The sequence below is a fragment of the Rhinolophus ferrumequinum genome, chromosome 6 (genome assembly GCF_004115265.2).
Source record: "Rhinolophus ferrumequinum isolate MPI-CBG mRhiFer1 chromosome 6, mRhiFer1_v1.p, whole genome shotgun sequence".
NCBI classification, from domain to species: domain Eukaryota; kingdom Metazoa; phylum Chordata; class Mammalia; order Chiroptera; family Rhinolophidae; genus Rhinolophus; species Rhinolophus ferrumequinum.
In genome coordinates, this window is record NC_046289.1 from 80874771 (window position 1) to 81451486 (window position 576716).

The 576716-nt window shown below is 38.5% G+C and overlaps 2 protein-coding genes and 1 pseudogene across 16 annotated transcripts in view; 2 read left to right on the top strand and 1 right to left on the bottom strand.

Annotated features, from left to right (window-relative positions):
- Positions 1–16318: 16318 nt before the first annotated feature.
- On the top strand, positions 16319–470267 carry AKAP6 (A-kinase anchoring protein 6). 6 transcript variants are annotated; one of them, XM_033108067.1, is made up of 15 exons: positions 16319–16467; positions 37989–38145; positions 133039–133396; positions 209282–209533; positions 216629–218392; positions 242093–242215; positions 260452–260548; positions 261679–261845; positions 340822–340970; positions 357715–357835; positions 393346–393492; positions 396534–396758; positions 423585–423800; positions 457169–460589; positions 466412–470267. In XM_033108067.1, exons 3-14 carry the CDS (start codon positions 133073–133075, stop codon positions 460547–460549), a joined length of 6966 nt encoding a protein of 2321 aa, XP_032963958.1. In that variant the 5' UTR covers positions 16319–16467; positions 37989–38145; positions 133039–133072; the 3' UTR covers positions 460550–460589; positions 466412–470267. The 6 variants fall into 6 exon arrangements, with proteins under 6 accessions (XP_032963958.1, XP_032963957.1, XP_032963962.1 ...); XM_033108066.1 differs by lacking the exon at positions 37989–38145 and having other exon boundaries at positions 16320–16467; XM_033108071.1 differs by lacking the exon at positions 37989–38145 and having other exon boundaries at positions 16320–16467; positions 261682–261845; positions 466412–469707.
- On the bottom strand, positions 325406–325904 carry LOC117023398 (ferritin light chain-like; annotated as a pseudogene).
- Positions 470268–563594: 93327 nt separating the features above from the next.
- NPAS3 (neuronal PAS domain protein 3) overlaps positions 563595–576716 on the top strand; it is an 848147-nt gene continuing 835025 nt past the window's right edge. For 6 of the 10 annotated variants that reach the window (XM_033109513.1, XM_033109503.1, XM_033109504.1 and 3 more), the window contains exon 1: positions 563595–564081. In XM_033109513.1, coding sequence (XP_032965404.1) covers positions 563924–564081 — 158 coding nt within the window. In that variant the 5' untranslated portion in view covers positions 563595–563923. Of the gene's footprint in view, positions 564082–567927; positions 568386–576716 lie in introns of those variants that run through there. The other 4 variants (XM_033109510.1, XM_033109511.1, XM_033109509.1 and 1 more) reach the window with 2 other exon arrangements.

The window sequence follows — 576716 nt, forward strand, 5'->3', positions numbered from 1 at the left end:
ATTATGCTAAGTGAAATAAGTTAGACAGACAAATGTTATGTGATCTCTCTTATATGTGGAATCTAAAAATAATAAATTAAAAAACCAAGCACATAGATACAGAACAGATCAGCGGTTGTCAGAGGTGGGAGAGGGTGAAGGGTGGGAGAAATGGGTGAACTGTTTTTTTCTTTTTTTTTTTCAGTTTAAATAAATTATAATTTAAAAAAATCTCTAATGGGCAGTGAGGAAATTACTAATCAGTGTAAAAACTCTAGCTCACCAAACAGAGACTTTAGTGTAGATTTTGTTTCCATTAAGTGAATATAAAGAGAAAATTAAGTATGAATAGAAAGCAATCCACTGTTATTCCACATCTGGTTGTTATTTGCATTTCTTTTTTGAATTTGTATCTTAATGAGTCATAGGCTTTCTAGCAGGTGTACACTGAACATTTTTGTTTCTTGGTCAAGACAGAATCAGAGGCCGAGGATACTAGTGATCTATTTGCTTGTTTTCTTTCTAAGACTATAACCATCATCTTGTCTTGAAGACTATATCCATCATCTTGTCTTGATTTATAAGAATTACTTGGGAAACATAGGAATTTTGTTTATATAGGAAAAATAGAGAAATTATTGCTCTTAGTGTTGGTGAGATAAATGAACTTTGTACAACATATTTTAATCTCAAAAAGAAAAAAGTATCCTGAAATAGTTACTAGGTATGTGCCTTGGTGGGCTCAGGCTGCCATAACAAATAGCATAAGTTGGGTGGCTTAAATAACAGAATTTTATTTTCTCACAGTTCTGGAGGCTGAGAAGTTTCAGATCAAGGAGCTGACAGATTCAGTTCCTAGTGAGAGACCTCTTCCTAACTTGTGGATGGCCGTCTTCTTCCTATGTCCTCAAATGGTGGAGAGAGAGAGAGCAAGCAAGCTCTCTGGTGTTTGTTCTTATAAGGACACTAATTCTATTCGATCAGTGCCCCTTCCTTGTGACTTCATTTAACTTTAATTACCTCCGTATAGGCCCTATCTTCAAATATAGTCCCATCGCGGACTAGGGTTTCAACATATGAATTTTGGGGGACACCATTCAGTCCACAGCAGAATTGCTACCTCAGAGTGCATAGCGCTAAGGTACCTGCAAGGACCTTCTAGTGTCCACCTGCCTAGTTTCCTGTATGTTTCTGTGTGGCAGAGGCCAGCTGACCACACTTGGAGCGCTCTGAGTATGTCTAGCCATAGAAATCTATGTACATCTCCCCCCAAACCTAGAAAGAGAACAAAGTTCCTCTCCTCCTACTGTAGGTTGGTGTTCTCAGTCCTTGTTTTTTGTTTAAGTCTCTGTCTCATCCAAGGATTGGGAATATCTGCCCTCTTTAGAGGAATCTTATCCTTAAATTCACAGCTCCTTTCTAAAAAAAGGACAAAAATGTCTCTGAAGACCACTCAAGCTCAACCCCAAATTAAAATCTCTACCAAACAGAGTACTTATGTTTTTAAAATTTGAAACAGCTACCTTAGGTTATTTCACACTATTCTTCAAGAAAAGTTGATACGTGTAACCAAGGGTGCATTTGGATGTTTTTTCCCCCCTAAAACAAAGGCTCTGCCTACCCGAAATGAAATTCAAGTCCCTGTGTGGAGCAGATAGAATTGCCTCCAGCAGTTAGATGGCACCCTTCCTTCTTCTACCTTCTCCCCTCAGATTTTACACATCAAGGCTGGAAAATCTTAGGAGTGACTAGAACTCACATTATACTTATATTACCTGACTCTGGTACTGAGTGATTTCGTGCAATATTTTAACCTTTGAAGCTAGACCTCTATGTCTCTGAACCTTGGTGGCTGGAATAAAGGACAAAATTCCTATTCTAAAACTGCCAGAGATGTGTTTTCTGTGTATTTCATGGGTAGAAATAAGTATAATATTTGGAGCATAGTTTTTCTTTGTTCTCAAAGCCCTCTAGGTCATAGATCTGTAAAGCCCAAGGAGCTGTAAATTTAAAAACCAACTCTTGGTTGCTTGGAATAGCCTGGAACATTGGTAAAGTCAACCAAATACAAGTACTTCAAGCTGAGTGGTGAATGTTTTCTTTGGTAATGGACAATAATGTTTCTTGAAGATAAAGACAAACTTAAAAATTACCCCCGGCCCTGCCATCCTTATTGATTGATTGGTCTAGAATTTCCGTGGAGCATAGTTAACACAACTCATAAGTGTTCCATAATTCAGTGAAGAACCTACCTAGACCATTAAGAGCTTAAAAAGAAGAAACATGAGTAAAATGCAATTTTCAAATGATTGAGTCTGGGTGTTACTCTTAATTAATTAATTAATTAATTAATTAATTAATTAATTTATGGTAATAATGGTGAAGATAACACCGAACATTGACCTAGTGCTTTACAGTTTTCAAAATGTTTGGTTGGGTGAGCATTAGGTTTGTTTTAGGGATGAGCATGGCTCAAGCCCAAGCCGGTAAGTAACTCCACATCTCATCATTCAAGTAACTTGTGAGGGTTCGTGGTGCGCCGGGGCGTAGTTTTGCCTCTTCTCACCCCAGCATTGCCTCCACTTCTGCTAAGTTACGGCATTCTCTCTGCCCTGCCACTAACCACCCTCAGCTTTGCTAGAGCTTCTGCTGCCCCTGGGACCAAAAATGAGGGAGTCTTTCCCACCAATGAGGAAAGAGCCGATGTGTTGTTAGACTGAACACATACCTGTTACCCAGATCTCTGCAGGTATATATTTATTCGGGCTCACCAGCAGACATTTGATGGGTATTTGCTGCTGCACACCCATTTGATACTACCAGATTCTGTATTTTTCCATTACCTAACCGAGGCCCACTGGTGGCAAATACTGAACTTGGCAAAGTTAGGGATCTAGAATCATGAAATCCTTTGTGGGTGCATCGGGGAAGTTTTAAGACCTCTGAGTGCTGACTGACCTTGGGGATGTGGTGATGAGATAGAGATGTCAGATTTTGTTCTGTGGACACTTTCTTCCAGCACCGTTCCTCAGACCACTGGCCCTGTGTGTTCCCTGCAGAGCAGGACAGACCCAAACTTTCTAACCTTTGGCTCTTCTGCTCAGAGAGCTCTCAGCAGAAATGCTCCTCCCCTTGGAGTTCAGCCAAACTGAAAAATGCGTTGTGACCTCTGATTTCCTATTGCTGAGGAGAGAGGGAAGCTCTGGGTTACAGAGAGCTCATCAGGCCTGTGCAGAAAACAGGACTTCTGACTCATTTGTTGTCAAAGGGCGGATTGTTGTCCCTTATTCGCACATTAATACAAATTCTATCATGTAGTGCTAAAGGTCTTCCGGATATATTTTACTTTAATTCCTTCGAGTTGCTCCATTAGGATGTTGATTTCATTGTGTCTTGTCCTTTTGATGAGCTATGTTTCCTTGACTGTGCTGAGTCTTGTACAAATGTATTTGGACAAGTGTGATGATGTCCTCATAACATATATTTACTAACCAGGGAATGTGTTTTCCCCTTTGGAATTGCTCTTATTAGAAGAATGTTTCTTTTATTTGTGGTCCTTGGTCAAGCTTTATCTGCATTTAGGTATTTGTAGTTGTTCACTTTTGGAACCTGTACCCATGATATATTATTAAATAAACTTCCTCCCCCATGTTCTCCAAGGGAAGCCATGCATAAAAAAAGAGTGCGAAAATGAGGAAATTCCAGTGCATCTATGCTCTTGGTTACTTACTCAAATGAAGGTTAAAATCTTCACCACGGAAAGAAAACCTTGCTTGTGAGGACGGATGGAGGAATCTATCAGTGTTTTCTTTTCTTGGTTTCATTCTCCCAATCTCTGTCATTTCCCCAAGGCTACCCAGGACAACTTGGGCCTCCCTTTCAGCTAGTTACCTGAGCTTTTCTGCTGTTTTCTGATACCAGGAGCATGACTTTGAATCTGGAGGATGGTAGTCTCTTAAGATTTGGGGGTTTTAAGGGTCAGAGAAGAAAGTTCTGACCTGGGTTAAAGTTTGAGAGCACAACTACCTAGGATTCTTTTCAATTATTGAATGAATCAAGCTCACTGTCTCCGTTCAAATTTCCACCAGCTTCTTTCATACTGTCTTCTTCTAATAGTGGCCTAGAAATTCTGTGTCTGACCCCAGCGGGGATGATAACTTACAGGGTTCCTTTGGAGAACGTGTGTTTAACACTCATTGGCATTTGAGCTTCCTCAGCTTGCAGGGTCTCCTGGATTTCTTATCGACCCAGTCCTATAGATCAGTGCTTATTTGCATGGGAGACTTTATCTCCTTGGTATACGGATAGGTAATCCACAGTATAACCGTGTTTCCCCGAAAATACGACCTAGCCGGACCATCAGCTCTCACACGTCTTTTGGGGCAAAAATTAATACAAGACCTGGTCTTATTTTACTATAAGACCGGGTGTAATGTAATATTACACCCGGTCTTATATTAATTTTTGCTCCAAAAGATGCGTGAGAGCTGATGGTCCGGCTAGGTCGTATTTTCGGAGGAAACACCGAAGGAGGAACAGGCTAGGCTAGCATTGCTGTGGTTGCTGCTGTCACTGTTGTGACTGGACTACTAGTAGCATGGTTCCTGCCATTGTTGTTATGGCTGCCCGCTGCTCTGCCCCTGGTGATAGCTGACGTTGGGGTTAATTGTGCTGCTACTCAGTACTGCTCTTTCTCCTGCTACTACTAGTTACCACTGACATAGTCAGTTCTATGCTACGTGCTATAGGCATTTAAAAGCAATCATGGTCAAAGACTTCAAGATGTTTATAATTCACCTGAGACTAATCTGGGAAATAATAGCTGGCCAACAAGCACAATATTTACCATTTATGTAGCACCGATATATGTGCCAGATGCCTCACATGAGAAGCTCATTTTGTTACCTGACCAATATAGGGAAGGGACATGAGGACTCTTTTTACAAAAGACACTAGGAGGTTGGATTCCAGGCCTGCTGCCTACGTGCTCCAAGACACAGAACTCGGGCAGACGTTAATCATTGACACAGAACAAACCATCCAAGGGCTATTAATATTAAGCAAAGAGATTCCATTCTGGCTATTCCTGTAGGTTGTGCCTTACAAAAGTTAAAGACAAACCTACCCCTATTCTTTTTGTGTATTACAGAAGTTAAGATAAGCTTACCATTGTTCTTCTTTCCTCCTTTCCCCCCATACCAATATATTTTCCATATATAGAGAAAATACATATAAACCTTAGCCCCAGGGGTGGAGGGCGTCTCTCTTCCACTAGCTATTAGAGACCACCACTGTCTGTGGGGTGGCCCTGCTTTTCTTACATGCTCTCTGCTAAATAAACTTACTTTCACATTAAAACTCTATACAGGCGCATTTTTGAATTCTCTCCTATGTGAAGCCAAAGACCCTCTTTTCCTGTCCCATGGCCACCCTAAGAGACAGGTCTTACTATTAACTCTTTTCAATGGACGAGGAAACCATGTTCAGAGAGGGCAAGTACCGTGGCCCCCAATCACACAGTTAGTGAATGACAGAGCTGGGATTTAAACCTAGGTTTTTCATTCTCTAAAACCTATGTCATTTTCACTAGACTGTCCTGTTGTCTTATAGTTTATTAGCATCAATGAAAATATTAACCCGTATCTATTGAGTGTCTGGTATATGCCAGGCATTCTAATTCATATTAGAATGTGTGCTCCCAAAAGACAGAGATTGTGGTCTGTTTTGTTCACCGATGCGTGCCAAGCCCCTAGAACAGTGCTCAATAACTATTTGTTTAATGGATGAATATTTGTTGAATGGATGAATGTATAATCTTTATAATAACGTTGAAAAGCAGAATTATTATACCCATTTCCCAGGAAACAAAATGCGAAGCTCAGAAAAATGCTTTGCCCGTGGACATACTTTTAGATGGGAGCAGAGCCTAGAGAAGAATTCAGGTTGCAAGGCCTGAGTTACTTTACTCCTCCTTTCCCCTTCCCTTTGCGCTTTCCCCTTCCCTTTTGCTTCTCCCTTTCCACTTCCCCCCATTTTCCTCTCTCTTTTTACTCTCCCTGTAATGTATTTAAAGTGTACAATGTGATGATTTGATATACACATACATTGTGAAATGATTACCACGGTCAAGTTAATTAACACATCTATCACCTCACATATCGTTACTTTTTTTTTCCTTTTGTGAGAACGCTTTTGGTGAGAAGATCTAGATTCTTAGCAGGTTTCAAGTATACAATATGAATTATATAATTACTGAGTATAATCACCGTGCTGTACATTAGATCCTCAGAACTTACGTGTAACTGAAAGGTTTTATCTTTTGATCAACATCCTCCCCCCAGGCCCTGGCAACCACTGTTCTACTCCTCCCTGTTTCTATAAATTAGACTTTTTTTTTTTTAACTCCACATGTAGTAAAACCATACAGTATTTATCTCTCTGTCTGGCTTATTCCACTTAGCATAATGCCCTCCATGTTAATCCATGTTGTCACAAATGCAAGGTTTCCTTTTTTATGGCTGAATGATATTCCATCCCAGGGATTGCTGGATTACATGGTAGTTCTAGTGTTTAATTTTTTGAGGAATCTCCATACTGTTTTCCATAATGGCTATACCAGTTTACATTCACATTCTCACCAGTAGTGTATAAGGGTTTCTCACTGACATTTGTTATCTCCTGTATTTTTATAATAGACATCTTAACAGTTGTGAGGTAATATCTTTTTGTGGTTTTGATTTGCATTTACCTGATTAGTGATGTTGAACATCTTTTCATATACCTGCTGGCCATTTGTATGTCTTCTTTAGAAAAATGTCTGTTCAGGTCCTTTGCCCATTTTTAAATTGGATTGTTTGTTTCTTTGCTATTGAGTTGTAAGAGTTCCTTATATATTTGGAATCATAGCCCCTTATTGGATATATGGTTTGCAAATATTTTCTCCTCTGTTGATTGTTTCCTTTGTTGTGCAGAAACTTTTTAGATATAGTCGCACTTGTTTATTTTTGGTTTTGTTGCCTGTGCTTTTGGTGCTGTATCCAAGAAATCAATGCCATGACCAATGTCAAAAAGCTTTTCCTTTCTGTTTTCTTCTAGAAGTTTTACAATTTCAGGTCTTGCCCTCAAGTATTTAATCCATTTTGATTTGATTTTTGTATATGGTGTAAGATAAGGGTCTAATTTTGTTCTTTTGCATGTGGATATAGAGTTTTCCAACACAATTTATTGAAGAGGCTGTTTTTCCTTTCTGTATACTTGGTGGCTTTTTTGAAAATTAGTTAACCATATATGTATGGATTTATTTCTGGGCTTTCTATTTTGTCCCATTGATCTATGTGTCTATTTTTATACTGATACCATATTGTTTTGCTTGCTATAGTTTTGTAATGTAGTTTGAAATCAGGGAGTGTGATGCAACCAGCTTTGCTCTTCTTGTTCAATATTGCTTGAGTTATTTGGGGTCTTTTGTGGTTCCATGCAAATTTTAGGATTGTTTTCTGTTTCTGTAAAAAAAAATGCATTGGAATTTTGATAGGGATTGCATTATTTTGTAGATTGCTTTGGGTAGAATGGACATTTTAACAATATTAATTATTCTAATCCATGAACATTGGATGTGTTTCATTTACTTGTGTCCTTTTCAATTTCTTTCATGAATGGTTTATAGTTTTCAGTGTACAGATCTCTCACTTTCTTGGTTAAGTGTATTCCTAAGTATTCTTTTTTATGCTCTGATAAATGAGATTGTTAATTTCTTTTTGGGATAGTTTGTTAACATATAGAAACACACCTTGTTTTGAAGATCTGGGTATCTTAATCTGTTTGGGCTGCTATAACAGAAATACCACAGACTGGGTAGCTTATAAACAATAGAAATTTATTTTTCACAGTTGTGTAGTCTGAGAAGTCCAAGATCAAGGCACTAGCAGATTCAGTGTCTGTTGAGGACCCACTTCCTGGTTCATAGATGGCGCCCCTTCACTGTGTCTTCACATTGCGAAAGGGGAAAGGGAGCTTTCTTGGTCCTTTTTTAGAAGGGCATTAATCCCATTCATGAGGGATGGGACCTAATCACCCTCATGACCTAATCACCTCTCGAAGGACCCACCTGCTAATACCATCACCTTGGAGTTAGGATTTGAACGTATGAATTTTGGAGGGACAGAATTATTTGGTCCATAGCACTGGGTAAGCACTGTAAATACAGAGCTAGGTAAAGCAATGTTTTTATTACTTGGTTTTGTTTTTTTATGACATCTCACTGTATTTATTATGGTATATGTTCTTTTGTGACCTGTGTACTTATGAATATTTTAGATTTACTTTCATTTTGTGTCTGTGTAATCCTTTTCAAAAGAATTCCATGAAGCAATAATATTTCGTAGTATGGTAAAATGTTTTTATAATGAATACATTGATAGAATGTTTACTCCAGCAGTAAATAAGTAAATTTACAAGTAAAATGATGTTATTGGCTAGAGTAAGAAGGAAAGATTGGTGTTATGGGCAAAAATTCATTCTCACCTATGTTTTTAAGTTTATATGTGTATGTGTGTGTGTTCATATGCACATATATTTAGGTTTGATTGGTGGCTTGGGAGTTTTTGACTGCATGTCTTTAGCTGGCCTGGGGATAGAGAAGGGGAGGGAGGATTAAGTCCCTGTGCTTGCGAAACTCAGGCAAAGAAACATTTACTAAGCAATGTACCAAACAAGTGTTCACTGCACAACTGATTCTGCTCTGGAAGACAGAGTCTTTGCCCTCAAGAGGCTTGAAGGTGTTTCTGTGACAGGCATGACTCCAGTTAATGGAACATAAAGCAGACCCATGTAAAGACTCAGGCAGAGTTAAAACTGATGCTTATAACAGGTTGTAGGATTCCATCTCTCTCCTTTGTTTCATAGTGTCCTAGCAAATAAAAATTACTTTACCAATGGTGTGTACCTCTGTGCTGACTTTTAAAAATACATTTATTAAATTGGATTATTCACTAAAAAAATGTGCCCTGTAAACAAATCTCATTTATTGTAGCCGCTTGTCACTTTGTTATATTAAACCTTTTAATGTATTATTTACGAAAAGATTTTTACCTAAGAAAATAAGGCGCCATTTGTTTATAAAAAAGGGCTAGTTATTTTATTAATATTTTTCCTTGGATAAAAGGGCCAGGGTCTAATTTAAAAGACTGTGTGGACTGAAAATGCTGTTAATTGTAAGACTCAGATGCAAATAATTTTAAAAAGGGTATCATGACCACTACTCCCTCTATGTCTGATAACACATAGAAGGTCCTTGCTTGCTGACTTGCTTTATCAGTTTTGGTCAGATGATCTCAGTAGCAAATTACCTTTTGGTATTTCAGGCAGCAAAGGGAGGTATAAATATACCTATAAATAAGCCTTAGTAAAATCTTATAACATTTCAAACTCTGGAGTAATAAGAAGAAAGCTATGAGGAAATTTCTTTGCCTGGAATGGAACCAATGCTATTTAGATAGAAAGAAATGAAAAATTAAAAGAGATTTATTAAGGAATTACTCACACCAAGGAGTGTGCTAAACAGGATAAAAAGTAGCACAAGACATGGTTAGTACCCTAAAGAACTATCCACTTGAGTAGACAAGATTAAGGCCAATAGAAAACATTAAATACGAAAACAGGAAAGCTCCAGAAGTACTAGTGCAGGGTTTAAACAGCTTGTAACCCCTGCTTCAATATGGTCCCGAATGTTTTCCTCCCCTACGTACAGCAGCACAACTGCTTCCACCAGCATGTTAAAGCCACTTGGGTTCACATCAAATGTGTGTTTGGAGTTAAGTCTAAGTGAAGCAGCAGAAAGTACTCATTCTATATAATCAGGCAAAAGAAAAATCTCAAATTTAAAAAGATGGCAGGGAAATTGCTGAACTGCTTGGGACCAGGTTCTGTGGACAAAATCACCCTAAGGACTGTTTCAGGCTCCAAATCTAGGCCGTTATTTAGGACCTAATCCACCCCCCTTGGGCTTTTTGAGGCTTTTTGGCCTTTGTTGATGGGAATTTTTCCTGGGAAAGGACAGAGGAATAGGGCTGAGGCTGATTGGGATGTAAGGTCATGGCCATAAATCCAGGAATGTCCAGGGGAAAAGATGGATAACGCCTTGCATCTTCCTCGTGAGGAGCTCTTGCCAGTCCTGGCCCTGACCCTAGCCCTTGGAGGGGTCTCATTGCTGAGGCTCATGAACCATTCCAGAATCCAAGTTTTTCTTTTCCCTTCCAAGGAAGCTACAGGCTAATGGTGCCAACTTAAGACATGATGCAGTATCCCGAAGACTTGTGGATCAGTTAGGTCTCTGTTCACTGTGATGGAAATCCCAAAACATACCTGCTTAAGCAGAAAAAGGGACTTTTTGGCTCTTATAAACTACTGAGCCAGAGGAGGGTTGATTTCTGGCTCAAGCAATGTCACCAGAATTCAGTTAGTTACTTGTCTCCCAACTCAGCTCCGCTCTCCTCCTTGTTGACTTTATTCTTAGATAGATTCTTCACTCATGAATGCAAAGTGGGTGAGCAGGTTCAGATGTGACATTCTTTCACCTTCAAAATCAGGATATCTCATATCTCATTGGCTTCAGTGGGGTCCCCATTTCTGAACTAATTTCTGTAGGGTGGGGGAATGTAACAAGCTGATTGGCTTAAGACTGAGTCCCACTCTGCATTCCTTTAGCTGGATTCCAACCCAAAGCATTTATGTTAGAAGGTAGAAGAGGTGACGTCTGAGAGGGAATAATAATCCAAACATCAGGTAACAACAATAATAACTGAATTTATGTATCATTTATTATGGCTGCAAGTTCTATTCTGAGCACCAATGATTAATAATTTTCCGGGAACAATTTCTGCTTTGCATGGTTATTTAAAGAAAGTAAAAGTGATGCTGAGCATTCAACAACAATTAGAGCCACAAATGCCCACTGTAGTTTGGTGTCCAAATGTTTTTCGCCTCCAAATAGCCTTAGAAAGGATATCAAGTGTACTGATCGAAGCAGCCTTCACAGCCAGCGTGGGTATATGGTCATATAGACATGCGATTGGAATGTTTGAATACTTTTATATTTTGTGAACAAAGGTTAATTTTGAAGCCAGAATCGGGCATTGTTGGTAGAGGATTAACTAAACCCTTTCTCCTTCTGTATGAGAATTTGACCTTTAGTTAACTTTGTAGATCTGTTCCCCTGGAAACTTGAAAACGATGAAATGTCAACAATATTGCTCGGCAACATTCCTTAAGATAAAATTGACCCTTGGTTAGTAAAACTGGTGACCTGGAAGTAGGGGAATTTCCCTGGTCTGGCCCTGACTCTGCTTTCCAAGGGGAGCTGTTTGTCCATTCTGGCGCTGGGGGACCTCCTAGAGGTCTATCCATTATATTCTCTGGATAATCTGAAGTTGGTGATATGGAGTGAGCCCTTCTTGGTCTGGACTGAGATAACTATACATCCTACGAGGAGAAATCCATATGTTGGGGGCTTCTCTGAGTACACTCACTCTTGTAACTGGGCATGTCTTTTGTAGGGACTCTGGAAGTTATGACTATGAAATTGTTCCAGGATATTGGCTCCTATGAGGAATAACGCTTTTAGGGCTGGGTGTCCTTGATATGTTCTCATTGTTCTTGAGCTATCACCTAGAGGCCAGATAGAATAGCTCCTGGACATTGTAGATTGCTGTGGGGATGGCTGCAAGACTCCTGCAGAAGAATAATGCCTGATGCTGCCCTGTTGGCAAACCCTCTGAGCAGACCAGTGCCAAACGTTGGCTATGACAGTCTTGTGTGTGTGAACGTTCAGTTGAGCTTCAGAAGGCCCACTGATGGTGTTGTAGACACGTACGTAAAATACAGCCTGAAACAAGGCTCCGATTCCTGATCTCATGATGCGGCAGAGACTGGATAACTGCATATTATGTTTTCTTTTCTTCCGGGGCACAAAGCTAGACTCTATTTCAGCCGATGGAACATTAGTCCATGAAAAAAAAGGGTTCTATGGTTAAATAAATTAGGAAAGTACTGTATACTGTACTTCCCCCATGGGAGAGTCTCAATGTATATCGGCAGATTGTCTCTGAGAAAAGTTTGTAATAACAGAAACTGTTTTTAACATTTTCAGTTTATAATAAATAATATTGCATTATATAAATTTATTATATATTATGATATTTTATTAAATTCTATTTATTTTATATTTTATTAAATTTTTATTGTAATATATCTATAAATAGATAATTTATCTATAATCAACTCCCCCCAAATCTCAGTGGCTTAATACAGTGAAGATTTATTTCTCACTCATTGCAGTTCCATGTGAGTCCGTGAGTAGTTGGGAGAGGAGAGTCGTGCCCCATATGGTCACTCAGGGACCCAGGCCCCATCCCTTGCGGGGCCATTATCTTCCAGGGCTTCAGCGTTCTCCACTAGATTTTTTGCATCCAGTTAGCAGGGGAGGGGAGTATGGAGAAGGCACTCATGCTCCTAACCACCTTTGAAGGTGTTGCTATCCACTTCCACTCACATGCCTTTGGCGAGAACCAGTCCTAAGGTCCATCCAGAGGAAAGAGCTCTGGGAATGTGCTTGCGAGGAAGAGGAGCACGTGGAGATTGGTGAGCAATCCCAGGAGCAGTCACAAATTTTCCTGCTGACCCCCAAATACCTTTTTGCTCTCTTTTCCCTTACAACATATATATTCCCATCCCAAGGGAGTCACCCAAAGTCCTATCTAGTCTCTACATTAAGCTGGAAATCCAAGATTTGTTGGTGAGGCAGAGTTGTCTCTATCAGAGGCAAAATGGGAGCTACATGGTGGTCTCTGACTGTGGGGACAGAGTCCCAGAGAGCAGTTTCCAGGCTCTCGGCCTCACGTGGAGAGGTGCTGGCTCGGTTATTAGATGGCCATCAGCTGTAATCAGATGGCCATCCGCTGTGGCTGGGTGGCCATCAGCTGTAACCAGTGAGCCATTAGCCACTAATATAACTGCCATAGCTACTTTGGGGGTTCATTGGTTGGCAGAGAAGTGGATGGTGGGTTGCGGCTCGCAAGTTGGTGGGTTGGCAGAGAAGTGGATGGCAGATTGCACATCGTGCGGCTCCTGCTTCCTGTGTCTCCAACCCAGCCACCAGCGAGAATATAGTGGTGTGACTCCCCTATCTATGGCTCCGTGGGTGTTCCTTTTTGGCCTCACCATGTCCTGTGTTCTTATGCGGGGAGCGGGACCAGAGACCCTGCATGACACTGACCCACAGAATTTCTGAAATCCTTCAGGAGGCACACCTCAGGGAAATTGTAGGTTCAGTTCCAGACTATTGCAATAAAGTGAGTATTGCAATAAAATGAGTCCTAATCCTTCTGCTGGTGAAGGGTCTTGCCTTCAATTTGTAAAAATGCAACATCTGTGAAGCACAATTAAGTGAAGCGCAATAAAATGAGGGACACCTGTAGTCACTCAGGTCTGAAGCTCCTTTCCTCAAGTCACTGATCTGGTGATGATTCTGCTCTCCAGGAGAAAATCATTTGTTCATTATTGCTCGTGGCCCTGGCTCTGCGCTCTGAGAGGATCTCTAGTTCATTACCTTCCCCGACCTTATCTGAAGTGAGTGGTGAAGAGGAAGCCCTCCTTGGTAGTTGTGCAGACTTTGCAAGGCATTTCCTCACCATCTTATTTCACAGTTCAGAATCTGGCCGGACCTCCAGGTGAGAGCTAAAGAGCCTCCGCTGACTAGGCTGTTAATGACAATATTAACGAAGTTTGAGATTTCTCTGATGCTACTGTTTTCTAAATGATTTTATTTACATTACTGGGTATAATCCTCCAAACAACCCCGTGAAGTGGGGATGTGGGCACAGTGAGAATGGCCGCTGGGAAGTCCCCAGAAATTATGATAGGCCCATTCACAGGGCAAGAAAACACTTCACGACTCGCTTCTGCTTTAGGGGTCTCCTGTTTTACCCAGTCTAGGCCATTCTGTGGGCTAGTTATTCTGGCACTTCAAGTTGTTAAAAGCCTGACCAGGCTTCAGATTTGATGAGTCATCCATCTCTTCCCTCCAAATGACTTGCTTTTGGCGAAGGAGGCTGACAAGATACTTCTCATGGTGAGAAGCCAAATTCAAGTCTGGAACACCTGATCGCATCCTGTTCAATGTTCTTTACAGAGCCATGGGATTTCAGCTCTGAAGAGGCTGATAATATTGTTCTAGAACCAGTGAACTCCATCTTCTCCAGAGGCTGAGTTGTTTTTCAGAGGTTCCTTCAAGGGCCAGCTCGGAGCAGATGGGTAGGGGTGGGGGTTGAGAAGGGTTCATTAGTCTTGGCTCTGAGGTTCTTCTCCCCCCCACACCTCATCCAGGGCAGCCCAGATTTGGTCTGTATCATTAGAAGAAAGGGTACCACTACTAACAGAAAAACCCATGAAAATCATGGTTAATAACTAAATCCATCATCTCCGCAGATGAAACACTTGAGGCTCAGAGAGGTTAATTGATTGGCTTAATGTCACACAGATGCTCGCTGGAGGAACTGGCATTAACACTTGGGTTTTCTGAATCCCAGATAAATGCTCTTCGCACTGGATGGCTCTCTGTTACTTCCCTTGATGTGGCATGTGGTCTAAGATGAGGGGTGGGAGTCAGGTGCGGCCCATGACTGAGAGCATGGGTGACTTGGGCAGGAGCTTCACCTCTTGCTCTTGGTCTCCCAATTCCTCTTTAGGTGAAGCCAGCTCAATCCTGGCTTCCCCTTCGGGGCAGAGCTGCTCTGTGCATGGCTGATGGTGCACCCTGCTAGGATCTTGGCACCTCTCACGCATTTTATCAGCCCCTGTTTGACAGAGGCAATGCCTGAATTCCTTCTGCCATTCAATCTCCCCATCCCCCATGCAGTTGGCTAGCAGTGCCGTTTAAAATCTCAAGTAGGAGGGGACAACATAATCGTCTCATTGGGGGTTTTTAGAATGTTGTTCTTACCCAGATGTGAAGATAGAGTGGATGGAGGTCGACTTGATTCTATCTCTATCCATGTTCTGAGAGTATTAAATATGCAAGAGAGGGCTCTCTGTGCATGTCTCCTTGCTCCCAGTTCTCACCACATAATATTTGTTTTTGCTCAGGGCTGGAAAGGAATGATTGCTTTAGATTTGCTTTTCTTTTATCAACTGGAGAAATACCTCACTGTGTCTTGTTTAAATGTGGCTTTTCACACAGTTCCAGCTTTCGTGGGGGGAGGGGCATGAGTAATTTCCTTCTGTGTGTCTTATTGCCCCGGAAGAGAGGAAAACAGAGCCCCAATGTTTGGAATGCCAGTGGTTTAGGAAGTCTTTAGCAGGCCTGCCACTTGTTCCAACCATCAGGTTTGGCCCCAGAAAAGACTTGCATTTGGTGTGTAAGTGGGAGGGGTTCTGGAGGCTAAGGAAAGGGGTCCTAGAAATTAAAGGTGGTGTGGTGTGCCCCTCCCCGCGCCCCAGATTCTAAACCTCCTTCTACCGTGTTTCCCTGAAAATAAGACCTAGCCAGACAATCAGCTCTAATGTGTCTTTTGGAGCAAAAATTAATATAAGATCCAGTATCATTTTACTATTAGACTCGATATAATATAATATAATATAATATAATATAATATAATATAATATAATATAATAAAGACTGGGTCTTATATTAATTTTTGCTCCAAAAGACGCATTAGAGCTAATTGTCCAGCTATTAGCTGTCCAGCTAGGTCTTATTTTTGGGGAAACACGGTATGTGCCCACTTGATGTTCTCTGAAAGAGAAGGTTTTGTGGGTTGGTGTCCATCAGGGTAATTGATCAGGGTAGACTTTGTTGGTAAGAGTTTGTTCATGTTTTGAGAATTAAGGCCTATTTACAATTAGAGTCACTTTCTCAGCTGTTTATATTCCATTTTCAATTCTTTTTCTGTTCCCTGCTTTGTTCTTTTGGTCTTTGACAAATGAGCAAAAAATCTTTCTAATAGCTTCTAAAAAGGTACCGTAATGCTGTCCAGGGAAGAAAAAGTGATCAAATTGCCTAACAGAGAAACATTGTCCATTTGAGTTTTTATTTGCTCAGTTCTAAACCTATATCACCCCCGGCCCCCACCCCATTTCTAAATGTGTAACAACAAAGTAGGAGGTAATTTTTATTTTTTCCAAAGTGTCTTCAGGGAAATCCCTTTTAAACCTATGGATTTCCAGTCCTATGAGGGATCCTCTTCCTTTGGTCTAAATTTTGCATATCGTCTGTTTCTTACAGGGCTTCCGTATTGTCTCAGGCTCCACTAGAAATGCAGCAAGGATTCCTGGCACATCCCAGTTGCCATAGCAACAGCAGCCTTTCCCATAATGAGCTGCATCATCTGAACTGATGTCACAGCATCATGCAGCAGGTCAAACAAGGCATCTCCTAGTATTGCATCCTACAGATGTGCTGTAAACATCAAAAGAAGACGGTGGGAGCAGGAGATGGTGAGTGTTAAATGTCTGGGCGTTAATTGCACGGTTGTTTTGTTGGTTAGCCTGTGTCTGCTAAGGCGGACATGGGGGGGAGGTTGTCTGCTTAAAATGGACTAGGGAAAGAAGGGCTGTTTTACCTAAATCTGTTTTTCAGGCTGCTGGGTTAAGACAAAGGCCTGTAAGAGTCATAAAGGAATCAAAATACATAAATTATTCTTGTTCCATCTCTGCCTGTTATTTTCAGTGTCCTTATGGAATTTTTTATAAACATAAGATAATTTTCTGTTGCAAAACCCCAAATAGGCTCTAAGATGGGTGGTTCACAGATTTTCAGCATTGTAAAGCTATACATTTCTTTTTTTTTTATGGGACAGACCTAATTGGTCCCCTATTTGCTCTTGTGATTTATGAAATATTTAGTGATTTGCAGTATGAAATTTAGTATTTACCTCGGTTGGGTTTCAGTTTCTTCATGGCAAGGAACGACTGCTGAATAAGCATTTGACATAACCCTGATGTGAAAGGGGATCTCTTGCATGTTCAAGACAGAATTGATTAAAAACATGAGGACTCCAACTAAATAAAAATTACTTGAGCCTTTGATTTACATGGTACTCCTTCAACCCACGGCCTTCATAGTTAGTTGAAGGACTGCCACAATATTTTCCTGTCTCTCGCTAGTCTCTAAAATAGCTGGAGTTGTTTGCAGGCTGACTTGTAACAAGTCTCCTCTCTGCGGCAGTTGCAATGACGGCTACCCTGAGGAGAACCTCTCGAAGTAACAGTGGTGTTGCTATCTCTTGTTTAACTTTAGCCAGGATCTGGTAAGATGAATAAATAGCAGGGTCCTCAGTGATTGTGGTGAATACAGACGTCTGGGCTCAGTCATAACCTCAACTCAGTTCTGAAACTCCAGGTAAACATGTATCATGTCCATTTCAACTCCTACTTCTGTCTTTGGGCATCTTCATTCTCTCTATTTTTCCCCCCTAAAAAATGTGGTCTGACAGTGTCAGATAAGGAGCAGTGTGTTACCTTTTGTTTTGGGAAATGAAATGGATTTCCCTGGTGCAGCTGATTGCGACTAAGGGAGAGAAAGGAGGAGGCACGTGTCAGTTCAATTGATCAATATGTCCACTTAGAATCAGGGAGTGGCCTTGTGGCTCAGTGCTGCTGAGTTGATAGTTTTTATTTGAAAAGTCTCATAGGAAAAAATAGCAACCCTGAGTTCCTCTTCTTTTTAAGCTGTTTGTTGAGCCTGAAAGAGATGTAATATAGGAAGGGCAATACCTTGAACCAGCTTAGAGTGATTTTTTTTTTTTTTTTTTTTTTGCACAGAGTCAAGCATATTGGTCCCATTAGGCACTAGCTGGAATGAAAGACCTTGGGTTTTAATTAGTTTGTTTATACACATCGCACACATGCTACTCTTGATCCTCGAAGCTTATGTGGCTGACATGCAGCTGTACGGATGGGAAAGGTCAGCTCAGCCTGGCTTTATTGCAAGCACTTAGGAGCATGAATTGTTCATTGCCTGCTTTTCTGTCGTAGAATGTGAACCGAAAGCTCTGCTGGGTGTGAACGCAGCCAAGTCAGAAGCTCTAAGGTGACAGGGAGGAGTGCTAGATGGTGATGGGGGAAGGGAAAGTATCTCGTGGCTGGGTTATGAGTCCGGAGAAAATTACTCAGTGCCCATTAGAATTCTTTTAAAGTATTACTTCCAAGGAAAAGTGATGAAGAAAGACTTGTTTGGTAACATGAATTGCTAAGAGTACAAATAACCAAAGGCGACATTTTAATGAGTGTTTTTATTTGCTTAATGTTTGTTTCTTTTGTCTAGCAGAGCTCTCAGCTGCTTCATCAGGGGTGATTTGTACAATTACTGGAAGTCTCAAAGCCAGATTCCTTAAGGGCAGCATTAGAAAAAAGTGGAGTCCTGTTTTAGGAGTAGGGAAGGTGCTGATGGGTGTGGACTGACGCAGTTATCTGGTGGAATATCCTTCCAGTTTGGATGAGCCTGTAACCTCCCTGCCGCCCCTGTAAATATTCAAAACGCAGTTACGGTTCCCCAACTTTATGCTTTTGTGTTCTTTTTGCTCCAGGAGAACAAAGCCTAGTAATGGGAGCTGTCATCCTGGTGCTCAGTTTCTTTGCAGAGGGCCACAGCCTGTGCTGCTCTCCGATTAGCTGCATGTCTTAATTACTGGCGAAGACTATTTCAGTTGCCTTAGTTTTCATAGATCCCCAAGGAGTGTGTGTGGGGGAAGGGAAAGATTGCTCTATGGCTGCATTTAGTGGGGTTTCACTGAAATTGCCTAGAATTGAAAGAGTTTTGTCTGACAGTGATGAGTGAAAGGTTCTCAAGACCATATTTACTGTGTGGCCAAGTTTAGACTGTGGAAGCCTCCCAAGGAGCTAGCCTCCCCCATGCTTTTAGTTATGGCTTTCTTTACTGAATTGCCAAGTTACTAAGAAGTTCCTTCTTTGTGGTTAACTAGGCCATGGTGGGGGTGATAAAAATAATAATCACAACAACTACAGCTATCTTTTATTCAGTTCTTATTATTTATCAGGCACTGGACTAAGCATTATATACCAGGGGTGACAAAAAATGTATACACATTTTAAGAAAGGAAAAAACTGTTTTAAAATTGTAATAGTTAATATATACTAATAAAAAAAAAGATGACTACAAGTCACTTTTGACGTCTGCAATTACAAGAGGTGCTCAAAGTGGTTACCATCAGCATCCAGACACTTCTGATTACGGCGAACTACTGCTTGAGCAACATTGACTGAAGTGTTAACATCTCTTAAAATGTGTATACATGTTTTTGGCACCCCCGGTATATCTTATTTAGTTCTTATAATGACATTGCGAGGTAGAGAGTAACAATCTTTCTTTATAGGATTAGGTGCTATTATTCACATTTTGCAGAAACCACAGCTTTGCCAGGTTACCAATTCGGCTAAGGTCACATAGTTAAAAAGTGATTGAGCCAGGATTTCAAACCAGTGTGATTTGACTGTGGCACCCTCATGCTTACCCACAGTCATCTTATTTTTATACCATCCTAACTGTGTATACCATACAGGTCGGCCATCTTTAGTCTGTCATACTCTCCGTGCCCTTCTCATTCTAATTGGAAAATCACATTTCACATGTAGAATGAAATCCCATTTACAACACTAAGATCTGTTTTACTCTAAGAATGAGCGTGAATCTTGGTTAGATCCTACTCTGATCCTAGAGATTTAAGTAACGAAGAATTGATATTCACTTTTTGCCACCACTGTTATTTGACCTATCTTTTTAGCAGGATCTCTGTGGAAAACGCTACACAAATGAGCATGGGCAAGGTGGAGTGGCACTAAAAGCAGATTTTAGCTGTCGGTAATGATTCAAGTTTGTTGTACCTGTCTTGTCAGCTTCGTATGTAGCACCCTGCTAACTTGAAGACATTTGCATTCCCTGGCAACACCAGGTGAGGATAGAAGAGAAAACTCTCACAGCCAGGAAGGTGTACTCTGAATTCATCTCTTGGGTCAAGAAGATAAAACAGAGTTATTCTGCTGAGTGTATCAGTGGCTGAATCCAAATACTGCCTGTCTCTGACAAAGTGCAAGAACGAGTCTTGTGCAACATCCTGGAAGCCTTGTGTTTGAAGAGAGCCCATATAGTGATCTCTGCATCATCTTGCCCATCCCCAGCTCTCCACGCCCAGTGTCATTACTGGACTCTAAGGGCTGTTCTTTGTTTCACTGTGGGGCGAATGCACATACTGAGAGCACACTGATATTGATTCCGGTATGGTGAATACTTAGAAGTATTATTCCATAGAGCTCATTGGCCTTCTCTAGGTTCTGGGAAGAAGTTAACCTTTGTCCTCGCCTGCTCCAAGGAGGCCCAAGCTCCTGTCTGCGTGAGCTACAGGAATGAGAGGCTGATTAGAAAACAACAGTTACTAAGTGCAGTAACTATACAAGTTTCATTCTAATTAGGGAATAAAAAAGCCAGTGGGATTTATGGAAGTTGATGGTGCTGCTATACATGTCTCTGATTTGCTTCTATTTCCAATCCTAGAATCAGTGAATGATAACCTGTTTTGGTCTTATGGATTTGATTCAGTTCAACAAGTATTTTTTGAGTATTTACTATGTACCAGGTAATGTTGGGGAACATAGGAGTGAATAAGACAGATGCAAATCTCCTCCCTCACTACATTCTAGAGGGGGAGACAAAAACAAATAGGTAAATTTGAGGTGGAATAATTTATTCTCTCTGGTACTGTGATACTGTTTCTAATTACTATTATTCCATGTGCTAATAGATTATCTCTGCATATATGTATAGGTACAGATACATATATGGTATACATACAGAGGTAAAATCATTGCTTTGAATAATAGTTGTTTTTTTTTTTATCTGCTTGCATTTGGATTAGAATCTGGGTATGGACAAAGCCAGTATGGTAATTAGCATTTTGTTGGTATAAGCTATCCTGAAAAGTGTAATTGTAGTCAACCAAAAAGTCTATGTCTATCTCAATTGACAAAAAACCTGACATATGGAAATATGAAATTTATGTGACAGATAGTTAAGGAGAGATGTTTTTTCATCTTTATAAAAGATATTTCTCACCTTTAAAAACTTTGTCCCAGAAAGCCTTCTAAATTGGAAGTTCTAGCCAGTGTTTTGGTGGAGGGATGGGGGTGGGTGTACCAGTCACCTCCAGACGTGAGCAGCCTGTCCATTCACCCCAGTGTGCCCTACAAATGTCACTTTCAATGGGAAGCATTTCTCTAAATTGTCATCTTAACTAATGGATTCAAAACTATGATTGTATTTTCATGAATTTTTTCAGGTGCAGATTCACTCATATATAAGGTATGTCTGATTTGTGACAATCGTTTGACTATTCCTCTTTTAGGGCACTTGCAGTTACCCAACACTGTAGATGGACTCTGAGTGCGAAGGCTTTTCCAGGGAATACCACTTTTTATAGGACTTTGGCCATAGATACAAATAAGTATTTCGAATTAATAACATAGAAGATTCCTTCTCCATGAGCACACAGGTCAGCAGCTGAATCCCTCAGTGGGCTTTAAGATTTGGTGAGGACAAAGGAAAGACTTTGTTTCCCTTGTAAGCCACCAGCCATGTTTTATTCTGTTCTTCAGCTCTCGGGCATGCTCCAAACTCTCCCAACCATCTTGCAACTGTGTGCTTTGAGTCACGAGGGGAAATGGAGAGAGACTGTGGAACCTTTAGAACAGGGACTCCAGCTGAATGATTCATGAGCTGAACCTGGTCTACAGCTTGTTTTGTGTGGCTCCTGGGCAGGCTTCGAGGGCTTGCAACCTGTGCAGTCCCATAGGTTCCTGTGCTGGAAGCATCCACACTTAGTTTAACGCTCTGCTGCTGCCATCTTGAAATTCTTAATAATTTTTCATCAAGGGATTCTGCATTTTCATTGTACACTGGCACTGGACCCTGGAACTTCTGTAGCCAGTCCTATATGGCCCTTTTGATATAAAAAATTGCCACACAAATCTGAGTTTCAAGCTTATCGTTAAGAATTAGGTGATGTGGCTTACTTAGCAAGAGTTGACTGCCTAAGATGGAACAAGATTCTCCAATTCATAATGATCTCTCCCCAGTCCCATCCATTTAACCCCACTGCTGCTGCCTGAGCCCTGTGGGTGTTTGAGTTTGAGACCTCTGCTCTGGAGCAATTCAAATAAAAATTATAGAGCTTAAGAATTCTAAAGGACCATTGTCAAAACAATCCAGAGCCAAGACCACATGCATGGTAATTTAGAGACATCCATGGCAATTCAGCACCAGGCACAGTAATTCAGTGGCATTTCTTTTATAGGCAATGGGGGACATATTACATTATACCTGAAGATATTGGTAGGTCAGGCTTATTTGTCACCACCATTGCTTTCAGGGGAGAAATTAAATCTTCTTTGCAAAGCAAGCTAATTAACCATCCTATTGGTTCGTTGTTTACATTAATTCTCCTGCCCTTTATTTTACTACTGGATTATGTTTATCTGCCTCTTTGTTTAACTCTCATTTAAATTACACAACATTTTTATTCTGGTTGGGTATTTTTTTAGCATTGTCCTTTTTTTCCTATTCTCTCTCTCCAGGAGGCTGGGGACGCCTATAATTTGAGGTTAGATTACTAAAGAAGAGTTCACACTTTTTTAAATTAAAAAGGGAATCACAGTCAATGTTTATAATGAACCCTTCTCCAGCCAGGCAGTTCCAGCCATGCTAATGTTCATAAGTCCAGATCCGCCATTACTGTTTATAATAATGCCGTTCTGATGACAGACTCCTGGGCCTTGTAATATGTGCAACCTATTATGTCATAGTGAGAAGTGGCTGTATGAATCCACAGATGTTCTGAGAATCGTTTGAAAATTAATATGAATGACCGCAGTTGCTATATAGGAAAAAGGTAATATATTATTTTCTTTTTTTGGCTATGTGAGCATAAACAAAGACCTGACAAATCCATAAGGGGTTCTTGTTATCTCTTAGAAGGCTGGGATGGAGTGGGGTGGGGTGGCGGAGTCTTCTCCAAGGATCAAGCCCCATGGCCTTCACTCTGTACCCTGAAATAATCCTAATGCCCATCATATCCACCACGGTACAAGCTGTTAAACAAGCTGTTTCAGATGATTTCACCAATAGTCAACAATCAACAAATGCGTCAAATGTCTACCATGTCCAAGGTCATGTGCTGAAGGAATATACACTTTGCAAATTAGGAGGACCAAAGGCATGCGTGTGTAGATTACCTGGAGAGCTCATCGTAGATTTACCATAGTGCTGTCTGGGCTCTGCTTCTGGAAGGTCCTGAGTACTTCTTCCCTTGTTAGGGCGGTAACCTGAGATGGAGCCCCAGGCACATCTGGGACTGCCCTCTCATCTTCTGTTCTTTTCATTCAATTCCTTGATTTAAATTTTTTTTTCTAACATAACTCATTACTTTTTCTGGTCCACTCAAGATTATTTTTTACTGGCCACTCTCAGCCTTTTCAGTTCTTAGTGCTCGTTATTTGTTTGCATCCCACCAGCCTCCTGTCACCGTCACCTTCTGGGACAGCTCTGAACCCACCATAACCCTCCACACTGCAGTCCCCCAGGCCCTCAGCTCCCCAGCCACTGTTTATTCCCATTCCATTCGATTGTGCACTAATTTACTTACATTTAGCTTTTCAGCGTTAATTCAAATTTTGCGCTGTATTTAACCTGTTTTCTGTGTGCATTACAAGGGAATGACTCTTTAAAACTCCTGTTAATCACTTGGAGGCAGGCTGTCTGTGACATCAGCTAGAAATAACTGAAACAGCAAGGCCTTACTGGCAGAAGACGATATGCAGAAATGAAAACAAGTGTGCAAATGCAGTTTTTAAAACATTTTGTTCTTCAGTGTTATTAGTACATTGCATTTTCAATTAAAACGAAATAAAAATCAGGGGAGGGGGCGATGAGACGGTGGGGAGCACAGCAAGATGTCAGAGAGATGCAGGCTGCTTCAGCCTTGGCTACGAGTGGCATGTAGCTTCTAGAACACTGTAGGGGAATACCTGTCTCAGAAAAGTGGCTGCTTGAAGAGAAAGAACAGTTCTGAAAATAAAGGTAAAAATAAAGACAAACACAAAACCAGGTAAAAATAAAGACAAGCACAAACTAACCAAGGATCATACTGGTGATCATATGGTTTTCACTAATTTAGTAACAAATAATTGATACCATGATTTTTAAACATTTGAATTTTGACTAACCAAAGTGAAAAGGTGTCCAGGTTTAGGGTATCAGGAGATGCTGTGAGTCAAGAAGGCAAACATGGCTCCTGCTCTCATGGGACCACCCACCCTTCCCACTAATTTCCTGCCCAGAGAGTATAGTCTATATACATATGTGTAAATTGTGGGATTTTAGGATCCCGCAACCTAAAATGGAAACTTCTCATTTGGTGCAAGCCATTGCAAAAAAAAAAAAAAAATCATTGTAGATTTAGTCAAGCTGGTAGACAGCACTTTGCTGTTTCTTGTTTGGGTATCTAATGTGGTATTTACACAAGGATGGGGTTAAGATTTAGCATCTAAGAACCAGAGAAAAGTATCATGCCAGAGACCATGGTTTTCATTATTTTCTTAAAGAATAATAAAAAAATTAAGACAAAGTATATGGATTTATTCACCTTCACAGCAAATAAACCTAATAATTACAGAGCAAAGAACAGAAAGAAAAACCCTGTATGTTAAAAATAATATGGAGATATGTGTCTCTTCCGAAGCTGGTTATGTTACCTTTTGCTTGGTCCTCTTAGGCCAACAGGGTGGATTGTGGAGCTAAGGGCATTTACCTTTGAATCTTAGCTCTAATATAAAATTATTAGATCTGTGATTTTGAGTTTCTTAGAATGTCATTTTCCTTGTATATAATGGGAAAATATCCATTTTACAGGATGGAAAAAAAGTGTTTTTATGTAAAGTTATTGGCACAAAGCCCACATTTGATAAATAAAAGTTATTATTATTTCACTACTCAGAAGTAGTGGGATGAGATTATTACTCTCCTAAGAAGAAATGTAATTTTTCCTCAACTCCAATCCCAAAACCAAGGAAATCATTTTCAGAGCTTTTATTAGTGCAAAGAAAAACCCTTTAATATATTTTAAATGCTTATACTTTGCTAGGCACTTATATTCTCTTACTTAATTTCCTTTTCTCACTTAATTTTTCTCCATAGCACTTATCACCATCTGCAAAGTACACATTTTACTTATTTATTGTTTGTCTCCCCAAGTATAAAGCAAGGTGCACGAGGGCAGAGGTTTTTGTCTATTTTGTTCATTGATGTTTCTTTAGCTCCTAGAATAATGCCCGGCAGATGATAGGTGCTCCCTACATGTTTGTTGCAAGAATGAATGAATTCACTTAACTCTCTGAGGAAGGAAACATGGTTGTATTCAGTATGCAGAAAATTAATTCTCTTTTACAGTGATACTTTTCAAGGTTCTAAACACGCTTGAGTGATTTTTGCTATTTCAGATAACATGGCAAGAGTCTCTTATGGCTGATGGTTAGGGCATCGTGCACCATCCAATTATTTTAAATTCTTCCATTGAAAGCAGAGGTATTGTCCTGGCAGCTCTGATGGGTTCTTCCTGTCCGTAAGGTTTCTGCAAAGGAGGTGGGGTTTCACAGGTCATTTGAAAGATACATTGGTTCTTCTATTGGTGGTTGTCTCTTTCTTTCCATTTCTTTAGTGAATTTGAGTCTTGTTCAGCCACAATTTTTTATTCTCCTTTAAACATTTAATCTTAACTGTAAATTTCAGATTGATTTATGGATTGCTGGATTTTGAAAGGATCTTCCAGGAAAGAACCAGATAGGGAGAATGATAAGCCAGAGCAGCTCACGCTTCTCTTTTGCTATTAAAAATGCTCTAATGAGAAATAAAGCAAAACACAGGCACACAGCAATACAGTTGTTTGATCAGAAGAACAGACAGCCTCATATATGAAGGAAATAATTAAGGTAGCTGATTTCTGCTATTTATTTTGAATTAGAGACAGACTCTATTTTGGCAGTGGATGTCTATAGCTGAATTTTGTATCAAAGACATATTCCAAATGTTATGCTTTTGAATTGAGTATTTCTCAGTGAGCAGGTGTGAGATTGTTTTTCCTTGAAATTCAAACCATTCTATTTTTAGAATGCCTTCCTCTTTAAAAAGGCAAAACGATATCTGAAAGCAATTAGGAAAACATCCTGGGAGAAGGCAGTGTTCTTGTTATACCATAATAACAGGCTGAATAAGAAAATGTAATGCTATTAATATTTACTTTGAGTAACCTCATCATGCTATAAGATAAAAATTATGCTTTATGAAAATTTTTTTACATCTGTGGTACATCCCATGGCTGTTGCCATACACAGAGACATTATTGTGTTCAAATAGCATGTTATTCTGATATTTTAAAGAGCCCTGGACTGGGAGTAAGGAACCTGAGTCTTGGCACCTGCTGATATAATCTTCCTGAACTTTAATTTCTTTCACAATAAAACAAAAGGGTGAAATTTAAATGATTTTTGTTTCCTTTTAGCCTTATATTTTGTCTCACTTACAGGGTTCTCCATACCTTTCAATTGTTCAGCCTTGCGATTTTTCTTAAATGATGTTCCATAGAATGTTTTAAATGTGCTCAGTGCCCTCATTTAGATGAAATCATTTTAATTTATACACCATTTAAATTTTATCCTTGTGTTTTTTGTTATCTTGTGTTTCACAGTACTGTTGATGGTTGAACTATTGTCAATACACAAGATTTCACTTTGACAAGTTACTGTGATAACAAACTTTTTAATAGTTTCCTTATCTTGCAAATTCATGTATTTTCTATATCTTCTTTTTCTTTTTATCCATAACATGTCTTTTCTGTTAATGAGCTGAGTGAAATATTTGGCTCTCTTTTACCCGTCCTATTGGGTGTGGAATCTCTTTAGAAAATCACACTATTGCTCCAGACATTCATAAAAAATACCAGTGTTTGTGCTTTTATAAGGTCAAACCATATGGAATTCCTGTTTTTATAGGTCAAAAATGGCCAAATAGCGACAGTTTCACCCAATCTGCAGTGAGTCAACTCAATAATTTAATTTAACCCAATAAAATAATTTAATGTTAATTATCATAACAATGTTAGTCTTGACTATTTTTATAAACCAGTGAGGAAGTCAGTCCTCAAATGACTTTGGGAAGTAGTGCAAAGAGCACACTGGGCCTTTGGTGAAAGACAGATCTGGGATTGAATTCTGCTTTCCTGCTACTAACTTGTATGTGCCTTGGGTAAGTTGTTCAACTTGCTGAGCTACCGTTTCCGTGTTTGTAGAATGGAATGCTGAGGCCTGCCTCACAGGCGCGGAGAATCTCAGAATGTCCATGGCTCCCAGAATGGTGCTGATACCTGCTTCACCCTTGGTAACTGGTTGTGATACCGTTACCATTAACCATCACACTAGTCCCTCAGTCATACATATCTAAAGGGTTAGCTATGAGAGCAAACAAGTCTTAATAGATTAAAAGAGAAATGGTCACAAGAAAGGACAGATACCTAGGAAGAGTAGGGGAGGGTAGGCTTTTGAAAAGGTTCCCAGGGGACATTTGGGGGGAGAATAGGACGGTTGTCTCTCCCATCATCGTCAAATAACTCTCTATGGAGCAATAATTTCACAATTCATTTGGCAGTCACAGATTTACTTCAACTGTTCTCCTTTTTTATATTTTGTGTTTTGAGTAGTAGTCACAAACTTATGAAAACTTTGGACAATTAGTTGTAGGTGTTTATAGCAAATTTTAAATTTTATTCTGTAGAATTTTTTGAGCTGAAAAAAGTCGTAGAGGTTAAATGTTCAGAAGAGTACTATATATTTAATACCTGTTAGGTAAACAAGTTTAATGTTTTATTTAATGTAAAGTAATTCCCACGAGACCATGAATCTGGAAGGGACAGATATTAAACTCTTCTTTTTTCTGGATGATCCTGTGCTGGTGGATGGCTTCTCCTGTAGCCATATGCTGATGACTCATGAGTTACCAATTCCTGCAGAGTTTCTAACTCTCTGGGATGTGGAGAAAATAAGCTTAGGATCACCCCGAATAATTTTTTATTGTGTAATACAGATTTAGGTCATGCTTCCCACCTTGTGGCTTCCCCTTTTCTGAACCATAGCCCTGGTATTATTAGATATTTTCTCATGGAAGATCCTTACATCTCCTGTGATCTTCCTAGCTGAGCTCTGAACCTTTTTCAGCTCTGTTAAAGCCTGTGTCCTGGACAACCTCAGGTATCCAGTATGGCTAGTGTACTGTGGTGAAGAGGGCGAGAAAATGCACACTGTGAGCACTGGATGGGGACTCGAACGAACAGGAGATGTGTTAAAGAGTTTGTTATTTTTGTTTTCACTTTGAAATAAAAGTTTATCTGATCAAAGAGTTCCAAAATTGATATATAAAGTTACTGCATCCTGACTCCAGCGGATTACATACTGCTGATTTCAGCATCAGAGTGTAGTTCTGTTTTGCAGACATGATTCTCATTTGTCTTTCGGATTAATTCCAATGGACAGGAGCCAGTTGTAACACTGGGCCCACAACGCTGGCATTGTTCGCAGTGACGTTCAATCAGCACCCTTTGTGTCCCCATGAAGGATTTGGATGACTGGTTCCCATGAGGAAGGCAGGTGGCATGTTGGTGAGTGGGGCTTGAGTCAGTTATATCTTCTGAATTCAAATCCCAGACACGCACCAGCTCTGTGCCTAGGGAGAGCCTACCTTTCTGGGCGCTGTGTTTCTTCATAGTACCTGTCTTGCCAAGCATTGTGTAGTTTAGACACAGTGTGTATAAGACACCTAGCACACAGCCTGGGCTACAGGAAATTCTCAGGAGTGGTGAGTGGAGGCTGGGGCTGTTCATAAGATAAAAGGAAGACTAACGGCTGATGGCCAGCCTCACTGCTTGGCCTTGTTTTAGGGGAATTTCTGTTCCAATCCCAGACCTGTGGGATTTCAGTGGTCACATTAGTCTTGTACCAGCATCCTGTCCGACTACTGTGCTTGTTCCTTAAATTGGACAGGAACGACCACGTCACAACACAATCAATATTTATATATCAAATTTTCTTTTTTTTATACTTCCTTTCTAATTTGGGGAAACTATTTCCATAGAAAATTGTTTTGGGTCCAGTGAATAATAAAACTTACCGTTAAAACTCTCACAATCTTGTCAAGGGAAATTCCACATTTTAAAATGTGTATTTACTTCTTTAATGCAGATTCATCTCACACAATCTGTTGCATGCTCGGGTATTAAAATACTCTATACAGTTAACTTCACGTTTTCCCCATAGGTGTGGAATATGTAAGCAGGCTCAGAGGTTATGCATCTACTCTCAGGGGGCAAAATTGCCTAGAGGGGTGCTTCCGGTACAGGTAAAGTTTTGCTTTGGAAACGATTATGTGATTTAGCAGTGAAAGGATACTGTTCCTGCACTGTCAGCTGCGGAGTAGTCTTGTGCCTCTCAGCTTGCATTGCCAGGATCACGGAGCTCCAGGCATGTGTGGCCCATGTGCTGAATGTCTGCCCTATGTCTGCGATGAGTTGGTGGTCTGTGTCATCAGCAGACACAATGTATTGGCACCAGGATTAGAAGAGGTTTCTGCAGAGAACGGATCCTAAGAGAGGCGGACTGATTCTGAGCCCAGTATAATGTGGGTCCCGAGGAGGTGTTCTCTCTCCATCACGCCCAGGGTTGAGTCCTGTAAAAGCTGGGGCGCAGACAGGTAGGCTGTACGCATGAGCTATTCCTCTAAAGCAGGGGTGTCCAAACTGTTTTCAACGTTTTTTACCAAGGGCCATATGCGGTAAAATACACAAACAGCCGGGCCACTCACTCGAGGTGAAGTACGTATTGCCTCACCTGGTTTATTTAAGTAAACTAAATATATTTTTGGAATTTACTGCGGGCCAATTAACAATGGATTGCGGGCCGCAGTTGGCCCACGGGCTGCAGTTTGGACACTCCTGCTCTAAAGAATCTGTACCTCATTTCCTCATTTGAGCACAGGAGCACAGAGTTAGCAGCCTTCAGGAGAGTATATTGTGCAAGAGAGAGAAAGGCGTGTTTCTCATTATCTCCCGATACTTTAATCAGAGGTTTCTAAATTCTTTTTGATATCCTAATCTGTGAAAAAAAACGTCTAAGCCCTCTCTTGTATGTTTTTTATGAAACATATACAAACGTAAAAATTAAAAAGGATGAAACAAAAATTAAACAGAAACTCGAATATTTTCTTCACACTCCCAAAGGTGTACCTTGCATCTCCCCTGGAGTGAGCCCCCACCCACAGACCACTGCTCTCGGGTGTTAGTGGGAGGGGCCTGGTGTGCGGAGGAAACAGCACTCCTTCTGGCGAACTCCGTGATGAGTGTGGGCCGCTCTCCTGCCCACATTGTAATGAGTGTGCGCATACACGAGACCCATGCTGGAACTTCATGACGTTTTACATAAGGCCCTGTTTTTACGTAGCTGACCCTGATGAGGCTGGTAAGAGAGGGAGAAAGGTGAAAGAAACAGAAAACTGTGATATATAACCAACCCATAATGTCACTTCATTTGTACCTCCAGGCTGGTGAGCCCTGAGGAAACTTGGGTGATGGAAATCAAAAATATTTCTGAGACAGTATGTTTGTCCTGAATTTTAGAGTTTACCATCCTCTTTTCACATGTAACTCCTCAACAACTCTATAGGGTATGAAAATTGAGAATTTTTTAAAGCCAATTTGATCACACCCACTTCTCAGGTTCTTTTTGGAATCCACAGTAGCTTCCCAAGAAGCTTGCTGTTAAGCTGTAATGAATGCAAACCTCAGACCAAAGTTGACCATACAGAGTTATTTATTAGACTAGCATTCATTACAAAGCTGGCACAAAATAGTTCATACAATCTGGTCTGGCCGATGAAGTCCCAGCTCTGTTTCTTTTCAGGTGCTCCAACTGTATATTGAATAAAAGCGCTACTGGAGGTAGGATTTTGCATCCTTTATTAAGCATCATGCAATCAGAAATTCTTCTCACCCCACTGAGTAGTTGGAGACAAGGACAGATTAGGGATCGAGTTTTAGACATAGGGGTACATCTGAGGATTCTTATCTTTTCTTCTTGTAAGTGTTTCTGCAATATTTTAGCTAACTCACATGTATTGAATATCTTTTAATTTTGCCAAGGAATATTCATTTAAGTTTCCTAACTGGTAAGGCAATGGTTATTGATCAAGGTAGGGGTGAGGACATCCCATTTCCGAAATAACATTGGCTGGCACGTCCCCACCACCCCTGATATCACTTTAATTGATGCCTAGAAATGAAGCTTAAATTAATCGTCATACGTATCACAGATTATACTGAAATTTTTTAAAAAGTAAATTACAAATCTTGTAACACTGGATTACCATTTTACAGCGATGCTTATGATTTATGATTTGCCCAGAGTCTCTTAGCTGGTGAGGGATGGATACAAAAATGAACCCAGGCATAAATGCTTCTCAATCCCACGCTCTCTTTGTAAAACCAATGCACCTTAGTATATGCACGTCCAGTGTTGGCTGCCTGGAATTGAAGCCCTCTGCCCATTGGCCACTTTTTAATCAAGTTTGGTTAATAGTAATACTCCAATGTTAGAAAGTAAGGCATCTGCTTCTTCTGCTGGCTTGGACCCTCCTGTACCTTTTCTTGAGGAGAGGACAGAATCCTCATCAGAATTATGAGGCTTTGCTTAAATTCCCACAAGATGGCTTTGGTTGTTTTGGTTCTTATAACTTTTTTTCCTCAAGGAAGTTGGGATACTTTCCAGGGTCTGGAGGACATTTGTGTGAAGCCACATAGTCCCTGAGGGCCATCAACCAAGGCCAGGAGGTACTCTGGACAGTGAGATGGAGATGAAGGAGTAAGCAGGTCAAAGACCTACAGGAGACAGGTGTGTGGGAGCATACAGGGAACGAAAGCAAAAGTTCAAGGTGGGCCAGACCAGAAATATGCTAGACAGGTGCCAGGGGATTTTAGAAGCTGCAACCTATCGTGTGGATCAACTGGCTTTACCCAGAAGAATGTAGGCCTGGAACAAAGCAAGAATAACCAAAATTAAAAGCAATACATTCTGAAATACAAAGAGCAAAAGGCAGTTATTCACAAACAAAATAGAAATCTAGAGTATTTGGTAAGAAGAATATGGATACTGCAAAACTCAAGAAGAGTTTTGTCAGATCAGGGGACATCTGCTTCCTTTTATGTTGTACCGTTCTTCCTGCAGTGCTTTTACCCTGGACCCTGCGAGGCTTCTGATATGTCCTAAACCAGGGTGAGTTTGCCACAGTGCTCCCTACCCAGCAATTCTGCAGGGCCCAGGGGATGCCTGGAAAGGTAACGCCTGTATCTTTTACTCATTTCTCTTCTGGTGTCCCGAGCCTGTCCATTGGCCCCAGGATCCTCCTCACAGATCCTCCCGGAACACATCTCTGATTCTTGTGCCCAGAGGATTTCAGGTGGTCGCTCCAACCGGCCAGAATACTTGAGGTACAGCTCCCCTTTCAGTCACCCCCTTAGCATGCTTGTATAGTTCACGTGGTTCATAAAAAGGACTCTAGTACCTATTACTCCATAAGAACAATGATATTGGTGTTTGACACAACAGGAATTGTTTGAAGGGACTTTTGTAAATCTATTGGACAATGGCCATTTCCATGCCAATGACATTGCAGTATTTCAAAACAACAGCTATTTTGGGCAGGAGTTCAAAACTGCACTCTGTAGACGCAAAGTGAGTTTGACTTGTATATGGGAATGATTATTTTTGAAATGCCCTTCAAATGTTTCCTTTAAACTTAAAAACTTAAAAATCAAGGGACATCTTTTTCCACAGAAATCTTTTGATTTTATGGCTTTGTGTAGATGCTAAGAAACGAGGAAAAATATTTTATGGCCAGAGAATGCAGACTCCTGGGTCAAGGGGGGAGGAATGTCTATTTCTTGGCCTTATATGGTTCTGAGCCTCAGAAACATAGAAAGATCTGTGGGCCTATTTGGGTTTGATATAATGACTAATAGGATACAATTTTGGTTTAGGACTTAGAGGTTCCAAATTTACAAATGTGTATAATAATAAGAACAACAACAACAACAACGGCTTTCTTTCATGTATTGAGTGCTTCCTACATCAGGCTCTATGGTAAAGAGTGCGTCACATACACTAATTAAATCTTCAACCGATTATTAAAAGGTAGTTGAAGGGACACACTCAGTGCCCAGATCTTGGTTTCTAAACACTATTCTTCAATAAAAGAAATCAGGGCTCCTTGGAGAAATGGCTAATTATAGGGCTAGGGCAGGGGAAAATTTAAGATGAGTATGAACATCAGACTGAATAAATAAGGAAGTGCTCAGAAAACAGAAGGGTGGGGCATGGCAAAGTGACACAGGAGTCAAGCAGAAAGAGTTTTTAATGACCAAATTTTGAAACAATTTGAGCAATATAATAAGTAATGTAGTATTGAGTTACAGTCCAAAGCATAAATAAATGTACATGAGTGAGTGCATATTAATATAAGTAAATGATTGAATAAATAAATAAACAGGGAGAAGAGACATCTTTTTTTGTAGAGGAATTCCAGATAACATACAAGTTCTGACAATTAAGTTCACGAACTCATTCTAGAAAAAGTGCTACATACCTCATTGCTGAATATCATTATGGTCACCTTCGAAGTACTCCCTTGGGAAGCTTTGCACTGAGGCCAGAGCCTAGTCCACACTTCAAAGCAATTTTGGAACTCTTTTTCTGGAATGGCCATCAGAGCTGTCATTGTATTACCCTTGATGTCCTGAATGTCATCAAAATGTCTTCCTTTCAATATTTCCTTTATCTTCAGGTAAAGAAAGAAGTCAGTGGGGACCAGATCAGGTGAGTAGGGAGGATGTTCCAATAGAGTTATTTGTTTACTGGCTAAAAACTCCCTTACAGACAGGCCGTGTGAGCTGGTGCATTGTCATGATACAAGAGCCATGAATTGTTGGCAAAAAGTTCAGGTCGTCTAACTTTTTCACGCAGACCTTTTCAGCACTTCCAAATAGTCAACTTGGTTAACTGTCCAGCTGGCACAAATTCATAATGAATAATCCCTCTGATATCAAAAAAAAGGTTAGCAACATCGTTGCAATGAGTTTGGAAACTTAATTGTCCGACCTCCTATGTAAGCACTCCTGTCTCTAGGAGTAAGAGCTTAACCTACCTCTCCGCCCCCCTGAAGGTGGGTTAGACTTAGTGACTTATTTCTAAGGAACAGAGTATGGAAAGGGAAAAACAGTAAATTTACAGTGGAGGTCTGGCAAGCACCACCTTAGGCAAATGATGAAGGTTATCGTCAGTGATGTCATGCTGATGTCATGTACCCGATACGATGTAAGAATAAGGTCACATCATCTCCATGGTGTTCTTTCCATAAAACCATAACACCATTCTAGTCATGAGAGAATCATCAGACAAACCCAGCTTCGGCAACATTCTACAAAATACCTGGCCTGTCTTCCTCGAGGCTGTCAAGGTCATGAAAAACAAGGAAGGCCCAAGAAACTGTCACAGACCAGAAGAGACCAAGGAGATAAGACAATTAAATGCAATGTGGTACTCTAGTTTGGGTCCTGGAACAAAAGAGGACATTGATGGAAGAACAGGTGAAATTCAAATAAAGTCTGGATTTTAATTAATAGTAATGTACCACGTTCAGCTTTATAGTTTTCACGCATGAACCTTGATAATATGAGGTGATAACAATGGAGGAGACAGGGTATTACGGGAACTCTCTGTATTATCTTTACAGCTTTTCTGTAAATCTAAAATTATTTCAAAATAAAAAAATATTAAAACAGATAAATGAATAAGCAAATAAGTAAATAAAATAGTTGAAAGTTTAAAAAGTAACACAGGCTTATGTTTTAAAAATTAAAAGTGTTGTAGAAAATGAAAATTCTCCTCTAGGTAGTAACTCCAAGCCCTCCCCATTCCAATCCCAGAGGTAAATGGAGTTTAAAAAGTTGGTGTAAATTTTCCCAGATACTTTCTATAATCTACATGTACATACTTGAAAAATATATAACCGGAATCTTGCTTTTCATTTTGTCTTGTAACTTCTTTTTTTCCCCACTAAACACTAAATCATGGACTTGGTTTTGAAAAAGAATGTAATGATTTTCCAGGTGATTTTTAAATGTTTGTTAGAGAATATTGCTTCCACGGAGGACTACTGAGTTTACATCTTACTTAATTTTTTAAGCCTTTTAGGTATACTTTCTATAGATATTTTTTGGCCTTTCTAAATTTTTGTCATATTATCCAAGATTATTACCTGTTGTGCTCCAAAAATAGTATTTCGTGATCATGGATTTTTAAGAAATGAAGATGAAGAGAAGAAAGTTATAAGTCATTAAAAAATATATAGAAGTAGGAAAGATGTTTCTAGTTGATACATTTAGGTCATAACTTTGTAGATGGATGCTAACTGAAGTTGTTAGTGATAGAAATTTTTAGGTGTGTGTATCATTTAAAAGCAATACTTTACTCAGGTAGGATAAAAATAATAACCTCTGATTATCTGACCTCAGAGCCAGAGAAATTACTAATCTGAATAAGGTTTTCTTTATTTTCACCCCTCCTTGGAACACTGTAGAGCTGGGACTTGAGCCTGGGTCAGTCTTAAGTATCACGCTACCTCTGTCTTAAGTAGATGCCTCCTACCCCCACTGGGTAGCCCTGGTGAGAAGCTGGAGAGTAACACGGCCATGGGCACTGATTCCTGTGCAACCTCGGGGACTGTGTGTGTGTGTGTGTGTGTGTGTGTGTGTGTGTATAGAGTCTTCAGCATGCTTCTCCGGCCTTTTCTCCTATCACAGCCAGTTCTTTCCCATTCCCAGCTCACACTGTAACAATCCTTCACTGGTCAGCCTCACTGTGCCATTCCCAACCTCTCATTTCTCAGCTGATGGCTGGTATATGGCTGCAGAGGAAAGTGAAGCAAATAATAGGAATCTCTCCCATGTTCTACCTCCCTGGTACAAATCTACAAGCTGGCACACCCCTCTTGACCTATTTTCTCTGAGTTTTATAGGAAGAGGCAAAACATTGTTAAAAGCATGGGTTTTGGAACAAATGTGCCTGTTTCTTGCTTTGCCACTGTAGCTGTGTGACCTTGGGCAATTTACTTAAAACTTTCTAATACTCAATTTCCCATTCTGTGAAATGGACATAATTATAGTGCCGCCTTGGTAATATGAGAAGATAATGTTTGGCGTGGTATCTGGTACAGTCAGTGCCTGGCATGGCAAATGGCAATAGTAACTCTTTCTGTCCAGATTAAATCATCTTCCATGACTCACCTAGATCTTAAACCTCTCCTATTGCTATGGCTCCTTCCTCTATCTATAAATATGCTCACATCTCTTCTAGGTTACAAATAAACAAGAACCAAAAAGAAAAAACCAACAAAAAACACCTTCCTTGATCCTGCCTTTATTTCCTACTGTTGTTCCATTTCTCTTTTCTCACAGCCAAGCTTTTTAACAGAGTAGGATACTCTGCTTCACTTTCCGTCAACTCTTAGCCTAAAGCAATCTGTATTCCGTGCCTCTTACGCAGGAACTGCTCTTGCTCAGGTTGCCAGTGAGACCCCCTGAGATGGATATCTGCTTTTGCTTGCCTTGCATCCTTTCGCCTTCTGGTACCTGTGTGCCGTCTCAGGAGCTACCCTCGTCTGTGGATATTGGGCTAACTGTCAGTTTAGATGCCCTTCTCTCTCCTAGCCCAAGGGGTGGACACAAGACTCCAAGCCAGACCAAGCAGACAAGCAAGTCAGGGAACGGTGGATGGCGGCCTTTCCTTCCTGCTCCCCTGATCCCCCTGGGCATTCTCTTTTCCTGCCTTTGGTATGGATGAAGTCTTCAGGTTTTCCTTAGAGTCTGCGATCCACTTCATGTTCCTTCAGTACATTTCTTTTTGCTTGCATTAGATCATATGGGTTCCGTTGCTTACAGCAAAATAACTGGAACTGATACAAGTTCTTCGAAGCTTCTTTGATGCCTCACATATAGTTGATCCCTCCCTCCTCCTTTCATTCTTGAACCTAGCATATGTCGCTAGTAAACTTCACATTACCATACTATTTCAGAATACACAAATTATAATCAGGTAGCCATACACTTCTTTTCCACTGAAATAGGAAGTTCTTGAGGAAAAGGACCATATTTTACTCATTGGTGTATTTCTAGCTCTTAGTATAGTAGGTAGGGGCTCTTACCATATGGTCATTGTTCCCAGCAAATATTTGTCAACATATTTAGTGTCGGTTAAAAAAAAAAGAAAAGCACTATTATGTGATTCACACAGAGAGTAGTTTATTTTAGGAGATGAGAGAAAACTAATTAGTCTCCTCCATTATAAATTTAGGGGAAAATTTTAGCTTCACTATGTAACATAATTCACCTCTCTAGTGGCGAAACTAGGTCAAGGAACGGTTGTGCAGGGAAAAAAAAATGGTAAGCATTTTAAAACCTGGTATGAGTTTCTGTACATAAAGCTCAGCCAAACATGCCTGTTTTAAGGTACTGTTTTAACTAGACATATTATGATTTTTGTCTGAAATAGTTTTTTTCCCCATATCTATAAATGTTTATCTGAGTTGAAGTTACTGCAAGTGGAAATTTAGAGGAATAGCCAAAAAGTCAGGAATATTTGTGGGCTCTTACTGTGGATTGATGTTTAAGAATTTAGAGACAGAATTGCTGAATGGAAAGCAATGTTACAGCATGCAATAAAATTGTGGCGGCTGTTGGTCCATATGGCATCTTAATGCAAATTAGAAAAAGACATCCTTTCTCAGACCACTTTACTTTTACCTTTAGGAAATTGTCATCATAGACTGATTTTATTAGAACATGGTGTTCTCCTGTCGTTTCTGGAAAACCACACTAATAAATATATAAATCTGTGATATCTGTGATGGGAAGAACCCCCACCTCCAGAAGTGGTGCCTCTGTGTGATGTGCAACCTTCACTGTGGTATGTATGGCCGCCTTAGCTATGACATTCTCTCCGTGTATGTGGTTTTGCTGTCAATTACTTATTATTCAAAAGATGGTGAAAGTTTGCAGATGAAAAGCAAAAAGTATCCGCTACACTTTACTGAATGGGAGAAGCTATCTTTGAGTATATCCACGTGACTCTCAGGCCACGCCCAGACCATTGTCTCCCACAGAATTGAAACAAGGCACCCCAAAGCGTTGTGTTTATGCTGTTGCTAACCTAGCTTGAAAAGGGTTGCTTCAAAGGTTCTGAAATACCACTTGCATTAGCTGTGGCTCCAAAAGGGTACTCCAGTTCCCAACTTCCTGTTTTAGAGCTCCGGGTCAGATTTCCAAGTACAAAGTTTAGGTTTATGGTAAAGCACCAAAAGTGGAGGTCAGCATTGATCTTTGCCACTTCTTACACTTCCTTGGTCCAGAACTTGGTATCCCTATTCCTGTGTAAATCTTGCGGTTGATGCTTAATATAAGAAGTCAGGAAACTATTTGTTCCCAGAATAAAAACAAATACTTGCTTATTTTCTCATAAAGAAAGAAATTTTGCCTCTAAGAAATTTGAATATGCTTTGTTTTTCTTTTCCCCCCCCGCCCTCTAGGTTTTGTCTGTAACCTGTGTGTTCGTGGTGGTGGTGGTGGTGGTGGGCAGGGGAGGGCGGGGGCATGTATGCAGTCAGCTGTAGCCATTTACTCTAGGGGTATTCTGGTTTTTAAACTTCAACAGGAGTGTCACAGCAGGAGAGCCATGATCCCAAAAAGCTGATAGGAGAATGTAATATTCTGAGGATAGGTACAGGCTGTATGTGAGCTTACTTTGGAGCTGAAGTGGTGGGTGGGGATAGTGGAAAGCGAGAGAAGCCGTGGTGTGTGGGCCAGATGGGAAGATGTTTGGACCAGTATGAGAAGCCCACTGGGTAAGTATTAATGACCATACAGGCTGTATGCTCAGTGGTGACCAGCGAGGGTAGAGATTAGAATTGTCATGGGACTGATTGGCTTCAGAGGTCTGGTATAAGGTTGCATCAGAGCAGACACCTGCTGAGGCCCCAGGTGCAGAGAGGGTTTGGAGAAACAGCAGCTGGCTGGCTGGTCCCAAAGCTGGGACTGGCTCCGGGACTGGCCTTGGATGGATGGAGGCTTCCTTCCATGATAGTAACTCAGCCAACACTCATTGGATTCTAAATGCTGGGTGGGATTAACAGAGCCCTGGCCTCAGTAGAGCTGCCAAAAAGGAGACACGCATAACAACTTAAAATAAGTAGGAAGAACTGAGCACTATAACAGAGTTACTGAGCAGACAAAACCCTGAGAGAGTGAGGCATAAGGAGCAATTCACCCTCTTGAGAGGCGCCTTCTCCAAGAAGATGGTCTTTAAGTATGAACATCTTTCTTTTTGTTCCTGATTTATCAAGAAAACATGCTCATTTTAGAAAAATGGAAATGCCGTATACGTATAAGAAGCAGGGAAAGGAAAGGAATACTTTTTAAAGCTTTTTAGTTTGAAATAATTTTAGATTTATAAAAGAGTTGAGAAGATCATCCAAAATTTCCCCATATATAAGGTTTGACAATTAAGTTCATGAACTTGTTGCAGCGCCGTTGCTAACCTTTTTTGATATCGGGGATTATTCATTATGAATTTGTACCAACTGGACAGTTAACCAAGTTTACTGTTTGGAAGGGCTGAAAAGGCTGCGTGAAAAAGTTAGACGACCTGAACTTTTCGCCAACGATTCATGGCTCTTGCATCACAACAATGCACCAGTTCACACGGCACTGTCTGCAATAGCATTGACACACCACTATTAACCAAAGTGTAGACTCCCCCCCACCCCAGATTTTCCTATTTTTTCCATTAATGCCCATTTTCTGTTCCAGGAGCCACTCTAGGATCCCACATTGCATCTAGTCATCGTATCTCTTTAGTCTTCTCTAATCTATGACAGTTTCTCTTTCTTTCCTTGTCTTTTATGACTTTGGTACTTTTGAAGACTAGTGGTATTTTCTAAAACTTCCTGCAATTTGAGTATGTCTGGTGTTTTCTCCCACATAAATTGAGGTTATAGATTTTGGGCAGAAGACCGCAGAAGTGATGTGCCTTTCTCATCTCATAATATAAGAGGGCTCCTGATAGTCACACAACTGATTGCTGGTGATTTTACCCTTGATCACGTGGTTACGGTGGTGTTGCCAGTAAAGCTACTATTTTTTCCTTTCTATGCTACATTCCTTTGTAGCAAGTCACTAAGTCCAGCCACACTCAAGGAGTGGGGGGGGACTTGAACCTTACCTGTTAGAGGGGGGTCCATCAAAGAATCTGTAGGCATGTGTTATTAGCACGCCCAGTCATTATTAAATTTGGGGGAGGCATTCAGAGACTATGCAAATATCCTCTTTTTCCTGAACATTTGCCCCACTGATTGTAGCGTTCATCAATGGATCTGTCCTGTAGCAGCTGTTACTGTGATATAATGGTGATTTTCTGATTTCCCTCCTTCCTCTACAGTTAATAACTGGAATTGTTTTTGCTAAGGAATGTCACTCCTGCATTTATTTATTCAATTATTTATCTCAGTATAGACTCATGGATATTTATTTTATGCTTTAGGCTATAATCCAATACTATGGTTATTTATTACATTGCTCAGATTGTTTTGCCTTTGGCTATTGAATATATATTTTTGAGAAGCTGGGGAACATCATCATAGGCTGAGAACACAGCGTGAGCAATGGTCTGGTAAAGGAGGAACTTGGTGGGATCAGGGAATTGAGGCCAGGCTCTACCATAAATGTCGGAGGATGAAGGGAATGGGGAGGACAGACACCAGCTAGGAGGCCAGTGAGGCCAGCACGGGAAGGAAAGGAGGCAGCAAACAGATGAGTTGGCAGCTATTTCAAAGCAGAGTAAGTAAGGAATCACTGGGCATTTAAAGGGATGCCATCTAGAGTTTGTTTTGGATTCCGCTAAGTAAAGTGTGATGTGAGGGACTAATTAGAGTTTTCTTCATTGCCTCTGAAATCTTTCTCCTTCCCGCACGGGCTATTTCCAACTGCAATTGTAGTAAGGATCAGATTCTTATTGTTTGTTTGTTTGTTTATTAGTTTCAGGTGTACAAAACAATGTCATAGTTAGACATTTACACCCCTCACGAAGTGATAACTCCTCTCCCCCCATGCACTAGCCCTCTGACATTGTATATAGCTGTTACTGGGTTTTATTGAGCCTTTACACTTCTTGTGGCGCAATCTCATCAGAGACCGGGGCTCACTTAGGCTACAGGGAAAATCATGCAAATTTCTGTTTGTTTATTTTTTTCTCCTTTGATGGCTCTTTCCCATTCACTAGGGCCAGTGGGGTGTTGCTGTGCTTCACTTCCAGTTGTGCAGGCTTTGAATTGCACGCCAGTCTCTGCTGCTGGCTGGCTGCAGGAACTTGGTCAAGTGTTTTCTCCTTTCTGAGCTTCTATTTCTTCAGCACTGAAAGGGAAATAATTTGCCTACCTCACAGCTCGGTTGTGAGAAATGAATAAGATGATTGATTGATTTTTAAAAATCACCCAGCACAGTACTTGGTCTATTATAGATACTCAATAAGTATGAGAATCAGACTAGAACTGAGAAGGATTATCTATTCTATTCCTCTGCCTGTGGACCAGTGATGGCCCCAGCATTCAGGTGAAATGTTTTGTATTTTCTTTTCGAGTATTTCCAGACATGTGTACTCCAACAATCATCTTCAGCAGTGGTGAAAACATTGATTAAGAACTTTCTGTATGTTGGTACTATACGGCTTGTGTGCATTGCAAAGATGAATTAGGTATGTCTTGGGCACCGACAAGTTTACAGTATTGTAGGGGACACAACTCTGTAGACAGAATTAGAATTCAGCACATTAATGCTCCACTAGGGGTAGGAACAAAGGAGTATGAGAGAATGAATTCTGCTAGACTGAAGAAACGCTTCAGAGAGAAGTTGGCATTTGATATAGGCCTCTATCCCTCATAAGAGTTTTCCAGGAAAATGTGTTTGTGTGCATGTGTGTGTTTGTGCATGTGTGTGGTGTGTGTGTAAAATGGATTGGTGGTGGTGTTCTAGGTAGGGTGAATAACACATGCAAAGGCATAAAAGCAGAAGCAAACATGGAATGTACTAGTTTAATGATAAATAGATGGCTGGTTGGGGCATGTAAGTCACAGAGTAGAGGTATGATGTAGACTGGGGAGGTGAGTTGGAACCCTGCTAAGATGTTAAGATGTTACCTATTGAATAGAGAAGTTGCACAATTAGATCTGTGTTTTAGAAAATCACGTTTGCAACAACTTGAAAGATCTGTCAGTGGGGGGAGGGCTAAAAGTTGTGAGCAGGTGATTGCCACGGGTCAGGTGGGAAGAGACAAGGGCTGCTATGAGGCTTTGACTGAGGGCTTGGAGAGCAGAAAAGAGAATCAGTATTTCAGAGGCAGCTGTCAGGACTTTGATGGAGTAGACTAAGAGAGACAAGGGTGATCCAAAGATGGCCCGGCCCTGAGGTTTGTAGTGTGAAAGGCCGAATAGTGGAGTGTTATTATCTGAGATAAGGACTAGCTAATACATTTTTGTTAGTTCGATGCTAGATGCGCGCTCTTCTGGGCACTGGAGCTATAGAGACAGGACATGTAGTCCCCTCTGTTAAAGAATTTACCGTCCTAGTGAATAGACAGAAGTGCAAAACCCAACCAACCAACCAACCAACCAACCAACCAACCCCTACCAATAATAGCTTCATGATGTACTAAGTGCTGTGGGAACACAGGAAAACAAGACTTAAGCCCACCAAGGGAGTAGAAAAAGGTTTCTGAGCTTCCGTTGAAAAGATGAATAATGATTGCTAGGGAGATTAGAGGGCAGTGGCTAGTCCAAGGAGTAACATTTGATAGGTAAAAATTAATGAGAGGATGGATTGTATAGGAAAGGGCTGGTTTACCCTTTAGATGAAGTGGGATGAGGGCCGGGGCCGTGTCCCTCTTGCTCATCGTATCTCCAGTTTGAGTGACAGGAGAGAGAACAGCCGCTTTACAGTGGGATGAGGATGTAGAGACAGTGAATCCGATTGTTCTTTGTAAAAGCAGAGCAGGAAAAGGAAGGTGTGAGAAAAAAGGTGGCAGGTTTTGAGGGAAATAAACTGATGCCAACCAATGAAGTAGAGGTGGACTACTAGTACTCTGGGGTTCTTCTAGATCGGGATGCAGAGAGGCCTCCATTGTAAGTCCCCCTGACATTTAACCACACCCAGGGCCCTTGGAAAATCTGATTGGGTTGTAGATTGTGGATGCTGCCCGGTGGGCAGGGCAGAGTGGCTTATCCTACTGTAGGTTTGCCTCTCCACCACTCCCCGCCGCGTCTTTTAGAGGGCGGTGGTGATGGTGATGGGAGGGAGGGGGATTATTTAAGTAAATATCTAAGTAACTACTTATGCCTTTGGCGAAGGTATAGCTGTAATTTCTTCTGATCTTTCACACTGGTGACACTTTCACACTTTCCAGCCTTTTATTCATTTGGAGCTCGTCCCCTCTCCACTCTAGTACTATCTGTTTCCTATCTTACCCCACTCCTCAATGAAGTGTAGACATTTCCAGGGAAAGGAGGTAAGAATTTCACTCCAAGAAAAAGTGAAGAGAAGGCTTTTTGAATCATTCCCCACCATTTATATTCCAGAAGTCCCAATTGGCAAAGCTACTGTTCTAGAGGGTAACTGACAACACGAACAGCAAATCGTGACACCCTCCTCGGGGTCCTAGGCAGAATGTTTCCATTTTATTGGTTGCTACATGGTAGACTTAGGTTGCCAGAGATGCTTGGACTCCAGAAGCAGGCATTACATCTTAAAACATAATTAATGAAGAATTATAAAGAAAAACAGAGTCAGGGAACAGCTTCGCAATTATCTAGATTCTCGGGCAAACTCCATACTTTACAGAGGCGGAAGCTGACGCCCAGTCTAAGCCATGTGCCCAGGTGAGCACAGGGAACCAAGCGAGGCCTGAGTCCCCAGGCCAGACCCACTGGCTGCCTGGCACACGGCCCGGCTGCAGATGACAGGACGCAGAACCACATTCTCCAATTGCTCCCTAATTGCTTCCGGGCTGCTCTTATCTCTCCTTTTATTGCTAAGCTACAGGGTGGCAGTACCTGTGTCAAGTGAGTCACCTCAGAACCGTAAAGTTACTTACTTCACGATTAAGTCACAGAACAGTAGGGAGAAAGATTCTCCTGGCAGGGATTTTCTACAGCCCAGTAGCGATGTCCACATTGTTCCTCATGCTGGACCTTGGTCTGCCTTTTGTAGAGCACTCAGAAGGACACCTGCCAGCAAGGGTGTCTGATGTCTCACCAGGATGTACTGATGACCCTAGAACCCAGGGAGGCTGCCTTTGGAATTGACCGTATATTGTGGGCCTAGTGTGGTCAGTTAACCTTCCTGACTACCAATTCCAGTCCTTCCCCACACCTCTGAATAGCTTCCTGCAGCTGCCCTGCTCCTTAGGGATTCTGCTCTCTCCTGTGAGCTTCTCCTGGCGCACCTGTACCCAGGTAGACTGTCAGGAGGGCCTCTGGGCCATCAGGCAGTTCTACTCGTCAGCCTTTCCCCTGTCCTCTCAGCAACAGTTTAAACTTTTGCCTCAAATCCCTCGTGTCCCTGTTCTGCCTGCAGTTGTCCCAACTCCCTCCCCCTTCCTGGGGCCCTTGCCCACTGTGGCCTGCTGCTCAGCTCCTCTCTACGACCTGTATCTTCAAACCTCTCTTTCTTCATTGACCCTTCCCCTTAGGATATAAACCCCCTAAAAATCTCTCCCATTAAATATAACCAAACATATAAGTAAGCCCACACACATCAAATAACAATCTATTGGTCCATCCCTCCCCATCCCACCCTTCGTTATTTGTCCCCCTCCATGAAAAGCCACCTGTGCGCAGGCCTCATGCCATCATCCCCGTCCTGCTTCTGTCCATTTGTGGTAGCCTGAGGCTTGATAACCAGACTTCATTATTTTACTTGCTAACAAGTCCTCCTTCACTTAGAACTCAACGCATGAGCTAAACTTGATGCCAGGGATCCCCAGGAGTTCATTCTTTGTGGCACAGTCCCTTTTGGGTTCAAAGTCCCCTCTGGATGAATTATCAGACTGTGAGCCGATAGCCTGTCTCCTACACCACCCAGTGGCCAGTATTAACGGCGGGTGTATTGGGAGGGTGTGTGTGTGACTGAGATCCTTCGCAGATGCTCTCTGACTTCAGTCCAAGGTCTTCAGAAAATGATTGTAACAGCAAGACAATCTGTCCTGAGAACCAAGCCCTCTAATTATTAGAATGTTGACTTTAACGGCATTGCGTGTTTTATCTCTTGCTATGTTTTTTTCTAAGTAGAATGTGAAGTTTTTCTTTCTTTAATTTGTCTTATAAAGTGCTGTGTGTGTGTGTGTGTGTGTGTGTGTGCGCGCGCTGGGGAGTAGTGGTGGAAAACGATTGGTCATCAAAACTATAACACGCATTTGCATTTATGTTTAGTCTCTTTGGTCAAAACATTATGAAAATTGAGGTGTTCAAATCTCAGATTTGTCCTCTAGGAGAAAGAAAGCCTTGTGCAAGGTCATAGTGCAATTCAGAGGAGGCTGGGGAAAGGAAGGCAGTTCTGAGGTGCACACAAGGCTGCTTTATAAGCCGTCCTGACCTCCCTCTTCATGAAGGTCTAGAACAGGTCCTTGAAAGGGGCCTGCATCGTAGCTGAACATGAAGGCATTATAAAATTCCCTGCAGTGGCGGCTGCAACTCAAACCATGCATTATTCAAAGATCTTTTGGAAGCCCTCCTGGGAACAGCAGTCCCACTCGCCTAAGACACCCTCTTTAGAATGGGAGAGGCCCAGCCACTTCTTCAAACTTGTAGCTGGGAATTTCTTTCCTGCCCAAGTCTACAAAACAACAGTGTCTCCAAAACAGAGATCAGTGTCAGCAGTTTGTCACCTGCAGTCTCTTCTCAGGGTCCAGTAAGGCATGAACTTCTATATCAGTGACTAGCAGCTTGGGTTACAAATATGAAGTGGTCAGAAGTTTTCATGCTCATGGAATTAAGTGGTTGCAAACTCCATCTCCTTGGTTGTTTGTTTTCTTAATTATTGGTTGCTCAGGAGCTAAGATTATGAACGTAAGTGTTATGAGATATTATTTATTATGAAAAATCAGATAGATCTCTTCACCTTGAATTGAACAGATTTTTTTCCATGTTTTTGTTAAAAGTTGTCTACTGGTTCTAGTATCTATTTGTCTATTTTTATTGTATTTTCAAACAGGAATGGAGTGCCATCAACCACATTTTTAGGATTTTAGTTTTCTCCTCAGTGACTGTATCACCTTTAGGATCGTATTCATTAACTCTTGTTTCTTGTCCCACTTGATCGAGTATAATTTTCTTCACAGGTGTGTGTGTGACAGGGATGAATTCCCAGCAAGGTCAGTGAGGTACAAACAGGTGTCATTTTTGGACTTCCCTTCTAATCTGATCGAGCTGCTCAACTACTTCAATCTCTACTACTTTTCTTCTTTCTTACTTATTCTTAGGTTGGTGCAAAAATAATCGTGGTTTAAAAGGTTAAAAATGCATGCAAAAACTGCAGTTACATTTGCACCAACCTAAAACTAAAAATAATGTAGCCAACCTCACATCCTGACCAAGTCGCAGTTTGGCCTACCACGAATGCCTTGGGAGACAGGAAACTCAGTACCTCATAGACAACACATTTAGTTTCAGGTAGCTTTGGCTGCTAAAAAGCCCCAAACTGTTGCCCTCATTTTCCTCCCATTGATCCCACCAGGGCCACATGAAATGTGTAATTTTTTTCTAGAAATTTGAAGGCAGTTCTCATGTCTTTTGTTTCCTCCTTCCCTGCCACCCTTCTTCTCTCTCTTTTCTAGGCTAACCTAGCTCAGTTTCTGTTTTGCTGTCTAGTAACCCTCCTGGATTATATCTATCCACACTGCTGAGGGCTATCTTCTTTATTCACCGTATTGGTTCAAAGGCTAATATCTTCCAGAGACACCCTCACAGATACACTAAGAACTAATGTTTTACTAGCTCTCTGGGCCTCCCTTAGTCCAGTCAAGTTGACACATAAAATTAACGATCACATGCACAAAACGTTTATTAAGTTGAATTAAGGAATCTTTTCCTGAGCAGGCGAGGGAGATAACTTTCCATTTTAAGCATTGAGTTTATCCTTTTAGTGGTTGACTTATTCCAAATAGAAATAACAATTCTGTTTGTTATTCTCAATACTTTTTTCTTTTTCTTTAAGTGTGTAAGTTCCCTTTAAATCATAACCCCTCTGGAGCACCTTAACATTGGGCCCGTAAATGCCCATTATTTCTAAGCCATGTGTTGTATTCCACTTTGGCCACAGAGCATAAGATGCATGATATTTTCAGGATAGGGTCAGAGGTTCTGAAACATCGGTCATCTGTCAAGGGGGACCAAATAAAAGACTGTGGACAAATCAGCACAAACCAGAAACTACTATTGGAGAAGCAACTTGGTGCTTCTCTCCTGGGGAACAGAATCACGTTCACATAGAAGGGGGAGATCTTGGTCCCCAGCCACCATCATTTTCATCTTACAAAGACTATACTATTAATCTGATGATGTTGCTCTAGGTTCTTCTGAGGAATGCTTTGAAAAATTGTTGCTGCACATGTTAGATATGCAAAGTGTTATTTAAATGTTTAATTACCAAAGTGAACCCAAATAAGGACTGAGTTCAATTCCCTACAGACCGGCCTGTTGTTCCTGTTGCATGATCCTTAGCACAATTCTGCAGGGTCGTTAACTGCACAGTCCTGAGGCTTAGCCATAAATAACTTACTGATGGGTCAAGGAGGAGACCAGTGCCTCTATCAGTGCTGGTGAAATGGAAGAAGGACTGAGTAACTTTCATAAAATAAGTCTTTTACTTCGTTGTCAAATGATGGGGGCATGGAAGATAGTTCCTGAAAGCTAAATTATATTACTGTTATGAAAGAGTAAGTGATGAAAGGTCTGTTTGGGGTTTGTATTTTCTAGGGTTACTGGCATGCAGACTTTAGCAGGGTTTCTTACTGGAGGGATCTGCCTCATTCTTTGTGTATCCCGTCCATAACTGCATCCTCTTTCCTTGTGTGAGAGGAGGAGGAGTGACTCATGATGACTTCTGGTTTTAGTTTCGGTCGATTCCTGAAGATGCAAAACTAAGTCAACAAATCGTCTTATTTAAACTTACTCTGTTTGATATCTTTATATCTTTTGAGGGAAAACTATTTGCTATTTTAAATAGTAATACGGAGAAGTAGAAGATTATATATTAAACTATGGAAAGAGAACTCCAGCAACATCAAAATGAACAAAGTCTTCAAAGTAAATGCTGATCTTGTTCTCTATGACCTAACAGATGTCATAATCAAGACATATGAGCCATAACCCCTGTCTCTCCTCCCTTCTTTCCTACCTGCCTCCCTTTCTTCTTTGCAATACACCCTGACTGAGTAGCTACTTTATTCCTGGCACTGTACCATGTCCTGTGACTATAGGTCCCTTCCCCCCTCCAACCCCAGAGGAGATGTACAAATTGCCTTATTGAAGGACTCAGTTCTGAGAAGGCATGCTGTAGGAGTGGCTAACAGGCTGGGAGTCAGAGAAGGCTTGTTATGCAAATCAAAATGATAACCACTTTGTAAAGGCTGTTTGTTAACTTTTTCGTTGATTTTTGATGGGTCATTTGCAGATTTCTGTGACTGCAGAGGAGTTCGGAGTCACTGTTGAAAATTTGTATAAAGTAACATACGGTTCACAGTCAGAGGAGCGGATGTCTTAGTTCAGTGAACCTTGGACCCGAAAATTCTTGGAAATTTCATGGATCAGATATAGTGTTTGTAATTGGATAAAAAGTACTAGTCATCCAAATCAAATGCCATTATAATGAACTCAGAAATAGTCATATTTTTTCCCCCATTAGTGTAAAACTTCTTTACAATAAATGCCATTGTTAAAAATCACATTTTTGATTTTTGGACATAAGACAAAGTAGAAGGAATGGCAAGATTCAGGTTTTTGGAATCAAGCATTGACTTATTACTTGAAAAGAATTTTTCTGAACAATGAGGGATTAGGAACTCCCAAAGCAAGATTTTAGGTAGTTTTGGAGGCTGTTTCTCATGAGAATACAGAATGATTAGAAGGAAGTGAAGTGAGAGGTTGAAGTGTTGCTGCTAATAGTTGCCTATTAAGTTTTAGGGAAAGATGAGAAGGTTCGATGAAAACTTTGGTAAAAATTCTGAAGGACATTTCAATATTTCAGAGTCTGATGGTTTTAGTTCTTTATAATATAAAATTTTATTTAAAAACTTATGGGGATTTTTTTGTGTGTGGTAAAGGTCATTTTTAGCACTTCTAGAAATAGACCAGGCATCAGTCAGTCCTAAGTGAGTTTCTGTTTTATATGTTGATGTAAAAGTCTTTATAGGAAGAAAAACCCTTACTCTATAATTATAGAAAACAGACTTGAAATGTGTACAATACATTTGGATTAAAACACAACAGCTTTACATCCTGATGTCACAGTTATCCCTGGTTAAAGATGAGGAGTAACCAGAAATTCTTGTCCCATGGAGCAAAGGACAGACAGATTGCTATTGAGTGAAGTAGAAAGCCCAGAGAGAGCAGCTTACAATTTTTTGTAAGAAATAGCACAGTCTGGTGTTCAGTTTAATTTATAGACATGTTTTAAGGGCCTAGAATGTGGTGGGACTATGCTGGATTTGTATACAAAGACTGAGAAACATAGTCCATTAAGGAGCTCCTAGTGCAGACAGGAAAAACACCAACCAGAAGGACCAACCATGGCTCAACAACAACTAATTGATATCTCAATCAATTAATTTTGTCCAGGGAGTCATCCCAGAGAAGATGCTGCTATTAAGAACAAATAGACTTTTGCTAGATAGGGAACTAATGGGAGGGTCTTCTAGACAAAGAGAAAAGGATGATAAAGCTTTGGAACAGAAGAGTATAGAGGCATCAGTGGATGTGGACCCTTTCCATTTGGCTGGAACACAGGGTGCAGATTACCGGGTGAATGATAGCCTGGGTGGTAGATTGGAGTTAAGCTGCGAAAGGCTCACCTGAGATGTTTGGATGCTGCCCTCTAGGTAACGGGAGCCTTCATAGTCCTCCCCCGCACCAACATTTTATTATGAACAGTTTTTAAACATGTAGCCAAGTTGAAAGACGTCTACAGTGAGCACTTGTGTAGTTGTCATCCAGATTGTACTATTAACGATTTTACTATACTTGTTTAATCACCTGTTTATCCATCCATTCCTCCCTTTCTAATCTATTAATTCATTTTTTTATGCATTTTAAAGCAAATTACAGATTTCAGAACATTCCTCTCTAAATACGTTAGCTTGAATATCATTAATTAGACTTCACAGTGTAGGGTAGTTAAAATGATAATTGCTACAGGTTTTAAAGTATGAGAATAATATCATTAATTTTGTATTTATGAAATACAATAGTGTGGAAGATCAATTGGGAGAGGGAAACAAATTGGAAACCTGCTTCAAAAATCTGGATGAGGGATGGTAAGAATGTGATGAGAGCCTGTAGTAGGAATAGAGAAGTACCAATCACTTTAAGAGATAATCCAGAAATGGAGTCAGTGGATCAGCTGACCAACTGAATGTAGGAAGGAGAGCAGTGGAAGGCTGAGGTGGGGTTAGGGGAGTATAAAAAGTGAAAAATGGACCTAAGATTTTGTGGCCAGGACAACTGGGTGTTTGATTGTGAGATATGTATCTATAATGGGGGGGCGGGAGAGGAAGGGGCGGAAGAGGTTTGGAAGTAGAATGGAAGATAGTAAATACAATTTTGAACGTGTTGAGCTTAGTTGCCTGTAGGACATCTCAGGTGAGTATGTTCAGGTGGTGTTCGGAGATATTCTCAGGAGTTCTGGAGAAATATCAGAGCTGGGGTTGTAGATAAGGGATGCGTCAGGCCAGGTAAGTTGAAGCCATCTCTCAAGGAGAGCATTTAGAATAAGCAGGAAAAAAGGGGACTAAGAGGATAACTCCGGGGAAAGCTAATGTTTAAGGAACAAGAAGGAATTGCCGAGCTAATAAGGGAAGAAAGAGAGGAACAGTCAGAAGGCTAGAAAAGAAACCAAGCCATAGACAGATAGATAGATAAATAGATAGATGGATAGATAGATAGATAGATATGTCACGTCCCACACGACGAGAGTTGTGGGGAGCTACGAGGGTGGCACAGGGTTAAGAAAAGACAGTAGCCATGAATAGAGTTTAAGCAGACCAAGGGACTCCCAATCTCAAGGACTGGAAGCCCTGAATCGGGGCTGTCATCAGCTTTTATTAGTTTGGTGGGGAAGTAAAGGAGATAAATCTTGTCAATCTCAAGATCTGTGAATCCCATACATCATAATAGGAAACTGATTCAAGTCAATCACCCTTGCCTGCAGGCAGCTGGACCAAAAGTCTCAACTTCTCCAAGGGACAAAACCTATATGCATATGAATAGATGGAGCGCACCTCATTGACTCACTTCCCTTGCAGGTTTTGGGAAGGAATACAGCCACAGAGGCTGAGGCTTTCCTTAGCTGGGGGAAGGTGGGGGACTCTGCCCACCTCTCAGTGAACCCCGTGGGTTCTCCTGTTGGTCCCCACGTGGCTGTGCCTGGCTTGAGTTGTTCCTTCCGTGAGGAATCTTACTCGTCATTGACTGTCCAGTCGTCTTTCTGGGACCAAACAGGGAGGCATAAGGTGCAAACACAAAGGTTTAGCAAAGTCCTTGAAAGGATCCATCTTACACTCTCCTTTCTTTGGGGGCAGATACAAGGAAACAAACGGTTAAGCTGCTGCATGGCGACATAGATAGATAGGTTAGAAAGGAAACCAAGCCTCAGATAGATCAGACAGACAGGCAGAGAGACAGATATGGGTTTATTATATATTTGCTATGTTCCAGGGTATCATAAGTGGTTTGTATTCCTGGACTAATTGAGTCCTCATAATAACCCTACTGTATAGATAAGGAAATAAAGAAACTCAGGGATAGAAAAGTCAAGTATTTGCTGAAGAAGCTCTTGCAGTTAGTAAGCGGTAGAACCAGTTTTTGGACTGAAGTCATTCAGATTTACCTTATCATGGTGGCCAAGGAAAGAGGGAGTTTCCACGAGAGAGTAGTTAGCAGGTTATAGTCCTTCATGATTTGACCTTAACATACCTTTCCAACTTTGTCTTCTAATTACTTGAGATTGGTCAGTTTGAAGTGCTTCTAGTCTTTCACACCAACTCAAACTCTACTAGAGCTTCCCAGAGTGTTTTGTGGATCACTAGTTACATGAGATACTCTGGGGGAAAAACAGTGTGCTGGGGTCAAGTAAGTTTGAGAAATACTGCCAACTCTATTCTCCTTGGAAATCTGCAAGTTAAATTTGCAAGCCCATCAAAGGTATTGGGAAGTCCTGCAGTAAGGAACCTATTCTAACTTTGTCTACCAACTGTTTGCTAAACTTATTTGAACTTATTTGACCTTGGGATCCATCCCATTTTCCCTCATAGAATATCTATAAACCCCCCTCAGAACTAGAGCTCTGAAACACTCCAAGTGAAACATGGCTTTACTTTCCTTCAGGTGGTTTTAAATAATACACACATAGCTTTATCTGCCGCTCACTCTTGATGGCCACATTCTTCCCTGTGATATCATTATTTGTGCCTTGTACTCCTTCTGTGAGTCCATATCTATTTCATTTTGGTGTCTTATGTAGGACCCAGCACAGTGCCTCTTATATACTAATTTTCCATCAGACTCTATTTGTGGATAAATAAGAAGTACAAAACACAGAGGAAATTACCACTTTTTTTTTTCTTTTAAATACATGTTTTCTATTAAAAGGACGTATCTGGGTCAAAGCATGGATGCAAATTTAGACTCAAACCAGGCTTTTATTTGGGAATAAGGAGAATGTATATTTTCAGTTTTTGTTTTCATTTGAATGGTTTGCTTTTGGGATCAGTTGAAGAATAAACTGAGGAGGTAATTCACATTTTGGTCATTTGTGTCCTAACTGCATATGGGATATATCGCAAAGTCTTGGAAACATCACTTTTCTGGGGCAGTGTCTGGCCTTGTCTTATAAGTGAAAGTCAGACTGGGATTTTTATTTTATTTTATTTATTTTATTTATTTTTAGCTACATCAGTGCATGCCTATGCCCTTTGAACCTTTCTTACTGGTTTGTTGCAATTATTTCTCTTGCTCATTCTGACTGACTATTGGCAGTAGTCCCACTGGTTTTATTATTTCATTTGTGAGTCCTTATATGGAATTGAATGAAATGTGGTGTTGTATCTGATCTTTCTCTCCTTTATACTGTGTAACACATTCAGCTATGCCATCCTCTGTTTTCTCCCTAGTGATAGAGGAGAGATTTCTCTGACTCCCTCCAACATTCTTTTCTGCTTCATGTGGTCCCTAACTCCCACATGAGGATAAGTCATATAGAAGTGTGTGTGTGTGGGGGGGGGCATGGGGGGAGGTGTGCGTGTATAAGCCAGAGTGAGTCATGCTGAGGGAGACAGGCCAGTCATGAGCACCAACAGTCACAGGAGCACGGAGATCCCCAGGAAAGTCCTGAGCATTTCAGCAAAATGGCCGCTTTCCTCCTACATGTCAAGCCGACCTGCAATTCAGCTTCTGTTTGTTTATTTTTAGCTGGATGTCCTACCTCTGCAGTAGAACACCAGAAGCCTTGTGAGTTTAGAGGGCTCTGTAGGAGTTTTATTAGCTCACAGCACTTGATTAAGAGTCCCGAGTAATCATAATTATTATTTTAGAATGAGTCTAAGATTTCTTTATGGAGGAGCAAACTCTACTTGGAATATATATATATATATATTCCAAGTAAAGATTCTGGAAATTATATATAATTTTCAGAAGCTCTCCAATGCTGTGAAGAGTGAGTTATTTGAATTTGCATATGTTATGTGGTAATGATAATTATCATTCAGAGAGGCATCAAACATGGCAGTCACTTATACTGAAAGTTCTGTTTATTACCATGTTTCCTCGAAAATAAGACCTAACTGGACAATCAGCTCTAATGCCTCTTTTGGAGCAAAAATTAATATAAGACCGGTCTTATTTTAGTATAATATAAGACCAGGTCTTATATAGTATAGTACAGTATAGTATAGTATAGTATAATATAATATAAGTCCGGGTCTTATATTAATTTTTTTGCTCCAAAAGACGTATTAGAGCTGATTGTCCAGCTAAGTCTTATTTTCGGGGAAACAGGGCATCATATTAAATGATTTACAATTTGGGAGAGAAGGAAAGTCCTGAGAATCTGGTTGTGTATAAAAGAACATTATGCTACCAAGAATAATTCTCATAATTTTCCATAGCGACATTATGGTATGAAATTTGAGTGGCAATATTCTGTATGCTGTGCCAAAACTGTATTGTCATGGCCACCATAGCAATTGGATGAAAACTAACATTTAGCATTAATGTAATAATACTGAAATTTTTTTCTTTTTATCAACCAATTTTATTTTATTTTTGTCTGTTTCATTTGTTTGTTTATTTTGTTCTTTAGATTCCACTTATAAGTGAAATTATGTGACGTTTGTCATTTGCTGTCTGACTTACTACACTCAGCACAACACCCTCCAGGTCTATCCATGTTATTGCAGATGGTAAAATTTCGTTCTTTATTATGGCTGAGTAATATTCCATTGTATGTATGTACCACTTTTTATTTATCCATTCATCCATCCAGGGACACCCAGGTTTCAGGGACACCCAGATTGCCTTCATATCTTAGCTATTGTAAATAATACTGCAATGAACATATGGATGAGCACATCCCCTCGAAGTAGCATTTTGGGTTTCTTCAGGTAAATACCCAGAAGTGGGATTACTGGGTCCTTCTTTGTCTCTTGTTATAGACTTTATATTTTTTTTTAAGTAATTTTTTTTCATTGGAGAAATTTGGGGAACAGTGTGTTTTTCCAGGGCCCATCATCTCCAAGTCATTGTCCTTCAATCTAGTTGGGGAGGGCGCAGCTCAGCTCCAAGTCCAGTTGCAGGGGGTGCAGCCACCATCCCATGTGGGAATTGAACTGGCAACCTTGTTGTTGAGAGATCACACTCCAACCAAGTGAGCCATCCAGCCGCCCCTCTGAAAGCTCAGCAGCAGCTTGTTGTCTTCAATCTAGTTGTGGAGGGTGCAGCTCACTGGCCCATGTGGGAATCAAACTGCCAACCCTGTGGTTCAGAGCTTGCGCTCTAACCAACTGAGCCATCTGGCCGCCCCTAGGCTTTGTTTTAAAGTCTATTTTGTCTGGTATAAGTATTGCTACTCCAGCCTTTTTGTTTGTTTGTTTGTTCGTTTGTTTCCTTTTTCATGAAATATCTTTTTCCATTTCTTTACTTTCAGTCTGTGTGTGTCTTTTGATCTGAAGTGAGTCTCTCGTAAGCAGCATGTTTAAGGGTCTTGTTTTCTTATCCATTCAATTTCCCTATTTTTTGATTAGAGCATTAAGTCCATTTCCATTGAAAGTAATTGTTCATAGGTATGTAATTATTGCCATTTTATTATTCATATTTTTTATTTATTATTATTTTTTTTTCATCTTAAGCCCATCTAAGATTCCTTGTAGTACTGGTTTGGTGGTGATGAACTCCTTTAGCTTTTTCTTGCTGGGAAGCTTTTTATCTGTTCTTTGATTTTAAGTGATAGCCTTGCTGGATAGAGTAGTCTTGGTTGTAGATCCTTGCTTTTCATCACATTCAATATTTTATGCCAGTCTCTTCTGGCCTGCAAAGTTTCTCTTGAGAAATCAGCTAATTGTCTTATGGGAGCTCCCTTGTAGGTAACTGCTTTTCTCTTGCTGCTTTTAAGAGTCTCTCTTTGTCTTTAACCTTTGCCATTTTAATTATGATGTGTCTTGGTGTTGGCCTCTTTGGCTTCATCTTGTTTGGGACTCTGCACTTTCTGGGCTTGTATATCTATTTTCTTCACCAGATTAGGGAAGGTTCTGTAATTATTTAGGTTTTCAATTCCTTGCTATCTTTCTTTTCCTTCTGCTACCCCTGTAATGCGAATGAATCTTCATACGCTTGAGGTTGTCCCAGCACCCCCTTAAACTCTCCTCAATTTGGGGGGGTTCTTTTTTCTTTTTGTTGTTCTGATTAGGTGTTTTCTGCTACCTTATCTTCTAAATAGCTGATTTGATCCTCTGCTTCATCTAATCTGTTGATTCCCTGTAATGTATTCTTCATTTCCATTATTGTATTTTTTATTTTTGATTGGTTCTTAATTATGTTTTCTATCTCCATTTTTATGTTTCCTATCTCTTTGTTGAAGTTCTTCCTGAGATCACTGAGTATCCTTATAACCAGTGTTTGGAACTCTGCATCTGGTAGATTACTTATCTACATTTTGCTTAGTTCTTTTTCTGGAGCTTTGTTCTCTTCTTTGATTTGGGACATGTTTCTTTGTCTTCTCATTTGGGCTGATCCCTGTTTGTATGTATTAGGTAGGGCTGCTATGTCTCTCGGTCTTAGTAGAGTGGCCTTATGTAGTAGGTGTGCTGTGGGGGGCTCAGTGGCAGAATCTTCCCGGTCACTTGAGCTGTGCACTCCAGGTATATCCCTTGTGTGGCTGGTGTATATACGCCTGTTATAGTTGAGCCTTGGTTGCTATTTGCATATCAATGGAAGGGATTGACTCTCAGGCTCATTGGTTGTGAGGGCTGGCTGTGACTACAGTGGAGAAGCAATGGTACAGGGGCTGACCCTACAGAGCAGCATCAGCTTCAGTAGGGCTTTACTGCCTACTCAATTTTCCCCTTGGGTGTGTTGTCCTTGGAGGCAGCTAGGTGATGCTCCAGCTCATTTAGAAGCTGGCCCCTGGGTGTGCCAGCCCCAGGGTCACCTGGAAGGGGTCCTGCTGCAGGTCAAGTTCAGCTGCAGGCCAGGCCCCACCTGGGGCCACCCAGCAGGAGCCACAAAGAGATCCACAGATGGCCACTCCCCATGCTATGCTCGGAAGTGCTGTGAGAGGCCAAGCCACGAATCAAAACCAGCTGCTGCTAGTGGTGGCTTAGGGCTGCTCAGCCAGAGGTATACGACATGCTCAAGCCAGATGTTGGTCGTCTGGGTTCCATGATCCTTTGGGAAATCCTAGGAAAGTCTGCAGCATGAGCCAAGGCAGGCAATTTGTATGAAAAATCCACTGGAAATGTCTTGGGTGTGCCCAAAAGATGGGTGGGGCGGGGTGTCAAATCACCAGGACATGGTGAATGAGCTGCATAGTGACAGAGACTCAGATATAGCAGCAGATATGTTCCTTCTCTCCATGTCTGCATGCTGGGAAGGGGGAGGGCTCATCAAAGAACCAATGGCCTCTGCCAGCTCCTCTGTCTAGGAGAAAGCTGCCCCTTCCGCCCCTGTCCTGAAGCCAGATAACTCAGTTCCCCCTGGTATGTCCCTGGAGCCTTTCCAGCTGCTGTCCCAGCACTGGAGCTCAGAGCCAGTGATTCCATCATTGAGTAAGTCCATGTGCAGTCCCTTTAAGAGGAGCGCCTGGGACTCCAGCCTCCCTGCTTCTCATTCAGCCACAATCTCTGCTGGTTTTTACAGCCAGAAATTATAGGGACGTCTCTCCCAGGCACTAGAACCTTGGGCTGGGACCCCTCACTCCTCCAGGAGGAGGATATCCCTCTGCAGCCGAGATATCCCTTCCAATTTTTAATTGTCACACGCGGATGTGGGACCAGCCCGATCCACATCTCTGCCCCTCCTACCAGTCTTCAGATAGCTTCTTTTGCATATCCTTAGTTGTAGGGCTTCAGTTCAGCAAGATTTTAGGTGATTCGTAATGATGGTGGTTTTGTAGTTTAGTTGTAATTTTGATGTTGTTGTGAGAGAAGGTAAACATAGCGTTCACCTACTATGCCATCTTGACCAGAAGCCAATACTAAAATATTTTGAGCAAACATTAGATTTTTTTCTTATTTTTCGGATGAACAACTATTATGATGTCATCAAAATGGAAAGTGTTGCAAAGGGAAGAAAACACACTTTTGGCTGAATGCACAGGGAATGCTGATGGTATTCATTAAGCATGAAATAATAAGAGGAACAAAATTTCCATCTCCACCCCACTCCCCGTTCTGAAATATCTTCTGTGTTTTCAGCATTCCCTTTGAAGTCAATATATGATCTTTGCTTTAATCCATTTTTAAAGCTTCCTTTGAAGTCAGTGGGAGCTCATGCCTGGAAGAGAGGAAAGTGGTTGAGGATTGGGTGACTGTTAGGGAAGAGGGACCAGCCTAATCATCACCGGAAAAAAATATTTATTAATTGTCCTCATGTGCATGGTCTGTTAGGAGTCACATCAAAGTGACTTTCAAACTGGTCTGATTCGTTTTCTAGTATTCGAAAACTATTAAGATGACCCAAACAAATTACGTCTTTTTAAGACAGTGTTTTCATTTCAAATGATTGGAGAAAAAATGAATATTTATTAATAGAAATAATTCTTTTATTTTGACATTCTCACAAATTCTGTGTTTCACTTAAGTAAATTTTCCAGATAACTGAAACTAATAATTATCTAATATAGTAATCCCTTCAAAGACAGTTGAAGAGTGTAGGACTATTTTCTCTTATATGAAATTACTTCAGACTGCTTAGCTTTTCTTTTTTTTTAATTTCATTAAATAGTTTGGAGCAAGGTAGCAACTAAATTATTTCTCCTTCTTCCTGCCTCTTCCTGGCTGTTGCCAATTGTCCACTGTGATACAGGTGATGTGTTCTCTGATTCTGTTGGGCTCTGTTATTTTACACAGACTTGTCTGAAGAAGAACAGGGAGGCCTGAGGTAGCCTTTCCTGCAGGGGAAAGTATAAAGACTGTCCCTCCTCTCATTTCCTTTTTCTCTCCCCTCATCTTGTCCTGTTCCTCACTTCCTGTCCCTTCTCTCCTTGGACGACTTGTTTTTTGTCCTTTTCCCTGTGGTCCATCCACTCCTACGATGTCAGCCCTTCTTATGAGCAGAGGGGGTTCTCCATTGATGCCTGCCCCATGGATTTTGGTCACAGGCTTAAGCTCTGCATCTGATTGGATCTTGTCCTGGATGCTTCTCAGAGTCTCAAACTCAACACTTCAATGCTGAACCCAGCAGCTCTTGCCAACCTGTTTATTTTCAGTCTCTGTGAGTGGCATTACCTTCTATCTAGCCTGAAAATCTGTGAGTTGCCCTCGACAACATCTCCTCCTTTTCATCCCTATCAATTCACCTCTTATTATTTAACAAGCCCTGTTAGGTCCACCTTGGAAATCCATGATCTGCCTGTCTCTCCACTCCTCCCTGCCCCAGTCTGATCTATTCCCTCATCACATCTTGCTAATGACCACACTGCCTCCTCTCTGGTCACTTCCTTACACAAACTTGTCTTCACACTGTTGCAAGTTTTCTTCCTAGAATTTGATGCTGATAATGTCATTTTCAGACTTAAGAACCCCCATTTGCCTGAGCTGAGCATCTGAAGCATTTTATAACCTGGCCTAACTTTCTAGTTCCTTTTCTGTGCTGTAAACCCATTGCTCCTACTACTGAAAATGCTGCGTGATTCACATGGCAAATGTCAGTGTATCCTTCCAAACTAGGTAGAATGTCTTTTTTTTTGAAGCCTTCCTCAGTGTCTTTAGGTAGTCACCTGCCTCTTCTCTGACTCCCACATTTGTTATACTTGGTGAGGTGACCTGCAATGGTCTGTTTTTGTGTGTCTCCTAGCAAGTGCAATTTATGGTTTATTTCTCTCTTAATCCCCATCCTAATGCCTACCTCACATCAGGTACAAACCAATAAATGTTTGGTGAATTAATTAATGAAGATTTTGAGAGGTCTTTTTCACTTGTATTTGGGCCTGAAGTTGTGTTTTTTGTTATTAAAGATGCTGGTTGAGACATTAAAATAATACAACATTTTAATAGATTCTCCCTTTAAGAGGCATACGACCAGAAAGGTATAATATTTTTATCTTTTAGAAGAGAAAACAAGGTCTACCCACTGGTCCAGCAAAAGGATAGAAAATTCTGGTCCTTAGTGATGTCATAAACCCTTGGACTACCTTAAGAATCATCTTTCGCTAGCATCCTTATTAAATGAGAAAAGTAACCCCTATTATAAAACCAATTTTCGTTGGGTACAATGAGCAGTCATCTGCTTCAGAGCTTCCACTTCTCAAGATTTCTGAGATTTCAGCTAAGAGCCTCTTACAAAGAGTTTTGTTCCTTAGTGTTTTTAGAAGGGCCTATAAATCGAACATCCAAATCCCCAAAGTCTTATATTTGAAAATGATAATACAGTGGGAGAAACACACAGCCAGTGCACCAATCTATGGGAAGAGTGAGAAATTTAAAAAAATGTAGAAAATATCAAGAAGGTCCCCTTACGTATGAAGAGAAACTTGGTTTTAATTTCAGTAATGTTTCTGGGCAATGGTAAAGATAGACAATTATCTATTTAGCTAATTTAAAAATTGAGTGACAGCATCTGTGTTTTTTAACAAATATATACAATAAACGAATGCTTCTGTTCCGTTGTGTGAGAAATTAAAGCAGAGAAAAAAATTACGAGACTGACATCTGGAAGCAGAGCCGTGGGAAAAGTAGGAGGCAGAGCCCAGCTTACAATAGAGCGGAGGCTGGGAGGGGAGAGCAGCCCACGAGAAGAGGATGTGGTGCGCTTAGTTCCCCTCATGGCTTCCTAAACGTCTCTGAGGTTTGTGCATCATCGTCCTGCCCTCCTTTCTAACACAGCTCATCTGGCCCAAACCATCCTTCAATGGCATGTCTACGCAAGGCGCTTCAGGTTCTTCTTTTGGTTTCTAAGGGTCTCTCTCCTTGGTCTCTGCGTCTAGACTCTCACCTGCTCAGGGTCCCACTTGCTGTGGCTCTCTTTCCCTGGATGAAAGAAATTTCTACCTGCTTCTCTCCAGTTCAGTGGAGCTCTAACTTACCTGCGGTGTGTTATTTAACCCTGGGACCCCCAGTAGCCTCACCTGGGAAGAGAGGATTAGTAACCCATCCACGCAAGGCTGTGAGTCACCCAGCAGGTCCTGGACAAACATGCATTTCCTTTCCCTCCTTTGCTGTTTGACGCCCTCCCCATTGCCTCTCTTCTGCTCTGCCGATACCAGTGCTCTCCAGTCCTCTCGCCAACTAAAGCCACTGGCTGGGAACTTGCCTCTGGAATTCTGCCTGGAGTTTACCTGTGTCCGAGACAAGGGGTTCAGAGGGAGGCTCTGAGGGGAGGACCTCTTTGGACCAGCTTCAGAGTCAGACAACCCCGGGTTTAGGTCTTGGTCCCCCAGTGCACTCCCTGTGGGAGCTTGGGGCAGGTTCCATCCTCTGCTGGTAGCCTCGTTTCCTCCTCTGTAATTTGGGGGTTATAATTATTTCCACTTCATAGTGTTGTAGTCAGGATTCTATGAGCTACTTAATGAAGAGTGTTAGTGCGAGGCCCGCCCATTGTAAGCGCTCAGTAAATGTTACAGAGACCTCAATTTAGAAACTTTGCTGAGTGTCTTCTGACCAATGGCATGATAGCCTCGCATTTCCGCTCAGAAGGCAAGCTGGGCAGGATTCAAATGGCAGTCACAGTGGTGTGTCCAGAGCTGGCCCTTGGTAGATGCTTGCTGGGGTTCATTGCCTGTGATGGATGGGAGTGGGGAAGTGTGCACCAGCTTTAGTTTGCGTGGACTGCAACTGTGCCACCAGGAAAGGATATAGTGACCTGGAGGTGGCTGCTTGGGACAGGAGAGGTAGGAGCAGCTGAGCTAAGGAGAATGGGCACAAAGGGAGCTGCTGCCATCACCTGACCATTGTTTGGAATCTCCACTGGTCTCACCCTCTTGCCACCAGCTCAGAAGTTCCCTAATAACACCAGAGCCCTACAACCTCTGTCTAAAAAAATAAAAATAAGAAAATAAAAAAAATACTGCTTTAGAAAGACCATGCTCCACAGATTTAGGTTCTGAAGGAGTCCGGCAAGTATGTGTTATAACATGAGGGAGATAAAGGTCCAAAACTGGGACAATAGGATAGAGTAGAATATGGCCTCTGGTCTTGTACTTCTTTGGGGTAAGATGGGACACCCTTTCCTGTCAACTAAAACATGTATTTTTCTTAATGTTGGTTCTATCATTTAGCTAGTGAAGCAGTGTCTTGTCCTGTAGATACAACTTTATTTTTACATTATATTAAAGGCTATTTGCCATGCTTAGAAGCCAGAGGAAAAAGACCCTGGTCTCTGAAAAATGGTGGGGAAAAAAACAAATTGTACATGGAAACAATTAAGTATCTGCTAAATAGCATCATTCATTATAGAGTGGATCCTGGTACAAGTCAGGGCCTCCTTGGTTTCCTTTCCAGGGGCTTTGGGTACCACAAGTTAGGAATTGACTTCAGGAATGAAGTAGTAACTACTTCCAAGGATCAGCAAAATAATTAGGTATGCAAAAAAAGAATTGTATTAAAGCCACTTTAAAAGAATATCTGTTATTTAACTGTTTGTCAAAAAGAATATTATATCACATTCTGGCCACAGAAATAGACCAGTGCTTTTAACTAGGAACAAAGATAGGCTTGTGTGTGTATGCACATAAAGGCACTACGTCAATTCCTATTCTAGTCTGAAAAGGCGGATGCATTATCTTTCAAGGGCCTGTATCATTTTCTAGAATGACTATAGTTTCTGAAACCTATATTTCACCACATACTCTGTGGCTGAGACAGAATATCTGAGTTTGGCCAGTCCCAGTCTGATCACAGTGTAGTGGGGTTACAGCCTGTGATATTTAACATACGCAAATTTACTGAGGAACATTTGGAAAGAAACCGAAATACTGTGAGTCACTCTACTTAGTGATTCATCACTAAGCCTAGGCCTGCCCTGAGAGCTATACCTTTACTTTCGGCAGTGTCAGCTCCCTCAGGCCTCCCAGGGGGGAGCCCCTTCTTGAGCTGAGGGTGATTCTGGTGTCCAAACATGGCTCCTGAGTGCAAGCCAACTTTCTTGTCTATTGTTTAGCCCAAGAAAGAGTTATCTTTCCCAACCCTGGAGAAAAATAGTGTTTCCGAGGCACCAAGTATCAATCTCTAATGTGGTGCTTTCCTAATGGATTTTCAAGGACAATTTGCAACATGAGCCATATGTGCTGCCTTGAGAATTTAAGCCCTGGTGACATGCTGCCCCTCATCCCACCACTAGTTGCCTCTCTTATCAACTATTCCACACCCTCTCCCCCACTACCCCCAATTCATGTTCTCTTCCTTTGCTATTATTGTACAGGTAGATGACGAGCTGGTTCATGACTAGTAAGTGGCCACCAGTAAAGGGGTGCTCAGTGCTGGAATTAGAAATACCTGATGAGGAGTTAGCACCCTGCAAACTAAAGGCTTAGCTTTGGGGAAAGACTATGAAAATCCCTAAACTTGTGGAACCAGGCTCTAACCCAAGAGGAATCTGGTCGTTGTGTTCTTGTCTTGCTAGAATAATGGGAAGGGGGCTTTCTTTCTACACTAGGTTCATTCTCACAATCCCAGAGCAGTAGGTAGAGTCTCCAGGGTACAGATTCGGTCTTGCATTGCCCTAACGTGCAGCTTTTAACACTACTGGACAAATTCTCATGGGAGGTCAAAAAGAGCAATTCTAAGATTGTCACCTCATGTTTTGTTACTGTTGCTTCGTGACGTGGGGAGGAGAGAAGCAAGGGATAATTGATTACAGCTGCCTATAGGAAGTCACAGAATCACAGAATTGGGATAATGGAGCACACCTCAGTCCTACTTCTTGAGGGGGGGGGGTGATATGATTTAAGGTCAAGTGTGTGGCAGAGTTAGGACCAGAACTCAGTTTCCTGGCCCCAGGCTGGTGTTCCTTAGGCTGTTCCAATATCTTTGATGAACTGATTTAATAGGAACTGGTTTAGCCTGTTTGGTGGTAATACAGCCCCACCCTTCAATGAGCTCCCAGAAAAAGGGAGAACAAAATCCACATCATTCTTGTTTTGGTTTTAGGGGGCCTGCTTTTTACTGGCAAAGTGCCAAATGTGCCTAAACTCTGAAAATGGTTTGTGCTTCTCTGCGCTGGGAGTTGGGAGGGAGGAGAAAGGGGTGGGTTGCGATGGCTGAAGGGATATTAATGATAACGAGCGCCACGTTGTAAAAATTGATTTCACTTATGCTAATGAATGTTTATGGCATTCCTGGGGGTTTTATGAACAGTCCTTGCTTTGATCTGTTTGGCATTAGGCAGATCTATACGGAGTACATTGGAAATGAGAACTAGTGCTAGACTACTTTGTTGGGATGCCACCTGTCGTGGTGCTGTCATGGGTCTTGCTTTGACTTCACCTTCAGTAAGAAATCTCCTTTTATCCTCATGAAGGAAGGGTGGGCCTAAGAAGCCTAGGGGTGCTTTCTCTGAGGGGCAGAAGCAGCAGCTATTATGTAAATCAAAGACATTTATTTAAATATTTACTCTAATTCAAGCTTTGAAGTCCAGGGATTGGGAATGACAGGGCCACAGAAGGAGAAGAATTCTTCCCCTTTATATTTTGATGGCATTGGTGTGAATGGAAATTTTATTTTACTAAGATAATTATTATTTACTTGCAACTAGTGGCCTCTGTTTTTTAAATGTTGCAGTTGCTGCACACTAACATGCCACATCCAGAAGGGAATAAATTTTGTGTAGGCATCAGTGTATAAGGGGCTGCTTCTCTGCGCTCTGGGATCAGGATTTATCATTGTTCTCAGGGACCAACTTGACACAGATGTGTCTCCTCAATGACACATGATCAGGGTCTTTACTGGGAACTTTGTTAAAGCAACTAAGGGATCGAATGCGAAGGACCTCAGATTGCTAAATGTTAATTGAAAGCAAAGGTAAATACCATACAGTGCCATTATCACCGTCCATCCCCAGTGCCTCCGTTTAGGACGTGGCCCAACTCCCTGACTGAAGCATCTTTGTCCTTGTTTTACTCAGCTCTTCTCTGATGTCCTGCTCCTGGGTCTACAGCTTTTCTTTGTCTTCATTGGGGAGTTTATTTCCCTCCACCCATTTATTACCAATGGGAAAAACTGGCAGTGTCCTTATCAGCAGTAGCTGGAAATTCGTGCTCTTTTTGATTCTAGCTATTTTCGTTTCTACATGTTTCTGCACAACTATGTGAAACTGTAGCCTATTAAGAGGTTTGCTATCCTCCAAAACATGTTCTTTGGAACCAGCTTCTCCCTGACCTTTGAGCTGTTGAGAGAGCAGCTGTATGGTCCATCTGGACTGGGGTTGGGAAGAAAGAAATTTCTCTATGGATTCTGACCTAAAGCCTCCTCCTTTACACAGAAGTCATTGACTCTTTGACACCCCTGGACTATAACTGGCAAGTGTCCACATAGAGCTAATGGTGGTCGCCTGGGATGCGGCTCACTCTTAACCCATTTCTGGGGGAGCTAAATTAATATAAATTAGTATTCATGCAAAAATGACTTTGTCATGAGTCTTACTCCCAAATACAACGCTGCAACTTTACTAGCTTTCTGATTGTCAGCTATGCTGCTCTACCCATGCCATCTGTGAGTGAGCAAAGAGAGCGAGAGACAGGACAGAAGAGGCAGAAAGGAGAATTGTGGCAGGGGTGAGGTGCAGGGAGTGCAGAAGGAGGGGAGAGATTGAGAAAGAGAAAGAATATTTGAAGGAAGGAAAAGACACGAAAGGAGGCTTTACCTCTGTTTGATTATGTTAACCTGTGATTTGGAAATTGTCCCTGTTACTCAATAGTGTCCTTGAAAATGAACATGATATGTTTCAAATGCATTTTAAAAGATCGAACTATATATGCTGGACTTTCAGATATACCAAGGGAGGAATCTGGCTGTATTCCAGAATGTCATTAAAGAGCAGAAAATATGTCTAGAACTCTAACATGAGAGTTGGAAAAGATCTCAGTTTCGCCTTTCATTTCCCAGAATCAGAAACTGAAGGATAGTGGTGATAAGTCATTTTGCCAGAGGTCAGAGCAAGGACTAGACACATTCTGACTTGTATTCTGTGGGCTTTCTACTGCACCCTGGTCACATATGCTAGAAAACTGGCAATATCAGAGAATCCAGAAAAAAGGACTGGTTGGAATTGAGTCTGAAGTGAAGGCAGGAGAAGTTGACCTGTTCTGCAGGAGGAACAAGGTTGAGATAAAGATTTTGAGTGAGGGGCTCACTCGGGCAGCCTGTGATGGAGCAGGTCCTGGAAGAGGAATCTGGTGAGAAGAGATCCTGTCTTCTGCAGGAAATAGACCTTCCATCTGGTTTTTAGCTTGTGGGGACGAAAGGAATGATGAATGAGTACATGGCTGATACCCTTCATATCTTGACTTATCTAACTAAGAGGAGAGAGAGCTGGAGAGCCCAAGGCATCTGGTGAGGGTGGCTGAGCAGTAACCGTAGAGAAAGGAAATGTTAGAGGTGCCTGAGATTTATCTCATTGATGCTCCAGTCTTATCTAGTGTTGGTCCTTTACCTGATGGCTGTATGCAGGTAGGGTAGATTTTGGGGGCAAGTATATTTGTAGGGAGGGCAGGAGCTCCCACCCATTGACCTTTATCGGGGTGTTGTCATTGATGGACACTAACAAAAATATGATTTACAAGTAAAATTCACCTAAGTTTCAGACCTGAGAACAACCCATGTAAATATTTGGGGAACTCCTGTCCAGGAATCTTTCTATGTATATTTACATGTCTATACACACACATTTCTTTTAATACAAATGTGATCATACTACACATCGTGTTTTATAGTCTGCTTTATTTAAATTTTAAATCACTGTTACTGAATCCAAGAATCAAAGAAGCAGACGACAACTTAATCCTCCCTCAAACTTAAGCTTTACTTTTATTTTTAAAATAAATTTTATTAATGTGTAATTTACATAAATAAAATCCAGTCATTTTATTTATTTATTTTATATACTGTGGTATGGGAATAGTTCTAGGGAAGTAGGAGATAATACACCCTCTCATCCCTGGATTCAGTCAAATCCTGTATTTTGTAAGCTATGTGTTTTTACAGGCTATGGTTCTCTCACTATTAAGAAGAAATGAAAAGTTAAAAAAAACTTTTTTTCCACCATGCTTGGTTTTAGTGTTGTGGAAGGGCCCACTCTAGTGCTAACTCATCTCTTCATGGCTAGTATTCTTTCTTTATTCCTAACTCTTTAAAGGTTAGCCTCATTTCCCTAGGATATCAGAAGTTTTGAACGACATCTTTCACTGCTTCAAAGCTATGCTTGCTGGAAGTTCAGACCAGAATTCTTAGCACTTGGTGACAATTGCAGTCATAGGTGGGTAGGGCTTGAAAGAAGAGCCATGTAATTCAGTTTCTCTCCCTTCATCCTATTGTACACACAGATATCAGATTCATCCTTCTGGAGGTCCGCCCTGACCTTACCACCACACAAAGAGTTTCCTTGGTTTCCCAATGTCAACACCAGTGATCTCCAGAGTAGAGTGTGTGTACCCCAAGGGGTATGCAAGACTTCCATTGTGTTGTGGAAAGAAAAATATCAGAACCTCTATGTATAATTATTAGTTATTTTTATAAATAAGGAGAAAATGAAGCTTTTTAGTATTTTATGTACAGATTGACACAGATCTCCTTACTCAGTTTGTATGTTGGATAGTCCCATATCACATGCATTATGTACAGGTTATGCCGGGGGAAGAAAGGGAATTCCACTATGGGGTGAGTTTGACAGTGGAGCTTTGACTCATCTTTTCCTATTTGGTTTATTGTAACTTACTGCTATGTATGTGGCCAAGTTATTTGTATTTATGGGTTATATTATATACTTTTTTAAATTAATTTTTTAATTTCTTCCACCTTTTACCCTCTGCCTCTGGCAACCACCAATCTATTCTCTGTATCTATGAGCTTGGTTTGTTTGTTTGTTTGTGTATTTGTTAGATTCCACATATAAGAGAGATCATATGGTATTTGTCTTTCTCTGCTTGACTTATTTCATAATGCCCTCAAGTTCATTACATGTTGTCACAAATGGCAAGATTTCATTCTTGTTTGGCTGAATAATATTCCATTGTGTGTGTATGTATGTGTGATATATATATGTGTCTTACAAATTCTTTATCCATTCATTCACCCAGATAGACGCTTAGGTTGTTTCCATGTTTGGCTATGGCAAATAATGCTGCAGTGAACATGGGGGTGCATATATCTTTTTTTTTTAATTAAAGTTCATTGGGGGTGACAATGGTTAGTCAAGTTACATAGATTTCAGGTATGCAATTCTGTAATACTTGATCTGTATATCACATTGTGTGTTCACCACCCAGAGTCAATTCTCCTTCCATCACCATATATTTGATCCCCTTTACCGTCGTCTACCATCCCCCTCTCCCCTTACCTTCTGGTAACCACTAAACTCTGTCTGTGTCTATGAGATTTAGTTACTTCATTTGTTTGTCTTGTTCTTTTGTTGTTTTCAGTTTTATATACCACATATCAGTGAAATCATAAGCTTCTTGACTTTTTCTCTCTGACTTATTTCTCTTAGCATAATAATCTCAAGATCCATCCATGTTGTTGCAAATGGCAGTATTTCATGTTTTCTTATAGCAGAGTAGTATTCCATTGTGTATATATACCACATCTTCTTTATCCAATCATCTGTTGAAGGAAACAACTCTGGTTGTTTCCATGTCTTGGCCACTGTAAATAAAGCTACAATAAACATCGGAGCACATATATCTTTAAGGATAAATGTTTTCAGATTTTTTTGGGTAGAGGGATTGCTGGGATATATGGTAATTCTATTTTTAAGTTTTTGAAGAACCTCCACACTGCCTTCCATAGTGGCTGCACCAGTCTGCATTCCCACTAACAGTGTATGAGGGTTTCTTTTTCTCCACAGCCTCTCCAACACTTGTTATTACTTTGTTTCCCCGAAAATAAGACCTAGCTGGATGGACCATCAGCTCTAATGCATCTTTTGGAGCAAAAATTAATATAAGACCCAGTCTTATTTTACTATAATATAAGACTGGGTCTTATATATTATACTATACTATACTATACTATACTATACTATACTATACTATACTATACTATACTATACTACCGGGTCTTATTTTACTATAAGACTGGGTATAATATAATATAATATAATATAATACCGGGTCTTATACTGATTTTTGCTCCAAAAGATGCATTAGAGCTGATGGTCGACCTAGATCTTATTTTCGGGGAAACATGGTATTTATCTTGTTGATGATAGCCATTCTAACTGGTGTGAGCATAATATCTTTTGGAACTAATGTTTTCATTTTCTTTGGATAAATATCTGAAATATCCTCATTTTAAATGTACAGTTCAATGAGTTTTGACAAATATGAAGACTCTTACAATTAAATAATAAGAAAAAAAACAACCAAATAAAAACCAGCAAAAGATTTGAAAAGAAGATAGTTTTCCATTTGGTTCCATCAGCTTTTGCTTCTTGTACTTTGAAACTATGTTAGGAGTTTCAAACGCTATAAGATTGTTACATCATTGTGATGAATTGACTCCTTTATCATTATCATTATCATATGTCCCTTTTGCTCCTTCATATTATTCCTTATTCTGAAGTCTACTTTGTTTGATATTGAAATAGAATCTCTAGATTTCTTATGATATATGTTTTTCATTCTTTTGCTTTTAACCTAGCTGAGTCTCCATATTTAAAGTGACTTTCTTGTAGATAGCATGTAGTTGGGTCTTAGTTTTTAATTCCAGCCTTTTAATTGAAATGTTTAGCCAATATATATTTAATGTAATTATCGATGTGGTTGGATTTACGCTTACTACTTTCCTGTTGTTTTCTGTTTGTTCTGCTTAACCTTTGTTCCCTTTTCTCTATTTTCCTCCCTTCTTCTGGGTAGAGGATGTATTTTAGTATTATTATTTATACTATTTAATAGTGAATGTTTATTATTTTAGTTCCTCTATATTTTCTATATTGCTTTATTGCTGTAAACTTTACGATATACGTCTTTAACATCATAGTTTACCTTCAAATGATATTTTACTATTTCATGTATAGGAGTCTAATGACTTTTCATTTCTCCCCTCCTGGCCTTTGTGCTATTATTGTTATACACTTTATTTCCATATATGTTGTAAATCCCTCAATACATTGTTATTATTTTGATTTAAACAATGATCTCTTAAAGACATTTTTAAATGGGAAAAATGTCTTATATATATATGTGAGTATATATTCACATATTTGCCATTTTTTATGCTCTTCATTTCTTTGTATAGATCCAGATTTCTATTGTGTTATTTACCTTTTCCTAAAGAACTTCCTTAACATTTCTTATAAAACAAGATTGCTGGCGATAAATTTTCTCAGCTTTTTTTTTTCCTAAGAAAGAATTTATTTTTGAAATATATTTTCACTAGTTATAGAATTCTAAGTTGACAGTGTTTTTCTTTTAGTACACCACAATTGTTATTTAGTTGTCTTCTGCCTTGCATAATTTTTGACAGGAAGCCTATGATCACTTTTTATTTGGTCTTTGTTACATAAAGTATCTTTCTTTTCTCTGACTGCTTTTAAGATTATTCTTTAACACAGAGTTTCAACAGTTTGATTATGATGTGATTTTATGTGATTTTCTTTGTGTTTATTCTGCTTGGAGTTCATTGAATATCTGGGGTTTGTGGATATATACGTTCCACAGGGGAGAATATTTTTGATGGGATGTCAGCCATTGTGAATTTTACATTGTGTGTGCTGGATTTTGTTGTATTTCTTTAAAGAGTGTTGAACGTCTTGAACATGGCTTGCAAACCATTTAAACTTCATAGAGTTTTATTCATAAGCTATTATAGAGCAGCCTTTACTCTATGGGTAGCTTAGTCCTACTACTAGGGTATGACTCTTCTGGAGTCTTTACTGAATACCCTGTTATGTTCAAGGAAGTTTCTCTACTCTGGCTAGTGGCAGTTAGGATCACAATTTCTGTGTGAGCTTTGGGAATTGTTCATTTTACATCTCTCTTTAATTACTATATTCTAGGAAGTTTGCTGGCCTTGAAAGTTTTCATTCTATGTATGCACAAGTTGTATTCAGCCCAAACCTCAAGGAGGTTCCTACTTATTTTTCTGGAGCTTTTTCTTTTTGTAGCGCCCTCTTCTTTGGTATCCTGCCCTGTCAATTTAAGCTGTTGTGCCTTCTCCAAACTCCAATTTCTGTCTCCTTAATTCAGCAAGACCACTAGCTCTCTTTGTATTCCCTCTCCGTGCAGGATGGTCTGTAGTTTGCCTCTAGGCAGAAATCTGGATCTACTTTAGGACCGATTTCATTTATTTTCCTTTTCCCAGGAATCACAGTCAGGTTGCTGCCTATGGCCCAATGGCTAAAAACCAGGGCTGAGACTAGGGTGAGGAGACGTACAAAGGTACAAAATTTAAGAAGGCACTCACTCTCCAGGTCATGCAATTATAGGATCATCCTTCAAAAAGGAGCATTTGCTTAAATTTTGCATGCTGAGCACCTTTCTTGCCTCACCCTAATCCTAGCCCTGATGAAAACAGTTGTTCTTATATATTGTATCCAGTTTTCTTGTTTACGGTGGGAGGGTAATTCTGGACTCAGCTAATCCCTCATTGCCCAAAGTGCAAGTCCCTGTCATCTGCATATTTAACTCAACAGTATGTCATGAACATCTTTCTACATCCTAGAATTTAGATATTCACCACCCTTTAAAATGACTGCCCTGTACTCCACTGTGTGGATGAATCTGAGAAATTATAAAAAGCAAAACTCATTTCTTAAAAAGTCACCTCATTCTCAGATGTGACATTAATGTATCACTGAAAATGAAATATATGAGTATATATTAAAAAATCACTTAGACACATACTTTGTATTGAGCAAGTTAACTAGGAAGCAAAAATAGCAGTTGGTTTTTCTGTGTACTTCTTGATTTATTACCTGGATGTGTTTGTTAGTTTAAAATAGTGGCCTGAAAATAAAACCTGTTATTGTAGCAGTGTTTAGCATTACATTCTGGAGCTTATCGATGAATCAAAACCAGAGTTTTAAGAGACTGACAAGACACGTAAATTACTATCTTTGGGATGTTACTCAGCTGTTTTTCTTTCCCATTAATTTTTTTAAAAACAGAGATAAAGGTGAAATAAAAATATTAAAGTTAAGATCTATCTAGTATTTAAAACAAATATAAATGGAGAATAAACTGTCTGACATATGTTGTCCTTGTTTCAGTTTAACAACAAACTAGGTATTTAAAAAGCATAGTTGTAACATTTTAAATGATGTAAATATTATTCTCTTATAACTGTCATTTAGAACTTTTATGGTGCCTTTTAATTTCTGAAGAAAATATAGAAATTTTATCATTATCATTAGAAATTATGTAAAACCAATCAAATTACCAGAAGGATATACAGGAAAATGATAAAACATTGATTTGTTTAAATTGTAGGATTTGGGGTAGTATTTCTTGTTTTTCCTTTTTATCCTTTTTTTCCCCTTCAAAATTATTTATTTATTTTTTAAAATAATTTATTTTTTTAGGGCAGTTTAAGGTTCACAACAAAATTGAGTCTCCCTTATTATCAACAACCCCTACCAGAGTGATATACCTGTTATAACTGATGAACCTACAATGACACATCTAATTGCCCATAGTTTACATTAGAGTTTACTGTTGGTGTTGTCCAATCTATAGGTTTGCACAAATGTATAATGACATGTATTCATCATTATAGTGTCATATGGAGTATTTTCACTGCCCTAAAAATCTTCTGTGTTCTGTCTTTTCATCCCTCCCCTATCCAACCCCTGATCTTTGTACTGTCTTTTCAGTTTTGTCTTTTCCAGAACGTCATAAAGTTAGAATCATATAGTATGTAGCCTTTTCAGATTGGCTTCTTTCACTTAGTAATACGGCTTGTGGCTTAATAGCTCATTTATTTTTAGCATTAAAAAAAATTCCACTAATTCGATGTACCACAGTTTATTTATCCATTCACTCACTGAAGGACATTTTGGTTGCTTCTAAGTTTTGGTAAATATGAACAAAACTGCTGTAAACACCATTCATAAGTTTTTGTGAGGACATGCATTTTCAACTCCTTTGGGTAAATCCCAGCTTTTCCCCATTTTTAAATTGGGTTATTTGTCTTTTTATTGTTGAAGTACAACAGTGACCAATTGATTTATTTTTATTTTGGCTGCTTGTAATTTTAATATCATAGCTAAGAAACCATTGTGTAATCCATGATCATGAAGATTTATATCTATGGTTTCTTCTAACAGTTTTATAGTTTTAATTTCTATGATTAGGTCATATATCCATTTTGAGCTAATTTTTGTAGATGATGTTAGGTAGTGGTCCAACTTCTTTCTTTTGCATGTGGATATATAATTGCTCCAATGTCATTTGTTGCTAAGACAATTCTTTCTAAATTAAATTGTCTTGGCAGCCCTGTCAAAAATTCTATTCCATTGAGCTATATGTTTATACTTATGCCAGTACCACACAGGCTTGATTACTGTACTTTAAGTTTCAAAATAGGTTAAGTGTGAATCCTCCAAGTTTTTTTTTTTTTTTCTTTTTAAGGTTGTTTTGACTATTCTGGGTTCCTTGAATACCCATGTGAAATTTATGATCAACTTGTTAATTTCTACAAAAAAGTCATTTGGGATTTTGATAAAGATTTTGTTGAATCTGTAGCACAATTTGGTGAATACTGCCATCTTAATAACAGTAAGTCTTCTAATTTATGAACAGGGATATTGTTCCATTTATTTAGGTCTTTATTTTTTTTCAAAGATATTTTGTACTTTTCAGTGTATAACTCTTACACTTCTTTTATTAAATTTAGTCTTAAATGTTTGATTTTTGATGCTATTACAAATGTAATCGTTTTCTTAATTTTGTTTTCAGGTTATTTGTTGCTAGCGTGTAGAAATTTATTTTTTCTTTGATCTATGTCCTGTAGCCCTGTTGAACTCTATTATTTATAATAGTATTTTGGTGAACTTCTTAGGGCTTTTATATACAGGATCATGTCATCTGTGAATAAAGATAGTTTTCTTTCTTTCCAATCTGGGTGTTTTAATTTCTTCTTGTTACCTAAATGCCCTGGCTAGAACCTCTAGTACAATGTTGAATAGAATTGGTGAGGGTGGACATTATTGTCTTGTTCCTGATCTTAGGCAGAGAGCTTTCAATATTTCACCATTAAGCATAATGTTAACTATGTGTTTTTCCTAAATACCCTTTATCAGCTTGAGGAAGTTCCCTTCTATTCCTAGTTTGTTGAGTATTTTTATCATGAAAGGGTGTTGGATTTTGTCCATTCTTTTTTCTGCATTTACTGAGATGATCACATAGTTTTATCCTTTATTCTACTATCATCCTATCCATTGTTATATTAATATGTCATATTACACTGATTGATTTTTGTATGTTGAACCTACCTTACACTCCTGAGATAAATCCCACTTGGTAATGGTATATAATCCTTTTATATGTTGCTGGATTCAGTTTGCTAATATTTTGTTAAGAATTTTTGCATCTCTATTCATAGGTATATTGATCTGTAAGATTTAAACAGTGCAACATAATTAGCCAAATACCTCTTCAAGTTCAGAGACAGCAAATACTACTTTTTTCAATGATCTTCCCATGAATCTCTAAGAATCTCCTTACATTGCAAAGTGCTATATGTGTTGTGTTCTCTAAAGGATAACCTCATTTGCAAAATTGATGACACAGAATCCGATAGAAGACACTGACAGCTCTTTTGCCAGCTGAAGTACATTTCTGCAGCATCTGTACAGGGAACTCTCAGCCGCTGTGCGATAGTGGCTTTTGTACTTAGTTCCCACTGTGTGAATGATGTGAATGACAGCTGGATGAAATACTTTTGTCAATTTTGCTTCACCTGTCCAACAACCTTTAAGTTTCTGAAGGTCCTCTTTCAAATCAGGCCCTACAAGCATGAGATACTTTCTGACACAGGATTCTTATCTGTAAGACTTTCATTGCTGGTACTCACGGTTCAGTAATGCCACATCTTCTTTCACAAGGATCATTTCTTCCATTGATATCCTTATTATATAGAAAAGGTGATTTAATAGGGTCTTTCTGAAATGTTTCAGCTGCAGTATCAGAAGCATTGAATTCATCTTCACACGTCACTCCCACAAATGGGGAAGGTGTGCCCAATGGATCCGTAGAATGGGAATTTCAGCTGTCTTTTCCCAAATGCCTCAGCAATTCAGTATTCACTGGAGATTTTAAAGCACTCATGAAGTCCAATCTGGGTGACAGGCAGGGTGGGTTAAGCTCCTTGTAGAAAGCTGCTAAACAGCATCCCTGGACAACCCTTCTAGGAGTTCAGTGGGTAAGTTATCCATTGTTTTTAATGTAGTTTTCACACTTTAAGAGTAGAAAAATATACTTCTATATCAAAATTCAATGTAACAACAAAATATTAGCATCTCAAATCTAACAATGTATAAAAATAATTATACACCATGACCAAATGGGGTTTATCTCAGGTATGCAAGGCTGGTTCAATGTTAGAAGATCAATTAATGTAATCAACAGGCTAAAAAAGAAAGATGCCGTGATCATATCAATAGATGCAGAAAAAGTATTTGACAAAAATTCAAACTCATTCACAAAAAAACTCTCAGCAAACTAGGAATAGAGAGTAACTTTCTCAATTTGGTAAAGAACACCTGCAAAAAACCTACCCCCAAAACATACTTAATGGTGATGAACTAGAAGCTTTCCTGCTAAGGTCAGGAACAAGACAACAATGTCTTCTCCCTCTCACCACTCCTTTTCAGCATTATATTGGAAGTCCTAGCTAATGCAATAAGACAAGAATAGGATGTAAGAGATATGTTGTTTGGGAAGGAAGAAATAAAACTGTCTTTGTTTATGGATGACATGATTGTCTATGTAAAAATCCGAAATGGGTTCTTAGATCTAATAAGTGATTATAGTAATGTTGCAGGATGCAAGGTTAATATACCAAAGTCAATAACTTTCCGATGTACCATCAATGAACAAATGGAATTTGAAAGTAAAAACACAATACTATTTACATTAAGCATTCCCAAAATGAAATGCTTACATATAAATTTAACAAAATACGTATAAGATCTGTAGGAGAAAGATTACAAAACTGTGATGAAAGAAACAAAGAAGAATTACATAAATGGAGAGATATTCCATGTTCATGGATAGGAAAACACAATATTGGCAAAACGTCAATTCTTCCCAACCTGATCTGTAGATTCCACATAATCCCAATCAATATCCCAGCCAGTTATTTTATAGATATTGGCAAACTGAGTCTGAAGTTTATATGGAGAGGCAAAAGACCCAAAACAACACTGAAAGAGAACAAAGTTTGAGGCCTGACACTACTGGACTTCAAGACGTTTTATAAAGCTTCAATAACAAGACAGTATGGTATTGGTGAAAGAATAGACAAATAAATCAATGGAATAGGATAGAGAGTCCAGAAATTGACCTACACAAATCTAGCTTACTGATCTTTGACTAAGAAGCAAATCCAATACAATGGAGCAATGATAGTCTTTTCAACAAATGGTGCTGAAACAACTGAACATCCACATGCAAAGAAGAAAAAAAAAATCTAAGCACAGACCTTACACTCTTTATGAAATTAACTCAAAATGGATCATAGACCTAAATGTGAAGTGCAAAGTATAAAAGTCCTAGAAGATAATATAGGAGAAAATGTAGATGACCTTGGGTACGGTGATGATTTTTTAGATACAACATCAAAGGCATAATTCATGAAAGAAGGAATTGATAAGCTGATCTTTATTAAAAACTTTTGTTCTGTAAAAGACACTGTCAACAGAATGAGAAGATAGGCCATAGACTGAGAGAAATATTTGCAAAAGACATATCTGATAAAGGACTTGTATCCAAAATATACACAGAACTCTTAAAATGCAGCAATAATAACATGAACAACCCAATTAAGAAAACAGACAAAAGACTTGTATAGACATGTCACAAAAGAAAGTATATGGATGGCAAATAAGCATATGAAAAGATGCCCAATATCATATGTATCTAGGGAATTGCAAAATAAGACAACAATGAGATACCACTACACACCTATTAGAATGGCCCAAATCCAGAATACTGACAGTACTTAGTACTGAGGATGTGGGGCAACAGAAACTCTCATGCATAGCTGGTGGGAATGTAACATGGTACAGCCACTTTGGAAGACAGTTTGGCAGTTTGTTACAAAACTAAACGTATTCTTACCATATGATCCAGTATTGCACGCCTCAGTATTTACTCAAATAAGCTGAAAACTTATGTCTACACAAAAACCTGCACATGGATGAATATAGCAGCTATATTCGTAACTGCCAAAACTTGGAAGTGTCCAAGATGTCTTTCAGTAGGTAAATGGATAAACAAACTGTGATACATCCAGACAGTGGACTATTATTCAGCACTAAAAGGAAATGAGCTATCGTGCCATGAAAAAACATGAGGAACCTTAAATGCATGTTACTGCGTGAAAGGAGTCAATGTGAAAAGACTCATACTGTATGATTCCAACAATATGACATGCTGGAGAAGGCAAAACTATGGAGACAGTAAAACAATCAGTGGTTGCCAAGGGTGGGGGGAAGAAGGGGTACGTAAGTCGAACACAGGATTTTTAGGGCAGTGAAACTACTCTGTATGATGCTCTAACGATGGATACATGTCATTATACATTTGTCAAAGCCCATAGGATGTACAGTACCAAGAGTGAACCCTAATGTAAACTATGGATTTTGAGTGATGATGTGGCAATGTAGATTCATTGATTGTAATAAATGTGCCGCTCCGGTGCAAGATTTTGATAGTGGGGAGATTGTGCATAATAGGGGGGCCGAGGAGTACATGGGAAATCTCTGTACCTTTAGTTCATTTTTTTTGTGAACCTAAAACTGCTCTAAAATAATGTCTTTTTAAAAATTCAATGCAAAACTGCATAAAAATCCTGCATATTGTAAGCCTAAGTTAAGAGTTTTTGCTTAGTTTCTCTAGAGAGCAGAGCCCAACTCAAGAATTCAGGTGCATTACTTGCAGATACAAATCTACGTGGTGAGGACTGAGAGTAAAAAAGAAGTGAAGCTGGGGAAAATGCCAAGATATGCAATGCAAAGCAATATTGTACTCGCTAGCACTTGACAATGACGAACAGGTCACTCAGCAGTCAGGTGCCCTTGAAGATGCCTCCAGAAGAGTTGCAAGAAAGACCTGCACCTTCAGGTATTCCATAGAATATGAAAGTGGAGGAACAACCCAATGCCAGTAGGACACGAACCAAGAGCAAGGGCATTAATTTTGGAGTTAGACCAGGTTTGAAATCCATGTTCCATCACGTAGCAATTGTGTCACGCTGGATGAAGTTAAATCATCTCTCTAAGCCATATTTCCCTCAATTCTGAAAATGAAGTGAAATATCACGTAGGGAGATTGGGGGATATTCATTGTTGTTCCCCAACTTTATTGGGAAATGACCCAATAAATTTGAATTCCCTATAGCCTCTTCTTCTTCTTCTGTTTTTAAATTAACTATTGCGGTGACTTTGGTTAATAAAATTACATAGATTTCAAGTGTACAATTCTATAATACATCATCCATATATTGCATGTGTGTTCACTACCCAGAGTCAGTTCTCTTTCTATCATCATATATTTGACCCCCTTTATTCTCATCTACCATCCTCCCTTACCCTCTGGTAACCACTAAACTGTTGTCTGTGTCTATGAGTTTTGCTTGTTTGTCTTTTCGTTTGTTGCTTTCAGTTTTACATCCCACATATTAGTGAAGTCATATGTTTCTTAACTTTTTCTGTCTAACTTATTTCACTTAGCATGATAATCTCAAGTCTATCCATGTTGTTGCAAATGGCAGTATTTCATCTTTCTTATGGCTGAGTAATATTCCATTGTATACAGATACCACGTATTTATCCAATCATCTATGGAAGGACACTGGTAGTTTCCATGTCTTGGCTACCATGAATAATGCCACGATGAACATAGGGGAACATATGTATTCACAGATAAGAATTTCCAGATTTTTTGGGTAGATATCCAGAAGGATTGTCCATAGCATCTTCTATACTTAGAATGACTAAAAGGAAGTTTCCAAATTTTACCGTTTTATACAATAAAAAAACCCAACCTACCTGCCCCTTTGTGAAAAGTGAGTCATTCATTCTCAGATTACTTATTTAGGTCCAATGTTACAATCTCTGACAATTTTTTTTGCCTTATATTGAAAAGGTGACTTAATTAGCTTGTTAACTTTTCTCTGATAGTAAGGTCATGAGTAATATAGCTAAATATGATTCAAAGCCATAACATTTGGTGTTTTACTGCGCTTGGAAATTACAAGGGCACTTTTGTCATCAAATTTTCCTTAATAGTTGAGCATGAGGCTCAGGATTGTCAAAGACATCTGACTCTACCAGGTAGCCCTTTCTAACTGCAGTGAAGTCTGAGTAAGACATAAAATCTGTTTTCATTTATCCTTGATTTGTACTTGCATTATATGTCATTTTTTATTTTCAATGGTTAGCTATTTTCTTTCCTTCAACTTTTTATTTGATGCTCAGTAGTTTGACATTCATTGGTTCTTTCTTATGTCTTTTTTTCCAATTAGTTTCAGGTGTACAAAGCAATGCACTAGTTAGACAGTTACACCCCTCACAAAGTGATACCCCTCCCCATATACTATCCCTCTAGCATTGTATATAGCTGTACAATGTTAGTTCCATTTTCAATTTTTTTGAGATACCTCCATACTGTTTCCCATAGTGGCTGCACCAATCTGCAATCCCACCAAGAGGGCACCAGGGTTCCCTTTTCTCCACATCCTCAACAAAACTTGCTATTTGTTGATTTATTGATGATAGCCATTCTGACTGTAGTGAGGTGGAATCTCATTGTGGTTTTTATTTGCACTTCTCTAATGCTTAGTGATGTTGAGCATTTTTTCATGTGTGTTGTTTCTTTGTCTCTATTTTTCATGTCTCTATGTCCTCTTTAGGGAAATGTCTCTTCGTGTCCTCTGTCAATTTTTTAATTGGGTTGTTTGTGTTTTTGGTGTTAAGTTGTATGAGTTCCTTATATGTTTTGGATATTAACCCTTTATTAGATGTATCATGGACAAATACCTTCTCCCATTCAGTAGGATGTCTTTTTGTTTTATTGATGGTTTCCTTTCTGTGAAATAACTTTTTAGTTTGATGTAATCCCACGTGTTTATTTATTTATTTATTTTGCTTCCCTTGCCCGAGGGGCTATATCAGTAAAAATATTACTAGGGGTATTTTCATTTTCATTTTAGAGATGGAAGCCTTTTAAACAGGAAAATGGCATCATGGAGAATACCTAGGACGTACATTGTGAGCAGGGGCACTTTCACCCCCTCCTCACCCCAAGGGGTGAAAATTGGTTCTTGGAGGATGAAAAAATCCTGCTCTTAGTCTAGAGCACACAGATATACCTATAGCACTTGTATAGTGTATCTGTAGTGGTAAAATTTTATGAGGGACAATTACAAAATGTATGCCTAAAACAGCACCTGGAGGGTGTTGATATGAAAAAATGATGAGAAACACTGGTATAGAACCAAGGAATATAATTCTTAAGATATAGAACTATGGTATGAACTGAGGGATTTAGAATCACTGACCCTGTAACACTGTTATCTACGTTAGTGATCATTAGACCTGGAAAAGCTGTCTGTGTGTAGCTTTGTCATTCATACCCTTCATTTTACATTCTAGCCTGTTAAAGTTTCTTCTGTTTCGTTTTCTTTCCAGGTTGTTGGTGCTTGGGCTTATTTTTCTATTGTTTTCCAGTGACGACTAAATTATATATTAACAAGATCAGAGTCAGGGTCCATTGAGGTGTTGGAGTAAAGTTTGGAGTTTAGAGTGATCTGTTATATTATATTCCACCACAAATGAGTGCTTTCGCTTTTTAGCTTACTTTCATCAATTTAAAAACAAAACAAAACAAAAACCAGAACCATTGGTTCAGTAATATCAGTAAGAAACACAAATTTTCTGATGTGCCTATCCATTCTCTTGGATGCTACTCTCTCTTTTTGAATTCCTGGGGCACTTTTCACACCACTTCCCTGGCATCTAGCCTGGATTTATTGTCTTTTCATTAGTTCTATTTTACTGTACGTCTTCTCTCCCTAGCTGCAGAGTGTTTTGGTCCATGGTTACTGGCATTCAGAAGGTACTCAATAAATATTCATTAACATTTCATTAATTTACCAGATAGTTAAAATATAGCTCAAAAGAGAGGTACCAGAAATGATAAAGTAATTCAAATTCTATTAATGTATAGAATTTTTTCGAGGTGAGATGCTTTATTGTAGATGAGTGAGGAGCTGTTTTATGCAATAAAAGGAGGAATCCTGCTAGGTTTGGGCATTCTTATCTATGCAATTGATGTTTTAAGAAACATTTTCTTCTAGGAAATATTAGTTCAACTGTTCCAGAATTTGAACAATCTGTCATCATTTTTCTCCGTTCTTCTGAAGAAAATTTCATCCTCACAACAAAAGACTTAAAAATAGCTCATAATCTCTATGAGCTGATCTAGAATGGTATCCTTGACATAGTAAGTGAAAAAGGTGAAGCGTAAATGACCGTCTATGGTGTGGTACCTTTCGTCTGAGAAAGACATGCAAATAAGAAAATATTTGTCTGTGAAAAAAGAAATACTGGATAGATAAACCAGAAACAAATGAGGGTGGGAGTGAAAAAAGTGTGTGTGGTGAGGGACGGAATGGAAATGGAGTAGAAAAGATAAAGGGGGAGTGACTTTTCTCCGAATAGGCCTCTTTATATAGTGTTGTCTTTTAGAACCATGTTAACGTTCCACTTATTCAAAAAACCATCTAGGATGTAAGGAAACCAAACATCAAATACAAATAGTAGCAATTGAACGCAGCCGTTACACATGAAGAACATAACCACAGTGGATGGGATGGAGAAGGAAAGAGTCAACCTAAGCAACTGTGGAAGCAGTGTTTGACTACATATTGTAAAGCAAAAGACCAAAAGTACTGCACATAAATAATGTTCTTTGGTTAAAAGCTTCCTTTTTTTTCCACAGTGGGTGTGGGTTAGCAGTTTCAAAATGATGTGCTGTGTATTCTAGAGCAAATAGCTAAATACATTGTCCGTAATGAAAACCAGCTCCCTCATTGTCAGAGAAAGGAAGTACAAACAAGAAGAGAGGGAAGGCTAGAATGATCCCTATGGTGGATTGCAATTAGAGGTATCAAAATGAACTCTTGGTTTTTAATATGTACACAAAGATATATAGGACTCAATATAGTTGTTCGTGTACGTGTGACTTAGTATACACACATATATTTCCTAGTTCTGTCCACTGAAAGGGCCTAGAAACAATAAAAACCCAGTAGCCATGAGCACTACTAGCTCAGATCTGGGTTTCTAAATACCTTCGTCAGATTACAGAAACTTCAGCTCCGAAGGAAAATGGCTGATTCCAGGGCTAAGACAGAGAAAGTACAAGATGAGCCTAGAGCATCGTATTATGCCAGAAAGTAAGAACGTGGACAAGAAATGATGGATACATGTCAAGAGGATATAGGAGCCAATCGACGGAACTACCACTAGTCAAACTGAAAACAATTTGAGCAACAAAATGAGTAACGATAGTAAAGGATTATAATTCATAGAACAAAATAAATATCCAAGAGTCCATTGTGTTAAATTTAATAAATAGTGAGAAGGGAACTCTCTTCTTATAGTAGAATTTTAATTAAATGTAGAATAAATGATGGAAATAGAAAAATTTGTCAAATACTACAATAATAATTATTACAGGCCAGAATCATCAATGAATGCTAAAACCAGTGGACAGATGTATTTGCATAGGATCTCTCCACAAAATACTTATTAACATTTCAAAGGGAAAATATAGTAATATTACAGTGGAGAAACTTAGCAGATACCTTTTAACCAAATGATCAAAATTAACATACCAATAATTAGACATATTGATATCATGTGTCTGCTGCTCTGATATACTAAGAAAGGTACAATATCACTTCTGTGGTATTCTTGCCAAAAATACATAACCTGAATTAAATAATGAACACACATCAAACAAACCTAAGTTGAGGGACATTCTACAAAATAATAAGCCAATACTCTTCAAAATTGTCACGGTCATAAAAGATAAGAAAGACTGAAGAACTGTCCCAGATTGGAGGAAACTAAGGAAACATGACAAATAAATACACGTGTGATCCTGAACTGGATCTTAGGATATTAGTGGGAAACAAAAAAGGATATTAGTGGGAAAAACATGCAAAATTTGAATCGGGTTTATAGATTAGTTAATATTGTATCAGTGTTTATTTACTGGTTTTGATCATTGTGCTGGGGTTATGTAAGACGTTAACATTTGAAAAAGCTAAGTGAAGAGTTTACTGGTATTCCTTGTACTGTTTTGCAACTCTTTTGTAAATGAAAATGAAAACTTAAAATTTAAATAGCTATAAACAAAAATAAATTTAAATAGCTATAAAAAAAAATTGTAGCTGGGAGGGATTTAAGGGCAAATGGAGCTTCTAGTCCTCTTGGCTATTATTATTTCTGGACATGACAAATAATAATAAGAAAAGAAGAAAGTGCTCTTTCTCTAAAGAAATGGATACATTTACAAACATTTTAGGTTTGTCATGTATTTAAAGTTCTATGTTTCAATTCTGACTGGCAAAGTTGACTATGTGAAATATAAATAGTATATTAGAAATAAAAAGATGAGGTGTGAAAATTAGATGGGAAGGAAAGAACAATTTTTTAAGGAGGAAAGAAACCATATAGAAAATATCTACCTTCAACCCATTACCCCAGGCTTCAATGATTGCATATTTAAAATCAATAATAACCATCAAGCACTCTCATATACAGTCATGTGAAATGATTATACTTAACACAGGTGCATGAATTCTGCTTTGTCAAGTATAAAATTGACAACTGGTACTGTAACATTCGTTAAGTTCAGATTTGAGCAATGGATGAAATTGAAAACCTACATTTGGTAGTAGTCTTCCAGGAGGAGTTTTTTTCATGTTCTTCTTCTGAGGTCATCTTCTACTATTATCATCAATAAAATTTACTGAGTATTTATGAGGGTTGTATGTCACCCATAAGGAATATATTCTCTGCTTGCTTGAGGCCAATGTTTTAAACTTTCACCAACTGAAGATTCCAAAGGAGTCTGGCAAGTATGTGTTATAATTTTAGGGAGATCAAGGTCTAAAACTGGGACCATGGGTGGAGTAGAATATGACCTCTGGCCTTGTACTTCTATAGGGTGAGATTGAACAGCCTTTCCTGTCAACTGAAACATGCATTTTTCTTAATTTGGGTTCTATTATTTATTTAGAGAAGCAGTGCCTGACCTGTATATACTTAGCTTTCTCAGATGTTAATGTCTTATATAACCACAGTACAATGATCAAATTCTTAGAAAGTAGAAGAAAAAGAGGAAAAAGACCCTGGTCTCTGAAAAAATGTGGAGCAAAACAAATTGTACATGTAAAAATTTAAATGTCTGCTAAATAGCATCATTCATTATAGAGTGCATCCTGGTGCAATTCGGGGCCGCTTTGGTTTCCTTTCCAGGGGCCTTGGGTACCACAAGTTAAGAGTTGACTTCAGGAATGAAGTAGTAACAGCATTAACCCAGAGCTGCTGCCCTCCCTTTTTCCCACCAGACACTCAGGAAAGATACTGTGTATCCCCAATATACACAATCGTAGGAAACCCAGGGATATGTTCTGTCCCCAACATGCCTAATACACCTCTATCCCCTTTCTCCTTCACCCCTGAAAGTACATGAGAATGCAGATGATTGTAACAGGATTATTGTGAATACCTTGAACCTGCTCTCATTTATTAAGTGGTAAATTATTTGCATATTCTAGTACTTTATTACTAGTAGCAAGTTACTTTCAACACATGTCAAAACAGATAGATACAGCCCTTGAGCTCCCTCACTGAAGTGCAGAGTCTGCCCTGGGATTAGGTCTACTGCTTTGTCATACAGATGAAATGCTCTCTCATCTATGCTGTGTTGTCTATGGAGACTCTAAGGATTGCCCAGAAACTTACACTTTCTCCCCTGTTTATCTTTCAGAACATCGCTGGAGTATCACCTCCATCTGTCTTATGTCAGAGGGAGTTCACTTCTTCAGCACTTGTAGTACATGTGCAGTGTGGGCGTACATCTCTTATTGCCTGCTGTACCCAGCCTTGTGTTCATTTGTTCACATGTCTGTCTCTCCATTTCACTGTGGGTCCTCGAGATGAGGACCCACCCTTATTTATCACTTTATCACCCTTGCCTAACATTATGCCCAGCTTAGGATTGCTTAGGTCTAATTAATGTCTGATAAGCTATGGAACTAGTAGCTCCAGGATACATTATTTGTGAGTGAAATAGGTCATTAATTTTCTAGAATGTGTATTCAGATCACTGGGGAAATGGCCAACAGACCTCTGCTATTCAACAGAAATTCTATTGTTGGGAGTGGGAGAAAATGGAGAACGTTGGGAAGAGAAACAAAAAGTGAAGAGTTTTTGATTTTTACTTAACTCCTGAGTTTGCCCATGAGATTTGATCAGTTTCACTCCAGACTAATTGCCGTTCAGTGCTAAAGGGTGGAGTGTGTGGATCTTGGCCTGCCAGCCTCATGGTGTTTACTTTAACTGCCATGTCAAGAACAGATGATTTCCCTCCTAAGAGCATGTTCTTGGAAATAAGTTGACTGCAGTTGTCTACCTATCAGTCACTCTTTCCTTCTCCTCCCTAGCTGAACCCTGAATTCCTTTTGGTATCCACTCCCCCTACATGGGGCAGGTGCCCAGTGGATGAGGGCCTGACTCCACCCCCAGATGCAAGAATGGACCTGATTGGTCAATCCTATCCTTCCTGCCAGTAAGTGGTTCAGGAATGACTTTGTGTTGCAATTTGGTCCAATGATAAAAGAGGAAAGATGTGCTAGAGACTTCTGGGAAAGTTTTTCCTCACTCTTTTAAGGAAAGACAGGCCTCTCTCTCCCACTAGAGGCTTTTGTGTGAGACTGAACTTCTACTGCCATCTCCCTGGCAGCTGAGGGTGAAGTTAACCCTCAGATGAGAGCAGAATTAATATAATTCTGGGGAAACCAAGCCAGGGCTGGTGGATTAGATCAACCATGGAACCTGTCCTTATGCTAGTTTTCCAGTTACATGAGCCAATAAATGTTCTCATTGTTTAAGGTAGTTTGATAAGTGTCTGCTGTGACTTGCAGCCAAAAGTGTCATAACTTGTTAACAACAAAAAAACCCCACGAAACAAACTTTAGTTTTGAATAGGTGGAAAGTGGAAAACAATGCAAGACAGCTGGCAGACAGGAGAGCTTTAAAAAAGTAGATCCCTTTGTCCAGTGCTTCTCAAACTTGAGCATGCATTACAGTTACCTGAAGAACTTGTTAAAACACAAGTTGCTGATGAGACTCAGTCGCAGAGCTTCTGATTTTGTACCCTGGGTGGAGCCTGAACATTTGTATTTCTAACATGTTCCCCAGTGGTGCCGATGCTGCTTGTCCAGGGATCACACCTAGAGAACCACTACCTTAGCCTTCCAAACATTCTGCCTTTTCTGTCAGGATAGCCAAGGGTGGTGGGCAGGGCCACGGTGCAAAGAAAGGAGCTCTAGCTGGTCCTAGAGGAGCCACTGAGCCCCTCAAAGCAGGTAAACCCACATAATGGGACAAGGGATCAAAAACACAGTTGTGTTCCTAAACGAACCATCTACTTCATGAGGGAGGGTCTATGACTTGAATATCTTTGTTCCCCTTAGGATTTAACACACAGCTCTCAGCACACTGTCAGCACTCAATAATACTTGATTAACTTACTAGAAGAAAAATGTTATCTGTCAAGCTTTTGTGGTTGGATGTTTTAAGGCAAGGGGAGGTACAATACAAGGAAGGCTAAAACTAACCCAGGATGCTGATTGTGTACAGAAGAGCTCACCTTGTTGCTAAGAAACTTCCGCTTGTCCTTAGGGAAATGGCAGCACTGAAGTCTCTTGTTTGAAGCCTTGGGCTCTGCTGGGGAAACGAAGCACCTATCACTTTCTACCTTTTATGCCAACCACAAAGTACATCTCTGATACTGCTCTACTAGTTTGGTAATTTGCTTTTGATTTCGAGTGTTTACTCCCTCTGTAGACACATCAACTCCAAGTTTATAACAAAGGGGACCTTTGTCTTGTGAATAAACTTACTTTCCAGGAGAAGAGAACCTTCTTGCCCTTATGTAACTTGCGTTTAGACACATAACTATTTCCTAAATAAGGAAGATAATGGGTGTTTCTGCAAGGGCCAGGAGTGCTTCCATGCTTTCTTCCCAATCATTCGTGGAGGTCCCAAATGCAGTGAGGCTCTGTCTCTGACCTGAGATGGAAGAAAACTGGCCGTTGGCAGGTGTGAGGACCTTTCCCTGACTTGGAATCACCGCTTCCTCAAGCTTCTGATTCAACCAGGTGTTGGTTCACCTCAAAGCGGGATCAGGCAAGGGCTTCTCGTCTTTAAGTCATCCTTTGAATTTCTGTTGGTGTCAGGTTTGGCAAAGGGATTCACTCATGCTGGAAAGGCAGACAGGAACCTGAAGGAGTGGATTAACACAGAAACGTCAAATTGGATGAGCATGGTTTGACGCAGTCCCTGCGGTTGTCAGCCACCACATGATGATGTATTCAGGCCTGTCCCACGGTTTCAGGATGCTGCCAGGTCGTGCCAGCGGAGGGGGTGGGGCAGTCTCTGTGAATAAGCACATTTATGACGATGACTAGGCGGCAGGCCTTCGCGGCAGCATTTCTGCGACACTGGAATTGAATTTTTATTTGGTGGAAATTGATAGTACTCTGCACCTTGCTTTTTCCCCTTTATATTTCTACAAGTTATTAGAAATAAAATTTCAAGTAGACACTCCTCACAGAGAGTCAGAGCCAAAAGCTAGAATAAGTTTGATAGACGAGACTCAGATAATCAGAGACTTGAGTTTAATATGGTAATTTTTGAAACGTTGGACTTTGTTGTGAAATACTGTAAAATGTAAATGTTAAGCTGAAAGGTTAAACTATAATGAAGAGGTCCTGCAGAGCAAGAGATTTCCCAAAGCTTCTCATCAAACGTGCCCTCTATACTCTCAAAAATGCCATCCCTGGTCATGTCACTGTTGTGCAGGTTTCCACCATGTTACAGCAGGGGACTGGCCAATCTCTCCACGTTGTGGCAGGGGTTGATGTTGGATGCTATGGAAAGCAGAGTATTTTGGGTGTTCCCTGCTTTGATATCCAAATTACGAAATGTTGTGGGTTTTTTTGACATCTTACCCTTTTTATTGTGATTTTCATGCCTCATTTGTAAAATAAAAGTATTATAAGTGTTATAAGTAAGGAAAGTGTTCCCATGATGATTCCAAGTATATTTATCATAATATTATCATTATTTTGGACAATTTTCTACTCTGCCATCTTGACCTATACAAAATGTTTTATGGAGCAATGAGATGAACTGTGAGCTTCTTTGCTTCTCTGACAAGTGCTGTTCCAGCCTAGGCTGATTTGTCACTGAGGTCATACATTTCTTGTTGAGAATGATAGAAGTTGGAAATTTTCCTTTTGTGTGTCTTTTTCAAATCTGAAAAGTTCCTTTTTTTTTTTTAATAGTATCTTGTTCCTTTCTCAAATTTGGAACTCCTTCTTTTATTTTAAAAAGTAATTTAAAAACTGCTGTCCTGGTAATTCTATTATGGGAAGCTCATATTTGTCATGTCTGCTGACTTTTGGCCATGGGGACGTGCTCCTTCAAGTTCTGTGATTTATGGTTGCAAGCTCTTGTTATCTGTGAGAACCCTGTGTGGCCTGAGTTGAGGATGCATCTTTACAAAGAAGCTTTCTGGTTTTTTCAGCCAGGACCTCAGGGGTAGTGACAATCTGGGAACCAATTTTTATGTTAATTTCTCTGCTTGGGGCACACCTGCCCTTCCAGGTCGGTGCAAATCGCTATCTCAGACCCACATGAGGGCAGACTTGTGGTTACAAATTATCAGGGGAAATGTTTTTTTCCCCTTAGAGTTCTGCCAGAGATAGAGAAGGTTCCTTGTTGCCTCTTTCTGTGGGGAGAATTTCTTCTAGTCCACCTGTTCTCAGAGAGTATAACTCTTCTAGGGTCCTGGCTCAACAGAAGAATCTCAGTTCTCTTGCCCCACCTCGTGGCTTCTCCTGTGTCATTTACCCACAAGCCCCTTTGTAATCAGAATGGCAATGATCTCCAGAGTAACAGAAACTTGAGTACCTATTTTTCAGATTTCTATGAGTGGATGAGAGTTTCCCTCCTATTCCTAAAAGAAAAAAAAAAAATCTCTGTTGTATTTTTGGGCTGTCTCTTGAGGTTAGTTGACTCTGGTCTCTAAGAATCAGTTAAGAACCCTCAGGGAGGCCTCAGAACCTGGAAATTCCTTATAATTCCAGAACTCAAGACAGACCATAGACTTGAGTATATTTCTCCGGTCAATCTTCATTTAAATGTGAATATCAAGGAACTTAGAGCCTCCATAGAACACAGAGGTATGGGCTAGGGCAGCTATGTCCTTTAGCTCTGGCATCATGAAATGAAAACTAGATTTAGAATCAGATCTAAGTTCAAATCTTGACTTTGCTGTGTAAAATTGGGTGAGTTAACTTAAATTGTCTGAGCTTCCATTTCCTCATCTGTAAAATGGAGATAATAATACCTGACGCAGTTGCTGTGAAAAGTTAAAGGGCATGGTGAAGATTTAAAAAAAAAAAAGAAAAGAAAAGTTGGAATAGCGCAAGCATTCAGCAGTGCTAATTGAATGCAACTCCCGTTCATCTTAATGGTTGTGGTCTGCCTCAGTTCTCACCCCTTGACGTGTCCTGGTCATTGTGGTTGCAAATCCAACACCCCTTCTACTCTAGTTGAAACAAATGGTTCATAAACGTAAGTGCATCCACATCACCCGGAATGTTTGTTAAAACACATTGCTGTGCCCCAACTCTGGAGGTTCTGATTCAGTAAGTCTGGAGCTGGTCCCAATAGTTTGCCTTGTCCCAGGTACTGCTGATGGTCGGGGGACTGCAGTTTGACGAGCGATTATGGGAATCCTATTCTTCTCATTGGTGCCTGGTTAGGAAGGGGTATGTGATCTAAATCAGAAGAGAAGAGGGGGAAATTCTGCTGAGAGCTCCCAGGAAAGGTTACCTCAATTCTGAGAATAAGACACAGGAAAGGCTCGTCCTGTTTTCCCTCTGGACATTGTGTCAGACATGATGTTGAGAACGGCACAGGCATCTTGCCTTAATCCTGAGGATGAAATCAGTCCAGATAGCAGAGCCAAGAGAATCCAGGACAGCAAAGCTCGAATGCTGATAGCTCCTCCTTGGCTGGGTGCTACCCTAGCTCTGTTATTTCATTACGTGACATATATGTATAAATGGAAAAGTTAATAAAAAATTTAATACAGTTTGAATCAGAGTTTTCTGGTTATTTACAGCCTCAAATATTCTAAGTGTTGCAGCAATTGTATTGATGTTAAATCTTAATCTATGCAATCCCCAGCTATAGAGTGCCAAAGTATTTGAGTTCATTTTAAACTATGCTTTCACATGCTTTTTTTTTTTTTTTTGAACTACTAATTTTCTGTGATACTTTTCTTCTCCATTTTACCCCAATGCTCACGGTCAATCTCACCCAGTCATCTGGAGATATGCGACAACACTGTCAAAACTGTGAATCCCCTGAAAGGAGGCAACTGTTCCCAACTTGTATCTCATTTACACATGTAGAACCGCGGGATCCATTTCTGATTGAATGTACGATGACAGTTTTACTGGACGTCTTCTTCCTCATGTATTCTATTTCTGTACATTGTTATTTTCTGGCAGCCTTAGCTAATTAGTAACTTAACCTGTCTCCTTTCAGTCTTCAATTCCAATTTCTAGAATTTCCCAATCAAGTTAACATTGATTCTACCAGAATTTCAAATACACCCTGTCCTGTGTTGAATTTTTCTGGAAAGAACTGCAGCAGGAATCAAGGCCGCGTGATGCAAATGCCTGAATCGTGACCAGGATTGTAAAGAAAATAAAAAAGGAGCTCTCCAGGAAGCCGAGCCAGCTCGGTACCTCCACATGGAATCTGAGAAAGGGAGCAGTGATTTTTATCCCCCCCTTCTTTTTAATCCTAGTTTGGACAGCTTCTTTATTCAAAACATCAAGGACTGTTGACAGTTGAATGAAAAGAATGGAGGCTCATGGGATTGCTAATGAGATACAAAGCCACCTCAGATCAAGATAAATTTCTATCTGCTGGCTCCTCTGATGATATGGAAATGAGTTAAGAGCCTCAAGCCAACTTATGTTGACAGGTATCCTTACCATGGTCAGCAGTGCAATGCTCATTCTAGTTGGCTTCTGAGAGGGAAGGCCAAGGGCTTCCAGTTGTGTGCTGACCTCCCAGCAGACTGCTGGGTCGAGGTGCTCAAATTAGTACTCATGGGGCACGATGCACCCTATCTGGTAGGAAAACAAGGTTCTTAATAATTACAGCTAACATTTATCATAACATTAAAAATTTTAGCCCACAAAGTCAGGCAAGTATTAAAATGAAGAATTCTGTTGTTTCCTGATATCAAATGCCTTTTCTTACTTCCTCTCCAATCCTAATCATTTTTCTAGACCAGGTCATAGTCCAAGTATTCTTTTGAAGCCTTGTTTGACAACCAAGCTAGAAGTAATATTTGTTTCCTTCTGAGAACCTGAAGATGTTAATGACGCTATTCTTATCCAGTCTTATTTTGCAAAGTTGATTATGCAGCTCTTGAAGGCAGGGACTATAAGTTAATCTTATACTTTCCATACAAGATTCAGCACAGTGCGTCACCTGTAGTAGTCACTCAATAAACATTCTTTTTTTTTTTTTTTTTTTTTTTTTAGCACTGTAGACTCAGAAGTCATCTAAGAAGAGAATTTTCTCATGTAGGGCCTATGGATGGGCATTGGGGTTTCTGCAAACTCCCTGAAATTGAATGCAAAGTCTTAGATTAGAACAAAAGTCATTGCAGTTTTTGCAGTTATTTTTAACCTTTTCAACTGCAATTACTTTTGCACCAACTTACTAAACATTTTCTGGGGAGAAGGACCACAGCTGTCAACAAATTCACAAATTCACGCGTTCTTGATTCCTTCCTAAATGGTGAGAATTACTGAACTCATTTTTCCATTTTTTTTTTCTCCCTGACAAAACTACGTCCTAATGCCATGTCTACGACCTCAAAAATTGTGTGGTAGTAAGAGTTCTCGTGGGTTGCCTCAGTTCCCACTTTTAGTTGTTGTTCCTGAAAGAGAAGCAGAGATTAAATGAAATTTGTGTACTGTGATAAGCTGATTTTTTCTTTGTTTGTTTGTTTTAATTGCACACCATTAGAAGGACTATGTTACCAACTTACAGGAGAGATGGTGTATCTTGGTGGGTAGAGGTCTGGGCTCCACGCTGGATGGCCTGCACTGTAATTTAGCTCTGTCACTTACTAGTGTTAACCTAACAATAAAAATACCAAATGAGAGGCAACAAGTGTTTATTTGAGATCAAAAACAATTGTAATCCGGGGTATAGATACAGACAGAAAACCAAATTATGTCCCGATTATGGAGTGAAGGCAAGGGGTTTTTATGAGAAGGGATGGGAAATAGTAACGGGATAGAAGAAATGAATTTCTGTTGGTGTTAACAAGTTAAGTTACTCTTTGGCTACACATGGCTGGTTTCTGATTCTAAGGAACATCCATAATCATCAGTCCTTGTGGTCAGGACATCTGCTTTCCTGTTAGCTTTATAAACAATTGTTTATAAGACAGTGTTAGTTTGGCTCAGTGCAAAGGTTATTTTGCCTAGTTTAAACATTCTGAAAGCTCAAGGAGTAAGACATGCAAGGCAGTTTTTCTGTAATGACTGTTTTAGTTCTGTTTTAGAATGGCTCCATTTATGTCAGCTTTTCACACTAGCTGTCTGACCTTGGACAAATTACTTCAACTCTCTGAATCTGTTTCTTCATCTGTAAATGGGAATAGTTAATAGTGGTTAATTCCTGGGATTGCTCAGAGGATTAAATGAGTCAATACGTGTAAAACATTGAAAACAGTGCCTTGCACACACAGTGAGCGTGGCGCAAGTCTTAGCGATTAGCATTATTTTGTTGTTACTGTTCAACCCTACCTCTCATTTTCACCAGTACAGATTCGCCATGGTAATTGTATTTTCAGTAGCCCTTTCCACCACCGAATTCTCTTCTGAGGAATCATTTTAGGGTCACATCAGCTGGATGAATTGCTTTGCAGAAATTATGCAGTCTTACTCTTTACTAGGTATAATTCTGTGTTTTCTCGCTTGAGTTTGCTTGGTACTCTTAGGTCAAGTTCTCACACTCTAAGACTATAAAAGTATGTTAGTCATTTCACCAGGGTAGAGAATCAAGATCTTTTGAATTTCAATGAATGTGCCTTTTTCTCATAAAAATATTTTTTTTGAAAAAAAATAACAAGACTATTCTTCATTCGAAGGAAAACTTTTAGGAGTATCTTTTAGTCATCATTTTAAATGCTGTTCACATGGAAAAGGATGAAATGAAATGCAGAGGTTGTGGACAGATGGAAGTCAGTACTGCATGGAAGTACTATTTTCCATGAGCTTTAAGATTAGCCCTTTGAAATGATGAAAGTTTTTGATGAATCCCAGAGTATATCAATTTAATTTACAGCGATGATACGAGAGGTGAGTTCTTAGTTCCTACTTTTGAGAGCAGCAGAAAAATAAGGAAGTGACTTTTGTGGAGGGTGAGGTTATGCTAAATGGGGCAGTTTATCCAGTGTTCCTTTTATGAGGCGACTGGCCAGCGTCTGGGAAGGGAAGTAATGTATTGAGGCTGGGTTGCAGAGATTCCTCAGCCGAGTGCACATTCTGTGATGTTTCCCTCACTTTCCTCTGAACACTGCAACTGTCATTAAACAACTAATATCAACTCAATGTCAATTCTCAGGATCCTAAGAGAAGTTGGAATATACGTACTGAAGGAAGAGAAGAATTTCCATCTGAGTCTAGGATAATGAAGAGTTGTGATGGAAATTGGGGTTATGAGGAGTAAGAATATATACTAGTCAGGGTCTCAGCAGGAAATAGTTGATACATACAAATTGGGTAATTTTCAGAGTTTAAACAAAACTGAATTTATAAAGGTATGGGCAGGATGTAGAGAAACAACAAGGGATAGTGCAGTATCCTTAGGTTACTAGAGGTGAGGGCAGTGCCTGTCCATCCTTGGGTCTGAACTGGCAAGAGGAGCAAGCAGTAATCGTGATCCAGAAACAGAGATAGAGAGAGAAAGAGTGAGAGAATGTTAAGAACCAGCTGTGTGGAGAGGGTCTCTGATAGGAATTCTGAACTCTGGCCAATCAAAGGATGGTGGGAATGGAAACTGGTACAGCCATTATGGAAATCAGTATGGAGGTTCCTCAAAAAACTAAAAATAGAGCTCCCATATTATCCAGCAACCCCACTTGTGGGTATATATCCAAAGGAAATGACATCACTATCTTGTAGCGATAGTTCACTGAAGTACTCTTCACAATAGCCAAGATACAGAAACAACCTAAATGTCCATCTATGGATAAAAGATTAAAGAAAATGTGGTCTATCAGAATATTATACAATGGAATAGTATTCAGTCATGAAAAAGAAGGAGTACTATCATTTGTGACATAGATGATCTAGAGGACATAATGAAATAAGCCAGACAAAGACAAATACTGTATGATCTCGTGTATATATGGAATCTAAAAAAACCCTAACTCCTAGAAAAAGAGTAGTCGCCAACAGTGGTTGCCAAGGGCAGGAGGTGGGGGAAACAGGGAGATGTTGGTCAGAGGTCCAAAGTTTCATTTGTGCAACATAAATAAGTTCTTAAGATCTAATGTACAGCATAGTGACTGTAGTTAATAATACCGTATTATGTACTTGAAAGTTGCTAAGAGAATAGATCTTAAGTGTTCTTACACACAAACGAAAGGGAAATATGTGAGGTGAGGGATAGGTCCATTAGCTTGATTGGGGGAACCATTCATAACATGTATGTATATGAAAACATCAGGTCCGAATGTTGTGTACCTTAAATATATACAATATTGATGGATCAATCATGCTTCAAAAGCTGGGGAAAAAAAGTTAAAGGATGTTGCTAGACCAGAGCAAATTTGCAAGGAAGGGAAGAGATGAATACCCTAGTCTTGCTCTTCTCCTTTCCTGATCTCCACCAGCAGGGCAAGCTGTTTATGTGCTCCACAAAGGTAATGGTGTACGTTGCATTTTTGACACCCAGAATAGGTCATTTTTAACCCCCTTCCCTCTGCCCATATAGGACAAAATTATTTTCCACAATCATGCAAATAATCAGTTGTAATCATTTTCTTGATTCATCCTTAAGCTTTATAATAAATATAATCAACAATTGAAAAGAATAAATTACAATATTAAAAGTATTATTAATTCAGTAAAATATTTCACATATGATCTGAAATTGCCTTTATCAAGCAGAAACGTTACCATTGTACTCTGCTTTATGTTTGCACTCTGTTTTACTGTTTTAAAATATCAACCATGAATTAAAAATTCCAGCGAGTCATACAGAATGGCAGAATAGATTTAACTCAAGTTTTGGTTCTTCCTTTTGACAATCAGTATTCCTAATGTACTGTTTAAACAAGAGATATGTATTAATAGTACTGTGTGGGTTGGAGGCAAGAAACTGCTCCTGCAGCAAGCTCCAATGACGTGGGCCTTAGAATTGGCTCTGGAAAGGAATGCCTGTGGCTGGTCTCTGTGTTGGGCTGACAGGATAACTAGAAGTCCTTTCAATTAACTTTCATGTAGAACATAATGTTTATTGAGCGAGGGAGAGGAGAGAGAGAGAGGAGAGAGAGGAGAGAGAGAGGGAGAGTGGAGAGGAGAGAGGAGAGAGAGAGAGAGAGAGAGAGAGAGAGAGAGAGAGAGAGAGAGAATGAGAATTTGACACCTATATACATATTATTCAACTGCAGCATTCTTAGAATTTTGGAATTAGCCATAGTGTTAATAAAAAGAAGATTGACTTTTGTTGATTTATTATTGTTTTAAATTCTCCACAAACAATTCATCCCCTTATTATCTACACCAGGAGCATATAACAGGGTAGGGAATGGATCCAGAGGGAGGCATCTTGCCCAAGATATCACATTATGAATCGAGAGCTTTCTAAGCCAGAGGAGGTAAACCCGTACATCCTTGCTAACCGTTTTTCTCTCATTGTTTTTTCTCCTCTTTGTCTGTATGAGATTATCAGGCATATTAGCCTCCTACAGATTTTGTGATAACTTGTACTTGAGATAAGTGGCTGAGTGGAGTGATTTTAACAAAATGGAGAAGGACCCATAATTCTATGCAACAAATGAAAACCTTAGAAGCCTTTTCCTTTTTACTGCAAGATTGCTTCCTAGAAAGAAGTACAACTGTCATTATTTGCAGATGACATGATATTGTATATAGAGAACGCTAAAGATTCAAACAAAAAACTATTAGAACTAATAAATGATTCAGTAAAGTAGCAAGATACAAAATTAATACTCAGAAATCAGTTATATTTTTATATACCAATAGTGAAATATCAAAAAGAGAAATTAAGAAAACAATCCCATTTACAATTTCATCAAAAAGAATAGAACACCTAGGAATAAATTTAACCAAGGAGGTAAAAGACCTGTACTTGGAAAACTATAAGACATTGAAGAAAGAAATGGAAGAAGAAACAACAAATAAATGGAATCATATACCAAACTCATGAGTGGGAAGAATTAACATCGTTAAAATGTCAATACTACCCAAAGCAATCTACAGGTTCAAAGCAATCCCTATCAAAATATCAATGGCATTATTCACAGGACTAGAACAAATACTCCTAAAATTTATATGGAACCACAAAAGACCCCTAAAAGACCCTCTGTAAAGGAAAAATGAACATACATATTTAAAATTTTTTTGCAAAGACCTCCTGCCATGTCTGCGCATTTAAATGTGCCTCTTATTAATGCATCATTGTTTTGGGGTTTTTTTACATTCATTTATTTTTCAATTACATTTGACGTGCAAAATTTTATTAGTTTCAGGTGTACAACATAGTGATCAGACATTTAGATACCTTATGAAGTAATCACCTCAGTAAGTCTAGTGCCCATCTGACATCATACATAGTTACTACAATACCTCTTATTGACTATATTCCCTATGCTGCCTTCCTCTTTCTGCTTCTGTAAGTTTCAAGGATATGCTGGTTCCTTTTCCCCTCTTGGCTTTCTTCTCCCCACCCCCTTCTTGGCTACCTCTGCTTTCTTCTTCTTCTTTACTGGACCGGACATGAATTTCTTCTGGGAACTTTTAATCATCTGTGGAAAAGTTTGTCAAAAGCTTCATGTCAGATGTTCTGTTGCTTGGTAACTCAAAGAACCTTTTGCCAAGTTGATGTTCAGAGAATTAGACAAACCAGTCTCCATTGTTTTCAGGCCTGGGCAGCGTGCATTCGCCAGCTCATGTGTGAGGAGATCCCCCACAGGCACCGAGGGGCACCTCAGCCTCCTCAGAGCATGGAGGGTGAGGGCAGACGCTGAGTCCAGCTAGCTAGGCCTAAAGAGGCCCCTGAGAGGCTGGCTTGCCCAGAGCGGCAGGCACCTTTGCAGGGCAATGAAAACTGAATACTCACCGCATGTTGGTGAGGCGGTTTGAGATTCTTTCAGAGTTTCTCTACTTCTTCCTTTGTTCTAACCTTCTGATCTCTCTCATTCTCATTTCACTTCCTAGTGGTTTTCAGGAAGCCCATAGTCTGAGACTTAAAGACTCTCTGACAGACGTTAGCAGGTAACCTCAGAGCCATGGCATAGAGCTCACTCGTGTTGTCAGCCACCACAAACACACAAAACCCAACCAACAAAATCCCTTACGATTCTGAGTTGGAAGATACCAACCTGGAGGAAACGAGGGTTCCATAGTGATAGGTCGGACGAATCTGGGTTAAATGTTTCGTTTTCATGCCTGTTAGGAGCTGAAGCACCAAAAATACCCCAAAGCCTCACAGAGGTCCTTGCTGGGACTATAGATGATATTCATGCCTGATAATGTGCAGAAAAGTGATGTAAGAGTAGCCTCCCCCTGGGCAGTGTCAGGATCCTGTCACCTGCACAACTCATTGGCCTTGTGACCCCCCCCCCCCCCAAACTGGAACACAGCAGAGATGGAAAAGCTAAGAGGAGAGGAGCTGTCATAGCAGGAATAAAATTAGTGTTTGGCACACCAAGCTAGGGGTAGGGGCGGGTGGGGGGGAGCAGGATCTTCTTTAAAACTAGCTTCTGGGAGCCAGGATCATTCAAGTGGAAATGAACAGGGAAGAGGAGGACAGAAGGGAAGTCTGTTGAAGGGCACAGCAAAATTTTAATGAGTCTTCAAATGTTGCATTATCTGGTAAAAGTCATTGAATCATGTGCAAATTAAACTTTGAAATGATTGACTTGAAATGTGCTAGAGTCTTAAAAATGATTACAAGAAAGGAAAAGGTCTCAAGTTAGCAACAATATTTAGACTAAAAGGTGTTCAGAGTAACAGACAGGATGTTTTTGGTGATGGTTTTAACTGTCGGGAGCTCATTTGATTTTTCACTTGGGAAGAGGAAGAGTCTCTGAAGATAATAATGAAAACTCAGTATCTGCTGCAGAGTTTTCCTTAAGAATACAAGTAAATTGCAAGTGACTTGATTTAGCTTCTTTTCCTAATCAGGGCTATCAGTTATAATCTGTTGTAAAATTATCTCCAGGTAGGTACCATATGTAGGGGAGGAAAATGATCTTTGTGCCTCTACTCTCCTGGCCTTGGCATAGAAATAAAGATCCCTGCTTGGCGGATGGATATTGGTGGAGGCTTGTGTCCGTGGAGAGGGTCATGCCGCTGCCAGGCTGCATGTATGGGATGATTAGTTGCTGTAACCAATGAAGATTAGTTCATATAACCAACCTTGTGTAAAGGTTTTCTTCCCTTTTGAAAATGCTAGCTACCTAGTGTGTTTGAAAGGAGTTAGATGCAGGTGGGAATGTTTTTTGGTGGCACGGATGCTGTCAGGTGTCTCAGGAGCTTATTGCGCTTCCTCATATCCTAATGGTGCTAAGGCTTAGGAATATTTTGGGACTGCACAGCTACATGGATGAGGGCGGACCTCAGAACTCTTGAACTGAAACAGATGGATTAGAAAGAAAAATACTTTTTTTTTTTTTTTTTTTTAAAGGCTAAACCAGTGAGTAAAAGTTATAAAAGCAGATTTGGGTAGCTCTCTAGTTGATTCACAATGGATCCCTTTTCTTCAGGAAATCCATTTTCTTCTTGAACACGTTACAGGAATCTTGCTTGCAGTAGCGATTCCTTCCTGGGATGGGAGGTTGACAAATGACTCCTGGGGTTCCTTTCTACTCTGAAATTGTGTGATTCTCATTAAAGGGTTTTTCTTACATGAAAGTGTACTTCACAAATTGATACAGCATAATAGCAAAGGTTTTCTTCCTCCTCTAATTTGAAACTGACGTTGAAACTAGTAAATGGTGCGTAAGGTAATAAAATTCCACATGTTCAAACTGTGGATGCCCATGTGTTAAAGGCCAGAAGCTCAGAGGTTTCCTCAGGAGAAGGCACCTGACTCACTCACCTCTCTTGATGATGGATGATGAGATGTTTTCAAAGATGACGGTTGATGATGAAGACAATCAATGCTCCTTGAGTGAGAAAGAGCAAACTATTAAGAATTTCATAAAGTAACCCCGATTTATTCCTAATAGGTAGAAGCTGCTAATAGTTTTTTTTTGTTTTTATTTTGTAATTCTCTTGGGATACTTTACTGTTAGAGGGTATTTTTCAGGAGGTTTATTTTTGTTGTTGTTGTTTTAGGAAGTTGTTGTTTTTTTTTAAGTTTAGAGTATAATGTAATTTTAATTGTGAAGAACTAAACCACACTATGCTTCCTAAATGGTTAATTAATTTAAGTATAAATTACAAGCATGTCTACATTCACCCATACATCATTTCAGTTAATATCTAAGAAGCTGATTTTGAAGCTCTGACTACAGGGAAGAGGCACGTCAGCTGTGAGCCTCACGCTAAGGCAGTGGTTTCAACCAGGAGTGATTTTGCCTAGCAAGGGACATTTGGAAACATCTAAAGACATGTCTGATTGTCACAACTGGAAAGGTGGGAGTACTAGAGGCCTCAGATGCAGCTAAACATCCTGTAATGCACAGGAACAGCTCCTCACAACACAGAATTATCTGGCCCAAAATGTCAATAGTGTTGAGGTTGAGAAATCCTGCTGTTGGGTGATATGGATTGTTTACTAATGGAATATCTTCCCCCAGCAGTATCTTTAGGTCTTTCCTTTAGATTTGATCAGATTCCAACCTCCTAACTAGAGGGTTAAGGCCATGCTGGGTGGAAGAAGAGATGAAATCTAAACATTCAATAGGTTTATTTTGACCTGATTGTCAGTTTAGAATGCGGTGCCTCTGCTTTCAATTGTGTTTGGTATTTCCTAGACCAGAGACTCTCCATTTTGCTCTCTCTAGAGAGAGGCAGACTCCCAATAGAGGAAATCTGGGATTCTAGCAGTCATAAATTGACTTTCAGGCAATGATCCTATTTTTAGGCCCACCTCACCCCACTTCCAGGGAAACAAGATGTCATCAATTCTGAGGCATTTGGGGGGCTCCATATGTAAATTGAGTTGGATCTGTTTTCCCACTGCCAGATTTAGCTTTCTCAGATCTGTTAAATCAGTTATTTCTTGCAAATGTGTGGTTTCCAAAATCCTCTTGCCATTATTATATCTCTTACTTTTTTTCTTTTTTTAATTTAACGATATTTTTGTGGGATTTCGAGAGGGAGCAGAGGCTAATGAGAACATTTGGCTTTGTGTCTTCACCAGCAGTATAAAATAATTTTTTCTTCTCCAATATATTTCTGTAATACTGGCTGTTCCATTTGCCTGCTAATACCAGGAAATGTTTTTCTCTTTTTTTTTTTTTTTGTTTTGTTTGTTTTTTCATTGTTAAGAGGCTGGATTAATTGAGTGTCTTGGTTTTTGTGAGATACGGTCCAGAGTATGTGTTACCTCAAAAGTTTCTGTTGTTACTAAAAACAAAGCAAAATAAAACATTTCCCAGGAATGCTTTCAACCTCTCTGTTTTTTTCTCTTTAACTATTTCATAGCCACTTATTTAATATGTAACATACAATTGTCTACCAGCTTATTCATGTAATGTGTTCATTTCTTTACTAATTGAATAATTCAGGCACTCACACTCTCACTCATTCCCTGACTCATCCACATATTCAGTATCATGCCTGCTGTGTAATCACATGCCTGCTGTGCAGAAGGATCTGAGTGAGATAATCTGTAGGATGCAAATCATTACTAATTCCTGCTTTTAAGTTTATGATCCTCTCTGCGTCTTTTAGAAGTAAATTAAATGGCAAGACATGTTTCTATGATAATGTAATCTGTGTCCATAATACGGACACAATATCAGTATCATTCTCCCCTTTTATGCCATCAACTCTGAAAACCATCTTTGGGCAAGGCTATGTCTGTATAAAACAATAGATTATAAATATGCAGGGACTCCACTTTATCAGACGTCATAGCCAAAGGAAAATTACTTCTCACTGCCTATTGTGGCTCTATTGAGTCCTTTGGAGGTGAAGCTAAAAACTCATTGCTGAATATTCCAAAGGAACTTCCAATGATCACACTGTTCAGATCACTAAGAAATCACTCCCCTGAAATGAATCAACACGTGCCAACGTACCCATATGCAAGTACATCTTCAATGACACGTGCCAGGGATGATGGTGTCAGCAGCCTGCTTTGGTCTAGTCCTATATTTCTTAACAAATACAAAAGCATTTGGTTAAAGAAAAAATATAGTAGGATGGACTGAAAATAGGCGTCGACAATGCACTTTTGTCTTAACCTTACCTTTGGAGGTTTTCATTGTTAACAAGGCAATCGATCTTACACTTGCCATTCTGTATACAGTGTCTCATAGATTTTTACTGTGAAGGCAATCCAGAGGTCTTTAAGAGTAGATATACTGCTTTGAATTGTCTTTATTTTTAGCAGCTTCTTATCCTAATTACCCAAAGATACCGTGTAAGGATAGCATTGAATAAGTAAGGGATAGAGGGACCAAAAAGTTTTCAGGGCAAGCCATTCTTACGTCTTCGTAATGTACATCCATGGTATGGGGGAAACTTACAGCTGTTGAACCACAGATTTCTCCATTGCATTCTGCTCCAACTCATCCCCAAAACGTAACTCGAAGTGAAGTGCCCTGCCAGCATGCTTTCCGTGGAATGTGCCCCAGCTCTTAGCACAATATCTTGATGAGAGAAGACTCTTCAAGTATTTCTCCATTGACTGATGGATGAATCCAACCTGCAAGAAACATTGCTGTATTTCTATATCTCTGTGGAGCACGTTCCCTTTGTCAAAGTTTGGGGTTTGCTTTTATTGATTTGTCACAGGAAGAGGGAAGAGCCCAAAGCAGAGACCTAAATTGACAGGCCGAGGCAGAGGATCAAAGGGAATGAGCACCAGTGATGCCAGTGTCAGAAATTAGTGATAGATTTTGGTAGCTAGTATCTAGAATGCCAGATAAAGGGTCCCAGGCTGCAACTACAAAAATATTGTAAGGGACATCAGCTTATCAAATGCAGAACGAGAGTTTCAGAATTCAAAGTAAAAGGTAAATTAAGTGGAAAACTAGGCATGACTTCCAGTCTTTTCCTTTCCATTCTGGTAGATTGAGGGTGAGTGAGCCTGGGTGTCCAGGAGCACGGACTGCTGGAGTCTGAGGTCCAGGATGCAGGGCAGGAAAGGCTTCTTGCTTTGGGCTACGTCAGATCTGGAATCCACATTCTTTGTATACAAACAATACTTAGCATTTTCTAGCGCACTGTTCCCCAAAGTGTCCCAAGAAGCACTCTTTCTGTTAATGCAGAAAAATGTTTGGAAAACACTGGATTAAACAAAATTAGAAGGTTCTTTCTGAAGGCTCCTAGGAGGTAACGTGTGCCGTGTGTCTGCCTTCTTAAGGGGAGTGTATAAGCAGTGCTTCCCAGACATGTTCAATCTCCAAACCTTTTCTTGTCAGGACTTCTTCGGACCAGTATTACGTGAACCACATTTTGGGACGTGATACTCTGGCTACTATCTATGTTCCTGTGGAATATCCATATCTTCTGCTATGAACGTTTTGTTGTGCCAGCTATCAGAACTCACCTTGTGAAATTTTTCTGCTGATTTAATATATTGACAGACTTTATCCTGATTCTCTAGGCATTGTTAATTAAGATGACACAAAGCATAGAGGAAAAAATTGAAGCCCTTTCATTTTATAGCCAAATTACAAAGACAGAATGACTCAAGTGAAATTTCTGGGCAGGTCAGATCTCTATTAATCTTGCCGTAGACATCGAATGATCTTGAATAATTTACCAGACTAATCCATTCACTATGTTAAGCTTATCTGTGCTCAGATAATTAAATTTGGATGCTTGTTTAGTTTGAAGCACAAGTAATTATTTACTTATTTTTAACCCCTTTCCCCCACTTCAGTTTTAAATAGAAGTAATCGATCCAAATACAATCTAAGAGTGAGATTTTGGAAATTTTTTTCTTTAACTATTTTGTGGACACAGAAATAACTGGTGATACTGGAAAAAGTAGTGAAAGACAAGAAGAAGAAGAGGTTACATCTGGATGATGATGAATTCTTTGGGAGGTATAATGCAATATACAGGTGAAGAAGACGCTCCATTAGCCATTGGATGTCACCCTGCAATGTTATTGTATGTAGTGCACATGCATTTCCTTAGGTTTTTGGTGGAATGATTTTTGTGTGTACCCACGCTGTGTGTACCTCGTCTTCACTGAGCAGACACTCAATAGATATTTAAGAATTGTCTTTGTTATTTAAGACTTCTGATTACTTTCTGAATTACAGAAACCAGCGTAATTTAATTCAAGTGACTACTTCACAGTCCGAGCGCAAGATGCTATTTTAAAATGTTCTCCCCTCATCAAGATAAATATTTTAAGGTCTGCAGTAAAATTACAGTGTTTTACCTGTGTTTGCCTCAGCAGAGATCCTATTATAATATAAACCTTGTTATATTGAAATATACATCTGAATCTTGTCATCTTAAAATAAGCTTAAATATATAAATGTAAATGTAAAAGGTTGTAAGAACCCTGTGAAATGATAGGCAGATACTTTTTTATTTTTTGTAGTATAGACTGAGAAACTTGGTTTAAAAGTACAAAGACTTGACTTGGCAGAGCATTATCTGTGTTTGTGCCCCTGGAGATCCTGAAAAGGGCATTAGCCCCTTGCCAGCTTCGGTCTGTGAGCAGGCCTGTTGGCATAGGGACCAGGCAGGAGAAACTCTCATCTACATCCTTGGAGACCCAGAAAGAGCCCTATATGTAGCTCCCGTTTCTTCACAATCTGCCAGCAATTCTGAGGGTCCAGGGTCCAGTGGGAGACTCTCCCATCAGTGCCCTGGGAGATCCTAAGGGGGCCCTGTCCTCCAGTCCCCTCGTAGCCTCAGTCTGCCAGCAGTTTTGCTGGCACAGAGACCAACCAGTGGACCCTCCTGTCTGCACCCTTGAAAGGGTCCTATGTTTGGTTTCAGGCCCTGCCAGCCTTAGTCCATGCACAGTCCAGCCGGCACAGGGCCAGGTGGGACATACTCATGTCTGCACCTCAGGAGACTCTGAGAGGGCCCTCTACATGGCTCTAGCCCCTCTAGTCAGAGTCTGGGACCAGTCTAGTCTGCTCAGGGACCTGGCAGGAGACATGTCTATCCATGCCTCCAGAGCCAGTTGGCAGACATCAATTTTGACTGTGGAACCTGAAACAGCCCTGGAGCTTGGTTCCAGCCTTCTCAGCCATGGTCCAAGGCCAGATCTACCCACCTAGGAATCCATGAAGTGATCGTAAGGCAGTCTTCCCAGGGTCCTGGTAGGAGCTATACCTGCTGCACACGTGGTAATAGGCCCATTGTCTGAGGACCCAACTGTGGACCCTGAAGTGGACACCTGTCCCAACACCACCTTACTGAACAAGATACTGGAGGCAGTTCCAGCCACCTTGTGACCAGGCATGATCACACTTACTTGAGATCCTGCTCACAAGGATCTGTGACCTGCCAACCACTGATCTTTATACCCAGTGACAGCCTGTAACCAGCTTCAGTTCAGCACAGCTGTGATTCTGGAAGTAATTCCATCAATCCAAGGAATAGACAGGAAAAAGTTTTTACCTCCTGAAATGAGTCTGTAAAGACTGGAAGAAGAGGTGTTTGCTCCTTTAAATGCACAGATACCAATGCAAGGCTATACAGATCATGAAGAACCAGGCAAATATGATGCCATCAAAGGAAACTAATAAAGCTCCAGTAACAAACCCCAAAACAAAACGGAGATCTACAATTTGCCTGACAAAGAATTCAAAATAACCACATTAAAGGAAGTCAAGAAAATGCAAGAAAACACAGATAGACAACTAAACAAAATCAGGAAAACAATGCATGAACAAAATAACTTTAATAAAGAAATAGATCCGTAAGAAAGAACCAAAGAGAAATCCAGGAACTGAAAAATATGACGGAACTCAAAAATTCAACTCAAAAACTTTAACAATAGACTTGATCATGCAGAAGAAAGAATCAATGAACTTGATGATATATCATTTGAAATTAGCCAGCTACAGGAATAAAAAGGAAAAAAAAAAGGAAGAAAATCCCATGTGAACTGTGGACACTATCAAGTGAATGAATATTTGCACCACGGATGTCCCAGAAGGAGAAGAGAGACAAAGGGGCAGAAAGATTATAGAAAGAAATAATAACTGAAAATTTCCCAAATCTTGGGAGAGATACAGACATCCAGTTATAGAGGACCCCAGGCAAGATCAATCCAAAGATTACTCTGAGACTCATTATAATCAAGTGTAAAAGTCAAAGCAATGAGAAAAATTTTAAAGCAACAAGAGATAACTGACTTATACAAGGAAACCCCATAAAGCTATCAGTGGATTTCTCTGAATAAATCTTTGTTTGTTTTGTTTTGTTTTTAAAGTTTATTGGGGTGACAATTGTTAGTAAAATTACATAGATTTCAGGTGTACAATTCTGTAATACATCATCTATAAATCCCATTGTGTGTTCACCACCCAGAGTCAGTTCTCCTTCCATCACCATATATTTGATCTCCTTTACCCTCATCTCCCATCCCCCACCCCCTTACCCTCTGGTAACCACTAAACTATTGTCTGTCTTGTCTATGAGGTTTTTATTTATTTATTTATTTATTTATTTTTCTTGGACGTTTATCATTTATATCCCTCACACTGTGGACACCCCTCCCGCCATCCACTATCTCTCTGACATCACACCGAGCCATCCCATTTCCACTATCTCCACTCCCAATGCTGTACTCTGCCTCTTGTAAATGTATACATACCTATACATACATATATATATATGTAAAATATTATAGTTGGCATTCATTATTGTTCAGCTTCAGATGTACAGTGCAGTGAACAGGCATCTACATCTTCCCTGAGATGGTCTCCGAAATGGGACACATGTCTATCGGATACTCTACAAAATCTTTACAACATTATTGATTACGTTCCCCAGATTAATTTTCAAAACTCCATGGCCATCTTGTGGTTACTGATTGTTTTCTAATCCCCTCACCTTCCCCCTTACCCCCACCCCCCCGCCCATCTAGCAACCCTCAGTTTTTCCTCTTTGTCTCCAAAACCGTTTCTGATTAGTTCATTCACTTATTCTTTTCTTTAGATTCCACATATAAGTGAGATCATATGGTATTTGTCTTTCTCTGTCTGACTTATTTCACTTAACATAATGTTCTCTAGGTCCATCCATGTTGTTGCAAATGGTAAGATTTCTTTCTTCTTTGTGGCTGCGTAGTACTCCATTGTATAAATGTACCACAGTTTCTTAATCCAGTCATCTACCGATGGGCATTTTGGTTGTTTCCATGTCTTGGCTATCGTGTATAGTGCTGCAATAAACATAGGAGTGCATAAAGATTTTTGAATTGGAGTTTTGGATTTCTCCGGATAGATACCTAGGAGTGGGATTACTGGATCATAGGGTAGTTCCATTTTCAGATTTTTGAGATACCTCCATACTGTTTTCCATAGTGGATGCACCAATCTGCAATCCCACCAACAGTGCACAAGCGTTCCCTTTTCTCCACATCCACGCCAGCACTTGTTGTTTGTTGATTTATTGATGATAGCCATTTTGACTGGGGTGAGGTGGTATCTCATTGTGGTTTTTATTTGCATTTCTCTGATGGTTAGTGAGGTTGAGCATTTCTTCATATGTCTGTTTGCCATCTGTATGTCCTTTTTAGAAAAATGTCTAAAAAGTCCTCTGCCCATTTTTTAGTTGGGTTGTTTGTTTTTTTGGAGTTGAGTTGAGTGAGTTTTTTATAGATTTGTGATATTAATCCCTTATCAGATATATCATTGGCAAATATCTTTTCCCATTCAGTAGGATCCCTTTTGTTTTATTGCTGGTTTCCTTTGCTGTGAAAAAACTTTTTAGTTTGATATAATCCCACATGTTTATTTTTTCTCTTACTTCCGTCTTGCGAGGGGATATATCAGTAAAAATCTTACTCCGGGTAATGTCTGTGAAGTTTCTTCCTATATTTTCTTCTAGGTATTTTATGGTTTCAGATCTTACATTTAAGTCTTTAAGCCATTTTGAATTTATTTTTGTATATGGTGTAAGGAGGTGGTCCAGCTTCATTTTTTTGCATGTGTCTGTCCAGGTTCCCAGCACCATTTATTGAATAGACTGTCTTTACCCCATCGTACATTCTTGCTTCCATTGTTGTAGATTAAATGGCCATATAGGCATGGATTTATTTCTGGACTCTCTATTCTGTTCCATTGATCTATGTGTCTGTTTTTATGCCAGTACCATGCTGTTTTGATTACTGTAGCCTTGTAGTATAATTTGAAGTCAGGTATTGTTATACCTCCCACTTTGTTCTTATTTCTCAAGATTGCTGAGGCTATACGGGGTCTTTTATGGTCCCATATAAATTTTAGGATTATATGTTCTATTTCTGTGAAAAACGTCGTTGGTAGTTTGTTAGGAATTGCGTTGAATATGTATATTGCCTTAGGCAGTATGGACATTTTAACTATATTAATTCTTCCTATCCATGAACATGATATGTGTTTCCATCTATTTATATCTTCTTTCATTCCTTTCTTCAGTGTCTTATAATTTTCTGAGTACAGATCTTTTACTTCTTTGGTTAAATTTATTCCCAGGTATTTTATAGACTTTGGAGCAATTGTAAATGGGATTGTTTTTTTAATTTCTCCTTCTGATGTTTTATTATTGGTATATACAAATGCAACTGATATCTGAATATTAATTTTATATCCTGCTATTTTACTAAATTCATCTATCAGCTCTAATAGCTTCTTGGTGGAGTCCTTAGGGTTCTCTATATATAGTATCATATCATCTGCATATAATGATAATTTTACTTCCTCCTTACCAATTTGGATGCCTTTTATTTCTTTTTCTTGTCTGATTGCTGTGGCTAGAACTTCCAGCACTATGTTGAATAGAAGCGGAGATAGTGGGCAACCTTGCCTTGTTCCTAATCTTAGGGGGAATGGTTTTAGCTTTTCCCCATTGAGTATGATGTTAGCTGTGGGTTTGTCATATATGGCCTTTATTATGTTGAGATATGATCCCTCTATTCCCACTTTCTTAAGGGTTTTTATCAGAAATGGCTGTTGGATTTTATCAAATGCTTTTTCTGCATCTATTGATACGATCATGTGATTTTTATTTTTCATTTTGTTAATGTGGTGTATCACATTAATTGATTTGCGGATGTTGAACCACCCTTGCATTCCAGGGATGAATCCCACTTGATCATGGTGTATGATCTTTTTAATGTATTGCTGAATTCTGTTCGCTAATATTTTGTTGAGGATTTTTGCATCTATGTTCATTAGAGATATCGGCCTGTTGTTTTCTTTTTTTGTGGTATCTTTGTCTGATTTTGGGATCAGGGTGATAGTGGCTTCGTAAAAAGTGTTTGGGAGTCTTCCCTCCTTCTGGATTTTTTGGAAGAGCTTGAGGAGAATAGGTAGTAATTCATTTTTGAACGTTTTGTAAAATTCACCTGTAAAGCCATCTGGTCCAGGGCTTTTGTTTGTTGGGAGATTGTTGATTACTGATTCAATTTCCCTGGTGGTAATCAGTCTATTCAGGTTTTCTGTTTCTTCTTGAGTTAGCCTTGGAAGGTTGTACGCCTCTAGAAATTTGTCCATTTCTTCCAGATTGTCAAATTTGTTGGCATATAGTTGCTCATAGTAATTTCTTAAAATTTTTTGTATTTCTGCGGTGTCTGTTCTCACTTCTCCTCTTTCATTTCTGATTTTATTAATTTGGGTCCTCTCTCTCTTTTTTTTAATGAGTCTGGCTAAAGGTTTGTCAGTTTTGTTTATCTTCTCTAAGAACCAACTCTTGGATTCATTGATCTTTTGTATTGTTTTTCTGGTTTCTATTTCATTTATTTCTGCTCTGATCTTTATTATCTCTTTCCTTGTGCTCCCTTTGGTCTTATTTTGCTGTTCTTTTTCCAGATCCCTTAAGTGTGAAGATAAACTGTTGATTAGTGATGTTTCTTGTTTCTTTAGGTAGGCCTGCAAAGCTATGAATTTCCCTCTTAGGACTGCTTTCGCGGCATCCCATAGATTTTGGGTCGTCGTGTTTTCATTTTCATTTGTCTCGAGATATCTTTTGATTTCTTCCTTGATCTCCTGCTTGACCCATTCATTATTTAGTAATAAGTTATTCAGCCTCCATGAATTGGTGTGTCTTTTAGTTTTTTTCCTGTAGTTCATTTCTAATTTCATAGCATTGTGATCAGAGAAGACAATTGGTATGATTTCAATTTTCTTAAATTTATCAAGACTTGCTTTGTGGCTTAACATATGGTCTATCTTGGAAAATGTTCCATGTGCACTTGAGAAAAACGTGTATTTTGCAGCATTGGGGTGAAATGTTCTGAAAATATTGATTAAATCCAAGTGGTCCAATATATCATTTAAGGCTGTTGTTTCCATATTGATTTTCTGTCTGGAAGACCTGTCCCTTGTTGTCAGAGGTGTGTTGAAGTTCCCTACTATGATAGTGTTACTGTTGATCTCTGTCTTTATGTCAGTCAGTACCTGTTTTATATATTTAGGTGCTCCTATGTTGGGTGCATAGATGTTTACTAGGGTTATGTCCTCTTGTCAGATCGATCCCTTTATTATTATATAGTGCCCATGTTTATCTTTTAATATGTTCTTCATTTTAAAGTCTATTTTGTCAGATATAAGTATTGCACCTCCAGCTTTTTTCTCATTTCCATTTGCATATCTTACTCCAACCCTTCACTTTCAGCCTGTGTGTGTCTTTTGTTCTGAGGTGAGTCTCTTGTATACAGCATATACAAGGGTCTTGCTTTCTTATCCAGTCAGCCACCCTATGTCTCTTGATTGGAGAATTTAATCTGTTTACATTTCAAGTGATTATTGATAGGTACGTAGTTATTGCCATTTTAAAATTTGTAGTTAGATTGTTTTGATCTTTCTTCTATTTACAGAAGTCCTTTTAGTATTTCTTGCAATGCTGGCTTGGTGGTAATAAATTCCTTTAGCTTATTTTTTTCTGGAAAGCTCTTTATCTCTCCATCAACTTTAAATGATAGCCTTGCTGGATAAAGCAATCTAGGTTGTAGGCCTTTGTTTTCCATCACTTTGAGTATCTCCTGCCACTCCCTCCCGGCCTTCAATGTTTCTGTAGAAAAGTCATTTGATAGTCTTATGGGAGTTCCCTTGTATGTAACCCTCTGTCTTTCTCTTGCTGCTTTTAGGATTCTCTCTTTGTCTTTAACCTTTGACATTTTAACTGTAATGTGTCTTGATATGGACCTGTTTGGGTTTATCCTGGTTGGAACTCTCTGCACTTCCTGGGCTTGTATGGTGGTTTCCTTCATCAGGTTGGGGAAGTTTTCGGACATTATTACTTCAAATATGTTCTCAATCCCTTGCTTACTCTCTTCACCTTCTGGTATTCCTATGATGCGCATGTTGTTGCGCTTGATGTTATCCCAGAGGTCTCTTAAGCTATACTCATTGTTTTTTATTCTTTTTTCTTTCTGTTGTTCCGTTTGGGTGATCTCTGCTACCTTGTCTTCTAAGTCGCTGATTCGATCCTCTGCTTCATCTAATCTGCTGGTGATTCCTTCAAGTGAGTTCTTAATTTTGGTAATTGTGTTCTTTAGTTCTAACTGGTTGTTCGTTATGATTTCTACATCCTTCTTTATGTCGTCTCTAAGCTCCTTAAACATTTTTATCACCAGTGTTCTGAACTCTGTCTCTGAAAGGTTGGTTACCTCTGCTTCATTTGATTCCAGTTGTGGAGGTTTCTTCTGTTCTTTTATTTGGGACGTGTATCTTTGTTTCCCCATTCTGGTTGACTCTCTGTGTTTGCTTTGATGTATTAGGTAGATCCCCTAGAGTTCTTAGTTCTTGCTAGGTTATCTTATGTAGCATGTGTCCTTTATATGTGACTTGCACTACTTCGTTCTTCTCCTCTGCGTGTGCTCCAAAGGTGACTCTTGTTTGTGTATATTGTCCTGTTCAAGAAGATCTTTAATTGCTTTTTGCTTGTGAGTAGGTAGGGTTAACGCCTAGGCTGACTCGTTGGCTCTGCCCACCGCAGGGCATTCTGATGCGTGAGGGTTGACCACTTAAATGTGGTTTGGCCTCTATGGGCTCTAGTGCCTGCAGAGAATTCCCTCTGGGTGTGTGACTTGTAGGTCAAACCCAGTAGTACTCTGGTTTGGTCAGGAGTTGGCCTCTGGATATTTTGAATCTTGTGCCTCTTAAGCTGGGCCCTGGTAGGGCAGTTTCAGAACAAAGCAAATCACCAAGCACAACAGCAACAACAACAACAAAGAAAAAAATCAAATACATTCACATGGAAAAACACCCGACAACCCCCACTCGACACAGGCAAAGATATCAAAGATATAAAGACAAAGCAAAACAAAACAAAACAAAGCAAAACAAAAAGCAGCGCCAGTCTTGGCTTAAGCCCACCAAGTAATGTCCAGGTTGTCCTCTGCTGTACCAAAGAGCCCCCTGCTTATTGCGCAGGCAGAGCCGGTCACCTGGTGCCCAGAGTGACTTTGGGACTGTAGATTTAAATGCGTGGGCCTGAGGGGTCTGGATGACAGTTTTTACAAAGTCAGTGCAGTTTCTGCCCTTGCCTGCACATATGCACACTGAGAGTAGCACCACCAGCCCCGTGTCCAGTACTCCTGAGTCTTAGGGCACTTCTTCAGTGTGTGTGTGTATGGGGGGGTGCGGGCGGGAGATTTCTGAGCTGCTGAAAGCCCAGAGCTGCGTCTGCCACTTACTGCTGATTCCTGGGAGTGTCTCTGCAGTTGCACTTGCCCTGCCCTAGGCAGGCCAGAAAGGATGGGGGCTGGGGATGGAGGGGTCTTCTCTCTCCCAGCCCAGCCGTGCGTCACCCTCTTCCTGCAGGCCAGAAAAGGTGGTGGCTGGGGGTGGAAGAGTCTCTTCTCTCCTAGCCCAGCCAAAATCACACTCTTCCCAGCCTCTTCCCTGGGTCAGGGCTGCCTGTCAGTCTTCCCAGAGCCTGAGCACTACTATGGCTCCTCTGTAATCTGACACTATTCCTCAGTTCAGGGGCCAGTTTAAGTCTCTGGAAGGGCTGGGGTAGAATTGGAAGAGCGGAGGGGAGAGGCCCAGGTATGGAGTCTGTGTTCTTTGTCCGCCCTAGGGCCTACTAGCCGCCCTCCCGGCGGGAGAAATCAGCTGTGGGACGCAGGGAAAGAGCCCACCTCCTGGTCTCTGTGCTCTCCGTTCCGCCCTGGGACCCGTGCGTGCCTGGAACTGTGGGTGCCACCGCGGTTTTCGCCGCTGCCGCCGCCCTAAATTTCCCTCTTAAACTGCTTTTGCTGCATCCCAAAAATTTTGGTAGGATATATTTTCATTCTCATTTGTTTCTATGTATCTTTTGATCTCTCCTCTAATTTCTTTTCTGATTCGGTCGTTCTTTAAAAGTATGTTGTTTAATCTCCAGATATTTGTGTTTTTTCCTGCTTTCTTTTTGCAGTTGATATCCAATTTCAAAGCCTTGTGATCAGAGAATATGCTTGGTATGATTTCAATCTTCTCAAATTTGCTGAGGCTGATTTTATTTCCCAGTGTATTGTCTATCCTTGAGAATGTTCCATGTACAGTAGAAAAGAATGTATAGTCTGATGTTTTAGGATGAAGTGCTCTCTATATGTCAATTATGTCCGCTTCATCTAATGTGTCATTTAGGGCTGCTATTTCGTTATTTATTTTCTGTTTGGATGATCTATCCATAGCTGTCAATGATGTATTTAAGTCCCCTAGTATAATTGTGTTTTGGTCAGTTTCTCCCTTTAGTTCTGTTAGTAGTTGCTTGGTATATTTTGGTGCTCCCTGATTGGGGGCATAAATATCGATGACTGTTATGTCTTCTTGTTGTATAGTCCCCTTTACCATTATGAAATGTCCATCTTTGTCTCTTGTTACCTTTTTCACCCTGAAGTCTGTTTCATCTGATATCAGTGTGGTTACACCTGATTTTCTCTGAATACCATTTGCTTGGAGTGTCAATTTCCACCCTTTCACTTTGAGTCTATGCTTGTTCTTTGTAGCTGAGATGTGTCTCTTGGAGACAGCATGTGGTTGGGTTTAGTTTTTTGATCCAATCTGCTACTCTGTGCCTTTTTATTGGTGAGTTCAGTCCATTTACATTTAGGGTGATTATTGATATGTGAGGATTTCCTGTCATTCTATCTTTAGTTTTCTGGTAAGGCTGTGTCTCCATTGTTTTTTTTTGCCTTTTTGTTGTTATCTATTATTTCTGTGTGGTTATATTCTATGATGTTTCCCTCTGTTTCTTTTTTTATTACAGTACATATTTTAGTTCTGGATTTTTTTGAGTGGCTACCCTTAAGTTTATGTAAAAGAAAGTTTGATATTTAGAGTATTCCATTTTCTTCAGCATGCTTACTTTCTCCATTCCCATATTCCGGTTCAGGCCTTTACTCTCCCCCTTTTTATGTTTTGGTTGCCACAAATTGTCCCTGTTGATGGTCGAATAGCCTCCTTTAGTATTTCTTGTAGTGCAGGTCGTGTATTAGAAAATTCCCTCAGCTTCTGTATGTCTGGAAAGGTCTTTATTCCTCCTTCATATCTAAAGGATATCTCTGCTGGATATATTATTCTTGGCTCATAATTTCTCTCTTTCAACAGTTTGAATATTTGTTTCCACTCCCTCCTGGCTTGTAGAGTTTCTGCTGAAAAATCTGATGATAATCTAATGGGCTTTCCTTTGTAGATTACCATCTTCTTTTCCCTGGCTGCCTTGAGGATTCTTTCTTTGTTGTTGATTTTAGACAGCTTCAATACAATGTGCCTTGGAGAAGGCCTGTTGGGATTGAGGTAATTAGGTGTTATATTTGCTTCTTGGATTCGAGGATCCAGTTCTTTCCACAAGTTTGGGAAGTTCTCATCGACGATTTGTTTGAATATATTCTCTGTTCCCTTCTCTCTGTCTTCTCCTTCTGATATGCCCATTATTCTTATATTGCTGTTTCTGATGGAGTCAGAAAGTTCTTGTAGAGTTCTTTCATGTCTTTTAAGTCTCAAGTCTCTTTCTTCTTCAATCTGTGTCATTTCCAGATTTCTATCTTCGACGTCACTGATTCTTTCCTCCATCTGGTCAACTCTACTACTTAAGCTGGCTATTTCATTCTTAATTTCTTCTATTGAGTTCTTAATCTTCAGAAATTCTATTTGGTTCTTTTTTAAAATTTCAATCTCTTTTGTAAAATGTTCATGTTGTTCTTTGATTGTGTTTCTGAGTTGATTAAACTGCCTTTTGTGTTTTCTTGCATCTCGTTGAGTTTTTTCAGAACTGCAATCTTGAATTCTCTGTCATTTAAGTCACATATTTCCATATCTTTAAGTTCCTTTTCTGGAGACTTTTTACTTTCTTTCTGAGCTGTCTTGTTGCCTTGGTTATTCATGGCAATTACTGATTTATTATTTCTCTTCCTAGACATCTACAGGAGTGGCTTCTGCAACAGGTTGATAGGAAGAATTATTTCTTTTGTTTTCCAGTACTTGTTGGTAGAATGTTTTATTTTCTCTCCTACTGCAGCCTTTTTTTCTCTCTCACACTGTAGTGCTATGTTTTCTCTGCACTATTCCAGCTTCTCACACAATGGGGCGATTCCCTGGGAGATGGGTTTCTCCTCTGTTAACAATTCTCCTGGGTCACAGGGCACAGTGGCCATGTGGGTATGCAGAAAGCTTTTGAAGTTCCAAAGCTCTTCCTGCACCTGATTCAGAGCCTGTGTGTTTCAGCAGTTCTGTTTAGTCCTGCAGGGATCTGTCCAGATAGGTGGGGACAGGGGCGGGGTGAGTTGTGAGAGGTGGCCCAGAGCAATGGACGCGACCACCACCACAGCCGGTCCTGCTTCCACAGCTCCCTCCCCTTTGCCGGAACTAGTTGGGCTGCGAATCTGTGTGTGCGGTCCAGTTCTCAGAACAGCAATTATTCTGTTCTTTTGATCTGACACTGCTACTGTTCCGCTTCTGGTACTGGGCAGGTGATGGTGGGGCAAGCTCTGGGAGGGTAGGGAGGGGGCGGCTAGTCTCAGTGCCTAAGGCTTCCGTTCTCTGCGGCAGTGAGGGCTTAAACCACTGTTTTCAGCTTTCTTCCCTCAGTCTTTTCTCCGAGGTCTCTGCCGTGAGCATTGGGTTCAGCCGTGTTATATGCTGTCCCCTCAGCCCTGTGGGCCATAAATGGAGCCCTAGCAGTCTGAATTCTTCCCTCTCTCGCAACTGCAGTAGTTCTGGGATGCAGCGAGCTTGGAGCACTGAGCTCGGTCTGCATCCTGCGCCCATGTGGCTCCGGCTCCACACTTCTTCCTTCCCTCCTCCCCCGCTCGTACAATTTGCCCACCTTTAGGTGAATTCAGTAGTGGGTCTCTTTGTCTTGCCTGTCTGCTGTGCAGGGAGTCCTTTGTGGAGTTATAGTTGTTAGATTTGTTGTAAATTCCAGGGGATATTTACAGAGGCTCACCGCATGCCGGCATTTTGATGACGTCTTCTCTGAAGAAATCTTGAAGGCCAGGAATGAGTGAGATATATATTCAAAGTGCTGAAAGCAAAAAAAAAAAAAAAAAAAGCCCTGCCAACCAAGTGAATGAAATGCAAGAAAATGCAAATAGACAACTAAACAAAATCAGAAAACAATGCACAAACAAAATGAGTTTAATAAAGAAATAGAAGTCATAAGAAAGAACCAAGCAGAAATATGTTTTGAAGGCAAAACTGTCCCTCAGAAATGGAGGAAAGATAAAGACATTCCTGGACAAAAGTTAAGGGAATTCATTACCACTAGACCTGCCTTATGAGAAATTCTAAAGGGAGTCCTTGACATTGAAATGAACACTAACAACACGAAAGCATATAAAACTCATTGATAAAGGTAAATATATTGTCAAATTTAGAATACTCTAATAATGTGATGGTGGTGTGTAAATCACTTTTAACTCTAGAATAAAAGTTAAAAATGATAATATTAAAAATAACTATAGCTACATAATTTGGTAATTGATGTACGATATAAAAAGATGTAAACTGTGACATCAATAGCATGAAAGGGGGAAGAGAAAAGGGTAGTTTGCATTTTTTTAAATGAGGTTGAAGATAAGTTGTTGTCAGCTTAAAATAGACTTATGTCTATAAGATGTTTTATGTAAGCCTCATGGTAACCACAACAAAAAACCTTTATTAGTTACACAAAAGATAAAGAGAAATGAATTAAAGCATACTGCTAAAAAAATAAATCATAAAGGAAAACAATAAGAGAGGAAGAAAGCAATAAAGGAACTAAAATAACAGACAGAAAAGAATTAAACATAAATAGACCAAATTCTCCAATCAAAAAATATAAAGTGGCTGAATAGATTAAAAGAAAACAAACACCAAGATCTAACAGTATGCTGCATACAAGAGACTCACTTTAGTTTTAAGGACACATATAGGTAGAAAGTGAAGGAATGGAAAAAGATATTCTATGCAAATGGTAACCAAAAGAGCAGGAGTAATATATTCCTCTTCTTCCTTATAAATCTAAATCTGTGTTCTATTAAATTTTCATGTTATCTCACATTATGGTAGAAGCAGAGAAAAAATCATATTCTCTCAGCTGTTTGTGTTTTACATTATGTTAACAAATGAAATAAAACTAAACTCCCAGCTTATAGACTCCAGCTTAATTAAAGGTCATCCAAAATGCACTTATTTTAGAAATGGAGTCAGCTGCATGTTAGTGAAATATTCCGGATTGTTCGTTTTCAGACCTAGGGAGTTAGTTCTGTATGATTGAACCATTTCTTGTGGAGGTAACTCATTCAAAGGGCCTCGAGTATCCAAATCAATGTTTGACTCATACAGAACTATTAACAATGGTAGGGGCATGTCAAAGGGTACAACGAATGGAAGCTGTGACAAGCAGAATTTGTCTGAGACTCACTGTATTTGGCTGCAAATGACTAAGTAAGACCAAAATAGCTGTGTCATGTGATGCGTGATAGATTGTGAGGCATTAATTGAAACATTATAAATGGATGGTTTCTAGAGCCTGTTTGTTGGAGAAGGGTCAGTTGTTTCTGAGTGTCACGTCAATTGTAACTTGCTACCAAAGCAAGATACGAAAAATTAAAATAAAAAGCTAGGGACAGTCATCTTTCAAGGAGCTGAATAACCCTTGGATGACAGCCACTCTTGGATGATGCCCGTGTGCGTGGGTGGTGACCACAGCTAGACTTGAGTAGTGGTAAGTGATACAATCAAATGGCTGCAGGGTTTTGGCTTTCATCTTAGGCTTTAGCACTCTTACAGCAGAGGGGAGAGAGCATGGATTGGCCTGGTACAGTATTCAGCATTTTTTGCCCTTTATACTCTTGAGATTTAGAGGGGAGCCTAAATTTAAAAACTAAAAACTTTTTTTCTGGCTTTGCTGAAAGGAAGATCTGGTAAAGAATCTGGTAAAATTCAATCTGTGACTAATTTTCTGGGATTGATGAAGGATGTACTAGGTTCCTTTTAGAGGCTTTTATAACATTGGCTCTTGCTCAGCAGTTTCTAGTATTGCTATTTATTTCCTTAAGCAAGAGAATAAATAATTTATTAAGAAAAAGACCAAAATTCAATGAAAATGAATTTATGCTAAGCTGGTTTATGCCTCATGCTTTTATTGTCTACCAGCATACACAGAACGGAAATATTTGTGGGTTTGTACTATCTCTCTGCTTTTAGTTAGAAAATATGTATTTTTATTTTTCTTTGAAGGCCCATGATGTATAACTTGTATATTTGTTCTAGGGATTATTTTTTAAAACACCAATTTATGTCAGAACAAGTCATACTTTATCAGACACTTAACCTTCAATTTAGATGGCTGGTTGGGCAGAAATGCTTGACAGTATTTAATGAACTTGATGGATTTTAAGCAAAACCATTGTAAAATATTTGAAATAAATAGATTCTACCTTGCTGAAATTGTTTCTTTGAAATGCAGACATAATACCAGACCTTTAATTATCCTTAGTAATAAACATTCAGAGGGAGGATCTCTGATCACATCATACATTTAGCTAGTAAGAGCCTTTGCCGTCTCCCATTAGTAGTTTTTAATCTGACATCAGAATCCTCTAAAGAAAATTCTGTTTGCATGTTTGGGAAGTTAGAGTGATTGGCAAACAATAATGACTAGGAAATAATGCTTTGGGAAATCCTGGTCTCTATGAGAGTTCGTCACCCATGAAATGCCTTCTGTTTATGAAAGAATAGCAGTGTGGGTAGTTATTTGGTGTTTTCTCATGTTGCAGCATGAACAACAAAAACAAATGTGACATTAGTTGAAAAATTTGGCTTAAGTTCATTATTTGGAATTTCAGCCTGATCCAGTTGTCTTCAAAAATGAAAGCTATTCACTCCAGAATGTATCTACCTGTGGGACAAATAATGAAATAACCTTACCTTCAACTTGATCACTTACTCACCTGGCTTTTATTATGAGATCAGATTTAGTTCATAGGAAGCAGTTCTTTCTTAAAGGAATATTTGAGTGAAACAAATACAACCTTGTTATTGAACTGAGTCACAGTGAGCATTTTGTAGTAAAAAATATGGTGTTTTGGGAGGTGGGTAGGCACAATTGTAAACTTAGCATTTTAACTGAGTGCCCCCACCCAGTTTTGTGCTATTCTCTACCAAAAATACAAGCAAAAACGAATCATTTTCAAAGTCAAATAAGTTTGAGAACAATTGCACCCCTGGTTGGAGAGGCTCAATATATTTGAAAGTATTAAAGTCCTGTCCTGCAATTAAAAAACTCTTTCATTTTTTTAAACTAGGTGTTTTTAAGTTTTATGTTTTTAGACAACGAGTTAGGAATCAAGTAGTTCTGAGTTTTAAGACAAACAGCAGTCCCCAGACCCTCTTCTTTTCCATTTCTCATTCTCTAGGGACAACTACTTCTCATCCTTTAGCTGATTAGTTTTGTAATTAAATCCATTTTGAAACAATGCAATAGTGGGGCTATTTCCTGAGTATTTTTTTCTCGTGTCTTTATCTGTTGGCTTCTCAATATAAAAGATAAGAATTTATTTAGCTCGTTCTTCCACCCCATCTCTCTCTCTCTCTTATTCTTTCTCACAGGAATGCCTGTGTACATGTGCACGCACACACACACACACAATCCCCTCCCCTAGTCTTTCATGTACCATCTTACTCTGTGGCTCTCATGGGGTACAATTCTTTATATGCTTGTACACACACACAACCCTCCACCCATTCTTCCTGTAAAATCATGTTGTGATTTGGATTATATAAACAGTTAGTGTTTGTTATTAAGAATAACTAAATGCAATTTTTAGCTAACCCATGTAGAGTAATATGATTCCTGTTATATTTTTGTACAACTTTGTATGGTTTATAATTATTATTTGCTTAGCTTTCTATGTGATTATCTGTAATTCAACCCCCCGTTCTCCACAAGTTGAGTAAATCTCTTCGAGGTAGGTAGGTTCATTGACATCAATTTTTCTCTCAAAGTTGTCTGTTTGAAGCAGTCTTTTCGAGAGTCTTCTGACTTGTTCCAATCTGGACTGGATGCTTTCCTTGCCTGGTACACAACTGCCATCCTTACATATCCCCTTCCCCATTACCCTGTGGTGCTAAGTTTCCTGTTTTCTGCACCCCGTGACTTCCTCTTTCTTGGTTACTCTTTTTTTTCTTTTTGTAACGTATGGAGACTCTGGTATCTTGTGAGAAAAGTGTGTGGGATATTGTTTTATTTTTGTGAACTTAAAAATCTGAAAATGTCTTTATTCTATCTTCACATTTGATTGTTTATCACTATATGAGTCTTGCTATACAATTCTGTACTAGAATTCTTTTTCCTTCTTAAGGTAAACAACTGCCTCCTAGCATCAAAGTTGCTGGTATGGAAAACACATTCCTGTGTGTCTCCGCTACTCTCAATATCCTGCTTCACTTCTGGCACTTCAGATCACCAAATGTGTGGTGGCTTTTCCCACACCCAAGTAATTCCGTAATACCACAGGGGTGTCCTGTAATTTAACTCTTTCTGACATTATTGACCTAATGATAGTATGAAATCCCACAGTTTAGGGGCTCAGTCCCACAGGACTGTCTCCTCCCTCCATTCACTTCAGATGCCAATTGCAAGTGCAGCTTGTTACCTGTGGATCTGACCAACTGGCTATAAACTGACCACCTCCTCAGTTTCTATTGATTTGTAGAACCACTCACAGAATGCAGAAAAATAATTTACTTACTGGATTACCAGTTTATTACAAAGGATATTAAAGAATATGAATGAACAGCTTATGAAGAGATACATAAGGTGAAGTCTGGAAGGGTCCCAAGCACAGGAGCTTCTGTCCCCGTGGAGTTTGGGGTGTACCACCTTCCCAGAATGTGGATGTGTTCTTGTTTACCAATCCTGAGGCTCTCTGAACTCTGTCCTTTTGGGTTTTCATGGAGGCTTCATTACGTAGGCATGATTGATTAAATCATTGGCCACTGATGATTGATTGAACCTCTAGCCTCTCTCTCTTCCCCAGAGGTTGGGGGATGGGACTAAAAATTTCAAACCTCCAATCTTGGTTGGTTCCCTTGACAACCAGCCCCTATCCTTATAGGCTTTCCAAAAGTCACCTCATTCACACAAACTCGGGTGTGGTTGAACGGGTCTTGTTATGAAAAACAAAACACTTCTTTCACCTTTATGATTCTGGAGCTATTTCAGGAACCAAGGACAAAAGACCAAATATTGTAACAAAAGTTGCTCCTATTGCTCTTGTGCTTAGGAAACTCCCAGAGTTTTAAGTGCTTTGTGCTAGAAAAGGGGACAAATATATATTTCTCATTATAAATCGCAATATCATAGTTGTTGATCGTTCCAAAGCAATCTAATTTATGATTCCTTGTGCTGAGGAGGAAGACACTTTGTCTACCGTCAAGGTAGTATTTTGGCTGTCTGATAATCAAATAGACATGAGACAGATTAGTAAAATAACCAAATTTAATACATACATATGCATGGAACCCTGAATACGTTAAAGAATAAGAGACCCCACATGAACGAGGGGTTCAGAGACAGAAAGGGACAATAGGTAGGTAAGACATTCTGAGGTAGGGGTGAGGTAAGGAGCCTTGGGGGCTTCAAAGGGGCATTGCAGGATGATAAGAAGAGCAACTGTTTAGTAAACAGAAGTTTGCTTTAATGTCAGAGTGACTGCGAGGCTCACAGTCCGTGCTGCAGTCTCCTCCTGCAAGTTAGGGGGACTTACCCCCAGAGACTCTCAGAGCCCCAGGATCTACCTGGCACTGACTGAGGCCTCCGCGGTAGCTGGGGCACGAGCAAAGAACCAAGTACGCAAGATCTTAAATCCCTTTCAATATGCTCTTTACTCAAACATCAACCATCAGCACACCAAACAGTAAAGCACACAGCACAATACAATAATTGGGTAAAACAGAGTAATGAGTCAGTCCCAAAGTCAATCGGAGTCCTCATGGAACAAGGAAGGGGGTCTGGTCGGGGAGGTCGGTCCGGTAGAGGTTCAGTCTGAGCCTGATGGAGCAAGCGGGTTTTTGGAGCAGAGGAGCAGCACGGCCACCTCTCAGGTGAGACTGGCTCTCTGAGCTGCCAAAGTCCTCAGCCCTCATGCAGTTCTGAGTGCCTTCCTGATGTCACCTTATCAGGGCAGCCAGCCAGCGACCCTGACGTCCTCAGATCTTCAGTAGCAGACCTTTGGAGTGTAGCTGGTTACACCCAATTACCAGGGCAACCGGGCAGCTCCCTGGGCATCGTCTGCTAAGTTCTCTGCACATGTCCAAAATGGAGTTACTCATGCTCATTCAATGTGGAGTCATTCTTGCTCACACAAAACTCATTCTAACAGCTTCCAGGGGCCCTTTACACACCTGTGCTCTACGTAGGTCAAGGCCCCTCATCAAGTTCTTCTAAGTAGTTAAGGGGTGGAGGATGGGAGGGCAGAAGTTTTTCCTGAGCCCACAGCTAAGTTGCTTTTAGCTCAAAACAACCCGCATACCACAGAAGCACGTTTTGGGGTGACTGGTTCTGAACACCTTCATTTGTGTATGCCTCTTCCTTCAACCCAAAGATCGTTTTCCCTAATATTCTGATATTTCAAGTTAAGTACCTTGGTATGTACCTTTCTTTTTAATCTAGAAACTCATGTCCTACATTTTCTTCAAAGACTTCCTTGATGATGTTCTCCTTTCTCTTTCCTTTTGCCTTCAGGAATCCCTATTCTCCAGACGTTGAATCTCCTGCATTGATCACTACTTATCTAACATTTTCTCTCCTAATTTCTGTTTATCTTTTTGCTTTACTTTCTGTGAGATTTCCTCAACTTTATTTTCAGTAGTTGTAGTAAAATTTTCCTTTCTGCTATCATGTTTTTCTTTTTCCAAACTGATTTTTTGTTTTATGACTATTTCTTTTTAAAAATAAAATTCTGTTCTTGTTCCATGGGTACAATATCTTATCCCTGATAATATTTCTTTTTCCCTCAAATCATCTTCTCCTTGCGTGATCTGTTTTCTCCAGGTTGAGGTTTTTGTTTGCTTGCTTTGGGCCAGTTATCTATATTAGAGCTATACCTAAATCTCTGCCAATCCTTGACTGCCTTATCATATTTAGGAGTAGGAGACTAGAAAGCTGACTGAATACTTTGAATGTGTGGGCGGGCCTATTGACCGTGAATTCACTGTAAGGTGATCTGAATGTGCCAATTTCAGTATCTTGTCTTCTTGGACTGATCAGATCTCTTAGAGAGAGGATCTCTAGTCTCTTTACTGGAGGGTCAAGGCTTTGGAGTGTCAATTTGGAGAAAAGGGCTGTGGGGGTCTCAGCACTCCGAACGACTATGTTAACTCAATCCTCCTATTTTCAAGGTACTTCTATTATCAACTGTACTCAGTGTCCCTATGTCTGGAGAACCTTTGATTGATCTTTCCTGGAGAATAAAGTCTAGTCTTCTACCAGAATTGGGAATAGGAGCAGCCACTTAGCAGCACAAAATAAGGAAAGACCTAGAGTTCTGGTTTGTAAATAGTTTTCAATCAAAATTAATGTTCTTGATGTATCATTGCCCCTTTACCCAGTTAGGTCAAACTTGAGGTTTAGGGTACAGTCCTCCCAGATTTCCAAGTCTGCCCAAGACTTCTGACACAAGCTACAAGTTCAGGAGTCTCCAGGGCTATCCTCACGTCAGACCAGCTGGTTGTAAATTTGGGGGTCCTCAAAGACTCCTTCTGATTTGATAATTTGATAGAACATCTCACAGAGCTCAGGAAAGTGCTATATTTATGATGATAATTTTAGTACAGCAAAAGGATACAAATCAGAACCAACCAAAGGAAGAAACACATAGGGTGCAATCTGGGACTGAGAAAGTTCCAAACACAAAGCTTCCATTTCCTCAGGGATGTGGTACTCTCCTGTCATTGATGTGTGATAATACTCATGGAGTATTGCCAACCTGGGAAATTAGGTTGAGCCTCAGTGTCCATAGTTTTTATTGGGGCTTTGTTACTTAGGCATGATTGATTGCCCAAAGCCCCAGCCGTCTCATCACATGCTTGGTCTTTCTATCTGGCTAGCCCCCCATCCTGAGTCACCTTGTTAACATAAACTTCCAGGTGTGGTTTGAGGGACCCACCATAAATTACAAAAGTACTCTTACTGGGAAGTTCTGAGTGTTTAGAGGCTACCTCCCAGGAGTTGGGAAAAAGGCCAGATTCCTCTTTGGGTAAAGTCAATTCTTCACTACACACTCTTGCCTCTCTACTTTCAGAGGTACCTGGGTCCACCACTTTCAGAATACTTAAAGGATTCTGAAGTAAAATCAGGTTGATTCTTTTCTCTCTGCACTGCTGGCTTAGGACATAACTTTCTTGAATCGGCTAAGGCATTTATCAGTTGTTCATCTGATTTGCAGTTTCCAAAAATATTATTGTTTCTTTTGCCATTCTTGAGTGTTTCTACTAAACCCAAAAACCAAAAAATCCTCTGTTATAGTGTTAGTGGAGTTTCTGGAAGGAGCAAAAGTAGATACATATATTCAGTGGTTATCTCTACCCAGAAATCCCCCAGCACTATCTCAATTTATTTGTCAGTAGCAACTTTTGGTAGAATACCTATTAACACCAGGTAAATTAACACTGAATTTGCAAACACTTCTCTATTGCTGCATTAATATAGACAACTAACACATTTAGACTTCAGAATCTTTAAAAGTCTCACATCCTTTCTACTTCACATATTGAGGTTACAAAAGATAAATAGCCTCTTATCACTTATTGACTGGACTGATAATATGGGGATAGAGGAGGATGTTTTAACTTCAGTGTTATCTATTTTTACAATGTTTTCATTAATTTATATTACTTTTTAATTAATTTAAAAATAGTTTTAGAACAAGAACAAAAGTAAAACATTGCATAAAAAGATCCTTAAAAATTTTCCTCTTCAAATATATGATGCTAGGTTTAATGGAGAACTAAAAATGGAGAATTCTTTTTATATTTAATGGAGTAGGTAGGACAGAGCACAGATCTCCTTTAATCACTCTAATCTAAAAATCAGACTTGTAGTATTCCTCTCTCCCAATCTTTCTCCCTTTCTCCCCCGTCTGCCTCTCTTTTTTTCTGGAAAGAGGTTTTTAAGGTTACATTTAATATTGATGACTGCCTGGAAAAGAGGATGTTGAACCTCTCATCATGCTGATTTCTCATTTCATTTTCTTGGTAAATAAGAGTACCTGTATTGATATTTCTGTCCTATTCTAGGATACAACTATAATCCTATTTCTCTTTTGATTGTAAAATATCTTTTTAGAGTTTCTGCTCCCTGTGAGATTCATTCCAAACTCTATAGCATGGTGTGTGCAGCCCTCTTATAATATGGCTGTAACTTAACCTGTAGCTTTATCTGGTTTTCGTCCCCATCGAGCTCCCAATTCCTCTCAACACTGAATTTTTTGCTGATTCTCCCAACTTCTTCGTGTTGAGGTATCTTTGTCCACGTAGTTCCCCCAGCCTGGAGTTATTTCCCCACTGCTCTTCTATCTCTGCCCGTCTAAGCCATACCCATCATTACAGGCTCATCTCAAATGTTACCTTCTCCAGTAAAGTCCCCTTTTATCTTTCTTTCCACCAGGATTTATGCCACTCCATTGGGGACTCACAGGGCATTGTTTGCCCACATCCTCCCTGTGCAATAGGTATTAGTGGGCGAACGTGTGTGTGAGTGGAGGGAGGGAAATTGTATTTATTAAACTATAATTTCCTCGAGGGTAAATATGATGAGTCACATGTACACATAACACCTTATAATGTCAGTTGGTTTGAAATGAACCTTGTTTCATTTTCTTTGTGTTAATAGCTTTGACAAAAGCAACAACTATATAAATGATGTACTAGAGTTTTACAAATCCAGTTCCTCTGAAGGCATTTTCTTGAACGACAGAAAGGTAGCTGCCTACTGCTTAAAGGTGGTTATTAGCAAGTTGGGGTGGGGGTAAGAAGTATGAATGCTTCTTAGTGTTCACCGAATCCAGATCCAAATTCTCATTCGCAAATGACTGGCTGATGCAGCCAAATAAATCTCTGAGTGACAGAAAATGACTACCGTAATAGGGGCAAGAAAACACTGGAGGTATGATGACTAGCTGAGTCAATCTGGGGGGCCCCTGCCCCAGGAGAAGAATCTGAGCAATTGGGAGGTGGCGTGGGAGAAGGGGATAGGAGGGGAGTTTGAGGGAGGAAGGTGATGGATGAAGTGTGTGATGGCTGACAAGACTCTGTGCTCTGGGTGAGGGAGTTAGTGGCGATTGAGGGGAGACCTGGGAGGGTGTGCATGGTCTCTATGTGATTAGCAGGACGTAATCAGCCATCTATCGGGACACAGCCCTACACAAAGGACATTCTAAAGGGGTAAAAAGAGAGAGGAAACATCAATAGCACCACGAAGATCTTTACATTGTAGAAATCTGTCTGAGCCTCACTCTTTCACTATTTTCACGCTGTCTTACCTTCCCTTGCCCCTTCCCACCCCTCTTCCCCACACTTAAAGCTCAAAGTTCTCCTCACTGATACCCACTTGTAGGCTGTCCTGTTATGGTGGGAGGATTAGAAAGTGAGACTGATCTGGATTTTCCACTGCGATCTCACTAAACCATGTTACTCCAGGTGACTTCTGGAGGGCATGGGGCCAGGAGAAGGAGGAATCAGTGATTATGGAAACTTCTTTAGGAGCCTGTTACAAAAGCCACTGTCTCTTTATTCCCTAAAATCCACATCTAACTTAATACTTGGCAGGAGCTCTTGGCTCTCTTGTTTAAGAGTTTAAAGTCATTTGAAGTTTCTCAACTCTTGACCTCACAAGAGACCAGGAAGGGAGGCATACAGCAAGATTTAAGACTCGATGATAACTTAGAGCCTCATTCAGCTAAGTGGACTGCGACATTTAATTAAGCAAGTTATTAAACGTGTGGTGTTTTTGTGTTATCTTTGCAGAGCCTGATTCTAGAATCCTGGAGTCAGACACAGGATGCACCTCATTTCTTTTTCCTTAATACAATCAAAACATGAGAACTAACCTTCGATGAAAATCAAAACGTTCCAGTGGAACATTTTTGTTCCTTTCAAAATTCGGTGTTTCTATGAATAACTTCTGTGAAGAGTGATTATGAGAATCTGAAAGGAAAAAATGAAGGAGAAAGATGGACACTTAGCGATTCCTAACAATTTTCTCTACTTCAGTTTTATAACATGTGCTTTGTAGCAAGTAGGTCGGGTAATTTGGCTAGCATTGTGCTTTAGTCTCTCACTTGTTTTTTAAGGAGTAAGCAGGGCATGGAAAGATTGAGAGTAAGTATTTAGGCTTAGGTTGATTTCCATGATGCTAAGATTGCCTCTCAAACTACACAGGATGATACTCTTGTTTGGAAAGAACAGTTTCTTCCTAAGAAAAGAGAGATTGAACCTATTTAGCACAGATGGGCTCTGTCAGCTGGTTATGTTACTATTGCTTTACTGATTTATTTGTACGTGTATTACTTTATTCTGTTTTAGGGTTGCTGTGTTTTAAGGGTATAACTTTGGTTCTTCTGAACTGTGATTGGATGTGCTCTGTCCACCCAAACACTTTTCCATAGCAATCCTTGTTTTGGCAACAGCCTCCGTTTTCCCAGCTCACTTATCACTGCTTGTTTGCAAAAGGCCTGCCTATAACTGCACAGGCCTGGAGCTTATACATTAGCTTCCAAATAGGGACAGCATAGCCCTCTCTTTGTAAGCGGTGTAGGCCAGTAAGGGTGTATGAAGCTGGTGCCTTATAGACTTGCCAGCATCCTGCTGGCATGGGGTGACCCTGACACTGGCCTTTATCTTGTTTGGCCACAAGAAGAGAACCCGAAGGGGGGGAGAGAAGGTGGAGCCAGACGCTTAATCCTGAAGGACCTTTAGGGAGAAAAGCATTTACAGTGTGAGTACAGTCGGCAGATTCCCGGCTTTTCTGTTCTTTCACTTAAGAGAGAAAATTACAAGAGAAGGGAGAAAGAGGTAGGCAGTTATGATGGCTGTGTAGCTGCATTTTTTTGCCTGCTAGCTGGATGGAAGAACACTCTCCTGATTTAAATGTGTCTTATTCAAATCGAATGAATTCTGCTAAAGGCAGGTTTCGACTCAAAACTTGTGGACTGTCAGGGAGACAGCAGAACGGGTCCTTATTAGTAAGCAACCTGGGGTATGTCCCTTCTGTTTTGATAGGATGATAAATAGAGTGTGATGGGAAAACCCTTCTCACAAATTGAAAAAGGAAAAAAAAACAACTTTAACATCCTTACTGCTTTCAGCTTTTGCACTTTAAATGTTGACTCTTCTTTGGATTTGTGGAAAGGAAAGGATTTGATCTATGTTATTTTTAACAGCAGCTGGGATAAAGGTGGAATTATCTCTAATGCTGGAGGGTGGCCACAGATAAGCACGTGATGGGAGGAGGAGAAGCGGAGGTCACTGGGTTCCAAACAGCTGGGTGATCACTCCTCTCCTGCTAGAGTTGTAAGTGGGTGGGTACCTGTATGCATTTGCGTCAGTGTTTTCATTTGCATCTTCAGAAATTGTTGTGTACTGGCTTTTTTTCCCTTCGTTTTTCAAAGTGTCCCCGTGACTAGAAAGGAATCTTATTGCAAGATGCCTTGTAAAGGGAGAGTACAAAACTTGTGGTCTTACAGTGCTGAGTAGAATGTGTAGACTTGTGCTGAATTTCCTACTATTTGTTTACATTCAAATGGAATCATTAATCTGAGGGGAAAGCAAGCTTGAATAGTCATGCTAAGGACAGGAAAAATATACACAGAGATTGTTACTACAAGTCTCCGTAATGTGAAGCAGTTTTCTTTTAAATTATAAATTTAAGTTTTCTTGTAAATCAGATTTGACTGCGTGAAAATCAGAAATAGAGTTTGGTTATCCATGGATGGCCATTTAAATGGCAACTACTGGAATTGAAAATTAAATGTTTGTAGTAACTATTTTCTCTGAAAATGGGTAATTAATCAATTTTCTGCCGCTTCCCAGGCTTGCTATGGTATTATGACAGCGCATGGTATTTCTTTTCCACGGGCAAAGGTATATATGTTCGGGAAAGTAAATAGACAGAAGTTAAAATAAAACTTGAGTAAAGTGCAGCTTTGCTTTACTTCTCTGGGTTATGGAAATTCTCTTATTTATAGTCTGATCAGTAAATGTAGAAATATCACATCCAAGTTGAAATGTTATAATGCAGGAAAATTTTGGTTTAGCAGCTTGAATGTAAGGTTTCCTTGCTCTTTACCCATGTGTGATGCACAGCTATGTTTTTGTTTAATGTTTTTATTTTATTCTGTTTGTCCTCTACATGTATAACCACATCTGTGTTGTCGATCTTAAATTGCAAACTCCCAGGGGGATAATCTCCCATATTTGTTCTTCTGGAAAGAATTAACAACACATAATGTGTAAATAACGACTTACAAATGCGTTTGCATGGTAAGCATTTCCATTAAGTAGGACAAATCTATTGATGCTGTTTTGTGTGCTTAATCTTTCCATTAAGTGGGGCAAATCTATTGATGCTGTTTGTGTGCTTTGATAAAATGGAGGGCCATCATTTAGTATCTGCACAGCTGTCAGTGCAGGCAAGATGCTTCCAATGGCTTTGAAATCTCTGGATAAATAGGTAATCACAGAGCCTTAGAGTCAGATGGGATCTTACTGATCATCTAGGGCCTAGATTCTAGGCCAAGTTTGTCATTTTACAGATGAGGAAACTGAGACCCAGAAACGTGGAGCCTCTTGCGCCAGATCACACAAAACTCATGTGCCTGTTTGATGTACAGACTGATGGTATTTATGGACGTGTATGTTGGGACACAAATTGCATTGAGTCAGTTCTTTTGTATGTTCTGTAATTTACAATAGGATGTGTATTCCGGGGAAGACCCAGCCTTGATTTAGGAGTTTCAGAGAAAATGCAATGATCAGGCATCTTTTCTTCAGTTATACAGGGCTCTTGGTCAGGAGGGGCCTGGGTATAGCTTAAAAAGTGCATTAGTATTACTTTGTTTTGTGCACCTGAAACTAAAAAAAAAAAAAAAAAAAAAAAAAAAGTGCATTGTACATGCTCCAGGCATTTCGTTTTCTGGTTTGGATGAGTCAGGTTTCCTAGAAAAAGGAATCACGGTGACACTAGTGTCATCATTTATCACCAGGTCTGTGACCTTGTACCAGAAACCTTTGTTAACATTTGTTTATCATATTCCTTCTCTGGGATTGTGATTCTGAAACGTTTCCCTCAGAGGGCAGTGAATTGGTTAAAAATGTAAAAGTGCTTTGGGAAATCAGAGGCTAGGGGATGGCTTATAAAGAAGCAGTATGGTAGCTTAGGCTTCCTGGAGGTTTGTCCCTCTCAGTGAAATTTTGCATCTTCTAATTGATTAAAAAAAATAGCCAGGTCTAGTATTATTGTTATTTTAAAAACTGTGTGTAAGGGTAGCTGAAAACGTAGGGCATGGATTTCTCCTTGTAATCAGGCAGAGAAAGTTGTTAAACTGAAGCCTAAAACCATTCTCTAAGGGAGGAATAAAGTGATAAAACTACTTTATGTTTCGATCTTTGCAAATAACTTGGATATCAAAAATTCATCTGTAAACCTCCTTATCATTTAATTTAAAAATAAGATGCTCAAGAAATTGGAGAAGGGCAGAGCACTGCAGCATTGAGAGGCTTCTGAAATAATTTGTCATAAGAGTAACTTATTTTTAAGGCTTTTGTCAATTCAACAAGTGTTTTTATTCCCTGTGCCCATTCCTATATGGGAAATTACATGTTCCTAGTTAAATTGGGTGCTTTCTTGATTTCCACTCCCCCTATTTTGTAGGTAAAATAATTTTGCTGTTGTTACTAAGTGAATATTAAAAAGCTAAACAACTTATCTTGAACAGCAACCTTACTTTATTATAACTTACACTTATATTATTTTAATATATTTGATTAGCATTTACATGGTATGTGTTTAATTTCTCTTGAAATTCCAGAGCCTCTAAAAATTTCAGCATGACCAAATATTAATGTCATTTAGGTTAAGAGTTAATTAGATATATTCTATCTAATTTTCACAAAAGTAAAGGCTTGGTATATTACTCCATGATGTCTGTTTATCTAACAAATCATAGCAAGGAGCAACCTCTCCTCAATTCAGCACAGTGTTTTTACTAATTAGAATGTATTCCCTCTCTAGTTATCCTATGTATTGACTCTATTGGCAGTAATAGTCAAAATGATGCTTGGACCCTTGTAGTTGAAAAGCCCGCCAAAATAGTGACTTAAACAAAATAGAAGTTTGTTTTCCTCTCAATAAAAGAAGTCCAGGGCAGCACCCCAGGACTGGTACAGTAGCTCCTATAGTTACGTGTAACCCATATTCCTGCTACTCTGTTCTACCAGCCTCTAAGTGACACCCAAAGGCATCTCCTGGTCTGAGATGGCAACTGGGACTCTAGCCTCCAAGTCCACGTGACAAGCTAGAAGGAGGAGGAAAAGCAACAGGCAAAAAGGGGGCCCCTCCAAATTAAGCCAGCTCCCTTTAAGCAGCTCTGCCAGATTTTCTACACAGGAGTTCCTCTTACATCTCATTGGTCAGAACTTAACCACTCGGCCACACCTAGCTGCGATGGAGATAGGGAATGTCGTTTTCACTTCTTGGCAGAGATACGCACAGCTGAAAATCAGGATTTTGTTACTAAGGAATGAGGAGAGAATGGATGTCGGGGTAGGCCTTTCCACATGGTTTTATGTTCCTATTATATGCTGAGTCTTGGGGCTACTATGTAGAAACTTAAAACACCTCTTTCTGTTTTTGCAATGAGCTATGGTTTCTTAATTTAGAAATCTGGCTTAATTTAGAAATCCTGTTTCTTCGGCGAAGTATCATTTCTTTATTTGGCAATCTTGTCTGACTCTTGCTTTCTTCTTTCCTCTTGCCTTTCAGCTGTTTTGGAAAGAAGTAAGGTTTAGACTTCTCCATGTTAACCATGAGCGTGACACTTTCCCCCCTGAGGTCACAGGACCTGGATCCCATGGCTACTGATGCTTCACCGATGGCCATCAACTTGACACCCACCGTGGAACAGAGTGAGGGAGAAGAGGCGATGAAGGATGTGGACGCTGACCAGCAGTACGAAAAGCCACCCCCACTGCATACAGGGGCCGACTGGAAGATTGTCCTTCACTTACCTGAAATTGAGACCTGGCTCCGGATGACCTCAGAGAGGGTTCGGGACCTCACCTACTCAGTCCAGCAGGACTCCGACAGCAAGCATGTGGATGTTCATCTAGTGCAGCTAAAGGTAAGGAACGCCCCCAGATTCAGGCCCATCCCGGGCACAAGTCTGAAAAGGGCTGTGGCACCGAGAGCCTGTGTTCTGTAATTCTCAGTGAAGAAACGTCCAGGAACAAAAATAGAATAACAGGTTTGAAACCATTACCTTTGTAGATAAACATGGACAGAATTCTGTCCTGATTTTTTACCTCACGGGCTGAGAGTCGAGAATAAAATTGATTTTAGAGGGTAATGTGAAAAAGTGGGGAGAATAAAAATACTACACAAGGTTTAAAAAATAGACTCTCATAGGTTAAAGATCCAACTGAGCTGTGATTGTGGGTACGTATGTGTGATTATTATCTTTTGTTGAAGTTGATGCTTTTGTGGCAAAAAGGGGATTCTGGCACGATGAGGAGGGCAGGGTTCTCTTTTCAGAATGAGTCCTTTTATGCAGGTACAATGCATCATTGCAGAACAAAGGTGCTTTTATAACAACTAATCTAAAATTCAGACATTAAAAAAACGTGTGTGGTTTCCAGAGCTCTTCATAAGCCTGACTGTTGATAATCATGAAATGGAGGTGCTATGAAAGACTGCTACAATAGAGATTTTGGCCCAGGGACCCCAAAATACAGTGACTCTTGCCCGGCCATAGCTGTTCCTCTCTTCTGGGTCCCTGAGGTAAATGCGTTCAGACCAATGACTAGCAAAGCAAGGCAGGTTTATAACCAATCAGGGTGCTGCTTCCAAACCCCAGTATAAATTTCTAGTCAGTGAAATGAGATCCTAAGGAGAATTCCTTTACCTAAGCTGATTCATCCTAAATGGTTTTGACACCAATGACCAAACGGATTCTTGGCTCTTAACACTTAAGATTACAGCCATCAAGGTGTGAGGAAAAGATGCAGGGTGGAAAGAAAGCATGTGACCCAAAGCCTAGAGCAGGGCTGGTTCAGTGGATCCTGGATCCAGCTGCCACGTGAGAGAATGTCCAAGAGAAGGATGAGGGGGTAGGGAAGAGAGGGAGAAAGCAAAAGAGCCAGAATGTCAAGGTGACTGGCCGTCTTGCAGGGTGAGCCCGCCTGGGTGGTCTTCTGTCTACAGGTTCTTGGGAAGGAGAAGGCACAAAGGGTAACAGACTGATGGCTAGGAACTGGCTTCAGTGGCCCGCAAGCCTGGCTGATTGCCCACTGTGGCAGCAGGGAGCTGTGTCTCAGTCCCTGGAACGCAACCCCTTTCATCAAAGAAGCAGCTCTCCAGCTCCTCAATGCTGGAGTGAAATGGAAGTCAGGGGGCTCCCCTTCACCCCTCCCCTTCTCTGTTTCCTCTAATGCTACCCTTCCTTCTGGCTCCCATAAGTAAATACAGGGTTGGGTTTGTAAGAAAAGTTGACGGTTGCTCTCCAAAATCTTTCGGATTTACCCAGAAGAAGTGGTAAATGATAAAGGAGAAGGGGAGGCGGCTTAAGTACTCCTGAAAACATTCCTGTGGCAATTTACTTCATTTAATTACATCAATAATACTGAAGTAAAAATGAATACTTTAATTCCAAAGAGGAATGCAAAGCGTTTGTACAATCGACCAGGGTTATGTTTAGTGTTTGAGAAATCACCTCTAGGGTGATGGGCTTGTCTTTTCACCTTGGAATTGCCTATCTCCTTCTCACCTCAGTTAAAAGGGATCTCACACCTGCCTCTATCCAGCTCTGCCCCCAGTGTGGTCTGTCTCCCCTGCTGAGAAAGGAGCCCCAGGAGGGCAGGAAGTCAGGACAGTAATCAGTAGTCATTAATCAATCCCTTTAAATGCAAGAGATGAATTGAAATGATTTGACGTTAATTTAATTCTAGAGTTTCTATGATTGCTTTCTGGATGCTTAGACATCAAGTGATCGAACCAACATTCTCTGTAATGTCCTCAAATATTGTGTGATGACAGAGCCCTTCAACCCGGAGCCTGAAGTCCACAGCTCTGGTCAGCGAGTTATGACCTCCTCTTCACAAGGGTTTAGTTCTGGTCTCCTAATCTGCTTAGTTAAGTTTCCCCTTTATTGGTGTACTATTTCTTTATTCAACCAGATAAGCACTTTGATGCATTTTATCAAAAAAAAAAAGGTTTTAAATACATGTCAGTTTTTCCGATTTTCACATGGATCCACAGGAATAAAGGGGAACCTGGGCACGGTGTTTTTTATGTGTGGAAACACAACAAAACAACCTTGTGAAAACAGTTCTCAGTTGAGGTAAAGGACCAAGCAGGGGGCCAGGCCCAGCCTGGGCAGGGCCAGCCATCTGCTATGGGGAGTCCCAGCTCGGTGCCTACTGCCTTGGTAAATTACTCAATTTATTAATTTGCAATGAAAAATAACTGTCCCAGGGATGGAAATGCCATGGCTTCAAGGCCCACCTAGGCGCAGATAATTTCTAAATGCATATCTATATCTATATCTATCTATCTGTCTATCTATCTATCTATCTATATATATATATACACCTATATATATCTATATATATATATAGGCGCATATATATATATATCTCCACTCCAGGATTCTCCCAGGAGCCCCAACTGCCTGACATTTCTACTTGTGTTTCTATGAGCATCTCAAACCTGATATGCCCATCAAAAAGCTCTGAGTCCTCCCTGCTCACGCCTTTCCCCGCTTGGTCTTCCCAAGTTCAGTAAAAGGCACCACTCTTTGCCAAGCCAAAGCATGACTTCCCACTCCACATATGTTTCTATTCACAGGTCCTGGGGAATCTGTCTCCACAATATGCCCCAAAGCCATTCACTTCTCCCCAGCCCTGCTACTGCTGCCACCTACGTCACGGCTTGCCTGGGCCACTTTGAGAGCTCCCTCTGGCACCCTGCAGTTCATCCTCCACACAGTAGCCAGTGGGATCTTTCCAAAATGTAAATCAGGTCATGTGACTCCCTTGCTTCCTATGGGCTTGCAATAAAACCCAAATCTCCTCCTGTGGCTCTGCCTCTGCCAGCTTCTCTGGCCATGTCTCTTGTTACTTCCCCTTTACTCATAAAGCTTCCAGCGCATTGCAAGCTCCAAAGAAATGTTAGGCTAGTCTCGCCTCACAGCTTTTCCTGTTCCCTCTGCCTGGGATCTGTCTTCCTCTCTCTTTGCCTGGTAGATTCTGGATCCTCATCACTCAGTCAGCCAGAGATACAGCCAGGTCCTAGCAGGTGAAGGCACAAGCCTGGGAGCGGGTTGAAGGGGACGTGGGGCCTGTGTTGTGTCTGGTGAAGGGCAAGCACAAAAAAGGAGTTACCCTGACCTAACCTGTCTACATGCCTCACACTCCTTCTCACTTTGCTGCTCTAAGTTTTAGCATCATAGTCCTCTGTACCATTGTGTCAATGTATCACTTAAAAAAAAATTTAGTTGAAAAATACTGTTAAAAAAAAATTCAGCTGAGTAAATTTGAAGACCTATTTGGAAAATGCTCAGGGGAGGCTTAGTCTCTGGTTTTATATTAAATGTCACTTTCTCAAAGTAGCTATTCCTGATCCCTATTCTTAAAACCCTCATCCTCTTCCCCAGCAATTATCTAGTCCATTTTTGAGCTAATTTCTTTTATAATGGTGCTTTTCACTAGCTGCAGTTACTTATTCGTTTACTTGTTTGTGTTAGCCCCAAGGACCTCAGAGACCTAGTTCTCCACTATATTCCTGTGGCCTCCGACAAGGGCCGGGCACTTGGTTGGATAGATGAGTCCAGTTTTGCATGGTCAGTGCCTTCTATCGCCATAGACAGGCTTGCACCGGAAGTCGCACAAAGAAGGCTGCTGGGTGAGGACTAAATGAGGACTGAGGCATTGGATGACTCAAGGCCCACCTGCATTTGAAGCATTACAGTCCCATCAGGGAGAGTCTGTGAGTGGTTCGGAAGTCCTGGCCATCTTGCCTGGGGAGTTGGCCTGGGAGAAGCTCTTCTTTTCCTGTAGGTGTCTTCGTCTGGTCCTGTCCCACCCTCCTTTCTGCTGTTTGACTCCTTCTTTGGTAAGGGTTTTAGTAATAATCATACTCCGTGGTCTTCCAGACCTGAAGCCACTCTTTTTCTTTAAAGGTAATTTTGCTTATCTCCTGGTCATTGTGTTGAGCTTACAATTTATTTCTCAGAGTCTATGCTTATCAACCTTATTTCCAAGTTCTTAGGGGAAGTTTTATTGTAAACCCAGGGTGAACTACAAACCACTACTATGAACTTCCCATGTTAGGGGAGGTGGGGAGTGATTGTTCTGGAGAGTGAATAAACACATCTAACCTTAAGATTAAAGTATGAAAAACAATGCAGCATATTATACTGTGTTATTTTTTCCATTATTTTTTAAACTGAAAATGTGACCCACGCATTTTGCTTCTTAGCTTTCAGATATACTTTAGTAAGAAGTACAAGAAGCCAGCAGAACCATTTTTAGAAACCCTCCTTCTCCTCCTCCCCTTTGGATACAGAGGCTGTGCAGGAAAACCAGACCAAGAGCCTTAAAAGGTTTTGACTTAAACTGAGACTTCTGGTCTGGATGAATGTATTTGGGTGCTAAATAGGCAAATTCGGCACGCCTGCTTACGGATGAACAGTCTTCTTAGAATATTATTGGCATCCTGGAAACGTGATCGCAGGAAAGAGGGAAGGCTTAGACTAGTTAGCATAAGCTAAATGATGTGGCTGGGTGACGAATAGAAGTCATGAAGTGACTTAGCTGGAATCAGCACCCCAAATAACCCATTTTAGAGAAATTCTGTTCTCAACCACCTCCAGATGAAATTTCTGTCTGGTTCTTCGATTTCGCCCTGATTCTCAAAGTGAGAACCCAAGGGGCTCACATGGGGTCTGGACGGCTTGCTGGGAAGAAAGGCTTGAATTCTCTCCATGGCTGGGGTTGGCACATCAGATGTGCGTGATAGACTGAATATGGTGCAAGTCTTGGGAGGACGGAACTCCTGGGAGAGGATTCACCCTCCTTGCGGAGCAAGGAGCCTCGCCAGCACAGGAGGGCGGGGAGTGGTGGTTTTTGGTAATGTGTGTTTCTGGTCCTGGAAACCATCCTGAGCAGCCACCCGTGGGCACTTGGGTACCCAGTGAGGGGGAAGGGCTGTGGGCATGACTTGGAGGAACTGCCTCAGCTGGCTTTCCGCCTAGGCTTCTCTGCTCCGTAGAGGGAAAGAGTGTGCTCTTTCTCCCGCTGTTGGAGCATAACTAGCTGAGCTTTGCCTGAGGTGGCAAAGCTGGTACCCAAGTAGCAGCTGTGGAGTCCAGGATCTGTGGGCCGTGACAGTGAGCTACAGTCAGGGTTGATTCTTGGGCACATCTGTAACATACCCTAGGATTCTCAGAAATTCTTGATAAAGGGAACTCTGAGTGGAACTGAACTTCTAACATCAACAGTTTGGGGCTTGGAGGATTCTGATCTTAATGTCATATGACCAAGTGTTAAAACCTGAGACATTCGGTTTGTACCGTCTTAGAGTATTTCTAATGTATCTTAAGTTAAATAAGTACCAGTTTAAGATTGAAGGCAAAATATCTTTATTTTCTGGGAAGAATAAATACTTATTTATTTTTTTGCCATTTAGACTGCTGTTTTCTAGAAGTATGTCTCAATCCATTAGTGGGTTGTGAAGTCAATTTAGTGAATTAAAGAGCTAAAGTGATGAAATTACATGAAGTAAGGATAAATACTATTTTGTGAAACTTGGTTTTAGTTATGTACATATTATATATGTATGTGTGTGTATATATATATATATAGCATATATATAAATATATATAAAATAAACATGTTGAGCATGTATACAAACGGTGCCAAAAAATGTACATGCATTTTAAGAAAGGAAAAAACTGTATTAAAATTGTAATACTCAATATATACTGATAACAAAAGATGAATACAAGTCATGTGTATACATTTTTGGGGCACCGTCTGTATATACTTGGTCATCATATAAAATTTATATCTTTCTCTGAGTCAAGGCCAAATTGTTTGATAGTTACTGCTTTAGATCACTCTCAACTTTCCTCAGTATCTTTGATATGTCCGTTAATATGGGAACATATTATATAAGTAAATGCAGCCTGGTGCTAATTTCTGCAGCATCAGTGTTTTTCAGTTGTACGGGACCAGAACTCCCATGAAATGCCCACTAAACTGGCAATCCCAAAAGCATATTCCAAATCCTAGGAAACTGGACAATGAAACTGATTTCTCTGTTGGTGGCTATGAGGATGTTAAAATTTTTAAAAATTTCTCAAAGCCCAGATTTGTGGCAGGGATCACTTGTTTGGTTGATGTATCTTCCTTATGGGGTATCTTCTCAGGAGCTGGATATTAGCTATCAAGTGTCTTGGTAGAATGGTTTCAGGAAAAATTTTTCCTATTATTAGTACCTAGATTGTATAAGAATAGTTGGTATAATAGACCAATAAAACTGGATGAAATAAAAATAATGTTTCATGCTTGAAAGGCTAATTTTAAATATTTAGGAGACCCAAATATGCGGAAAAATCTCTCAATTATTGAATAATTATCTCCCCACCCCGCTACACACATCTATCCAATGCTGGGAAACAAGCTAAGTGCTAAATAAATACTTTTTGGTTGTTGAGTGACTAATATGTTTTCATCATGATTTGGAGAGAGGATGTAAAAATCTCAGCTCTAGCACATGTTTTCTACTACATATGAACAGTCTTGGTTAACACATGAGAAAGGGCCACATGGGAAAATTCACTTTGGTAGTTTCTGATACATATTATTATGGAAGATCTTTGGGTGTGCATGAATCTTAGCCACGTGCATTAATGTATTTAGAGCTTGGGATGGGAGACTTCATTGTCAAGGTGGCCCAACAAGTCTACTAAAATATCCAGCTGTGTAATTTTTAATTAGCATGGAAAATGAGAAGTATCATAGACATCACAATATGAAAGAAACCATGAAAACGAGGTTTAGAGAAAAGTAATAAATATAAAAGGACTTGAAAATGAGTCCAATGAGAAAAGTCTTAAGAAGCTGGCGTTATTTTGATTACAGAAGTGTTATTGGGATTTGTTACTTAAAAAAAAACAACCAATGGGTTTAAAACAATGTCAGCATGAAGTATCACTGAGCAACAATAGCCATCAGTTTTTATGGTCTTAGGGGTTTAGGTGTTTTAGGGGCAACCCACCAGAATTAGGATATGAGTTAACGCTTCTCTTGCCTAGAGAGTTTCCAGTTCAGTAGCATTCACTGAATGCCTGATAGGTACTGGGAAGTTTTAATTACAGTATTTTATTTAATTTTCACCGTAAGGAAATTGAATCTTAGGAAGGTTAGTAGGTGATCAGCTTGGGAGTCAAACCATGCTTGTTGAGCCTCAAGTCTAATATTCTTTCTTCTTTGGTGCAATGGCCTCACACCCCAATAGAGGTGTGAGATATTTTGTGACTTACAAAGTGTAAAGTAATAGTTCCGGTTTCTTGTATTAGATGGTTAAGATGAACGGATGTGAGGGTAGGAGGGCTCATTGTTTCTCTTCTTTTTAGTTAAGAAGAAGATCCAACAGAGTGTATTTTAATTCATCATAAGTAAGAATGTGAGGGTTTTGAAGTGGGGATGTAAATTACATCTGGGGTCCTTTTCAGTAGGGGTATGCATAGCTACCCTGAACTAGGGAGAAACTTTTTTCTTTCTCTTGGTTACTTGCTGCTATCATGCTCACTCTCCCCCCTTCAAAATTTTACATCTCACAAGAGGGAAACATGATCTAATCAAAGCGAAATGATACTAAGGTGTGAATTATTTGTATCCTAGCATGGAAGTGGGTGGAGCAAGAGATGAACATCTTTAATGAGAGATGTTAACGAATCAATTGATTTCTAGGTATGGTATGTATGTGGAGACACTGAGAATACTGATCTTGGCTGCACAATACAATCTCCTGGGATGCTTTAAAAAAAACCATTTTCCAGGCCTTGTTCCAGACCAGCTCCATCAGAACCTGGGCTTGGACCTAGGCATCGGTAAAGACTAGTAAAGACTCCTCAGGTGACTCAGTGCACAGCTAGAGCTGACAAACCCTGAGAGGACGTGTTTCTGAGCAGAGGGCATTTGGATCCATCTTGCTTGTTCCATGCATTCTCCCTCTCCTCTAAAAAGAGAGCCAGGGATTGATTTATTCAGGAGCAAAGACTCCTACATGACTCTTTTGAACTTCTGCGGTTTCTTAAGTAGCCTCATAAAGTCAATAAAAACAACGGGAGAGAAGGGAGTAAGTCCATGCCAGACACCAGCTCATATGTTTTAAATCTACTATCCTATGCTCCTCTCTTAAGTTGTTTTAGGTAGAGAAGAAAAAGCCAAATCCAGATAAAGTAAATGTTTCTCTCTCACTCAATTCTTACAAGAACTTTTTGAACTATGAATGATTTTGCAGAGGTCCAGGTGCAGGGCTGCCCACCCGTAGCTGTGTGGTTCTGCCTGCCCGGCACACGCTGGGGTTGTGCAGGGCACCATCTTGCACAGCTTTCCACGACCGCCTGGTCTGGCCATGGAAGGTAGTCTGAGCAAAGTGTGCTTTGAATCTGAAAGACAGGAGAGCCTCCTTTCCAGGAGCCAAGGTGTGATGGATGACATATATTATTGAGCTTCATGGAGATGCGTTTTGAAGGACCATACATACTTCAAATGCCTCAGAGGACTGTGGGCTTGATCCAATAGTCCTGAAACATCTGCAAACACAGAAATACATGGTGAAAACCTGTATCATTGGATGAGTTTGTGGGTCTGTGCACGGAGATCTGGGAAGGGAAGAGAGGGAGACAGGTATGAGGATGTTCAGTAAATGGCATAGAGAGGCTGGGCTTGGGTGGTGGAAGTAGGAAGAAAGAAAAGTCCATTGGACCTGGGGGCTGATACAATGCCAAAGAGGCAGCAGGGGAGTCAGAGGCGACTGGTTCTCTGTGGCTTAACTTGCCCTCATCAGACCCAGACTGAACTGACATCTATTGTCACTTGGAATTAAGGCTGAGGGCTGGATTTCTTCATATACTAATAACAGTGTGGCTGTTCTTAGTGGGCTTTTTCGTATCAGCTGCTTCTATTGTTCTGGGAGACCTCAGTGCCCCAGTTTTCCTCATGATTTGAATGAGGCAAAACTGCCAAATACATCGCTGAATGGAAAAGGAATATGTGAAAAGAAAATGGAAAGTGACCTGCTCTTTTCCCGAGCAGAGTGAGTGTAGGGTCCGCTGAGAACTTGTTCACAAGGAGGAAAACTGGCTGAGACAGGTTATGAAGAAAGTCTTCAGTGCTTCGTGCTGCTCTCCCTCTTTCCAGAAACCATAATTTCTATCAAAAGACTCTATAAAGTAATTCAAAAAATAGTCTTAACAATGGCTGCAGCTCAAACTTTTGCCTCTGCAAAGGGAATTAGTAGTACCACACTGGCATAAGGAATCCATCTCTGTAATTGTGGGAGTCAGGGATTAGTGACAAAATGTGGAGAGTCCTGCAAATAACACCACATAGGAGACTACCTCCTTTATGCCTATGTCTGTGCCCCCATCCTGGAAATAACTAGGAGTGAAATGTTGTTTTAAAAAATATTTGAACTGCAGTGTTTACCTCCCTTAGCTTCCAGCTGCCCTCCCAGATAAAGTCCAAATGCCTGGGCATGGCCTATAACTTCCTTCACAGTCTGGACCCAGCTGGCTTATTGTTCCTTCTGGCGTTTCCTTTCCTGCACCTCTGAATAGCAGGTCCTTTCAGAAATCCAGGCCTTGGAACATGGTTTCTTTCTCCCTGGAAAATCACCTCACTGGGAAAATTGCTACACATCTCTGAATCACAGCTAAACTATCACTTACCCGGTGAAACCAGTTTGAAGGCCGATCTGGTCAAGCCTTCTGTGGGTTTTCCCTGGATTTCATACAGTGCTTACTGCAGCATGGTGGTGCATACAGCATTCAAGTTGAGTTGTCACTACTCTAGCTGTTGTGGGGAATCTTGTTTTTTTTCTGTTTCGTAACTGTGTATCTCCATTGATATATTCGTATGATTTTAAAATCAGGACAGAAGAAAACAATCAGCATACAAAATATTTCCTGTGATTATTTTGTTGATCGAATACAAACTGATAAACTTAGACCTGTGAATAATTGGCAGGTCTTCCTTAGGGAGAGTTAGTTCCTTGCTGGAAATCCGAGAGCATGCATATTTTCATTTTGTTTGACCTTTGACAGGACATCCTGGATGTTTTGCCCTTTAGGGATATGACTTGATCCTCACTTCAAAACTCTGTTTGTGATGTCAAAAATAGTGCCTGAATGAACATAGAGCGGTAAATCATATTGGTAATGAAAACTTGATGTTATTAAAAAATTGTCACTGTGAGGAGACATTCAAAGACGATGAGGTATTTTAGCTTATTGATTTGAGTTTTTCTGCACTATATTTTATAGACAAATGTAAGATTTGTATAAGTGGATACACAGATGCCTCATTATCATGGCAAAAACTATTTATTAACACCTATGTGGACTTGATTTGCTGTATTCTGTTTAATGTGTTAATTCTATTTAGTGCAAAAGTAATTTCGGTTTTTGCAATTATTTTTAACCTTTTAAACCACAATTACTTTTGCACCAACCTAATAGTAGTTCTCTCTGAAGTTTATGTCTATTGGATTCTTGTCTTCGGCATTGAGTAATGAGCTAGATAAATCAAAATGAATCTAAACTCTGGATTAATACAGTAGCTGACATTTTTTGTGGGCATATGATTACATGTGTTCCTTTTCATTTTTCTCTCTTTTCTGCTTCTTGTGAGCTATATGTATTTCTTCTTAATTAGTTATAAACTGAGGTGTCTATATTTAAAAAAAATATTTCTTTTTAAACTTTCATAAATTAAGTTGTAGATATATAAAAATATATTATGTTAGAAAAAAATGGTGAATTTTCTTTTCAAAGCTGGTGGACATCTGTTTTGTTATTGTCTTAGGTGTTAAAAATTGTTGGGCTTAGCTTTTCCCACAAGCAATTATGTTTTCGACTGTGACAGAATCATGAATAAGAATAAATATTTCGTAACTATTTAATGTGGTTATCATTAAATTCAGTACCTCTTTTAAAATGCAATTCCATAAATGCGTTGCACGTTTCTAGAACAAATTTATGGAAGCTTACAGCACAGGCTTTATAAAGACTATGTGCATTTATTTAATAGAATTTTATGATCTCTGCCTTTATTTTCAAAAGGAAATGTGATATATTGTACTTCTTATTAAACTTAGATCCTTTTGTTTGTTTTATTTTGGTCTTTTATTGATATTTTTTGTAGACTTATTAGCCAAAGATAGTAAACAAAAATCTTATTCCAAACAGAAGCTATTTAAGATGACGATGTTTCCCTTCTATTATGACTCCAGTAGACAGTGCAGCACAAATTCTAGACTCACAAGTATTCTCATCCACATCTAACTTAAAATCATTGACCCAAGGCCTAACACTCGCCTCCTCTCTCTGCTGTAAAGTCTTCCTGGATGCTCTTATGTCACCCTGCTCAGATAGCATCTACTCTCCTGGTCCATAATTCAGCAACAGTGGCTGCTATCTTGCATTCTTACTTGCTTTTTTATATCTTGTTTTCTAATTTCTTCAAAGAAGTCCGAAAGCTTTTTAAGGGAAAGTTCTCCCACTTCTTCTGTGTTTTTGGGTCAACTGATTGACTGAATCCTCATGTTACCATTTTTTAACTTTCCCTTCTGCTCTAAGTGGCATTAGCATGCCAGGCAAACCATAACTTCCCAAAGATATTTCAGTGAAATACTAAAATGTCTTTATAAGCATTTTTCAATTAGTATAATTGTTCACAGAAGTTTTAGTGTTAGGGCTTGGCCAAAACAAGCAGAATTTTGCTGGAATTAACTCAGAGCAAAATTTGACATTTTTCTTAATAAGAATGACATGATGAGTAACCTTAATTAAGTTTCTTCAAAGACAACAGGTTCCAGTTAATATAACCCAAAATTTGGGCCAAATTAAATCTGTATGTCCTGTGCAAGATTTTTGTCACATTAATTCTTCTAAATCTCTGGTGTAACACATATGTATGTTTGAGAGGAAGTGGAATTATGAATCTAACTCCGTTCTTGGACTACTTGGCAGTTTAATATTCATTTAGATCCATTTTCTGCCCAAGTGAGAGATGGGATGGAAATGTGCTTGCTCGTGACGTTCTCTCTAACAGCTTCTGCGGAGGGCGTCTTGGTTTCAAAGGTTAAAACAGGTACAGCACTATGTTTAAGTCAGTCATAAATCTGCCCATGCACACTGCTTTTTCTGTAGTAAAGCAAAGGGGGAAGAGCTAGCAGTGAAATGCACTGACATTTTGATTAACGACACCCAGGACCAGAGGTCCTGCTGCAAGGGGGAAAAAACGTCTATAAATCTGGTGAAGCTGAGTGGTTTTTGTTTGTAGTTGGGTCACAACAGTACCTCAGTGGCAACTTCTCTTTGTTCTCAACTGCTTGGAATGGAACCAAAATCCCGCGTCCGTGTTCTGTCACATACCCTGTGATGTGGCAGTGCCTCCCTTTTCTGGGTCTTGGCTTCCTTATTTGTAAAATGAAGGAACTGCAGGGCTCCTACCAGCCCCACCATTTTGTGAAGATAACCAGGCACATACTCTAAGCAAACTGTAAATTCTGCCACGTTTGTGGCTTTGATCCCCAATCTCTTCTCTCTGCATCTGGATGGGGACTCTGCCTTTCTCTTAAGGTGCCCAGGTCTCTTACTCTGCTGGTAATAATGCTAACCAGCTACCTACTATTTATGCTTTGCTTTCCTCTAAGTGGTTTGCATGCATTATCTCAGTTAATCCTTACAACTATACCTAGACCTCTGTTGAGGGACTTGAGGCACAGAGAGGTTAATTGACTTGTCTGCGGTCACACAGCTAGAAAGGGGTAGAGCTGAGAATAAATATGGGGCCTTTCTAATCCTAAGGTCTGTGTTAACCATTTTTAGACTAGTAATTTCTCTGAGCATACGATGAAAACTATAAACCATCTTCTCAAGATATTGCACACACATGCCCATAATATTTTGCATACTGCTTCGAGAGACCCTTTGAAACCCATTCATGTGGACTCCAGCTTAACCCCTCTGATATACTAGAGTGTATCATCCTGCTTTTTCAGTTTACTTTTTCCTAATTTCAAAATGGGAAGATTCTGGGAGGGAAAGGGAGATTATTTGAAATGCATACTTGACTCTAGTCTTATGTTAAGTAGAAAATACTCATCTGAATTCCTGTTTGCATTAAATTTTTTCACAGACCTTAACATTAGGGGTTTTGGGGGAGCTGCCTAGTCCCAGATAGATGGGGGAGAGAGCTTCACCTTAAAAAATTAGCTTCCCAGTCTGCTTTTTAAAGCCTGAATTTCCTCCCTCCTCCACAATGGTTTTCTGTCTGTCATTGGGATAAGTAATGCGTGGGCTTACATTCACATCAAGAATACATATCAGAGGCTCTCTTAGAAAAGATTTATTGATAGAGGAGCAGGATCTGGGTCCATAAAGGGTAGACGGAAGAGACAGACTTCAAAAAGAGGCCCTGCCAATAAACTTCCAGTTCTTATCTCAAGTCATAATGCTTGAGGACTGCTAATCTAATTCATGCAGAAGGAACTGGATTCTAAGCACAGGGGATGTAACTGCTAAAAGAGTTGAAGGTATTCTTAAAACTGGATTGAGGCTGTCTTCTAGAATTTATAGGGCATGTTAGGATGTCCCAGTCCCTTTCCCTGATGGTGGCTCATTTAGTTCAAGCTGCCTCAGAGATTTCAGAAGCACCCTGGGAGTCACGAAACATTGATGTCTCATTACTATCAACCTATAATGCTGGAATGGGAGTTCTTCAGATCACTGGCAGTCAGTTGTCATCCCTGGCCTCATGATCCTCTCCCTTCCTGCTAGCCCGGAGCCAGGAGTGAGGCAAAGTGGAGAGCCCCCAGGATTTGGAGATGGCAGGCCTGGTTCTGAGCCTGTCTCTGCGACTCCCTAGAAGTTAGACACCAAGCAATTCAGTAATTTCTAAAAGCCTTCATTTCCTTAGCTGTCAATATTTACATCTAAAGGCTACTGTAAAACTCAAGTCGGATCATTCTTTATAAGAACTTGGAAATCTCTCAGGTGCTACATGACTGTTAGGAGTTCTGCTTATGATTGGGGTTTCCCAGTCCATTGCTTGCTACTTTTGTGACTACAGCAGAATGAGCTGGCAAGTGGCTGCATAGATATGTGTTGGGTTGGTGGCAACTATATTCTGCTAATCATAATACATTCTTCTGTAATTTGCTTTAGGCCATTAAAACACAATAAAATATAGCTGTCATTAAGGGGCAGGACCTATTTCATTTGACCTTTTTAGAGAAAAGAATGAAACGAAAAACAAAGTTGATTTTATATCATGTAAAAGAATTTCTGTATACTTTCTCCCCACATTTCAAGTGCATGGTACCGGACATACCACAGTCGTTCTCAGGATTAAGGCTGTTGCAGCTGTTGAGGTTATCCCCTAACCCATCATGTTCACAAAATAGAGTAACGTAGATTTAGATGTAGTAAGAGAGTTATGTTCAAGTTTCCTCCTTACTTCACTATCCTTTTTTGGGATTTTTTTTTTTCCTCCTAAAAAGTGGAATAAGGGGAAGACCCAGTTAACTGAGGACCTCAGTTAATTATAGCTTTCCTGTGAAGGATGTTCTAATTTGGGGCAATTCTGTCTTTAAGAAGGCTTCTTTAAATCCCAAATATAGGGGAAAAAAAAAAGGCTTCTATATGAATACATCTATGATATCTTGTTTAAAATGGCATTATTAAGCAAAACACAGTTGGTAAAGTGGTTTCATTATTATTATATCTCATCTATCTAACAATCTGGTAGTGGAAAAAATTAATTGACTTGGGGAACAGGTTGCTTTAGATTTGCAAATAGATTGGAGTTTGGGAATACCTGTGAACAAACAGCCCTCCTGCTTTGTGCAGGTCTTGAAGTCAAACTAGCCTTTCGCTAGTTTGCATGATTCCCTAAGACTAAATGTTATACTGACGAGATATGAAAAAATATTTTGTTGTTTCAGTATGTTTTGATACAATCAAAACTTGTAAGTAGAAAACATGAGCTTCCTAATTACTACAAATCCATTCAATGAATTGAATAATTTAGCATCCTTTCAAAAAAATCCGGCCCTGTTTGTAATGCTCCAGCTTCTACTTTCGGCTTCCTTCCATTTATCACTCTTTCTTTCTGGTCGATTCTGCCGACCTAGCACAAAGGATAGAGCTTTCTTGTCCGAAAGCTATTTATTTGCTAGTGGATGAATCGGTATTTAGGAAACTTGCCAAATTAGCACAATCATGCCCAGCTAAGGAAACCACGCATAGAAAACATGGACTGGGGTCTCATGTTGCCAGCACAGCAACTCCATAGATAAATCTGTTGCTGACTAACTTATTCCTGCATCTTCTGGTTATCTCCTAAGTACAGGATGGTTGGTTTGTTGTTGTTGTTGTTGATGTTTAAACAAAGCATTCAGTATTTTTGCTAATTAAACAGTAACACATAGTCAAAAATAACTATCGAGGGGCAGGCCCGGTGGCTCCGGCATTTAGAGCTCCGTGCTCCTAACTCCGAAGGCTGCCGGTTGGATTCCCACATGGGCCAGTGGGCTCTCAACCACAATGTTGCCAGTTCGACTCCTGCAAGGGATGGTGGGCTCCGCCCCCTGTAACTAGCAACAGCAACTGGACCTGGAGCTGAGCTGCGCCCTCCACAACTAAGATTGAAAGGACAACTTGAAGCTGAATGGCACCCTCCACAACTAGGATTGAAAGGACAACAACTTGACTTGGAAAAAAATAAATAACTCTCTATGTCTATACTGTGCTGTCCAACATGGTAACCACTGGCCACACAGAGATATTTAACTTTAATTAAAGTGAAATAAAACCCAAAAAAAATTCAGTTCCATAGTTTCACTAGTCACATTTAAGAGTGGTTAGTGGCAACTGTATTTGACAGTACAGAATATTTCCATAATTACAGAAGTTCAGGACAGTGCTGATTGTTGTTTTAGCCTATACTTCCTTCACCCCTTTTCTTGCGGCCATATTTCCATTTAATTAACTCTCGCTCTGTGTTATCATTTTTAGTGCTGCATAGTAATCCACTGCCCGAATGTGCCTTGCTTTATTTGCTTAGTCTGGTAATGATGGACATATGAGTATAGGTTGTGTCTATTTTTTTCCCTATTATAAAAAGTGTGGGGATTATTATCTTCAAGTATATATCTTTTTTGTACTTGACTAAAATATTTATTGTTGGAATTGCTTGGTTCAAGGCTATACATGTTTTACCTTTTGGTACATATGTCATAGTTACCCTCCAGAGACTATCAATAAGCATTCCCTTGCTTGATTGTGAGAGGGCATTCATGTCTACCAGGGCAAATCACTGAACATCTTTAAGTCTCATTTCATTTTTCTATTCAAAATAGGGATAATAATACTTACCACTTACCTTACTAGGTAGTGGCTAGAAATGAAATAATATTAGTGAATACTTCAAACAAGTAAAAGGGAAGTTGCTACTGTTACGTACAATATTCATATTAAACCACCTGTTGATTGTAAGGATGGAAGTCAGGGACCCTTAATACCCTGCTATCTAGTTTAACACCCAAATACTGGGATAATGGTGGTAGGGGTGGAGAGAACATGACTTTGAAGACTTCATTGTCTGAAAAAGGACCTCTGGCTTCAGAAACATCATTTATTATTATAGGCATACATACACCAATATAAAGGTAGCATTATTTATACAAGGACATTTCACGAGGTGGGATAATTTTTGTTTTAAAATGAGAACGGGGTGAAATCACCACTTCTCAGTCTACAAACGAGGAAGCAGAAGTCCAGAGAAGTTAAATGAGTCCACAGATTCACACAGCTAACAAGGGGCAGAATCTAGGTTAGACCCCAGTCTTCTAATCTTCCACCCCACATCCTTTTCTTGACATCCCACAGCTCTAGATGACATCATCAGGATGTGGCAGGATTTGTATTATCCCTCAGATGAAGTTTAAGCCAGGATTGTAATTCAGTTTGATAACTAGTGTTTATCTAGAAGTTTATTCTTGAAATAAATGCTTGTACAGGCTAACTGGGCCATTTGAAAGGCAGGCTGCCAAACGCTCATTAACTATTTGAAATTTCCTGTAGTGATAATAGAATTTTTCAAACTGACTCTTTAGCTGAAATACAAAGCAAGTTTGTTTCTCATGAATGGCATCCAAGTTAGACAGCATTCCTTAGAAACGGTTTGGTGAAACTCTCAGAGTCTCTGTCTTTAGTTCACCTCTGAAACTTGAACTTAATACCCTAATTTACTTTATGACTTTACATAAGAAAACATAAGTACAGACAGCTTCAAGTTATCCAGAAGACTTCCACCAGCCTGCAAAACCAACAAGATGGCCGTGTCCTCCCGACACTGCCCCAACATGCCTTCAAAGTCCTTTTCCTGTGTATCTGTGCCCAGTTGCCTCCCTCAAGGTCTTTCTTTTTTACTGACATTTTCTATGAATGTTTAATAGCTGCTAGCAATAAATAACTGAGAGAAATTAAGACCGATGGCCCTCCCCCTATTTGCATCTGGGTCTTCTAAGAAACAATAAGAGCTCTTAAGTTTAGAAATGATAGACCCTCCTCCAGTGAGTCGTGTGCTGGATTGCAATGCCATTATGAGATTGCTTGTCTTTCTGTAAGTACCAAAGCCCGTGAGATTTCTAGGCAAAGCACAGCTTCTCATGTAGCTGTGCCCAATTCCTACCGTGTTTCCCCGAAAATAAGACCGGGTCTTATATTGATTTTTGTTCCAAAAGACGCATTAGGGCTCATGTTCAGGGGCCTGAAAACATTATGCTAGGGCTTATTTTCCAGTTAGGTCTTATTTTCAGGGAAACACGGTATATTACAGGGCTTTTCACCATGGCAACACTTGCTCTTGCACTTGCCGATATAAAGCACTAGAGAATGAAGTAACACAATGTAAAGACCAATGGTTTGTTGGAGGAGACCAATAGGGAGATAAATTACAGTAAAAATTTGATTTTTACCTGAGGTGAAAAGATATGGATAATATACATTTTTAAGTGTTCAAAGAACTGTTTTTTATTTCACATTTCTTTTTTTGCTATATAGTTTAAAATACATATAATTACAGATTTGGAATGGCTAGGTTTATTTTCCTCAACATAAATGCTTCCTTATGTTGACTTATTTTCTTTCTTTTATTCATTGAACAATTTGTGTGGTTTTCTTGAATATATAGCAATTGAATAGTGTGCTTTTTTTTTTTGAACACGCAGCCATTGAATGATGTGGATATGAGAAGTATCCCTTGGAATAGTGTTTCAGTATATTGGCCAAGTTGTCATCAAGCATAATTTACTCAAAATCCCAAGAAGTTCTTCCTTGAAATAAATTTGCTTGCCTTTCCCTTTTTATTGGAGCAAAATTGGTTTACTCCAAAATTTTCCTTTGTGGTATTGATGCTAGAGGAAAAAATGGTGAGCCTTACAGCCCCAGTTCCCTTATGTCCTTTAGAGCAACTCTGATCTGTTTTTATCAGTGCTGTCTTATTTTTTTAATTATATAACATATCTAACCTGCCCCAAATCTACTTTGGAAGTACATGAAGTACAAATCCCAAATAAATGACTGACTGTCCATCTGCCTAGATAAAATGGGTTGGTCGGGGAAAGTGATTTGTCAAAGCAGAAAATTCTGGAATGGCCACTTTGATGAGAGTAAGGGTTAGAGGAGGGGATTTTGTCGTAACCTTCACCTCATCATTTTTTTAAGGGCTGAAGTTATTTTTTGTTGCTGTTTGGATTTTTGTTTCTGCTTTTCTAGTGGTGGAGGAGCATACATAGCAAAGGGCAGATAAACATATGCTTCAAATATTTAAAAGTGGTTAAGAATTAACATTTTTTTCAAGATGTGATAAATGCATGAGAATATTTGATTATAAAGTAGGTACAATAAGAGTGTTAAGGCTGATAGAATCCATGGAAATTGGTCTAAATATTATTGTAATATCTTATGGGAAAAGCAGCATTCACCATGGCTTAACTTTAATGCTGAGAAGTCTTTGAATATTACGCAGTGCCATAATTACATAATATACAGTGCCATATTTAGTTTAGCAAATTTTTCAAAATGAAAAAAAATTTACAGAATTTTATTTTACAGAATTTATTTTACAGAATTGTAGTTCAATTTTGACTTCAAAAATAACAAAAAGTAGAGATCAAATTCTTTTTACAAAATTCAAAACCCAAAATATAGAGTAAAAAGCTATACTTTGTAAACAAATAACCAAATATAACTGTTTTCAGAAGTAAACATGAAAAAATCTTTTTCCATTATCAAATAACAAAAATAACTAATAACATGCCTTATAAAATGAATTATTTCTCCAATTGAAAAAAAATATTTTTGGTGGATGTGAAATCTAAATTAACCAAGCCTATATTATGGTATAATAATGGTTTGTCAAATGGCTGGGTCAGAATATTTTTTTCAAAATAGATACCTTAAATTGTCTCGTATTTGTGGGTGGCAGACAAGGCTGGTCATGACCAGTTAGAGAATTGGTCATTTCCATGGACCTCCAATATAACTGGTAATGGACTTGCTACCTCTTTAGTACTAATAATTATATGCATTTTGATCAAAAAAAGACATTATCCTACCCAAGAGGAGGGAAAAACACATATTAGGAGATATAATTTAACATGAAAAAAAAATCAGTGGTCTTCAACCTGTGATATCCAAATAAATGATAGTCTTCCAACTACTTTGGAAACTTCAAAACGCTTAAATAGAAATTATGCATGTACCCAGGGTTTGGTTTTATAGACTGACATTTTTTAATTGCCTTCTGTTTGAAATTCTATCAAGTCCCTGAGGTAACTAACAGCTCTTATCTCATATTAGTCAGGGAACTCTGAGAAACAGTTGTATTTGTCTTTGAATAAATGGAAAAATAATTTCCAAATAAATTTAGCTCGTCCACCAGGCACAGACAGTCTTTCGAAACATGGAGTTTGTGAAGAAAGGATCGGATATCGTGAGAGAGCTAACAAAAGAGTTTCCTTGGTGAAAACAAGGTTAAGGAACCACTGAATTGGTCTACTGAATAGGGTTTTATCATCCACTGAGGTGGGCCTGAGGAAACTCAACATAGTAAAGGCATGTTTTTATCAAGTGGGGAGGGAAAGGGCCTGAAACCCCCCCCCCCCCCCCGCGGATGGGCATTTTTAGCAATATCAGGTAAGGTAATGAGGATTCTCAGCCCTGTTTTATCTGTCACAGGCTGGCCCTCAAATATTGTATGGAGTGGAAGCAGCTCAAAATTAGAAACTTGCCTTGGCTAACTAATAATTCTCTAACATAGCAAATGTGATAAGAGTACCACCTCCCCCTTGTTCTCAGCACTGGGCTGAGGCAGGCAAAACTCAGAAATCCCAAGCTTCTTGTTAATCTAGGATCAACGTTAGGACTTCCACAGTGCTAGACGAGAGAGTGAAACCAAACAGAAAGATACTTGTGTTATGACCACGCTGGAAATTCTTCCCTGTGTGCTGCTGGGGCTGATAGCCTGATAAAGTTCAGGCGCCTGGTGAGGAAGCGCAGACAGGGCCCAGGTTCCTGACCCTATGCTTCTCATCTGTGTCGTAAACATGAAATTTCTGAATTGTTCCCGTTGGCATTTTCATCTCTGTTCACAAGCCACAAACCTTAATTACATCATCAGGATCCAAGTTATGTCGAAATAGAAAATTTAAACATTTCCATTCACTGGCCTGAAACCTCCCTCTTCGAACTTTGCAAGGCTGACCTGGTACCATTTGTGCAACTCACAATTATTTACTTCTCTGTTTAGGGATTCCATCAGTTTTGCTACAGATATTCCCCAATGATCAAAGTCACATCTTCGATCTGCACACTTGATAGCAAGTTAGTGTGAATGAAAAGATTTGGCAAATACATGGAAGTAAATAACGGAAAGTTAACTTATTGAAGATGGAAATTTTTTAAATCCCTAAAGCTGTATTAGCTGTCAAAAATATAACAAATTTTCTTTCATTTTCTAAAAGGAACCCAGAGAAAAAGCAGAGAAAAATCTACTTAGCAAAGATAATTCTTCAGATTCAGATAATGAATCTTTATTTCAATTATGTACACCTTTATATGTAATCTGATAATTAGGGGCTTAGAGTTATAACATTGCCCTACAATTAACTCGAAGCTTTTAAATTTCAGGTATATCAGTTTCTTCTTCAGGAAAGTAAGGATAAATACTGACTTCATAAATTTCATGGACAGTAATAATACTACCTACTTTCCAAAGATGATGGAAGCTGTATAATTAATTATATGTGTTGCTGATGCTATACTTAGTTTTGTATTCTTTTCTTAGTAAGTGTTCCTATATTATATGTAATTGAAAATGCCTTAGAAGTATTATTAGTAGCCACAATAATAACAAAGAAAATGCGAAACAGGAAAGGTTGATTACCATGCAAAATTACTATTTTTCTAAAAAGAGAATAAGAGCAGAATAACATCATTACAAACAATGAAAGCATGCCAGAAAGATATGCTTATAAAACATATGAAAATGATACCTGATATTTCCAATTGAGCCCAAAGAAATTAAGAAAATTATAGAAGCTATGAAATAAAAACACAAATCAGATTTAGAAAAACTCAGAAGTATGATGATTGAAGAGAAGGCAGATTTTAAGAAAGATGAAAAACTCAGGAAAGAATAAAAAATGAAAGGGAAAAATAATTTCTGGAATGAAGACTTTAAGGAAGGAACACAAGGGCAAATAACACAACACAACAGCTAATATCTTAAGAAACATAAAATATTGAAAAGAGGAAAGACATTCATAATAGCCCCAAAATGGAAACAGCCTAAATACCCATTAACTGGTGAATAGATAAAGAAATTTTCATGTTTCCTGAAAGGAATACTGCTTACCAATAAAAAGAATCAACTAATTATACATGCATCAACATGAGTAAATCTCAAAAGCACTATGCTGCATGAAATTAGCCAGACACAAAACAGACTACATGCTGTGTGGTTCCATTTAAATTACATTCTAGAAAAGGCAAAATATAGGGACAGAAAACAGATCAGTGATTGCCAGAAAACAGATACACTGGGAGTGTATATATGTGGGGTAGGGAGGGGTGATTAACTGCAAAGTTGCTGGGAAAACTTTCTGGGGTGATGGAAATTTTCTATATCTTGGTAACACTCCTGCTTACATTTGCCAAAGCGTACCAAACTGTATATGTACTTAAAAAGGATTCATTTTACTGTATGTAAATTATACCTCAGTAAAAAGAGAGAGATTAAAAAAAAAAAGGATTTGAGAAAAGTAGATACAGGCAGATTGCAAAGATTAAACATATGCATAATAGGAATCCCCAAGAAAGAAAACTAAAACAGTGGAATAGAACCAATATTAACATCTCTGCTACATGAAAACGATCTTGAAATAATTTTTTAAATGATTCAATATTGTATGTTGGAAAGGAACTACACAGCTGCTCAGAAAACTAAAAACTACTGGACTATAAAACAAAACAAAACAAAACAAGACAAAACCTCTAGGCTAAACAACCAAGTCATTAATAAGGGAAAGAATGTGAGCTCGTCACCAGATTTTTGTCAGCCGATTTTAAAATTTTTTTGCCAGAAGACAATGGAGTGACATATTTAGGAAACTTGGTGAAAGAACATGAGAGCTAAGGATTCAGCTAAATACTACTTCAAATATACAGGCCAGAGACAAACTTGCAAGAAATCAGGTTATGTTGTTTCCTGAGTGGTTACTAAGGAATCTGCTGGAGAGCATGTGTCAGAATGTCCATGTAAGTTCTGCTGGCAGTGATTTTCATTGGATGATAAAAATCACAACAAGAAAGACAACCATATGCAACTCTTGACAAAATTGTATAATACTGTTCATGAATGAGTCTTGCCGAAAAAGAAGAAAAAAGAAAAAAAAAACCTGAGTATGATCATGTCTTTAGATGTAACAATCAATTTCTAGGAAACAAAGGGGAGGGGAGAATGTATTAAATAACACCACGAGGCTGTAATCAGTGAAACCCATACTGTGTGAAACTCTGCAGGACAGACAGTCTTACTTTCTCAACAAAATTTGTAAGAGAGAAAGGGAGAGGGAGAGAGAAAAACTATAAATTAACAGGGATGTAAGAGCCATATTAACTAGTCAACGTATGGACCTTGTTTGGATCCTGATTCAAAGTACAAATGAGAAATATATATATGATATAGATATGATATATATATATATATGATATAGATATATATGTATATATGTATATAGATATATATGATATATATGATATATATATATCATATGTATATATATACACACACATCATGCATGATATATATGATATATGCATGATGTATATTATATATAGCATGTATGATATATATCATATATCATATATCATATACACACACATACATGTATGTATATGTATACAAGTGCATATAAATCTTGTTTCTCATACATACTTGTACGATGACATCAATGAAGAGGAAATGAAATGACATACTCAGAAGATCTAGTTTCATGACAAAAACATTCCTTACTCTACGCCTTTTGAGGTGTTGGAGTCAGTTTTCAGCCCTGTATGCCTTGCTCTCCATATGCAGGAAACGAATACCCCAGATTTGTGAAACAGTGCCTTGCCCTCCATGATGGGAAGATCAGCTCACCTTGTAAGTGTAGCCCAGAAACACTAGACCAGGAGTTTCTTGACGGCAGGGACCTTGTTGATTCAAGTTCACATCCCTGTGCTTAGGCACCCTGTAATTGTGGGGTGTCATCTCTCTTGCTCAGATCAAAGGTTAGGAGGGGTCTCTGCTAGGTCACACAACTGTGCTACCCAGCGTAAGGCAAACTGCAAAACAGGACTTGGATTTATGGGGTATTTTGCTGTCTTCCCACCTCCCCTCTTTGTCTCTCCCTTCTTTCTTCCAGGTACTGCACACCCTCATGATTTCCCCTGATCAACACCCTCCCGTCACCACAACCACCTCTAAAGACTTGCCAGTCCCAAGTGTCCTGTGCTCTAACTAGATTTGCTTTCGTTGCTCTAACAATCCTACACCACCTTCGTCAACATGGTTATTTCTAGGGCACTGATCTGAGACAGAACATTTGTTTGAAGTGATTCTTAATAAAATATGAATGTTCGGCGGGTTTAGTCCAAATTCATCTCTGCTTAGTAGAATGCATAGAACAGATTGTCCTAAATTCTACAGTGGCCCTGTTGGAAGAGGTATTCATTAGGCCTTCCACTAGAACATTTGCTGATTCCTCCTCTGCTTTGTCACTCCTCCCTGACTCATGGGACTTACTGGGAACTGGTGCAGCTTTGGGGAAATGCTTTGCTGTCCTGCCACGAGACCTTGTGCCAGGAAATAATTTCTAGGCATTGTCTGGTCAAGTTCATCATCTTGCTTTGAAGTAGGCCAATAAAACTAACCCAGGAAATCAATAGAGGGTTTTGTGTTGCTCCTAACAATTTCCAAGAGAAAAGATTTTCACAACCTTCTTTGTATGCCAATGTATCACAAACCTTGTGACCCTTAAGATTCTCCCGTGTCATGTAAGAAGAATTTTAAAAATGCAGATGCATGCACATGTTCATACATTGAAAAAAAAGTAAGAACATTAGATTATGTGACATTAAACTTCCAATAGATTCCTATAGTATTTCTTAGAAGTAGAAAACTTTTAAGACTAGTAATCTGTAAACTCAAGATCAGTTTTGATATTGATCAGTAAGAAAGTAAGCAAGGGGCCGGCCCAATGGCTCAGGCAGTTGGAGCTCCGGGCTCCTAACTCCGAAGGCTGCCGGTTCGATTCCCACATGGGCCAGTGGGCTCTCAACCACAAGGTTGCCAGTTCGATTCCTCGAATCCCGCAAGGGATGGTGGGCTGTGCCCCCTGCAACTGGCAACTGCAACTGGACCTGGAGCTGAGCTGTACCCTCCACAGCTAAGATTGAAAGGACAACTTGACTTGGAAAAAAGTCGTGGAAGTACACACTGTTCCCCATTAAAGTCCTGTTCCCTTTCCCCAATAAAGGCTTTAAAAAAAAAAAAAAGGAAGTAAGCAAGATTTAGTGATAAATTAGATAATTGAGAATTGAATCCTAGCAAGGGAAAGTATTTTCTGTTTACTTGTGTTGTAGCGCCACCTAGTGTTGAGAGGGAAACAAGCTTGCTATAGCTTTCCTTATCTGGAAACAGAAACAGATACTTAAAATTAAATGTGTACTCTTGGCCTGTCAGCCAAACGAATGCTGCTCAAAGATGTTTCTAAGTTATGAAATGCAGATTTCACTGTATGTTTCCAAAATGAAGGATTATGCTTTCAGTTACCTAATGATCAGAATGGACATATTTATTGACATGCATATAAGACATAGTTGATCTCTTTTAAGCATAATATCTATCTTTTTATTTCCTAACAAAACAACCTATCGGTGTTGGGAAATTACTGATTATGTTTTAAAACTTCAGTTGTTCTTTCAACAAAGAAATCTTTAAATGGTGAAGCATCAGTTCCTCCCAACATATCAATGCCATAATAAGTCTAGGGCTATTACTTTTGCACCATTACCATCTTCCTGCCACTCCCAAAACAGAATCTTCCCTGTTCTGCCACAGAACAGCAGCTGGGGTATCACTGTTTAGAACTTTCCTACCCAAAGTGTGGTCCATGAACTGGAAACTTAGGCAACACCTGGGAACCTGTTAGGAATGCAGAATCTTTGCCCCGTCCCAGATTTGCTGAATCAGAGCCTGTACCGTAACAGAATCCCCAGGTAACTCATTTGCCATTAAAATTTGAGAAACACTGTTTTAGAGACTTATCCCCACCACCACTCGCACCAAGGATTGAGTATCAATCAAACCAAGACTAAAGACTTTCATTATAATTTAGGATTTATGATATTTCATTTTTAGAAAAAGTTACGTGATTTCCTTGTCTGACTCATGACTTATTTCATATAAACTGTATCACTGCTGTTGTTATGCTCACATAAGCAAGCAAAAAAGGCACAGACCTTCCCTGCTGGGTCTGTCAGCTTCATCTCTCAGGAAACGTAATCAGGGAGCCATGTATAGCAGCTGAGAGGAAAATTGCCAACTCTGAAATTTTAGGGCATGCAGAAGCTAACAAAATTCTTACGTTTATTGTGATAGACTGAGTTTGAACAGACAGAAGGAGGTGAGGCTTAACTAATTCCTGAGACTTGAGGGAGAAAGGAACACTTAAAGATTGTATTATTATTAAAGCTGGAAATTTTAGAAGTTGATTTTTTTTGAGCCTTAATTTTATCTTATCTATTTCTTCTATTTATACATCTAGTAAGTTTAGTATAAAAGTGACAGTAGTCATTGATATTAGCTTTTTGGTTAATTTTCAATTAGCTCATAAGTTGCAACAAATTAATATCATTCACAAATTTAGTTAAATTTCCTAAAACACTTTAACCTACCTAATGATATCAAACGCCTTAGATGAATAGTAAGATAGACTTAGAAGCTGATCTTTCTATACACTTACATAAATTTGAAAATATAATAAACCAAACTTATAAGTATGATAAAGTAGATAATTTTATATTAAAAATTAATCAAATTCTTTTATTAAAATCATAGCTGATATCTATTAAGCCTTTCAAATTAAATCTTCAAGGCAATATTATATTTCAGATTCTTTAAAACATTTCAAAAAATTTAAGTAATACACAGATAGATTATCTCCATAATTAAAAAACTTACTATTAAAATTTAGTACAAAGTACCATGGCTTATGTCACATTTCTACGCTTATTTCTATATTTGCCTAGTATTTCATAGTCACTTATATAACTAAAAGAATCAGAAATTATTTGATTCATCACCAGTGCTTCAATCCATTTACGGACTAGTACATACAGGGGGTACCACAAAAATGTATCCATATTGGGGTGGCCGGTTAGCTCAGTTGGTTAGAGCGCGGTGCTCATAACACCAAGGTTGCCGGTTCGATCCCCATATGGACCACACTGTGAGCTGCGCCCTCCACAACTAGATTGAAACAACTACTTGACTCGGAGCTGATAAGTCCTGGAAAAACACACTTAAAATAAATTTTTAAAAAGTTTGAAAAAAAAAAAAAAGGCATACACTTGACTTGTATTCATCTTTTGTTACCGGTATATATTGAGTATTACAATTTTAATACAATTTTTTCTTTTCTTAAAATGTATATGCATTTATTTATTTTTTTGGCACCCTCTGTAGTAAGACACTGTGGACCTGAATGAAAGACCTGCGTGCTACTTCCAAAATTATAGATTACCACGCTGAACCTCTTTATGTATAGTTTACGTCTTCCCTGGCAGTGGGACAAGTCAAGTCCATGGCCATCCTCTGGGACTTAGCTTCACAACCCAGTGCATCCCCGGGGGGTATTCTGCTTTTATTAAATTTTTATTGGAAACTCTTTTAACATTCTCTCACCCAATTAGGGTGGATGGAATTCCGTCTCCCCCACCAGGGCTACAGCTAATGTTTTCATTGCACAATTAGTGTTAATTGAAGCCTGCACCCCCATCCACCCATAAACTGTAAATTGTCTTTGTAGTTTATTGTCTGTCTCATCTGCCTCCATTTTATAGTCGTTCTATTGACATTGCCCCCGACTGAAGTTTGGCTGTGCGTGAAACCTGTACATTGTGTTACTGGACTCTACTGAGGAAGCACAGATTTTGCAGTGTCATGCATTCCGGGTTATGCCTTTTGTGCTGACACAATTATCGTGAGTAAACCAAGAGAAATAGTCCTTATGAGATTTTCCTTCAGATTTCAATATATAGAAACCTAGTGGATTGCTCCTTAAAAGAAACTGGGGGTTTGACAGTGTACTTATCGTCATAGGTTGGGTTCCAAGGAAGCAGATTCTGCGGCTCTGAGATTTGCCTGCTGGAGGCTTGTTGGGATGAGCCATTGAGAAAACACCTGTGAGAGGCCTCAGTCGTTCCTCCACAGAGCTGTGCCCCTACCCATTCCCTGCCAGGTTGGACACCCCCTCACACTGAGCAGACGCTGGATGTGGAAAGCCCCCAGGGACGTTGGGACCTTGAGTGAGGAGGCAGCTGAGGGCAATTCCCAGAGAGGGTCGAGGAGACCATGGTCGTTAGCCATGGACCTTTCTTCTAGGATGGGCAACATATCAGCAGGACTGATTGATCCCTGTAATGCAAATGAAAATGCCTCTCTTGGCTGGGAGGCGTTGTGGAGAATGCTTGGAAACATGGCAGTGATGTTGGCAGGCAGATGGCAGTGAGCTCCCTGAACCAACGGTCTCCTGCAGCTGTGAAAAGACACACAGCCTGGCTGCCAACTGTTGGGCTCATTGTGCTTTGGCTGAATTTAGTTCCCTCTTATGTCAACTTGGAATTCTGTGTTGAAGAAAATTGGTCAGGACTGCCACCATCGCCATCTCTTAGCAACTAAGAGAGATTGAAACAACAGCTGGGTAATTTGATATTGGGAACTTAAAGGTCGTGAAAATGGAATATAATGGCTGTTTGTATTAAAGGGGAAGAAAAAGAGAAAATGATGTAAATCTAATGCTTAGAAATGTTTGGAATGCCACATGGGTTAAAGAGTAAAAATCTAGTTTAAACTGGGTGGACTCTTTCTCTCTTGAAATGATTCAAGTTGAGTCCAGAAGCTCTCCCAAACACATATATTTGCCTAAATATAAACTCCCATGGAATGCTTGAACTGCAGTGTGGAAAAGTTTCTATGTTCTGCATTTATTTTCTCTAAGATTGACCTACTGCTTTCTTACCACAAGTTTTGAAACAATCATTCCAGTATAACTTAGATGAAAGTGTAGAATATATTTTATTTTGCTTTTGATGGTCAGTGGCTATGGTGATCAGAGCTGAAGGTGGGAGAAAATGAGGGGCGGTCCTCAGAGGCAGTGACGCGCTGGAAGCCTGCCTTACAGGCTGCTCGCACTGTCTTGTACGATAGGTAATAATGGAATTGCATGTTTGAAAACTAGAAAATGAAAAAGCCGAGTGAAATTATTGATAGCAAGTTGTTTTCTCTCTTCCCTGGGGCGAGTGAAGAGGCCATCTGGTTTCCAAATTAGAAAAGCCGGAAAACATAGTGTTTGCTCTCAGAATAAGTCAAATGTCATACTCTAATGAAAATTCCAAAGCCAAAGGAGAAAGGCCCGAGAGAGGGAAAGGGGGAAGAAGTGCTTGAAATGCTTTATTAGTGAGGTGAGCTGCTTGCCGCTTGCATTCCTGTAGGTTCATAATCCAAGCAAGCATTTTGCAACTGTTTAGTAAACCTGCCTAGACAAGGTTCATTTGAAGGGGTGTGGATTACAGGGGAGGGACCTGAAAATCTAGTGCTTTACCTGGGAGGGGACTGCCTGGTCTTGTTTCACAAAATACCTTGTTCGTCTACCACATATGCAGCTTCCGTCCCAGCACATGGGCAGAAAGCCATTGTTTTCTTTCCTTGGTTAGTGGATCACTTCCTTGCCACCTTCTCATAGAGCTGGGTCAGGGGTTACTGTCGTTGTCAATGTAAGCATCCCTTCTTTTTCATCAGCGCTAAGAGAATTTAATTTCTGCCACATGAAGTGGTTCTAGTTCCTCAACAAGTGTTTGGCTTTACAACACAGCTTTGAAGAAGTGAAGTAAAAATTCATTGAGAAATATATCTCTTCTTATCCATCCACTTCCTCATTTCCCAGCTTCCCCAAAACCACATCCATCCAATTTATACCCAATGAAGTGCAACCATATGAAATTGCTTTTTTGGTAAGTCAAAGGCAATATAAATATAGGTAATTTTACATGGTTTAACTTCTACATATGCAAAGAAGTTCTTTGATAAAATACAAAGCTGAGTGACTATGAGTATCATCCTTAGAATTCTCTAAGGAGAGAAAAAAAGACTTTACAGAACACAAACTGACAAACTTACTTGTAACCAAACTAAATTCCAGATGGCGCTGGGTTATATAGTTCACAGACAGAAAAGAAATAGGGATTGCCTCTTGCAGGAAACCAGCACTTCTCCGTAAGGAAGGCGAGGATTTAAGTTCCCTTTGTAGGATATGTTTCCAGTTCACATGGCCTTGATTTATCTTAAAACTTCTGTTTGATACTTGCACTTCTTTCATTTTCCAAAATTTGTTCCGATTCTAAATCTCCGTGTTCCTATAAATTTGTTTATACGAATGCTCTTTTCTTTGGAAGATGGGAAGTATACCAGCTTTTTTTTTTTTTTTTTTTTTGATGAAAACTCTATCTGAACCACTCATCTAAATTGCCTCTCATTTGTAGCAAGATCTCTGTAGATAAAAATGCTTCATTAGTGAAAAGATCTGGCAAAATTGATTTTGTGGACTAAAGTAGTAAATATGCTGTATGGCATTTTTCTTAAAGTCTGTGACATACACTTCCACAGCTCTAGAAAATTCGTTCTCAATTTTATGTTTTTGTGTGAGACACAGGAAGTATATTTGTTTAAATTTACTCTCTGGAAATGAACCCAGAGCTGCATTCTGATGACCATTAACCAATGGAATAGAATCTCAGTGCAGTACTCTTTTATAGTTTATTTTTAATGGTTTATGAATGTATAGTAATCATAGTGAATGTTAATTCAACACTTATGATATACAAGATACTATGCACAGACTGTCACATTTTAATCCGCATCCTATGACATGGGTCCTAGTCCAAATTCACTTAACAAATGAGGTAATTGAGGCCCAATGTTTAAGTTTGTCTCGCAGGGAATCAAAGTTGTGGATAGCAGTGCTGGGACTGACTTTCAGGCTGTCTCCAGACCTGTTCCCTCAATTTACTGCACCATTCTGCCCTCACATTCATTGCAGTTGATTCAGGCATCCCCCCAAATTCATCACTTTCGTGAATATTTTGCTATTCTTATTTTGAAGGTGATATTTGGGCAAGGTCTCCTGAAGGACTGATGGCAATTGCATACTGACTATTCTATGTAGAGCAAAGCTTCAAAGGAAGCATCTGGATGAATTTTCTCAATGTAGATTCAGTCAAAAGTAGCTTCTGCTGGCAGCACTAGCCTACAAGCAATCCACTTGCCCGAATCCTTATGTCTTAATCTAATGAGCCAAGTCTGCACCCAGAAACCATTTTCAGCTCTGTTAACTACCCATAAAAATGTTTTAAGCCCACTTTTAACTGCACAATATTATAATTATTATCTACCTAGTACCTTAAAATTTTCCTGTTTCGGTGCTGAAACAGGAATACATTGTTCCTTAACATGTGTATATGCTATATTTTCTAGTATCATATATTTATCAATTCAACGAATCTTTATTGAGAACCCACCATATATCAGACATTGTTCTTGACATATCAATGAACAAAACTGACACAAATTCTGACCTCGAACGCTTCCTCTTCTCATAGTGATTAGTTTTTAAAAAGAGTTATCAACTGAAGGCCAGGCAAGAAGGGTGAAGCAACTTGCTACATAGGATTGAGGGGCCTGAGGAAAAATGTGTGGTGCTTCTTTGTTTTGGAGCCCCCAAAGCCCGCTTGGAAACTACTCAGACAAGGGCAAATAGCCAACTGGGGTTTGAAGAGGTTTAAGTTGAGTTTCCCTTGTGCGATTATCTTAAAGAGCATTGTATTAAGATATTTGTATAGCAATCTAAGTCTCCTCCTGAATATTTGCCTTCTGTCCCATATGTAGAATTTTATCTAGCCATATTTTAATTGTATCAGATAAAGATGTTGGGCCCCACATTGAGGATTTTTCTGGAGTACAGAGTTAAATATAATATAAAAATTCCATTAAGTGGAAGCAGCTGAAGAGGGAAGCTGAGGGTGGGGTTCACAGTTCTCCCAAGTGTTGCCTGAGGCTGGCTGGCTGAAGCTCAGCTCCCAGGCAGCTTGGCTTCCTTCCGTAAGTGTGTCTGTCCTGACTCTTTTAGCTCCACAATTCCAAGACTAGTGTGTGTCACAGGCTTTAAGAAAAATGCCATGCAGCGTGTTTACTACTTTACTCCTCAAAATCAATTTTGCCAGATCTTTTCATATGTCATAACGAAGCATTTTTACCTACAAAGATCTTGCTACAAATGAGAGGCAATTTAGATGAGTGGTTCAGGGAGTCGATTCCTGGAACCCAACCGCCTGGGTTCCCATTCCAGCCTGCCTCTTACATGGCTTCACAAGGCAACTCACTGTGCCTCATTTTTCTTTTCTGTAAAGTGATGGTCATAATAATAGCATCTACGTCACATGATAGCAATGAGCATTACATTACATAGTCTCCATGAAATGCTTAGAATGATGCCGGCTGCGCACTATAGCAATGTAGCTGCTATGGTGAGATTCTTGGACTCTCCTGTCGATAGCTATCGCCTGGCACGGGTTCAGCATCCACAGCAAGTCTTTCCCCTAACTTGACAGGCCTGGTGGGCATCAGCCCTAAAAGCTGCAAGCAAAGGCATGTGCTGAGCATGGCTGCGTATGGAGTTTTGAGTTTTCATATGCGGTGGTTAAGAGCCAACATCCATGAATGTGGTTGCCAAGAAGCACCCCCCCCCCTCTCTCTCTCCCTCTCTCCCCCTCCCTCTCTCACACACACACATGCTGTGTACACACACCCAGGAGCCCAGTCCCTATGTGATGGCCATCAAATGTGTCAGGAAGACATCATGCTCAGATCTATGAAACCAGGGGACAGGTGTCAGGGAGATGAGCGTCCTTCTGCTAAACAGATGACGGAATGATTAAGTAAGTGAATAGTGAATAGGGGAGGAGGAAAATTCCAGGCTCCAACTGGAGTCAAGATGTGAAGTAGTGGCAGCTAAGCTAACAGCCCTTGGTGACAAGGATTAAAGATGGACTGAATGTCCTCGGTGGGGGTAGGATGGAGGGTGGTGAACCAAATGAAGTAGGACACACATCAGAGGGGACCTCCGCCATCAGAAAGCACGAAAATGTAATTTGATGTCAGAAATAGATAATCAGCCTGTGGAAAACTAGATTTTTGCCTGAAATGTATGTCTGTTCAAGTTGTAGGTCAGGGAAGGAAGGTGAACACCAGAGTAGACTTTAGGGGGAGCTCCCAGGATACACAAATTAAATTGTGATGGCTATATATGAAGCAAGATGATTATGGCTTTTTTTTTTAGACAGGAAATGAGGATGGATAGAGCTTGGCGGCATGATAGAGGAAGAGAGAATGATTAAATTAAGGTAGGGTATGGAAGAGACGCATAAACAGGCTCCTTGTTATAATGGGATTCCTCATTCACCATGAAAATTCCTTACTTCCACTATGTTGTACCCTTTGACTCAGAATAAAATTAATACTCAGGATGAAAGAGCTAGTCCTAAGTCAAAGGGCATTGAAGAAAATATATTGGGAGGAGAGGACAGCAGAGGATGGAGCTGCCTTCACCTACTTCCATTAAAATTTGACATAGTAAAGGACCCCCAGGGATTTGGGGAGAATGTGTTCTGAGAAAGAGTCAGTGGTTTAGACTCAGGAACCTGTGGCTTATATCAAGTAAACACCCACTTCTCACTTTGGTCGATTTTTAGCATGTCATATAATTGCTTTTAAAAATCATTTCTATTATTTCCTCCTGATTATATGAATAATATATATTCTTATTAAAAAATTAGGTTCAGACTCCATCACAATTTATACATTGTTTCTTTAATATTATATCCTGAACATTTTCTGTATCATATAGAAACATATACGAGGTGTGATCAAAAGATACAGTGAATGTTTAAATTTAAAACATTTATTACAGTAAACGACACATTGCCATTAGTCCCCCTCAAAATACTCCCCCTTGCTTTGAACATACTTAACCCATCGTTCTTGCCACTTTCTGAAGCAGTTCTGGAAGTCCTCTTTTGTGAGAATCTTTACTTTATCCTCCATCATGACGACGCTCTGTGTCACGCATCACTTCTGGTACAGCAGTTTCTGTCAAATAAAAATATTACGGTGTGTCCTCATCCACCTTATTCACTGGATCTAGCATCGTGTAACTTCTGGCTCTTTCTTCCCCAAAGTCAAAATGACCATGAAAGGAAAACATTTTGAATTGATTCAGGACATCAAGGCAGCCACGACAGCATGACTAAAGACACTCACGAAAGAGGACTTCCAGAACTGCTTCAGAAAGTGGCAAGAACGATGGGATGAGTGTTTTTGAAGCGAGGGGGAGTATTTTGAAGGGGATTAATGGCAATGTGTCTTTTACTGTAATGATTTTTTAAATTTAAACCTTCACAATATTGTTTGATCACACCTCGTATTTATCTTTTCTCACAACTCATATGTTTAATATGTTTATATAGATACATATATTTATCTTTTTTCACAACTCTTGTGGTTAGACAATCTCTATCTAGTAAGTTAATTACTAAGAGATTTGTAGAGTTCTCTACCTTCCTTAAGCTGGTGGTTTTAGGCATTCGAGAGCCAATTTGGGATTTGTAGGTTGCCTTGAGCTGTGAGAAAAAGAACAGTATTTCTGCAAATGTAAGAGAACTGGACCCTGGAGTTGGGGTTTGTGTCTCTTAATACTTTTCCTTTGAGGAGACATTCTGACTAAATGTATATTTGCCAATTCAAACAAATGATAGACTGCTGCTTGTTTGAGAGAGAAACATTGGCTACTATGTCAGATATTTAGAAAAAAGAAGCAGTTGAACTATTCTTCAGATTTGGATGAAAAATCATAGCTCCAAGTAAGAGAATGTTGGGGTCATCTTTGAAGAGGAAAAAATTCACAATTGACCTGAATAGTAAGTTTTCCTATGTGTACTCTTGCATTAGTGAAAGCTCTGTGTTAAACCCTGAAGTCTTACGATTGAAACGATAGCACAATATGCCGAATCGAAAGGCCTTTTCTTCTTAAACATTTGTGCCCTATTCATAATCAAGGTGCCCATTCACAGTCAGTCATGCTTTCTGATGTTGGATTTCTTTCCATGAATTTGTAGATATTTGTGTGAAGCGATTCTGAAGGAAGAAATGATTTTTGATTTAGTATAAATCAGTATGGACCCAAAAGATCTTTTAACAATCAATTTTCATTAATCATTTTTTTGATGTTAGCTGTCATTGGACTAGGCAAGATTTAGCATATAAAGTGAGGCAGGACGCACTCTCAAGAGCCAAAATTGAGTACACGTTTACTCAGTCAACCCAGGTCTGATTCTGTTTCCTCCTCAACCCCACCCTTACCTGCTCAAGCTTAAAGATCCTGGTGGATCAGGAAAGTACCTAGTTGGTATCCTGGTTATTTCAACACAGAGAATGAATTCATATTTGCAGATTAATATATGGTAAAAATACTTTTAAAATATGAAATACATATATATTTTTTTCCTGATATACAAGATTATTGTAAAAATAAATCAAACAACAGATAAATGAGACTTCTCCCTTCATATTCTATAGAGATAATTCTTTTTGACAACTTGGTATGTATTATTACCTTTTATCCATATTTATAGTCATATTTATATAACTTAAAAAACACATTCGTTTCTATGATATAATCAGCTCTTTTCACATGTATTTAATATCTCTGTGTCAATATGTAAAGATTTACTTTATCTGTTTAATTTTAGTTACTGATCGATTTGTGATTAGATAACGTGTGCAAGGATACAAAATGGTAAATGCTGAATCTCCTTATTCTCGTGTCTCACAGTTACTCCCTCCAGAGGCAATCATTGCTATCAATTTCATGTATGTCCTTCCACAAAAAATACAATCTGCATTATTCCCTTCAGTACACAAATAAGCTATAACACCCCAGCCAGAAGGAGGAGGAAGTATTCCTTGAGTTGTACATTCTTTTCCAGCTACCACCCCTTTTCTTTGCTCCCCTTATAACAGTACTCCTCAAAAATTTATCTTCAATTCTTGTCTCCAATTCTTCTTCTCCTATCCTCTGATGTACTCACTGCAGTCTTTTTTCATGCCATGTTTAAGAACTCATTGTGGGGCTAAAAAGGCCTGCCCCCCACATCCCAACTGGGACAATTTGAAGAGCGTTCTCAGTTTCAGTTCTTTATGGGATAGACTGATACATGTGTTGAGATGGCATCAGAGCCCAACTTCTCCCAACTTTCTTCCCCTTCCTCAAGAGTTCATCCCAAGAGCACGCCCTAATAAACTTCCCATCCACTAATCCCCATTTCAGAGTCTGCTTCCCAGTAAACCAACCTGTGACATAATCCAGTGGTTTCCCATCTCAGAATAAAGGCCTGAAGTCCTTGCTATGGCACTATGTGATCTGTCCCTCCCCTCCGTTGCCAGCCTTTCTGACTACCTCCCCAACCCTCTTCCCTTTGTTCAGTTCCATTTAGCTGTTCCCTAAGTACACTGAACATGCTTCCACACTTGAACCTCTGTACTTGGTTTTTGTTTCCCCCTCAGCCCCAGACACCCTCCTGTCTCAACTCTTATTTCCTTGAGGTCTCTATTCAATTATCACTTACCAGAGATTCTTTCCTTTCTACTCTATGTAAAGCAGCATCCTCATTCTTTTTTTATGACAGAGTAATACTCCGTTGTATAAATTGTACCACAGTTTCTTCATCCAATCGTCTATTAATGGGCTTTTCAGTTGTTTCCATATCTTGGCCATTGCGAATAGCACTGCAGTACACATATGATATATATCTTTTCAAATTAGTGTTTTGGATTTCTTTGGATAAATACCCAGAAATAGAATTGCAGGGTCATAAGGTAGTTCTATTTTTTATTTTTTTGAGGATCCTCCGTACTGTTTTCCACAGTGGCTGCACCAATTCACAAACCACCCAATTGTGCGTGAGGGTTCCCTTTTCTCCACATCCTCACCAACACTTGTTGTATTTAGATTTGTTGATGATGGCCATTCTGACAGGTGTGAGGTGATATCTCATTGTGGTTTAAATTTGCATTCTCTGATCATTAGTGATGTTGAGCATTTTTTCATATGTCTGTCGGCCACCTGTATGTTCTCTTTGGAGAAATGTTTATTCAGGTCCTCTGCACAGTTTTTAATTGGATTGTTTGTTTTTTTGGTGTTGAGCTGTATGAGTTTTTTTTATAGATTTTGGATATTAACCCTTTATCAGATGTATCATTGGTGAATATCTTCTCCCATTCAATAGGATGTCTTTTCGTTTTGTTGATGGTTTCCTTTGCAGTGAAAAAACTCTTTTATTTTGATGTAGTCCCACTTGTTTATTTTTTCTTTTGTTTCCCATGCCCAAGGAGATATATTAATAAAAATATTACTAAGGGTAATGTCTGGGAGCTTACTTTCTATAGTTTCTTCTAGGCGTGTTATGGTTTCATGTCTTACATTTAAGTCTTTAAGCCATTTTGAGTTTATTCTTGTACATGGCATAAAAAAGTGGTCTAGTTTCATTTTTGTTTTACATTTATCTGTCCAGTTTTCCCAGCACCATTTATTAAATAAACTGTCTTTACCCCAATATAAATTCTTGCTTCCTTGGTCATAGATTAAATGACCATATAGGCATGGATTTATTTCTGGGCTCTCTATTCTGTTCCATTGATCTATGTATTTGTTTTTATGCTAATACCATGCTATTTTGATTACTATGGCCTTGTAGTATAATTTAATATCAGGTAGCGTGATACCTCCAGCTTTGTTCTTCTTTCTCAGGATTGCCATGGCTAATCGGGGTGTTTTATGGTTCCATATAAATTTTAGGATTATTTGTACTAGTTCCATGAAAAATGCCATTGATATTTTGATAGGGATTGCATTGAATCTATAGATTGCTTTGGGTAGTATGGACATTTTAACTATATTAATTCTTCCTATCCATGAGCATGGTATCTGTTATATATCTGTATATATGTTTTTAAACACAAAAAAAATTTAAAGCAAACATCTGACCTACAACTACTTAGGTTAAAAACAAAAATAGAACTTTGCCAGAAACATAGAAACATCCCATGTATTCCTCTCTGATCACAGCCTTTTCATTCCTTCAGGAATAACCAACATTCTGACTTTATGATAATCACTTTGTTGTTTTATAGTTTTATTTATCACGTAAGCATCTCTAAATAACATAGTTTAGTTTTGTCTGCTTTTGAGCTTAAAAAAATAAAATCATGCTAGACATATTCTTTTGTATCCAACTTTCTTTGCTCAAAATACGTCTATGAGGTTTATCCATGACTGTTGCCTTTTTAGCAAGTGCTTTTTTTCTCCTGAATATACTGAGAGCATTATATGATTTAAAAAAAAATTTTTTAAACATTAAACCAACATTGTTTTTCTGAATGAATCCAACTGGTCATAATATAATATCCTTTTTTTATGTATTTCTGGGTTCATATTGTGAGGACTGGTCTACTTCTGATTTGCCTGTACTCCTCTGGAGTGGTCCTTTAGAGGTTCTCCCTAAAAGCCTGGTTTTTACCAGGGCTCCTCCTCCTTGGTGGGTTCTGAGTTCCAGTTTTTGTCTCTTTAGCATTGAAGACTGCTAGAAATTCAGCTCAGCTTCTCAACCTGTTAGCTCTGCTTACAAATCTGCAAAGGCCTTGAGGGGGAAAATAGTGCCGAATACCTCAGGTCTCTGAATTGCTATTCTCTGTGAGATCGTAAGCTCTCAAATCCCTGCTGCCTTGGTAATTCTCTGGTGCCTTCAAATTGTTTATTTATTTATTTTTTTTTGGTTCAGTTTGTCAAGTTGTTCTCAGTGAAATGGTTGGTCCACATAAGCTAGTCTGCCATAACCAGAAGTGGAAATCAAGACATGATGTAAGATGGCAGTTGAAGATACTGTTAAAGCACTGTAGTATTATCAGTGAATAGTATAATTTATGTCCATGCCTCTGGGAGCAACAAACTACTTCAAATACCAAGAATGCTACCTAGCATTCCTAGGGATGTGAAGGTGCTCTGGCCGTGACATCTGTCACTCCACTGATCTCAGGTTAATTCTGCTAATCTCAAGGCTACTTGGCATCTCCTTTCTGCCTAAGTGCCTCATGTGCGTCTCACCAGTTAGCTCTTCCAGGGTTACTCAGCTCCCCAGGCCAGGAAAGGAGGAGTTAACTATGCTCAACTTCTCTGTTTCCTCACTCACCAGATCCCTCGTGTTACCAAATCATGTCTAGTGTGGCTCCCTATTTTTTCTAAAATTTGTTCATTCTTTTCCATCCCCACTACCTTTGCTTTGGTCCAAATATTGTCATTCTTTGTCTGAATTATTGCAAAGGCCCCTATTCTCTTGACCCTATCAAAACAAGGAATCACCTAAACTACATATCTCACCCAAGCTTTCACTACTGTGCTTAAAATCCAACAACACCTCTATAAACGATAGAATAAAATAATACTGGGGGTGCCAAAAAAATGTATACAAGTGGACACTTCGCTCAATGTTGCTCAAGCAGTAGTTCGCCGTAACCAGAAGTGTCTGGGCGCTGATGGTAACCACTTTGAGCACCTCTTGTAATTGCAGAAGTCAAATGTGACTTGTATTCATCTTTTGTTATTGGTATATATTGAGTATTAACAATTTTAATACAGTTTTCCTTTCTTAAAATGTGTATACATTTTTTTGGCACCCTCTGTATTATACATACCGCCCCACCCTGCAGCAAACCCTGGAGGCAGGTACCATGTGCTGTAGGACATGCAGAGACTTCTGTGCTTGTGCAGGGGCTGTCCGTTTCCAGCATGTGACTGGAGCAAGTGACAACCTCTCCGATCCTTGGTTTCCTCCTCTTACAATAAGAGGAAGTTGAACCAGAAGGTTTCCAACTCTGATTAATGTGATTCTGAATCACTATCTTAAAACGTATTATGTGTGCCTTTAGAAATGAAGCTAATGTTTATAGTAACACCCATATCTAGGCTGTAAATTCAATATAGAGAGTAATGTCAAGCATCAATTATGTAATTTTTACATAACAACAGTCAACTTTATCTGTGCTGATTATGAATCAAGTGGAAAACTCAATCATGACTTAATTGTTTTCATTGAAGTCATCCCCAGAGTGGCTCACAAAAGCTCCTGGGGATTTAGGTGCTCAGCAAGCTGTGCTCCTGGGTGTCCTGCTTCCAGGCTGGCGGAAGTGTGCAGGGTTATTTTATTCCCTGGTTCGTCTCTTGCCTCTCTGCTCACTCCCACCCTTGCATGCTAGGCTCTTCTCATACTGAGAGGCTTTCAGCTCCCTCAACAAAATTGCCTCACACTCTCCTGCTTTCAGGTCTTCACACAGGATGCTTTGTTATTTTTTGGCTTTATTGACACATAAGTGACAAACAAAATTGTGAGATATTTAAAGTGATAATTTGATACACGTTCTGAAAGGATTTCCCCCCTGGAGTTAATTAACGTTACTGGATGCTTTTGTTTCCTCACATGCTTTCTCCTAAGACCCACGTCTGGTTCTCTCCTACTTGCCTTTTAGAACTCACCTTTGTCTCACCTATCCTATCTAATTGGCTTCTCCATCTGAATTCTGAGTTCGGTGCCCGCATCCTTCTTCCTGTTCTCATGACATCTTCTGTAGATACCATCCCTGTACTCCTGAAACTACATGGTAATTATTTACTTCTCTGTCTGTCTCTCTAGATTCGAAATTCCTTGAGGAGAGGGACTATGTTCTTTTCATTTTTAAAATTCTGGAAGCCGAGCACAGAGGTTAATATATGATGGATATTGAACAGAAAATGGATATTTGAATGAATAAATATAGTGTTTCACAAAAAGCCATTACATTGATTTCCCTTATAGGAATATTAGAAGAATCCCTCTTACAGCTAACTCTGTCAAATACCTTTATTTAGATTACACACACACACACACATACACACACACACACTAAACTTTTGGTGTGTAGCAGACTTATGGAAATTTATATTTGTATGTTTCTTAAATTCCCTGAGGAATATGTAAATTCTCAAATAAGCATAGCTTTCAAGACTGATGTTAATACTTGGTTCTGGTCAGAAAATCTTGTCTTGATTTTGTCATCTTTCTTCTTCTGTGCTGGCAAGAGCTGACAGCTATTTAAATGAGAATTAAAAATAGGACCCTGTGAAGTACATGTTCCTTTCTTTTATGCCAGAGTATAACTGACCACAGAACTGGGGTTATATCTCTCCCTCTCTTGAAACAAATTGCCACAGGCTATGCAATCACATTCTGGACAAAAACCAGTGATGAAAAAATAACTCCTAAGAGATATTCTGGTGGTCCAAATGCTTTCACCACTCCTAATAGAAAATATGCTTTTTTCTTATTCTTGAACTATTTTAAAAGAATTTGAAGGTTAAAGTGCTGCCAGTTTGTAGCTGCCATTATAATCTGTGATTCATCCACGTTGTGAGTTGGCTTTGACTGCTGGATATGTCTTTCCTGTCTGTTTTATCATCACAAATGGAAGAACCTCAGCTTGTGGGAAGTGGAGTTGGTGTGTTAGAAAAAAAAGGGTAATTGCCTGTCAGAGAATGAACTGTACGAAAGCCTTTTTGGCTTTGGGAAGGCGGATTCTTGTTTATCATTGGAACCAACTGACTAGAGCAGGCCTGGCTTAAGATTGGAGGTGAGAATGGGCTGTAAGTGTGCTCTTAATTAAACATTTACCGTGCAGTTTTTCATTTGCTTGTGCTTTCATCAGATACTCATCGAGTTTTATAATGAGTCTACATGACACCCATTGTGCCACCTCAGAACTGCTGGTCACCCTGAACTAACAACATCTCAGGAGAGTAGGCGTAGCTTGTTGAACCCAGAAGCAGGCTGCGTGTGTTCCACTGGTTCTGTAACATCCCGGAATGTATTCATTCAGCAAGCATCCATTGACATCTGCTAAGGGCCCAGTGCTGTTTTAAGCCAGCTCTGCATAGATGAACCTGACACACCAACTGCTGCCTGGAATTTCCTGTGGGGAGCAAGGAAGGAGGTAACAACATTAAGATATCAGGCAGTTGGCCGAGCCCGGGAGCACTAAGGAGGGGGCATTAAGCCAACCAAGGGGAGTCATGAGGCTTCCAGAGGAAGTGACCACTGAGCTGACTATCAAGAAGTTTGAAAACAGTAGCCAAGGAAAGAGAAGAGACTTCCAGACTTTATCCATTTTGATGCTCTCTCTTTAGGGAGGCCATGGCTAACCATTCCCAACAGATTTATCAACACTTTTATTTAAACTTCTCTCAAAACAGAGTTTGACTAATTCTTTCTGCAAGTAGTTCTCATCAAATCTCCAACCCAGGAAATCCTTCCTTATATCTAATCTGTATCTACGCTGTTCCTGGGCATTCAAGCTTTCTCCTTGAGTTCTGGCTTTCCTGGAAACCATGAGAAGTGTGTTGATGAGGAAGTTGAAAGGTTTGAGAATTTATCCTGTGTTGCCTCTGGAAGTCAGAATGCTCAGTGCTGCACGGAGGAGCTCACTGGTAAGGAGGCACAATGCAATTTCCTTCTACTATTTCTCTTTAGTTTTTTTATCCTATGAGATACATGCCTACAAAACGGCCATATTAGCCAGGAGATGGAGTACTTTATTAGAAATAGCAGGCCTTCGTAGCTATGTATCCTTTTGTAGAGGGGAACTAACATTCATAATTACGAAAAGTGTTTAGAATATTTTTGTATTTACAGCTTTCTCTATGAGACCCTGGAAGGGAATGGATAATCTTGGTAAGATTCTGGGCAGTTGGTTTGCTTTTACTGGAACTTCTCTTGGAGCCATCCATTATGTGACTGGATAATGCCAGTCAGAACTTAAAATTGTTTTATAAAACAGCTGTCCAAATCACTTGCATGCCTCTGTTGAATTAGTATTATTCCTGGTGGGTCTAAGCTTTCTGTGGATAATAAAAGATAGGTGTATCATTTCAGTGTTTCTCCTCAGCTAAAGTGAAGACCAGTGTGGTGGGGTGTGAGCAAAGCACCGCACAGAGATTGCAAGCTTCTCAAGTGAGCTTTCTATTGTAACCAAGCAACTGACACATTAGACACCTCTGCCATCAGCTTACATTCTCAGAACTTAGGTCAGTGCCCAAAATAACCCTGCTAATTGTGAGGGGCGCATGTGGACTGAAATTCCAGTTAGCGGTCTGGGAGTGGAGGGACCGAGGATCTGAAAACTTGTGATAATAGTTACCGTTCGTAACAAGCCGCTTGGCAGTTAGGCCCAAAGCCTGTAAGAGGTTCATGCATGGAACGTTATATGCTGTGTTTTATATTCTCTATTTGTAACGCTGGTTCACCAGTGACAGCTGGTGAAAAAACAAATCTACTTGAGTTACAAGATCTGGGCTCGGTGTGCCCTGCTTTACCCTGTCGGTTGGTGGTGGAGTAACTGACAGGAGCGGATGACTTGGCTGAGGGATGTGACATCTCGGCAGCCTGTGTAGGACCCCACAGTACTTTGGACCTCTTCTTGCTGCACAGTTCAGGTAGGATGTTGTTTACGTGAAATTATTTATAAGATGGACAAAGGTCATAAAACTGTTCAATTCCAGAGTTGGCCATGAGGGTCTCAAGTGTCTCTCCTGCGCACAGCATACCTGTATTGGGGGGGCACTGTGTTTCACGCCCTTCCTCCTTTGACATTATGCCAAACGAGCGTCTTCATGTTCTTATTCAAGTGCACTGAAGTTCTAGGACATAAGGGAGACTGATGGAGTTCACATGAGGTGTGATTTATCTGGCACGCGGTAAAACAGCTCTTTAAAATGTACCTTCCTCTTTTCTGTTTCATTTCCCATATTCTAGCTTCAAAAGGCAGACATTTATATTTGTGGGAAACAATAGAAAAAATGTTAAGCCTCTTAGTCTAGTTTTCATATATTTTAAAGCCACTTAATTGGGTCTGGGTTTTATCTTTAGACTAAGATGAAAATCAGCACTAATCTTTTTCAAATAACCTTACTTAGCCTTAGTTTGTGCCCCATATTAATGTAATAATTATAACATAAAATGCTGCAGTGTTACTGCTTTTCTTATTCCAGTGTTGACCTACATTATAAACTATCAGATGTAGTTTTGGCTTCCAAGTGTCTGGCACATAAAATAAGTATGTACATGCAGTAAATGATGCTTTGGAACTTCCGCCTGACTGCATTACTGAATCCAGCATTTATTCAGATTTAGGCATATACCTCATAGCATATGACAGACATATTTCTGAAACATAGGTGCAAACTGGGTTTCGTAATTGAAATGATTTAACACACACTTTGAAAGCTGATCACTTTTAAGTAATGTATGCATAAAATGAATAAGAAGTCACGACTTAAATTATGCTTTGATGGTTCTTTGTACATCGGGTTCTTAAATTGAGATACACCAATGTTGCATAACCTTGGGTAAATTTCTTAGGAGCAAAAACTGCCTTTTCATTACCAAGGAATGTGTATATATATATGTGTGTGTGTATATATATATATCTATATATCACATGAAACCTTTTGGGTGTCCCTAAAAGGATGTCTGTGTGGTAGGAGTTGGGTGGCCTTTGAATATATTGGATATTAAATTGTGCCTTTGGTGGAGAAAGATTTTCTGGAGAAGAGGGTCATGGTCTGAGACTTAAGAAATTAAAAAATGAAAGTTGAAAAGGATATTATTCTATTTTTTGTGCTGTATGTCAATTTAATAAACTTGAAAAGCTTCAATATTATTGTTCTTCTAACATTTATATCTATTGCAGTCTCAGGAATTATTAGCTTAAACAATATGAAATTGCCAATATTTGACAATTTTGGACCTATAAAAATGGCAATTTTGTGTGACTCTTTGCAATTGTTTAATGAACATTAACTCATTTGAATAACAGTATAGACTTAACCCCCAACAATAGTAGAAAAGTCAAATATTCTCATAAAGTATGAGAGATGACTTATTAAAAACATGATCATCAAAGGTTATTTCCTGTGAATAAATCCAGTTTATATGTGGTACGTCCTCCTTTCAATTCTTAACTTTGGTCTTTTAAAAAGAACCTTCTGTTTCTGCCCAGTGCTTCCTACAGTGTTTATTAGATCCGGTGACTGTGGGAATTCATCCGCAATGGCTAAGAGCTGATATTTAGCAGGGTTCATCCTGGATAGCTTGTCAATGAGCAAATGTATTAGGTTGGTGCAAAAGTAATTGCGGTTTAAAAGGTTAAAAATAATTGTAAAAACTGCAATTACTTTTGCACCAACCTAATATATTATGGTTTTAGGGTTTCTCTGTATGTACTCTCTTAGTGCTCTTCTTTTTCTAATTTCCTATGGTGAAATCTGCGGTTATTGATTTGAGACTTTTCTTCATTTTTTTAAATAGAAGTGCTTAGTGCTGTAAATTTTCTCCTAAGTACTGCTATAGCAGCAGCAATTTTTTTCATGTCTTGTATATTTATTTTTATTCATTTAAAATGCTTTTTAATTTACCTTTTGATTTCTTCTTTGACTCATGGATTATTTAGAAGTGCATTATTTATTTTCCAAATATTTGGGGATTTTCCGGAGGTCTTTTTGTTATTTTGTTTTTATTATTCAAATTTAGTTTCATTGTAGCCAAAGAGCATACTTTTTATGACTTGAACTTTTTAAAAGTTATTGAGACTTGCTTTATGACTATGGTTTATCTTGGTAAATGTTCCTTGGGCATTTAAAAAGAATATGTATTTCGCTGTTGTTTGTGAAAGGGTTCTAAAGTGTCAATTAGGTCAAGTTTGTTACTAGTGTTGTTCACATTTTCTCTCTTTATGTGTCATTACTGATTTTCTGTCTATTTGTTCAATAAATTGTTGAGAGATGGGTACTGATATATCCAATTATAGCTGTGAATTTGCCTATTTCTCCTTGCAGTTCTGTTAGTTTTTACTTTATGTATTTTGAAGCTCTCTTATTAGGTGCATTTAGGATTATATCACCTAGATGAACTTATCCTTTCATTATCATGAAATGACTCTTTTTATTCTGGTAATATTCTTTGCTCCAAAATTCACTTTTTCTGATATTAATATAGTCACTCCAGCTTTCTTTTAAAGGTTTTTCTTTTTTTAGGAAGTTTCTCTCAAAGATGTTTATACAAAAATAAACTGTATAGCTATTTTATTAATATAGTTTATTAATTAAGGTATAAGTAGAATTTACTGATAGTTTTCAGATTTCCTTCTACAATTCCATTTTCACAGTGGCAGGGTTTCTATAGTCTTCCTTCCTCCACTGTTATGTAATTGTCATTTTACAGTAAGTAGCCTTCTTTCTACATAATGCATGATATTTATATATTTAACACATGACATAAAATGAGCACTGGCCAATCAGAATGGATGCCAGCTGTAAACAACAGGTGTGGCCTCCCTGCTGCATGCTGGCTGAATATCTGTCCTGAATATATAACAACTGATGACTCCTGAGTTAGATGCAGAAACCATTTTTCCAGTCATGCTTTTGATGCTCTGCCTTCTGTAGATACTTTTTATTTTCTATCTATCTATTTAGAATCCTGAGAGCTATTCAGTAAACAAGTTAACATGTATATCAACATCTTAAGACATGACTTCTTTATATTAAGGGACAATTCCATAAGGTTACTTATTTTTAAGCTTTTATTTTAGATTTTGGTTGAAATTTCGGGTGGCACATATTTGTTCATTAATTTTCCAGTTATTTATTGAGGCTCCTTCATATGTGCAACCATTGGGAATTTGAAGATGAACAATACTACCTGGTCCTCGCCCTTAAAAAGCGACTGTAGGCAGGGAGAGAGGACTACTGAGGTTCTAGCACACTTAGGATGAGGTGCAGGGGTGTGTGACGAGTGGAGTTTAAGAGAGCACCCTGTGGCCTCACAGGATCTCTCAGGATGTAAGAGCCCGAAATAAATTAATTCACCGATTTCCAGAAAGGTAGCAACTATTTTATAATATAAATCCTGTTTCGTTCTTCCAGAGAGTTTTACCATTTACCTTATAATCCGTGTGTCTTTCATGACTAGTTTTTTTAAATACATGTCTGGAGTTTGAGCACTCTGCTTATCATGTTCCCTGAAGCATGTATTACCTAGTGGAGGGCCTTACACTCTTGGAGCTCAATTAAATATTTGTTGAATGAATGAATGAATGAATGAATGAATGAATATTTGCTTCTGTGCCAGAAATTGGAGCTTTTGTTCAGCCCTGTCATGAGCTGGATATTACTGAAAGGAGGTGACTATTGCCAGAATACACTCCATGGCAGCCCTGGGGGTGCATCCTCACAGATTGGGAAAGAGCTGTCACAATATGCCCAGGGAACTGAAATCAAAGCCATAGAATGATTTTGTGTGTAGAGCCCTCTGTATACTGAGACTAGAGTTCAGAGAGAAGCAGTTTACAGCACCTCAGGCCCGGGTGGGATTTACATGCCTCTGTTCCTTCCTATATAGTGTAATCTCAGTAGCTTGGTCGTGGGAATAAATGAGCTTCAGTCACCATTTAGACCAGAGCAGTTCCAAGGGGTTGGGGTTAGGAGATCAGGCCGGTTTGGTTGCACTACTGGCAATGAGGTTTAGAGGATCTGAACTACCAAGTCAATAATAGTTGATGGATAAATAGGCCTGTACATCTTCCCTCACTTTTTCTTCTTATCAAAACAGTTTGGAAACACAGTTTAGAAGTGAGGGAAATTTCTAGAGCTGGATGATGGGTTACATGAGTGTTCATTTTATTATTATTATTTATACTTTACATATAAATTATATACTCTTCTATATATTAGATCATTTCTCATGTGAGACAACAGAAAGGATATAACAGAAAGGATATAACAGAATCTTGTTAGGTTAAAGAAGCAAGATGGAAAGAATACATACTGTCTGATTCCATTTATATAAAGGTCAGAAACAGGAAAAACGAAACTGTTTTATTTAAGCATGCATATTAAGGAAGTAAAATGATGAAAAAGGAGCCAGAAGTGATTACCATAAAGTGATAGGCTTGACCACCTCTAGGCAAAGGGCGTATGGGGAGTATCTTGGCATCCAGCAGTGTTCAATTTCTCCATCACAGAGGTGGTTACACGTGGGTTCACTTTATGATTTTCTCAGATGTAAATTTATGATTTGTAAACTTTTATCTATGCAAGCCATATTTTACAACACAAAAGTTTAAAACACATGAGAAAAATAAAATTAGTGAGAGAGAGAGAGAGAGAGAGAGAGAGAGAGAGAGAGAGAGAGAGAGAGAGAAGGGATTTTCATTCTTATTCACTTGTTTAAAGCTGTCATTTTTTTTTTCATTCAACAAATATTTATTGAGTTTCTGATGAATACAAGGAACTGTTTAGATGCTGCACATTCAGTGGAGAATAAAACAAAGTCCCTGCCCTCATGATTCAAGGAGCAAAACAGGAAATTCCATTTTTATATATATATATATATATATATATATATATATATATATATATTTTATTAATATAGTATATATATTTTATTAATATAGTATATATATTTTATCAATATAGTATATATATTTTTATAAATATAAATATTATTTTTCAGCTATAAATATATTATATTTATAAAAATATACACATATATTTTTTATATATATACTTAAAAGTTTTTAGTATATGTTTCAGGTATACAGCATTATAATTCAACACCTGTATACACTAAAAAGTGATCATTACAAATCTAGTTACCATTCATCACCATACAGTTGACTCCCTTCACCCATTTCACCTACCCTCCAACCTCCTTCCCCTCTGGTAACCGCTACTCTCTTCTTTGTATCTATGAAATTTTTTTGTTTCGGTTTGTTTGTTTTGCTTCTTTTAGAAGCACATATGAGTGAAATCGTATGGTATTTTTGTCTTTCTCCCTTGGACTTATTTCACTTAGCATAATACATACAAGGTCCATCCATGTTGTTGCAAATGACAAGATTTCATTCTTTTTTATGGCTGAGCAGTACTCTATTGTGTGTGTGTGTGTGTGTGTGTGTGTGTGTGTGTGTGTGTTCACATTCTTATCTACCCATCTTTCGGTGGACACTTAGGTTGCTTCCATATCTTAGCTATTTTGAATAATGCTGCAATGAACATTGTGGTGCATTTATCTTTTTGAATTAGTGTGCTTGTGTTCTTCCAATAGATACCCAGAAGTGGAATTGCTAGGTCATATAGTAGTTCTATTCTTAATTTGCTGAGGAGTGTCCATACTATTTTTCATTGTGGCTGCACCAATTTACAATCCCACAATATATGAGGGTTCCTTTTTAATTCACATCCTTTCAAACACTTGTTAGTTCTTGGTTTTTTGTTTTTGTTTTTTTTTTTTTTTTTTTTTTTTTTTTGATAACAGCCATTCTAACAGGTGTGAAGTGATAACTCATTGTGGTTTGATTTGCATTTCCCTAATACTTAGTGACGTTGGACATCTTTTCGGTGCTCGTTGGCTATCTGTATGTCTTCATTGGATAAATGTCTATTTAGGTCCTCTGCTAATTTTTTAAATCAGGGTGTTTGTTTTATTGTTGTTGAGGGGCTGTCATTATTTATATAATTAGGAAACTTGCCCCTTGCTTTAATTTTTAGATGATGGTTGATTTTGGTCTTACATAGTTAGGTCTTCATGTATTATTATTTGACCTGTTCAGAAAATAAATGAGGTAGGTAATACTAAGCATTAATATTGATGCTTAGGATAGAACTTGGATAACATTTTTGACACAGTAGTAGTAATATTAAACAAGTGTCATTCTTAATATATAATGTTTGAAATGTTGCGTGTTATCAATATATTATTGTTTAATATTTGATACTACATATTTATTATCAAACTAAAATGACATTGAGTATTGCATATTTCATATGTTTAATGTTTTCAAGCTTTAATCACTTCAAAAGAGAGTGAAGCAGAGAAACTATAGACAATATTCATTTGTTATATGATTTTTAACTTTAAAAATCCCATAGTTGAAGTTGATTAATTCTTACTCATACCAAATATTTATTATGAAAAGTAGAGCTTGTTGAGTAAGACATATGTACCTGATAAAAATTTAAAGCTTCCCAGTAAGAATTTGTATTTGTGTGAACCAAAACAGTATATCTATATTTAACTATTATCTATAAATTTTAACTGTAATTGATATGTCCAAGACTCAGATTTTGCTTCTTTTGTACTTTTGTGATTGACCCACTTAGACAAGATTTTGACTTTCAAGAAGCAGGAGATGAGAAAAAGAGGGAGGGAAAATTCACTAACATGTTTATTAGCTTGATCCATGGAATTATCAATGGGAAATACAAACAGATTATTCTTAGCAGTGATCTTGCTTACAAAAAACTTGAATGAGCTTTGCAGAGAAGTAGGCACCCACATACATTCCATGACCCGATCATTTGGTAGATTCCTACTAAGTATTTATTTGATAAGATTATTTATTGATATTATATGAAAATGAATATTACAATGTGTCTGAAGGATTTTTTTTACAAAGAAAGAAAAAATAATATTTAACCAATTGCCTTTTCCTGCCCTGGCACTTAGCATACTTTTTGACACTGAACATATTTCTTCCAAGTTCCTGGATGGAAGGAGGGCACTCTCACCATCCCGGATGTACAGGTGCCTATTGTTTAAATTGCTTTGATTTTTATCCACCCAGGATTGGTATGGTGTTATATTAGTGTGGGTGCAAGTTCTAGTGAGAATGATGAGGATTTGGATGGGCAGATAGAACTGAGCAATTCTGTATGTTAGTGCTAATTACTGCCTGTAGGAAGAAGTCTCTCTCTATATCTTCCAACTTTTATCCTTTTCTCTGCCAGTTTTGCCAAATGTTCCTGGAGTCTAAAGGAATGATGTTCATAGCCAACATCATGTCATAATATACTCTTCCCTAATCCCCTTTATCCTTGGTGTGAACAAATCTTCTTCTTTTTTTTTTTTTTATCTCAACTGGGGCAGATACACATGCAGAGAACTTTAGAATGGACTCCCAAAGGAACAGGGGTCATGATCTGTGGTTTCCCTTTGCAAGTGTGTTTTGGAATGGGGATGATACAGCACTATAGAGAGCAGCTCTGCCCTATGCAGTCATCCAGGGATCAAGGCTCCATCCATCTCAAGCAGTACTATGCAAGAAAAATCTAATATTCGCCACATACATGATGTTAAATGTTTTAGCAGCCACATTAAACTAGTTAAAATCAACAGGTAAAATCAATTTTAATAATAATATTTTATTTAACCCAATGTTCCATAATATTATCATTTTAACTTGCAATCAATGTAAAAGTTATTTATAGGCTTTTAAAAATTCTTTTCTTCACAGTAAGTCTTCAAAATCCAGGTGTGTTTTTCACTTATTGTACAGCTCAGTCTGGACTAGCCACATTTCAAATGCATTATTACCATATTGAACAGCATAGAGCTAGAGGCACTGCCATTTTTCCAAGACCTCAGATTCCTTCACTGAGTCTTCTAAAGCCATCCAGCAGACAAGGAAGAGAGAGTACATAGAGCATCCCAAAGTAGATTTTAGGGATTAGGGCTGGCAGTGAAGTATATCACTTCTACCCACATTTCATTGGCCAATACTCAGTCATATGATCCTACCTAAATGCCTGTTGTACCTGGGAAATGTAGTTTAGCCCAGTGCCCAGAAGGAAAAGGAAATGGAGGTGGGAGTACATGGCAGAGTCTCTACCATAGCAGATAAAGTCTTATTATCCACGGTTTACAAATCAGGAGACTGATACCCAGGCAGATTAAATGATGGGCCAGTGAATGGGAAAACGTAAGTAGAATGCGGGTTTTCACTCCATAGGATGATATTTCTTCCACCAGACTGTCCTGTCTCTTCCCCTTTATTTGCCCCTTGGCCACCCCTTTAATTTTGTCCATATAGATACAGTTCTTATAGAAAACCAAACGTCTTCAATATTTCATCTCATCAGCTCTTCTAGGACGCTCTATAACTTAATGATAGTATCCTATTACGGCTGTTATGGAAATTGACAGACAACTCAGTATAATGAAGCAAATAAGCGTTATTACTGAATAGTTCAACTAATAGTGCTATTCTGAGCACTGCATTATCATTTGGAGTGGGCTTTTTCCTTCTGCATACTAAAGCTCCTCATTCAAAGCAAAGGATTATTAAGGTCCTCATCAAGCTATTTCAATCAATGTATAAATTACATTTCATCTCATAATGAGCAGTCTGTGCAATTGAAGTTTTCAGCTTTTTAAAAGTGCTTAGAAGAATAGTAACAGAAGTGCTCTTACTGGTGAAATTATTGAATTGAAGTGCTTGGATAAGCTGCTTTATTTCTTAGATGGAAAGGGATATTTTAAATGGAGAACTAAGATAATATTCCTCAAAGCAGACTAGTGGTAAAGAATGATGGCCCTCCATGGACTACTGATTACAACACAAGTGTCCATCAAGGACAAATTTTATGGAAGACAATATAATTAGACCCCTGCCCTTTAGCTTTAGATTACCCACAACAAACTGGTTTGGGGTTTTTGTTGTTGACTTACATTTTTGAATATGAAATAGATTCACAGAGTTCAAAAATTCAAAAATTTTAAAGGATATACAGTGTAAGATCCCCCTACTATCCTCCAATGCAGAGGGTTGACCATTCTGCCCACCTTCTCCTTTTCCTACTCTAGGTAGGTACTTCTTCTTATTTGTTTCTTGCAGATCTTTCCAGAGTTTGTACGTGCATTTGTACACAAATATGAATTTATTTATTTTTTCCTCCTATGTTATTCTGTACTGTTCCACACCTTGCTTTTTATACTTAATGGGGATCTTTCTATGTCAGAGTATAGAGAGCTTTTTTATCATCATCATTCATTTTTATAACTGTGTAGTATTCTACCGAATGAGGGTACCATAATTTATTTAACTAGTCCCCTATTGATGGACATTTAGTCTGTTTCCAATATTTGGTTATTACAAATTACATTGCAATAAATAGGCTTGAACATAGGTCATTTCACAAAAAGTGTAAATATATTGGAGACACAAATTCTCAGAAGTAGGATTGCAAGTCATTGTGTATATGGATTTGGAATTTGATAGAAATGGCCAAATTGGTCTCCCAGTGGTTGTACTAATTTACCTTCCAACCAGAATGTGTAAGAATGCTTCTTTCCTACACCTTTGCCAGTTTATGTTATCAAATTTTTGAATTTTTAACTTAGAGCTGAAAAATGATATTTTGGTGTAGTTTAAATTTATATTTCTCTTACTATGAGGAAGGGTTTCTTATTGTGAGCAGCTTTTCATATGTTTAAGGACCATTTGTATTACTTTTTATATGAACTGTGTTCAGTTTCTCTGCTTATTTTTCAGTTATGTTGTTGGTCTTTTCTTTATTGATTTGAGGGAGCTCTGTGTTGATTGGGGGTAAACTCTGGGATATGAACTACAATATATTTTTTTCTTGTTTGTCACTTACCTTTTGATTTTCCTTAATGTATGTTTTTTCTTCACTATGCAGAAGTTTTCCTTCCATTTTTTTTTCTATTGTAATCAAGTTTTTCTTTCTTTTAATGGCTCTGAAGTTTGAATTCAGAAAGCCTCCCCCACTCCAAGGTTATAAATAATTTACCAATTTTTCATAACAATTTTTACATATTCACTTTTTACATTTAAATGTTTGATCCAGATGGGATTTATCCAGGTACACAGTGGATTCAACTTATTTTTCCCTACATATTTATCTCATTATTACTTTTTCCCAGTGCTTTGAGATGCCTCCTTTATCACGTGCTCAACTACACATGTGTATTTGAGCCTACCTCTGGAGTTACTCTTTCCAATTGTCTGCATTTTGTGCCAGTACTATACAGTTTTAATTAAGATAATTTTTATTTTAATATTTGCTAAACTAGTCTGCCCTGATTGCTCTTTTCCCCTCCACCTTGCTATTCTTGTTTGTCCATTTCTATGTTAAAATCTGACTATTTCTTATCCTTATCTTTCAACCTGGTCCCCAACAAAACTTATTGTTATTTGTATTAGGCATTGCATTACATTTATAAAATAACTTTTTTAAATTTTGTAAATAAAATACTTTATTTTATTTTGTAATGATATGGACTGCTTTTGTAATGATGTGGACTGTTCCTATCCAAAAACATGTTTTATTACCCCATCTGTTCATTTTTAGAAAGAATTTCTCAGTAGTGTTTTAAAGTTTTCTTTATTTAGGTCTTCTGCATTCCTCTTAAGTTTATTCCAAGGTATTCTGTCTATGCTATATTGTTAATGGAATTTTCAATTATAGTTCCCAAGAGCTTATTATTTGTACATATAAAGGTCAGACAAGTTTGCGAACTCATCCTAGAAAAAGTGTTACATACCTCATTGCTGAGTATCACTATGGTTCCCTTTGAAGTACTCACATTAGGAAGCTATGCACTGACACTGTGCTTAGTCCACCATTCAAAGCAATTTTGGAACTCTTTTTCTGGAATGGCCATCAGAGATGTCCTCATATTACCCTTGATGTCCTGAATGTCATCAAAATGTCTTCCTTTCAATATTTCCTTTATCTTCGGGTAAAGAAAGAAGTCATTGAGGGCCAGATCAGGTGACTAGAGAGGGTGTTCCAACACAGTTATTTGTTTACTGGCTAAAAACTCCCTCACAGAGACTGCGATGTGAGCTGGTGCATTGTCGTGATGCAAAAGTCAGGAATTGTTGGTGAAAAGTTCAGGTTGTCTACCTTTTTCACACAGCCTTTCAAGCACTTCCAAGTAGTAAACTTTGTTAACTGTCTGTCCAGGTGGTACAAATTCATAATGAATAATCCCTCTGATATCAAAAAAGAGGTTAGCAACATCTTTGCAACAAGTTCACACATTTAATTGTCAGACCTCGTATGATAACTGTTAATTTCTAGGTAATAATTTTTTACACCACTAGCTGATTGAGTTTTCTTCCTTGTTGGAGTTTCCCAAGCATACAGTCATATCATCTTTGAATTGTGGTGGGCTTACCTTCTTCCCAGTAGTCACTCCCCTGGTGCAGCTGGCTTTCACTAAGTTATTTTGTGGCAACAAACAACTCCTAGATCTTCTTGGCACACAACAAGAAGGTATATTTATAGTTCCCAGTACATGCCTATCACAGGCTGGGCCTCAGCTCTGTTCCAAGTCTTTATCATCTGGGACCAGGCTGAAGGAGAGGCTTCATCTGGGATCTGCTTGTCTCCTGAAATTCAGAGGGAAAGAGTGATTACAGAGCCGCTCCATGGCTCTTGAAATTTTAGCTACTTCATTTTGGCTCACGTTTCATTGACCCAAGCAAGTCATGTGGCCCAGCCTGATATCAATGGGGTGAGGAAGTATAATCCTTTCAAATATAGGAGCATCAACTATTAGAGATCAATAAAGCAATCTACTACGACCTCTAATTTATTTTTCCAGAAAAGCAGTAAAATAACATAATCATATTGAGTGACATAATCATAACTCTTAGAATCCATTAGCTCCCAATTCTTAATTTGTATAGACCTACACTTGTCATTGCTATATCAGTTAACTCTTGCTGCATGACAAGCCACTTCACAATTCAGCGTCATGGCAGTAAGCATTTATCTCACATGTCTGCTGGTTGGCTGGTGGTGGCTGATATAGGCCAGGTTTTGTATGGAAAATTCTGCTTTCTGTATCTTTCATCTTCCTCAAACTGGTGGGTTGGACAAAGAAGGGCTGAGATTATGTTGAAGAAAGTGAGAAAATTGCTTCAGACACAAAATTTAAGAGGGTGACCCAAAAAAGTTAGTAATGAAGACAAATAATATTTTAATGCAATGTTTTTAAAAAAACAAAATTAAAACACACAAATCCATGATAAACAAAATATCAAAATTTTAATAAAGACAAGATCAATAACAATGCTTTATCACACCATATTGGAGCCTGAGGCTAAAGAAAAATCAATAATACTAATCCTGTCTTTATGAACAATTATTGAAAAGTATATTTTGTTGAATGTTATGTATAAGACATTATGTTACATGCATAATTTATATGTATACCTTATTTATGAGGTATACATAAATATGAATTATTCCATTTGATCAGTCATAAGGTATTTGTATCAAATATACTTCTATTCACAATAACAGTCCAGTAATATGCACAGTAGTTTGAGAATTCATTTTTGAGATCTCCTTTAGAGACTTTGTACTTTGTCCTCAGTCGTGCCTAATTTTCATCCTTTTAATGGTAAAATGATTTTTGAAAACAGGCATAAATTGTTTAAGGCCAAGTATTGGGTAAATAAGCAGGGTTATTCAGTTGGTTATTACTCTTTGGTCAAAATAAGAAATAAATGTGAAGACATGATATTTGTTTTATTATGCAACTTGTGAACTTGCCCTGCAAGCATTTCTTAAAGTGGAATTCTAGAAATTTCTATTTTAATGGAATTGTTGAAGAAAGTAGATAGCTCCACAGAGCAAGAACTTTGAGAGAAAATACTACTTTTAGATGTATAAAGTCATGAATATAGATGTCCCTCCATATCTATGACTTGAAGGAATGTCCAAAAGTCCTGGTGAATGGAGGGGACTGTAACTGTCAGAAATGGAATAGAACTACCCTAAGAACAGCTTTGTGAATTAGCTTTGTAGAGTGTAAAACTGAAGTCATAGTTTTATATGTTCTGCCATGGTGTAGAACTTGAAAATAAGAAGAAACTATAAAAACTGTGGTAAATGTTGTGTTATAGAGAGACCAGCCCCTACCACATCCGTATAATCTGCATCCCTCCCTTGTCCTACCCAAATTTCAGTCATTCCATGGTTGCAAGATCTGACCTTGACTTTGTGTACATATGTGAGTATCTAGGCACATGTAGACTTGTTGGTCAATAGGTAGAGATGGTCCATTCATATAGCAATAAATCTGTGAATATATGAATAACCCAGATGCTGATTCAGAAATGCATAAAGAGACATTCAAATCCAAACCTGTGTGTCAGTATATCAATAATAAATAACAGTTTTATGGTGTTTGTAACTGTCTTTCACCTGTATATCTTGTTTTAATTCTTTTACCTTAAAGAGATTCTCCATCTCTTTTTCTGTGTGTGTATATAGTTGTATGCAACCATATGCACATACACTTCTTAGGAAGACCTTATGAAACACTTAAAAATGTCTAGCCACTTCCCCTGATTTATAGAGTAGGAAGAAACCGGTGACTAGCTTAGGTAAATTAAATGTATTAGAGTGTATTTGTTTGTTTCTTTTTTGGCAAAGTTTTGAAGTAAAATTCTTGACCATCTTCTTTTCAGTTTGGTCAGCATTATGTCCATCCATGCAACAATTGCTTATTATTTGTCACTGAGATATCAGTCAGTTAGGAAATCATAGCATAGCAAACCTCAGTTTGGGTGTTTGTAGAATTACTTATCGAAAAGTAATCAGACTTGTTCCAAAATTTGTAATCTTGTGAAGACTAAAATAAGTAAGGCACAGCCCTTCCTCTCTAAGGTCCTACCCTCCAGTGCCTCAATGTGGAAAAACAAATCTTGCTTTTTAGGAGTAAGGCTTTACAACGAGCAAACCAGAAACACTGACCTCAAATTAAGTTCTACATTTAAATGAAGAAAGGGTAAAAGGAAACATCAGGACGCAGCGCTGGGTGGCTATGCTTATTAAGTGGTGTCTTTGGCTGCCTCAGCACATTAGAGTGGTGTTTTTTTCCATTTCTGCCCTTCTTTTCCTTCTTACACATGCAGCATGCTACTTCACTCAGCTGTGAAATGTTTACGGTTGCAAGGCAACCTATAATTAAGCGCTGGAATGAGTGGGGCAGGCAAATGAGGACCAAGAATTCAGTTGGGTTTGGGAAAGGCATCGTAGAGAAGGAAGGGCATGAAGTGGGCCTTGAAACAGATTTGGTTGGGTGCAGAGGGACAGTTCAGGCAACAGTAATGTTGTGAGCAAAAGGCAAGGGCCAAAGTGAGTCAGGCTTATTTCAGGGATGGTCTGGAAACTGTCTCCTCGGAGTCTGGGGAAGAGAGGAAGCTGCCAAGGCACACGGAGAGTCAGCCAGTGTGGCCTGAAGGCCTGAGACCCGGGTCCTGCCACCAGCCAGTCATGTGTCCTTGGCAAGTCACTGAACCTTCTAAGTATCAGTTATTCAGATGTGACATGATGGTTTCAGACTGAAAAATCTCTAAGGTAGATTCCTATTTTAAAAGATTGTGTGATTCTTTTGTGGTGGTCCTTGATAAAATAGAAGAAAGACTTGAATTTATCCTAACATTGTGGGGCCTTTAGGCTGTTTTGAGCAAGGGACTCACATAACGAAAGAGGGAATTCATCACATAATGAAAGGGGCATTTATTGGTATTCAATTCAGGAAAGGTGGTTTAGACATATCGAAGGAAGAAAACCAGCTCGGAGGCTACGCTAGTAGTTCAGACAGGAGCAGGGCAATTGAAACAGGACTCAAAAGAGAGGGACAGACAAGAGGAATTGTTTATTCAGCCTTTATTGATCATAAGAAACTATGCTAGGTTCTGGGGATCCAGTGATAAGTAGGACAGAAAAGGTCTCTATTCTCGTGGAACTTAAACTTCTAACAGAAGGAAATATCAGCAAAATTTGTTGATTGACCGATAGGGTATTTGTGCCTTTAAAAGAATGACACTCCAAGGCCAAACATCCAGCTACAAAGAATTGGTTGAAAAAAGTTGTGTTTTCATAAAATGGAATGCTATGTGGCCATAAAGAATTCTGAAACATATTTATTGTCATGAAAGAATACTCATGATATGCCACTGAATGAAAACCAGCACAAAGAAAGTCATGCACCACTTTGTCTGACGAGTAGGATTATTGGTGATTTATTTCATTACTTTTCGTTCAGTAATTATTCATTGAGTGCCTGCCATGTATTGGGCATTGCTTTGGGCTCTAGGGATAAGGGATAAAGAAGAAAGACATGGTCCCTGATTAGTTTTTTGTCTCATCTTTTCTAACTTGTGCAGTGAACTCATGTTACTTCCATTGAAAAATATATATGTTTTACAAGTTTTAAAAAACACTCCCATCGGCCATTTGTGTGGTGTATAAGAATGTTTTCTGACTCCTTGGCTGTACAAGTGAACTGGAGGATGCACCTTTATTAAATGACACTGCCCTGGCCTCTGTCTCATCCTGGTGCTTACAGGAGAGGAGGTGATTCCGGGACACCCGCCTCCTGCCTGGGGTGGAGGGGGCACTGCCTCACCTTTGGCAGCTGGACTGTCAGAACTCCCAGACTTGGTATGGCTCCAAGGCAAATAGAGTTCCACTGATGAGACATGCGACTAGGCTGACTTTTTATAGTCCTTCTGAGGGTTGGTTATGCCAACCTTGGTGTCCATTTACATTTGCCGTATGTTACTTGACACTCCTTTTATTGAAGTAGCCTCTCCCGGAAATCTCTGTCATTCCATAAACCCTGGCAACTGCCCTGCAGTGCAGCTGACCTCCCACAGTTTGAAAAACAACTTGTATTCTGGCTACATTTAAAGGAAGTTTCGGGGTGAGTGCATGGGCGAGGGCTTGGCTGTTAATATCTTTGTGGGCAGAGCACCCACAGGGGGATCTGACACTGGCTGTCTCCTAGGTTCCAGGGCCCTGACACAGAAGGTTTTCTGTTCTTTTTCCTTTCCTCTGCCCAGCTCTTCTTCTGTGATGACCGCTAACCACGTCTTTCTGCTAGAATGCGTTCGTCAGTGCCTCCTATTTTTAAAAGGCGGGACCTTTGTGTATATATATGTGTTGAAGAACAGATAAGCAAGCAAACCCCATCAAATTATTATTTTTTGAAAAAGTACTTCATGTTCCTTATAATAAATTGTAATGTATAAGTAAACATACAGATACCTAGATGAAGAAAAAAATTACCTACACTCCTATTCCCCAGAAATGTTTTGGTGGATTTTGTGTACTTCACTTTCTATCCATGTCGTTGTTTTCAGCATTGGTTCTACCAATTCTATAGCCTATGTATAGATCTTAAGCTATGTCTGTACCAATATTTTCCACCTGCTCCAGGCAGGCCTTTTCTTGCTATAGTGAACGAACACTATTCTAATTAGGTGCTTAGCTGCTTTTTCCAACATCAGATGACCTCTTGGCCCTGATCATACAATGATAGAATGTTTGTCCATTTCAAGGCAGCATCGACTTGTTTTTTTCATGTCGTCTCTGGCTGATGGAAATCTCTGGAGTCAAGCTAGCCAATCAGATCCTCACCCCTTGTTGCTCTGTGATGAAACCCTAGGGGCATTTTAACATAGAGGGCTCCTCTGGTCACTGATGGTCTTCACCTTTGCACCAGCCTAAGGGAGAAAGGAGGAAGACAGGTCCCTCTGGACCATACCATCCCGCATCTACCTTCTACCCTCTGCTGGGAGTGTGAGAACCTTCTCGACATTCACGTGAGCAATCCCTGAGCACAAATCCTCCATATAGTGTAAGTGGACAAGCAGCATGGACAAAGTTTAATGATAGAGTCTACTTTTTTGCTAGTTCCAGAGATATTTTTTTCCTTAGGAATTTCCTTGTTGTCAGGGTGCTCTCTCTTATTTGAATGCAGCCCTTTCCAAGCCAGGCCTTTCTATACCTGGCTTTCTCAGTTGCACCTTGCTTCTTTCTGCCTTCCACTCTAAGTTGGAATTATTGTCACGAAATGTCATGTAATTCTATAAAAGCAATATCTTCCCTGTTTGAGTGTTCCAGGTCTTTAGTTCACTCTCCTTACAGAAATCATCTACTATCTACTGCTGCCCTGTATATTAACTATTGATAATTCCACTGAGATTCTAATTTCCCACACTAGGGTTTTTCTTCAGCCACTGAATTCTGGCCACACGTTTTCTCCTCCTTCCATAGAGCTAAACCGAGTGTGTGAGTGCAGCAACTGTTTCATTTTCAGTGTCTTATTCATCATTTTTCGTCTTTGTCTTCTTCGTCTTCTCCTTCCCCTTCTCCTCCTCCTTCCTTTTTTTTTTTAACCTTCAATTTCCCTTTTTTTTTGGAAGTAGGTAAGGTCTGAATCATAGAGAAATACTATAAGTTGTCTTATCCTTGTAAATCTCTCTTGTAGTCTTTTCTTACTCTTATTTCCTGTGCCTCTAGCTCATTCATCCCTTTTATTTTATTCTTTTAATCTTATTACTCATTGTAGTTTACTTGTACACGTGAATTTTCACTAGAAATTCACAAGATGGTTTCTGTCTGAGGTTAAATAGGGTAGAGGAGCATAAGGCTTAGGACACTGTGGCAAGGAGCTTATTAATCACAGATGAAATGTTGAAAGGAATGTTCTGAGGTTCAGTTCATATTTGCGCTTGCTCAGAGCTCATTTATTGGTTCTGTTTTCCTTTTGTGATCTTTCTGAAACCCTCTCACTCTTTGATATGAATTAGAAAAAAGCAGTTTCTTCCTCGCTAAGTTTATAGTCAATCTAAGGAAGCAATGAAGATAAAGTGATTTTATAGGTAAAATTAATCTATAGATTTGGAAAGGCGTTGAGATTTAATTTGTTTCTTAGCTGGTGGCTGATTTCAAAAGTGAAGTACCACGTCCTTTAAGGGGCCTGAATCAGTGTTGTAGAACTATTTGCATAGATCCTTCATCCTCCATTTTGGTGTGTCATGAGGACATTAATAATGGATGGTTGCTGCACTTTGCAGTCAGATACATTATTTTGATCCATTGTTATTTCCCAAGGGGCCTCTGGAAAAGGGCAATGAGGGTAGATTTAAAACCACATTATTGGAATTCAATAACTTTAGTCATGCTTTGTGTGTCTAGTGCTCGCCGAAGAGTAGGTCTAATATGGAGAGTCAGTCAAGCATGGAGCAGGCAAAATACCAAAATGGATTTTCTTAACTAAGATATAAGCTGAATTCTAGGTTTTAATTTAGGCTCGATGCTCAGCATTAATGTGTTAGATGTGTACAGTTTGCTCTTTTCGATTCTGAGGATGAAGAGATGAGCACAGAAACAAAACAAATGCACCAGTACAAATTGCTTGGTTGATGGAAATAAACAAAAGTTCATATAATTCAGTTAGCAAAAATTATGTATTTTAATAATTCCTGAGCAATTGTGACTCAAATTTTAGTTGGGTAAAGTATACCCCCAAGGGAGCACTGAATTCTCTTTAGCTGTCTTTGTTTCCCTGGTAATTATACAAAGGCTACGGTGGCTAGAAAGTGGAAGATTCTGAATCTTAGGGTGTTGAGGTCACTCCTGGAGATATACAACGTCTTACTTTGTCAAGTGATGGAATCTGCGCAGAGAAACATCCTCCCTTTTGTGTTTATATGGAAATGTAGAAGAGGAATGTCTAGTCAGTTATACTCTGGGACAAAGCAATCCAAAGTAAAGGGACAGAGGATGAGTAATATTTACATTCCTACTCATTTCATGTGATTACTGTCTTTCCCTCACTCATGTCTTTGCTTCTAGTCTGATAAACAAACAAACAAAAAATCAAAGCAAAAACAGAGGTGAAAATCTAATAACCAGTGATTAATAATATGTTGTTTCTCTGTTAGTATCTGGCTAATAGCATGTGGCCACTTGACGTAGAGCCCTAAGAGAATGATGATAGCATGGCTGTGAATGAAGGACAGGTCTCTACCTACACAAAAAGAATTCTGGGAGTCTGAGGATCCTGTTGCTTTGACATTGATCTTCTTCAGTTGCCTTGATATTGTACGTTCTGTTGTTTACTGTGCATAGTTTGACTTGCATTCCTTGCCTGTTGTTTTGCCATGGGAAATGACGTTACTTCTTTGTTGTTGTTTAACTTTCATTTTTATTCTTTTTCACAAAAGAAATTAACCTCTAGTAGAAAAAGTTTAAAACATACAAACAGTTCATTAAAAAATCCCTTGTAATGCTGCCACCTAGAGAAAAATACTGTGAAGAGTTTTGACATCATTTTTAGTTTTCTCCATGAGTATACATAGCTATTATTTTAATAGGACTCTAGCTTACTTTTTCTCAGTTAACAATATGTCTTCAATACGTACTGCCATTAAATCTATTTTGCAACATTGTTTTTAGCATCTGTGTATTTTTTCATTATATGGATCACTACATTGTGTTAAACCAATCTCCTTTCTTTTGATTTATTGGTTGCTAGAACTTTTCACTGTTGTAAACAACTCTGTGATAGCATTTCAACAGATAAATCCATTATTGCCTTAGTGGAGATTCTTAGGAATGAAATTATGGGGTCAGTGGAAGGCAATGGGAGCTTTCTAGAAGGTTAATTGACAACCTGCATTCCCATCTGCCTTACATGAAAGGGTGGCGTTGGCTTCAGAATCGGGATTTGTTGTTATCTCAATTACAGTGTGTTAACCATAGCTCCTAAAATTAGGTCTTCACAGGACTCTGGTCCTATGAGGTTTCATTTCCTGTTCCGGCCTCTCAGATGTGAGATCTAAAAGCTTGTGTTTATAATATTAGCTTCTAACAAGCATGCTGTAGGTGTTTAAATACAAATTAAAAGCCAACCAAGTTGCTGTGGATATTTATGTGGGGGAAGAAGACATAGAAACATATCCTTAGAAGCTGTGTCATGGTCTTAGTGATCTAAATATATAAAGAGTACTTCTAAGAAGGAAGTTGACCTTTCCCAGGGGGCAGTGAAATCCCAAATAGGACTTTCATCTCCTTAACATCTTTTTCCCAGTATAATGAGCATTTATGAAAAGGTCAAGAGAAAGCATTTGTAAATGAACCTGTAAGACTATTTATAATTTAAAATGTTCCAAAATTTCAAGAGTTACTAGAAAATTCTCATCCCAGGGAAATAAATCTAAATTGCTAAAAAGTTTTGATAGAATTTTAGAAAATGAAATTTTAAATGACTTAGAAAATGAAATTTTAAATGAAGAGAGAGTAGTGGGCAGACAAAAAAAAAAAAAAGAGCCTCAAAGGACTGTGTATGGGTGGGTGTGGGGGGAGAGGGAAAATAAGAGGGTGGAAGAGTAATGGGCTGAGCCTACTACGGTGACTAAGGAAAACTCAGACATTAGCCCTGGTGTGGGAGGGTGGGCACCTTGGCCCTCATTCTGAATGAACCATAGATCTCTCCTCCTCAGCCTGTGCTTTGGATCTGCATTGTTATTTCAGGATCACTTGCAGGAGCCAGATACTTTTCCGTATCCCCGGGGTGGGCCTCTGGTCTCCTGATGCCCAGTCTAGTGCTTATTCTACTTACAGTAGAAAATAGCAGTCATGTGACCAGGATTTTCAGAGACACATAAAAGCTACTGGGTAACTAAAGCTCTGGTTATACATTATGGGAAGGGACACAATATAAAAGAGGAAAAAAAAAAAACACGAAAGAAACTCTTAGCGCTTCAAGATTGGCATCATCCACCCAGCGCTGTCTTTATAGATGAGGATACTGCAGTTCAGTGATCTATTGGGGAACAGACACCCAGTACACACCAGGGCCAAGAACTCAGACTGTGGCACTCAGCCTGGTGCAAAGTAATCTAGATGTGTCTTGTGATTCATTCATTTTTTTTCTCGTGATAATCTTCAACCTCCTATTTTCATGGTTCGTGAATTCAGTATCATTAACCTCAGCATGTGTTAAGAATCTATTTGCATGTGTACCATATTCTATAAAGCAAAAGAGACAAATGCAGTGCTTGCCACGTATGAATTTCCTAAGGCAGGCAGACATCACAGACATAGACAGAAACGACATACAAGACCACTGAACAAACAAAGCAAATACATAAATCGTACAACTTTGCCATATGAGATGGTACATGACGAGATCATCCCAGTCCATTGCTTTAAGAGAAAACCCATCTTCATTATTGGATAGTCCTAAACTGATAAGTAATAAGGATCATCCTATGCCCTGTAGTTGCTGTACGGGAAAGAAAAAGGAAGAGTGCTTTCACCTGGCACAACTAGCACTCACGTGCATGGTCCAGTTTCTTTCGTATATTGTTGATTAGCACCTTCATTGATTTTTATGTTTTTGCATATTCTGTGATAATCTGCAAAGACTAGGAGGGTCTGCTAGGGCAGGGAGACTCTCAGGGCCTGCCTTCTAAAACCAAAGGACTTTTCCCTCCTTGAAGGAAAACTAATGGTCTTGTGGTTCATAGTCATATTTTTGTTGAGTTTTTTTTCCTTCTAGAAGGATTTCGCAGACGATAAGTGAACCTGCAGAAACCCAAATGTTTAAACTGTGTAATATGAACTGTAATGAACATGAGATTGGGTATAAGTTCTGTTATCTCAAACACCAATTAAAGACAAACCAAAGGTAACCCTGCTCTCTTCGGTGGTAACAAAAACCACCTGGACCAGGTAGCTTATGAATTCCTGTTCTAGTCATTTGCATCAGGGACACTATTACTAGTAGTTTTAAGGCAGTGTTAGTATTATTATTCTGAAAGTATCATATTTATGATGTGAGATATAACCAATGAGTAATTATGGGGTCTTCGAATTCTATTACCCCCTGTGTTCTTGAGAACCAGGATTCTGGTATAGAAGAAAGGAGATACAGATGTTTTATGGAAGACGCTAGGTTAAAACGCTATAGTTATGAATTTGAATTGGAAATATCAGTTATGAATTCATAAGGTGTTTTATTTTTTAAATATGCATACTTACTAGCTCTGTTAATTATAAAACCCTAGAAACAATGACTAACACAGTAGTAATAAACATCCCTACTGCCCAGATGGTAGTTTGGAAAAATGTTTGCCATTAAAGGAAACCAAGGCTTCTTAGAAAAATGGCTGATGTCAAGTCTGACAATATATATGATGAGCAAGGAAGCTAACAGAGACTACTAGAATAGTCAACTTGAAGTCAAATTGAAGGGGGATTCCACTGGCCAGAGAATTGTGGTAGATCAAAACCCATTAATTATGTTTAATGAACACAAAATTATATTAAGTAAACCAACTGGTTGGTTACCTTCTGAATGTACCGTGTTTCCCTGAAAATAAAACCTAGTCAGACAATCAGCTCTAATGCATCTTTTGGAGCAAAAATTAAAATAAGACCCAGTCTTAGTTTACTAGGTATAATATAATATAATATAATATAATATAATATAATATAATATAATATAATATAATACTGGGTCTTATATTAATTTTTGCTCCAAAAGATGCATTAGAGCTGATAGTCCGGCTAGGTCTTATTTTCGGGGAAACACGGTAACAGAGAACCAATACCTTTTCTTGAAAACTAGGTAGAGAAAAGGAAAGAAACAAGCATTTTTCTTCATTTTTCTTTATTAATTATGTCACAGTAACCACATAGTCAATAAAGTTATTCCAGCTAATAAAGTTATTCCAGCTAATAAATGAAAACAAAATGATTGACTGAGAATATCACCCTGACATTAACAGTTTTAGGCACAGAGCAAAATATATATATATATATATATATATATATATATTGTATGATCTTTTGGATCTGTTTCATTCTATAGCAAAAGTGTAAGAAAAGAACAGAAAAAAATGTAAAAAGCAAGCATGTTAGAGAAGCTCACACACCTGATGCTGCCCTAGAGGTTATCATAACACTGTCAGCAGTGGGTAAATAAAGTTGCGGAAAATTGTGTTCTGGGGCACCAAGAAGGTAAGTTCTATAAAGACATCAGTGTGGCGGGCTGCCTTTCAAGCTGCTGGGAGGTTTCGTTTTAGAGCTTTGCGCAGCAGACTTGTACGCAGCTCCCGTTTCAATGTCAGTCAGCCCAGACGGATGACCCCTCTCTGGCTCAGTGTTTTCCAGTGTGTGGTGTCTTGAACACTGGCATCATGATCACTGCAGGCTTAAGAAAATGCAGATTCCTCGGTCCCATCTCTCGTCAAAATGAGCAGCCCCGGAATCTGCATGATTAACAAGCACACTGTGGTGTAAGAACCGCCACTTGCTTCTCTGCTGATTTCTACCTGAAAGTACAGATCTGAAGAATTGCTATACAAACTGTTGAGAGTCAAGCCCGTAGCTGGGATTTTCACTAGTGAATGAATTTAGATTTGGGACCTTTATCTAGTTGAGTCACATAGAACACTGAATGGGGAATGTGACCCCAGCAATAGCTCATAACATTTCCTCCACTGTGTAATAGCAATTGTCAAATGTACTCTCTTGTTTGAGAGGGTTTCTTTTCTCTCTCAAATATGTCGAAGCCTGGGATTAGGAATTTAAAGTGATATCTCAACCAGTGAAGCCTCTGAAGCTTTTAAAATAACACTTCCTAACCAAAGAATTTTCAAATCATGCAAAGCAGAACAGTCCAGATTTGGATATGGCCAGGCAAGACCAGACAGACCTTCTAATGGGTCCTTTCTCAGTTGAAGACAAAGGAGGCTGTGTGAGAGCAGAAGTGTGAAGGCTGCCAACTCTGTGTTCAGCATCTTCATCCTCTTCTTTCTGCCATCTCCCTCACTCTCCCAAATCCAGGTGCTTTTTCAGCACCTCTCCTAATCAAAACAGGAATGATCCAACTTCAGTTCCTTTTGCTGACGGAGTGCTGAGAGTGTGGACACACTAGGAGAGGAAACAAAACTAGTACTTGCTTCTTAGGATTTCACTTTGATCTGTGAAATACAATATTTTATCCCATTGAATCCAGTTCTGTAAACATCGTTTGAATACTGCCCACATGCATGGCGGTGTCCTAGCAGAGTGGCATTATAGACACAAAGATAAGTAAGATACATGCCCGCTTCCAGAAAAGTACAGTCTAGTCAGGAAGATGGAGGGGTAATGGCTCATGATAACAGCAAAAGCATTTCCACATAAGTAATCTCATTTCAGTTCTCACACGTTGGAAATGTTAGCGATTAAAAGGATAACCACTGTTTACAACCATAGAGTTCTTCAAACTTTGGGGAGACGTAATGTGATGATCCTAAAAAGTCTCAACAGCCCTCCGACCACACTCCATCACTGTCATGCTCAATACGAGAAAGAAGAAACTAGGACCGTTAGAGGAAGGAAGAGACGGGAGGGCAATCTACTTTTTGGGGAAATGGAAATACCTTGTCATGGAAACATCTATCAGCGTATCTTTGGGAGAAAGAACAGTTTTGATAGCCAACTAAAGATGACATTAATCACCTGCAATAGGAAATTTTTTATATGACGTTCAAATGGTTCATTTGTGAGTGTTTTTTTTTTCTTTTTTAATGAGTAACTATGGTGGTCCCTTGATCTGTATTTTAAATAATAAAGTACATGTATTGGGGAGGAATCTCTTCTTACCTTTTCCTGATAAACACACACATATATGGATGGGTAAAGACACTTTTCTTTATCAGTTTCTACAATTGCTAGTACACTGAATGAGCAGTCATGATGACATAGCATTTTGCAGTAAGACTAAAATATGTACACACGACACATCTTATATTTACTTTTCGCTTGCTTGCTGACTCTATAACATGAAAACTTTTCATTCTAAATGTGGTGGATATGCTCTGTATAAGACAAGGGTTCAGGATTTATGAAACTCTGATAAGAAAAAGATGGAAATGGGAGTGAGAAGACCTATCCTTTTAGAGTCGGCTTTAATTCATTTTTGTTTTTTTAAAGAAAAATCATCTGAGGGTGTCCTGCACTTACACAAATGTAAGTCAAGAGTGTTTTGAGAGAAACAGTGACATTACTTTTAGGGAAAGAGAAAGAAACTGTATTGGGGTTGTAGAATGGAGAAATGCCTGTTGATTATGGTTTGTGCCTGTGGAGAGGCCGAGTGTAGGTATTTGGGGGGGGTTAGCTATGTTTTCTCATTTGGGGATTGCATTCAGGGAAGCAAGAAGCAGAGAGAAGTGAGAGGGGTTGCATTTGTGTGATTTCCTGAAACTGGGGTGCGAAGTGTTGCTTCCACACCTGGGTGTGGAAGAAAGGGTGGGCTTCTTAAAAAGGCACACGGAGCTCTGGAGACTGGTAATTTGGGGCACTGTGGCAGAATGTTGATCCATGGACATTTCTAATGTCACTAGCAAACCTTCAAGATGTTTTGCAAAAAAGGGTTGAGGCTAGGCATGGTGGCCTTATGATGAAGCAGCAAATAGAACCTCCCAGGGACAATTTGCAGGAGCTTAGGGGGTCACATTTAGTGTTATTACAGTAAGCAATCACAGGAAGGATATCCTCATTTCTGTCTTTGCTAGTGACAGCTGGACATACCGGTTAAATATGTAGCAGTTATCTTAAAAACCTTGTATCTGTCAAGAAGAAATGATACAACTAAAAAATACACAACAATCTTCCGAAAAAGAAAGAAAAAGAGAAGGCACCTCTCTCATATAAACATACAACTAAAATGAAAGAAGAATACCGAGCCATCCAGCCAGAGTTTATTTGTAAACAGTCTCAGGTCATATCAGTGTTTGTGTCAGCTCCTTCGGTAACCATAGGCTATTCGTGTTTCACGACAGACAGCAACAGCTGCCATTTTGAGACCACAAGGTATCTAGAAAGTTGAGTGAAGGGGGCAGTTGGCAACATAATGCAGTCAACGCATTTTATGCTGTGAGTAGTTCTGAATGCCACATGGGCTACTGTGTGTAATGTGTGTATGTGAATTAAACACAAAAATGGAGAGTATCACCTTCCCACATGAACACAGTCATATCTATGGGGGAAAAAAAAAATCTTCCGAAACTTTAAGCTAGATTGTTAACAACTGTCATTTGCTTTAGTTCACTTTGAGATGGGCTCTAGATTATCCTCATTTTCTTTTATACTTGTCAGAAAATCATGTGGAAACTAATTAGGGCTGGTGATTGTAAGGCCATGATCTTAAGAGCTGTGCTACTTGTAATTTCCAAGACCCTGAAGGGGATGTGTGGCCCACAACAGATGTTTATATGCATTTTATGAAGAGACTATAAATTGGTTTGCTTGTATTATTTTTTAAAAATTATTGTACAGAAAAATTGACCTTTTTTTGGGTGTACAGGTCTATAAACTTTAACCCATATGTAGATTTATATAACTACTTCCACAATCAGGATACAGAATAGTTCCATCACCCCAATATGGAGGCTAAAAAAAATTAATACTTTTCCTCCCACCTTCAAAATTCTTCTAGCTGGGCCAATAATCCACTTAACAGACAGATTAACAGGAGAAAAGCAAAGTTTTAATACGTGCACACAGGGAATTCACATAGGCATGAAAATTCCAAAGACAGTGAGGCAACACGGGTATATAAGACATTTTTGGACAAAGGAGAAGGGGAGGCGGGGAGGGCCCTGGATTTCAGAGGTGAGAATGAGTGAGTTACAGGTCGTTGAGGAAGAGGGGAACACACATGGCCGGTAAATTCTTGCTGGGCACCTCAGAAACAGTGTGACACAGAGGGTATCTAGCTAATAGGCGTGGCTTCTTCCTGACTACTGCTGGGGTGAAGATTCTTAAGGTATTAAACCAAAGCTCCTTTCCTAAAGCAGGTTTTTTCAGTCTGAATCTCTTGGAAAGGGGGTGAGGTTCAAAGGTTCTTTCTGAGTCTTGTTTCTTAATATATAGCTTAAAATCAATATCCCCAAAAAGCAGCTTCAGGGTAGCAAAATTTCAGTTCCCTTCACCAAAAAGCTCCCTGGTACTTTCAATCCATAGTCATGCTCTCCCCACCCTCACTCCTCGGCAATCTCTTCTTCATCACTACAGTTTTGTCTTTTGAGAATGTCATACATGGGCATGTACACTGTGTAACCTTTTGAGATTGCGTAGTGTATGGCTGTACCATAGTTTACTTATCCGTTTACCCACTGAAGGACTTTTCGGTTTTGGTGTTTATGAGTACAGCTTCTTTTCGTTTTTGTGTATGCCTAAGCTTTCATTTCTCTGGGATAAATACCTAGGAGTGGAATTGCTGGGTCATATGGTAAGTGGATGTCTAACTTCATAAGGAACTGCTGAACGGTTTTCCAGAGTGACTGTCCCGTTTTGCACTCCCACCAGCAGTGTAGGAGAAGTCCAGTTGCTCTGGAACACCTCAGTACCTGGTGCCATCAGTAACTTTTCATTTTAGACATTCTAATAGGTGTATGTGCAATGGTATCTCGTTGTGGTTTTAATTTGCATTTCCCTGATAGTGAATGAGGCTGAACGTTTTTCATGTGATTATCTGCCATCATTATGTTCACTTAGACTCCTCTGTTCAATCTTTGGCCTGTTTTATAACTGGGCTGGTTGTTTTCTTGCTGTTGAGTTTTGAGAGTTCTTCATTCTGGACATAAATCCTTTGTTATGTACATGATTTGCAAATATGATTTCCTACTCTTTAGCTTATTTTTCCTTTTCTAAAAATCTTTCACTGAGAAAAAGTTTTGTATTTTGATGAAGTCATTTTTTTTTTCTTTTTCTTTTACGAATTGTGTGTAATATCCCATGCTTAAGAAATTGGTGCCAAACTCCAGGTCCATAGTTATGGAGACCATGTGGACGCCGGCTACTCCCTGGAATGTTCTTTTTCTCTGCCTCATCCTCCCGGTTGTCTCCTTGAAGACCCAAACTTTACTTCCTTAGAAAAGCATTTTTGCCCCTTTCCTCTTTGCCCCCATGGGCAGTTATTTCCTCTCCATCTGTGTACCCTCTGTGAACATTTATCTTCCTGACTATAATTTTTGTTTCTATGCCCCCACCCACCAGTTACGGAACTCCAGGGGGGCAGCCCTGGATTTATACACCTTTGTTTACTACAGCAGAAGTATTAGTATATAGCGGGTACTCAACACGTTTGCTAAGGAGAGTAACTAATTTCTAAAGACATTATCCTTCTATCCTTAATAATTATGGGTTGGGCTGGGGACAAGTTGAATATCTATAAAAATGTTACTGCTCGAAGGGCATTTAAATACTGTCCTCAGTTAACAATTAAAAGTTTGTTAGGTTTTGAGACATCTCTTGATTTAGTCATCTAAACGAGCATGCTGGAGAACATCTTTTCTCAGAAGATAAATAAATAAGGGAACAAATGAAATCCATGGAGGATCAAGGGAGATTTTAAGTAGCTACATCAATTAATACCAGTTGATGATATTACAAAATAAAACTACACATTTTTGTCAACGAAAATTATTTTTTTGTTGTTCCCTGTCAGTCTGTTAAAGCAAGATCCACATCATCAAAATTCTTGAGTGTCCACCTTCCTGATAGACACTAATTATTTAAGAGGTCCTAGGGAACCAGCCCTCTCATTGGGGAGAATATTCACATACCGGAATAAACAAATCTTCTGGGAATGAACCTATCTTCTGACGATGACAATAAAATCTTCGTAAATTATATGAAATAGCATCCCATTGCCAAGTAATATTGTTCTTCAGAAGTTAGATGTATTAGCTTTCATTTGTCCGGAACAGGACAAGATAATGAGGCTAAGGCTCCAGGCAAGCTTCTGAAGGTTAACAGAGTTTGTCTTGGTATCCTTGGCTGCCTCTCTCTCGGTCTCTTTCCTCTACCTCTGCGTTCTCAGAGTCCCTCAGCTCTCTGTTCCTGGACATGGCTTATAAGGGACGGGAGCTTCTGTAAGGGTAATAGTGTGAAACTGGGATCCTAAGAGTGAGAGAAGTCCAGACTGGTGGGTGTATCCATGGTTGCATTGTCTCAGGTGAGGACTATGTGAAAAGTGGGAATCAAGAGAGGAATCTTAAGGTCAGAGAAGAAAGGTCTGGCCGAGAGGCTGGAACTGATAGGAATATGGACCACTATTAGGTGTGACGGGGACAGATGGCATTAATTTCAAACCAATACAGTGAAAGGTAAGTTTCCAGGAATAACTTGCTTTATAGAAAATGGACTGGTGGGCCTAACCATCTCTCCCACTGATGCTGGAAAGGGTTGCATGACTGTTATTCATTCAGTCTTCAACACCCTCATCCCTGTCTTGACTTACCTCCACTAGCGATACTCAGTTTTCTGCCAACCGACACCCTCACCTCTATCAAAACAGGAAAGAATATGAAATCTAACATTAACATTTGTTAGGCGATTACACTGCACTATGACTTTTAGTCACTATATCAGCTTAGCCAGTCATTGCCGTATTTTGTGTTTTAACATCTCTAATTGTGGAATGAAAGATTTTATGTCCTGTTAATACTCTTAGTAATTAAGCAGATGGGGAAAACTATTTTTGCTTATAGATCCTTAGGAGACCATATATATATGTGTGTGTGTGTGTGTGTGTGTGTGTGTGTGTGTGTGTGTGTATACATATATATGTATATATACATATGTGTGTGTGTGTATATATATACACACATATATATATACATATATATACACATATATATATGTGTGTGTATATATATATCCAGTCCTGAAGTGATTGTTTATTTCTGTAGTCTTACAAATTTGTGAACCTCTTCTGAAATGACTGCTTTTCTACCAAGTAGTACTGCAGTGCTCAAAATTTGTTATACACTGATCAGTTCAGCCATGTCAGCTGAGTCCAGGTTCCAGTTCTGTCTGTTCAAGTCGCATGTCCAGTGGAGGCTGCATGGGCATCAGTTGGGCTTTAGTCCAGCCGCCTCCTCCATGCTTCTCCTTCACCTTGTTAATCTCCTGCCTACAGGGCGTTCAACAAGCCAGACCTCTCAGAGCCTTGTAATTACAGGCAATCTTGGCCCATGAGCTGGCTCTGACTAAATTCCTACATCCATCATGAAGAAGCTACATGTGTAAGAGGAGCAGATGGCTTGTGCTTTGGCATGACATATTCATGGTACCAAGGCTATCTATAAGCTCTGTAGGCACCTACTAGGAAAGAAGGGAGTTAGCATGAGGGCAAAAGAGTAATGATCAGAAAGAGTCAAAGAAGCACTGAGGCCTGCCCTCCCCCATCAGCCCCCTACTGGCCCACCTCTTCCCACCCCCTCCCTGCAATCTCTCAGGTCAGGGCTGAGGTGACCTGAGACAACCTCTCTTGGGAGGGCAACAGGGAAAGTCAGATCCTTGGGCAGAGTCAGGTTTGGGTAAGACCGGGAGATAGATAATGTAATTATTCACAGAATTCTTCTGTGATGACGTGAAGGGGTGTTTTTACAATGCAATGGAGATATTAGCTGGGAAAGTACAGAGAATTTGGAAGCGGTCAGCAGTGGGAGGAAGGGAGTTTCCCGAGGCAACACAGTACTGTGTAGAAGTGAGCTTCCTAAGAAGGCACAGGGTGCAGGGCATTTGCTTTGGGGCAGTGGTTGAGGTTTCAGGAGTAAGAGGTATGGGGGATACATGGAGTGGCTGCTCCCAGCATGCATTAGCTGATGCCCCAGGTGGTATGGGACCCTTGATGGTGGCAGTCAGAGGCTTGTGTTTTGTGCTGAAGGCCAACGAAGACTAGCTAATCTGGCTGTAATTGGTTCCCAAGTACTGGTTTATAGAGTAATATAATCTTTGCCCCAAATCTTTTTTGGACTGCATGTGCTCAGTGGGCCACGTTTCTAAGAACTTTTCCTGATGAGGACTCCAAAGTCCATTTAGTTTAAACTTTTAATCTGTTTCAAGTTATTATCACCAATCTGTATCACTATCACCAGTTGGTTCTTGGGGTTCAAGAACTAATATTAGAGCATTTATTGGAGTTGTACAATCATTATGATTTAAAATTCAGAACAACTTTCCATCATTCGTCCATAGATACTTTTTTCTGGCCTTTTTTTACATATCGTTAAATACAAGTTATGTTTCAGTTTTTCTTTAAAAGCAAGTAATTTTCCAGCATAGAAGGACTGTTTTGATTCTCATGATAGGACTCAGAACTCAAATGCTCTCTTAAAACTGTTGGCCTTACCAAAAAGCATAAATAGAAGCCCCATTTAAAAAAAATCAGTAAAAATGCATAACTGAGCACTTTTGGCTGACATCTACATCATTTTGGTGCTCAATGGCCTTGAACTGCTCAAGTAAACACTATCCATTTCATATTGCTGGCTTCTGACAGCTCAGTGGCAATTTGGGAACTTGTAAGGACAAGCGACATCAGATACCAAATCTGCCTACTTAATAGCATGTGTGTGGGAGATTGAAACTTTCATTTAGTAATGTTTCTGTTTGACTTGTCCAGATCTTAAAAACAAAACAAAACAAAGAAAACTGTATTTTGTCTTTCTTCATCCTTCGGTTTTCTCTGGCTTTCCTTCTTAAGAGTGATTCTGCTTACAACGTGTGGACTGAAATTTAGATATCCATTACGAATTTCAGGATTAAATTGTGTCCCTGTAGGAATATGACAATTGTTCCTTCCATCGAAGACCCCGTGGTTCATTGAGAGTGGCTGGGAGTTCCTGTGAAACACACATGCCTGCCAATCTTTCTTTACGCTAGGTGTCTGGACGATGCTTCTGTCCTGAAATAGTGCATGCTCGGTGGAGCTCACCACTAGCAAAGAGAATAGTTGTAGTTTAGAAAATGATCAACTTGCCTGTATGCACCAAAAGCCCAGTGCCCAGGAATACGGCCTTCCACTGTATTTCTGAACCAAAACTAACAGGTGCTTCCCTCACCTGTTGGCCCTGATGATTGGTGCCAGGTAAAATGGACCTTTCTTTACTGCCGGCTCCCTAGCATAAGGCATAGTAGTCATATTTTTGCTTTTGTCTTTTTTTTTTTTTAACTGCAGGACATTTGCGAAGATATTTCCGATCACGTTGAGCAAATCCATGCCCTCCTTGAGACTGAATTCTCCCTGAAGCTGCTGTCCTACTCTGTCAACGTGATTGTGGACATCCACGCGGTGCAGCTCCTCTGGCACCAGCTCCGAGTCTCGGTGCTGGTTCTGCGGGAGCGCATTCTACAGGGTCTGCAGGACGCCAATGGCAACTACACCAGGCAGACGGACATTCTGCAAGCTTTCTCCGAAGAGACAAAGGAGGTGGGTATTTGTTTTGAAGCCAAATAATGCATTGTCAAGTGTGACCATTGGAGAATGTTTTCAGTTCATAGAGGTGGGATACGAATTCTTTGCAGGTACATAAGCAGGTCATGAGCTGGGCTTTGAATTCAGGTATAGTGACCAGAGGCTAGGGCACTTGTAATGTGAATGAAGCGTTAGACTAGCGTTAACTCATACTTGATAGTTTGCACAGATACCATCCATAGTTGGCACTCACCTGGCTCCCTGTTCCCCGATTCATTTATAAATATTTATTGAGCACTTACTATGTGCTAGGCACTAGGTGCTAAGAATATAATAGTGATCAAAAAATGGTCTTTGCCCTCAAGCAGTTTAGAGTCTAGTGGGGGGTGTAGGCAAGTGGACAGACATTTAGGCCAGACTATGATAAGTCTATGATGTCACTGGAGGACAGAGAAGGGACACCTGGGTTAGACAGGAAGCCTTTCCAGAAGAAGTGAGTCTAACCTGCTCCTAAAGGAAAAGCAGGATGAGACTGGTGAATGGAGGGAGAAAATATCCTAGTCAGAGGAAATGGCATATTCAAAGGTCCAGAGGTAAGACAGAAAACGACAGGTTCAAAGAGCTGCAGATAGGACTGGAGCAAAAAGTTCAAGGAACCAGGAAGTAGGATTTGAACTAATAGGTAAGCAGAGGTCAGATCATGAAGATGCAAAGCCATATTAGAAAGCTGTATTAAGAAAACTGGACTTTATTCTGAGGAGAGCAGAAGAGTTCAGGGAATTGACATGGTTCGATTTATGCTTTAGAAAAATCAATGTGGATGTAGTGAGCCAAATAGACTTTAGAATTTTGCATAACATATATATTTACATTTTAGTACCCATACTAAGTGCAGTTTAAAGAATTTGTTGTTACTGCTCTTGATACATGGCTTAAGAATGACCACTGTAAATTGAAATCCAAAGGAACTCTCCTATTCCCAAATAAAACGGACATACATTTATAGAACGAAGTAGTGTGCTAGCTAAGCAGGTGCTGTGTGTATGTGTGTGTGCGTGTGCCTGTATGTGGACATAGATAAAGTAGGTAGATATATACATACATGTATACCACATGTAGATACATAGAGTGTGTGTGTATGAGTATAGTCCCTTAGCTCTTGACACCCAGTTTAGTGCCCCACTGTGGGTTTTGTGAAAAAATATATATATACAAGTTTATAAGTCACTTACATAAATATATAAGATTAAAAGACCTTATAATGAGCATTGCATAATGTATTAATTTATTAATGTATTAATGTTTCAGTGGGTCCAACATTATTAACAACACAAATCTGTGCCTATTCTCATAAGTGATTTAATACTTGTTGATTATTGTTTTCATATCAATGAAGCTCTTGCTGTGGCAAATTTCCTGCAGGCCCTGGAAGGTTATGGGAATCGAAACATACTAGGCTCGCTTCTAACATTAAGTCATGGTCTTTGTTTGCATTTAGCTTTCCCTGTGATAGTGGCAGTGAGGGAGGTAATACAGACTTTGGCAGAGTCCTTGTTTAATCATAAGATGAATATGAATGTCAGTCCCCGGATGCCATCCCTCCCAGGTAGGATTCCTTGAGGGTCCTTGGTTGGAATTCTTGCAATTATGAGAGACTACAAGGAACCCCAAACTGGCCAACTTTGCCCTGAATCCAGTATCCATGAGGTGTATGATAATGAGGTGGAGATCAGAGACAGAGAAGGTTTGTCTAAACTCTGAAGAGATCTTTCTTTAGAGGTCTACCTGGCATCCCCAGTCTGTACATTCTTTTTTTGTTCTTCCCATGTGTTCTGCTGGCTCTGCCCGAAGTCCTGTATTGACCAGTCATCCGATCAGTCCACTTTCTGCTACTAGAGGGGGGCATTAGAAATCACTGAGTCAAACCAGTTGATTTTTACATATTTATTCATTCATTCAATAAGCATTTCCTCATCACCAACTCTTTGTTGTAGAGCTGGGGATATAGAAGTGCTCTAGGGTTTATTGTTATCACTGTTATTGTTTGGTGGAATATGTTCATCATGCACTTATTTGAATTAGTATCATTCATGAAGTGGAAGCCCAAGAAATAATGAAAAGCCGCCGAAGCTAAGTTATTGGTCCTGGCCACTGTTTTCATAGCTATGTTGGAGTTTTTATTAAGTCGTATCCATTAGAGTTCTCGCAGTAGTATCCATTAGGTGAGCTCAACAATTATCTACTGATTTGACTGGAAGCAATTTCATGCGTTTTCATGTTTGAAGTCACGTTATTAGTCTTGTCATAAAGATGCAACAATGTGTTGAATGAGGGGTATTGGGGAGAGTGGAATCTTAGCCGTCTGCTTTGTGGATATTTTCCTATGAATTGAAGTTCTGTTTCCATTACCGTCCTTCTTGAAGCGATGGCTTCCGGACCTATTTTTTTTTGTGTTCCTACTGGGACTCCATGAGAACCTTTCCAAGACTGCTTAGTTTTATTTGTTTCTGGAATTTTAGAAAACAGGAAGGAAATTAAGATAAAGTTCTTTGGCTTTATCAGAATAAATTCAGCTGTGGAAGATTTGTAGACTGACGAGGGAAATAGCATAAAACACGCTGGTAAACTAGAATAGTAGAAGTCCTTCCAATAAAGGTGAGTTCATTTTTCTCTTTTCGGAGGTTAGTTGAGTTTCCGAGCCACCCTAAAGAATAACTTTGAAAGTTGAGAAAGTGGCAACTTTTCTCTCTCTTCCTGTTCTTGCAAAAACAAAATGTATGGGTTTTATTCTTTTATTTAAATATTCTTTTTATTTAAATATAAGACCATATCTTATAAGCAAATTGGCAAACACCTTACTAAAACAAAACCAACTGAGCAAATAAAAACACTTTAGGGCAGAGTTCGACATTATGTAAAAAACGTGTAATGCTGTAATTTTCTGTATTTCAGATACTGTAGTATATTTATTGTTTTATTTATTTAGGAGGATAAGGGATATTAAAAATGATTCAAGTTTATAGATGGAAAAAACTGAATTTAAGAGAGGCTAAGTGAATGCTTTGTAGGTAAATAAGGACATAAATCTAGGATAATTAGATAAAACAAAACCAGCTCTTAACTGATCTCGGTTGTAATAATAATTCTTTCTTCCCTTTCTCTCTTCCTCCTTCCCTCCTTTCTCTCCCGCTTTTCTTTCTACCTTTCCTAAATATTTATTGCTTTCTAACTATGTAGAAGGCACTAGGCATTTAAAGAAGAATAACACATGTTAGGAATCACCTTCAAAGTTTTGTTAGCTCCTCAAACAGTTTTAGGAGATGGGCGGGGCAAGTGCTGTTATCCTTATTTTACAGAGGATTATATTGTATCCATCTTACAGATACCAGGACTGAGGTTAAGAGAGGTAAAGTCACACAGGTAGTAATAACTATTAATAATATTAGCACAGTAGCAAACATTGATGAAGAAGTAACCTACCCCCTGAGGCTTTATTACTTACATGCATTAGAAAACTATCTGGGACATCAGTCCAGAAGAAAGCAATGGGACTAAATATATTAATATTACTAAGCAATATTTTAAGAAATAAAAGTCATTATTCATTCACTCTGAGAAGAACTTTCTTTTTTAAAAATTGCCTCTGCATGGTGACATCTGTAAAAATACTTTTGAAGAATGCTTTTTAATAACCAACTGGGTTTTTAAAAAAAATATTTGGGTAGATGCTTGTCACTTGGTCTTTCGGGTATGAAATGGATATGCCATGTGCTGTTTTTTTTTTGTTTTTCAGGATGGGATTTTTTTTTTTTCACATCAAAAAATGCAGTATGAACTAAAAATAGTTACCCTGGAGTAATAATTAGCATGCACAGAAATATTTGGCCTGGTTGGGAACAGGATGGGAGAAAGTTCCCTTTGGAACATTAAGTGTTTTTGAGGATGATATTTACTTTTCCAAACAAAGGACTGGCTAGGGAAGGGATCTTCAGGGGAAGACTTAGGAGGAGGCAGCCAGACCTTATCTGAGATGTAGTCACGTGCTGTAGATTCAGCTAAACATCATTTATCGAGTGCCTGTTAGTTTTGAGCAAGATGGTATCCCCGGTCTCAAATTTCTTTTTCTCTACCCATTATAGAAACACTTTTCCTTAATGCCTCTTTAACACCACTCAGGTAGCTGTAGTTCTGTGCCTTTATGATAAATATGATAGAAAATAATGCAAATTTCAACTAGTTAGTAATGTAAGTACCAACTTATGGGACAGCTTTCGAACTTAACCATCCCTTATAATACTGTTTTTGTAAAGGAGTAAGTTCTGAGGACTAAATGACAAAATTTAAAAAAAAAAAAAAAAAGGTTTTTTTTTTTTTAAAAAATACAACCTGCTTTTAAATTGGAATTTCCACCTTTACTCTCTTAAAAATTGTATAAAGTATGACTGTTATTTGGCTGGCTCATTCCTTGGTATTTTTGTCTTCTTACTTTATTATTTAAAAAGCCTCATCTAAGTACGAAACATAAAAGCCACACAATTCCATTTAGATCACTTTGGCAGTTAATATTATTTTCTCACTTTGTACAGTATAGTATAGCATAGGGATACCTCTCATTTTGATTAAAATTTCTCCCTAAATATCCTTGAATAGTAAAAATAATATCATTAAGTGAACATTCGTTGAGCACCTATCCACGTACCAGAGTCTTACATATATTATCTCCTTTATGCCTCAGAACAGGCCTACAGCATGGCTTATCATTTCCTTTTGACAGATTAAAGAAATAGGGCTTAGTGACCTCAAACTACTGAGTCATGGTCACGTGGCTAATTGGTGCTAGAACTAGAATTTGACTCTGAAGCTTGAGGCTTTTAATCACTGGAGTCAACTAAAACTACGTAATCAGAAGATGAACTTACAAGAAGGCATAGAGCTACATTCTAAAATGTCATTATTCCTTTGTTTATTCAACAGATGTGTCTTTGAGAGCTTAGGTCACTGTGCTAAGTGTTGCAGGCATCCTGGTGAATCACCTATTTGCTATGTGCATGCCAACTAGTGGGAGAAACAAGTTAGCCAAATAATTACAATAATATTTACTTAAAGATTGAGATAAATGCTTAAAGGAAAAACAATATAGTTTTACAAGAAATATAGCTTATAAGAAAATGTTGTAACTTAGGTGGGGATTTGGAACTTTGAAGAAGTGAAACTTGATCTGAGGTTTGAGGGGCAAGAGTCCATAGTTAAGGGGGGAAACTTTCCTGATAGAGGAAATAAAGGCCCTGAGGCAGGAGGAACACAGTGTGTTTAAAAACTGAAAGGAGGACACTCACAGCCAGAAAGGGGAATGGAGAGCAGCTTGAGAGAAGCCTCTTCATGTTTTTCCTTGGGAGGGTTTGGGTTTTTAACCAAGCAGGAGGAGGCTATTAAAGGACTTTAAGCAGAGAATTAATAGTAACAGATTTGCAAAGGTTACTCTGATGGCAATTGGAGAAAAAACTGGAGGAGGGAGGATGTCAGTTTAAAATAATATGCAATGAACTAGAGACAACTTCGGTGCAGAGGTCAGTGTTGACTGTGGGTCAGATGGCCTCCGTTTAAGCCTAGGTTGGCCCTTATGTGAGAGGCCATTTGCTAGTTAATCACCTTCTTTTGGCTCAAGTGCTGCTTGTGTAACACAGGGACAATAGTACAGACCCCACCCCAGAAGAAAGTTTTGGAGAGGATTAAATGAAAAAGTAGTAATCGATCATCCCTATTTATAGATGAGGAAACTTAGATGAGGGGCTTAGAACTGTGAAATGAGGCTTTTCATCCTTGTTATTAATCTGGATGTTTGGAGTAAGAATGAAGGGAGTAGGAGACAAAGACAAGGTAAAGGTCTAAAGGAAGAGAACCTTCTAAAAACAAAACAAACAAATGAACGAAATATCTCATGTCAGGTCCTGGAGAGGCGGGATCTTAGAATAACCTGGTTGAAAGGACACAGGGTCCAGCAGCTCCATGAAATCCAGCTTCAGTTTGGTCACCCCTTTCCTCCTCCAGGAGAACAGAAGTCTGGGAATGGAATGTTTTAGTTTCCTTCCTTTATCTCTTAGAGGGCTAGGTTACACCAGGCTGTCCTAAAGCCTTACAAGCACAATAGGATTCCAGGGACACTTCTGTCCCGAACAAATCACCAATCAAAAATCTCCCCATATGTTGTGTGATGTCAGAAACTGCCTTAGGAATGAGACAAAAATCCTTAATCACATAGTTAAAGGTCAGAAAATTAAAAACCCTTGTAATACTATTTTTCAGCAAAGCAGAGGTTCAAATGCGCCTACCTGGAATTATAAATAACAAGGGAGGTGGGCACTTGGTGTCTAACACACACCGATGGGAACCGGGGGGCGTGGGGGTGAGTGGGTGGGGATGGGGAGAGAAATGCACGCATAGGGAGTGAATGGGAGCTAAGATGATAACATTTTGATGCTCATGAATTTTCTCCAGGATTTCCTGTGTGAACCTCTAAAAAGAATGGGGACAAAAGGAAGTTGGTTTTGAACGGTTTTGATGTATACAAATTCAGGAGTTTACCGTCCCGTGATTTGTGGATATGTACTTAACATGATAGACTCAGTACAGTTCACTACTCCAGTTTAAACATATTTATTGAGCCCCTACTATGAATTAGCCACTGTGATAGGTGAAGGAGTGACAGCAGTAAGCAAAAGGGACATTCATGGAGAGTTTACTCTTAAATTACTTTGCTCCCAGAAATTTTATTATTAAAGCATCACCTAAGAAATGCTTATTAAATGAACAATATACTATTTTAAGATAAAGCATTAAGGCAAGAAGATATTTTTGGCTTGACCTTGACATTCCTATAACGGCTTTATTCTCCAGATTAAAGAAAAATCCTTAAATATTTAAGAACAGGATACTATATAAAGCCCTATGGCAATTGATTAATAATATGCTATTCTGTATGTCAAACCGGAAGCAACTGAGACTGATGCATTTTTTTACCTTTATAGCGGCTTCTACTGAGGTTTCATTTGAATGGCAGTTGAGTGTAATTGATGTTCCATTTACTGAAACCATTGCCCTTGTGTGTTTCAGGGCCGGCTCGATTCTCTAACGGAAGTGGATGACTCAGGACAGTTAACTATCAAATGCTCTCAAAACTACTTGTCTCTGGATTGTGGTATTACTGCTTTCGAACTGTCTGACTACAGTCCAAGTGAGGATTTACTCGGTGGACTGGGTGACGTGACCTCTAGCCAGGTCAAAACCAAGCCCTTTGACTCTTGGAGCTACAGTGAGATGGAAAAGGAGTTCCCTGAGCTTATCCGAAGTGTTGGGTTACTTACGGTGGCTGCTGACCCCATCCCTTCCAACTGCAGTGAAGCAGTTAGTGAAGAGGCATCTCAAATGTCTCTTTCAGCAGATGACAAAGGTGGATGTGAGGAAAACAATGTTTGCACAGTCGAGGAGCAACCAGGCTTCACGCAGGGGACGTCGTCTTCAGTGGAAGCTCTGCCAGTTGCTGTTCAGTCTTCTTCCGAGACTGTGAAGCAAGAGTCCAATTCCTCCCCCCAACTTGGAGCCAAGAACCAACAGCCTCTTCCTTATGAAAATGCAACCCCGAAGCGGTCCATCCGAGATTGCTTTAATTATAACGAGGACTCTCCCACACAGCCCACATTGCCAAAAAGAGGGCTTTTCCTTAAAGAGGAAACTTTCAAGAATAATCTGAAAGGCGCTGATGGGAAGAAGCAGATGGTGGACCTCAAGCCTGAGATGAGCAGAAGCACTCCCTCACTGGTGGAGCCTCCTGACAGATCCAAGCTTTGCCTGGTGTTACAGTCTTCCTACCCCAGCAGCCCTTCCGCTGCCAGCCAGTCCTATGAGTGTTTGCACAAGATGGGGGTTGGGAATCTTGAAAACACAGTCAAAAGTCACATTAAAGAAATCTCCTCCAGCCTGGGAAGGCTTAACGACTGCCATAAAGAGAAACCTCGACTTAAAAAGCCACATAAGACCCTAGAAGAGGTGCCTCTGTGCCGACCACCTGAACGGGGGACTGGTTCAGGCAAACAGACTGAAAACACGAGCAGCTCAGCAGTGCCCAATGGAATTCTTCCTTGCACTTCCAAGGCCGTAGAGGGGCCAGACACAGATTCTGCTTCCACATCCTCACTTGAGCCGTGTAATCAGAGAAGTTGCAAGGCCAGATTCCCCGTGCAGTCAGAAACATCCAGTTCGCTACCTTGTACTCAAAGCAGTGAATCCACTGCTGGCTCAGACAATATTATGTCCCCGGGACCCCTTCTTTTAAAACACAAAAGCCAAAAAAGTTACTCCTCCTCTCCAAGTCATGTCACCAGGAATGGTCAGGTTGTGGAGGCCTGGTATGGCTCCGATGAATACCTGGCACTGCCCTCTCACCTGAAGCAGACAGAAATACTAGCTTTGAAGTTGGAAAACTTGACAAAGCTTCTGCCTCAGAAACCCAGAGCAGAAATGATTCAGAATATTGATGACTGGGAACTGTCTGAAATGAATTCAGATTCTGAGATCTACCCAACGTACCATGTCAAGAAGAAGCATACGAGGCTCGGCAGGGTGTCACCAAGCTCATCCAGTGACATAGCCTCTTCGCTGGGGGAAAGCATTGAATCTGGGCCCCTGAGTGACATACTTTCTGACGAGGAGCTGTGTATGCCTCTCTCTGGTGTGAAAAAATACATTGACCTGAAGTCAGAGAGAGCTTCCTCTGAGAAAAATGAGAGCCATTCCACCACGAAATCTGCTTTAATTCAGAAACTGATGCAAGATATTCAGCATCAAGACAACTATGAAGCCATATGGGACAAAATAGAGGTAAGCTGATTTTCTTATCTTACATGATTTTTGGAAGTAATGCTGGGAAAAGTTCCATCCCCCTCCTCCCCATTATAAAATGTGTTGGTATTTTTGGTAAACCTAACTGATTCTCCAAAGAAAGAAAAGAAAAAGCACAACGATCACTGTATTGTGACAGAGTGTGTATCGTTAGGAACTGCCCTGGTTAGTGCATTCGCTTGATGTGCCCCTATGGGATATAGAATTCTCTGTTGATATTGCTCAAGCCTAACATGGCTCCAGATAAGTGGTGGACCTCCTTGGCTGGAATACAAAATAAAGTAGAACAGTAGCTGTGCACACACCAGTACCTCAGGAATATGTGAATGGAACATTCCAGTTACCCTCAGTGCTTTTAGTTCTAACCCGAGGATAGCCTCCACACCTCTGATGTTAACTTCCTGTGGAAATAGACCAGATAGATGTGTCTAATTAGGGGAATCTTTGTTTTTCTTCCGTCTTCCTCGTCTTTGAGGCCTCTGGCTAATAACCATGCTACCTATACTCTGTACCATCCATGGGCTCTGAGATGAGGAGTTGATATTTTGGGTAAATTTGTACTTTTAGAATGAATTATTAGATTTGAGAACAGACATCAAAATTCTCAGGACTGAACTCCGTTAGATAAGATGTGATGTAAGACACTGGATAAAAGTATATAGTACTCCCCCCTTATCCACAGGGGATACCTTCCAACATCCCCAAAGGACACATGGCACTGCGGATGGTACCGAACCCATATACTATGCTTTTTCCTATACATACATAACTACGGTAAAGTGTAATGTATAAATTAAACACAGTCAGAGACTAATAACAATAACTAATAAAATAGAACAACTATAAGAGTATACTGAACCAAAGAGTATGTGAGTGTGGTCTCTCTCTCTCAAAATACTGTGATTGTAATCAATCCTTACTTGTGGTAAATGGCTGGTGTCACTTGTTTTGAGGAATCCCTTGCTGAAGACTTCGTCTAGACTGGATGCTCTCTGGGGCCACACGCTGCCGTCACCCGGAATGTGTCTTCTGTTCATCTCTTCCACCCACAAATTAAATGCCTTTTCCATCTTAATTAAGCACTTTGCACGCATTGTGGACCTAATTTTTTCAGTTTGAGGTGGGACAGCAAAACCATCACGAATTTCTTTTTTCTTTCTTCACAATTTCATGGATAGAAGATTCATTTGTGCTGTAGATCTTAGCAACCCGAGCAACTGACTTTTTTTTTCTCTTTTATGAATTATGTTGAAAACGTTCACCTTTTCACTTAAAGGAAGCACTTTACGGCTTCTCTTTGGTGTATCCGAATTGCCAGCATCACTCCTCTTGTGCTTTGGGGCCATTGTTAAGTAACATGAGGGTGACTTGAACACAAGCCCTGTGACACTGAAACTGAGACGGTCGCTCTGGTAATCCAGGTGGCTACTAAGTGACTGCCCGGCCTCTTGTGGCTTGCGGAACAAGCAGAGCATGTCCCCCCCAACCCCGACCCCGTAGGATCTTATCAGTCCCCTCTGCCTGTGTCCTCTTCAAAAGGTGCCTTCATTTTTAATTCCTTCACCTCTCCTGGGTTTTTGCTCATATCCACTTCTCAGGGAAGACTACCTTGACCACCTTTTAAAAGGTGTAATCTAATTTTCCTTTTTTTCCTACAGCTCTCAGCATAGTCTGTCATTTTATATAATTCTCATATTTGGTATGTTGATTATTTTTTATTTGTCTCCCCTGCTAGAATGGTAGCTCCATGAGGGCAGGGATATTTATCTGTTTAGTTTGCTAATGAATCTCATGTACCTAGAATAGTACCTGGTACATAGTAGATGCTCAATCAAGATGAATGAATGAATGAATGCATCTCGATTTTAGGGCAGAGGAAACTGTGTTCAGAGAGATGAAATTTCCTAAGCTGCACAGCTAATAAGTCAGAGAGCCAGACTTCAAGCCCCATCGCCTTTGCTCTTCCCACTAGATAAAGTCTTCAGAAGAGACAAATTCCCTGAGAGAATGAGGATGGATGGAGAAGTCAAGAAGGGTGACAAATGCATTTCAATTTGTAGATCAGTTATGAGGCAGGAATTAGGAAGAGGCCCAGCTGTGGGGAGCAGGAAGGGGCAGAGAGCATTCTTGGGTGTTAAGTAAATGAAGGGAGAAGAGATGTTTAGCAAGATGGATATTAAATCCGTTCTTTGCAAAAGGGAGATCAAGAAGAATAAGGACAAAGGAAAAATCCAGCCTTTAGCTTTGTTTCAAAGAGTCAATGAGGACCTTAGAGAAAAAGGGACTTAATGAAAAAGTAGAAGTAGAAGTTATACTATAGATGATTAAGGAGTGAGAGAGAATCATTCCTTAACAGCTCAAGGAATTGGGTTGTGAAAGCAGTATATGAGACAAAGGATGATAGATGAAAGTAAAGTCAAATAACAATTTCTTTTAAAAAAATTAAAGCTTATTTATTTATTGAAGCTTATTCCAGGCGGGAATTCCCACCAGTTCTCAGGATTTTTTTTCACTTTCCTCTTCCCGAAGACTGAGAAAGGTTGGTCAGGAAATCAGGAAAATTGGCTCCTTGAACCCCGTAATAACCACAATAGAAAATAAACGTACTACTCACAATGTATCTCTTAGACGTTTTTCCTATTTATCGCTAGGGTTTCTGGGCAGGAATTCCCACCCATTCTTGGGAATTTTCTTCTCTTTTCCGTTCCCGAATCCCGAGAAAAGTTGGTCAGAAAATCAGGAAAATCAGCTCCTTGAACCCAGGTGGTTGGTAGTATTAGCTGTCACTTTGTGGAAACGATTCATCGTGGAGAACAGAATACAGGTTTATATCTCGGGATTCGGGAACAGGAAAGCGAAAAAAATTCCTGAGAACGGGCGGGAATTCCCGCCTGGAAACCCTATTTGAAGGCAGTAGCAAGAGAGCTGGAGGTGGCTGAGAAGAGTATATAAATGTGGCATACACCGAGACAAGAAAGGGGGCGTGGGGAGCTCCGTGAGATGGATTCTGGCTTGATACCAAGAGTTATAAAATACTGAAGAATCCGTCCTGCGTCTGATTCCACCTCTACCAGAAGAGCAGGGGTGTGTTTCCTACTCTCATCGCTCCCTAGGTTTTCCCCTCTCTTCTCTCTGGGTCACCCAGACCACAAGGCAGAAGGCACGCAGAAGCCCACTAACAGTGACGGCTCTGGAGCTTTGGCAGAGTCCCTGGGATCACACGTTAGTGACGAGTGTGTTAGGTGCCTTTTCGGCTGCGTCCACTCTGCACTCCTCATATGTGTGTCTCCTTTAGTAGGCTGGTTTTGCGAATGTGAAAGGTTTCTTTTTAGTGCATATTTCCTATTTGTTAGGAAAATTAATTTCTTTGAGTAGATAATGTATTCACGTGGTTTAAAAAACATATGTTTAAAAATATCCAGTAAAAACTCTGTCTCATCCTTATTCTTCATCTTGTGTTCCCACTTCTCTCTAGGTGATCATTGTTTTTAGTTCTTCGATTCTTTAAGAAGGTCTTTACACATATGCAAGCAAATGCAAACGTATTGATTAAGCAGTATTTTAAAACCCGGGAAAACAGTTGCAAACTATCCTTCTCCACAAATAAAAATGCCTCCGTTAACTCTGTGAGTTCTTAAATGGTGGTCCCTTTCCCAGTTTCCCTGTGGATGTTGAGGACACTTTGCTCAAAAGTGGCTGATTTCCTCTGAACCTTTTGTGTGGATTAAGTAATCAGCATCTCAGGTCTGAGTGCATACCTCCTACGAGAGCTTCTCAAGACCTAAAATTGAAAGTGAAAAACTGAATCAAGCCATTGTGTTATGATGCATTCAAAAAAATAAATAGAACTGCCCTATGACCCAGCAATTCCACTTCTGGGTTTTTACTCCCGCAAAACCCCAATACACTGATTCAAAAATACATATGCACCCCCGTGTTCATTGCAACGTTATTTACAATAATCAAGATATGGAAGCAGCCTCAGGGCCCATCGATAGATGAATGGATAAATAAGTGGTTAGAGTGATTTTACCCAGCGATAAAAAAGAATGAATGCTTGCCATTTGTGACAACATGAATAGACCTAGAGGGTATTATGTTAAGTGAATTAAGTCAGATAGAGAAAGACAGATACCATATGATGTCACTTATATATGGAACCTAAAAAACAAACAAACAAAACAGAAACAAACTCATAGATACAGAGAACAAACTTATAGTAGCCACATGAAATGGGGCTAGGAGGATGGGTAAAAGAGGGAAAGGGACTCAGATGTACAAATTGCCAGTTATAAAAACAGTCACGGGGATGTGAAATACAGCACAGGGAATATAGTCAATAATATGGTAATAACCATGTATCGTGCCAGGTGGGTACTAGACTAGTCAGGGAATTTCATAAATTGTATAAATGTCTAATCACTATGTTGTACACCTGAAACTAATATAATATTGTATGTCAACTGTAATTAAAAAATTAAAAACTATTAATAGAATAAAAGTAATGAAGGGAAAGGAGAGCAGGACGTATCTGGAGCAGATGGAATCAAACAGAATGATGAAAAATTAACAGCATGATATCTGGATGTATGTGATACAAGTAGTGGGCGTTGGCAAAGTATAGCTCATGGACCAAATCTGGCCCAAATGCCTAATTTTTAAAATAATGTTTTACTGGGGCATAGCTGTGCTCATCACCTATGACTGCTTTTTGCTGCAATGACAGAGTTGAGTGGTTGTAACAGAGACCAATGGCTTGCAAAGCCCCAAATATTCACTACCTGGTCCATTATAGAAAATATGTGCTGGCCCCTGAGGTGGATAATCACTGATGCCAGATGAACACCTGGATGATTCCTAATGGCGGCTGGCAGGATACAGTGCTGTGTGGCGCCACCTCAGTGAAGCGTTTCAGGAGATCTGTCCTTTGAGATATAGTGCCAGCTTCATTTCTCATATCCCGGGCTTCCTGCTCACCCTAAGTTCTCAAAACTCATCCTGGAAGACATGGCGCTGTTAGGTGGAACTCATTGGTCCCAAGTTGATGGATGCATGGCATGGCTGACCCCTTTTCTCCCCAGAGATATAACTGTCTTTAAGTGCAAGATTCAGGCATCTCAGCTACAGTTCAGTGGCCCAGCTGTTGTTAGCATTTTATCTCAGGGATATCTCTAACCCGATTTTAAAAACTTCTTTGGAGCCAGCTAAGGATGTCCTTGCACGTAAGTTATTTCGGATTCAGTGCAGCAAATACTTACCGTCTTTCCCCGAAAATAAGACCTAGTCAGACCATCAGCTCTAATTCGTCTTTTGGAGCAAAAATTAATATAAGACCTGGTCTTATTTTACTATAAGACCCGGTCTTATATCATTTATATAATTGGTATAAGACCATTATATATAAATGATATAAGACCGGGTCTTATATTAATATTTGCTCTAAAAGATGCATTAGAGCTGATGGTCTGGCTAGGTCTTATTTTCGGGAAAACATGTAGCTAATTGCTTGCTCTGTAACGAGGCTATATAAAATTACATTCAAGTCTGTGGTAAGAGTACAAAGGCAGCTGCTGCCCAGACGTGGAGCTGGGGAAAAGTCGGGAACACCAGAACATGAATGCAGAAAAGGCATGGTCCTAGGATTAACTTGGCACTGATTTCTGCATTTCTTTTTCCAGAGGTAAAATGGTCCAGACAGGACCCATCCTGTCTTTCACCCTCATTTTGGCCGTATGTTGACACATCAATGATACCACACTGATGGTGGCAGTCATTAAAGTAATATTGTGTTGTCCTGAGCTGTCTTTTCTTTTCCTTTTTTCATTGTTATTGTAAAAAACATGTAACATAAAATTTGCCATCTTAACCATTTTTCAGCATACAGTTTAGTAGTGTTAACTATATTCACATCATTGTGAAACAGATCTCCAGAACTTTTCATCTCACAAATCTGAAACCATACCCATTAAACAACTGCCCTTTCCCTCTCTTCCCCAGTCCCTGGTAACCATTCTACTCTCTGTTTCTATGAATTTGACTACTTTAGATGCCGCGTATAAGTAGAATCATATAGTATTTGTCTTTTTGTGACTGGCTTATTTCACTTAGCATAATGTCCTCAAGGTTTATCCATGTTTAACCATATGACAAGATTTCCTTCCTCTTTGAGGGCTGAAAAATATTCCACTGTTTGAATGTACCACGTTTTATTTATGCACTCATCTGTGGGTGGATATTTGGCTTGCTTCCCCCTCTTGGCAATTGTGAATACTGCTGCAATGAATATGGGTGTGCAAATTTCTCTTCGAGACCTCATTTTCAATTCTTTTGGGTGTATATACAGAGGTGGAATTGCTGGATCATATGATAGTTCTATTTTTAATTTTTTGAGAAAACTCTGTACTGTTTTCTGTAGTGTTTGTTCCATTTTACAATCCCAACAACAGTATGCAAGTGTTCTAATTTCTCCATATCCTTGCCAACATTTGTTATTTTCTGGGTTTGTGTGTGTGTGTGTGTGTGTGTGTGTGTGTGTGTGTGTGTGTGTTTGATAGTAGCCATCGTAATGGGTGTGAGGTGGTATCTCATTGTGGTTTTGATTTGCATTTTGCTGATGATTAGTGATACTGAGCATGTTTTCATATGCTTATTGGCCTTTTGTATATTGTCTTTGGAGAAATGTCTATTCAAATTCTTTGCCCCATTTATAATTGGGTCATTTGAGTTTTTGTTGTTGAGTCATATGAGTTCTTTATATATTCTGGATATTAACCCCTTATTATATATATGATTCACAAATATTTTCTCCCATTCTGTACGTTGCCTTTTTCACTCTGTTTATTGGGTCCTTTGAATCACAGATATGTTTAAGTAGAATGATGTAGTCCCATTTGTCTATTTTTGATTTTGTTGCCCATGCTTTTGGTGTCATATCCAAGAAATCGCTGCCATGTCTGAAGTCATGAAGCTTTTCCTCTGTCTGTGTTTTCTTCTAGAAGTTTTATGTCTTAGGTTTAAGTCTTTGAATTCATTTTTCTTTTGTATCAGTGTGATCAGCTATCATGTTTTAAAGATCTCACCCCAGGCTTTCTTGTAGGAAGGGACACAGTTTCGAGGCTAAAGCCAAGTCATCTTCTGGAATTTATCTTTAAAAAACAAACAAACAAACAAACAAAGACATGGGAGTCACTCCTTTTTTTAAAAGTCCTGGCTATTCTTGACTTGATTTGTAATTTGAATAAGTCCCATTGAAAGACAGTTGTTTCTTTCTTTATTCACTTCAGAGTAACTTATAATCAAGGTGTACTATAAATTTAATTCTCAACTGCCTTTGATGTTTCTTTTATACCAACCATGTACCAGTCTTCCTAGTATTGGTGAAGTAGTAGTCTACTTCTTGACGTTGACAATGATCTCTTAAGAGCATCCTATCGGATAGGAAGCATTTTAAGGTCATCAGATTCCATGGTTCTTCACTGGCATTTCATTCTGTATGTACCTTTCCCTTATGCTCACCTTTTCCTTCAAATGCTAGTCTTCCTCTTGTCTCTGAATTCGCTCCCTTTCTTGTATTTTCTCTCCCATTCCCTTTTTTGCTTTTCTTATGGACTATATAATTTTCAATTTCTGGCACCTATTTTCCTTTTAAACTCCACTCCTCCCCCGCCCCCCGCCACCGCCAAGAGTATCTTATATTTTCTCCCTCTAATATCATTCTAGAGAATCTCCGATTCCAAATATGAGAACACTATGAGATGGGTCTCCATCACCATTCAAGCTTGAACTCTTGATCTTTTCAGTGCATTTCTTAGTGTATTCAGAGAGTTGAGGAATTGTTTAGATGGAAGAATAAAGACAACAGAATTTAGTTTAAATATATAGGAACAAGCCAGATTCTTAAACATTTGAGCAGGCTCAGCTTTGTAATTAAAAATGAAAGATTCAAGATTCCTAAAGGATCGGACATTGAACATGAGTTGGTAGTCGAGATGATTATTCCACAAGAGATACAACAGCAGCATGCTACAGGAATTCTGAGTACTCTTCTTTATTTATACTATGCACGATCTAAAATTTTGTTTTAGATTCTAGAATTAGAACTTAAGAGACATATGACAACATAATTCTAGGCTCTGTGCTTATGAAGTAAGATAATATTTGCTAGGTACCAAGTAGAAAGTCATACAACGGGAAAGCAGAGAGAGATAGTAACAAGTGTAGCTAGCCCAAGCATCACAGAAGAGGGACTGTTTGAGCTTGGAATTTAGATGACAGCAGAGATGAGGAGGTAGGATGAGGACAGAGGCTTTGGCATAAGCCAAGGTTAAGGACAAGACTGTTCAAGGTATATTTAGGAAATAGTAAGGAGAGATGCTGGGTATTTTTGGAGTATTGGCTAAACCTTTATAAACAATGAAACCTCAAAATACAGTAAGATCAAAGATTTTCCTCTCACACATAACAAGAGGTAGACAGGGAGTCCAGGGAAATAGAGGCCATCTAGGAATCCAGGTACCTTCTCTCTGTTGCTCTTATACTAAGGCTCCCCAATACTATGTCTTTGTTCCAGCTCACCAAAAGTGGAGAGCACCCAGCTTTCTTCTATATGATATGACTTGAAAGTGACGCACGTCACTTCTGTTCCTATTCTCTTGGCCCAGACTTTGTCACATGAGCAAAGGAGTTTGGGAAATGAGCCTCTAAACTATAAACACTGGGAGGGAGACCTGCTAATTAGGATACAGTTTGTTGAAGGGAAGGGAAATATAAAGCTAGAAAGAAAGAATAGGGCCAAACTACGATGGGTTTTGAATTTCAAGTGTTTGCTTAGCACAGATAACAAATAAATACTTGTCTAATGAATGCACGAATAAATAGGTGTATGTATCATTCAGTTTGAACTTTGTCCCCTAGATTAGGAATTACAAGTTGAAATGACTCTAAGAGGGTCAGACAGATAATACAAATGAGTCATACAGCCAGGTGTAAGTGGGGCATAATAGGGATCGAACAACTGGAGGGTAAGTGCCACGTCTAAAGGACAGCCACTACTCTGCGCCAGGTGATGGTGCATGCAGCATGCGCCCTGTGGAGCAAGATCTGGCTTCTTTTTGTTTGTTTTTATGTAGGAAATCTGGGTTTCAGGTGCCATCTCCCAATTTTTTAACGTTTGGTTTGAACAATTTTAAAACAGGCCAAATAAAATACATCCATAACGTAGATTTGGCCTTCAAGTCACTAAGTTGTCATCTTTGGGAAGATGAGAAACTCCTTAAAACTTTGACCCCTGAGAGTTGGTAGTTCAGAGAAGGTGAATCTGGCTGTGGTATGCGGATTACACCTCTGGGGAAGTGGTTCTGGGTTGTGGCTGCAGATCGTAATCATGGGGGGGGCGGGGGAGCTTTGAAAACAATGCCAGCCTCACGCTCCACCCAGTTAAGTCAGGCTCTCCAGAGGTGAGTGTTTTTTAAAGCTTTCCAAGCAGTTCTGATGTGTGGTCAAGGTTGGGAGCCAAGGCTCTAAGGCTCCTTTTGAAGGTTATTGCAATAGCTTGCACAAGTGAAAAAAGGATCTGAACTGTGGTTTTGGAAGCCCCCTGAGGAAAGAAAGAGACAGAGGTGGGGGACGTTGTAAAGGACAAATCGATAAAATGTTGTGGCTTTTTTTAAAATAAGAGAGTGGAGAAAAAGATCAATAAATAAGAGAGTGGAGGAAGGGGGTCACGAGTTGAGATTTCAAGCTGGAGATGTAAGGAATTTAATAATTGGTTCCAAGGGACAAATGAAATTAAGATGCACAGTCGATGAAGGAGTGGGGGAATAAATGGTATCTTACATGCAAACGCTGTGGCCAAATCCAAGCTGAGAATTGTAAAACAACGTAACATTAAAAAATAAATAAATAAAACTAAGGCTATACAAATTCTTTTAAAGGCTGATAATCTTGTGTGTGTATTTTATTCGTTGCAAGCCAGGCATACTCTATGAATTAACACTGCTAATAGATTTGTTGAGACGTTACGTGAAGGTCATTGCTCAATGTTGGGAGACAAGAACCACAGGGATCCAAAGCAAATTCCTTCCTGGTTGACACGCTAGGAATGTCTCGGTCCTGCGTCAATTTGGTTTCCACGGAGTTTCCGCAGGGTCTTGAGGCTGTATCGGTGATGATTTACCGCCACCGTGAGGCTGCATCCTGTCACTGCATCTGGTTTGGGGCCTCTGAAATATACAGGGGTTTTGTTCGCAGTTTTAAACATTCCGATGAAAGTAGTTCTTTATTTTCTTGGTATTGAAAGGCTAAACGGTTAAATAATGTTTTGCTGTATCAAAACGATGATAGCACCTAACCACTTTTTGACAGCGATGATTTCTATAACAATGAAACTCCAAAGAGGATACACTCAGTATTTTATGTTTAACTTCAACTAAATAGGACATTAGTGAAATCTTCTTTCTCCTTCAGCCTAAAGTAATGGCTTTACGTAAGGAGTAGGGTGTTTTGGAACGACAGCAATTTAAGAAACCAAAACAAAACCTTGGCATGTGTTGCCCACTGATAATGTGTCAAGCAAAATGCTAAGAGCTTTATTCACTTAACACATCGTCACATTTAATTCTGAAGAAAAAAATTCCTCTTTGATGCAGACACTCCTATTATATCCCTATTTTACAATGAGGACAGAGATCCCAAGCGAAGTTGTTAATTTATTCAAGAATATAGGACTTGAAGGCAGGAACTTTGGGCCCAATTCACAATTCCACACTTTTTAGTCATGAAAACTTGAGTAAGTCACTAAAAGTTGACTGTTTAAACCTCTCAGTCTTTAAATGGAATGTTAATTATATTCATCCTGCCAATGCATAGATTATTGTATGAAATTACAAAGAGCGAAGGCTCGCCGTAAACTCTAAAGGCTACATACATACTAACCTTATCATTATTATGACTTTTCCTATGAAGCCAGGGTGTTTGCATCAACAGTAGTAGAAAGAGTTAGAATAAGAATCTTAAATCTGCCCCTAAGTAACATTGTGACCTTGGAAACTTAACCTCCCAAAGCCTCAGCTTTGAAATATAAACATTAATAAAGAAACTGAATGGGATGATCTCTAAGAAACTTCGGAATTCTGAAATTTTATGAGAGACTGACTATGAGGTGTAACGAAGAGAAACAGCCATTTCTGTATGAAATATTCGCTGGAATGTATCGCTTCAACGTGGTTGGCTTCTGTTCTGGGGGAATTTCTCTTAGGAGATCATAATGGTGAGTGAAGGTGATGCGGTGGCATTAGTGGACCCGCAGGTACGAAACTCTCCACGCTGCACTCCTAGCACCTTAATAGGAGAAGGACCAGACATGCTAGAGGAATTGGGGGCCTTGCTAGAGTTTGTAAAGACGCCAAGAGACCAGGGACAATGGGGAGAGTAAACAAATGAGTAACCAAGTAAGAATTAGATATGGATTCACCTAAATTTATAGCAAATAAAGTCAGCTAAACAAAGCAGATCGGAAACATTCACATTGGCAGGTTTTACATTATGATGTTTTAAAATTGTCTGCCAGTTCATGCTCCATTCAGACAAGAGGGGGAAGTCATTCCAAGAGAGGGGGTTCTTTCTGTGTCAGGGTCACTCACGATGTAAGACGATGTTCCAGGCTGTGGAGCTACCATATACAGAATACCGTGTTTCCCCGAAAATAAGACCGGGTCTTACATTCATTTTCGTTCCAAAAGATGCATTAGAGCTTATGTTCAGGGGATGTCATCCTGAAAAATCATGCTAGGGCTTATTTTCAGGTTAGGTGTTATTTTCGGGGAAACACGGTATCGGTCTGGAGTTTGCATGATGAACAAGCAACGTTACCCAGGAAAGGCACTGCCTGTAATCGTAGGCCCAGGTACTTCCCACATTTCAGGTTCATGAGGTTCCGTGCATTACTCTTTAGGAAGCTAATGGCTTTACCATCTGCCTTCCTTATTTATCTAGGAATAAAGGAAGTTGTTATTTTCTTTTTTTAATGCTTTTAAGGTAATCAAACTGGAGAGGTGTCACCTATAGGTGGTGCTCTGATATTTCTGGATTTGTCTATAGATTATTCAACACTATTTGCTTGAGAGAGGTGTGCGTGTGTGAGAGAGAGAGAGCGAAAGAGAGAGGGAGAGAGAGAGACAGACAGACATAGAGAGAGAAAGGTGTACGTCACAAGTGGCAATCTAGTACTTTTCTTTTTTCTTTCTATCTGAGCTAATAGAAAGAAAACCTATTGGAAACCCTTCCTTTCCCCCGAGAACACATTGTAATGACCCTGCTTCTGGTTAAAGAGTGTTGTAGGATTATTATTTACAAGTTCTCAAACTGTTAGTCTTAGCACTCCCTTAGACTCTCTCTCTCTCTCTCTCTCTCTCTCTCTCTCTCTCTCTGTCCCCCTCCCTCCCTCCCTTTTCTATCTTTCTTTCTATTGTTTCTTTCTACCTTATAAAAATAAAGCTGATAAGTTAAATTAACAAAACTATTTTGTTTTGTTTTCTTCATTTTTCTGCAGCATAGGGAAGACTATTTGTATTCTTCCAAAATAAAGTTGCAATAAAGCCCTTTTCCTTATCCTTTCATCACTGCATTTGATTTGATATTGTTTGCTACATGCCATTGTATTCAAGAGACTACAGTTGACATTGAACAACGCATGTTTGAACTGCATGAGTACACTTACGTGCAGATTTTTTTCAATAAATGTACAGTCAGCCCTCCATATCCCCAGGTTTTGCATCTGTGGATTCAACAAACTGTGGATTGAAAACAGTACTTTCGATCTGTGGTAGGAAATCCATGGACGTGGAGGGCCGCCTTACGTTATATGTGGATTTTTGACAACGCGCAGGTTAGCACCTCTAACCCTCACCTTGTTCAAGCGTCAACTGCGTTGACCAGAGTCTTCTTGATGAGATACAGAGCTCATGAGAAATCGTATCGTGCCCACGCCTCTCTCACGACATATTTTTATATAAGGTACATAAGGCTGGAAGGAACTCCAAAACTAGTCTTGCTCACGGTACCAAAAATATGACTATTCACAAAAGCAGTAGATGGAACGCTATGGAAAAGGATAAGATACATCTGGTAGGAAGAGATTTTTGGAGCCATATGTATTAAGGGGTGAAGGGGCTTTTATGGAGCTGGATGGTGGTGGAGTGTGGTGGCTAACAACGCAGACTCTCATGCCCTATTGCTTAAACCCAAGGTCCCCCTTTACCCCTTACCACCTGTGTTATCTTCAGCAAGTGACTTGACCTCTCTGTTTCCTCCCCTGCAAAATAGGGTTAACAGTGTATCTTCCACACAGAGTTGTGATGATTAAACGTGTTAAAATATGTAAAGAGTTTAGAATAGAACCTGGCATGTAGAAAGCATTCAAGAAATGGTTAGCTCCTGTGGTGGTGGTGGTTGTCATTACTTACATGGGAGGGGAGGGGTTAGGCCGTAGCATCTTCTTGTATCTAAATGACTCTGGCCTTTTGGGATCAAATGCTACCACCCTGTCTTCTCCTCCCACCTTCAGCCACCTTGGTCATTATGAAGCTTCAGCCTCCTACATGACCCCACCCACAATATTTAAGGTCACCTCTCCCCTTTCCTGGGTCACCCTACATTCCTGCACTTCTCATCTCTGTGAGACTCTGGGCAGCCTGCCTTGACAGATGAGTCTTATGTTGTATTAGAGATAATTCTCCTCTAATTGGCCCAATAATTTTAGCTAATGCACCTCTCTGACATCTTCGGAGGTTTATGTAAGGGAATTTATGCTATAAATGTGTGTTCAAACAAATACAAGCAAACTTCTAGTTTATAATATTGTCATATAACCTTATAAATAATAGGTACTTATTTATTTATAATTTGTGTTTGCACATATTATATTTATAATTATGTCCTTGTAAATAATAATCCCACAGCACTCTTTAACCAGATGGAGGGACATTACAATGTATTCTGGGAAAAAGGGAAGGGTCTCCAATAGGTTTAGAATTGTCCCTCAAATCCCTGACTGTGAAAGATGGAAAAATTTAAAAAGTGTGTTGGAAAGGTAGTGATTGGTTGGTATGATTTGCTGGGAGAGGACCATACAGCTGATTTGCATAAAGCTAAAAGAATGCCAGTCTTGTCACTATTTTTGAAAACATACTTATTTTATGACAATGCATTGTGTTAATATTTAATAGGTTATTATTGTTACATATAAATGAATTCATGAATATTGTTTAACTTCCTAAAATGCATATTGATAGTTATCATCCACAGAAACAAAAGCTCTTTGGAGCCTTCAGTAATTCTTTTTCTTTTTTTTTTTTAATTTATTGGGGTGACGCCCTCAGTAATTCTTAACAGTGTCTGGGAGTCTAGGACTAACTGTGAGAACCGCTGATGTACATTAGCACACATACCACGCTTTGATTATATCCCTGTGCTCTGAACTCTGTAAAAGACGTTAGGTCACGAATGTGTGAGTTCCAGGCACTAATACAATATCTGATCCGTAGTAGCTCCCAATAAATAATTTTTGAATAAAGGACCTAATATACATGTGTGCATGTGTGCACATACACATGGAGTTTGAACAAAAAAGGCAATTTAATCTTGATTTCGGCTAGCCGAATGCTACCTGATGTAGGTAGTATACACAACGTATATTAATAGTTAATAATAATAATTAGCTAAATTAATAGTACTCTGAAAGTTTATATTACTCTTAAAAACTCTAATTCTGTCCCTTTTTTCGAACTGTAAAAATTTTGTCCAAAGGATGTCTGTGAATACTTTGAAGTGAACAATTAGAGCTCTATATCTGAGGACAAAAACGCCTGTGATCTTCTGGCTCAGGTGCCTACTGGCTGTGTGTTATCAGTGAAGTACTGAATCTTTTTGAGCCTCAGTTTCCTCATCTATAAAATGGGAGGATTGAGCTAGATGGGATCTATGGGCCTTTTGAAGACTGGGTCTGTGCTTCTAATCTGTGTGGAAACTCTTCTCTTTTTCTCTTTTCCAAGCAAATGTATTTCGATAATACTATTTTCTGTCTTCTTGGCTCTAATGATAGAGCAGCAGCTGGGTTGTTACCCTCTACTGACTCGCTGCCCTGAAGTTCTTTGGGAGAAAGTAGTTATTTTCTTGCTCATTCAACATGATAAATTCTCATGGAATTCCATTTTTTTTCCTAAAAAAAATATTGACTTTGTTATTACTAAAGAACTATATATTTCCTAGAGAAAATGTAGAATGTTTAGATAAACAGCAACTCAATAATCACAGGTAATCTTTTGAATTACCTTAGCGTCATACAAACAGTCCCATCTAACCACGCGCATTTTTATTCCAGATACTTGATTTACAAGGAAGTCTTACTAAACAGGGAAGTCCTTAAATATAATCTAAACACAGGCTGATAACAACATTTTCAGCTCTGCCCTTCAGTGTTAAAGAGTCAGCCCTTTTCATTAGAACTGTATGGACCTGTTGGGAATTGTTGTTTATTAAAAGTGATTGTTAGCTCCAACAAGGGCAGAGGAGACTCTGAGGTGTCGACAAAAGAGAGAAAAGATGAGAAGGGAGAGAGAAGAGGAGAGGAAGGAAGGGAAACGAGAGAGAGGTGGAGAACAAGAGAGGGAAGGGGCTGGGAGAAGAGGAAAGAGAAGTAAAAGGCAAAAGAGAAAAAGTAATCAAGAAAGAGAAAAAAAGAAGGACTAAAAAGGGAGCACAGAGGGTAGGGATAGATATCTAAAACAGAGGTGCCTGTGATCGGAATGGTTGAAGTTGTGTGGCAAAGGGTGGGGTTCTCACAGAGGTTTGGGAAATGAGAATGAGTAACAGTGGATGCTACTATCCTTTGTTTTTCTCTCTGTGAACCTTGTGGGAGGAAGTCTGGTTAGAAAGGCGGTGTGGCTTAGTAGTTCTCAGCGTGGCCTCTGGAACAGAATTACCTAATATCTATTTAATGGCTTGATGACCTTTAATAACTGACATGACTCCTCTATGCCTCAGCCTCTTCATCGGTGCAGTAGGGACATTTGCGATGATTAAATGACTACAGACGTTATTAGAAGAATAACTGGAAGGTAGTCAGCACCCGAATGTTCAGTATTGTTTTTAATACTAGATATGAAAAAAAATCTACAATTAAGCCATTAAACTATCATAATCCTAAATTCTAAGGTCTGAGCATCTCAGGTCCTTGTTTGGGATTTCGAGGCAGATAAAGGTCTGATCACATGTAGTGCTCTTAAAGGATTGGGGTGCTGGAATCAAGGTCTCCCCAAGAGTAAGTAAGCAAAGCTTTGCAGCAGTCAGAATACCTGGGTGGACTCCCAGCTTCACTCCTGACAGCTGAATTTGAGGTTGTGTATGCTTCAGTTTCCTTTCTATGAAAAGAGAGTTTGGGAAGCTTATAGCATAAGATTGTTTAAGGATTAAATAAGTTCCTGGCACGTAACTGCTCAATTAATATTAACCTATTATTAGTTCCAGTTTATTCCTAGTTCTTTTAATCATTCCCATTTTTATTAGACTTTGGTGATATGCCTTTCAATTTTCTTTTGCTCTTAAAATTGTCAATCATTTCTTTCTATAAACCAACAAGGAACAACTGAACTGAAAGCCTCTGGATTTGTTGGAGGAAACCCTTTACCTTTATGAGACTCAGAGATCTTTCTGGGTTCTTCTTTTCCCAATTGAAACCACTGTCAATAGTATTTGAAGAAACTGGGGATCCAGCTCAATTTATCCATTCTGCATGATACTGGGTTCAGAATAGAACTTCCCACCTGGTCAGTTTTAGATAGTACCATTCTATGCCCTTTTTGCTTCCTCATTCCACTGACAGCATTTTACCTTTGTTCTGGGACACTTTTATCAGGAATAGTTTAATATTCTAAAGACATCGCACTCAACCTTTAGAGAAGAAGCTAAATCTCTCATAAAACATTTCAGTATTTCAGTTTTCTTGTGGAATCAGAGTTAAAACCACCTTACACCGTATCATTTTCTCTTCAATCTTTCTTCTAAAAGCTCATGCCATATCCTCCCTCCTGTCAATTCCTTGCAGTGTGCTGGATACTGTAGGTAGGAATGTGGGTACATGTGTGAGGGAGCAGAGTCCAAAGCACCACTTTTAACTCCCTAGCATTTTGTCTTGAGCCCCTGGGTCTTCGTGGCACCTTAAGTACATAGATACATGGTTAGGAAAGGTGCATTGCATTTGGGTGCTATTGTGTAAAAATCTAAACGAGTCTTTTTATATAGGAACTAGTCGTAAGAATTAAGCACACATGGAAGATTGACTATATATGTTGGTAGCCATACATAGAAAATCCCCCTGCATAATTTGACTTCTAAATGGAGTTCTGAGTTTACCAGGCAAGCCGAAACACAGCTCCCTGTGGTTACTCATTGGTGGCCATTGCTAATGTTAAGGCTGGTTTCAAAGCGTGAGTCCCATTTTGAAAGTTGGGCCAGATTATTCTTAAACTTGTGGCTGTAGATAGAGAAATGCAGTCCCCTTCAGACGTGCTGGTGGAATAAGGAGGTAGGGAAACCTTTGCCAGCCTGCACGTTCAGACGCTGCCCTTTTCATGTGGCCTCATCTGATGATCTGAGATAGAAGCCATGCCTCCCTCCTCTGACTGCCCAGAGCAGCTGGTACCACCTCCCATGGGGTGACTCCCAGATGTGGGGAGTCTTCTCATCCATCTCCCCGGCGGCACCTAGCACGGTGCCGTATACTTAGGACTAATGCAAGCAGTTTAAGTGAATGAGATAAAGATCCCATTGGAACTTGTTAATTAAGAATGGCTTTTAAAAATCATTTAGCAAGCCTTAGTGTTACACCAGGCTTTCAAATATATTTTCTCTTGAAATTCTTATGTGACCCCAAGACAGATATTACTGTCCCTATGTGGCAGGTGAAGAAGCTGAGCTCCAGAGACCTTTGGTCGCTCATTACTTAGTTTATACTGTTAGTGAGAGGCAGATGGTGCCTGGACTCAAGCTCACTTTTGTCTGATTGCAGCAACTGTTGTTCTCTGAACAGGATCCACACTGGTTCGTGATGAGCATGTTCTTTTATTCTCTTTCAACAGACCCTCTCCTGTTCCTCATAATTAATTTTCATTCAGATTTTTTTTAATCTTCTACTTTCCGCCAGGGACTTAAATTGTTAGCTCAGCTGACCGTCCATGTGGTGTCTGTGAGTCTTTTCAGATTCAGGCACTGAGTCCACCAGCTTCCAGCCACACAGCATTGGGCAGGTCTCCTCAGGTCTCAGAGCCCCAGTCTTCTAATCTGTAAAATGGGGGTGACAGTAGTACCCATCTCACAGGTCTTTACGAGACCCAAGTGATCTTGTATGTAGAATACCTTCATAAGGTCCTGGCACATAGTGGATGCTCTATGAAGATTGCTGATTGTTTCAGCCAGCATTGTTCAGATGAGATCATTCACTAACTCCTTTAATCTTGGAATACTCAGAAGGAAAGAAATACCTTTCAATGTTTTAAAAGATTCAACAGCAGAGGCGGACCAATTTTTCCATAAATATACTGATAGTGGTTCACTTTTTAAATGCTCTTCAGTAGGTCCCTGTCTGAAAGCCCCTAACTTGATCTAGACTAAGTCAGACATCACACTTGACTTCTCTGTCTACTGAGAAATGCATATCATTCTGGGGCTGAACACACACACACACACACACACACACACACACACACACACGCACACACACACACCCACATTCACAGACACACACTACCATCCAGACAATAAACACCAAAAAGAAGTTAGCAGTTCAGGTTACAGGCTGAATGACCTCCTGAGAACCAAGGGCCGTCTCTGTGATTGAACTGAGTCAAACTCCTCTGTTATTGAGACTCTGGTAGAATGGCTCATTCAAGCATGTAACTGCCTTAAATTTTTCGTTTAAATTTTCTGTAAATTAGAAATGAAGTTTACAGTGATTTTTGCTTGCTAAAAGGAAATTGCTCTCCTCTTACCCTTACCCCAAGAGTATGTTTCTTGTTAAGCATCTAGCCTCATCAAAGATCCCCTTTCAGAAAAATTAACAGAAAGTGGTGAATGTGAAGGGGGAAGGACTTAGAGAATTTTACCGCAGTGCCAAGACTGTGGCACTGGAAAGAAATGTTTCTTCTTCTTCATCCCGGTCCAATAATGTGTCTCTAGGAGCACTGTTTCTAGACATCAGTGTGGTGCCGAGAGAAACAGACTTTGGAGTGAGATACAGGTTCAAGTCCCAACTCTGCCATGAGGCAAGTCACTCACCTTGGACCCTCAGTTTCCTCATCTGTAAAATGACCATAATCAGCACCACTTCGCAGGCTTGTGATGACAACACAGCATTTACTTCCTGTTGTATACATATCCTTTCCCCTTTAAGAGAAATAGTTTCAATTTCACTTTGGTCTAAAAATTATATAACTCTATAAGAAACTGCTCCTAGGTTTCAGCTCCATAAGGCAGAGACCATAATCTTTTTTCCTACTGTATCATTGTTTCCGGGCCCCATATCTGGCACAAAGAAGGCTCTCCTTGTTATTGCTGCCTTGCCAGAGGGCATTGGTAATCACCCCCAACAGCTCATACTTAACCAAACTAGGTTTTTGTTGGAGAGAAATAGGTAGGAATGTGAGAGACATAATGGACATTCTTACCCTGTCATGAAAGGTGTGGCCTCTTTGCAAGACTCAAATGTAAATATAATATAATATAATCTTCAGATGCATGTTAACCAGATGAGAGCTGTCGCAAATTATTTTTCACAACCCTGTAAGTGTACATTTACATTCACGTTCACTGTGCTTTCTGGTCTTTAAAAAGATTGATGCTTTAGAAAGTTTAAAAGTCAGATATTTTTTTTTTTTTCCGAAGCACCTCGTTACAGAACTTTCAAAATGCAAATGACCTGAAAGTGGGCAATGTAATGCCAACTGGTGGTCACAAGGCTAAAGACTGTTCCATTTTCTCCTAAGTTGAATGACCAGGGTTTCTCCTGAGGGTTGACTCCTGGCTTGGCTCCAATCGACTTTACAGACTCTCAGAGCACAGATCAGATATGAATATAGTAAGGGACCCACCCAGAAGGAAACCATTAAGGAAATGGCCTGGGACGCCTGGGTCACTCTCACTGCCCCTTGGAGAACTGGGCAGGAAGGCAGAGAACGATAATGGAAGAAGGGGCAGAAAGGGACAATACAGACACTAGTGGTGGAAAATGACAGGGGAGAGACAACAGTTAAGATACATTAGGAGGAGTTTGAACAATGAAGGCGAAAATTTGGCCTTTCAAAGGTTTGTAACAGCCTGTAGTTGAATGTGCATAAAATGTGCTTTTATGTAGTGTGATGGCAACATTGGGTTGTGTCGTGAGAAAATCTAATTTTATAGTCAACTTTGACACTCCGGTAACTCAGACTATTAGAGAGGCAAACATAGATAGGTCAAATACTAAGAATAGAACAAAACTGGGTACAGATAGAATTCTGATACAAGCAGAATACATTTCACAGGAAGATCCAGGAGAGTGTTCCCACTCTTTAGTGACTGTTAAACTTTTAAAAATGATTAAAATTACTTGACTTCACTAGGCCAGTGCTTAGACACGCTTTATGTCCTGCTGAAATTTTTTGCTGCAGTGATATTATCTTTTTATTCCCAATAATGTGCAGAATTTATTTGTTAAAAGAATGAATGAGTAACAATAGTTGTACTAGGATTTGATCTGTATTACAAAATAAGTAAAGTTTTGTATTTTCCCCCATTTTTCTATGTTGTTGCTTGCATCAGCCTCATTTTCCTTCATTCACACCACAAAGACTCTAGCAGAGCTTCTGAAAATGAGCATTACATGTTTGCCATATGCGTCCAAATGTGGATTCTCCTGCTCGTCTCATGGCTCAGTGTATTGAGTGACATTTATTCGGTCTTCCTAAAAGGCATATCTCATGAAATAGGGACGGTAAGACTGTCCCTGTCACTACACAGAACCCTGGGGACAGTACACACATAAAGGAGCTGGGACAGGTGGAGAAATAGCAAGTGACAAAGGTATCAAGAATCGGATAGACTCCAGTTTTATTTGCTTTCATGATTTCTGTTTTATTCTTGTACTACACAGATAAGCAGGAGGGAAGATGGAAAGCTAAGATCTCCCTAAGAAGGAGGAGTGTTTAGCTTTTTATTACTACCGGTTACAAACACAGGGATTTCTCAGGTTTTACTGTGATTGATAAAACATTTTAGCACTGGCAAGAAAAGAGTTGGGAAAATGTGCAACAAATGAAAATTGGCAAGGATGAGGTATAATTTGGAGGGAACCCAGAGCGAAGCCTTGAAACGACCACTTTCCTCCATACCAGACAGCTTTGGTTTTGCTGTATGGCTAGGCTCTGCAGAGAGATCATCCAGAAAGTTTCAACTGTGTTCCATGGGTTTTGCCTAATTTGCATCTCATGGATTTCAGCTAACTCTGCAATCATAGTTCTGTTAGGAAATCGGACACACATTGTTTAATACTCTTAGACAAGATTAGCCTTTTATGATGAGGTACCCGTGCAACCACATGCATACACATTGTTTTGTTTGCATGTTTTGTTTTTTTTGCTTTTTGTTTTTGAGGAAGAGAAGATAATGAATAGTTATGTTTCAAATAAATTATTTTACTGTATTTGTCTTCTTGGATTTAACCACTTGTGTCCAAAATAATTTACTTCCTGACTTAATTTTTCCCCAAACCAATTTATGTACAACAGATATAACAAGTCAAGTCCAAATTCAATAGTAAATACTATTTAATGCTATAAAATACTGTTTTCATCTCACAATTATCAACTATCTAGACTCTGATATTCTGATGATGTTCTTCAGGTAATATTTCTGTAAGGACATTTGGTCATCTTAATTTTTCATAGAATTTAATTATAAGAGTGTCAAGAATTAGGACTTCATTTCCAACAGACTAAATATATGAGAAAGGACAAGAGGAATTACTTAGCATGGATTCCTAGCCTTTAGAACAAGTCGCAATCTGAGAAAATTAGAGATTTTTCAAAAGAATAGGTGTGATTGTCCTCTGACACTTGGCACAGTTAGGGATGTTTTCAACAGGAGAAACTTTGGGTAGCATCTAGGAACATGGGAAACTATAGGACACACCACCACGTGGGGTGATAGACTTGATAGGTTGGCAACACACCGGAGCATGGCTGGGCAGTCTGATCCAACTCCGTGGGCCTCTGCCATCCTGGCTGTATCCCCCCTTTGACAGACAGGAATGTATTTTTGAGTGTTAATTTGTCTGCCTTTCTCCTTACCACCTTCCTCAATTCCTCTTTTTCTAATAAATATTTTGAGGCCAATCAATTTCTTGAATTAAAGGGTTATGAATCTTAAACTATTATCTATGTGATACTTTAATAACAAAATTGTAGCTTCTCAGAAGCATGATAAAGAAAATGAATTTTCATCTAGTCTCACATCAGTCTCAGGATATCCTCAGTTAAGCATTAAAAACATTAATTAAAATTAATCAAAAAACAAATCTTAAGGACGGGTTACATTTAACAAGGAAATAACGTCCCAAGGTCTCCACGAGTATAAATGTCTAAACCTGTCTTTACTCCTTTCGACCTCCAGGTGGTGCTGTTTACCCAGACATGGAAAACAGGCACCAAACCCTATTTTCTTTCCTTAGGTTCATAGCTGGGCTTTCATTTTTTTTTTTTTCCAAAATATTTTCCGTTTCTACAGATGTGTTCTTTAAATGGTCAATAAATTTTTATAACCACTATTTGAAAAATTGCAAGATTATTTTGATTTGTGCTTCCTAGCCAAGAATAGATATATATATATATATATATATATATATGCCCTGGGACACACCCGGAGTCAGGTGTTTACACTGTTCATTGGTCCCACGTTCTCTACTCTTCCTTGCTTCTTAGAACCCAGACTCAGCAGCAAACATTTGGGCTGTCAGTAGAAGTCATCCAAGTCCCTTAAAACACTGATGTGACTGAAAATAGATTTCTAGTTCAGTTAAGGCAACTGAACTCCATAGGCTTCTGATAAAGACTACCACTATCCTTAGAAAAATGCTTTTATCCCCCAAAGCCAAGGAGTGTTCCTAGCACACCTGACCTGATGTTTTGCTGAGGGGAGCTCGTCAGACACCAGAATGTTTTGGATGATGTGAGGTCATCGTTACAAATGACACCTTGGAGTCCAATCCAAATTTCTCAGAAAAGTGTTCCCAGGAAAAAGAAAACTGAGAGGGAATCGTGGGCAATTTCTTTTCCATCTTGATTTTAACACCAAGAATAGTGGAAAATCTGTTCCAGTGTGGAACTAGCAGGGGAAGGCAGTGGTATCAATTTTCCCATCAGTGAAGTTTGCAATTTTTAAGGTTGGCTTAAAAAGATAACCAACTAACATTCTTTTCTTCTTTTTCTTTTCTTTCTTCTTCTTTTTTCTTTTCTTTCTTTCTTTCTTCTTTCTTCTCTTTTCTTTCTTTCTTCTTTCTTTCTTTTCTTTCTTTCTTTCTTTCTTTCTTTCTTTCTTTCTTTCTTTCTTTCTTTCTTTCTCTTTCTTTTTCTTTCTTATTTTTTTTTGGGTCACAAGGGGTTTGTAAACAAGCTGGATGAATTCATTCAATGGTTAAACGAAGCCATGGAAACTACAGAGAACTGGACACCCCCTAAAGCAGAGATGGATGGTCTCAGACTCTACCTGGAGACACACTTGGTAAGCAAGATTGTGTTGCTTTTGCTGTTAGTAAGGGAAGGATTTTAATCCGTTGCTTGTTTGTTTTGGAGAATATCAATTTTATTTATCAGAAGTCATTATATGCTAATGAGACCAAGGTTTAATGGGGTAAACTGCAGAAGCTGAAAATTTATAGGCATTTCAAATTATACTATGAAATCCAAATCCTCCATATTTCAAACTATTTTTTTTCAAAACTTTTTCCAGAAAGGTAAGTGAATATTTTAAAAATAACCTTAGAAAATTTTATTAGACCCTTGCTCTCTACAGTGATGATTGAAGGTTTTTCCCTTCTTAAAAATATAAATGAAAGAGATAATTTTGATGACCATTCTAAGCTTTCTAGAATTCTTAAAATTAATGAACCTCTCATTATCAAGAGGGTCTACTTTATCTGTTCTACACTGGGTTATTTTAATAAAATATTTAAAACGATGATCTCCATCATTTTTGCTGCTATGTGGGTTTTGCAGCATATAATTAATACAACTGTCATTACACTCATCCCTGTGCACAGGGAAAACCGTGGAGGGAAAGTGGAAAACACTTGGATGAATATGCTTCTGAATATGTTAGAAGCAAGAATTATAGACTGGGGGACATTTGATGAACCTCATGAGGTTTTTCCTGAATGCTTCAAATGGCCGATATCAATTATGAAGGGGTGGAAACCAAGTAGTGGAGTGTGATAAAGCATGAAGAAAAAGCACGTTGTCATAGGAAATGAAAATTCAAGCTTTAAGGATCTCATCTTTATTCCTTTCACCGATAGCATAAAATCGACAAAGGCAGTGAGCACGGATCCTTGGGTACCCAACTGTGGGGTTGATTTTCGGCCCCTCTCACACACTCAGAATTTGGATTGAATAAGCATTGTGTGAGAGTCCTGTACGTGTACGAAATCACAGTTTTCCAGAACAGTTCCCTATGATAAGTGAGAGGAGAAAGAGAGAGAGGGAGAGGGAGAGGGAGAGAGGGAAAGAAAAGGAGAGAGGGGGTTTTCGTTTTTTGGTGTTTTGTGTTTTGCAGTGTTTTATATCAAACTTTGCAAGAAAAACAGCCTCAAAATCCTATTGCTGCACGCAGACAGTCTTGTGGATGATAAAGAATGACAAAACTGTGTGGTAGAGGATGAGTCTATTGCTCACTGTTTTAAAGACCTGGGTTGATGGTGTGTAAAAATGCCAGTGACCTTAAACACTTCTCTTGTACATGGGTTTTTAAATACTGCCCTCAGTACTCAATTCCCTGTTGAGTAAAGCATTGATTTTTTTTTAAAAGAGGGCATTTCATAATAGCAAGATAAAGATATTCAGTGCTTTATAATGTAAATTGTATTAATTAGAATGTCAACTTTTCACTGGCATTGTTCTGACAGAAATTCTAATCTGTGTTTAAACAGGAATATATGAACTTTATTTCACATTAAGTGTGCTGTCTTAATTTCTCTTGATTTAATATTTTATGGAAAACACACAGTTTTTGAGGACCCAGAGGGCATGGGGACATAGAGTACTTTAGCTCTTTTTATTGAAAGCGAGGCTCAGAGAGTATGAACCGAGGGCTCTCTTCTCTTTGGGAGTTGAGTGACACAGCCGCTTTGGAACCGCTGTCCTGTTCTCCAGTCTGTATTACAGAGTTCCTTTCTGAGCATTCTTGTGTTAGCCTCTGCCTCATTCTAGCCCCACACCGCCCACCAGAACTTCCTGCAATGATGGAATGTTTTATGTTGCGCTGTCCAGTATGGGAGCCACTAACCACATGTATCTGCTAAGCATTTGAAGTATGGCTCGAGCAACGGAGAAAATGAATGTTGAATTCTAATTAATTTACATTTAAATTTCTACATGTGGCTTCTGACTACCGTATTCTAGCCGTATAAGTTGCAGAACTCTTTACAGCCGACCATAAGGGATGGCAGGTATCCATACTTCCTTCATAATGACATTCTCATCCCCAAATGCAGAAGTCATTAGTCCTGTTTGCTAGGGATCTCTGCATTAGAATCACGGGCAAAGAGTCCTTCTTCAAACGTTTATCTCTTGACGAATAGCCTTGTTTCTGCCTAGAGATCCAACACTTTCTTGAATGATCATGTTTTCTCCATCATCATGTCTGATTATATTGGTTGGGATAGAGGTAACATAGAAACATTTTCTTTACCTCTCGCTTTGCAAGGAGTGAAAGACTGTGGTCTCCAGATCTGTTCCCTGGACGTTAAGTCACAGTCCCAAATTTCCCTTGAAATCATGACTCATGCTGTCTAACAGTTAATGAACACCTAGAGTACGTGGATTGCCATTCAGTGGTCCTGAAGGCCAGTTACTGAGTGACCGTTACTCGGCGTCTGTTACTGTACATGCAGCCTGTTGTTTAAACGTCTTGAAACTCGGAGTTACTCTGTCTCTCTGAGGACAATGTCTACACTGTCCTTCTGATCAATATTGTCATTTATATTTTTCATTGTATTTCCTTACTGTGGTGCTGAGTTAATATTAAGTTATTCTTCTCAAAAGAAGGCAAAAAAAAAAATAGGTATCGTACCATAAAGAAGGCATACAGCTAAGCCTAGAGATTTATATTCCTTAGTTCTCCCTGCGTAAGTTGTTACTGCTCCTTAATGAGCGGGCAAGTGGTTTTTGCAAGATTATTCAGCATGTAGAGATAGCTACATGAGTTGCTTTACACATCTTTATAGGTTCTATAATTTAACATAAAGTCAACAGATGCACAAGCCCCCAAGTTGAGTATCTCCCCTGGTTTAACAATGTATTAGAATACTTGGCACCCTGCAATGTTTATTGTAAAGAAAACAATAACTAAAGTTGTACATTTATATTTTGATACTTAATTCAATTATTTTCCATGATGGTAACCAAGGGTTTTTACCAACACAAATCAATTAAAGCTTCACAATACCTTTATGAGAGATATGAAGGAGCTTTATTTTAACTGTAAGAAATACTGTGAAATTGCGATGATACATCAGTGATTTTCCATGATAATTAATCATCTGCTTGCAACCTGGCTGCTCCTTTCAAAAATACAATTCCTATATTCCTAGAAAATGACATTTTCAGGAAAATGTCATTCTAGAAAGGTATTTTGTGAGTATTGAACATATTGAACATTCTTTTCTTTGAAAACCACTTTTAACAATAGCATTGTATACTTAAGTCCTTAGATGGATGGACTCCCTTCTTTCTCAATTCTGTCCATTTCTTAAAAACAGCTTTACTGAGGTATAATTGACATACCATAAATTGCATTTATTTCAATATACAGTTTTACAAGTTTCCACAAATTGACAAATGTGTACAAGCCATGAAACCATCACCACAATCAAGATAGTGAACACATCCATCACCTCCCAACCTTTTTCACAATCCTTTGTAAATTTTCCTTCCTTCCCTACTGTCCTTTCTCCCATTTCTAAGCAATCGCTGATCTGCTTCCTGTTACTATTAGTTTGTACTTTCTAGAATTTCACACACATGGAATGAAACAATCTGCACCCTCTCTTTTTGGGGAGGGAGGGTCTGGTTTCTTTCACCCAACATACTTATTTGATGTTGCATGTTTTAATTGTTCATTCTTCTTTATTGTTGAGTGATATTCCATGGCATTGGTACACACGATGTGTTTATCCATTTACTTGTTGATGGACGTTTAGGTTGTTTCCCTCACCATCTTTTTTATTGGCTAAATAAGCAAAAGTCACCAAAAACTACGTTTGAATAAAAGCACCATAAGTAGTTCTTGGCAGACTATTGAGATTTATTTTCCTTTAAGAGAATTTATAGTATCTTTAGAGTTAAAGTGCTTAAGAGTAAAGCAGCAGAGCAAGATAGCAACTTCTCCCTCTAGAGATTTCATTTCATGTCCATTTGCTCCTGAAAAGATAACTTTTATCTCCCAAATAGTTTTTATGCATGCCTAACGCACCCAATGGGCACCACATTATATGCAATCAATTGTAGGAAAACAAACCAATTTTTTTTTTTTTTAATCTGTAGCCAATCAGAGTATCCAGTAGGAGAAAGCTAAGTACAATTGACACCAGACGGTTGTGCAAGAATTAGGACAAAGAACCAAGCACAAGGGCTTGGCTTAAACTTGGTACATAAATTTGCGTCGGTCGCGTCATGTCCTGTTGGGCAAACATTAACCAACCACATAGAAGTAGCCTTGGAAAACCATCATTCTTAATTCAATTTGATAAATGAGAAAACATGCAGGGAAAGGGTGGTAATGAGTTCATACATATTAAGCACCAGTGAGTGTCGGGCCGTTATTGAGGTGTTCAGAATACCTAACGATGAATGGGTTTGGCTTCTTTTTTCCAGGGACTTACAATCTAAGGGTGATGACCATAGATTACCCGTAGTCATCTATAGACTCGTAAATGATGAATGTAATACACTTTTGAGCACTAAACTTCTTGAAGGATAAGCGATGTACTGTTCAGAGAAAAGTTTTATTGGTTCTTCCTGAGGGTAGGGAAGGCTCAAAGAGGTAACGTGATGTACACCTCATAGGCCGTGTATGATTTATTGGTTGACAGGGGAGGAGAGGAAATGGGAGGAAAGTTTATGAGCAAGTAAGGGAAGTGTGGTGAGCCATCTGGTGTGGCTGAGACTAAGTTGGAGTCTTGCAGGTTGGCACTAGGTGGTAAAGGAGATCGAATGTCTTTTTTTAATGGATTGAACTTTTCTCTGGGGATGCTGGGAACTCATTGGAGGTTTGATTTTATTTTGCAACTAGAGAGTAACATGAATCACCTCCAAATTCCATGGGGGTAGGGTCAGCTTGGCAGAGATTAACTGGATGAGGTCCATGGGTTAAATGAGAGAATAACTGTAGGAATAATGGAAAATGGATTTGGGGGTAGCAGTTGAAGAATATGCTGGTACAGGCAATATGAGTTTCTTTAAATGTATTTTTTTGACTAACTTATATATGGATATAACACAAAATTCTAAAGGTAAGTAAAGGAAGGGAGTAAAAAAGTAGAAAGTCAAAAGTAAACCTCCAATCTATGTCCCCCCAGTTACCAATTCTCCTCCCTTGAGACAACCACTATTCCTTGTTTCTTTCTATCCTTTCAGAGTTTTTCCAGGTATTTGAAAACAAATGCATATGTCTTAACTTTGTTCCCTTAATTTATGTGAGCAATAACTCAAAAGCAGTATAGAACTACTTCGTCCTTTTGAGTGGCTGCACAGTGTTCTATTTATGAACATGCCATAACTTATTTAAACCAGTCCTTATTGGTGAAAACAGGTTGTTTGCATGTCTTCTCCATTATAAACACGCTTCAGTGAATATTCTTGGATATTCATCATCTTGCATAGTCTAAGTATATCCTTAGAATAAATACCTTACATGTGAATTTCTGCTGGTCAAATATTATACACATTGAAAATTTTCATGTCCTGGCAAATTGTCCTTGATAGAGATTGTACCAGTTTACACTCAGCAATGCACGAGAATGCCTATTTCTGCACTTTGGAGAAAGTAACCACATTGGGTTGATTTGTTCCTTGATAGTTACAAATGGAATCTCACTGTAATTTTAGTTAGTGTTTCTTGTGTTTAAGTGGAGTTGAGTACCTCTTAATGTCTTTGGAGTCATTTGTATTTCTTTTCTGAGAACTGTCTGCTCATAATTTAGCCTATTTTTCTGTTGGTTCATTGGACTTTGCTTCAAAACTTATAGGAGCTTAGTGTACGGAAATGAGTCTCTTGTCTGTGATATGAATAGAAAAGTTTTTAAAAGAAACTATTTTGGGGTTTAGGTTTCAAAAGAGTATGGATATCTCAATAGTATGAGGAACCCAGAGTTGGGCAGACCTGAAGGCCAGGCTGACAAGCTTGTAAAAGGTCTCTACCTCTAGCAAAAGCACGTTTGGATTCCAGTCCTGCAAAGACCAGTATGCTCCAGGGAGTTTGCTTCTGTCGTCATGGCTGGAGCAGACCTAAGATCAAGGGGGCTGCTGTGAAGTGAGTGGATTAAATGGTGTCCGAGCAGTGAGAGAAATGAAGAGGACGTGGGTCAAGGTTAGGTGGGGGGTAGATGAGAACAGAGTAGAGGAAATAGATTAGAGGGAGAGGGATGGATTAGAGGCTTGTTGGCAGTTCTCTTTTGATGCTCTCTCTTGTCTAGTCAGAAATCTCATTACCAACTTCTGTTTCATCTTCCCTGGTCTCTCCCAAGGTTACCAGTGCCCGCGAGAATAAGGCAGGAAGGTTGTTGCCCCACAACTGACAGAAGTCTGACCAAAGACTTGAATGTATGGAAGGGTGTGGAAATTAGCTGAAAGCTTCTCTGTCTGTGTGTGGAGTGAGACTGAAGCTCCAGCGTCGTCCTAGGGGTGTGTGAAACCAAGGAATGTGAACATTACAAGCAGTATTGACATGAAAAAGAGTGAGCAGATGTTAGAAGAGCTCAGTGACCACCGGGGCATGTGCTGAAGATAGATAGAGCAAACTTTGTCTTTCATGCAACGGCTGTAATTATGGACTCTAGGTAAAGAAAAACAATACATTATGCTCACTCGAAAAAAAATCCAAACCATAAAAGGGGCATACAATTAAAAGTAAAAAGCTTCCCCTCCCTTGCGTAACCAACATAAACAGTTCGTTCTATATTCTTTTGGACCTTTTAATGTAAAAGTGGGTACATTTTAAGGATTTTTAATTCATATTTTACATACTGTTCAATGACTTGTTTTTTGTATCTAAATGTATCTCAGACATCTTTCTGTCAGTACCTGATCTACTGCACATTTTAGCAGCTCCTTAACGCTTTATTGTGTGGACGTGCCACAGTTTATTTAATCATTCCCATGAAGAAGGCCATTTAAGCTGCCTCTTTATTTACGCTTTAGCAAATAAAGCTACAGTGAGCGTTCAGATTATTTTATAATACCAGTTGAAAGTTTCTTTCTCGTCTCATTAGTGCCTTGTCTACAGCAGCAACTCAAGGCTCCCATGTAATGGAAGTCTGTCATACTCTAGGGAGAGCTTTTGCTGTAGGTCCTATAAAGTGAATAGGGTCCATGTCTGTGTGTACAGAGTTTTGAGTTTGTGTTTACAAGGGTGTCTTTTAAAGCCCACCTTCAAGAACTTGTTGTTCGTTTTAGGATTGGTACCTGCAATTTGAGGTGGCTACCACAAGGTGGCAGAGAAGCATAAAAATCCTGCAGATGGTCCTTACAGCCTGGGTACCCTTGAAGGGTTTGAAAATTTTTCCTTCCCTAAGTACTTACAAAAACAGATTGGATTAAACTAATAATGCGTCTGGTTAACAAAATATCAGTACAGGTATTTTCGTGCATTTATCATTTATATTTATATCATGTTATATCATCTTTTTATTAAATAGCTCTCAAATTTATCATAAGAAAAACAATATACTTCTCACAGAGTACTTAGCCGTACAAGACAAGTTCCTCAATACTGTTCCTTCAACTGTTTTTCTTTTGCTTACCCTCCAGTCTCCACCTGTGCTCCATTTTTCATTGCTTGAAGAGATGCCAGGCTTTCCTTTCCCCCACTTCCTGGTGCCCAGCTCTTCCTGCCTTCCTTTCCTGGCTGGCATGGTAGGCGGGCTTGGCCCAAGCAAGCTGAGCTTCAGCAGACCAGCAGATGCCATGTGGCTGTGCTGCTCAGCTCATGGGAGGCGCTCAGTCAGACTTCAGAAGCCTGAGCTGTGGGAGTCTGGCCGCCACCTCCCTCAGCCCCACTAAGCAGGGCTGCTGGCCTCATAGGAGTGTTAGCTCAAGTTCCATTTGTTTGGCCCCCTGGATTCCCAACAGCTTCAGGTGGGCAGCTGAGAGTTTGGTAGAGGCAGCATTACTTCTTTTAGGGAAATTGGAAATGGTAAACACATAGCCTTGAGTTACTTCCTTGGGTAGCTCGGGGATGGAAAGGTCCGTTGGGTATTTATAGCATGCAGGAATTTTGAGGTTGAGGCATGGGGTTAGGAGGCTCATCTTGGTCACGTGAAAATCCTGGACCAACGCGTTTGCTCGTGTATCTCTAATTCTGTGAATCTAGGAGACAGATAACGTTGTCTTCCCTTTTCAGTTAAAAGGGATCCCTGAACTGTTCAAAGAACCTGGGAAGGTACTTTTTGCCTTGCTCAGTTTAAGGACTCTTGGGCCATCATATCCAGCCGTTTGGATCGTTTTGAAAACTGTTGGTGCTCAGACATTTTACTCATTTATTACTTCATTTAGTTTACTTTGTTAAATACTTTTTAGGGCATCATGACTGTTTAAAGTTAGAATGCCAGGGAAGCACTGCATATATTAAGCACTTCTTATTTAGGGAGGCGCTTTGCTGAGTGCTAGGGAGAACGTTTGCAGACTGGCCTGCACCAGGAGGGCTCATGAACAGGCCGAAGGGCCTGGCGTATGGATAAGAGCCAGGGCCTGACATCACTCACGTGTGCCAGGGGCCTGTCACCCACCATCTCTCTCCCTGTGTAAACCCACGTGCAGATCCTACTTATCTGCAGCGTTACATGGGATTTTGGAATTTTGAAAAAGTGCCCCTGGTATAAATGATAGTAAGGTGAAAGCTTCAGGCCTGAAACAACTAGCCAGAAAAACGCCTGTCACATGGACTGAAGGTTGTTGTGAAGATCAAATCAACATGTTATATGTGGGGATGCTCTGTTCATTTTGGGGGTAGCAGCGTGCATCTTCCTTAGAGACCTGAGATCACGTGGTAGAAGGAGCTCAGGTGCTCCTAGAGAAGTTCCATTTCTCCCCGTGCACCCTTTCCTCAGTGATTCACCTGTGACTGTCACCTACTTAGGGGACAGCTTGTGTATCTTTGGAGTCTCCTCTGACACCCAGCCTGTCACATACATAATAGGTACTAACAGTGTCTGCTAAATGAGTAAATGAGCATAATAGCAGTGTTACAACCATACAGCCAGAAAATTATAACTAATATAAATCATCAGACAATCACTGAGAATGTCTGCGAATTAAATTATTTCCTCTACTATTTCCAAACCAAAATGGACTCTGGTCACAGAGCTTTCTGGTTATTGTCTAGTATGCTTGTGAAAGGAAAAAACACCTGTGGAGAGAAAAAATAGGAATGTTTTCTTCTGTTTTTAGGATGTAATTCATCCCCTTTGGCAGAAAACACAAGAAATGTTAACTCAGATATTAGAAAGCTTTAAAAAAAATTCCACAGGTTAATGTTACTATTTCAAAATATGAAGACTGTATGTATGACTAGACAGGATGTTAATGACTTGACATTACAAAATTTATTAAATTTATTTTTAAAGCAGTTTGGTTCCCCTTCGCAAATGCATGAAGCATGTGGGAGTTGGAATAGATCTGCCCCAGGCTGCCAAACAAATTTTTAATGGAACTGGAGTCCTTCAGGGATTGTCCTAAATCCACATAATATTCTTAAGTCCTGGTGTTTGCACTGGGATCTGTATATTAGCAGAAGCACGTGTGAATAATATACTTATATTCATCCATCACCTTGGTGACTCCACATCGGTAGGGGCCGTTTCACATCAATTATTCCACCGCAGGGGGTAGAGAGATATTTGGGCCAGCACTGACCTGTTTTTCAATCAGGGCCTCAGAGCAGTGTCTTCTGGAAGTCAAATGGTCCCCTTAGACAGAACCTCTGTTTGGGAATCCATTTGGCCTCATGTGGCCGTGCTGGGAAGTCAATGTGATTACCTGAGCCAGGTGTGGAGGTGGCATCCAGAAAAGCAAGTGAAAATTTGGTCACTAAGAGGCACCATCAACATTAAGGATGTCTCCCATCCATCTATTTCTTCTTTTTTTAATCTCTTATTTATTTTAAGTGTGTTTTTCCAGGACCCATCGGCTCCAAGTCAAGTAGTGATTCCAATCTAGTTGTGGAGGGCGCAGCTCACAGTGGCCCATGTGGGGATCGAACCGGCAACCTTGTTGTTAAGAGCACCTCGCTCTAACCAACTGAGCTAACCGCCGCCCCCATCCAATTCTTGCATAAGATAGTAGCAGTCTATCAGGAAAGAATGTCAACGTCAGTAAAGTACATTTACCTTCCACAGAAAAAAGCAACGGTCTGAAAGAAGTTGTGATTTGTTTGAAGAGCTGAACTCACTTTCAAATGCTTGAAATGTTTTTATTATCTGAGGTTTCAGAAAGAAAGTCTCCTCAGGAAGAATGATTTTTGTCTTTATATCTTAGTGCCTTCTTCTTCTTCTTTTTTTTTTAAAGAAGAACACTGTTTTTGTAATGCTTATCTCATATATCATCAACTTGGAACTTCTTTCTCAAGAATACATAGTACTTTCAATTTTTTTAAGCTTCTGGTATTATAACTGGAGGTGTGTTGCATATTGTCATAACTGATAAATCAATGACAAATGTGGCCACTTCATTTTGTTGGGGAGATATACAATTGTGGTGGTAGCTGACCATTTATTTAATTATGTGGTAAGTACCATATGATGAGACAGTAAAGTTAAATTGATGATTTGGGCTATCTCAGCCAGGGTACAGTTTACATGGCAATTACACTGGGATCATCTAAGTGTAATTGGCAAGTAATTTTGTAAGCGAAGGATCATGACAGCTCATTTACATGGTGTTCACTGAGTAAAATTTGGGGACATTCATCAACCACAAGCGAAGAGTGAATGCACCAATACCTCCCAAAATGCTACGGGCAGTTTGAAAGCTACATGGAAGGTGTGGGGTATGAATTTTCATTCATTTTCTCCCTGAACGTTTGTTAGGTTTATGCTGTGTACCAGGCACTGTCCTGGTGTGGGGACAGAGCCCCAGAGAGCAGTTTCCAGGCTCTCGGCCTCACATGGAATGGTGCTGGCTCAGGTATTAGATGGCCATCAGCTGTGGCTAGTTGGCCATTGGCCACTAATATAACTGCTATGGCTTAGCTAGCAAGCGTGGATTGCAGTTAGCAAGGGGTTGGTGGGCTGGTTGGCAGAGAAGCCGATGGCAGATTACGCATCGGGTGGAGCCTGCTTCCTGTGTCTCGCCCAGCCGCCAGCAAGACTATAGTGGTATGAATCCCCATCCATGGCTCCGTGGGTGTTCCTTTTTGGCCTCGCCATATCCTGCGTTCTTATGCGTGGAGCGGGACCAGAGACCCCCTGCATGACACCTGGGCACTAAGAATCCAAAAAGGGGTGAAAAGTTCTCTCAAGGAACCTATAGGTGGGTTGCAGACACATCATCAATAGTTAGTGTAGTAGGTAGAGGTTGGAGCTCTGCACAGGTACTGTGGCCGCTGAGGAGGGAAACCGGGAGGAAACTTGCTAGGGAGGGTGACCCCTGAGATGGATTTTAAAGGATGAGCAAGGCTGAGCCAGGGGCAGGGAAGATGGACTTTCTAGGTAGAGATGCCAGCAAGAGCAGAAGCGTGGACGAGCGAGATGACTGGTGCGAAATAGAAACTTTAAGCAGTTCAGGCATATTTCAAGGCAGATGGGGGGCCCCAAAAGCAGACTTGGCTGGGATCTTAGAAGGCTCTACAGGTCAGGCTCGAGGCTGCACCTTATTCTTCAACCTTGGGAAGCCATGGGAGGGTTTTAAGAAGAGGAGCATCTTTATCAGAGTTTTATAGACAGACCATCCTGTGGAATAAAATGGTTTCATTGCACTCGGATGAGGTGCCAGGCTCCGTTGTACAGACATGAAGGCATTCCATCCTCACAGCGACCCCTATGAAGTCGATACTAGCATTTCCCCCTTTTTATAGATGAAGAAACTGAGTACACAGAAGTTGCCCAAAGTTATACAGTGGGTGATAGAAGAGCCAGGATTTGAATCCAGACTGTCCAACTCCAGAGCCCATGCTTGTCACCGTCATCCTCCACCACATCATTGGCCCTTGACACCATCCCTTGCCACTCCCTGTTTATAAGAGGCACACCTCCCACCCACCCACTAGACGGGGAGCTGAAGAGGTAAGGGGCTGTATTTATCTTGGTCACAGCTCAATTCTGCCAGCCTAAGACAATGCCTGCACCTTCACAAGCATGCCACAATAAGGAATAAATGTCGTTTTAGAGGGTGTCGTGACTGGAGAAAGTCAACCTAGCAAGGGACGGTGATGAAGTGAGGGCCTAAGTCTACGTCATTGTGAGTCAGTATGGAGAGGTGACAATGGAGGGCTACGTTGGCAGGGCTGGGTGATTGATGGGTTGTGTGGATTTTGTTGGCAGATTCTCACAATGTTTCTGATTTCCAACTCCTCTGCTGGAGAGGTGACTTGGCAAAAGAATCAGAAGCAGGGGGCAGCTTGTGGAGAGCTCTTTAATTCCTGAGAAGAAATGTTGTGGACTCAGGATGAGAAGTGAGAAGGAACTTCCCCGGAGAGAGTTCAAAATAGGATGGACACATCTGCCTGGAATGGTTGAGGGACAGAGCTGCCCTGGGGCACGGGAATGGTTAGATAGTCTTTGGGATTCTTCAGCCTTTGAAAATGTTCTAGTTTGGAATAAAGAAAAATTCTCCTGAGCCACCTACCCTTAACTGACTGGCTTAAGATAAAATCCAAGTGTCCAAGGACCGGAAGACAGTGAGTCCAAATGCCTGGATTGTAGATAAGGAAACAGAAGCCTAGAAAAGTTAGATGACTCATCCAAGGGTACACGCGTAAAGCATAAGACCCAGATCATTGGCCTCTCAGTCTGGCTCCCTCCTCGCTGAATCTCAGATGGCTGCCTCTGTTTTGGCGTCCTCTGTGGGCAGCCCTGTGCTCGGTGGTGATACAAAGGGGGAAAAAAAAAAGGACCCGGTACCTGCACTTCAGTTCAGAGAGCCTCAACAATAAGTGCCACTTGTTACCTAAACATGCCACAAAGTCAGTCCCATGTATTACATAGAACATTTGGAAAATAGAGAAAATGAATTAAAAAGTTTGTAATGATTTCTGTGTGGGCCCACTCATTGCCGCGTACCGCTTCAGCGCTTTACAATCATTCCCTTTAATTCTTACAACCTAGAAGTTAGAGAGTATTATTTTCATGTTACGTTTCCGAAAGCTGAAGCACTGAGAACTCACTCCGTCAGACCAGACTATGTTGACTCCGAGGCTTACCCTGCACGAATGAAGTTAACATTTTGTGGTGTTTCCCTACCATCTTTTTCTACACACTGGGACTATTCCTTTATATAGCTACAATTTCATCAGAGATATTGAATCTTCATTTTTTGGCTTGTAATGTAACCTACGTATTTTTCACGTGATTTCATAGTCTTCATTTTAATGGCTGTATGGCTTACCAAGTTTTTAGGAGGGTCTTAAACAAAGAAATGCTTGCTAATAAAAATCTTTCAATTCTTGGTACATACGGCATTTGGAAGGTATAATTGTGTATTTTATCTGACCATCCTGTATGGACGGCACTGGGGAGAGGAGAAGAGAAACTGCCAGGTGTTATGTGGGGGGTGGGGGTGGAATCAAGACTTTCTCCCCCCTCCTCCTGCCCACGCCCCCCCAAGAACGGCTCTGGGAATACAGGATGGTGCTGGGTACAACTCAGAGTGAAACCTCAGTGGAGATGGCCTGAGGCAGGTAGCAGGTGACTTTTCAATCCTCTGCTTTTCTGACTGAACATACATTCTTCCTCCTGCCCTTGTTAAAAAAAAAAAGAAAAAGAAAGCAAGTTTTCATTTTCTTAGGGTAGTAAAAATCTTTTGTGTGAAGAAAAAGTGTCATCAAGTGCCTTATTCATCAGCATATATACTATCTCTTTAAAATGACAGTGGGAGTAAAAGTTCATCAGTTCAATATGTCTTTCACATTTGGAGACTCCTGACTAATAACCTCTGGTATTTATCATCAGAACAGCCAAAGAACTAAATTCTGGCACATGCTGCTCTCACGCACTGAGAAAAACTTAAAAAGACAGAAGATTTTCTCCATTTTTTCCTTCTTCCATTCATTTAGAAGAAAAAGCATACCTTTTTTTAATTAAAAAAAATATGAGCATGCAGAAACATCTGGCCTGTATTACCAAAGCAGTCTCCTAAACGGCCTCCTTGTCTCCAGTCTGCCCTTTTAAAATCAACTCTACCCAACAACCAGAGAGATTTTTCTAGAACACAGAACTGCACCAGTCACTCGCCCACATTGTTGCATCTTCTTTCGTGGCTCTTTGAGTTAAGTACCACGTGTAGCCCCAGCTCCCACCTCCCCTGCTTACACCCTGTCCCAGGCACACCAAGGGGCTAGTGGGTCCCCGCTTCCTGCTACCACAAAGGGTGTCTCCCGGCCTGCATACAGATTCATCCTTTCTCCACAAGCTTCCTGCGCGGCTCTGCAGAACCTGGCTTCCAGCTCAGGCTCCCACAGCACCTAATCAGCACTTAGCACACTCGTATGGAATGTAGCCCACAGTCTTGTTTTTACTTGGCCAGCATGATTTTTTTAATTTAAATTAAAAAAAAAATCAAATCTCATCGGGCAGGGCATTTCATTGTTCAGTTTGCTTCGGGCCCCATCGCTCTCTCTTATACACCAAACCCTAATTGCACATTTGCTCTATGCTGGGTCATAGGAGGCCACTTGCTCTCTTATGAGCTATTTTACCCAATAGACTATAAGCTGCGTGTGCCAAGATTTTGTATGGTTAATTTTGGTATCTATAGGCCTGGCAGAGACTGCTCAATAAATATCTATGGTATTAATTTATGCTTTAAAAAAAAGCTAAAAGTAGGTGAGGAGTGATGCACCAACTCTCTCTTGCCTCTCTGTTTGCAAACATCATAAAACTCAGGGACCTCAGTGGGCCTGACAGACACTAACTGTATGCCATGGGGATGATTGCAAGTCTGTGTTCATGCTGCGGAGACTGAGCCACTTTGGATCTTTAGGCTTCTGAATGTGCTTATGGTCTTTCCCACTACTTTCGATACCAGGAGAGCCATTTCTATTCCTAGTATGACCTCCCATGAGTAATCCTTCTTCACATTTGTTATCGTTTTGTGCATCAAGGCGTACATTTCCTTGGGTTCATTTCATATCCACATGACCTCCACACTCTCATCAAACTGGGCTCTTCAGAAATTTGAATGGAATAGGATTAAGATGTAGTAGTATTTTGTAAGGTTTGCTCATGAACCGAGTGCAGTCAGCATGCTTACCCGACTTTGGATCCTGCCAAGGAGGCATGTACCCAGATCTACACGGGCTGGCGAGGCTAGAGGTTGCAGTCATGGAAATACCTATTGGTCAATCTCTGATGTGCCATCTTTGTGATACTCTTGTCCTTTGTCTCAGTCACCATATTTTCCATGTTCTTAGTTATTCTCTTCGAGATGTTCAGTCACATCCTGCTTTAAAGACACGAAAAAAGATCTGCTGCCCCACAGGACGCAGGTTATGGAATTTCGCATAATCAGTGACATGGGACCGTGGTACCTGTCCATGGCGATGTTGTTGCCATAAATTACATCTCCAGAATATGCCCTGCATTTTCAGGGAGTGCTATGGATGCTGCAGAGGGACTATATACACCATAAGGCATTGCTGAGGAAACATGTTAGAAGTACAGGAATGGAAATGTATCCAAGTATCAAGTTCAAGGAAAAAAAGAAAAGGAAATAAGACCCTTTCCCCTAAGCTGCCACTAAGGGAAGAGGTGGGGGCAAAAGGGGGAGAGCTTGTTACAGCATCCTGTAGCAGCCAGAAATTTCATTGGCGATTTTGTTAATGTGCCTGCTTCGCTGCCTTCTCAAAGGCCCATTGCGAATTCCTTCGTTGATATCATTAATGGTTAATGGGTGCACCTGAAAATCAAGCAGTTTTGTACCATTTGGGTAATAGTTATTAAATGGTTCTTTTGTACAGCATCAAGCTTATCAGCTTATCTTTTTCCTAATAATGAATATCTCATCTTTTCCAATTTCCTAATCAAATGCCTCTACATCATCTTGAGGCAGAACTAGATCCAGCTGCGTCTATTCTCCACTCTTGGCTTCAATGATGTCAAATTATCCAACCTACTCACAGGTCCTTGGGTTCTCTTTTGCTCTGAAGCGTAGGCTTCATGCATCTCTTGGGAAGTTCATGCTCACCAGCCATTCAACACAAGTCTGCCGTAAGTAAACAGAGAATGAAAGAGAACACTAGGCTAAATGTACAGTTCTGAGGAAGTCTCCAGAATAGGCTTCCTCCTAAATTCTGGCACTAGCAGATTATCTCAAGTGTTTTTCTTTTCCCTGTCCTTTCTTCCTGAAGCACGCATGTACCTCGGTTCTGCATGGCGTTGCTTCAGTATTGAGGATTTCTACTGCAATGGCAAAAAGCAAGTGCAGCCATGCTTTGGATACAGAATAGCAGCTATTTAATTTCTCTTAGGTATTATAGTGTATGGACTGACCAGAAGCATCAGGCTTCCCATACATTGCCATTTTTTATTTTATTCTATCAAATATCTGTAACAGAAAGAGGGTAATACCAGAAATAGTGAACAACCATTGGGAGAACCCAATATTGTCACTTGCTATCGTAACCAGATGAATTTTGGAGTCAATTATTTTTTTTAAGTCAGAATTCTTATCTTTATACTTTAAGGCCTGATCTGTCTGTCCCTATCTCCTTCAATTTCAGTTTTTGATTTGGGATGCTGTGCTTTTTCTTCTGAACTTTAAAAAGACCCCTTTTCTCCACTAAGGAAAAGAGAGCCCAGACTCACTTCTGGGCATCCAAGATGACTCAGGATGCCCTTTGATGCCAGAGACCATGCTTTATATCCCCACAATCGCTACCTGACACAGTGTACAGAATAGGCATGATGCATGGTTTCTAAATGAAGGAGTGAATGAATGAATGAATGAATGAATGAATGAATGAATGAAAACCCTATTTCACAATTTATGGTTGTTTAACCTCTTTCATCCAAATTACTTTCTAACTGGGATTGTATCTAATCTCAAACTTTTGTCAAATATTCTTATTACTACGTTCAGTGCAGTGCATATAACTATTGCTCAATAAGCGTTTAGTGAAAGCAAAATATGTTGTATATTTTAGAGTCCTATCACAGAGAAGCCAAAAGCTGGCACACAATATTTCAAACTCCATGTTCATTCCAGTTAATCAAGTGAAGGAATGGATTTTAATCCTGAAGGCTAACCATTGGTTCAACAGATTGGTTACTATGGTTATTCCCCATTGGACGTCCTGTGGTTGGAACCCCTTATAACATTCCAGAAGTGGAAGAATCTTTGGAAAACCATCTGTGTTTCTTGAAATATTGAAATGGAAACTTTCCTCTTCAGAGAGTACTATTGATCCAGGTCAACGGATATCCACGATTCCCTCAAACATTTATCGAACACCTTGTATGTGACATGAGTTGGATATAAATGTGACACTGGCAATTCTTTCAAATTGCTTATAATTTGGTAGCCAAGTATAGAAATAAAGCACAGTACAGTATGATAAATTCTATCATAAAAGCAAGTGTAAGGAGCAGAGATAACGGAGAGAGGGGAGTAATTAACTCCACGCAAGGCGTGAGGGAAGGCTTTCTAAAAGAAATGGCTCTGAGTTGGAATTCAGCCATGACAGCAGGTTTTGTTGTTTGGATGACTATCACGAGTGAAAAATGCCCCTGCTATGCTTGATTTATTTATTTATAAAGCAGTATTACATTGTAAGGAATAAATTTTTAAAAATCAAGGATTTGAAAAGCATCTGACACCTCTCTACAGCACTTAGATCCACCTTGATATTCTATGGTTTCTGTGATACCTGAGAAACAGAGCTGAATCAAGTCCTACTATATTAATGTGTTTATATATGTGCACATAAGGCTACTATAATTGATGCTGCCATTTTTTTTATGGTTTCATAAATAGTGCTATCACTAACATTTTTACGAAGTGAGGAAAAGAGCTCATACGTGATGGTAGAAATTCAGTGTGTTTTACAGAATCCTGCTACTCTTGATATAGCCTACGGGATGTGACTTTTCATAAAAACCTAATGAATTTCTAGATTTGTCAGCTGTTTCCAAGCAGATGCACTCTGCTAATCTAATGGAAACATTTTGAGCCCAGATCCCAAATATCAATAGCTTTTAGTATTGCAAATGAGTTTGTCTATTGGGTAAATTGGATTGTTTGGTTCCTGATAGAAAGTGTGGATGTTTTACGCATAGCCGCCTGGCCAGGGTTTGATGTTCATGTTTTTCCTTGCAGAGTTTTAAGTTGAATGTAGACAGTCATTGTGCTCTCAAGGAAGCTGTGGAGGAGGAAGGACACCAACTCCTCGAGCTCATTGCATCTCACAAAGCAGGTAAATCCTCCTGAAATATTGCAAGTCTTTATGTCTCCAGACTATTAAGAATGAAGAAGCATTGCTGTAAATTACTGCATATATTCACCTCCTTATGTATTATTAATATTTACATTATCAGATTGACCTTCAGGATTTATAAATGTTTCATATACTGCATACAATGGTGTGATACTTATAAGATGAAATACTGCCTCCAAATGGTCTGTTCATTTTATTTGGAGCTTGCTGTTCGCCTGAGTTTCAATTGAAATCGCATTCCTGAAAACTTCACATTGACATGCTTTTTGATGTAGGTGCTCTGGAAATAACATTAAGATAATGAATGAGAATTGTGCATATAGTTATAATGCATATGCGTGAAGGTACTTATAGATGTCATTACAGATACAAGGCTGGCAGTCTAGAGATACCCAATTATTTCCCTACCAATTCACACACATGAACGTTTTGCTGGTCATTGCATTAGCAGAGTTTGGGCCTTACCCAAAGCAGTTCTTACCCCAGTTTTAATGGATTTATGAGGAACAGATTATAAATAAAAAATTGTTTTGTCATTTGGTTATACTTATCCTGGTAGTAAAAAACCGTAAGACAGGGTGAATTACAATTTGGCTGTTGCTTTGAGCTTCCCACAGCTAAATAAGAAAAGAGCAGCATTAATTGGATGTGCTAATGCTAAAGACTGCCGTCTTAATTCTGGCCCATTTACTGCGTTTCTCATTGAATTAACTTTACCTATTTCCATGCATCTTTCTGATCATTATTAAATCTCCACACAGGGCCCTTTATTTGGAATGTGAAGCTTTAGTTAATAATTTTTATACATTGTGATTTTCGTTCCACATGCATTTTTTTTTTCTTTTTTCATTTTGTCAATATACTGAATCCAAGTCAACTCCAAACCATGAATCTATGTGGATGTACCATTTTTGTGTCCTTATGCTTTAGGTCAAGTCAAAAATTCCCAGTCTCTATTCTGCATGACCAATGCTAATATGGCAGGTGATGGTAACGGTCATTTAAAATTGTGTTTATTGTTTGAAATAACCATCTAGTGTACTGCGTAAAAATAATAATAGTCCCAATGCAGTCCAGTCCATAACTTGTGCTTTCCCCTTTTTTTGGAGAAGGACTAAAGGACATGCTGCGGATGATTGCAAGTCAGTGGAAGGAGCTGCAGAGGCAAATCAAAAGGCAGCACAGCTGGATTCTCAGGGCTCTGGATACCATCAAAGCCGAGATTCTGGCTACTGATGTGTCTGTGGAGGATGAGGAAGGGACTGGAAGCCCCAAGGTAAGTGGCTTGAAGTTTGCCTTGTTTCCTCTTAATTCTGTCTCCTTTTGAACGAGGCACCACTGAGGCTTTTCTTTTCACCCCTAAGGCTTGTCGTTTCTACCGGGTAAACTTTAGGTATCTATAGATAGATAGGTAGATAGATAGATGTAAACAGAATGAAAGGCTTTGCTTAAAACAATAAAAAAAATAAAAGCCTACAACTTTCAAGTTTTTCTCCGACCAGGTCTTTTTGTGAAAAATGGCAAAGTAGGAGAGGGACAGTACTTTAGGAGTAGGAGAAAGAGGGACATAAAACATTTAGTAAACAAAACATAAAGCATCTTAAACATGAATAATCAGAATGGTTTTAAATTGTTTTGTTGCAACTATAAATCACTATAATCAGTGCAATCACTCAGCTCTGACATCCATTAGCCGCTTGGTTACAGCAAATTAACAAAGAAGAGAGAAAGTGATTCATTATCTCATTCCTGTTAATGACTATCAGATGCATTGCCTAATTAGGGGATGGTCATTGTAGTGGGAAGAAGGTCATACGCTTTGCTACAAATCTTTTTGCTCTGAGTGTAAGTTCTCCATAATGGTGCATGCACCGAATACAACAAGTACTTTAAAAATGAGTATTGACATGTTTTGGTTCTCCATTTTAGATTTGCAAAATAAACCCCAAAGCATATGCAGTTAAACTTTAAATGAGGCCCCTTTTAATACAATGTTCTAAAGGCATGTTTGATCTCATGATATGGAAAATAATTGTATTAATTTGCTATTTTTATGTAATTTCTCCCTTCTTTTGTATTTGTTCTTTTGTGAAAGTAAACGCAGAAAACCAGTCTCATGATAAACTCAGCATCAGAACATTTTGTAACATGGGGAAAACAGATTTAAGAGCTCATGCGTTCTGTTCATGGCATGGGCAAAGTACTTATAGTATCATCAAATCACATTTATTCGGCATCCATGTGGATTGGCATTGTGCTAAATATGTACAGAGCTAGTTTAACAAACCCTTTGCACGCTTAAGAAACTCAACCTGCCTTGCAATGGTGAGACCGACCATTCAGCCAGTGAAAAGCTCAGGCGATTTATGGCTTCGGAACCTCAAGCAACAACTTTTAACTTATTTGTTGGAAACAGAGGATTGGAATGATGAGCTCAGTTCCACTTAAAGAAGGTTCCATGGAGGAGGTCACATTTCAGGAAATACTTGAAGAAAGGAAGAGAAGTGGCTTGGCACATGAGCGCATATTTTAGGAAGTGACGTGATGAAAGGATCAAAGCTGGAACTAATAATATGGAATGGAGACTATATGCAGCAGATTTCTCAGGGCAGAAGTGGAGCTCTTTTAAGGAGCAGACTGCAGGGAGAAGTTGATTGGACTAACGTTTTGGCTGGGGCAGTGATGATGAGAAAAACTAAAAACTCCACTGTGTTTTATTTATTGAACAAAAATGTACTGTGTCCTTACTTTTTAAAAGCTATCCTGTATAGCTTTTGGATGCAGTCTGCATGCCAGACACTGTTCTACAGCACTCCTGTGTATTCTCTCATTTAATTCTATAAGGCAGTACTTTGATAATCCCCAAGGAAGAAAATAGAGGCACAGAGAAGTTAAGTAACTTGCCTAAGATCACACAGCGCTAAGCCGAAGAGCTAGGATTTGAATCTGAACCCTTTGGCTGCAGAGCCCGTTTTCACCACCACGTAGAGCACTGTCTCTGGCACTGCTCAGGGCGGGGTATGGTGACGAGCAATTAGCCTCAGTACCTGTCTCATGGAGCTGGTGGTGAAGTGGGGAGATGTACTGGAATCTAATAATCATGCCTTTATAGACTGTGATGTGCTGTGAAAGAAAAGAAAAGGGAGCAAACAGAAGTTGGGTTTGGAGACATGATTATGATGGGGACATCAAGGAAGTCTTCTTTCAGGAAGCAGCGTTCTGTGAGCAAGCCAGGGCAATTAGAGAGAGAGGGAGGGGCGTGCAAGGGAGGCCGAGAGGCCCGTGATCAGCAAACTGGAGGGTTTTGGAAAGTGCAGGGAAACCACATCCTTGTTTGCAGCATAAAAACCTGTGCTTGGCTGTGGTGGGGCGGAGCCTGGAGGGACTGCAGAGACGGTGCCCTCACCTCAATTAATAAAAGGCCTATGTTGAAAATGAGGAGCTCTTTTCACCAGGGCCAATTTGAATTTGACACTTTAAACTCAGCTCATTTTGTAGGGAGGTAGTGAGATGGAATAAAGAAGACAACCCAATGAGGAGAAAGTACACATCAAAAGAGAGAAAATATCAGCATTTCTCAAAAAGAGGACTGACTCCCTGCTCACACCCTGCCTCAGAAGCTCCAGGGTGGGGCCCCAGAATTTGCATTCCCCCAGCTCCCGGGACACCACAAGCTCTAAGAAGCCCCCTTTCCTGCAGGGCTACATTATTCTCACACTGCCACCGCGATCCTCACACAACATCAGAGATAAGAATTCAAATATTAGGAGGAAAAATAAATACGTCTGATTCTCAATGATTTGGGTGCTTCGCTTCTAAACAAACAACAACAAAAACACTCTCTGTTTGAATCCGCAAAGTACAGATGTCTTCCTTGAGTCACATCAGTTTAACTTGTTTGTCTTGTTAGTAGTATTTGTATTCCAAAGCGTTTCATGTCACACTATGCACTCCTACATCTAAAAGCAGCTATGAGAAGAGGCTTTTGTAGGTGTCCACACATGTGACCCTGAGGGAGGTGCTGAGAATTTAAGATGAACATGGCAGAGCCGCAGGCCCTTTCCCTCCCAAGTAGTTTGTTCCTCCCCAATCTGGGCTGAATTTTCTCTGGACAGATAAACTCATCCATAGTCAAGGGAGAAGGTGAAATGAATTTTAATACCCAGAAAATATATTTCTAAATTTAAGCTTAGGAAGCTATGGGCAAATCGGAACGATCATTTGTTTCATTTGTTTTATGTTTATGAACCACCTCCCTTAGTCCCTTAGGCAAACACAAAGAATAATAGGAGAGGCTCAGACTCTGAGGTCAGACTGCCTGAGTTCAACTCCTGATGCTTTCTAGCTGTGTGTCCTTGGGAAAATTACTTAACTTCTCCGTGCCTCACTCAGTTTCCTCCTTTGTAAAAGGGAGGTGATGCTAACATCTATCTCACAGGGTTGTGATGCAGATTAAAGAGCTGACATATCTAAGGTGCTTAGAACAGTGCCTGGCACATAGTAAGTCCTAGATAAGGGTAAATGGACCAGCTTCCATAGTCTAGTGGTGGAGACAACAGACACATCGTTATAGTAGACTCTGATAAATACTCTAGTGGAGATAGCTACAAAATTCTATGAGTACACAGAGAAGGAAATAACTAACCCAACTTGGGGGTAGTATCAAGGAAAGGTTTATAGGGTAATTGATGTTTTAAATGGGGGTGGGGGAGTGGATTTTTGTGAGGGTGAAATAATGGGCAGTGAGAAGAGCACGTGGAAAGATCCAGAGGTGTAAACACATGTTGATGTGTTTGGAACCTGGGACCTTGTGGACGATGCTTAGGTCAGCTTGCCACAATTGGCACCAAGGCTCACAACGTGACAGAAAATGACCCTCCGTGATCCGCGGTTTAAGCAATAACTCCTCCTGTGTCTCTAATTGACATTCCCCAAGCCAGAGTGAGGTCCTTATACAGAACCCACCTTATCTGTACTGTTTAAGCAGAATTTTCTCTTGCCATAGTGCACTAAATGGAGCTAGCTGGAATAAGTTACGCTGAAGTTCTCCAAGACTAAAAGCTGTACTCGACTTGTTACCTGTCATGTCAGCCCTCCTTCCATGACTGACCTTGCACAGGTCATGCACGAATTGTGCCATGAAATGCATCCCCAAGCATAGCCGTTATGATCATCTGTTTCATCTTGGACCTAAAAGAGGACCTAAAATTAAAACGTAATAAAAAATAACTCCAGAATTCATCTTAGATTTACTTCAGAAGCTACTGGGAACTTGAGAAGCATAATAGAAAATCTAAGGAATATATCTAGGGGGTATTTTTCTTTTTTACCTTGTTTGAGAGACTGTAGAAAAGGACTTGGCCTTAGAAATCTTGTAAAGGAGGAAGACAGGAGGAAATTCAAAGACTCTGGGAAACTTCTCCCCTAGGACTCGCCAGCATACCTTATTTGTTGTATTTCATTTTTTTCAAAAAGTGTTTTCCAAGGACTGTGAGATCTTTTATACATGGAAATAGAGAACAGAATTCACCTATTCTAGGAACTGAGCTTCAGCACTCATACCCAAGGATTGAAAGTGTGCTGTAATTACACATTTTATTTTAAGATAGATTGGTGAGAGTTTATCACCTTAAACTAGGTGTTCAGGATGTTCAATTTTCGAATGGTGGATAGCTGGAGGGCTTTCAAAACTCAGTGAATGTCTAACTCCTAACAAAGGCTACATTCTTTTCTTGACCTTTCAAGGCAAAACCCCAAAATCCCGAAAACGAGAAGCATTCTTAAATTTTGCGCATTGCCCACTTCATAATGTTCTCGTCCTTTATTTCTTTACTTCTCACCTACACAGCATGCCGTCATTACAGACGTTGTAGCATCAAGGCCTGGATCCCCGCACCCCCATCACTGACAGCACACCGCAGTGGTACTTTTGTCCTCTGTAAGGAAACAGATACATTTCCGAAAACAGAACGTTTGAAGATTTTGTTGCAAATTCAGAAAACTTTACAGCTACTAGAAAGGCGACCTAGCCTGGGTTCCAACCAACACCTTCGTTTCCTTGATGCCAGGAGGGCGGGTTAGCTGGTTGGAACTCTTGGGCGGTGCTTATTTTATCTGCCTCCTTTGAGGTACTTAGATTGAAGTGCTCATCCCTTTGGAAATGGATAGCAGACTGTGAAGGTCGTCCACGGTATCTGGTCAACAATAGCACAAGAGGAAGCTTACGGACGTCTGTTACCTGTTTTGCTCAGCCTTATGAAGGACAAAGGACGGTTTTAGATACTGGCTGAGAAGGGCCGTAGGCATGGCCTCTGACGTGGGTGTGTTACTGACCACCTGGCCTTTCTTGAGATGTCAAGAGAGGGCAAATCTAATATTAATGCACATTTTGTGTGTTTGTGTGTTTGTTTGCCAGCCAGACACCCTAGCCGTAACCCAGTTTTTGTGCTCGAGAATTAAAAGTCATTTTCTTTAACTGAAGGGAGAGAAGGAAGCTGATTTGGGGAGGACCTTTCTATGATATTTTCTCTGTATTACATAGGGCCTCTTGGGTAATAGAACAGCTGGATAGTATTACCCTGGAATGGAATTTCATCCTGATTTTTCCAAACTTTGGTGAGCCAAAGCATCGTTTCTGCATTCTTGACTCACTCAAAAGCTAATGTAGTTGGCATGTTCTTCAATATAAGATCTTCAGAAACAGCATTAAGGTAATGAATGGGAATTCCACTCACGTGCTGTCAGTCCCATACACCTTGACACGTACCTGTATGAAGAACTACTCGAGATACTTAACTCTCCTCCTCATGCAAAAGCAACAACAACAATAGCAACATCATACAGGTCCAAGTTGTCAAAGGACCTAGAACTGGTACAGGAAGATCAAATTGTGCCTCACGTAGTAGAAAGAAAGGCAACAGGCAAAGGCCTGGCCATTATTTACTGGGTACTGACAGAGCTCAGCCCAGTGCTTGGCCAGACATGAGGGAAGACACGCTTTTCTGCTCAGTGGTCTTATCTCAGTGTAAGCACACCGTGTAACATCTTGTCTAATGTAGATTGGGCTATCTTAGATCTAGAATAATAGATCACCTGAGATTCAGATCATCTTAATTAGGATGTTGGCAGATTGAAATGAAATGGGGTTCTTGATGCAAGCAAATGAGTAGTAAACATGCATTACCAATTCCACGTCTTCCGTGCAGAATTTTTCCTGAAAGGCATTTTCCTATCCAGTTCCTTTCCTGCTGAACTATACAAACATAGTCCTGATAGGCAGTGCCTAGGGAGAGCGCTTTCTTCTACTGTGGATTCTTCATAGTCCTTTTTTTCTTTTTCTTTTTTTTTTTTTTTTGTTATCAGAAAGGCAACTTTTCTTCAAAAGTCGTTTTAAAAGACAGAAACAAAAGTGAGTTATTTTCTTTGAAGATCAGTTGTGCTTACTAAATTTGTGATAGAATCAATAAAAGATAGTTTCTCTAATCTCCCTACGGCACTTCAATTTGCATATTATCAGTTGTGTGGGTGGATCCCAGATAAGGAATTTTTTTAATAGTCTGCCGCTCTAAGGAGGTGACTGAAAAAATGATTGAGATGAGAAAAATATATACTAGTTGACCTAGGACAGTTAATAGCCAGCCCTATTATGGTCTATATGATATATAAGACCATAGCTTATCTTGATTTTTCACACTATTCTTCCATTGCTGGTGGCCTTGAGGGTGGAAACATTTGGCTCAGCAAGAATCTGGAGTGAAATTCTTTGGTATCTCTAATCAACATGGGAATATGTCATTGACATTAGTAGGTATATAGTCTTTTTTTTTCCCCCTTTATTTAGTCAGGGTCCCTAATCTCTGAATCTATAATACCTAGAGTTGCAAAGATGGATGGTATTGGATACACAGTTACATCCTATGGAAAGCAGCACTCTTTTATTAGAACTCACATTTTGTATCTCAGCCTGATCTATTTTAGAGATAATATATGGTAAACACGTTAGAGGGACTTTTTGATATAAAGTGGAAGTTAACATGTAAAAAATTTTTATGTTTTTAAGCACAAAACGGAAGGCAAGATTTAGAATTGCTTCTAAAAAAACACTTTGAATTTAATAAGTAAATTCTTGGAAAGTGTGAAACAATTACCTCAGTGTGTGATTTACACTTTTCCCCCCAGAATGTGTTGTTTCTGGCAGGGCAACGGCTGAGCCGGGGAGAGCCCTGCTAAAGGGATTACTTTGCTCTGGCTCTTGTGTTTATTGAGTCACCTAGGACTTCTTATAAAACAGCAGCTTTCAAATATACACACACCTGCACTCAACACTGTGAATACTCCGAACGCTTGTTTAACTGTTCTCACACCCAGAGTATCTCTCCCATCCAGTGAGGTCAAAAAGCATTGAGATATCCACATGCTGCTTTTTCCTTCTCCCTGGAAAGCAGCTGGAATGTAGCCATTTATGTGGTTTTGATGCTCACAGAGCTGGAGATATGTTTCAATGCGCTACAGGGCTCTGTACCACCAGGACTCCTAGAACATTCCTCGTCTTACCACCTACTGCGCCTAAATGAAGGTTAATGGAAACATTAACTAGGTTGGAGGTCCTGCTGGGCCAGAGCCCAGGGACCCATTTCAGTGCAGCTTCCTGGCCATTTTACATTGGGTTGGGGTGGTGGCGTCTCATCTTTATACAATTGACCCTTGAACAACACAGGTTTGAACTGTACAGGTGTGCTTCTATGTGGGCTCTTCTCCCAATAAATATGTATATTATTGTAAATACATTCTCTTTCTTAATGATTTGCTTAACAACATTTGATTTTCTCTATCTCACTTTATTGTAAGAATACAGTATATAACACATATAACACAAAATATGTATTCATTGACTTTTTATGTTGTCGGTAAGTCAACAGTTGACTATTACTAGTTAAGCTTTTGGGGAGACAAAAGTTATATGTGGATTTTTGACTGTGTGTGTGTGGGGAGTCCACCCACCTAACTTCTGAGTTGTTCAAGTCAACTGCTGTACTCAGTTGTCCTGCAGAGGCCAACACTTTAGCATTGCCCTCTTCGGGGCTAAGCAAGACCAGGAGCTAAGTGAGAAAGGCAAAAGGAAAAAAAGGAACCCTAAAGCAAGAGACTAAGACAAAGGAAAAGAGAGAAGTAAAGAAAAGAGAGAGAAGAATCAGAGGGAGAAAGGTAAAAGAAAAAAGTATGTGTCTGGTCAAACTAACCGTCCAACTCTATTTCATGGACATTAATGCTTTCAGGTCTCTTTCTTATTCTTTCCTTTGTCTAGCTCTGAAAATCAAACCCAGAAAAGCTTTCTTTACTTTTGTCATTTTAGATATTGTTGTATAACCATGTGTGTGTGTGTGTGTGTGTGTGTGTATGTGTTTATACCACTCTTTTGATGGGGTTAGTATTTAGAGTAGTCTTACTGTGGTCTAGGTTTGTGTCAAACGTTTACTTGGATTGTCTCATTCATTCTTCCCCAAAATAGTAGCAGTCGTAACTCCTGTTATCATTTTTGCTTTACTGATGGAAAAAGTTAGGGTACAAATACATAGTATTACATATTCAGACTTATCCAGAGTCTTTTAAAAAATCTTATGTGACAGGTAAAAGCCAAACTCCTTACCCTGTCGTTGGATTCTACCTTCTTAGTCAAGATTCACGTCACTGTTTCATTTCATAAATGTTCTAGTTAATTCACCATCTTTCAAATGCATTTTTCTTTTTGCTTTTGTCCAGGGCTTTTCCCATTCTCTCTGACTGTACTGGTCACTTCTATCCTTAGAATCAATAAATATTGAATATGTAACTACACTGTTATTTCATAGCTCTGGAGAGAACACTGTACCTCTCCTTGCTCCCTGCCCAGGAGTGGAGACAGGGATGCAGATATGTAATTCTAAATTAAGGCAGACTGTGTGAGAAATACTACAATATGGCACATAACAGATGGGGACATTGGGGGAGGGGACATTACTTCAGTCTGTTGGGAGTCTGGGAAGGCTCCTCCCACCCGTAAGAGTAGATGGAATTTTGTGGAGGTCTCTAATATTCTGATAAATTGTTAATAGGAAGACATGAGAGGGAGAGCATCCCAGGCAGAGGACATAACATGGTCAGAAGTATGGAAAAGGAAAACTATTAGAAACATCCAGAGAATGAGGAACAGTGAATAGTTGGGCTCTTTTGAGCATAGAGTGTCCATGTGTTTATGGGAAAGGATGAGGACCTAGTGGAAAATAAAACCTAAAAAGCTTTGGGCTCTATACTGGAGAGTTTTGAATATCAGTTGAAGAGTTTGTGTTTTACTAGTGTGCCATGAGTGTTTTTAATGATTGGATTTAGCTATAGAAAACAGATGGCAAAAGTAGGATACAAGAGTGACAATGAATTGGGAACCTACTATAACAACTAAAAGCAGCTAAAGTGAAGTAGTGGCTGGGATAAAGAATAAAGTAGAAGCGATATTATGGAAGAAGAAATATTAGTATTTGGTATCTAGGGAATGGAGGGCTAAGGAAAGAGTCAATGGTGACTCAAAGGAATTGAGCGCGAGCGAATGGTATCAGCATTAATTGAGGCTGGACACATTTTGATACGGAGCAGTTTTGAAAGCAAAGTACAGTGACCTTGATGTCCAATTCATAAGAATATCTGGGTGTGTAACCTGGGCATAGATATTTCTGTAACCTCTGCAAGTGATTCCAAAGTGCAGGCAAGTTTGAGAACAGCGATTTAGGAATAGGAAGAGCCTGAAAATCATCTATGTGGTTACGTGCACTACTCAGTTGACAATGCAAGCCTGAAGCTTGAGTGGGGATCAATGCTGAGGACATAGGTTGGGCAGTCCAAATAGAAATCACAACTGTAGCCTTGGAAGTTGATATTGGTAAGAAAGCAGTGTTGTGTGAGAATCAGGGTGAGGTATGCTAGAACCTCGAGGAACGTGCAGAGCAACTGCGAGCCAGGATGCCATGTTAAAGTTGGGGACGGAGAATCTCTGTGCTCAGCAGTGAAGGTCCCAGCCCCTGCCTCCCAGAATGCTGGCAGCTGGGGGACAGTAGGGATGTAGGTCAAAGAAACTTTCCACGGGGCAGAGGTGATCTTAGCATGTTCATGGCTAAAGAATAGGACTAGTTAAAAAGGGCCAATTGAAGACAGCTTCAAGAAGGACCAGACAGAAGATGGATTGGCACAATGATTCAGAAGAGGGAGAGGAAGTAAGCCAGGTGGAGCTGTGAGTTTCAGAAAGGGAGGACATATCTTATGAGATAGGAGAAAGCAAGGAATGTTGGGTAATAAGCAACCGTGAAGAGGGAAGGAAGCCGAAAGGTTTAGAATAATGGCAAATTCACTGTTAATTAGTCAGTGGGACAATTTGAATACAGAGAGGGTTGAGGGTGAGGAGGGCCTGGAGAATAAGAGTGGAATTCAAATCCCACCGTCTCCATAGATCTTTCCTACGATTTCCACCCTCTACTCTGCATTGCATTTGCAATTTGTACCTCACATTTGTTGATTAATCACACACAGCCTTGTGGCACCATTTCCATTGCTGTCTTGAGCGTCTATTCAAAAGTTAACATTTAAGGTGGTTACACTCCATGACTGCAACTACAGCCTAAACTTCTTTGCTTCACTGGCTTTAAACATTACTTGAGTTAAAATAAGAATATTTTATTTAATTTTGTAATTGATATATAATATTGATGGTTGATTTATAATATTATTAAAGCGAAAGACAGAACTTCACTTTATCTTCTCACCTTTCATACTTCCTTTATCTTAGCCAGGTAAAGAATGGCACAATCCTATCTTGCCATCTATTCTTCCTTTCTACAATGCTCTACCATTTTCTTTGCCTCTTGCTTTTTATTATAAATAAAACAATTTTTTAAAAAGCTATTTCACCCATTCTCCCCAAATCACTAGCAATATAGTCAATAATATTGTGATAGCATAGTACGACAATACAGTGTCAGATGGTTGCTGGACTTATCATGGTGATCACTTCTTTAGGTATATAAATGTTGAATAACTATGGTGTACCCCTGAAACTAATATAACATTGTATGTTAGCTATATTTTAATAAAAATCTTTTTAAAATGTGATTTTCTTATCTTTGTACTTCCTTGCGCCGGGTCAGTTGGTTAATTGTTTTAATAGATTGTTCGATTTTTTTTTTAAAGTCTTTATTTAAACAGATCTTGCTGAAAGAATATACTCTGAGTTGCTTGTTTGAAAGAGACTAAAAGGATCTCATGTGACTTAGCAGTTGACCAGTACACTGGTTGATGAAATTTGTAGTCTGCTCTAAAGCTCTCTAACAAGATTAGGCGAAATTGAACCTGAGAAGGTAAAGGTCTCTAAATTGACATAAACTCAAAAGGCAGAACTAAGTCATAACTATTTGAATCTCTAACAAAGTCTAATCTCTGACGTATTATATTTGGTGCACTATAATCTGTGTACATATACACATCTAGTAAATGATGAATGTGGCTTAGCTGATATAACATAGTTGATACTCTCTAAACCTTTGAAGGAAATGCAGAGCTGGGGAGCTCTGCTCTGTATAGTGACTTGGATCACGTCTCTGGAATAGAGTCTCCATAAAACACACCCTCATATGTTTTCCCAAACCAGCTTAGTTAAATTTATTTCTTTGCTGTCATTCATTTCATGCCTCTTCTGGCTGTCATTAGATACATGCGGGGAAATACTGAATTTTACTGGATAGTTCCATCTGGCTAAAACTTGTAAAATCAGTAAGTTTTGATGGGGAATTTTTGGTCCAGTTGTGAGACCAGAAAGAAATTAGTGAAGTTTTCATCAACATATTTGAACTTCAGTACTTATCTGAACCTTCTGAAGTTTATCCATAACTTGAGGGTTATGCATTTTGAATTATGAGGAATTTTGAAAAAGTCCTTTTTGTCTCAGCTCTTCTCTCTTTTCCAGGCCCTCGTGGCCAAAGCTTTTTTTTCTGTCCTAGCTGAGAGTAAACTAATAACCGCATAATATAAACTCAAGATTCTGATGCGAAGTAGACGCAGTAGGATCAGTGACATTGGCTGTTGTAGGTGATGCCGTCCAGCTTAACGTGTTGAAATTTTTTCCATTGCTCAAGACTTAGGAGGTTCCAGAACCTGGCCTATTGTACACTTAGCAAGTGCTTTACACTCACCTTTTTTCATCACACATTGTTCCTCCTTTTCACAAACTTTTCTAAGAATTACATATTTAAAAAATAGTAGCTTTCTGGGCATAACTACCCATTCTCATTAATGAAGTTTTTGTGTGATTTTTTTTTTTCTCCCAAGTAAATTCGACTAATATGACTCAGCAGAACATAAAGTGTATTTTTCAAAATTATCATTAAAATAGTGCTATCAATTTTTATTACTTTTAGAGTGAAATGAAATCATCTCATTTCCCAATAAGTGAGAACTTTGTAACTGTTACTGTTAACCAGTAATTGAAAATTTCCTTCCTTTTTTGGTTGAAGTCTCAGAATTATTAACTATATAACATAGGGCAAAATGAAGAGTGATGTGAGTAAAGACATCACTGGGTAAAGGTAAATTTGGTGTTCTGAGTGTTTTTCTTCTTTTGTAATTACTTTTGTGTTTCACCCAATTGTGTAGTAGTTTCAGTTGTATTCCTGCTTCAGACCTTTGGCGAATAGCATCTTCTATCATTATCTGCAGATTCTTTTAGTCTCAGTTGTACACAAAAAGCTTAATGACTATTCTTCATGGCTAATCCACAAAAGGGAGATTGGGTAAAGGATTTGAAGATAGAATCTTTTTGGAAATCCTGCATTTTAAGCAGATGTCTCACAACAGTTTCTTTCAATGAATACCTCAAAATAGAAACTCTTGTTGTGTGTACTTTTCCTAGGCAATCAATAGTTCTCTTTTCCCCCATAAATGGTAAAATTGGATATTAGGAAGCGTGGGCACACTTCTCCTGATAAAAGGGAAATTAATGGGTTGGGGATGTTGCACTAATAATATAATCATTGCCACCAGCATCAAACAGTGGTTATAAAGCTTAACTTGCAGGCATGTGGGCTGCCTAACCAATGGCCATTTTTCTACTCCTCTTTCCTAACAGAATAACCTATTTTGTCCACATACCCACCTTCTTCCATGCTACGTAATTCAGGTAAGGTGGGCCCTGTTCCCAGCCCAGGCAGCAAATCACAGTTAGTCCATCAAACAACCCTGAGGACCCCCCTTGCCATGTAATGGTACGGCCAATTGATGTACTTCTGACCAGTGAGATCTGAAAGAAGTCACTGCAGCGCTTTGGGAAAGGGTCTCTTTCTTATAGAAAGAGACAAACAAGAGGAAAGGTGCCTTTTCAAATTCTGAATGCTTTCACAAGGAGGTGAAGCGGAACTGCTATGGCCATTTTGTCACTATGAGTAAGGCTAGGTTCAAGATAAAGCTTATATGCCAAGAATGACAGAGGAGAAAGATGGATTCTTTATATCATGGAGCAGCTGAATTAACTAACCCTGGAGCTATCCTACCTTCAGCATTTTTAATAATTTCCCTCTTTGTTTAGCCTTCTTCTATTACTGGAGTTGAAATTTTCTGTTATAGGGGATACAAGCATCCTATGCAACAAAATCACAATGTTAATGAATTCTTATAGATTGCTGAGTATTATATGAGTTGAATCTTTCTCTACCTGTCACCTCTCAAAATACTTTCTTTTCCCCACTGCTAAACTGTCATTGACTTTTCAACTCATTGCTATGTAATGCATTTTGGCCTCAGCCCCTCTGTTGAAATTATTCTCATCAGCGTTCTCTCCCGTCTTCTTAGTTACCACATCAGTCTCTAAACTTCGGCTCCCTAGTCTATAAATAAAATATTTGATCCTGATTGGTTACAAAATAAATACAAAATTATTTGCCGAGAATTTTTTCAAACTGAATATTATTCAGAGCCCCTACATGTGAAACAAACCAAAATGAAATTTCTTTAAAAAAATTTTGTTCCCAATGTTATTGAGATATAATTGACATATAGTACTGTCTGAGTTTAAGGAGCAAAACATAATGCTTTGAAAGGTAATTTAAAAAAAAAAAAAAACTTTTTATTTATCAATTACAGTTGACATTCAATTCAGGTGCATAGCACAGTGGTTAGACATTTATATAACTTACGAAATATCCCCTCAGTAAATCTAGTACCCACCTGACACCATACATAGTTATTACGATGTTATTAATTATATCCAAAGTGAAATTTCTTTGTTGATTCAGAATTGAGGGCTTGGCTCCCTCCATACTGCCACTTGGGCCTTCTGTATAGCTCTCCTGTTCCCAACCTCTGCACAGCTGGCAGGTTCCTCAAAAACTAGCCTCCCCATTTGACATTCTTGTCAGTGCTTCTCCTGCCTCTTTCCAGTTTGCACGGTAACTCTGCTCCCCAGAATGCTGCATTGGTTTTCCATTGCCTACTGATAAAGTTCCTTCCTTTTGAGCTTTGTTTCTTTGAGTCTCTTCTCTTCCTTTGCTATAGCCACTCGGGGCTACTTCTAGTCTCCCAAACTGACCAGTTTGTCCTTTTTTCTATGCTCTTCTCATTCAGCTCCTCATGTCTCTGCCCACCCCCACCAGTAGTCCTTTTCATTCCCACCCGGTAGCACCTGAGTCAAAGGACCTTCAATTTTCTCAGTGTCCCTATAGCATTTATCCATGAGTTATAGCACATACTGTGTGCTCTTTTTGAATTTTGTGTTTAAAGATATTCTTCAGGTTGCATGCTCTCTGAAGGTGGGGAACTATTTCTCATTCATTGTTCTGTACCTGGCAGTGCTCAGCATATGTCCCGCAAATACTACTCTCAAAAAATGCCAGTTAATGAACAAAATATTTAGAACAGAAGTCAAAATCCTTCCTTTAGATTATGTATTTCTTTTAGTCCTTTGCATATTTGTATCAGTTTTGTAAACTGATCTGTGCTCTCTGAGAGTATATAGATTAAATTGATGTAATCGATATGATGGAATCTAGACCAGTTATATAAAACTAAGACGAATTATGTTTTTAATACAAAATGTTGTATAGTAGCTTTCCATTTTATAACTAAAAGAGAAAAACAAAGCAAGCTACTATTGTCCATATTTAGAAATTCGGCTTTTTTTTGACATTTTGAACAGGGACGTTTACGAGTTGGTTAGCTCAGTGACATCTTAGATATACCAGTTGTGAATTAATAAGTGTGGCAGCTGACCTAATGCTATAAATTTTAAACACTTAATTTTTCTTTAAGTAGTTTTTGTTGAGTTTCCAGGGAGGAGAATCTGATGTGTAATTTCAATGAAATATATCTTTTCTGTATTTATTTTTCCATTTCCTATAATTGCTATAAGATTATCATTCTTAATAGAATGTGTTTGAAAATTTCATTAAGGTTAGTAAAAGTTACGAAAGTTAGTGAAGGAAAGAATGTATCACTGTACAATTATGTAGTGTCTACTATTTCATTTTAGTTGGTTAGTGCTTCATAATTTTATTAATATCGTTAACTAGTTCTGATGATAAGGAAAAGGCACGATGATTTGGTAAAGTTAATATTTCAAACAAACTGTAATAAGAATATGTCATATGACACAGTAATGATAGTACAGTGATCAGCATGCTTTGAAGGGGGAAAAAAAAACAAAGTTAGTACGTTTTTTCCAAAACTAAATATTATCAATTATTTTTATAACTGGGGAGGAACTGACTTTGAGACTCGCAATAATGATGGAGACACATAGATATACTCCAGAATGAGATAACTGAGAGCTTGAAATAAGTCCAAATATCCATAAGCCATAGGCAAATGTAACGTGCTGTCTCCAGGGATCAAGTCAGAAAATTCCTTCTCTGCACCTGTCTGTTCACCTGCCAAGGAGGAATGATAACGCCACCTCCCTCCCTCATAGGCTTGTTGAAGAGATTAGATGATATACATGGAAGTATTGTCAGCGGTGGGTGGTTGACTAATTCATACACGGTTGCTAAGAAGACCAGAGATGTTTAGTACATTCTTAAATTCTTATATCAGTAGTTGCTAACAGGGTATGAGTTTGACTCCCTGTTCTCATGCGATGGTGTGGGGTGGGGCTGGGGCTGTGGTCTGGTCTCCAGTGAGGAGCTTTGGGTGGGACATGGAGTGAAGGAAAATCACCGCATCTGTGGAGAAGGTGGGCGCGTGAACCAAAGACAGTCTGAAGCAAGGGCTGAGTCTACAACTGGAGGCAGAGGGAATGTATGTGAAAAGGAAAACAGGAAGTGGAACCTGAAAAGAGTCACTTTGAGGCACCAATATGCAGAGCCAGCTGTTTCACCATAGGGACCGTGGGTGGTACTTGAGGTGCTGATGGTGGGAGCTGTTAAGGTGCCAGAAAAATCAGTCCCAGCACAGGCCATGCCTTCCACACACTGTCCTGTGATTCCTGGGGTTCCTCTTCAGTGCAAAACAACTGGCCCTATAGACCCCACAGATTCACTGTATGACACCTTCATACTTTTTGAACTCTAGCATTGTATACCCTAAGGTGAATAGATCCTGAGATTTAACAGATACGGGATCTGAACTCTTAAATTATGATTTTAATGTTTGTTATTGTTATTGGAAATAATTATTAGGATACCTAGTCAAGGGTCTTCGATGTTAAGATTTTGTTAACATGTATCTAGAAATCTATGGTAAATGGCGTCTAGGACTGTGCGTTCATTATTTACTCTTGTTAGTGCTAGTATTCATAGGATAACATTTGAAATATGCCAACTGGCTGGTGATTGAACACTAACTTAGCTGCTGATCCCTTTCCACTTCCCACATTCCCTCACTTTTTGCCCATTAATTTTGTAGGACTCAGTTTAAATCAGGAAAGGGAAATGAGTTGCTTAAAATGAGTTTAGTCAGGGAAAGGCTCTGGCTCTTGTGGCCTTACCCACAGGAGCCTTTAGTAAATGTCTTTCTGCAAAGTATTTGATGCTTGCTGCTTAACTACCAGCGATGCATCTGCGGGATCAGTCCCTAGAGATAAGAGAACTGTGACCACAGTTGCAGACAGAGAAGACTCAAAAGAGGGTAAGATAAGGAAGCTTTTCCCAAGTAGCTTTTTCAGCACATGTGGCCTGGTCTTCAAACTCCCAGCCCACAATGCAGTGTTTCCTACCCTAATCATTTCCATATCTTGGTCTCCTAACAAGCACTGAGCGGTAAGTGGGCTCCACTGTCTCTCTGCATCTGACTGCTCCGACTGTTTTAATCATCATCGGCTCATAGGAGCATGGAAACCCTGGGGAATTACTGCGTAGCAGAGTCAGTAAATTGGTTGGTTTGTGCAAAATTTGGGGATAAGAGAGTAGAGTGGCCGAGTGAGTTAACAGGGCAACATGAGTACAAGTGGTGCTGAAAATGCAGAGGGACAGCCTCCTATCTAATTGCATTGTGATTTTGAATAAAAAGGTCTTTGTTAAGTACAAGCCAATTTTACTTATTTTCAGTGGTCGTAAGAAGCTATTCATCTAGTGAAAATGAAAAGCAAGCTTTTGGGTTTATGAATCCAGGGCCCCACACAGTTGTGGAGAGCGTTGGAAGGTACTTGTGTTAGGTGGCCATAAATGACAACAAAGCACTGGGCTAATAGGACAGATAAAAATATGCTGTTCAAGAAAAATAGTCTCCCTTTCATAAAACACATGACATTCCTGCATCCTGCATCTGCCATGATATAATGACCCTATTAACAGAAAAGAAATGAAAAATAAGGAGTCAGCACGGTTCTTACCTAAGCCCATCATAACATTTTAAATTGCAGTCTCCTAAAAAGAAGTCACAGTTGTTGAGGGGGCTCTTTTGGCTACTTGGCAAGATCTATAATGCAGGCATTTCAGGACTTAATTCTGAGGGAATTTTGCTTCAGTTTTCCTATGTGAAAGGATCATTGCATTTTATATATTACAGAAAAATATGAGATGATTAAGGCCAGAAAATAACAGGCAGGGAAAAAAAGAAGAAAACATACCTCTTTCCCTGTTTCATAAAACTGTGGTAGAGTACTAAGTAAGACAAACAACTTTATAATTAGAAAGAAAATTATGAGAAGTTATTTTTATTCTAAAATCACATTAATGGCTTTGTCTACAGCACAGTTATTACCAATTGCCATTAACTTGTTGGCACAAAGAAGCTTAAAATTTATTTCATATTCTAGAGTCCTAATCATTTTTTTTGAAAAAGTGTCACATTCAAATGGTGTAATTAAAACAAGTAGAATAATAAACATATATTTACGAAGGGTTGTGTATATATTTATTTTAAGTTGAACAGATAATTTCTAGTGATTTTGTGAGTCATGCAGTAAATAATTAAAATAAATTTCAATTCAAATATTAACATTTCAATTTCCAGTTTGGTGAACATAAGCAAATTATTATAAGTTTGTTTTCAATTCCTGCCAAGCATATTAAAATTAACTTTTCCTCCATTTAAGTAATGTGTATAACTAAACTTCCTTCCTACTGTGAAACGGTTTCATTTATTGCTATTTGTAAACTGCCTAGGATAGATGCAGAGTGGATTGGGCTCAAACTCCTTGAACAGTTTCTTTTGAAATAACACTACATACGTTAAGCTCAATTACACATCCAAACAGCCACAGCTCACTTTTGGTAATTTATTCATTGATTTAACATAGTACCCAGAAGAGCCATGCCTGCTGTCATTTTTGTAATATATTATGTTTTAAATATACTCATGCTCACCCATGCACACCATTAAGGTGTGCATAAACCTGTGTTTTTCTCTCTTGACAGCTATAAATGTTTGTTATTATTACACAAAACATATGTTCATGTTGTTTTTGTCTAAATTATTCTATCTGGGGCTATAAAGTTTTAATGTTATTAGTTGCCCTTAGAATTTTAATGTTTCACTGCTGTAACCTTCTTAGGATGTCTGTGCAATTAAATAGAAACTATTTCACTGCAGCCTGGAAGAACAATATATTTTATACAAATAAAAAAAAATCTTCTTGCTCCATTTTCTTTCACTGTAGTAAAAGTGTTTGCTAGACAGTTTTTCTTTTTGGTCTATGGAAGCCTCACCTGTGGTCGTACCTGAGCACCAGCTGCAGGCAGAGCAGTGTTCTTCCTGCCCTCCTGGCATCTGCTGGAGAGACATGAGTTCAGCACCATCCGAATCAAAGGGACGATATTTCACCAGCCTTTCAGAGGTCATTCCCGATGCTATTTAGTCGACTCTGCTTGGGCCTAGCTTTGGTCTCATATGTACAGAGACCAACAGGGACTAAATGGGAAGCCCATTATATTACCAAATATGTGTCCAACCAGGTTTGTTTTCCCAGTTTGGGTCAAGGATGGTTTTATTTACAGATCAGTGGAAACACTAGTATTTGGTTGAGCCACAGACATGGTTTTCTATGATGTCTCATCTCCTTTCTACACCAAGTCACTGGACTCGGTCTAGACCTTACCGTTCCAGCTAGATAGGGTTGCAGACAAATCTTGAAATCTAATTTCCCCAGATAGAATCAGCGAGTTGTAAATATTCATATTTACAGATGCAGTTCTAAGGGTGTCTTGACCTCTCTGCCTACAATCCTATAGTTAACGGGGGCAGCACCCACTACACTCCAAGTCTTCCCGGTACGGAGCCGGGACTGAGTAATGTCACTAACTTTTAATAGATTCTCAGCTTCAATTTTACTTCTATATACCAGTCATTCTACTTCCATTATCATCTTCCTAAAATATATGTGGGATTACAGCAAAGCCCTGCTCAAAAGCCTTGCCACAGATAAACCTGAATTCCTTAACAAGGTGTCCAGCATTGTCCTTGATCCAGCACCAGATTGCTTCTCATGCTCGTTGGCCCTTAGTTCTGTTGCACAATCCATTCCTCAGCTCGGCTTCTCCAGCATCACGTGCCGCCAGAGGCCCAGACTGTTCCCTCGGGGCAGGTGCTCTTCTCTGTCTCCCGTCCATCAAAACTCTGTTTCTTCAAAATGCAGCTTCAAATACTGCTTCATCCATGAGGCTCTCCTAGTTCTCCCTCAATCAGAATTAATCATATCTTGGCCATAAAAAAGAATGAAATCTTACCACTTGCAACAACATGGATGGACCCAGAGAATATTATGCTCAGTGAAACAAGTCAGACTGAGAAAGACAAATACCGTGTAATCTCACTTCTATGTGGAATCTAAAGAACAGAATAAACGAGCAAACAAAACAGAACTAGACTCAGAGATCTAGAGGAAAACTGATGGTTGCTAGATGGGAGGGGAGTGGGGATGAGGGAGCAGGTGAAGGGATTAGAAAGTACAAATTAGTAGTCAGAGTATAGTCATGGGGATATAAAAGACAGTGTGGGGAATATAATCAATTATCTTGTAAAGATGATGTAAGGTGCCAGATGGGCACTGGACTTGTCGGGGGGATCACTTCATAGACTGTGTTGATGCCTGATCAATGCGCTGTACACCTGAAGCTGAAGTTGGATAATATTGAATGTCAACTATCATATATGTGTAAATATATGTATATATATTTACACATATATATTTACACATATATATACATATACACAATGGGATCTAAAGTACAGCATAGGGAATATAGTCAGTGGTATTGTAACAGCTATATACAATGTCAGAGGGGTAGTAGATTGGGGGGTGTTATCACTCTGTAAGGGGTGTAAATGTCTAACTATTATGTCATTTTGTACACCTGAAACTAATTTAAATTTTTTTTTAAATTAATAATATCTGCTACATTTTTATAGAACGTTCTGTGTGTTTTCTTACATATTTCATTTTGTTTTACTGTTGTTGACTTACTGTTTTGTCCTGTTTGAGGACAAGAATTGTGCCTCTTTCATCTTTGTTTTCTTCCCAGTGCCTTGCACAGTATGTCATAGGTACTGTTTTATTAACGAGTGAATGAACAATACTCCTTTTTTCTTTTACCTTGAAATAACTGGGAATCACTGAATATTAGGCTGATATCAACTGAAGTTTTATTCAATCTCCCTGGTTTTATTCAGGCTTTAAGAACATGAATATAGACCTAAAGCATATCTGACAGACTTATAGAGAAAAAAAGATGCTATTATTTATCTCCTCAGAGCAACATGTTTACATTAGTAGAAAAATCCTTGTTAATAAATTATCTTGCTTACATCAAATGTTCAGTTCTTCTTATAGCTGTTCTCTGAGGAATCAAAGATTATGTGGCCATCATTCCTTGAATAATCTACTGGAGTAAGACCTCAATTTGAAAACCAGAGAAACAATATAAATGAACTTTGAACTAGGAGTACTGCACGCATCACCACTACTTCAATGCTCAGCCCAATTTGACTTGTGAGACAATTAGCTACTTTTTAATCAGTATTTGGTATTATTTGGGTTTTCCAGATCATGACTTGGAGTTGTCACAAATATTGGAATTATTTTCTACCAACTAGATCCATTCTTAATTAGGATATAAAGTTTCAGAGCATTATGAGAGCTTTATTTTTTTTTTTCCTTAAACAGTGCTCCTAAAATTATTTACATTATGGAATGTGAATTTCTCAGTGTTCTCAGGAGCTGAGCCTACTGGGATAATATTTTAACAGAAAATTGGGTAGTGTCCCTTCTTTTTCTTAACTAGAGCTACCCAGGGTAATGGTACTATACAGGAAAGGAAAACAAGAAATGAAGTTCTTAAAGGATTTGTGGACGTCTCTCCTGTTAAAATCACCGTTTTGGACTTTTCTTCTTTTTGTCTCCCACACTTCCCCATTTAACACCATATGCAAAGCCCAGTTGGAAGGAGACTTAACCTCATTTAACTCATTTTTTAAACCTGTACTTACTTATATTTTCTTCTTTAGAGTGGTCTCAAATGGTGGAGATTAAGGTCTTTAACAGGCAGCAGTCACTGCTTAGGAACAGTAGACCTCTAATTTACACCATTTTAATTATATTTGAATTTTTTAAACCAATCATATGGTAAACCTCTGCAGGGCAAAGGGAGGTTTGTATGGGCCTGGGGGTTCGGGGGAGTGAAGCCTGAGCAACTCTCTCTTTTAAAAACAGAAAAACCTATAATGGAAAACTGCAACATTTGTTGAAGGATGGAGATAACACCGAATGGTAAGTCGAGGTGCTTGGTTACACACAAATCTCCCATAGAGTGCTCATTACTGCTAAATAATTGACTGTGTTACAAGAAGGTTTCTTAGTGAGGAAAAGGTCAAGGGGGTCAGTTATCTGGTGGTAATGACCATGGCGGTCCTTAGAGGGTATTAATACTATTAAGAATAGAACTTTAACTTTTTATTGAAATTTTTATTGAAATGTTATTAACTTCAATTCAACTTTTAATTGAGGTGCGACCATCCAAATTCTACAGCCGGGCACCATGAAGCAATGAACATAAAATTACATGTTCTTCTGATAGGTGGATGGGTCTTTATTAGAATTTCAGGGGTCTCCACAGAGAAGTAATTAGATACAAGCTTCTCTGAAGTCTTCTATTTCAGTTAAGGCTGCGTGAATGATTCCAGCAAATAATGTCAAACTGGACCACTGAAAATGAAAAAGAAAAAAAAGAGGGAATACTACAAAGAAGGAAGGTTTTGTTTGTTTGTTTGTTTGTTTTGCCTTTTTAAATTTTTCTTAAGGTGAAAGGGTCCATTTATATGACTAGGTTTGGATGCACTTGCCAAGCATTTAAAACACAATACACATCTCCCTTCTTTCCTCCCTTCCTTTCTTTCTTCCTTCCCCCCTTCGCCTTTATCTCCAACTATCCCTGAAAAAAGGAGGAGGATTTTTTCCCCCTTATATTTTAAGGAAGCTCATTTCTCTTGAAATTCCACACATGTGTGTGTCACCCGTTCTACCAGGGTAGCAGTACCTGTGATAAGGAGAATAAAATTATTAAAAATCTTTAAGTTGAGCCAAATGAAAGTGAGAGCTAATGCCAGCGCGTTGCCATCCATGATTTATAAATAAGCTGTTTTCAAAATAAAAACATCTAACTACCGGCAGTTCAGATTTCATGGAGAGGTAGGAAGGATATGCAGTTGGGGAGGGAATCTTCTATTACTCCTTCTCTAGGAACAAAAGAGAGATAAGGCAATTTCAAGGTTCATAATTTTGCCTCTTTGAGCCAAGAGGGAAAGAGCTATGGGTAGTGAACAATTTCATAAACAAAATCGTTCCATACCCAAAACCCTTTGTTTCATCGCAATCATAAACTTTGTGAAGATTTGGTGTTAAAGTTGGTTGGCTGCCATTTTACAGCAAAGAAATTTGCTAAAGGAATTGATAATGGCCTTTTTTTTTTGGAAAAGGATTTAAACTACTTTACATTTTTGGTAGATAGCCAGCATTTTGTCATTTAGACATGTCACATTACTATGAAAACATCATGCATCATAACACAGCATAACTGTGTGATTTGCTGAAGTGCTAGTTCCTTGGGGGGAAAAAGGGGATAAAAGGAGAGAAAAAGAAATGGAAAAAGGCAGGCGTAATTTTTTTTCAATGTGAAAGCCATTCAGCATATTTTTTCCCAAGCGCTAGTAGAAGGAAGCCCTTAAGCTAGCCATGTTTCTGGATGCCCAGCTATCAGTGGGCTTCTTCTGTAAATGTGAGAGGGCAACCCTACACTTTGTTTCTTATCAGATAACATATGCTTATGACATGTTCTGGTACAGCCCGTTGCATGTGAGCATTCATTTGGCAGGAAGCTGAAAGAACTGGAACCCAGATTTTTAAACACAACTAAACTTTTTCAGTGACTTGAACTTATGCCTTTTGTAAGCCTGATAATACTCTGCCATATTACATTGACTAACCAAAGTATTAGTTGAGAATAACTTCAATGTGAGATGAAAAGAAAACTGCTTTCCAGGAGCTCAGTGAATATGTCTATTTCTGTATTCTACCTGGAAATTTATTATTCTTGTATTTGGATTTCTCTTCTGTGTGCAAACCAAGGCTGCAGTTCTCCACTGTCTCTTCCTATTCTCACTAAATAAAGTTGTCACAATTTTACATATACAAATTTTAATTGAACATCTCGTTTCATTTTAAACTGAGAAGATCTTGTTTCATAGGCTGGTTTAGTTTGCTTCAAACCGTCTTTAAATTGAGATCAGAAATAAGGTCCAAGATGAGAATATAAGCAAGCAGCCAGTTCAACATTTAGAAAATGAAGGATTTTTTCAACTATAAAAAGAGTATAAGTGAAATTGCCTCATGTTGCTATTGTGGAAAAGAAAAGCAATATAATGCATTACTTGTAGAATTTGATGAAAAACCTGTTAATGCGATGGAGTTGTGTACCAGCATTGATTTTATTTTCCAAGACATTTTTGTAATAATTTTTACAATAGTTCAGGGAAAAAGGCAAGATGCTTTCGGACCAGAGAGAAAATATTCCTATGAAAGCCAGTGTCACCTGCTAGGTCTTAGATGCAAGCAATAATCCCTACAGAACTGAAATTATAACCTCATAATGTGAGCCTCCATTGTTCTTTGAAATTTGAGGTAAGAGGTAAACCCTCTTATATAGAATACATAAAGTCTGCTTACTAGTGTAACCCTTTCCTGATACAAAGAGGTTAGTTCTTTTAATGGTTTAAATTATTCATTGTTCTTTCTGATATTAATAATAATAGATTGTTCATTGAAGAAAACCTGGAAACCACAGAAAACAATAAAAAAGAAATAAACCGACTCTCTTACCACTGAATGGTAAGGACTGCTAACATTCTTGGGTATAATATTCCCTTCTGGTCCTTTTTCTACTACCAACACATTTTGTGAATTTTTAAAAATTCACAGATTATGTAGAAAGATTTAAATAAGATTGAGATATTTTATACTTCATACTTTCTCTTAAGAAATATGCTTCCCATGCCTCATTTCCCACAAATAGCATTTTATTTTGTTTGGGACATTTGTTCTCATATTTATCTTACTAAAATCTCACATTGTGCTGGAAATACCCCATTTATTGTTTACCCTGTTATTTTTAGAAAATTATTCTTTGAGCACCCTATATTTGTGTATAAGATTAAGGTTAGCACCACTTCTGTGCTTATGCAAATAAACTCATGATGTTATAATGACAGGTTTTATATTTACCAATTTTCCACTTTTCAGAATGCCTTCTTGGATAGTTTATGATTTCATGATTGGATTTCATGATTGACTAGTTTATGATTTTTAAAGATTGAGATTGGTTAGATTTTAAATAGGTTTTACAAATGTAGCAAAACAGAGGTAGTAAACACTATCTATTACAGTTGTGCAGTTGTACAAAACTAGGAGAAATACATTTATTGATCTCCTGAGAGCAGTAATTGCAGTATGAAGAGATGGGATTCTATTCACATTCTTCCAGTGCCTCCAAGTTCATTGCTATGATTGAACCCAGAACTACAGCATTTCACCAATAAGATGCAGCTTATAAGACTATTTGAGTTACTCTGCCGAAAGTAGCCTTAGAATAAGCTGTTGAAGTTGCCTCATAAATGAGATGCTTAAAGTGATTTAAAAATTTACAGCAGCATTTTGATTGTCAATTTAGGTAAAGGTCTTTAGAAAGCAAATACAATATCGTCCAGATGTGGTTATGCTGTGAGTTGTCATTGTTCTTTTATAAACACGGTTACATGGAGTAGATCATTGTCATACAAAAGAAGCCTTCTTGGACCATGATGACATTCTAATAGCATTCTGTAATATTTAGGAAAAGGCATTTTAGAGGATGAGGAGTGAGGCAACTTGCCCTTCCTAATGTTAGAATTTTCAGCATTATATTCATTTCTTTCCCTCAGGGCTTAAAAATATTTGTTTAAAAAAAAACTGGGGAGGGTGGGAAGTGATGTGACTTGAACTCTGTTTTGCTAAAAACCATTAACTGTACTTTTTCCTCCTTGCTCAGGTGAATGACAACAAATATTTCTTGAGCATCTTATATGAAAAATATATTGAATTCTCTTTAAATGCCTTTAAATAAAAGTTTAGGAGATTTTGCTCTATACTAGAAGGGGCTTGATTGCTAGAATGATCAGTCAATTCATTTGTCCATTTATTCTATAGATATTTAAGTATTTAATATCTACCACACATTCCAATATGTTGTCTTCCCTAGACTTTTAAGTTTTGTGTTCTGGGAAAACCTAGGCTTGCCCTAAAAGATTTGGTAGGATTGCAAGAAAGGAGAGAGACAGACCATTTTTTCAAATGAATGTCAGGCAAAATTGATTTTTAATGGGAACGTTATGGTATCAGCAAACTTTGCTTAGACGAAGTGGTAGATTTGCAGAGATATGCATCTATGTCTAGGAATCCAAACAGAAGCGCTTGATAGAGAGCTGGAAAGGGCATCGAAGAACCAGGCTTTGGACCAGAGAAACAATGACCTTTCAGAAAGACCTTGGAAGCTATAAATGAGCAGTAGGGACAAGAGACTTGAGCAAGGAAAGCAGACAGTGTAAAGCTAAGATTCAGACTTTAGCTTTATAGGTTTAAAAAATTCCATGACAGGCTTGGAAATGACTCTAAGGGTACCATTACATCATTTTTATTTGATGTATATGATTTTATCTGATGTTTTATTTGATTTGCATCTTTGGGCGTGACTTGTTTAGCACCAAAATGTATTTACATTAGTTCATTCTTAACTATCACACATTTGTATCACATATACCTTATATGTGAGTGGAATATTTTATTAGGTTCGCAGCCACAAAGAGTCAGCAAGTCGAACCATCTTAATTGTAATGCCATCAAGAAGGTATGGAGACATGTTAACTGGGTCCTTTCTGTTTTCTTTTCTAATTTAATTTAATTTTAATTGTAATTGTAATGAAATGGAGTATAAGAATTCACATCCACCTCCATCAAATTCATAAAACTGTCTTTGACTCATTTTTCAGGCTTTGGCAGATTTTAGGCACGTGATGATAGAATCATACAGCAGAAGGCTTTTACCTCAGAAAATATGGAAATAGAGCAGGAGTTGTTCTCCTTAGGACAGAGTCCTCTATCTGGAGAGAACAAGAGATTTCACCCCTTCTATGAAGTTTACTCATTTCGGTCTGTTGCTTTAATTTATGGTGACAGCCTCTGTAAAGAGCATAGGCTTCCTCTGGTAAATTGCATTATTGTTCCCAGGACTCACTCCCCTTTCCTGTAAGAGGATTATACACCCCTGCCTACTAACTACCACGTGACTGGTAGGCCTCCTGTGGAGGAAGATGCACTGCCTGCCTCATCAGGGTTGAGCTCGATCTTAGCCGTGTGACTTGCTTTTGACAATGGTAAATGAGCAGATGTGTGTGTGTGTGTTTTAAATTAAAGTTTATTGGAGTGACAATGGTTACTAAAGTTACATAGGTTTCAGGTGTACAATTCTGTATTACATCATCTACTATATATCACATTGTGTGTTCATCACCCAGAGTCAGTTCTCCTTCCATCACCATATATTGGATCCCCTTTACCCTCATCTCCCACCTCCCTTATCCCCATCCCCTCTGGTAACCACTAAACTGTTGTCTGTATCTATGAGCTTTTGTTTCTTTGTTTGTATATCTTGCTCCTTTGTTGCTTTCAATTTTATATCCCACATATCAGTGAAATCATAATGGTTCTCGACCTTCTACCTGACTTATTTCGCTCAGCCTTATTTACAGTGGCCAAGATGTGGAAACTACCAAAGTGTCCTTCGATAGATGATTGGATAAAGAAGATGTGGTACATATACACAATGGAATACTATTCTGCCACAAGAAAAGATGAAATAATGCCATTTGCGACAATGTGAATGGATCTTGAGATTATTAAGCTAAGCGAAATAAGTCAGAGCTGATGTTTTAAGAACCATTGCATGTCTCTGTCAGCTCTCCAGCTCTTTTCTTCTGCCACAAGAATAGCATGTCCAAATAGGTGCTGCTGCTTCCGCCTGAATTCAGGAATGAAGACAGAGAAAACTCTCAGCTCACTCACAGCCACCCTTAGCAGACATGTAATGTAAGTGAGAAGTAAACGTTTGTTTTCGTAAGCCCCTACCACATGGGCTTGTTACTGTAGCAAAGCTTACCAAATACAATAATCAAAGGCTGACCAAATATTTTCCCATCCTCATCAAATCAGTGTGCACTTAGGCATATCTCCCTAACTCTGTTTCCCTCCAGTAATGCCCTTTTGCTCACAAACCTTTCATGGTTCCTTATTTCAGATTCAAACCTTTTCTATTTCTAAGGTAGCCTACAATCTAATTCATATATCAAACTTATTTTCTGTTTTTACTCCATACAACCTCCATCATTAGTTGGGCCAGTTTTCTCACTGTCTTCCAAGCTCCACACATTATGTTTAGGGCATTAGATGATAGTGGTTAAGTGTGGCTTCTAGATTCAGGGAGCCTAGGAGTGAACCCTGCTCCCACCATCGACTAGCTGGGTGACCTTGAACAAGTTACTCAAGTCATCTAAGCTTCAATTTCCTTATCTGCAAAATGGGGATAATAAAAGTCCCCAACTCACAGGGCTCTAATAGTAGCTAATGTTAAGCATGTAAAGTGCCCAGGGTGGTACCTTGTCAGATAGTAAATGCTCAATTAGTGTTAACTGGCATGATGTTTTTAACCTTCACCTGGGATGCTCTTCTTTCTTCTGATTTATCTCAATTCCAACCAAACTTCAGGTTTGAGTTCAAAGCCCACCTTCTCTGTGGGGTCTCCTTTTACAAATTTTTGGTACTGTCTTTATTTGCTCATTATTGTTTCCTCCTGGATTTAAGCTTTTTTGAAAAGAGTGATGAGTTAAACCTACTCTCTATCCTTCTATAGGCTGACGATATCATAGCTGTCTAACCTAACTGAAATTCTCTTGTTAAGGTTATTCATTTTGAGAGCTAGTTATTTTGTGGGGGGGATGGGGGTTGAGGTACAGTCAGTGTAGAAATGCAGCATACTACTTTTAGACCACTCTAAATATGATTGACATCTGGCATGTCATCCAGTTTTCTTCCTAAATACATCCCAAACTTGAAGGAGTCATATAGCTGTAACGATAGGTTTGTGTTAGGATAAAAACATGTCGAGAGAATTCGAAGCTAAAGGAAGTGAGGCCCAGGCACGAGGGTTAGTTTTCAGTGTAGAACTCAAGAGTGACCTCAATATTACTGAGTTTAACCAAGGGGATTTTTAAAGGGACGATTATTCCTAGCTCAATGAAGTGTATGTTCTGCCAAGGTCAAGTTGTCTTATATTACTTGGGACTCACTGCTGAGTACTTTATTAATTGTTTTCAAATTGGAAAATAAAGTTACAGCCTTTTCAGGAAACTCTGGGAGTCAGTTTATTGTCGTGAGGGAATGGGGGGGCATGAAAAGCAGCTTGCCAATTCTATACCACTGTGAAGAACAAGGAATTATGGAAAAGTAGATATATGAGTCATGGTCAGAATAAAAATCTTTGCTCCAGGACTTAACGTGTGTATAAGTTATGTGCAAAATGAATAACTGCAACTCTATGTTTGAATGTTTTATTGTCCATTTTAATTTGTACCATTCAGTAAAAAAAAAAAAAAAAGAATCACATGAAGCAAACACATCACGGATTCATCTGTAATTATTAAATTGAAAGTAATTTTAGAAAGTACTACCCTCAACAGAGAAGTCTATTATTAATTTAGCGGTGGTGAGGAAGCTTCCTTGGAGCTGGGAGCTAGTGTTGTAGCTTAGCTTAGATAAATGAATTAGAACAAAATCTGACTGAAGAACCCTGGTAGAAATAGACAGCAATTACATTCAAGGGATTGATACCCATAGTGGGGAAACATAATGTCAAATAATTGTATGGGAAAATGATTGTGTTTCACTGGATATATTTTATTAAACACATAAAAATGTTGAAAATCGGTGATTAATTACAGCACCTAATTTTTAAAAAGTATGAATACATTTATGAAAGTTGTAGGAATATGTATATTAAGCCAAATAATGGTAAAAGAGGTGGTTACTTCAAAGAACAGGGTGTTATAAAGACATGTGTATTAGCTTTGTGATAACAGTGAGGCACCATTCAGTTTATTCGTTGCTTTATGTTAGATAATTCTCCAGAGACCAAAAACCCGCTATTAAGCTTACCGATTTAGATGCAAATAGTGGTCTTCTTGCTCAGCTGTATACAGACTAGTATTTGTAAAGACTTTGTATTTTGTCCAGAAATGTTTTACACTTACTTTGAAAATTACTTAAAGGTCTTCCAGTATCTCTTAGACATTTTAAACCAAAAATCTATATACCTTTTAAAAATAACAGATGTTGCAATGCAATAAATGCTACATGTGCAGAAATATCTAGATACAAATAACATAATTGCTGGCAGTCAAATAACTCACCCATCAAAACAAGCAAATGGTGTCTGTTTTACTCTAAATTCATGGACGCTGTATTCATTAGGAGTGTTAACTTATCAAAACATCATTTGTTGCACTTGGAAAATGATTAAAAAAAAATTTCCCAAGGTGTATGATATAATTTGAAAAACATATTTTTGATGTGTGAGTTCAAACCAGTATAGCTAAATCAGACAGAAGAGATGGAGAAGTAAATATTTGAGTTTCTCTATCCTGACAGGTACTCTGAGTGGAACTGGTGGTTCAAAGCTGAGAAAAACCACAGTCGTGCTGGCCCTATGAGAGATCATAGTTGAGTGGGAGCGAGTGACAGGTATCTCTGTGCTCTGAGTGCAACTCAGGAAGTCACCATAGTGGAGAATGGCATTGACACCAGTCATCAAAAAGGGCTCTTGGGATGGGCTATGTATACTATGACTGAGTTTTCAGGACTAAATAAAAATCAGTCAGATGGTAGTGTACTTCAGGCAGTGGCTGCAGCATGCACTATCAGGGAACAATAATAATTCCATGTGGGTGTCGGGGGAGGAAGAAGTGGCATGAATTGAGGCCAGGGAGTGGGCAAGGGGATGAGACTGGGAACAGACTTGTGTTGTAAGTATGATCACTGGGCTTTACTTTAGTATGACAGCTAAGAGGCTCCCGTGCAGGCATTTAAGCAAGGGAGTGACATGATCAGGTGTGAAATTTTGAAGGTCTCTCACAGCCGTGGAGAGCACGCATAGGAGAAGGAAAATGGAGATGGTGAAAGCAGTGAGAAGGGGGACCTCTTGATGAGCTGGTACAAGGCAGTGACAGTGGGAAAGACAGAGGAAATGATGGATCCAAGAGATGTTAAGGAGGCAGAAGGATCTTGGCTTAGCCTATCATCTCTAGTTATACTTTTCAAATCGATAAAATGGGAGTGGTAATGCTACCTTGTCTCCATAGCGTTGTTTGAGGATTCAGTGTAAAACACTTAGCACAGAGTCTGACACACGGCATAAGTTCAGTGGATGTTAGCTTGTGGTACAGCAGAATTTGTCCGCTTCACTTGGTAACTGATGGGAAGGATTAGAGAACATAAGCAACGACTGGCTTTTGATGGTGCAATGGGCAAAAAGCGGTGTCTTCTGAGAGGTGATTATGGAGGAGAGACCAATTCTGAAAGGCAGAAGCCAGATTGTCATGGGTTTAAGAACATATACAGATTGAAGAATTACAGAAATGGTGGAATACTCTGTGAAAGAAAGGAGAAAGACAAGATTATAGCAAAAGAGAGATGTTATATAAAGGTTGTCTTTGTTTGTTTGTGGGGTTATTTGTTTATCAAATATATAAGACTGTGTTAAGTTGAATCAAGAGTCAGGAAATAGTAGCAAGGGAATGATTGGTATAATGAACCCTGGGATCAGGATGGAAAAAACAGGAAGACAAAAGAGAGCTGATATATGGGAAGGGATTAGAATTATTCAAGTCATGTCTGGAAAGAGTAAATGTATTGACAATGGGAGGAAGTAGGGAGGGAAGGAAGAAAGCACTGGGAGAATCAGAGAGATTGTGCTTAGAGAGTGGGACATGTGAGTTTATATTCACATCCTCGAAGTGGTAAGAATATGGTTATGGGAGTAGGTTTGCCAATTGGTTAGGTGGTCAAGATCGAAGAAGTCAAGGAACTGAAATATGGGAAGAGTCACCCTCACCCTCACGTACATTGGAATTGTCCAAAGCAGATGGTGGTGGAGACAGAGATCCTGAGGCAGGTGTCATAATCCTCAACCAACAAACGGGAAAAATCTAGGAGTAATGAGTCACACGGAGAGATTCAGAAGCATCTCAGGGGACATGTTCTTAAATTAGGGTAAAAGCAGTGGATTGAGGAAGGCTCTGAGGAGCACGAAGACTGTCTTTCTTGTGCACGTTCTGGTTAGTGGAGAGGGAAAAAATGAGTAGCCCTGACTTCTGAGGAAAAAGTTGGTGGGGATGTCAAGAAGAAGATAAGTTTGGAGCAGAACTGGGTTGAGAGTAAGTGAAAAGACAGAAAAGGGGGCCTGTATTTTAAGCAGTGGTGAAGAATGGCAAAGATGAAAAGCATGGTGGAATCCACTGGTCCCACACGTCCATTCCAATACAGGCAGAGGCATTGAGGGTGGCAGCAGTGTGTGGCCTAATAGACAATATATTCAGCTCTGTGTTTTATATGCCTCTGCTTTGTTTCCTTCTCTTTTCTGCATCCAACACTTTAACCATTTCACTGTGTATTAGCATTTTAACCAGGTAATTGAGGGAGACAGTTAGAAGGAATAAAAATCTAATCAGTAGGTGATTGCATATTGTGATGAACCTTAAACACTGTTGAGTTTTTATGAAATAACTGCTGTGAATAGTTGGTATTCTCTAATGACCTGATCCATGCAAAATGGTATCATCAATGGAAAGACCACTTTTGTCCTACCTTGTGTTTTTCTTTCTTCCTCCTTCCCTTTCTTTACTACTTTATTTTCCCCCCTCTCTTCCATTTTATTTATATGTATGTATACACATACTGGGGATGCCAAAAAAATGTATACAAGTGGACACTTTGGTCAGTGTTGCTCAAGCAGTAGTTCGCCGTAATCAGAAGTGATTGGACGGTGGTGGTAACCACTCTGAGCACCTCCTGTAATTGCAGAAGTCAAACGTGACTTGTATTCATCTTTTGTTATTAGCATATATTGAGTATTATGATTTTAATACAGTTTTTTCCTTTCTTAAAATGTGTATCCATTTTCTGGCACCTTCTCTGTGTGCTTTAACTACGAAAGCACTGTGCTTGGTGGTTGGTAGGGTCATGTGTCGGAGATGGTACACAAGGAAGAGAACTTGTTTCCTACTCCTGAGGTTATTATAGATAAGGAGAGAGACTGGAAGAATACATAACTCTAACTCTAAAAGCATGGAGTAAAATCAGCAAATGAATGGTATCTTATTGAAGTATAGAGGAAGGAGCAATTAAAGAATATGAAATGCTTTATGAATTTATGTGCCTCAGTGGGAATGTTGATCCTGATATGGTAAAAACACTCTCTAAATTTCAAAGTCTAGATGGCTTCAGATATGTAGGATTTATTTGGGTTCTCTACCATCAGCATCGATAACTGACATCCATGCAATGTCTAACATTTAAATACTATTGCTATTGCTATTGAATGGTTCAAACTATGTTAACATTACGATCTTGTGAAACCAATAATCCCTGAAGATGGTTAAAGGGACTATAGGTGATTCAGAAATCCCTAAGTTGTTTTGGCATGAGTGTATATGGACTTACAGTTTGTGGCTAATCATTGATGTCCTCAGAGAACAGAGATATTCTATTCTTTGGGTGAAAAAGTTTTCAAGTATATGTAAAATTTTTACAGAGAGGATGTTGCAGCTGTCTTCATCTATCTCACTAGAAATAATAATTAACTCTATACACCAGTCACTTCAATAAAAAATGAAAATCATTAGTTTTTTCACTTATTCTTTCAATTGTCAAATGTTCACTGAGTGCTTTCCATGTGCTAGAACCACACTAAGCTTTTGAGGAAGCAATAGTGAGCAAACCCAAGTGGGATTTGTCCCTTCATGAGGCTTGAGGAAGATGGAATATAATTGAATATTTGCACAGATAAAAGTAAAATTGCACCTGTGAAAATCCCACAAGGGAGAAATCCAGAGGGTTAGGAGAACTTAGAGTTGATTTGATCTGGTCAGGGAGGTGGGCAGGTGTTCACCAAGAAAGCAAGACGCAGTGGAGATCTAAATACTGATTAGGGATTAACTAGGTAAAGGCGCGGGGAGCGAGGCACTGAAAATCTTTCCTGGCTGAGAGAGTGTGGGTGATTATGCTCCATGGTGGTTGGAACAGGTTGTGCAAGGAGAGCCATGATGTGGGGAGAGATTTGGGATTTGGGAGGGAAAGGGCCGTCACGTGGCCAGCGCCTTGTGGTTCCTCTTGGCTGTGAAGGCAAAATACACAGCAAGTAAATGCAATTTCTGTTCATATCCTTTACCTTAATATAGCTGTATCTCAAGGCAAATGTCTTTCCCAAGAATAAAGTGGAGAAGACATTAGTGGCATGATGGAATATTTTAATAAAATGTAAAAATGGTAATATTCTTTACGTTTTCTTTCCAACAACGGCAAGATAGCGCACCTCTTCTTCACTTATAAAATAAATATATAAGTAAGAGGAAAAATAAGATCTCTAGCTCCTATCTTGTTTATCCTAATCAGGATTAGCTTTATCCTAATCAACAATCTTATATTCAACCTTAATGATATTTCATTAGCTTCTCAGAACCACCTTTCCTGTCTAGGTCTAATTATATCTAATGTAATGTATCTCAACTCACTATATTAAATCATTTTTAAAAAAACATTAAAAAAACATTTCAAAATCACTCCAGAGCTTTGATTTAGGCCTCAGAGAGGTTTGAGCCCTCCTATTTCTTTTTGGGGTCCATGACCTTCCAGTTTTCTTCTCAAAATTTCTTCTTTATTCTCCTCATATCTAATCCAAGGAGATGAAAAGGAATAATTTTCTTTTGTAATTTGTAAATATCTACCTAAATAAAAGGCAAACATAAATATCTGTTCTCATCATCCTTAAAATAAGTCAGTTATTCAATATGCTTCACACTGTGAGTAGAGAAAACTCTCTCTTGCCTGTGCTCACATCAGCCCCCACAGATAAGCCTCATCTGAGAATCTTAGGCACATGTAGGGGTATATTGTAATATTCTATTTTCTCCCCCAAAGATCGAGCCTTTAAACCTTATGGAGCTGAGCATCAAAGAATGTGATTTAGAAATGACACAGAGGTACTACTTCAGAGAATCCATGTAGTAACGGCATTGGATGCTTTTTACAGAAATGTACAAACAGAAATGTACAAACAGAAATCCAAAGATTTGAAACAGTAAGGAATCACTAGTTGCTCCCCGTTTCCCTTGAGGACCTTTGGGTGGTGTGTTTCCATAAACTGCTCCACTGGATGTCCTACCTAGAGAATCCTCAGATGTCCTTCATCACATCATGGACAGCGTTGTTAGTGGGGATGCAGGAGAAACAGAGTTCTGATCTTCTACTCCCTGGAAGGCTCTTGTGAATTTTTCCTTCACTACACATAACGTTTTGGGACTAATAAAGAAAAATATGCCCATCTTCTCTCTGCGATGGTAATGAGCAATCAGGTGTGCACTTGATTAAATCTGGCATGCTCAGTGTACAAAAGTGTAGATCTGAATGCAAGAGAAGAATACAAATTGTGTAAATGGAAGGTGTGAAATGTACAATAATATACAACACCATAGAGAACATCAGAAAGCTAGAACCTTTCAGGCAAAAAGAAAGATAACTTCTTTCTGTCTTGTAGGTGGAAAACTGAAGGAATTATGTTAACTAAGCCTTTTGCACTTGGGCTTTGGGGTTATTTCTAAGATTGATGGACAAAATAGAATGGCCTCTAGAGGACAGACCACGAAGATTATTGATGGACATGGGTTGAATTCGGTGTGGTCCCCAGGTGCCACTCTATGAGAAATAACAGAAGCTACAATTAGAACTTAACGTAAAGGGGAGTTTGAGGAGACTAAAAACGATGTCATCTATAGGCATATCCTTAATAAAATTGTAAATAACAGAGCTCAAGGGTTCCATTAAAGAAAGTGGGGAACATTTTGTTTTTAGGGTATTACATTTTAACCTGGTGAAAGAGAAAAAAAAAAGCCAACGCTTTTATGCTAGAAGTTGTTTTTGAAAATGTTCTTAGTAGTTGGAGACTTGGAAACGGCAAATCAGCAAATAAATGAAGGTATCTTTAAGGAAAAAGGCTGTTAACATTATTTGTCCAGAAATGCAATATCATTTACTTGGAGGAACAGAAATGATTAATATAGTCTTTTTGTTCAGGGAAGCTATTCCACAAGATAAAAGGCTAGTAATCTAATAACTAGCATATCAGTATTATTTTATTTGCTTTTTCCTGTTTGCAAAATAACTTCAGTGCTATCTTGTTATTGTTGTTATACTTGGCTAGTTATACATCTATGATAAGAGAACATAATTAATGTGAAAAATTATACTGAAATGGTTGTGTTTATTTTGTGTCACTTTAGCAACGTCCCTTCAGGAGTGCTATTCTTATTTTCCACTTGCATTCAATAATAGGCTTGCAGCCAGTGGCATTGTATTTACACAGTTTTGGTCAAAACAATTTTATCTCTAATAGATTTTTATCTACATCGAATGAAAACTTCTGTTTCTTTTTAAAAGTTTAATGTAATTTCTTGCATCTCGATTTCAGACAATAGAAAAACTTTTGAACTTATATTTACTTGGCGGCTATGTATTTTTGTCTTTCCCAAAGTTGATGTATTTTTTTTTTAATGGGGCAGAATTGTCCTTAAAATTTGGCATCTCACTTTTAAATGGGCTTCGAGAAGAGGAACAAATCTGAACACAGTCTGTTCCATGCATTCGCCACAGAAAGGAGCATTTAAAAAAAATGCTGTGACCTGCAGATGATTAGAGTTGGTTACAAACATAAATGAATTCCCTACAAACATTAAATGAATCCTCAAGAAACCTTATTTGAGAATATGTAGAGATATATTTTCATTTTGATGCACAAGGATTTACATGTGTGACTGCCTATTAGTATTGCTCAGGTAAATCCCATTAAAAAATGCATATGCCTCTGTGTGTATAAATTTATACACGGAGCACAGTTAAAGTATATCAGTGTTAATACCGTACCATGGGAATACACTATGACGAGGAAATTGGCAATACAACTAAAATTCACATAGTATTAGAATTTTTTAATTAGGATAAAAAAACTTTTCGTGACAACAGAAGAGGATGAATTGAGACTAGTATAACTAGATCAAATGTGTACATATTAGTATAGCTCTTGTGAAGCAAATATAATAAGGAAGATTAATCCTCTGGATCTCTTAAAGGGAGTCTCTCATCATTGTGTTGTCCTAATGTGTGTTTTAAATTTCCTAGCCCTAAAAGTGGAAAGTAGGAACCAATGATAAAACCCGTCTTTGAGGAAGCATATTATGTTGAGAAAGGTGTTTCCTGCTTGCCTCCCTTTCTTTTTTCTTTTTCTCTCCTTCTTCATTTTTTCCCTACATCCTCTTCTTATGTCCTGCTTTTCTCTTTTCCCCCTTCTTTATCTACCTCCTGATTCATGAACATTTTTTCTCCAGACATTTGTGCTGTGGAAGAAGGGTTACAGTGTTGCCTTATGTCAACTATGTGTCATCAAGGGGAAACATAAAGACAAGAGATGTGTCATTTACCTAAATGGACATTTGAGCTGTAATGAACTGATATTTAGTCTTGATTCTTTGCCCTGATCAAAGCTATCTGAAATAGAAATGAAAAATGCATGGTTCTTCATCTTTAGTTAGGATTCAATCTGTAGGCTTACATACTCTGACTTTGGTTATTTGCCTCTTTCCCGTTTCTCAAAGAAATAGATACATTCTCCTGACCTACTCAAATATTAATCAATCTTCCATTAGTAGATGATCATATATGTACACATGTGTATATAAAGAGCACATAATTTTGACTTACAGAAGCCACTCAGTTGCAGACTCTTGAGGATGAACCGTTAGTTGGAGTAAAACATTTCCAAGAGATCATTTGATGTTAAATGGTCTGATTTAGTTTGGCAATCTATTTGCCGCAGAATGACACGGAGGCATTGTAAACCCAACATCCACACAGATCTCAGTCTAGTTGGTGTCGGGATCACACTTTAGGAATTTGAAGAAGTGGCAGGGATAGGAAGTTGCTATCTTCCAAAGGCTGTTAAAGAATGTCCAGAGCAGTGGCTCTCTCTATGAAGGTCATTTCTTCCTCCTACAAATGTTTCCAGGCCAGCATCAGAGAGAAAAGCTGCCAATAATTTCTAACCTGGCTGGATTTTATCTGGTGACCTTGGAACAAAGAAACTCTAACATAGCGCTGGTGTTGAGGCATTCATTTGATCTCTCTATAAATACTGCCCAAGGGGTTTTGTTTCCAGGATGTTGTGAAGAGTTCTACTGGTCTAGGAAGAAAAAAGGTTTTAAGTACTTGAAATTATTTTTCTAGTTTGCTATAAAATGGCACAAATATATATATATATGTGTGTGTGTGTGTGTGTGTGTGTATAACACATATACATACATATGTATACACATATATACACATATACATATATATGTATACACATATATACATATATACACATATACATACACACACACACACACACACACACACACACACACACACAGAGGGTGCCCCAAAAATGTATACACATTTTAAGAAACGAAAAAAGTATTAAAATTACACTGATGGTAACAACTTTAAGCACCTCTTGTAATTGCAGAAGTCGAATGTGACTTGTATTCATCTTTTTTTATTGGTATATATTGATATTACAATTTTAATACAGCTTTTCCCTTTCTTAAAATGTATATACATTTTTTTGTCACCGTGTGTGTGTGTGTGTGTGTGTGTGTGTGTGTGTAGAATAAGGTTTTGGATTGCTTTAGTTCGCTGTTGTTTTTTGGGGACCAAGTTGTTTTAATCTCATAATTTCTCTGTTTTTCTCTGCCTCTGTTTCCTTTCTTCCATTCTCTCTACTCACCAACTCTCATATAGTGAACATTAGTTTCCTTAAATATATAAGTAATTGTTTAGCCTTCTCACCTAGTCTCCCCAATTTCTTACATAGAGAGCTCAAAAATTCTTTATATGATTACCCAATAAAATTCCTCTGTCTTTTTTAAGAGAAGCCTTCTTTTTTCTAAAAAGCTGCCATACCATGATGCTTCTGGTCTTTGACAGACTAACAGGTGTGTTTACTGTAATTAATGGATCATTCATGCACAAAAGCTACAAGCCAGTCACTTCTCAATTACGGATTTATTTCCTTGAGAAACCTAAATCTTTTGTTATCATCTTTGCCATAAAACATTCATCAGTTATATTGCTTAGGATGGTGCTATTTATCTAGCTAAAGAAAAACAATATTTACTTTGACCGTGACCTAATCGCAAAAGGTTAGACTCTACTTAAATTCTAACTGTGCTGAGGAAAATTAGGTCATTCAATAGAAATCCAATTATTTATTTGTATATATAGTATCAGGGAAAACTATTTCGTCCTATAATGTGCATACTTAAAAGAGCAAGACAGCACTGAGGAAATTTGCAACTTTGAGTATTTTATTTAAATGCCATTAAGCTATCAGCGATGTTTGCTGCATTTCCTTTCCTATCGTTGCTGATTGCCAATACATTTGTGGGAAAATGAACGATCTGTGTTATAACTGCCCTCCTTCTACCATGTACCCTTCTTGGTGTTACTGTCTAGAGTGGGTGACAGAGGTGTTCAGTCCTGCGTTGTTGAGCTCCATGCCTCAAACAGAGCTGTGGAATTCATGTAAGTCTGGCAAGAGGAGCAGGAGGATGGTAAGGGAGGCAGACAAGTTTTATGTACAATTCTTGGGCACCTGGCAGGAGGATCAGAGCAAGGCAGGGAGAAGGCGTCTTCAAAAAATATCACACAAGGGCAAATAGCACTTTTTAATAGGAAATTCTTGTTTTGACTCCAATTTTATGCTTAGATGCTTTTAATTTGATCCACATTTAATTTGCCATTCCTTGGAGAAGGCATTGATTATATGAAAAACTATCTGCTCTATTTCTAACAAAACAAGATTGGTTTCAGGGACTACCATGATGGCACTGTATTTCAACGGTGCCCACCTGGAAACTTTGACACACATACCTCTGCAATCGTCCTTGTCATTTCCAGACCCTGGTTGTGATTGCCTAAATGCCTTATTATAGTCATAGTTCTGAATAAAAATGGTCTCGGAAAAGCAGGGGAAAAGCCAAGTTTGGACATTTACGTTTTAAAACATTGTAAAGGATCATTTGAACAGTGAAACGGTAGTTGTACATCTGAGAACACATAATGATATAAATGCAAATATATACATATGAGTATATATGTATATGAGGATATATGTATATATGTATAAATATATACATATACACACACACACATATATATATATACGTATATATGTATATATTTGTATTTCTCAAAACCCAATCACTTTGACACTTTAATGAAAGCAAGTGGCATTCAGCATTGGTATAATAAATTTCAGAGAGACGTCGATAGAGATTCTGAGTTTAGGCTAAGCAGCCGCATGGTAACAATTATTTCAGTTAGAAATCTGAAGTGGCATACAAGATCTACCACGAAAATTCAAGTCTTCTACTTTTTAAAAATCAGGGTGCCATTAGTTCTGAAATTCTAATGGCTGAACTAGCAACAGTAAAATTGTCCAGGTTTCAATGGAATCTATTTCATAAATTAGCTTATCATTGCATTGATTTAGAATGCCTAGCAGGTGAGAGACAAAAACATGTGTTCTCTTCCCTAGGGAACCTTCAATGAATGTCATTCTGGCTTCATATGTCTCTCTTCTCTTCCCTTCTTGAACTGATATAAAATTCTAATGTGTGCCCTCTAGTTCCATCTTCATTGAAATCTAGCAAAATCGCTGAAGGTAAGATAGTGGCAATGGTGCATGAAAAAAGGGAAAAGGAATACAGTGATTCATAGCATACTTGAAGAAAGTTGCAATTGTTAACAGCACTACTTTTGTATGTAGACAGGTTAAATCATGTCATATATCAGTGATAAAAAGAAAGTTATTCATCTTGGCTAGTTTCTTAAAGTTCATGGGAAAGGCACTAAACCTATATTGGTAATTTGAAAATATTTCCCTATGTATCTAAGGGCATATCACGTCACTATCTCCCAAAACAATAGTCAAAAAAGTATGTGTATGTGCTAGGACTATCAGTAATCTTGACAAGTGGTTGTTGTTTAAATACCAGCAATGGTAGGTATTATGAAAAGCCCTGCTTCTATTGTTATGAAAATGAAATGTGACATTTTTCAAGTATAGTAGCTCAGGCCAACTTCCCTTATCTCTGCCTCTTTGTTCTTCTATGCAAATTTGAACCACTGATGCAAATATCATTTTGCAAATTGTGTTCATTGGTCTTCATAGCAACAATGTCAGTGCTTTCAGAAAGGAATGATCTTTCGCCTGAGGAATTACTCCCAGTTGCGAGATGAGAAAACTGAGGTAAATGACCACATATGTTTCCTTTTATTGGTAAAAAAAAGGCTCTTGGAATCCTGCTCACTTTCACTTTTTCTCGTCTTCTTTTCTTGTCTCCTTTTCCCTTACTTTTGCTTAGGAAGCCTGGGCTTCCTAAGAAGCATCTTCACTTTTTGAATGAAACTGTCCAAGCTTGAGCTAAGATTTTCTTCTGATAATAAGACAGGATGAAGATGTATCAGTGATTTGTAACAATCTGTGAGAAAATCCACACAGTTGAAATTAGACAACTGAAATCTAGCCAACTGATGTTGACACCACTAGTGTAATTGAGGAATATGAGTGCTGAAACTTACGATTCTTTTTAGCAATGGAAGCTCAGCACTTCATGTCCATGGAGCACTGGGCCACCATGAATCCACTCTGCCTGGTTCTATGAAATATGCCCCTTTCTTCAGAGCATGAACATATACAAAACCCTTTCTGGAATTAATTGAATAATTCAAAGAATTATATTATCTGCATGACTTTACTTGCCTTTCTCCATCAACAGAGAAAGTATGTAAGTGTCCCGTGAAAAGGTATACGTTTACACTATGATATATAAGTAAGTAAGTAAATAAATAAATAAATAAGACACCCAAATCATGATATTTGGAAGGCACCAAATAGGAATTTATGTAGAGTCTTTAGATCAGTATCTCTTTCTTTTCTTTCCATTTGAAATAATGCAAATGGCCACCATCAGTTGTTGCCGCCTTAGTAGTCATGAGCATGAGAATTTGCGTGTGTTCTCATCTGTGACTTTAGCGAGCCGGAACTACACATTAAGTCCCAAACTTAGCTAGAGGAGAATTTAGAAGGAGTTGTTTAAAAAGCAGACATTTTAGAAAACATGTTGATTTGAGGTGATTTTGGATTAAAAGTTATAACAAAGTATCTTTATTGAGTAAGATTTGGATTCCATTAGTTACCTCTCAGGTTGTGGTTTTCTTATGCATTACTATTTGCCTATGTAGACATTAGTTTTTTAGCACTGTTTCCTAAATAATAATGGTGATCATTTTTAGAAATGCCTTTTTGAAGAGTACATATGACTGCATTCCCTTTTGGTCAAGTGCCTTAAGCAAAAAGGATTGGGTCTTCCTTTCCTGTTTATTACACTTCCCACTCTGTCATTATCAGGTCTGATGTTTAGCAAAAACGGTTTCCAATTGCCTGGATGTGCTTTGACAGAACTGACAGTAGAAACTGTATCTTAACTTACTTGAATCAGTGCTGTAGAAAAGCAGCCAGGCATGCTGAAGACAGCTTTTATGAGGTACATTTTGTCAGTGTAAACACTGTGAAATCCAACACATTTGGAAGAGCATCCTCTGTATTTGCTAGAATGAATGAATCACTAATGTATTGAAGAGCACAGCCAAGTAAACCTAGACTAGTCATAAGCATATGTGGCCTAATATTCAAATGTAGGGAATCCAATTAAGCCCTAGCTCTCCTTAGTTTTTCATTCATGAGACAGTAGCTCTACCGAAAAAGCAAATAACTAAAAAGTTTCTTTTACCAAAAATAAGGCATTGCATTTTTAAAATATAAGTTTGAAGTTAGTCTTCCACAGATAGCCAATTTAATTATGCTAAAAATGACATTTTTAATTAAACACCAAGGTAAGCATAAATGGATTTCAAAATAATTAATCAAACATCAAAAAATTGAAACCTTTTTCTGCTTGAGCAGCAGAAATGAAAGAACCAGTCTTCGGGTCTCATAGAGATTCAATCTAATTTAATTCTCTGTCTTCTCTAAATAAACATTCCTAAAACCTTTTTTTCATCTGGGGGAATAAGGATGAGAGGGGTAATCAATATTTCTAGCATTTTAATTAAAACCGTTAGTGGAATAAATCCATTTAATTATCAGTTAATGAAATACAAGGTCATTTACCTGACAGGAACTTTGAGGGTGGATTACTAGCTGGAATAAAGCAGAAGAACCCGATGTCACAGCCATTTAACTTCTGTCAAATTTAAGGTTAAAATCCTTTTAGACTGTTTAACCTATTCTCTACCATTTTTCTATTATGTATGCCAATTGGCAGAAGAAATGCATGTTAAAACTTATTTTACATTTAATTGTGCTGCAAACTTTTCATTACATTTCCACAAATACCTTTATATTTCTAAGGCATGAACTGAGAGGCTACAATAGATTCCAAAGTAATTTTATTTTTGTGCTTATGACTTATAAAGTTAAAAAGACATTTGTTTTTTTCTTACTGAAAGTCTTATGCATTATTTTTTCTTTTTTATAAATATGAATTAATTAAATATAAGTTTTAGTAGTCTGTGCATTTAGGATGCAAATACGGAACAAATATGCAACAGTAAACAAATCACTTTAAATACTTCATGGTTAATTTTATATAACCACTTTTGCAGTGACCTGTATTTCATAAGAATAATACAAAAAGTAAGAGCTAGTTGGTCACTAAGCTAGGTTTAGAAATTGGTTTGGTAAGTGGTTTAAAGTCAGTTTAACAAATGAAAAGGCAGAAAGTGTGTTGTAGAGAAAAGTTCCTTGTCTTTATAGCGCTTCTGTAAGCAGCACACATTGCTCATATTTTATATAAATCACCTTTAAAAATAGAGCCTAAGAAGGGCTCTTGTTCCTTCTTTCTTTAACACAGATGTTGTCATTAATTATCCAGGGTTTGAAATTTTAATTTTGTGTATTGGAGTTTGCCACATAGCCATACATTTCAGAATTTTAAAAAGTAACTTGTTATTGGGGTCTCATTCTTCTTTTCTAGAATGAAACTCTAGATGTTAAAACGCATAGTGCAAACAAGTGTAGTTGTGTGTTGATATCCATGGGGGTTTGGTTCTAGGACACTGCAGCTCCCAAAATCCGCAGATATTCCAGTCCCTTCTCTAAAATGGTTTGCATACAACCTATGCACATCTTCCAGTGTACGTTAAATCATCTCTAGAGTACTTACCATACCTAACACAATGAAAGTGCTATGTAAAGAGTTGTATGCCGTATTGTATTGTTCAGGGAATAATGACAAGAAAAAAGAAGTCTGTACACATTCAGTACAGACACACCATTGTAGGCTTACCTACTAGTACACGTCAGCAACAACATAACCTTCTTTTTTTCTGAATGTTTTTGATCCACGGTTGGTGGAACCTGTGGGTGTGGAACCCGTGGATCCGTGGAGGGCCACCTGTATATGCAGTTTCCTCTGCGATATTTCATCCTGAGGCACCTTAGCTGTGTACTGTATGAGAAGCCCAAAATACCTTGCAGTAGTTTGCCTTTTAAAGATATACTGGCGATCCATTCCAAATGCTAAGAACAATTCATTTACAAAAACCCATGTCACCTAAAAAAGAAAATTAAATCAGTTGCCAGCTCAAATGTGTTTTGGTCCGACCAGGGTTCCCATGAAGATGCAATAATAATAACAGCAGCATAATTAGCCCTGCTTAGCGTTCACCTAGATGTGCGTATATTTTTAATACTTTGAGAAAACAACAAAACTATTAGGAAGACTAGTTTAGGTTGGATAGGTCCAAGACCCCTCTTTCCTCTATTTTATATTCCTTAACATGTAATTATTGCCAACGAGGATTGTAAAATTTGCTTGTTCTAGACCATAAGGTGAGAACATGTTCAGGGAAAAAAAAATTATTTGTAATATCTAATAATTTCGACTTTGATTGGAATACTACGTGGGAACAACTAGGGATGGCCCGATAAGGACACAGGAAGCCTTGACACTTGTGCAGGTTCTCTGATACTCCTCATATTTACCCGTCATAGAAATTTGCCCAATGGCCCCTCTTTGCCCTTTCCAACATATGTTAATGGCTCCCGCCTTGGGTTCACAGGGCCCATGCTTATAAAATCCAGAGTGTTTGCCTTGTCCATTCCTCCACATTACCACCCTCTTTCTATTCTTTAAACCAGGTACCCATGCCTATCTGTGTGTCATAGCAGCCCCAGGTCAGGGGATTAACGGCTTCATTGCTGTCTCTTAACTGTTGGAATGGCTCTTGGTCATCATGGTGGTGGTATGGTGTCTAATTGTTGCAGAAAGTCCAGTCAGTGCTGTGTGGGGTTAAGTGTAATTCTGTGTACTCTGGAAAATCTGCTTCCTCTACAGATTGTTAACAACAAGTCACTGTAAATTTCAGTTCCCTCGCATCTTAGATTTATTTTTTTATTGACTACTCTTTTTCCTCCCACCCTTTTACTGTCTTCAAAGTCCATTCTAGATCGTCTCTTTACATGCATGTTTTCTTAAGAGTCTTATCACTTAGGATGATTTCAACCACTACCGTAAGCCGATCTGCACCCTCAGTTCAATCTCTGCCCACTTTACATCCTACAGTTAGTTCCATCTTTAATGTGCTGTTAACATATAAAACTCTCTGTAATAACTAAATGTATCTTTCTCTTTACCACGTTTTCTGTCATTGTCCTGTCAGTACGTGCCAGGCTTCTCAGCAAGAGACACCAGAATTCGTTTTCATTGTTCTTCTTTCCTTTATTTCCCAAATGGGAACCATCAGCCACCAAGTCCTGCAGATTCTTCCTTGATAGGACCTCCTGGAATCACGCTTTTCTATTTTCCCAGCTGTTAGAGTAGCCTAGGCCTTAAGCTATGTCTAGATTCTCCACCAGCCCCGTAGCTGATTGTCTTTTCTTTTCCTAGAAACCCAGAATATCGTGGAGCTGGATTATTTTTAAGCATTCTCTTGCCTTCTGATTCTTATAAAACTCAAACTTTTTTCCTCAAAGGAAGTTCCATGCATTATAATCATTCCCTGTTGGATCAAATCCAAGACATTTTGCCTTTTCTTTAAAGGTAGTTCCAGCCATCACACCAAATTAATTTTTAATTTCCTGTGAAGAAAACTACTTTCCATTCAAGCTACAACCCGAACTGCTGTCCTCTGAGCTTCTTCACCTTTCTCCTCAGTTGATATTTTTTCCCATTCCTCTTTCTGAATGCACATCTCTCAGATTTTTAAGTCCATCTCTGATTTATTCCCAAGCAACTGTGGGTGTCTTAACATTTAAAGCACAGAAAAGTTGCTCTGTTAGTTGCTACATATTTGGCCTCAATTTAGGTATTCTACCATTGAAAGTAAATTACCACGTTTGGCCAACCCCCCCTTTGGCTCTATTAATCCATAAGTAATGTTTATGCATCCATCTATAAACTGGAAATGATAATATTAATTTTGAAGAGCAAAATGAAATCATTAGGTATTAATTAACAGGCTTGTATTTGTTCATTTGCTTTCTCTGGTCTCTGTGTTGGCAAAACCAGAACAAACAAAAGGTTGCCTCATTTTTGTTACGGTCTTGAATTGATATGTTCAACAGAAAAACACTATGCTTGATGTCTATCATTTCACATTCATGCAAGTTGAATGAGTGGCAATTTTCAGGTGTTCTGCCTATTAAAAACCTGTGCAGCCTCATAGTAGCAAATCAGAAGACCCATGTCTTGGGCCATTTGGGTTCTTCTACCATGTGCACAAGTCTAATTTGAAACCATTGTACCTTAAACTCTTACTAATTGCTCAAACTTAAAGTCATTATTTCAGATCATTATTAAAAATCAGACTTTGCCCTATAAAGTGCCCATAATTTTTAGCAGCTATATATCTGCTGTGTAATTTCCTCTTTCAAAAAATGTCATGCTCAATTTAATACTGATATGTCATTCGCAAGTGGCTGGGGGATTGTGTGAGGCTATTACAAACTCTAGTTTCACAAGAGTTTGAAACTGAAGCCTGTACCACTGACATTCTGAGTCTGTTTTCCTGACACAGACCCACAGCATATTTTTCATACCCTGAGGGCTACCCTAGGGCATGTTCTGTCATGGAATGAAATGGCATTGATTAAAATGAGAATTTTCTCCTTTGTGAGAAAGTGAATTGAGAAGAACCCAAAGGCAAATGCAACAAATCAAAACAAAACACACAATTCTGTGTGCTCATTAGTCAAGAGTGACCTATAACACACTGATAGTCTTTTAAGAAGATACCTTGTATACAATTAGAAATATTTTTAAGCAGGTTTTACACAATATATAAAGGATACAAAAGAATCATATTCTGAACTTCTATAAATTCACAGAATAATTGTATGTAGGATTTGCAACCTCAATCTTGTTTAATACTTAACTTTTGGTTGTAAAATATTTTGATGAGGAATAGACAAACTGAAGAGTTGAAATCAGAAAAATTTATCAATAGCAATACTGTATCAATGGGTAAACTTGATTATTGAAATAGAAATAACTTTCAAGAAAAGCATGAATATGCAACAGATTAAGAAACAGTTGACTGTGGCAGAAATTACTATCTCATCAGAACAATGAATTTTATTTGAGTAATTAATTTGAATTAAGATATAAATGACCTTTTTGCAATAAAAGATTTTATGAATTGATAAGCATAGAAATCACTGTTTTACCAGAAAGCTTACTATTTAATGTTCAATTAAGAACAGATTTTAAGTTTCAGTTTATTTCATGCATTGTAAAACACTCACCTATGGTTTTTAATTTTTAGAAGATCCTACAAATTCCTTAAAGGGCCAAAGTATCCCACTGATTCTGCCATGTTTTGCCACAGGATCACAGACTCTTTATCTGAACAATGTTGGATTCAGTCTCTTACTAGAGAGGGGGAGAGAGCAAGAAAGGGAGAGGGAGGGAGGAAAGGAAGGAGAGAGAAAGAGCAAGAGAGAGAGTGCGGGAGCGCGCACTGGTGGTTTTAATTGGGGCAGATATTTTATTATCACCCTTTCTTTTCTCATCAATTGCTTTCTATCCTGATTATGCTATTCAATTCAAAAGATAACACTTATTCATTCAATTTTTTTTTTTTTTTTGAGAGGAAAGGAAAACAGAGAGAGAAGAAAGAGATGGTGCAGGAAAAAAGAAAAGCAGGCAGTAAAAGTAAAAATACTTCCCTAAAGTAATTTCAGTCATTCAGAAACGTGTGGGGGATAAATACAAGGTAACATACAGTTTTAAAAGCCAGGATGATGGTGCTACGTTACTTTAGGCCATGTGGATGTATATACTTCAGAAATCATTTCATTTTGAATTGTTACTCTTTCTTGTTTGTCTTTAAATTATTTCTAGTTTAGATAGTATCAGTGTTTCTTGGCTACTTTTGAGGGATGATAAGTTAGAGTTGACACTTTGAGGATTGTATATCTGTATAGCCTTTTACCCAATAAGATACTACAGATTGCAACTGAGGGGGAGCAGAATATGCCCTATCAAAATGTGCTACTTTGGCATGTGGATGATTTTAAGCTGAAGGCAATTAAGACGCAGCAGACTCTGAAAAAGCCTTTGACTTCTCCCTTAACTATCAGAAAGAATTTCGATAGGGACTGGTACCAAGAAGAGAGATATTCCCAGGGACTTAGCAGCATGGCATGCATGCAAACGTTTGTTTACTAAACATTTGCTCTTTTCCTGTGAATTGTCATCCTGTGAATTGTCTTCCTCCCCTTTGAAGCCCCAAACTCTTACCTCCTGCTTATCTCAGAAAGGTATCTAAGCCTCTATGGCCTGATTTCCTTTGAGTCTCACGTCTTTGTGGGGTTTCCATACATACAGAATTAAATTTGTTTTTCTCTTGTTAATTTGTCCTACCTCAATTTGATTAGTAGACCAGCCAAGGAACCTAGAAAGGAGGAAGAGAAAAATTTTCCTCCCCAACACAGCAAATCCTCATTATTACTTTGAGTTAGAGGTAGATAGTAAAGTGCTTTTACATTTTTGTGCAATCTTCCTTAATAGTGACTACATCTTATTCTGAGTTTTTTTTTTCAGAAATTGAATATTATTGAAAAATTGAGCTCAGCTCTAACTGTACCAGCCTATGATTCTGAAACTTGAACTTTTACCTCAACACTTAACTAGTCACTAACATTCTATTCTTCGTCTACCTTGGTGATATCTGTGAACTACATGAATCTATTATCTGGTTCTCAGGTGGATTGTAGGTGAAAGATGTTAACTGTAACTGAAACTGAAGACTAAACCCTATAGCGTATTCAAACAATCTATTATGGGATCTTTAAGTCATTTATTTATTTATTTAATTTTTAAGCTTTCTTTTTTTCCAGTTTCATTGAGACATAATCCATATATAACACTGTGTAAGTTTAAGGTGCACGATATAATGGTTTGATATATGTATGCATTGCAAAATGATTACCACAGTAAGATCGGTTAACATCCATTACTTATAGTTTTTTTTCTTTATGATGAGAACTTTTAAGGACTACTCCTTTAGTAACTTTCAAACGTACAATACTGTATTGTTCATTCTCATCATTACGCTGTGCATTACGTGACCAGGACTTATTGATCTTGTAATAGGAAGTTCATGGTACCTTTTGAGCACCATCACCCAATTTTCCCCTCACCCTCCGCCTCTAATTGTAGTAAATCTTTTTCAATGGGGGCATCAAGTTTTCAAGTAACTTGGGCGTGTGAGGCGAGGTTCTACATGCTTTGGGAGATTCCTTGCCTATAGGACCTCATGATTTAGTTAGGAAGATAAGACTGAAACACCTGAGCAGATAGAGCTCTACCAGCACAAGTCAGTGATGCAAAGTGGGAGAACAGAGGTATAAGAGTTAGAAATGGGGAGACGAAAAGGGTGTTTACGTTGGCCATGAGAGGGCATTTTAGTTTTTATCTAAGTAAGAGAACATGTTAAAGAAGGTGTTTCATGCACGAGAAGTGTTGCTTTGCAAAGACTCAGGGGTAGGAAGTGCTTCCATTTAGGAGCCAGTTGTAAATAGACAGATGGCCTGGGGAAGGAGGATATGTGGAAAATCATGGGAGATAAGATTGAAAAAGGAGATTGGGGTCAGACTGGGGAAAACCTTTTTGGCAGTCTAACCTTTTTGTCCACGTAGGTGAGTTGGACCATATTTTCTCAGATTTATGGTGATCATGTCATGTGGAATATAATCACAAATCTAAAGAAAGTCAATGTATGTTAAGTCTATCTTCAGATAAATCTGTCTGTTTCTCTCAAGATAAATCTCTCTTTTAGTTATTTCAGTTAAAATCATAAGGAGTTGGTTGACACAAAACATGATAAAGATTCAGCTATCTATTGTAAAGAAAAAGTAATAAAAAGTTCTTTACCGGTGGAGCTAACTTTGACTTTTTTTTTTAAAGAAATGTGTTTGAAAACTCCAAGCTTAAATTGCATCTATGAAGCAATATTTACAGCAGAGATGACTATAAAAATATATTCAAAGTGAACATAAATATTTTTATTTTTATATGCTTTATCTGCCCACCAAATTTTGTTAATTGTCAAAAGCGACTCTATTGAAATAAATCTTTCTCCCCGCCGAAACTTATTTTTTCCTCCATATTAATCCATATGAAAGTTAGAAGATTACTTGTAGGATGTTTTGCTTATTTTCATGACTATTTCCTGCCATATAAACAGGGGACTGTGGTTCTCTATCTCAGAGGTTCTCCAGATTTACTCTAAGTAAGCACCACCTGAGAGTGCTGGTTAAAACTGACCACCCCCAGAAACAGATTCATTTGCTCCGAACTGGGCCTTGGAATCTGCATTTTAGTGAATCTCCAGGCTGATTTTGAACTGGTGGTCTGAGAAACGTTACCTGAGAGTGAAGGGGAATAAATCAATTTAATGCAGAACAAACTCTCACTCTTAAGCATTTGTCTTAAATATTTATATGCAGTCAAACAAATAGCTCTGCTTGATGTGACGGGTCGACTTTTGCATCCCTGAAGGACTTCTTTAAGGAAAGTTCATGGAACTTAATACCAGGAGGGATGTTTGTAAGGATTGCTCACACATTTCTAAATCAGGATTCTGTGCCTTTTCCTGTCTCTCCTACGTGTACCTTTCCTGCATGAAATCCAAGTGAATTTGATGGGCAGAGCATGGGTAATACTGATATATAGCAACCCTACCTAAGGAATTTTGTCATAATTTAATCTCCAGAGAAAGGAAGAATTTGATAAACGCTCCTCAAATTCACTTCAACAGAATTGAGAGGTGCCCTTGCACCTGTTTCCAGGGCACTGCCCTCAGTACTGACCCAGGAAGAATGCCTGGTTCCTGCATGGTCTCCTGGGAGCCTAGGCCCTGTTTTGCCAGAGGAGAAAGGACCAAGAAATTAACTGGAACAGCTTGGAGAACAGTTTTACAAACCCAAGAAACATTCATTTCCCAATTTTTCAGCTGAAAAGGAGTTCAGAGAGTGAAGGGTAAAGACACTGACCCATGTCGACCCTGTGGTGAAGAGGCCAGTGGGTGGTGGGGACAGGAGAGAAGCCCAGCTCTCTTTGAAGTCATCGGGAACAAGCAGCTTCAATATCAGTAATTACCTAAAAGAGCAGATTGAGTCTACAAGTCTATGAGTGCAGCCCGCTAACTCTTTTTCTCTCATTGCAACATGTACCACAATGGCTGTGATCAGGTATTTTCAGTTTCAGATTTGTATATACACGCATGAGGGGCACTTTTTGTCATGGTCACTTGGGTTTTTCTGTGTTTAAAATACATGCACTAGGAAGTCAGTGGGGACTTAGTTGTTTTAATTTTGTGCGATATTACAATTTTTTTTTATGCTTAATCAGGATATGATCACTTTTTCTGTAAATGTGTGTTTTAAAAGGCATGCAATGATTTTTTTTAAAAAAAGCTTTTTATTAAAATATAGCTAACTTACAATATTATATTAGTTTCAGGGGTACACCATAGTTATTCAACATTTATATACCTAAAGAAGTGATCACCATTATAAGACCAGCAACCATCTGACACTGTACCGCGCTATCACAATGTTGACTAGACTCCCTATGCTGTACATTATATCCCCATGACTTATTTGTTTTATACCTGGAAATTTGAACCTCTTATTCCCCTTCACCTTTTCCTCCCTTTTAAAATTTTTCAGTTATAGTTGACATTCAATATTATTTTATATTAATTACAGGTGTACAGCATAGTAGTTAGACATTTGTGTAATTTAAGAAATGATCCCCCTGACTAGTCTAGTACCCACCTGGCACTATACGTAGTTATTACCATATCATTGACTATATTCCCTGTGCTTTGCTTTACATGCCATAACTATTTTGTAACTACCAATTTGTACATCTTAATTCCTTCACCTTTTTCACCTTGCTCCCTGATCCCTTCCCATCTATGCTCTAATAAATTTAGTACCTATCTGATGCCATACATAGTTATTACAATATTATTGACTATGTTCATTATGCTATATCCTATATCCCCTTGACTATATTGTAACAACCAATTTATTCTTCTTAGTCCCTTCCCCCTTTTCACCAACTTCCCCAATCTCCCTTCCATCTGGAAACCATCAAAATGTTCTCTGTGTCTATGAGTTTGTTTCTGCTTTATTTGTTTGTTTATTTTGTTCTTTAGATTCCATATATAAGCAAAATCATTTCATCTGACATACTCTGCTAAGCACAATCCCCTCCTGGTCCATTCATGCTGCCACTGAAAGCAAGAACTCATTCCCTTCCATGGTTGAGCAATATTCCATTGTATATATGTACCACTTACTCTTTGTCCATTCATCCATCTACGGATACCCAGGCTGCCTCCACATCTTGCTTGGCCATTGTCAACAATGCTGCAATGAACATATGGGTACACATATCCCCTTCAAGTAGCATTTTGGGTTTCTTGGGATACATACACAGAAGTAGGATTATTAGGTTCTTTGATTCTTGTTATAGCATTTGTTTTAAAGTCTACTTTGCTATACGTATGGCTACCCCACCTTTTGTTTTTGTTTCTATTTTCTTGAAATATTTTTTTTCCCATCCCTTTATTTTCAGTAAGTGTGTGTCTTTTGATCTAAGTGAGTCTCTTGTATGCAGCATATGTAAGGGTCTTGTTTTCTTACCTATTCAGCCACCATTTTAATTGGTACATTTAATTCATTTACATTTAAAGTAATTATTGATAGATATGTAGTTATTGCCATTTTATTATTCATATTTTTTTCTTCTTTTTAAAGAAGTCCCTTTAACGTTTCTTAAAGGTGGTGATGAACTTGTTTAGCTTTTTCTTGAATGGGAAGCACTTTACTTGTCCTTCTAAATGATAGCAAAGAGTAATCTTGGTTATAGGTCCTTGCTTTTCATCACTTGAATTATTTCCTGCCACTCCCTTCTTACCTGCAAAGTTTCTGTTGATAAATCAGCTGATAGTCTACGGGAGTTCCCTTGTAGGTAACTAACTGGTTTTCTCTGGTTGCTTTTAAGATTCTTTCTTTGTCTTTAACCTTTGGTATTTTAATTATCGTGTGTTTTGGTGTGGGCCTCTTTGAGTTCAATCTGTTTGAGACTCTCGGTGCTTCCTGGGCTTGTATGTCTATTTCCTTCATCAGGTTAAGGAAGTTTTCTGTCATTACTTCCTCAAATGGGTTTTCATTCCTGTTCTCGCTTCTCTCCTGGTACCTCTATGATGTAAATGCTGCTACACTTGATGTTGTCTCAGAGGCCTCTTAAACTATCCCCACTTTTCTGGATTCTTTTTTCTTTTTGCTGTTATGTTTGGGTGTTTCCTGCTAGCTTATCATCTAACTTGCTGATTCAGTCCTCTGCTTCATCTAGTCTACTGTTGATTTCCTCTATTGTATTATCTATTTCAGGTACTGTATTCTTCATTTCTGACTGGTTCTTCTTATGTTTTCTATCTCTATTTTTGTGTTTCCTATCTCTTTCTTGAAGTTCTCCCTGATGTCATTGAGCATCTTTATAACCAGTGTTTTGAACTCTACATCTGATAGACTGCTTATCTTCATTTTTTTTTTCCTGGAATTTTTTTCTGTTCTTTTATTTTGGGAACTGCTTTTGTTTCCCCATTTTGGTTGCCTCCCTGTGTTTGTTTCTATATATTAGGTAGGGCTCCTATGCTTCCCAGTCATAGGCAAGTGGCCTTATATAGTAGGTGTCCTGTGGAGCCAGTGATGCAGTCTCTCTGGTCTCCAGATCCAGGTACTCCAGATGTGTCCCTTGTGTGGGTTGTGTGTGCCCTCCTGTTGTAGCTGAGCCTTGGTTGCTGTTTGCACATCACTGGAGAGATTGACCGTCAGACTGATTGGTTGTGAGAAGTGGCTGTGACTACAGTGGAGGAGCTGTTGTGCAGAAGCTGACACTACAGAGCAGGATTCACTTTTGTAGGGTTCTGGTATCTGGCTAGTCTGCCCTTCGGTTGCTTCTTCCTTGAAGGTGGCCAGGTGATGCTCTGGCTTGGTCCAAAGCTGGACATGGGGTGTGTCAGTTCCAGGGCCTCTTGGGAGACCAAGTTCAACTGCAGCCTGTGCCCTGCCCAGGGACATCTGTCATGAGCCACAAAACAATCTACAGATGGCTGCCACCCATTTTGGGCTTGGAGGTATCTTGAGAGGCCAAGTTGCAAACCAAGGCTGGTTGCTGCTGGTGCTGGGCTTGGGGCTGCTCAGCAAGAGGTACGGACATGCTGAAGCCAGATGCTGCTTGTTTGACTTTTGTGAAACAGAGATTTTAGGAAAGTCTGTAGCATGAACCAAGATAGGCTGTTTGTATGTAGCACCATAGGTGGCCACCAGTTGGGTGGGGTGGGGTCTCAGAATTGACAGGGTGGGGCAGAATCACCAGAGTGGGGGTCTGAGAATCACCAGGTGTAGCCAGTTTGATGGAGACTCAGATATGGTGGCCACTTGCCATCTGGGAATGGGGAGGACTCAAGAAAGAAATGATGTCATCCACCAGCTCCTCCATCCAGGAGGCAGCTGCCCCTGCAACCCTCATCTGGAAGCCAGACAATCCAGTTTCTCACTGTATGTACATGGTGCCTTTCAAGCTGTTGCTTAAGCTCTGGAGCTCAGAGTGAGTGACTGCATCAGCAGTAAGTCCATGAGATGGCCCTTTAAGAGGAGTGCCTGTGACTCCAGCCACCGTCATCTAACTCAGCCACAATTTCTACTGGTATTCACAGCCAGAAGTTGTGAGGACTTCTCTCTCTGGCATTGGAACCTTGGACTGGGGAGGTTGATGTAGGGCTGGGACACCTCACTCCCCCGGGGGTGGGGGGAATTTGCAGCTGAGGTATTCCACCAGATTTTTAATGATCACACACATGCATGGGGCCAGCCTATTCTACATCTCTGCCCCTCCTACCAGCCTCAAGTTGGTTGCTTCTGTATATCCTTAGTTGTAGAGCTTTGGTTCAGCTTGACTTCAGGCAATTCTCAATGATGGTTTTTCTGTAGTTTAGTTGTAATTGTGATATGGCCGTGAGAGGAGGGAAGCATATCATTTACCTACTTCACCATCTTGACCAGAAAATTAGGCTTGAAATGATTTTTACTATAAGTTTAGCATGCTTTGAGACAAAATAATACAATGATGTGCTATCTGGGTACCATTTATTCCATATAATGATAAAGCTGTTTTCATTAAAATGATTTAAATATATACAAAATATTAATAGTACTTAGAAATTGGTACATCTAATTGATCATAGTAAGAGAAAAATATGGAAGTCAATTTTGTATTTAACAAAAGTGTATTCTTAATGATTAATTAATTGTTGGTGGTCCAGCAGCACATAGTAAGTTGACAATAAAGAACTAGTCTAACACATTTAAATCTTTAAGCTATAACAAGACTACACAGTTGTTTTAAAAATGAAGTTTCTGGTAGTTTGAGACCTCAAATATCAAATGGCATTGTGATTGATTCTTTTTTTGGTTCCTGGGAAGGATATGAAGAAGTTAGGAGGTAGATAATCATAGTGGTAATTTAACCCTATTATAGTCATTTGTTTATTATGTATAAGGAAGGTGGCAGTCTAAGGGGATTTTTTTTTTTCCCAGTCAACATCTTCTGCCCTCCAAATGATCATTGAAAGATTATAATGTGATTCATGTTTAAAATGTAAAAGCTGTTGGCTCTATATTTTCTAAAGAACATTCATTTTCATTTGATGGGGTTTTCACTCATATTCTATATATCTCCATGTTCAGTATTTTAAATTTGGCAAGTACTTCAAAAGTGATCGCTGTTTTGTGATTTACAACCTTGGAGAAAAATAACATAGTAGTCATAACTTTGCAGTGTTTTGTGATGCATGAAGATCAGGTTTTTTAATGTTGGTTAATGCTTTGCTAATTAAAGTGTGCATGTTAATTAAAGCAGAGGCTAATGTTAATTACCTATATTAATGGAATCTCATGTAGCACCTGCCTGAAGCAATGGGTTCAATTTTCAAAATATCTCAATTAAGGCTGAAACTTTTGATTTGCATCTAGTAGGGTTTCAATTAACTGCATTGAAAACTTAAATAACACTCTTAGGGGTGCAAAATACCAGTGATTATATGAAGTATGATGGAATTTGGTAGATTCATTTATAGAGATTTTTTTTTTTTCGGGCTAACTGTATGTGTTTCTTGTCTACTGGTCAAAATTGTGTTCATCCATCAAGACCCAGTGAAAGCACCACCTCTTCCATTAAGTGTTTTCCAGTTGCTAATGTACTGTCCTGCCTGTTTGTCGCTCTTACTTTTTTTTACGCCATTCTGCCTTGTATTATAATTACTCATTACCATCTGTGTCCCTTGCTAAATAGAAGTTCCTTGAAGGCCTTGTCTTCATTCCTTACAAAGCCAGCGGACCTGATAAAATGCCAGCAGGTTTTCTAAGTTGAAGACATTCTTTAAGTGTTTGCAAAACAACAAAATACATTTATAGACTAAAGTGAAAACGAGCAAACTTTTTCACTTAGCACATGACAGTTGCACAGTTGCTACATTTATGACTTCTTCAAGTAAAGCATGAAATTGTTCTTTGGGTCTTATAGCTTTGTAAAAAAAAAATTGATATTTTTGTTAATTTCAGTTAAATATGAGCTGGAATGAGGAAGATGCTACTTGTTCAAGATAAAATAGTCTATATTATGCGACCAGAGGACATGTGCTTATGTTTGCAGGGATGATGTTAATATTGTCTTTCAGTCCCAGGCTGATAATCTGACCATTTTACATGCAGATTTAGCTTGTGACCATAAGTGCAAATACTTTAAATAGCTACTCATTTAAGACAGCCATAGAAAGCTTGTTTTATCTTGGAAGATAACACATGGGGTTATCATTGCAGTGGGTCTGAATTTTTTTTTAATTAAAATTTATTGGGGTGACAATGGTTAGTAAAATTACATAGGTTTCAAGTGTACAATTCTGTAATACGTCATCTGTATATCACATCATGTGTTCACCACCCAGAGTCAGTTCTCCTTCCATCACCATATATTTGATCCTCCTTTACCCTCATCTAACGTCCCCTCCCCCCTTACCCTCTGGTAACCACTAAACTATTGTCTCTGTCTATGAGTTTTTGTTTCTTTATTTGTTTGTCTTGTTCCTTTGTTGCTTTCAGGTTTATATCCCACGTATCAGTGAAATCATATGGTTCTTGACTTTTTCTGTCTGATTTATTTCACTTAGCATAATAATCTCAAGATCCATACATGTTGTCACAAATGGCACTATTTCATCTTTTCTTATGGCAGAGTAATATTCCATTGTGTATGTATACCACATCTTCTTTATCCAATCATGTATCGAAGGACACTTTGGTTGTTTCCATGTCTTGGCCACTGTAAATAAAGCTGCAATGAACATTGGAGCACATGGGTCTGAATTTTAAAATAACAAATTTAAAATATAAATAGATGACTGAAAACAAGTACATTTTAATTAGCATGCATGTCAGTTCTCCTGAATTTACTGTTACAGTTGCTGAAGTCCCAATAACAACCTTTCCCATTGGGTCTTTGGAAATGATTATGAGCTAATGGCACTAACCTTTTTGATATCTATTATAATCATGGTTTCAGAAAAATAGTTTCCATTACTCTACATAATTGAAGGGAGCGGTAATCTCCTTAATAAATATACACAAATAGATCATACACTTATTTATAGCCCCTGGAAATCAGCACCAGTTACCGCTGTTCTTTGGCAGATTTTGACTCTATCAATCAGTTAGAGGGCCAGGATTTGTCTTCATTCAACTGTAGAGAATATCAAAGGAGCATAACACTTCCATGTTCAAGGCGTAACCAGCAAGGTGACACAAAATGCACATAACTGCTTACTGTCCTGATATGCTACTGGCATTCTATTAAAAAAAAAATTAAGGTAAAAAGGAATAGTATTGATTGGGCAAGAAGATGTCCGCTGTCTTCCTGATGGCAGGACGTATGATTGCTGGACATGAGATGTGAGTGTTTCTATTAATGAGGAGTGATGCAGGTTTAGATGTGAGTGTGAGAGCCCACACACTGCATGTCACAATTGGCTCAATGCCTGTTAGTTAGTACGTAGAATCAGTCCAACAACTAGTTGGAGAAATGTGACAAATATGCAGATCAGACTTTCCCAGAAGGAGGCAATGGGCCAGGTCTTTACAACTCGGAGAGCAAAGTCACCAAAGCATCCATTCCCCATTGTGGCACCATTAAGGTGGCAGATGGCAGAGTATTAGCAGAAAGACATTCAGAACAGCTGGAAAACATCTGGTAGGAAGTAACAACCTAATGGGTGTTCTGGGCTTTTTCTAATTGTGAGGGAATCACTCAAAAAGCCTGGAGAGCAACTTTGATGTTTTGGTGCTGGGAGGAAGGAGTTGGCTGGGACACTACATTCTAGTTCAGGGATTTGAGGGAATTCTGAAAATAAGTGACTTTAAAGCCTGGTGAAAATATTACAGGAAAAAAAAAAGATTATAGGAAATTAGTTCGCTTTTCCCCAAGCACTAAATAAATTTGAACAAACTTTTAAGGGTATCTGTAAGGCTTACATGGACCTGGAATCCACTTTAGGAAGATATTTGATTCATCACTAAATTGTGAATAATATTTAAAACAGGATTTTGAGGGTTTGTGAGAAGGTTAGGTATGCATAGAGAATATGGAAACACTAATTAAACTGGAGTGAGGAATGTAGACTGTTTAATGACTCAATTCACTATTTCTCCTTCTTAATTTACTATCATGACTTTTCTGGAACCGTGAAGAAATACAAAAAGGTTTTCTGGCTATTTTTGTCTCCATATTTCTTTGTTGTTTTTTTTTCCTTTCTCCAGCCACTTGTCTATGTCTCATTGCTTACTCTCCCATTTTCTTACCAGGATCACCTAACTAACTTTTCAGAATCTCTCTCTCTTTCAAGACTCACCACAGAGAAAGTGACAGGTCACTTGGGAACTTACTATTTCCTATAGGACATGAACAATGAGGAAAGCATTCTTTAGGGAGCTGATAGATAAATTTTGGGGCTACATGCCCGCTACATGACTGGGGCAAATTATCTCACAGGTTACCAGATAAATCCTTAGTTGCTTCATGACGCCTGTGTTGGAAGGTGTAAACCTATACATGTTGGGAGGAAAGAGAAATCTGAGTAGGTGCCAGGGGAATCTGTGTATTTCCTGGATTCTGTCCTGATCTACTTAACACTGAGCAGATAAAATAAGACTGTTCAAAGTACAGCCTTTCAATAAATGTTAGGCCCATCTTCCCTCGTCTGGCTTCCCCCTTAGCCATTGGACTGAATGTTTATCTTGCTGTTAATTCCAAGGCTCAAACAAACAAATAAAATGAAAATAAGTAGCAGAACAATTTACTATAAGCAAGGTCTGACCTTAGTTTCCAAACATGTAGGGTCCATATGTCCTCATTAGAAAAAGCAGGTTGCTGTTAACAAAAGGCCAGGTGGAATCCAACTACAGAAGAAGAGGCAGGAGGTGGGGGTGGGTGGGTGAGGAAATGAGGAGCCAGACATTGGAAGGGGAAGAAGTGAGCAAGTATTGTTGAGTCAGGAGGGCACATTCACAAAAACCCTAGAGAAACTGTGACAAGCGAGGAACAGGTCAGAGGGGGACAGGGACAGTGTCTCCAGAAAGGAATAGCAGGGAGACAGAAAGAATGCAGACAAATCAAGCCTGCCACATGTGCCATGACCCCAGCCCTAAATTTCTAAGTTACCGTCGGACCCCTATGACCTCTATATATCAATACATCATGGAAATGAGAACAAATCATTACTGATTGTGAATCAGCAATCAGAATAAGCAAGAAAAAGATTCTCACACTGAGGCTGCCTTGCTCACCACACCCAGGATGTTTAAGGGAAGGAGTGACCAGGTGGTTGGGTGGTGAGTTGCACAGAGCAAGGTCATCAGAGTGTGTGGAAAAGGAGCGCATGGAAGCGGTACACGACCCCCAACGTATCATTTCTAGAGGCAAAGGAGCAGAGAGTTTTGATCACGTCCAAGAATCACAGGACAAGGTGCATTGAGGCTTGCAGAAACTGACTGATGTGGGTGGCTTACTCAGGGACTTTGTGCCACACCCCAGCTGTTGTTGCATTGGTCAGTGACTGGCTAGGGATTGGAAGTCATGGCTGCAGGATTGCTGGCTCGGGAGGATACCTGGATAGTTCGCAGAAGCACTGGACTTGGAGCCAGAAATCCCTGGCTCCTCCTCTCCCTAACTAGTTGCCTTTGGACAAACTAATTTATTTGATCTCTGGATTCTAAATCTGTTCAGTGGGGATAATAATACCTGATCTGCCTGAGCACAGCATAAGGTCGTTAGAATTATCAAAGGAGAAAATATAATGTGAAAGCACATAAGCCAGAAAAGTATAAATGTAATTTATTATCAAATTATCAATATCCTCGTAGCAAGTGCTTCCTGATGAAGAAGAACATTATTCTCAATGATGATTTAAGTATTTATCTAGGTCCCCAGTGATTTGTGAGCTGATTTAGGTGAGAGATAGTGAACCCAGGATTATCACATCCAATTTACCTGTTAATTTGCACACGGGTTCAAGGAACAGGGCAAAATCAATACTTGTTTCATAGGAGAATAGGTTATTTGCGATGGAACTGTAGAATAAATATTTAATTATGTAAAATATAAAAACTTAATAGTTCTTTTTAAATGTCCAATAAAATGGTTGAGAGTTACATTTTGAGTATGGATTCTAACTAAAAGCAAATTGTTTATCATTTTTTAAAACTATAGTTCTCTTTTAGGGCTGGTTCTCAAACTGCAAAATAGCACATTGAAGACAACGGTGCATTTAATGTCGATATAAAATGACTTTGTTCCTCACTGTCATCTTTTATTCTGACCTTTTCCTTCTATCTCAAAACTCCACTCAAACTGAGGTCCCAGCAGCCTTTAAATACCAATTTGAAGAAGCAGGTTGAATTGTCATGTGAAATGTTTTACATTCCACATTTGTCTGTTTCCTCATGGTGTCTTGTAACATTTTCCTCTACCGTCTATTTCCTATAAACTGGAAATTTGGTCAGGAGTTTTGCTTAGATACAGGTTAAACATTTTTGGCATGTGTACTTCATAGGGTATCTTATCATGTCAGGTTGTCAACTATTTGTGATGCTAAAGTGGAGACAGTCAGAGACCTTCTTCATAGAGATGAAATTTCCCTTAAAATTAGCAGGTAGCTGTGGGGCAGTTCTTTGACATCATGTGAATATTCAGTTCTCCATCAATGGTTTGTTTAATTGTTTTAGAATCCATTGATGATTTTTGCTGGAATCAATTATTTCTTTGAGGGTTGTAAAATGGTAGTTTTCTAATTCTATTATTTCTTCTACATTTTTACCTGGCATTTTTTTTCCTATAAAGCTTCCTCCTACCAACTTCAGATGAACTACAGTTCCTTTTTAAAAAAGCAAGTGAAATACCTAAGTTTTCCTCTTTACTTACCAAGTTTTGGGGTAAGGAGTTAGTATAATAGTCACCTTCAATAGTGACACTTTTTTCTTTCTGTCTTCTGAGCATAATTATAGATTGATTATAATTCATTCAATATGCTATAATCAATTACAATAATTCTTCTTTATGATGCTTAGATTGTCCCAAATTTGCCAAAAGGGAGCCTTTTCATGTTGGTTCCTGTGTCTTTTTGAAACATCGTCATTAATCAATGAATGCTTTTTTGGTTTCTGGCACAAGAAGATGTCCCAAGCTTACTTTATTGTTTTCCTGCCCCAAACTTTTAAAAGGATTTTTTAAATGATATCTTCAGGTCTTTTTAGATAGAAACACACTATAACAGACCGTCACTTTGCCTCATTCATTCATTTAGTAAGTACTTGTTGAGTGTCTACCATATGTCAGGAATCTATATTATCAAAATAAACCTGGGTTATATCCTATTCTTGGGGAGCTTAAAATCTACTAGGACGGAGGAATCATGACTATCTATAAGGTGGAAAGAGATGTGTGTTTTACAAATAGAGAGGTAGATCATGTGTCCAGGGAATTCAGGTGAAGTGGGTGGTTATTGGGGCTGGAGGACCATGTGGGATGAGAAGTTGCAGAAATGGAGGAAAGCGTGGGAAGCAGAGGTGGAAAACTGTGTACCTGGGAGGACGTGGTTTAGTCTGACGCACATATAAGTGGGGTTTGCTATTTGTCAAAAAAAGGAAGTCACAGAGAGTACAGGGGAATGTGGACACGGATCCAACCATGAGCAGCATTTAAATACTATGCTAAGACATTTGAATTTAGTCTGAAGAAAAAGGCAAAGATTGAAAGGCTTTTGCTCTTTGTTGTTACTGGATTTTTAAATTAGAACAATGCTGTGACTGACGATATGCTACAGGAAGCCTCCAAGAGGCATTTCCTAAGGGGCCATCCTAAGGGGATGTGTAATCATACCGCCAGTTGGATGTAGAACAAGCTGGTTAGTAGTGGGTGTGATGACTGAAATACAAGGGCACTAGGCACTCCTGTGATTTGTGTCTCATAGGCAGCAGCAGGTCACCAAAAGAGTTTTGTTTTTGCTGCATTGTTTCCATTTAGTCCATGACTGGGGAAAAGGCTCTAGGGTGGTTAAAAGGCTCCAGGGAAAAATCCATGACTTGGGAAAAGGCTCCAGGCTCCTAGTGGCATCAGAGGCTCAGGCAGAAGCACTGACACCAGAGGCCATGCCAGAGGGGCCCCTCAAAGTTCGCGGGGCTCCCAAGCCACGGAACCATCCTGTGTGTGAGTCTTTCAGAGGTACTCTCCCGGCAGCGCCTGGGGGCCGGCCAGCCTTCAGAGCTTAGTTAGGTGGTCGCTGTCTCCTTGATGGGTTTCATCTCCTCATCTAGGAAGCAGCTCTCCAGCAAGTAACAGAGATGGGGTCTACTCAGGCAGAACCTGGGGCGTGCAGATCCAAATGGACCTGGTTCAAGTACTTCTCCAGGACTTCCTGTGGCTTCTATGGTATCCAGGCTTTTAACCCCACTGATCGTGGGATGGCTTCTGCACATCCTGGAAGAGGGCTTGGCGTCTGCTCTGGTTTTGCATCTTTAAGAGACGATACTTGCACCCCAGGCTTCTTGGCCAACTCACGGAAGAAGCAGCCCACGCCTTCCAGAGCCACATCATAATGGTCGAAATAGAAGCCCAGAGAGAGGTAGGTGTAGGTGCCTGCAGATGCAGGATGACCAGGCGGTTGATTGGCGGCCTCCACTTTGGTGGAATAATACCGATGAATCTGGGAGCTCATGTTTCATTGGCAGTAAGGAGCTAAGCTCCAAAAACAGTGTAGGCTGGCCCTGGAAGCAGAAGATTTCTGAGAAGATGTTTCGGAAGGTTGCCACTGGAAAAGGTGGGACGGTGGTCAGAGGCTGGAAGAATGGGAGTTCCTGTGTCTTTTCCATCTAAACACTGTTGAAACAAGAGACAGATTGAGAGACTGCTGGGCACCCAAGAGTTTTAATGTCACTTCATAATAAGGATTGGTTCATCTGCCCATAATCATGAGAAGTTCTGTGCCGCCCATATGTCTCTCCCAAGCACAAATCATTGCCCTTCTTGCTTTTCTCCAAATTTTGATAGTTATACCTCCAGACATTAACTAACATGGTCAACTGCAGCAGAAAAGTAAAACGTTCTAAATAATCAAAATGCTGCTGAAAATTCAAAGCCTAGAAACTCATACTGAAATGAGACTTCTTATGCTCTTTGAGGCTACTTACTCTTGTTTTAGATATACTTTTGTTGACTAGTTTCCCAGCTTAATTTAACATATGTGAAAGATGAGGCAAGCTACTAGAGGCTGTCACATCAAGAATTGCAAGGAATAACTCTTCTAGTCTGGATATAATAGAGGGCATAAATTGTTAAACCAGAAACAAGAACTCCAAAATCATTGGATCTAAAGTCATTCTATGTGGGGGGGGGAAAAAAAAAAGCAGCTCCAGTAATACCTGCAAGTATACTTGTATTGTAAGTGGTGTTTCTATCTTGCCAGTCATTCACAGAACAGATTCTGTTTAAGGATATGAAATATCTCAGACTCCCATTCTAAATGGAAGAAATAAAATTCAGAGAAAAATTCATACTTCCAGAGGTAAATTGCTCCATCCTTCCCTTTGATAATTGGCAGCCTAACAGAGGAGTTTTGGAGTCTCTCTGCACGTCTCTTAAGGCGTTTCACCATTTATAAAACATTTGCTTTTCCCGTTGGTTCTTTGTGATTTGAACATTCCTTTCCTGTGATATGTTGTTTAACTATTCTTCCCTATTATGACTTTCAGAATTCTGCTTCGTACTTTGGCCTGGAATGTGATATATTTTTCCCATGTCTTTGCTCAGCTGAGCCTTTTATCTCCAGGGTAAAAGTGTCATAAGAGACCTGCTAAAATTAAACATCATCACTTTAAATTAAAATGTGTGACATCGATGCTTAATAGTCCCCAGGAGTTTTATTATTTGTAATTTTTAGACAATCCCAATCTTCGTAAACTGAAGGAATCACAGGAGACTTTGGTCAAAGCATCCCTTTTCAGGGTAATTATTCTGCCACAGCTCAGGAAGTCTTTTGAATGTCACCATTCACGTCTTACCTCCCAGACTGGCAACCTGAGGTGCTTGTCAGCACTGGCCAAGGATCTCTGCTTTCTACCAGAACAGCACTTCTCCCTTAAACTTCCTACTGGGATGGTTCTTGAGTCTTCACTCAACAACTCATTCATTCATTCATTCATTCATTCATTCATTCATTCAACACACAATGTCCGGGGCATTGGGGATATGATTATGAACAAGAAAGATGAGATCCCTGCGCTTGTGGGATTTACATTGCAGTGGGATATGGATTCAGAAAAAGCAAAATAGGCAAATAAGGAAAAAAGAAAAAAAAAATCACACAGCCAAATAAAATTGTAAGATATAGCAAATATTAGGAAGAAAAAAAAGAATACCCGAGAAAGAGAATAACAGGAGATACCTGTCTTAGATAAGATAATCGGGGAAGGAAGGAATATGTAAAATGGGACCTAAAGGATACGAAGCTGATAGCCATGTGAAGAAGAAAGGAGGAACATTCCGGGCAGAGGGAGCAGCATGTCCAAAGTTGGAAGGTGTTTGGTTCCTTCAAGGAATTGAAAGACGCCGAATAAAGCTAGACGTGTATGGGGAGCAAGAGCAGCTCAGGAGGAATGATGGATAGCAAAGACCAGGCAAGGCGGGCTCCTGAAGACTCTGGTACCCAGGGGAGACAAATCTATAGGTTGAGGCTGAGGTCAGGTCTTTGCTTTAAAGAGATTGCTGGCACAGTATCTAATACTTACCATAGTGTTGTCAATAAGGAGGACATTCAGAATAAGGAAATATAGAATAATAATGCAGCAATCTGTTAAATTTGTCTGCTTTGGACAGAGTGATGTTTAGGGATCCTTTTATCATCAGCCTTTTGGCTTGGGAGATACAGTTCATTTTTTCACTATGGTCCTAAGATAAAGTAAGAGCCAAAAAAAAAAAAAAGATATACTTGAGGTAAGCAGAAATGAGGAGAAAGCAGGAGGATATAATATTGTTTACACTTTCCCTTACTTAGAATAGCAGTATGCGTGATGGGTGGGAATCAAGCCATCAAAGAGGAAAACAAATGTGTATTTGTATTTTAAAAAAAAAAAATCTCCTCCAGATATAACAGCATTGAGCTAGTGAGCATTTTCAGGAAGAACTAAGCAATAAGGCAGACTTTATAAGCTCTAAGAAGTAGTGATGATTATGTAGTCATAAACATGATATGAATGCATAGGAATTACTGTTGTAGAGGTGTGTGTGTGTGTGTGTGTGTGTGTGTGTGTGTGTGTGTGTGTGTATCTCAGATCTACCACAAAATAGCCCCAGTACCTCCTTTTAGTATTTGGTGGATTTATAGAAAGGAGGGGAGATTTTCTGGATATTGTCTTAGTCTGTTTGGGCTTCTGTACCAGAGTACCGTGGACTAGGTGGCTTATAAACAACAGTTCTGGAGGCTGGGGAGTCCAAGACCAAGGTGCTGTCAGATTCAATGTCTGTTGAGAACCCACTTACTGGTTCACTGAGTCCTCACAGGGCAGAAGGGTGAGAGAGCTCTCTGGGGCTCTTTCGTAAGCCCATTCAAGTGGGCTCCCCTTTATGACCTAATCACCTCCCAAAGGCCCCACCGCCTAATACCATCACATTGGGGGTTAGGTTTCAACATAGGAATTTGGGGGGGACACAAACATTCAATTTATAGAAAATATGTTTTGAGTTTTCGTTTGAATTCTAGAGTTTTATTTTTGAAGATAGTGCAACTTCAACCTACAAAAGAATTTTGTTTAAGGCAAGATTTTGTTTAAAAACATTTCATTTTGGGTTCTGTGGACACTACTGTGGTAACCATTCTTCACACTCATCATACACACGGCTTTTTCCCTTTGCTCTTCCACTGCCTTTATTCTTCTCGTTTCACATGCCTCCTGTTGAGTCTCCTTTCTGGTAGTCATGAGCAAGCTAACCTCTGAGGCTTTGTGATCTTCCCTGGCTCTGAAGATTGAGACCCCACAGGAAATCCCAGCCTCACACGGTCTCCTCCTGCCTGATACCTGGACCCCTAGGAGCCAGGTCAGGATGACTCTTAGGCATAAAGGAGGGAGGTGGACACCCAACACTTGAGGGGTCGGGGGATGCCTTTTCTAGGCGCTCCTCACCTCTGCTGTGAAAATAGATTTCCACCCATAATCTTTCTTAAAATTATCTTGTAGATTCATGCATTTCAAACTTTAAGTGAAGAATATTGAAATTTATGAACCTGGAGATGGGTACCACGTTAAGATGTTAATGTCTGAATATGTGATATGAATTAGTGTATCAGAGATCTTTCTAATTCAACAGCTAGCAAGACTGGGGATGAGGGTGGTGGACAAAGGTAGTGGGAGCTTTTGGGTGGAGGCCATTACATATGGCTTTGAGACTTACTGGAATCTTCTTATCTAACATTTAGGGTCCTTGCCTGACTTGTAGTAAGCATCCTTTGCTTCCATTACAATTTCCCAGTTAAACACAATTATCTGCCTTTGCATTTTTATTATGACTTTAGTAAATTGATTAATAACCAATATGTTGAGAAGCAAAGGGTTTTTTTCCCAGAAAAATATTTTAATGTTTCCTACAAATATGGTTTTAAATAAAATATCTATTGTAAGTTAAAAATGACTTGATTTTCTTTCTTTTTTCATCTTCAAATATTTCTCATTTATCAGTGAATCACATCTCAGTATAATATCTAGATAAAATGTGTTTCCCTCCTTTTAAATACTTTTATATTCTCATCTCTTTTTATGGCATGTTACTGCATGTCTCCAGAGGCACACAGCATTTTTATTTTCAAGTAAATTTATATTAGTTACAGTCTCCAGCTGTTTTAGATATAGGATCATTTCCTGTCGGTACTGTTTCCAGGACAATTCTTTTTTCCCCTCACAAAAATGAAAAATGTAATTTAACAAAGACATCCCATAATTGCCTTCATATCTAGCAAGGTATCTAGCAATCTAAATACTTATTTTATTTAAAACATCTGTCTACATAATATCTAGTGATTGTCCAGGCCTATATCATCCTTGGGAAAGGCAGCTGCTGCCATTTTTATTTCATTTATAGGGAACCAACAAAAACGTCTCCTTAATATTGAATCTTCTGCCACTATGTCATGTGTTAGATTTTTTTTTTTTTAAGTGAGAATAACTTACCTCTTTGGTGCTTGCAATTAGTTTAGTCTTTTTCAAATTGGGAGAGACCATTCTTTTAAAAATCACTATGGAAACATTCTGCAATAATAGTCCTCTTTTGTTATATACATCAAAGTATAATAAAAATGGTGGCATGCTGCGCTACTCATATAACTAGACATACATAGGAATCACATTTTAAATGCTAAGTTTTTAAGAGTTGTCTGTAGTACATTCTCTTTTCATTTATAATAAAAAATGTAAAGTGTTTTTTATTACAAAGTTGTTGGGCTGATTAGAGCAGTCAGTTGATGTTTTCTTACTTGTTTTGTTTTTTTCAAAAATGCATGAAGAAAGATGGAAGCTTCTATAAAAGCTCTTTGTCTTGGGGTGATACTGAATGTTGCTTGTAGAGGAATCCATATATAAACTCTCTCTCTCTCTCTTTTTTTCTTCTGTGCACTACCCTTGGAGCCTAAGATAAAGTGTTTAACTTTTAATAGATCGTATCAATTTAGGCTCAGCTAAATGCCAAAAACAACAGACACCCAGCCTTACAATAGTGTGTCTAAATGAGAAAGTTTACCTTTTCCAGGGAAGTAATCAAAATATTCCTTTTTGAAACACTGAGAGTATGAAAGTGAAATGATTACGGTTCCCTACTGACATACTGTTATGATTGACAGGAAAAACCAACATGCATGCCACCTGAGACATCTTGTTCAGGAACTTTCTGGAGGGTAGTAAATTGGTGTTGGCACAAACACAAAAAAATAAAATGACTTGATTCAGCACTTTTCAATTCTAAATCCCCAAACGCTAAAGAAAGAAGTAAATATTCATCAAATGATCAAAATTTATATTGATTTTTATTCTACATTAGCAGCTCAAAGTCGAGATTTTTGACAGGATGGATGTCGGGTTGAATGATTCTCTTTGAAATGAGGATATAGGCACTGAGCTGAGTGCTAGCATGCATTCCTGAACCATGGGCCCTGATTATTAGAGCCCTAGGAGGCTAAATTTTTCAAAGAACAGTATAAAGACACACTTGTTCAGTTCTGTTTTGATAACTAAATTGTTATTATTAGTATGTAAAGTAATTCTTGTTGTTCCTGCTTCGTTCCTTCCTTTCTATCACCATCTAAGGACAACTATTTTATAGAATTTCAAAGGAACTGGAGTGCCTGTTGCAGTCACAGAGTTAATAGCAGCATTTGCCAGCATAATTGTACTTTGGGAAGGAACCAGTCCTGCAGGGCAAGAGGACCTAAGATTGTATCTTCACGTTATACATCTTTAATTTTTTTGTTTCTGCCAGAAAGTAAATAAGGTTTGCTGTAGTGAAATTTGGGAGATGGGAAGAAGGACACAGCCTTAGAATCTAAACACAGGCTTGATGCCTGTGTCATTGTGCAGAGATTTGCTAAGGAAACAGTAATGGAGAAACATCGAAATTCTAATCATCCCCTCCAGTCGACACAGTGTAATCACACTCCCTTCCCACCTTAGCTCATGACATAAAATGCTGAATTTTTAATGACTTTAACTACTTGCATTACAAAGAGGAGGAGGGCAGTGGTGAATGAGGCTCTCCACAAATGCAGTTGGGATATGTTTGTCCTTTATGTTTGTTAGGTAGAGGTATTGTTGTTGTTAATAAACATCTCATCTATCATTGAAATGGAGGAAGAGGACATTTTTCTTTCCACACAAACAAATGCAGAAGAAATAATGAAAACAACATTCATATTAATTTTTCCGCTTTGTTTAAATGCTTACCATTTAACAAATACCATTAACGACATAGCTTTAAAATTGAATTTTCTGAACACTACAGTGAATGTTTTTAATGGTTTGCAAACGGTATCAAGTCAATGGAAATAAAGATGACCTTATTTAAATATAATATTTTTTACTTAGATCCGTTACCTTTTGCAGTTGTCCTGAGTTAGTTATCCATGAATAGAAATATAAGTAAACCTTGAGAACCTAAGGCTAGTTTTTTTATAAGGCTGCCAATATGGTCAAACGAGTTTTGTATCCTAGTTACATAGATTGTAGATACAGTTATTTTTGCTGAGTCTAATATTGTAATAGCTTTGAAATTCTTGTTAAAGTTTTGATACGTATTTAATTTTTAACAATGGGAAAATATTGACTTTTTAAATAGCTTTATAACTCTCTTATTCAGTGATAAAAAGAACATTCTAACAAACTAATTGTTTCTTTGGCAACATTTTTGAAGTATAATATTGATCTTATTCTTGAATGAATATTTTAGTTTCTATTATTTAGTATAATTTTTCTGTAATTCTAGGTTATACATTCCCTGAAGGCAGGCACCATGTCTGACCCAGATTTGTATCTTGCACAATGTCTTACATTCTTAATATGAGATTCTCAAGATAAGTTTGTCAAATGAAGAAATAAACGACCTTCATCAACTTTACTCCAAAGAAATACATTGCTCCTTAGTCCCAGGACTCCCTGCCCCAACTTTGTAGGAAAAGGATGCTTGGGTACTCCACTCAGTCATGCACACTGGACTGAAGAAGAACATGAGATTTTCATCCATTGTAATGCCAAATGTTATTTGTATTTAGCCAGAATGTAGCTCATCGTAGATATGTGAGTAAATGTCTTTAGAGAGTTCATTTCTGGACAAAGGAAATGGAGTTTGAATTCGATCTCTAAGGTGAGGTTTTTCGAAAAATTATGAACCACCAACAATGATGACAAAAAGCAAAAATATACAAAACAACCAGGATCGTGGAGGAAAAATAACAACAACAACACTGTAAAAGTGACAACTCTAAATCCTGGAGGGATTATGGGAAACTGCCAAACAAAAGCTTGGAGAATTCCAAGTGTAGATTTTAATCAACCCTGGAAGAGCTTGTCAGGGCCTTGACGTCTGAAGATGTTTCTAGAAGAAGAAAGCAATCTGTGCCAGTTCTAGGATGGATATACTATGAGAAGGGAGGAGAGAAGGCATAGTGAATATTTGTATAAGGAAGAAGAGAAAAAGGCATGTGTTTAGAGATACTGCATCAAAGGTTAAAAAAATTTTTAAAAGGCTGTGTAGTAAAAGCAGGAAAATATTCCCAAATGACAAAATTATTGCCGGAAAAATTACAGTTCCCCCCGTTACATTGAAGGATCCTGTGATCTTTCCGAGTTAGTGTAGACTTTTCCAAATACAAACTGTGGCATTGTTAATGTCTCCTCCAAAAGCTCAAATGACTTTTTAAAATGGAAAATCAGAGTTTATTAAGCTAAAGCAAGTTCCTACTCAGAAGACTTAAAACTTTGTTTTCAAATGGACTGTGAAAATTACCACACAAAGCTGAAGTTTTCATTCTATATGTGTGTGACTGTCATGGTTAGTTCCAATATAATATGCTACATGTAAGATCACTCTGTTAGCTGAATCAAACACTATCAAATGATTCTTTAATTAAAGAAGCTTTTCTTTTTTTTTCTGGAGAAAATTAAACAAGGTATATATATTTCAATAACTTTCTTTTCTGTCGAAGAAAAAATAATCTTCTTCCTAAGAGAGAATGAAACAAATGATTTTAAAAATCAATCTGAGGCTCCAGCCTTCAAATGATCTGTTTTATTTCTTTGTGCATTTTATACCACTTCTGATTTTCAGACTCAGTAAAACTTATTCAGCCATTTGGTACAGGGTGCCCATCACATGCCATGTGCTGTGCTGGGTGCTGGGGATATAGCAGTGAGCACATAGATGAAAGTCCCTGCCCTTTCGGGGGCTTCTGACCCACTGAGGGAAGATGGACAATACAAAATAAATATTGGCTAGGTATGGTAAATATGTCTGAAGGAGGATAGGGATTGCTGGGGGTGGGGGACAGTTGAAGTTTGAAGGAGAAGATGAGAAAAGACCTGAATGAGAAGACAACATGCCAGCAAAGCCCTGAGGGAGGTTAGGGACTGAGCTGTCATGCACACAGGACCAAGTGCCCCTACAGCATGTCCACCATCCCTGCTGGATCAGGTCAGCATAGGTTGAGGACTGAGGACTGAGTGCTGTCATGGGGAATGTGGCCAAATCCTGATGGGAATATGTTCAAGAGAAAACAGGAGTGGAATTAGACATAGTGAGTACAGATAAAGCATGTAAAAGAATTTTGCTGTAATAGAGAACAGAGAGATGGGGCTTTAGCCAGAGGGTAGATTGGTATAAATTGGTGTCTATGGATTTTTTTTTTTTTCTCACCATGGAAGAAGCAATAGCATGTTTTGTTTTTTGGCTAATGTGAATGATAGAGAAGGGAGGACAATTTGATGCAGGAGAGAAGGGCAATTTGTCGTGGGGTGATAATCATTGTGTAGTTAAAAGGGGATCTGGTGAACAAGTGGAGAGGACTGGTCTTAGGTAGAAATGTGGACAGTTTCCAGCGAAACAGGAGGGAAGGCAGAGGGTATGGATCCAGACAAAAGTGTGATAGATGTGGGAAGCTATGAAGTACAGTAAGACTGCATTAAGAAAGAGTAAAATTTATTGTAACATTCTCACAGTACTTAACCCAACAAAGAATGCTGGGACAGGCACTGATAATGAAATCATTTCTATTTCTTAATCAGTGCTTTTTAGGATAAGGATAAGGCATATGTGATTATAAAAGTGATTATGTATTTAATTCTTAAAGATTATTAGAGTGACTGAAATTTACCCCTCAGAATTTATCACGGGCTCACTACTAAAAGTAGATGGTTGAGTAATTATTGCAACCCCCCCGGATCATTGAATTTGGATCACTACATCTCAAGCCAAGTTTAAATAAAATATTTTAGAACACTATGCCTGGTGTTCTGATTAAATTATGAATTTGTAATCTAAATTTAAATAGGAGTATCTCTAGTAATTTGGGTTCTATGGGGGGGAGGGGCGGAACATGGTGCTGAAGATAAGCAGCAAAGCAATTATTTTAAACCTCAGAGAGAAGGCAGTGTTTCTAACTTTATTATGCGTATTCGTCTATTAGAGTGGCAATAACAAAATAACGTAGACTGGGTGGCTTAAACAACAGAAATTTCTCTCTCACAGTTCTGGAAGCTGGAAGTCCAAGATCAAGGTGTTGGCAGGTTTGGTTTCTAGTGAGGCCTCTCTCCTGGGCTTATAAACGACCACCTTGCTGCTATGTCCTCAGATTGCCTTTTCTCTGTGTGCCCACTTTTCATCTTCCCATAAGGACACCAATCTTATTGGATTAGGCGCAACCCTTGATTACCTTAATTACCTCCTTAAAGACCCTATCTCCAAATATAGTCATATTGGAGGTTAGAGCTTCAACACAGGAAGTGAAAGAGACACATTTGAGTCCATAACATTACGTTAAATGTTTACTAGAGGTATGAGTCACTAGAATCTCTTAAGCATTCCCCCATTTGGGACCCTGGGCTTTTGACCTGATGGAAACTCTTGATTCCTTTCTCAATGCAACATTCTCAAAGTACACTGGGAGGCAGGAGCCTTATGAGTTTATTTGGACTAATCCATCAGATGACTATGTTGCCTTGACAGAAGAAGGGAGATGGAGGAAGATGAAGGCCATTACAGAAGCAATAACATCTTCTGTTGGTATGTTGTTGGATAGCATCCAGACTCCCTGCCCTGAAATCCTTCACAGTCTATTCACGTCTGTGTTCACCTCTTCATCCAAAGGCCCCAAAGCTCCAGCTACCATTCTTTTTTTTTTTTAATTAAGAGAATTTAATGTCTAAGACAGTAACTGTCCAGCCACCATTCTTGAACATGCCACATTTTTTCATGACACTGGGCCTCTAACCAAATGAGTTACTCTGCTTATGAAGATATTCATCTGCTTTTTCACTTAAATTCATACCCATACACCCAGATCTGGCTCAAATGCCACCCCTATCAAGCTTTTACTGCCCATTCTTCATTTTCAGGCAATTAGTTGCTTTTATTTTCCCCCACCCTACCCCCCCCCCAATCATTTCACTTGGCAAAATTATAGTTATCTGCTGGCATTTACTTCACTATGCTGCAATTCCTTGAAAGAAAGGGCTATGTTTTATTCTTATTTGTACCCTTAGTCCCTGGTGCAGTTCTTGACACATGTTAAAGGCTCAGTGAACATGTGAGTAATAAATGGATAGATATATATTGTACAGTTCATTCATTCAATGATGATTTACTAAGCCCCTATCCTGCTCCAGATATCACCAAGGTGCTGGGAGTACAAAATGGCAAAAGACACAGAGAGAACACAGTTCCTTTACAGAGCTTACAGTCTGGAGACAGACAGAAAAGTGTAAGCCAGCAAATACAAGAATTTTAAATCATGATATGTGCTCTGAAGGACATTAACACTGCTCCAAAATAGAGAACAATAGAGTAGACCTACTTTGGATAGGGTGGTCAGGGAAGGCCTCTCTGAGAGGTAGCATGTCAGCCGAGAGTTGAAGGATGAGAAGATATTAATTAGCAAGTGGATTTTTCCAGAGAAAGGGAACAATATGTGCATAGGTCCTGAGACAGAAAAGAGCTGCTTAAAAAACTGAAAGAAGGCCAGGATGACAGGGGCATGGTGATTAAGAGAGAGATAAGTAGGTCTGAGAGGGAGAAATGAGGTCTGTGGAGGCAGGACACAAATCTCGTGGGCCGTGGAAGAAGTTTGTTTTTCAGGTCTGAATGCAGTATGAAACCAACTCAAGTTTTATAAAGAGCACTCTGGTCACCTGTAAGGGATGAGATTGGAGGGGCAGGAATGGTGAGGGGAAATACACTTTAGAAGAGAGTTGCTATACTGTGGGGGAGAGATGACGATGAAGGCTTAGATCAGGCTGGCAGAAATGCAGACTGCGGAGACAGACTGGAGAGACATTTTGGAAAAGGATTTGACAGATTTGGGGGAGTAACTGGCTGTGGGAAATGAAGAGATGAGGAGTCAAGGATGACTTAGATATTTCTGACCTGAGCAACAGATGGTGCCATTTATTTAAGAGGAAAGGCCTAAGTAGAGAAAGTTTGGAGGGATCTGGGGAGGGTGAGAATGGAGAGTTATGTTGTGAACAATTATGCCTAAAGTAAATCCAAGTAGCAGGGTCAGGAAGTTGGTTACATAGATAAGTGTGGAGCTCAGAGGAGAGCATTGGAAGCCATTACTATATTGATGACTTTGAAAGCCGTGGGAGAGAGAGAGTATAAATAAAGAAAAGAAGTCCAGAATTAAACTCTGAAACAACAACCGGTCATCTCAGCTGTGATTCAAAAAGATTCATCAGTGTACCGTCTATGAAACAGATTTGGGGATGGTGGAGAGAGGGAGAATGGTTGAGAATCCCTCACATTAGGTCAGCCACATGCAATGCAGGTCTAGACCAGAATAAGTGAGAACTGGTCCTTTTTTCTCTTCTCATGCTACATTTTCTCCCATGTCATTCTCATTTCATCTCCTAATGTCAACCGTTTGCCTCTGGTTCTATATTTCAGTCTTAATATTTCCACTTGCTTGCTGAACATTGCATTTAGGGTGTCCCACCAGTATCTCAAACAAAAAGACTCACTCTAATCCAGCTCATTTGTTCCATCCACGCCATCGCTCTTTTTATACTCTTACTCCCATTGATGGTACTGACAGGGAAGTGTGAGATAGAGCTGTCATTGAGTCTGTTCCCTCATGTTCCTTTTCATTTTCCTTAATGAGTAAGTTGCTAAATCCTATTGATTACACATCAATAACATTATTTAATCAGGCCAAGATTTCATTGGCAAATTATAATCATTTTTATAAGTATCCAGTAATATTATAAATGCCAATAAATAAAATTCTTTACATCAGAGATTCACTGTTATTTTTTATTTTTAAACTGTATTTTCTTTGACTCTTTCTCCTAAAAATTTATCTTTGGACTAAGACATAGTATGAAAAAAAAAGTTAAGACAGTTTGCACAGAGATTTAGATTGTCAAAGCCATTCAACCTTAGCAGAAGGAGGTACTTTGGTTCTATTTTTACTATCATGTTTAGGAATGAATCACTGAAAGCAGAGATAGAAATAGAGGTGGATAGGAAAGACTTGGGCCATATAATTCATCTCCTTGTTAGTGCAGGGAAGTTTTTTTTTTTTATGTCAAATGCCTGTGAGATGTTACGCAATAAAGGTCTTAACTTAAAACTTTTCAATCATTTTCCTAAGGTGACTAATTATCTTTCAGGTTGCTCTCAGCATTGTTCTCTGAAGCTCTCTCCATGTATCCCTGTCATATGACAGGTGCTTCCCTTTGTACCCAGAAATGGCCTATGATCTCAAAGGGATGAACTCCAATTATTTTTCCATTGTAGTGATGAGTCTACATTAAGTCAACCTCCCTCTTTATGATCCTTTTTGTGACCAGTGGCACACATTTGTGAAATCATTACCCAGAACAAGCAGTGGTCCAGCTTGTTACCATAGGATGGTTAAAAACTAACAAGAACCTCTCGGGATCAAACATGGCCCTTGGCACACCTGATGGTGCAGATGAATTATTCTAATGGGGTTTCCAGTACAATGCTTGGTGTAAGATGACCTCCTCATTATCCCTATAACTTTGGGGGTAAGGGGGAAGTGTGCCATTTGGGAGGATTGTTTGTAAATTCTTTGACAATTATTCAATATCTCCATTATCTCATATTTAATAACATAAAAGATTGTATGTTCTTTTGAAAGATATGTTTTGTTGTTTTTCCTAATCATTGACTCTCTATATTCAGTTTTATACTGCCCCCCGTCCTATTTCAAAAAATATTTCTTAGGTCTGTGGGTATTATTCCTCCAAGTTCTACAATATCTGCATATCTCTTGGTTGGGACTCTTTCATAATGCCATCTACATGTTCCATACCTCCTCTTTCACATCATGAATAAAAATGCTAAATAATGGTAGGTATGGCATTTTTTTGTGCCTTGCCACCAGCCACACCCCTTCCCCCACACTGAATACACTCCACGTACATTATCCTTTGTTCATAAGTGTTTGACATAATTCTTAACCCAGTCGAGTCTTCTTATTCAAGCCAATTAGTTTGGGCAAGAAAAATTCACATGCATGAATACTAAGATTTTTGGAACTTCAGTGACATGAATATAGTCATTTTAGCATTTTGAAAAAGTTCTTCCTTGGCAATCCAGAGCCTTCATAACGAGCTGCTTGTGGAAAGCAACAACACAGGGACTCGACAATGGTTTGAGATCCTACCTTTCCTAAGCCACCCATTTCCTTTACAGAGTCCTGGTTTGCACTTTTAAGAAACTGCCACTTTATAATACTCTCCATGCCCCCTTCCCACTCCACGTCCCCACAGTCAAGTCTATAAAACTAGAGACGAGTCCGAAGGCCTTGGCTGGCTCTGGACATGAAGAGGAGAAGGTCACGTCTGACTCGGCGTTTCTTACATGTTACAGAATTCTGGCAACTAGCCAAGAGCTGACCCAGAACTGTTTTTCTTAGGAGACTACGCAATTAAAATATAAAGAAGTAACCGTTTTCAGGCTTATCAGAAATGTTCCTGGATGTTCTTGGATTTAGTGAAGCGAGCCAAATGAAGATAAGACTTCCTTTGGTCCACAGGGCCCGTGAACTCAGTAGTGTCCCTTCCCCTTTAGCAGGAGAGGGCGTGCCATTGAGATTTCATTCCCAGTCTCATCTGGTGTGTTCGGGAACCCTAAAGCCACAGGGATCACAACAGCTGCAATAAATAAAGCATCTATTCAATGCATTTTCATGCCAAATATTATTCAGCATTCTTTTGTCCTTGGTTTGATAGAAAACAGCATGGTGAACTTACTACTTCTCCTACAGTGAGCCCCAAGTAACTATGAAAGGTTGAACAATTCAAACCTGCAAGTAAGCAAAATCACCAGGCCCTCTATTTTAAAAAGATGAAGACAATAATACAGAGAACCAAAAGAAATGTAATAAAGGGGGTCTGTTGTCACTATTGAAGAGGTATTAAAATTAGTAGTAGACTTTTTTATTCTCCTCGGGGAAGAGACTGAGAAGTGGTCAGAATATGTATCCATGCACATGTATGGATTGGAGGGCAATCTTTAAAAAATAAATGTCACATATGTGGCAATCTGAAGAAGAATATTACTAAGGAATTTCACAAAATTTTTATGTAAAGCCTCATCATACGGTACTATGATCTCAGGGATATTTTGTGATATTTACTGAGTCTTCTGAGAGTTCGTGTAGTCAGGTCATATTTTAAGGAGGACTTTATAAGATTCAGATCTAAAATGCAATTCGATGATATGCCCAGCTGATCCCACGAAATCCACTCTGAAAAGAAGCAGCATAATGATATGAACAATGCCCGTTTTTGAGTTGTTACACCTCACTTGAAATGCATTCCTTCTGGATTAAAACAGCAATTCCTCTTTGTTTCTCTCTCTAGGCTGAGGTTCAACTATGCTACCTGGAAGCCCAAAGAGATGCCATTGAGCAGATGTCCCTCAAGCTGTACAGTGAGCAGTATACCAACAGCAGCAAGAGGAAAGAAGAGTTTGCGGATATGTCAAAAGTTCATTCAGTGGGAGGCAATGGGTAGGAGACCATTCTTTTTGTTGTTTTATTCTCACTAATCTCTACTTTTTCAATGATTTTCCACTGATAGGCGTTAGGCAGGCATTTTCTCCTTAGCTAACAGGCAAAGAGAAGCTCCAGACCTTAGGTATTTATGGTCTTTTTCATTTGTGCCAGAATTGAAGACTGGGGATTTTATCAGGCTTTGTCACTGAACCCAGAACCGCCTAACGTGGTTATGATTGATTTAAAAACAGCCCTGTGATTTTACGAGTGCGTGTGTGACTGTACTGTGCCTGTAGCATTGGTCGTTTCTCTTTATCCTTTTTTTTTCAGTGTATTTCCCCTTTTTAAACTTCACCATTGATTTTTAAGTCTGTCTGAGGATCTTTGAAACACCAGAACCTCACTGGAAACTTGGTAGAACATAATTTCTCTGTAAAATGTGGATATTTAATCATTGTTTAGAGACTATGGGCTAGCCTGTTAGCTTCACGTAATGTCAACTGGAATAACAGACTAGTCCTGGAATTGTCTACGGTCTGTGAAAGAACCAGCACCTTCAGTGACCCATCAACAATTTCAGTCAGCTTGAGACATATGGCTGTGTTTATATTATACTAAGTACTCATACTATTGAATAATCGTCGTGCATTCAGATAGCCCACGTGACTTGAAAGTTATGCAAATAATATGTATATATTTTTTATTTCTTTGTCTTTTCTGGCTCAATTCTAATATTTAGTGGGTGATTATTAAAGAGTAAAAGAGTAGTCACGAAATTTAATTATTTCACAGTTTTGGTGACTTGATAAGACTTCTCATAAAGATGGAAACAGTAACCTATGTTACTTTTATACTTGAGCCAGACAACAAGGGGCAGAAACTGTTCCCCCAAGTTCCATTACGTATTAATAGCATCTTATAACCCTATCAGGTGTAACTCTAACCAAAATATTCCCTGAAGAGGCACGTGGGAAGAAGTCTTTTCATGTACTTGTTTGCATTTATCTTTTAAATGCTTATAGTTCTGACTGAACTTTAAGTCTTCATATAAATTTTTGGGATAATAAGTATACAGGTTACAAATTCTGTTTTGTGATATAATCCGGCGTTAGGAAATGGGATAAGACTTTTTTCAAATGTATCAATCTGTATAATTTGTTGCTCCATCAGGATTTTTTTTACATCCATAGACATATTACATATTTGTTTGATTCATCTTATACAATTCAGTAGACATTTATTCACAAGAGCAAGAGTACAGAAACAAATAAGAAAGCAAAGGTTAAAACTTGGAGCATAAACAATAAGCTGTTTTGAGGACTTAATGTGCTTTAATTTCTCTAAATGCCTAAATAGTCTCTGGTGTTCACACAAGCACAAACTTTAGGTCACATTTTCATGTTTTCTACAAGCCCTGGAGACTGAACAGGCACCTCGTGCTTCTGACCTCAGATTCCAGCGACCCAACCTGAGTTGGGCTCCACAAATCATAAATCTGCCCTGGAAATTGCTTAGTTAACAACAAGCATTGTTCTGGGAAGTAGGAGTAGGTGAACTTGCCTGCTAGCCTTTGTTTATGCTCCTTGGGGTGCTGAAGGCTGTGCATTGTGCAGAAATTTAAGAGTGTGCTGAAGAAAAAGCAGCTATTTAATACTAAGGACAAAAACCATATATTCCTTTCTACTTTCTGTTTACGTACAGAAAAGCATTGTTTGAGAAATGCATGTGGGTGAGGTTATCTGGGGTGTCCTGCCTCCAAGGCCCTGTGCTCCCACAGTCAAACCCTTAATTCTCAAGCCTTAAGAATATAGCCTTGTAAAATTATCTGCTCCAATGACACATACACTTCATTAACTGTTCCTTTTGTTAACATAGAATGATCATTGTTTCTGATAAGCAATTGTGGGAATAGTGTGGGCTTTCCACGGTCTTCATTCCATATGCAGATATCCAATTTACTGCAGGGAAAATTAAGTTGGTGACACAATTCATATGTTTTTATTTCCTTCCCATATCTACATATGCGTGCTAAAAAGAGCATGTAGTTGAAAAATATGTGAGGTAAGACTCAGATGCTAGATAGACTGTGATCTTAAATTTGTAAGAATTTTACATAACCAAAAGTCATTTTGAAATGAATTTATAACCCCATTGGCTTGACAAAATGGTGTGTATCGAGGTGATATAACACAGCTAACATACAATGATGAACTGTATGTTTAGCAATCATGACTATGTGCGATTGGAAGATTTTCCTGAATGTATGTGAGGCTGTGCAAGCTCTAGTAACACTGTGTTCACCTGTGGGAGACATTTGGCACTGGCTCCAGCATTGCAAAGTGGGAAACCATGGCTTCCTGAGGGATATGCAATGTGTGAGTCACCCAACGAGATTCTCTATGAGAGCAGGTTGGTGCTTTTTGATTCCTGCCAATTTACATGAAAGCACTTCCAGATTATTTTATTTCTTTCATTTAATAAATATTCATTGAAGGCCTACTATGTGCATGGCACTATGCTCTGAGCAGAGTTTGTTAACAACACTTACATTTTGTGTATTTTGTAAAGTGTAATCATCTCTTTTTCCAGCACCTCTTTCTACTCAGAGGTTGCCCGATTTCATTTTTTAAATGAACTTCAAAGATGCTGTTTAATTCATTAAGTAGCATCCTACTTGCTGTTAAGACTTTGGTGTAGATTACAAAGTATGTGTTTTATTCAGCTTATAAGTGATAGAACTGAGAGACAAAAAGGTTGAGTGACTGGCTTGTCCAGGATGATAGTGTAAGGTGGAACTAAGACCTCAACTTAGAGCCCTGGATCAGAATGCGGTGGACAAGCCATAAAGTCGTGCTTTGTATTCTCTCTGAAGGATTTCATCTGGACCCTTGATAAACATTTTCCCCTCTAAATCCCATGTTGTGCATATTCCGTATTCTATGATATTTAAATTATAGTATCTTGATTCTTAAGAAGATTGCAATAAAGCCACAAGGAAGTTTGGGCAAAAACATTGCAAAGTAGGCTTAAGTGAAAACAAAACTGACTTCATTCATTAATTTGACAAATATTTTTAAGTACTTCCTATATGAACTACAGACTTTAAAAGGCAAAAATGAAATGGCCCCTGATCTTGAGAGGTTCACAGTAGGGTAGGAGGAACCAAATCTGTAAACAACATGGACTGAAGGATCACAAGTGCTGAGTTAAAAATCTACATGGGATTGGGGGCGGGGCTCATGGAAGGCGGAGCTCAGCTCTGACTGTAGTGGGGGGTGGTTAGAGCAGGTCAGGAAGGACAGCAGAGAGAGGGCACTCTGGAGATGGTTTCTGAAAGAAGGCAAGGTGAGGGGAACAGCTTTTCAATTTAATGTGAACAAATGTTTATTGAGCATCTACAAAGACAGACCACAGTCTCTGCCTTCATGAAATTTACAGTCTACTAATCGGGTGCAGTATTAAGCCAGTATTTGCCTGTGCAGTGAGAGAGAAGGGGAAGCAGAGGGTGCTAGGGGAGCTCAGAGCAAATGCAGTTGACCCTCTGAGGCAGGGCTGCATCTTTTGTGTTTACCACATTCTGCCCTGTATGGCAAGTGCCGGGGGCTCAGTGAATGAATGGATGCATGAATGAATAACTAGAACAGATCCGGGGCTCAGAGAGAGGGAGCATAGGTCTGAATCATCAGACTGCCTGCTGTGCCATATGACTGGAGAGCAGGGTAGAAAGTCGGGGGAAGTGTGAAAAATGAGGCTTGGGGAGAAGTCCAGATCCTGGAGTTAATCATTGAATTCATGGTCCTTAACCAGATAGTGCATCGGAATCACCTGTGGAGCTTTTAAGCTAAAAAATGCATGCCTGCCCCACCCCAGTGAAAATTCTGACTCGGTAGGCAGGAGTAGGCCAAGATATGATTATGTTGTAATGCCCACTTCCAGTTGAGAACCATTGCTCTAGTGGTTTTCAAAATATGGTCGGTGGACCAGCACCATCAACATCTCCTGAGAATTTGTTAGAAATACCAATTCTGGGCCCTGCTCCATATCCACTAAATTAGAAGGTCTGGAGGTTGAACAAGCAATCTCTGTTTAGCAAGCCCTACAGGTGATTCTGCTGCAGTTTGAGAAACAATGCTTTAGTCATTGGAGATTTTAGGTTAGAAATTAATTGGAGAATGTGGATACTGGATTAGAACTAAAGCCAGAAAGAATCAATGAACTTTGATGACCCATTGGATAAGGGGAATGGGGAATGCTTATTTGTTGGTTCAAGGAGGAGAAAGAAAATAGGAGATTTTGGATTCAAATGACTTTGATGTTATTCCACATTTAATATTTATTGAGCTACTATTAAGTATATACTGTAGTAGACGGCAGGGATATAAAGTCAATGGGATGCAAAGGGTGGCAGGTGTATGGAAATCAGGAAAATCTATCAGAAGAAGTCTCATGGTGAAAGGCCAAGGGTCAGAAGTGACAATAAGAGTGTGTCTCATAGAGGAGACAGTGTGTACAAATAGCTGGAACCACTAAAGGAGGTCAAACATGACTAGATTGGCAGTTTTGAAACAGTATTCTGGTAGCACTGTGGAGAATAGATTGGCAAGGATAAGACTAGATAGTGCTTAGTTAACAGGCAATTCTAGTCATCCAAGTGAGAAATATTTAGAGCCTGAGATAAAATAGCAGCAATGGAAACTGAAAGAAGAAAGTTGAACTGACAGGCCTTGGTCACCAGAGTGGATGGGGACAGAAGGGTGTATTTAAGAATAGATCTCCATGTTTCAGGCATCTGCACTCTGGTAGATGGACATGTCATTCACTGAAGTGGGGAATTCAGAGGAGGAGCAAAGGGGAGAAATAAACTGAGTATAGTTCTTTTGGTGGTCTGTGGAGCCTCCAAGTGGAAATGCCCAGGAAGCAGGTCTGAAGCTCAAGAATGTCCCTCAACCAGCAACAGGGACAGTGTGGTGACTATGGGGTAGCAGAAGCTGAGGGAGGGAGAAGCTGACCTTTTGGTAGTCTATCCTCCCCTCTCAGGTGGACATAAAATTATCTTGAAAAATGTTTAAAGAAATACAAAATATGAACAGACTGATTACTAGTAGGGAGATTGAATCAGTAATCAAAAACCCTCCAACAAATAAAAGTCCAGGATCAGATGCCTTCACTGGTGCATTCCCCAGATGTTCAAAGAGTAATTAACACCAATCCTTCTCAAACTATTCCAAAATATAGAAGTGGAGGGAACACTTCCAAACTCATTCTACAAGGCTAGCATTACCCTGATACCAAAATCAGACAAGGATGCTACAAGAAAAGACAATTATAGGCCAAACTCCATGATGAACATACATGCAAAAATCTTCAAAAAAATATTAGCAAACCAAATTCAACAATATGTAAAAAAGATTATATACCATGATTAAGTGGGATTTATTCCAGATATGCAAGGATGGTTCAACATCCACAAATCAATCAGTGTGATACACCACATTAACAAAATGAAGAATAAAAATCTTATGATCATCTCAACAGATGCAAAGAAAGCATTTGACAAACTTCATTATCCATTTATGATACAAAGTCTCAACAAAGTGGGTATAGAGGGGTCATATCTCAACATAATAAAGACCATATATGACAATCCCACAGCTAACATCACACTCAATGGTGAGATGCTGAAAGCTTTTTATCCAAGATCAGGAACAAGACAAGGATGCCTACTCTCTCCATTTCTTTTCAACACAGTACAGGAAATCCTAGCCAAACAATTGGGCAAGAAAAAGAAATAAAAAGTATCCAAATTGGAAAGAAAAAAATAAAACTGTCACTATTTGTAGATGACATATTGTGTATAGAAAACCTTAAAGACTTCCTCAAACAATTGTTAGAATGAATAATTCAGAAAAGTTGCAGGATACAAAAATCAATGCACAAAAATCTGATATATTCATATACACTAATAATGAGTTATCAAAAAGAGAAATTAATACTATAATTTCATCAAAAGAATAAAATTCCTAGGGATAAATATAACCTAGGAGGTGAAAGACCTATATATTGAAAACTGTAAGACTTTAAAAAAAATGAAGAAGACATAAATAAAGGGAAGGCTGTTCCATGTACATGAGTTGAAAGAATTAGTACTGTTAAAATGGCCCTACTACCCAAAGCAATCCACAGATTCAATGCAATACCTATCAAAATTCCAGTGGCATTTTTAAGAAAAAATTGAATAAACAATCCTGAAGTTTGGAACCATAAAAGACCCCAAATAGCCAAAACAATCTTGAGAAAGAAGAACAAAGCTGAAGGTATCAGACTCTCTGATTTCAAACTATATTACAACACTCTAGTAATTGAAACAGCACAGTATTGGCATAAAGGCAGACATATAGGTCAATGGAGCAGAACAGAGCCCAGAAATAAACAGACTCTCATATATGGTCGATTAATTTCTCTGATGATTAGTGATGTTGAGCATCTTTTCGTATGTCTATTGGCCATCTGTTTGTCCTCTTTGGAGAGATGTCTATTGAGGTCCTCTGCCCATTTTTTAACTGGATTGTTTGTCTTTCTGTTGTTGAGTTGTATGAGTTCCTTGTATATTTTGGATATTAGCCCCTTATCAGAGGCATTGTTTGCAATATCTTCTCCCATTTGGTTGGTTGCCTCTTTGTTTTGTTGATGATTTCTTTTGCTGTGCAGAATAGATGATTGGATAAAGAAGATGTGGTAGATATACTCAATGGAATTCTACTCTGCCACAAGAAAAGATGAAATAGTGCCATTTGCGACAACATGGATGGATCTGGAGATTATTATGCTAAATGAAATATGTCAAACAGAAAAAGTCAAGAACCATATGATTTCACTGAGATGTGGGATATCAAACTGAAAGCAACAAAGGAACAAGATAAAAAAATAAAGAAACAAAAACTCATAGACACAGACAACAGTTTAGTGGTTACCAGAGGGTAAGGGGGGGAAGGGGAGTCGTGGAAGAAGGTAAAGGGATCAAATATATGGTGATGGAAGGAGAACTGACTCTGGGTGGTGAACACACAGTGTGATATAAGATGATGTATTACAGGATTGTACACCTGAAACCTATGTAATTGTATTAACCATTATCACCCCAATAAATTTTAATTAAAAAGAAGGTAAATAAGAAGAAAATGCAGTTGATGTAAAACAGGTACAGAAATTTTGAATAACAGTATTTAAAAAATAAAGAAGTAAAGAATGCTTGTTTGTTTTAAAAAGTATGGGTAATTGGAACATTTTGATTTCAGTCAGAATCTTACCTGCTGTGTTATACAAGTTTTCCAAAATAAAACACTACATCACTGAGAATTTCAGGTGGTATCTTGATTGGTAGGAATTAAGGACTACAGCTGTCTATTATTTTCTGTCTTAAAGTTGCAGGCAAAAGCTTCTGATCCTAGATATCAGAATTTATTAGGTCTGCTCAGATTGCTTCCAACTACACAAACAATATTTATTGTTAGGGATAGTCATACACTCAATGTAGTCTAATTTCTTAAGGGAGGAGAGAGAATGTACTAGATTAAAAATTAAAGACTGGAATTGAAATTGGCATGCTCCCTACCTCTTAGATCTGTCATCTTGATAGGGATCCTTAACCTCCTCAAAATGCAATATCTCAGTCTGTGAAATGGGAATATGTATCCTATCCTAGTCTACTTCATATACTTTTTCACATACTTTTTTAATAGAAACATAATAATTGATAAGAAAATGTGCGAAATACCTGGAATGTAGTAGATATCGTGAAAAATCAGTTAATGAAATGTACATTGAACAACTACCATGTTTCAGGGAGTGGTAGGAAATACCAGGAATGAAAAAGATGCATGAGACTTGAGAGACAGACCCCCAGAGGCAACCTCAAGAAACAATGGGCAAAATTCAAGATAGAGAGTATTATGGGCGTACCTAGGAGGCCTGCCTAATCTAACCTGGCTAGAAGAGCTCAGGGAGGTTTATGGGAGGAGGACACATCTGAACTGTCTTAAAAGATGCATAGACAGTAGCCACTAGAGAAAGGCTAGTTAGAGGGAGGATGAGGATTTCAGCCGCAAGACAGTAACTTTGTAGGGTGTGTGTGTGTGTGTGTGTGTGTGTGTGTGCGCGCGTCCGTGTGCATGAAGCGTTATTATAAATAATAATTTGAGTCATTGAAGCAGAGCAGCATGGGAATGTTTCCTGACTCTGCTTGGGAATCCCAAGGGAGTTCTTAGGGACTTCTGCTCTTGTGGTGACGTTCTAGATGATACCTAAGTCTCATCAGCTGTATTTCAAGCTTCTGGCTGTGGGTGAATTTGAGCAATCTGTACAGATGGAGGTGTAGCCAAGGTTTATGACCTCTATCAATGGATATAGGAGTAATTCACCCCTCATCATGCGAGGTTTCAGCGTACATTTTACTCCCACATCCAAATAGTATATATAGGTTATTCCCAAGCATAACAGGCTGAACTAAATGAACTTTAAACAGACAAAAAATTAAAAATTGGGCAGGAAAGCTGAGTCCCCTGCCCTTTAGGAAAAGAAGTGTTTCTGGGTCAGTGTGAACACACACACACACACACACACACACACACACACACACAAACACAAACACACACACACACACACAGCACCGCCAGAGAGAAATGACATTGGCAAATGAAAACAAATCACTATTTAAAATATTGCTTGCTTAAAGATCAAATTTGATTCTCTAAATTAATTAAGTAAAAAGCTACATGAATAACTTTAACCACCTGAGAGGAGAAACAATCACCCTGGATTTCAATGCTGCAGGGTGATTTTTCTGGTTTTCTGTTGAGCAACAGGCCAAAAGTGTCTACATGTTGTTAGATGAACATTCATGTTCACTCATATTCTCTCTCTCTCTCTCTCTCTCTCTCTCTCTCTCTCTCTCTCTCTCTCTCACACACACACACACACACACACGCACACGCACACAATGACCATTCTGAATTTCTGTTCAACGGGGGTTTTTGGAACATTGCTACATAAAATGTTTTCTTTTCGGTGCACCCCATCCATGAAGTACCATCTCTTACACATACTCATGTTGAGAACACTTGCAGATAAATCACTGGACAACCCAAAGAAACCTTGTTTCCTCCATGCATTTCTACTTTCTTCCCTGGACTCTTGATCTATCTCAATGTCATGAATAGCTGATCCATGTTTAATTTAGGTCCTTTGAGCTCCTTCTCTTATACTCTGGTGTTCTTATTAAATAGCATGATCACACTGCAGCATGCAGTTAAAAGGAGCAAACAGGGCCTGGCTACTTTCTGGCTAACTGCTATTTGGGCACTACGTGATTGTTGAAATAGGTCTTTCTGGGTAAAAACACAATTTGCCAGTAGAAATGTGTTCACTTGGGGTCGTGATATTATACCATTTTAGTGTACAAATGCATTAAACTAATTTTAGAACCTAGACAGCCTTCCACTTTAGTGATCTAATGCCACCCATGCCGGGAACCAACGAAGGGTCAACCAGAGAGGTTGTTAACTTCACAGTTAACAGTAAAGTGATATATGTATGTATTCTTTCTTCCATCTTAACAATGCTTAATTTCTGTACTGTTGTGGAGAGTTGACAGGGCCCCCAAAGAGGGAGAGCAATAATAACAGGGACAATTGCGTACCTCCGACAAATCTAATCTACCTCCTTTTCTTGTATAGAACTTTATTCTTTCCAATCTGTTCTTTTATTAATTCCCCTATCTCTTTCACCAAGGATTTGAGTTTGCTGACAAAACTTTTCCCAGTAAAATAGAATAAATATTTAACTAAAGTAAGTTAGGCAAAAGTAAAAGAAGTGTAACCAAACAAATGCCTTTCCCATGAAAACGTATCTTCAGGAATGCTACCTTGGGCTCTAAGCTTTCCACACCCAAAGAAAAGAGTGAAATCTCATCCATCAGAAAATTTGTAGTTTCCTAAGACTAAAAATAATATATGTAGGAGGAACCTCAGCTTCATATGTCATGGAGTCCTGAGAGCATCACCCGTAGTTCTTTAAAGAGAAGATTGCATTTGTGATAGTATATCCCTACGCGAGAAACCAAATTCCCAAGGCATTTTTTTTTTAAAATGTAGGCTGTGGAAGTGATGTCAAAGTATTATTCAGTAAGAGCAATTCTATAGATAACTGAAACCCTGTAGTCTGAGCATAACACGCTCTGGGCAGGGTCAGCTTCATGGAAGAGACAGATGAAGTCATCTTGGAAGAGGTCTCCATATTATCTCTGTTACCAGGATTTTGTTAGGAACTGGGTGGCAGAGACCCGTTTCCAGGGTATTTACCTCCTGCCCTAACTCTGATGGTAAATATTCTCTATTGCCTGTTAAATCTTTGAAAAACCAGTGAGGCTTAGGGTGGGGGGAGTCCTTTTACAAAAGGGTGAGCTGAACAAACCACACTAGTGTGCCTGAAGCAAGTCTGGATGCAGTTCCCTTTTAACACAACAGATAGTCATGGCAAGGTTTATGTTTTGTTTTGTTTTTTTAAACAACATTGCTCTTGCTTTGTCTTCTAAAGGATGGTTTTCCCATTTGTGTTGGAACCACTGGCAATTCTAAATTCTTCAGAATGGTTTCCAGCTCTTTGGCTAGAACTTAGTCTAGCATATTATCTGAAAACTTACGAGTAGACAAGGGTTTGACTTCCTGACAGCCTAAAAGAATCCTCTAAATACGTTCAGAAATCTCCATTGATATTTCTAATTTTATGGCTAATCTTGGAGGTTAGAATTTTTTTTTCTTTACGGCTTTTATTTCAATAATGAATGTTTATGAACAGACGGTTCATGGGTACATGAGAAAGTGGGGCCAGTCATTAACAAATTTGTAGGGTTGATTTTATTTTTCTCAGACATTTTCACATGTAGGTGGGTATATAAGAGAAATGAGAAAATTACTGCTGGAAAGAACTCCATATTCCTTTTTATTTATTAATGGCAAAGGCAGGCTGCTTTTCTCATGAGGAAGTCGCTCATGAATTTTCATTCAAAATAGTAAATTAGTGTCCACACTTTAATATGTTTAGAGTGGAAAGGGATTCTACATGCAACTGTGCATATCAGATTCCATGTCTGGAAAGCTAAATTTTATTCTTTAATGATATGATGATTGAGCTAGGTGCCACTATTGTATCTCCCTTCTGTGCTTACATGCCACATGGAGTAGAGGATAATGGGAAATTCTGATCTATTGTTAGTATTTTGCTTCAGGAAAATTCTTAAACTATATTTTTACAAGATTTTGTTACCACTTCCTTTAGTGTCTTTTTCTGAAAACCAGAAGCAAACTTTCTTGAGCAAATAAGGTGATCAGTGAATACTTAGTGAATATTTGGGGAAAGAATCAATATGCTAAAGAAGCAAGGAAAATTGGATCATTTAATAGAAGTCCCAATATAGACAAGCTGGTATTTCAGGAACTGGTCTTGTGTTTTTGGATGTGCCAGTGTGAAATGAACCATTAAACATATAAAAAATGGATTCTTAAATACTCTAAAATATATATTACTCGACCTCAGTAGAAAAACTGCCAGCACTTTTTAGTGTTATCTTTTCTTCAACCAAGAATTGCTTTATTTTCATGATTTCTTCATTTGGTTGTCTGTTTTAATCAAAATTCCTTAGTGGGCCAAGCTGAAACCTCATATATTCACACACACCTCCCATTGATTTCACTTGGGTGAAACTTTATCTTTTAAGCAAAGTTTAGGTTGAAATGTTCAGTTAATGATACTCACTTTAAATACCAAAGGCTGAATGCATTTATGTATTCAAACACGTAGCTAATCAAACATAACTCCATCAGGGTTTAGAGGAAGGATTATTTCTTAAACTATGCCAGCCTCACAAATAATATATTGCTATCCAATATGCAGAAAAATGATACTAAATAAGCTTGTTAGTATTTCATTTCTGTGGTGAAAGGACCTGGAATCCTTTTAACCTTAAAAAGACGGAGAAAATGGTAGACAAGACGTTGGGAAATACTTTTGTCAATTACTCATAGTAGTTGACCTAAACTTAAAAATAAACACTGAAGAAAAAAATTGCTCATTTATTTTTCCATAGCCTTGTCCTTATTTCTATTAGAGTCCCAGATTATGGAATAAATATTCATAATTTTGTATTTGTCTAATAAAAACGGACTTTGAATTAGAAGAATTTTTCTCCTCATAACATAATTAAGTTTTTACACCTCCTAAAATAGGAATGTTATACCTACAACAGAATGTCCAGCTCTTTTATTGTGAGCCCTTCAGATATATGGCAATTTAAAGGAAAACTATTCAAAAGAATACCATTTTCGTGATGTGTTTGCTTTATAACACTTTCATAGAGTATGTGTGAGTTTGCTTTGTATAGTTTCATAGAGGATATAACATATTCATAGAACACCAAAAAGTTATGTTTTGAGAACTTTTAACATGTAGGAGATTATATATTTGAATGAATGACTTGACATAAACCCAAGCACAATTACAAAGAAAATTTTATGAGGAAAATCCCTCCAGAAGAGTAGTTCCCATTCTCATATCCTTTATAAGATTCTGAGCTACTTGCCACAATTTCAGTCTCCTCTCTCTTCCTTCTGAAAAGAGAGACTAGAGCCCCCAGGTATTCAAGAAAATTCTATAAGCTGGTTTGGAATTCAGCTTATAGAATTGGTATATTTTTCAAAGGGACATAGAAGTGTAACTAATTTCATGCTACCCTTGATAAATTCACTCATCTATGACCTCCACATTGTACTGTAGAGTAGCTGACACTTTTCCTGGAAGACATTGTCTTTTGTAAAACTACTTGCAAAACACCTAGCACACCTTTGCAGGTAATGTAAACATAAGAAAATTCTTCTCTAAGAATTTTCCTGATATGATAAACACATTAAATTGTAGTTATTTTAGAAGGTTTCAAAAGAACCAACAAAGAAATTCTGGTAATTTAATTGCTGACTTGCTACAAAGTTATATATTTGATTTCACCAAATTTGGAAAACTGTGTCGTCTTTTCTAAGCTGTGAATTAACACATGGCCAAGATTCCTAAATCAGGTACAAATGCTTAAAAGAATGTTTTTCTTGTCAGTATTTGGGCCTTATGAGAATTCATTGTTTGGAAAACACTGGTGCTGATTCTACTACGTTTGTGAAACGAAATATGGAACCAAAGCATTTACTGTGTCTAACAAACTCAAGCCTAAATATTCTCAGCTAGGATGAAAATAGACTACACTTGGAGAAAGAATGAGTATAGCACCTGTGTTACGTTCATTCGCCATCAGGTCTCCAGTGTAGACTATCTGAGAAGGAGCCCGAGGTGCATTTAATTAGAACCAATGGCTTTTGTTCTGTAAGGAGAGTAATAGGAAGAAAGAGCCCAATGGGTATAAAGACATAATAAAGAACCAATGGAAAAATTCCCATAATTCTGAACGTTTGAATCATCCTGTATGTATTTTTTTCATTTGTTTAAAATCTATTTCTAAATCTTTAATTTTCACTAGAGAAAATAGGAGGATATGAAAGGAATGGGAAGGCAACTCCCATTCACAGAGAACCTACTGCATCTGGTCATTCTAAGCAAATGTACCATTGTCATCTACTGACGGCAAAATCGAGCCTTCAGCATGAGTGAGAAGCCTGGCCATGGGGCACTCGTTGCTTTGGCGTTGGCACCTGGGGATGAGATACTATTATCTCTGTCACATACTGCTCTTCTGAAGCCATTCCTGCCCTACTAAAGGTTTTTCATTTCATTATTTACCTTCATTCCTCATCGTTCACCAGGTACTATGGTGGGCAATGGGAAGCAGAGATAAATGAATCCCTTGCCCTTGAATTGTTTAGTCATAATCAAAGTTTCCTTTTTATCATACACATATATATGGAAAAGAAAACACGCTTCTTTATTTTCTCTTACTGACTGATAATTTTTATGAGATATCCTAAACACATACTTTCCTGAAAGCAATAAAAAAACAAACAAACAAACAAACAAACAAACAAACTGTAGGATCAGATTTTAGGCTCTTAAACACAATGCTTTCAGTCTCCCCTAATAAATCAACATTCTCTTTAAGGAACAACTGTTGGGATAAATACTGTTTTTTGGATTTCCTATTCTTCTCCTTTCTTTTGGACAAATATATCATCCAATCTGAGCATATAGGGGACTTAAGGACCTTGTGATTCTGAAGAACAATGAGGCCCCCTGGCTTGATGTGGCCAGTGGGTGTCGGCCGGCTGCATTCATTGAAATGGGTCTTGCCCTGGGAATTATGCAGTTGCCCTCCACAGAGAGCTATGGCTCTGCTGTTATCTCTTGGCTCAGTCAGGAGGTATTTCCTGCTGCTTAAGCCTCATCTCAGCCCTCACTGGTCCTGCCAGCTCTCTGAGGTCTGGCTCAGAGGCCCCTCCGGCTCTCCTTGGACGTCCTTGTGCAATGCCTCTATCAAGTTCACCAACTGAACTCCTAGAAACCTCATGGGGGGATGAGAGAACAGTGTAGCAAAGGGCGTCCTGACCAAAGATCTCTCTCTGAGTTGCAAGAGCCCCTCTCCAGGTTATTGTGGAGACACTGATTAAGGCATTGTTTTCCCAGACTTCCTAGCAAGAAATGGAGCTGACGTCTTGCACTTTTGGCTTTCCCTTCAACCTGTGCCTTCCATCTAGGTCTTGGGCCAAGAGATGGGACACACATCTGAGCACCTGCTCCTCTTGCCTTTATTTCCTTCTTATTCCCTAAGTCCATGGAGAGGGAAGGGGTGAGTTTTCCCTTGCTTTCCTCTTTACTTTTACTATGACCTTGGACTATACTCTCCTAATTTGGGGGTCACATTCCTCTTTCCCATGTCTTTATGGTTATAATATGGGCAGGGACAAGAAGAGAGAAATGATGACCGTAATTTAGGAAGCATTTCTAAGCAATTGTACCTGTCATGTGAACAAAAGCTTATTAATCATTCCTTATTAGTCAATCACAAAGCTAATAAAGAAAGCCTGATGGTTTCTTTGTCTCCATTACAGCGGTTTTTGTTTAGTTGTTAATATTTTGAAATGGGCTACTATGCAGGTTTCACGTATGTGCTGGAAGTCAGTGCTATTCAAGGTGAGGTCCATGACCACCAGCGTTGCCAGTTGCTAGCATTTGTTAGAAATGCAGAATCTCAGGCCCCTCCTTGGGACTACCTGCTTTTGAACAAGGTCCTCAGCTATGCCACATGCACATTCAAGTTTGAGAAGCCCTGCTCTAGGCCATCATCCCCTTACTGAAGATTTGGCTGCATCAACGGTACCCATCACCGGCATTCACTGCACACGTGTTACTCATTTTCACATTTCAGCCAATGACTATCCTTGCCCTTGGGTGCGTATGGGCCTAATCAAGGATCTTTATAATTACAGTAAAGTAATTAAAATAAGCAATTCTAGGTCTAGTCTCCTTCACTAAACACACCTTAACTTTTTTTTTTTTTGACATCTATTAAGATTAAGTTGTAAATTATGAAAAAGTGGATGTTCGTTTTCTTGGAAAGCAATCATAGAATATATAGACAGGAACGAGATAGTAATAAGACACTCACGTGATAAATGCTGATTCATACCTGAGGCTGCCGCTTCACATAATACTAGTAAGGTCTTGTTCAGGTACAGTTTGACAAGACGCTAGGATTTCTTTTAGGGGGATGATGATTTTTTGGGGGGGGAAGGACAAAGTCATAGTTTTTCATCTGCACTTTCATTTTCTGATCACAGTGGTTTAGAAGAATCTGGGCTTTACTTATTCACCAGGCTTTCAATAGAGAATCACATTAATCCTTTTAAGCTCCTTATTCTAATGATTTATTTTGTTGAAAACCATAGTTATCCTCCTTTGAATTTTAATGATTGCTGCCTATTCCAAGATTCATTGTTTTGACTTCCTGTCCTTACCTTTGTTTCCTACATGTCTGTGGGGAACACCTGTCTAATACTGGATCTGCCCCTGGTTCTCACTGGCTTACCAGAGTCACTCAAGCCTATCTCTGAGTGTTAAGCTGAAATGCTGGCTATTCATCCATGACAATAAATGTAGGATATATGTTTGCAGAGATAGGCAGATAGACAGCAGAGGGAAATATAAATGATTGAGTCATTTCTCAGTGAAAATAATGTTTTGGATATGATAGTGTATTATGATCATTGTAGAGAAATGAGTTATAATAGTATCCTCAGTCACAAATCTATTGGCATGCAATATTGATGGAAATCTAGTAGATGAAAAAGAGGGTCAAATTTTGAGGGGACTGTTCTTACCCAAAATTCTGGACCATGTCACTATCATAAGGCACTGACCCTCCATTCTTCGTTGTTAAATACGGCAGTGCTCTTGTTCAAGGGCGTAGTAGTCATTTTGTTCAAGTGCTGCAAATCCTCAGAAAGGGTTAGCAAATGGAAATGGCCGTGATAATATGTCTCAGGTCTGAGCATCGGAATTACATGTTATGATTTCAGAATCTAAGAAGTGACTATGTCACAAGCTTGAGTTCCTATTTCTCCCACTGTGTAACCACACAGAGAATTTTTCCCTTCTCTTTTTTTATAGGTATCACCTAGGAACATCATGGGTTTTCAAGAATATATTACTCTAATATAAGATTTTAACAACTACACTGTATTTATGCATAATACATTTTGTGCCTTATCTTCAGGCTTCTGGACTTTGATTCAGAATATCAGGAGCTCTGGGATTGGCTGATTGACATGGAGTCCCTCGTGATGGACAGCCATGACCTGATGATGTCAGAGGAGCAGCAGCAGCATCTTTACAAGGTGAGAGCTACCCTGCTTGCCTTTACCTTGCTGTGGAAGATCTGATTAGCCTGACAAGTCTCTCTCTCTCTCTCTCTCTCTCTCTCTCTCTCTCTCTCTCTCTCTCTCTCTCTCATATCTTTGCGTTCATTGTATGTATCATGGTGTCTATTAGAATTCCCTTCCCTGTCCCCAAACTCATTTCCATCTCTTGTGTGCTGACAGGCTGCACCGACTTCATAATTGCAAGAAAGTTCCCTTTATAACATTCTATTTGGTGTAATTCTATAGAAGGACAAAGATTTATCTTCAAGATGAATAGCAATAAATGAAATTGCATTAATAAATAGACTGAAACAAAACAAAGGCTAAATGGACTGGTAGCATTTAACAAAATGGGTTTTGATTGGAGCACTCGGGTAGATTTTATCCACCCCTCAGATCTGCCCAGAGAAAAAAGAAATTTGCTGTCAGTTTGGCTTGCTGCTTTCAGGGTACAGGGCTTGTCCAATTTAATGTTTATTAGTGATACATAGAGCAGACGTTGTCATATTAAGTCAATACATTTGCGTGTGATTTAAGAAAACTGGCTTGGAACTCACATATTGATTGCAGGCAATCCATCTAATAACTATCTGTATTGTTTTCCATGTCTGCTAATTCACCCTTAGCCTAGCGTGTTTTACCAATTCCACTTAAATAGTCTTAGAAGTTCTTATAAAACAGCCATGTGATTTTGACTGAAAAAATGGCTGCAAGATTCATAGTGAAAAAGCTGTCGGGGAGGGTAGAGGGACTTTCCACTGAAATATCAAACTGCCGTAAATCTTCCTCATTTAGGCAATTTTTATTGGAGTAATTCTGACAGTTGTCATCCTTGAATTGCTTTGAGCATATGGCATATTTCAAAGAGCAGATTGTGAATCATAAAAAATAAAATTAATAACTAACTACAGAATCAGCAACAGTATAATGACAAGAAACAACTACCCTCTAGCTTTTTAAATTTTCTTATAGAATAAGAAGTACATTCAAGGTCAAATAAAAGTTGTCTTCTTTCTTCTTCAATGTTTATCATTTTAAGTTACCTTTCCTTAATATATTATTTCAACTTTTACTTCCTCTAAAGAGAGATACGTGTTTGTACTTTTCAAGGGTCTGGTCAACTTTAATTAGCGTCCCCTGGGAATCATCTCAGCTAAGAGAAGATGTAAGCTCCCCAGGGCCTCAGCAAATGGTGGTATCTTGCTCCCTAAAGACTTCTGTCCAACATTAATCGAATTTGTTGACTATTAGCTGTTTCTTGTATGGATAGCTGTCCACGTTAACAACCAAGCTATCTGATATATCTTCTGGCATAACCTATTGTTAGAGTAACAATCTCAACCTAATATAACCAAACCTAGGTGATTTCACATTTCATGTTAGGATCATTTTGTGATATAAAATATTTGTCTTATTCCTAAGACTTAAGCGTTAAAAATTGAGCCAAACAGGAAAAAAAAGAATACGAAAGTAACCTATTCATAAGCCATTATCTCAGATTTTATTGCACTCATGCTGCCACATTTTTTTCTTCTTGATGCATTTTGTATTTTGTGCATAAACCACTATTTTTTCAGAAACAGTGCTATTCTTTGTCAAAATCGCATCCATGTAATTTACATCACAATTAATAGGAAATCACTGAACAAAAAGTGCAGTCTTCTTTTTCTCGTGGTTTCCTTGTAAGTGGTCTGCCTGAGAATATCCATTCTGGTGTATTGAAGGCCATTGTTCCAACCACTCAGTACTTCTGGGTTATAGTATTTCTCCAAACATTTTCATACTGGAGTTCTTCATTTGTGACTCATAGCCTGTCATCATTTTTCTGCTTTTAGGTTCAACATATCTAAGCATATTAGATTAGCACTAACTTTGTATTTGGTTATAAGCAAAATTAAAGATGAAGTTAGAAACCAAGGGCAAATGCTACAGGTTTATAGAGTTTTGCTTTATATAAGCCCCCAAATTATCCCAGAGATTTGGAAACATCCAAAGCAATCCTGAGGATATTGACTAAGGAGTAATTTAGAACTTAGGGTGGCTCCTGAATTAGAAAAACGGATGGAGGAGAAGTAATTTCAAGTTTTTGGCAAGAATATTCAGGGATTCTCAGGTTAGTCAATATTTTCCATTCCATGTTCTAATCTGGCCTTGCTAGGCTTTCAGTACCATTTGATACTATCTTAATCATATTTAACTGTTAAATTTGTTGGCCCAGAAAGTACCAATGATTTATTAACATTTCTCATCAAGGGCACCATTAACATTTGGGACAAAACATTTTTTTGTTAGTTTGTAGGACTATCCCTTTTACTAGTGGACATTTACTATTCATTTTCCCCATCTTTATGACAACTCAGCAGGACATCCAACCCATTTCTCAGCATTTACAATCTATCGCAACCTATCTACTCGTATAACATCTTTATTTCTTAAAATGCTTATAACACCAAGAAAAATGCCTTGTATTCTATCCATTGTTAAGCAAAACACCTTATACAGTTATTGAACTAAGAGTTGTTGGGTTGTAAAATTAAGGATAGGAATGAAGCTCTTGCTCCCTGGTATTAATGAAAAGAATGAGGGTGAAACATGTAAGAGAGACGTTCAACTGAGTGTTGGTAAAATCCCAGGGACTGTAGACCAGAACAGAATCATTATTCCTTTTATCATAGAATTTGAAAGTTCTGTTCTGCCCTCTCTGGGGGGCTCTGTGTATTTCATCACTCAACTCCCTTGCTGGCATAGATAGTTATGCCCAGACCCCAATTGAAGCATCTCACAGTCCTAGGTTGATTACCAAAGTCCACATTTGGAAATGTTGGGTTAGAGAAAATATAGTAAGATGGCAACTCAGTGAGAGTGAAGACTTTTTAGGAACTACCTAGACATTAAGTAATAACTTCCTGACTTTACCTATTTATTTGATATTCTGGTCTTTGCTAAAAAATCATATGGCCTTAACTCCTAGATACGGAATTACAGATAAATACCTGAAAGTATTTATTCAGCAGACCTCCTGAGTGGGGCACCTGTTGTGATATCTTGGTTATCCCCAAACCAGCATAATACCCAAATAACTTATAAAGGAAAAGAATTAGATTTAACCAGCAAAAAAGACATTGATACAACCTGACATATTTTAGAACCTTAACATTACAATGGGCTGTAAAGTGGGTTTTCTGTTTAAACCGGGTCTTGTTATATTCAGATTGTTAGAAATGTAAGACCATTTTCTTCCTAATTAATTTTAAACCGCAGGGTCCTAATTTTTATTAAAAACTAACCACTCCCTTAAATATACTTTTGTCTTTGTTTTGAGACAGTGAGCCATACTGCCAATATCTTTCCTTCCCCCTTCTCTGTCTTGCCCAGCCTCTGAATGGGGACCTTCTGTACCATTTTAAATAAACATTGGCAGGATTGCCAGCCTAGAAAACACAAACGTACTAGTTTTTTTCTCATTTTTTGTCTTCCTTAATCTGAGAATCACCTCCAGGGAGAATTTGCCCCCACTCTCTCACTTTCTTTCTCTTCATTCCTCCTACCTTCCTAAGTAGGACAATTTAATTTGTCAAAAGTAACCACCGTGATTTTGAAAGTTCAGCTCCTATTTGTACTAGAGTTACGAAGCCAGAATTCCTAATCACAGGGAGCTGTCACTCTGCTGGTCTTTATGTGCATTAACTATTAATGGGAAAATAGTTAAAACCCACTTGCAAAGGGAAAGCTCCATTTTTTCATTTCTACATATCAAAGGTGGCATTATTCTTGGGCTCAGGGAAGCTCAAGCCACATCCTCCCCCATCCTATCAATTTTATAGACTGAATGACCGGGAAACATTTCTTCAGGCTGCTGCTACTGCTGCTGCACTGCCCTCGCAGCAGACACCGCTGACTCTGGAGTGCCGTGGGGGTGTGCCCTGTCAGGGCTCCTTACCTTGCCACAAAGGATGGCCCTTCTCTGTCACCCACAGAGCACAGATGACAGAGCCCCTAGCAATCCTCTATTGGTGTGGGGTTCCAGAGTCCAAGGGTTAATTTCAAGGGCCAAATTCAGAAGATGCAGTCTGGTGATTATTGTTATAATTGAACAAGAGCGGTTTTTAGATAGTATGAAGCTCACTAAAAAAAAAAAAAAAAAAAATCACGTTTATAGATTTGTTCCTTGAGTGAATGGCTTAGCTATTCTTTGTCAATAAAATATTAGATTATATGATTTATAAGGGGTTAAAAAATAACCCTTCCAGCTTAAAAATAATATGAAATTAGCACCCACTTCAACTAAGACCTTTATACTTTCATGGAATTTATACTGAAGATTTTATATTTAATTATGAGGGTTAGTTATTCATATACTTCTGCTTTTATGGGGAAAATGCAAATATCCTTTGTTTCTCCACTGGTATAAGTATTATACAGATATGTTCCTGTGTGCAAAAGGAAAAGGACCACTTATTTTGCATTATACAAAGCTCTGTTTAGATTAATTACATTTTTACTCTGCTATGGATTTGGGGTTGTTTATTATAATTCAAAAAAAATAATAAAAATATTTTAAACTATAAATCAGAACTGGGGAAAATATATAAAGATTAGACTATTTATGTGAGAAGAGTTAATACGTAGCCATACATTGTAAGGTCCTACATAATTACGAAAGATGGTCTCAACTTTTTATTTTGGGTTTCCTGGTAATTGAAAACAAAGAGAAATGTGGTCAAATGCAAAATTTATATTTTTTCCATGAGAAAAAAGTCACACTTCCTTTGAAGACATTAAGTTTATTTTGATATTTAGATATGAAATATTTTTCTTTTGGGAGTTTTTATAGAGAAATATCTAACCACAGTATTTCTTGCAAGTAAATTTCAAACATAATACTTCTAACAAGTGAATTAATTATTTTTCTCTGACTCTGTTACCAGGTAATGTTTAGAGACTTTGAGTACAGCTCTCACCCAAAAGTGGCTCCTTTCAATGATTGTTTGGCCAGGTGGGATTAATAACAGAGGACCTCAGTATTACATATTGGAAAAAAACAATATTAGCAAAGTGAGAGAAAATAGAAGCATTGAAGAGAAAGAAGAACAGTTGAAATAGTTAATATAAAGTTAACCAAACAAAACAGAGTAAAGGAATAAATTAAAATCATGAGTGGGTGAATGAGTAGGTAAGAAAACGTTAAAAACCAAACACAAACAAATAAAAAATAAACTAAACAATGAAAGAAGAATTGTTTCGGGGGGAAAAAACAGATAAGAAAAAGGGATAAGTTTTAAAGGAGAAAATGTTACTTTGAAGAATTTAGGTGTCTATTAAAAGACAAGCATTATGACTTTTAAAAGAAACGTGTATGGATAGGTTTAGAAATTCTGGTCAATAAGAAATATTGTGTACAAGAAGAAAAATGTGATATAGTTGACTTGTTATTTTATAACTAGTGATGCCCAAATGATGTTATCGTTGCTATAAACCAATCATAGAAAACCGATTAATCACGCTATCCCTATATTTTATAAATTCACAAATTTCAACCCTTTATAATAGTTCTCTTGCATTTTGTTCTGCACCAGATTGATCTAAATAATTTCACATGTGGCTTGATACATTTATGACTGAACTTGGGTTCCTAAAAATGTAATGCTAGGCTGGTTCATAGTCCAGGTCACAGTAGCTAGGCTTAAAATAGAAGAAAATCCATTAACTTAATTTTTTTTTTTTTTTTTTTTTTACCGTTGGTGTATAGAAGTACACATCAAAAAAATAAAAGTAATTCTGTTAATTAGGCCTTATGTTGGCATTTCAGTACCCAAATTCCCTACCTTGATTGTTCAAAATGAAGCAAATTACTAGTCATTGAAGAAGTCAAGGTAAAAATATACCAGATATATCAGGCACAAGAACCTAATGATAATTTTTTACCTCTTCCCCAGTAGATTAATTGTAGAGCTTAATTGTATGTTAGATTAAAACTCCATTAAGATAAGAAGAATATGCTTAAAATCATTATATTATTTCAAATAACATTATCTAGTCATTTTTAAAGTGATCAGAATGGAAAAACCTAGGCTGTCTCCACTGCTATCTAGAAATGAATTTGTTGTTCCGTTTTTATTAAAGTTCAAAAAGTCCTTAGATTAACTGTCATATTAATTTGAGCTTTGATGAATCAGTGTTTGCTATGAATATTTGAATATATATATTTTTCTTTTCTCTTTTGAGAGAGGGCAAAACTCATCTTGAAAATGTTTAGGAGAAGAAAAAGTAGATGGATGTGCTTTCTGAACACTATGAAACATTGTTCATGCTGGAGCTTAAATTCCTATTTGAAAAAAAAAAAGAGAGAGAGAGAGAGAGAGAGAGAGAGAAGGATGTTAGGAGAATAGTATGCCAAGAAATAGTTGGCTCTGTGTGCACAGGGGCAAGGAAGGGAAGCCCCGCCAGCAGTTTTTGTCTCTGGCGGGTGAGCTACTGTCCGGAAGGTGCGTTGGCTCTCCCTGCTGCTGCCTCTCTCCCTGGCCTGGCCTGCTCTGGCCTAGAGTGGATCAAACAAGCCGTGGGGAAAGTTCCCCTCATTTGCATCCCTTCTAGACAGCCCTGTCGTACTCTTTGCTGACAGGAAATCACTGTCTTTGTCACCTTTTCTCAGGGCCCTCTTTTTGGCAGAGATGGGCCATGTGACCACGCTTCCTCACAACAACAGGTCTGGCTCAGGATTCAATGACATGTTTTCCTCAGCGTTTCAATAAATGGGGTAGAGGAGTCAGGAGGAAATGACTACACTCATTTTGGTGAAAAGATAATTAACACTTGAAGGACTAACGCTACAATCTATGGAATTATGCTTCAAATTGAAGTTAATATATCACCCAACTTGTGAAAACTATCTCCCATAATGTTACTGTTTAAAAAAGCAAACCTTGAATACGTAGTAGAAGTTGGGTATGTTGGAGGGAGAGTAGAAAGAAGGCGGAGAGAGAGGGGCTTTGGATGTGGGGAGAGAGAAGGAGGGAGAAAGGGAGAGGGAAATCATAGCAAGCATTAACTATGTTTGAAAAAGCCACGTAAATGGGCTAAAACGTCAGCGTTCGGGGCTGAACACTGGAGCATGTGAAATGCTTACTTAGATGATATGAATAGGACGCTGGCAAACAGAAGCAGCAGTGTGCTCCTCGAAAACTCTGCTTAAAGGAGTCTCCTTGGCAACAGAAATGCAGTTCCAAAAGTAGACAGAACTTTCCTCAGAAAACATACTATTAATAACAACCTTCCGGAACAACTTGGAACAATTTGACGACTTGGCAATAATAATGCCAAGTGCTCTGCAAATTAATCTAACACATAACGGTTATGTTTTCCTTGCCCGTAATTCTGCAGGACCCTACCTAGAACTCATTGCTTTTCAGTGGCACAAATGGGAAAAATATTTCTAAATGTTGTCATGGAAAAAGAAAACCAAAAGAAATGCTAGTGCCCGATGATTTTGTTCAGACCTTTTGGAACCTACAAGAGAACTTAGTTTAATGAGATGAGTTTATTCTAGTGAAAACTACCACATTGAATATCTCATTCCCCCAAAGATGCTTCTAGGAGCAAAGCTTGGTAAAGGGTTAATAGCCTGAGACTCACTGTGATGTGAAGCACATCTTGAGGCCATTGGTTATATAAATGTAACACTTCACTAAATATGTGCTGCATGTTATTTTTAAAAGCATCATCATTTCTTGTCAGCCCAGAGAATAAACTAATCTTGGATCTATGTGGCCAATGGGAATCATTTGAATTCTCCTGAAGGCTATAGGTTTGCCAGCCAAGGAAGTGTGTTCCTCCTCTGACCTTTCTTGAATCCTTGGATCTAAAGGTTAAAAGTAATCAATAACTCATTGCACTGCTTGGTTTCAGGGTAATAAGTAATAACCATCATGTTAAAATCCAAATGATTACAGAGAGCACTTAAATGAGTTGACCTGTTTGGGAGCTTTTATTAATTGCAATCAGGATAATCATTAGAGTTTGCTAATAAAATTTTGGATTAAATTGCAAATATTTCAGCCTTTAACTTTTGAAAAATAGCTTTTACTTAATTAGATATGAATATGCGCAGTGTTCCCTCCTCTGCTGAGCTGAGAGATTTGGCTTTAACACCACATATTTGTAAATTTCTTTTGTTTATTTAATAAACTAAATTAGAGGAACATTTAAATTCCTTATAAGAAAGGGCGTTTGATTCCCTGCCACCTTTAACTCCTGAACTGCTCAATATTATGTATATGTTTCAGGTCAGTGAGTTAATGGAAATGTCCCTCACCTCCTTTTTAGCGTTTCCTATTTTTAAATTACTTATCTTTAGTGGTTATATTCATATTTGGGCTAATCTAGTTTGAAGCTAGAAAAAAATTGTTTGATGTGTGATTAAACTTTACAGACAACCATGGTATGAACCGGGGTTTACTAATTTTCTTTTTTAAAAAGTACCAAAGTTTAAAGATGAAAACCATGTATTATCTCTGACAAAGAGGTCATAATAGAAAAAGGATAAATGTTAGGTTTAATGTTACATGCAATTGCAGCAAGAAGGCACTGGTTATCATAATTATAACCACGAAGAAGTATATGATAGATATGCTACTGGATCCAAATATTTTGTCTTTATTATCACTCTAGTTTTTAGAATTGATTAGAATTTCATGCATATGTTCCTAAAGCAGGAACGTGGGCCTAGAAGGTACCTAGATAATGTTTTAGTTATTTCCAAAGAAGTCCTGGCACCTGTTCAGGATAGGCTGGTAAGCCCTGGGGGGAGGGGCGGTGTGGGGAAGCTCAGTCATGGTGCTTTCACAGATAAACTCATTCACCTCCATCCTTCTTGTGCTTATCTCACTACCATGTCTAACTTTAGAAGGAGGTAGATTTGTTGTTGTCCAAGGAGCATCATTTTTGGAGTATTAGGAATTTCCAACTCAACTATCTTTATTGCTAAATGTCCATACTGCCTTAAATCCCATCCTTAAGATTTACTTCTTTGGGGTAAAAAGGAATGCACTCTACCAGATGCAGATATTCTATGGGGATGGGGTGAGGTGAGGTGGGAGAATAATAGTGAATTAAATGCTAATTTTAGCATCCAGCTTAAATGGAAGGGCCGTTTTAACTGGGAAGGGAGTTGGTAGAGAAGAAATCCAGAAAAGGGACCAAGAACAGATGTTCTCTACACCATTTAATAAAAAGGGAAGTGTGTGTGTGTATGTGTGTGAGTGTGAGTGTGTGTGTGTGTGTGTGTGTGTGTGTGTGTGTGTGTGATGAGATAGGAATAGGACAGAGGGAGAAAAAAACTAACATTGGCCAAATCTTACCCTTTGCTTATGTCAATGCCCTACGCACCTTATCATACTCAGTGGTTACAATGATCATGGATTCTTTTCCCCATTCCAATGGACTCTGAGCCTGAAATGCAGAGAGGTTCAGTGACTAACCTAAAGACAATAGTTTCTCATTCCGGTTAGACTAGGGTTTGCTGGTATAGCAACCCCCACATCTCAAAGGTTTAAAGCTGCAAAGATTTCTTTCTCATATATACATGTCTATCACAGGTTAGCTATGGGCTCTGCTTGGCATTGTTCTCACTCCAGGACTCAGACTAATGGACCAGCCACCCTTTTCAGTATTCCCTCAATGTGAAAAGAGACTTCTAGAAGGTCTCACTCTGTTCCTTAAACTTTCTACCAGAAAGAGACGTATGTTACTTCCTTTCAAAATCATTGGCTAGAACTAATCACATGGCTCCACCCTACTCCATACTGGATGGGGAAATGCATCCCCACTCTATATGCCTGAAAGGTAGAAAGCTGGGAATATTTCTTGAGCTGTGCCAATAACTACCACAAGAAATGAGTAACTAAGTCAGGATTTGAACCCAATCAGGGTGGTCGTCATACCCACAGTCTTTCTTTCACATGCTGCTTGCCTGCTCACTGTTGCCGCATATCCTCCTCCCTAAATAGGCAACACTCTTGTAAGAACATTATTTCCTCCCTCTACATGAGCTTTTTGTGCTAAGATAGAAAGAAGAAGATCCCAAATGTTTAGATGGTATATCTGCAGAGAAAACCTGATGGTTTTGGGTTAGCTCTTTAGCCGATCTTCAGGCTGTTCTGTGAGAGCCCCCAAACTTTCTTAAGCACCTCAGCATCCCCGGGGAAGTGTTGCTATGTTGAGCCTTGCAGGAGCCTCCTATATTTTGTCAGATTCAGGAAAGCTAAGGCTGAAAATATTTATGTTTTTGGAGGAGAGGCACTAACGGCGACATTGCCCCAAGAGAATTCACTCTTGTGGATCCTGTTACTGCCAAAGGGAGATACTGAAGCAGGGTCCCCATGGAGAGATACTCCAGAGGAAAGTCATTTGCAGAAAGAAACACTTTTCAGTCCTCTCAAGGAAGCAAATTCAGTTCTCAGAAACAGGGACGTTCCCAAGCATATTCTTAATAATGTAGACATTTGTAAAGCTTATACGTCCTTAAACTAGGCAATTCTACTACACTCTATCCCTAATGAGGCACACTGGGGTAAGCTAAGAGGGAAGCAATGGTCTTCCTGCTTAACTTTGATTCATTTACATAAGACACAACACACACACACACACACACACACACACACACACACACACACACACACATTTTCTTTTTCTAAAGCTAGGGAAAGAGTCAACCAGGCTAATACCCTTATTGCTTTTGCAGTTGATTTTAATTTTTCTTCCAAACTTACTCATACCACAGAGCTGCACTCTTACTTCCAGAAGGAGATCTATACACCCCTGAAACTCATCTGCACTTACTATTTCAGCTGCTTTGCTAAGTCGTTGATTCCAGATGCTCATAGACAATTGCATAAAGAAAATTAGTGATTTGTGATATTGCCCTTGTCATCTCATTTTAGCCATTGAAAACTAGGCAGTTTGTGGAAGAGGTACACACACACACATAGTGATGCACACACATGTATGTATGTTTACACATATACACATGTATGCAAAGTGCTAACTTGTTTATTTTTTTAAAAAATCTATCATCAGGATTACATTTGAATGAAAGATTCCTTAGACCAGATATACTTGCAGTCCCAAGACATTTAAATCATGCATGTATAAATAACTATACACACTCCCTTCTATATGCCAAGTTTCAGTCTAGAGCTCATTTCTATGTTATAAATCTCGGCATATTGGATTTTGCTACCTTCATTACATTAGCATTATGCCTTTCAGTACTCACAGGTGCCTCCATGAGAGACCCCTCCTTGAGAATAATTTAGCTGTGAGTTCTCTGTTATTAATTAAATCCATATTTTTCATATGGATGATAGATTTGGACTTCGTGGACCAAATGTGAGAAAGAATGATTATAATTTCTGTTAGACTCTATACTCCGGGAGGGCAGGATTCATGTCGGTGCTCTTTATTGATCTATCTCCGATGCCTACCTAGCACAGGACCTGACACAGAAAAGAAGCTCAATAAATATAAGCTGAGAAACATTTTTCCAATGAGGCTTACTCTATAATCTATTAATTAAATTATATTACTCTATGCTATCAATTCATTACTTTTTCAAGAAAACAATCCTATTTTCATGCTATGGTAATTGAGTCTAAAAGTTTATGGCCTCCTCATATATTGTATATAAAAACAAAACAAAGTCTCTCTCTTTGAAAACCAAAGTGCATAAAGGGCAGTTCTTAGAGTACTCAGATTTGGCCCAGTGGATATGAGGGAGAAAGAGACGGTGGTAGGGAAAGAAAGATGGAGGAAGAAAGGAAAGGACAATGACATCCATGTCTGAGACAAATGGCACAAAAATACACAAGTAATCACTGTAATTCTATGGTTAGTCTCAAAATGTAGTATTCACTGATGTATTCTTTACTTTGTAGACAATCTCTGTATAACTATTTATATATCTGAGGATAATATGTACTGTGAAAATAGGGCACCTAAAAATAGAGTAATAGATGTAGGTAAACACACGCAGCCATTAGAAATTTGTTCTTATATCGTTAGCAGGAGAGTTTACTGACACATTCATTGTAGGATATTAGGTTTGACTTCAGATGACTGTGTGTCTATAAATGTAATCATGAAGCGGGTGTGAAAGTTTTATGAGAGGTTTGGACTTGGACAGGCTCTTTAATCCAAGACCATCATGATGAGGGTGGAGGGGTAGAGAGTCTAAAAGACCAACTCATTTGTCTAAAGCTATAGCTACCAAATTCAAAATATGAAAATTAAAAAATTAAATTTCATTGCTACAATGTCAAGAGAAAGCTGAACTTTTGAAAATTTCTCCCACTGTTTCATTAGAAAATGTTTGTACTCTTTACAACTTGAAAAAAATAATTCTCAGATGTGGTCATTTATATTTTTAACTTAGAGATTAACAGTAAGCTTTAATTTAAGCAATTCAGAAGATGTTTAAAAATGTACCATTTAAAATTTGAGAAAGGTTTGTGATGAATTCACTTCTTGCCACTATTTGTGTCCACCTGACATCCTTTTGGGTTTACGGTCTTCCCATTGAACTTTGTCCTTCTTCCACAGCTTTCCTCAGCTCCAACATGCTGAGATTTGAAAATATGCATGAAGAACACTCCTCTCTTTATGATTTTTCTCTCTCTTTCCTCACTTTCTTCTTCCCGGTGATGCTAACGACCTGATTCTGTGAATCACTGGTTCTCTTATAAGCCATGAACAAAAATCCTTATGTTCATTAAAACTTAAGTATAAACAAATCTCTAGAGTTGAGCTAATTGAGTTCTTTTTCTACAATATGGGAATATAACAAAAGAACTCAAATTTGGCTAGCATTTTATAATCCATGTTTCGATGATAGTTTGAGGCTCTGTCCATCTAAATTTGAGTTAGACAAAGAAATAAAGTGTGGAAACACTGTCAGAAGCCTCTTCTGTTTACAAAAATTTCCAGGGATACTGTGAGTAATGCCAGAAATCTCATGTGACAGCCAGCTCTTGTGGGATTTTTGAGCTCACCAAGTTCAGGAAATAGTTCCAGAAAGCTGATTGGAGCTCAAAGATTAAAAAAAAAAAAAAAATTAACTGAAGTGAATAATTATGTTCCCTCTCCATTGTCTACACTGCTACTCAGACCTGTGCTCTACTGGAGTGGACATCTCCCCAGGGCTGTGTAATATTTGGCACTCATTAAATACTTTCTGAATTGATCACCTGCTTAATGAGTGTATTCTCCTGAACCATCCAAAGTGAATCTTTTAGAGAATTCTGTACAGTTATTTATTTCCGTGGCAAGTGAGAATTTTACCTGGAGTTTCAGGAGTGCAGGTGACCTAGAAAGAACCTTTATTTCATTTACTCTCTTTCAAGGATTGTTTTTTATCCATTTCAGATAGGACAGAATTTGTCCTCCATTAAAGATCTTTCCAGAGGGAATTCACAACCTCCCATTAAAATGTTTAACAACTCTCCCTGCCCTGAAAGTCTTCTTATATCTAGTGTAAATCCCTTCTGTTGTTAGGTTTAACTGTCAAATCAGCCAGAATCCATGCTCTGTAATTAAACCTTTTCTGTTTTCTGTACAGTCACATTTCTCAAGCTTTTGCAGTTTTCAAGTTAAAAAAATCTTTTTAAAAATTCTTCATTTCAGTTTTGTCTACACTCCAAGTGAAACCACTTCCATCCTCTTTTGTAGGAGAAAATATGCTAATATTGAGAGAGTGCTGGTAAATCTATACATTTGAGGTGCTTAACAAGCTCCATGGATTTCTCCACCAGATTTTTTTCAACTCTCTTATTAAAAGTTAATAAAATAGTTCATGGATGGTTTGGAAGAGGAATGTGGCCTGTCTGAAATGGTATGACTTACAGTGTATACCTAGGAAAAAAAGAGTTTAAAAGCAAAAAGGAAATGACATAAAAACGGACCCCAAAATCCCTCTTCCCGTTTAGGGACAGAGCTGCTTTTCCTCCCGGTGGATGCATAATATATTATTTATGTAAGCGTAAGCATCATGCTTTTGGCTCACATTCCATTTGGAACATATACAGTATGACAGTTTCCTTGGCTTCTTGGTGTATGTGTGGCTATCTATTTTTAATACATTGTTTTTGTCCTTTTCCATGCTTGCTTGCATCTGTTGTTATGAAAACGGACATAAAGTTTTTAAACATGAAAGAACGAATGGAGACAGACATGGCTAGAGACCCCATTTCAAGGGAAGAACAGGAGCAGAGTTACCACAGAAGGAAACCAAAAGCTGCCCCTGCAGGATAAATGGGAAGAAGGGTCAGGACAGGTGTCTTCAATCACAGAGAAAAAATGTCTCCAGGCTACATAAAGCATTTCTATGTTAGAAGGAGCGTAGTGCATTTTCCACCAAATTATTTAAATTTTTTCAGCTCCAGGTTTCAAACCTATAAAATGGGGTAGCACCCACCTTGAAAGGTTGCTAGGATTCAGCGAGTTAATACTATATGGAAGGGGTGCAGCCCTGTGTTTGGTAAATAGTGTGTGCTCAATACACAATACAGAACGTGAGGTTGACAAACTATAACCTGAAGGTCAAATCCAGCCCACAACCTGTTTTTTAAATAAAGTTTTATTGGAACACAGCCAGGAGTATTCATTTATGTATTGTCTATGCCTATATTTATACTACAACAGAAGAGTTGAGTTGTTTCAACAGGGGCCAGATGACCCACGTGCTTAAACTATTGACCAGCTGGTCCTTCATAGAAAATGTTTGGCAGTCCCTCGTATAAATAATAACTATTATGGCAACATTTTAGGAATATACATTATTCTACAGACTTGAATGATTTTCCAACTCAATTTTATGTCTGTTGTATCACAATAATACCTGTTGACTATTGTCCTTGTGCCGAAGGTTGTCAGTGTTTTTTTTGGTTTTCGTTTTTTGTAGCAACCCAAAGTCTGCCTGTTTTGCTTGCTTTTCAATGTAGCATAAATGGTTCATTGGTTCATTTCACCACCAGGTGGCCTCCTATACTCTATTGTGCTTGTGGGACCCAAAGGGAAGCAGAAAGTGGATCTAATATGCGTCTTTCAACTTTGGCTGTTATTCTGCTCTTATTAGCACTTCTCTGGTGGCTTGTCTGCTCTGAACTCATTCTGTGAACCTTGCATTTTATGTTTGGTCCTGAAACATAAATTCACACTGACCTTTTTAGAAAAGGAATTATAAATCCGAATTAGAAGCAGTTAAAACAGTAAAAACATAAAAATATTTAAACACACACACACACACACACACACACACACACACATCAAAGTGGATTTTTAAAAGGAAGCTTGGCTATCACTCTCAGAGCTTTACTCTGACTCAGTCCATCTCATATGTATACGAGCAGGATTAATTGATCTTGAAGCTTCCTCAGCAAAAGACAAAGGCCACTGCCACTCAGATCTCCATATGTTAATTTCTCTTGAAGAGCATGGATGGACTTCATCTCAGTGCCCCAGTTTCTTTATGTTATTTTATTCTCTCAATCCCCTTTTGTGTTTTCTTTGATCTTATTTTAAAGCTTTGCTAAAGACCAGTATTAGAAAAAAGAGATTGGAAAACCATGTGTGATAAAGCACTCGAGAAGGAGGCTGGGTTCTTCTTCGGCAATGACTCATCCTCTCAGGTTTCATTTTCTTCATCTGTAAAGGGGGGAGAGTGTGGTGGACTGAGCGGCTCTACGGTCCATTCCAACTTCAACATTCTCTCTTTGGTGAAAAATCAAAGAGTTTTTAAATAATTGATTTTGCCTGCAAGCAGTTTGGCAAAATCAGAATTTTAGGAACTCGATTTCAAAGCCTAAGGAAACAAACTCATGAGTAAATGTAATTTTTTTTTGGGTAACTACCATAAAAAGTGTGTAATTTCTAAATACCACATTATTTTTGGTTCATTTCAGGTAGTGCTTATAAATACATATTTTATGAGCCTTCTTAGACCCATTCTTTTCCATTTTACTTTTATTCAGTGATAGATAACTATTCAATTGGATTCTCAGCAGTGTCTTGCTAAATTTGTCATGGAAGTTCAACTTTCTCTTTGATGTCTTAGTTTCCACACATTTTAATTTACCTACTTTTTTTCTTTAGACAGAATTACCAAATGCTCTTCAGATTTCTTTACAGTCTAGAACAGATATATTAATTTCCATTTCCATTGAAAATGGGTCATTTCCTATTATATGAACAACCTGTTCTTACCTTTTGCTTGTGTAGTGGTGTGTACATCACTGCTTTGTATTTGAATGCTCACATTGGATGTCATGGCAAATACAGCTAAAGGCATTTAGCTGTCTATGAGGAAAGTCATAACAGTCTCTGGGGCATTTTGGTAAGGAGCAGGTTCTAGTTATAATTCAAAGTCTATCCCGGGAGACCTAGTGACAGGCAGTCCATTCTAGTTCCAAATTCCTTACTGGGTCTCCTTCTCTGGAGAGCTATCAGGTTAAACCCAGAGTCATATTTGCTTGGGGAAATGTTGATTACAAGATTTTCCTATTTTGCAAACACTATACTAATTAGTATCAAATCCAACTAATAATTTATGAAATTTGCATCACTTTCTGTGTGCCTAAGCTCAAAGACATTTCTTACCTTAATTCTCTTTTCTCCCATATATGTCTAAAATTATAAGTGTCCCTATGTCCTAATACATATATTAGGAATCAGTGGTCTAATAATTCCACCTTTACTTTAAAAGTAAGGAAGAGTAAGAAATGATTTTGTCTGGTATTAGTAACAATGAAGAAGAAGCTATAAGCATTGCTAGGTATTACTCTAAGATATGGAGAACAAAATAAAAGGAAAGTTATCCTTTTCCTTAAGTAATTTATAATCCATTCAAAAAAGTAAAAGCAAAAAACATGATATAACAGCACATATAGCACATTGTGTGGTAAAACAAAGTAACTGCTGGTCTACTTAGAACGTCTTCATAGAAGAAATGAAATGTGAACTGGGCCTTGCTGGATAGAAAAGAAGGCAACATGGGGAAACAGCCCTCAGAACTCGCAACTGGTTTGATATGCTCATCGGACTTTACCGAAATCAGGAAGACATACTGGGGGAAGAGGAGCAAACCAGTGACAAATCCTAATAGCTTTCATCCATGAGCAGCTAAGGCTCAGGGAATTGCGCAGCTAGTAAGCGATGAGAGCAAAGTTTAAAAATGGGTAGCCTGATTCTGGGCATGTATTTTCATTTGATTTATTTTTATTTCTGTTTTTTGGTCAAACTCCTTGAATCTCATTGATTCACAGATAAAAATGTTTGGCATGGATCCTTTTCTGTCACCATGTTCATAGAGCTTAGTGATTAAATGGTTATGTATGTATAGATTTTGAGAAGTAGTATAGTAACATTACTGGGTAATATCAACATGTTCCCTCCTCCCTTTCTTAAGAGTATAGAAAAATAGTAGTACTTAATTGATACATTTTCTAAAAGATGTGAAATATATATATATTATTTATATATTTTTATATTTTTATATTATATATAATATAATGCTTTATATTATATATATTTTTATTATATATATTTCATATATATTTATATTAAAAAATATGTACATATATATTTTCCAGTGACTCCACTCAGATGTGACTTATTTTAATCTCTAATGTAGACAATAGTTACAATACCTTATTTCTAAGACAGAAATTAAAAACAAATAGGAAATTTCCAGTCTTACTTGCAAATGGGTAATAGACCAAACAATTTTATTACAAAAGTCAAGTGTTTTAAAATTGAAAAAATTTTCTAAAAAATGGTGCCTTTACATAGAGATCTGAAATTTTATACAAACACGATCCAAATTACTTCTTAAAATACCTGCAATGGATAAGTGGCGAGTATATCATTGTCCCTGTTTTACATATGGGAAGATGACAGATGTGAAATGACTTCCCTTGGATTGTGTAGCAAGCCACCAATAGAGCAAAGGCAGAAGTAACAGTCAGAGCGAAGGTGGTGCCCAGTGAAGGGGCTCCCTATTAATGGTGCTTCCGGAAAGTCCTCTACGTCACAAGTTTTAGTACCTATTTATTCTTGAAAGGTTATCTGTCATTATGGCGGTAAGCTACTGTAAATGGCCACGTCCTGGTTCTTCTGCCTCCCTTTGTTCCTCTTAATGAATGTTTGCAGCCCTTATGCAAAAATTTTGTCATCATTATGATGTTCTTTCATCTGATTATTTCAGGGAAATCATTCACTGAAGACCTTCTCTCTAGCTGTGATTTCCTTCTTCTTCTGCAATACTACTTATTTTTATGTAGTTTTTATTATTTATTTTCTGTTGTCTAGATTTCATTTCCCTTATCTGGTTAAACCTTTGTAATCTCCCTTATTTACTTATCACTTTCTCTCCTTCCATCTATGCATGTCCATCATTTTGTTCTCTAAATCTTCACTCCTTTCTCTGCCTTACTTTAACACTCTTGTGATTGCACACACACACACAGTGCACATACTGTGTTTCTCTTTAATGAAGCTGTTCTAATAAACTTCCTTGAATGTTTATGGCAGGCTCTCTTACACACATAACCATTTAATCACTGAGTTCTGTAAACATGGTGACAGAAAAATGCTCAAAAGTGATTATCATAACTCACGTTTGCTCTTCATGCTCTCAGTTTATACTAATAAATTTTCACCTGTACCCTAGAGCTTCTTTAAACTATGGGCCATCATTCTTCTGAACAAGTGGTATGGCTGTCAATGAGAACTCTCCTATCTGCCCTGCTGGCCTCAACCTCATGCTACTAAACATCTGTGGAGGTTTGGAGGATGAGTCTACACCAAGATGAATCTGGCCATTGAAGCCAACGGGGGTGGGATTTTTAAGTGTGTTTTGACCACTCCAAAGTCACTTTGAATGGCGTTCTTGACCTTATTTACATTTTACTCCCAGGGGCCATCAATTTCCTCAGACTTCCAGAGTGATATCTAAAGACGTATTTTTTTTTTTTTTTGATTAAAGTTTATTGTGGTGACAATGGTTAGTCAAGTTACATAGATTTCAGGTGTACAATTCTATATTACATCATCTATAAATCCCATTGTGTGTTCACCACCTGGAGTCAGTTCTCCTTCTATCACCATATATTTGATCCCCCTTACCCTCATCTCCCACCCCCCCCAGCCCTCTTACCCTCTGGTAACCACTAAACTATTATCTGTGTCTATGAGTTTCTGTTTCTCATTTGTTTTTCTTGTTTTTTTGTTGGTTTTGGTTTATATACCACATATCAGTGAAATCATATGGTTCTCTGCTTTTTAAGAATAACAGCATGGTCTTGCAAACTAAGCTGAAATTTCAACTGAAAATTCTATTTCTGGGTTTTACCACTGTCTTACTGACCTTGGGCAAGTCACATAGCTTCTATGTATCAACTGTTAAGCTGTGAGACATAAATGATATTACTAATTTTCCCCATGGGCTTGCCGTAGGAGAACAGAAAAGAGAACGCTCCATTGAAATGACAGTCAAGCTTTCTGAGGAGGTAGCAACAAACAGTGCTTAAAGCTTAAAGCCTGAAACCTCTAAAATTTATTTTCTTAAAATCTTTGTCTGGTAAATATGGACACGTACCCCAAAGGAAAAAAAGAAAACAAGAAAAAACAGAAAGGCTGGAACGGAAAGGTTTTAAAGTCTCTAGCAGATTGCTGTTGGAATTGGAAAGTGGACCCAGCCTCTTTCATTCTGATCAAATGCTATTGCTATGAGAAAACACTGCACTCACAAAAGGTGTCCTTAAATATTTAAAGAGTTGCTGTCACCTTCCTCTTTTCTTTGATACATTTTATAGAAGCTTTTCTTATGTTAACCATTCCTGGCCATGGGAAACAATTAACTTTGTTCATGGTTTCTATGTAAAAATTGAGACTAATATTCCGGTATAAATGTTTTGAACAAATATGTTTTTCACTGAGTATGAAATTCAAAGATAAATAAGGCAATCACGACTCATTTCTGTACTAATACTATACCTGGCATATATTTGAATAGCTGATACAGGCTCACCTGGTCTTTCTTTTGGGAAAATTCCAATGAATAAATATTTCCCAGCTACCTTCTATATCTATGCCATAATGCTAAGCGTTGCAGGGGATAAAGGGTGAACCACACATGGTCCCTGACCTTAAGCACTCCATTCTAGGAGCTTATAATCTAACTCTGAAACCACATCCACCCTCATCTGGTGTGAAGGCACCAGAGTACCCTCAAAAAGTGGCCTCAAGTATCAAACATTTTACTATACAGGGATTTGGGCAGTCACCAAGAGCAATCCCATAGCATTATGGGTCTATTAAGGTTACAGATGTGAAAACCCTTTGAAAAGTTAAAAATACCCTGTGTAGAAAAAGTCATGATGTGAAAGCATAAAGGTATGATGGCATTTCCATTGTGTTTTGGGAGCTGACGACCTTGGAAATGCTTTGATCGGTTCCGTCCTAACACCTCCTATCACAGGGTGAGTTCTGGATATGCTTCTCAATGCCGAAGTCCGCAGTCCCTGAGGAATGTCCATTTGCACTAAACCTGAAAAGGTAGTTTTTGATGATGACAATATGGGGGATAGAGCTTTCAGCTTTCATTTGGCCACTGATTCTCATAGATTTCCTAAGTAACCATGTTGTGCAGCAATATATTTTGATAAACTACAATGGCTCCAGTGCTCTACCTCTCATTTTTCTTGTCATCCTCAAAGAGAAAGCAAAATACTCTCTTTGAAGAGATATTACCAACAGAGCTAACGTAAGAAATATATGGTCTCTTCCTTATGAAATTAATTTGGCATTATTTTTGAGGTGCACAACATCTTGGCAAAAGCTTTCGTTTAAAACTCTATGTGATTTGGGAAAAGCACGTTTCAGAATGTTTAATTCAGCGATACAAAAGGCACTAATGAAATATGCATGTATGAATTTTATATCATATTAGTTCCCTCTTTCTTGAAATCTGAATAAAAGCCAAACATCTGGATTACATTTGAAAAGCCTGAATTTCCAATTTTCAGAGAGATTCAATCTATTTTGACATTGCACACTTAGCCTTAACATTTACAGTGTGCTATTAACATTACTTGCAATTGTAAAAAAAAAAAAAAGTCCAGATTTAAACAAACTTGGTGCCTCCTAATGCTAAAAATATATCTATATTTGAAATGGTTGCTGCTGCACAACCATATACATCCATAGTTTAGGCTTCATCAGCATTTCTATTATAAATACTTGCATTGAAGAGTCCTATAATTTAGCTAGAGAGATACGGGGTAAGCTTTGATATATAAATGCTCCTATGGATGTATATTAGAACAACAAACAGCAGTTCATGTATTGCTTAGTTTAAGAAACCATTCATTGACTCTGTTTTCTGAAGGTCTCAGATATTCAAGACACTCCATGGTTGACCAAAAAAGGCATAGCCCTCATCCTTTGAGAGTGTATTCTTCAAATGTATAAGACAAATAACAAGATTTCTATTTTAATAGGTAGTTGGGTGTATTTTGACAACCAGACTAAAGGCAAGTGAATATTTATGGTCATGATTTAGAGAGGTAAATATGGTATTAATGCTTTATCTCATTATCACTGTTTGTGTATTTAAGAAATAGCTGGTCAATTGAGTTTTAGGGGGTGAGGCAAGAAGTCCTATGTCTGCACCAGAGACCAAGGAAGATAGAGGAATGTGATGCTGTATTTGAAGTTTGCATAAGAGTAAGCCTTCAGTGGGCTTTTGATTTAATATACTTAAGTTTTGCTGGATTTCTTGTAGCACATATAAGGCAAATCTCATTCTTTTGTGATGTGGAGAACAACTAAAGTCAGGGATTTCCCTTTTCTCTTCATATTTTGCTTTATTTTTTAAAAATCCATTAAATTGTATAGCATTGCCCAGGTAAACAAAAATAGATGTGTTTGGAGATGTTTGTTTAGTTTGAGAGATGGAAAAAAAAAAAAGATACTTTTAAACTGGAAACTTTTTTAAAGGAGGAAACCGAGTTTCATTGCATTAATTGCTGCTCCTCGTGTCTTTTTTCCATCCTACATTGCGTACTCTAGCAGATATTACATAATTGCATAACTATTCTTACTTTGTGCTGACATGACATTACAACAGCCCTGATATGGTGCATCATAATGAAACCGTAATTAGAGTAGTCATGATGTATTATGGCAATGATCCACATCGTCACTGAAGTGCATTGGATTGCACAGAAAACCCATTGAGATGTGCAGATTTCGACATAATACAGCACTGCCATGAAGTTTCATAGCATGGAGGAGAAATTGCCATTATGCCCACACTGCTGGCAGCAAGGGTTATAACACATTTCTTAGATATCTGTGAAAGAAAGTACTATGTGTTCTATGTTAAGGGAAGAAAATTTTTGAAAATGGCATTTGTGAAGTTTATGTCTTAAAAAAAAAAAAATCTACATGAAGGACCTTGTTGAAATATGGGTCTAACTGGCTTCTGGTGAAGATGGTGGAGTAAGTAAACGCTGTGCTCACCACCTCCCACGACCACCCAAAATTATATCTAAACTACAGAACAACCATCACAGAGAACTGCCTGAAATCTAGCTGAACAGAAGTCCTATAACTAAGGACATACAGAAGAAGCCTCCTCGAGACTGGTAGGAGGGCAGAGATGTGGAATGGGCTGGTCCCACACCCACGTGTCATGGTTAAAAATCGGGATGTCTATCTTTGCTGCAGAGGTCCCTCCTGAAGAGCGAGGAGGCTCAGCCCCACACCGCGCTCCTCAGCCCAGGGTTCCAGTGCTGGGAAGAGAAGTCCCCATAACTTCTGGCTGTAAAAACAGAGATTGTGACTGAGTGAGATGGAGTGCTACTGGAGTCCCAGGTGTCCCCTCCTCTTAAAGGGCCCGCACATGGACTTACTCGTTGACGGAGTCACTCATTCTGAGCTCTATATTGGGGCATCAGCTCAAAAGGCATCAGGGACATACAGGGAGGAACTGAATTGTCTGGCTTCAGGACAAGGGCTGGAAAGGCAGCTTTCACCCAGACACAAGTGCTGGCAGAAGACATTGTTCTTTCTTTGAGCCCTCCCTGAACCCAGCATGGGCACCATATCTTGGTCTTCATCAATGTAGCTAACACTGTTCACCCACCCTGGTAATTCCCTGAGACCCCACTCCAACCATCTTGGGGGCCCACCCAAGGCACTTCCAGTGGCTTTTCCATACAAACATCCTGTCTTTGTTCATGCTGCAGACTTTTTAAAAATCTCTCAAAGCTTCACAAATGCCAAGCAAGCAGCATCTGGCATTGGTGTGCCCCCTACCTCTTGCTAGGCAGCTCCAATCCTAGCACTAGCGGCAGCCAGCCTCAGTTTGCAGCTTAGCCTCTCTCAGGTACCTCCTGGTCCAACACAAGTGGTAACCCTCTGCAGATCACTTTATAGCTCATACCAAGAGGCTCCAGGCTGTGCACCTTGGCCTCCCAAGAGGCCCCAGAACCAACACACTTGGTGACCAGCTTCAGACCACACCAGAGTACCACCCAACCACCTCCATAAATGACACACCCAAAGGGCAGACTAGGTAGGCACCAGAACCTCACTAAAGTGAATCCTGCTCCATAGGGTCAGCCCCTGCACTACAGCTCCTCCACTGTAGTCACAGCCAGTCCTCACAACCAATCAACCTGAGGGTAAATCCCTCCCACTGATGTGCCAACAGCAACCAAGGCTCAATTTCAACATGAAATTGAGGACACACACAATACACACAAGGGACATACCTGGAGCACCAGGCTCAGGTGACCAGGGAGACTGTGCCACTGGGCCCCATAAGACACCTACTGCATTAGGCCATACTACCAAGACTGGGAGACATAGCAGCTCTTTCTAGTATATGGAAACAAACACAGGGAGGCAGCCAAAATGAGGAGACAAAGAAACATGTCCTAAATGAAAGAACAGAACAAAATTCCAGAAAAAGAACTAAACAAAATGGAGACAAGCAACCTACTAGACACAGAGTTCAAAATGCTAGTTATAAGGATGCTCAGTGATCTCAATGTAAACTTCAACAAAGAGATAGAAACATAAAAGTGAAAATAGAAAACATAAAAAAGAACCAGTCAGAAATATAGAATACAAAAACTGAAATGAAGAATGAAGTAGAGGGTATCAACAGTAAGTTAGATGAAGCAGAAGATGAAATCAGAAATTTGGAAGACAAGGTAGCAGAAAACACCCAGTCAGAACAGAAAAAAGAAAAAGAATCCAAAAAAGTGTGGATAATTTAAGAGGTCTCTGGGACAATATCAAGTGTACCAACATTTGCATCATAGGGGTACCAGAAGGAAAAGAGACCAAGCAAGGAATTGAAAACCTTTTTGAAGATATAATGATGGAAAACCTCCCTAACTTGGCAAAGGAAGTACACATACAAGCCCAGGAAGTCCAGAGAGTCCCAAACAAGATGAACCCAAAGAGATCCACACCGAGACACATCGTAATTAAGATGCCAAAGGTTAAAGGCAAAGAGAGAATCTTAAAGGCAGCAAGAAAAAAGCAGTCATTTACAAGGGAGCTCCCAAAAATCTAACTCAAAAAGACATATGCATGCATACGTTCATTGCAGCATTATTTACAGTAGCGGGGATATAATTGTCCATCAATAAATGAATGGATAAAGAAGTGTTACATAGATACAATGGAATATTATTCAGCCATAAAAACAGTGAAATCTTGCCATGTGCAACAACATGAATGGACCTAGAGAGTATTATTCTGAGTGAAATAAGTCACATAGAGAAAGACAAATATCATATGATATCACTTATATGTGGACTCTAAAAAAACAAACAAAATAAACAAACAACAGAAGCAAACTCATAGATACAGAGAAAATTTTGATGGTTGCCAGATGAGAGGGTGTTGGGGAAATGGGTGAAAAAAGGAAAGAGATTAAGAAGTATAAATTGGTACTTGAAAAATTGTCACGGGGATATAAAGTATAGCATAGGGTATATAGTCAATAATATTGTAATCATAGTGTATGGTGTCAGACTACATTTATTGGAGTGATCACTTGTAAGTTTTATAAATGGCTAATCACTATGATGTACACCTGACCCTAATATAATATTGTATGTCAACTATAATTGAAAAATAGCATTTTTTAAATAAAGTGTGAACCTAATTGCATACATCTTATGCAGAAGCAGAATATAGGAATCCTATAGGAAGTAGAAGCTTCCTATAAAATATAGATCAAAAAAGGACCCGAAAGGTTTCATTTAATGAAATACTTCAAATTCAATGAAAGACTTCTCTAAAGTAGGATCAAGGGAAGATGATTTACTACTTTCAATTAATCTTGACTTTTCTTTTCATTCTCTGTGTCCTATCTTGAGTTTATAGTATATAGCTTACATTTTATGTGATTGCGTGTTTGCTGCATTGCTGTTCTAGGTTTCTCTGCATGAGAATCTTGCATCTGAGTCTTGTTCCAGCAAGTGATAGCTTCTTTTTAACTTGATGTTTTTCGGTCTTAGCATTTCTCCTACGCACAATAATGTGATTGTTATGGCTGATCTAGTGAATGGGGGCCCAAAGAAGCTCAATTTTCTAAAAGAGAGAGGAACTTTAGACCTTATTTTCTAGGCCAATCCTCATTAAGTGCCTCATTAACTTATAAAATATCCCCACCAGGTAGACTTGTGGTCTCTGCATAAATACTGCCGATTGATGGGAACTCACTGTTGCCCAAGCTACAGTCCTACATTCAGCCTCTGATCCTAAGCCTGATCTCTGAGGTCAGATGAAACAGATTAATATTTTCGATGTAAAAGTCCCCTACACATTTAAAGTCTGCTAACATATCCTTACCTCTCTTCTTTCGTCTTCAACTGTTCTTTACCCTTGGGCTGAATATCTCCAGCTTCTTCAACAACTTGCTTCTTGGAGAAGTATTGAATCTTCTCCCATCCTTGAAAGCTGTCCTTCGGGTATTTGATATGTTGTCTAGGTCCCTCTTGGAAAACGGAACCCAACCAGAACCAGAACTGCAGGTTTGGTGCTAGTAAACCACAGTTAAACTGATCTACCTGTTACCTTTCTTAGTTTATACCCTGTGTTTGTCCCAGTCCAGCCCCAAATCATAATTTTTTTTTTGTTTTTTTACATTTACATTCACCTTTTACTGTCTGTTGACTCACTGAACTTAAAGACAATTGAAGCCTAGCCCTACCTCCATTTATTATGCGGTTTTTGTATTTTTATTTTTTTTTGGTGGAGGACGGGCATGGTTATTAACTGTCTGGCTTAACATTTGTCCTATGTCCTTCTTAGATTGAATCTATTATGTCGGCATGTTGTATGCCATTTAGAGTCTAATATCATCTAAAATAGACACTGTGAAGTAGTTGCCTACTACTTCAGATCCAACTCAGAGACATAGATTGGCCTGCACAGTGTTAAGTTTTAATTCAACATATACAAATTAAGAGCTTTCACATAAAAATATATATCTCTGTCTTCTCTTAAAAAGAGAATGTATCTGGTTATACACAAGCCGTATTCCCAAGGGGAAACAGTTGGTAGTGGTTGCCCCTTTTAGATGGAACTTATGATTTCCTGTCCTCCACTACTACTACTAGTCTTATTTCCCATACTACTTCTTACTTCCTCTACACTGAGATCAGTTGTTGGTAATCATCATATTTATGTTGTTGTTTATTTCTTGTAGTAGAGAAAATAGTTCTCTTTTTTCCATGACACTAGCAATAGTTGGAAAATGAAACATAGAAGAGGATTTATCTATGTTCAACTCAACTCCTTTACATTAGCTGCCAGGTAGTGGGGAGCTGGCTAGTACTGGCTTATGCGATCTGATTGTTAATATTCAGGAATTTTGTCAGCAGTAGCAACCATTGGTAGCTTGGAATCTTGCTAACTTGGAATCTGCCATAGTGAGAGTATTTACACCAGGGAAATCAGCAAACACTACAAATCAGGGTTCATACTGTCCCCTAGCCAGGTTACTAGTACACTACTACGAGTAGGTATTTAAGTTTATGATCTCTGAGCTAAAATATTGGTTATTCTTTATTGATCAGTGAGTTTAATATAATCTGGCAATCTGATCATCATGCCACACACATATTTTACTTCCATATGTCATTAATAAAAATTTTGAATAAGACTAGACCGAAAAAGAGCCCTTGGCATAATATAGCCATTAAGCAGTGATCTTTACATGTGGTTGTTCAATAGGTTCTCAACAAAACTCCCATACTTCCATGCTTCCAAATGATTGCAACTCACTTTTTGGCTTATGGAAATCTAACAGGAGCACATATACCTGATCCAGAAATTCACATCCTTACTGTAGGGATTTAAGTCATTAGATTTTAGGTGTATGTTCTTAGCAATTTAATTATGTTTAAAATCTGGTTAGTAGTATAGTAAATAACTGGTATTGCTATGAAATTGCACTGAGCAGGTAATAGGATTGAATTTCTATACAAGTTGACACTCAATTAAAATTTCCATATGTCCAATGAGTGAGCCAGTTCTTAGCCGGGGAGCTAGAACAAATGCCTTCCTCCTAAGCGGATCACTTCAAAACAGGCAAAATTTGTAATAAAGTCAAATCAAGACTCCATGCATCAACTAAAACATGAGTTTGGCTTACAAATACAGATCAAAAGCAAGAAACAGACTAGGGAGCACCCACGATATTTCCTCCTTAAATTCCTCTATTTTTTATTGACACTGGAGGAAAAATAACACATTAAAACCTCCTTACTGAATTACTGTCCTAAACCCATAGATCCATGGAGCTTGTTCAGCTAAAAGCCACAACAGACTTTGTAATGCAATGATGTAATCTTGGCTTTGTGTCATTTATATTCAACCTAAAAAAAACAATTTTCCTGAATAGACAGGCTGACAACAATATTGTTCCGTGTGGGTTTTTATTTGGATTCTTTCCAAATGGTTCACATGCCTTCACAGTAACACATCATGCCTGCTTACATTTTTTTTTGCCTGAATTCCAAAGTTTTCCCTTTTTACTAGCTCTCTGTTTTTCTTTTAAGGTCTCAGTTATGTTTGTAAAACTAACCAGCTTCACCACAAAATTAGGATGTATCTTGCAGAGTGCATTCATTTTACTTTTTGCATATTTTTCCCGAGGTCATGTCAAGGTTAGTTTGAATTCCATCCTACATTAAGACTTCTTTCACAGCTATTTAGCTCGGCAGCCTACTCCCCGCTGGGGTCTGCCCCTTGGGCACGTCAAAGCTTCAGACCTGACAAATCACACACAGATGAAGCTGTACAGTTTTTTAAACAGTTTCATCAGTAACTTTTTTTTTTTCCGTTTTCACTATCCTCCTTCATATTGAGATTTCTTTTTTCCTCTGAATTACCATTTCAGGAATGTTGATTTCTATTTGAGACAGTTTGTTGTTACATCAGAGTTGCAAACTAGCAATATTATTTATTTTAAAGTAAGTCATACTAATAGCTTTCTAGTCACCAAGATTACACACCAAGAGACCTACAAGACCATTTCTGACTGGTATAACTATAATTCCATTGTTAAAATCTATTTGTAGTAGGAAGCTTGGTGTTGGAAAGTTAGTATATCAGAGTCTATCAGAATCAAAAAATGCCAACCATAAAAATGCATCGAGTTTATAACATATTATATGTTGAGCCTGAAAATGTTTCTCAAATGGTTTAGAATATGCTCTTATCAGTATTTTAGCAAATTGTGAAACTAATGATGCAACTCCATTTCCTGTTTAATTGATGAAGTTAAAATGCTTCCTTGCTAATGAGTGTATTAGCAAACAATGTCCCCTTTTCAGGCTTAAGTAGATCAGGATTTTTTTTTTTTTTTTGAAAGCAACTTACTGTCCTTATTTTTATATAATGAAAAATATTGACTGCCACAAAATTGCTAGATCAACTGAAGAAATGGTGTAATTATTGCTGTAGAGTCATTTTGACAATGTCAAACGACCAGATTACAGTTTTTAGTTTTCACGCTAGAAAATTGTTATTTTGTTTTCCAAACATAGGCTTTTTTCATTACATTTTCATTCAGGACAAACAACACCTGAAGATCTTAGTCACAGACTAAGCATAAACCTTAGAAGTGAGGGGGAAAATATTTGAATGATTCTCCTGTCCTCAGTTCTCTTTTACAGTTAGTTCAGTATGAAAGTACCCAGCAAAGACTTCTATAAAAGGTTGCTTGGTTGAAACTAATTAAAGACAGGTCTACATAGAAAAAGAAAAGAAAAGGGGATCAAAGGAATTACATTAGGTGTCAGGATGCTGTGGGGCGAGACTTTTATTTAGATTTTTGTAATTCTAATCCAGGAAAACATTAAATTCTGAAAATATCCTGTTGTGCCATAATTCCATATTTGCATTACTTTTGCAAGAAGATACATGTCAACAGGCAAACATCTTGAAGAAATCATTTCGGCATTGGCGTATTAACACATTATGGTGAAAAGAGAGGCTTGTGCTTTTCACGCACTGCATTGCAGTCTTCAATTAATGTGAAAGCACTACAATGCCTATGCAACTTCTCTTGCCTAGTGGTGCACCATTTATCATTGCAGTTTTACATTGACCTTGACACCCACTTCATTAGAATAAAGATTGTCTACCATTTAGGTTACATTGTTCCTCTGCACAGAGACCCCATGCAAATTTCTGTTCAGATAGAAGAGCTGCGAGGCTGTCAGAGGTCATCTGCATTAAATGATTGCAGCTATTTTCCAACTGCTTCTTTTCATTCTACTCAATTCAGGCTGGGAGGATCAATCAAGTCCTCTGCCTGAAACAGCTGGGAATATAACTGTTTTGGGTAGTAGTGGGTATGCTCTAAACAGTATTAAATATTTAATATAAACTCATTAAAGGCCATGCCAAGGCTTCAGAATGATATCAAATTTATAGAAAAATCTGAGGGACGAGAGAAGCTTTTTAAAAATAAATAGAAGAACAATAATCAATTTTAGAATTCTAAAGAGTTAGCTTTAGGTTGGTGCAAAAGTAATTGCGGTTGGAAAGGTTAAAAATAATGGCAAAACCCGCAATTAATTTTGCACCAAACTAATAATAATTACAGTCGTTTTTAAACTTAGTCAATCTTTCCTAGAGGAGACTTTTCTTGCCCTGGACTTGGGTAGAGAAGGGATGAGACAGGCAGGTTTGGTGTTCTTACGCAGTATTTTATGTGAAATTGGCATGAAAAGTTTTCAGTTATTGGTGTTCTTACTTTCGTTCCATAATAATGAATTCTGCTCTGGGTATTTATTTAAAAAGGCTTAGGTATTTATGTAAAAGAAATGATTGGAGAAATAAGTTGCCAGGTTTCCTACTTAAGTTTTCTGAGTGATATAATTGGAATTAAATTATTAATGGGAGATACTTTAAAAAAGATTGTTTTATGATCTTCTATTAGGGAATTTGCAATTCATTTTAATATTTGTAGTTTGATTTATATTAAAGATAATGCAATCTATGTCCAATTAACAATACATGGCCAATGTAATGTGATTTCCAGATCATGCAAATGGAATAAGCTAGAAGAGGGGGGGAAACTCAATTCTTAACCTCAGATGTAATTTGCTGTGCGAGTTCTGGCAATTTTAAATGACATTGCACTTTTTAATTTTTTTTCCAAAGGCTCAGCAGCAAATTTATCCCAATCAAGAAAGCCTATTATTAATTTACAAGGACAATTGTAGGAGTCTTTATAATTTCTCTGTGCAATTATTCACCATAAATTGCTAAATGGTAAAATACAAGGAGTTGGCGAGAAATAACGACTGTTATTTGTCTTGGGCTTGAACCCACTTCCTCAGTCTTGAACACCTTTTCCTAAGTGTTGGTGATATTAGCTCCATGTGAAACATCACATGCATTGTGAGCTGCCGGACACTGGGGTTCTGAAAAAGGGGGGCAGCACAAGAGCTGCTGCAGAGGCGACACTGGCCTCTAGCAGATTCCTGCACTCGGCTTGTACAGCTGAGCTGTGGACCCTGGACTTTCATACAAAAAGACTCTTTGTTCACCATTGAATGGCATTAGGCATGGACTTGCTGAGGGGCCACCATGAAGCCTCCCATGAGGAGGGCAAACACTAGCCAGAAAACACAATATCAGAGTCACAGACAGACACATCCCTGCATTTTCGTGCAAAATGCATATGTGCACGTAATTGTGCCAGTAGTTTGGTGTTTTGTTGTGTTCCTAGCACATGCTTTCTGGTTGATAGACTAATTTATTTTTCTCCGTGTGTTTTCTCTGTCCGTCTGCCTGTCTATCTGTTGCGTGTTTATAGGAGAGTGGATTATGCTGAATGTATAGGTGTTTGTGGTATTAACTTTGCACTGGGAGAGATATTCAAATATCTTTATTATTATATCTGTCATTCTAATAACTAGATCTTTTTCCTTGCTTTAACTCTCCCTAATGTAAAGTCGCATAAAGCCCAGTTAAAATATGATGTAAGATGTAACTACTCAAACCTTGAAGACCCAGAATCTGACAGCCCTATTCTAATAATTGAGAAAATGCTTTGGTTTAATTCTTATGTTTCTCGTAGCCAAAACTCCACTCTCCGCTCAGCAATGTCTGGTGTCCTTTCAGCATAACCAACAGAAGCACCATACAAAAGTCTTACAATAGATGTCTTAATCTCTCTGTGTGCTTTTAGAGCATTATTTTGAATTCCATCATGCTGCCTTTTTTCTTTCCTCTTCTGAAGTTTTATTACAACAGCAGAATTCCCAGGGAGCTTTGGGGGCAAGGTTCACATAATATAGCCCTGAAGTTTTGCTTAGGTGGAATCCATCCCCCAATCCCGGCCATCTTTTGATGATCTTTCTTATTTCAAAAAGATTCACTGGGTAGAGTCTTACAGCATTAGCTGTCGGTAGTTTATTTTTTTTTATTTATTTTTTTATTTACTAGACAGTGAGCATCTATAGCGCTTTCATGATGCTTTCTTTCTCTGACCTCACAGTGACAAGGCATCTTGTTCTTTAACATTGAGGGAGGCAGAAAAATGCTTGAGTTGCTCAATGTGTGCCTTCTATACCAGTTTCAAAATGGCTTATTCTTCTGGTTTCCATGGTGACAATTAACACTGTTTCAAGGCATTGTTCCAGTCTCCATTTGGGCAGAATTTTCGGTGTGATTTTTAACAAAAAAAAAAAAAAAAAAAAAAAAAAGTTTGAGGAGGGGAAAAAAGCCTTTAGCATAACTGTCAAAAAAAGTTATCTCAATCAAGTTTTCCTGCATTTCTAATTATATATACTTCAGAAATCCTTGTTTTTGCTGGCTTTGTGTTACAATTCAGTTTTAGCATTTATGCTTTTAAAAAATAAAACCTAAATGAGAACTTTCTAAAACTTTATTTCATTCTTAGTTAAAACTGGGCTAATGTTTGTGGTTATTTTTAACTCTGTTTTAAATGTTTCTTTATATATCTCTATATACACCCAGGAGTGGCATTTAGAATAGGAGTGGCCTGTGTCTTTAATTTAGACCATTTGTGTATCTATTAGGAGGCTTCATGAGTCAAAATTGAATTGGCCAAGCAAATACACTTAATAATGTAAATATGCCCTTTCAATAGAGTATATTTTATTTTTGACTAGACAGAGAAGTCCACGGCAGGTTCTGTGTGGAAATTAAATACTGGATGCTTATTTACCTTAGTACCCAAGAAAAGCCATCTAACTTGAACTTTGCTAATCTCATCTTTGGCTATTGAAGCATAGTCTATATCAAAACATCCCTAGACTACAGGACACAATCGGGCAGCCTCTGCTCACTTACTGCTGTGGGGGGAATGAATATGAAGATTAAATTATCTTCTCTCCATGGGATAACGTAGCCCGACTTGATAGGATGGCCAAGAATGGATAGAGCTGCCAGTTGATTCTCCCTGTCTAATGCTTCTGAAAAGATGTTGGAGAGAGAAGAGCAAAAACATACCAGCATCGAAAAAATATAACTCTTAGGGCATTATTACATATGCAGCTTGAGGCCCTCAATCACATCTGATTCAACCTTCAGAGTGCTTCAAAAATTAAAATAAATACTTTCACCTTAAATTACATGACGTTCTAGTGCCTTTCTCACACATACCGCTACATCTAACAATTAGCTGGATTCTCTTAGCTTTTATGGTTTGAAGGCATTGTCCATCAATCACATCTTTCATCAAGCTGTTTATACAGTGGCTTACATGGTGACAAAGACAGAGAGCATACACAAGACAAGCTTTTTAAAAATATAATAACCTTTTATAGTAGCTGTTGCAGTGCCTACTTGTACCACATTTCACAGAGAAAATTATTTTATGTCTAAAATTAAATTTGTTTTCCATATTTTTATTACCACACAACTCTCATGTGATAGGACACACCTAAGCTGTTCTCTTTCTTGATTGATCTGCTGTGTAGGAGCCATTCAAAGTTGAGAAGGGGGATGAGCTTGTTGTAAGTGAAAGTGATAACTGGTCCAGGCTGCTCCCAAGTGGCACCGGTGAAGGACTCCCTCTGTCAATTAGTGCACATAGCAAAAGCTAAAAACTTAAACAGGATTCTTCTGCCTGCCTGAAATGCTGGTTCCCCCAATATTATTGCAGAGAAGTCTTACCAAATTAATTACGTAGGTCTTTGTCAGCAGGATCAGCTTTAGGTGGGGATCTGATTACATAAAGCAGATCGCTCTCCTCCAATCATCACTCTGAGAAATAAAATACTGTGTAGTCTTCTAGAATACTTGTTGAGTTTTGAGTCCAGAAAACTCCATTGGACAGTATGTTTTTTAATCTTGCAGTAACGTGTTCCTGCTAATTGCCTACCATTAGAAAAGACAATCAGAATTTCCCATGTATCACAGGCCAAATTCTGAAAGAGCTCTAAAGCAACCCTTAATTTTTTTCATTATGCATATTCATGTAATTTTGGATACTCTGACACCCTGATCAGCATTAATTAATACTATGAAATGCTTTAAATCACCTTATTTAAAACATTTTGTTCTGTGATCCACAAATGACTAACATTTGGAGGAGTTTACATAATACAAATGATGTGCATGTTTAGTGTAAATGAAAGATTAAAATATGAAACTAAAAGTATGCAAACATATGCGCGCAAATGCTGCAGATCTATTAACCAAAACAGGGATTTCACACCTTCTTTTTCTTTAAGCTGCTTCCAATTGTATTTAATTTGGGATCTTATGTAATATATGCTTTCAAGGTGAATAAAATCACCCAAGTGCTTGGGCATGTTTTGAACTTGCTGATTTGCTACTTTGCTCATACAAAAGCTTTTCTTATTAGATCTGATGAAGTGCTCATCTTAGCTAAGTTAGGGCAATGGAGCAGTACAGTCAAGGACCTCAGGAACCTACCTTTTATGTTTCGATGAAAGGAGTTTTGGGATGGCCACTATATTTTGGAAATGTGCTAAAATTGTAAATATGTTTAATTTTTTAACCAGAATCTAGTTTTCTCCTTAGAGATGTTTTTATGTGTACGTTTAAAAATCACAGCCATAGTCATGCATATCTGTCCATAATATAGGACTTTCTATATCCAAATAGGGTTATTTGAAGAGAATCACCATAGTAACTGTCATATTAAATAGCACTTACATAATCTCTAACATCTTTTAGGACAGAATCACTTGGCTGTTTGTTAGAATACAATGTATATTGGGGGAGAGGGTTCTGTAGTCAGTTGTGATGTTTGGGAACATTTTACAATAATCAATGAGGAAACATAGACTTTTAACCATTCCAGAAGAACTGGTTTTCTTTTTCCTCTCTGTATGTACTTTTTCTTCAAGCCTAGAGTTTTTAAGTATAAGAAAAATGAAAAACAACACAAAACAAAAAAAATCTTAACCGAGAAGTCAGAGACCTTCTAGGAAAAGGAAGAAGTCACACAATCTCTAGGGATCATTTTGTATGTACCACTCTGAGACTGATCCTTTGGGGACAAAGATGAGAAATGGGCAGCACTCTGGAGCCAAATGTTGGCCACAATTAACTGAAGTATTAAATCACCCTAGACTAGGAATTTTCCTATTTGGAATATTTTAAATTAAAGATCAAATGTGTGTGTAAACTTTAGTTTATAAATATGTAAATCTTAGTCAACTAAATGAACATCCAACTAAAAACCATAGATGTTCGTGTATGTGTGGATAATACATATTTTTAACTGTTTTTGGCAATATTCCTCCGCTACTTACGTTGCTTAGGTTTAGTCTCCCCATAAATATTATTGGAAACACAAACTTTTAACACCCATCAGCATCACTAACCCTGTGCTCAAAGATTTTCTAAGAACACCTATCTCCCTAATGATACTTCCTTCTTTCTTCTCGTTTTAGCGATACAGTGTGGAAATGTCCATCAGGGACCTGAAAAAGACAGAGCTGCTTAGTAAGGTTGAAGCTTTGAAGAAAGGTGGCGTTTTACTACCAAATGATCTCCTTGAAAAAGTGGATTCAATTAATGAAAAATGGGAACTGCTTGGGGTATTTGCATTTTTATTACTGTTTGTAGGTTATGTGTACACTTTTTGTGTAGTGAAGTACTCTATCTGTCTGATTTCTAATTTGAGGCACAAATATCTCTCTCTCTTTCAATTCACTACCTACATTTCCAACAAGCTACTCGTGTTATTATGGGGAAAAAACATAGCTTTTCCTATTTGCTGATTTTTTTTTCTTTTTTTTTACTCTGAGCTTGTCTCCTTTCAGATTTTAATAATTTTGGTTCTTTAATACATAAAAAAGTAAGTAAAATATGCCATGTATTATGGGTATGCACCAAGTCAACTATAATACGGTATATCTGATATACACTGACTGTCATGCTTGAATGGATGTTAATAGAATTTATTCTGAAGGTACATGTTAGAGACATCCACTGTTTAACTATTTACTGTACCCTTCGGATGAAAAGTGGAGTTGTCACTATTGCTTTCAAGTCATACTAAAGCCACCAAAACAAAGATGCAAATTGGATCTGAATCTGAATTGCAGAATTAAATCGGCCTCTGTTTTGTGCCTCAATTTCCAGCTCACTTTTAACAAAAGCAAAAAAAAAAAAAAAAAAAAAGTTTCATGTAATTCATTTCACGCAATGATGGGCTGGGTTTCAGCCAAAGACTGAGATGCAAGAATCTGGCAAAAAGGCAATATAGCGATTCTGTTACCCAGAGACCAGGATGGCACTGTGCACGAGACAGTACTGTCCTTTTGTTGGAAGACAGCTGAGAGAGAGAGGTTAAACTGTATTTTTTCATCAGCTTCTCTCCTAAATTGCCTTCACTTCAAATCAAGGGTAAGCTAAATTTGTCAATTACTTAAATGATTAATTATAACAGCTAAGTATGGGTGGTGTCAGTTTTGGAGCCTAATTTTGCATGCCTTCCATTTCCTGACTTTTTTAAAAAATTTTTTTAAAGAAATAATACTCCAAAAATATTTTGAATAAAAAGCTCTCCATGTAACTTGGTGACTTGGAGGAGTGCCAGTGTTCAGTTTCTGCCATGCTTAATCTAGGTGATTAAAAAACTGCATGCTTAAATCCTTGCTTTCTCATCTAAATTCACTACACTCTGCAGTTGTAGAAAGTAACTTAAAACGGTAAAAGTTGTTACTCTGACCTATTGTTACATTATTTTTAAATAGTAATTAATGGCTTTCACATTAGAGTATAGTGATTTAAACCAGAACCCACTAAATTGTATAGAATTCGTTGATCTCCTACAGTAGAAATGTGGCTAGTGTATGACATTTTAAATGGTTGTTTACTAAATGAGAGCAACTCTATATGCTTATGGATAAAGCTATAGACTGTTTATATAGAAATAGGACTGTATTTCTAATTTGATAAATAACACTAATCTTTTTTGAAAATTGTTTCAAGTATTGCTTTGTCAACAAAAAATTTTAAATCAACATAATATTAAAAAAAGCAACAGAATATTTAGTTATCCTTTATGAGTCAGCTATCTTAAAAATGGTTGTCATTTTGACAAAAAATATCATTTGAATACAATATGCAGAGTTTTGTAATGATTTAGGGGGAAGGAAGGATGGAGGGAAGATTTTAATAAAACCTGTGCCACCCCAACACCACCAGCCATACTGCTTTAATTGGCATGATTACATTTTAATTGGCATGAAAAAAATTTAAGGACAAGGATTTTAACTTCTAACAATAGTAAAAGAGAGGGATATGGTTTTTAATATTACTTTCATCTAAGGTGAACAGTGTGGAATGGAAATACATTAGAATGAAATGTCAGTGGTGCGTACAGTTTAATCTGTGAAATTTTGTCCCCTGTGCTGCATATTACTCTGTCTCAATTGCATATTAAACAACCCTATCAAGGCAGGCATTGGCATCTGCTGTGCTGACACAAATTGTGAATTAAATGAAATTGATGTCCTCTGTCGTATATTTATGAAGACGGACCATTCTCTGAAGTATTCTGTTTATGAAGAATTTATGATTGCAAACTGTTCCAGAACAAAAAAGTGGCAATAAATTCTTTTTTGTGACCCTACCCTCCAAGGGCATTGATCTCACCTCCTGCTGCTACTTTTGTTACAGCATAAAAACAATAGCTAAATCTGGATCCCACTGAGGGTCTTCAAATGATCAATATTTGCACCATGAAAATATAAGGGTGTTGGCAAGAGAGGCTATTTTTCTGTTATGATCTCCTAAAGATACTATTTACAGAGCACTACACAGCAGATGAATGTTGACTTAATTTTATTTGTGTTTTAAAGCTTATTTTGGTAGGTTTAATTCATCATTATAGATTAACTCTTACCGATTCTCCGAAGAGAGTGTTTTCCACACACACAAAAAAAAAAAAGCCCTCCCGACTGAACCTTCATGATAGTTAACCTTAGAAGGCTTCTAACATAGTGGATTGGGACTTATTTTAACATATATACTGGAAAGTCTGGCATCCACACATGCACAGTGGCAAGAATTGTGGGGTTGAACGACTTCTAAGTCAGGTAAAATCAGCAACCACACCAAGGAGGCTAACCCTATTTAAGAGCCCTCTGTTACATGGTTTGGGGAATTGTACTAAACAAAACAAAAATTGGAGTGTAATTCTGCATGCACAATCTACTCTTGGCCTCTTTAGTATATTGATTAAACTCAGACTTCTGTCTCTTGAAAATTTTATGCAGAGAATTTTTAACTGTAAACTCCCATCGTGAGAATTCGAATGAATTTTTATCAGCGTCCATGGTGAACTTATAGGTCAAAACTCCTTTCGGTTAATGGAAATTATAAGTGAATGAGGTCTTCTTAAGCCTCTAGTGGTAGTCAGAACAACACACATTGCTTAAGAATTCGAATCCTAAATGGAACAATGAGCTAATCTGAACTGAATGTCATTCTTGAGGTGGCAGGTGTGGCTACTTTTCAGGTGGTTCCTGTTACCAGCCAAACTGTGATATGTTTTTGGTACCTAAGCTAATCTATGTTTTTTGTTTTCTGTTGGTGTGTTTTCGTTTTTGTTTTTAATTTCATGCATTAGAAAACCCTAGGAGAGAAGATCCAGGACACAGTGGCAGGGCACAGTGCGTCGGGGTCACGTGACCTGCTCTCTCCTGAAAGCGGAAGCCTGGTAAGGCAGCTGGAGGTCAGGATTAAAGAACTGAAAGGGTGGCTGAGAGATACAGAGCTTTTCATCTTCAATTCCTGTCTGAGACAAGAAAAGGAAGGAACAATGAATGCTGAGAAACAACTGCAATACTTTAAGGTAATAAAAAAACAATCAAAGTTGATAAAAAGCTTTCTTTATGGTAGGGATGAAATATTTATCAAGTACATAAAGTATTATACCCTTGTATCTATGTATCACTGTGCACTTAAATGTTTCCTTGAATTTATAGACACCCTCCACATTTCTTACATGCCAACGCCTGTGTGTGTATAAAGATGAACATTAAGCATATCAAATACACATTGTATAGGGGAAATCTCTGCTGCTTGTGAGTTTTGTGCAAAGCCTGGGGGGGGGGGCGGCTTTGATAAATTAAAAGCAGACCAGCAAACCCTAAAGATTACTGAGGATTTTGAAAGGCAGACCTAAAGGTTCTATAAATAATGTGTGTGCTAAAAATACTTCCATACATTGATCTGATAAAAACACATGATTTAATTGAAGACCATCAATGCTGGCAAAAGGAAACCTAATTTTTACATATGAGAGAATCACCTATTCATGGAGGGAAGAAATAAAGAGGCTCCTAAATTATAGGCATCGTCCATCGTAGACAAATGCCAACCTTAGTGACAGCTGTAGGTGTGTTCAGTGTATGACGGTGGAGAAGCATTTCCCCATTTGTTTCCATAGTTTACACACTATCTATTAAAAAGCAGTTTAACATTCAATTTTTTTCTCTTATTGCCCATGCCAGTCTGTAGTGCTTGAACCCTCTTGTAAAGGCAGTAATGGTTTGGGGTCTGGCTGGTGTCCTCCTGAGGCTTTGGGGTTGTAGAATATGAATGCAGTAGCAAGAAGCCTTCTGACATGAAAAGTCTTAAAGGGGAGAAAGGGGAAAACCAAGAGGAAAGAACCTCTTGGGACCAAGCAGCTGTTTCTTCTCAAGGCCTCCCAGGACCAGGTTTTATTCATCTCACACCCTCTGCCCTGCAACCTCCCAGCAGTCTGTCCGAGAATTTAGTTATAGCCACAAGTGGTTCCCTTTTCCTCTGCCAGACAGGCAGGCTCACCTGTCTCACCGGCACGGTCCAAGAGCAAGCACCCTCAAAGGTGAGACCACAGTACTTCCCAATAAACTGTATTACACACCTGCAAGTTAATTTGGTTGAAAATCTCTTCTTCTGCCACTGAACTGACGTGACCAAACTGGAAGTTAAATGAAAGCCTCTTGCCAAGGCAAGTGAGTTTCACTGTCGAAAATCTAACATCCAGATGATGTGTTATTTCGTCTGTACTTGTCTCACCCTAACTCCTGTTGCAGGGAGATGGAGTCTTCCCTCGGTGTTATTTGAGCTTAATAATACGTGCCTTAGAAAGCACCCCGATTATTTGTAGGCTGGATGTCGTGAAATATATTTTTTCTCTATAGCACCCATATTGCAGCTTTAGTGAATTGGTTAATGGCTCCAGCCAGTTGTATGTCCTTGGTCATGTTTCTTGTATGATCCCTCGGTGTGTCAATTTCTTCATCCATAAAATGGGATGCTGATAGTATTTATCCCACACAGTTATGAGTTCTCATATATAAATTATTATTTCTACTTTCTGTAATGGTGCATTCTTTAAGGGATAGAAATATCTTAACATTATACATCCAAAGATGCTACATAATCATAGGAAACAATAACAAGAAGTTTGTTATTACAGATATTTATATACCTACCTTCCTACCCATATACACAGATATTTGAAAACAACTTTTTTTCACATTCGCTATTATTATAAGTGGAAACATGAGCAGTTCTGCATTAATTTTGCTAATGTTCCCAAAGGACGTTGGCTTTACGCTTTAGCTTTGTATTGTCTTATTAGCATCATTTTCAGCCAGGTCCTAGTAAGAAATTTAAGAGTTTAAGTGACAGAGAGAAGTCTCTAGATTTCCAGATCATTAAATAATTCCTAGGAGTCCTAGTCATTTGCTAACACTTTCTAGCCGCAAGGGGAAAATTCACTACACCTAATTCATTATTAACCACGTGCATCTTCATGCCTAAAAGTAATCATAGAATTTTAATTTTAAAAGTACTAGAGACTATCACATGCTTTTTGCTATTTCACTGCTTTTCTTCAAAGATATGTTTTCCTTAGAGCCTATTAATGTTTCTAGTGTCACTATTCATTAAACTAAATGCTTTTATACCACACTCTTACTTATTTAGCTGTTTTTTAAAAATAATATAATAAGTACAGAGACTTTCTTACCCCAAACTAAAGGTAGAACCTTGATGGTACCGTACCCCTTGCTCTGTCGTTTCCCAGGCCTGTGCCATTCTCTGCTCTCCTCACCTCAGGTAGTCATGGTCCCAGACCCCATACTCTTTATTCACTTGCTTTCCTTTGATAGGAAATAATATTTTAAATTCTAGTTGTAACTTTATTAAATAGAGTAAATTTTAGTTAAACGTTATTAAATGGTAATCATGTACGTTCTTTTTAGGACTTCCTTTTTCATTTAATATCGTAATGCAAGTATTTATTCATGTCATTGAATATAGCTGTAAGTCACTTATTTTGACAATTGCATACTATTCTATTGCGAGTGTATACATGTATCTCATTTAATGCTCATACCAGCCTATGAAGTTGGTATTAAGATCCTGATTTTGCAGTTCTGGAAACAGGCACATGAAGGTTAAGTTTTGTATGTCTGAGATCACATATAATGAGTGGTAGAATTAGGTTTTAAATCTAGGGCTGTCTGACTCTAAAGTCCATTCTCTGAAGCACTATGCAAAATTGGCATTTATTGATATTTACTGAATGCTCTTCCATGCAGACGACTCAAAGGGAAGAGCAGGGCAGAACTTCATTTCTTTCTGGTAGGTTCATCAGTCACAATTTTCAGCAATTTAGTCAGAATGGCAAACAGCTTCAGCTGTTGATGATTTTGAGAGGTGAAAACATTTGTGTTTTGTTTTATATTTTTGTACTATATCAATGTAAATTTCTTTGCCATGTGTCACTTTTTTTTTCGTTGAAACTTTTCAAGCTTTCTTTGAGATTATGGAACTCGGATGATTTTTCTTTATGACCAGAAACACTAGTCACTTCTAAAATTTTGAACTTGAGGAGTTCGATCAGATCAGCTAAGTGGATCTAACATGGTAGCACATTTTTTTTTTAAAGAAAGCTTTATGCATGTCTGTTGGCATAAATGTCTTTCCTAGCCAGAATTTTAAATATTTCTGAGTTGTTTACTCTTTCGCGCTTAGTGTATGATTAATCAAGAGTTCTGTGTATTACCACATTCATTGGAAGAATCAAACCAAATGTTCGTACTACAATAATAATGTAATGTTTATAACTTGTCAAAATCATAATTGGTAAGCATATGCAGAATAAAAACTTTTTCTTTACCACAAATTTAAAGAACAGATACCTCCTGCCTTTCTAAGTGATACAGCTGCTCAGATAGGAAAGTTATTAAAGAACCTTTCCATGTGGGAAATTTTAGTTATATTCTGCCCTTTGGGGGTTCCCAAATGTCTCCTGCCATCATTGGTCACAAAGAAGACAGGCTTTATCTATAGGGTTTAGCTTTATGATTCTCCATTCTCTCAAATCTCAGGCTTTTAACAGGATGAATTCCTTTATATGACACCCAGAGTAATGACAGATGAGCCACAGCGCCGTACCCAGGAGAATGGGGAGGGAGAGTACTGTATATAAAAAGAAAAAGCCATCGCTTTGTAGACACAACTGTTTCAGAGCTTGGTTTGGGTTGAGAGAAAGGATCTGGATCTTAAGTTTTCAGAAAAAGAGAAAAAGCAATTGTGGAATGTATTCTTTTTCTTTAAGGCAGTAAGAGTGATAAATGTGGGATTAGACACAAGGTAAAAATCTACCTAAGAAAGAAAAAGTTAAAGTCCAGCACAGGGAGAGATGTGAAGGTGAGAACCTAAGAGCCCTGATACAGAAATGCAAAGTTGTCAAGGAGTAAACACACCAGAACAATGAAATGTGGAGAGCGCATCAGATTTAATGAGGCCAGTTAGCAAAGGGCCCCATAGAGCTGCGTGTGCGGCTTCAACGCCATTGGCTGGAAAGCACAACTGTAAAGATGACTCTTTAGAGAGAAAATAAAAGAATTAATTAATCATATGTTCCTTGTATCCCATAACCAAATTCATTATTCTAAAGACTCAAACTGGGGAGAAATTATTCATTACCAGCTAACGGAGGGTTGTAGCACTGGACTAGGCCTAGAATCAGCCTCAGAGTCAATAGTCAGACCTAGACAGTCTGTTAAGGTTAGACCTTGCCAAGAGGCTCTGTCATCAAGAAGGTGAATGAGTGAAATAGATTTGGTAATCTCATCAATGATCAATGCCCCAAATTTGCTCAGCAATTTAAATTTGACCAAGCACTTTTATGCATGTTATTCTACTTAAACCTGACACAAATTATGTGAGTTGAAAATGTGATCACCTTCTTATGTGTGTATTTATTTATTTTTATGGATAAAGAACTTGAGATGTGCAGAGTTAATGTGACCTGTTTGAATCCACACAGAAATTGGCCGCAAGACAGAGCAAAAGCCATGGTCTTTTGAGTTCAAATTCCAGTAGTCTCCCATTCCAGTAGTCACTCACTGACCCTTCGAAATAAACATTGAAACCTCGTTTTACTCTAAATCAAGCATTGCCAAACATATTCTGTAAAAGGCCAGATAATACAATTTCTGTTGCAATTACTCCCCTCTGCTGTTGTAGCTTAAAAGCAGCCACAGACAATATGTAAATGAATAAATATTATGTGTTTAATAAAACTAATTTACAAAACCATTTACAAAAGCCGGCAATGAGCAGGATTTGGTCCGTGGGCCTTGGTTTCCTGACCCTGCTCTAGATTACAAAAATTATTGTAAACATGAGAATTGTTATTGTCTGCATTTCCTTTAAGGAAAGGAGGACATACTCGAATTGCATTAGGAGGGATAAAATGTTGTTTTTTAATTATTGTAACTATCACAACTCATACTTGTCCAGTGCTTACAAGATGTTAATCACCATTTCTAAATGTTTTGCCTGCATTCGCTTATTTAATCCTCATCATAATCCTGAGGTGGGAGGTTTATTATTCGCTATGCATAGATGAGCAAACTGAGGCAGGGAAAATTGAAGTACGTTACTCAAGGTCATACACTTAGTAAGTGATAAAGTCACTAGTCAGACCTAGACAGTCTGTTCCAGAATCTGCCACCACTTTGTAGACTCAGTAGTCCCTAGGTCAAAGATCTATTTCTGAAAAGAGAAAAACACATTATAGTAGTCCTCCCTTATCTGCAATTTTACTTTCCGCAGTTGCACTTACCCACCGGAAATATTCAATGGAAAATTCCAGCAATAATCCTAAATTTTAACTTGTGCACCATTTTGAGTATCCCGGTGAAATCTTGTGCCAACCTGCTCCATCCTGCCTGGGACGGGAATCATCCCTGTCCAGTATAGCCATGCGGCATAAGCTACCAGCTCTGATTGTCAGTAACCATCTGAGAGCTCAGTTTGACTGTCTCGCGGAATCTCAGTGCTTGTTTTCAAGTCACCCTTATTTTACTTAATAATAATTGCCCCCAAAGTGCAAGACTAGTGATGCTGGCAATTCAGATATGCCAAAGAGAAGCCTTAAAGTGTTTCCTTTGAGTGAAAAGGTTAGTATGGTACAATAGGGTATTTTGAGAGAGTCATTCACATAACTTTTATTACAGTGTGTTGTTATAATTGTTCTCCTTTATTATTAGTTATTGTTTTTAATCTCTTATGGTACCTAATTTATAAATTAAACTTTAGCATAAGTATGTATGGATAGGAAAACACATAGTATATGTAGGGTTTGATCCTACCCACAGTTTCAAGCATCCACGGGGGGCTTGGAAAGTATCCCCACAGATAAGGGGGGACTGCTGTAACTGGTAGCTTACTCTATTGCTCCTCATCGTATTTCTCAATACTTTAGGGCTGGAGGAAGTTAACAAGTCAATGTTTTAAATCTTGGAAATTAAAATTTTTAGAGTAGTTGGGTGTTTAAAAGGATTTCACATTAACCATGAGCATTACTAATTACTCTGAAAGGGAATATCACTAATATACTTCTACAAAATAAAGAGATAAATAAAAGAGTTAAACAGTTCGCGTGCTTTAAGAAATATTTACCCACATCTCACTGTCTAATTTCCAGAAATAGAAATAAGACCAGTCTAGTTAAGACCTTTAGAGGGAATTTCCCATGTCCTCTATAGCCAATCTCAAAGGGCACTATAAATAATCATACTTCATGGGTCACCCCCCAAAATCTACATTTTTAAGGAAATGAGCTTGAAAGATAGAAGACAATATTTTGGAAGTTTTGAGATATGAGAGAGGAGGCCGTGGCTTCTCCAGGTCCAGGAGCTTCCCTCCTGCTGTATCCTGGAGCCATTACAAACTTTATACTGATGCGGTCGGCAAAGCTGCAAACAAAGAATTACAGTCATTCAATCTGGCTGTAACAAAAGCTTGCAAAATGCTTTCAGAATCAAAGACGTCAGACAGGACTTAATCCTTTCTATTTGTCTTACGTATATATTTTTAAATGCTCTATATTGACTGTGTATGTTTATCAAACGAAAATACTGAATTCAGATTTTATCCAATATTTTCCCCTACCATATATAAAAAAATCCATCACCTAACACTTCTTTGGAAGTAATTTAAGTAATTGGATACAATCCAGAACTGCCTTGTAAAAATAATTGGCTGGGTTAAGGTTGAAATTCAAAGATGGATTCAAATAAATGTTATTCATACTACCATCTGGGGGTGGTGGGAAGACCCACAGGAAATTTTTATTGGCAGTCTCAATGCAGCCTTCCAAAGTAAAAGAAAATGGAACAACAAAGGCCTAATTCTTTCTGAGTATACCTTTTACTAGACTAAGATGCTGAATGATTCCCGTCAAGTGAAGGGTTCTGCCTGAATTGAGAATGCAAGGACATAGCCGAGCCCTCATGTCATAGGCATTGTTGTATTACTGCTATCAGGTCAACCAGATTCATGCAAGTTAAGACTGCAGCGCTGCTCTAGAAAGATGAGGGAGAGAACTCAGCCTTCCTTACTCCATTGCTGCCTAGAAAACCACATTGAGACCTGCATTTAGATTCTGACCACCGTGATGAGCGTTTCTATTCTTCATTGATTTCTTAGCATCATGTACATGTTATTTTTATTGTTAATATACTCAAATTAGGAAGAAACTGGGAGACCAGAATTGCAAAGGTGTCTTCATGTTCTCCACGTAAGTGTGGGATTTAAAGCAGTGAATCCGATCCACCATAGTGGAAAGGCTTACGCATGTAGGTGCAAGATGCTTGGGTTAATCTTGGTTCAAGCTATGTATAATCGATGATTTCCTTAATGCTTCTGGTTTCTCATCTTAAAAACGGGAATAATAATAGCACTTACCTCACAGGGTGATTGTGAATGTAGATGAGATAATATATATGAAAGCTTCTTGAAATGAACCTACCTAATAAGACCTCTGTATATTTTAGCCATCAGCATTATAGTTACTATAGCATAACCACGTTCTTTTTAAGTTATTTGTAATACAACAGAGTAAATAAATAAAGCAAATATAAAATAGTAAACAGATACACAAAAGTCCACAGGGTTTCAATTACTTCAGGTGAGTTGGATAATCTGTAGAAACTGAATTATCTGTTGGATCATTGACCTATTACCGTTTAGGTAAAACCACAGGAGAATTGTTTTCCTCTCAAGACTAGAATGAAAGGAGTTAGAACATGTCCCAAATTTGCCCTTTGAACTATTGAAAGGACAGCTCTTTTGAGGTGCAGAAACCAGGTTCCAGATTATCAAAGGTGGGTCTTCACATTAGGCTTTTGAGTAAGGTGGTAAAAGAGAGGCCATTTTCTTCCCCACTTTCTGTCTCCCTGAACTTCTTTTGTAAACACTCCATTTCTTTATCATATTTCACCCAGATATTTCACACACACACACACACACACACACACACACACACACACACACCCCAACACACAATTAGACCTTCATTTAAGAAGATAAACAAAATTTATTTTTTTAGTGTTCACATGGAATTGTCAGTCATCTTCTATAACTTTACTACCATATCATTCTCTTATAACTTGCTAATTAATTAAGTGTTTATTAAGTATTCTCACTAGGTTCTGTTAGTTGGCAACATTATGATCTAGGATTTTCAGTTGTATAATCTCATTAAGTAATTTCTCTTTTCTTTGCCTGATATTCATTATTTGTAAATTTAGGTTTTTGGACTGAAAAGATTTCCTTCAACGCTAGCATTCTGTGATTCTGTAACAGCCATCTTTTTCCATTGGTAAATGTATTCAATTCTAGATGCCATTTAATTGCTCTAAATACCATTTTCAGTCTCACACAGAACTTCTGATTATATAGCCAATTCTGTACCAGGATTTATATTCACTTCATGGAAAATGATGCATCTTTTAAGCCAAAGGCATCTTTTGAACCAAAGTTGTAATGTTATTGCCTTTGGCACCACAGTAACCAACTTCCTGTTTGTACCCATTTCCTTTCTACAATTATAATAGCTTTATAATTTGAGTAGAGATGCTGATCTAAAATGGAAGAGAAATGTTCTTCCTACTTAAGAATTTTAGTGAGGATGGTGGCATAGACAAGAATAGATATATATGTGTGTGTATATATATATATGTATATATATATATATATATGTAATTTTATTTTATAAATCATCAGGACTTGGTTGATTTAAAATTAGAAAGAAATATACCAATACATTGCAGGTGCAGTGATGACAAGCAAATCTACTTGTAAGAAATGGAAGACAGAACACTCTTGGTTAAAATTACCAACCACATTGAAGAGGTGGAGGATTTGAATCTAACAGAACTAACCAGAGACCCTGCAATTAGAGGCCTAGACTTATTACTTTCTCATCTGTTAGAAGCCTTGAAGTCCTTCACAATATATCTAACGACTTAATATATCCTTGCCTGTCCTTTTGTTATCAATTTTTTGCATGTTATTTTAGGTGAATTTCTTATAAATTGCATTGTAACCAAATCTAAAAGTCTGTATCTTTTAATAAGAACATTAAGCCCATTCGCATTATTTTCTTGCTTAAGATTGCTGATCTTTCCTCTCACCACATTCATTTATTCATTCAATAAATATTTATGGACACCTACCATGTGGCAGGCACAGGCCCAGGTGTTAGCGATGTATAAAGCTTACCCTGTTGTCTTGTTTAAATATTTTGCTATAAGACATGTTGTTTTGTCCATTTTTACTTTAGTAAACTGAAAATTTTTAAAAAATATTTCGTTTATTTCCAATATCAAGAATGAATCAGTCTCTCATTGATGCCACTTTTAAAATGGAAATTGACTGGCTTTTTTTGCTTTCTCCACCCTAGTTCTCCATTTTTATTGATATAATCTTGAATTGAATTATTAGCTAATATCTTACTAATACAATTACATTATTTCTCATACTTTCAATAATTATATTTTATACGAATATGAGAAATAATTCAGGATTAGTTCTTTAGAATACTGATTTTGTTGCTCAACATCAGTTTTTTTATATACCATGGTTTTTCTTTAATTATTTATTTTTTTCAGTTACATTTGACATTCAATATTATTTTATATTAGTTTCAGATGTACAGCATAGTGCTTAAACATTTTTAAAATTATTCTTGTACCGACTATTAGATTGTCTTCTAATAATTTTTATAGGAAAAGTACATTCCTAGTATATTCTACAAACCCTTGCATGTCTGAAATGTATTTTACTTGACCTCCCATATAAACAATAGCTTGGCTGAATATAAAATTTTGCTATAGGGAGTATAATCTTCTGCTATCAAAACTGCTTTTGGCATTTATAGTCATAAAGGAGAAATCTGATTTTTGTTACCACATAGTAACTTTGTTTTTCATTTGTATGTGACTGGGTGTTGGTCTCCTTTCATTTCTTTTGCTGGGAACGTAGTGAGTCCTAATTGATTTCGAAAACTTAAATCCTGCTTTAGGTCGGAAAGTTTTACTTGCAATTTGATTATTACAAGTTCTCCATATGCGTAGTTTTCTCCTTTTGACAGTGCCATTCTATGTATATTGAGTCCCCTGATCTTTCCTTCAGTTTAAGAAATCAATTTTTATTTTCACGTCTTTATCCAGGGACTTCTGGTAGGATTCTCAAGGTTGTTTTGTGTTTCGGTAGTACCTAATTTTGTATCTTATTGTCTTCATTGCAATTTGTAAGTCTTTTCATCTTTGTGCCATCTTTGCTAATCTTCATTTGTTCCATCTTCAGAAGTGCCTACTTCAGCACCATGGATGCAATATCCTTGTGCATATTTTCAAGAAATGGATTGAAATTGTCTAAGGTTTTCTTTTTTCTTGTATAAATTCGGTTTTAAAAAGGGTCTATTAGTCTATTAGTCCTCCAATTAGGCTGTTTTCTGAACTACAACAGTGTCTGAGAGATTCTGTAAGTGGCTCCCTATACAAATATTTCAGGCCCAGACAAAACGTAAATGGAAATTTTTGATTTCCTTTAGTTTATTAAAATTCAAGGCTGAGAAAGTATAGAGCATATATAAGAGATGGCAAATTTGGCTTCTGATACTGAAGCATAGGGTACCTCCATGTCTAATGTCAGGTGAGGTTGAAAGCAAGCCAAGGAGCCCACACTTTCCTCATTCATCAGGGGCATACTCAGTATCCCAGAGCAAGACAGTGGTCTTGTAGAGCTGTGTGTCCATCAGCATGGAGGCAGAAAGCCTCATTAGGGGGCACCTATTCTGTAAATTTAGATGCTACGTCCTGGGAGCTTGAAATAGTGTAGTTACAGTGAAAGTGAGGAAGCTGGACTTAAGAGATCTCAGGGTTAGAGATAACAAGATTTGGGAACTATGTTGCTGGGAGGGGTGAGGAAGAGGGAGGCCTGAGGCCTGAGATCATTCCTGCCCCTCTCCTTGGAATGATGTTGCCTCTGCATTAGCCCACAGTCCACTTTAAATGAGGAGGAAAATCTTCAATGGAAGGTATTGAAAGTAATAGAACTTGTTTAAAGATGGAGGGGTTCTGGTACTGAAAAAGAGGAGCCAGTTCCAAATTATTTGGGGAGTGTGGATACAAATATTTTTAATTCATTCAACACCTTTCTCTTAAGCAAACACCTGTGTCAAGTGGTGTGCAGGGCACTGGGGATACTGTGGTGAATCAGGCATTGCCCTCTTCCAAGGAACACACAGTCTAAAGGGATATATAGACAAATTGACAGGAAGTAAAATGGAATGTAGCTGTGTTTTCATGGGAGTTACCATGTACTATGGAAGTGCATGGGACTTTCCTGGGGAGGGCAGGTTCTTGTGAGAGAGGCAAGGAGGCTCCTAGAGTGAATAATTCTAAATTGAGATCTGAAGTGAAGAGAGAGGAGAATAGACAGAATAGTGTGTGCACATATGGAGGCCTGGAAATAAGGGATCGAAGAAATTCCTGTGTTGTGTCCATGCTTATTTACATTTTATTCAAGTGTGTATAGGTATGAATCTATGTATCTGTCAACAAAATAGGGTGTAATTTTTTTTTTAAGATTTTATTTTTTTAGAGCAGGTTTAGGTTGACAGCAAAATTGAAGGGAAGGCATAGCGATTTCTCACATGCCCCTGGCCCCCACCCATGTGCAGCCTCCCCCGTTATCAGCATCCCTCCTAGAGTGGTGCATTTGGTACAACTGACTAACATACCTTGACACGTCGGAATCACACAAAGCCGATAGTTTACATTAAGGTTCACTCTTGGTGTTGTACATTCTGTGGGTTTGGACAAATGTGTAATGACATGTCATGGCCCTAAAAATCCTCTGTGCTCCACCTGTTCTTTCCTCACCCCCCCGCCCGCCCCCACCCTCCTCACCCCCTGGCAACCATCACTGATCCATAGTTTTGCCTTTTCTAGAATGTCATGGGGTTGGAATCAGACAGTATGTAGCCTTTTTAGATTGGTATCTTTCACTTAGTTATATGCATTTAAGGGTCCTCCATATTTTTTCATGGATTGATAGCTCATTCCTTTTTAGCGCTGAATAATATTCCATTGTCTGGATGTATCACAGTTTATTTGCCCATTCACCTACTGCAGGATATGTAGTTGGTTGCTTCCAGGTTTTGGCAATTATGAATAAAGTGACTGTAAACATCCACACACAGATTCTTGTGGGAACCTAAGTTTTCAACTCTTTTGGGTAAATACCAAGGAGCACATTTGTTGGACCTTACAGTAATAGTATTCTAGTTTATTTTATAAGAAACTACCAAACTGTCTTCCAAAGTGCCGGTACTATTCTGCATTCCCACCAGAAAGGAGTAAGATTTCCTGTTGGTCCACATCCTCACCAGCATTTGGTGTTGTCAGTGTTCAGAATTTTGGCCATTCTGGTAAGTGGTATTTCACTGTTGTTTTAAGAGTATAAAACTTTTGAAAGGAAGAAACATCTTGAAGTTGTGTTTGTTTTGTGTGCCCTTTGTAGTATAAAGACAATACCTTAGGGTCACTAGATACTCAAGAAATACTTTGCAGATTGTGGAAGTTCCTCATAAGATGGGATCTGAGGTCATTTAGCTAGCTCAGCCTCCTCTCCCAAAGAAGAGAAAACCAAATCCTGGATAAATTCAATGACGCCCCCTGGACAGAGCCAGAGCCAGAGCCAGATGGCAGTCCACACCCATTGAGTCCTAATCCAGGCCATAGTCGAGTGATACTGAACCAATGATTTCATGTGAGTCATCCTTGACGTCTCTGCAATTTTCCCATCTCAGTTTTTCCTCTATAAAAAGAAATCATAAGCCTATCTCATTTGATGAATAGAAATAAAAAAGGATCATCACAAGGGACATTATGATTAATAGGAAATATAGAAATGCTTGTTAATCCTATGAAATACTATTTTAAACAGTATTAACAATACATACGACAACAAACCAAGGCTTCTCTGGCAATGGAACTCAGAGACTTACCATCTCTGCTGGCAACAGCTTCTAATTTCCAGGGTCTTTACTCTCAGGAGTTCAACTCAGTATAGAGTTTGCTATCATTTTTCACCTTGTGTTTATGTTGCACCTCCATATGAAGAGCTTAAAGAGCTTTACAGACATTAGCTTCTTAATCCTCCTAAAACCTCTCTAAGATAGGGCAGAAGCATAAATCATTATTCCCATCTGGAAAAAAAAAATAGCCTAACTTATCTCTGTTAATTTCACTGATGCTCTAAACTGTTGATTAAATCCTAATTTATACCCTGTACATTTAGAATACCAAATTCTCTTCCCCAAGGATATTTTTCTTTCTTTTTGAATTTAATGTCATGAGGATAAGTGTAAAAGTAAATTGACAGGTCTGATATTAGAAGCTCCTTCGAGAAATGGAGGATAGGCAGTTACCCAGGTTCCTCCTCATGCTCTTCCTTTTCTCAAAATGTTCTTCTTGATTGCCCTTCAGTCATCAGGAGGAATGACTTTTAGGAGTTAGAGGTCTGTTTCAAGACTCCTTCACTCCTTTATCTGTCAGCCAAAACCAACCAGCAAGAGAACCAATAGATACCCGTTCAACCATGCCATTCCAACTTTCAGTTAAACACTGGTGCAACAGACTTTAGAGCTTTACGAAAGCAACAATAGAAGTTAAATTTTCAATCTTGTGTGCTTTGCTTAGGCATGTGGTTCTCACTATAAAGATATTTGGAATTAGCCTTTGAAGGTGTTAGAACATAACCAAGACACGAGCGGAATCTGAAGCCAAGTAAGGTTGATTCATGCAAATGATTGTAATAAAACACTTGCCCACAGTTCAGGTCAATGAGAAGGAAAATAAATAAAAATGATAAAGACAAAATGAAATTAATAGTCTATCACCTCTAGAAGTTCATCAGAGGATATGAGAGTCAGCTTGCAACTGATTTGAGAGATATTCAGGATTGTATTTTATTATTATTTTTAAAAGTCCATCTCAGACCTCCTTATGACATTTTTCCTGTCTCATAACAGAATAAGGTTATGTAATAATCTGATGCCAGACGATGTTAAAGGCTAAAGGATCATTGCTTTTTAGAGAAAGGGTACATGCTGAGGGCACGTAAAAGTTATATGATTTACTTAAGATCAAACAACTAGTTATTGCTAAACTAAGAGAAGTCTAAGTTGCATGTTTTTTTTTCCCCTCAATCTAAGTTGCTTCTTAAATGTTCAGTTAGAATATCCTTATGCTCAGGTGACATATTCTCCCTTGCAGCCAAAATATCAGATGGTATGAATGAGAGGACTGCCGCCCAATGTGTTCAGTATTCTTTTGGGGAACAGGCAGAAGAAAGACGTGGTGTCTCTTCTCAAAAGAAAGGAAAATATGTTCCTCTAAAAGGAAAATTACCTTTATTCAAGAAAATGCCCTCAAAAAATTCTCCTGGACCTCTGCTTTGTTTTAGCTATAGGAGAGTTTAAAGAATGAAGTTCTTGTTACATTTCTTTCTCACAGAGTTCCAGAATATTGCTTTGAGTTAAATAATCACTATAGTAATTTGCCAGTTGGCTAATATTTAGTCACCATCTCTCCGCTACCTAATGTAATAGTTGAAGAGTGTTTTTCCCCCATTATATATTAGTTAAACGTCTAAGTGACCCTGAGAGTGTGGTTAGTATTGCTGCACATCTGGGAACACTGAAAACTGGTGAAAAAGAGTCAGGTTGCCCTGGGCTTCCACCACAAACACAAAGGGAAAAAGCTAAGAAGCAAATTCCCAGGGGTCCCAACTCACAGGAAAATGTCCTATTTATTTTAGATGTTATGAAAATAAAAACAGAAATATGAAGTTTATAGAGCTGTGTATACCTCAGCCTATTCTAGGTTAGGGAGGAGTAAGTGAATAAACAGAAGGGTCTTTCTCATGTTGACTTTTTCTCCCTGGTATCACTTTTCTCCTTTTTAAGTGGTGTTATTCCCCACAGCCTAACTCTCGTCCTGCATCCTTGTTGTGCCCTTAGAGTTCTTGAATTCACTTATTTTTCATCTGTAGGATTCTGGAATAACAGGAATACTCCCCCCAAATACTTCCCCCAAATATAACAACAATTCCTCGTTGTTATACTTCAGGGAACACTCTGAGCTTGGTGATGAGTTCCAGGAGTGGCTGCGTAGGAAGTAAAGAGTAAGTTAGCCAGAGATGGAATAGGAAGAAATAGGATTTTTAAAAGAGAAGGTTGAAGGATAGCCAACTGTATACTGATGAGAGAGCTAGAGAAATACCATAAAACAGAGTTGGATGAGTCATGAAACTAATTAGTCCAATAATCTGTCCTTTCTTGGGCGTTCTACATTATTCCCAGAAGTCCCTCTCAGGTCGTCCTTGCTTGAGTTCTTGATACAGCTTCCTTCTCCAGGTGTGGTCTCTCCAATGATCCTTCTTTTATAGATTTAGCCTAGTGGAGTTCTTGCGCTATACCTTGTCATATAGAATTCTTTTCTTCCTTTCCTCAAGATTGTACCGGATATTCCTTTGACCTGACCAGTGAATATGCAAGACCCATGAAAAGCACAGATGAGTTCAGGTAGCTGGTATTGACAGATAACCTAGAGAAGAAAATCACCTACTGTACCCCAGAATTACTTTGAAATATTCCCGTGGAATCAATAAGAGATAAAAGGCACAGCGGGTGTTGTAAATAGATTTTAAAATATAATAATGTAAAAATAAATGGCAATTAGTGCCTTATCTGGTTATGAAAGGTGTGATTGTGGAATTTTAAGAAAAGGTATTTTATAGTATAATGGTTAAGCTGCATTTACATCCAGCACCCTTTCCCCTTTATTGCTAAAAGTTACCTTTCTATAATTGCAGACTGGTTTAGCATCTGAACAATAATGGACGTTTTTAAAAGATTATTGCCAAAAGTGAATTCTTTATTCCAGGGAGACTCTGTAATAGATACCAGCATTTTAGTAATGATACAAGCAATCTGTAAGCTATTACAGTTTTCTTTAGAGTAACTTAATCTTCATATTGTTTTGTATGTCTGGAATTTTAATAGTGTTTTTCATTTAGAAAAGGAAGTTTATAGCATATTACTAATTACATGTGAATATGAACTAAGCACACGACCACTGAGCTTGATTCTTAAAAAACAAATATATTTAAAAATACTTAACCTAGTGTAGGGAAAGTCACAAAGAAATTAAAGAATGCCACACAGGGATAACAACAGTTTTCGTGCAATAATATAATGAATGTCTGCATTTTTAGAATGGTTATTATATTTTGGTCCACAGCTAAAAAAATAGCTAGAGGAATAGAAATACTCCTTTCCAAATATAATTAATGTTTTTTTCAACAGATGAAGGTACAATTAAAACATAAAAGCGAGCATTCGTAAAGGAATGATTAGCTTTTTTCTTGATGATACCATTCATCCAAGAGTCTCCAAGAATTTATAGTATTAATTAATAGTCCTGGTGGCCCTTAATGATTCAACTTGATTCGTGAGGATACTAGATTGCAAGGAAAAGAAAGATTTTTTTCTAGGTCAAAGGTCAGGCTCATTAGGCCCTGGAGGTAAAGGTGACTGGTGAACAGAGAGGAGATGATTGTTCTTAAAAATAAAAGCATTCACTGAAAATATTGTGATTTTAAATGGTTATAAGAAATCATTCAGTGTTAGAATCTGTACTTATATTGTCATGTACAATTCTAAAACTATCTTGGCACACATCCCAGATCCTCTTCAAAGAGCTGGTAGAGATGTGTTTGGTGAACCAATTTAGGGGGCTTTAATGCTATTTTTAAAATCTAGTTTTTATATTAAATGAACCAGTTTGTTATTTTGAAAGAAGTTATAATCTACTTAAGACTGTCATTCTCTGTTTCTGACTTGCAATTAGATGGTATTTCCAAAATGTCAGCCCCAGATTCTGTTTCTATCATCACCATAATAAAATGTGACAGCCAAGATATTATATCAATACCTTTTCCATAATTAGCAATAAGGATCCTGCCAAGGGTTAACTAGAAAAGTTTTATAAACATTTTCTACAAATGGTCCTGACGGCAGTATTATGCTTTTGAAATCTGCTAATGTAGCAAAGACTCCTGACAACCAGGAGATAAATCTATGAGCAAAACTGTTTGGAGAGAATAGTTTTGTGGTGTGTGATGTATGTTATGTAAATGAGCTTATTAGGACTCTCATCTATTTTATTATTGGTGACCAATTTAATAGAGGCATTTAAAAAACAATATTTCTGCTTGACTCCTAGAAATGAAGAAGATACATTGATATAATTGAGAGCAAATGATTGCATGTCGTGCCATTTAATCATGTCATTTTTCAATTGCTATTTTTTGCACTTCACTGCATGCTTATAGAATATTTAGCTTCAATATAGATTAAGTCCCAGGGTTTGCAACTGAGCTGAGTTCCTGTATTGGCTGACATAGTCTTTCAAGTTTGGAATAAGTTAAAATACGCAGCTGTCATTTGCCTATATTTTCTTTAAAATATGTAAGCCATCATTCATACTCACTTGAGGTATATTAATTTTTTTGCTGTTTTGAATAATTACTCTTTTACAATTAGGATGGAAATTATTTGTAACAGTTATACACTAGGTCTAGTTAAGTTAAGCACTAGGTATAGTTAATTGTATGTTTATATACTACCAGGTATAGGTAAATTAATTGGCTCAAGAATGGAGCGGTCAGAACCCAAATGTCTGCTGACCCCTTGCTGGAAATTTTGATAATCATTTGCCTAAGGAATGTTTCCTACTTTTGTTCAATCTCTTCTTTATTATTTGTATAATTTCTGTATTTCTCAGAATAGAGATTATTTGCCATGGTATGCTAGAATATGAGGTTCTTGAGGGTAGAAATTTTGTCTATTTTGTTCATTAATGTAACTCAAAACTCAGAAGAGTGCCCATTATAATAGGTGTTTAATAAATATTTGCTCAATGAACGAATTAGTATTTTTTCCATGTCTGCTATCATAACCATGCTTTCAAATTGCATGGATTATTAATTCTTAACATATTTGCAGGCCGAGGAATGGATATAAGATAGACCCCTGAAAGGTGCACAGAAGTGCACCTTTCAACAATAATTTCAACAAAAATTGTTGGCTCCCTTATCAACAATAATTTTATGGGTGTGGCTACTTCTGGTTAGAAGTCGAGGCAAAGATGGTCTGATAATGTAGAAATCTTACAAGTTTTTCAGGTCTCTTATGAAAGGCAATGTAGCATAGTGTTTTAATGGCTCTGAATTCAGGTTGCATGTGTTAAAATTCTACCTTTGCTACTTATTAGCTATGTTATCTCTGGTCAGTTACTTAACCTCTCTGTGTCTCCATGTCCCCATTTGTAAAATAGGTAGATGACAATAATACACATTTCATAGCACTGTAGTGAGGATTAAATGAGTCAACATATAAAAATACTTTAAAAATGCATAGCACACTGAAATATAAAAAATGTCATTAGCATAAGAGATTAGTGAAAAATAGCTAATGAAATTTTAAGAATAGTGTTCTAGAAATTAATAAGACTCAATAATTGTTGATTATTATTTTTTATTCAAGTAAATCTTGATTAAATATTTAAAGAGAACATTGTGAAACTATAACAATGAAAGAAAAAATAAAGAGAACATAACATTTTTATTTTGTTTTGGTTCAGATATACGAGGTCTAACGATTATATTCACAAACTTGTTGCAACGATATTGCTAACCTTTTTTGATATAAGAGGGATTATTCATTATGAATTTGTACCAACTGGACAAACAGTTAAGCACGTTTACTATTTGGAAGTGCTGAAAAGGCTGCGTGAAAAAGTTAGACAAAAATGACCTGAAATTTTCACCAACAATTATGGCTCTTGCATCACGACTATGCACCAGCTCACACGGCACTGTCTGTGAGGGAGTTTTTAGCCAGTAAACAAATAACTGTATTGGAATCCCCCCACACACACACACTCACACTCACCTGATCTGGCCCCCAGTGACTTCTGTCTTTACTGGAAGATAAAAGAAATATTGAAAGGAAGACATTTTGATGACATTCAGGACATCAAGGGTAATATGATGACAGCTCTGATGGCCATTTCAGAAAAACAGTTCCAAAATTTCTTTGAAGGGTGGACTAGGCGCTGGTGTCGGTGCATAGCTTCCCAAGGGGAGTACTTCAAAGGTACACATAGTGATATTCAGCAATGTGGTATGTAACACTTTTTCTAAGATGAGTTCGCGAAGTTAATTGCCATACCTCATATATAGTCAACTCAGAATGATCTTTGATAAAGTACATAAACTATGTTTGACATGTCAGTTCTTTCATTTTTGTACTGACACCAACAACACAATAGATTACAATTTCATAAGATGTATATGATTATATTTTATATGAATCTCATCACTGCATTAATTAGACTTAACTAGCATTCTTCAACTTTCACATTTTCTTCAACTCCTTTTCCAGATCCATGGTCTTTGATGTACACTTTTCTGTTTATGTTTTATGATATTTCTAGAAGTAGAACAGTTATATTTTAAAAGGCACTGCATTATTTTTATTATATAGCAGGATGTCTTATCTGAGATTTATAGGTTTGCAGTTATGACTCTATCCCAGGAAATTGAATAGCCATTACTTTTTAAAAAACTAAATAATAGCTCCAAGTTTTTGTCTGTAAGTGTATTAATCTGCATATGGACTCATGGTTGCAAAACCATGATGACTGGATGGTCTTAGTAATATCATAGGGTCTGTTGTCATGACACACCCTAAAGGAATGGTAAATTCTATGATTATATCATCAGTTATGTGGTTGATGATATATACTTGGACTTAACAAGTGATTTAAAAAAAAACAGCTTTATTGAGATATAATTCACATATTATAAAATCTAATTTCAGAGTTTTACACCACCCCCAATCGTAACCCCTGGCCTATTAGCAGTCACGCCATATCCCCGCTGACTGCAACTCCTGGCAATTACTAACACTTTCTATTTCTATGTGTTTGTCTATTCTGGACATTTCTTATAAATGGAGTTACTTTATATCATTGAGTTGTAAGAGTCTTTATATATCCTGGATAGAAGTTCTTTATCAGGTATATAAATTTTAGGCATTTTCTCCCATTCTGTGGGTTATTTTTTTTAGTATTTTTATGATATCATTTGGAGAGTAAAAGTTTTTCATTTTGATAAAATTGTTCAAAAGTCACTTGTACTTTTGGTGTCATATCGAAAAAACTGTTGCCTGGCTCAAGGTTATGAAGATTTACACCTATGTTTTCTTTTAAATATTTTTAGTTATAGCTCTTACATTTAGGTTCGTAATCCATTTTGAGTTTTGCATATGATATGAGGTGGGAGTCCACTTCATTCTTTTGCGTGTGGATATTCAGTTGTCCCAGCACCATTTGTTGAAACGACTATTTTTTCATGACTTAATTATACCAAGAGCCTTTTCATTCCATGTATTTTATTGATAAGCATTCTATCTTTAATCATTAATACCCTATACATACCATAAAGTAAGCCTTTTTATGGCATAAATTAGCCTTGATTTTATAAACATTATCCTGTCTAAATTATTATAGCATCAGTTATATTTTGTTTGTACATCTGAACTTACGTGTTGTCACCTCCTCAGAGAAGCCAATCTAAAGTAACTCTCCTGCCCGCCACTTTCTATCGTATCACCCTATATTGTTTTATAGCTGTTATCACTATCTGATATTTTCCTGTATACTCGTATTTATTTATTTCCAGCCTTTCATCACCCCCCCAACAAAAAATTTGCATGTAAATTCCATGAAAGCAGAAATCAGGTTGCTCACTCTTGTAACCTCACCACTGAGAACAGTACCTGGCACATAGGAGGCATGCAATAAGTCCGTTTGGATGGATGGATGATGGATGGATGAATGGATGATGGAATTATGATAATCATCATATTCCACTTGAACTTCCATTCTGTTTTAAAGTGTTATAAAGGTTGTGGTTTCTTGACTGTTTCTTATGTGAATCCCCCATTTATAATGCCTGTCCTCCCTTCCCTTCACCTTTTCGATCTTCAGCAACTTTGACAGCCTGGTTCTAATCCCCTGAATCTTTCTCTACACCAGCTAGTAATGATTTTCTCATCCCCCAGGTCAATACCTATCATTTAGAATGTGTATTGAGCACACCGTACATTTGGGTCACAGCCTCAGTAGTCACAAAGCACATTCACCTCACCTCATTTAAACCTACAACAATCTGATGGGTTAGGTCTTATCACAAACCTTTGCCTTGCATTGATATCTCACACTTTGAGGAGCCAGTGTCTCCCCAAATCACAAGCACTTAAGAACAGGCATCACAACTTGATGCCCAATATATGTTTATTGCTACAAGAAATATCGTTCATGTGATCTTTGCCAACGTGCCCCAAAATAATGATCCCAAACCAACTCGTCAAAAGCATCTTCTGGAGAATCACAGCGGTACCAGTATAGCCTCTCATATTTCCTACCTCCTGTATGTTATTATTAGACCATGGCTTCAGGTATTGTCATTACCTACATCTGATGTCTTGTGCTTTTCAAACAATCATCATGATTTTGTTTTACTAGTATGTAAGCTTTCTGAGACCAAAACTTCTATTTAATTTAGCACAATGCCATATGTGTTAGTCATTCATTACTGAATGACTTATTTGCTAAAAATGACAAAAAAGAGCAAAATCCCCAAATATGATATTCAAACACCCTAACATATCAGCATTCTTAATAATTATATTGAAAATTCTGGAGATCATCAAGAAATACTAATAATGTAAAGATATCACTGGTTGAAAAGATCTATTCATTGATGATTAATTCGTTTTTTTCAGTCATTCAATAACACTTAAAAAAATAATTGATGACTAATGGGTATGTATGATCCTTAGGTTCTTGGCTACCAATGTGACTCCAAAATCAGAACTTGTGACTTCTATCCTATACTTCTAAAAATAAAAATGAAAAACATCAACTAGATTAATTCCCTTATCTGAAAAACGAAGTTCCCCTGTTTCTTTAGACCAGTGTTCTCAAAATTTAGCATGCACTGTCATCACCTGAAGAGCTTATTAAACTCTGCCTTACTGGGGCCCACCCCAGATTCTGATTGAGAAGATGTGGAGTGGCCCCAGAGAATCTGCATTTCCAGCAAGTTCCCAGATGTCACTAATGCTGCTGGGTCTGGGGAACACACTCTGAGAACCTTTGCTCTAGAAAATCTGGTCACAAGTAGCAGACCAAGAGAAGACAACTGCCCACTGCATGAAATTAAACTGATAAAATACAGAAAATGCAAAACAGAAGAAAAACACAGGAAAAAGTGTAGGGAACCTTTGCAACAGGGAGGTGGAGCTAGCCACTTGATGCTATTTAAAAGAGAAGACTGTGTCTGTCTTTTTTCACTTTTCCCTTCTCTGTCCATGTATTTCCTTACTCCAACAAGATTGAAGCAGGTACATGTCATGTGATGATCAAAACTTTATTGTTGTTGCCACACAGAAGGCATACTCCATAGTACTGTTAAACAGCTGATCAATCTAGAAGGTAAAGTTATGTTTGATTTTATAAATGAAATTATTCATAGTTTTCTTTTTATTGGACAGATCACCTAAAGTCACATCACTGAGTTCATATCGACCTACCTAATGATGTTGCATTAACCTGCTGAATAAGATTGTGTAAAAGATAGGGAGACAAATTGCTTTGGAGTTTCTCAACTAGATTTATGTTTTTCTCTTTGTTTTTAACATATATTTGATTTTGGTATTTTTAAAATATTATTTTCCTCTTTATGTCTCTTCTCACTGTTTGGCTCTGACATTTTACTTATTGCACATTTTGGTTCTTGGCCTAATTATAGTTCTTTTATTGTAAGCGTACTTGTATCTTTTGTAATAGTAGATGACACTATTGTTTAATGTCACGAATATGGTTATTCAAGTAAATATACTCAATCGGTGCAATAAGTGTGTGTTATGCATATATGTAATATATAGTCTATAATAAAATACCAATATAAAGTACCAGTAAAGTACCTTGAATGGTGTTAAACTGAAGCCAATGCCAAGAATGATGTTATATCACATTTGGCTTGATAATATGAGTGGTTTAAACAATCAAAAAAGTGAGAGGGAAAAAAAAAGACCAATTAACCAAAAACATCCGTTGGCACCATCATTGGTGAACTGAAAATCAAATTGACAGTTTGTAAGTGTAAAACAAAACCCCTCAGCCTGTTGGCAACTCTCAATGTATTTAAAAACATGTACTTAGAGCGTTGGAAATCTGCTCATTATAAAGGAAAAGATAATTTAGAAATTTTGATTTTTACTTTTATACATTTCTCATTTTTCGTAGCAAATCTGCCTCTTTAGTAACATGAGGAAACAGAGTTGAAATATAAAATACGTAAATAAAGTAGGTCATTAGAAATATAAAAGTAGCACACCAAACTATATCCCAACAATTGATTCTGAAATGATACTAAGACAATTACCTCCATACACTGAGGTAGCCTTATAGGAAGAAATTGCCTAAAGATTGCCTTAGAATCCTTAACTTTTCTATTTAAAAGTACATTTCTCTGAAAATGTAGGCCAAAAATAGTTCTAATAATCATTTGTTCCTATGTGGTTATAGTAAACATTTCTCTATGCATAGTTTATCATGGAAATAATGGAAACTACTGATTTTAAGAAGCATTGCTAGCAAATGCACTGATTTTATTTAGTATGTGCTTCTGATTATAAATAGATATGTATAATTTAATGGTTGTCATGGAAACCCATTTATGTAGAACATTATTTTATCAATTATATCTCCTAGATATAAAAAAAAAGTACTGAAAAATAAGTTGGGCGTGTAAAATGCCCAATTTTCCCCTCCTTTTTAATGTACTGCAAATTCCCAAGAGTACATACAGGATAAATTACTAATCTAGAATGTAAACTTAAGTTCTTTGGATATTTAAAGAAAAAAATGGCAGAACTGTGAAGATCCAAACCTCAGATATTGAATGGCAATAGTTTTTAAAAACAGCTTTCACAATTTTTAAACCACTTAGACTGACTTGCGTTCATTTGTGGATTGGGGATCATCTAGACAGTTAAATACTGGGTACATTCTAGATACTTATAAAAAATTATGGCCAGTGACCTTTATGAAAATTTCCCCTCACATGTTCTGTTTCAGAACTTTGTAAAAGCCTATTTAGGTTACTTTGTAAGTGATATCTGATGATCTGTGCTCACGTCACACACCCCTTTAGTGCCATCCATGGCAAATTTTCATTTGGCTAAATTAAACATTGGGACTTTCTGTTTTGAGGAATGCAGTTATTATTCTAGTCACCTTCAAAGAGAGTTTTGTGAGATCCAGTTTAATGGCATAGAAGCATCTCTTGAGTTTTCTACTCCTTTAGCAAATTAACAACAAAAACAAAAACAAAAATCCTCAATATTCATATTTATGGGACTCATGTGAACCAATTTCAGGTGGCTATATTATTATCTTGAAGTGTTTTCACATTTGGCCAAAAATTGGCAGGTATTAAATGGGCCTGATAGTTTAACTTACCCAACAGTTGTTCTAGAGCAAGAAACCAAATTGAAAGGTGTGTGTGTGTGTGTGTGTGTGTGAGAGAGAGAGAGAGAGAGAGAGAGAGACAGAGACAGAGACAGAGACAGAGACAGAGACAGAGACAGAGAGGCAGAGGGAATACGCGTGTGGGCGTGGGGCCTTTGGCAGGACTAGAAGAGATGGAAACAATACCTGTTGCTTTAGTAGACCCTCCAGTTTTATCTTTGAATGTCTGGAGGTTTCTCCTCATTCAGTGCTGAGCTAATGAATACTATCAGTAAGGAAATTTGTCAGACCTGGTGGTTATATCAGGAGTTATATAGGAAAATAGTAATGAACCCTAGGAAAAGAAATAAGGGTGAGTTCAGGAAACAGAACTAAAAATACTGATTTGGTATAAATTGAATAATAAAATTCCGAGTCATATTTTGCCATAAATAGAGGTTTGGGAATTTGTCATTCACCTTATTTAAAATTCAGAAATATTAAAGGTACAGGGTTTTCTCATTACCGAAATAATAGAATTCCAGCTATTACTGAGGTAGGGTTGTTTAAATGGCTATAACATGTATTATATCAATAAGTGGAACATCTGTAGGAAATGTCCACCTGCTGGTCTCCAAGCACATTTCAGTGAAGTGCACTTAATCATTTTAAGACGTCTAATGAAGCCTTATCTAGATTAACATTTTAAGCACAAATAATTTTAGACATTAAAACTCTCACACTAAAAGAAATTGCATTATCTTGTTTACCCTTGTTGATTAATAAGCAATCTGTTAACTGTTAGAGTAGTCCAATTGTGGCAGTAGAAGGAGATTAGTAATTCAGTGATGTTTGTGGATATAATCATCATTTCTCCTGAAGGCTTTGAATTAGAATATCACTTACACACTATCCGTAGGCAAAGAAAAGATATAATATTTTTAGACATGTGTATCCACTATTTTGCTTGAATTGTTCAGCTTAGGGTCACTGCAGCAATACAAATGCTTCTGGGGGCAAAATACTATTTGGATACATGCATATTCTTCTTAAATAGTGTGTCTGTTAAAACAAACACAACAACCAACAGATAGTGCAGTAATAATCCGAAATCCTAATTTCTGTTTTCAGAACACTACTGCTTTGTTAAGCAAGCTTCGGAAGAGAAATGTTGTTTATCCTTTTTTCCCCCCAAATAATAGATTTTTTAAATACATATATACATATATATAATATATATATATATACATACACACATACATATACACACACACATATATATATGTATATATACACACACATATATATATACATATATACACACACATATATATATATACATATATATATACACACACACACATATATATATATATATATATATGGAGGTGCCAAAAAAATGTATACAAGTGGACACTTTGGTCAGCATTGCTCAAGCAGTAGTTCACCGTAATCAGAAGTGTCTGGATGTTGATGGTAACCACTTTGAGCACCTCTTGTAATTGCAGAAGTCAAACGTGACTTGTATTCATCTTTTGTTATTGGTATGTATTGAGTATTACAATTTTAATACAGTGTTCCTTTCTTATAATGTGTGCACTTCTTTTTGGCACCCTCAATACACACACACACGTACACACATACACAGGTGTGTGTGTTTGTGTGTGTGTCTGTGTGTATCTCAAAATTCTTTGCAATCTTATTTAATGTATTCTCAGCCAGTAGAAAACTAAACCTTTTGTTCAAAAAAAAAAAATCTAAGAGTAAATTTGGAAAAAATTCCTTTTGGAGGACCTTCCTGTCTTTTGTTTTTCCTGTGACTGTGAATCAAAGCATGTCATCCGTTTGGCATTCATATGAGTTAAATGCTTTATTTCATTGAATTATCAATCGCTAATCACCTAGGTGTAAGGTGGGACTCAACATTTTAGATGGAGAAATCTATGAAAAAGGGAAGTGGACGGGGGTGCAGCCCAATTCCCTGGCATAAGCTGGGTATCTGTAGGAGGCCTCCAATCTAAAGGCAACTGCAGAGCCCTTCTTGGTCAATCGTTCACAGTTAAACATATCACTACAATTTGAAATTATGGTTGGAGACTGTGTTTCCCGTCTTAGGGAACTCTGCCCCATCCACACTCATAATCGGTCTGTCCCTCTCTGTGTTGCAGTCCCTCTGTTGTGAGATCAAGCAGCGACGTCGCGGAGTAGCCTCCATCCTGCGATTATGTCAGCATCTCCTGGATGATGGCGAGACCTGCAATCTGAATGCAGACCACCAGCCCATGCAGCTGATCATCGTAAATCTTGAAAGAAGGTGGGAAGCCATTGTCATGCAAGCTGTCCAGTGGCAAACACGGCTACAAAGGAAGATGGGAAAGGAGTCTGTGAGTGATTATTATTATTTTTTTAAGCATAATGGTCTTTCATTTTACTCATAAAAAAAATTATTTCAGGGCTTAGAATATGTATTCACCATACAAGTGGTTTTGCTAGCTAAAGGGATAACTATTTCCAGCCACTGAATGAAATGCCATTGGTCATAACAGAGAGTTATTTGCCTACTAATAAGATGCATTTTAGTTTATCTCATTGTCTTTTTTAAAAAAAAATCACATGGATATTTTGCTTAACCTTGCCAAATGAAGCCATTAATTCTTTCAATCATTCCTTCACCAACAATATTCATTACCATACCCCATGAAGATTTTGCTAGAAGGTAGTTTACCACTCTCAGAGCATATGGAGCAATATGTACATTTTGCAGGTGAGGCAATGAAGTAAAGTGTACTGTTTACCTTTTTGTTATATGATATGAGTTAACACTATTTGCACACAGTCTCCATTGTTCCTGCTTGGAGTTCCTTCTGATAGAATTGCATCGCTGAGAACTAGCAAGTTTCTTCCTAGTGTTTTAATGCAGTGCTCAAGGTAGAGGGATCTCTTTTAGGAATTTTTCAAATTTACTGTGACTTTAAGCTGTAGCTAGCTGAAGAAAATATATGTGACTACAGTTCTTTTATTATAATATAGAATATGTACTTGTCCATAAATCCTTCCTATCTTTAAGGGAAAGGGTTTATTGATATGGTAATCAGATTGCATTTCCCCAAATGACCTTGAAGTCACTGTCTATTATTTAAGGCCTAATTCTCATGTTTGACTTACATAAATGAATTACAAACATACATACATGCATACATATATACATAGAATGGAAAGGATTTTTTTATATGTTTATATCATCAGTTCTATGTGTTTGGAAAGTTCAGGATTCAAAATCGAAAAATCAAATATAATAATCTTGCCATTGAAAAACAGACTCCTATGAATTGTAATTTTAACAAAGCCTTTATATTTGCTATTTGATGTGTTTGGCAGTAGAGACAGAAGGGACAGAAGGGACAAGGAATTAGTAAGTCTTCTCACTCTTTTTGCATCCCTAGCTATGTTGAGTCTAGGGCTGATTTGATCAATAGTTCCGTTTAATTGTTTTGAGCAGAAGTTGTTAAATTTCTTAAGACTTCCAAGTTATTAACAGTTCAGAGTTTATACAATTGGATACCTTTTCTTGACATGACCTGTTTGTTGTGAAGCTACTTACCTGGAATCTTGTCTTGTCTTTTCTTTCTTTTGTTTTCTTCTTTCTTTATTCTTTTCTTTCTTTTTTTTTTCTTTTGGAGTATTCAGAAGGACAGAAGAGGTTAATTTTTTATTCTATAGTTTGACGCCTCTGATCATGGTAGTGGCCATAATAAAAGTTATACAAAACCAGCTGCATCTGGAGAAGCTCCGACATTTTGGAAGTATTCAAACTATTTTGGAGGAGACAAAGATGGGGTTTTTGGGGATTTACTTGAAATCATGTGATCAGGGATGCTGGACTAGATATCTTCAGACTAGATGTAGACATTTTTATCCTACTTCTGTGGTAAAGGTACGCTTTAGCTTTGAAACCCCAGTTGCTTCTTAGAGGCTCAAACTATTACATAGAGGTAGATATAAATTGCAGATAGAGAAAAGTACCCCCTCTCTTTAGTTTGGCGGCTGAATGTATTGATTGTTAGGAATGATGAAGATAGCAAATAAGGTCCTCTGTGCTAAACAGGGTTGAAAATCACTGTCAAGAAAGGGATACAAGAGTAGAGAGTGGCATTAATGCAACAATACAATGAGCACAGGCTACTTCATTAAGTTGGAAAATGTTCTTGCTTCTGATCTCGGTTGGTTGGATGAAGAGTCTAAGTTGCATGGATGGACAGACAAGTATTGCACCAACATGGGAGGCTGCCTTTGCAGAGAATCTGAAGCCTGTAAGTGGACTGGTTGCTTCATCATACGAGGTACAATCAAAATTACAGTGAATGTTTAAATTTTTAAAAATTATTACAGTAAAAGACACATTGCCATGAATCCCCCTCCAAATACTCCCCCTCGCTTCAAACAGATTTATCCCATCATTTTTGCTACTTTCTGAAGCAGTTTTGGAAGTCCTCTTTCATGAGTGTCTTTAGTTGCACTGTTCTCGCTACCTCCATGTCTTGAATCGTTTTGGCTTTGGGGAAGAGCCAAAAGTCACATGGTGCCAGAACCAGTGAATAAGGTAGACGAGGACACACTGTGATGTTTTTATTTGACAGAAATTGCCATATACCAGAAGCAATGTGTGACATTCTGTTGTGATCATAAAATACGGTGTATGCTGCTGCTGAGTGCCATCCAACAGAAAGGCTCTTCCATTAGGGAAGCGGCTCCTTACACCATAGTAACAGTGTGTGACAAGTTTCAGCTTGTTCGGTGCAGTCAGTTGGGTGTGAGCTACGGTTGAGATAAGATGTGTTTTAAGGTATGCCATAAATCATCCTCCATCATGACAACGCTCCGTGTCACACATCGCTTCTGGTATATGGCAATTTCTGTCAAATAAAAACATTACAGTGTGTCCTCATCCACCTTATTCACCGGATCTGGATCGTGCGACTTCTGTCTCTTCCCCAAAGACAGAATGATTCAGGCCATCAGGGCAGCCACAACAGTGCAATGAAAGACACTCACGAAAGAGGACTTCCAGAACTGCTTCAGAAAGTGGCAAGAACAATGTGTTTGAAGTGAGGGGGAGTATTTTGAGGGGGATTAATGGCAATGTGTCTTTTACTGTAATAATTTTTTTTTAATTTAAACATTCACTGTATTGTTTAATTACACCTTGTATGTCCTTAGCCCTGTACCATCCCCTTTTTATGCACAAGGACTTTTACTGCTATATTTCTAGGGCCTGGGACATACTTGCCCATAGTTGATGTTTGATGAAACTTGTTAAATGATTGAGTATATGTTTTCATATAATAAATTTTGTTTCGTTTTGGCATTTGGTTTGGAGTTACTATATCTATATTAATTTTCAATGTTCTTATTCTCACTAAATGGCTTTGAGTGTTGTTATAATTCTATAACACTATAAGACCTTCCTGAGACCACCACAAAGATGCCTTTTGACCTTTCTTCTTATCTGATAAGGACAATGTTTCCAACTTCTTAAACATAATATGAAGTATCCAGTGGTATACTCTCTGTTCTTTAAAAGTTATTTCTGAAGGAAATTCTGAATGAAGTATTGGATAAAGTAGTTCTAAAATTGTGTGTTTGGTTAGAATTAGAGGTTTTGATTCTCTGTGTTACAGGATTTTCTTCATTAATCACTTTTGAAATAGCTTGTATAAGAGATGTCACCTAATCATCCATCCAGTGCTCCTCATTGTTCAATTTACATCTGTTGTGTGATGATTTGATTACTGTTAGTTTTCTCCACTGGTTGAAGAAAGTGTTCACACAGCCACTTTCTGCTCACCTTTGTATTCCCAAAACCCCACATATTACCAAGAACTTAATCGGTACTCCATAATATTTGCTAGATAAGGGAATTTTCTCTAAGTGACACTCTATAGTAGTCAATGTTAGAGATTCAGAGGTAAATAAGATACCCTCCCTCTCCTCAAAAAGTATACTTAGAAAGATAATACAAATATACAACTAACTATATTAAGTAATATTCATAGGTAATTACTGGCTTTAAGCTTACTGTTAATACTGACAAAATTATGGAACATTCAGATAAATGTATAAATGTCAATTAAACAAACATCTCTATTACCCCTAACTAGGTAAGTAATTAATATATTTATCTCATTTAAAAAAAAATTACAAGAAAGCAAGAGATCTTGAATTAAATTCTGGAGGTGAAAACAGATAAACCCCAAAGCATCTTTCTCCTTTATCATCAAGATTGGAAATTGCATAATCATCTGATACTATGCTTTGTACTTCATACATTCAAGCTCTTTGCCCAGACTTATTTTTGTTGATTTTGTGTTACCTATAAAATTGATCTCTGTCTATATTTTTCAAGCTTTAATTATAATTTTCATTTGAATCGTATGTTTTTCTTTTTTTATTTCTAGTCTCTTGCCTTCTTTCTTTATGAGCCAAAGAAGCTTGAACTTTGTTCCTTTGACTCCTTTCTCTGAGACAAATTATCAATACGAGGAATAAGAGACAGATACCACTACAGATTCTATTAATATTAAAAGAATATAAAGGGAATATTATGAATAATACAGATCAGAGCAGAAATAATTGAAAAAAGAAAAACAGTAGAGAAAAAATCAATTAAACAAAAAGCTGTTATTTAGATCAATGAAATTGATAAACCTCTAGCAAGACTGATCAGAAAACTACAGAATGATATCCCTTGTGAATATAGAGAAAAAGACTTTTAGCAAAATTTTATTAAATCAAATCAACTATATATAAAAAAAGATAATACATTATTATCATGTGATGTTTAGCCTAAAAATGCTAAGCTAGTGTAACATTTAAAAAAAAGTCAATGTAATTCATCATATTTACAGATTAAGAAAGGAAAACTATGATTATCCTAGTGGTACAGAAAAAGTATTTGTCACAATCCAACACCCTTCCTGATAAAAACTCAGAAACCTAAGAATAAAGTAGGAACTTTATTCTTCAACTTAATAAAGGACATATACAAATAATCTACAGCTAACATCATACTTAATGGTAAAAGACTGATTGCTTTTCTCCTAATACAGAAAAAAATGGCAAAAATGTCTGTTTTCACCATTTCTAGTCAACATTGTACTGGAAGTTTCAGCTGATGTAATAGAGCAAGAAAAAGTAATTAAAGACATGATACTTGGAAATTAAGGAGTAAAATTATCTTTACTCACCGACTCCATGATCCTTTACGTAGAAAATGCTACAGAATCTCCAAAAAAGATCTTAGAGCTAATAAAGGAATTTAACAAGGTTCTAGAATACATGATAAATATACAAACATAAATTATATTTTTATGTACTACCAATGAACAATCAGAAATTAAAATTAAAAGCAATATTATTTATAATAGTGGCAAAAACATGAAGTGTTTAGAGATATATCTAACAAAAATATGTTAAGACCTATACTCTGAAAACTGCAAAATATTGCTGAGAGAAATTAAAAAACTAAATAAGGGATGAACTATACTGTGTTCATGGATCAGAAGGCACAATATTATTAGGATATCAATTCTTCCCAGATTTATTTGTAGAGTCAGTATAATCTGAATGAAAATCTTAGTAATGTTTTGGTACAAATTTATAAGCTGATTCTAAAGTTCATATGGAAATGCAAAGGAGCTAGAATAGCTAAAATAATTTTGAAAAAGGTGAATAAAGTTGGAGGACGTACATATCCTGATTTTAAGACTTAGAGTAAAGCTACAGTAGTCAAGAGTATTGGTATCAAGACCAAAAATAGATCAATGGAATAGGATAACTATTTCAGAAATAGAGCTGCACATAAATGGTCAATTAATTTTTGACAAAAGTGCAAAGTCAATTCCAAGAATAGTTTTTCAACAAGTGACCCTGGAATAAATGAATATCCATATGAACAAATATGAAATTGAACTATTTATTGCACCATATATAAAAATGAAGTCAAAATGGATCATAGACCTAAATGTAAAATGTAAGAAATCATTTAGCAAAAAAATATGTAGGGTAAAATCTTTGTGACCACTGGAAGAGTTATAAAGGGTAATGAGGAAGCTTTTTGGGGTGACAGATATACAAGATCAGACAATTAAGTCCTCCAATTCATCCTAGAAAAAGTGCTCCACACCTTATTGCTGAATATTCCTACGGTCACCTTTGAAGTACTCCCCTTTGGAAGCTATGCATCAATGCCAGCACCTGATCCACTCTTCAAAACAATTTTGGAACTCTTTCCGAATGGCCAACAGAGTTGTCATCATACTACCCTTGATGTCCTGAATGTCACCAAAATATCTTCCTTTCAATATTTCCTTTATCTTCAGGTAAAGGAAGAAGCACTGGGGGCCAGATCAGATGAGTAGGGAGGGTGTTCCAATACAGTTATTTGTTTACTGGCTAAACACTCCCTCACAGACAGTGCCATGTGAGCTGGTGCATTTTTGTGATGCAAGAACCATGAATTTTTGGTGAAAAGTTCAGGTCGTCTAACTTTTTCACGCAGCCTTTTCAGCACTTCCAAATAGTAAACTTCGTTACCTGTTTGTCCAGTTGGTACAAATTCATAACAAATAATCCCTCTGATATCAAGAAAAGGTTAGCCACATCGTTGCAACAAGTTCATGAACTTAATTGTCAGACTTTGTACTTATGATCTTGATTTTAATGATGGTTTTGTGAGTGTATTTTTATGTCAAAACATATAAAATTGTACATTTTAAGTTGTGAAGTATATTTTATGCCAATTATATCTCAGTAAAACTGATCGTAAAACACATGGGCATATACGGAATTTTGCATTGTTACAAATGAGTTGATAGATTACCCTGAAGCCTGGCAGTGAGTGTCCTTGCCTTTCAAGTAAGTAAATAAAAATGGCGATTCCTTGTGAAGGAAATAATAATAATAATAATAAAGCAGCTAACATACTTGGCACTTAACATGTGTCCGGCACTGTCTTAAGTAATTTACATATTAAATCATTTAAGACTCTTTAACAATCGTATGATATGACGAGGTCTAACAATTAAGTTCATGAGCTTGTTGCAAGGATGTTGCTAACCTTTTTTTGATATCAGAGATATTATTTGTTATGAATTTGCACCAACTGGACAGTTAACCAACTTTACTATTTGGAAGTGCTGAAAAGGTTGCGTGAAAAAATTAGATGACCTGAACTTTCCACCAACAATTCATCACGACAATGCACCAGCTCACACAGCACTGTCTGTGAGGGAGTTTTTAGCCAGTAAACAAATAACTGTATTGGAACACCCTCCCTACTCACCTGATCTGGCCCCCAATGCTTCTTCCTTTACCTGAAGGAAATATTGAAAGGAAGATATTTTGATGACACTCAGGACGTTAAGGGTAATACAAAAACAACTCTGATGGTCATTCCAGAAAAGTAGTTCCAAAATTGCTTTGAAGGGTGGACTAGGTGTTGGCATCGGTGCATAGCTTCTCAAGGGGAGTACTTCAAAGGTGACCATAGTGATATTCAGCAAAGAGGTATGCAGCACTTTTTCTAGGACTTTAAGTTCGTGAACTTAATTGTTCGACTTCGTAGATGTACTATTATCCTCTCAATTTTACAGAACAAAAAATTGAGGCAAAGAATGTTTCAACAACTTGTCTAAAGTTAACAAGTTTGTAACTAGTCAGTCATTCAAACCTAGGCATTCTGTCTCTAGCTTCAGTGTCCTGAATCGACACCTAAATTCTCTAAGATCAAGTCTTCTTTAATGAAAAGAATGGAGCATGTGCAACCACTTTTTGTTTTAATCAAGTAAATAACAGGACCTTTATAAATACAAAGTAAATGTATTGGATTTTGAAAATAGGTAACCTCATTTTCCAATACAATTTAGAAAATTATGGATTAAATGTCTTCATTATCACAGGTGATATATTAATTGCCCCAAATTAACCATATCTCAGTGGGTTAGGAAAAGCAGTCATTTCTTATGTGCAGGTTAACAAAGAGGAGTAAGCAAGCTTTTTCCCTTTTAAAGTGCTAGGAAAATAGAGAAGAGAAAATTTGGGCTGCCTTGTGAGTCAGTTGACCACTTAAGCATTTTCTCAAAGTACTGGGGGTTTCTTATTAAATTTACACATGCTTCACAGAAACTCCTGACTTTCATGGAATTTGTATTAAGAAGACCAGTTTTCCAGCATTGATTCGTTTGTATCACCAATTAGATATCTTTTTTCAGATGCCAACTCAAAAAGAAAAATCTCTAACAGTCAGGTTCAGTTTGATACAGACCAGTTCCCTCTGGGGAATCCACAAAGTTACTAACACAAGGAGATGGCATACATTGTGAGGAAATGTGTTCCGCAGTGTATTTTATTTTTTCATGTTAATTTTATTTGTTTGATTGTCTGGCAAAGATTCTTCTAAGAAGCCAAGTAGTGTACGAATCACTGCTTGGATGTGTTACTTGCTAGCAGTATTGAACATGTACTATGTATGTCCTAAATCACTGGGTTACCATTTTTCAAACATCATCTCAGTTAATCTTGATAACAACTGTAGATGAGGAAACTAAATTTTGAAAGATTGAGTAAATTGCCCAACGTCATAGAGCTAATAAGGCAAAGAAAATCTGACTCCAGTACCTTAAGCTTTTTCAGCTCTTAAAAGGTTTCTTGATATAATTCCTTGCCTTTTTTTTACATCCAAGACCAATTTGGTTGGTTATAATATCCTGTATTAATGATTTATAGTCTTAGTTTTCCTTTTGATTAGAAACTGCCTGGGATTATTTTTTGAATCGAATAAAGGAAGAATCATACAAACAATTTACAGCATTTTCTATTAGGTGGCCAGCCCTAAGAATTTTTGCATAGTGTGTTAAAGAATAAAGACTCCAACTAAATTGGATTTAGTTAGAGGATTCCATTTGGAAGTAAACCCAATATTTCCCTCCACTCTCTTCCACTGGCTTTCAGGTGAAGAAAGAGTTGGATTCCTTGGGAGAAATATGTGGATGGAATTAAGAATGGGCTTCACTGGGAAAAATGAACAAACCAAATGATGAGAAATCAATGGATAATAATAATAATAAAGAATAAGTTAAGTCAGAGGAAAAAAGTTTCTATTGAAAAATTGAAGTTTGAATAATACTTTGAAATTTAGACTTCAGCATGTATTGTTATGAATTAAATACTTTGGATACGGTCATCATGTATCATCACTCAATATTTGTTACTTCAAAAGTATTTCTAAAAGTAATAAGACGAATTCTGTGTAAAACTCTCTTGAGTTTGCTATTGATTACAAATACAAAAAGAAAAGGAAAAATGACCTGATAATTACTAGATGGGTGAAGCTTAGACAGAAAAGTACTTTCAAAATGTTGCGAATACACGGCTCTCGGGGTGTTGATGTGGAAATAAAGTCTGGGACTCTACCATAGATAGCCCTGCTCGGTCCGTCTTTGTACAGTACAACTCCTTTCTCTCACAGCTTTCCCAATTCAGTTTCTTCTATCATCTGCAGCGTATGAACAAATGCTGTACCTCTTTGGAAATACTGAAACTAAATCAAGATATAAACTCATAAGTAAAAGGATGGAGAATTTTCTATAGTTTTCAGAAATCTGAGAATGTGATTTTTTTAATAAAAAGTAAACCGGGTAAAGACATAGGGATCATACTCAGAAAATGAAACTGGTCTGACAAAGTGTCAAATTACACTTATTGATGATGTCCTCAACTAACGTCCTAATTCACTCCCAGATTTTTATGGAGAAATGCCCAGAAGTCATTCACAATGACTAGTCATTCACAATCACTAGCATTGAGTGTGAGGGTGTGTGGAGAGACAACAACAATGCATACAACAATCTATGACTTGTTTCCCACAAACACCAGGAGTGTCCACATTGGGAAACACAATATGCTGTAACCATTTCGGAGTGCTCTTACCTTCACATTCATGCTGTGGAAAGATCGCTGTAAAATACTGTTATGTTCATACTATACGTTTGTAAAGTACTCAGTACAGCCCTACTTAGCTCTTCTTGAAACCCGAACCTTTACCTAAAGAAGAAGAAACCTTTTTCTTTACTACCTCAGTTTCCTCACCTGTCTTATTCATCACGTAAGGCCTCTGAATGGTTCCATCACTATTTTCTTAGTTAGGAGAATTAGTTATCAGTAGCAAGCATATCGTAGTTGCTTTTCAAACAAATGTTTTAAACGTAAATAATCTGGATTCCTTTGAAATACCTTTATTTCAGCAAGTGTGCCTTTGAATCCTTGGCAAATTTAGGGTTTTAAGTTTTTAGTCTTCACACAAATATATATTTTTCCTTTTGCCCTGCCACTCCAGAGCTCTAGCATTGAAAACAGAACCTTGTGTTCAGAAAACCCCTGCACATTTTATTGGCCTTGAAAGTATGCAACACATCTAGCCACATAATTGAAAATAATAAGGCCACGATAAATGGGATGGCCCCAGGGTAAAACACCCAAGGGATTCAATTGGTGTCACTTTGCATCAATGTCCATGCATCATGGTAATTGAGGTAACATAACCAATTACCACATTTTAATTAGAGTTCTAAGAACTTGTGAAAATTTGCCATGATGAGACAGCTCACTTTAAAAAAGAGAAGAGAAATATAGAAAGAATGAAAGAAATGGGTGGAAAAAAAACCCACATATTACATTATTTGGTGATGCATTTTGAGAAACCAACTATTTTAAACTGCTGTGTTGGGACTAAAATAGTAGCATTCTCACCATAATATGACTGATGATATTAGAAATTTATGACCAGAGAAATTCTCTAGAATGTGGCCTTGGCTTATAATTTCCTTTCCCATCTAAGTGTTTCTCACCATCGTAACTTGGGGATTCATTCTGTTTTAAGTCAGTGTCTGAACACACTGACACATTATTAAATTACTTATTTCTCTGCTCTGGTTGCCAAACAAAAATAGACCAAAATTCCACCCCCCTTTTTAAAAAAATTGAAAGCAGAAAGAATTACTGCATTTAGAAAATAATTTTGACTTGTGGCAATTATTTTTATAAGTCTCGAGTTCAAGTGAAAAACCTCCTGTAAAATTTTAGTGCTGCTACATAATCAAGTAATTATGTAATTACGTGTACTTAATTACTTACAAGAGAGATGGTTGTTAAAAAATCTTTATACATGTCAAAAACAGCTTTCTTCTTTAGAGTATTTCTAACCAATCTTCAAATACCAAAAAGCTCTTTTAAAAGTAATTTCTAATAAATTTATTTTTCTTTCATAAATCCGTCACCATTTTTCTTCAGATGTATGAAAGTGTATTATATACAGCTCTACATGCCCTACCTCCTGTTTCCAAAGTAGCCAAAGGAAATGAGGAAGGAAGGAAGAAAGAAATCAAGGAAGGAAGAAAGGAAGGAAAGGAGGGGAAGGGAGGGAAAAGGAAGGGAAGGGAAGGAAAGAAAGAAATGATTTTAAATTACAATTGAAGGGCTTGATTTTAAATACAGCATGCATCCTTTATGTGAAGATTTCCAGTAGACAGAATAGATTGTCAAGGGAAGTGGAGGAATTTACTTTCCTGGAATATGGCAATAGAATTTGGTGACTGAGAGCCTGGGCCAGATTGTGCTACTTAGTTATGTGATTGTGGAAAATTATTCAATTCTATGCCTCCGTTTCTTCGTCTGTAAGATGGAGATAATAATAATACCTACCTCAGATTACGTGAGGTTTAAATGAATTAACAGGTGAAAAGTTCTTTGAGCAACTCCTGCCACAGAGTCAATATATGTTAACTTCTGTTATCATTTATGTTATTACAGGGACCACATCTTATTTATTTTGGTAATTGCCTAGAAATTAATGCATTGCTTGGCATACTAGGCAATTAATATATTTTTGATTAATAAACACATGAACAAATGACAGAGAAATGAATAGTTGAGGAAATCCTGTCTCAAGTGATAGATTCCATGGTTGACATAACTACCCATCCTTATCTTTCTTTCCAGCCAGAATTGGCCAAAACTAAACCAGTTGAATTAATTCTAGATACACCCCTCTCAGCACTGGTTGATTTAATTGATTTTCTTTATTGTTCTCCTATCTTCAGTTTTATTGATTTTTGGTCTAATTTTTATTATTTCTTTTCTTCTGCTTGTTTTAGGCTTAAGTTGCTCTTTTTTTTTCTTTTTCCTGTTTCCTAGAGTAGGAGCTTAAGTTGTTGATTTCTAGATCTCTTTTCTAATATATTTATATTTATATAGCATTTAATGCTATAAATTTCCCTCTAAGCACTACTTTTGTTGCATCAAACAAATTTTGATAAATTATATTTTTATTTTTAATTAGTTTAAAATATTTTGCAATGTCTTTTGATACTTCCTCTTTAACCTATGTGTTATTTAGGAATATGTCATTTAATCTACAAATGTTTGGGGATTTTTCAGCTATCTTTCTGTGAATGATTTCTAGTTTTATTCCATAGTGGTCAGAGAGCAGGCATTGAATGATTTCTATTATTCGATTATTTTAAATTTGTTAAGGTGTGTTTTGTGGCTCAGAAGGTGGTCTTATCTTGGTGAATGTTCCAACAGTATTCTGCTGTTGTTGAATGAAATATTCTGTAAGTGTCAATTAGGTCCAGTTGATTGATAGGCCTGTTCAGGTCAACTATACCCTTACTAGTTTTCTGACTGATGGATATATGAATTACTCAAAGAATACTGATTGATATATCAATTACTGAAAGAATAGAGCTAAAATCAGAAGTTCTCAGGACTGGTTGAAATCCAGCTATAATAATGGATTTTCTATTCCTCCTTGCAGTTAGTTGTATCTGTTTTTGCCTCACGTTTATTAAACATCCTCTTGTTAGAAGCAAACTTGTTTAGGATTGTTATGTCTTCTTAGAGAATTGATCCCTTTATTATTATGCAATGCACCTCTTTATCCCTGACAATTTTCCTTGTTTTTGAGTCTGCTTTGTCTGAAATTTATATAGCTACTTCAGCTTTCTTTTGATTAATGTTAGCATGGTATATCTTTCTCCATTTTTTTAACCTTTCTGAGTCTTTGTATTTAAAATGAGGTTCTATAGACAACATGTAGTGGAATCTTGTTCTTTCATCTACTCTGAAAATCTCTAATTTTAATTGCAGTACTTAGAATATCCACATTTAAAGTGATTATTAATATAGTTGGAATAATATCTATTATGTTTGTAACTATTTTCTATTCATTGCATTTGTTTTTTGTTTCTTTTCCCCCTTCTGTTTTTGCTTTCTTTTAATTGAGCATTTTATATTATTCCATCTTGTTTTCTCTTTTAGCATATCAATTATACTTCTTTCTAGAAAATTTTCAGTGCTTGTCCCAGATCTTGTAATATATTTTTAAACTAATCTAAGCCTGCCTTCAAATAACACTGTACTGTTTCACATGTATAGGGCTATACTTGTAACAGAGTAGTCTCAATTTCTCCCTCCTATCCTTTATGATATTGCTGTCATTCATTTCCGAAAATATTGTTATTACTACTTTAAATAAACAATGTATGTTAGATCAATTAAGAATAAGGAATACGAAAGATTTTATTTTACCCTTATTTATTCCTTCTCCAGTGCTTTCTCCTTTACACAAATCCAAGTTTCTGACCTACATAATTTTCCTTCTTCTTGAAGAACTGCTGTTAACATTTCTTGCAGGGCAGGTCTGCTGACAGTGAATCCCCTCAGTTTTTGTTTGTCTGAGAAAGTTTTTATTTCTCCTTTACTTTTGAAAAATAATTTTCTGGATATAGAAAATCAGGTTAGTGATTTTTTCTTTTGATAGTTTAAATATTTCACTCTAATCTATTCCTCCTTGCATGTTTTCTGATGAGAAATCCACTATAATTCTTGTCATTTTTCCTCTGTAGGGGAGGTTTTTTTCCCCTTCTAACTTCTTTGAAGGTTTTTCTGTTTTGTCTCTGGTTTTCTGCAGTTTGAATATGATATGTGTAGGTATAGAAGTTTTGTTGTTTATCCTGCTTCCTGGGTCATGGGTTTGGTGTCTGTCATTGATTTGGGGATATTCTCAGCTATTCCACTTTAAATATTTCTTGTCTTCAATTTTCTCTTTCTTCTCTTTCTGGTATTCCAATTGCACATATATTGTACCCTTTGAAATTGTCTCAAAGTTCTTGGATGTTTCATCTTTTGTTATCACTTTTTTTCTATTTGCGGTTTAGTTTGGAATTTTTTGTAGAGTTATCTTCAAGCTCATTGATTATTTCACTGGCCATATCCAGTCTACTGATAAGTCCATAAAGACATTCTTCACTTCTTTTATAATTTAAAAAAATTTGTTCTAACATTTGCTTGCGATTCATTCTTGGCGTTTTCATCTCTCTACTAACGTTACCTATCTATCTTTGCAGGTTGTTTACTTTTTTCATTAGAATGTTTACTATATTGATTATGGTTATTTAAAATTTTCTGTCTGTTAATCCCCAAATCTGTGTTATATCTGAATCATTCTGATGTGTGGTTTGTCTCTTCAGACTATGTTTTTTCTTGCCTTTTAGCATGACTTGTAATATTTTTGTTGAAAGCTAGACATGATGTATCAGGTAATAGGAATTGAAGTGAATAGGACATTAGTGTGAGGTTTTATGTTAATCTGGCTACGAGTTGAGATGTATTTAATGTTTGCTGTAGTTGTTATTCTTTTATGCTGAACTCCAAATTCCGTTATGCTCCTTGTTTTTTTCCCTCTGTTGTCTTTGAGGTTTCCTGATAATTCTTTCTCTGATATTTGCAAGATATTTTTTTAGCTCAAATATGCTGTTATTGGAAATATACTGGAACCCCATTGGTGTAGTGCTCATAAGTGAAGAAAGAGAAGTGTTGTGTAATTTTAAGATTAACTCTTAGTTTTAGTGGGCCTGTGCCCTTGGGCGGTGACCTTCTTAATGTTTCTCGGCTTCTCTACCCCCTTAGATGAGCTAGGAAGGCCAGAGAAAGTAAAATCAGAGAAATACCCTTCCCTCAGGAGGCATAGGCTCTGGTGAAGTGTTTTTGTCCCAGCAAAGTAAGCTTTTGTTATGGAGAATGTTTCGGTGTATTTCACAATGGTTACTCTTCACTTCCCACTGTCATAATCACAAAGAAATCGCTCTTATCTCTTTACTTTGAGAACCTGTTTGGGTTCCTCAAGGTACAACCCAGGAAAATGTGGGATCCTCCTAAAATTATAGTCCTTAAAAGATTTTTACTCTCAAGCTGTCCACACACAGTCTTTAAATTAAATTAATTCATTAAAATTATTATTTATGAGTTGCTACCAGTTTGTGGCTCCAGTGGCTTCTGCTTCAGGTAAGTAGATCTCATCTGTGATTCTCTGGACTTACCTGTGTCCACAGATTTCAGGGTAACAGTTTGATCTGCAACCTCAGTTCTCTGAGGGGTCTGGGAAAAGTCATAGATTTTCAATTTGGTTAGCTTTTCCTTCTTTTGAAAATAGGAGTGACAATTTGCCTGTCAGAGCTAAGATCAGCCCTGCTTGAAATGAAGGACTCTAATCCGAGCTAGGGCTCCAGAACTTAGTACTAGGTGTAGAAGAAGGGCAAACCTGATTCAAGGCTGTAGGATATAAATCCAGGAAAACTCTAAGATGCAGAATCAGGCTCAAGCAGGGCGAATAATCCAGTTTTTAGGGATGCCAGCGGGGAGAATCCCCCAGAGTGGGGATTCAAGCCCTGCACTAAGAAGGTTCTTGGCTTCACATAGGAAGGAATTCAAACGTGAGCTGATACAGAGTTTAGAGTGAAAGTAAGTTTATTTCGCAGAGAGTACGTAAGAAAAGACCACCCCACAGATGGAGTGGCGGTCTCTAATCGCTAGTGGAAGAGAGACCCCGCCTCTGCCCTGTCGGAATAGGGTTTATATGTGTTTTCTTGTTTCTATGGTAAGTTTCTTGGTATGGGGAAAAGGAGGAACAATGGTAAGTTTATCTTTAACTTTTGCAAGGTACAGGAAGAATAAGGGCAGGTTTAACTTTAACTTTTGTTAAACAAGCCCATGGCTTGTTTGTTGTAGGTTTAATTACAGGAATGGCCATAATAGAATCTCTTTGCTCAAGAGCCTTTGGATGGTTTGTTCTATGTGATGGATTAATGTCTGCCCGAGTTCTGTGTCTTGGAGCACGTAGGCAGCAGGCTTGGCATCCAACCTCCTCGTTTCTTTTGCAAAAAGAGTCCTCATGCCCTTCCCTGTTATTATTCCTCATGCCCTTCCCTATTATTATTCCCTATATTATTAGGAAGCATCAATCCAAAAGGGCCTGGACAAGAGGTTGAAACCCAGAGTGAAGCAGAAGGGTTGTACGCACAGACAGCCCATTGGCAAAGAAAATGATTCTTAAAGGAGTGAAGACCTTTTTAGTAGAGATATTGGAGAAATGAAACTGTTTAATGGTACAAGTGTGTTTGGGCTGGAATATAGCTTCCCACTCCCTTTAGCAATTTTTGTGTGAAAAATTGTGAAAAGTCACACTTTCCTTTTTCTGTTCTCACGATCCTAATCCTAGTCTACTCCTATTGCCACAGCTTGATAGCTAGAGTAGACTTCTTGCTGACGTGCTTATTTCCAAGTAGCCCCTCCAGTCTATTCAGCATACCACTATCTGCCCTTAATGACCAAAATGCTATTGTATTGATGTTATCCTATTGAACAAGATATGTTGTAGCTCCATTTTGCTTGTAAATCAAAGTTCATAACAGTCCAAATCTCCATAGGCTGGCTCCACTCTGACTACTATCAACCTCAATTAGAAGGTAAACTGAAGCAAGCTAGAATTACCAGAAATTGAGTTTATTTGGGAATAGCAGAAGACTTGCAATTTGAGACATGCGTGCTATAGCACAATACACAAGCATCCGATGAGGGTTGGTTTGAGGAGGGCTATATTTATAAACAAGGAGTATGAAGAGGGAGAAGTCCATCCAGAATCCGAGTAGCAAATTCATTAGCTTGAGGATGGGAAGAGATTCTTGGTAGATGTTCACTGGGTAGGAGATAAGTCTTGGTCTTCTGTAAGTCAGGCATTTACAGGAAATCAGCGTTTCCGTTCTTAAATTCTGTTCTTCTGCGGGAGCATGCGTGAGATTCTCTACTTCATATCTTCTAGTTCCCTGTTAGATTGAAATCCTTTCACACGACAGAAAACTTTTGCCCCAACAATTGTCCACCCAGTGAGTTATAAATATAAAAAAAAATAGGCAAAGAATATGGTCAAGTGCTTCACAAAATAATAAATACAAATGGTTACTAAGCCCATGAATAAATATCCAATCTAACTGATAATGAAAGAAATGCAAAGTAGCACAGTTTGTCAGTTGCTATTTTTTACCCACTAATAATAGGGAAAATTAATGACACATCCCAGTATTTGAGAGGTGAGACTGGGTTGCAGACTGTCATAATTTTTAGTTATTTATCAATATCTTAAAAAGTGTTCACACCCTTTGGTCTAGTAGTTATCCTTTTCAAATTTACTCTCAGAAAATAATTTTCATTATTTATATGAAGATGTCTATCATGTTTTATTTATAAAACCAAACATAATTGGAAACAATAGGGATTTCTAATAATATATGCTATATAGTTTAAGCAAACATTTAAGTAAAGTGATAGAAAATATTTAAAATCATTGAAAAATCACATTTTTCAGAAATGTATTTCAGGTCCTAGTGGTTTTACTTTTTAAATAACTCCACAGTCCACTCAGTTTTCCCTAACTGTACATCCCTTTAGTCCAAGTTACAAGCATCTCTCATAAAGTGTATGGGACATTACCTGGCACAGAGAAAGTGTTCAATAAATGTTTGTTGTTATTATTCTTATTCTTACCTGTATCGCCGCAGTAGCCTCTAACGTTGCCTTCCCCACACCAACTTTTGCCTCCTTTCTAATCCATTCTCTACCCTGCAGCCTTGTGTAAGCTTTTTAAAAACACTCACCTGATCATGCCATCTTGCCTGCTTCTCCAGACTTCCTTCCAGTCACATTTCCTCCTTCTGTGGGCCAGACCCACTGCCTGCCGTCAGGCCTTCACGTGCAGCATCCTCCCTCCTGCCTAGGAGCCTTGTTCCTTCTGCTTTCCCTACTCACCCAGACCTTGAGTTCCCTGCCCGACAAAATTCTTACTACCTTCACATACCAGCTCAAGGGCCACTTCCTCAGGCAAGCTGTTCTTTACCTCCTAGAGTAGTAGATCAAGTTCACCTCTTTCTTATATCTTAATCACAGATTGTAATCTCACCTACTGTTTCCCCAGAAATAAGACCACACTGGAAAACAAGCCCTAGCATGACTTTTCAGGATGACATCCCCTGAACATAAACCCTGATACGTCTTTTGGAGCAAAAATTAACATAAGACCCAGTCTTATTTTGGGGGAGACACAGTATTATTAATAGGTCCAAAACGAAACCTTGTCTGTTTCATTCAGTAAAAATATGTTGAATAAATTTTCTGAATATTTATTGAATGAATGAATGAATGAATGAATAAATGGAGATTCTCTAAAAAGTTCATATTAACTTACTATCGTCTGCTTATTTATTTTTCTTCCTATAGCAGACTGCCATTATTTCAGTCTTCATTGACCTATTTTTCCACCTTCTCATGTGTTCATGGTTTTTCCAACCAAAGAAACCTTTAGTTATGTAAATGTTGTGTATAGCTGACCAGCCAGGCACCCTGAAGCAGTTAGTAATGAGGTAAGACATTAAAACTCTTTTTCCTCCTGGTGTCTGTAGGGGCGGGGAGGGAAGGGAATGAAGGGCAGGGCCTGGGAGGAGTCCAGTGAGTGACGTTCTGCAGCGAGGAACCTGCTCCTTCCTTTCTAGTGTGTATGTCTGTATTAGCATTTTCCATATGTCACTTGAAAAGGTCTGGAAAGCATTGGTCTAGAAATAATAGGTACGTATTAAGCCTCAATACTAACTTGCTGATCATGAAGCAATAGTCACATTTAAATTTTGATCGAATAGAAAACATTTAAGTGCAAATGCCACTGGGGTCAAGTGAGTTTCTCATCCTTGAGGAAGATCAGCTTTCCTCTAATTGTCTTTTTCATTCAGGTCTAATATTTTAGGTCTATTGTTTCCCTTGAATTATGTTTATGATTATTTTAACATATAAATGACTAAGTTGACTGAATGTTAAAGAAAAAATTCTATGTTTAATCATCCAGAGGGTTAAAATCAAAATGCCAATACTGAAACCTCTGACTTTTACATATGTAGGAGTGCAGCAGCGCAAAATAGTACAGGCAGGCAATAGACCTAAATTCTGCAAAGCTAAATCTGTTTTAACATAGGTTCAATGTTCTTCCCATAGCCATAATGCTATCAGTGTATCACTGCTGATCATGCACGTACTGGCTTCTGAATAGTTAACCTATTTGCAAGGAGAGTTTGTTGTCTGATTCCACTGGATCATGGAATTGAAAGGAACTGAACCTACAGGCAGATGATCAAAAAGTACCTGTTATGTGCATAGCAGTGTTCTGGGATTTGTCTACACAGAAGTAGTACAGGACATGATCTTCACTCTCAAGGAATTTGCAAGCTATATGGAATGATAGTAAGATAATATTGACATAGATGAGACAATAATTATTCCAAACTGTGTTTGGGCTGAAAATGACAGCACCAATTATAAAATGAAATAAAAAGCTGCAAGCGAGTTAGAGGTGAGTCTGTGCTCAATTCACCTTTGTTTATCTGCTCAGTGCTTGGACAGTACTATGTAGTAAGGATCCAGTGAACATTTGTTGACTGAATCAACAAATGTAAATACTAAATAGTGTGTTTCTATTGCTAGTATAAGAATCAAATGAGAGGGAAACCACTGAGGGCTAAGTATGCAGAGAAGTGTTTGTAGAGTTGAAGACTGAATTTTGAGAAATTTGGTGAGGGCAATAGAAACCAAATTCATTCATTCATTCAAAAATTATTTATCAATTACCTGCGATGAACAGAGGTATGGTGACATAAGTGAGCAGGAAATAGTCACAGAGCACTTACTGTACTGAAGGTCAGCTTTGGGGGAGCCTGAAGTTAAATTCCAGTCATTTTTACATGACCAGATTATAGACGGCCTTAAAAGCCAATTAGGGGAAAGAAAGCAAACAAAAAACTTAGGGTTGTTAGGTTGGAGGGGAGTGGGGATAGGGGAAAAGGGAAAGGGATTAAAATAGTACAAATTAGTAATCACAGTATTGCCACGGGGATATGAAATACAGTTTGGGGAATATAATCAATAATGTTGTAAAGATTTTGTAGAGTGTCAGATGGGCACTTGTCTCATTAGGGAGACCACTTCATGGATGGTGTAGATGCCTGACCACTGCACTGTACACCTGAAGCTGAAGCTGAATAATAGTGAATGTCAACTATAATTAAATATATATGTAAATATATAGTCATGGGATGTGGAGTACAGCATAGGGAATAGAGTCATATGATGTCAGAGGGTAGTAGCTTGGGGGCGGGGGGTTATTACTTTGTGAGGGGTGTAAATGTATAACTATTACATTGTTTTGTACACCTGAAATTAATAATAATAATAATAATAATAATAATAATAATAATAATAATAAAAGTCAGTTACAATAATACAGGAAAGAAAATAGCCACTGAAAGTAATACAATGTAGCGATTTATTTTTGGAAATTTAGATTGAAAGTAGTGTGCAGGATTATCCCGAACACATTGCTGTCCCTTCTGGTTTCAAAAAAGTCTAAGGATAGATTTTCCACAAACTTTCATGGGCAGCTCTGAGAATGTTTAGTTGCACTTTTAATAACAAATCCTTTTGGTATAGCTCATCTAATTATCTTGTTTCAATGTAAGTCCGCCTCTTGAGTTTGCAGTTGTGGAAATGAGAACCTTTCCTTTGTCCTAGTCATAGTAACTTCCCAAATGCTATAGAAGCTAAGTCTCTATACAGCCTTTTCTTCACCTGGTACAATAACTCCAACTCCTTTGACTTTTCTCAAATGGTTTGGTTCTTCAATGTTAAAGAACATTCCTCGACTATTAAACTTTAATGATACCTAACTAACTAGATCCTTCCACATGGCCCTGATTTCTCCCTATGTTTTCACACATATGCAAGAGTAGGCATAATGACAATTACTTCAAGAAAGATTAACTGCTAGAAGCCCCTGAGTTAATTCCATTTCCAGAGCAGTTTTTGCTTGTAAAGAAAAGTCAACCTTGTCCAATGCAGAAGAAGGAAATTTTAATTTGGTGGAAGTTACAATATCTTGCAATCTCTTTGTTCCTCACTCTATCATCATCATTTGTAAAATGTGATTTTATTAGCTCTTCATATAGTTCTTGTCATCCCCAAGGACCAAAAAAGAAAGAGTTACAACAATAAAAATCCAGAGAGATATCTCCTGCTCCCTCCGACACCGATGCATCTCGCTATGGACAAAAAGCGTCCACACTTGCAGCAGTCAGCTTGTGCAGGAATGAGGAGAGAGGACAAGTGAGCGGAGGATGCCACAGCAAGTCCTGTCCACGGGACGGTGTTTCCTGATGGAGCTCAAATGGCCTGCTGGGCCTCCCAAACCAAGGGTCCCACTCATGGAACTTCAATTCTCAATGAAAGAGCACAGTGCTCGGCTGAAGTTGTCAAATGGTAGAGAAAGGGCTACTTAGGGATTCAGGTGTTTTTGTATATTAGAGGTTATTCCTATAAGATCACTAACTCACCTCATCCACGTTGATGTGCATTAAAATTGGTTTCACTCCCAAGACAAAAGCAGAGAATATTAGAGGATCCAAAATAACCTGTGCCTTCCCCTCCCCCCTTTGTTTTACAATCTGAAAGATCCCACTTCAAATAAGGAAGGGAGTCCAATTTTCAAAAAGCAATTTCTCCATTTTTTTTTTCTTTCTGAGTGGCACTCATACAGTAGCAGTCGTAAAATAAACAGCGATGTGTTGGATTTTGTTTCTCTTTATCTCTATGACATTTGTGTCATCACCGTAGCTCTAATCCATATTCAGGTCTTCATGTTTGGTGTGCGGTAATATGTAAATGATCTCGCCAGCTGCATGGAGCAGTGTTTGTTTATTCTATTTCTTTTGGCACTGCGCGGAACTGAATTTCTGCCAAAATGGGGCTGCTTCAGGGAGCCCTGATGCTCCAGGACGAAGTTTTGAAAGGAAACGCACATCGTTAAGTCTTCACTCTGTGAAGCAGCAAAATCAAAACAAACTTTGTTTACTAAAATATCGGTATTATGAATGTAAAATAATGTGTTTGTTAAAATATAATGAGCACGTTGCCCATCTCCAGGATGCTTGGTGTATGTGAGTTTTGGAAATGAGGACACAATGCTGAGAAAACTGTGCATTTTTATTCTTGGAAAGAAAGTAGGTGAAATGAAACAGACAGAGACAATATCTAGAAGTTTAAGGGGGAAAGAAATATTTTAACATGCATATTAATCTCTGGAAACACATGGCATTTACATGCATTTAAATGTGGACAGCTGTGGCGTTTAAGTGTTAAAAAATTTCATTAATGATGCATAGAGCTATCTACGTCTGTTGGCAGGCCTTTCAGTCTTCAATCTGACACTTCCTTTTTTATCCAGCAAGCTAATTTCCCCTCTTTTGTGAGGAGTAACTGTTTTCACACTACTGCTTACCCAGCAAGCCTCCTTATTGTTTCATGGTTAATTATCTTCTCCAGCTTCACCTTCTCCAGTGAAGGGAGCCGGACGATTCCTCCCCAGCGCTAATGAAAGCCGGGTTTTATGGGTACCCTGTGTAAATAAACACAAGGTTTGATCAGGCAACATAATAAATGAGTTCCTAAAGTTTATGGAGTCACAGCTCATCTAGTGATTTTCCTAAATAACAAGGGAAAAATGATTAATCTGGTGGGAGGGAGGACTTTAATTTTGGAGAAGAAAAATGAAGGCTTTGTTGCCTTAGTATGGAACCTGTCTGCAGATAAACATAAGGGACCTCTGTTGATCCACGTGTTCCTCAAGCTTCTAATAGCAGTGATGACATTGCCAGGAGAATGTCTCGCATAGAGTAGGCCTTGGGAAAATACTGTTGATTTGGTAGGAGGTGGAGGTCACCTGGCACTCTATTTCCCTGATTAAGAAAAAAAAAAAGCAGGCAAGCTCTACGGAGTCAAACCACACTACACTCTGCACTGACTACAAGAAAAACAGAGATAAGTCACAAATACTACCCGTGTTGAGTGCCTGGCTGGAGTAGTATATTCAGAAGGTCTGGCCCCGGTAATTATCTCTGCTGGCCAGGCAACATCTTGCCTCCTTGGACTATAAACTAAGCATACTCTCTTAGTTGCCAGCTCAAGGACTCGTATCTAAAGAGTTTGGAACGCCTACTTATTTTTGCTTATTTTTTGCATTGTAAAAGGATTTTAAGGGATTAAGGTGATCCTAAGCCTCTACTATTGCCTTTTTTTTTTTTTAATTTACAAAATGAATACACATTTTGAGATCGGTTTTTCTTCTAGAATGAAATTTACATTTCTTTGATTTGGGAACCTTTGATTTGGGTTACAGTTTGAATTAGGGTCCTGACATTTAAAACTCTCAAGAGCTTCCTTCATGAACGCCCAGGACCAGAGCTTCTATTCCAGCCAAGGTTGAGTTTTTAAATCTAATCAGATCTTAGGATCCTTAGTATTTTTTCCCTTGAGATCTCAAAAAGAAAATCCCCCAGAGATTCTACATTTTTAACATGTCTCAGTACTCTAGGAATCAGAAGTATAAAAATTCCATGGAAACTTACTTCAAAGACATTTATTACCTTCTGGAAAATTCATCCTGAAATTTCAAGCAACTTTTCCAGCATCAAGTATAACTTGTATACTCATTAATTATTTTTATGGAGGGAACAGTGACAGCTCAAAGAAGATGTTATAGCAATTTTGAGACATACTCGTCCTCCCTACGTCTAAAAGTAGTTATCTTTAAAGGAGGCTATTAAAACAAAGATGTAAATCAAACAAAATAAAATCAGATGTGGAAACAAGGGTTAAGGCATCTTAAGAAACGAATCATGGCTGACTTGCCTGTTAATCATCTTAAACCTTGGGCCAATCAGATGATAAACTGAGAAAAGCAAGACAAGTTTGGTTGTCTGGTATAGATCAAATGGAAAAGAGATTAAAAGGATACCTACCATTGGGGATCATTCTTAATTAGCTTATCCAATTTGGCAAACATTTTATTCTTAGTTTTCTTTCTGAATAGTAGGTTATAATCACAGTCTTAAAATAAAAACAAACAAACAAACAAAAAACCCCACACCCTGTTTATCTGGGAGGAGCAAACAATGAAGAACAGAAATAAGACAATGCTGGCTCTTAACATGCACCTTGTTGACATTGAAAAGATAAGAAATTTTCTCAAATAATAAGTACTTTGCAAAGGGCATGGATCCTGAATATGGGTGACTTGTTCTCTGGTGTTTGGCTGTTCAGGTAGACCTCGTCGTGCTGGCAAAGCACTCCTTTTGCATTGGGCTACCTCAGGATCACACCGTGTATCTTGCGTTCATAAAATTTAGTCTGAAAGTTGGGAACTGAAGGCTATGTCACAGAAAAGCCCATGTGTTAGCAAACTTTACTTCTTTACAGGACTGTTCATATCCTCTCTACTATAAACAAGCTTTGGAAGTTTCAAAATGGTAGGTTTTTATTAATGGAAGGTCCTTATCATAAAGAAGAGACAATAGTATACTTTTCACTTTTCCCTACGACAAGGGTGAGGCAAAAATTACATCCTGAGGCACAAAACTCTAATGTTTTGTCAACTCCTGGGAGTCAAGAGTCAAAAACCAAACAGCTAGAATAATGCCAGAAAAATGGGGCCAGATGTTATCATTAAGAGGAAAAAAATTGCTTATGTCACTTGGCATGCGAGTCTATCATTGTCATCCAGATAGGTTTACTGTGGGGTAGAATGTAGGAAAATGCTACCACTTTATTGCAGTTGGGTTTTTACTTTATTGTGGTTATTTTTCTTTTGTACTTCCTTTTTTTTGGTTTCAGTTTGACATAATACTGAAGAGGTCAGATAAAGAAATTCCTTTTATTTACGAATCTCTTCCTAAGTGTTTTTTAAGTTTATTTTTAAATAATCCTAAATTTAGGTACTTTCTTGAAACTGTGGGGGAAAATTGTAGGGAAACAGAATAGTGACTAAGAAGAGAAAAATAAACCAGTTTTCCTAATCAGTCTGAGTATAATACAAATTTGAGTATGCTTGCATATAAAGCAACAGTCAAGATAAAACAATTTATTTGCCAGTGGGAGTAGATTATCCTAGTTACTTCAAATAAAACATTTAGAGTTGGGAAAGTAACTTTCCTACAGTGGATGCTTAACAAATACGAATAATTATTTATACAATAATTAACATTTTTTTGTCTGTGTGTGTTTGTTTTTTAAATAGCTTGATGCAAGGCATTCATTTGTTGCCACCTAGCTTTAATACTACCAAAACTGAGGTCAATACACCTAAGAGCTATGTAGCAATTATGACAATATCTAAATTTATTTAATTTATTGGCACTAATGTAATATGTCTTAATCAAAATATCACTTCTTTGGGGGCAGACCCTCCAGTGACACTGAAGTTATGGAAAGGGAAGAAAGAAGTACTTATATTTTGTGTATCCTCCTTTCTTCGATGGAATTCCTTCCTACAGCCTCACAATCATCCTGTTTATATTAGAAGCTTAAAGTTTATACGATAGAAACTTAAAGTTCTTGGCAAACCTATTCTTCACACACACAATCAAATTTAAAAATATTAAATAGGATTGGTTGTTGTTGTTTTAACTAGATACAGAGTCAGGATGGACTACTGTGTCTAGAGTTGAGGGAACAGGCGTTAGAGCAATTGAAGGGTTTCCTATAGGTTCTGCGGCCTCCATGGTGTCTCCACTTCTGTTCTCCTTCCAAGACTGGTGCTGGAAGATTAGAAAGGTGATGATTAGCACCTGGTAAGGACCAGGCATCCAACTTCAACAGCAGTTTTACTGTGGAACCCAATTCCTTCAGGCTACTCTCGAGAACATCCTGTCTCATTTCCTCATCCACCAGCTTCTTTGGTTAGAGATGACTTTCGTCTTGCTAATTCAGTGGCTTTCCTCATCTCCCATTCTTCTCATCTTCTCTAACTATAACACTCTTTACCATCCACTACTTTAAAAGTCCTTCTCTTAACTCCCAGAATATTATGCCAGTTCTCCCTGGTTTTTGCTGGGTTTCCTTTGCTGGTCATTCATCCCTCCTTTGAAGGTACCCACAGGCTCTATCCCATTAACCTTTGCTTCTTACTGTTCCCTCTTTTTGTAATGCCCCCTTCTCCAACATTTTCTCTAATTCTTTTCTCCTCAATGTAGCCTATATACCTACCCTTCAAAATAATAGACACCCAGACCTCATGTGGCTAAACCCATGGCAGGGGAGTCTGTAGAGTGAAAAGAGGCAAAGCAGAAAGAACGGTGGGAATACTGTCATTGAACACTCAGCTGAAGGGGTTTTTATAAGGAGGCTTGGCATCAGGGTAGTCAAAGGAAGAGAAAATTTCAAGAAAAATGGAGTCAAATGCTAAAAAGGAATCAAGGGAAATAAGGCCCAAGGAGATTCAGTTGGATTGGGCTCCTAGAAGATCCCTGGTGATTCTGCCAGCGGGTTCAGCAAATAAGTGTTCTATTCATCACACTTCTTTCTCCTCAAAAGAGACTGCACATCAAAATGAGTGAAGCTGAACTAAGAGAAGTACTATACATAGGATGTTCTTTCCTTCAGCATTTCTGAGAATGATGAGCATGCATGCAGACCTAACAAAAAGCCTGTAATAAAAGAAATTATCTGTATTGATAATATATGCAGTGATATAAAGGAATTCAGAAATATTATTGACTGTAACATTTTTATTAAACAAGGTCCTCAGTAGAGTGATGAAGTCCTGTTATGGTTGATGGCGTTACATGCTCTGAAATTCAACAGCACTGAGGACTCCTGTTAACTTTTTTTCAATTGATACGAAATTAACATAATAGAATTAATCATTTTAAAGCGAGCAATTTAGTGGCATTTAGTACATTCACAATGTAGTAAAACTATCACCTCTCTCTAGTTCTAAAACATCTAAAACCCCAAAAGGAAACTCCACATCTATTAAGCAGTTGATCCCTTATTCTCCTCTTCCCTAATCTCCTGGAGACCACCAATTTTCCTTCTGTCTCTGTGAATTTATCTCATCTGGATATTTCATATAAATGGAACCATACAATATGGTTGACCCTTGAACAACAGATGTTTGAACTGCATGGGTCCACTTATATGCGGATTTAAAAACAAAATACTGTAAGTGTATTTTTTCTTTCTTACAATTTTGTTAATAACATTTTTTCTTCTAGCTTACTTTATTGTAAGAATATGACGTATAATACATATACAAAATAAGTGTTAATTCACTGTTGTTTATGTTATCCACAAGTACCAGTCAACAATAGGCTATTAGTAGTTAAGATTTGGGGGAGTCAAAAGTTATACACAGATTTTTGACGGCAAAGGGGTCAGTGCCCCTAACCCCCATATTGTTCGACAATCAAATCTATATGACTTTTTTGTGTCTGGCTTCTTTCAGTGAGCACAGTATTTTTGAGGCTACTACCTTTTATAACTGAGAGGTGGCACCAGCTAGGAAGTCAGAAATTCTCCAGGTGGTTTTGCCATGGCAGAGTTTAATATCAGGAATTTTCCCCAGATCCCTTCAGCAGTTCATGAGACCATGGACAAGTCTTGTATTCCTTCAGTTCACTCCATTAGGATTTTTTGAGAAGCTACTCTCTGCCAGTTGCTGTCTTAGGTACTGAGGCTCTAGTGGAAACGGGACAGAAAGAGCCCCAGGGAGTACATATCTGGGAGGAAAACCCCGGCTTCTCAATATTGGACTCTCTTTTGTCTCTGGTCCCTGTTGAGAACCAAGGCAATTTTTGCTATGTTAAACTTACTTTAAAGCAACATCTAATGAGATTTTTTTACTTTCAACTATTTCAAAATATCTGTGTAATCGAGACTAGAAAATATGTCCATGTTGGTAAGCATTTTAGCGAAATTTGTGAGATAACTTGGGGTTTTATTATACTTGTCTGTTTTGAGTTTCTGATCAGCTTCGTTATTGAAAAAGAGCATTCACTAGAACAGTTTTTGATCATTAGTGTGAGATGGACTTTCAAAGGGTTTTCTGAGCTGAGACAAGTTACTTTAACATTATTGTCAATCTGATAGATAGTGAGCAGTATTTGATTGCTGTAATGTGTCAGTTGTGATAGAATTTCACAGACAATGGACTTGCCTTTGTAAAAAAAAAAAAAAAAAAAAAAGTTGTTCTCAGGAAATAGAAAGTCCTTGAGCTATGGGCCTTACTGAGGGCTAGGCAGGTGTCTTTTCTCATCTGGTTATTCCTGAGGAATAAGCCCAGTCAAGGCATGCAAAGACAAACCTACACCCCATTTACAGTGCAGTAGGAGTGAGTAAGGAGCCTAAGTGATGTTTATTTCATTGAATTCCATGCATGTGCATGTGGTTGTACTAAGGAGATTAGTCAACCAACCACTAGTCTTATTGCAAACATTGTTATGGTTATTTAACTGTCCTCCTCTCACGTCAGCACAGAGAATATTTGTTGACCACTGCCAGTCACCGCGTCCCTGCCTTGTGCCAGGCTCACTCCATAGGACTTACATTCATTTTCTCATTTAAAGCTCCCAGCAATCTCTAAGGTAGACATAACGTACTGTGATTATCTTGGATAAATAAATGATGGAACCGAGGTGTGAAATGTTAAATAAGTTGTCCAGGATCATACAGCTAACATAGGAGAGGGGAGATCCAGGATTCAAACCCGGATGTGTTTGCGTTTCTAGACCAAGTCCCAAAATGGTTGATAAACAGTCAACATTTTTGCTTTTTATCCTGTTTCTTTTTTTAATCTATCTTTTTTTCTTGCTAACTCTGAATCTAGTCTCTGCCCAGCAAGAGACGGGAGTCGTACAAACTTCTCATAAATGTTGTCTTTCTATTTTCTGAGGACTAGCTGCTTGTTATGGTTATTGATGTCTTTGTTTTAAAAAACTTTCTACCTAAGTCTAACTTAAGAAAATAAGAATGCATGTAACGCTCAGACACTTTGGTTTTACATTTGAAGGTGGGTGCTAGGGAAAATACTGCATCAAAAAAAAGCAGAGTGAATATATGAAGGCTGGAATTTCCCCTCATTTCAATCTCTCATTTCAATTGATTTCCCCACCCTGATCTATATATTATTTTCTCCCTCCTGTTCCCGGCCCCTCAATCTTCCATGTGGTCTGCTTTTAGCCTTAGGGTAAATATACTTATGTTTATTCAATTACAATTAATGCTGTTTATATTTTTATCATTTTTATTTATTTGTATGTTTTGTTGTAGTCTACTTTTCTGCAGATAAATCTCTTCTCCTGGGGCTTTGCAAGTAAGCTCCTGGATCTTGAATACATAGGGGGAACACAAATTGCAAGACCTCCTACTCATTTTGCCCATCCTGAGCACCAAACGTTTGAGTGGAACCTTAATTTCATCCTGCTCTTTTTGAGATTCTTTAGATTTTTCAAAAGACAGAACTTTTTAAAGGAATTAAAGGAGTCTAGAGGTAGCTGTATCCGGTCTCTATTCAGCTGTTTTATAGAACGCCAGGTTCCTTCATGTCCACTCTTTAGTTAATAATGTGTTGCTTATCCCTTATAAAAACCCAGAATTTAACCTAAAACTTTAAGAAAATTCTAGAAATGCAATCCTGGAAGACCTAATTCAATTAAAAACATATCAGTACAGAAGGAAGTTAATTTGGATATGTATTACTTGCTGCAGGTGAAATCTTGGTTCTTTCATCATCATCGTTGTCGTCATCTCATTTCTTCAGCCACTTTTAGTTACTTTCTGTTTATATTGTGTTCATATAAATAACCTGCTTCTAAGAATAAAAAATAAACCAGCATCCATTAATTCCACTTGTTTCTTGAGCAGGTCTCTAAAGATGTGAGTGTATATAGTTATTTATGTAGAGCCCTCGGTTTAGGCTGAAATTGTGTACTACCGAAACAAGTTTCTGAATGAAAGACCCTTGCACACGTTCATTGAATTCAGAATTATCTGGAATTGCAGACTCTCTACTGGAACCTCATGTATTACTCACCATCCTTTTGGTTTCAGTCAGATATTCTTAGAGCTTTGTGTTCATCCATTTCTTTTTCTATGTGGGAATATAAGAAAGGAGGTGAGTTACCCTCCAACCCCGATGCCCTGAGAACCCAGGGGGTCTGGCTACAGAGCTCACCGGCTCATCCATTTTTGATTTATCACTTTATCAAAGACAGGAGCACTTGTCTTTTGAAAAGGTACCAGTGCCTCTAGAAAAACAACAGAAATGCTTAATTACCTTGAGTATCATTGACTGTGTTGGGCTATCATCAAAGAGAGCATTCAACCAAGTAATTTTCCCACCAGTTATAGTACTCTGTATACACATCTTTTTCTTAAAGACAACTTTTTAGTTACATAAATATTCTAATGTCCTTCTTCTTGGAAACTTTCCCCATGTTCTTGCTCTCAGGAGACGTTTTATGTTTGAGGTTAAATCTTGAGGAAATGGAGGTTTTATTGAACATATTGACAGAATTTAATCCACAACAGAAGGGAGTGAATGAGGGCAGAATGAGTAGCACTTTTTTCATATGTAAGGTTTAAAAGTCTAAAATGAACGGTTTACTAATGGATCTCATCCGATGTTCCTTGGAATTGGCACACACACACAAAATAAGAAATTACAATACATTTAAGAGATTTACAGGAGGAGAGAATTAAGAAGGGAAAAGGGTAGCATTCTATCCCAAAGTTTAATCATTGTCTGTGGAAATTTTCCTTTCCAACTACTTTATCGAGCGAAGAATTTGTTCTTTTAGGTACTGCTGTAAGTTTTCTACTTTCTTCGGCTTGCATTTGTAAAGCCAAGAAGGCAGCATTTGGTCAGAAAATGACTGTGTTATGGAAGGCAAATCCGAGTTCCTGGCATCACTTGGGCTAAGCTTCCGGCACACACCCAGATGGCACAACTCCTGCATCTAGTGTGAGCCCCTGGGTTTGGGACTCTCATGAAAAAATCTGTGCTGCTAAATGTTCAAGTCAACCAGAGAGTTACAAACAGAGCTCCTCTGCAAGACCAGTTCAATTATTTATTATCACTCTCAGCGTACAGTGTCAGCAAGATAGTATTTGAAATTAATATACTATTTGATTAGACTGATTGATTGTTCCTACAGCTGAAAATTTTAGCATTCATTAGCCATACTAACCAGTCATTAATACTGCTTTTATCAGCAAGCAAAGAATAAACAGAAATTCTAATAAAAATTCATCACAGTGACTATACTCCATACCTAAGCGAGTGTGGTGACTGCCGGTGTACTAAATTAGCTGCTGTAACAGCGGCAGCAGAAAAGATTTGTTATAAAATTTAAAAATATCCCTTAATTAATGTTTACTTTGTAGCTGGACTCTTTTCAACTTAAGCAGGCTATACAGATAATCTCTTTATATCCAGTGTAATAAAGTGCTAATGGGTGTTTTATACTTATAATGGGTTTCTGTGGTGTTGTTAATTCCCCGTTTTCTCCCCGAAAATAAGCCCCGGTTAAGATCGTCAGCCAGATGGACACATTTAGTATGTTATGACGATGTTCCAGAAGAAGATTACATGACTGTATTTGAATAAATGTAGACTGTTGTACATGAAAAAATAAGACATCCCCTGAAAATACGCCCTAATGCATCTTTTGGAGCAAAAATTAATATAAGACCCAGTCTTATTTTCGGGGAAACACGGTATCACTTTCAGGAAGGACTGAGGACTTAAGAGAGTTCTGCTGATGTGTTGCTGGTAAAGCCCTTTTCTCACTACCGAGGAATAAAGCATTATGGCCCGGTTGTCAACCGGACTGTTATACCTGAATTGTGATGCAAATATGCAGACCTGTTACACTGTATGACATTTCTCTGGACCTACCCTGTCATGAATTCCTTACGCTTTTTAGAGCAAATTGAAAGGACTGATGAGAAGGACAGAAGGAGGGAGGCAGTGAGAACCCTTTATGAGTTGACTTGAGGCCACTCTCGAGCAATTCTACGACACTAAGAATTATAGCACCTTATACTGACAGCCTTCTCAGCCTTGCACTATTAGCTCATGTAGTCCTCGGAATTATCTTGAATGATAGACAGTGCTAGCCCTCTTTAACGAGTGCTGTGAGGAGACTGGTGCTCAGATAGGTTCAGCGACGTGCCCAAGGCCATGCAGATCCGCAGCACCTTCAGCACCTCAGCCACTCTGCACAGTCGAGAACCACACTCCTCTCTTGCTGGCTCCCCTGCGTGAGCACAGGCTGCACTGCATAGCTCTGTTTGCGTTTCTGTCTGTTGTTGAGCCTGACAGAGCCCGCGGTACCCATATGTGCTCTCTTGGCTCTCACATGAATCCAGACAGCTGGACAACAAGTGAGGATGGTGAGGGTATCTGGACAGAGCCCAGGAACCCATCCGGCTGCTGTGTCCCAGGACACAAACTCTACCCACACAGGGCTAAAACCAGGAAGTCCAAGCAAAGATCAAGGATCCCAACTGTGCAGGCAGAGAGCAGCGTAGAAGTATCTGGACTACTGCGTCCTTGGGAGTCAGGAAAGTCTTCAGGTAGCCGTTCTCCTAGGGCTGAAGGTGGGCTACAGGGGGAGATTCCTGCCTGTGACGAACGATGGGCAGGACTGACAACAGTGGAACCAGTTAACAGGGACCATCATGAAATCTGTGTCGAAGAGACAGAGGAAGAGAGAGAGTGAGAGAACTGTGATTAAGGGACTGCCCTGGAACCCCGGTGCCGGAGCCTCAGGGTCCTGGAAGACGTAGGTGAGGGACCAGTCATGTGTTGCTCATCTTGGGTCAGCAGGGACAATTCTAAAGAGTCTTCACCCTGAAAGGGAAGGCGGAGGGAAGGTGAGGCAAGCGAGAGCCTCTGGACCATGAATGGCTCTACCAGGAGTGACAACTTCACTCTGTTTCCCCAGGCAAAAACGGCTGCAAGGGGAGAATCCAGGAACAGAGGCAAGAAGGGGTTTGCCATATGTGGCCGCAGACAGTATTTCATGGTGGACTCCAGAACTAAAACAGTATCATAGTGAATATGACTTAAGAGACACCATAGCTATTCTTGTCCTTTTCCCTTCATTTACCCGACAGTTTTATCTTCACCCAATCCAAGGTTAAAAATATGGAAGAATCAATAGGAAGTGGTTAATTCCATAAATTACATTTTGACTATAACAGTCTTACATTTCAATCTATGTTATTGCCTTTAGTGACAAATTACCATCGATAGAAAAGCCTATTTCAATAATTTTGGATGTTATTCCACAGAGGAATACAGCTTATAATTATGCTATCTTTCAAATCTGTGCTTGGGGCAAATTTCTTTCCTGTCTCTTCCAAGAGATTTTGAATGGATAAAATTTTCATGCTTGTGTTCCCTAATTTTTTTTTCCCCCATCCTCCTACACAGGAGACGTTGAATGTGATTGATCCTGGCTTGATGGACCTAAATGGGACCAGCGAAGATGCCCTGGAATGGGATGAAACTGATATAAGTAACAAGTTAATTAGTTTGAATGAAGACTCAAATGACCTTGACCAAGAACCCCGACCTGTCATGCCTTCCTTAAAACTTGAAGAGACAGGTAGTGAGGACCCTGGTTATGAGGAAGAGGCTGGTGACACCGGGGGATCTCAGTATGCCACAAGTATCACCGCCCCCTCCAGTCCACACATTTACCAAGTATACAGCCTCCACAATGTGAAACTCTATGAGGACAACCACATGCCCTTCCTGAAAAACAATCCAAAGTTCACCAGCCTGCCACAGCCTACTGCTTTAACTAAGAGTCTCAGTAAAGACTCTTCGTTTTCATCTACCAAATCTTTGCCAGATCTTCTGGGCAGTTCCAATTTGGTGAAGCCCTGCCCATGCCATGGAGGAGACCTGAGCCAGAATTCAGGCAGTGAGAGTGGAATCGTCAGTGAGGGAGACACTGAAACCACTACCAACTCTGAAATGTGCTTGCTCAATGTGCTAGATGGTTCCCCAAGTAACCCTGAAACTGAACATCTGGACCCACAAATGGGAGATGCAGTTAACATGTTAAAGCAAAAAATTAAAGAGGAGGAGGAACGCATTAAGCTTCCAAATAGCTCTCAGTCATCTATTTCACCAGTGGGTTGTGTAAATGGAAAAGTTGGAGATTTAAACAGTGTTACCAAACATACCCCTGATTGTTTGGGAGAAGAATTACAAGGAAAGCATGATGTGTTTACATGTTATGATTACTCGTACCTCCAAGGCTCAAAACTCAAATTACCAATGATAATGAAACAGTCACAAAGTGAAAAAGCACATGTGGAGGATCCCCTGCTTCATGGCTTTTATTTTGATAAAAAATCCTGCAAATCTAAACATCAGGCTACAGAGTTACAACCAGATGCACCGCCCCATGAAAGGATTTTGGCAAGTGCATCCCATGAGATGGATCGCAATTCATATAAAAGTGGTGATGTAGAGAAGACATTCACTGGCATGCAGAATGCCAAACAATTCTCCCTTTTATCTCATAGTTCGTCTATTGAGTCCCTTTCTCCGGGGGGGGATTTATTTGGATTGGGCATCTTTAAAAACGGAAGTGACAGCCTCCAGCGAAGCACTTCTTTAGAAAGTTGGTTGACATCCTATAAAAGCAATGAAGATCTTTTTAGCTGTCACAGCTCTGGGGACATCAGCGTGAGCAGTGGCTCAGTTGGTGAACTGAGTAAACGGACATTAGATCTCTTGAATCGTTTGGAGAATATCCAGAGCCCCTCAGAGCAAAAGATAAAGCGAAGTATTTCCGATATCACTCTCCAAAGCAGTTCCCAAAAGATGTCCTTTACTGGCCAGCTGTCATTGGACATAGCATCTTCTATCAATGAAGACTCGCCAGCATCCCTTACAGAACTCAGCAGCAGTGACGAGCTCTCTCTTTGCTCAGAGGACATCGTGTTACACAAGAACAAGATCCCGGAATCAAATGCATCATTCAGGAAGCGCCTGACTCGTTCAGTGGCTGATGAAAGCGATGTCAATGTCAGTATGATTGTCAATGTCTCTTGCACCTCTGCTTGCACTGATGATGAAGATGACAGTGACCTCCTCTCCAGCTCTACCCTCACCTTGACAGAAGAAGAGCTGTGCATCAAAGATGAGGATGATGATTCCAGTATTGGAACAGATGATGAAATTTATGAAGAATGCAACTTGATGTCAGGGCTGGACTATATAAAGAATGAACTACAGACCTGGATTAGACCAAAGTTTTCCTTGACAAGAGATAAGAGAAGGTGTAATCTCAGTGATGAAATAAGAGGCAGTAAGGATTTAAGTAGTAGTGAGATGACTGGTTCCTCTGATACCCGGAACAATGAGGCCCTTCTAAATGGCTCCATAAAACGTTTCTTTGAAAATAACGGAAATGGTAAGAATTTATCCCTCACCTGTGAGTTAGGGACAAAGGGTGAAAATAAGACAAATATTTTCAAAGTGAATAAAGATCCGTATGTGGCTGACATGGAAAATGGCAATATAGAAAGTACTCCAGAAAGACAGGAGGACAAACTTAATGGGATTTCAAAGGAATTGGAAAATCGTGGTTCAACCGGGAAAAGCGTTTCAGAGAGTGAGCATTGTAAGTGTAAAGCATTTATGGAGAGCTCAGATGATTCAAACATTGCTGGAAAGGAAAGTGTCCCCCACACTGTTAGACATCTTCCAAAGAAATGTCAAAACCACCACCATTTTGAAAATCAAAAGGCTGCTTCTACTCCCGCTGAGAAGTCCTGCCCAGAACTGCCTTCAGAAACCAGAGTCACCAATCGACAGGACTCTGATATACTGAGATCTTCATCTAATGATGCGCCAAGTATGGCTGGAAAATCTTCTGGTTGCTGCCTTGCACTTGAAAAAAATGACACAGAGGAAAATACCTCTATCAGCGACATTTCCTGTTGCGACTGTGAGCCAGATGTTTTCCATCCAAAAGATGCTGAAGATTGTTCAGTCCATGACTTTGTGAAAGAAATCATTGACATGGCTTCCACTGCCCTCAAAAGTAAATCTCAACCTGAAAATGAGGCCACTGCTCCTACTTCGTTAGCTCAAATCAAAGAGAAAGTGTTGGAACATTCTCACCGACCCATCCAGCTGAGAAAAGGGGACTTTTATTCATACTTATCTCTCTCATCTCACGATAGTGACTGTGGTGAGGTCACCAGTTACATAGAAGAGAAGAGCAACACTCCTTTGCCCCTGGACGTGACCGACTCTGGCCTAGAAGACAAAGAAGACATTGAGTGCTTCTTCGAGGCCTGTATTGAGGATGACCCTGATGGAGATGAGCCCAGTTTCTCCAGCGAGCCTCCTGCAGATGACCCTGCAGGTCCTGGTGAGGCCACAGTGCCATTACCAGCAGGAGCAGGCTCCTCCAGATCCAGCGACATTTCTCTCTTAGCTGATGATGCCGACACGGTGGCTCTTTCAAGTCCTCCCCCTCAAAAAGGATCTGACATTGCAGAGGAAGGGGATGGTTTGCCCCAAGCTTCCAATGTCTGTGGAGAAAGCTCAGCGTCGACTGCTCCTTCAAGACTGGGCAGTGAAAATGAAAGTTCAGAAAAGCCAGGTGAATCTGGAATGCCAGAAGAACATAATGCTGCTTCAGCCAACTCTAGAGTTCCAGGACTCTCCTCAAAGGTACAGCAGCCAAAAGACAAGGCTGCATTGCATCCTAACCCCAAAACTTTAACCTGTGAAGAAAATCTTCTAAACCTTGATGAAGAGCGACATATAAATATGCATAGGTAGAATGTAACCCCTCCAAGCATGAAAATCATCTCATTGAAAGGTACGTATAGTTCTCATGTTTTTAGTATACACTTAATACATTTTACCATATATATATATATATATACACACATATATATGTGTGTATATATATATATGTATATATGTATGTATATGTATATACACACACACACAGAGGGTGCCAAAAAATGTATACACATTTTAAGAAAGGAAAAAAACTATTAAAATTGTAATACTCAATATATATCGATAACAAAAGATGACTACAAGTCACATTTGACTTTTGCAATTACAAGAGGTGCTCAAAGTGGTTACCATCAGCGTCCAGACACTTCTGATCATGGCGAACTACTGCTTGAGCAAAGTTGACTAAAGTGTCCACATGTATACATTTTTGGGGCACCCCCGGTACATGTATATATATATATATATACTTAAAATATGACTTTGAGTGAACAAAGCCATGATAGGAGAAAAGACTAGTCAAAATGACTGGTCATGGTAAATATTTATCTGACTAAGACATTTAAGTGGAAGAAATACTCCCAATAGTGCAAGTAACTGTGAAGCAAAAGGGGGGAAAACCGTCACAAATGACATTTTTAGTGACATTATCTTATTGCATCATTCTGGCAAAAGAATACAAAATTTGAGGAAGTAGCTGACTGATAGGGCCTCACATTCTTCCACTGAGGGAGGGAAAACGGTTCTCCAAACTTCAAGTATACTCTCTGATCCAAACGCGTGCGCAGTCACAACCTTCCCTACTTGGTAGAGCTTCCTGCTCCCGTCAGTGCCTGACGATGAACAATGATTAGGTGAAAGGCTGCGTCTCCTGATCTGGGCCTTCCTTTTATGCTTCTGTCTAAAGTAACTATCATCACACTTGCTTCCCCCGTGGAAGGCTGTGCTGTCACAACTCCTAATCGGGGCCAAGCCTGAGAATTCAAACAGGAGGGGAAAGTTGATGGTAAGGAGGAGGCTGGTCTTTATCCACGCGCAGACTGAGAACAGGCCCTGAAAGCAAATACAGAAAGAATACCGGCAAGTTAATGGCGTTTTGATAAAAACAGAATTTTTGAATTTTGCCTGAAGGTGACAGGATGATTTCCATCAAATTTTTTAAGGAAGTCATTCCACTCTTCCTAGTTAAGAAGACAGCTATTGATGGATAATTCCGAGCTGAGGCTGTGGTTCTAAAAGGGACACAAAAATTCTGTTATTTCCCATTTCTAAGCCCCAGTGATAAATACACTTTCTCAATCAAGTTGAAGGAAAATCTGAGCTTTTGACTGTGAGAGTTGTGTTTCGGGAAAGTATGAGGTTCTAAACGCCGTCTCTAGCCCCCAAGCTTCATGCCATAACCTAAACTTGTGCTATAGGAAGTGAATTACAGAAGCAATCTACCCTAATTTGTTAACTTATTCAAATAACAGTTATTATACTTAACTATGCTAAAGATTATCTTTTTTGTGGCAGATTGTTTATTTTTTTGATGAGCCTAATTACTGATTTTCTAAAAGTAATTTACATTTATTACAAATACATCTTTTAAAATGTGACAGATAAATGTTGTTCCCATAATGTATTATGAAAAAAGTTACTATTTAAAAACACATTATTTAATTTGAAAGATGAATGGCAAACATCATTATTTTTTTTTTCCTGCAACACCTGTGCCCTAGGCTCATTAAAATGTGTGATCCTGTGTAGAGCTGCTAGAAATGAAGGGGGGAGGGAATCCATACCATATATATATATATATATGTCCTAAAAATAAACTCGGTATGCAAAATTGAAGAAGGACCTCCTACTTACTAATATAGCTCAACTAAGTTTTCTGTTTCAGACTCTATGTACAACTGGCTGCAAGTGAGAACAAAAGTAGGAACGAGAGAAATGTATTTTCTGTGAAACATGTCCGTCCTATTATCACATTCTCCATCAGTATGCAATAAAACTGACCATTAAGGGAGAGGAACTGTGATTCCACAAGCTGCTTCCAAACAAGTTCTATGGGAGCCAGTTGTAGTGCATGCTCTGCCAACCCCGCAGAAGGGCTGGTAGAGCCTGACTGATTTTTGTTCTCTGAAAGGGGATAAAGGCTTGAAAGCAACACCACTCTGAGCGGGACATCATGTGACTGTGACCCTCAAGTCACTAGTCGTGCTGATCCGGAGCTTGAGAAGCCCCGGCACTGGAGAAACCTCCAGGACTCACTCCTCTCTTTTGAACACTGAGGATTTCTTCTCTCCCTGACGTAGACATAGAATTGAAAGGGAATGTAAATGATAAGCAGCTCCATCTTTAGACTCGGGGAAGTGAATGTGCTGATGGATCTGTGTAACCCTTGCGTTTTACAGGCAGGGATCGTGTAAAACTATCAGCCGTCTGCCAGCCAGTCAGCACTATTTTGTTGAGCCCCCACAATGCAATGCTTGGCCTTATCCCAGGCAAGGAGAGAAGCAGCCAGATTTTATTTCTGCAGAACTCACATCGCCCCCAAGTGACTCATTATCAGCCTAGGGCCATTTAAATAGCCATAGTTACTGTTCTTATTCAGTTTTTTCAGTAGCATATATGCAAAACACCTGGATGCGTAATTTTTTCACCAGTCCTTAGGATGTATACCTGGGTATAAAGATTTACATATTGGTAAAATACTACCAACCAGAACAAGTTATTTAATCTCAGAATGCTGACATGACTTCAGCGTTAAATGTCAGGAATACATAGTAAAATTGTTTGGTAAATATGAGGTTTCAGGTCTATAAAACTTAATTGCTGTCATTGTGTTTCCTACAAGATTCAAAAGAGCTAAAGCAAAAGCTCTACTTTTTTAACCCGTTTGAAGACCATCAGTTGGAGTGCTCTTTTTATCAGGATAATAAAATGCATCAAATTCAACTTGCTGGGGTTTTTTTTCAGAAATAAATTCTCAGATAATGAAATTATTATGTTATCCAGAAGAGCTATAACTTAGAATAACAATACAGCCTGCAACAATAACAATTATTTTTTCCAAAAATTTTTGAAAAGGTTTTTCATTTACTGTGTTCTAATTAAAAACCCAACTGAAACTGTTTGAGAAGTTTAAACATTACCTAACACAGTGTGTGTTTGCACTGATTTCCAGGCACACTGCTGTGCTTCTCGCTCTTTTCATTTATGTGTCATGTTTCTACAAAAATAGAGAGGTCAGTTACAGCAAATCACATCAAAGGTAAGGCAACTGCATAGATCCAGACACTTCTGCCTAATTTGGAGGAAGCACATAATGTATGTCTGGAGTGTCTCCGAGGACCTGCCTACGACATGTACTTTGCACTAATCTTTTTGCTGTATTCTGACAGTTAGTTCTTCATAATCCTCATCATAAGCCTCTGCTCTTTGGTGAATGATTTAACCCTAAATTTCATGCAGGAGAAATCCTGTGGCATAAAAATTTAACTCACCACATGCAGCCAGTGTGTACTTTTTTTTTTTCCCTTTTGGTTTGCTCTGGTTTTCAGCTTTGTTTTACTGTGTGTGGGGGGTGGGGGGTGGGGGGTGCTGTATGTACTTAGGATGCCTATTATTTCCTTGGGAACTTTTTAGCTCCATTGCTTTTCCTACTTTCCTGATCTGCAAATGTGATAGTTGGTGGCCCGTGGAGTTTAGCTTTTAGGCATTTACTTGTATTTATACATGCTCAAGCATACACATACACAGTAAAAGGTGCTGCTGCTCAGTTTTTACAAACTGAGAAAGCTGTAAGAGCAAACATTTCTCATGTACACACCACACATTTTCATTCTATTAATTAGATTGCCACTAAGTGTTTAATATGACCCAAAACTGGCCAAGTAGGTTTAAGAAACTACTCCTGGGGATACTGTATTCGTTCTTACTAAATAATACAAGTGTAATATTATCAAAGTTACCTTTAAAATCACTTTAAGAAATCAAGGTTCTGGTGGATGTGAAGTTTCTTTTTTTTTTTAAATTATCGAGCACTTCTGAATAGCCATACCAGGCTAAATAATGAAGATTTTATTGGGCATCTCACACACACACACACCACCACCCCCGCCCCCCCCAGATCTATGTTTCAGCCAATTTGGGCTGCCCCTTTCCAAGCGGACCAAGTTGAAAGAGTTGATTATCCAGCGAGAATTTAAATACCAGCATTTAGTGAGACCAGATTTGCCTCACCTCAGTGGCCAGCTTACAAATGAGTCATGTTCTGAGCATTTGAACAATGCTCTTTCTTGAGTTGCTACATTATTTTACTGTTCCATACTTCATCCCATCTGTTCCTGTCTCTCTTCCCAGCTTCCTGTGGCTCCAGCCAAACCATATTAACTAAAGACTTTCTGGCTCTCAAACAGGTTGCAAGTATAGCGAGAAAGAGAGCAAGACAGAGAGAATGAAAATGTGTAGTTCTAAAGGGAGAATAAAGCAACCTGACATCAGACTTCCGAACTCAGCTTAAACCCTGGCACGCAAAAGGCCGCTTTATTTGAGAGCTGGTCAGAGCACCTAAAGTAATTGCGTTCTGTGTTGCCTTAACCTGGAATTGAGTTGTTGCTCACATTCAGCAGGTTGCTTTTAGCCTCTTAGAGATAGGCAGAAACAATTGAGTTTGGAACAAATTTGTGTCTGAGCCATCTGAGGTACAGAAATAATTGACTCATTTTCATTTGCACAATGCTGTCCGTACCTTAAATGAAATGCATTTATATTTGACCTGGAAACCCCAGTTATACCCTTTTATAGGCAAGGGGCTGCAACAGGTGGGAGTCTCACGATGTTATGGATACGAGGTCTGACAATTAAGTTCGCGAACTCGTTGAGCCGATGTTTCTAACCTTTTTTTGATATCAGAGGGATTATTCATTATGAATTTGTACCAACTGGAGAAACAGTTAAACAAGTTTATTATTTGGACATGCTGAAAAGGCTGTGTGAAAAAGTTAGATGACCTGACCTTTTTGCCAACAGGTCATGGCTCTTGCATCAGGACAATGCACCAGCTCACACAGCACTGTCTGTGAGACAGTTTTCATCCAGTAAACAAATAACTATTCGAACACCCTCCCTACTCAACTGATCTGGCCCCCAATGACTTCTTTCCTTACCTAAAGATAAAGGAAATATTGAAAGGAAGACATTTTGATGACATTCAGGACATTAAGGGTAATAGGACAACAGCTCTGATGGCCATTCCAGAAAAAAGTTCCAAAATTGCTTTGAAGGGTGGACTAGCTATGTCAGTACATAGCTTCCCAAGGGGGGAGTACTTTGAAGGTGACCATAGTGATATTCAGCAGTGAGGTATGTAGCACTGTTTCTAGAATGAGTTCGCGAACTTCATTGTCAGACCGCGTATGTCACCACTATATAATAGTGGAATTGTTGAATTCCACGGTCACACATACAGTTGTTGCAGGAAGGATTAAACCTGAGAGCCTACGTTCTCTAGCTGGGAATCACTTATTGATACTTTGCTGCATCACTTGGCAGCCTCACATTTTCATAGTGATTTGAGCCTATCTTGAGTGTTTTAAACTGAGTCCACAAGCAAAAGAATAGACGAGATCCAGGGGAAAAGTCAAATGATTTTTTTTCTTGTTTTCTTTAAAACCTTGTCTTTTTTTTTTAATCAATGTATTTTTCACATTAATTGATTCTGAATTTTTTTGTTCATAATGTGAAACTTGGGCTATTAAAATCACTTTATATTTTATGTAGCCTTTTATTTCAGAATATTAGCTGGTAGTCCCAACACGGTAGCCTTCAATGGTTCCTCAGAGGTCTGGGTTTTGCCAATGAAACAGACATTTCTGAAACCTTTTCTTGTACGTTTTTTGTTTCTTGTAGGTACGCCTGGCTGCAACTCTGGGGTGGCCTCATGCTCCCACCCCGGGCTGGTCTCTGCTCCATCACGTCACTGCCGTTTGTTACACTGAACTCTCCCAAGATGACCCTTGCTTCCGAATGCAGTTTGTCCACATGAGCCTTGTGATCTGGATGTGTGCACTGGTTCTCTTGAGGTGACTGTCTCTGAAGCTGCTTGTTCTCCCGTGGGTTCCTGTCCCAAGCTACCTCTACCAGCCCCGCCTCTCCAGCAAGACTGTTCTGTTTGCGTCCTCCCCTCCCCGTCTGCTCCTTAAAGTTCTGCAGCTCACCAAATTGATGGTCCATTAAATTCACCTGTCTGGAATGAACCCCTGCCAGTATTTGACCAAGTTCATGTTCAATCTGAATTTTTTTTTTGGTAATGGTAGGATGCCTATGTTTATTGAAATACAATTTTACCTAAAAGGCCAACATTTGATTTGATTGCAGCATAGAGAAGAAACGCTGGTCCTTCTTTCAAAATTAAGCAACTTTTAAAAGCGCCATTTTATTTCTTTTATTTAAAAAATAATAATCTATGCAGCACTTCAAGAAACAACTGTATGGTGTTGTATATTATAAACTGGTGACATTGTACTATTAAATTATGTACAACATTTTCGTTTTTTATGCTTCTTGAGGTGGTAATGAGAAAAAGTTTTTTAAAAAAAGTGTGCCTTGCTGTATTTCTTATACCATTTATTAAAAAGCTGCTTTCACGGTAAAATTAGGTTGGTTTGAAAGGAGGAAATAGCAAGGTTAAGATGTGTGAATAATTTCTGTATATATGTATAACCAAGTACAAACACTGATGTATAATGACAGTATGAAATGCTTTCATGTTTGTGATGTCTAGTGATGTGGAAAATATAAGCCTTAAATCCATTAGATTGCATGGTAATTAAAATTGGCATAATAAACATAGCTTATTAGGGGAAAAGGAAAATTAGTGATCTCTTCTACCTGTGTTCTTTACCAAATTATTGCATCTGGTTCTGGAAAATATATAACATGTCGCAGCTTCCACAATATTTATATTGCATAAGAGGCTTAAAATTACTTAAACTAGAGTCTACACATGAAGACTTCACAATTTTCAAAATCGTTCTGATCACTATAAAGATCTTGGAACACAAATGATTAAATGCCAGTTCCCCTAAACCCGTAAAAATATATCCTTTTATTTTTTAAATTTTTACATATCATTAATGGTTTAATGTTGGCTTTCAGGATACTTAGTACATCTTATATTTCTTTTATATAATTCTTTTGAATGTGTTTGATAGAAAGATGGTAGAAAAGTATAGAAAATTTGACTCTTATTTTCATTTAGACCATAAATTTCACGTGTATTTATTTTGTGTAAAAGAAATTAGTTAAGAAATATTCCATTTGGTCTTTACTGCTCTTGTTACATGCAGTTATTAATTTATGTTCTAACACCTACTAAAGTGCCTGACACGGTAGGTATTCAATAAAAATTTGTTGAAGTATTGAATTAGGTAATATTGATGACATTTATCTCTTCCTTTTGAGAGACCCACTCTAAAACATGTAAACAACTAGGAAAAGATACAATGCAATTAGAAAACCACACCATGTATAATCAATTGATATCAAATTTCAAAAGGAAATAATGTTATGGAGTCATATAGTCACAGAAATGACAATCATTCATCCAACTGATAGTTTATTAACACTTTTAATCTGTAAGGCATTCTTAGTTGCAGGGGATGCAATGATGAATGTACTCCCTCAGGAGGCTTACCTACATTACAAGGAAGTGAACACACACATGAGATGCACTAGTTGTCCTGCAGGTAAGGGAGAAAGCAAAGTGATGAAAGAGGCACAAAGACAGAAGCAGCAACGAGGGACAAAGAGAAAGAAACGGGCTACAGGAGAGCAGAAAGTGAGACAATAGACATTAGTGAAGCCTATTGCAGGAGTATAGGAGAAAAGGTAAGTTGGGAGACTTAATGAAGGGCCTTCTAAATGGTTAAGTTGGAGCTTTTGTGTGTGACATGCTAGATAGTAAGGAAATGTTGTACAGGCTTTGTTTTGCACCTGATTTTATTTATCATTAGATCTTTATTAATAGTGCACCAAGAACATTTTAAAAATACTAGTCTATAATTCTACCATTCTACTGGCTATTTGCATTTTCCTGCCCCTTCTAATCTTTTCCATCCATATTTCTAAATTGATGAATCATTTTAGACTTTTGAATAGCAAGGGGTTTTAGGCGGACATCTAGTTGCAGTGCTCAAAATGATTACAGGGGGAAGAGATTAGAGATAAGGTCTTGTTAGGAGGCAGCTGTAGAAAATAAGCTAGGCTTGAGAGGATAACAGAAGATAACAGGGACAGTGGCCCAAGACGTAGAGAAAGAACAAATCCTAGTATCTTTGAAATACCTATGAGCATTCTGGATCTCTGTTGAGGTACGTTATCTTTTTATATACTGAGACAACCTACATTTGTCTTGAGTAGTAACTAATGCCAAGTTTACGTCTCTTGGTAAAACATTCAAAGAACAACCAGATCGTGATATTGTTGTTTACCTGTGGTATGCTCATTGAAGACCTTCAGGTATTGAAAATATTTGCTTGTTAACAATCTACTTAGTATTAACACTGAATTTGTAGAATGACTTTCAGGTTTATTGAACAAAGTTTATCCAGGTTGGAAGGGACGGAATAGCCTCAAATCTCTTGGTCTATGTAGGCGCTACCTCCCCAGTCACCCTTGAAAATGGTCACACCAGCTCAGTCTGCACACTTCCAGTGACAGTGGTTTATTATCTGTTAAGGCAAGCTGTCCCACTGTTGGGCGTGTCTCTTTGTTAGAATGTTATTTCTTAGGTTGCGAAATTCTGCATAGGACCCCTTTCCCCCATCTTTAATTTTGCTCACTGGCCCTAATTCTTTCCTGATGAACTGCTCAGAGGATTTCTACCCCTTCTTTCTTTGGTATCCCTGAAGATAATTGAGGCCAGTTACTCATCCTCTCCCAGCTGCTATGATTTTTGTTCTTTAATTCCTTCAACAGCCCTTCATATGTCAGGATTCTCAGATCTATTTCAACCTGAGTGAATGTTAACAGACAGAATCCTTGAAATTTGGGGAGCTGTCTTCATCATCATATATGTAGAAAAGTATCTGAACATTTAAGTGGTAAGTTTTCTCTAAAAATATATTCAAGATATATGTTTATTCTATTATTGTAAATTTCAATAAATAAATAAATAAATACGTAAATAAATAAATAAGAATCCATTACTTCCTTCAGTGGCCCAGTCCAGTGCCAGAGTCATCATGAATCTTTTCCTTACATCACATCCAAAGCTTACCAGGGAGGGTCCCCCTCCATTTATTTATTCATTTATTCATTCAGTCATTCAACAAACATTCATTGAGTAGCTACTTGTGTGAGGCACTGTTTGGCTTTAGAGATACAAAGATAACTAAAACATGGTCTCTGCCTACAAAGGTTTACAGCTTTTCTTGTGAAAGTGCCTTTGACGTCCTTGAATAGATTGATTTCTCCAAATTAAATGATGACCCATTGATTTTGTTTCCTATCTAGTTTCTCTACATTTAAAAAAGCCTAGTGAGCAAAAATAGTATGCAGAATTATCTGGATCTGACTACTAGAAGAAGTGAAGTGTTTTTTGTATTTGAAAGTTTTAATTACAGAAAAAATATATTTTGGATCTCTGGTCATTGATTAAATATGCATCTTACACAACAACAGAACAATCTAAATTCAGGGCTTTTGAGAAGCTGAGTTTGAAATGTTGTTGTGTTTGGTTCGTCCACCTTAGGTTTTACCCATGCTGTAATTCCTGGAAATAAATTAGATGAAAATAATAAAACAGACTGAAGTCGTTTAGCTATTGCTTACAAGTTAAATTATGTTCATTTCCAAATGAAATTGGTATTTTAGAATTTTACTGAATACAATATTTTTCAAGCACTATAATTTTATATTTCAAAATTTTCTGACTTGAACAACTAAAGTTACAACTGTGTCCTTTTTTCTATACTCTTTTCAATTTTTATTTTGAATAATTTCAGACCTATATAAAAGTTGAATGAGTAGTAAAATATTTGCATACTCATCAGTCAGATTCATTTGTTGTTACTATTTTACCACATTTGTTTCATCTCTCTCTGCACACACACACACACACACACACACACACACACTTTTGTGTGTGAATGAACCATTTTAAATTAAATTGCAAATCATAACACTTCATCTGAAAATGCTTCAGCATATGTCACTTAGGAAAAAGGGCATTATTCTACAAGTCTATATAGTTCCATCCTCACACCCAAGACATGTAACATCAGTATAATAATATCTGATACTCCACATTCAACTTTCTCCAAATACCCTAATTAAAGTATTCTCCAAATACCTTAATAATGTTCTTTTATAGTTGTTTTTGTTTTAATCCATGAACCAAAGACCACACATTGTGTGGGGACAGAGCCAGGAGTGCAGTTTCCAGGCTCTCAGTCTCACAAGGAAAGGTGCTGGCTCAGGTAGTAGATGGCCATCAGCTGTGGCTAGTTGGCCGTCAGCTGTAACCAGTGAGCTATTGGCCACTAATACAACTGCCTTGGCTACGCTAGCAGCAAATGGGGGCTAGCAAGAAGATGGTGGCTGAGCTAGCAAGAGCGGATTGCAGTTAGCACGGCGGATTGCAGCTAGCAAGTGAGGTTGGTTCGCAGAGAGAAGTGGACGGCAGGTTGCGTATAATGTGGCTCCCGCCTTCTGTGTCTCCAACCCAGCCGCCAGCGAGAATATAGTGGTATGACTCCCCTATCTATGGCTCCGTGGGTGTTGCTTTTTGGCCTCACCGTGTCCTGCGTTCTTATGTGGGGAGTGGGAGCTGAGACCCCGCATGACACCCCGTGTGACACATTGCTTTTAGGTTTTGTGTCTTTTTAGTCTTCAACAATTTCCCTGCATGTTTATTCTTTTTTTCTTTAGTCTTTCATAACTGACATTTCTGAAGAGTCCAGGCCAGTTTTGTAGCATGGCTCACAGTTTGGATGTGTCCAGTTGTTTTCTCATTATTCAACTCAGGGTAAACTTTTTTGTCAAGTATAGTACATAGGTAATGTTGTGTCCAATAGTAACTCTTTAATGAAGGGTGGATGAGTCACTGACATTCTTGATATGTCTTGAAGTTCACAGCTTACTCCTATAGCTCACGCTTCATTAGTCTATGGCAGGGATCAGCAAGCTACAGTTGCCTCTTTTTGTTTGGCTTCTGAGCTAAGAATGGTTGAAAAAATTCAAAGAATGTTTCCTAACATGTGAAATTAGAAAATATTCAAATTTCAGTGACCATGAATAAAGTTTTATTGGAACATAGCCACACCCCTTTGTTTACATATTGTCTATGGCTGCTTTTGCACTATTACTGCAGAATTAAGTAGTTGGGATGGAGACCATATGGCCTGCAAAGCCTAAAATATTTCTATACAGGAAAATACAGGAAAAGTCTTCCCATCTCTGGTTTATGGTATTCTAAATGCTGACACTATTTTCTAAGAGGTAGATAGATTTCTATTTGCAAAATCAGTGTAACATATTAGTATCTGTAATAGTTATTTTTTGCTTTCTATATTTTGAGTTCCCAATTTCCGTTTCATGTTAACCTTAGTAAAATAACATGTACTTTGTTTCATAAACTTGGATTGCTCCACAGCCACAGTTGTTTCAAGGATTTAAATTTAGTTTATTTACTACAGCTTGGCTTTGATTGATTTAGAGGGTTAGTCAATTACAGACTAAGTCATTTGTTCAATCAAAACCATCAGGAAAATTGACACAGCTAAACTCACTTCAATTCACCAATAAACTGGAATCCTTTCTCTAAATGTTTTTCTAAAGCAATTCAAGGAAATTTAAATCCAGGCCAGAGTCAGTTTTTTCAAATGTAATTTTCAACCCAAACAAAGGTAAAACTTCTTGATCAAAGATTGTTTAAGATACACTTTTATTTCCCAATTCCTGGTCTTAAATAATCTGAATTTACCAAGGAAATAAGGATTTCTCACAGACCCTGCTGTGGCCATAAGTGGGCCCTCTTATTGAATAGGATATGTTCAAATGGTAACAGTCCTTTGCTTTTTTTCTATATTCATCTTTGACAGCACTGTCACCTCCCACTGCACATGGCGAGAGAGAGGACACTCAAGGATGGCAGTTTGCCACTTTCTCCTTGAAAAGCAACTATGTACCTTACATATAACAATGGCTTCTTAATATGAGACTTGTCATGTATTTATTTGTAGTGCCAGAGTAAAATAACAAAATGATGAGTGCAAATCAGGCCCACAATATTAAGGTTTCTGTGCAAAGTCATTTTGCCAATGCCTTCAGACCAGTCTGCTCCTTGCTTAATTGGCCCTCACCAAAGCCGACATCATGCAAAGCTTATTTGCACCTATGTACTGAAAGTAAACCATGGCCTGCATAAAGCAACTTTCCTCAGCAACACACACAACTTGGTAGACGGTCACATGTGTGAGACACTTCCAGGATTTTGCCAAGCATTCACAAGCAATTTCCAGGGAGGAAAGACTCTGCCTCCTCTCCCGCTCGTGGAGGTGATCTTAAAGTGACTGAATGGAGTGATATTACTCTAAGGATAACTTTGAAGCCATTCTAATTTATACTTAGGCAAAACAATTATTCCAAAATATTGGTACTTTATGATTGGTTACAAATGGCTTGTGACGTCATGTTTAACAACCACTGATATTGAGGCTGTGCTCTCTTGATTGAATTGAAGTGACCCAAAGCCTGGGAAACATCTTCCAAAGAACAAGAGAATCAATACCCCTGTGCACGGATGTACAGTCCCAGATGTTCCACAACCATGAAGAACTTGATCTTTCTGGTGAGTACATTCTCCTGAAAAATAGTAAATTCAAGGGAAGCAAATGTAAAATGCAAAGAAACTTGGCCTCAAATTTACACTGGAGAAATGGCCGATTTACACTGGAGAAATGGTGCTGGTAACTTTACCCCTTGTTAACTACAGAAGCATAAGATATGGGACATCAGGATTTTCCAGATGTATGCAAAACCTTTTGTGTCTCTGCCACATAAGCTGCCATGTTCATCAAATTTGTAGATGGTGGCATTAGTCTTTCCCCCCTTCTTCATTTATTTTATGTGGGGAATTTGGACTAGGATCAGCAGATGTAAAATTTGGTATTTTTTTCCACATCATCAAGACCTATACTAATAGATTTACTTAAAATTAATAAATACACAATTTAATTAGGAATGATACTAAAGTTATTAAAACCATTTATTTGTCCTCACATTTCACCTGCCATTAAAAACAAAAATCCCAACTCCCTATAAACAGATGGACCATTACAGGCATAAAACATATTATTCAGCAAAATTTATGCAAGGACCAAAATGATTGAAGGTATTAGGAATATAAAAATGCATAAGATACTCTTTAAACCCCAGTATTCCCTAACCACTGGTTTATAACAAATACTCTAAGGTTTATAGAATTAGTCAGGTTCTATTAGTTGATCAAGTTACTTACACTGTCAGCAATTCAAAACAAATAATTCCCTCTGTGTGTGCATGTTTGCTTGCTTGCAAATGTTTCATTTATTTTAAGGTGTATTTCCATATCCAAATACAGGTTGCTGAAATTTATCTTATTAAAGTGGTGTGAAAAATCAAATCAGTCTTCCTACTGGTGCTCTTATCCCTGTTGATCTCAAGTGACGGATGATGCTTACAGCAAGGTTTTGTAAAACGCAAACTCCTTGACTTTTCAGGAAACAGTTCTTTCTGCCCAGGGACACACTTTGCCTCTCTTCCAAATATTTTTTATCAGTGTTCTAAATTCAGGATTATTCTCTTACCTATGATGTCTTTTCATGCAAACTATATGTAAAAGTGTTTTTTAGAAAGTAAAATGACTAATTATTTATAGGTTAAGAGGCATTTTTATCGGAATGAAATAATGTTTAATGGGTAATTAAAAAAAAAAAAGAAACAGACTGATTGATTCAGAGTGACGGAACACCAGAATATTCTTGTTCACCAAAGAGTCTGATTGTTTAAGGTATCTGTGACTTAATGGCAACGCCAACATTTTTAAACAAAATTGAATCTTTGATAATGTAACATCCCTATAATAATGACCAATTATTATTTAGTATAGTAAATGAATAAGTTCTAGGCAATCAAGCTAAATCAGGAAACACACTTTGGATATTATTTTCCAAAACAATCTATATAATACTGAAATAAACCATTATCACTTGAGTGTTTACTATATGCCAAGCACTGTGCTAAGAACATTACACACTCAATTTGATTTAATTCTTAGCAGACTCTATAAGGAAATTGAGGACTTAGAGAGGTAGGCTAGTTATTATTTGTTTCCTTTTCCTAAAAGCAGAGTATGAAGGAAAACAATATCTCATTTTCTACCTAGATAAATAAGGAGTTACTTTACAGTGTCCACTTAACATCCATTATCAGACATTGCCTGTCTGAACATATAATTCATGCCAAAACTGAAGAAAGGACTTTCATTTGAAAAAATATTTCTTATAAAAATTCTATAGGAAAAAAAACGATAGCTAAATTAGCACTTGGAAAAGGCCAAAGAAAATTATATACTGTATATAATTATGCCTCATTATGACCTCTGCACATTTTCCAGAAAAGTTAGACATTAAAAACACACACAACGGTAACACCTTAAAGGTCACAGCCTGATGAAAGAAAAACGCAATAGTTAATTATGAAGGACGAGATTAATGTTCTAGTAGGAACATAGACTTTTATCGTTACATTTTGCTTGAGAAATACTTTAAAATATGCAATTTCCCTTCCATGCATTTTGTTTCATATCTGAGAGAAGTAGTGGAGAGACACAATTCTTTAAAGTACAAGTAGAAATTAAGTTTAAATGTGATAAAATGAAAATCTCAGCTTCACTGTGATTCCTAGCATTCTTTTTGTGATTTTTTTTTTTCTTCACATGGGTCTTTTCTCCCCCGAGGTATTCTAGCTTTAAGAGTAAATACTGAAGTCTGTTTGCAAAAAATTGACCTCAAAATTTTTCATTGTTTTCGAGAGCTATTTTCTAAGATAGCAAAGTTCCTGTATCATGGTTTTTGGGTTTTTTCCCTGGCAACACTCCTAACTGTAAACATTTAAAATAACAATCAATGACAACTGTTTTTTTTAACTCTTCATTAGAAAATAACTTTCGATTTATAAAATACTGCAAAAATAAAAATAGTACACTTTACTCAGGTTCACCTATTTTTAATATCTTAGCCCACTTGATTTATCATTTTCTATCTATTTATTTATCCAATAATCCAGTGTTTTTTTCTGAACCATTTGAAGATAAGTTACATACATCATGGCATTTTATCCCTTAATACTTCATTGCATTTTCCCAATAGGGATATGGATTTGGGATACATAACTATAGTTTGGTTATCAACTTCATAAATTTACAATGATAGATTATAGTTATCTACTGAACCTTTCACATTCTAGTTTTGTCAATGTTCTTAATAATATCCCTTGTAGCATGTTTTCCTCTTCAGTGCACAATTTGGGTATAGAATTTAGTTGTCATATTTCTTTAGCTTCTTTTAATCTGGAAATGTTTCCCCAGCCTTTCTTTGTCTTTTGATGATATTGACAATTTTGAGGAATAGACTCTCCTTTTGAAAATAGATTATTTCTCATTTTGTATTTATCTGATCTTTTCTCATGATTAGATTGAAATCATGCATTTGCAGTAGGAATATTACATGGGTGATGTTCTGTCCTCAGGATGTCGTATCCAGAGACACACAGTGTCCATCTGCCTCCCATTAGTGATGTTCATTTTAATCCTTTTGTGGGGAAACACTTTAAAACCATGATAACATCCTGCCCCTCCTTGAAATTTTCCCTATATTTAGCATCCTTTGATAATTCTTGTCTAATCCAATCCTTAAGATATTGCAAAATTATGATTTTCCAACTCTACCGCTCTCTCTACGTTTACCAGTTCGTCCTTGATATTCCACTGTAAGTAAGATATCTCTATTCCCCTTACTCATTTATCTGTTTGCCATGGGTATGAATTCCTTTTTTCCAAGTTATGTGTAATTCATTACTGTACTTTATTTTGGTCCTCAAATTGTCCCACACTTGGGAGTGAGAGCCTCTTCCATCTAGCTCTTGTATTCTTGACATCTTTTGAACAATCCCTTACTTTGTGGTATAACAAGGAGTTCCAGTCTTATTTTGTACCTACCTGTCCAGTCCTTGAATCAGCCATTCGTCTGCATTGGTTCTTTTTAGTAGAGATAGGTATTCTAGACTGCTATCTGAATGCTGTTTGTGCTTATGGCTACTGAAGTAGCTTTGCTTTTTGATTCAACACTTTAAGCCACCAAAGCTAGAAAATACACGAATGTGTACATACATACATGTACACATATATACAAATACATGCAGAAAGACATATTCATACATACATGTATGTATATATGTATGTTATATACACACACAAACATGCATATACACATACATATACTTGTTTTAGAAATTAGAAGTTCGCACTAGTTTCTCCAAATTCAACCCATCCCACCAGATTCTTTATTGGCTTCTCTGGTTCCATATTCATATTTCCCTTCTTCCCCCATGAGAACCCTGGGCACCAACAACATCAACACATTCACGCATGTGCTGAATAATATAATGCATTTAAAATGGCTTCTGACTTGCTTCAGAACTATTATAACAAACAAGTCTGCTAAAAAGAGTTCAGGATTCATTTGCAATTCCCTCATCCCCATATTCTCCTTCCCAGACACCCCACCCAGCTCAAGATTGAGGGGCTGTGGCCAAATACTCTGTTTCAAAGCTCTAAGGTCCTCTGTTACTAAGCTATCGGTTCCTTCCTCCTCCTCTTTCCTCCCTTTCTCCTTCCCTTCCTCTTCTATTTCCCTCTAGCAGTTATCCCTATTCTCCTGTCTCTTCCTTAGACTCCATGCCACTCTCAGCCTTACCAACAACTGGCAACTTTTTCTATGTCTAAAGACATGGTTAAGTATCTGGTGTCATCGAAAACTCTCTCTCAAGACTGTTGCCTCTGACCACTGTACAAAGACTCCCAGCTGGAGGGGCTGGTCAGAATGAAATCCATCCAATATTCTGCTAGCCAAGTCGTGACTGCATGCATGTGGGAATAGTCTAACCACGGCAAGAGTCAAATTTTCCTAATTTTCCAAAAGGCACCTAGAGTCTAACAGCAGCTCTGTCTTGAATCCTTTGCTATCCTGTTGTTGTGATAGCTCTCCATCCTACAATATCTGAATCTCAGAGGTTTTATGCCAGTGTCTCCCTCCCACTTGCTCTCCCTCTGCAGTCTTATTTCTACCTCTTCCACTGTACTAAACCTAAACCTACTCAACTATAGTTCCTCAAAATTATAAACCTACTTGGCAGCAAAGAAGCTTCTGGCAATTGAAGCCTTTCTTGAAAGTAATTTTTTTTTTTTTTTTTTTTTTTTTTTTTTTTTTTTTACTCCGGAAGGCTACTGTTCTCTTCTTTCCCTGTTACTTTTTGACACATGTGTCTCTTTTTTCTTGCCTTTTCTACTGAGTCCTTTCCCCAGGTTTCCTTTTTAACCTTCCTCCCTTTTCACTCTATAGTTGCTATGTGAGGTATTTTCTACTCCCACACTTTCAACTTACTCTGGGTGTAGGACTCTACCATTTAATCTCTAGGCTTGGCTTTCCTCAGGAATTCTAAGTCTAGGTCCATTTCTTCAACTCTCTTTGCACCTGGTGCTTTCCTTAGGACCTCATACTTTACAACCAAATTTGTAATTTTTTTACTCTTTTATGCAATTCTCCATGTCAGATGATGATATTAACATTTTCCTAATTGTTCAAGTTTCAAACTCTGGAATATCTCTTCTCTCTCTCTCTCTCTGTCTCTCTTTCTCTCTTTCTTTCTCTCTTTCTCTCCGTCTTTCCCCTCCTCCCAAATACGACTAGAAATGTCCTAGGGGTTCTTCCCCACATTTTGAAGCACTGTTTAAATAATTTCCCTTCCCACTGCCACCCTGATGCCGAGACTCCCATGACTCACACATGTTCCATGGCAATAATTTTCGGATTCCTTATTAATTTTTCGCTCGCTCCCAGAGCTTATCACTTTGCCTCACATACTTCATTTCAAGTCCTTATGAGTATCTAACTAGATACTACTAGAGCTGTAGACAGTGCTTGTGCAATATATGATACATCCTTCTCTTGAAGGTGATTTTAGCAACTTTGGGATTCTCAGTGTTTAGTCTGTAGAAGACTCACCTGAGAAGCTTGTAAAAAATGCAGATTCCCAGTCCTCACCTTGATTCAGATCCAGTAGACCTGGCATAAAGCCTCATAAATATCCCAGGTTATTCTTTTGCAGGTATTACATTGACTTCACTTTCTAAGACATGCCACCCAACAGTCCCTAATCTAGTACCCAATCTATGTTAAAGACATGATATTTTTCATATGCATTTATACACTATTTCCAAAAGTGATATGATGGGAGGCAGTTTACAATAAAAATCACAATTAAGTGGAAAATCATTAATATAATAAAAGACATGAACCAAGAAATTAAAATGATGATGGAATAATTATTTGAAAATCCAGACTAAGGGAAAGTACTGAAACTAAGCATAAAAATTCACTCTGAGCTTCTCAGCAATCAAGGTAAAAGAGGGAACATGACCAAGGAGAGTGTTCTTTGCCTAATGACAGGAAGTAATTTTCTCCTGAATCTGAACTTTCAAAGGAATTTGTCCCATGGGTCTTTATTTGGGAACCATTAAATTACATAATAGGTAATACAATTTTTATTATTATTTAAAAGATATTGAGAAAGTAATTTCATTGCAAGGAGAAGGGAACAGGACTACATGTCAGACATTTTGAGGAAACAAAGATGCTGAAATGTTAGGCAACTTTTCTGATATGCACAGATAAGCAAGGATTTGAACCTGAGTCTGCTGATTCCAAAGTCAATTCTATTAAAAATTTTTTGAATATTATTTAATGTATTTAAACTAAAATCAAAAGGGTTCACTCATTTCTCCCACCCGCACCCCCACCTCTGTCATCCACTAGTCTGTTCTCTGTATCTATGAACTTTGTTTTAAAATTTTATTTACTTTTAGATTCCACATATAAGAGAGCTCATACAGTACTTGTATCCTGTCTGACTTATTTCCCGTAACATAATGTCCTTGAGGTCCACCTATGTTGTTAAATGGCTGAATAATATTCTATTGTATATATACTACAGTTTCTTTATCCATTCACCCATTAATTGACACTTAGGTTGTTTCCACATCTTGGCTATTGTAAATACTCTTGCAATGAACATGAGGGTTCATATATCTTTTTGAGTTAGTGTTTTTGTTTTATTCGGATAAATACTGAGAAGTGGAACTGCTCTATCATATTGTAGTTCTATTGTTCATTTTTTTATGAACTTCCATACTCTTTTTCCATAGTAGCTGCACCTATTTACATTCCCACCACAGTGCATGAGGGTTCCCTTTTTCTCTACATTCTTGCCAATGCTTATTATTTCTTCTCTTTTTCATGCTAGCTGTTCTAATAGGTGTGAGACAATATTTCAGTGTGGTTTTGATTTGTCTTCCCTGATGATTAGTGACATTGAGCATTTTTTCATGTACCTCTAGGTCATTTGTATGTCTTCTTTGGAAAAATGTCTATTCAGATTTTTCTGCTCATTTTTTAATTGGATTGATTTTTTTGGTTTTTTTTTTTTTTTTTTTTTTTTGCTGCTGAATTATTTGAGTTCTTTATATATTTTGGATCTTAGCCCCTTATCAGATAATATGATTTACAAATATCTTCTCCTATTCAGTACGTTGCCTTTTCATTTTGTTGATGGTTTCCTTTGCTGCGCAGAAGCTTTTTCCTTTGCTGTAGTCCCACTTGTTTATTTTTGCTTCTATAGCTTTTGGTGTCAGATTCAAAAAAGCATCACCAAAAGTTATGTCAAGGAGTTAATCACCTATGTTTTCTTCTAGGAGTTTTATGGTTTCAGGTCTGACATTCAAATATTTAATCCATTTTGAGTTAATTTTTGTGTATGGTGTAAGATAGTGGTCCACTTTAATTCTTTTGCATGTAGCTGTCCAATTTTCCCAACACCATTTATTGAAGAGACTGTCCTTTCCCTATTGTGTATTTTTGGCTCCTTTGTCATAAATTAATTGACCATATGTATGAGGGTTTGTTTATTTCTGGGCTCTTTTCTGCTCCATTGACCTATATGTCTGCTTTTATACTGTGCTGTTTTAATTACTACAGCATTGTAATATAGTTTAAAATCAGGTAGTCTGATACCTTCAGCTTTATTCTTCTTTCTCAATATTGCTTTTGCTATTTGGGGTCTTTTATGGTTCCAAATTTTAGGATTGTTTGTTCAATTTTTTTGAAAAATGCCATTGGAATTTTGATAGGTATTGCATTGAATCTGTGGATTGCTTTGGGTAGTAGGGCCATTTTAACAGTACTAATTCTTTCAACTCAAGTACATGGAATATCTTTCCTTTTATTTGTCTTCTTCAGTTTCTTTTTTATTGTTTTGTAGTTGTTCAATATATATCTTTCACCTCCTAGATTACATTTATTTCCTAGGAATTTTATTCTTTTTGATGAAATTATTGTATTAATTTTTCTTTTTCATAACTCATTATTAGTGTATATGAATATAACAGATTTTTGTGTATTGATTTTGTATCCTGCAACTTTTCTGAATTCATTTATTCATTCTAACAGTTATTTGAGGAAGTCTTTAACGTTTTCTATGTATAACAGTATCATGTCATCTACAAATAGTGACAGTTTTATTTTTTTTCTTTCCAATTTGGATACTTTTTATTTCTTTTTCTTGCCCAATTGCTTGGCTAGGATTTCCTGTACTGTGTTGAAAAGAAATGGAGAGAGTAGGCATCCTTGTCTTGTTCCTGATCTTGGATAAAAAGCTTTCAGCATCTCACCATTGAGTGTGACGTTAGCTGTGGGCTTGTCATATATGGCCTTTATTATGTTGAGATATGTCCCCTCTATACCCACTTTGTTGAGACTTTGTATCATAAATGGATGATGAAGTTTGTCAAATATTTTTTCTCCATCTGTTGAGATGATCATAGGATTTTTATTCTTCAATTTTGTTAATGTTGTATATCACAATGACTAATTTCAGATTTTGAACCCTCCTTTCATCCCTGGGATAAATCCCACTTAATCATAGTGTATGATCCTTTTAATGTATTGTTGAATTGGTTTGCTAATATTTTGTTGAGGATTTTTGCATCTATGGTCATTAGGGATATTGGTGTGTGAGTTTCTCTTCTTGTAGCATTCTTGTTTGGTTCTGGTATCAAAGTAATGCCAGCTTCATAAAATGAGTTTAGAAGAGTTCCTTCCTTTTTTGTTTTTTGGGAGTTTAAGAATCAACATTCATTCTTTGACTGTTTAGTACAATTCACCAATTAAGGCATCTGGTCCTGGACTTTTGTTTGTTGGGAGATTTTTGATTACTGATTCAATCTCCTTACTAGTATTTTGTCTGTTCACATTTTGTATTTCATTGTGACTCAGTGTTGGAATATTGTATGTTTCTAGGAACTTATCCATTTTGTTCACTTTGTTGGCATATACAGCAGGTCCTCGGATAATATTGTTTCATTCTATACCATTTTGTTATAGGAACTTAACTTTTGTTTATATCAATTAATCTATAATAAAATTGGTTTCATTATACATTGTTTTGCTTAAAGTCACAGAACCTATAGATGATGCTATTTAAGACTTACTGTAATTGCTCATAGTAGTTTCTATGTACTTTTGTATTTCTGTGGTATCATTTGTAACATCTTTTTTATTTCTTAGTTGAGTCTTCTCTCTTTTTTCTTACTAAGTCTATCTAAAGGTTTACCAATTTAGTTTATCTTCTCAAAGAACCAGCTCTTAGTTTCATTGATCTTCTCTATTGTCTTTTAACTCTCTATTTCATTTACTTCTCTAATTTTTGTTATTTCCTTCCTTCTGCTAACTTTAGGCTTCATTTGTTTTTCTTTTTCTAGTTCCTTGAGGTGTAAAGTTAGGTTGTTTATTTGAGACTTTTCTTGGTTTTTGAGATAGGCATTCATTGGTATGAACTTCCCTTTTAGAACTGCTTTTGTTGCATTCCATAAATTTTAGTATGTCACATATCCATTTTCATTTGTCTCCAGGTATTTTTTATTTCTCTTGATTCCTTCTATGATTCAGTGGCTATTTAGTAGCACATTGTTTAATCTCCACATATTTGTGAATTTTCCAGTATTCTTCATGCAATTAATTTCTAGTTTTATGCCATCGTGGTCAGAAAAGATGCTTGATATGATTTCAAACTTCTTAAATTTATTAAGACTTGTTTTGTGTCCTAATATATGATCTATGGTAGAAAATATTTTATGTGCACTTGAGAAGAATGTGTGTTATTTTGTTTTTGGATGAAATGTTCTGTAAATATCCATCACATCTAAAGTGTCATTTAAGACCAATATTTCCTTATTAATTTTCTGTCTAGATGCTCTATCCTTTGATGTAAGTAGGGTATTAAAGTCCGTACTATTATTCTAATGCTGTCTATTTCTCACTTAGGTCTGTTAATATTTACTTTCTATATTTAGACGTTCCAGTATTGGGTGCATAAATATTTAAAAACGTTATATCTTCTTGTTGGATTGACTCTTTTATCATTATATAATGCCCTTCTTTGTTTCTTACTACATTCTTTGTTTCTAAGTCTATTTGTCAGACATAAGTATTTTGTCAGACCAGCATTCCTCCAAATTTCATTTGCATGTAGGTGGGTCTGGGTTTTTTTGTTTGTTTTGTTTTTTATCCTATAGCCACCCTATATCTTTTGATTGGAGCATTTAATCCATTTATATTTAAAGTAATTATTGATAAGTATGTGCTTATTGCCATTTTCTTAATTGTTTTCTGTTTGTTTTTGTAGTTTCTCTCTGTTTCTTCTTCTTTTGCTCTCTTCCTTTGTGCTGTGTTGGCTTTCTTTGGTAGTATGCTTATTTTCCTTTTCATGTTTTGTGTATTTACTATAGGCTTTTTCTGTAGTGGTTACTATGAGGCTAATATATATAACAACTTATATCTATAATAGTCTATTTTAAGTTGATCACTATTTAAATTTGATCCCATTGTAAAAGTCAGCATTATTCCTCTCCCCCATGTTTTATGTTTTTGACGTCACAATTTACATCTTTTTATCTTGTGTATCTCTTAACTAACTATTGCAACCATAGTTATTTTTACTATTTTCATCTTTTAATCTTCCTCCTAGCTTTATAAGTGATCGACCATTACTTTTACTACATATTTACCTTTCCAGTGAGATTTATTCTTCCATATGTATTCTTGTTACTAATTAGTACCCTTTCCATTCAGCTTGGAGGAGTCCTTTTAACATTTTTTGTAAGGCTGTTTCAGTGGTGATTAACTTCTTTAGCTTTTGCTTATCTGGAAAACTCTATTCCCCCTTCACTTCTGAATAACTTTGCTGGTTATAGTATTCTTGGTTGGAAGTTTTTTTCTTGCACCATTTTCAATGTATTATGCCACTTCCTTCTGGCCTCCAAAATTTCTGCTGAAAAATCTACTGATTATCTTATGGAGTTCCCTTTTATGTAACAAGTTGTTTTTCTCTTGCTGCTTTTAATATTCTCTCCTTGTTTTTAACTTTTGAAATTTTTATAATGTGTCTCAGTGTGGGTCTCTTTTGGTTTCTCTTATTTGGAACTTCCTGGGCTTCTGATTAGTGAATTTTTCAGCCATAATTTTTTTTTCAAATAAGAAGAAATGCTAGTTTCAGTAATACCTGACCTGTTCAAAATGCTAATAAAGGTGTTTGAAAAAAATGATATAATTTAAATCCTTTTTAAAAAAAGAACTTTGCTCATCATAGACCTATACTTGAAACCTATATAATTTTACTAACCAATGTCATGCCAATAAATTTAATTTAAAAAAGAATTTTGCATAGAGCTACTTTTTACAATAAGCTTAGATGAAAACTGGAGGCTTAAATATGGTTGCATTTTTGAGAATTTTGAAGATGAGTGATTGGTGGATCCCTTCAATAATCCCTTCTAAGTATCAATAGTCTCAGCGAGACTTTTGACGGGAGATGAATAATAGACAATTCAAAATTGAGATTACTATCCAGTTCCACTCACAAATAGTCCACATTTTTGACTGAAGAAAGATCTGATGTGTGGATGACAAAGACGTTATTTCCTGGTAAAATAAAGCGACTTTTATAATAGTTTCACCTTAATGGAGAGTAATTTCAACTGTATACAATGGTGAGCCAAGCAAGCAGTTTCAAACAGATCAAGGACAATTCTCACAAAGCAATTCAGTGTCTGCACAAATGGATGGAAATGTCAGAACTCTGTACCATAAGGCAAAAAGAACATGCCTATCTTAAAAGTTTTGGAGGATAAGAGGTACCACAGGTCCCTGTTGACCATGGAAGATCCTTAACATGACTCCTGTAAAATGTTTAATTTTGAGATCACCTGCATACCAATGGTTAATCAGGTAAATCACAAATTGTGACCTTAGGGAACTACATATGGTGATCAGTTGAGCAGACTAGTTTAATGTTATCCATTTAGATGTCAAAGTGTGCCTGCCAAAATTGATCATTTTGTTTTTAGAAGAATTACTATTTAGCAGTTTTTCCTGATGTAAGTTAGTCAATAGGTTGAATTGCCAGTCAAAGCCACTTCGATGACCACATAGGAAGGCATGTCATCAACACATGAGAGGTGCTTGTCTTGCTGTGACTAGGTCATTTAAAGACAATTTGTTCAGTTATAAAATTAAAAGGAGGGCACTTGGGATCCAGCTCTGTTTTATGCCATTTAAAATAGACATTTCATCTGTCAAAAAGAAGGCCTTTCCTATCCATGTTAATTTGTGCCATATTGTCCAGCAGTAATGGCTCTGAGAGAGAATTATAAGCCTTGAATCTATGTTGAGATCATACACTTAGGCCTCTTTATGGATTCAATGACCAATGATAAATCAATAACTTCCATGAAAAGTCTTAAAATGCTCCTAATTGAGTGAAAGACTGCAGTGTATCTTCAGAAATATAAGCTGCATTCTGATTTCTCGTCTCCCTTTTAATTGTCTGAACTTAATTTCCTAATTCGCCCTCATTCCTCTTCTTCTACACTCTTTTTTTTTGTAAAGAATTTTCTTTTTTTTTTTTTTAATTGGGGAAGGAGAACAGCACTTTATTGGGGAACAGTGTGTACTTCCAGGACTTTTTTCCAAGTCAAGTTATTGTCCTTTCGATCTTAATTGTGGAGGGTGCCATTCAGCTTCAAGTTGTTGTCCTTTCAGTCTTAGTTGTGGAGGGCGCAGCTCGGCTCCAGGTCCAGTTGCCTCCAGGTCCAGTTGCCATTACTAGTTGCAGGGGGCGCAGCCCACCATCCCTTGCAGGAGTCGAACCGGCAACTTTGTGGTTGAGAGGATGCGCTCCAGCCAACTGAGCCATTCGGGAGCTCAGCGGCAGCTCAGCTCAAGGTGCTGTGTTCCATCTTAGTTGCAGGGGGCGCTGCCCACCATCCCTTGCGGGACTCAAGGAATTGAACTGACAACCTTGTGGTTGAGAGCTCACTGGCCCATGTGGGAATCGAACCGACAGCCTTCGGAGTGAGGAGCATGGAGCTCTAACTGCCCGAGCCACCGGGCCGGCCCTTTTCTACACTCTTTTATGTGGCTTTAACATAGTCTTATAGCCTAAATTAGCTTTCTGTTTTATTGCATCAACCAAATATTTCATTCTGTAAATATATGAGTGATCTAAATGTTTGCTAAATAAAAGAATGGGTGAATGAATGCATGGAGGAATATTTTATACTTCAGTTTTGATCACATATAAAGTCCCTAACCATTCAATTTGGGGACACAGAAAGAAGAAATAAAAGGTCAAAGAACATGATGAACGTGTTCTGTGTCCTTTAGCTCAAGAGGTTGTTTTGGATTTCTGTCAAGGAAATTTGGAATCATATCACTCAAGATTTTCAAGGTACAGATTGTTGAAAATGGATGGGCTTCATCATCGCTTGTCATGAACTTACAGACCTTGTCACATTGGCCAAGCCATTCTAATGTTCCAGTTGGATTCTTCTAATGTTCTTTTCCTGAGGAAAATCCAAAGAACACCTAGACAGTCTGAATACGATTGACTTTAAATTCCTTAATTTTCTCATTTCTGTTCTGGCTCCCATGTGTCTATCTAGGTGTTGTATTTAGCCTCTAAACAATTTTCAGTTAATTAATAACATATTTGTATTTAGATGCCAGCTCTTGTTCACTACATTATACAACCAAGTCAATGATTTTCCATATTTTTTACCTCATGGTATACATAAGGAGTGATGATATCATCCTCTAGAATAAATGAAGGAGGCTGTTCATGGTGATGGGCATTATGGGCCACCATGGAGGCTGAGAGCGTCCAACCTGAGCACAATGGAACCCCTCATTCTGGTGTCTAACAGAAATAAGCTGGGGAAGCTCTAGTGTTCAGTACACAGTAAAATCTTGGAGTAGAAAGTAGTGATCAGGTCCAGTTTTGCATTTCCAGTAATTAGATTTAATTACTCTACACCTCCAAAATAGTGGTTGTTTATCCTATGTTTGAAGCTTTCTAGAGGTTATTGAGAGACTGTCCTGCTGTGGAAACACTGTGTACAGAAATCCTTATGTCATCCACCTTGCTCGCCACTATTTATAATCAGCGCCTTTATCTTCTCTTAAGTAAAAGTGAATATTCTCATAAAAACTATCCTTCAAAACCTCAAGTAAGTCATTTGTCAGTCTCTTTTTAGGTAACTAAAGCCAATCCTTTCTATCTTTCTTCTCAGGGCTGCTTTCCTACTTCCTCAATATTTTATTTTATATTACTTTATGTTTGCTTCTCTAAATTTACTCTGATTTCTCCACATATTCTTTTAAATACAGAAATCAAAACTTGACAAATTATTCTATAAAAATCTGGCCATCACAGCATATGGACATATGGGCCTACTTAATCTCTTACTGTGGACCAATGACATTCTCAAATATTATTATTTCACTGTAAGTGTAGTTGAGTGATAGCACTTACACTTATTTTTAACAAACAGATGAGAAAATGTGAACAAGGGACTCAAATAATAAAACTATAAACATTAAAATTAATCATTGCTGTTATTAAGTAAAACACTATACTTAATAGTGCTTGACAAATGTTATCTCATTTGATGCTCACAACAACCTAATAGATATATATATATAGATAGATAGATAGATATATTAGCATTCCCATTTTATAAATGAGGAAACTGAGGCTCAGGGACATTAGGTTACTTGTGCAGCATTGGTCTTGGATTCAAGCAGATTAATTCTCTGTCCACTGTCACTTACTGTCTCTCTAAGAACAGTGGTTCACAATAATGATCATCAGACCTATTTTCACTGTGTATATTATTCTGGTTCTTTCTGTAGAAGCCAAATCATATTAAAGGTGAATTCTATCACAAATTTTATCAATTATCTCCTTAAGAGGACCAGTACAACTCTAAAAGAGTTAATGCTCCTCAAAATATGCTTCTAAATATATTTTTCCTAATCTATTACGGACATTTTTATATTGAGGTATACTTGACATGTAACATTATATTAGTTTCAAACGTAGACTATAATCACTTGATATTTATTTATATTACACAATGATCACCACCGTAAGTCTAGTTAATATGAGTCATCATATATAGTTATACTTTTCTTCCTGTGATGAGAACTTTTAAGATCTACTTTATTAGCTACTTTCAAATAGGCAATGCCATATTATTAACTATATTTGCCTTGCTGTACATTCGATCCCCATGACTTACTTATTTTATAGCTGGAAGTTTGTACCTTTTGGTGCCCTTCACTCATTTCACCCATCACTTCACCCTCCACCCCTCACTTCTGCTTCTGAAAACCAGCAATCTTTTCTCTGTTTCTATGAGCTTGTTGGGTTTTTTTGTTTTGTTTTGTTTTGTTTGTTGTTAATTTGTTTTCTGTTTTATTTTGTGTGTTTTGGGGGCTTTTTTTTTGGATTCCACACATCAGTGAGATGATAAAGTACTTATTTTTCTTTGTCTGTCTTATTTCACCTAGCATAATGCCCTCAAAGTCCACCCCTGTTTTCACAAATGGCAAGATTTCATTCTTTTTAATGGCCGAATAGTACTCCACTGTGTATAATGTACTACAATTTATTTATCCACTCATCCATCAATGGACACTTAGGTTGTTTCCACACCTTGGCTATTGGAAATAATGCTGCTGTGAACATGCAGATATCTTTCTGAGTTAGTGTTTTTCTGTGTTCAGATAAATACTCAGAAGTGGAATTGCTAGATCATATAATAGTTCTATTTTCCTTTTTTTTTTTTTGAGAAACCTGCATACCCTTTTCCATAGTGGCTACACCAATTTGCATTCCCAACAGTGCATGAGAGTTCCCTTTTCTTCATACCCTCCCCAATATTTGTTATTTCTTGTCTTTTTGATAATAGCTGTTTCAACAGTTGCAAGGTAATATATGATCATGTTGCGTCTAGGAAAAACCTTATTTATTAAGCAAATAGTTACATAACACTCATACTATGTGTCCAAATACTCTTCTAGATGTTTTACAAATATAACCTACATAAGCCTCCGAAGTAGGCACGACAATGTTAAATATGGAGAAACTGAGCACAAAGAAGTTAAACAATTGCCCAAAGTCCCAGAAATAGTGTGAGGGTAGAGTTGGGATATGAACCTAAGACCAAGCCCTTAAGCACCCTACAATCCTCTATTGCTTGCTGAGCAATGTTTATCTATAGAATGTATGATGACCATTTTAATTCTGTGACTGAGTTTAAAACCATCAAGTGTGTGTTTGTTGGTAGCTATGTGTAGGCAGACATAGACACGCTGATACACCTTTTGAAAATTTAAATGGAAATGAAAATAAGCCCTCTTACACAGAGGTGGCTTTATTCATAGTAAGAAATGTATGGTCAAACACACATACAAACCTCAGGTTTCAAAGCTTCCAGTGCAGTAACATAAATAGGAAGTCGTTAAAACCCTCCCCTCGTTTGGGATACCTGAGTTTTCACATGGACCTAAAATTTGGTGTCTTGACTCAAACTCCAAGCAGTCGAGACAAGACAAGGCTGAGAGTCCTGTAAACGACCCTGGACTTCCCCATCCTCCTGGCAAACTGAGGGGCTGTGAACATATGTGGGTGTCAAGTTGGCCTCTGCTTTCATCATTGCAGAGGACGCTATTCAGCTTTGATGTAGCTGTCATGTTTTGGTGGCAACTGCATAAATACACCACAATTATTTTACATTTGCAAAAGTTGGTCATCGTAGCTCTCATATAAAGGCTGTTCAACTTAAACAAGGAAAATTCCATGACACCCTCTACCTGGTTAATTTGAAATAATGGAATTTGAAATATATTTGGGAGTTTCTTTATATGTAATTTCCCTATGACAGGCCTGGGGCATTTTGATCTTTATCGAAATCAGCATACATTTCCATATGGGCAAAGAAAAGAAAGAATGTTCCTTCTTTCAGCTTATATAAGCACCTAAAACAAGACACCAGCAGTCAGACACCAAGTGGGATTTTGAAAGATACTACAGGTAAGTATAGGTATTGCTTAGGTAAGCGGTAAAACTTATAGGCAACACTGCTCTAAAGGGGGTAAGCTTGGGGTGTTTTGGACACATACATCAACCACAGTAGAGGAAGATCTCTAGACATTGGAGTCACAGGACCTCAGTTTGAATCCCAGCTCTACTGCTCACTATCTGTATGTCTTTAGGCAAATTACTTATTCTCCGGTCCCTCAGTTGTATAATAGGGATGCAAATAATTTGCAAGGTTGCTTTAAATATGAGAGAGAACGAATTAACTAGTCCAGTTCTTGGTTCTTTGTAAGTATACAGAGGGTGCCTAAAAATGTATATACATTTTAAGAAAGGAAAAACTGTATTTAAAATTGTAATACTCAATATACATGGATAACAAAAGATGAATACAAGTCCTGTGTATACATTTTTTTGGCACCCCCAGTATATAAAAATGGCATTCTTTTTTATGAAGATCTATGTCTTATTTACAATTTTGATATGGGAAGTTAACAAAGAGAAAAAGGAAATGCTTTTGGCATCATCAAAATGGTAAGAAGAAGGCTCTGGCTCCCACTATGTGCTCACAGGTGGGGTGCTCTGTTGCGAAGTACCTAATGGTGGGTGAGCAACACATACTAATCCAACACCGCATGCAATAATGTTGGGCCAAATGTTTGCTCTATCACCCTGATTCAGTGTGAGGTATTTTATTTGAAACAAAAAGAAAAACACACAACTTCAATTACTAACTGGGTTTCCATGATGCAGACAAACTTATCCAAAGTAGGATCTTCTTGTACAGGCTCAGAGTGGTACAAAGTGTCCTAGGCAGCGTGCATTGTCTGTGTACACTCTCCCAGATGCAGCAAACTGTGATAAATTATATCTTGACAAAGAAACTATTCTTGTTTAAAGCAAGTTTGGAAACAATATTTCTAACCCTTCTTTAATCATATACTTTGATGGAAGAATGTTCTTATGCACATCAGCTCAGCTCAATTCCTTCCAGAAGGACTGACATCTTAAACTGCACTAAACAATGAATCACCTTGTCAAATAAAGTGCAAAATGGAAAACCTGTTACCAAACTCATCTGATATAATGACATTTACAACAACATGTTTGAGGTGATAAACCGACAATAATAATTATATTTCCTTTAGACTTTGATTTTACTTGGAAAGTTCGATGCAATCATACTTTCTTCCTTCAAGAAAATTTTACACCCCGACATTTAATTTCTGAAACTTCAAACCATCTATGAATGTGCAAATCACAGTTGGCATTAAAAGAAGCACTCTCAGCTCTCTTTTAGGAGCCTGGAATAACGACGACCATGATGATACAAACAATAGCTAAGTATAGGAGACTTTTCCTGTTATTCAAGGTTGATGGAAGCATTGGAATTCAGAAATGACACAGAGAGCACGTTTCTCTCCTTAGCAAGATTTTGCTGGTGGACTTTCTTAAAGAGAATAAAAACAGAGTCATGGTTGTGTGAAACACCAGAGTACAGCCACAGGCACAGCACTTTTGTACATAGTAGGCATTCAGTTATTATTAAATGAATAACCACTTCTGGGAATTTTCCACAGAATATTTTCAGCATTCCGAAGAGTGGGCCATTCCTCTCAGGGTAGGGTTCTAACTAACCTCCCAGTGCAGGCTGGGATTTTCTCTGCCATGAGTTGCCTGGCCTTGCAGACATCCTTGGCTCCCTCTGATGCCCTATAATCCTGCCTGGTGAACAGGCTCCCTCACTGGCTCATGTGCAAATGCCTCGCTTCCCTCTGGGGTGGCCAACCATCAGATCTTCTACATTCCTACATTCCTAGATTCTCACTGTTCTAGCAATTGTGTTTAAAGCCCGTGGGCTGCGGCTTACTGGCCTTCTACATCTATTTTGCTATTTGTTAGTAGCTCTGGCTACAAGTTCTGTGGGGAAAAAAGTTTAAACTTTTGACTAAAAAGAAATTGGATATACTATTTGCATGTTCCAGTTATCCATGCTCTTTGTTTCAGAACTCCCCAGAGGGTCGAGCATGGGCTGTAATCTCTTCCCATAACTATTTGTAATTACAGAATCAACTTATGACTCAAAGAGTTTAGAGATTAAGACACAACATAAAAACTAAGTCTAGACATAATGGTTTTAGGTGCTTTACTGAACATAAAAATTGTATGTTTTGTATGTCTAGGAAGTTGTAATCCTACATATGTGAAGGACATGCTATATACATAGTTTCTTCTCTATGATCCCTCAGATCTCATATGGCCTCCCATGATAGAAATAATAAACTATTATATTTCAGACAGATCTAAATTATGAAAGTGTTTGTTAGGTTACTTGTTAGAAATGCTTTGCATCAACTATTCTATTACAAATTCCTAGTGATCTGTGTCTTGTTCTTCTAATGCTAACACCATGGCTTCCAAAATAGTAGCACTCAACAAATTGGTTACTATTGAAATGAATATAAATATTTAAATAAAGGATTTACCCTTCATTTTTTTTAATACCAAAAGGCAGTTTGACAGAGTCTTCCAGAAGGCAGGGAGATTTCTAGAGCAGCTTGATTTATGTCAGAACTAGCATATAATAATTTCATAGTTCATATTTGTTAAATGAATAAATGAGGAATGACGGGGAGATGTTTAATACATGGAGCATGAGGCAGTTTCACAATATAGAACTCAAGGGAGGATGATCCTATTGATAAATGAACAAATCAGTATGCTCTGTGGATTTAGGCAGCAACAATGACAGTTATTATCACTCGTGACATGGCAGGAACTGTATATATACGAATATATATAATGCATGTACTATCTCTAATACCTTGCAAGATGTCTATAATGAAACCCATTCCACAGATTGAAAATAAGCAGCTTTTCTGAGGTCAATTGCGATGACGGGGCCGAGCCAAGATTGGAAGTCAGGCCTATCCCTTCCAAAGCCTGTTATTTGCCCACCACCCTTTGCTACCCAGCTTGTTGCCTGAAGTCCATAGATCCAATGGAAGTAGGGGACAGGGAGAGTGGGGAAAGGATATCAGGCTTATAGCATTTCACATTCATTACAAGCAATGAAGATTTGATGTAGTGAGGTCAGTTAGGAGAGGATATTATGATTTCGTTGATTCTAAAAATGAAACTTTTCTACATATGTGTGCATATGACTCTAGCCCATTAAAAAAAAATTCTTTTAACCCAAAGTGGAGAATAATAACACTTGCCCATTCTTTGAAAACAATAAGAGATGATTGGTGGCCACATGACGAAATGGTTATGTTCCCTCTGCTCTCTACATCATTATATGTGAAATCATTGAGAGGAGAAAAATGATAAAGACTCCATATTGTGCCAGATACGGCTGCACTCAAATAGCTTTGTCCCCTTCTTAAGAAATCAGGCCGGAAAACTGGCTAATTGGAGGGCCAGCAGGCCCATGAAGCCCACATAATGAATTCCAGGGTCAAGGACACATCAGGGTTCACATTGTAGTAAATGACATTAGTAGCAAAGAAATCGGGGGGTTCTCTTCTCATGTGTGGTGTTCATGGAAGCGAGAGCTTTGTGGAGCCTGCCAGCATTACACATGTACAGTCTGAGCTAATGTCTGTATTAATTTAACTTTTCTCTGAAATTGCTGTTGAACTTTTTTCTTTTAAATGAGTCAGTTTGAAAAAATAAAATATCTGTCCAACCTAACAAGGACTCCATGAAAATTAGTGCCTCTGCTCTTTTTTTAACTCTCTTTTGGAAACTCAATTGTTCATGGTTCAGATACTGTTCCAATAATGAATTTGAAAATTTGCCATATTTTTCTTAATTAGCGTTCTTCGTTTTTCTCCAGGGGAGAGGGTGAGGGACAGCAAACTATTTGCCTTTAGAGCAACCTGGTTGAAACCACAAGCTAAATGATGGCAAGTCACACTTCCCTGTGTCTCTCTCCAGGCCAGTAAGGTTTAACATGTTGCCGCTCAGCAGACTCTGCCTGCATAGTTCAGCCACTGAGAAGAGAATATGGGCATCAAGTGTCACCAGTGTGCACTGGGAAAAACGTGTCCAGGTACTCATAGCTACTTCTCACTTTCGTAACTATGAGTTCAATCTATCAAAAGTCCAAGCTCAAGTCAATTCACTAATTTAACGTTTTGGGGTGGACGCACCTGCTAGGTGTGAGGCTGGATGCTACACATTGAAGATACAGATGTTTCTCAATCCAGAAACTGAGAAATCAACCCTGATCGATAATTTGCTCTCCTCTCCCAAATTCAATCCTCTAGTTAATGGTGTTGATTCTGTAAACAAATAACATATTACTATCGTCATTTCTTTTGTAAGAGTCCAAGCCACCACCATCTCTTGCCTGTACTACTTCATATTTATCCATCTATACATCTACCATTCTCTCAGTGAACATTTATTGGACACCCAGTATGTGCCAGGGACTTTCCTGGGATGAGTCGAACGCTGTTGAACAAGAAAGCAGGGACCCTCTTCCTGTGGAGCAGCATGCTAAAGAAGGAATACAGGAAATTTTTAAAAACCAGGAAAAACAAGTTAGTGATTAGTACACTACTAATAAAACAGGGTTCTGTTGTTGGAGGCAAGGGCGGGAAGTAGATATGCATTCAATTTTTGTTTGGGTTTTCATATTCAGGCAAAAATCTGCTACTTGTCTTTGACCTCAGCCTTTGGAAGGCAAAAATAGCTGAATGCCTGCTGCAAGGTCATTTTCGTCATCCCTAAACTGTCAATAATTAATAGCCAGGCAATCATGTAGCTTTCTAGCGTTACTAGTCAAAGTAACATTTGTGATACAAACAAAATATATCATTAAGATTGATTGTTAATATCTAAGTATTCATTTTCAACCATAGGTAAGCATTCTAGATGATTCTGGGGGTAAAAATCTACTTCATGCTTTATATTCTATAAAAAGTCAGTTTAAATACACACACACACACACACACACACCCTGGGGGTGCCAAAAAATGTATACAAGTGGACACTTTGGTCAACATTGCTCAAGCAGTAGTTTGCCATAATCAGAAGTGTCTGGATGCTGATGGCAACCACTTTGAGCACCTCTTGTAATTGCAGAAGTCAAACGTGACTTGTATGCATCTTTTGTTATTGGTATATATTAAGTATTACAATTTTAATACAGCTTTTCTTAAAATTTTGTGCATACATTTTTGTGGCACCCTCTGTATAATATATACCATGTTTCCCCCCAAATAAGACCTAACCGGAAAATAAGCCTTAGCATAATTTTTCAGGATGACATCCCCTGAACATAAGCCCTAATGCGTCTTTTGGAGCAAACCTTAATATAAGACGCGGTCTTATTTTCGGGAAAACATGATATATATATATAATATATTTACATATCATCATAAGAATAACTGCTGTACTATGTGATGATTATGAAAGCTGTTAATTTTATTTATGTACACATGCAATTGTGAAGAACTTTCAACCAGTTAAATAAGTAAAGACTGGCAGATAAACAAACCACCTTTAAGATGTGTATTTAAGTTTTAGTTAAACCCCATTTAGGTTGAGGAAAATTATTGAGGAAATATCCTATTTTGGAATTCTTTGCATCTTGTTAAGATACATTAAAAACAGAATGCTAAATTTCATACCTCAGAATTTCCTAATGAGGCGAAACATCAAAAAACCTGTTAAATAATGCCCGTGAAAAGCAACTCTTAGTCCGATTGTACTGCAGACTACAAAGAGCATGAAGACAAGAGGCTATCAGAAAAAAATCAGGTAACCTCAAACTATCTTGCTCCTCTATTGAAGGTAATGGGCAGTAGCATTATAGCGACTGCAGGAGTTGTCTAGTGGCTGACGGTGCTGAGAAATTGTTTCTGCAGTGTGGTTTCAAACTTCCAAAATCAACTACCAGCATTGTCCACGATGAAACTGTAGAAATAATTAAATGTACTTATTCAAATAGTAGGTTTGTTTTTTTCAATGCAGATGTTCTTTTTATCATGAACTAAATATTGAATTTAGCAACTAGCAATTCAGCATTGATCCCTAAAAGGTATTAGGGGTGTATCTAGCAAGAAGCAAGAAAGCCTTCTCACAGAAGGTGACTTTAAGCTGCGACCTGAACTAAAGAATGGGCCATTCAGGTTGTGATTTGGGGCAGAGCATTCCAGGTAGAAAAAATAAGTAGTGCAAAGGTCCCCAGGGAGCAAGTAGCTTATCTCACACTTGAGAAGAAGGAAGATGTGGCTGGAAAACAGGAGGTAATAGGGAAAGGATCCCAGATGAGGACTGAAGAGGCAGGCAGGAGCCAAACGCTAGACTTCCACTCTTGTCTCCATCCTCTACCACCCCTCCTCCCAGGCTCCATTCATGACCCTCAGCGTCCTGCAGAATGGTCTTTGTACAGCATGTTACCACTCCTCTGCTTAGCATTCTCTGGTTTCCTACAGTGCATACATAGAATGCTACCCAAACTCCTCGCCAAGCCTCCAAGACCTGACCCCTGCAGATTCTCTAGGCACACCTCACCACTGTCTTCCCTTCACTGACTCATTTCCAGCCCCTTCTCTCTGCTCATTTACACATCAAGCTCTGTGAAATCTCGTCTGTTGCCCATACTATTCCCTTTACTAGGATCCCTTCCCCTCAGCTCTTTGCATGGTGTCCAACTCTTCTCAGGTTTCAATCTCACCTTTTGGATGTCTTCTCTGACAACACTGACCAAAATTGAATCTCCCTTCCCTCTACTCCATGCTAATATCCCACATCAGCTATTTTTCCCCTTGAATTTCTTTTCTTGCGTATTAATTATCTTTCCCTATTAGACTAAAAACTACTTTGGGGCTGGTGCCAAGTTCATTTTCTTTATCGTTGTTGCCTTAACACCCAGCATGATGCCGGGCAATGGTGAGCCTTCAATAAATACTCATTGAGTAGACATAGAAAAGTAAAAATAAAAACAACAGCAGTTCTTTAAGTTACAGCCCAGTAGAGGAATAAACAAATAAAATAATAGTAACAGGAAATGAATAGCTCCCACTAACTGTTCACTCTATGCTAACTGTTCACTCTATAGCGTGTGCTCAGTGTTTTATTTTATTTATTGCCCACAACGCATCTATGAGCAAGACACTCTCTCTGTGTATTTTTAAAAACAATGGAGAAACTAGGAGCTCAGGCAGAGAAATTATCTTGCCCAAAGTCATCGTGGTAAGTGGTAGAACCAGGAGTTGGTCGCAGGAAGCCTTGAATTCCACACGCAGAATGAAGACTTTATTTAGTTGACTTCTGGGAGGCATGGCAGATATTCTGAGCAAAGTAAAATAATTTTTAAAACACTTAGGAGTATTCATTGCCAGAATTATAATAGATCATTTGTATTTTTAACTCTGTGAAACCTAAATGGAGCTGATATTCAATTTCACTCCCAGGCAGCTTTGCCCGAGGACTTCATTTCTGATTCCATTCCCTCAATTAAAGAGAACTGGTTAACTCTTAGAATGTGAAATGCTCCTCAAACACACAAATAACCACAAGGACAATTAAAATGATAAAATCTTAGACAAAATGCGAAATAAAGTCAAATATAATTTCTTCTCAGTGTTGATGATTATTTTTAGACATAAAATCATGTACTGTGCAAAAATTCATGAACTCTAATTTTCAAGAAAGAAAATAGCACAATCACAATAAACCCTACATAAATGTGTTTTTAAACACATTATTAGTTATACCAAATTTTTAATGTGAAGTATTTTTAGTGTGCCTGCTTTGGTTCAATCTTGTTATACAAACAAACAAACGAAAAAAAAACACCCTGCAAAATGAATTTCTCCATGTGGCTGGATATAATTCCAGGTTGTGAAGAAACAGATTATGTACTTATGTTCTTCTTTCTTCTCAATTATGAATATAAAGTTCAGGACAAAAAAAAAATGTATCCTTGGGCAACACAATAATTTGCAGTTAAATAAGCATTTTGCTAAGTCTTAAAAAAACAAGGGAGCATGCGAGTACAAAAGAAATTAAATTTTAAGCTGTAAGAGCTGAAAATTTTAGAGAGGTACAATTCACATACAGTTATGTGACTTTTATTCTCTTAAAAATCCATTTGGATCATTTTCACATCATTAAATATTCTTCACATTTTGTATAATAAATGTATAATTCTTCAACGTGAAGCTATGTCATTATTTCTTTAACAAAGCTTCCTTTTGAGTAGCAAAACATTTTTCAAGATTTTTTTTTCAGTTTTCCAGTTTCAATAATGTAAAAAAAAAAGTCCTACTGGGATGAAAATCTTTCTAATAATCAGCTTCATTAAAGCCTAATTTACTTACAATAAAATACATCTATTTTAAGTTTATATTTTCCAGGAGTTCTGAAAAACATATATATCCATGCAACCACTTGCAATTAAGATATAGGATATTTCAATCAAAGGGAGTGTTCCTTTGCGTCTCCCACTTTCCAGACCTGGGAAACCACTTATCTGTCACTAAAAGGAGGGTACCACAAAAACATATACACATTTTTTTAAATTAGTTTCAAGCGTACAAAGCAATGTAAAAGTTAGACATTTAAACTCCTCATAAAGTGATTACCCACCTCCAAGCTACTATCCCTCTGACATCTTATGTAGCTGTTATAATACCATCCACTACCTTCCCTATGTTGTACTCCACATCCCATGACTACATATACCTATATATTTAGTTAGAGTTGACATTCAATATTATTCTACTTCAGCTTCAGGTGTATAGCACATTGGTCAGGCACCTACACAGTCTATGACGTGATCCCCCTAATAAGTCCAGTGCCCATCTGGCACCTTACATGACCTTTACAACATTGTTGATTATATTCCCCATACTCTATTAACTATCAATTTGTATTTCTTAATGACTTCATCTTTTTCACCCTGCCCCCAACCCCATTCCCATCTATCACCTGATAGATCTAGTACCCATCTGGCACCACACCTAGTTATTACAATATTGTTGACTATATTTCTTATGCTATACCCTACATCCTCATGACTACTGTATAACAACCAACTTGTACTTCTTAATCCTTTCCCCTTTCACCCATCCTTAACCTCTCTCCCATCTTAAAGAAGTCCCTCTAAGATTCCTTGTAATACTGATTTGGTGGTGATGAAGTCCTTTAGCTTTTTCTTGTCTGAGAAGCTCCTTATCTGTCCTTCAATTCTAAATGGCAGCCTTGCTAAGTAGAGCAATCTTGGTTGTATGTTGTTGTTTTTCATCACTTGGAATATTTCCTGCCACTCCCTTCTTGCCTGCAAAGTTTCTGTTGAGAAATCAGCTGACAGTCTTAGGGGAGCTCCCTTGTAGGTAACTAACTGCTTTTCTCTGGCTGCTTTTAAGATTCTCTCTTTGTCTTTAACCTTTGGCATTTTAATTATGATGTGTCTTGGTGTTGGCCTCTTTGGGTTTGTCTTGTTTGGGACTCTTTTGTGCTTCCTGGGTTTGTATGTCTATTTTTTTTACCAGGTTAGGGAAGTTTTCTGTCATTATTTCTTCAAATAGGTTTTCAATTCCTTGCACTTTCTGGTACCCTATAATGTGAATGTTGGGACTATAATCTGGGACTTGATATTGTCCCAGAGGCCCCTTAAAGTCTCTTTAATTTTTGGATATTTTTTTCTTTTTGCTGTTCTGGTTGGGTGTTTTCTGCTATCTTACCTTCTACATCGCTGCTTGGATCCTCTGCTTCATCTAATTTACTGTTGGTTCCCTGTAATATATGCTTCATTTTCATTATTGTATCCTTTATTTCTGACTGGTTCTTTTTTATGGTGTCCATCTTCATTTTTATGCTTCCAATCTCTCTGTTGAAGTTCTCCCTGAGATCACTGAGCATCCTTGTAACCAGTGTTCAGATCTCTGCATCTGATTGTTTGCTTGTCTCCATTTTGCTTAGTTCTTTTTCTAGAGCTTTGTTCTGTTCTCTTATTTGGGACATGTTTCTTTGTCTCCCCATTTTGGCTGCCTCCCTATGTTTGCTTCTATGTATTAGGTAGGGCTGCTATGTCTTCCGGTCTTAGTAAAGTGGCCTTATGTAGTAGGTGTGCTGTGGGGTTCAGTGGCACAGCCTTTCTGCTCACCTGAGCCACGCGCTCCAGGTGCATCCCTTGTGGGGATTGTGTGTGCCCTCCTCTTGTAGTTGAGCCTTGGTTGATAATTGCACATCAATGTGAGGGACTGACCGTTGGGCTCACTGGTTATAAGGACTGGCCTTGACTACAGTGGCAGAGTTGTTGTGCAGGGCTGATCCTATAGAGCAGCATCTGCCTGAACAGGACTCTGGTGCCTGCCTAATCCAACCCTTTGGTGTGTTGTACTTGGAGACAGTTAGGTGATGCTCCAGCTCATTTTGAAGCTGGCCACTGGGGCACCAGCCCCACGACCACCTTGAAGGGGATCCTCTGTACGTCTACTTCAGCCACAGCCCATTACCCAACCTGCCACTTAGCGGGAGCCAGAAAAAAATCCGCAGATGGCTGTCACCCATGCTGTGCTTGGAAGCACCTTGAGAGCCCAAGCCATAAACAAAGGCCAGCTGCCACTAGTGCAGGCTTAGGGCTGCTCAGCCAGAGATACAGGACCTGCTCAAGCCAGATGCTGCTTTTTTGGGTTCCGCGAACCTTTGAGAGACCCTAGAAAAGTCTGCAGTTTGAGCCAAGGAAGGCAGTCTGTATGAAAAAGCTACTGGAAGTGGCCTGGGTGTGGCCGAAAATTGGGTGGGGCCAGGTCTCAATTACTGGGGGGGGGGGGCAAACGAACGGAGGAGACTCAGATATGGCGGCCACCTGTGTAGGCCTGCTGGGAAGGGGGAGGGCTCAGCAAAGAAACAATGGTCTCCACCAGCTCCCCGTCCAGGAGAAAGCCGCCTCCAGCCCCCGTCCCAAGCCAGACAACTCAATTCCCCACCATTTGTCCCTGCCGCCTTTCTAGCTGCTGCCCCATCACTGGACCTCAGAGGCAGTGAATCCATTGGTGGGTAAGTCTGCGAGGTCCCTCTAAGAGGAGCGCCTGTGAGTACAGCTGAATTCGGTCTCACGTACTTACAATCTCCACTGGTTTTCACAACCAAAAATCATGGGGACCTGTCTCCCCGACACAGGAACCCTGGGCTGGGGAGGGACTGGGATCTCCCACTCCAAGAGATGGGGGGACCCCCACAGCTGAAATAGTCCTCCTGATCTTTAATGGTCACACACGGGTGTGGGACCAGCCCATTCCACATCTCTGATCTTTCTATCCATCTGGAGGTGGCTTCTTCTGCAAGTCCTAATTGAAAGGCTTCAGTCCAGCTTGATTTTAGGCAATTCTCAATAATGGTTGTTTTGCAGATTAGTTGTAATTTTGATGAAAGAAGGTAAACACAGCGTTTACCTACTGTGCCATCTTGGTTGGGTCCTCACGTATACACATTTTAAGAAAGGGAAAAAACTATATTAAAATGTTAATACTCAATGTATACCGATAACAAAAGATGAATACAAGTCATGTGTATACATTTTTTTTTTTTTGGCACCCCGGTATATATAAGTTGGGCCTATTCTAGACTTTCATATAAATAGAGTCACACAGTATCATGCCTTTTCACTGGGCTTTTTTTCACTCAGCATAATGTTTTTGCTATCCATCCATGCTGTTTGTTATGTGTGACAGAAACCCATTGCTATTTATTGCTGAGGAGTATTCTATTGTATGGATTTACTATAATTTATTCTTTCTCCCGTTGAGACACTTGGGTTGTTTGTTTGGGCTATTTTGAAGAAAGTTGCTATGAACATTTGTGTACAAGTGCTCCTGTGAAGATGCTTTCATTTCTCTTGGGCAAATCCCACTTAGGAGTGAGATTTTTGGGTTATATGGTAAGTAAGTATTTAACTTTTAAAGAAAGCACCAAACTGTTTTTCCAAAGTGGTATCCTATTAAATATTCTCATCAACAGTGTATCCGAATTCTACTTGCTTCAAATCCTTGCCAACACTTGGTATGGCTAATCTTTTTAATATTAGCCATATTACATATGTAGAATCTCATTGTGGTTTTAATTTGTATTTTCCTAGTGATTCATGATTTCGAGCTTTTTTATATGCTTAATTGCCATCTATATATCTTCTTTGGTAAAGAGTCTCTTCCAACCTTTGGACTGTTTTTAAATGAATTGTTTGTATTCTTCTTATTGAGTTTTGAGACTTCTTTATATATCCTGGATAAAAGTCCTTTTAACAGGTATATTTAATGCAAATATTTTCTTCTAATTTGTGACTAGTCTTTTCATTTCTTAATGGTATATTTTGAGTATCAAAACTTTCAAATTTGATGAAGTTGAATTTATAATGTTTTTCCTTTATGACTCATGCTTTTTCTGTTCTATCCAAGAAATTTTCTTACCAACAGCGTTGCAATAAACTTTGCTAACTTACTAAATGAAAATGAATAATATCTTGGTATTTTTCTGAGATTAAAATGTACTCAGACTCTATTACTTCTTAGGGCTGTCGTGAGGATTAAATGAGATCTATGTAAAGCAATTAGTCTGGTGACTGAGCATACTAATGTTCAACACATGCCAAGTTTTATTATGATTATGTTTATCAGAAATTTATAGTTCTTTTTTTATAAATTCTTTCACATATATAATTTTAAGAACTTTATACTCAGGAAACAAACTCCCACCCCCCATTTAAATTGTCAAATTATTATTCTTATGGTAGTTTTTTTATCTTTTCAATTTTTCTAAATATATTTCCTCTGTGGTTCCCCCCATTGTTTTTAAGTGTGGGAAAGTCTTTGCTCATCCAAAAATCTGTTCTAGGTATAAGAATTTCATATGTGATATAACTGGCACCACAAAATGATGGGAAAAAGAGCTCAATAAATTATTTAGGGATGACTTATAGGGTATTTTAAAATTTAGAACATTATGTCACATCATAATTCAAAATAAATTCTAGGTTAATTCAAGATCTAAAATGAACATGAGGGAAAAGTAAAATAAACAGGAGCAGGGCATCCCATTACCTTTGCTATGTTCTGCTGGTTAGAGAAACAAGTCACAGGTCTCAGCCACATGCAGAAGAAAGGGGTTAAAAATGGAGTGATGCAGTGGAGGTCACATTAGGGTGTGTCTACAGTAACTACTGATGCAGCCACGACACAGATGAATCTCCAAATCATTATGCTGAGTGGAAAAAAATAGACAAAAAAAGACACATACTTTGATTCATTTACATGAATTATTGAAAATGCAAACTAATCTATAGTGATGTATCCCTCCCCACATACAAACTGGAAATTCAGGGGACTTAACACCTTGAGGGGATACTCTTTGGCCAACAGGTGTTGGAACCATCGGATAAATGGACCTCTCCTTTACCTTGCATCTCTCTACTCATCCCTCACCTCTGCTCCCCAGGATTGTATTTCTTAATAAAGGAATCACACGTAGGCTTTCTGCCAGTGGCTCTGCTTTCGGGGAAACCCAGGCGAAGACAGTATAATAAAGAAAATGTTTTCATATTATGATGATGCACATAATGACATTCTTAAACTGCTCTTTTACCACTTGGCAGCTGTTAATAAGCACGAACGTGACACACTCTTCAGTCACCCTTTTCTGGCTACTTGGAGAAGTGGTGGGAAGTATGCAGAAGATGGCGGGAGGGAAAATACCAAGGTAAAATCTGATGCTGGCATAATCTTTTCTTAGTTGGCATAACCTTCCAGGTGTGGTCAACACTGTGTGGATGTTTTGTCCTTCCTTTCTTCTTTCTTATCTCCTTTCCATCAAACAAACAAAAAACTAAACTAAATAACTAAAATGTTTTCATCAGGACCCAGTGGAATCTTGCTCAATGTCTCAGTATGTCACTAATCCTCAGATTCCTGTATTTGGTCTCCTCTCCTGCTGATGACTAAAGGACATGGAAAACATTTGAGGATTTAAAATGCTCAGCCTCCACTGTATATGAGAAATGAGCACAAATGCCAGTTTTCAGAAGCAACAAATCTAATGGCGTGGTGTCACACCAAGATTAGAGACAAACCTCATCTTCCTTGAGTCAGCCAGAGGAAAACTCTGAGAACAGATTATAGTTCATTACCAACATACTACAAACAGTGGAAGCTTCCTACATGCTGTGACTAGAGACACTCAAAATCTGTCCTCCAAAATCTATTTCACTAGCTTGATACGTTTCTTAAAATTCTCTGGAGTTGCTTCTTCAGTTTAATATAGATCCGTCAGCAGACATTGTTAAATTGTAATATGTTATCTTACAGTGTGCAGACCTTAATCCAGGCCCACTTGTTGAGCATTCTAGAATAGATTTATTTACCAGTCTCTGAAAGAACTTATCTTTAAAGAAATAGTACATAGAAAAGGAAAATTTCCTGGGAAGATTTGATAAAGATTCCACAAAGGATCTAGAAAATGGGAGGGTACTAAGTAGATTAGGATAGGCTAGGTTAGCATGATGAATAGACCCCCAAAACTGAACAACATCAAAACAAAGATCATTTCTTGCTTACAAAATAGCCCGTGTTGCTCTACACAGTCTTGTAGGGACCTGGTGGCAATGCCATTTTCAACACATGGCTTCAAAGGTCACCCCTGAGGGTGGCATCTCAATCAGGCAGAAAGTGAAAATAGCACAGGGGAGCACACTTGGGAGGTTTCATGAGCCAGGTTTTAAGTTACACGATACTCCACTGACCAGAACCTAATCACGTTGCCCCACCTAACGTCCAGGGAATCTGGACAATGCAGTGTAGCTATATGCTCAGAAAGTCAAGGAAATAGATTTTAGTAAACAATTAATAATCCACAAGGAGACAAGGCTTGAGCAGGGGGCTTGTTTTCCATGGTTAGGTATTTTTGAGGCAACTAGAGTAACTTGGAGAAATCAGATGGAAAGTATGGGAGAAGAGGTTCAGTATTAGCTATCTATGGTCTGTAACAAATCACTACAAAACACAGTGCCTTAAACCAATAATAAAACGTGTTTATTATTTCTCTGGATCAGGAATTCTGGACCTGCTTGGTTAGGCAGTACTGGCTCAGGGTTTCCCATGAGGTTCAATCAGATATTGACTGGAGCTGTAGTCACCTGAAGGCTTGACTGAGATTGGAGGATCTCAGCCACTTCCAAGGTGGCTCACTCACATGGCTGACAAGTTGGTGCTGGCTGTTGGTGGGAGGTCTCTTCATATGGGCCTCTCCATAGGGCCTCTTGAGTGTCTTCATGACATCGTCACAGGCTTCTTCCAGAAAGAATGATCTAAGAGAATAAGGTGGAAACTTAATTGCCCTTTATGACCTAGCCTAGGAAGTCACCTCTGCCATATTTTATTGGTTTCTATTGGTCACACAGACCAGCCATGATTAAATGTGGGAGGATACAACATAAAGGCATGAATACCAGGAAGCAACAATTATAGGGAGCCATCTTAGAGGCTGGCAACCAAAGGTTTCATTGATCAACTTGAACTAATGAACAATCAATTGTTCTATCTATTAATTAGCCCCTCATTGATGAAATGTATAAATTTGCTACACACACTGAAAGCAGACTATGTCATTTTGATTCAAAGCCTGTATATTCACCTTTCTTGGGCATGAATCAACACCTGAAACAAATCACCCAACAATCTTTGAAGTAAACATCAGGAAAGGTTTCCTTGCTCTGTTTTAAGTTCTCCTTCTCACCCTCCAGCGAAATCACTCCAGCCTCGTAGCTCTCCCCTCTGTCCTTGACCACCTGCCCAGGAACACATTTCTTAGAGTTTAATGTGGAAGCCTCGTATTTGTAATTCCCAGCATTCTTTCTCCTTATCATCCCCATAGCTATTAAGAACTTAATATAAGAAATATAGGAAATAGAGAGCAGGCTTCATCTTCCTGTATTCTTCCTGGACTTTTTTATCGTGAATAATCTGGCATTTCTAAGAAGAAAACTGACACCTCAGGAACCTGGTTTACCCTGGCTGTGATCAGGAGCTAGATTTACTAGTAACATGGTTACTGTTGTGTGTAGTGTTTGTTATGCTTGCATATAGAATGGTTAACTAAGAATAAGAAAGTTCCAGCATTGGCATGGTGCCCAGTCGCGGTAACCCTGAATCTAGTACCATATAGAATGTGTCCAGTCACAAGCAAGCTCAAAAACAGTTTGAAAAAACAAACAAACAAACAAACAAAACCCCAACTTTATGCATAATACTAATTTGTAGCTGATAACTTGAACTTTCTGAAATTTTGGATGCTTGGAAACTATTTTTTTAAATCCTGGAAACTTTTATATTTTGACCTATACATAATCACGTTATGTATTAGAGTGCTATGAAACCAGTGCTATGAAACCAGTGGTTCCTGGATACTTTAATGAAGAAGGAAGAATTTTTATCTTCCTTCCACCAATTAGTCTGCTATAGCAGCACAGTGTGTCCCAGAATTCAGTAAAATGAAGCTATAAAAGCGTAATTCTGTGTAAAAAGTTATCCTTGATAAACAAAGCATGGATAATGGGAGAAACCACTAGAACGTCATACCTGACAGGTTCAGCCGCCAAGCAGGCCACTGAGGCCTGGAAACTGGCTTTTCTGATCCTTTCTGAACATGAATATGGACATGAATATCTTTGGGGAGTCATTCAGACAATAGATAGGGGCAAGTTACTATCATTGCCATAATACCTTTTTCACAGTGGAAAATACTATCAGTATTATTTATATAGCTTGGGTAGAAAAAAAAAGGATGTTCTTGAAACTTTTCTGAAACTGTAAGTGATGATTATGCAACATGACAGTGATGAATGTTCAGCGTGGAAAGGGATGCTTTTCTCGGAGGGCTCTGTGGCTTCACAAAATGGAAGCTGCCTAAAGAGAAGCTCAGATTTTCATTGATTTTTTTTGCTGATAAGAAGAAAAATATTCATCGAATCAGGATCAACTTAAAGTTGTTGCTTCTTCAAAGGACACATTGAGTGAAAATACTCAGGTTTCCCTTTTGAATTTAGGATTATTGTTGAGAAGACTGTCTTCATCATAACCTTTCCTCCATATGTAGGAATGATGTTTTCTGAAGGCTCCAGTTTCTTTTCTTTTGTGCTTATCTCCTGCACAATTTACTTTACTGGCCATTTCTAAGTGAATATAATTCAAACAATACTTCTTCAAAATTCCCTAGCATTGTTCATATATAAATATATGAAAATTTTGATATATAATCAAATTTTTATCTCTAAAATGTATTTAGCAGATGGTAAACAAAGCCAAATTTTAAGACATTAGGTTCCTTCTCAAATTTAATATTAAGACTTATATTCCCTTGACTAACTGGGCTATAGCAATGTTTCACTGCTACCATTGCATAATTTCAGCAATGTCTCTAGAACTACCTTTGGAAAATGGCAGGGTAGACAATAATAAATGTAGATTATCAAATCTACTCTCCTTTGAAAGTTTTGTTGTTGTTTTTTTCACCCAACATTTAGCCACTGATATTCTGTAAACTGGTTAAAAAGATAATTCCACATTCTCGGAAATAATTCCACATTCCACAGTAATTATAGGCGTCTGATACCTTCTGGCCCTTGGCTATTAGGACAAGAGGAGGGAGGCAGTTTCTTGATGTCCTCAGGATGAAATGCCAAAACAAAGAGCAACTAAACCTGTCAGAAACAATTTGCTCTCTCACCTCTGGACCGGAAAATATGCCTAAATCAGACTACACCGAAAGAACCCCTGTACTTCTCTCCACATGGCCTCCCAACTTTCTAATATTTTCCTTTGCACATGGAACCTTTCCCTTGCCTACAACACAGAGGGCTGTTTCCATGGCAAGCCACAGTTCATCCTATCGCCCCTAGGTAGTCTGTAGGGGATCTTACACACCAACTAGCATATGTCTCCATTACAGCCGTCATCCTTTGGGGTTTTGTTTGTTTGCATGATGATCTTCCCTACTAGACCGTAAGTTAATTGAGGGCAGGAATTGCCAGCTGTGAATGTTGAGTATCGAGCTCAACCCAGCAGAGCGCGTGTTGCATGTGCTCAGTAACTATTTGCTGAAGAAATAGACATTTTTTTCATATTCTTCGACTGTGCTTTATATCTTTTATTAGGTTACCTCTGTTCAAGACAAAATATATTATTTTGGAATTCTATAAAAGTTTCCTTATACACTTCTATAGGAAAATTTCCTCTCTTGCAAATTTGGATGTCCTAATTTGCTTTCCATCAAAATTTCAAGAGGCTATATATATATATATATACATATATATATATATACACACACATATATATATGTATACATATATATATAATTTTTTTTACTTGTAATATAAAGTGAAATCACTAACCTAAAATAATTAGACATGTAACAGATATTTCCATTTAACTACTTGGTGCACAAATATGTCACATAGCTATACATACACAATGGTAAATATTATAGTATAATCCCATTTTAAGGTGGAGGGGTCTATGCCTTTCACTCAAATGTGAGTGGGCTTGTAACTGCTTCAAAAAAAAAAAAATCATATTTCAAATTAATCCCTGAACCCAATGTAAGTGCTAACTATAAAACTTCTATAAGAAAACAAGAGAAAAATATTATTTACCTGGGCTTATGCAAAGATTTCTTAAATAAGACATATAGAGCAGAAACTGTAAAAGAAAAAAATTGATAAAACGAACTTCAATAAAATTAAAAACTTTCTCTTCAAAATATAGTTAAGAAAATTAAAAGTCATAAACCGGGAGAATATATTTGTGATATATATCTGATAAAAGACTTACATTTAGAATCTATAAAGAACTCTGACAGCTCAAAAATAAGAAAACAGATGACCTAATTTTAAAAGGAGATGGTGGTGGTAGTGGAAAACATTTAAATAAATACTTCACAAGCGAAGACATACAAGTATGATTGACAAAATAAGTACAAACAAAGGTTTATTAGGCATCAGGAAAATGTAACTTAAAACCATCATGTGATACCACTTTATAACCACTACAATGACTGAAACTAAAAGGTCTGACAATACTAAATAATGGTAAAGATGTTGAATAACTGTAACTCTCATACATTACCGGTGAAAATGTAATATGTTTGGCTATTTCTTAAATAGTCACCTACCCAATGAGCCAGTATTTCTACTTCTTGGTATTTACTCAAGATAAATGAAAATATTTGTCTACAAAAAGACTTGTTTGTAGCAGCTTTATTCAGACTAGCCAAATCTGAAAACAATCTAGCTGTTCTACAGGAATATGGAAAAGTAAGTTGTAGTATATCAATATCATAGACTAGTACACGTTACAAAGAAAAGAACTACTCACAGACACAACAGGGATGAAACTCAAAAATATTATGTTTAGAGAAAGAGGTCAGACTTAGAACAGATTTTATGATTTCATTTATGGGAAGTTCAAGATTAACCCAAACTAATTCATGGTGATAAATATCTAAATGAGCCATTCTCTCTGTTGGGGTGGAGAACTGACTGGTGAGAGGCATAAGGGAACTTTCTCAAGATGATGGAAGTATTCTTCTGATGGACATGGAGCTATGCTGGCCATTCAGGAAAGGCCTTGTTGCATCGGCGGTTGGGAGTGTTGTTAGTGAATAGTGTTCAGCTGTTACCCCTTTCAGGATTGCTTCATCCAGAGACCCACCTCATCAAACGCCATTCCCTCTGGGGATGACCCACATCCAATCAAAACAGAAGTTAAAGGCCTGGCGCTTGTGGCCCAACATGGAAAAACTCCTTTGGGCCATCCCAGCTTCAGAGCTCTCCATGGGGTAAGCTGAGGTTGTTGGGCCTGCTGTGCAGCAGCAAAACAGTACAGCACTATTCCACTATTTGTTGAAAAGACTATTCTGTCCCTGTTAAATTGTCTTGATACCCTGTCACAATCAATTGACTGTAAACATAAGAGTTCATTTTTGGACTCTCAGTTATATTCCATTGATCTATATATCTATCATTCCAGTGCTATATTGCTTTTTAAAGAGATTTTTATTAAAATATAGCTAACATACTATATTATATTGGGTTCAGGGGTACACCATAGTTATTCAACATTTATAAACCGTGTTTCCTGGAAAACAGGATCTAGCCAGACAATCAGCTCTAAGGCATCTTGTGGAGCAAAAATTAATATAAGACCCAGTATATATTATATTATATTATATTATATTATATTATTATTATATATTATTATATTATATTATAAGGACCCAGTCTTATATTATGGTAAAATAAGACCAGGTCTTATATTAATTTTTGCTCCAAAAGATGCATTAGAGCTGATTGTCTGCCCTATGTATATGCCGTTTGTGGGGCTAATTGGTCAGTGCTCTGCTGTGGTCTGAAGCCAACCTCCAAATATATTGGTTCTGTGGCCTCTTGCGAGGGACTCTGATGGAGGCCCAGGTCACCCACTGCCTGTGACCGGCTGGGGACTACCTGGTAGGAGCTACAATGTGAGCCATGATTGTTCACTACCTGTGCTAAACCTGGAGGCATGTGGGAGAGGACATGTTGAAAACCAAGAGCACCTTTCACCAGTACTGGGTCTGGGGTAGCTCCGCAAAAGCCAGGACACCCTGAGACATGCTGCTACCTGCTGGCTCCTTTAAGGTTCAGCCCCTGATAAAGCCTCATGCGGTATGAGGGTTGCGTGAGGCAGGGTTTCAGGGAGTCCCTGAGTGGGAAGAGTTATGGTCACCAGGTTAATATAGAGCCTGGTTTCGTGCCAGTGCTGAGGATGGAGTTACTTAGCAAAAATCTCAGAGCACACTAAGGCTAGTCGCCGCTCACCTGGGATCTGTTGGACAGTTTTCCAAGAAAGAGTACAATGGGGGCGAGGCTGGATGCTTGAGAAGAAAGTGCCTCCAGGATCAGGGGAGGATTGTGGGGTGGGGTCTCAGCAAAGCTCACCAGGCCAATCAAATTCAGATTTGGCCGTTTGGGGATGGACTCAACACAGAAAAGATGGTGGCTGCCTGTAGGCTGCACGGTAACAGGACCCCACACAGGGAAAGTGGCGACTGCCTTCCAGCTGTTGCTTGTAAGCCATACACCGCAGTCTGTTCCTGGTTTGCCTCCAATACCCTCAAGTCACCGTCCCTCCCTTGGAGCCAAAGGTGAGTACCTGGGAGTAAGAATGTCTGTGCACGGGCCCTTTAAGAGCATGTCTGGGTTTCCTGCAGCTTTCCATCTCACCTGGATGTTTGGAATCCCCACTGTTTTTCACAGCCAGATATTGTGGGGGGTCCTCTACCTGGCACCAGTATTCTGCTCTGGGGAGGCCAGTGTGGGGTTGGAATCTCTCTTTCCTCGAGAGGGAACCTCTGAAGTTGAGATAACACTCCGATTTTCAACTGCCACACACAGGTTTGGTGCCAGCCCATTTCGTATCTCTGCCCTCCTTCCAGTCTCGAAGTGGCTTCTTTATATCCTTAGTTACAAAACTTCTGTTCAGCCAGATTTCAGATGGTTCTCCAGGTTGATTGTTCTATAATTTAGTTGTAATTTTAATGTGTTCATGGAAGGAAGCAGGTAGTGATTATCTACTCCACCATCTTGGATCTGTACTATACTGTTTTGATTATGGCAGTTTTGTAGTAAGGTTTGAAATCACTGTGAGTTTGTTAATGCTTTTTCTTTCTTTTTCAAAAATGTTTTTGCCTATTAGTCTCTTGCACTTTTACATGAATTTTAATATTGTCACTTTCTCAAAAAATAATAAAGGTAGTTGAGATTTAGATAGGGATTACACTGAATCTGTAGATCAATGTTGGGAATATTGACATTTTAACAGTATTAAGTCTCAATTTGTGAACATAGATGTTTTTCCACTTATTTAGGGTTTTTTTTTTAATTTTTTTTTTTATTAGGGAATATTGGGGAACAGTGTGTTTCTCCAGGGGCTCCAAATCAAGTTGTTGTCCTTCAATCTAATTGTAGAGGGCGCGGCTCAGCTCCAAATCCTGTCGCTGTTTTCAATCTTAGTTGCAGGGTCGCAGCCCACCATCCCATGTGGAATTGAACCGGTAACTTTGTTGTTAAGAGCTCACGCTCTAACAAACTGAGCCATCTGGCCGCCCCACTGGCAGCTCAGCGGTAGCTCATTATCTTCTATTTAGTTGTGGAGGGTGCAGCTCACTGGCCCATGCAGGAATAGAACCTGCAACCCTGTTGTTCAGCTCGCACTCTAACCAACTGAGCCACCTGGCCACCCCCATTTCATAGTAGTTTTTTTTTTTTTTTATCATGTGGGTTCATTTTATTTGTATTCAATAGTTACAATGTATAGGCAATGGACTCAGAATTTGGGGGAATATTATAAAATAGGCAAAATGGCTCAAAGAGAGTAGTGCCGATTAAACTTCACAGCTTAAATCTTTAACAGAATATAATTTGCAATGTTGCATTCTTTTTTTTTTTTGGTCCATTTTTTTTCTTTTTTTCTTTTTTTTTTTATTAGTTTCAAATACACGAGACAAAGTAATACTTAGACGTTTATCATTCATATCCCTCACACTGTGTGAACTCCCCTCCCCCCATCCACTATCCCTCTGACATCGCACAGAGCCATTACATTTCCACTGTCTCTATTCCTAATGCTGTACTCTGCTGCTTGTAAGTATATACATACATATATACATATATATATATATATATATATATAAAATTATAGTTGGCATTCATTATTGTTCAGCTTCTGGTGTACAGTGCAGTGTTCAGGCATCTACATCATCCCTGAGGTGGTCTCCCAAATGGGACAAGTGTCCATCGGATACCCTACAAAATCTTTACAACATTATTGATTACATTCCCCAAGTTAATTTTCAAAACCCTGTGGCCATCTTGTGCTTACCGACTGTTTTCTAATCCCCTCAACTTCCCCCTTATCCCCAGCCCCCCGCCCATCTAGCAACCCTCAGTTTTTCCTCTATGTCTCCAAAACTGTTTCTGATTAGTTCATTCACTTATTCTTTTCTTTAAATTCCACATATAAGTGAGATCATATGGTATTTGTCTTTCTCTGTCTGACTTATTTCACTTAACATAATGTTCTCTAGGTCCATCCATGTTGTTGCAAATGGTAAGATTTCTTTCTTCTTTATGGCTGCGTAACACTCCATTGCATAAAGGTACCACAGTTTCTTAATCCCGTCATCTACCGAAGGGCATTTTCGTTGTTTCCATGTCTTGGCTATTGTGTATAGTGCTGTAATAAATAAAGGAGTTCATAAAGATTTTTGAATTAGAGTTTTGTATTTTTCCAGATAGATACCTAGGAGTGGATCATAAGGTAGTTCCATTTTCAGAATTTTGAGATACCTCCATACTGTTTTCCATAGTGGCTGCACCAATCTGCAATCCCACCAACAGTGCACAAGCGTTCCCTTTTCTCCACATTTGCGCCAGCACTTGTTGTTTGTTGATTTATTGATGATAGCCATTTTGACTAGGGTGAGGTGGTATCTCACTGTGGTTTTTATTTGCATTTCTCTGATGATTAGTGAGGTTGAGCATTTCTTCATATGTCTGTTTGCCATCTGTATGTCCTTTTTAGAAAAATGTCTCTTCATGTCCTCTGCCCATTTTTTAATTGGGTTGTTTGTCTTTTTGGAGTTGAGTGAGTTTTTTATAAATTTGTGATATTAACCCCTTATCAGATATATCATTGGCAAATATCTTTTCCCATTTAGTAGGATCCCTTTTTGTTTTATTGATGGTTTCCTTTGCTGTGAAAAAGCTTTTTAGTTTGATGTAATCCCTCATGTTTATTTTTTCTCTTACTTCCCTTGCATGAGGGGATTTATCAATAAAAATCTTACTCTGGGTAATGTCTGTGAAGTTTCTTCCTATATTTTCTTCTAGGAATTTTATGGTTTCAGATCTTACATTTAAGTTTTTAAGCCATTTTGAATTTATTTTTGTATATGGTGTAAGGAGGTGGTCCAGCTTCATTTTTTTGCATGTGTCTATCCAGGTTTCCCAGCACCATTTATTGAATAGACTGTCTTTACCCCACCGTACATTCTTGCTTCCATTATCGTAGATCAAAAGGCCATATAGGCATGGATTTATTTCTGGACTCTCTATTATGTTCCATTGATCTATGTATCTGTTTTTATGCCAGTACCATGCTGTTTTGATTACTGTAGCCTTGTAGTATAATTTGATGTCAGGTATTGTTATACTTCCAACTTGGTTCTTATTTCTCAAGATTGCTGAGCTATCTGGGGTCTTTTATGGTCCCATATAAATTTTAGGATTATATGTTCTATTTCTGTGAAAAATGTCGTTGGTAGTTTGATAGGAATTGCGTTGAATATGTATGTTGCCTGAGGCAGTATGGACATTTTAACTATATTAATTCATCCTATCCATGAACATGGTATGTGTTTCCATCTATTTGTATCTTCTTTCATTTCTTTCTTCAGTGTCTTATAATTTTCTGAGTACAGATCTTTTACTTCTTTGGTTAAATTTATTCCCAGGTATTTTATAGTCTTTGGAGCAATTGTAAATGGGATTGTTTTTTAAATTTCTCCTTCTGATGTTTTATTATTGGTATATACAAATGCAACTGATTTCTGAATATTAATTTTGTATCCTGCTACTTTACTAATTTCATCTATCAGCTCTAATAGCTTCTTGGTGGAGTCTTTAGGGTTCTCTCTATATAGTATCATGTCATCTGCATGTTATGACAATTTTACTTCCTCCTTACTGATTTGGATGCCTTTTATTTCTTTGTCTTGTCTGATTGCTGTGGCTAGAACTTCCAGCACTATGTTGAATAGAAGTGGAGAAAGTGGGCAACCTTGCCTTGTTCCTGATCTTAAGGGGAATGGTTTTAGCTTTTCCCCATTGAGTATGATGTTAGCTGTAGGTTATCATATATGGCCTTTATTATATTGAGATATGATCCCTCTATTCCCATTTTCTTAAGGGTTTTTATCATAAATGGCTGCTGGATTTTATCAAATGCTTTTTTCCTGCATCTATTGATATGATCATGTGATTTTTATTTTTCATTTTGTTAATGTGGTGTATCGCATTAATTGATTTGCGGATGTTGAACCACCCTTGCATACCAGGGATGAATCCCACTTGATCATGGTGTATGATCTTTTTAATGTATTGCTGAATTCTGTTCGCTAATATTTTGTTGAGGATTTTTGCATCTATATTCATTAGAGATATCGGCCTGTAGTTTTCTTTTTTTGTGGTGTCTTTGTCTGATTTTGGGATCAGGGTGATAGTGGCTTTGTAAAAAGTGTTTGGGAGTCTTCCTTCCTTCTGGAGTTTTTGGAAGAGCTTGCGGAGAATAGGTGATACTTCTTTTTTGAACGTTTTGTAAAATTTACCTGTAAAGCCATCTGGTCCAGGGCTTTTGTTTTTTGGGAGATTGTTGATCACTGATTCAATTTCCCTGGTGGTGATCAGTCTATTCAGGTTTTCTGTTTCTTCTTGAGTTAACCTTGGAAGGTTGTACGCCTCTAGAAAATTGTCCATTTCTTCCAGATTGTCAAATTTGTTGGCATATAGTTGCTCATAGTAATTTCTTAAAATTTTTTGTATTTCTGCAGTGTCTGTTGTCACTTCTCCTCTTTCATTTCTGATTTTATTAATTTCGGTCCCCTCTCTTTCTTTTTTAATGAGTCTAGCTAAAGGTTTGTCAATTTTGTTTATCTTCTCTAAGAACCAACTCTTGGATTCATTGATCTTTTGTATTGCTTTTCTGGTTTCTATTTCATTTATTTCCACTCTGATCTTTATTATCTCCTTCCTTGTACTTCCTTTGGGCTTATTTTGCTGTGTTTTTTTTTTCCAGATCCCTTAAGTGTGAAGATAAACTGTTGATTAGTGATGTTTCTTGTTTCTTTAGGTAGGCCTTCAATGCTATGAATTACCCTCCTAGGACTGCTGTCACACATCCCATAGATTTTGGGTCGTCATGTTTTCGTTTTTGTTTGTCTCGAGATATCTTTTGATTTCTTCCTTGATCTCCTGGTTGACCCATTCATTATTTAATAACACGTTATTCAGCCTCCATGAATTGGTGTGTCTTCCAGTTTTTTTCCTGTAGTTCATTTCTAGTTTCAAAGCACTGTGGTCAGAGAAGACAATTGGTATGATTTCAATTTTCTTAAATTTATCAGTACTTGTTTTGTGGCTTAACATATGGTCTATCTTGGAAAATGTTCCATGTGCGCTTGAGAAGAACGTGTATTCTGCAGCTTTGGGGTGAAATGCTCTGAAAATATTGACTAAATCCAAGTGGTCCAATGTGTCATTTAAGGCTGTTGTTTCCACATTGATTTTCTGTCTGGAAGACCTGTCCCTTGTTGTCAGAGGTGTGTTGAATTCCCCTATTATGATAGTGTTACTTTTGATCTTTGTCTTTATGTCAGTCAATATCTGTTTTATGTATTTAGGTGCTCCTATGTTGGGTGCATAGATGTTTACTAGGGTTATGTCCTCTTGTCGGATCGATCCCTTCATTATTATATAGTGCCCATCTTTGTCTTTTAATATGTTCTTCATTTTAAAGTCTATTTTGTGAGACATAAGTATTGCAACTCCAGCTTTTTTCTCGTTTCCATTTGCATGAAATATCTTACTCCAACCCTTCACTTTCAGCCTGTGTGTGTCTTTTGATCTGAGGTGAGTCTCTTTTATACAGCATATACAAGGGTCTTGCTTTCTTATCCACTCAGCCACCCTATGTCTCTTGATTGCAGCATTTAATCCATTTACATTTAAAGTGATTATTGATAGGTACATAGTTATTGCCATTTTTAAATTTGTAGTTAGATTGTTTTCATCTTTCTTCTGTTTACAGAAGCCCTTTTAGTATTTCTTGCAATGCTGGCTTGGTGGTAATAAATTCCTTTAGCTTATTCTTTTCTGGGCAGCTCTTTATCTCTCCATCAACTTTAAATGATAGCCTTGCTGGATAAAGCAATCTAGGTTGTAGGCCTTTGTTTTCCATCACTTTGAGTATCTCCTGCCACTCCCTCCTGGCCATCAATGTTTCTGTAGAAAAGTCATTTGATAGTCTTATGGGAGTTCCCTTCTATGTAACCCTCTGTCTTTCTCTTGCTGCTTTTAGGATTCTCTCTGACTTTTCCTTTGCCATTTTAACTATAATGTGTCTTGGTGTGGGCCTGTTTGGGTTTATCCTGGTTGGAACTCTCTGCACTTCCTGGGCTTGTATGTTGGTTTCCTTCATCAGGTTGGGGAAGTTTTCGGACATTATTACTTCAAATATGTTCTCAATCCCTTGCTTCCTCTCTTCACCTTCTGGTATTCCTATGATGCACATGTTGTTGCACTTGATGTTATCCCAGAGGTCTCTTAAACCATCTTCATTGTTTTTTTATTCTTTTTTTTCTTTCTGTTTTTCTGTTTGGGTGATCTCTGCTAACTTGTCTTCTAAGTCGCTGATTCAATCCTCTGCTTCATCTAACCTGCTGTTAATTCCTTCAAGTAAGTTCTTTATTTCAGTAATTGTGTTCTTTAGTTCTAACTGGTTGTTCATTATGATGTCTACATCCTTCTTTATGTCGTTTCTAAGTTCCTTAAACATTCTTATCATCAGTGTTCTGAACTCTGTCGCTGATAGGTTGGTTACCTTTGTTTCATTTGGTTCCATTTCTAGAGGTTTCTTCTATTCTTTTATTTGGGACATGTTTCTTTGTTTCCCCTTTCTGGCTGACTCTCTGTGTTTGCTTCAATGTGTTAGGTAGATCCCCTAGAGTTCTTAGTTCTTGCTGGGTTATCTTATGTAGTATGTGTCCTTTATATTTGACTTGCACTACTTTGTTCTTTTCTTCTGCGTGTGCTCCAAAGGTGACTCTTGTGTTGTGTATATTGTCCGGTTAAAGAAGATCTTTAATTGCTTTTCGCTTGTGAGTAGGTGGGGTTAACTCCTAGGCTGACTAGTTGTGAGACTTGGCTCTGCCCACAGCAGGGTGTTCTGCTGCGTGAGAGTTGACCACTTAAATGTGGTTTGGCCTTTATGGGCTCTTGTGCCTGTAGAGAATTCCCTCTGGGTGTGTCACTTGCAGGTCAAACCCAGTAGTACTCTGGTTTGGTCTGGAGTTGGCCTCTGGGTATGTTGAATCTTGTGCCTCTTAAGCTGCGCCCTTGTGTAGGGCAATTTCAGAACAAAGCAAATCACCAAGCACAACAACAACAACAAAATAAAAATCAAATCCATTCACATGTAAAAACAACTGACAACCCCCATTCAACACAGGCAAAGATATCAAAGATATAAGGACAAAACAAAACAAAAAGCAGCGCCAGTCTTGGCTTAAGCCCACCAAGTAATCTCCAGGTTGTCCTCTGCTGTACCAAAGAGCCCCCTGCTTATTGCGCAGGCAGAGCCGGTCACCTGGTGCCCAGAGTGACTTTGGGACTGTAGATTTAAATGCGTGGGCCTGAGGGGTCTGGATGATAGTTTTTACAAAGTCAGTGCAGTTTCTGCCCTTGCCTGCACATATGCGCACTGAGAGTAGCACCACCAGCCCCGTGTCCAGTACTCCTGAGTTTAGGGCACATCTTCCGTGTGTGTGTGTGTGTGTGTGTGTGTGTGTGTGTGTGTGTGTGGCGGGCGGGAGATTTCTGAGCTGCTGAAAGCCCAGAGCTGTGTCTGCCTCTTACTGCTGATCCCTGGGAGTGCCTCTGCAGTTGTATTTGCCCCACCCTAGGCAGGCCAGAAAGGGTGGGGGCTGGGGATGGCGGGGTCTTCTCTCTCACAGCCCAGCTGTGTCACACTCTTCCCGCAGGCCAGAAAAGGTGGTGGCTGAGGGTGGAGGAGTCTCTTCTCTCCTAGCCCAGCAAAAATCACACTCTTCCCAGCCTCTTCCCTGGGTCAGAGCTGCACGCCAGTCTTCCCAGAGCCTGAGCACTAAGGCTCCTCTGTAATCTGACACTATTCCTCAGTTCAGGGGTCAGTTTAAGTCTCTGGAAGGGGGGGTAGGATTGGAAGAGGGGGGTGAGAGGCCCAGGTATGGAGTTTGTGTCCTTTGTCCGGCCTAGGGCCCAACTGGAGGTCTCGGCTGAGGTTATTGCCTCAAATGCTGGATATGCTGCCCCCTCGGCGGGAGAGATCAGCTGTGGGACGCAGGGAAAGAGCCCACCTCCTGGCTTTTGTGTTCTCTGTTCAGTCCTGGGGTACCCTGTGTCTCTGCAGCTGTGGATACCAGCCGCATTTCCACCACTGCAGATACGGACCGTGTTTCCACTCCACTCCTTTCCCTCTTCCCCTGCTCTCCCAATTTGCCCACCTTCAAGTAATCCTTGCACGAGTCTCTTAGCTGTTCTGCGTGATGAGCAGAGAGTCCTTTGATGGGTTATAGATGTCCCTTTTATGATAAGATCTGGAGGAGAACTCAAAAAGTGCGCCCCGCTGCCGCCATTCCTATGACGTCATTCCCCATGGTTTTTAATGTATACATTTTGCACTTCTTTTGTTTAAATTTATTCCTAAGTATTTTAACAGTTTTGATGCTATTGTAAATTGAATTATTTTCTCAATTTAGTTTTCAAAACTTTCATTGCTGATACATAGAAATGTTTATTTTTTTTAATATAATGATCTTATATTCTGCACCTTTGCTGAACTCTTTTATTAGCTCTAATAGTTGTTTGTGTAAGTGAGTGAGTGTGTGTGTGTGTGTGTGTGTGTGTGTGTGTGTATTCCTTAGGAATTTCTATATACAAAATCATGTCATCTCTGAAGAGAGATTGTTTTACTTCTTCCTTTTTCAATTGAGATGATCTTCCTCCTTTCCTCCCTCCCTCCCTTTCTCTCCCTTCTTTTCTTTCCTTATTACTTCTTTCCTCCCTTCCTTCCTCTTTCCCTCCCTCCCTTCTCTTCCCTTCCTCTCTCTCTCTCTCTCTCCCTCTCTCTCTCCCTCCCTCTCTCTCTCTCTCTCCTAATTATCCTGGCTGGAACCACCAGTATAATGTTGAATAGAAGTGGCAAGAACAGACATTCTTACCTTGTTCCTGATCTTGGGAAAAAGTATTCTCTCTTTTACCATTAAATATGATGTTATTTGTGGATTTTTATAGATGCCTTTTGTAAGGCTGAGGAAGTTCCCTCCTATTCCTAGTTTGCTGAATGCTTTCATCATGAAAGGGAGTTGGATTTTTTCAAATACCTATTCTGAGTTTATTGAGATGATCATATTGTTTTGCCCTTGATTCTATTAATATGATGTATTATATTGATCGATTTTCATATGTTAAACCAACCTTGCACTTCTGGGATAAATCCCACTTGATCTTGGTGTGTAATCATTTTAATATGCTGCTAGGTTCAGTTTGCTGGTATTTTGTTGAGGAATTTCTATATTCATAAAGGATGTTGGTCTACAGTTTTCTTAGGATGTTTTTGTCTGGTTTTGGTATCAAGCTAATGCTCGTCTCTTAAAGTCTTAAAATCTTCAGGATACTTGTTTCCTCTGGAAAAATAAGAAGAGGAATGAAAGATTCAAATGCATTGGTAGAAGTTTAGATCTTTAAAAAGATACTTGTAACATTTATTAAATAAAAGCAGTAGATAAGATACAAGTATCTTATTCTCTGTACCTTTATGTATATTAGAAATATTTTATAATTAATTTAGAACTGGATCATGTTACCCCTTTGCTTAAGACTTTTCAATGGCTTCCAACTGTACTTAATAAAATTCAGATTCCCTACCTCAGGCCCTATATAATCTGACTCTTACCACTAAAACCACATCTTATGTTGTTCTCCTTTATGCTTCTGAAAAAACAGCCACACTGTTTGGCCATATTTTTTGAACTCAGGTTCCCTGAGTCTCCCTCTTTCCTGGACACTTCTAGCTCTTTCAGTTTTCAGCTTAAATGTCATCTTAGTGCACCCATCACTTACCACTGTGTCAGTAATCTTCCTGCACATTCACCATCCCTGCAAATTTCTTTCCAGTACTTCTCTTACACAATGATTTTAATTTTATTTCTCATCTCTCTTCCTCACTGTGCCATGAGCTCTAGCCAGGGACTAGCTTACGTGCTACTCCATTCCAAGTCTCTAGCACAATGACTGTCATATATATGTGCTCACTTACATAGTCCAATGTAATATAAAGATTGTGAATCTGCAACCATAACTTTGGTATCTTAGATATGTCACATATCTTTATTTTCTTTAAATCAACTTAAACTCAATCGTAAGCCCCAATCCTTCAAGGATGGTAGAAAAGGCAACATTAATAAACTGACACTTGGAATGATGGGGGAAGGTGTGCTCACCAGCTCTTCACCATCCCTTGAAATCGTGAGTCGAAGGACTCCCAATATCACCACTTGTGACCCCACTCCACTCTTGCGTGAGCTCTTCTATATCCTCTGGCCCCAATCAACACTGATATTTGCAGGCACTACTATCTTTTCCCTTCTACTCTAGGTCACATGAAATAATATCTCCAATGGTAAGAAATTTTTGCAAAATATGGCAAGAGCATTTACTTCAAATTCTCCCCTGAGGCAAAGGAGGTTACCTGAAGGAGAAAGAAATGTAGGAGGGAAGAACACAAATCTCAATAAACATCTCAATAAACAGTTTTTCTACAGGGGAAAAGAAATGACTAAATGAATAAATGAGTGTATTCAGGTCACTAAAACTAATGATTTGCTGTTATTGTAACCGTTGGATGTTTCAGGTGCCATTACATTTACATATCCACTTTTTATGTGATCTTTCAACAGCCTGCCATTGCTCTTAGTATAAAGACCAAACACCTTAAGAAGGCATGAAAGGTGCTATATGATCTAATCCCAAGCTTGTATTCCAGCTATAAGTCCCCTAAATCTAAGGCAGTAGATCTGGATTTGGGCTATGCATTAAAATCACCTGGGAAATTAAAACAAACAAACAAATAAACAAACAACAACAACAACAAAAAAACCCATACCAGCTTATCCCAGAATGATTCTACATCTCTGGGGATTGAGCCCAAGACCCGGTGTTTTTTAAAGCTCTGCAAGTGTAGCCAGGGTTGGGAATCATTCCTTCAAAGTCTCTAGCTACTCTGGCCTTTTTTTCTACTTATTGAAAAGTAGAATGATTTTTTTCCAACTTTTTGAACGAGGTCCACAAACTGGCATTCATTTCTAGCTGTTTCCGTAATGAATACCTAGCCAGTAATCTTTATGCCTCAATCCAGCTGTCCTCCTTAGGGAAGTCTTCCGAGCCACCAAACCTGGTCAGGTCCCCTAGTCTATGCTTTTATAACACCCAATACATTTTCTTTTAAGTACTTGTCATGACTTGTAATTATTCTCTTGTGTGACTTTTAAAAATAATTAATGTATGTCTCCCATGTTAGATTTTAAGGCCCATAAGGGCAGGGAGTATCATGGAATTCTTTCATAATTATATCCAAAGCTTAGGGCATTATGGAGAACTATAAAAAAATTGTAGAATGAGCATCTAAATCAGGGGTGTCCAAACTGCGGCCCGCGGGTCAACTGCGGTCCACAATCCATTGTTAATTGGCCCGCAGCAAATTCCAAAAATATATTTAGTTCACTTAAATAAACCAGTTGAGGAAATACGTACATCACCTCAAGTGAGTGGCCCGGACGTTTGTATATTTTACCGCATATGGGCCTTGGTGACAAACGTTGAAAAAGTTTGGACACCCCTGATCTAAATGAACAGATGAAGGAAGGAGAGAAGGAAGGAAGGAAGGAAGGAAGGAAAGAAGGAAGGAAGGAAGGAAGGAAGGAAGGAAGGAAAGAAGGAAGGAAGGAAAGAAGGAAGGAAAATGTGAGCATTATACGTGTAGTATATGATCAAATATATAATATATAATAAAGATAAGACATTATACTCTTCTTTCTTTTTTTCTTTTTTTTTTGATGACATTTGGAAGACCTTGAAAATACTTTCATAGGTGGTTAGTTGACAGCCTAGTTTTCAAATGTTTTGCTTGTGATTTTAACATCTACACCAAACAGTTTCAGAATTTCTGGGAAATATTTGATATTTTAATTATTTTAATTAAATTTTCCAACTTGAATAAAGAAAACTGAGTCTTGTGAAAAAAATAAAACAGAAGAATAAAATCTTGGCATGTCACTGAATGAACAAACAAATAACTTCCAAAGCCTTACAAACTACAATATTTGTACCTAGGCGCAAAAGTCATCCCTACAAGCACCAAAACCATGTCAAAAACAAAAGTAGCGTATTCTGTCCAGGAATTTTTTAGGAGATAGAAAAGATTCTGGATTCTATAACACAGTGTTTTGATCATTTATTTACTAGAAAAAAAATCTCAGTTCACATGCACTGTGAGTTTTCAGTGAAGTCTGCTTAATTTGAAGTACTGTATTTCCTTTAGAATTTTATAGACTTGTCCAAAAAAACTTTTATAAAATTTTTCTCCAATATCATTTTTCTGTTTTTAATAGCATGTTATCATTAAAGGGCGATAGCTTATTATTCAAACTCTAACTATGAAAATACGTAGTTCTATTAATATTTCTCAATAACTCGAAGCTTAAAACACTGCCTGCATGATAAAATTATAATTTATAGGTGGAGTCTTTATTTTGCTCTTAGGGTGCTTTTTTATAATTAGACATATAATTATCTTCATATGTGACCTCCCTAATAGTAATGCCTGTGGTAGTTTTATGGGAATATATAATATACTAATTTTATTTCTTTTAGAAATCATGTCTGGTGTCTCTGCTGTCTACTTTGCAGATATAAGTATACATGTTGCTATTTCACATTTAAGGATAAGTAATACTTACAAAGTTCTTCGATTGTTGTTTCTAATGTTCTGTTCTGTGAATTGTGTTGGTTAGTGGCATGAGGCATGGCAAGCATGGCCTGTTCTGAAAGGAAGCAGTCAGAGGCTTTCCCCGAGCTCAGGAACACCTGCCTCAATCATGGATGCTTAGTGATGACATTTCTTACATTACTCTGATGGCTTTTCCTCCCCTCAGTCGACCATCTAAATGGTTGACCTGCTTGCATTTATAGAGGACATTTTGAGCGAGATGTATTATGCAAACATTGTTGAGTATCTATTGTGTCCAGCATCGTGTGGAGCTCTAGAGACACAAAGGTAATTGTAATCGATGTTTTCATTAAAAAAAAAAAAAAGTTATTTACACCCCTTAAGGGTTGGGCTTTTTGTTGTCAAAGAGTTTGTCTTTACCACTGGCACCTTTTTAGTAGAAGGAAGATAATACCATTTGTTGGTCACCTATTAAAATGCCACGTATTTCATATACGTTAAGAAATCTCATTCTATATTCTATGCATCAACCCTCTGGGAGAAGAATTATTTTAGCTTCATTTTGCAGATGGGAAAACTGAGGCTCAGAAGGCTTGAATCACTTGTCCATGAGTGAGTGGCAGAATGTCACTAAGCTATATCGGAAAAAGTCTCTGGAAACTAAGAACTCAGAAGAAATGGCAGAAGATGGGTCCACATTTTTCTTGCTGAAGGATTGCTCATTAGAGAGGATCAAAGCAAAATATAAAGAATATTAGAGGGAGGGAGGCTGTAACAGCGGGACAAGGGGAGAAATAGATGCTTTTGCAAATGGCAGAGGGGTTACCTTGAAAACGAGATCACCCTTCCCCAGTGTTCGACGTTGCTAAATTGCTCACCACTCTTCCCCGTGACCCTGTAAGTTTTAACACAAGCAGTTCTTTTGTATTACATGCGTGACACCCATTTTTCTGCTACTCGTACAGAGTCACTTAACAAAGAAACAAGGCAAATATTTGTCTCGGGGTAGTAGGCACACTGTGTTTCAATCTAAGACCCGTGAGTGGTAGCTGACGAGGCACCTCTAATGATACTGAGTGTTTCTGATCAATCTATATTCACATCAGTTCCATTTTCAAATGAGTCAAATGGGAAGCTGCAGTTAGCAAGTCAGAGCTTAACACCTCTGATTTATGGTCAGAAGTATCTTAATAGGATCATTCATTTTCCTGCGCTCATTCTGAACATCTGATGTTACAAGTTTCTAGAAATGTTCGTGTATCCTCTGGTTCTGCAAAAATATAATCTTTATCTCCAAAAGTGACCTTCAAATGAGCAGGAAATGAAAACCGGCCGTTCTTCCTCAGTCACCTTGCCTTGCTTTATTGATGTGTCATAATGGAAATCTTGAGAGCCAGAAATCTCAGAATTATTATGATATTTTAATCTTTTTAGGTTAAGTATAAATGTGAAGGTGTAGGGCAAAAAGCATTAGTTTAGGCCTGGCTTTATGAAGTGTCTTTTTCTTGCCCTTTTTCTCCTTGTTCAATTGCTTTAGAGAGGATGTATCTTCTGCAAAGCCACTATTTCTGGACTTTTGTGAACTCGGTCTTCTTATACCTTTATCAGTGACTTGATTTATTGGTTGAAACAACTCTAAGCTCCCAGCCCCCACCAGCTTCTCATGACTGTCCCTTTCCCCTGCCCCTTTTTCCCTCACTTGAGCACCTCAGCTCCAGGTCATTAGTTTCTATTACATATTTTTTTAATATTTGCAGGCAAACAAACCTAACTGCAGTCTGCTTACTAACCTCCCTGCTCACAAGAAACATGTCCCTTTAAACACATGCTTTGTTCAGTTTGAGACTGCACATGTCAGGATACAGAGCTCTATGTCCAGAGCATTCCAACTTGCTAAGTAGCATAGGCTTGTCAACAATCCTGCTCAAAAGCTAAAATCTTCACTTGGTCGTGATGTATAATCTTTTTAATGCACTGTTGTACTCGATTTGTTAGAATTTGGTTAGGATATTTGCATCTGTATTCATCAGAGATATTGGTCTGTAATTTTCTTTTTTTGTGTTAGCCTTACCAGGTTTTGGTATCAGGCTAATGTTGGCCTCATAAAAAACAAACAAACAAACAAGCAAGGAAAACCTAAAATCTTGCTATTATTCTACTTCTGGAGCATGAGTTCTCCATTCCAGACTGTCAGAGTATGTCTTTTTATAACATGCACCCTTAGAATTGGTACTCTAAAATATTCTTTTGTTGGGATGAACTTTTGGTATTCGATCAGTTGCTAACCTGGGATAATCATTCATTCTCTTGAAGCAGAAGTAACTGCTGACTAGTTGATTCTAAATGCATCTCGAAGGCCACAAAAAGTTAGGATGAATTAGTGAATTTATTGAGTCACTCTAGTAAATATAAACATAACCCTTCCAACATCATGGTTTCTGTTTTAGCTTTAAGATCACCCCAAAATATTTGGTTTTAACTGTACACTGAACTCATCTGAGACCTCCAGATATATTTTTTAAATGTCTCCTATCACTTCATACATACTTTAGGAAAAAAACTATTGACAATTATTTTAAATTACCAAACTAATAAATTCTTGTAAAAAAATCAAATTCAATAATGTATAAAATGAAAAGTAAAAACTGCTTCTAACCATTCTCAGTCTCCATAGATAACCACTTAAGAGTTTAATTTATGCCCTTCCATGTCTTTTATAGAAAAGTAGATGTGTACATATGATATTCAAATATATTTAATAAATATACTACAACAGTGCATTTCTATCAGAATACATGTAATCTATGCTCAGCTATATAGTTTCCATCCTTTTTTTGAAGGCTATAGACTGTGTCAGTAACACCAGAACTGTCTTGAAATTAGGGGGTTGACATCTTAGCGATACATCTGGCCCATACTGAATGGATTGAACATCTAACACATTACATTTTAAGGTTTCAAAGAGATATTTTATGATCAGATTTAACAGACCACATACTCTTTCCTTTAGGGAGGCCATAAAATTCCCAGATTATGGAAGCAGATCTTGTGCTCAACTATTCGATTCCTTATTTTAAGCTTGATTTTTCTTTTATTAAGATCTGTCAATGACACTTTGGTTAAGTCCCCTCCATGGCCAGAGACTCCTTTCCTACATATTTGTTTTTATAATCATGTGATGTTTAAGAAGATGAACTTTCCATCTATAAGAATATAATAAGGGACATTCTTTTGTTGATGAAAAGATCTAGCTGAGTTAATGAGATTGTTAATATAAACCAATGAAGCCAAAATGTGTGTGGAAGCTCAAAAATAATCATAAAGCCAATGGGAAGTTTTCACAGTGTAGAAAAGTACCTCTTCTGACTGATAATAAACTAAAAAGAGAAGAGTCTGGTTCAGTCTTTTATTGACAAACAAGGGGAGAAGTTAAGGGAGATGAGATTCCTTATTTACACAATACGGTATAAAAGTTAAGTCCTAGTAGAAGAGTCAAATACTGGGGTTTTTTTCTTCAGGTACATTTTACCAGCTGAAAGACAAATCCTAAATGAAAGAGCGAGTTTTATTTTTCCACTGGTAGCCACTTTAGGTTAGATGTTTTGTTCCACAAAATAGGATTTCAAAATCTCCGTTCCTCTGCGTATGCAATTGTCCCATCCAGCTGTGTCAGTGCCTTCGGGAGTTAGAAACCTTCAGTGCAAAACAGCCACACTACAGCTTTTTTTTTAAATTGCCTCTTTTTCCATTTTACTTCTATTGACAATAATCTTAAGGCATCCGAATCAGTTGCTTGCCTCCTCAGTGTTACTATCCACTAGAATCGTTCAAGTTTCTCACTTTTCCCATAAATAGGGACCTAACAAGAACCCGGTCTAGTTTCACTTTCTCTTTTCTCCTCTTCAAAATTAGAGTCAATAGTCAGCAGTTTGCGCTAACATAAATCTTGTTATTGTTTATACCAACTCACCCTTTCTAATGCTATTAGAATCACGGTGGACATAGACCCCAGAGATTTGCTCATCTCAAAGCTCTAAAACGGCACCACTTTTATGACGACAGTAAAGCCTTGAGCTGTCACTTTACCCCTGAGACTGTTATTCACCGTGATTACTGGCATTTCTTTCTTGCTCCTTCCCTCCTACTCCCATCTCCCATTTGATCCTTCGAAAAAAGTATTTGGAACAAATAAGGTAAAGGACTAACGATTAGCCATTCTTAGTTGAACTATACAAAACTCCGTGGAGCTTAGACAGAATCTGTGTTCTGTGGGCTGTATGTACACATCCCTTCCTGAGAACTCATCCCGTTATTCTGGTGGGTTTTAAGGGAACTCTGAAAACAAGAGGGATAAAGAAAAGCCTGGCCTTCTCCTCCCTGATGAGAAACTGATTGGGTCCCCCACCATAATCCTGCGCGGGCTACATGACAATGTGACCCAGCAGATCTAGGTTCAAGGCTGAACTCCACTGCTTCCAGGTTACAAAGTTCAGGCAAGATATCAGCTTCTTTGGCTTTCAGGTTCCATACTGGAAACATCACATCTGCCTCACAGAGCTGCCGTAGGATCAAATGGAATGATGCATGTGGAAGGGTATTATATAAACTTGTATCACACTATAAATGTTCAAACTTAGAAATCTTGTTGATTAAAAGAAGAGGGGGGATGTTTGGTTATGCAAAAGAACTAGAATTCACTTGCTCAGGCATTTAAAAGCCACAGTCAAATGGTCCAGTGGTTTTTGAATTTAAAGACTGATACTTTAGAGGGTACCTCTACAAAATTGAAACTTTTAAAAATATTTTTTAGTTTTTCAAAGTGTTGTAGAATGGGAAAGTATTGTCATTTTACAAATGAGGACAATGGTATAAAAATTATGTCACTTGCCCCAGGCCCCTTATTACTTGGAATCAAAAGCTTTTCGATTTTGACAGCCTAGATATATTTGTTTCACAGCCTCCACAGAAAGGAAAGGATTTATGTGGGAAGTTCATTCTGGGAAAGGTTACATGTCCTCTAATGTATGCTCTTTTTGCATTAACACTTTGCTCTAACCCAGAATGGTATTAACTGTATCTTACATTTTATTGGGTGTTTCCTATTAAAATAAATCTGTTTTTGAAAATCTCATTGTAAAAATGCATTGAGAAGCAGGGTTAATACATAGAGAAAATAGGATAGAGAAACTTCCTAAGTCAGCCATACATTTTCAGGTTGAAAGCGTCCTTTATTCGTTTTCTTTTTCTTCTCTACTCTACACATATAAAATGTGCAAAATAGGTTTTTTAATGAGGTTTAATATGAATACGGGGGGTTGGTGAAGGTGGTATTAGACCTGATCGTTTCCACTAAGTCATTGAAGAATTGAGAGTTAAACTCTACTGTCTTGCCTACCCAAAAGGATTTTTTTAAAAATGTTTACATTTAAAAATTCACTTGGAACAATGCTTTGGCTCATTTTCTGACAAGTGAGTTTATGTATGAACAAGATAACAACGTGCAAGGTGAATGAGATGAAAAATCTGTAGAGTGGATGTGTCTTGGAATTTCTAGTCATTTTGGTCTCTGAAACTTTTGAGGAAATTATTTAACCTAACTTCAGTTTCTCAACCAATATGGCAAATAATTGACCTTGGAAGAATAATCGCAGAAGCTCTCAACTGATAAGTGGATTACTTCTAAGAGTTAGTGTATAAGTCAATTGTCTGAAATTTACTTTTTCCCCGGCAGTATTTTTAAAAATGAAATTTTGTTCCCCAACTAGTCTACAAAAAGTTTGCTCATAGAGAATCAGGAACTTTAATGTTATTTGAGTAGCAATAAGCACTGAGACTTCTCACACGTCTCTTGTCTGTGCAAAACCTGTTTATAGTTCAAACAATCATTTTCAAAACAAAAATAATGTCTTAGGACTTGAACATGGCCATTAAAAAAAAACAAAAACTTTAAGCCATAAAACCTAAAAAGCACCAAATTTGAGTTGGGAAACAAACTTTAATCTATCATTTTGAATAGAAAAAGTGCATCATTTAGTATTTCCTAGAAACTTCTTTGTGTTTAAAGAAGGGAAAACATGTTCACAATTTAATTTAGATGCTATGAAGATTTACTTCCAGCAGATGGTTCCTAAAAGAGGCCAAATTAAAATTTACGGATCTCCAAATGGATATGTAAAGTTAAATACTGGTTTTACGTAACCTTGTAGTAAAAAACTAAAACTTTAAGGACTAACTCAAATATCTGGGTGAAAATAAAGCCTTACATTCAATCCCAACACCCTCTCTTTATCAAAGACCATGGATATGATATCCCAGACTTAAAAAGAAATTGATTCCTATGGCAATAATGGCAGAATAAGTGAATCCTGTTATTAGATGATTACCCCATGCCAGTTTTGGACCATACACCATTACACCTATGTTATCTTCCCTTTTAGCCTGCCTGCATGTGCAAGCCGAGTTCTTCACAGTGTCTGGGATGACTTCTCAGGGGCCGGGGGAGGTAGGCCACATGGCCACATATGAAGTCGTCTTATCCCAACATTCGGATTTTTGTGTTTCACAGTATTAACCAGATTACAGGTCATAATCTGTAAAAGCTCCCCTGCTAGTACCCTGCTTGACTTCTTTCCAGATGAAATCTCTTCAAACAAATCCTGGATCACAAAGATACTCTGTTTTGTGTCTGGAGCCAAAGAGGAAAAAAAAAATGCATATAGAAAGACAAGTATCCGCCAAGGGTAAAGAGCTAGATTGATGAGGTTCTGCGTTTATCACCTCTGGAAAAAAAATTGTTCCTGTAAAAGAAGCCAATTGCAACATTTAGGATGAAGTAATTCATCTAGTGATTCTTCTTCCATTTGAACTTTTCATTTCCTTGTGCTTTTTTTATGGATGCCCCGTTTGAATGTGTCTAGATAAGGACATGACTTATTTATTGGCACTAAGAGCTTTTTATAAATTCAATATAATTTATGGATTTTTAATAATCCTTCTAATTGTTTCTTTACATGAATTACCACTTTTTTTAAAAGCCAAATTTCATTTGCTTTATGACAGCAAACGAGTAAAAGAGAAAATTAAGGTTTAAATAAAAAGTTATCCTTGTTGGCAGCCTAAATCCATCCTTTGGCTCATAAAATACTCCTGATGGGGGCACCCTATTATTTTTAAGGGGTTCATGAAATGGACAGAATTCAATTGTTCTCTCAGCATGCAAACAGGATATTTATGGGATAGTACTCTCAAAAAACAGAACAAAGCAAAACAAAAAATCCTTTCATTCTCATTGGGAAGGTCTGGGGTAAAGCTGCTGTAATCAAGCTTGCTTACTAAATGCCCTCAATCTTTCAGAAGCAATTTTCCCTATATTTTACAAAGTATTTTTTCCCCCACAGAGGATAACATTTTAATTCAATGGATATTTACTAGTATCCTTCAGTTTTTCACCTGTGGATGGTTTAGAACTTGTTTCTAGGGTAAATAACCTGGTGACATCTTAGAAATAATTTTAAGGAGACTAGCTTACAACAAAAGGTCACTGGTCTCTAGACAAATGTTCTCTAGACTCAGGTGTCCTTTTCCTTCCCAGTATATCACTTAGCTGCACACCACCGATGCCCACACTGGATGTCTCTGTGTGTTCCTCTTATCTTTTGAAGCCCTTTCCTGGTCCCTACCTCCTATGTTGCTATGTTCCTATCAGTGAGCTCATTCAAAAGGCTTCATTCCTCCCATAGTCCCCTCAGGTAGAGCTTTGAGTCTCCTCTATCTCTGATAACTTGTGGCACTGAAACCAACCAGCAACATATGGGCCAGTGAGGAAGCCGCCACTCTAGAATAAGAGTTTCCCTCTCCTCCCCGTTAGACCGCCAAGGTCCTTCCTTTGCTGGGAAATGCCTGCATCTCCAGGTCAAGGGCGGTTTCTTGGGACTTCAGCCCATGCCTCTATAGAACTGTTGTTTGGGTCCTACTTCCCCTGCTCTGATAAAATCTGTTCCCACTCCATGTCAAGTTCACTTTTTAATAATGGTTTTATTGAGGTATAATTTATATACAATACAATTCACTCGTTTAATGTGTACAGCTTGATAAAATTTGGTAATTAGGTACAGTCACGCAACCTCCACCACAACAAGCAAGATACAGAACAATTCCATCAACTTAAAAAGTTTTCTTGTACCTCCTTGTAGCAGATGCCTTCTCATTGCCAGACCTTGACAACTACTGATCTACATTCTCTCATTGTAGCTTATTTTCCTCCACAATTTCATATCAGAATTACACTCTATTGTGTTTGAATTATTTCACTCAGCCTAAGGAGTTTTAGATTTATCAATAGAGTTGAGCGTGTTAATATTTCTTTCCATTTTTTGCTGTGTGTATACCACAATATGTTTATCTATTGGCCAACCGGCAGATTCATATTGGTTTTGCTCCATATATTCCATCCCGTCTCATACTGATTTGGACGTGAATTCCTTGAGTTTCCAGGTGTCTGCTCTAAAAACGTAACTAATTAAACACATGTGCATTTAAATGTAAAAGAAAAGGTCCAAAGATGCAGAGGGATCCTTCGGGTCGTCACAAATGAATAATATTTCATTGTACCAATGCTCTCTGGGAAATGAGGAATTATTCAAGTGTGGGAAATTAATGCCATATTGGAGAAGTTGAAAGTTGATTCCACATCTGAAAGAACAAAGATACTAAATAGTCATATGTCTCCATGTGGTCTGTTTTGATTCCTGTACCTCTTTAAGGTAAAGTTACTTAATTTTCCCCTCCTACCTTCCTGCAGTTACTTAAAAATGTAAGTCCCATGACAGTTCCTTCACATGTGCCCTAAGTAGTTTCTTTCTATCTATATCGATACTGACATTTAAAATTTTATGATCAATTATTTGAAAATAATTGCTATTTGACAGAACTCGCCAGTCAATTTGATTAAAAACAAAACAAAACAAACAAACAAAAAAAAAACTGGTTGATCTGAATTGATACAATCTAAAGTTATGACTTCAGTAATATTTTTCAAAATTTAATGTGCATAAAATCACCAGAAGTAGCTTGACAAACATGAGGTTCCCAAACCTCGTCTTGATAGTTCTGATTAAGAAGTTTGGAGTACAGTCTTAGAATCTGCATTTTGTGAGCATTCCATGTGATTCTGAAACAAGTGGTATACAGATCTCACTTTGACAAGTGCTTTGGAATGCAAAAGATCTGATACAAAAAAACTGGTCTAACTGGTTATTTGGCGAACTACATACATTAATAAGGACTCTCTCCGTTGTAAGTGACAGGAACCCAAGTCGAGTTGGCTTACACGAGACAGATATTGACTCATATAACTGGAAAGTATGCGAGCAGAGCTGGTTTCAGTATTGATCTGACCATCTTCCGGATTTCAAATGATGTCATCAGGACTTGATTTCTCTCTCCATCCTTTGGATTTCTTTCCCTCTATGTTGTTTCTTTCTGGAAAACTCTTTGTAAGAATTGGCAAGGTGGCCACCGACAATGCTATGCTTTTATGCCATCTTCTCAGCAACTTCACTGGGTTGATAAAAGTCCCATGATTGAGCCTCATTGTACTGAGTTTCATCATATTCCCGCTCCAAAAACATTCCGGATGCTGTGAATGGCCAGGCCAGAAGCAGGTGCTCCCTTCTCCCTCAAGAGTGAGTGAGTGTATGTGTAAGTGTGTATAAGCATATGTTGGTATTTGTTGGGTGATGGAGGGCATGGATCAGCTCCAATTGAACCCTGTGAATTGACCATAAGTTAGGGGTGATTTCCTCCTCCCCAACAAAAATAATCTGTTAGTAGTGGAAAGCAGCTGAAGTCCATGACATTACACATTTCACATAAATAGATGCTAGTAAAATACTATGTCTTCCTCTGACTACCTGTACAAATGGATAATCTTATATTTCAGACTCCTAGTGACAGAGCATTGAAACGATCTTGTTTTCTATGGGGCTTAGTAAGCACCTGCCAATTCATGCTTAGTAAATACATTTTTAATTCTGATCACTAGCATTGCTATGACCAAGTAGCTTTTGGACAGTTTAGCTATTCAAGGAGGGAGGGTACCTAATAAGACTGTTTCTGTGGATTAGAGTCTGTTGGATGGTTAGGATTACGTTTTCTTGAATTGCACTTTGAAATCTATGACTTAAATTGCCATCACTAACTATGATGATGGGTGATGAATTATATTTAAGAAAAGAAAATGTCTGTTAAAACTAGCTCATCATTGAGAGGTGAGAGGTGACATAGGAGGAATTAGAAAACAAATAGCAGAAATAATTGAAAGAGCCTGGGTAAAGATTATGAATTTTAAAAGCTGTGTATACAAATTAAGCCCTAAGTATAAGAATGAGATGATGCTGATGTGTACAAATGTGGGCAGGTAAGATGAGAAGGGTGAGGGAATTGGCTATTGGAAACTGCTCTGTGTTAAGAAAGACCAGACCTAGAACTGATATGGGCAAGAGACCTGTGAATGTAAAGCAATGTCAACAGTAATATTAACTGTGAAATAATTTCATAAACAGTTGTCTGTGAATAAATCTAAGGCTAGGAAGAGCAGTACACGAAAGAGAAAACAAAACAAAACAGTAGCATCAAAACAGGCAGGAAATGGGGAGCCCGTGACTTGAAAGGTCTCTTTTGATCTCAGTGTTCTATGATTCCAAAACAAATGTGTCTCCTTTGTGAATTCTTTCTAAGCAATAACAATTCCAGGTTCAGCTGAATGTCAAACATGTCTGCCCCTCTCCCCGGCTGTCTCATACTGGTCTGGTGAATCTTAATGGCTTATGACTCAGCAGGTTCAGGAAGTATCAACAGATGTCTTTTCTCTGTTTGTTAAAACTCATGACCAATACCTCTTATAACTTAAAATTTTAAACCAAAATGTCTAAAAAATTTCTAAATGTCTAAAATTTGAAAGGGAATGTCTAAAAATAACAAAGTTCAGCTCAGAATAGACTCAAAATATTTCATGATTTATTGGTTCAAATTTCAAAAGTTCAAGAAATATGGCAAAGTTTGGTGGTGATATTACAAATTTTTCCCCCCAGGAATCTAGCAATCTGTCAGAATCATGTACTTAAAAATATATACATGTTTATAGACATGTATATATTTTTAATTATATAATTATAGATTCCTGTGTACTTTAAAAACTTTCCCCGATTCACACTGCTTGGTATTATTCTGTATACGTATAGCTTGTTTCTTGACGTTTTCTCTTAGATGAATTGATCATGTATCCTACTTAGGGAAAAGTAAGTTCAGTGAAACTATAGTAAATTAGACACCAAGAAAAAGGCAAAAGACATGAATGTAAATGGAAGTGACTTTAAGGATTGGATATAGGATGACATCAGCATGTTGGCAAGAAATAGAGATCTACAGCAAGGCTAGACTGTCTGATGATCTGTTCAGGGTGGAACAAATGAAGATGAAGGCAATGCAAAGCTGCAGCAATAAATACAACTGTCTCAAGTGTGCCCTTCATGGTTATTAGTATATTTATTTTCTAGTGTAGGGGATGTTATTTAACATATATAATTCATATTTCACCTCCCTCTTTTTCCCTCCCATGCTTTCATCTATCAACCCTGCTCTAACTCTGACTGGCTACCCACTCCAAGAAGATTCTTTTGAAACTTGTTCTGTAATAAACTCCTCCAATATCTTTCAGGGTTTGTTCTTCCTCAGCCTATCTAAAACTTGACTTTTTACTTGACCATGAAACTTTCTTTATTGCTCACTTAATGGTTTCTACTTACCGACCAGAGTCTTAGATTTCTTCAAGAAAACAGGTCTGCTGTAAGGCTTGCATTCAGTTAGTGAACAAGCAATACCAGGGAATGGAAAGAGTGAACCCAGGAAGCAGGGAAACCAATACAAAGGTGTGTTATCAAATTGATCAGTGCTATGGACAACTGGCGATCAATCCATCTGGGATAGTCTGAGGAGCCCTGTAGAGAAAGCACCTCAGAATTGTTTGCCCAAAGGTTGGAAGAGGGGAACATGTATCCACCAGCTAAGTGTTGGTCAAGTTTTGTCCCAATCAGTGTCAACTCCCTCCATTTTTAGATTACACATAAGTGAGTGCCACGTTTTATTGTCGGAAAGGCCCTTGGGCAGGAGGCAAGAGATGAGAGGTATAGTTCAGCGGAGGTGCTGTCACATTACATCTATGTGGAAGCTGGTTGCCGCAGCAATTCCTGAAGTAAGCAGTGGCCCAAGGGGATATGAAGGGAGACTCATGAAGTGTTTCATACAAGGGACAGGCAGTTCCTTAATTATTGCTTCATCTAGTCCATGATTCTCCTAACTTTACCTTGTCAACAATCCTCTTCTGGAATCACTGACGTCTCCCTTAAACCCTCTCTCCCTCACCTCAACTTCCCGCCACCCGGACGCTGTTCCAACCTTCTCAATGATGGTAGCACTAAAACCTCCATCTATCTCTATGATCTGTGTCTGTCATTATTTTCCATGGTTTCAGTACACATGGTGATGACCCCTTCACTATCTGGCCTGACAACTCCTCATCTTCAGGTGTCACGTAACCTCACTTACCCCCAGCATAGCCACACCTGCAGCTGCACCATCACATAGGCCTTCCGCACTTACACATCTTGAGCACAGGAACTTTTTTCCCAATACGCAACCTATTCGCTTCCTCATTCCCTCTGCTCTCTTCTGTGGCCTCTAGTGCTTCACTTCCCAACCCATATTCAAGCAATTCTGATCTTATTTGCTCCTTATCTAGGCTGGACTTCTCACGTCAATAATGTGAGACACCACCTTAAAATTCTGTGCCTCTTTTACCTACTGTCTACTTTCTTGGTTCTGTATCCTTAGTCCTTACCAGAGGTTGCTGGAGAAAATTCTCAAAGTCATGATACCAGACTCAGCTACAAATTCATACTGTTTCATCTCTGCTTAAATAGCAATCTTATTGATGTATTTTTTTGAATCACTAGACTAGCACATTCCTTACATGCTTTTCCCCATTCCCCGTGCTTCTATTCCTAACCTTATGTGCTCATTCTCAGTAGATGCCCTTGCTTCCCACTTCACTGAAAAGAAAGAGAGAGAGAGAGAGAGAGAGAGAGAGAGAGAGAGAGAGAGAAACATTACAACATAAACCCCTTCAACGTCTCTTATTTCCACCTCCAAATTTGTGTCCTTACCCGATCGTTGCTTCTGTCTCTGTGGAAAACTCACCCACCTCCCTATATGGCTCATTCCACCTTTTAAGACTATAATGTCAAAAGAAATGCAACAGGCTCTAACCTGAGCTTAATACTAAACTATTTCTGTCAGCACACCAGTGTGCTCGAAGTCCTGCAGATTTTGAATGGCATTTCTCTTTCATTTGTCATCATGCTGCTACACCAATCCAAGGCCAACTGCAATGCATTCATCTTTTGAAACGAATCATGTTTTCCTACCGGTTGCCTCCTCTTCACACCCCGCCTGGATCAGAGCAGTAGTCTCCTGGCTGGTCTTCAGGATGCTGTCAGACTCATGACTTCATACCATCCTTTTCATCAATAACTAACAGAGTGCTTAAGGTTTCAACCTTAGGAGTGTTCAGGACCTCTAATCAAGCTTCTCACATACCCACACTAATGGAGGAGAAGTACATTTCTTAGCACATACAGTGTCTGTTTCTTATATCTTTTCCTCCCAGTTGGATGATCCACATTCTACTCGTTCTCCACCAATGACCTCAGTGGGCGTTAATCTTTCCCTTCTCCAAATGTCTTTTGTATGTGTAGTCTGTAGTATATTTGCTTATATACTCTTTTATTATTGTTCATTATTTCTTCTGTTTAGGACTTGTCTTCAATGAGGGAGTACACTCCCAAGGACTTTATCTTGTACGTCTTTTGTCTGACAATAGTGGCCACTCATTAAGCACTTAGTAGAAATACGCACTGACTTCATTGATGAGTCAGAGCTTTTCATTTGAAAGAAGAAATCTACACGTGTGTACCTGAATCTCAAACAGTCTGTACCAGCTCTTCAAAATTCATAATTAGGAAGAATTGGCACAATTAGGATCATCTTATTTTTCTCTGAATGTTGGTTGTGAATGACCTAGCTTCATGGGAATCTTGGACCCTGGGAATGGATCATCCCTAAATGTACTGTTCCAACAAAGCACAGTGCCTAAATGTTGATCCCAAACTGTGTAGATGATGAAATATAAATATAGCCTGTGTCTACACATCATAAACACTCAAATTGGAATACAAAAATATAAAAACCAAGATTTGACTGTTATTTTTATAGAGATGCTGACAGCAATCATTTGGGGATTTCATTTTATAATTTCTTTGGAATTTATACAAATCAGAGCTAAAACATGAGAATTTCACTCACAAGTGTTATGTTCATGGATGTTTAAGAGTCGGTAGAATAAAAATAATCAAAGCAAACAGCACTACAAGGCTCTTTCAGAAAAAGAAATTCATAAACATCGACCTAGCCTAACTTCTAGCCTCATGCGAGCATCTTCTCGGTGGCATCCATGACAACCTGTGCCTCAGCAAAGGGGCCATCCCTGATAGGAAGCTTAACATTTCTTAAGGCACACCCACTACATTTGGAGACAGATTCCAGTTTTTCAGAATTTCTTCAGTGCTTTTTTTATAGGGGTCACACAAATTCAAATACCTACGGGCCAGGCACCTAAGTGTGATACTGTAAGGACCGGTGGGGACTTTGGTGACAGGAGGTTGTTACTCTGCTCCAGCTGAATACCGCAGACTAGTGATGGCCTGGTGTTGCCAGATCTTCCTGTGACTCAGGAGAAGCTGAAAATCCAAATATTTAAGTGATATCTTGTCTTTTCGCAATCTTGTAAGCAACTAACTCATTCAAAATGTTAAATGAAACACTAGGGAAGAGGGTGGTAAATAAAACAAATACATCGTTGGGCTAAATCTGGATTGAAGCCCCTTCAGCTTTTTTTAACTTCTGAGTTAAATCCTGCCTTACATTTTTACCTCTGGAAAAGAATGTATTAAACTTACCCTCTTTTACTTAAAAAAGGAAAAAAATAATAAGTCAATTATTTAAGGATAATGATTGTTCTCCATACTTAACCCAATCTTTTTAAAATCCCTTGAGTCTTTTCAATGAAAAATGTATTTGGTTCAAAAATCAATGACATGTATCAATATTGAGGGACTCATGATTTAGAGGGTTGCTTAATGCAAAAGACTGATTTCTGTTATGATTGTTTTACTTAGTTTGGGTTCATTGTTAAAATTTTCATTTGGAGACCATGTCTAGTATCCTGTAGGTCTCCCAACTTTATGTCATAAGCAAATTTGATAAGCATAGCTTCTACGTTCTCATTTGGATCATGAATTAAAACTAAGTTGAGCTTTTCTGGACCAAGACAGCTATCTTATGTTAAGCCACCCGTCCGGCTGCCCTGACCCCCAACTAGCTGGCATCCATCGTTACGCTTTTTAATCTTTGGAAAAAAAATTCAACTTTTTAAAGTTATGTCAGCATCTAAACTACAGTTCCCTTTCTTCACAAGAAGATATCAAGGTAGAGTTTGTCAAATATTCTGTCAAAATAAAAATACATTGTGTAAATTATTTTCCTTATTTACCAACTGAAAAGAGAGGCTTAGGTCAGTACCATTGTGCTGCGCAGCTCAGGGGGGCTTCATTCCTATTGTCTTTTACTCAAAAGGCAACCTCAAAGCATAACTCGTACTCACAGAGTACAATGTGGCTGCTGCCCGCTGGAGTTGTGCATCCCCACAGCCCTGAATGAGGTTAATTTGGCAGTAGTACCCTTGAGGCATCTATGCCTGTATGTTAGTTAGCTCCTGGTGATCATGTTCTTAGGCCAGGCTAACAAAACAAAAACAAAAACAAAAAAACCTGATTGACAATTTGCTGGCAGCAGACATCAGACACACTTCAGAATACTCTCCTTTGATACATATTTTGGTAACATTTGAACTTATTCAAGAAATTCTAATTTGGTTATATGATCGATTTTTAATCTTAGTAAATGCTATTTAACCCCAGAGTAAAATCTAAATATCCCTGGCATTCCACATATATTATAGCTATTGCTGTCAAGGTTATCTATTAGAGAGCAGATTGATGACTACCTTTGGAAGGGCCAGATAGTAAATATTTTAGGATTTGCAGGCCACATATGGTCTTTCTCACACCGTCTTTTAATTTTTCTTTTCTAGCCATTACGAATGTTGTAATAGTGGTAAGCTAATAGTGGTAAGCCTGACAAATAATAGTTCCAATAATAAACAGTACGTATTGTCTCGCTGCTTTATTTTATTGTGTTTTTTTTCTCTTTATTTTTGGTACTATGTGCACGCACTGTCCTGGGTAGTTAGGTATCAACTTATTAGATCTTCACACTAATCCAGGGACATAAGTTCTACAGTTGTCTGTATTTTACATTGGGGAAACCGAAGCATAGCGAGGGTTAAGTCCTTTGCCCAAGTTTTCACGACGATTTTCCTCTTACAAAGAATTTCTTAAAAGTGTATCTTACATACATTAAAGGGTGAGAATAAGTGCAGAATGGATACAGGGAATTATCTATTTCTATATAAGGTAATGTGGCCTCAGCCTTTTCCATTTTTTTCTTTTTCTTACCACAGGGTGCAACTGCAGATGTGTGTGTTTTCACTATATTTTGGAATGATAAACTGATATGAAAATATTTTAAATTACATGCCAAAAATGTCTTCACTGTGCACAAAATGGACAAAGTCCAAATGTTAGTTTAAATTTCATGTTATCTGCCGATCTTCCCAGAAGAATCTGAAAGATGTTATTGTTTAAGTCACATAGTTCTTTTGAATAATCTTTTCTTTGTAAACAGTTGGCAATCCAAACTCTGGATTTTTCCATTTAATGTTCAAAGGAAGCTCATTTTTAAGATTGTTTTTAATCAGCATATCTGTCACCTCTTTTTTAACCTTTTTTTGCCATTACTTTCTGGTGCTGGTTGTTATTTGACTGGCAACTTTAAATTGCTACTCATTTTCTTCTGTAACACTGCAATTTCCTATTCACCAAGACTTGCATTCCCCCCTTGTTTCCTCTAAAACTGAATATTAGTGGTCGTTTTTTCTAAAAGCTGTAATTTTGACATTAACCTTGTTTCTTCTTCTAATTGGTGTTTTCCTGTCAGACAATGGTAGGGGGCTGATAATGGGTGTTATTTATTTAGAGAATCCTGCTTCAGTGGAGCTGTTGTGAAAGAAAGGCTTGAAATGAAAGTACTCCTTAAGACCTCTGACAGTGGTGTGAATAAGAAGAAAAGAGAAGGAGAAAGGGAAGAGGGAGAAGTAAGGGAGGGAGCAAGAGTAGCACTGGAACGTCCTCATCAATTCAGAAATTAAAGGCCGATTTAGAAGCAGGCAACCACAGGGTTTCTTCAAACTTAAATATAAAGCCATGTCCAAGTTGCCCCTCCCACCCCTGCCCCAGACCAGCCCACTGGCCACTGAACATGAAGACAGCTAAGTAACAGAATTTTTCCTTCAACACATGTATGCTACACATTCAAGAGGAAAACCCACAGCTAAGGGAAAGTGACCATATTAAAACCCTTTTTCTTAGACAAACCAGTACGTATTCACATTTTTTATCTTTCGCTGGTTTCCCTCTCAGTGGCTACACTACAGCTAATTTTATCAACATTAATTGTTGGCTTTTTTGAATGTATTGTAATAAATTGTTTATCTCCAGCAAGAAATTAAAAAAAAAGAAACTTTTGAGGAAGGTTCCCCTTACCTAGAGGTGGTTTGTAAATCTAAAGCAGTGTAAGGAAATAAATCATATGGAATTTCAAACCTAAATCCTTTTCTATTTTAATTTGGAGAAAGAAAATGGGCTACAGAATTAGATTTAGGTGCTATCGTATTTAGTGTACACATCTTAATTTACTTAACAAGTTTTAAGCATTCCTTCAAGCCTGACAAATAATAGTTCCAATCTTAGTTCTCTATTTTTACACAAACAACAGTTGAAAGAAAGCATGTTAAATATCTCTGAAAATTTCAATTAAAAATCAGAATTTTTAAGTGCTATCACAGATATCCATTATTTGAAACTAACATAATTGTTTCAACCTTTCCCCCCTAGTTTCCATAGCTTTAAACCTCTGACAGTGTTACATTTAAGAATTATCTAATTCTAAGGATTGGTTTCCCTGCCTCAATATTTTAATTAATAAAACAGTGTGTCATTTTTAGCATGGTAATCTAATCAATAGGACATGCTTCTACCAGATTACAATAATTAGAAAACATCATTTATAGTAGAATCACCATTAATTTTTTTATAATGTAATAAATTGTGATAAAAATAGAATACAGTATACAAGGAGATCAGAGCATGGAACGTTTTTACATGGTGCATTCAAATCAACACTTTTAAAAAAATGGTTTACTTCCCAATTTATTCAAGAACCTAGTTGATTATGGTTTTTGTGTTCAGGGACAAATCTTTGATGTCCCCTTAGCTGGTCTTTATTAAGCAAGTTCCACATGCAAAACCCTGAGTGGTGTTTTCAGATAGTTTACTGGAAATGCTGTATGGGGTTCAGCCCTTGTCTACGAGGAAATGCTGCCAGTCACAACCAGTGGGGGGAAACCCAGATGCTTCTTTTCCACATTACAACAAACCATTTACTGTGCAGAAAGGACTGATCTAATCAGAAAGACGTGCTTCCATAGAGAGGTAAGTGGATATTTAAATGGTAATTACGTAGGTATATCTAGAAATAAACATTTACATATAGAGAATGCTAGTAATTGTTAGACACTGGGAAGATTTTCAAAATTTTATTGAAGTATAATGTCCATTCAAAAATTGTAGGTATAGAACTCCATGAATTTTTACAAACTATACTTGTATAATCAGCACCCAGACCAAGAAACAGAATATTATCAGCACTCCCAAAGACACTTCTTCTTCCACCTGGAGTGTAACGCCTTGCTGTCTTCCAACAGCATGGAGTAGCTCTTCCTGTTTTGGAACTTTACATAAATTGAAGCATTCTGTACATACTATTTTCTGTCTGACTTCTTTCCCTAAACATTTTGTTGGCGAGATTTAGCCACATTGTATGTAGTTGTAGTTCTTTCATTCTCATCCTATCTTGACTATGCCTCGATTTATTTATCCATTCTGTTGTTGATGGGTTCGGGGAAAATTTCTAGTTTGAGGTTCATATAAGTGTTGTATGAACATGCTTGAGCAGGGCTCTGGGTTAATGATGCATATGTTTCTATTGGCTGCTTCCCTAAGGAGGAGATGCTGGATCACAGGTATGCTCGTCGTTCGGATTTACTGGACGGTGCGGGTTTCCCACATGGTCCTATGTAGTACCAATCTCCATTCCCATTGGCAGCAAGTGGAGTTGCTCCTCATAGCTGCTGACACTCCATCTTTTCTGTCCTTTTCATTTTAGCCATTCTAGAAAATATGTACCATGTTTCCCCGAAAATAAGACCTAGCATGACAATCAGCTCTAATGTGTCTTTTAGAGCAAAAATTAATATAAGACTTGGTATTATTTTATATTATATAAAGTTATACTATACTATAAAGACCGGGTCTTATAGTAATTTTTCTTCCAAAAGACGCATTAGAACTGATTGTCTGGCTAGGTCTTGTTTTCGGGGAAACATGGTAGCAGCATTGAGCTGTTTTAATTCTCATTTTCCTGATGACCACTGTGATAAGAGTAAAAGCACACTGCCACAATAATCGTATCCTCTTGATGATTTGTACTGGGGAGGAAACTGGGCATTACTGGATTTGTGATTTACTCAAATTCACTCAGCTTTGTTGTGGTAAACAAGGATTAGACATGGAGGTTTTGCTCATTAATGAGGCCCATAATGATACAATGTTAGAGTCAGAAGGGAGTTTTGAGATCATGCCATCCAAAAGTTTCGCACGGATAAAGAAGCTGAGACCCAGAGAGTTGGCTGTGTTAATCACATCAGGCATTAGATTACATTTCCTTTGGTTCTGTCTGGTGGGACACACTGGCTTAGACATCTGGATTTGATTCTGGGTTCTACCACCTACCAGCTGTGTGGCTGAGTCAAGTCAAGTCATCTGCTTTCTCTGGGGCATCTATTCTTTAATGAGAGCTATATGAGCTGAAAAATGTTTTCTTGTGTGTTTATAGCCTCATAGAAGACAATTACGATAAAAAGTGCAACTTTCTGTGGTTTATAGCTGACACAGATTTGAGTGGTCTTCAATTGCCAGTATTCCCCCTGTGCCATGAATGCCGGTCTTCAGCAGCTGGATGCTGTCCTTATTTTTTGACTCATATTCCAATGGTCTATCAAGTAGCTCCACCTGGATACCCACAGACACCCCAAACTAACATATTCCACGCACAATGTGCCCTTCCTCTCCATTTCAGCAACTCCCCTCCCCAATCCTACTTGGAAATCTGTTCCTCTTCCCTGTTTCCTGTCTTAGTTTTTATCGCTGACCTCTACCTGCATTCCTTTTTTTCCATTTTTCCACCACATTACCACATACATCATTACATTACTACTCATCACCATGCCACTTTCTATTGGAATCATTTTCTAACAGGGTCCGTAGCTCCAGTCTCTTTTCCCACTCTGTCTCTGTTATCTATCCTCTGCTATCTTGAACACTTTATCTTTCCATATTCTCATATGACCGCACCCTAATCTTGGTAAAATACATGAAAACATATTTGATAATTCTCTATGGAAAATGAGACGAAATCCAAATTCCATGCTTTGGCATTCAAGGTCTTTAAAATCGGGCACTACCTGTCTTGCACACCTGAGTTGAATTTCCTGCTGTTCGTTTTGCTTTGCTGCTTCACCTCCGTGTCCCACCACAGACCCTGTCTGCTCTCTGATCACACTGCATTCCCTGCGTGAGACATACAGGCTCCCATGCACTTAAGAAACTGCAGATCCAGAATATCCTTTTTGTCTACAAAAAGGATATTGTTAAATTCCTACTGATTTCCTGACCCTGGAAAACTCCTTTTACCCTTCCTCCCGTTTGCCCAGATCATCTTTACTGTGTCATCTCTGCTTTCACGTCAGTCATTGCAAGTTCTACTGCAACATTTCTCACACGGTGCCCTCCTCATTTGTGTGTGCATCTATCTTCCCTGCCTCTTTAAGCTCCTCAGGGATCAGGATTGGGTCCATCCATTGTCATAGCTTCTGTGCTAAATGAACATAGATGCTCAGGGACTAGTTCTTTGAATGTACAAATGAATTAATTGAATTCATTGAAGAGGTGAAAACCCAGGCTATCCTTACTAGTAAAGTACCAAGATACTACTTTCCTCATTTGTTATTAATATGCTCATTTTGTTTCTTTGCTTTTCTTGTCATCAATTATTTGTTTTAACTAGGTGTTTGCAATAATGGTATTTTTGTATACACATCATGTCATCTCTTTGTAATTATGATGTCGTAAATCTGAAGATTTGTGTGGGACCCCTTGAGGCTTTAAATTGACTATTATTAGATGACTATCCTGTAAGAAAATTTATCCTAAAAAGTAGACGCCCCAAGAGTTGCCAAATGTAGTGTGTATAGTGTAATGGAGTATATTCTCTTTGTTACCCTCTTCAAATTTGGTCTGCACCCTCTGTTTCCATTTTGCAGTGTGTAAAACTGATTCACTAAGCTAATTATGTAATGGTGAGCATAGATTGATCATAATTTTGCTTTTAGAAAAAATCTGAAAAATATCTCCCAAATCTGACATATGAAAAAATATCCAAATACATTTTAAAATTAGAAATAATACAATGCCTAGGTAAAACAAACAAAACTCCACAAATAAATCTTCTCTGAAATACAAAGTCCCAGATGGTTTATAAGCACTTTTTTAGGGGGGGGGGAATATATATGTATGTATGTATGTGTATATATATATATATGTATGTGTGTATATATATATGTATGTATACACATATATGTATACATACATATATATATAAAAATCGACTACTCATAAATGTATAAATGCTTCACATTTTCCTTAAGGTATTTTACGTGGACAGAGTCATCATTCAAAAAATTTGCCTTTAATTTAAGCTTTAAAAACCTAAGAATGCTGACATTTTTTTTAAATACTGCATTAAGAATACATTATAAAAACAAGGTAGTGGCTCTCTCACAACAGAAAAGCCTTGAAGTTCTTTAAAATAATTAGGGTAAATAACAATGCACTAGGAAAAGTTCATTTAAATTTTCCAAAATGGTTTTCCTCTTAAAATACTACAGATTTTACAAATAATTTCTAAAGAATAGAAATGTGCAGAACAAAGGAAAGGAACATTTTCAGGCAAATCACAAAAAGAAAAACTAATAAGGGTTAAACATTTTTTGCACTTTGTTCAAACATGCATATTTTGATTTTGTTCTCACTTAAGTAGTGCTAAATTATAGTATGAAGCCCATGTTAGCAACTCCTTTCAATAGCCACATTATCCAGGATTACTGGCATTAAACACTAAATTAGCATTAGCTGACTGCTATTGTTTATAAATTAATTTTTTTCTGTTTCTGTGTGTTCTGTGAATTACATTGTATAATCTCCCTGCTCTTAAGGGACATAGGGTGTTACAGTGAAAATAATTGTGGCCCAGAAACTGAAGACTTAGAAAGAAAATGTGATTTGCCACTAAGTGGCTCTGTGACCTTGGATGAGTCACTTAACTTTTGCTGACTCTCTTTTAAAGTCGTTGGATTGGAACTAGATGATGTGTGAGGTCTTTTCTAATTCTAAAAGTAAATGACTCTTCTTGGGCCCATATTAAAGAGGATTATGCTTATAAGATACTGCTATTCTAGATCCAGTCCTTTCGCTACCATTTTTTGTATTAAGGCTCTTGAAAGTGACTAAACCTATCTCAAAAAACCCGAAGCCAAAGAAATACTTTGTTGGCTCACAAAGCTGAAAAGTCTAGGAATAGAATTAGGTCTCAAAGTCTGGAGGGATCCAAGGGCTGCAAATGTGACATCAAAATCCAGTTTCTAAAATTTTTTTCCTCAGCACTGCTTTCCTTTGATTTGTCTTCATTCTGAGGCAGGTTCTTTTCATGTGGTATTCTCTGGTAACTCCAGACTTGTCATCTTTACAACAAGCAACACCAGTGCACGCATATTTCCAACGAAGTCCTGAGTGGCCAGATCTGAGCCATGTCCTCTCCTGGTACTGATGGACATGAGCGAAGATAGGGATGGTGGTGCATTTCCACTAGAACAGAGAGGGGTGGTTCCCCAAGGGAAACTGAGTTACAGCTTGCATAATAAGGAAAATGGATACAGAACAGACAAAAATGACAGATGTCCCCTGCAACTATGCGATTTGGGTGACTTCTTTGTGATGTGCATGTCTTTTCGTCTTTCTATACTGCCAGCTCCTTGGATAGCAAGAACCATATTTATTTACTCTGTATCTTCTGTCAGACCTATCACTGGTCGATGTTTCAGTCAGCCTCCCGTTGCAGTGACTTTGGGAACCACCACAGCATTTGAGCCCAGGCCAGGCACTGGGCCAATGACATAGCATGGTGGGGTTCTAGGACCCGGCCATTTCTGCCCAATGCTGTACAGAATGCCTGGCACATATTAGGCCCTTATTAAATACCTGCTGAATGGATGGCATAGAAGCCACACCATGGGGGAATAACTGAACTTAAGAGTATTGATTCCGGAAAAGAACAGACTCAGGGAAATACAAAAAGCTATTCTCCTCCATCTGAATGGCTGGCATGAGGAAGAAGCCTGAGATTGCTGTTTCTCCATCTTTTGTCCACTATGGGCAATTTTGGATTGGGAGCTTCCCATTGGGTTGGTCAACACTTTGTTAGGCTTGCATGGCAGTCTGAGGCTTTCCCAGTTTGCTTCCTTCCACTTTCCTTCCACATTTTCTGATCCTGAAAGCTTTCCCTGTCCAATCTTTCTTCCTTCCCCTTTACTTTTCACGGGTGTTGCCTCTCCCAATAATCCATTGCATTCCTACCTCTGTCTCCACATCTTCCTCTTAGGAGACCCACACTTGTAAGACAGGCCTTGGGCCTGGATTATTCAGCACTCATGTGGCCTGCTTTGAGGACCCCCATCTCGGGTGGTAAGCAGGGCACGTAGTGGCGCCCACAGTGGTGACTACATTGCTAACATCACAGGGAGTCACCTAGGACAGTGTTGCAGTGGAGGGGAGCACCCGGATTGCTACAGTAATTCAGGGCTTTGAAAGTGCCGAGCAGGAAAAGGGGTGAGGAATAACGCACACCAAGACAATGCATTTCCTATTCGTTGTTACTAGATTGAACTGCAACAGGAGAGAAGAATCATGAAAAACGAAGGGCAATTGACAAATTGGAAACTGAAAAATCGAGGGGACCTCTTTGGTAGCGTAACAAGCAGTCTTTATCTTCTACAGTGAGAAAGCAGAAAAAGCCAAAGACTTAGAATCACGGATCTCCAGATGACTGAAGGCTGAGTGGAGGCAGGTGTAATGATCAGGACACTGGCTGGGGAAATCAGGAAGCTTGACATATGGGGCGGGGTAGATACCCCTAAGGTATTTGGCTCCTCAGACTCCTTTGAACCTTCAGAGCCTATGGAGGGGCTGCTCATCCCCCTTAAGAGCCAGAGTTCTCCCCAGTTGGGAAGACACTGCGGGGGTTTCTTCCCAGCAAGGCAATCAGGGCTTCCCTTCATCTTCTGCCCCCACCACTTCTGGCTGCCATGCTGATAACTAGGATGAAGTCTCCTGCTAGCCCAGCTGGAGCAGATGGGCTGAGCATGGTAACAGAAAGCAGTCAAATCCTAAATTTGCTACAAGAATTAGCCAGTATATTCAGCAGAAGCTGGGGAAGCACCCCCGAGATTAGATTTTGAGGGTGCTTGACTGAGGTGGCCAGAACAGACTGGATAAAAGAGATTTATTGATTTTGGGGTACTCTTTTGGAATATAGGATTGCACATTAGCTGGAGCCTCAGGACATGATATGCAGCCTTTGATTTGGTAAATGTGTTTGTTCCTTTCTGACCTAATCAAGAAAGGTGAACAGAAACAGTTTACACCCACATGGTGTGGACAATACACATTCACAGCTTTGCCCCAGGGCTATATAATTATATCATAATAGAGTCCTAAGAGATCTGGATCATCCGATATCCTTCAGAATACCACATTTATCCATTGCAATGAAGATATTATGTAGATCTCAGTCAGGTTGAGTAAGAAGCAGCTAGCATAGTGAAAGCCTTGTTCAGACACATACACCAAAGGACAGGAAATAAACCATATGAAGATTTAGGGGCCTGTCACATCAGTAAAGTTTTAAGGGCCCAGCAGTCAGAGATACGCTGTGATATCCCCACTAAAATTAAAAAAAAAAAAAAAAAAAAATGGCTGCATTCTGTATACAACAAAGAAGAAAGAAGCACGATGTCTGGTAAGTTTCTGTGGGTTCTGGAGACAGCACATTTCATCCTTAGAAATACTGCTTCAGCCCAAATACTGGAGGGCAGGGCTCTGGAGCAGGTCCAGACTGCATTTGCAAGCAGCCCTGCTGCTCCCGTATGATCAGGCAGGCTCTATCGTTTTGAAGGTGTCAGAGGTGGAAAAGATACAGAGGAGTTTATGGCACATCTCAGGAGGAGGAGCTCAGTGCAGGCCCCTGGGTTTCTGAAAGGAGGCCAGACCATCTACAGCGGAGAAATACACACTTTTGACAAACCAAGACCAGCAGAGGTGATGACTGAGGGCAAGGAGAGTGTAGAATGGAGAGTAGAGGAGGACAATGATGAATACCAGTTCCAAGAAGGACTGTAGTTGTGTGAGAGAGAAAGACCCACTGGAATCTTGGAGGGCTTCTTAGATCTCCCTTCTGGAAAGAACTTGCCATTCAGCTGTGAGGAATGCCGGTAGCTGACAGCCTCCAGGGGCAGTGCCTTCGGAACGTCACAACTTGCGAACCAAGACCTTTCTTCCCTGGTGGTCCTCAAATAAAGTGACTGAGCATGGTGGGGCTACGAGGGCCTGAACACAACTACCCAATATGGAATTCCTCTGACACACCAGCTAAAACCCCCAGTGTTTCACAGTTCGAGACTCTCCCTGCCCAATTCTGCTTCCTTTCACACATCTCAGATTTATAGCCTGGCCTAAAGGGATTACTTGCCCAATCCTGCTTCCTCTCTCTTTATGTTTTGCAGGCATCACTACCTGTCACCATCCCACATACACCTAACACCTCCTGCACTCCCTCCTTCACCCTAGCATTTAATTCCCTGTCACAGTAACTACCTAAGTTGAGAAAAATTCTGATTTTGGCTGAAGTCTGTATTGCCCGCCTGGTTCAAGAGCACTTGAACTTTCCTCCACCTTGGTTCATGGAGCTTGTCCCCCAAAGCCCCATTCAAATAATCAGTAACACAAGAAAGTTTGCATCAATGACTTTGATTTTAGTCTCATTTCTGAAAACTGTAGTGTAAGCCGTAGCTCTGTGGTGACCAGACTGGGGCGATAATTTAACCTTCAGGAGTCCTTCTTCACTACTTTTTATATTTGTACGAAAATAAAATTTAGTCTTCTTTACTCCCTTCCTGTTTTATCTTGCAACAAGTCTCTATCAAAAGAGTTTCCGATTAGATGGTGATAATGGCATCCATACCACAAAATTAGGTACACGTGAGAAATATGGCTACTTTGAATGTTAAACATAGTTTTGCATCCTTACGTCATGTGTTTCCCATATAATTCTGAAGTTAGAGTCTCCAAATACTATTTTGTATTATTTGTTCGTCTCGTCCTTGGTCTCAACAGTACCTCTGTCAGAACTCTGAAGATGTCTTCTATCACTGATTTTTAAGAAACACTGATTTTAAGAGAGGAATCTGGTTTCCTTTTTCTGACCGTTTTACTTTTTTCTCCTGTTATTAGTCTTTTCCTTAACTTTTATTAAGCTATCTTTGAGTTCAGAAGGCTGAGAGAATTTTTCTTTTAAAAAAGAAAGCTTGCCTACCAGCCAGTTTTATATTTTTCCCCAAGCACTTACCAGTCTAATCTTTTTCCCATTTAAAATGAGAAAGAGTTTAGCAAGAACTTGACTTGATGTAAGGACAGGAGCTTCAGGAAACTCTAATCTCAGTGACAGCTTTAACAAACCAGTCCTGCTCTCTGGCCTCCTACATATTGAACAGGACCTGCCTTCTGGCCCCTCCAGGTAGAAAAGTCAGCCTCTAAAGCACATTTGGGAGGGCTCTGTGTTCTCTATTTCTTATGGTTTTCTCTTCTGTACTTTCAGGACCTCGAGTCTTTGCAATATATTCCCTACTTTTTTAGAAGCAGAAGAATTTAGAAAGGGAATCAGACTTTGGTTTCCTTTGAAATAGTCGCTCCACTTTTACTATCTGCACAGCATCCAAATTGGTGATATTTGGAAATGTTAAGCCTTTAAAGGAATTTCTTGTTTTTCGGTTTTCTCTTTTCATAGGAAGAAACCAATGACACATTTTTTAGGCTAAGGAGGGGAGACTCTGGTCTCAGAAAAAAATAGCACTAGAATTATCTGTAACATCGTTTGTTGGTTACCAAAAATTATCCATGTTAGTGACTCTCAAACTTTGGGGTCCATCATACTTGTAATCATGTGAAGGGCATGTTGAAACTCAGATTTCTGGGATCTACTCTCAGAGTTGTTTATTCAACCCGGGGGGTGAAGAATTGGTATTTCTAAGAAGTCCTTCCGTTGGTGATGATGATGGGTCTGTGGTACTACCCTTTGAGAACCATTGAGCTACACCATTCCTATCATTACCCAATAGGAAAAAAAGCACCCTAAAATTTCTATGAGTATTCCTTGAACTAGAGTGTCATGAACATTTAATATGAAAACTGAATGAACTTCATCGGGAAAGTAAAAATACCTGATTTATTTTAGGACAAATAATTATTAAGATATAAACACTGTTACTTCTCAGTCTGATTGGTGGTATTACATTTCTTTGTTTCTTACGGGAAAAATACATGTGGCCAATTATTTGTGCAACAATAATTGGCAACTGAAAATGTAAGCTATTTTAGTTGTCTTAATTTTTCTTCAGTTGTCCCGAATATTTACTGGAGTCTGTTGCAATTTATAAAGTTTTTCTATCTGTAAACATGGGGCTAATAATGTGTACTTTATAGGGTTGTTATGAGAATTAAAGAGAGAGTATGTATAGAATACCTAACATAGTGCCTGACTAGTAACATATTATCAAGAAATATTAATTTTTCACTTTCATTTCTTTACCCATCTTCATGCCATTCATTCGTGGGTATTTAATATATATATATATATATATATATATATATATATATATATATATATATATTTAATTTATTGGGGTGACAATTGTTAGTGAAATTACATAGATTTCAGGTGTACAATTCTGTATTACATCATTTATAAATCCCATTGTGTGTTCACCACCCAGAGTCAGTTCTCCTTCCATCACCATATATTTGACCCCCCTTACCCTCATCTCCCACCCCCCACTAAAAATATATATTTTACTCTGAAAAATCTTAGAAATAAGAGAGGAGAGGTGGAATTATTTTTCATTAGGTATTAAAGGAATTAGGGATTTTTTTGTATAAAGTGGGAATTAGAAAATAGAAATAACACCTTCAATGCAGACCAGGCATGTTGTGGTAGACTATTATTGTAAACTCAAATGTTTTGATTCATATTATTCTCAAATCCATGTAATAGCATCCATAATATTAGCTTTGTGCAAAGTAACTGTGTTTTTTGCAGTTGTTTTTAACCTTTTAAACCGCAATTACTTTTGCACCAACACAATAGCTTCCACGCAGAAGAGTGTTCGCATGTCAGGCACTGGGCGAAACACTTTATATCATTTACCTTATTTCAGAACCCCTATCAGAACCCTATGAAGTGGTCTTTTCTGATTTTTACAGATATTAGTTTGATGCTACCTCCTCCTCTTGCCTAGAGTGAAAAGTCCATGTGAGCAGAGGTTATGTTTTATGTTCTGCTGTAGACACGTAGCTTAAAAGGATACTTGGCACATGGTAAGTACTCAAGGAGTACTTTTAAAAAAATAAATTCATGCATCAATGAAAGGAACTCTTCTTCTCTGAGAGCTTAAGTAATTTGCCTCAAGTCCCTGGCATGGTGAAAATCCAGGTCCTCTGACAAGTTTTCCCTCTCCTGACCCCTAACATACACCACAGAATATAGGCCTTTTAAAACTATTATTATAATATCTACGTTTCTCTATAACTTTCAAATAGTAACAACAGTATGTGTAATATTGAAGTGTGCTTGAAAAGAAACCTGGAGTTTAGATAGAAGTTTAAAATAATCTCAAGTTGAAGGTTGAGGATGTTTGGTAGAGAGTGGTTGGGTGGAGGAAGTTATTTTACAGGTATACCTTACCTTTGTGCAGAACCAGATTATAAATGGTAAGACATCTGAGATCACCAACAAGAGATTCTCTAATTCTTAAACTGTCAAATACCTGCAGTCATTTCCTCAATAAAAGGTGTGATTGAGGCTTTCTAGAGTCCAGGTTACTTCTAAATTAAAGGCTTAAAATGTAAGACCCAACACCATAAATCTCTTAGAAGAAAATAGAGGAAATAAGCTCTCAGACATTGCCCTTCGTAATATTTATACTGATATATCTCCTCGGGCAAGGGAAACAAAAGAAAAAATAAACACATGGGACTACATGAAACTAAAAAGATTTTGCACAGCCAAGGAAACCATCAACAAAATGAAAAGACATCCTACTGAGTGGGAGAAGATATTTGCCAATGATACATCTGATAAGGGATTGATATCCAAAATTTATAAAACACTCATATAACTCAACACCAAAAAAACAAACAATTCAGTTAACAAATGGACAGTCAACCTGAATAGACATTTCTCCAAAGAGGACATATAGACGGCCTGTAGGCATATGAAAAGATGTTCAACGTCACTAAGCATCAGAGAAATGCAAATCAAAACCACAATGAGATACCACCTCACACCTGTCAGATTGACCATCACCAATAAATCAACAAACAGCAAGTTTTGGTGAGGATGTGGAGAAAAGGGAACCGTTATGCACTCGTGGTAGGCTTGCAAATTGGTGCCGTCACTGTGGGAAATGGGTTGGAGGTTTTCCTCAAAAAAATTGAAAATAGAACTGCCATTCAATCCAGCAATTCCACTCCTGGGTATTCATCCAGAGAAATCCAAAATACTAATTCAAAAACCACGTGTTTACTGCAGCAATATTCACACTAGCCAAAATATGGAAACAACTGAAATGCCCTTCAACAGACTATTGGATGAAGAAATTGTGGTACATTTATACAATGGAATATTACTCTGCCATAAAAAAAGAATGAAAGCTTACAATTTGCAACAACATGGATGGACTTAGCGGGTATTACGTTAAGTGAAATAAGTCAGACTGAGAAAGACAAATACCATATGATCTCACTTACATGTGGAATCTAAAGAACAGAACAAATAAATAAACAAAACAGAAACAGACTCATAAATACAGAGAGCAAAATGATGGTTGCCAGACGGGAGGTGGGTAGATGGATGGGATGAGAAAGGTGAAGAGATTAGGAAGTACAAATTGGTAGTCACAAAATAGTCATGGGGATGTGAAATGCAGTATGGGGAGTATAGTCAATAATACAGAGGGTGCCAAAAAATGTTTACACATTTTAAGAAAGAAAAACACTATTAAAATTGTAATAATATATACCGATAACAAAAGATGAATACAAGTCACATTTCACTTCTGCATTTACAAGAGATGCTCAAAGTGGTTACCATCAGCGTCCACTTCTGATTACGGTGAACTACTGTTTGAGCAACACTGACCAAAGTGTCCCCCTGTATACATTTTTTTGGCACCCCTGGTATCATAAAAACTATATGTGGTGTCAGATGGGTACTAGACTTCTCAGAGGAATCACTTCATAAATTATACAAATGTCTAACCACTACGCTGTACATCTGAAACTAATGTAAAATAATATTGAATGTCAACTATAATTAAAAAATATATAGTCACGGGATGTAGGGTACAACATAGGGAATATAGTGGATGGTATTGTAGTAATAACTATGTTTAGTGTCGGGTGGGTAGTAGACTTGTTGGTGTTATCACTTTGTAAGGTTTGTAAATGTTTAATCACTACGTCGTTTTGTTGCATACCTAGAACTAACAGTAATACAAAAAAAGAATTCTTAAGGAAAAGATTTATGCCCTTATCTCTCTCACTCCTGGTACTTCTATCTTGCTGTCTACAATTTAAATGTGGTAGCTGGTCATCTTCAACTGTATTAGTTCAACACCTTTGGTGAAGCAGCAAGATAGAAGGAGCCGGGTCCTGCATGATAATATAGAGTACATCTGTCTTGGACCTTCTACTTTGAAACATTTACATGAGAGAGAAATAAACTCCTATCTTATATAAGCAGTTATTAACTTGAGTTTTTGTTACACAAAGCTGAACTGACTTCATATACAGTGTAGTTTACTTCTATGATGTTCAATTTTTCTTTTCAGAAAGAGTTAAACATGACAAAATCATAATACGCCAAGATTTTTGGCAACAAGGACATTTCCAAGTGGAAATATTTTCTATCACTCTACAAACTGAAACAAAATAAGACTGACAAAACTTTGAAATTTGAACAATCACTTTAGATGTTTTCCCTCATATATAACAAGTTATAATTCTCAATGAATTCTCCTCAAGTTTATAGATTTCTTTGGCTATGACCACACAGACCACTTTTTAGGAGGGATTAGTTCTCAGTCAAAATAAATAAAATTAAAACAGTCATGCTAGTGTCTTAGCTTTTTGCAAAGGTACACACATTTCTCTGATACACATCCTTTCTTAATTCCCCTGAGACACGAACACTGAAAAGATGTTGCTGTAAATAAGTCAGCCAAGAAGCTGGTGCTTTTAGAAGTTTCATCAACCGTATATCTGACAGTTAGGATATAATTCTTGAACAAGATTATTTTAAATTTTATGTGAAATGATTAATTTTTCAGTAGTTTATCTCTGTGAGATATGTCTTTGATTACAAATCACTAATAACAAGTAGTGATTAAACTTCAAAAGGTTGAGTTACTCTTATTTGGTCTGTATCTTGAGCAGCTGTCCAGGGTACTTAAATAAAATTAATTACTGTAAATACTTCAATTACAGATCTTTCCCTTTTTCTTTTGGATTCTGGGTTTGGGGAAAGTGAAGGTGCTTTGCAGAATAATTCAGTCAGTATTTCCGTGTTGAACAAGAGTTTGAAATCCTCCAGCCTGAGCATAATGATAAACAATAAGAAAAATATTTGTGGTTGCCTGTGTAAACCATGTTAGAAAGATTGTACAATACTTTGAAAACAGCATTATGATACTTTGTGTATGTTATAAAGATAATATGATCAAAGATCATGTCTATATAAATTAGGAACTTAAAGTACATTGACTCCAATAGACTCCCAGTGAAAAATTTCTTTATCTGAATTCCTAGGTGGGTCATCTTGTCCTGTTAAATTATGTCCCAATTAAGGGAGGCTCAGAACTTCCAGAGGTGCCTTCTTCAGATTCTGAATAATGGAAAACCTCTTTCTGCTATGGGACTTAACTTAGCTCCTTATGTGTTTTGTCTTTCCACCCCTTCTGGAGTATCATTCTGATTTTGGTATTCCCATCACTTTCTTGGAGAATAGAGGGGAAATTAAGTTTCTGGCCCCAGATCTTCAACATTAAATATTTAAATTGCTTTGCTTAAAACTATACCCACTTCCTGGAGGACCATATAAGAAAACAAAGTGTTGTACATGAAATAAAAATCCTAAGTACAACATTTATAATAACTCATGATTTTATAATAAGCAATGCATAATTGCATAAAAGCATTTTTACTCTTCAAAAAATACAGCAAAAAGACCGTTGAAACTTTTCCTTTTATGGATTGGTCGACAACTTCAGACTTGCATACTATTAAGAGAGCAGTTTTCAAAGTGTGTGTGGGTTGAGAATCTTTTCAGGGTGTTCTTGAGGTCAAAACTATTTTATAATAAGACTATGACACTGTTTACCTTTTTGATTGTGGGTGGTTGAGCTGATAGTGCCAAAGCAGTGAGTAAAACTGTGAGTAAAATTTCATACTAACGCCCAAGCAGTGAGTAAAACTGCTCGGGCATTAGCATGAATCAGGCAGTGGCACTCAACTGTACTGGAAGTCAGTGTATTCGCCCTGCCACATTTCAAAGTAAACAAGCTACCAGTTTCATTTCACAATGTCCTTGTTCGTGAAGCAGGGAGAATTATTAACTTTATGAAATCAGGACCCTTGAACATATATCTTTTAAAAATCCTTTGTGACGAAATGGGAAGTCCACATAAAGTGTTTTTGCTGCCTATCTGTAAGTATCTGAAAAAAAACAATACTTGTGCCATTGTTTGAGTTGCAAGCTGAACTAGCCAGATTGCAAACGACAGTGACCTTTTAAGAAACTACTTCTTGGTGAGTGTTGATCTAATAGCAAAGAAGAATATCCACAATTAATAACTTGCCCTTGACCACTCAACCAGTTTCCAGCCAACTCAGAATCCTAATCTAGACCTCCCATCCCTACCCTCTATCATAAACACTGCAGGTCAGTGGTTCTCAAATATGGTGCCGACGCCAACTGTATGACTAGAAACTTGTTAGAAACACAAACTTGTTAGAAACGCAAACTATCAGGGCCACCTCAGACCTCCTCAGTAAGATCCTGTAAAGGTAAGGCCTAGAAGTCTGTGTTTTAATAAGCTCTTTCTGTGATTCTGATGCATGTTAAAGTTGGAGAATCACTCCTCTAGATGAAGAGACACAACCGTTAAATAAAAAACAGAATGGTTGACTCAGCGTGTAGCATAATAAAACCATTTGTTTGATTTGTTGTGTGATTAGGTTTATACACTGTCCTATCCTACTGCAAATGCGAAAATCAAGAAAAAGCTCATGTAGTATGGTTGTTTTCATTTTGAAAAAAACAAAATCAATTCAAAGTAATTAGTCACTCCTTCAATCAACCAGGCACAGAATTAATAATTTTACAAGTGATAAAATTCAGTGAAGAAAAGAGTCCATTGGCTATATAAGTATGCGTCCCTGGAAGAACCAAGTCAAAGAGAAATAAAATTTCCCTTTAGCACTAGGTCTAATTTTCATTGAAACAAAAAGTAGCATGGGATACTGGATCTGTGGAGCAAATCCCAACCCACATCTTAGTAACTCTGTGAAGGTTCTAATTGTGCTGACAGTAATAAGAGAAGCAAACTAGAACCAAGATTTGGGACTCCTTTATAATTACAGGTAACTTCTCCTAAACACAAGAACTATTTCAACTCCAAAACAAATTCATGGGCATGAAAAAATAAGCACAAAACAATTTTAAGGTTGATGTTTAAAAACAAATTAGTCTTTTGAAAATGTTGAGAGTATTTAGTTAGTTTGCATTAAGTCTAAGTTTAGCTTTAGTTAGATTCTATTTGCACATGTTTTGGAATAATATGTGCCATGAAAAAACAACAACAACAACAACAGCAAAACCCCAAGGTTTAGCATGGATTTGAGACCCTTTCCCACTCACCAAGTTTAAAACAAAACAAAACAAAACAAAACAAAAACCCAATTTCTCCTCTCCTACTGCCTACTGCTGAATTTAAAAAAAAAAAAAATAGCTGACAGATTTGCCTCTCTTTTAACTAAACCTGTTCTCTTTCTAGCTATATATTTATAAAGTCCTCTGAGAATCAGTTTAGCATAATAGCTTGATATATTCAGTGTTTGATATAGGTAGTATTAATATGAAAAAATTCTCAGTACTCTCCTTATATATTATATATGGACATACATATATTATAAATACTGATTTATTAGATATTCTCTCTTCATTCCTTAGTTTCTCTTCTGGAATATCAAGAAAGACTATATTGCTAAGTTTATATTATTTTTTCCCCTCCCCTGACAGTATAGCTTTGCTTTTCAATGGACTACAGGACATATTAATATTATGGCAAATTTATCAGTAAGAGCTTGAGTTCAACTTGAATTGAAGGGCAAAGATGGAAAATTGTTTAAATCCAATATTTAACCCCTTACAGAATGTAAAATTTCCTTCTCAGGATACGGAGGGACCTCCATGTTAGCTCACGGCTCTTCCTAGACTGGAGACTCATCTCTCAGATTGTTCTAAATCATCACATTTTTCTTTTTAGTAGGAAAAAAATCTCTCACTGCAGCATGATTACTTCAAAAACACAGCATTTCAGTAAAAGGCGTTTCTTACCTTACTCAATACATATAGTATTTTAATTCTATTTATTTTGTTTCACTTTATCTTATCCTGATCTCTGTGTATTATTTTATTTTCCTTTTAAATATTTGACCAAAGCAAAGCAAAACTTGGATACACTCAAGCTTTGTAGCTCCTCTCTCCTACCTGTCATTGGCAGCTTCTGACAGCCAATAGTAAAAAGTCAAAGTCAAACCATTTAACTCTAAGTGGAAATGAATAGATATTTTTATCACATGAGCAAAAGGCACACTTGTACACTGACAGCAAGGATGAAGATGTAAATACGTAATTGTGATAGCTGTGTATTTATCATATGCATGTATTCCGGGTTAAAACATCATAAAGTCTTTCTCTATATCTCTACTTACAATAATATGTAGATTTTAGTAGGGGGAGAATATAAAATGAAAAAGTATACCTTTTAATACTAACTGGAGCCCTTGTGGTTGGATGAGTGCCAGAGCAACTTTCAAAATATTTCAAAACAGCTGCCAGCATGTAAAGATTTTAACTGAAGGAGCAGAGTAATGAAATCTGAATTACTAATGAGCGAATATACTTATATTTTGCTTAAGGTCCTTAATGAACATGGAGATAAGCAGATCCAATAAAGAATTTGTCTCTCATGCATGCAGACCAAAGTTCTGAAACTATATATGTAAGGACAAAATACTGAAACAGACTTATCATATGCATTTTAAGGTAACCTACTGTGCAAATCTTCTTTGAGTATTCTGTGTGTTTCTATTTTAGAAAAGAAAGTTTCTGGAGGGCAAGAACCATATTAATTATCTTAAATGTGAGTAGTTGAAAGCTTGGAACTTTTAAGTTGAATGTGCTTATTAAACTCTATTTTAATGGTATAAAGTATAATTGAAGTAGCTTCAGCATATCTAGTTTTGAATGTCTAACAACAGCTCTCACATATTCTTTGAATTGGGACAATTTTACCCTTGGAGCTTCCAAGACAAACACCTTCCATAACGGGAGGGAAGCAGTGCTACATATTTCTATTCTGTAAAATAAGTAGTCAAAGATATAATCACTGGTTTTTTCGTGTTACAGAATCGATACTGAAACAATTAAAGAAGAATGGGTGACATTATCTATAAATACTATAACTCATTGTTGATTGTGCAGAAAGACTTTAAAAGGGACAGTAATTTTCTAAAAATTCTGCTCTTTTAGGCCAAAGAAGGTTTTCCCCACTTTGGGATCATTTGGCATGTGGGGACTGCCTTGGAATCAAGGGGATCCAGCTTGGAATGTTGCATTACACTACTGGAGTCCCAAGTACACATTTGCATTGATTCTGCTATTTTTCTTTTAATGAAAAAGGACCATACCAAACACACTGCACATGAGTCTTTCCTGAACCTGTTCAAGAATCTGTTCCTAGGACTGGGTCATCAGTGCGTGCAGTCAACAATAGCAGGGAAGCTACGTTTCTAGAGTGGCCTCTGAACTACCCTGATGTTTGACTCTCTCACTTGAGATTTCGAGCAGGAACCACTTGTTTTAGGTTTCCCCATCACGCCTCCATCAAGCCTCCATCTAGGTTGACCTAAAGACTAGGTGGCAGGCACAATAACCCCAAACTCCCACCCCCACACACGATGGTCCAGTAGTTCAGACACATGCTATGTTACAGAAAGCCACTGCCTGCACCTATGTTCAGTTTTACCCTCACTCATCAGCCATTTACTAGTCTCCCTTCAGCCTACAGTGCCGGCCTTGACCTGTCTAGTCAGAGAAGGAGAACTTTTTCCAACCTCTAAAACATTCCTGACCTCTCTGGAATTGGCATGAACTTGCATTCCTTTCAACAGGAAAGCCTGCCCTGAACCAAGGGGCGGTTGAGATCTCCTCTTCAGACAGGCCCTGAGGATGACGGGTGAGGAGGGGAGAGCACAGAGACCTAAATTAACCCTCATCCTTTGGCCGCAGTCCTCAGAGTGGGACCAGGACCCACAACTGCGACCAGATCCTTAAAGGAGGCTTTCCATATACCCCGGCCTTCCAATTCTCTCACCTCCCTACCCCTCAACCCTCAGTTCCATGACCTTGCATTTGGCCTCTGAACAAGCTATATCCCCCGATGAAATGCCGTTAAGCTAGAAAATGACCCCTTTCCAGGAAGGAGGGAGTCAGGACCTCGATGAGGTCTTCAACTAACTCGTGGGATCCGTAGCAGACGCCACAGATGCTCATTACGATTCTTTTTACGTGCAACATGTGGGGGACGAAGCAGTTTCATATCTCCTGGTATTATCTGCCGTCCAAAGCATTTTCTTTGAGAGGAAAATGGAAACGCAGCTGCGCCGTGGGCCCGGCCAGCCAGAGCCGGGGCTCCCTCCCTCTGTCTTCCCTCGGCTGCCGGGCGCGGTAGGCTCCTCCGGAAACTGACTCGGGTTAGGGGAGCACAGAGGTGGCCTCGGCTGGCGCGGGACGCCGCCGGGGCGCGGACCCGCCTTTGTGCGGATGGCTGTTCCCGAGAGCCATGAGGATGGAAGGGGACGCCCAGGTCCGCGGCGAGAGCAGGCGTCTGTCCCCTAGACCGTGTGCGGGGATGCTGGGCTGGGCGGTCTCTGCCGCTCTTGGCCTTGGCAACTTCTGGCCAAACGTCCCTGCCCCTGTGATTCCCAGCCGGCCGGCTGCGCCCCAGGCTCAAAGGGTTAAGCAGGTGCCTCGCCCCGCGAGGCGCTATTGGCCGAGGGCCGGGGCGGCGGTGCCGCGGCCACCACGCTCCGCCAGATCAACTTGGGTTCGCGCGCCGGGCGCGGCGGCCACTGGTCCCTTGGCAGCAGGGCCAGGGCCTCGGCGCGCAAGAGGGAAGGAAGACAGAACCAGATGGGGAAACCTAAAACAGCACCAGAAAAGCAGGTCGGGGGTGGGGGCGCGCAGGAGGAACGGAACTTGCACCCCGCAGCGCGCAGGGGCTGCACCCTCTGCCTAGCAACTACAGTCCCGGCTCAAGATCGGGAAGAAAGAGGAAGGAAGTGGGACAACAGGGGTCCTGGGCAGGGGGTGGGGGAAACCATCCACTCTCACCGCCCCCACCTATTAGGCGAGAAGTGCAAGTTGTCATTAAAACGGCGGGCCCACACCACAAGCATCGGTCCTCTCCCCCTAAAGAAACACCGATGTAACAATGTGGAGAAGTAACTGGGAGACACGAGGAAATAAACGCACGTGCTTTCTCTTTTTGTTTCCCTGGTGGTTGGAATTCGCAGAGTTCACTTCAGTTGTGGCTGCTAATTTATTCGTTTCATCGTTCGAAAGGGGCGTATAGAGATGGATCATGGGGGGCACATCCGGCTCCCCCTAGCTGGACCTGCAGTCCCCACCTTGCAAGTTTGTCCAAGACCAGCCCGCCCGCCCACCAGGAGAGAGGAGAGTCCCTTCTTCTAAAGAGAGCAAACTCTCCATTGCACAAAAGCGGCTCCCCCCACCCTTCTCTTTTGCACACCATCCCTTCTCGATAAGCATCAAGTTCTCCAGCAGTCCAACTTGCAGTTGGCAACCCTAGCGCTGCCTGGTGTGCAGAAGACGGGCAGAGAGGGGTCCCGCTTGGGAGGGGAGGCTCTGCGCCCCCATTCCTGCACACGCGAACTGGAATCCAGGTTGCTGGAAGCCGCGGGAGGCTCGAGCTTGCCTGGATGGTGGTGGCTATTTCCCTGGAGAAAAGGGGATAGAGAGCGCCCGTTCTTGCACGTTGGGTCGGAAGTGCGCGGTGTGTGTGTGTGTGTGTGTGTGTGTGTGTGTGTGTGTGTGTAGAGGGGGCGGGAAAGAAAGGCACCCTCCGCTGCCCGTCATTCCCTTGCACCGGCCAAGTCCTCGACAAGCCTCCCGGTGGTGCATCCTTCCTCCGCCACCCCCTCCTCTTCTTCCCTCAGCTGGGCTCGCGCGGCGCAGCCGGAGCAGCCAGTGAGAGCAACATCCTGGAAAGAGGGGGGAGCACCACCGCCCCCCCAAAAGGGGAAAAAAGGCCCCACCCTGACACGTTTTGCTGTTTGCAAGTCCCTCGCACGCCCCCCCACCTCCTCCTCGCGCTCCCGGCCCCCCCAGCCCGCTGCGCGCACATCAAAGCGCCTCTCTGCCGCGCACAGTGGCCGCGGCTCACTAATGGGATTGCAGGCTGGTGCCTGGCTCCGCTGCTGCCGCCGCCGCTGCTCGCTCTGCTGCTGCTGCCGCCGCCGCCCGAGCCCCAGCCCAAGCCCCCGCCAGTCCTCGCTCAGAGCCGCCGTGCCTAGGGGACGAAGCCGCGGCGATGATCCGAATCTTTCCGGATTTCAGCGTGCAGGTGACGGCCGCGGCAGCCGGCGGGGCAGCCGCGGGGGTGCCGGCCGGCGCGGGAATGGGGAGGGCCGGAGCCGCGGCCAACGGCACCCCGCAGAACGTCCAGGGCATCACCTCCTACCAGCAGCGGTGAGTAGTCCCGCCTGGGCTGGGGTAGTGCCCTCGCCCCGGGGTGCTGGGGTGGGACTCACTTTGCCTCCTGTTTTATGCGTTACAACACACATGCACATCGCCAGGGCTCACTTTGCTTGCCCCTCGTTCTACAGATGAGAAAAAAAATAATTCACAATTCGGATTGAAAGGCACTCTAGTGTACTGGCAAAGTGAAATCATCCTTTGCCCTCTGCCTGGCCCCAAATCCAGAGCCTCAGCCCAGCGTAGCCAAGGAGTTGCAGCGAAGTCTGAGACACCGCACAAGGTGCTTTTGCAAAGTTTGGGATCCCGGTCCCCTTCAGCGGAATTCTCTCTAAGCCTCTGCCGGGTGCGGACCCGCGCTGACGGGCAGTCAGGGCGGCAATTGATCACCGGAGGCTGATTGATCACTTGTTTCCAAACAGAATAGGGACGATTTTCACGTGTAGCTGTAGACTTGCAATTCTACATAATAGTGTTATCATGTCACCTGTTACTACAGGGAAATACAGCATGAAATCCGAGTCTCCTCGGCGCAGTTAAATATTCATCTTAAACGCATTATAATGCAAATGCCTAAGATTCAGAGATGCGAGTTAGGAAGCAAATTTTACAAAGTTAGGCTAGGTGGTCAGAAGGAAGTTTAAAAGCATTACTTGTTTGCATTTTCCCTAAATATTTCTAGACTTTTAAAAAAGACAATTATGGTTGTGACGTTGAAATAGTGAACATCCTTTGATTCAATTAGGAAAGAAAGGGAAACAATTTACCACCACCAACAGCCCTAGAACCCCAAAGTTTTTCCTTGAGGACAATTTGTGATGTTCCAAGATTTTATTGAAAATGTAATCCACAAAAATGTGCTGAGAAAAACTAACAATGTAGTATGAAAGGTAAGCTTCTCAATTTTGGGGCTCAGTTTTAGAAGAAGGAAGGAAAAAAGAACACATAAAAGTGTGAAATTAAATATTTGTGTTTCCCAGATTGTACACGATTAAACATCTGAGAGATTTGCCAATGGCATTTAACTTAAAATATACACAATGCATAATTCAAATAACAGTTCCTATTTTTACCTTGTATTTCAAACTTCATTGATTTGAGAACCTTTGATTTGAACCAACAGTGTTTAAACTGAAAAGGTTAAGATAATCTATCACTGCCATATTTTGTGCCTTCTCACCAATGGCCCAGTGACCAGAGCAGATTTTTGCATAACACACAGTTTTCCAAGTTGATGCCCAATATTGCAAATATTCTGTAGAAGACTTCATTATATGCTCTGAGAACTGTCGGAAGTTTAAAAAAGAGAGTCTTGAAAATAACTCAAAAAGAGGCTATTCCTTGTCAAAGAGATTTTTTAATTTAAATTATGCTAGTCTTGTTTTACTTCAGTGATTACAAGAACCTTTAATACAAAAGATCTGGGAATCTTTTAAACATAAAGGACTTAGAAAAGAATCAGATTTTTCCTTTTCATGGTTCAGGTATGGTTTTTTGTCACTTATAAAACATTTAAATGACAATAGACTCTGGCGGTCACTTTAACTTGGAAGTACAGGCAATAGTCACAATGGTATGGTCTGTGAAGTAGGGATCAAGGGTCAGAAATGTCAGATGGCCTTTGGCCGATTTCAGGGCATTCCGGGGACCTTCAACTAACCCGTAAGATATAAATTGGGCATTAGGGGAGGTCGCGAATTCAGCCTGCAGGTTTGCTCTCAGATTCTGTCCTTCACCATAAAGATCTTCCCAGGTCCAATTGTCCTGCGAGTCAGGAGTATCCAGGGGTAACCCTCCATAGTCCCCTATTCCAACACTGAAAGACGCACCAATGCCTGTCACGTTCATCTTTGAATTAGGGCCACTTTATCTAGTCACTTAATCCTACCACTACTCCTAAGGATAACATTCAACTGCAAAATTTAGCCTTTGGGATGTATTTTTCCCTTCTATGTTCTGTCATATTGATGGAAGAGAAGGTGCTATGTGTGAAAAATGTAGTCTTTTTTGGTTTCGTTACTCAAATATGATGAACACCTGTTACTGCCTTTAGTTTTAGTTAATTTGGGGACAGAAGTGTGAGTCATGTGGGGCAAGAAGATTATTGGCAGGTGTTTAAGGGAGGGTCTGAGTCAGGAGTCCAGTCCCCTGTCCTCTGACACTTCATTGGGAATGTAGGCCAACATGTTATGCTTTAGGAGCTTTGAGGGGCAGACTTAATTTCCACCTCAAGACCTGGATATGATTGCTAAAGGGAATTGTGACACATCATTTTACTGTGGTGGGGTCGGTGCAAGCAAAGGGTGGCATTTCAGGAGAACACAAGCTTTTCTCACTTGTCATTTTTGGGCAGAAACACCCTAGGCTTCCCGTCGTGGTGCTAAAACTTCCAACTGGCAAGTTTCACCCCCCTCCCTACCATCCCATGTATCTTGCACTCAATACTCTCAAGTTCATTTTTCAATCACTCTCATCTTCTACCTGTAGAGTGTACTCCAAATAGAATTCAAACACCATCATGCAGATTAAACACCTCTGCTATGAAAAACACATGGTTTCAGTTTCCAACTCTCAACCTCACTTTACAGGAATAGTAGGACCGAGTGGAATCCCTTTTCAGGTTTTAAGTTTAAAGTAAAATGCAAAGCCTCACATAGGACTGATGGTTTCCGCCTGGCTCTTTTATTTATTCAGAGTGGAAGTGCTTTGGGAGTCCTTTCACTTTCCTGGTTGACACATGACTGACCCAAGTCTCTGCCCCCAAAGCTGCTCATACCCGACAGAGCGGTTTGGTGGAAAGATGGCTCTGATCAGGGTCTACTCAGGTAACAGGATTCCAGCAATGGCCCTGCCCCGAGTGGCACTTTCTCTAGGCCTCGCTGGGCTGCAAAATGGGTAGACAGCTGGGCTGGATCCCGGAGGCCCATAGGTCCTGTCCCAGGTACCAGGAGTCGAGTTGGAAGTGGCGTTTGTATGTAAATGCGTTTAAACTCCTGGGGATTCACCAGTGAACCCTAGGGACTGCAGATATGCATATGCGTGAATAACGCAGATGCTCCAGCTTGGGAAATGCGGCTGTGAACGCCGGGACCACAAGGTGCCCGTGCTGCCGCTGTACCCGCCTACTGGGCTCTGGGGCCGCTGGCTTGGCCAACGCACTCCCCACTGCGTTTAATTCCGCTGTCCGCGAAGGCGCGTCTGGGCCGGTGTCCTGCCGTAGCTGGCTCCCATGGCCTCCCGGTTCCTGTTTCTTTCCCCCTGGCAGTGATACTCCAGAGAAGGGAAGTGTTCAAAACTGCAACTGAGTGGCGTTGTTGCGCCAGCAGCCGAGCTTCCCAGTCCCCCAACGAGAGAGAGAGAGAGAGAGAGAGAGAGAGAGAGAGAGAGAGAGAGAGAGAGAGAGAGAGAGGTGGGGGGAGGAGGGAGAGAGAGGGAGTGAGGGAGAGAGAGAGAGAGAGAGAGAGAGAGAGAGAGAGAGAGAGAGAGAGAGAGAGAGAGAGAGAGAGAAGGGGGGTGTGTGTTTGCTTGCGAGAGCGCTTTGGAGCAAAGCAGCTGGAAAATGCCCAGAAATACTTTCACAGCGGTCAAGCTGGGAACCCCCTGCGTGTCGTCCCCTCCCCGCCCCTCCTGGCCTAGGCCCCGACCGCCCCCCGCAGCGAGGGTGTGTGCCCCACCTGCCAGAGGGCCAGCGCCGGGTGGCCGCGGTGCGGGGCCTGTGGGAGGCGGCGGCGCGCGGGGTGAGAACCCGCAGGCGGCGGGGCCCTGGGCCGGGCTGTCCGCGGGGCCGCGCGGCAGCCTCCCCCCGCCGCCGCCGCCGCCGCCGCCTCCCCCTCCTCCTCTGCCGCTCGCCTGTCTCCGCGCTGGGCATGTCTCGGGAGCCGGAGCGGCCCGGGCCGCGGGGGCTCTGCGGCGCATGGACGGCGGCGGCGCCGGGCGAGCAGGGGGAGGAGAAGGCGCAGGCGGCGGAGGAGGCGGCGACCTGCGGCGAGAGGCACCGGCGGCGCGAGGGGACGGCCGGCCGCCGGCGAGGCTCCGGCCGCACGACTTTCCCGTAGCCTCCCAGCCTCAGCTGCACGGCCGCCGCCGCCGCCGCCGCCACGGCCACGGCCACGGCCGCCGAACGCCGCGCACGCCCGCACTCACTCCCGCCACCCCACGCACACGCACACCCCCCGCCCTCCCCACGCCCCCCACCCGGGGAGGGGGGAGAGAGGCAAAAAGTAAGAGAGGAAAAAAAATAGCAGGAAGATGGCGCCCACCAAGCCCAGCTTTCAGCAGGATCCTTCCAGGCGAGAACGGTAACACTTTTCTGTTTATTGAACCTGCCGCCGGGAGGCTGCTCGCGCCGCCGCCGCCGCCGCCTCCTGGGCCGCGAGCCCGCGGGCACCCCGGCTGCCGGCTTGCGGCTCCGCGCTCGCCCGCCGTCCCCGCGCGCATTGTCCGCCCGGCGGCGGCTGCGGCAGCGGCACGAGCGGGCTCCCGCGGCGGCGGCGGCGCCCGGCTCTCCGAGCAGTCGCACCTCCTGGGCTCGGCGAATAGAGTGACTCCCTAACAGAAAAAAAAAAAAAAAAGACCAAAAAAAAAAAAGAAAAGAAAAAAAAAAAGAAAAAAGAAAGAAAAAGAAAAAGAAAGAAAAGAGAAACAAACAAAAAAAAGAAGGGGCTGCTGTGTGACGAGAGCAGCGGTGAGGGTGGGGGGGCCGGGGGATCCCCAGGGCCGCCGCAGGTCCCTTGGCAGCTGCTCTCTAGGAAGGAGTAAGGGTGGGGAGGGGGAGGGAAGGCAGGCGAGCAGGGGGAGGAGGAGAGGAGGAGGAGGAGGCCGGGGGCGGGGAGCGCGAGCTCGCGCCAGGCCCCGATTGCGTCTCGGAGGGGCTGTCTCCGCGCCGAGCTGCTAGGCCGGGCCGAGGAGCGGCCGTCGCCTCCCCGCCGCCCAGGCTGCGCCCTCAGCCTCGGCAACTTGTGGGTCTCCTGCTTTGCCCTCCTCTCCACTTCCCCGCCCCCCTCACAGCAAAAGGATAAAGAAAACCCCCACATTCAAACAAGCAACCAACAGCGAGATTTAAAATGTGCCAACAGTTGGAGCATCCCTATGCCCCGTTACTTACTGTTTGGGGATCTGTGTTTAAAAAGTTCCTGGTGAGAATTGCATATCCAGGCTAGGGGCTCAGCCAAGCTGTCTGTTTGAAGTTAGTTAAACTAAACCCAAAGGGAAAGGCAGTTTGTATTCAAAATATCCTTAACTGTCCTACGTGAATAGCATTGTTAGGTTTCAGAGTAACTAAGCACCCCCCCCACGTGGTTTTCCCTCCTGCTGTCCACGCAGCCTACTTTGTTTGGAATCCTATTTGCTATTAATTGGCCGCGTCAATGACATTAATTGCATATAGCATATTGGTTTGAGCAAAGTGAATATCTCTTTCTGTCTCCGAAGACGAAATTCTCAGTGGGAAGTATGAAATGTTACTCATTGATTCATGAGGAAAGCAAATGCAGTTAGATATAAGCTGTACCCCACCCCTCCCCTCAGCAGAGATGTTTTCTTTACTCACAGGCTTCTGTAAACTTGACGATGGGGGAAGTCCGTAGGTGCAAGATTTAATTATTAATACATGGGCAGTTTAATTTTTGTTACAACATAGCATTTAACCTGTAGCTTACATCAAAAGAAAGTAGAGGTACTTATACTGTTCATTTAAAAAGCTCCAGTTGCTCTATTGCTTGTTTCCTTCATACAATAAGGACTGCAGAATTGTCAGGATTAAGGAAATAATTTTGTTAAGTAGTTAGGTAATTGATTAATTCTAAACTGTAGATAATTTCTATATAAATCAGATACCTGAGAGTGAATCATACATAATCCAGTTTTTAGAGATGTTAAATGTGTGTAGCATTAACTGACAACTCACATAGTAGCTAAAACGAACATTTAGTATTACTGTTTTATGAAGAATTCACGTATTAAATAGTTTGCTGTTTACATGGAGCATTGTGCATGGCTGTTAATTATTTTCATCAACATAACAGTATTTTTGAAATTAAAAGTTTATAATTTCCTTCCTTCCTTCCTTCCTTCCTTCCTTCCTTCCTTCCTTCCCTTCCCTTCCCTTCCCTTCCCCCCCAGTTCTGTGGGTAGTAAATGTATTTACTAGGATGGCCCCAGTAATCTCTCCAGCAGACGCCAATTGTGTGCCATTTTGGGAATTTCTCTGAGATAGGAATCTTGAAGATAGAATTAATTTCCAGAGGAAACTTCACAGCCTGTGCCTGAGCGCATTCTTTATCACCTGTCTCCGTTTGGCATTCGAAGAAGGTAAATCAAAGTGCGCGATTTGTTATTCCGCTCCACTTGAGAGCTGAACTAAATAACACTTGGTCTGAAATTCTGATTGAAGTTGTAGGAGGATATACTGTATTTAATTTAATGCCCTTTAATAGCATCTTCTTGTTCAGCTCGGATACTGTCATTTTAAAGGTTGGATCTGAGAAGGTTTAACCTGTAGGGAAAGGGAGGAGTAATAAGGAGGTGGGCAGAAGGAGCTATATAAAGGAAAGGAAAGGAAAGGAAGGAAGGAGTTATAAACTGAATGTTTTAAACAGTAATAACCACAAACTTGGCCCGTTATCCAAACAGTTGTTTTATGCCCCGAGGGTTCACTTTGTTTTTAGGGTTTTAAATACTCAACACTTTAAGTGTAAACATTAAGCTTGTCAGTTGTTTTGGTTTTGTAATGAGAAATGGGAAATCAGACAGTTTTTCAGGAGGCGGTTGTTTTTCAAGGTTACTTGCTAAAATAGAGTCATTTCACCTTGATGTACACTTTGTGCCTGGAACTTGTTAGTTAATAGTAGTAGTTCTCAGTAATGACTGAACACAGATAAGTTTATAAAAAATGGCTTTCTTTGGACATGCTTTAAACGATATCCTCTCATTCATTTAACCCAAAGGGAAAGGCATTTAAAAAACTGTTTCCTAATTATTGATTTCATAGAGGCTTTTATGGACATAAATCTGTTGTTTACTGCTTTTCAAATACACCAAAGTAATCAAAAACTTATATAGAAAAAATATCTTCCAATTGTCTTGTTGTTTATTTATGGAACACCTGACCTGAGTATAATAATACAGTACAAAGTTCATTTCCTTCTAATGATGTTTACTGAGTAAATTTTGGAAAAAAGGTTTTTCTTGATAATGTCTTTGATTACTATTTTGTACTCCTGAAATTTCCGTCATTTGTACACACAGAAAAATCCTCTTTAGAGTCTGAAAAAAACAACTTGAAATCCTTGTATATTTAAACTTGTGTGATTTTTCTTTAAACTCCAATAGTCTGTATATTATATAGCACTACCACAGAGTTTTTCCACTGTGTGGATGTATAACCAAGAAAGTTAGACTGACAGAAGTGTCAAGCATGTGATATGCCTATGTTGGTTTGCAAAGCCTCTGCCAGTAGCACAGGGCTTTTGGTTTAAAAAGCAAAGGTGGTGATGAAGAATTTTTTGGAGGTATTTCTTTCTACAGTGTAAGCTTAAATACAGAGTGATAAATGATATGCGCTGTATAACACTTGCTTATATATAAATAGCTCCACTAGATTGCTTAAATGATAATAGGAAATATGAAATAGGATGGCCTTCATATCACAAGGCCAAGGGTCTACAAATGGAAAAAACTGAAATAATGAAATATTTCCAAGGCAACAGACTGTCAACAAGAACTGTAATGCATGGGCATATCATAGAAGCACCAGAGAAGATATTAGATCCTATGGCTACGGAGCCAGGGGTTACAATGACCTTTTTTATGTAGGATCCTCCCACATTACAGCATCCTTTCATATTTCCAGTTTCTAAGTTATGAATTGAGAAACATATAGCTGCTCCAAATCTGTAACACTAGGTTTGATTTGTTACAACGAGCATACTTGAATTCAACATTATTTGATGCTTTGGTCAAACAAAAGTTGCATGACGTATTTTTAGCACCAAGTGGTATCATGAGTAGTTTTGGTCCCCATGTCTTTCCATATTCTTAAAAAGTGTAACTTTTATTTTTCACTGAAAGTTCTGTGAAAATAACATCCCTCTCAGCAATGAATTGGTAACAATCGTATTGCAGCTTCAACAGAATCTAGACTAGATTTTTTAGTGATGTGAAATTTGATTTTCCCCTGAAATTCTTTTGCGAGACAGTTGTCCCTGTAATAGAGCTATTTTATGGGGATGTCAGGTTCCATGAACCCCTCGACTTTTTCGCTCTGTCCCAGATCTTAGTCTGGAGTCCGTTGACATGTCCATATTACATCTCTTTGAAAAAGGACGTGATGTCCAGAATCCCCTGCTCTGTGGAGAGATTTTCTGTGATAGGTTGTGGGTGTGTGCATGCGTGCACTTTTGTAAAGCAACATTTTTGGGGAGAGGATGTAGGCCATGTGGCTTTTATTTAGCTATTTTTTAAGCTGCAGAGCTTTATATTTTGTGGGATATTTGTGGAGCATATGTCATGAAGAATTCCAAGTCACTCCTAGTAATGATGTTTTCCCCTATAAACTTCCTTTAGTGCCTTACTAGTAATAATGACCCCAACATAAACCTTCGCCGATTTTTCTTATTTTTCCTGCAATTCTCATGATCCTTTTTCCTATGCAGAATGCATTACATTGAAAGAAAATTAAGCACACGTGAGAGCACAACTAGCCCCTCCCCTGTGGTAGTCACAACGCCGCTTTTTTTACATTGTAGCATTGCATCCCTTGAATTAATTTTTTTTTTATAAATTCTGCATTGACATTGACTTAGAATCTAACTTCAGGTGTTTTATAGACATTCCTTAATTGCTTACAATGGATAAAGCTGAAACTTAGTGGAAGAGTTAGTGTGTTGAATATTTTAGTTGATTAGTTGATTAAATACTAATTTAAAAATTTAAATGCTACTGTAGTTGCCCATAATGGAATATGTGAAACTTTAAATATTTAAATCTGTTCTCTGATTAGGTTAGAACTTCCCGAATTTATGGGAAAATTCAGTTATGTTTGCTTGCATTTAATGATGTTAGTATTTTCACAGTAAAGAGTGCCCTTCCCCCCTTCCCCTTCTTGGGCAGTGTAATAAACCAACTGTAACCAAATGGTATTTTTACAGCATGGGCCCCATTAGTGTGAATAGGATGTTTGCACTATTAAGTTTGATAGAACCTTACATAGTTAGACTAATTCGTAGTAATGTTAGTAATACTACAGGGCATTAGCAGGACATGGCTTAGTAAGAGTGAAGTCACTACTCCCATAGCTCAAATGACTAGGGCAGTGACAAGATTAAACAATACTTGAAGTTGTTCTCTGCACACATTGCTAAAGCGTAATGTTTCCGTGAATTAATTGGAACACTCGTGGTCTTGGGTACAAAATCATGAGATGCACGATGAACATCCTGTATTACGATGGCCCAGAATGCTCCTGGCCCTCGACTGTAATTATTGATTGGTTCATTCCCTCAGCTTTATTTACTGAACCTCTACTATTGGACCATGGTGACTTGCAACAGGGATGGTAGTGCGTAATACACCATGTACGAGCGTGGCTCTGGTCAGAGACTTATCCTTATATTGGGCACGCAAAATGTTACAGAGATCCTGCCAACACAGTTTCTGAAAGAGGAGGAAGTGCAGAATTCATAGAAGTATAGATAAGGCTCTCTATCGCTTTTGATATCTGTTAGCTTGGTGTTCTGGGGTGGGAGGCAGGCACTGAACTAGCAAAATATTTAAATTAGTGATTATAGAATGATTAGAAGGGGAGGAAAGAAAAGTGCTCCATATAAATTATAGCAAAATTAGGAAAGATGTTTGATGGGATTTAAAAATGAAAAGAGCTCACACATGATGATAATAAACATTTATTGGACACAACACTACTATATATCAGGCCCTGTATTAAATACTTCCACAGTGATTTTCTTACTAGTTTCCCGACTGCCCTCTGAGGGGAGTGCTGGTATCCCATTTATGGATGAGAAAATAGAGGCTTACTGTTTTCAAGGAAGGTGGTAGAGTGAGACATTGAATTCAAGTTTGTCTCTGTAGAAATGTGCCTTAACAGCAGTGTGGACGGGCCTGCATTTTTGGATTTTTGAAGTCAGGGATTTATGAGCTGGTGCCAGAGCGTTCCTATGGCAGAAAGACCTTGTGCGCTATGGATCGTGAACTAGATCTCTGCTTCTTGGTCCTTCACTAGATGTTTGGAGAACTTCAGAAATACAGTATTTATAAAGTTAGAGGAAGAATCAATATTTAATTTATTTGTACTCCATCCTTTAACATTTCAGTAGATTTGTGGGCAGGCTCCATAGTTATATACGCTGTAGGGCAGAGTTTTTTACTGAATGGTTAGAGAAGAATCAGTTTGCTGTGTACATGAGCCTCTTTGGTCCTAGACTCTGAAGTACGCAAGGACCGCTTCTGCTCATGTGATCCATGCTTCAGAGTGTGCAACAGTTTGTCTGAAGATTACAGTTGAAGCGTTTTTTTTATTGTGATAGGTTTTCCATGGAGTGAGTAGAAACAGCCTCATAGAGCTTTCTGAATAACATACGTTAGTGCCTAACTGCGTTTTTGGGTATTATCTTTTAAAATATATAAGGACTCATACAAGTTGGCCTCTTACCAACTTATCTGGCATTATAAAAATGACAGTAAGCATACATATAGCACGAAGTGACAGGCACTCTTCTAAGGACTTTGCGTATATTAACTCATTTAATTAAAGATACAATGTGTTAAAAATGGACAATACATACATAAATGGTAAGTTATCATTATTTAGTTTCCTCCTCCCACCCGCCCCCCCACACACACTTGTGGCGTCTCTAAAGAGGGAAAGTTTTTGGTAACATTATTATTGCTTTAATGCCAGGAGTCATAGAAGATGGCCTGGTATGTAGCAGTTCCTTGACAAAAACTATGCGTTAGGAAACTTTGTAGCATCTGACTCCAGCACTGCTCATAGAACAAAGGCTAGATTTGAGACCAGGCTGCCGCATTTATCTTTATGGTTTTGGGTGTAATACTGTCAACCAACTAGCTTCTTAAAAAAAAAAATATGTAGTAGGAATTTCAGGTTTGAAAGCACTGAATGAGCAGTTCTTGAGTATTTGTGGTTGGATGAGCTGAGTATTTTGCTTGTTTATATATCTTAATGAAATATTTTTACATTCAGAAAATTTTTTCTTTACGTAAAAATAGGTTGCCTTCTAACATGTTGGAAAGGACTCATTTAGAGAGATGTTCTGCTAAAATACTGAAGATTAAAAACAATAGTCAGTGGGAAGTGTAAGTGAAAAATAGGCTACAAAATTTAGAACAGCATTCAGATCATCTTAAAAGAAATTACATCTGAGTATAGTACTTTATTATCAGTATGCTAATGCAGCATTAACGGGCTCCGACTTGGGTACCTAGCTTGTATATAATGTTAAACTTACCAAATCCTTACCAGATATTTTGGAAAGTAGTACCACATAGCATTTTAAGACCTCTTTATGGAATCGTAGGTCATTTCAGTAATATCGTATAACTTATGGTTGGCTGGGACTTTTTTATTTGCAAGATTTATAAAAAGAATTTTAGTATGAAGAAAAATTTAGTATTGGATTGAGGGTCATCTTTATGTGAATATAACTGAAATTAACACCTTCCTCCCTGCCCTGCCCCCCAGTCTGAATTTTCCTTTCTCTATTGCAACACTACAGAAAAGGATACCAGTTCTGAACTTCATTCAGAAGCACTTTACTTAGAAAGATTGCAGTATTTTGGTAGGGGCAAATGGAATGATTGAAACTGCAGAACCTATCTCTCTGGTCCTGGAAAATGGAGATCTCAATGAACAAGGATATTTTAGTAACTAATATATTGCACTGATTGAAGGAACATTTTGTCCTGCAAAAATAGTTTATTTCTCAGGATCTATTTCGGAAAACACACATCCTATTCATATGAATGCATGGGATGATTTTCTATTGCACAAAATTTCTGTGTATGGTGTACATAGTTTATATATAAGCCATATATAGTTTAAACATAATTTATATATAAAATATAAACCATATATACCACCTTTATCTATGTCTACCTAAAATAGGAAGATGTTACAAAGGTATCTTCAACATACTATAAATGTCTTACTTTAGATCAAGTTAAATCTAAATATATGCTGTGGATTGGTGACTTTTTTGTTTTCCTAATGCTGTAAGGAAAAGTAGGCTCATCATTTTTTTTTTTTGCACATTTTTATTGTTCTGTGTAAATGTAATTTGTTAATCCTGTGAAATTTGTCATAGATAAATTTGCTTGGATTATCTTGTCACCACCGTATCTGCATTCTTTTGTTCATTGCTTATTCATAATTTAACAGTCTGGCAGTGAGCCTTTTTGGGATGCTCACAAAAGATATATGACCTCTACCAGCTGCTACTATAACCTGCAGAATGCACAGCAAGACATTAGAAACGTGAGGATTCCTCCACTGATTAAAGTGCTCTTCATTTAAACAGTCTGTTCATAAGGATCTTAGGAATCTCTTGCTACTAGCAGTTTTGATTTTTTTTTTCTTCCTAACAAAATTAGTGCTA

Coding starts and splice junctions, on each gene's coding strand:
- AKAP6 (XM_033108067.1), top strand. CDS start 133,073: ATGTTAACCATGAGCGTGACACTTTCCCCCCTGAGGTCACAGGACCTG. Junction 209,534..216,628: donor TCTCCGAAGAGACAAAGGAG/GTGGGTATTTGT, acceptor TGTGTGTTTCAG/GGCCGGCTCGATTCTCTAAC. Junction 396,759..423,584: donor AACAACTGCAATACTTTAAG/GTAATAAAAAAA, acceptor TCTGTGTTGCAG/TCCCTCTGTTGTGAGATCAA.